Source organism: Heterodontus francisci, chromosome 23 (assembly GCF_036365525.1).
Source record: "Heterodontus francisci isolate sHetFra1 chromosome 23, sHetFra1.hap1, whole genome shotgun sequence".
Lineage (NCBI taxonomy): Eukaryota > Metazoa > Chordata > Chondrichthyes > Heterodontiformes > Heterodontidae > Heterodontus > Heterodontus francisci.
The window spans coordinates 28,631,495-29,208,210 of NC_090393.1; the positions used below are offsets into that span (position 1 = coordinate 28,631,495).

At 43.7% G+C, this 576,716-nt stretch overlaps 2 protein-coding genes across 9 annotated transcripts; both read right to left on the reverse strand.

Annotated features, from left to right (window-relative positions):
* Positions 1-76,054: 76,054 nt before the first annotated feature.
* LOC137382667 (rasGAP-activating-like protein 1) lies at positions 76,055-461,488 on the reverse strand. Of its 8 annotated transcripts, XM_068054915.1 has the most exons (25): positions 460,526-460,703; positions 386,802-386,919; positions 374,733-374,933; positions 367,425-367,481; positions 347,587-347,660; positions 344,549-344,662; positions 324,221-324,282; positions 308,150-308,279; positions 278,872-278,953; positions 257,678-257,818; positions 241,696-241,787; positions 235,769-235,886; positions 205,708-205,803; positions 187,959-188,112; positions 162,816-162,880; positions 151,097-151,209; positions 142,555-142,747; positions 139,151-139,288; positions 132,977-133,121; positions 118,569-118,741; positions 111,858-111,995; positions 99,869-100,004; positions 88,335-88,455; positions 83,673-83,752; positions 76,055-80,294 (listed from the first exon to the last, which is right to left on the reverse strand). In XM_068054915.1, exons 6-25 carry the CDS (start codon positions 344,596-344,598, stop codon positions 80,149-80,151), a joined length of 2,373 nt encoding a protein of 790 aa, XP_067911016.1. In that variant the 5' UTR covers positions 344,599-344,662; positions 347,587-347,660; positions 367,425-367,481; positions 374,733-374,933; positions 386,802-386,919; positions 460,526-460,703; the 3' UTR covers positions 76,055-80,148. The 8 variants fall into 8 exon arrangements, with proteins under 8 accessions (XP_067911016.1, XP_067911012.1, XP_067911011.1 ...); XM_068054911.1 differs by lacking the exons at positions 347,587-347,660; positions 460,526-460,703 and adding an exon at positions 461,429-461,488; XM_068054910.1 differs by lacking the exon at positions 347,587-347,660.
* A 15,275-nt stretch (positions 461,489-476,763) lies between these two features.
* LOC137382981 (leukemia inhibitory factor-like) lies at positions 476,764-481,028 on the reverse strand. The gene is made up of 3 exons (XM_068055563.1): positions 480,923-481,028; positions 480,545-480,684; positions 476,764-478,463 (listed from the first exon to the last, which is right to left on the reverse strand). Exons 1-3 carry the CDS (start codon positions 480,936-480,938, stop codon positions 477,984-477,986), a joined length of 636 nt encoding a protein of 211 aa, XP_067911664.1. The 5' UTR covers positions 480,939-481,028; the 3' UTR covers positions 476,764-477,983.
* Between the last annotated feature and the right edge of the window lie 95,688 nt (positions 481,029-576,716).

Sequence of the window (576,716 nt, forward strand, 5' to 3'; positions counted from 1 at the left end):
TACTATAGTTGATTAATTACAACCATGTACCCCTACCTAAGTGCTCATTTCATATTTTTACTGTTTAATGTAAATGAAGCAACAAAATAAAGATATGTAGTAAATGTGACAATGAAGGGGTTGGGACTGAATTTGCACTGGGTTTGCTGTGCTCTCTTTCCATGATCATTGTATTGGCTGATGATTACAACAGTACTATCACTATTCCTCTACACTTGTAAGAAAACAATCTCATTGCTCAGAAAAAGCATTAAATATTGACTAGTTGTCGAAGAATAGTAGATAGAACAACAGGAACTCCAATAGAACTCACTTGTCTATACAAAGAAACTGAAGATTTAGGTTATTGACTCAGAAGGGAAACTAAGGAAAAGAAAATACTTTCATTTCTATTGCACCTTATCGCTTTACAGTGCTTCATGTACAATGAATTACATTGATGTGCAGTAACTATTGTTATGTAGGCACTCATTTTGCACACAGCTAGATCCCACAAACATCATGAGTTAAATAGAGAGTTAATCTGTTTTTGATGATGTTAGTTTATGGAGAATGCTGTTCAGGACACCAGAAGCATATAGGATCTTTAACATCCACCTGAGCAGAGACTTAATTTAATGTCTCATCCAAAGAAATGGCACTGTAGCACTCCCTCAGGACTGCTGTGGAGTAGCAGCCTAAATGGTGTGTTCAAGTCCTGGAGAAGGATTGAATCCACAACATCTAAATGTACATCCAATAGGGGAGAAAAAGAATACAGGGGAAACATGCAAAATATTAACATTAATGAAGAACTTCCATAATGGCCTGGATTTTGTGAGTCAGTTGACCTCAAAGAAAGCTGCTCATGAAGATCTAGCCATCTCTATGGTGTGGTTTTCTCTTTTCCTGACAGAAGTTTAAATCTGGCACCAAGTCAAGAGGATCGCCAGGTGTGCAGTAGAAAGGATGTAATAAAGCAGGTTAAGCAGCCAATCACATTGAAGTATTCTCACAGAGAAAACCAAGAAGTTAAAAGCACTGAATTTGAATTTAAAGTTTCAGACCGCAAAATAAATGATTATGATTGGATTAAGATAGAAGCTAAAATAAAGATAAACAAGTTTTAAAAAATTATTTTACAGCTAGGTGGAATTTCTTTTATCATAATGGAGCAATTTGACATTCCATAAATATAAAGTTAGCTCTTCAGGGCCAGTGAGAGTGTTAGTACGCTGTTAAAAACCCAGTTACACCTCATTCAATAAGATGTAACTTTTTCAAGGGTTTTTTACAGCGAGACTAGTGGTGTTAAAGTGGAAGTTCTCATCAGTTCATAGACTTCCCATTGATTGCAGTCTGGGAGGAGTGACCTCGACTCTCCCTCTCGAGAAACATCGAAACAGCAACATCTGCATTTCCGTGTTATTCCGTGTGGACTCCCAATGTTGCTGTCAGTTTCAGTGGAGTAAGGATGGTGTCATTAATGTGTTCATAGAGCTACAAATTTTGTACAAAAATACCCATTACAAACTGAAGCGGCTACAAGGTGAACTCAAGTTAAGGAGTTAACTGCTTCATAACTGGAGTTACTAACTTATGGACTAGTCTTCCACCTGGTGCAGTGGATGATAGTTCAGTTGAAACATACAGCAAGGAAAGGAATCTATTCCCAGTTGTTACAGACAGATGGGAGGTGGTGTGGGTGACTTCCACTTTTTACCTCTCAGCTGACCGCAGATAGTGTTTTAAAAAGTGTTTTAGTCCCTGAGTGTTTTAAGGGTCAAATAAATAGACAAATGACAGGTTTTCTCATAGGCTAAAAAAGAAAGATAAATATTTATTTTACACAATAACTGAAAAATGTTTGTGACCTCACCCACTCACACATTCACACACACACACACACACACACACGCACACACACAAGAAAAGATAGAGTAGAATGGTTGCATGCAGTTAGGGTCCAATTGTGGTAAAAAAAGTTTGTTGTTTAAAGGAAACCTTTCAAAGCTTTTCGGGAGGAAATCTTTCAATGGTGCAGGCTCTGGGATACTTTACATTGGTGCTCTTGCAGATTGTCCTGATGAGTGCAAGATGAATAGCTTTGACAAAATGTTTCAATTTTCAACAATACTCAAGGTGGAACAATCTAACAGCTGCTCTGCTGGAATAGACAATCTCTGGCTGTTCTGCTGTTCTCCATCTCTCTCCCCAGAGAGATACCTTTTAAGGTAAAAACTTGTCAGGTTGGGGTGTTTGTCAGGTGACTACAGGCTTTCTCCCCTGGGGTGATTCATACAATGTTCTAGGATATGGGAACCATTGTTTCCTGATGGTGTCTGAATGTGGTTAATTCTGATAAATAGGTGTTACATCACACCTATTATTCTGGCTTTAGCTTCAGAGTCAGTCAGTCTGCAAAATTCTTTATTAGCTCCATTCCTGCAGATGTGAGTTGTTAACATGGAATGGGCTGCTTTACATTTCAATGTGTTTTCCCCAAAGCTAATTCAGATGTGGATAATGGCTTTTGTCTTCAACAGACAGATAAGTTTATTGACAGTACGTGAGGGGGGGTCACATGACCTCTACTCCATTTTGTCTGTTACACAGATGTGTCCATTATCTTGTGGTTCAGTTCAATAATTGACTTTTATTTCATAATTCCTCCAGTTCATTTCGTATTTCATTATTGTTCCCTCTGTGAGCGTGACACAGTATATTGCAGAATAGAGTGAGATAGGCTTGGTGAAAGTCAGAAAAGGATAAACAAACTGATAGCTAACATCTGAGCTACAAAGGGAAATTGAAGAACTGGGATTGTTTACTCTTAAGGACGATATAATTCAAGTTTTCGAGGTTCTGAAGGGAATAGATAAATTGGACCCTGATAATACATTCAAGATTGGTTAAAGTTCTAAAGGGGGGACATAGGCTGAATCTTAGAAGAGGGATGGAGCACAGTTTAATTTAGGTACTTTACACAGATGGTGATGAACATGTGCAATGGATTGTTCAGAGAGGCAGCTAAAATGGGAAAATTTTAAAGGGAGAATTCAATAGCAATCAGTTTGTCCATTTTAAAATGAATATAAGGAGAATAAGGAGAACCTGCTTCTGACAGAAAACCGAATATCACTCCTGTACATAATTGTAAAGAAAAAGTATATTTTGCAATATGCAGGAAATTAGGTCTCACTCAACTAAAAATAAGGGCCTTCCTGGCGATTACTTTCACGCTGTGCCGTGCAACCCTAGCACTTGATGAGTGAGGATGAGCGGGGTGATCCAAAATGGAAAATGTACCCTCTATTAACATCCCCACAAGGGGTGGAAGAGAGTTGAGGATAGGGTTTAACAATTAAAAACAAGGAAATCATCCCTGCTCCCCTGGTCAATTTTATGGCAGGGGATTTCAAAGCATCCAAGTATCTAGCCATGGAGAGGTGGGACACTTCATTAACATATTTAAATCCAGCTCCCACAGTGCAATTGGGAGACTGATTGATTTAAATTTTACTGCTGCTGGGTCAGTTTCCCAGGGATCTGGAAACCTGGGGGTGAAATAGAGATCGGAGCTGCCAGTTCTGCAAGGTAAGTGCCTTTTACAGTACTTCCTGTGGGCCAGGAGGAGTAGGAATGCTCACCTCAGCCCCTCAAAGAAGCCTTCAGCCTCCCCTCTGCTAGTTGTGCCTTCACTCTCTCCCCTACCCTCACTCTCCCCACTAAAGTGATCACCAACTTCATCCCCTCCAACCCTGATGGCTTCTCTCATCAAGACCTGATTGTGGCTGACCTTCCCACCCTCACCCCCATGTCTGAACACTAACCTTCCCCCCATCCCTCCCGGTTGCTGGGGACTTTCCCCAAAGGATCCCTGGCTGCAGCCACCTGCCACTGGTATCCCTGCCTGGCAGCTGGTTCAGGCTGTCAGTCTGTCTGGCTGCTGAGCAGGAAATAGAAAAAAAATGTTAATGAAATTCTACTGTTAAATTCGGCAGGACATCTGCGTCTCTGGCACTGCTGGGTTCTTTGGTTATTTACACCATCCCCCATATCCGCCCCACCTCCCCATAAATACCAGGGCCTTTGTTCTTCACTGGGAATACTGCTAGAGTGCACCCCTGGCGCAAGCGACCTCCTGTACCCAATACGACAGGCAGTTAACTTCCTGCCGGAGGTGCATATTGCCTGCTTTCTGCCATATTGGGGTCTTACTAGGCTGCTTAATGCCCAAATCTCTGGGCCAAGGCCTCTATAATTATGCCCATCCAAATTGAACCATCGGGCTTCAGGAACTAATAAATTGAATGCACTTCCAAACTGCCTCCTTTGACTCCTAAAGCAGAACAAGAAAATAGCTAGATAATTCCTGAAAATTAATTCCACATCAAAATGTTCAATAAAACGAAATAATGGCACATGCGGTAAAGCAAAGAAATGCGAGAAAATCCATAATTTCCTTTTGGTTGTGTACGCTCTTTGGTTTTGTGATAACCTATTTATTTCGTTTTTGTGCTGGGTGCATGTATTTGTTTTATTTATTCATTTTCAGGATGTGGGTATCGCCGGCAAGGCGGGCATTTATTGCCCTTCTCTAGGTGCCCTTGAGAAGGTGACGCTGGGCCGCCTTCTTGAACTGCTGCAGTCCATACGGTGAAGGAACTTTAATTGTGACTCTAGCTGCTTTTGAAAGTTTGGTTTTCACCCTTGCGAGATTCAGAGATCTCTATTCCCACCATTAATTCCTAACTTTTGGGTGAGCTTCATTTTCTATGCGTTCACCAGAATGATTTATTTTAGCTTCTAAATATCATTAAATTGGATCAATGTACTGTTTTGTTATGAAAGTTGTTTCTGTTCTAAACAATAAAGGGAGCAGTGGGCTCTGTGCACTGCTGGAAGTGGTTTCATTTTACTGGCGACAGATGTGTCGAGTCCTGCTAGACGCATTTTAAACATCAATAACAATAGGCTCTTTCAAATTCATTGCTCTGTTGAGGCCTTCTTAGTGTAAACTTTCCTCGTCAGCCATTGCTATTAAAAGGGCAATGTCTGCGTGAAAAAATACATTTGAGAAGTTCAAAGAAAGAAGGAACTGTGCTAAGTCCCAGTGAGGGTTATGAGGGACGCATATTGGCCAAGATACCAGGGAGGTCTCCCTTGCTTTTCATCAGATAGTGCCATGGGATCTTTTATGTCTACCTGAAAAACTTTATAACCCAAACAAGCTGTGCCGTAATTCTGTGGCAAAGTAAGTGATATAATGATTAAACACTATCATTGTGTCGTATGTTAATGAACCAATGATTAAAGTTTGCTAAATATTTTGTCAAGAGAATTATGTTGCCTTAATATTCAGTTCAACGCCTGCAGCTAACTGCCTCTTCTGACAGAAACTGTAAGGTCAGTTTTTGGATTCTGTGCTGTTTTAGCTCACCCACTGGATGCACATATAGGGAAATGCATGCTCAGAAAATCATCTTCTGTAAATCAAAAAAATTACAGTTGGAAATGTTATTGGATGAATGCTTAACAGCTTCGAATTATATCTTTCCGCTTGCTAGTTCAGTGGAGGCGGTAATCCGTTTACAGTAAACCTGGTTGTTCAAAAGCAGAGAAAGGATCGAAAAGAAAGTCTTTAATTTATGTAACCCCTTTCACGACCTCAGGATGTCCCAAAGGCTTTACTTTAGAAATGCTGTCACTGTTGTAATGCAGGAAACACAGCAGCCAATTTGCACAGAGCAAGCTCCCACAAACAGCAATGCAATGGCTAGATATTGTGACATTGATTGTGGGATAAATATTGGCAAGGACACCGGAGATAACTCCCCTGCTCTTCTTTGAAATAGTGCCATGGAATCTTGTACACTCACCTGAGAGAACACACAGCGCCTTGATTTAACATCTCATCTAAAAGACAGCACCTCTGAAAGTGCAACACTCCCTCAGTACTGCACTGAAGCCATGAAGTGATGCTTGAACTCACAAGTTTCTAACTCAAAGCCTCATTGAACCAAGCTGACACTTTGTTTCTTTTAAGCCAATGACTTGTGACAAAATTGAAAATATTTATATTTTCCTAGAAGTCTCACACAAATTGTAGGCACAATTTTGAAGGAACTCCACACCTTTGTTAGGTTTCTTTATGCTGTTCCATCAGATTAGTGGAATGCTTGATTATATGTCACTCAATAAATTACTTTACATAGTAAAGAATAATGAAGAGGACAATTCAAACAATGTCACCCTCTTCACCCTTATCCTGCTTCTTCAGCATTTCAGGTAAAAAGTACATAACTTGTTTCCACAATTATTAATATATTTGCAGAAGCACAGTTGTGCAAAAAAAACTATATTTTGCCACAAATCTCCCTTATCATTGGAGAAACACCTTGCTCGACAATAGTGGGTAGGAGAGTAAGGGGAACACAGGAGTAGGTCATTCAACCAGTCGAGCCCATTCCGCCATTCAGTTAGATCATGGCTGACCTTTAGTTTAATGCCATAACCTTTAATATCCTTGCCTAAAAAAGTCTATCAGTTTTGAAATTATCAATTGACTTGGCCTCAAAAGCTTTTTGGGCGAGAGAGTTCCAGATTTCCACTACTGTTTGAGTGGAGAAGGCCTCGGTTACACAGGTTAATGGTGGCCATGGTTTTTTGGTTCCTACAGTATTTGCAAGGTGTTATGTGTGTTTCATATTAATTTAGTTGCTGTTTGCTTCTATAAATGTCAAACCTTTATCTTTCATATATTTTCAAAATACTGAGTAACATAGGGAATGAAGATGCAGTGGGAGCAAATAAAGGGCCTCGCTAGAGTTATCTGCTACACCATTCTTTATCTAAAAAGAGATATAGACATACATTGCTTGTTATCTAAATAAAGACTATCTTACTCTATTGAATGATGTTGGGATTTGTGCTTGTTTGCTGTAAACAGAGTTGTCAGGTAGGGGTGTCGTGCGCTGCAGTTTTGTCCTATTTATACTTCAGATCTGCTTCTTGTAATGGCTCTCCTATATTGCTTGAAGCTCCAGCTACTATAAAGGCCATCCGGTTTATATTGTGAGATAGATTCCACTGCACTGGAAAAACAGAAAAACACCCACAAGCTGGTACATGCATGGTTGCTTTAAAGTCACGACTCATGATTTTGGTCACTGGATGTTCCTGATGACTGGGGTAAGGTCTGTCCAGGTCACTGAGCAAAAAAAAAATCACATCCCCACTAAACTGCACAGACTGTGGCAGCCAGAAAGAAACAGTCTTCAATCTTGTTGGAATTTGTTTGTATTGCCCCCAGGAGTTGGGGGGGGGGAGGGGGTGGTGTGGTGGGGGGGGGGGGGGGGGGTGGTTGGGGGGAGGCATTGAGGTGGGCCAACAAGGGCGTCTGAAAGTGCCAGCAGCAGTAAAATCACTTCCTTTGTCACCCTGCTACCAAACACAAAACTTCTAGCAATGACAATTAACATTTAGATTGCATTTTTGATGTGGAAAAACGTCTCAAGGTGTTTCACAGAGACAGATTCAAAACAATAGATGCTGAGGCAAAGAAAAAGATAATAATGGGGTTTGTTTTGAACCACCCCTACTGGCGGAAACCTGGGGCTGCTGTTAAAATGGACTTACTCCTTTTTTGCCCTGATTTGATACAGTCCCTCAAGATCACAGGCTCTTCTTTAAATATGCCAATGATGCTCTCAGGCTTACACAAGGAGAAATTATAAACTACATAATGAACTTATGAAACCAACCCAAAACACTTTTTCTACAAAACAAATTGGAGTCGAGAGTTCAGGTGACCTTTATCCTGTACTGCTAATACACATGGAAACTGCAAGAACCATGATCTAATCTTCATGTCTGGACATGTCTTAGTGAAGGCATTAAAATGTAAACAATCCGTCCTGTGCCAATGGTTACTTCTCTCCAATTAATTAGGTTAACAATGGCCTGGCAGACTCCAAATTCAAAATCAAGAGAAGAGGTGTGAAAAATTCCACTTTATCAAAATGGAATGAAGATGAGTGATACCCAGACCCATTGTCTAACAATGGCCTCACCATCAGACACCATTGATGAGAACAATGAGAGAGAAACTTTGGCCACATGACAGAAACCAGGTTTCTGATTAGGAGTTTTTAATAAAAGACACTCTGGGCAGACAAAGCTGGAAGAGAGACAGATCTATCTATGCCATCGCAGAGATAGGACGCTGCCTAAGAACACCACAACTTCAAGTAGGCAGAGACTGGAAGTGATCTTGAACTCCATACTCAGAAATCATACCAGGGTTTTCGCCATTGAACTGTGACTGAGAGCTAACCAAAGAAGCCTGCAACAGCGAATCTATCTTCCGAAACCTCCTAAGTCTTCCTTCAGTAAACAAGGGAAAATAATACAGGCCTGCACCATTGGAAAAGGTGATAAGAAGGGTAAGAAAGCCGATGAACTTATTCAGGAGATTATAATGCTGAATAGGTATGAGGCAGCATCGAATAATCTAGAAGGAAACCGGGTGATAAAAGAAGAGGCACCTCTGAAACCAGAAATATTAGCTGGGGCCAAAGTGTAGACTGTAAGGCACAGGAAGATTGTAAACATAGGAGAGGTTTTGCTCAGGAAAGTGTATACCATAAAAATTAATAGCGATAGTGAATTGTCTTCTAGGAGTTAGAACAACACACAACAAGGAAAGGTTAGAAAGGATACTGAAGGGGACAGGAAGAGATCCTGTGCTGGTAAACTGCATCAGGCCTCAAAATTCAAAGGCAAGGGAAGCAAAGTAATGGTTGCACAGGTTACATAGAGATTGCAGCACAGAAACAAGCAATTCAACCCAACTGATCTATGCTGGTGTTTATGCTCCAGACAAACCCTCCTCCTAACATACTTCATCTCATTCTGTCAGCATAAATTTCTATTCCATTCTTCTTAAATGTGCCTTTCTCGATGGACCTGAATTAGGCCAAATGGAAGTGGATTTTCTCTGGTATATTTTTGTTGCTTAGTAAAGAAAAGTAGTTATCCTAGAAAATTAAGGATATAAATAAGTAGTTAAAAATCTGCTGCAAAAATAAAGATGATACTTTCATAAGTAATTTGGAATTTTGGCAGGAAAACCAGGAATAGCCCAGCAAAATGGGTTGGATCTAAACAAAACAGGAACAATGACACTTGGCAAGAGTATTCAGACATTTATTAAGAATCATTTAAACTACATAGGTGGAGGGGTTGTGGGGGGCGGGAGCGGTGCGGCGAGAACACGGGGAGGAAAACACTTCTGAGAAGAGACTAATTGCGGAGTGGAAAATATTCAGCAGGTAGATATGGATAAAGAAAGCCAGAGAAATTGCATTGAAATTACAACATGGAAATAGGCCAGTCAGCCCTGCCTTGTAGTGTTTATCTTCCATTCGAGCCGAAGTCCTAATCCCATATGCCTGCCCAGTTTCCATATCCCATTATCCCTCTTTTCTTCAACCACCTATTTAATTCACTCTTAAAAGTTGGCATGGTCTCTACTTCAATCACTAACCACAGTAGTGCATTCCATGGCCTCACAACCCTCTATGTAAAATAAAGTTTCTCCTGCTCTCTATCCCGAGTCTCTTACATTTAATCTTACACAGAAACCAGATACCAGGAACAGCCAGACACTGGAGGCCAAAAAAGGAGACATATCTACAACAAAGTGTATTGAAATGAATGCTAGAAGCTTTAGGAATAAGATTCTAAAATGTTGTGGCAGTGACAGAACTGCAATATGGTAGAAGTATCTAAAACATGCCATATCCCAGAGGATGGTAATGAATACTATATGCATAACTGGGGTAATGAGTGTTTACAAAAGCCAGTACAGACAGGAGACGAACTGGTGTAGCCCCATATGTCATGGAAACCTGAGACATTAGACAAGTTAATTCCATGGAGGTAGAAAGTTATACAATGAACTTTTTAACATGAGAAGAATACAACTGCCACTAAGAGTATGCTATAGACCATCAGGATGAATTATGACATGACAAAAGGATGACATTTTGTTTTATGAAGAGAGTAGAATGTATGTGAAAACAGGAAATTTATATTAATGGGTGAATTCAATCAACCAAAAATAGTAGGGAATACCCACGTGGTTTGGAGTCTGAGGTAGTAAATATAATGCGTGACTGACTCATGACCCAGTGGGTGAGGGAAGCCTCGAGAGGCAGTGGACATTTTGACCTGGTAACAGTAAGTGACTCAGACAACCTACAAGAAATGGAATTCTTGGCACCTTCAGGCGATAGAAACCACAGAACAATCAACATGACCTGGAACTGAGAACTACCAAGAACGAGGAGCCAGTATTTGACTTTAAAGTGCTAACTTTAAAAAGAAATTGAAGGAAAAGTTTAAGTAGGGTTTTGTTATTTGAGTTATTTCAGGATGCAGGGAGAGGAAGTGCTGAGTGGAATGCCAGAGGGACATTATTGAGACCACTACCGTTACTAATTTATATAATTACTTTCGAAATTATATGCAAATTGATTAAATCTCTAGATGATACCAAATTAGAGATGGCAGTTGATTCTGAAGAGACAGCCAAGACACACACAATAAGTAAGTGGCAGATTAAATCTAATAATGGAAAGTGTAACTATATCTTAATTGGCAAAGCGGAGGGAAGAATTCACTTCATGTTGAGTTGTTAGTTAAGTTATGAACTCCAATGTTATTAAATGGGAGGAAAGATTGGCCCGGATTTTGAGGTTGCAATGGCGACAAAACTGCCACCATTACTCTGTGAAACTGACAGCAACTTCTAGCATCCACACATGTGCAGCTGAATGCAGAAATCAAGAGGTTGTTGTCAGTGGTTCTCTGCACCTCCTCAGGGTGCGCTGTTGAAGTTCTCATCAATGGAAATCAATTAGAAATCACTGATTTGATGTAAACTTCCACGTTTTAACCTGATTAGCCTCTCTGTAAAAACCCTTGAAAAAGTTATGCCTTGTTGAATGAGGCGCAACTGTGTTTTTAACGGTGTATTAAATCATAATTGCTGTTGTACAACTTGGCTGGCCCTGAAAAACTAATTTTATAGAAGTAGAATGTCAAATTTCTCCATTTCATGCTAAAAATTCCAGAGATTTGAAAATATTACTTTTTGTAAAGTTTGTTTCTGATATTTCGGCTTCTGCCTTAATCCCATGTGTATGCCCCAACCTTTATTTCACTGTCTGTAAAATTCTAAAAAATGAACAAGAAAACCTGTTTGCTAGTTCCTGGTTTGCTGCTTCAATGTGATCAGTTGCTTCGCCTGTTTGATGACATGACTGTTGCTGGACGCCAGAGATCCCTTATAACTGGCACCAGAATGAAACTAATGACAGGAATCTATGCCACAGAGATCACTAGACCTCTGAGAGCAGCTGTCCGCATGGTCACTGGTGAACACTGTCACTTCACTTTCTTCTTTGGCCCCCTTGTCTCGAAAGACAATGGGCAAGCGCCTAGAGGTGGTCAATGGTTTGTGGATCAGCGCCTGGAGTGGCTATAAAGGCCAATTCTAGAGTGACAGACTCTTCCACAGGCACTGCAGATAAAATTGGTAGTCGGGGCTATTACACAGTTGGCTCTCCCCTTGCACTTCTGTCTAATTTCCTGCCAATTGCTAAGTCTCTTCGACTCGCCAATCTTTAGCCCTGCCTTTATGGCTGTTCGCCAGTTCTGGCGATCACTGGCAACTGACTCCCACGACTTGTGGTCAATGCCACAGGGCATCATGTCGTGTTTGCAGACGTCTTTAAAGCGGAGACATGGACGGCCGGTGGGTCTGATACCAGTGGCGAGCTCACTGTACAATGTGTCCTTGGGGATCCTGCCATCTTCCATGCAGCTCACATGGCAAAGCCATCTCAAGCGCTGCTGGCTCAGTAGGGTGTATATGTTGGGGATGTTGGCCGCCTCGAGGACTTTTGCATTGGAGATACGGTCCTGCCACCTGATGCCAAGGATTCTCCGGAGGCAGCTAAGATGGAATGAGTTGAGATGTCACTCTTGGCTGACATACGTTGTCCAGGCCTCGCTGCTGTAGGGCAAGGTACTGAGGAGTCACTTCACCACTGACTGCAAAATCTGGGCCAATGTATTCATTTTAGTTATCATCAGGATAAAGATTTTTATTTTATCTTATGTCTTTTAGCGACCAGTTAAAACAATAATTTCAAGTTTTTGGTCTTTCTCAGAGCAGTTCATATAAGTTCTCTTGTCAATTGTACTGAAAAAGATCATCATAACACTAACTGCATTATTTAGAATCACAACAAAGATTTTTATTTGTTACGACAGCAAAATCCCAAAGGTTTTCCCTTTCTCTCTGAAATCTCAGTAAAAGAGCTCCAGGTAAAATAATACGCAGGAGCCTCAGTAGAAATCCTTCTAAATAAATGTAAGCAAGATTCTTGTCAGTAGTGGATGGGCAAACAACATTGCTAAGACATTTATCATTTTGTTTTATTGTATCACTGTTTTAACCCCTTTGAATTTTTCAGCTTTCTGAAAGCGAAGAGGGGGCATGTAGGTGTAGAGGTCATGGAGGGGCATTGTGATATACTTGAACAAATTAGCATTGAAAGGGAGGAAGTATTAGCGGTTCTAGCAGGCGTAAAAGTAAATAAATCCCCAGGCCCAGTTGAGATGTATCCCAGGCTGCTATCTGAGGCAAGGGAGGAGATAGCAAGGGCTCTGCCACAAATTTTCAAATCCTCTCTGGCCACAGGAGAAGTGCCAGGGGACTGGAGGACAGCGAATGTGGTACCATTATTCAAGAAGGGTAGTAGGGATAAATCAAGTAATTACAGGCCAGTGAGTCTAACATCAGTGGTAGGGAAACTATTGGAAAAAATTCTGAGGTACAGGATTAATCTCCACTTGGAGAGGCAAGGATTAATCAAGGATGGTCAGCATGGCTTTGTCAGAGAGAGATCATGTCTAACAAATTTGATTGAATTTTTCAAGGAGGTGCCAAGGTGTGTAGATGAGGGTAAAGCAGTTGATGTAGTCTACATGGACTTCAGTAAGGGTTTTGATAAGGTCCCACATGGGAGATTGGTCAAGAAGGTAAGAGCCCATGGGATCCAGGGCAATTTGGCAAATTGGATCCCAAACTTGGCTTAGAGGCAGGAGGCAGAGGGTGATGGTCGAGGGTTGTTTTTGCAAATGGAAGCTTGTGACCAGTGGTACCGCAGGGACCAGTGCTGGGACCCTTGCTGTTTGTAGTGTACATTAATGATTTAGACGTGAATATAGGAGGTATGATCAGTAAGTTCGCAGATGACATGAAAATTGGTGGTGTCGTAAATAGTGAGGAGGAAAACCTTTGATTACAGGACGATATAGATGGGCTGGTAAGATGGGCAGAGCAGTGGCAAATGGAATTTAATCCTGAGAAGTGTGAGGTGCTGCATTTTGGGAGGACTAACAAGGCAAGAGAACATACAATAATTGGTAGGACCCTAGGAAGTACAGGGGGTCAGAGGGACCTTGGTGTATTTGCCCATAGATCACTGAGGGCAGCAGCACAAGAAAATAAGGTGGTTAGGAAAGCATATGGGATACTTGCCTTTATTAGCTGAGGCATAGAATATAAGAGCAGGGAAGTTATGATGGAGCTGTATAAAGCTCTAGTTAGGCCACAGCTGGAATACCGTGTACAGTTCTGGTCGCCACACTATAGGAAGGATGTGATTGCAATGGAGAGGGTGCAGAGGAGATTCACCAGGAAGCTGCCAGGGCTGGAGCATTTCAGCTATGAAGAGAGACTGGATAGGCTAGGGTTGTTTTCCTTAGAGCGGAGAAGGCTGAGGGGGGACATGATTGAGGTATTCAAAATTATGAGGGACATAGAGAGGGTAGATAGGAAGAAACTTTTTCTCTTAGTGGAGGTGTCAATAACCAGGGGGCATAGATTAAAGGTAAGGGGCAGGAGGTTTAGAGGGGATTTGAGGAAAAACTTTTTCACTCAGAGGGTGGTTGGAATCTGGAACACACTGCCTGAAGGGATGGTGGAGGCAGGAACCCTCACAACATTTAAGAAGTATTTAGATGAGCACTTGAAATGTCATAGCATACAAGGCTACGGGCCAAGTGCTGGAAAATGGGATTAGAATAGATAGGTGCTTGATGGCCAGCACGGACATGATGGGCCGAAGGGCCTATTTCTGTGCTGTATAACTCTATGATGCTCTATGACAATTTCTCACCTTTTGTATTAAACATATGTTTCTCAAATGGCATTATTAGATGTATTCTGGTAATATTTTTAAAACGAGAACAAGCAGCGCATGTTAATAGCACAATAAACACTGTTGGCTGTATTTCGCCCCAAGAGAAACTGCCTGGACCTTTTCATTAGCTCCACCCAATTTACACCCTTAAGCCAAGCGGATCTCAAAGAAAAATCAAGCAAAATTTTATCACATCAGATCTCTGCCTCTTTACATCATACAAAATTTCCCATTTGCATGCAGCTCTGACAGTGGAAGCATTCCCTTCAAAAAGGCACAAGCTTAATAAAATTATGAATTTAGTGAGGCGGGGGCTCCCACACTTTATTTATTAACCTTCTGGTGTGCAGGACTTTGGTTCCAAAGGATGCTCACGTGAAACAGGTGATGGGCTGGGAGGTGGGAAGGCTGGTGAAATGGCACAGGATGGCGTCAGAGGATGTGCCCGATGTCTTCCCGCAGCAATGCCATTTTGGAGCAGTGGCAAAGCTGGCAGACGTGGCCGATTACGGGCCTCTTCCCACCACCAGCATCGAGTGGGGCCCGCTGCCGCGTTGGGAGACCGTCCAGTGTAACTTGGTGGCCTCCCAGAGGGCTCCCGGGGAGGGGTGGGGGGTGGGGGGGGGTCCTCCTTTTTTGGGCACCATAGCCCACAGATGGGCCCCCGATGGCAATGGCCACCCCCACTGCAACGGTGCCACCTGTCCACAGCGACCGTCCCTGATCGCCGGGGCCTGCTTGGCCTGGCCACAGCATCCACAGACTCCAATTACCACATTTCAAGGGCACAGAGCCATCGATGCATCCTCATCCTACAGGGTGCAGCCTCAGCAATGGCCATTGCTAGCGGTGGTGCTGCCGAGCCGCCTGCCCTCTGATTGGGCCAGCAGCTCTTGGGGGCGGGTCACTGTCCTTTAAAGGGATGGCAGCCACGGCGGCGGCCACTTACTTGGCCACCACTTGGAATATACCTCCCCAGGTCCTGCAGCCGGACGAAGCAGGCTAGCATCCCGCTTTCGCCCCCGACACTGGGACTTCAGCTGTCATGGGAAAATTTAGCCCGGGGTTTCCAGGACACCAGCTATAATAAGTAGCTGATTTGAATAGCTGGTGAGTGTTTAGCATGTGGAACTCTCTACCACATGGAATAGTTGAGGTGACTAGCATAGATACATGTAAGAAGGAACTGCATAAGTACATGATGGAGAAAGGAATAGAAGGATCAGCTGCTGGGGTTGGATGAAGTAAGGTAGGAGGAGGTTGGTGTGGAGCATAAAACTGGCACAAACCTGTGGGACTGGATGGTCTGCTCCAGTGTATAAATACAATGGAATTGTGTAATATTATGTAAATTGATTCTACAGTCTGAAACCTACTTTTTAAAACCATTTGTTTTTCTTTCTGTGCTGGCACATTGGCTCCCATAACACATAACAAATTATGCCAATTTTTTAATCATTTATTTTCTGCCAGACACATTGTTCCTAGTGACAATTCAAGTTCTCATTGGGAGTCTGTTAGTCTGGCATGATTGGAATAACAAGAGGATCATCTGAGAAATTCCAAACAGGCGCCCTGCTTCCAGTCACCAGAAGCTGCACACCCACATCTGCAGATGGAGATCCAAAAATAATCTTGCCGAGTTTTTTTTTTATTTCCAAAATATACTTTATTCATAAAAATCTGTAAAAATTACATTGCCAAACAGTTTCCAAACAGCACCAAAAAATACAAACATTGCAAGGGAGATCAGTTTCCTTCAATACTGTCATGAGTTTCTTCCCAACCCTTCCGTTTCACAATTGTCATGTCAATTACAGTTTTACATTTACAGCAATTGAGAATATTAACGATACAGTTCGAGGGGTTTCCCATTGATCCAGCCCCTCAGTCCAGCTTGGTGGGGGAACCTTACACTGTGGTCTTTCCCCATTGAGCCTTTGCTGCGGCTGCCCCAAGCTTTAGTGCGTCCTTCAGCACGTAGTCCTGGACCTTGGAATGTGCCAGTCTGCAACATTCGGTGGTGGACAACTCTTTGCGCTGGAAGACCAGCAGGTTTCGGGCAGACCAAAGGGCGTCTTTCACCGAATTGATAGTCCTCCAGCAGCAGTTGATGTTTGTCTCGGTGTGCGTCCCTGGGAACAGCCCGTAGAGCACAGACTCCTGTGTTACAGAGCTGCTTGGGATGAACCTTGACAAAAACCACTGCATCTCTTTCCACACCTGCTTTGCAAAGGCACATTCCAGGAGGAGGTGGGCGACCGTCTCTTCCCCACCACAGCCAACGCGGGGGCACTGTGCGGAGGGGGCGAGACTTCGGGTGTGCATGAAGGATCTGACGGGGAGGGCCCTTCTCACCACCAGCCAAGCTACGTCTTGGTGCTTGTTTGAAAGTTCTGGTGATGAGGCATTCCGCCAAAAATAATCTTGCCAAGTTGCTGCGGAGACTCCTGTTCCCAAAGGGAGCTGCAACTGTACCCTGAAAGCTACTAGGAAATGTGAATGCTTCAGTAGCATGCCCATCACAGTCATGCTTTCAATGGCACTTCGTCAAAGAAGGATTGTCAGGGTGTTCAGCAGCTAAGATATCCTGATTAGTCATGCCCGCCAATATGCTGATGGGCCATATCTGCAGGCTTGGCACACCTACCTGGCAAATAACCATGGGAAACTGTCTTCACACACTGTACCATCTGTTTCAAGGACACCTACAGCTACCCTGCAGCAAAGGACTGGCACATGCAGGCATCTTAGACCTCAGCTGCAGCCTGGAACTTGACTCCACCACCTTGCAGACCTGCTGCAATACTAATCCATGGGAGAATAAAACTTAAACACAGAGGGCTGCACTATACCAAGCCCGTGATGTCGGGCTCCGTGGTGGGAGGGGCCGGAAGATGGTTGCGGCAGAGGCCCGCCACGGAGCTCGACACCGGGAGGGCCCGGCCCGATCCTCTCAGCAGCGGCGAGGCTCCATGGTGGCTTCCCCCACCCTCCTCCGCCATTCGGCGACGGGATCTCATTTTCATTATTTAAATTAATGAGATGAATAAATTTAAATCGACTTACCATGGCGGCAGCCGGCATTCCCATGTCTTCAGTTCCCCGTCTGGGGAAAGCAGGCGTGATACTGGTGGGGAAAGGATTGGGGGGATGGGGGGGAGGTGTGGGGGAGTTAAGATTTTTACTGTGAGGTGGGGGTGGAGCGGGGTCAAATAATCATCATCAGTATAGGGGATGGTGGGAAAGGGGTGAACTTTCAACTTCGTGCAGTCTAACTGGGGGGGGGGGTGCGGTTGGTCAGAATTCAAAGGTAAGTGTTTTGTGGGGGGAAGGGCAAATACTTACTGTAATTTTTATTAGGGGTTGGAAAAGGGTGTTACAATTTTATTTTGTAAATTTTGGTGGGGGGGGGGGGTTCACTTTAAAAATTCCAATTTGCTGGCAGAGCTAGCTGCCCTTTAAAAATGGCGCCAGTGCCTGCGCACAGCCAGCTGACGTCATTGCCAGAGACAGACAACCCGCCCCCTCCACATGATTGGAGGGGGCTGGCCGACCCAGCTATTTAAATGAGCTGCCATGCGGGAGATCGCAGTGGCTCATTTTTTGAGCTCACCACCGGAAGTGACAGCAAGCTCTTAAAATCCAGCCCAGAATCTTTAACCATGGCGAACACTTTCTCTAGCTATTTACCTTCCAGTGTTCCGAACATGGTTGACAAATTGGCTAATTTCACTTCAATAAAGCAGCAGCTTCAGATATCTAATCACATGCAGATTAAGACTTGTTGGGGCTGATTTTCACTTTCGCCCTGAGCAGGTTGGGTGCCTGCTACAAGCTCCACATGATTTTCCTTCACCAGTGGCTTCAATTGAAAGGAAAGCCGGAGCGGATGTATAATGAATGGCTGGTTTTCCACCTTTGACAAAAGTGAAAGTTAACCCTGTTGTATTTCTTACTTTCTATAATAGTAAAGCTTCTGCTCAAGATCACAAGCATTCATAATATGTGCAATGCAACTTTTGCTATGTTTGCATTAAGTAACTTGCAAGCAATTTGGCTTGGTATTTGGAATCTGCTTGTTAACTTTCCTTAAAAGAAATGGAGAACAATGTAAAACGGACTGCCAATTCCCTATTGCTCATTTTGCATTATTGCCGAAGATTAATTTCACCCCCATCACATTACGCAATGTTATGCTGATACTAAAAGTGATATGAATCACTTGGCATGATTGTGTTTTTCAAATCAGAACGGACTGTTGTATTTACGATGCTTACTAAGGGTAATTGATCCATTACTGTCTTGACTGGATATATGTATATTTATGTCATTAGTATTTGTCAAACCTACGTGTGTCAGAGTTCTATTTTAGGTATTTACCTTCCAGTGTTAAGTGTAAAATCTGATCGGTGAACAAAAGAAAATCTTGCATTTATATAGCACCTTTCACCACTACAGGACATCCCAAAGCGCTTTGTAGCCAATGAAGTACTTTTGAAGTGTAGTCATTATTATAATGTAGGAAACGTGGTAGCCAATTTGTGCACAGCAAGCTGCCACAATCAGCAGTGTGATAATGACCAGATAATCCATTTTAGTGATGTTGGTTGAGGGATAAACATTGGCCAGGACACCAGGAATAACTGGCCTGCTCTTCTTCTAATAGTGCCCTGGGATCTTTTATCTCCACCCAGAGGGCAGATGGGGCCTCAGTTTAACATCTCATCTGACAGGCAGCACCCCCTCAGTACTGCACTGGAGCCTCAGCATCATTTTTTATGCTCAGGTCTATGGACCAGCTACGACTAAGATGCAGTGCTACCAACTGAGCCACAGCGAACAACACATTGTTAATTATGGAGAAAATCAGGCATTCTCCTATTCTTTAAAAAGGTGTCTCACAATTTCCACTACTAACTTCCATGGGGATCTTCTCAATTTCCCATTGTAATTTCAGTGAGAGATTGCCCCATAGAAATACTGTAATTAGCTGATCCCACCACTGTTCGGGTTTTAGTTGATCATCCATCAGCAATACAGTGGCAGTAGGAGCCTCTTAAGAATGAGATTGTCATCATTTCTCATCATCTAGGATGGACCAGTGGCAGCATCCATCACTTCCACAATTGTAGTCTGATTCTGCGCATTTTCTTTACATTTTCAGCCAACAGAGTGAGTTACCAGGCAAGTAAGTCTTGAGAGTAGCACCATTATCTGTGCCCACTCGATCCATGCTCTTGCTGCTGGGCACTGCATCACCATGGCCACTGATCAGTTTTGTGATGTTAATTGAGGGATAAATATTGGCCAGGACACGAGGGATAGGGCGGCGCAGTGGTTAGCACCGCAGCCTCACAGCTCCAGGGACCCGGGTTCGATTCCGGGTACTGCCTGTGTGGAGTTTGCAAGTTCTCCCTGTGTCTGCGTGGGTTTTCTCCGGGTGCTCCGGTTTCCTCCCACAAGCCAAAAGACTTGCAGGTTGATAGGTAAATTGGCCATTATAAATTGTCACTAGTATAGGTAGGTGGTAGGGAAATATAGGGACAGGTGGGGATGTTTGGTAGGAATATGGGATTAGTGTAGGATTAGTATAAATGGGTGGTTGATGTTCGGCACAGACTCGGTGGGCCAAAGGGCCTGTTTCAGTGCTGTATCTCTAATCTAATCTAATCAAGGATAGCTCCCCTGCTCTTCTTCATAATCGTGCCATGGGATCTTTTACATCCACCTCAGAGGGTAGACGGGGCCTTAGTTTAACGCGTCATCCAAAAGAGAGCACTCCCTCATTATTACACTGGAATCTCAGCTCTGACTTTTGTACGGAAATCTGGAGTAGGAATTGAACCCACAACTTTCCTGACTCAGAGGTGAGAATACTACCAATTGAGACATAGCTGACAAAAAGTGATATGTAGCACAAAGCTATCCATAGTCCAGTATATAAATGGCTACATATAGAGTAATCCTTAGTATTTGAGTCATGTAACTCTATGAAGGAGAAACTATTGGTGGTAATACAACTTGCAGCTCCACAAGGTCCACTTACAGAAACTGCTACAAATCTGTTAAGAGAGAAAATGGTATGTAAAACTTGCAATTGCAACAGCTTTCATGTGGTTTTCCAAAGTACATTGGTATCACAGGGTTTTTTTTTAGAGATACAGCACTGAAACAGGCCCTTCGGCCCACCGAGTCTGTGCCGACCATCGACCACCCATTTATACTAATCCTACACTAATCCCATCTTCCTACCACATCCTCACCTGTCCCTATATTTCCCTACCACCTACCTACCTATACTAGTGGCAATTTATACTGGCCAATTTACTTGGCATGTTGATGTGTAGGTAGTTGAGGAAGTATTAATCTGTCTTAGGATGTACTGCAGTCATCCAAATCCACCCTGGACAGATCACAGCATTGGCACTAAATGATGTAAAACACAGAAAAAATATTAACATACAAATCACTGACCTGAAAGGATAGTGGTTGCCAATGACTCACACACCATTCTGTTTAGTGCTCTACATCTAGATGGCAAAACGGTCCGATTGAATTTTCTATACTGCAAAAGGCACTTTCTCACCTGCATTCATGTCTAATGGTGATCACCATGATTGAATTTATATTAAATTACCAGTGTTTCTTTACTGATGTTAAGATTTAAACTGTGGCGGCAAGAAAAGATATACTCACCATTGGTCCAACACCATTCCTCATTTTGATTTTGATGATTTTGGAAGCAGCCAAGAGAAACACTGGTGCAAACGTCAACATGTGGAACCATCCTGTCTACAGCAACCACACAGTTTCTGCTCATAATGGAACAGTTACGTTGGCGGTGTCTACTTTCTGTGTGTGATTAGCACAAATTCGTATTTTCACAGTTAATTAAATAAAGGTCTAATGCGCTATCATCATGACTAAACCACTAATTAATCCAATTATTAACTAAAATAACCCAACCCATAATTCCCTGAAACTTTATTCTGTGTTAAATGTGTGCTCGATGAGTCACAAGTTTTCCATGCATGCAAATACTATGATTAATAGAACAATTGGAATCCATTGCAATTCACAAAAAAACAGTGAAAAATGTGCAGGACTTTTTTAAATGAAAAAAACAATGTTCTCCATCCTTCATTTCCATTTGCTACATTACAACAGCGACTGCGATTCAGAAGTACTTCATGGGCCGTAAAGCACTTTAGGCCATCCTGAGGTCATGAAAGGTGCTATATAAATGCATTTTTTTCTTTTTACCTAATTAATGTAAAGTTAGGTCAACCAATTTAATTAACACAGGTAACATATTAGAGTATGGAGTGGGGAGGGGGGGCGGTTTTGGAGGACAGGCACATTGTCAAGGATAGGGTTAGAAAACGGCATCAAACCCAATCCTGTACTTACCAACATTTCTGCTCTTCCAGGACAAATTGAGCTCCATTACAGTGTCCCACACCATTGGTTTGTGTAGCTCAGGACCACATGTAATGCATCTACCCATTCAGCCATGAGGAAAAGCTAATCATAGCAAATCTTAACAAATTCTATACTCCAACTTTAACCAGGAACAGGAATTGAATAGGAAGGGGGTGAGGTTAGCGTCACCCTTGTCCCCTAGCCCCCAGACTTCATCAGCATGAATTCCTGGTGATTTTAATTCCCAGGTCTCATCCGCATGTTGCTGGTCAGCTGCCCATGGGTGGATGCAGAATGCTGGCCGGTGCTGTTGGCATGGTTGATGACAACAAGATAAATTCTGGGAAGGGGCTTCCGGGAGGGTCCCAGCCCCTCCCGGTCCCACAAGGAAAGTTTAAAAAAAAAAAAATTTCAAAAACATACTGGGTGGAGCCATTTCTGGCCACAGGTCCTTTTCCTGCTCCTTTCACATGACTGGAAAGCAACAGCAGGCTCCTGACTGAGGCCATCAGTTAAATTTACAGTCAGGGTTCAATGTTATCATCGGACTCTGATCTACATATTTAATGAAGAACACTGTTGGCTTCAGATAGGCGTTCACCCCTCCAGCTCAGAGGAGCAGGTTAAAATTTCAGACAGTGCCATCTATGTGGGACGCTGGTGGGAAAGTCAGCTGGCCCAATTTAACTGCCCTTATTTAGTCACAAAATTTTGTATTTAGCCAACATTACATGGAAGATTTGTGACTAATCATTAGTCAAACAGAGTAGAAAATGTTAAACTATTAAATATGCCCTGCAGCACAAATGCTTAACCCAAATGAAAAAAATTGCAGAAATTAGTAGTTTGAATTATTTTAGTCAGGCTCTTCTCCCCTTAATCAGTAATTTAGTCATTGTGCACTTACTTATTATAACTGTTGCACTTGCTGAAGAAAATGCAGATTAGGGTTAATTACCTTAAAGAAAAAGGATCAATAACACCCAAAGGGTCATTTACATCGTCAAACACACGATAATTCCAGCCTTTGTCATTAATATGAAACACAAATTACTGCTCATGGGAAAATGCTTCTGCTAATAACAGTGGAAACCGATCTTGTGTTAATTAGACTGGTTTACAAGGAAAACTAAAGTTACATTAATAAAGTAAGTCAAGGAACTTCTTTTTAAATATGGTAACATTGCAACTACTCTTAAGGACGATTTCAGTATTTGATAAATGGAACTTGCTGTCCTTTAAAATTCCTTATCCTGGTTCAGTTGTGACAATAGGACAAAATGCCAGCCAGCTGTTGCTCAGCTCCTATAGATAGCTAATAGCATGTTGCTGACAGCTAATGCACTATAGAACCATAGAAGTTCATAGTGCAGAAAGAAGCCATTCAGCCATTCTGTGTCTCTGTCTGTTCTTAGCTAGGGCAATTCAAAGCTAATCCCACTGCCCTATGCTCTCCCCATAGTCCTGTATTTTGCACTGTTTCAAATATTTCTTCATGCTTTCTTTAGAGATGCAATGGTTTTTGTCTCAACCACTCCATCTAGCAAAGATGTCCATACTTTAACAACTCTGTACCTATTAAAATCTTACAGATTTTGAAGAAGGTCTAATGTCTCCTCTGAGCCTTCCCTACTCTAGTGGAAATAATGCCCGTGTCTAAAAACTCTCCTCCTAACTACAGCTTCCCATCCCTCGTATTATCCTGGCTCACTATTAATGTCATGTTGTTATTCTTCAGCTTTTAGACATTCAGCATCGTCAATAATACTGCATGTCGACAGCTCCCTCTACACTTAGAATCCGGAACATTTTTGAATTGCTGATTGTCATTTGTTGTGCTCAGAAGCATCACCTAACCAAATACAGTGGAGAGATGAACAATCAGACTATAACCAGTGCCAATGTTTGAAATCTGGATTTCGTTTGCAACTTTCATTATGTACAATGTTCAAGTTTTAAGTGATTTTAAAGCTGAGCATAATAAAAATCAGGAAAAATCAATTCTCAAACCAATGGGGGGTCATTTTAACTATCAGCAATGGTGTAACAGTGTTATCAGATTGGCCACTCAATGTAGACCTGCCCAATCTTCCGTCTCAAGGAAAGAGATGTACAGTGGGTGGGATATACAGTGAGCGGGGTGTATACTGAGTGTACAGTTGGTGGGGCTTATAGTTGGTGGAGTGTATAGTTGGTGGGGTGTACAGTGATTGGTGTGTGTAGTTGGTGGAGTGTATAGTTGGTGGGGTGTACAGTGGGTAGGGTGTATACTAGGTGGGGTGTACACAGGGTGGGGTGTACACTGGACAGGATATATGCTATGCAGGGTGTATACTGGGCTGTGTGTACAGTGGGCAGGTATATATTGGATGGGTGTGTCATAGAGTCATTATGTCACAGAAGGAGGCCACTTGGCCCATCGAGTTCATGCCAGCTCTCTGTTGAGCAATCCCGTCAGTCCCATTCCCCTACGCTATCCCCATAGCCCTACAAGTTTAGTTCCCTCAAGTGACTATCCAATTTCCTATTGAAATCATTAATCATCTCCAATTCCATCACCCTTGTAGGCAGCGAGTTCCAGGTCACCACCACTCACTGCACAAAAACGTTTTCCTCACATCTCCCTGTATCTCTTGACCAAAACCATAAATCTGAGTCCCGTACTCTTTGTACCATCAGCTAATGGGAACAGAATTTCTTTGTCTGCCTTATCTACACCTGTCATAATCTTGTACACTGCTGTCAAATCTCCCCTCAACCTCCTTTGCTCCAAGGAGAAAAACCCCAGCTTCTCCAATCTTGTAGCTAAAATCCCTCATCCCTGGAACCATTCTGGTAATTCTCCTCTGCACCCTCTCAAGGAGCTTCATGTTCTTCCTAAAGTGTGGTGACCAGAATTGGACACAATACTCTAGTTGTGGCCTAACCAGAGTTTTATAAAGGTTCAGCATAACTTCCCTGCTTTTGTACTCAATGCTTATATTTATGAAGCCCAAGATCCCATATGCTTTACTAACGACTCTCTCAATATGTCCTGCCACCTTCAAAGATCTATGTACATGAACCCTCACGTCCCTCTGTCCCTGCACGCACTTCAGAACCATGTCATTAAGTATATATTGCCTCTCTCTCTATCCCATCTGCAAACCTGCATCATCTCACAATTCTCTGTATTAAATTCCATCTGCAACTTGTCTGCCCATTCTGCTAGCCTATCTATGCCATGTTGCAGTTGATTGGTATCATCCTCACTGTCTGGTATTCCTTCAAGTTTGGTATCAACAACAAGTTTTGAAATGTTACTCTGTATTCCAATATCCAAGTCATAGTCATTTATGGCATAGAAGAAGGCTATTCATCCCATTGAGTCCATGCCAGCTGTCCACGGAGCTATGAAGTCAGTCACACTCCCTGGATCGATCCTCATAGCCCTGAAAGTCTATTTCTCTCAGGTAGCCATCCAACCTCCTCTTGAAGTCATTAACCGTCTCTGCTTCCACCACCCTTGTGGACACCGACTTCCAGGTCATTGCCACCTGCTGCGTAAAAAAGTGCTTCCTCATATTCCCCGTGCATCTTTTGCTCAAAACTTTCAATCTGTGTCCCCTAGATCTTGTACCACTTGTTACTAGCAACAGCTTTTCCTTGTCTAACTTATCTAATCCTGTCATAATCTTGTACACCTCTGTTAAATCTCCCCTCAATCTCCTTTGTTCTAAGGAGAACAAGTTGGGCTGAATGGCCTCCTTCTGTACTGTAACACTTTTATGATTCTGTAAAACCCAGCTTTTCCAACCTAATCTTGTAACCAAAGTCCTACATCCCTGGAACTATTCTACTAAATCTCCTCTGCACCCTCTCAAGGACCATCACATCCTTTCTGAAGTGTGGTGACCAGAACTGGATACAATACTCCAGTTGGGGCCTAACTAGAGCTTTATAAAGGTTCAGCATAACAGCCCTGCTTTTGTATTCAATGCTTATATTTATGAAGCCCAAGATCCCATATGCTTTATTAACCACTCTCTGAATATGTCCTGCCACCTTCAAAGATGTATGCACATGCACCCCCAGGTCCCCCTGTTCCCATACACACTTTAGAACTGTGCCATTAAGTATATATTGCATCTTCCTATTCCTTCTGCCAAAATGCATCACCTCACACTTGTCAGTATTAAATTTCATCTGCCACCTCTCTGCCCATTCTGCTAGTCTATTTATGCCTTGTTGCAGGCGGTTCATATCATCCTCACTGTTTGCTGTACCTCCAAGCTTGGTGTTGTCAGCAAATTTTGAGATTCTACCCTGTATTCCAAGGTCCAAGTCATTGAAATATATCAAAAAAGCAGTAGTCCCAGCAATGACCCTTGGGGGACACCACTGTCTACCATCCTCCAATCTAAAAAAAACCACCATTTACCATGACTCGCTGTTTTCTGTCTTTGGGCCAATTTTTTTAATCCAAATTGTCAAGAGGAAGAGGGCGGCTTATGTTAGGATGAGACGTGAAGGCTCAGTTAGGGCGCTTGAGAGTTACAAGCTAGCCAGGAAGGATCTAAAGGGAGGGCTAAGAAGAGCAAGGAGAGGACACGAGAAGTCATTGGCGGATAGGATCAAAGAAAACCCTAAGGCTTTCTATAGGTATATCAGGAATAAACGAATGATAAGAGTTAGAACAGGGCCAATCAAGGATAGTAGTGGGAAGTTGTGTGCGGAATCAGAGGAGATAGGGGAAGCGTTAAATGAATATTTTTCGTCAGTATTTACAGTAGAGAAAGAAAATGTTGCCGAGGAGATTACTGAGATACAGCCTACTAGGCTAGATGGGATTGAGATTCACAAGGAGGAGGTGTTAGCAATTTTGGAAAGAGTGAAAATAGATAAGTCCCCTGGGCCAGATGGGATTTATCCTAGGATTCTCTGGGAAGCCAGGGAGGAGATTGCAGAGCCGTTGTTGTTGATCTTCAAGTCGTCATTGTCGACAGGAGTAGTGCCGGAGGACTGGAGGATAGCAAATGTTGTCCCCTTGTTCAAGAAGGGGAGTAGAGACAGCCCTGGTAATTATAGACCTGTGAGCCTTACTTCGGTTGTGGGTAAAATGTTGGAAAAGGTTATAAGAGACAGGATTTATAATCATCTTGAAAAGAATAAGTTCATTTGCGATAGTCAGCACGGTTTTGTGAAAGGTAGGTCGTGCCTCACAAACCTTATTGAGTTTTTCGAGAAGGTGACCAAACAGGTGGATGAGGGTAAAGCCGTGGATGTGGTGTATATGGATTTCAGTAAGGCGTTTGATAAGGTTCCCCACGGTAGGCTATTGCAGAAAATACGCAAGTATGGGGTTGAAGGTGATTTAGAGCTTTGGATCAGAAATTGGCTAGCTGAAAGAAGACAGAGGGTGGTGGTTGATGGCAAATGTTCATCCTGGAGTTTAGTTACTAGTGGTGTACCGCAAGGTTCTGTTTTGGGGCCACTGCTGTTTGTCATTTTTATAAACGACCTGGATGAGGGTGTAGAAGGGTGGGTTAGTAAATTTGCAGATGACACGAAGGTCGGTGGAGTTGTGGATAGTGTCGAAGGGTGTTGTAGGGTACAGAGGGACATAGATAGGCTGCAGAGCTGGGCTGAGAGATGGCAAATGGAGTTTAATGCGGAGAAGTGTGAGGTGATTCACTTTGGAAGGAGTAACAGCAATGCAGAGTACTGGGCTAATGGGAAGATTCTTGGTAGTGTAGATGAGCAGAGAGATCTTGGTATCCAGGTACATAAATCCCTGAAAGTTGCTACCCAGGTTAATAGGGCTGTTAAGAAGGCATATGGTGTGTTAGCCTTTATTAGTAGGGGGATCGAGTTTCAGAGCCACGGGGTCATGATGCAGCTGTACAAAACTCTGGTGAGGCCGCACCTGGAGTATTGCGTGCAGTTCTGGTCACCGCATTATAGGAAGGATGTCGAAGCTTTGGAAAGGGTGCAGAGGAGATTTACTAGGATGTTGCCTGGTATGGAAGGAAGGTCTTACGAGGAAAGGCTGAGAGACTTGGGGTTGTTTTCGTTAGAGAGAAGGAGGAGGAGAGGTGACTTAATAGAGACATACAAGATAATCAGAGGGTTAGATAGGGTGGATAGTGAGAGTCTTTTTCCTCGGATGAGGATGGCAAACACGAGGGGACATAGCTTTAAGTTGAGGGGTGAAAGATATAGGACAGATGTCAGAGGTAGTTTCTTTACGCAGAGAGTAGTAGGGGCGTGGAACGCCCTGCCTGCAACAGTAGTAGACTCGCCAACTTTAAGGGCATTTAAGTGGTCATTGGATAGACATATGGATGTAAATGGAATAGTGTAGGTCAGATGATCGGCGCAACATCGAGGGCCGAAGGGCCTGTACTGCGCTGTAATATTCTAATTCTAATTCTAATTCAAATTGACACTGATCCTTCTATTCCATGAGCTCAATTTTGTTAACCAGCCTTTTATGTGATACTTTGTCAAACGCTTTTGTAAAATCCAAATAAACAACATCCACCACATTCTTCTCTTCAAACCTTCTCTGTTACTTCATCAAAAGATTCAATTAGATTAGTCAAGCACGATCTGCCTTTTAGAAATCTGTGCTGGCTCTCTTTAATTAACTCCAACCTCTTCAAGTGCCTGTTAATTTTTAACTAACTCCAAGTGTCAGTTAACTGACTGACAGTTAGCTGCTAAGCTTGACTCTGACTGGTCAAGGCATTGCCCTAAGGAATGAACCAATGAATGGCTGTCACTTAATTTGTTTAGCAATCAGAGTCAAGCTGTCTGGTTTAAATTTTAACAAGCTTGGCAATTGCTGGTGCATTTTCCATGGCAACACCTCTACCATTCAGAGTCCACTTGTCAACCAATTAACACCCTCTTCTCATACAATATATATTTGTTGCTTTCCCGACATTGGTATTCTAGCAAATTGTCCTGATGAGTGCAAGACAAAAAGCTTTGACAAAATGTCGCTATTTTCAGCAATACCCAAGTTCTGTACTACCAAACGTCTATTGAAATGGCTAAACTTTGAATGAACCTCAATTTAATAAAATTGTAACACTATGTGAACCATGTTGCAATCTCAGGCACTGTGCCCAAATTACTTTGCATCCATATTTTTAAACTCCAGATGACTAGTGTCACAACAGAGAGATTTTCACTAACTTTGCCCTGGAGCATCCAAACAGCCAAGTGCTTCCTTGTGAAAGAAATACTTAATGAAGAAACAAGAAAGAAATAAGAAATACCATATCCTTTTACAAACCTTGGCTATTTAACTCAGTATTAGGTGTAAACCTACTATTGTAGATACCAATAGACTTGCAAAACTATCTCTGAAGTTTCCGTTCCTGTGGTCATTTCATTAACTGTATTACATCACTTTCTCAGGCACTTCGTTATATGGCAGACATCTTATGAAAAACCATATGTCTGCACATATTTCCACTCTGACCTACATTGGCTTCCAATCTGACAAAGCCTCAATTTTAAAATTCTCATACTTATTTTCAAATCTGTCCATGGTCTCATCCCTCCCTAATGCTGTAATTTCCTCCATCACTACAAACCTTTGGGATCTTTGCACTCCTCCAATTCTGGCCTTTTGTGAATCCCCACTTTTCATCGTTCCACCTTTGGTGGCCGTGCCTTCAGCTGCCTGGGTCCTGAGCTCTGGAATTCCTTCCCTAAACATCTCCACCTCTCTATCTCTCTCTTCTCCTTAAGATGTTTCCCCACAAAGGGGTTCTTACGAATGGTGTCGGCCAACATTTATCCCTCAACCTACACCTAAAGCAGATTCTATGGTCAAATATACTATTGCTGTTTATAGGACATTGCTGTGTGCAAATTGACTGCCATGTTTCCTACATTACAACAGTGACTACACTTTAAAAGTGGTTGTAAAGCACTTTGGGATTTAAAAGTTCTTATTCTTGTGTTCAAAAACATCTGTGTCCCTTCCCCTCTCTTTGCGGTAAGCTCATGCTTCCCCTTGTGTATGTTATATAGAGCACATTTTTTAGTTTTGAAATGTAAATGCAATTATATTTGAATCATTGCAAATATTTCGTTATGCAAAAAGGTGAAAGTGCAGTTTACTGCAAGCCGATATCTCTGAGGAGGACCAACAATGTTGTACTCTCTCATGCTTGTTTGATCAGAGAAGGGAAAGTCTTGTTGAGAGGAAACAAATGACAGTTATAAAGAGTTACAAAAAGCCAGGAGCATGAAATCTCAAGTGCTTTTTAAAATAAGGCTGATGAGCAGATGGTGGCAAGATGGATTGGGAGCACAGGGTAATAGTTGAGGGTTGTTTTTGTGAGTGGAAGCCTGCGACCAGTGGTGTACCACAGGGATCAGTGCTGGGTCCTCTTTATAACTGGGTCCCTTGCTGTTTGTAGTGTACATTAATGATTTAGACGTGAATACAGGAGGTATGATCAGTAACTTCGCAGATGTGACGAAAATTGGGGGTGTCGTAAATATTGAGGAGGAAAGCCTTAGATTACAGGACGATATAGATGGGCTGGTAAGATGGGCGGAGCTGTGGCAAATTGAATTTAATCCTGAGAAGTGTGAGGTGGTGCATTTTGGGAGGACTAACAAGGCAAGAGAATATACAATGGATGGTAGGACCCTAGGAAGTACAGAGGGTCAAAGGGATCTTGGTGTACTTGTCCATAGATCGCTGAAGGCAGCAGCACAGGTAGTTAAGGTGGTTAGGAAGGCATATGGGATACTTGCCTTTATTAGCCAAAGCATAGAATATAACAGCAGGGAGGTGATGATGGAGCTGTATAAAACGCTAGTTAGGCCACAGCTGGAGTACTGTGTACAGTTCTGGACACCACATTATAGGAAGGATGTGATTGCACTGGAGAGGGTGCAGAGGAGATTCACCAGGATGTTGCTTGGGCTGGAGCATTTCAACTATGAAGCAAGATTGAAAAGGCTAGGGTTGTTTTCCTTAGAGCAGAGAAGGCTGAGGGGAGATATGATTGAGGTATACAAAATTATGAGGGGCATTGATAGGTTAGGTAGGAAGAAACCTTTTCCCTTAGTGGAGGGGTCAATAACCAGGGGGCATAGATTTAAGGTAAGGGGGAAGAGGCTTAGAGGGGATTTGAGGAAAAACATTTTCACTCAGAGGGTGGTTGGAATCTAGAACACACTGCCTGACAAGGTGGTAGAGGCAGGAACCCTCACAACATTTAAGAAGTATTTAGATGAGAACTTGAAATGCCATAGCATACAAGGCTACGGGCCAAGTGCTGGAAAATGGGATTAGAATAGTTAGGTGCTTGATGGCCGGCACAGACACGATGGGCCAAAGGGCCTGTTTCTGTGCTGTATAACTCTATGACTCTATGCTGCTTAAAACCTTTATCTTTGACCAAGCTTTAGTCAGCTGCCCTATTATTTCCTCATGTGGCTTGGTATCAGATTTTCTTGGTTAACGCTCTTGTGAAGTGCCTTGAGTTGTTTTAATATGGTAAAGGCGCTACACAAATAGAAGTTGTTGTTGTTGGTCTGCACATTTTCCCTTTCGTTAAGGTTTCGCCACAATGTGGGAGGTCCATTTTTGTATAGTGCATTAATTAGGCGGATGGTGGGGTTTGATTTCTGCCTGCCCACCAGAGTCAGAATGGTGCCAAAATCATTTTCATGGTTGGGCCTCATTTAAATGAATCCGGTGCGTGGCCAGGATGAAACATGCTCCTCGTAGGTAACTTGCCGATCTGGAGGGGCGGGGGTCATGAAATCTCGTGGGGCAGCTGACTTTGATGGGCCTCTAGTACCATCTTAAAGAGGATAGGGTAGCAATGTCAGGAATAAAAAAGTGCAGCAGGTTATAGAGGCAGGGAAAGATTTTTCATCCCTACAGCAGCAAGGAGATCAAATATTGGAAGTCTTTACCACTCAAAAGACACGGTTGGCTGCAGTAAATGAGTGATGGGCCTGCCTCCACTTTATCCCAACAGCAGTTAAAGGTGTCTTGAAACTATGCTTAAAATGGCTGCTACCATGCTTCTACTGCCCATGTTTGGTGGGTGGGAGTAGGAACTAGTGGTAACAATGTGGGCAGAAATGAAAATGCTATTCATGGTCATTAAAAGCCAGAGAACCAGCAGCGTGGTGTAAAGTTTTAAGAATTGCATTGTACTGTTCTGAACTTCAAAACAGTTCACACCCCAACTGAACTGAAAACAATATACAAACCCCAAACAACAGATCAGAACCTCCTGACCACTCATAAATCTTGACCTGTCACTTCTCTGTAAACATCTTCCCCAGGTCACCAAGGTTTCTGTTGTTAATTGAGCTTAAAGCACATAATTTCCAGCAAAGGTTGTTTTCAAACAACATCTCAGTGTCCTTTCAGTGAACTGTCAACAACAAAACAAAGTCCAGCATTTATAAAATCTTCAGCCTTCCAATGAATCCATCTCCACAATTTAAATATGAGTCCTCACAAAAACTTTAAAAATATAGAAGCACCTTCATAACAGTACATATTGTTCACTTGAGGTTACCATGCACAGGGAGCTGAAAGAGAAAGGGGAAGTAAAACAGAATAAGGAAAACTCCACTATGTTCAACAGCATGCTGCCTTTGTGTCAGTCTCTGACTCATATTTCTGACTAAATTCGGCTAAATCTTGCTCCAGACCCGAGAACATCACACATGGGTCAACGCTGCTGAAGAAATATGCATTCCACAGAACTGAGACCCCATTTGTTTATCTGGTGCATTCACTGGCACATCAACCCCACCACTGTCCGCTTCAGGTGAGAAAAACACCAGCAAAAATAAACATTGGGAGATGGTCATAGTGATGTTGAGGAGGAAACATAGGATGAGTGAGGGGTACCAACTAGAACCAACTGAAAGATTAGGAAGCAGAGTGCCTCTCCTGAGCTGAGTGGGCCCATTTTAACATGAAGATTGATACAGAGGCATCACATTACTGAGGGATCCTTTACAACCTTACGCATGACAGTGAATTGTTGTTTGGGTAACAGCGGGCCATCCAACAATCAGATAACAACTGCCATCTCCTACATGTTGTCAATAAAGCACCAGTTGTCTGCCTGTATTCTGTCACAGATTACAAGACTACACCAATATGATGCAGTCATGGCTGCTTTACTTGTTTGGAGAACGGTAACAAGCAATTGTGAGGGAGGGATTCTGAGACTTAGTAAATTCTCACTGTTCTTGTCACACAGATCAGTAGGCATTGTGAGGAGATGCTCTGAAACAGTGTCATGCGTGTTGCAACAGCTGCTTGCCACTTGTGCCTATAGCCCGTTCAGAGCCATCACATATGCTACACAAGTGACAATAGGTGACAGAAGGAGCGACATGTTACAAATGAGTCCAAGAGACACTCCGTGCAGAAGAGACTCTGATAGACACATCAGGGTAAGTTTCTGATACATATAATGGGCTTTCTGTACCTCCTGCAGTTAGCCTGATGACAATGCAGCCAACCACCCATACTACTCCCTGAACTAGAGCAGCCCTTTAGTATTAGAAACGTTTTACCACAAACCAAAGAAGTTGATGACACACAAGGAACAAGCACAAAAGCGAAACACATTGAACATGTGCACCACTTGCAATGGAAAATGTGAACACATTTACTTTTAATATATCTTCTAGCTTTACATCTTGTTGAAACGTGGGTAACCTCACAGCTGTGCTAAACATGGAGAATAGTCTACTTCTGATAATGACATCACATTTTACTCACATCTTCTCTGGCATAATTTTTTGTGTGTTCATGGGATGCGGGCAACTCTGGCAAGGCCAGTATTAATTGTTCATTCCAATTTGCCCTTGAGAAGGTGATGGTGAGCGGCCTTCTTGAAATGTTGCAGTCCTTGTGGTGTAGGGAGGAAATTCCAGGATTTTGACCCAGCGACAGTGAAGGAACAGCGATATAGTTCCAAGTCAGGATGATGTGTGACTTGATGGGCAACTTGTAGGTGGTGGTGTTCCCATGCATCTGCTGTCCTTGTTCTTCTAGGGAGTAGAGCTCCCAGGTTTGGAAGGTGCTGTTGAAGGTACCTAGACGGGTTGCTGCAGGGCATCTTGTAGCTGGAACGCTCTGCTGCCACTGTGCGTCGGTGGTGGGTGGAATGAATCTTTAAGGTGGTGGATGGGGTGCCAATTATGTGGGCTGCTTAGTCCTGGATGGTGTTGAGCTTCTTGAGTGTTACATCACACTCCTGACTTGTGCCTTGTAGATGGTGGACAGGCTTTGGGGAGTCAGGAGGTGAGTTACTCACCACAGAATTCCCGGGCTCTGACCTGCTTTTGCAGTCACAGTAATGGTATGGCTGGTCCAGTTAAGTTTCTGGTCAATGGTGACACCACCCCCCTCCCCCCAAGGATGTTGATGGTTCGGTATTCGGCGATGGTAATTCCATTGAATGTTAAGGGGTGGTGGTTAGATTCTCTCTTGTTGGAGATGGTATTTGCCTCACATTTGTGTGGTGTGAATGTTACTTGCCACTTATCAGCCCAAACCTGAATGTTGTCCAGGTCTTGCTGCATGCAGGCACAGGCTGCTTCAGTATCTGAGGAGTTGCGAATGGCGCTGAACATTGTGCAATCATCGGCGAACATCCCCACTTCTGGCCTTATGATGGAGGCAAGGTCATTGATGAAGCAGCAGTAGATGGTTGGGCCTAGGACACTGCCCTGAGGAACTCCTGTAGTGATATCCTGGAGCTGAGATTATTGACCTCCAACAACCACAATCATATTCTTTTGTGTTAGGTAAGACTCCAACCAGCGGAGAGTTTCCCCCCGATTGACTTCAATTTTACTAGGCTTCTTGATGCCTATACGGTCAAATGCTGCCTTGATGTCAAGGGCAGTCATTCTCACCTCACCTCTGGAATTCAGCTCTTTTGTCCATGTTTGGACCAAGGCTGTAATGAGGTCTGGAGCCGAGTGTGCCTGGCAGAACCCAAACTGAACATCAGTGAGCAGTTTATTGCTGAGTAAGTGCTGCTTGATAGCGTTATCAATGACACCTTCCATCACTTTGCTGATTAAGAGTAGAATGATGGTGCGGTAATTGGCTGGGTTGGGTTTGTCCTGTATTTTGTGGACAGGACATACCTGGAAAATTTTCCACTTTGTCGGGTAAATGCCCATGTTGTAGCTGTACTGGAACAGCTTGGCTAGGGTCACATGGTGAGTTCTGGAGCATAAGTCTTCAGCGCTACAGCCAGGATGTGGTCGGGACCCATAGTCTTTGAATCAGCAATCAAATTGGCTGAAGACTGGCATCTGTGATGCTGGGGACCTCAGGAGGAGGCCCAGATGGATCACCCACTCGGCACTACTGGTTGAAGATGGTTGCAAACGCTCCAATCTTGTCTTGTGCACTAATGTGCTGGGCTCTTCCATCATTCAGGAGGGGGATGTTCATGGAGTCTCCTGCTCCTCCTGTTAATTGTTTAATTATCCAACACTATTCATGACTGGATATGGCTGGAGTGCAGAGCTTTGATCTGATCCGTTAGTTGCGGGATTGCTTAGCTCTGTCTTCCGCTGTTTAGCATGCATGTAGTCCTATGTTATAGCTTCAGCAGGTTGGCACCTCATTATTTGGTATGCCTAGTGCTGCTCCTGGCATGCTCTCATTGAACCAGGGTTGGTCCCCTGGCTTGATGGTAATGGTAGAGTAAGGGATACACTGTGCCATGAGGTTACAGATCATGGTGGAGTACAAATCTGCTGCTCGTAGCTCACATGCGACTCATAGATGCGCAGTTTGTTCTGATCTACCCTGAATCTCTCCCATTTAACACAGCGGTAGTACCACACAACACGATGAAGGATGCCTGCAGTGTAAAGACAGGACTTTGTCTCCATAAGGACTTGTGCGGTGGTCGCTCCTACCAATACTGTCATGGACAGATGCACTGGTGAGAGGTAGATTGGTGAGGACGAGATCGAGTAGGTTTTTTCCCTCCTGTTGTTCCTCTCACCACCTGCTGCAGGGCCTGACTGGCAGATATGCCCTTCGGGATTCGGACAGCTCAGTCAGTAGTGGTGCTACCGAGCCACTCTTGGTGATGGACATTGAAATCCCCCACCCAGAGTACATGTGAAATCCTGTGGAAAAAAGAATGTCAGCTTCTTTGCTCTTCTAGTCTGACCGAAAGGGACTTGATGCCGCACCACAGCTGACTCCATGTCCTAGAGATTGGATCAAGTTCAAATTGGAATGCGATTCCGGTGCTGCACACACTGCCACGCCTAATGAGGTCGGTGGCACAACCATGGAAAACTGGTTATTATTACTATAGTACTGGTGAGCTACAGGCATCCTCAGGATGTTCCAAAACACTTCACATTCAATGAAGTACTTCCGAAGTGTAGTTACATAGGAAACCCAACAGCTAGTTTCTGCATAGCAAGGTCACAAAAACAATAATATGGTATATGGTTTAGACATGTGGGTTGAGGGATGATCCTAAGAGAACTCCGCTGCTTTTCTTCAAAATAGTGCTGTGGCGTCTTCTATATCTACATAAGAGGACAAACAGGGCCTCGGTTTAATGTCTCATCCAAAAGATGCCTCTGACAGTGCAGCACTCCCTTTGTACTGCATTAGAACATAGAACATAGAACACTACAGCGCAGTACAGGCCCTTCGGCCCTCGATGTTGCGCCGACCTGTGAAGCCATCTGACCTACACTATTCCATTTTCATCCATATGTCTATCCAATGACCACTTAAATGCCCTTAAAGTTGGTGAGTCCACTACTGTTGCAGGCAGGGCGTTCCACGCCCCTACTACTCTCTGAGTAAAGAAACTACCTCTAACATCTGTCCTATATCTATCACCCCTCAACTTAAAGCTATGTCCCCTCGTGTTTGCCATCACCATCCGAGGAAAAAGACTCTCACTATCCACCCTATCTAACCCTCTGATTATCTTATATGTCTCTATTAAGTCACCTCTCCTCCTCCTTCTCTCTAACGAAAACAACCTCAAGTCCCTCAGCCTTTCCTCGTAAGACCTTCCCTCCATACCAGGCAACATCCTAGTAAATCTCCTCTGCACCCTTTCCAAAGCTTCCACATCCTTCCTATAATGCGGTGACCAGAACTGCACGCAATCCTCCAGGTGCGGCCGCACCAGAGTTTTGTACAGCTGCAGCATGACCTCGTGGCTCCGAAACTCGATCCCCCTACTAATAAAAGCTAACACACCATATGCCTTCTTAACAGCCCTATTGAGCTGGGTGGCAACTTTCAGGGATTTATGTACCTGGACACCAAGATCTCTCTGCTCATCTACACTACCAAGAATCTTCCCATTAGCCCAGTACTCTGCATTCCTGTTACTCCTTCCAAAGTGAATCACCTCACACTTTTCTGCATTAAACTCCATTTGCCATCTCTCAGCCCAGCTCTGCAGCCTATCTATGTCCCTCTGTAACCTACAACATCTTTCGGCACTATCCACAACTCCACCGACCTTTGTGTCATCCGCAAATTTACTAACCCACCCTTCTACACCCTCATTCAGGTCATTTATAAAAATGACAAACAGCAGTGGCCCCAAAACAGATCCTTGCGGTACACCACTAGTAACTAAACTCCAGGATGAACATTTGCCATCAACCACCACCCTCTGTCTTCTTTCAGCTAGCCAATTTCTGATCCAAAGCTCTAAATCACCTTCAATCCCATACTTCCGTATTTTCTGCAATAGCCTACCGTGGGGCACCTTATCAAACGCCTTACTGAAATCCATATACACCACATCCACGGCTTTACCCTCATCCACCTGTTTGGTCACCTTCTTGAAAAACTCAATAAGGTTTGTGAGGCACGACCTACCCTTCACAAAACCGTGCTGACTATCGCTAATGAACTTATTTTTTTCAAGATGATTATAAATCCTATCTCTTATAACCTTGGAGTGTCATTGTGCATTATACATCCTGGCTTGAATCCACAATCTTCTGATTCACAGGCAAGGCTCACAGTAGAAATACTGAAGTAAAGGTGTTGTGTAGCTGATGATCAGGTGATTTTTAAAAATTCTTTCATGGAATGTGGCTGTCACTGGCAGGGCCAACATTTGTTGCCCATCCCTAATTGACCTTGACAACTGAGTGGCTTGCTAGGCCATTTCAGAGGGCAGTTAAGAGTCAACTACATTGCTGTGGATCTGGAGTCACATGCAGGCCAGACTCGGTAAGGACAGCAGATTTCCTTCCCTAAAGGATATTAGTGAAACAGCTGGGTTTTTACAACCATTGATGATGGTTTCATGGCACCATTACTGAAACTAGCTTTCAATTCCAGACTTTTAAAATTAATTCAATATAAATTCCACCAGCTGTCATGTGCTCCCCATATCCCCAAGGCATTAGCCTGGGTCTCTGGAATGATTAGTTCACTACACCACCGTCTCCCCTCGGACAAAGAGTAACGTGCTCTACAGTGGAAATCAAAGGAAATCAGAGAATTAATTCCAAAAGGGATTAGAATTTCTGCAATGATTCTTCTGATCTTCCACCAATGGTATGACAGTTGATCAGAGGAATAACTGTGGCATTTCTAACCCCAGTTGTCAGTGATACCACAATATTAGAAATTCTAACCCTGAGTGTTACTGGCACCACAATGTCAGGCTGGTTTATTTCGGTCCAGTCCCATCAACATGCCGGCTGACTTTGGAAGATGTAGTCAGGGAGGCAAAAGACTTGGAGAACTGTCACTGTTTGACTGTAAAATCAGGACGAACGCATTCGCCTGGAAACCCCCAGGTTGTGACTTCGGTTCCAGATTCTGTCAGCAGTGGGAAAGCTCCAAGGTAGCGTCATCACCCCGACATGGCAGGACTGCAATTTAAATTGGTGAACAGCTCATATTAATACATTAGCATTGAAGTGATAGCAATTCTGGGAGGAGGGGGGGTTTGAATTTAATCAAAGGCGTGCAAGGATCATGTGCCTTCTGATCACGGCGTTTTAAGGGTGGTGGCACTGAGGCAAGGCCTCAGTGATGCCAAGGGAAGGCAGCCATGGGTAGCAGTAGATAAAGGAAGAGGGGGGACCAGAGGCCATTGATGGCCTGCAGTGCTGGGCTCTCTGCATGGGTGGGGATAATATAGGGTGACTGAATCCAGTGGGCTATATCTCGGGTGACAGTGTCTGATAGGCATTGAAGCAGGTGCTGGGCTCTCTGCAAGGGTGGACACTGAGGGGCATTAACACATTTTACAAGGGGAGTAGCAAAGGGAAAGGTGCCAAGGCAAGTTAGTTTCTCCAAGGACAGCTATTTGGAGGGCCACTGATCAGCTGGTATGGGGTTCATACATCCCGTCTTTGTGGACGCCCGCAGCAGCAGCTCAGAGGGAGGGAGGGCCAGGATGGAGCTGTATCCAGTCGTGAAGTTCCAAGAGGAGAGCAGCAGCAAATGGCCACGCCAAGAAGAGCGTAACTGTACCAGAGAATGTACCAGGCTCACCTAAGCTACCTCCAAATGTCCAAGCGGCAGTGTCAGCAAAGACTGCAGCTCTCCAGGGAGGCCATCACCAACTCATGCACCCTGCTGCAGGATGACTTATGGGCTTCGGTGGACCCAATGCCTGTGGCCCTGCAAATCACCGTGGCACTCAACTTCTATGCATCTGGCTCTTTCCAGGGATGCGCCGGGAATGTTTGGGGTCTCCCAGGCAGCAGCCCACTGCTGCATCAAGGAGGTGACCAATGCCCTGTTCAAGAGGGCCAGCGACTATGTGCATTACCAGACCAACCACAAGAGTGAGGCAGAGAGGGCCAATTGGCTTTGGAGCCATTGCTGGATTCCCCCAGGTGCAAGGTGTTATCAATTGCATGCATGTGGCTGTTGTGATATCACTTTAACAGCTTGAGTATAGTGTGAATCAACACAGGAAGTGATGTCAACCAATATGTGATAGGGATGTAATGCTGGAACTGTATAAAACACTGGTTAGGCCACAGTTGGAGTATTGCGTACAGTTCTGGTCACCACATTACAGGAAGGACATAATTGCTCTGGAGAGAGTACAGAGGAGATTTACAAGAATGTTGCCAGGGCTCGAAAGTTGCAGCTATGAGGAAAGATTGGATAGGCTCGGGTTGTTTTTCTTAGAACAGAGGAGGCTGAGGGGTGACTTAATTGAGGTGTACAAAATTATGAGGGGCTTAGATAGAGTAGACAGGAAGGACCTGTTTCCCCTAGTGGAGAGGTCAATTCCCAGGGAGCACAGATTTAAGGTGATTGGTAGAAGGACTAGAGGGGACATGAGGAAAAACTTTTTCACCTGGAGGGTGGTGAGTGTCTAGAATTCACTGCCAGGAATGGTGGTGGAGGCAGAAACCCTCAATTCTTTGAAAAAGTACCTGGACATGCACCTGAAGTGCTGTAACCTGCAAGGCTGTGGACCAGGTTCTGGAAGGTGGGATTAGATTGGGCAGCTAGTTTTTTGGTTGGCACAGACATGATGGGCTGAATGGCCTCCTTCTGTGCCATAATTTTTCTATGGTTCTATAGAAGTTGGAGTAGTGTTACCCTACAGTCAGCACGTTTATTACAGAGTTCTCTTGTAAATCTGTTACTTTGCAATAAAGAACCTCTCATTCAACTTATTATTCAGTCTAAGGTTGTTTGGTACCTTATTGCTGAGAAAGCAATAACACAATATCGTGGCAGTGGAACGCATTGGAGTAGCAAGAATGCAGAGAGGCTCAGCGCGCCAGTAAGGGTGTTCACGTGGGACAGCGATCTTGAGCAGGACATCGGGAGCAGCGATTACTCCCATGCTAATGCGTTAAGGTTCAGATACCACTCCAAAACATTGGAGGAAGCGGCAATGGCACTGCAGTGCCAGATTCAATGACCATCCGTGGAAACCGGTGTTCAGGGAGAGTATGAGTACAGGAAGGGGGTTGTTTGTTTGGACGGTGACTGGCAGAAAAGGCAGTAATCAGGCTCGTGAAAAACGACAGTGTCAGTTCAAGTTGGGGCTGTGGTACGGCACAACCATTATACGTTGAGGTTTTCCTGCCTGAAGTGTTTCGCGGACAGAGTCTCCACGATCACAGGCTGAAAGCCCACGCTGCAGGCACTGCAATATTTTTTTTGGTCAGGAAGAGTTTTAAAAATAAAAGGAAGCCATTAAAGGGGAAAGCTCCTGCAAAGATTTCTTGCAGACAAGAAATGTGGCACCATGACCAACAAATACCCATTGATGAACTGGAAAGTTCAAGATCGCCTCCACGAGTTCCAACTCTTCAAGCAGCACATGAAGTTGTGCATTTTGGATCTTGCTGTCACAGAACTTGACAGGCAAGTGATCAAGATAAAAATCATGATTGGTAATGAAGGACTCCATTACATCAACACTTCTGGGCTGTCTGAAGCAGAACAGAAGGACCCAGCAAAACTTTGGACTACATTAGAAGACCAGCTGAAGGTCAAGGTTAATTTGAGGATCCATCGTCTGGAACTGATGGCATGCAGACAGCAGTCCAAAGAGACCATTTATTAGCAGATGCTGTGGGAAAGGAAAAATCTGTGATTTTTGGGGTGCAGAATTATCTGAAAGGATAATGGAGTTATTAATTGTGTCTACCCCAATAGAAGCAATTCAAAAAGACCTGCTGGACAAAGAAAAAGGATACCACACCGAAAGTCTCCTGAGGGAAGGCAGGAAGTACGAAGCCACAGCTGCAAGCAGGCAGTGCATACGAGCACTTGGAGCAACAACAATAGGCGAAGTAACCAAGAGACCTCAACAGGGCAAGGTGTGTGGCAACTGTGGTCTGATGCACCAGCCAAGAAATTGCCATGCTTACAGGGATACCTGCAAGGCCGTGTGGTAAAAAGGGGCTGGGCAAGACTGTGCAGAAGGTCTGGCAATGGAGAAGTAGCCAGAAGCCACCGCTCAAGAAGAAATAGACATTGCCTAGTGGGAAAAACAGGAATGAATTCACCAAATGCCAGTTCAAATGCAAGCATGTCCATGAGATAGATAAGGGCCCTTATGACAAAGAAGGCACTGAAGGTGAACAAACCTTCCAACATGGTAACAGCTGCACACCAGATGGATACAGTTACACGCAGGAAGCATTCACTACAATTGCTATCATATGTCCAGAAAAGAGTGACAAGCACAAGCTGCGATTAAAGGTCGATACAAGGGCAAGTGCAAACATCCTGCCACTGAGAACACTAAAGAATATGTTCCTGGCAAGGTGAGAAGCCATGATACAACATACAAGCAGCAGACTCACTGCATACAATGGTTCACCATTCGACTGCATGGGAGCACTAACGTTGGACTGCAGTTATGGAAATTTTGCGTGGTCACCACAAGGCTTCTACATTGTTGACACTAATGGTCCAGTGGTAGCAGGACTACCAGCATGTAGTGAACTCCGGATTGTGACAATCCACGAGCTCAGCAGCATGCCAAGGATGCACAATCAAGATAGATGTGACCCCTTTGAGTCCATTCAGGATTTGTAATAAAGGTACCCAGACAGATTTGATACCATGGACAGTTTCAAAGGTGATGCTGTCCTTCATTTGAGAAACTACACAGTTCCTTCCATAGATCCACCAAGGAAATGCAGTTTCCACATCGTGGACAAGCTGAAAGCTAAGCTGGATCCTCTGGAACGGCAAGGAATTATTCGGCATGTTCAGTAACACACAGATTGGTGCAGCTGTATAACAGTTGTGATCAAAAAGGATGGCTCAGTCAGAGCATGTCTAGACCCTAGAAGGTTAAGCTGAGCATTGTCCTCCAAAAATCCTTACTTTGGAAGAGTTAAATTCAAGGTTTGCGAGAGCCAAATTTTTCTCAACGCTGGATGCCAAACATGGATACTGGTTGGTCCATCTTTGTGAATGTTCACAAGAGCTAACAACTTTCAGAACCCCATTTGGAAGATATTGTTTTTTGTGCTTACAGTTTGGTTTGTCAGTAAGCCAAGATCTATTTCAACAGCACATGGATTGTATCACTGAAAATGTTCCTGGGTGTGTCTGAATTGCAGATGATATAGCAGGCATGGGCAGCACTAAAGAGGAGCATGACAGGAATCTTCATATCTTAATGGAAACAGCCAGAAAAAAAGGCTTGTATTCAACAGCAAGAAATATGCCATTAACGTGAGTAAATCAACTTGTTTGGCTTAATCTACTCTGATCCCAGTAAGACAGAGGATATTCAGTCCATGCCTAATCCACAAGACAAGGAAGATTTACAGAGATGTCGAGGTTTATTCAACTTTTTAGCTCCATACATCTCAAATTTTTCCAAGAAAGCATCATCTCTCCATGAACTAACATACGAACATATGAATTAGGAGCAGGAGTAGGCCACTTGGCCCCTCGAGCCTGCTCTGCCAATCAACAAGATCATGGCTGATCTGATTGTAACCTCAACTCCACATTCCCGTCTTCCCCCAACAATCTTTCGCCCCCTTGCTTATCAAGAATCTATCTACCTTTGCCTTAAAAATAGTCAAAGACCCTGCTTCCACCATTTTTGAGGAAGAGAGTTCCGAAGACTCAACCCTCTGAGAGAAAAACATTTTCCTCATCTCTGTCTTAAGTGGGCGACCCCTTATTTTTAAACAGTGACCCCTAGTTCTAGATTCTCCCACAAGAGGAAACGTCCTTTCCACATCCACCCTGTCAAGACCCCTTGGAATCTTCTGTTTCAGTCAAGTCGCCTCTTACTCTTCTGAACTCCAGCGGATGCGAGCCTAGCCTGTCCAACCTTTCCTCATAAGACAACCCACCCATTCCATTCTCAAGAAGGATACGCCATTCCTGTGGCACAAGGATCATCAGCATGCTGAAGCATGTTTGCATGTTACGATACGAAGCATGTTATGATATGAAGAAAGAGACCACATTTGAGGTAGATGCTTCGCAAAAATGTCTTGGTATATGTCTATTACAAGATGGTAAAGCAACTGCTTTTGGCTCCAAGAGTTTGTCGCCCACACAGGCCAACTATTTGAACATAGACAGGAAACACTAGCACTAATTCTGGTATTGCAAGGTTTCACACATAGCTTTTTGGCAAATGTTTTCTAGTCGAGAAAGATCACAAATCATTGGCAATGATTTGGCAAAAAACACTCACCAGCGCGTCACCTCAACTACAAAGGCTATTAATCAACGTGCAAGGTATGACTGCAAGGTTAGATATAAGCCTGGAAACTAATGGTTACATCTGACACACTAAGCACACCAACACTCAATCCCAGGAAACGAGAAAACATACCACCAGATGTCCAAGTAAACAAAATCGACATAGAGCTAGAAGATATATACCAGATAGACTTGATTGGCTTTGGGTAGAGGAAATGTGAAGAGCTGCAGGAAGAGACTTCCAATGATCTTGTTCTAAAGGCATTATGGCAGCTTATTATCAAGCGATGGCCTGACACAATACAATCCCACAAACCTCAGAGCCTTTTGGCCATATCGAGACAAGTTGGGACTATCCACTGGCGTTATTTTTAAAGGAAAACAAGTGTTAATTCCACAAACGCTTCATCTCGACATTCTTTCACAGTTGCATCAAGGTCCCATGGGTGTTGAGAAGTCCAGAAGACTTGCATGTGAGATAGTCTATTGGCCAGGAATCAACAGTGACATCGAGGATGAGGATGTATGATGCAGGCCAAGAGCCTCAGCCAAGCCAACACAAAGAGGCACATCATCCTCATGATGTCTGTTCACCTCCTTGGTCAAGGATACCCACTGACCTGTTTTCTGTCAAAGGCGACAATTATCTATTAATAAACAACTACTTCTCCAAGTTCCCCATCATCTGTCGATTGAGGGTCACATCAAGCACATCAGTAGCAAATACTATGAGCGCAATCTTTAGCTTATTCAGTTCCCCAGAGGAGATAGGTCAGATTATGGCCCATAATACACCAGCAAGCCATTTCAAGACATGTGCAAAGTGGGATGTGAATCATGCAACATCATCACCGCACTACCTTAGGTCAAACGGCCTAGCAGAAAGAACGGTACGTACAGTCAAGTCTTTTATTGTGAAGTGCCGAGAAACTAACCAGGATTTCCACATGGTCATGTTGCCCTCGACACAGGATTACCATCACCTGCAGAAATCATGTCTGGAAGGCAAGTCAAGACAACTCTTCCAAGTCATCACTTAATGAAACCTTTGTCAATCCAGGGCAAACTACTAGCAAAACAAGGAAGGATGAAAGTCACACATGAAAAGCATGCGGGCGTGGAACTACCACTTTTACAGATTGGACAAAAGGTCAGGGTGATCCAACCACAAGAGAAAACAAGGTTCCCCGCAGAAGTGTCTGAAATTTGCAATGAACCAAGGTCATACAAAGTAACTACCCCAAAGCAACATTAAGAAGGAACAGATGCCAACTGAGAGAATTAGCCAACCACATGTGCCTGACAACCTGATTGCGTCAAGAACACGTTCACATTTGAGTCCTAAGAATGTAACTAAGAAAAGTGACACATACAACGCTCAAGCACAGGATGATTGTCAGCAGACAGATACAAGTCAAGAGAAAAATACTTACAATTCTTGTTGCTGACAGAGCTATACAGTTACAAGATCAGGTCAAGCTAATAGACTACCTGTATATTTCAGAGACACTTGATTAATGGACATAAGAGTCAATACGTGTGTAAATATTGTTCACAACTGTTCTGATTTATTATGTACATCATTAACAATTTGCAACATTTCGATTTAAGGAAAGGGGGATGTTGTGATATCACTAACTGCTTGAGTCTAGTATGCATCACAGAAAATGATGTCAAACAACATGTGATATAGCAGTTGGAGTAGTGTTAGTCTACAGTCAGCACATGTATTACAGATCTGTCTTGTAAATCTGTTACTTTGTAAAAAATAAACCCTTCATTCAACTTACTATTCAGTTTAAGATTATTTTGTACCTTATTGCTGAGAAAGCATGGGAGCCTTGATGTCCACTGTTGTGTTATTGCTGAGAAAGCAATAACACAACAGTGGACATCAAGGCTCCCATGGACCAGCCAGCCACCTTCATCAACGGGAAGGACTTCCATTCAATCAACATTCAACTGGTCTGCGACCACCGAAAGCGTTTCCCGCAGGTGTGTGCCCGTTTCCTGGGAAGCAGCTACGATGCCTACATGTCTCAACAGACCCAGGTGCCACAGCTTTTCAGGCCTCCCGTTTGCCTTCAGGGATGGATTCTTGGGGACAAGGGCTACCCATTGAAGACATGGCTACTGTCACCTGTGAGGAACCCTCACACAGCAGCAGAGGACAGATACAACACTTGCCACAGCTCCACACAAGCGACCATCGAGCAGGCCATTGGTCTGCTGAAGATGAGATTCTAGTGCCTGGATCGATCCGGTGGAGGGTCCCAGCAAGGGTCTCATGTATTGTGGAGGTTTGCTGTGTTCTTCACAATCTAGCACTGCAGAGGGAGAGGACATGATTGATTGCCAGTCTTCGATCGGTGAGGAGGATGTAGAGGAGGATACGGAGCAGGCACCATGGAATATTGATTTCCTTGTAGTGGAGACCAGGCATATTGAGAGTTGTGCAAGGAAGGCAAGAGACCATCTCATACATACCTGTTTCCTGCCACCATGATGGCCTTTCCAGGTGAACTCAATAAAGACTCACCTCACTGGATTCCACCTGTTGCTTCCTTTCTATCTTGATTCAGTGCCGAGTGCCCAGCTTCACCACGTGCTCTGTCATATCTGTGACGCTTTCCAAAGGCGGCCTGTGTCTATACTAGCAACCAATGAGGGAGCAAGGGTGAAGGCAGCATCTGGGCTTCTACAAGGTGTGACCCCTGAACTAGCAGCTGGGCTGGAGGCAGGTTGCTGATCAGGCTGCCCCTTGGCCTGGGATGACTTTGACGGATGTCGCTGGGTGCCTGAGGTCTGGAGGGCCCTGGCTGGCTGAGAGGGGTTGCTTCACAGGCACAGGACTCTCCTCAGTCCTCATGGCTACTGGAGCTGCAGTCAGTGACAAAGAGGCTGTGAAGCTGCTATCCACACTCAGAGTACCCTGAGGAGAGACTCCAGATGTGGAGGTCAGCCTCTCCTCCTCCCTTCCAAGGCTCACTTCAACCTCCCTGCTCACCAGAGAGGAACGAGGACCTGGAGAAGACTTCAGGTGTCTTGTCCGTCTCTCACCTTGCCACTGCTGAGTTGAGCTCCTGGCCAAGGCAATGGTGTGCAAGCCTGCGCACATCTATGAGATTTGGTTCTCCATTAGGGTCACCAACTTCTTGATGGAAGAAGCCATATGCTCACACGCCTGAGACCTGGCAGCACTCATGGCATGGATGGACTCTTCCATTGTCTGCTGATGGCCACGCATTACCTCTGGCAGCTCCGCTAGATGTTGCCTTTCTCCTCTCTGCAACTCCAGCATGCCCTGTGCTGTCAACACTAGTGGCTCATAAGCCTGGGGATCAGCATGGGCCTGGACACCCACAGTCCTCTGACTGTCAGTGGCCTCGGCTATTGCAGCCTGTCAGCTGCTTGGGCTTGTGTGTGGTTATCTCACCAGCTTGTCACCCTGACACTAATACCACTGATGTGAAAGTATCCGACTTGGTGGAAGGTGCAGGAGAATGATGTGTGGGTGCTTCCTCTGACTACTCCTCCTCCTCCTCAGTGGTCCAGTTGTCCCTCCGTAGCAGCTTCAGTGCAAGCCTCCTGCAGATGATGGCCTGCATGAGAAAACACAAATATTTGTGGATTAGGTTGTGTAAATCTCCTCATGCTGTATGTGACGTGGATCTCCAGAACACAATCCTCACTTTCTTGTGCGGATTCTCCTGTCTCCCCATCTACTATTGAATAGTTGCTCTGGACACCCCCCTAGCTCCAGTGCCTCCTTCTCAGCTGAAGACAGAGGATGAGCATCTGGGATGCCTCCACCAGTCTTCGAGGTGTCCCCTATGTTATGGGCCAGTTTGTCCTGCAAGTAGAAAGAAAGACATAATAAGACTTAGCAGGAAGAGCAAGTGGCAGCCCTTTGTCCCCTGATGGGGTTTCCTACATGGCCTCTCCCCACGTCTGCTCCCAGGGGAATCTGTGAATGAAGGTGGCTTGTTGCTGAGATACAGCCATTCATCTGCCAGTTTGTGGTGATGCCTAACCTCCTTGCCACTGCCTTTGTGGTCACTCCAGCCCCATGGCGCACTCCCTCCTATGTAACCATGTGCATACCCCAAAGGGGAGAGAGGTATGGAGCACTCACCTCGGCAGAATGAAGGAAGCCATTGACTGTCTTGTGACGTTGGACCCAGTTCTGGGGGGAATGACCCCAAGGCTGACTTCCTCTGCAATCTCCATCCAGGTTTGCTTGGTCAGGCGGGAGGACATCTTCTTGTCATTCCTTGGAAAGAGGACTTCCCGCCTTTCCCTTGCAGCTTGGAGGAGAATCTCCAGAGAGGCATCACTAAACTCTGGGGCCACCTGGTGTCTTTCCTCTGACAGGGTGTGAGGTCACTCCCGCACCGTCCCAACAGTTGTTAGCCCTTGTGCAGTGTGGGGGAGGGGGGGAATTCCAGGTGTTGCAACAGCACTTTAGTGGGGTCTAGCAGCACTGCAGTTTCACTGCTTCACTGAAAGGTAGAAATGCAGCGCTTTAAACATGGTACCAGCACCTGCATTGGAGTCACCTGATGCTGCAATCACCCCCGTCATGTAATTTGTTATGACACAACCGCTCAAGACAAAGCTCCCAATCAAATATATGATTCTGATTGCGGTGGGAGCAATGCACTGTCAATTCAGTCCCATTATTATACAAGAGACCTGATTCTTTTATTTCTTTGTAATTGGTGTTAGATTTGGATCCCAACAATCAGTTTCCAATTGATTCCAATTTAAATATGTTATCAAAGGAATCACTAATTAACATGATTCCAAATTATTAATTAATTAAAATATGATCCAATCGCGAGCGAGCCCCCAATTAATATGTTATGACACCGCCGCTCAAGACAAAGCCCCAATCAAAATATATGATTCTGATTGTGGTGGGAGCAACGCACTGACAATTCAGTCCCATCACTCCACAGATCGCTTAACATATCACTTTAAACTTTTCAAATTAAAAAAAGCCACAGCCGAATTGAACAATCTATTAAACACAAACGAGGCAAACCAAACCAAGTATCTTTAGATATCAACAAATTAACTGTTTATTAGAAAAAAAACTAAAAATCTTAAACACTACTAAGATAAAACAACATTTAAAAATAGTAATAATATCAATAACAAGTCCATTCAGATTTATGCTTTCTGACGATCAGTCCTCTGATTCAAAGTCCACTCGCAATCTTCCAGGGTCCGATGAGATAAAGAAATCCAGTCCAACATCCAATGCTTCAAACTCATCTTCCTTCCAGCGATGACCACAGCAGATCAACAACTCGCAACCACATTCAAATGAATCAATCTGGCTTAACTTGTCGAATTTTGAGGGGTAAAAAAGTAGTTTGTCTAAATTCACTTCCTTCAGTTTAAATTGACAGAGATCTCTCTTCAGTTCATGCTGACCCATCTGTGTCTCAACTGTCTGCAAAAGCCAGTTTTTCAGCTAGTTTCAAAAGTCAACCGCAACATTGTATATCCTGTTCTCAGTCTCTGAATGGCTGTATCTGGGGCAACCAAGATGCACTTTCCTTGCTAACTTCTGAGGCTGGATTGTTCTTCCTTTCTGTATGGTTGTATCCAAGGCAACCAAGAAGATGCACCTTCGGAAGCTGGCTGTCTTAAAGCAGTACTGATCCTCTGCTGTCTTAAAAACACACCGCCTATTTCCTGTAAAAAAAAACAACAGGATCATAGCAAATTGAAGGGGCTTCGCGCCTCCTTTATGTTAAGTGGCATTTCCCCCCCCCCCCCACCTCCGCAATGTGATTGTGGTTGCCCGGCTGCACACGTCACATGTGTGGACGACACCTGCTTCCGGGTCCGCCACCGGGACCCGCGATAGGGTCACAAAATTCAGCCCCAGTTGTCAGATTGTGTTTGAAACATTTGGTGCCTTTCAGCAATTATTGTCAGGTTACAATCCCAAACCCACCATCAATTAGCTTACACAGGCAGCATCAGGATCATACATTGTCCATAGGACATAAACACATTTTGTGACACCCATTGATCTCACTCTAATGTTATACAATCTCTTTGTTACCATGACTAGTAATTGGCCTTATCACATGGTGTTTCATTACACATCCAAGCATGGAATAATTGGAGAGGACAGTTTGTCCTGTAGATAACAAACACATCCAGGATAAGTGGAAGCAGATCATGTATCTATCATTCATGCTCTCCTGCAGATAACTATCGAAACTCTCAGGATCACATGAGAAAGATAACATCTTGTGGATGATGAAGGATAAGTTTAAGCATTTGAGACAGAAATATTATGCCACAATTCTAAAGAAAAAATTCAGTCTTCCACTTTTGAGAAAAATGTTAAAAATCTGGTATCTATTACAGAATTTAATTGCCATGTGCTGTGCTTAACAAACCATGGCAACTAGTATAAAGGAGCTGTCCTGTTTATAGGAAATGTGATATACTGATCTCAAAACACACTTAATGATTTTTTGTATCAATTCCTTTCTAAACATCATTCTAATATAGGTTCTGATAGCCCTGATGATTAACTTCAGGGGGTAGAAATTGCTGTAAGTGCTTTTTTATGTAGAGAGCTGTGCCCCATCACATGGCCACAAAGATGGCCCCAAATTCAACCTCATCATTAAACTAAAACAGGCGGCTGCCAGGACTATTTGCAAAGTTCATTGGCAACTCACCTAATCCGGGGCATCAGCTTTGCTCTTTGCTGACGCCATTTAAATGCAGTCTGTACCCCTTAGAGGGCAGGTGTCTGCAGGCAACTATCACTGAAGGTTTTGCACGAGGGCAAGCCCAGTGAAAGCAGTAAGCCCCCATCCCCAACCCCCAGCGATTTTTCTGACACCGCACAAGAGGATTTTGTAGAGGAGATCAATAGAGGACAGACCTCTTCTATCCAGCAGATCCACCAGGTGGCAGGAAGATACCCAGGCAAATTGCAGAGCTCCTCAGTGCCAGAAGGATTACCCTCAGGCCATGGCTGAAATGCCTAATAAATTGTAATGACCTCACCAGGATAGCTAAGGCAAGCTTCCTGTCTAATATGTTTCATCACTCTCTGATTAGTCTTGATGCCCCAGCACTCAGAACTCTTCCCTCCACTAGCACTTGCCTCCAATCAGTACAGCACAATTCATGCCACCTCATTTTGCTCCTACTGTTGCACTCTGCATCTGCGACTCTCATCAATATTACTTCCTTCACCTCCTCACACATCTGGCATTTGTCCCACACAAACAACACTATTCTACCCCCATTTGTGCATCCTCAAAACCTCTCCCTACTCTAATACTGACACACTTCCTACCTCCGCAAGCAATAACAGGGAGTAGGCAGCTCCCAGGAGGAGGACAATGATTCACCCATGTTCTGTCCCTACTTGAAGAGCGGCTAATGGACATTGCAGGCAGACATCACGTCAGGAATGTGGTGTCTAGTGAGGATGAAGAAGTCCTGCAGTGTTTTTAAACTGTCTTTCCCGCCTTCCCTTCTCACATAAATTCCATCCTTACACATGATGCATGACAAATTGCTGTTGCTTCCAGATACCAACAATCTATCGCTGCTTGCCCATGCCATTGAATAAACCCTGCTGAATTCGACACTCATGGGCCCTGGAATCATGCAAGACGAATGGGAATTTCTCCCCTGAGCTCTCTGACCGACGGTCTTCACATTGGAGGCAACAAATTCAATTTTTCTTTTTAGAAATTAGGAACTGATGAAGAAAATGTTAATCTCACTCAATGTATAAACTGAAACAGGCCACGAAAATACAACTGATAGATATACTAAATCATTTCTTTCTCACAAACTCTCCCGCTGCTGACTGAAACTGAAACATTCACTTTTAAGATGGAGGAACACCTGCAACAAATTAAATTTCAGGCCCATTACTGCTTACCCTGGCACATCAAAGGCTTTTGAGACTCCACATGGTACTTATATGAACAGTTTATTGAAAAACTCAATCTGATATGACCAGTTTTCTAAAAGGCACAGACTAAAATGTCTGTTTTTGAAATTATTTAAATGCTGTCAAAAGCTACTTCAATAATCTTTTCATCCTCTTCACTGACCTCATTAAAGTGCTTGATTGTCTTAATCATTTACTACTTGTGAAGCTCATTGCTTACAAGCCCATTGTACCCAGGATATATGACTTGTCTAGCTGTCTACACAGTGTACAGGTGAAGCATGCTTTATCAGAAATTCAATGTGTAAAATGGTGTGCTCCACCAGGATCTATGTCTAATACTACACAGTGACACCTTGCAAATGAATGAATTATCTCGAAACATCAGACAGGTGACATTTATATGATTTGCTTCAATACTATGCTGTTCTGTGCCACAGATGTCATTATCTAGTATTTTTCAAAAGTAAAAACACAGATGTTATTAAATAGGCCAGATCTTTTCTCCATAGTGTTTTCTTCATAGTGAAACCTCTGGGTATGATGGGAGCTAAACAGGATAGTGCCCTGTAAACAGACATGGGATTGTGATGAGCAATTAACCCATGGCATTGATTACAATGCAGGCAACATGCCAACTTCATGCTACCTGCTCATTTGAATGATCGCTGTGTCCAGTCAGCACTAACTGCGCTGCTGATCGGCTGGACATAGAGTCATAGAGTTATACCGCACAGAAACAGGCCCTCGGCCCATCGTGTCTGTGCCGGCCATCAGCACCTGTCTATTCTAATCCCATTTTCCAGCACTTGGCCTGTAGCCTTGTATGCTATGGCGTTTCAAGAGTCCATCTAAATACTTCTTAAATAGAAACATAGAAACATAGAAAATGGAAGCAGGAGTAGGCCATTCGGCCCTTCGTGCCTGCTCCGCCATTCATTATGATCATGGCCGATCATACAACTCAGTAGCCTGTTCCCGCTTTCACCCCATACCCTTTGATCCCTTTAGACCCAAGAGCTATATCTAACTCCTTCTTGAAAACATACAATGTTTTGGCCTGAACTGCTTTCTGTGGTAGCGAATTCCACAGGCTCACCACTGTCTGGGTGAAGAAATTTCTCCTCATCTCAGTCCTGAATGGTTTACCCCGTATCCTTAGACTATGACCCCTGGTTCTGGATTCCCCCACCATCGGGAATATCCTTCCTGAATCTACCCTGTCAAGTCCTGTTAGAATTTTATAGGTTTCTATGAGATACCCCCTCACTCCTCTGAACTCCAGCGAATATAATCCTAACCGACGCAACCTCTTCTCATACATCAGTCCCACCATCGCATGTTGTGAAGGTTCCTGCCTCTACCACCCCTTCAGGCAATGTGTTCCAGATTCCAACCACCCTCTGTGTGAATTTTTTTTCCTCAAATCCCCTCTAAACCTCCTGCTCCTACCTTAAATCCATGCTCCCTGGTTATTGACACCTCTGCTAAGAGGAAAAGGTTTCTTCCTATCTACCCTGTCTATGCCCCTCATAATTTTGTATACCTCTATCAGGTCTCCCCTCAGCCTTCTCTGCTCTAAGGGAAACAACCCTAGCCTATCCAGTCTCTCTTCATTGCTGAAATGCTCCAGCCCAGGTAACATCGTGGTGAAGCTCCTCTGCACCCTCTCCAGTGCAATCTCATCCTTCCTATAGTGTGGAACTGTACACAGTACACCAGCTGTGGCCTAACTAGCGTTTTATATAGCTCCATCATAACCTCCCTGCTCTTATATTCTATTCCTCGGCTAAAAAAGGCAAGTATCCCATATGCCTTTCTAACCACCCTTATCTACCTGTGCTGCAGCTTTCAGTGATCTATGGACAAGTACACCAAGGTCCCTCTGACCCTCTGTACTTCCTCGGGTCCTACCATCCATTTTATATTCCCTTGCCTTGTTAGTCCTCCCAAAATGCATCACCTCACACTTCTCAGGATTAAATTCCATTTGCCACTGCTCTGACATATCAGCAGAGGCCCAATACTGGGAATAGCTAGCACTACTTTAAGGTAGCCTGCACCTCTTATTGTAAACACATAGGGGTGTATTTTGACTTGTGGTCTGGAGGCAAAATGGTGCCCTGTGATTTTTTTGGCCCAGCCTCATCCACATTTGCCTGGCAAGCTGTGGACTGCTGAACTGGCATCTCGAGTATTAACTCAACAAAATTGGCAAAGGTAAGACAATCATGGAGGTCAGGGGTCCTGGGACACCTGATTATTATTTATTAATCCAGGACTGTACGTCGGGGGCCCACAAAGCTTATTTCAGTCTTACCATTGGCAGGCGCAGCACAGTGATCAATTCACACCTAAAATGGCAATAGGCTATTCACATCATAGGATTTACCTTCTCCCATATTAAAAGGTTGTTATGACCTGAATCAGGTGGATGCTTTGGGCACCTAGATGCAGACCCTTTTGAAAATGATGATGACCTCTTCACTGGTGTCCACAGGGCAGTAAGGCTACCCTTCCAATTTTGAGCTGCTACCACCATGTTTATGCCACAGAGGCACAGAGTCATAGAGTGATTACAGCACAGAAGGAGGTCATTCGGCCCATTAAGTCAATGTCAGCTCTCTGTAGAGCAATCCAATCAGTTCCATTCCCTACTTTAACTCCATGGTCCTACAAGTTTATTTCCCTCACGTGTCCATCCAATTTCCTTTTGAAATCATTCATCGTCTCTGCTTCCATCACCCTCGTAGTCAGCGAGTTCCAGGTCATTACCACTCGCTGCGTAAAAAATTTCTTCCTCACAACCCCCTGCATTTTTGCCCAAAACCTTAAATCTGTGTTCCCTAGCCCTTTTACCATCAGCTAATAGGAACAGCTTTTCTTTCTCTACCTTTGTCTACCTTATCTAAACCCGTCATATTCTATCAAATTTCCACTCAATCTCCTTTGTTCTAATAATAAGTGAAGGGAGTCATAATCAATTCCGTGCACTTTCATCAGGAACCCTGGCTGATTTCCACCCCCCACCCCCACGCCACCCCCCCTCCCCTCACTAGCTCAGGGATACTGCACTCTCTTACTCTCACCTTACATGAGACCAGCTACTTCCACACAAGCTAATGATCAAATGTGGCTCTTGTTCATCTTATTCAACACAACAATGGGCAGCTCCAGTTGCAGCTATGGATGAAACTGCAACCTGATCTGGTTTGCTCTCACCCTTCATCCTGAGGGCATATAATAGGCTGTGCTCAGTGCTTCCCCAGACAGTATTCTCACCAATAAACAGCACCAGCTTGCATTTATATGGCGCCCTTAATGTAGCAAAATAACCCATGGTAACTCACAGAAGTGTTATTGAACGAATTTGACACCAAACCATATAAGGAGATATCAGAACAGGTCACCAAAAGCCCAGTCAAAGACATAGATTTTAAGGGGTATCTTAAATGAGGAAAGAGAGGTAGAGAGGTGAAGAGATTTAGGGAGGGAATTCCAGAGGTTAGGCAGCTGAAGGCATGGCAGCCAAAAGGGGCATGATGAAAATCAGGAATGCGCAAGAGGCCAGAATTGGAGGTCCGCAGAGATCTCGCAGGGTTGTAGGGCTGCAGGAGGTTACAGAGATAGGTAGTATTGGGACCGTAGAGTGATTTGAAAATAAATCCTCACCATTAGGGAAATTGGGGGAATCAATCCAATCTTACAGCTCCATGGCACAGTGAAGTCCATGGCACCCAACAGTGCACAAGGCTGCACTATGGCTCATATCCGAAATGATAAATCTAAATTTATTAAATTATCATGAGATTTCCCATTGCAGGTGTGAAAAGTAATAAATCTTCACTATAAATGTTTTTTCTTCCCATTGACTTCAGCGAGGAAACAATTGAAGGATGTGATGAAGCCCTGCAGCATAAACAATAAAGTTTAGTTTATGCTCAAGTACTTCAAGTGGGAATGTATCTGGTAGATTTTTGGTTTGGAAGAATGTCGCTGTGTAATCTATCTGGTGTGCCATGTCTCACTTATATTGCTTTGCACTCCTTGGGCTCTTGTTTTATAATATATATATATTTTTAAAAACCCAATAATCGTTCCTTTTGATTTTTGGTTCATTTCCAAATACTGCTGAAAACTTTATTTAGAATATAATCAAGGTAGGCCATTCTCCTTTATATGAACAGCTGACTAGATACCTTAAGCTCCAATTAGATAGCTAATGGTATTGGTAATTGTGCATGTAGGTAGCCTACACATTGTTGAAATGTTTACATTCCTTAGTGCTTGCCTGGCAGACGGAGAATAATTTGAGAGCACCACAACCGAAAGGTCAAGGAGCTGTACAAAGTGTAGTAAATAAGCAGAATCAGGTGAGACCATAGACTGGATTCAGCTTCGTGACCCGACCAAAAATGGGAAGAGATAACAGCAGTGAACCAGCAAAAATCAAACAGTGTGTACCTCTACTGCCGCACTTCAATTTCTCTCCCCACCCACAGTGGGACCACTAACCCCTGCCCAGCAGAAGGAGACAAGAGGCCCATGGTAGTGGTGATAGTTGCCTCCAGGTCAGGGAATGAAGGGAGATGGCTTAACTGAGGCCCCATCTCACTCCATATAAGCTCCCAATTACTTAGTTGTGGTGACCTTGGTCTTAGTCGAGATCTACAAGGCTGCTCCTCCCTTCATATTAGAGAATCTTCTGCCTTTTTAGATGTTGAGCTGTCCTTTCAGCAGTTGCAGTGGCAGTCATAGAATCATAGAATAGTACAGCACAGTAAGAGGCTATTCAATCCATCGAGTTGGTGTTAGCTCATTCAAAGAGCAATCCAGTTAGTCCCACTGCCCCGCTCTTTCACCATAGCCCTGCAATTATTTCTTTCAATAATTAATCCAATTCCCTTTTAAAACCTATTATTGATTCTGTATTCACCACCCTATCAAGCAGAATATTTCAAATCTGAAATACTCATTGTATAACAGTGATTTTCCTCTTGTCGTCTCTGGTTGCTTTGCCAATCACCTTAAATTTGTGCTTTCTGGTTGTCGATTCTTCAACCATTGGAAACAGTTTCTCTTGATTTACTCATGCTAAACCTTTCATGATTTTGAAAACCTCTTAAATCTCCTTTTAAGGAGAGCAACCCCAGATTCTCCAGTCCAGCCACGTAACTGAAATAATCTCATCCGTGGAACCATTCTAGTACATTGGTTCTGTAAATTCACCAATGCCTTCATGTCCTTCCTAAAGTATGGCCCAGAACTGAATACAACATTCCAGCTGCAGCCAGACCATTATTTTATCATAGAATCACAGAATTGTTACAATGCAGAAGGAGGCTATTCGGCCCATTGTGTCTGCACCAACTCTCCTAATAAGCATAAAAGCAAAATACTGCGGATGCTGGAAATCTGAAACAAAAACAAGAAATGCTGGAATCACTCAGCAGGGCTGGCAGCATCTGTGGAAAGAGAAGCAGAGTTAACGTTTCGGGTCAGTGACCCTTCTTCGGAACTGACAAATATTAGAAAAGTCACAGATTATAAACAAGTGAGGTGGGGGTTGGGCAAGAGATAACAAAGGAGAAGGTGCAGATTGGACTAGGCCACATAGCTGACCAAAAGGTCACGGAGCAAAGGCAAACAATATGTTAATGGTGTGTTGAAAGACAAAGCATTAGTACAGATTAGGTGTGAATATACTGAATATTGAACAGCAGCAAGTGCAAACCTGAAGAAAAACAACCTGAAAAAAACAGTGGGTAAGCAAACTGAACAAACTAAGATGAAATGAAATAAATGCAAAAAAAGATTGTAAAAAATGGAAAAAGGAATGTAAAAAAAAAGGAAGAAAAAATAACTAAAAATGACTAAAAATGAAAGTAAAGTGGGGGGCTGTCATGCTCTGAAATTATTGAACTCAATGTTCAGTCCGGCAGGCTGTAGTGTGCCTAATCGGTAGATGAGATGCTGTTCCTCGAGCTTGCGTTGATTTTGAAAACCCAGGATCACAGGTATCTCCGAGAAATACAACGTTCCTCGGACTGCTACTCTCGCCGCATCCTGAGATCCACACTCAGTGCTATGCGCCGCCATATGCACACACTGGACCTCTCTCTCCAGCAGCACCGTCTCACCTTATCTCAAATCTGTTCTACTCCGCAGTTTCATCTCATCTTACGTCTCATCCGACGCATTAACAAAAAACTTTTTTTCTTCCTTTCAGGTGTTAAGGAACGCAAGCTCCAGCAGCTGATGGGGACTAATGCCCCTCCAGATCCTCCTTCCGCTTCACTTCCCTCTGACCCCACCCCTTCTGATCTGACCCCTTGCCGTGTATTCACTATACCCTCTGACCTCCCCCTCTCTGATGCTGAGCGTTCTGTACTCAGCAAAGGTCTCAGTTTTATCCCCTTACGCCCCCACCTCAATGAATTTCGCGCTCGGCATGACGTTGAGCTCTTCATCCGTCGCCTCCGCCTCCGGGCTCACTTCTTCGACCAGGAGTCCTCCCCCCGACCAGCAGACCCATTCACCCGCCTCCAGCATTCTCCCGCTACCTGGACCCCTCCCCCTGGCCTCTTACCCGCTCTTGATCTCTTCATTGAAAACTGTCGGCGAGACATTGGTCGTCTCAATTTCTCTGCCCCCCTCACTCACTCTAACCTGTCCCCCTCTGAACTTGAGGCACTCTGTTCTCTCAGGTCTAACCCCGACATGGTCATCAAACCTGCAGACAAGGGTGGTGCTGTTGTTGTATGGCGTACCGACCTCTACCTTGCAGAAGCTCAACGCCAACTCACAGACACCTCTTCCTACCTCCCTCTGGACCATGACCCCACCACCGAACATCAAGCCACCGTCCAAAGGACTGTCACTGACCTCATCTCCTCTGGAGATCTTCCCTCTACAGCTTCCAACCTCATAGTCCCGCAACCCCAGACAGCCCGCTTCTACCTCCTTCCCAAAATCCACAAACGGGACTGTCCCGGCAGACCCATTGTGTCAGCCTGCTCCTGCCCCACTGAACTTATTTCTTCCTATCTAGACTCTATCTTTTCTCCGCTGGTCCAGTCTCTTCCCACCTACATCCGTGACTCTTCTGACGCCCTACGTCATTTTGACAATTTCCAGTTTCCTGGTCCCAACCGCCTCCTCTTCACTATGGACGTCCAATCGCTCTACACCTCCATCCCCCACCAGGATGGTTTGAGGGCTCTCCGCTTCTTCCTGGAACAGAGGCCCAACCAGTCCCCATCCACCAACACCCTCCTCCGCCTGGCTGAACTTGTTCTCACATTGAACAACTTCTCCTTCAACTCCATGCATTTCCTTCAAGTAAAAGGTGTCGCTATGGGTACCCGCATGGGTCCTAGTTATGCCTGTCTTTTTGTGGGATATGTCGAGCATTCTTTGTTCCAGTCCTACTCAGGCCCCCTCCCCCAACTCTTTTTCCGGTACATTGATGACTGTATCGGTGCCGTTTCCTGCTCCCGCCCCGAACTAGAAAACTTTATCAACTTTGCTTCCAATTTCCACCCTTCTCTCACCTTTACATGGTCCATCTCTGACACTTCCCTTCCCTTCCTCGACTTCTCTGTCTCCATCTCTGGGGATAGGTTGTCTACCAATATCCATTATAAGCCCACTGACTCCCACAGCTACCTCGACTACACTTCTTCACACCCTACCTCCTGTAAGGACTCCATTCCATTCTCCCAGTTTCTCCGTCTCCGACGCATCTGCTCTGATGATGCTACCTTCCATGACGGTGCTTCTGATATGACCTCCTTTTTCCTCAACCGAGGATTTCCCCCCACTGTGGTTGACAGGGCCCTCAACCGTGTCCGACCCATTCCCCGCACCTCTACCCTCACCCCTTCCCCTCCCTCCCAGAACCGTGACAGGGTTCCCCTTGTCCTCACTTTTCATCCCACCAGCCTCCATATCCAAAGGATCATCCTCCGCCATTTTCGCCACCTCCAGCGTGATGCCACTACCAGTCGCATCTTCCCCTCCCTTCCCCTGTCAGCATTCCGAAGGGATCGTTCCCTCTGCGACACCCTGGTCCACTCCTCCATTACCCCCACCACCTCATCCCCGTCCCAGGGCACCTTCCCTTGCAATCACAGGAGGTGTAATACCTGCCCATTTACCTCCTCTCTCCTCACTATCCCAGGCCCCAAACACTCCTTTCAGGTGAAGCAGCGATTTACTTGTACTTCTTTCAATGTAGTATACTGTATTCGCTGCTCACAGTGTGGTCTCCTCTACATTGGGGAGACCAAGCGCAGACTGGGTGACCGCTTTGCGGAACATCTCCGCTCAGTCCGCAAGCAGGACCCTGAGCTTCCGGTTGCTTGCCATTTCAACACTCCCCCCTGCTCTCTTGCTCACATCTCTGTCCTGGGATTGCTGCAGTGTTCCAGTGAACATCAACGCAAGCTCGAGGAACAGCATCTCATCTACCGATTAGGCACACTACAGCCTGCCGGACTGAACATTGAGTTCAATAATTTCAGAGCATGACAGCCCCCCACTTTACTTTCATTTTTAGTCATTTTTAGTTATTTTTTCTTCCTTTTTTTTTACATTCCTTTTTCCATTTTTTACAATCTTTTTTTGCATTTATTTCATTTCATCTTAGTTTGTTCAGTTTGCTTACCCACTGTTTTTTTCAGGTTGTTTTTCTTCAGGTTTGCACTTGCTGCTGTTCAATATTCAGTATATTCACACCTAATCTGTACTAATGCTTTGTCTTTCAACACACCATTAACATATTGTTTGCCTTTGCTCCGTGACCTTTTGGTCAGCTATGTGGCCTAGTCCAATCTGCACCTTCTCCTTTGTTATCTCTTGCCCAACCCCCACCTCACTTGTTTATAATCTGTGACTTTTCTAATATTTGTCAGTTCCGAAGAAGGGTCACTGACCCGAAACGTTAACTCTGCTTCTCTTTCCACAGATGCTGCCAGCCCTGCTGAGTGATTCCAGCATTTCTTGTTTTTGTCTCCTAATAAGCATTTCACCTAGTGCCACTCCCCGCCTTCAGTCACATAGAAACACTGTCAGGATTTTGCAGCCAGGCAATGGAGGCCTCCCCCTTGATAATGGGAGTCCTGCTGAGGGTCCAACAAGAATATTCAATAACCCCTGACCCAGGACAATGGGTGTGAGGAGAGGTGGGTATCCTATCCTACTGCTGTTCCACCCCAAAGAAAAGAATCCAGCCTCATGACTGCATCCAGCATGCAGTGGGCAGAACAAGTATGTTATGGTTCCCTTCCTAGAGGAGTGCATGACACAACCCTCTTCACAAATGCCACAGCAAAGTTGCATTTTAATAGCATCCCTCATGAACGAAATCTCAGAATGATTTACAAGAGGGCAAAGAATACAAGAGGCATGCAGTGCTCGGGTGAGCGGGGGTGGGGGGGGGAACCAAAATCACTATAGATTCATGTCATGAAGACCCCACTTGCCAAGAATGAGACATATTAATTTTGTCATATGAACATTAATTTTAAACTAAAATAAAAACAAGAAATGCTGGAAATACTCAGCAGGTCTGGCAGCATCTGTGGAGAGAGAAGCAGAGTTAACGTTTCAGGTCAGTGACCCTTCATCACAAGTTAATTTTAAACTGTTGCTGGACTGAAGAAATGAATTGTTTAAAGAGATCAGCAGTGGCTAAAAAAATTTGCATACTAAGAGACAGTTGCCTAGACAGACAGTAGAACTGCTACCTGATCCAATTAACCCAAATGGATTTTGATCACCAGAATGTGGAACAAGCCAGCATTTCATTCCACCCCACCCCCATCCCCCAACTGCAGATGTCTACTAAGATAAAAGGAATCCACAAAAACGCAGGAGTGTTTGTTAAAAACCAACTAGTCACATGACTAACCTGCTGGCCCAGGTTTGGTTGTGAACTGCTCACAGAATGGTTTGGGTCAGACTGCAGCTGATCTTGAAGAAAGAGCCTCTCTCCTGCCTGGCTCTCTCTCTCATGAATTTCCAGATCCACTGAAGACACTTAAACCTCAAGAGAGAAGACTCCTACATCGAAACAAGTTTGAAAGCGTCCATTGGGCCCCAACAAAATGACAAGATTTAACTGCAATCAAAGACACTACATTGAACTCAAAGGACAGTAAATAAACCCAGCTATTGCTTCAAACTTTTCCCCTTTATTCTCTCTACTTTTCTGTCTCTATCTGCGTATGCGTTTATCGCATATGCACACTAGCATGGTTGTGTCGCGTATTCGTAGTCGTTAACCAAATTAGAGTTTAAGGTTAATAAACTTCCACCTTTCTTGTTTAAATCTAAGAAAACCTGTCTGGTTGATTACTTTGCCTTACAATTGGACAGCAGTGAACAAGGATTCACTGAGGGGGAGCTAAAAACAGTATTTAAAAAAATACTGTTACTGTTAAACCAGGCAAAGGCTGAGAGGGAATCCCTTTAGGTTCATAAGAGACTCAAGAACAGAAAGAGCCAAGTAGATGATCAAGGAATTTTCAGCATCCCAAAGAATAGTGACTGAAAGAATGGCAGCTGATGTTGATGTACATTATTAGATTGAGAGCAATCAAAACGAAGATCAGATTATGGCTCTCTGCCCAGGAACCACAAAGAACAGCATAACCCACCATTACCTGTAGATGAGATTACAAAAGCCCAAAACACCCCAATCCAATCACTTCTCCCAGATCCTACCACCATGTTAAACTCCAGGAATGTTGTTTATGGAAGGATAATGCTGGAGCCTATTTTTACTCAGTTTCACATTTATTGTGCTGAGTAAATGGATTACAAATATGTAGCTCCTCACTCAAACCCGCCACCAGACTCTGTAAGTGTCTGCTGATAAGTGCTCAACTAAGACCCCAATTAACAGCCTCCACTGGCATATAATCAAACAATTGATACACAATTAACAGATGAACACTCCAAACCACCTCCTCCTCCAGAGTATTGCAAGTATTAATGTATTAACATTTAATATTAACAATTAAATATTCTCAGCAATTTGGTATATAATCAATCACTCTACTAATATGTAAATTTATGCAACTTTTTAAATAAAAATATAATTGCCAGGGATAGGCCTTAGTGAACATCTTGTGTAATGCACTCATATAGATACCCCAGGTCGTAATGTTATTCATTAAATAAAGATCAGTAGTAATCATTATGTGAATTAACACTTTATAAAAATCACCAAAATAACTAGAAGAGAAAATATAGGATATTTAAGATATTTGCAGCCTTCAAGTTTCCTTTCAGTCAAGGATCAAAGCAGTCTTGGTGCTCCATACTGAGTCTAGCCCGTTTAGTTTTGTTTCCTGTACCTGAATTGCAATATTACCCAAATGGATTCTCCAGCAGATTAATTACTGAACAACTAATAATGTTAGATGCGAGATTGCCTTGTGCAAATGTTAATGAATTGAGATATTTGTTATAATATTGAAGGCAAAAATAGGCTCAAGGATAAAAGTTAAAACCCATGCATTTATGTAGCACCTATAGCATAGAAAAACATTCCAAAGGCAGCATTTTTAAAAATGGATGCTGGGCCAAAAAGGAAATGTTAGGAGGGGATGACCAAAAGCTTGGTCAAAGAGGTGGGCTTTAAGGAGGGTCTTAAAAGAGGAGTTGATGGAAGGGCTTAAGAAGGGAATTCCTGAGTGTGGGGGTCTAGGTGACTGAAGGCATGGTCATCAATGGCGGGGTGAAGGAAGTCACTGTAAATGCTGGAAACCTGAACTGAAAACAGAAAATGCTGGAAGTGAACAGCAGGACTGTTGGCATCTGGAAAGAGAAAAGACAGGTTAATGTTTCGGATGAAGACACTTAGTCAGAATTCAGACTCAGTGTTAGCGGACTCTTCGAAGAGAAAGGGATTTTACTGAATTGTCACATAATCCTAAATATTATAAAAGAAAGCTGTGAATATGATGGGAATGGTGACTATGATAAGCAATCTCTATCTTTGATGCCACTAAAATAATTTTTATTTCCACAGGTCTATTAAAAATTAAGTGCTAAACCAATTATCAATTAAACCAATAAAATAAGGTGACAAAAGGTGATTAAAGAAATTTGGAGGAAACAGAAGTTTTCCTTTATAAATCTTACATTCCGCCACTGTTCAGTTGGAGTCCATGTTGCCATGTGAGGCCAGGAGGAAAAAGAAAAAGATTAAGCTGTAAATCTGACTCCTGTCCTCTGTGAGCTGTAGATTCTGCTGGATCAGGAGATTGATGGCATTGTAAGAGAGACCAGGGGAATGAAAGAGCATTAAAGTGGTTTGTGGGGGAAAATAATTGTAGGATATGTGTCAGAAAGACGGTCTGAAGCAAACTTTGGGTATTATAACCACCTCCGGAGGAACAAGCTCTGAATTCTGGCCTTTACATTCTTGAGTAGATGCAAATCGCACCATGTCACTTAATAATGCACTCACTCACTTTCTTGTAGCTGTATCCAATGTATCAACTCATCTGATACCCACTCAGGAAAATATATTTTCGTCCAAATGTAAGTCAGTACAACTGAGATAAAAGGTAAATCTTGTCCTGAATTTAATGGTGAGAAAATGGCTGCTGGATCTCAGTTACCTCCATCAGATAATAGTAAGAAACTCTGAGAGCAAACTATTCTTTGTGCTGACATACTTTCACTGTCTGGAGTTTCACTATACCCTGGACCAACTGTTACTAGATGGATGACATGTCCATGAAATGGAGGCTCAGATTGAATTTGAGGCACTCTTGACATTGACTCAGCCTCATTGAAAACTGTGATAAAGAACTTGCCATGTTGTTTGGTTATTCAGGATTTAAGGCAGACATTAAACTATCTAATGGGTCACAAAAACGGATGAAATACCGGAAGACTGGAAGATAGCTCATGTTGTGCCTTTATTTAAGAAGGGCAGCAGGGATAAGCCAGGGAACTACAGGACGGTGAGCCTTACATCAGTGGTGGGAAAGTTATTGGAAGGGATTCTGAGAGACAGGATTTATATGCATTTGGAAAGGCACGGTCTGATTAGGGATAGTCAACATGGCTTTGTGCGTGGAAAATCATGTCTCACGAATTTGATTGAGTTTTTCGAGGAAGTGACCAAGAGGATTGACGAGGGCAGGGCAATGGACGTTGTCTACATGAACTTTAGCAAGGCCTTTGACAAGGTTCCGCATGGTAGGTTGGTCCAGAAGGTTCGAACACATGGGATCCAGGGTGAGCTAGCCAATTGGATACAAAATTGTCTTGGTGATAGGAGGCAGAGGGTGATAGTGGAGGGTTGTTTTTCAGATTGGAGGCCGGTGACCAGTGGTGTGCTGCAGGGATCGGTGCTGGGCCCTCTGTTGTTTGTCATATATATTAATGACTTGGATGTGAATGTAGGGGGCATGATTAGTAAGTTTGCAGATGACACCAAAATTGGTGGTATAGTGAACAGTGAAGAGGGTTGTCTAAGGTTACAACAGAATATAGATCAACTGGGAAAGTGGGCAAGGGATTGGCAAATGGAATTTAACGCAGAAAAGTGTGAAGTGATGCATTTTGGGAAGTTAAACCAGGGCAGGACATATACAATGAATACACTCCCCTGGGGAGTGTTGTTGAGCAGAGAGACCTTGGGGTGCAAGTACATAGTTCCCTGAAAGTGGCAACACAGGTAGACAGGGTGGTGAAGAAGGCATATGTCATGCTTGCCTTCATCGGCCGAGGCATTGAGTACAAGATTTGGGACGTCATGTTACAGTTGTACATAACGTTGGTTAGGCCGCATTTGGAATACTGTGTGTTCTTCTTCAAGTAGTGCTATAGGATATTTTATCTCCAACTGAACAAGTGAACAAAGCCTCACATTAACGGCTCATCCTAAACAGAGCACGTAATAAAAGCAAAGTATTGAAATTAGTCCTAAAAAGAAATTTGAAGTCAGCTTATAAAGGGTTAAACAGAGAAAGCAATCAGATGAGATCCTTTAAAAAGTTCCTTGCAACACTTGGAATAAAACAAACATTTTTCAAAAGAGGGAGTAGTTTGGTTCCTTCATAAAGCAACAGATCATAGCCTTTGCAGGATGTGGGTAGGTGGTTGCCAAAGGAGCTGTCTTCTATGCCCCATGGCCAGAAAGAACCATGCTGATATATGAAGTCCAGGCACTGGCAACATGTGGTGTTTGAATTGAAAATTAAATGCACAACATCTGTGTTATGGGACATTGACACAATCTGATGAGACCTGGATGAAAGCGAGTAACTTTCCTGATTAGATTAGTGATTGTTTCCAGTGATGCATTCACATTAATGACTTTGCAAGCAAAATAATTGCATATTAAGGATACTTTGTTCCCAACAGTTTCTATATACATTTTGGGTGTAATTATCTGAATTCATGATCTCAACAGGGCACTCTGCACATTGGCAGCACATGTTGGAACATTGGGCATACAATGTGCATAATTTTCCAACTATTTACATTAATGGTCAGACAGTGATGTGCTGTGTGTGTCTTAACATGCAATGTGTGCTCCCATCAGGTAAGGCTCCCTGTTGGGTGTGTGGTCGAAAATTACCCCCTAATCTCTTAAACCAGTATGTTGGCTTTTACATGGATGTGTAACTTCCATCTTGAGGATGATGTTTTTACACTAGAAAACACAAAATACAGAAAACAAGAAACCATGGATAAAATGCTGCATTTTTTTTAGCACAAGCATATTTCATTTCTTGCTATATTCTTGTTCACTGCCAGTGAGCTCCAATGTGTGTGTCTGTGTGAGATTGTAAGGAGTAAGCATTTATTTATTTTTTAAATTTTATTTAGAGATACAGCACTGAAACAGGCCCTTCAGCCCACCGAGTCTGTGCTGATCAACAACCACCCATTTATACTAATCCTACATTAATACCATATTCCCTACCATATCCCCACCATTCTTCTACCACCTACCTACACTAGGGGCAATTTACAATGGCCAACTTATCTATCAACCTGTAAGTCTTTGACTGTGGGAGGAAACTGGAGCACCTGGTGGAAACCCATGCGATCACAGGGAAAGCTTGCAAACTCTGCATAGGCAGTACCCAGAACTGAACCCGGGTCACTGGAGCTGTGAGGCTGCAGTGCTAACCACTGCACCACTGTGCCACCATTGTATACAACCCATAAAAACCTTAATGTCCCAATGCCAAAAAAATTTTGAAACACATTTAAATGTATTCTGACTAGTGGGGATCTCCTCTTAGGTACAGTGACAGGGTAATGTTCTGACTTCATTCTGTTCACGAGAAGCCTAGTCCATCAGGACCACAAATCAACAATTCAGTTGCATTCTCTGCATAATTTTGCAAATATTTAAATGAATGGTCAGAAAATTGTGCATTGTGCATGCCCAAATTCCTAATATGTGCTCCCGACAGCCTGTAGGGAGGTGGAAAACTAGCTGCTTGATTGCAGAAGAATATCTTTTCCCATTTAAAGTGCTTCTAATAGGATTGTGCTGTTGGTGTACCTGTCATAGATTCTCTTCCTGACCCACACATCCAGCCAAACTAATTAGCTCAACTCATTTCCGATATGCAACATTAAATATTTGGGCAGCAGCAAAGAATTCTTCCTGATGATATGCCATGGTTACATGAGAAGTGTAAATATATAGAAATACAAAAATAGATAAAAGTTGTGCAATTTTTCACTGTGATGACTGAGATTATTCACTAGTATATGAATAAAATCATAGAATTGTACAGCATAGAAGGAGGCTATTCAGCCCCAACAAGTTTTCACTGGCTAATTCAAAGAGCAACCCAGTTGCTCCACGATTCAGCCCCACTCATCTGCTGTTTCCCATATCTTTACTAAATGAAGGATGATACGTGAGAAAATAGTTTACTGTATAACAACATATGGGGCTGCAATTCACAAGGGCAAATAAGTGGGTTTGCTGCAGAATTTCAGTCTAGGAAGCAGCATTAAGATACCTTTAGTCCTTAGTGATGCTTTTAGTGGTGCTATTTCTGCACATCCTGTTAGTATATGTTTACGTCCAGTTTCAATTTGTTCAGTACATTCTAACTAATTAGGAGCCCTAAATATTTTGCTATGGCTCTCACTTGCTTACACACAGCATCATTGTTCAAACATTCATTTCTGTCATTAGATCCAAACTCTGTTCCCTAGCTACCAACTCCATCCCTCTCCCTGGCAATTGTCTGAGACTGAACCAGACTGTTTGCAACCTCAGTGTCATATTTGACCCTGAGATGAGCTTCTGACCTCTCCGCGATGTAACTAAGATCGCCTATTTCCACCTCCGTAACATTGTCTGACTTCACCCTTGCCTCAGCTCATCTGCTGCTGAAACCCTCATTTATGTCTTTGTTGCCTCTAGACTTGAATATTCCAATGCACTCCCCTGGCTGGCCTTTCACATTCTAACCTCCATAAACATGAGGTCATCCCGTGACCTTACTTGCACCAAGTCCCGTTCGCCTATCACCCGTGTGCTCGCTGACCTACATTGACTCCTGGTCAAGCAGTGCCTTGATTTTAAAATTCTCATCCTCCATGTCCTTGCCCCTCCCTATCTCTGTAATATCCCCCAACCCCACAACCCTCCAAGATATCTGCTGTGCTCATCTAATTCTGGCCTCATGAGGATTCCTGATTTTAACTGCTCTACTATTGCTGGCTGTGCCTTCAGCTGTCTAGGCCCTTAACTCTGGCATTCCCTCCCTAAACCTCTCCACCGCTCTACCTCACTCTCCTTCTTTAAGATGTTCCTTAAAACTTACCTCTTTGACCAAGCTTTTGGCCATCTGCCCTAATATCTGCCTATGTGGCTTGGTGTCTAATTTTGCTCTATAACACACCAGTGAAGTGCCTTGAGCCATTTTGTTATGTTAAAGGTGCTACATAAATATAAGTTGTAAATCTAGGCTCTGGCTAATCCTATGCTTTAAAATGGATGAATATTGGCTGCAGGTTCACAGACATGGGTTCCACGGAGGTGGAATTGCCTATGGGAACAAATTGGGAGGTTACAATCAAAAGTGTGCCCATTCATATATCCATTTTGTCAACATCTATTTACACCCAAATTTCCTGCCAATCTCATTAACATACCCTGGAATATAAAAATTGGTGTAAACAAGCAGAAATCAGCATAAACAATCGGGGCCTAAGGGAAGCATCAAATTTACATTTTATTTCTATTCCTGTTTAAATGTGAAAATTAAAACTTTAGATCAAGCCACTTAATTACTACTCACATACATTAGGCACAACATGATTAAGAACCTGCAATCCAGGAGGCTTTTCCATTTTTAAGATAACATACTGATGTCATAAAAATGTATTCAAAGAAAAATATGGTGCAGATTACTGGGAAGATAATTTATAACAAAAGTTGCTCAAGAAATTGCAATAAAGCTTTAACTAAATAACTTTGTCCCTGGTGTGCCCAGAATTCTGGTTTTAATTTTATACCCATTTTGAGTCAGCGGAATTGCATCAAATTTGCACGTACGGATCTTTAGCCTGAGGTGAGGGAGAGTCATTGTAATGAGCTGAGATTTGTTCGGTTGCAGAGATCGATAGAACAAGGAAATTTGGGTGCAGCCTACGTATGTGCCTAACACAATTGAGCCTGAGTTTCCTCAATCTTGTATGCCAGGTATTTACTTGCTGCCCTGATTATACGGGACTCTGGATGCAAATATATAGGAAATTCCACCTTATGTCTTCTCCTTAGTCGATGGCATCAATTTCACACTTTATTATCTCCAAACATTTGACTTTTTAAATTCACTCTCATGATATGGAAATCGCAGACAAGGTCAACATTTATTACCCTGAGGACTGAGTGGACAATTGAATGGCTTGCTTGGTACCACATTAGTGTCAGACTGGAGTCACATGTAGGGTAGACCTGGGGACGGGTCTTAATTCATCCAAAGCCCACCCACTTGCAAAGATTTCAAATCAGGCTGCTAAAGGGCATTAGTTTTCATGATAATCTGACAGCTTTAATTGATGGCATCTTTTTTTCATTCCATATTTAAAAAAAAACTGGATTCAACTTTTCAAATGGCCACTGTTAGTGGCTCTTCGTCTAGGCCTGTGGATTCCTTACGCAGTGACATAAGCACTCTGCTACCATATTGTACAGGCTCAAGTAATAAAGAACACTCCTAATAGAATGGTAGTTGCCAAAAATATTAATTCTTAAATTGGTCTAATTTACATATTCAATTTAGCCTTGTCTAAATGGGTGTGGGTGGAAATGCTTTAATATCTAGTAATGCTTCTGAATATTCTCCCAAGATGATGGTATTGCATATATTATACAAGGTGATTTACTGGAATGCTACCTCTTACCAAAATCATCTTTAACTGAAAATTAATCTCATCGTCTATATTCCAGCTCTCATTATTTATTACAGTCCCTGGCCATAAATTGCTGTGCTACTCAATAATGAAGTTTGGAACAATTTCTTTAAGCCAGATTTCTGCGTTTTAACAAGCGTTTAGTGATGGAATGATTCATTATCCCCTCTGGCAATTTGATTCTGACCAATTTTGAAAGATCAGATTGTGTGACCTTGTCTGCGTCCGTGTGAATCCATGGTGGTTTCACATTTTTCTCAGTGCTCAGCCAATTCATCATTTGTTTAAACTGCTAATCTAGATATTAAAAGTGTACGTTAGACAAGACTAGTCCCCCATGGTCTGTGTTTGGAAAGTTTAACAAACTTACTGTCAGTAGTTTCTCTGCCTCCCTAAAATATATTGTTCAAGGTTTAAATTGGTCTCCTAGAGGTGGGAGTGTGATCATTCTAAACAGGTAATTTTGCTCTGTAATAACATTTACTTTAAGTACGTCTACTCCACCCCACAAGAAAGAGGGCAATAAATGAGTTTGAATTTTGGTCAGTGCTGAATTGTACTGGCAAAGGTCTGGAACTGATTTCAGGCTACAGGAAGGTATGGAAAAGGGGAATATCTATATTAAAATTCCCTGATAGATTCCTTTTAATATTTTGTGGAGAATAGTAGTTTGTAAATATAGCAATTATATTGCTTGCATTGAGCACTGTTCATTTGCCTATTTAAAGTTAACTAACCATCAATTTGTGGCTTGAGCAATGTTGAGTGTCAGTTGTGCTCAGTTGGTAGCTCTCTCACCTCTGGGTCGCAAAGTTTATGTCCCACTCCAGGACTTGAGCACAAAAATCAAGGCAGACACTCCAGTGCAGTACTGAAGGAATGCTGCACTGTCAGAGGTGCCATCTTTTGGATGAGGCATTAAACTGAGACCCTGCCTGCCCTCTCAGGTGGACATAAAAGATCCCACGGTGCTATTTTGAAGAAGAGCAGGGGAGTTATCCCCGGTGTTCTAGCCGATATTTATCCCTCAATCAACATCACAAAAATATATTATCTAGTCAGTATCACATTGCTGTTAGTGGGAGTTTGCTGTCTGTAAATTGATTGCCGTGTTTCCTACATTACAGCAGTACTTCAAAACATTACTTCAAAAAAAAAGTACCTCATTGGCTGTAAAGTACTTTGAGACACCTGATATTTGTGAAAAGCACTATATAAAAGCAAGTTTGTTTTTTTTGACAGAATGTACGCTCTGTCTTTAAAATCAAGGTGACCATTTAACAGCAGAATAAATTCCTGTAAATTGGAGCACAGTAGCAAGCCTGAGGCTCACATTTTATCTGGATATTGGGCTGGTAAAGACACACTCAACTACATCAAGGGAATATTGAGCATTGATTATGTTTTACAGTAAGTGGTACCACTCCATAATTCAGAAAATTTAAGTGAGGCAATATATCCAGAGACTAAGGATGAAAAGGTTTCTTACCTGCTGGCATATTCAGCTGAATTACTGGTAAAGAGTCTCCAGACAAAAACACCTGTCAGTCTGACAGCATTGAATAACAGGAGTTACTGAAGAAATGAAGGCAGCACTTCTGAAACAAAGAAGCCCAACATTGTTCCTAATCAGTGTCAGATTTATCCTAGGAGGATCGAACTGCAATCAGAGTGAAAGTTGAACAATGTTACTATCCTAGTTCCATCATGTGAATGTTCTGAAAATTTCAGCAGTTACAGCCATGGATAATCATTTGGTTACAGATGGCGCTCAGTGCTGTTACCCAGTGATCATCCAGAGTTCAGCAGAAGGTTACTCATGTGAGAATGACTGGACTTCAAAATTGGCTGGAGACAAAACAGTGGTGAAACAGACATACTATTAGTACTGGTGTGTTTTTAACCTGAGTAGGGGGCACATGATTCCATAAATAATTTTGAACTTCCGTGTGCTTTAATGAAGGTTAATGTTTTGTCACAGCATAACAGCATATGCCAAATACCTTGATTTTTGTATGTGATGTATTATTTTGTCCACAAGTAGATTCATTTAAAAGAAAAGTTGACTTTTATAGAATTGATAGTGTGGTATGCATGGAGCACTACAGTTGAACAGTTAACATTATTTCATTCCAATACAAAATAGAATTCTTTGAAACAGTAACATTTTGGGATACAGTATATGAGTGATTTAAGGCATGACATGTGGTAAGTGTTACAGACAGATGGGAAATGATAAGGGTGGTCTCCCTATTTCACCTCTCAACTGACTGCAGACAGTGTTTTTGATTAGAATTGTGTGTTAACCCTTGAGTGTTTTAATGGTCAATAAACAGACAAATGACAGGTTTTCTCATAGGTTTAAAAGAAAGATAAATGTTTATTAATGCCAGAAAATCTTTCACAACCTCACCCACTCGCACACACACTCACGTGCACATGCACACTCACAAGAAAAGATAGGGATTAAAAGATAGCGTGTGTTTAGGGCTGATGGTTTTCAAAGAGTTCATTGTGAAATCTTGGCTGGAATTTTATGCCACCCCCAGGAATGGGCTGGAGCTGGGGTGAAGGGTTGGGGGTGGGGGTGTGTAAAGTTGAGTGGAAGGCGAGGCTGCCGTTCCTGTCACCTACCCACCCCACTGCCATTTTACCAGCAGTGTGGGAGGTGGCAAATGGCCCACCTGCCCCAGGCCAATTGAGGCCCTTAAGTGGCCAATTAATTGCCACTTATGGGCCTTGCTAAGGCATTTCGTCAGCTCAGGAAGCTGCCCAGGAAAAACAGGCGGCTTCTTTGCAGGCCCAGGGTGGGGTGGGTCCCTCCAGATCCGGCATGCTGTGCTCTACAGAGGGCACCCCAGCAGCACAAGTCATCCCTGCTGGATCACCTCCCCCTTGCCTCTTTATCGACCTCCTTCCCCCTTGCCAGGGCCCAGCCAGTAACCCATGGTGAACCCTGAAACCCAAATTACCTTTCTCGGGGCCAGCACCCCTCTTACTCCTCATGCTGGGTGCAGTCCTACCAGTGGTCACTACTCCCAGTGGCACTGCTGAGACTGAAGAGCTGCCAGCCTGGCAGCTCTTGGAGGTGGGGCCTCCTGCCTCAGAGGGGCAGAAGTTCTGCCCAAGGTCTTCAGTATACAGATGGGCTCCGGTATCAATTTTCATTCTGAGCTTACACATGCTACTGTTCTGCAGACGTAGAATCCTGATCATGGCGAATGCCTCAGATTGTGTAATAGCATTGACACTATGTGAAATGTTTGCTCACTGTTCATACGAGTGCATTCTTCATCTGTATCCTCCTAGCAATCTGTCTCTCTGCTGCCCTGATGTACCTACTTGGGCTTTTGTTGTGGTTTGGCATACTCTTTTTGCGTTTGCCTTCCTGTCCTGCAGACCTTCTCTCTACGTGTGATCTGCCACCATTCCTGTGTGCAGTATCAGAGCTCGGCCCTCTGCACTGCCTTGCCCAATGTCCTCGCATGCCACAAGCTTTGCACTGTTTCTGGTACACTGGACTGAGAATTGGGTGAGTCAGGCCACATTTGCCACAGGGCATAGCAGACATCTCAGTCTTAGTTACCATGCCAATTGTCGTAGCTGCCCCCAATGCTTGTAACTGATGGCACCCAACTATGATGGCTTCAAATTTCCTTCCATCATTATGGAGTGCATCATGGTGTGCCCTTTATTCTTTTCTAGCATGTCTTTTTGAAAGGCCTCTATTGAGGTAGACATGATTACTAGTTCTATAACATGTTCCGACAATTCAATAACTGCAAAGTTGCTTTCTTGAGCTTTGTCTCAACACCTTGCAACAAATTGGTCAACTGACTCATCTGCCTTTGCCAATAGGTCATATGTTCAAGCCTATGTACTAGGACATTGACATTTGCCTTGAGGTGTTCCTCCGGGAATGTCTATAACTTGCTAGGGTTCTTCTGATCCTCAGCTGACAATCCTGATGTGTTGATTCACTGCAGGCCCTCATTGCCCAGTGCCATCTTGATTTTTATAGCTTGCTTCTCTAGGTCGCTCACTTCTTGATCCAGGAAACAGTTCCATCCGCTGGTGGAACAGTTTAAATTCAGACGCTATGTCCAACGTCTTCCAATCCATAGCGATACCTGAATGCCATTTTCTTAATGATCTTTCTTTCTTTTGGGCCTCCTTATCTCGAGAGACAATGGATACGCGCCTGGAGGTGGTCAGTGGTTTGTGAAGCAGCGCCTGGAGTGGCTATAAAGGCCAATTCTGGAGTGACAGGCTCTTCCACAGGTGCTGCAGAGAAATTTGTTTGTTGGGGCTGTTGTTTTCTACAAATATAGGGCTTTTCACAGGCACAGATCTTTGACAGGTCTTTACAGATCTTCTGTTTTATAGGCACAGTTTTTTTTTCTTGTTTGGACAGATTCATTTTCTACAGGCCTGCCCCTTTAAGAGTGAGAGGTTAAATCTGCTTTTTTGTTTACACAACTCATTCATTTTTTTTAACTGTGAGACAACAGCATTCTTTGTTTACACAGGCTGATCTTTTTTTAATCTGAGAGAGCTGTTTTTTTCTCTGTAGAGAGCTGCAGTCTGCATTACTGGCAGCTGCCACAATGAGCCTTTTACTTTATGCTGGACCTCCTGTGGTGCTGTTGAGCTCTTCCCGCTCTTTTTGGCTTAGGCCTCGCCCACGATGCAAAAAGACCTGGAAAACTAATACAATAATAGCTACAGCTACTTCTTTTCTAATTTTATACGCACTGCAAGATTAGTTGAAAGCTCCAATCTCCTGGCAAATTGAAACAGAGTTTCAACTTAACTAGAACATATATATACACGAGCACATCTACACATGTCTTAGTCTGTCGAACTACACCCACAACTCTCAGGTCATGTGTGATGTGGCATCACTTCTTCCAGTGACATTTCATTTACAGCCTCTTAAAGTGCTCCCACAACAATAAGAATCAACAATTTCCTTGTTGTATCATCTCAGTACCAGGTGTTTTACCATGTTCAGTTGTGGTTCAGCTTGTAGCCCTTTCACCTTCTGACTCAGAAGGTGTGGGTTCAATTCCCACTCTAGGATTTGAGCATGAAATCAATGCTGATACTCAATTGTAGCATTAAGGAAGTGCTGCACTCTTGGAGGTGCTGTCTTTCAGATGAGACATTAAAACTGAAGCCCTGCAGGTGGATATAAAAGCTCTCATGGTGCTATTTAGAAAAGAGGAGGCTAGTTATCCCCAGTGTCATGACTGATATTTTTCCCTCAATCAACATCACAGAGAAAAACAGATTACCTGGTCATTTTCACATTGCTGTTTGTGGAGCTTGCTGTGTACAAATTGGCTGCCACATTTCCTACATTACACAAGTGACTAGACTTCAACAGTACTTCATTGACCGTAAAGTGCTTTGTTGGTTGTAAAACGGGCTACATAAATGCAAGTCTTTCTTTTTACCAGAATGCTAGAAGGCACACTAGATGGCCCTTGGTCCTTTTTCATCTAGCAATTCCTATGTTCCTAAGAAAGTGCAGACTCTGCAGTAGAGAAGCTTAGGCTGAACTTCAGTGTGTCATCCCTTCAGCTGAAGAGTGATGTGTATAATGACAACCTACCCCACATGGACTTCGGCAGTTTAAGAAGGCGGCTCACCATTACCTTCCCAAGGGCAATTAGGGATGGACAATAAATGCCGTCCTAGCCAGTGATGCCCACATCCCATGAATGAATAAAAAGAAACAAAGCAAGATTCTTGTGTGTCGAACAACATTTTTATTTTTATTACTGTTTTTTGGATACCCATGATAAAAACTATGAATAGCACATTAATGTACATATAATAATTATTAATGCTGTGCAAAATACACAAATTCCAGAACCTAATTTTTGACAGAAGTCATCAGAGTTAAAGGCAAATGCCTAGCAATCATACATTTCATTTCAAAATTCTCAGCACAAAGCACAGTTGATGCTTTTAGAAAATGCATATATAACTAAAATCTGGCAAACATCATTTGGCTGTGTATTATTCCACATGGATCACTTACTTACTGGCACTGACGAGGACTCGTGTTCAGCCACACAAGACCACTTTATAGAATAAGTTCAAATCATTATACATTCACAGGCAGCAAATATCAATGCCCAACATACAATGGACACACTTAAAAAAAACACATAAAAAGGTTGTTCGGATATGCTTATAATAGCAAATTTAAGGCAGTGCTGAATACAGGCCACTCTACCACCTCAGCATATATTCAGATAACATGTATATACATATAAACAGAATTCTCACCTACACAATCACAGTATAATTAACATACACTGTAAAATACATAGACCACAATCACTCTGCAATTAGAGAACTATACCTTAATCATCGTGCACCAACATCTGTTGCAACGCAACACTCTGCAGTACATACTGAATATAAAACTGGATACACTAACCATTGTGCGTTCTTTGCAGTTAAATCACTTCAGCTCAGCAATTGAGTGCAGCTTACAAATAGAAGCCAAAATAACATCTGCATCACAACAACAAAGGCTTTGGTGCGAAGTTAGTGTCAGTAAAATGGGAGTTTCTTCCTCTGTCACTGCATTGACAGAAGATTAAAGTCTGCATGTCATGTCAGCATTGCTACATAGTAATACGGAACAAATGCTGGTAAATTCTGGAGGATGGCTGTCAGCATTCAACCCAAAGGTTTTGCAAGTCTGAATTAAAAATAATTACTGAAGAAAGATTACATAATTCACTACACCATTTACAAGCAAGAGGTTCTTTTTTGTATCAGCTCTATGCATCCACTATCTGTAGCACAACTACTACCTTTTGTAGAAAATTAGCTACTGCATGTTTTCCTGTTTGTGGAGATAAGTAAATGGAATAATGCACACTGGCCAGTCCATGGTTTACAGTTTCCAATATTGCATTAACGAAGCATGTTGAAAAGAGAAGCCCAAAGTAAATATTTGCAGATTATGGTCGGCAAGGATCCACCAAATTTATTTTGCTGTGTATGGCCTGTTTATTTCAACGCGTGGTACCTTTAAGTGTTTTTGCACAGTCGCACAATATCTTAAAGGAGACAGCCTGTGAGTGACTTTCATGATTGCAGCATGGCCGTGCACGCACACAGCTTGGACGGGACATTGGTGGCAGTTAAGAGCTAGCTGACAAATGTTTTTGTTATGTAATGCAAATGTACATTGCATGTAAAATGGAATGGCAAGAATTGTGAGGCGACTCACTTACTGTATCGAAGAAAACTGATTTCTTTTGCACTTTCTGGAATGTCAAATTGGAACTGATTTGTAATGTATTTTTTTTAACAGATTTTTATAAATAAAGTATATTTTTGGAAAAGAAAAGCTAGTTGAAAATTAAAGATTTTCTAAGAATAGGAATGCAGGCAGTAGATTAATAAAGGAAAAGCTAAATCTCAGATATGTCCTGAAAAAGTGATGATTCTCCGCAAATTTATTTCTGATTTTGACAAAGAAAAATCATTTTCTTGGAGATTCACCCACCTTGCTCTAGGAATATATCCAAATCATAGCAAATTCATATGAATTACAGCAGTTTCCATTGCATGACATTACTCTTTTGGAGTTTTATTATGGTGGTGTTGTCATTGAATAGTGTTAGGCCCAGAATGATGTTGCTAACACTCTTTAGTTGTGTACTAAATTGGCACCTTACTTTAAACTCCCTCTTCTATTAGCAGCAGTGCTCCATTTACTGCTCTATAGAGGGTAGGACATTGAAATTTGCATTAGTGTGGTACTGCAAATGTAGTCAATTCAATTTCAAAGCAAATTAAACACCACAGGGGCATTTGAGTCCCAGTGCCAATAATGCTACATTGAGGCTCTGTGAGGTTGGTATAATGCCATCAATCTTCTTATAAATGGGCAAACAAAAACATACATACATACTGGCAGGCTTTGCAAAGGGGGGCATTCCAATGGTTCCTAGTGTCACTTTCAAACTTGAAAAGAATGTTTCTTTACCTAAGCAACTGGGGGGATATCACCGATTAAACTTCCTATGCTGTGCGAGGCATTTATCGCCTACAGTGTGATTTAACTCTGGTGGCACAAAGATACGTTGGAAATAAATGCAAAGAGCCAATCACTTAACTTGGGTGCAAACCTCCATAGCGTGATATCCAATAAAATTTCATGTTTTAACTGAAATGCTTTGCAATCATGCAAATGCTGAAGCAAGGAACATTTTTAAGCCCCTTGGCTCCAATTGTTTTTACAAAATAGTTTCTTCTGTTACTTAGCCTATTGTTAGTTATTTTAGACTATAAAAATTGCTGCATTATAATTGCACTTCATGTCTGGACAAAGTGGCCCATTCAAACATAAACAGCTGCTAAACGATCTATCCTGCGGTATCATCACCAACTATTTTTGAAAAGGGACTTTGAAGTAGTGAACATTCATGCACAAAACCATATTATTTAGGATCTTTAATAAATAATGTTTTACAAAAATTACAAATTCTAATGGCGTTTGCACTTTCATGTACAATAAATATCTTTTTCATGGTGAAATACAGATACTTCCATGGATACTCCTTCAAAAATGACATTTCTATCTTGCCAGTTGTTAGTTTATCTATGTATGGGGGTATATAACAAAATGCAGAGGGGTTTACATGCAGGCTGATCTGTAAGATGTGTTCATTTGGTGATATGCTCTCTAAAACAAATGTCAAATCACAAAATTTAAAAGCTTCCAGCACATCTCATTTGTGCAACCTTTCCTACCAGCTTGGCAGAAAGTGCAATTTCACTGAGAAGCTGCAGGAGCAATTGAGATGTGCATTAAAGGTGAAAACCTAACCTGACGCTTTGTGCTAACAACACACCTCGAGCAAAGATGAAATTGGCCAGCCTGACTTATCTGATGAAATAGTAATTACCTCCAAAAACCCTGGTCTCTGTTTTCTATGTTGTAACCAGTGTACTATTACCAGTGGGGTTTTCATCTTGAAGCAGTACAACAATTTGATTAATTCATTAACAGCCTGTCAGAAAAGTAGATATGTTGAAAGATCAATTGAAAGCATAAAAGCCCCTTAAAATACAATATTACATAATATGTTCACAATGTTTGTGACTGTCATAAGTCACTTAACTGCATTACTAAAATCCAGTCAGAAATTTTCCTGCCAAAAAAAAAGCAAAGGTTTACAGCTCAGGCTGCAACAACATAACAACTTTTGCCAGCAACAAAATAATTCTACAATTAGCTGTGATTCCACGGAAACAGTTTTGAACAGCGCAGTGATGTTTTGGCAAGCTGACATGCATGTTTGTGCAGCAGGGCCGCCATACAGACGCTTGGTTCTCAACATCTGGTTGTGATGTATAATTTCACAGACATTTATTGTTTTTGGTTTCCTGTGGTACATTTTAGAAGTTACTGGAGACAATGCATGGCACCGAAACATCTTCTCCAATGAACAGACAGGAAGGTATTCAGAATGTACCCACTGCTTCTGCATTAATAGGTGTTTGTCCTCTGCTGCCTGACATTAATAGTAGATGAAATCCCTTTGCTAATTTTAAACGGCAAAGAATCAGCAACTTTCCCCCAAAGTTGCCTCGGATAGGATGACAATCCATTTCTCTTTACTATTTTACTTGTGATAACAATGCAGCTCACAAAAGATAGTCTGACCCATCCCCCAGTTCTCAATGTCATTCATTGGCATCTGCATGTTTGTGTTTCAGTTTGCTGAGAGTTGAATTGTTTAATTCACTCTGATTAAATCCACTGTATATCTAGGCCTGTCTGTGGCACACTGCACATAACACACAAACTGTGATATTTCAGATGTCTAGCCTCAATAAATCAGTACGACTCAGGGAACGAACATCTCATTGGCCTGCTCCTCTTTCTCTCTGCGTTCGAATGCCTGATGAGCATCCTCCAGATCTTGTACAACATCCAGAAGTCGGGCAGCTGCTGACATCCTTCGATCATGAAAAGGACAACTCTTCTCATCCCCTGTTGTGTGCAATAGTTTTTGATTTGTTAGTCATGAGGTCGCTGCAATGTAATTCAACCTAATCAAACAATATTACACAGTCCCTCAATGTAACATTTTTTATGGCATTGCCAGTAATAAGTACTGCAGGTGGGGTTTTAAAGTCAGCCATTGACGAATAACTTTGAATTTTAAACCATGGAATATTTAAAGTTTGATTACTGAAGCACAAAGTTGCCTCCAGAATGAAGTTGGTCCAGATTGAGAGTGCAGTCACCATTTCTATTTGTTTGTTTGGTTTTTAAAACTGGAAACATTCACATTTGTATGTTATTGAGAATTTTTGGCATGGTAATTTTCAGGAACACTTCCTTCAGCAATGTGCTAATAGATTTTGAAACAAAAAATTGCTCTGTGTGCAGTGATTTGGTAAATGGTTCAAAAAGAAAATCTTTATGCCTTTGTTACGCATAGTGACCAGAGCAAACCTTAATTCCTCAGGCCCAGATGAGATGTATCCCAGGCTGTTATGTGAGGCAAGGGAGGAGATAGCAGGGGCTCTGACACAAATTTTCAAATCCTCTCTGGCCTCAGGAGAGGTGCCAGAGGACTGGAGGACAGCGAATGTGGTACCATTATTCAAGAAGGGTAGTAGGGATAAACCAGGTAATTACAGGTCGGTGCGTCTAACATCAGTGATAGGGAAACTATTGGAAAAAATTCTGAGGGACAGGATTAATCTCCACTTGGAGAGGCAGGGATTAATCAGGGATAGTCAGCATGGCTTTGTCGGGGGAGATCGTGTTGAACATATTTGATTGAATTTTTCGAGGCGGTGACTAGTTGTGTAGAAGAGGGTAAAGTAGTTGATGTAGTCTACATGGACTTCAGTAAGACTTTTGATAAGGTCCCACATGGGAGATTGGTCAAGAAGGTAAGAGCCCATGGGATCCAGGGCAATTTGGCAAATTGGATCCAAAATTGGCTTGGTGGCAGGAGGCAGAGGGTGATGTTCAAGGGTTGTTTTTGCGATTGGAAACCTGTGGCCAGTGGTGTACTACGGGGATCGGTGCTGGGACCCTTGCTGTTTGTAGTGTACATTAATGATTTAGACGTGAATATGGGAGGTATGATCAGTAAGTTTGCAGATGACACGGAAATCGGTGGTGTCGTAAATAGTGAGGAGGAAAGCCTTAGATTACAGGATGATATAGATGGGCTGGTAAGATAGGCAGAGCAGTGGCAAATGGAATTTAATCCTAAGAAGTGTGAGGTGATGCATTTTGGGAGGACTAACAAGGCAAGGGAATATACAATGGATGGTAGGACCCTAGGAAGTACAGAGGGTCAGAGGGACCTTGGTGTACTTGTCCACAGATCACTGAAGGCAGCAGCACAGGTAGATAAGGTGGTTAGGAAGGCATATGGGATACTTGCCTTTATTAGCTGAGGCATAGAATATAAGAGCAGGGAGGTTATGATGAAGCTGTATAAAACGCTAGTTAGGCCACAGCTGGAGTACTGTGTACAGTTCTGATCGCCATACTATAGGAAGGATGTGATTGCACTGGAGAGGGTGCAGTGGAGATTCACCAGGATGTTGCCTGGGCTGGAGCATTTCAGCTATGAAGAGAGACTGGATAGGCAATTGGTAAAGGCCTGCTACCTGACCCAAACCCGATGGGACCTGACGACATGTGTCAGGTCCATGTCGGGTCGGGCCAGTTCCCAGGTCAGGTCGGACACACACAGTAAGTATTACATTTGCTCTGCTCGGAAGTTGAGTTTAGTAAGTGTCAAAAGTTGAAAACCTGAGCTGGGAGTCCGGGACGTCAAGGAGGGAAACTTGGAGTCTGCGCAGTGAGCGAGTGAGCATCTCTATGATGTCATCGCGCTCATGCTGCAGCTTCCTGCCGATCCGGAATCGGTAGGTGGTAAAGGGAACATTCCAGCGGTCGGGACGGGCTTGGGTCGGGTCGGGGCGGGAAAAAATGGAGGGACTTGTGCCGGGTCGGGCTCGAGTCCGATGTGGTTCAGTCAGATTCGGGTCAGGTTTTTTTTTCTGACTTGAGCAGGCCTTTAGGCTAGGGTTGTTCTCCTTAGAGCAGAGAAAGCTGAGGGGAGACCTGATAGAGGTATACAAAATTAAGAGGGGCATAGATACGGTAGATAGGAAAAAACTTTTTCTGTTAGCAGAGGTGTCAATAACCAGGGGGCATAGATTTAAGGTAAGGGGCAGGTGGTTTAGAGGGGATTTGAGGAACAATCTTTTCACCCAGAGGGTGGTTGGAATCTGGAACACACTATCTGAAGAGGTGGTAGAGGCAGGAGCCCTCACAACATTTAAGAAGTATTTAGATGAGCACTTGAAACGCCATAGCATACAAGGCTAAGGGCCAAGTGTTGGAAAATGGGATTAGAATGGATAGGCTTGATGGCCGACACGGACAAAATGGGCCAAAGGGCCTGCTTCTGTGCTGTATAACTCTATGACTCTAGTTGTTTTTCATTGTTTACTTTCAAATTATTTCCCCCCAACTAACTCCCACCCCTGAGGATGGCTTGCATCCGCACCCTGATAGAATGCCTTGTGATGTAGGCCTGGTCATAGACTATCAGAAAGTGTAGTTCAAGAATGGGAAGCCAGACCTTGCTGAGCTCTTTGAATCTCTGAATAAAATGCCTCACTATTGTAAGGTGGCAGATAAAAATTGAATTAAGCCAGTGAAGAAAAGCAAAATTATGCAGGAGGCAGTTCTGGGTTCGAACCTCCTGCTATTTGGATGAAACTGAACCACCAACTTGACAGTAAACTGGATTTTCACCATCTCATAAAACCTAACAGAATCGCACATGTCAGCTAAAATATCTTTTCACACGTACTGTGTAAGTAGTCACTGGCTTTATTTATATTAATGGTGTGTCCATGCACTAATATCTAGTCAGATTGCATCACCCTTTTCATTCCATAGATTCAAAGAAGCAATAAAACTCCTTACCAGCTCTAAGGGTAAAACTTTTTTTTGCAAAAGGAAATGCTGGAGACTGATTTGAAAGCACTGTCTGATTTCAAGGTTCAGAGGACAGTTATAAACTGCTCTTTTGGTTTATGATATCACTGGAACCCTCCACAGAATTCGTTTTGAGTATAATGTAATTTTGTAGGCTATTGACAATAGATTTAGCTTTCAGTCAATAACACCTTTGAAATATTTTTAACATAATCTTTTACATCAAAAACAGTACTCAGAATGATACAACTGGTACAACATTTACTAGTTTATAGTAATAGTTAATAGTTAGTAGTAATATTTACTAATTCGAGAAAAAATATTTGCTCCTTGAATAAATAAATGCTTCCAATGTGTAAGTATTTGTTAATGTTGAGAGGCAACTACCTTCTTTAATGCCATCACTGTGCATTCTTTCTTCCTGGTCCATCTCTGTTACTGCATCTAAAGATTCAAGGTACTTCTTTCTAAAGATAGGAAACAAAAGTTATTAAAGTGTTCTAGTCTGAGCATTTTATTATGTCTGCAACTCAACACAGTACTTTTATTTTAATTTTGTTTGAAATTGTTTCCAACTGACAAGTGATATTGCTTTTACAATTCATGAATTAAGAATTGATGCTGCTCCCAGTTCAAGTATTTGTTAATACATTTTTTTTTATCCAGTTAAGAGTCAACCACATTGCTGTGGGTCTGGAGGCACATTTAGTCCAAATCGGGTAAGGACAGCAGATTTCCTTCACTAAAGGACATTAGTGAAACAGATGGTTTTTAAAATGACAATCCGGTAGCTTGATGGTCACCATTACTGATACTAGTGTTTTCTTCCTGATTGTTATTCAATTAACTGAACCTAAATTCTAGTTTATACTCATATCTCTGGATCATTAGTCCAAACCTCTGGATTATCAGTCCAGTAACATAATCACTATGCTACCATACCCTCATCATTATAAAAGAAATCAGCACTTTACAGAGGAAAAGGCCCTGACTTTAACCCATTCAAAACCCACCCATTTGCACAGAGTTAAAATTAGCCTAAAATCTCCACACTTTATCGAGGCAAAGCCATCTTTATCATTGAGGAGAGAGAAAGGGACACGGCTATTTCTAATTTTCATCATGATAATTTCATGTGCAAAGAATACGATTAACATTTCCAACACATAATTGAGTTTTTGATATCCAATGATATATTTCATATGTTAATGGAATGCAGTGTTTGCCAAACACAATAAAATTCTCCCAATTTTTATGAAGACAGTAACTTTTTAAATTTAAATGACTATCAATGAATGCTTCACATTATTTTCTAATAGATCTTCATTGCTAAGAAAACGAGACTTTACACTTTATTATTTTATTGCCAGCCATCCGTGTTTATTTACCAAAGGGATTAGAGTGAATGGGTGTTAACAAAAAGGGAGGAAGCTTCAAAATAATAAATTGAATGATCAGAGATTATTTTTTAAAACTGCTAAATAATTTAAAACTTCAAGACACTTTGAATTGTTGCTCTATATGCAATGACTGGTAACATACTGGCCTCTAGTGGTGTAATCTATTGGTTCAATTTCCTCAGGTTTTGAGATGAGTGTTTTTAGTCTTAATCTCTTGAGTAACAAGCATGATTGATCAACTGATCATGCTTTGCTAATTGCTTCCTATGTTAATTCATTCATTCAAACAATGTGACCATAGAGAGAGAAATCAACCCTGTCAATTATAACAGAAACTTTGTTTTCCCTGCAACAATAAGTAGATTGTGAAATTCTCTTTCGCCTCCTTATCTCGAGAGACAATGGGTAAGCGCCTGGAGGTGGTCAGTGGTGTGTGGAGCAGCGCCTGGAGTGGCTATAAAGGCCAATTCTAGAGTGACAGGCTCTTCCACAGGTGCTGCAGAAAAATTTGATTGTCGGGGCTGTTACACAGTTGGCTCTCCCCTTCGCTTTTGTCTTTTTTCCTGCCAACTGCTAAGTCTGTTCGACTCGCCACACTTTAGCCCCGCCTTTATGGCTGTCCGCCAGCTCTGGCGAACGCTGGCAACTGACTCCCACGACTTGTGATCAATGTCACAGGATTTCATGTCGCGTTTGCAGACGTCTTTAAAGCGGAGACATGGACGGCCGATGGGTCTGATACCAGTGGCGAGCTCGCTGTACAATGTGTCTTTGGGGATCCTGCCATCTTCCATGCGGTTCACATGGCCAAGCCATCTCAAGCGCCGCTGACTCAGTAGTGTGTATAAGCTGGGGATGTTGGCCGCCTCGAGGACTTCTGCGTTGGAGATATAGTCCTGCCACCTGATGCCAAGTATTCTCCGGAGGCAGAGAAGATGGAATGAATTGAGACGTTGCTCTTGGCTGACATACGTTGTCCAGGCCTCGCTGCCATACAGCAAGGTACTGAGGACACAGGCCTGATACACTCGGACTTTTGTGTTCCGTGTCAGTGCGCCATTTTCCCACACCCTCTTGGCCAGTCTGGACATAGCAGCGGACGCAGTTCCCATGCGCTTGTTGATTTCTGCATCTAGAGACAGGTTACTGGTGATAGTTGAGCCTAGATAGGTGAACTCTTGAACCACTTCCAGAGCGTGGTCGCCAATATTGAGGGATGGAGCATTTATGATGTCCTGCCGCAGGATGTTTGTTTTCTTGAGGCTGATGGCTAGGCCAAATTCATTGCAGGCAGCCGCAAACCTGTCGATGATACTCTGCAGACACTCTTCAGTGTGAGATGTTAAAGCAGCATCGTCAGCAAAGAGGAGTTCCCTGATGAGGACTTTCCGTACTTTGGACTTCGCTCTTAGACAGGCAAGGTTGAACAACCTGCCCCCTGATCTTGTGTGGAGGAAAATTCCTTCTTCCGAGGACTTGAACACATGTGAAAGCAGTAGGGAGAAGAAAATCCCAAAAAGTGTGGGATTATGAACACAATCTACTATAACAGTCTACTATAACAGAAAGTGTTCACAAGAATACTTCTGTATGATGTTTTGAGGAGTATTGTCCTTACTGCAAACCTGAGGGTCTATTCTCTCATTGCCACTGCTGGTGCTAGGAGAGGAGGGTTAACCCTGGGAAAGGAGACAAAGAACCCATAACACACCAGATGCACAACTGCAGGTGGGGCGTAATGTGAACAAAGCTTTGACTGAAAACAGACAAGTTTCATTACAATGGGAAAATCAATGATAATAATATGTAGATGAGCACACACAAAATCTTCCATAATATTTTTTTTTTACCAGGAATGGACTGTTGGCAGTCCACCTGACCATTAAGGGAGACTGAGTTCTGGGATTTGACACCGCAATTTGTCACACATAGGATTTCTTTTTGTGCCAGATTTTAAAAAAAAATTAAGACAAAGGTTTTAGCTGCAATTTTTATTGTTGCATTACCTATAATTTACAACATGACCATTCCAATAGGAGTCCCATAATTGTTGGTTTATTTGGAGCAAAAGGAGAGGGAAAGGAGTTGATGCCAGACGGATGACCGTACATGAGGTGGACTACCTGCACTTGTCATTAGCCGCAAACAGGGCTCGGAGGAAAACTGCCTGATTCGAGAGGCTATGACACAATTGTGCCATCTCCTAGAAGTTGTCCACTAACAAATCCCCACTACAGAAACAGGATGGTCAGTGGCTATCAAGGACTCAGCCCACAAATTTTATGCCTCAGGTTCCATAGCAGACAACAACATTAGTCAATCTACAGTGTACAGATGCATCAGCTGGTAACTGATACATTGTACTCCAAACAACTTCATCCTTGTTTCCATGCAGAATGAGAATCAGCAGGTGAGAAGGTTCACCAAAGTACTGACAACCTCATGTGGCTCTTCAGGCTTTACATACAAAGTTTTTGCTTTCATGAACTACAGTCCATAAAAGTACAGGTCATCCGTGACCATTAAAACAGACTATGCAAGTAGAAGCTCAATCCCCGGGCAGCGGTTATTTTAAGTCATTTACAGCGCAGGAGGCAATTCGGCCCATCGACTCATCACAACATTTAAGAAGTATTTAGATGAGCACTTGAAATGCCATAGCATACAAGGCTACGGGCCAAATGCTGGAAAATGGGATTAGAATAGGTAGGTGCTTGATGGCCGGCACAGACACGATGGGCCGAAGGGCCTGTTTCTGTCCTGTATGACTCTATGAGTCCATGCTGGCTCTCCACAAGATTACTCAAGCTATAAAGAAATGATTGTTTTCTGTAGACTACCATTCTGAACATCTCTGAGACTGCTGTGAACAGTATTGGAGTGCAGATACAACAAGGCCCATGCAGCCACTAAGATCATCATTAAGCAGCGCTTTAGATGTCTGCAGAGATCCGGGGGCTGGGTGAGAGGTGCTTCCTGTAAAAATCCAACTGTTTAATTAATGTCTGTCAGGGAAGGGAACTTGCCACCCATCTCTCTGCTCTGACCTATGCAAGACCACAGTCTCCGACTACGTTCTTGTAAGACGCTCAGTTGTAAGAACAAAAACGCTGATCCACCATCGTGTCAGGGTAACTAATGGGCCTTGTCAGTATTAGCCACATCCTGAGAATAATTCAAAAATAACAAACAACGGAATGGTCTCTCAGCTCCAAGAGGGCATTGACGCCACCTAGCCACTCAAAGAATGGGATTTGCTGGCTGGATGATCCAAAAAGGTGAACAAAAAATTACATATTGAAAGGGAGAAGAAAACAAATGTTTTTAGCGTTGCATGTGTCTGATCCACCTGCTTTCTGTGGCCATCTAGTGGCCATTCCCTTTGTCATCTAAAAGCAGACCTACCACTGTAAAGTAAAACTTTAGGTAGTTTTTGTACTGATCTATGTTGCATGTTCATTCTTGCAATGGGAAAATACATCATGAAAAATCAGTATGCATTTAAACACAAGGACCTGTACCATTCTGCTACTGCAATTAAAATAGAAAGTATGGCGATTCTCCACTTACCACTTTGGAGCATTAGGATGCCATTAGTATGTGACATTGCAATGGATTGGGGCAATGGCAAACATTTTGCATTACTTACTTCAGCTTTTCTCTGCCTTGTAGCAGCTGCTTGTAAACAGTCTGTGTCTCAACATCAGGGTCAAGGGGGTCACTCCAGTCACCAAGAGTTACCGCAGAATGCGTGCGGCTGCAACCCCGAACTGTTAAACAAATGGAAAATAAGCAATACAGAATGATTATCAAATATTGTAGCCTCTGTGTTTATGCTATGATGTGTTTATTGCTGTGGTGGGAAATAGGAACAGCTGTTTCGTGTTAAAAGCTGTTTAGATGTTTAATTCAGATACAAAATGTATTAGAAAGTCATCAAAGGCTATGGTAGAATTTGGAGAATGTCATAGATGTTTTAGATGAAATTAGGAAAATCCTGTCTCATTGCAGCTTCAAACAGCTCACCCCCACCTTCTCAAGGGCAATTAGGGATGGGCACAAAATGCTGGCCTGGCCAGCGACACCCACATCCCATGAATGAATAAAAAAAAAACTTGAGCAGTGTTATTGTCCCATGTCATCAATCAAGTAGCACAGGTTGGACATGTGACTAAATAGCAGAAAATTCATGTAATTGAGTAAATAAGCCTAGTGTGTTGAGCCTAGTGAAGTGAGAGAGAGAGAGAGAGTGTGTGTTACTAGAAGCTTGAGGTGCAGCTCTTATCCCTTTCAAACAGCTATTCAATTATAAAGTCACTCTGTTCTTAAAGTCAACTGATTGGAGGATATATTGAATAATGTCACATTAGCAACGTTCAAGAGCTAAATTATAATATAAGCTAAGTTCTGATGACAGGTCTTCAACCTGATATATTAACTCAGATGCTGCCTGACCTGCTGAGCATTTTCTGTTAATAAGCTCAATTATACTTTAACTTAAGGACTTTCAGTTGATCACTTGTATGTTTCTAATTAACCATACTGCCACATTCAAAAAGGTGTTGTCAAGCAATCTTGACACAAGAAGCGCTGCTCAGACACAAAAGTTGATCATTGTTGTGAGTAGTCCTTCTCAACTAAACCATGATATAATTGAGTTGAATTTGGTACATGTTTATAGTTCTACTGATTAAAATATAATCAGCTCGCCACTGAGGTGGCAATGGTAACATGAGAGTTGCTACAATAAACTAATTAAAATTTACTCAAAAAAATGAAATTATTTGAACACATTTAAATTGCAAAGCTATTTCCATTAATAACAATGTTAAATATTATGGCTGAAATCAATTCTACAAAATCTTCCACATCAAAGTATTTTGGATGATCAATTTAGTCCACAGTTGCTTTAAATCAAACACCCACTGTAGCTTATTGGAGCAAAGTTAAGGAATGGAACTTGTTGTTCGTATTCAGAGAGATGTTTAATTGGGGCATAAAGCAAATATCCAGTGTAAAAGATCAAGGAAACTCAGGAACAAAAGTGTTACACATGCAGGCCGCAATTACACCCTAGTCGGATGGGAGTCGTCCACCAACCGAAAAGTCGGTGGTGATCCCGCCTCCGCCTGGCCTGGGGATCCAGTCTGGATTTTACGGTTCCCAGGCCCTTAATTGGTCTGAGGTGGGACTTCCACCTCATTGAGGCAGGAAGTCCTGCCTAATAGAGCTGCTGGCCAATCAGCAGGCCAGTAGCTCTTAGTCCCAGCAGCACCACCAGGAGCGGTGGCCACTGCTGAGACTGCAACCCAGCTGAAGACTGAAGAGGAAGGACGGCCCCAGGAAAAGGTAAGTTTTTGGGGCCTTGCCGGAGTTGGTTGGTTGAGCACTGGCGAGGCAAGGGTGGTCAACTGGGGGGACGGAGGGCATGTTGGGTGCTAAGAGTGATTGGGGCATCGGGGTTGGCCCTCCGTTGGGCACAGGGTGTCTGAACATGAGGGCCCTCCCCAAGGCTGACGGAAAGTCGCCTACGTTTAACAGGCGGCTATTTTTGGGCCTGGGCCACCCGCTTGCCAACGGTAAAATCCCCATGGCAGAGGGCAGAGGCCCTTAAGTGGCCATTAACTGTCACCACCCCACATAAAATGGCAGCGGAGGCGGGAGCGGGTCGGGAAGGGCCCCCAAGCCACACCATTTTACGTGCCCCCCCCTGCCACTATCCAGCTCGTTTGTGTGGGGAGAAGGGGGGGGGGGGGGGGGGGAAATTCCAGCCTTTTCCATTCTTTTATGCCTGTCTATTTTTAAGTCTGAGTGGTCAGACATCCAAAATCCACTAAATTCTGGGAACTGTTTACTAGGTCAGAAAAAGAGTTATAAACAGAAAATGCTAGAAATACTCAGCAAGTCCGGCAGCATTTGTGGAGTTAACGTTTCAGGTCGATGACCTTTTGTTCTGACCTGCTGAGTATTCCCAGCATAATCTGGTTATATTTCAGATTTGCAGCATTGTTTTCATATAAAGAGAGCCTTTTTGTTCAAACTAAACAGCCTGTTTGAAAATCTCAGAGAAGGAACCAATCAATTTGAAACTACTGAAGGAGAAAACATTTTTGAATTACCAAGAAATAGTCTAGATTAATTAGGCTCCCACAGCGGCAACAAATTACAGTGAAAGAAACACTGGAAGGCAATTGCAATCAACAAAACAAAACTGACACAGGTTTTATAATGGGCAGGTGATCACTCTGCCAGGTTATCAAACGGTGACAGTGAACTATTTGTGTATTATTTAAACATTATTTGCAAGGAGTTAACTTATTTCTTAAAGCTGCGATCTTATTACTTTTGTTCACCCAAGGAGTTAGGTGGAAGAATGTCACTATATTATATGACTGTTCCGTATATGGTTGTTCATCATTTCTAAAATAAAATTACTTTTAATAATTTGAACTTACACTGGTCACTTTATTAGGTGCTTAGCCACCCAATTTGCACTTGCAAAATGAGCATTTTGCCAATGGATTTCTAGGCCATGCATGTTATTATGAAGGTGCTTCCATGACTAGTCTGCTTTTTGAGGACCTGTGTTTAAAAAATGGTGGAAATTGATTCATTTGAAAGACTGAAGAGATTCTATAGACGCTGGACTTTAAAAGAAACAAAATCACTGGAAGGACTTGGGAATTTGTTTAAAAATATTTACTGGAAGTCATATGTCGTAAGCTAAGTAAACAGCAGGAGCCTCACTGACTATGGGAGTTGTTTACAGAGAAGTGACATGTCAAGATTTATGGTGGTCAAGGGATGGTTTCATTTTTGGATATTGCTTTGGTTCAGTTGGGGTATACGCCTGCTACGAGAGAGAAGCCACCAGTTCATCCTTTTCTGCCTCTTTGAGAAACCCTGAGAATCCAGTGTGAACACTGGGCGGCACAGTGGTGCAGTGGTTAGCACTGCAGCCTCACAACTCCAGGGACCCTGGTTTGATTCTGGATACTGCTTGTGTGGAGTTTGCAAGTTCTCCCTGTGACCGCGTGGGTTTTCGCCGGGTGCTCCGGTTTCCTCCCACTGCCAAAGACTTGCAGGTGATAAGTAAATTGGCCATTGTAAATTGCCCCTAGTGTAGGTAGGTGGTAGGGAATATGGGATTACTGTAGGGTTAGTATAAATGGGTGGTTCTTGGTCAGCACAGACTCGGTGGGCTGAAGGGCCTGTTTCAGTGCTGTATCTCGAAATAAAGAAATAAACCGATGCCGCATTTCTCCTGAAAAGCCTGCCCGACTAATCCTCGACGTTGCCCGAGGAGAACTGCTCCAAAAAGATCCCAGTGACAGCTGTCTATGTGTATCTGGACGCCAGACCAAAGGACGAGCTGGGAACAATCCACATCTTATCTTTTTCCTTCAAGAATTAACAAGTATTTGGCCAAAGTTGTTTTTTTTTGTGAAGCTTATCTCTGCAGAGAAAACCTCTTTATTTCTTCCTTAATCGGTGTGTTTGTGTTGGGGTTATTTTAGAAGGGGTTATTTTTATTTATACTTTCATATTTCAAACTTACATATTTAAAGCATTGCATCTTTATTGAATAAGTCTTGTTTTGTAATAAATTAATAACTGCTGTTTATTAAAGAAAACTGATTGGTGGGTTTTATTCTGAAACTAAAATAGATAAAGTATATAATTGGCCGAATCGGTAACCGTTTAAAACATTTAAATATACGTTGTGACCTGTGGAGAAGTGGAACTAGAATAAACAGTGATCTCCTCTTGCCTCAGTCGTGGCAATGTGAAGACTGAAGTATGATCTTGTAGAGACATAGGGTAAGTCCAATAACTAGAAGGAGTTTTACCAGAAAGGAATTGCTATTCATTTCCCAGGGGCATGACTAAAATCATATTTAGATCTCAAGGAAAGAATAGACACTTTCAAAAGTATGGAGAGTTGAGATTCATCAATGAGAGTGATCTAAGAAGTGAGAACCAAAAATAATCTAGGCTAGGAAGATGAGAAAATACCACAAAATGTAATTACTCTTCATTTTCCTCCCACAGCCAAAGAATTGCAGGTTAATAGGTAAATTGGCCATTGTAAATTGCCCCTAGTATAGGTAGGTAGGTGGTAGGAGAATGGTGGGGATGTGGTAGGGAATATGGGATTAATGTAGGATTAGTATAAATGGGTGGTTGTTGGTCGGCACAGACTCGGTGGGCCGAAGGGCCTGTTTCAGTGCTGTATCTCTCTATGACTCTATGACTCTATTACTGACTAAATCACTTTAAAAGTAGATTTTTCCTCCAATAAATCTTGTCTTTAAAACTTCAATATGCTCAATCTTAGCCAGGAAAAAAGAAACACAATTACCCATGGAATAAGTGAACTCGATTTTCTGAATGGCAGCCTTTTTTAGGTACTTGAAGCGGTAATGCATCTTCATCTTACTACTTTGCAATGCTCTATAAAACATTAGGAGTAGCAGACCTGTCACTAGGGTTCAGTAGAGAGACCAGCCAGAATTTACCTGCCCACCAAGTGCGTGTTTTGGGGTGGGTGGGTTGAGGGCCTAAAATCGCAGAGGACCCTGTTTGGCCAGATGTCCGATGTCATGATGTCGCTTCTAGATTTTACCAGTGGCGGGAACCATGGACGGTGGACTTCTGACAATGAGGCAGCAGCCACCCATTGAGGTATTTAAATGGCCAATTAACTGCAATTTTACAGGACGATTTCAATTTTATCAGCAGCGCAAGGGAACCACGGGGCTTCAGAGTCCCGCCTGGTGAAACAAGTCAGTAGTGAGGCAGGGAATGGTGAGGTAGTGGGGGATAAGTGCTTGCTCTCCAGCAATGCCATCAGAGGAGCCAGCGTGCAGTGGCAGATGCACAAAGGGCAGTGCAGGCGTTGGCAGATGTGGGGGGAGGGGCGAAGGTGCCAGGAGCGGGGTGCACGTGGCCAGGGTCAAATAGGGGCAGTACCACTTGCCCCGAAGAGAGGATTCAGGGGAATATTTGGGGTGGGTGACGGGGTCAGCTTGTTGGCAGGCCTAGGATTGAAAGGGATGCCATCTGACCTGGGCCTCATTCAGCTAGGCCTCAGGGCCCCTGCTGAACATGATGGGCAGCTTATGGGGAGGCAGGTGCAGGCTCCGGTGGGGGCACATAACCAACCTCACAACCATCAAGAGGGCCAGCCTCAGGGTGGGCACAGCACAGAAGGGACATGCCAGCAGCTACCTGCACTCAGATGTCTGAGCGGTAGTGTTTCCAAAGACTGCGGCTCTCCAGGAAGGCTGTCAATGATTTTTGCACAATGCTGCAGGATGCGCTAAGACCTATGGGGATTGATGGACACCTATTGCCAGTGGCGCTGACAATCACTGTGGCTTTCAATTTCTATGCCTCCAGCTACCTCCAGGGATCCAATGGGGACATGTGTGGGATCTCCCAGTCTGCAGCCCATCAGTGCATCCAGGAGGGCTGGCGACTGTGTACAATACCGCACCGATCTGGAGAGTCAGGCAGAGAGAACCATAGGGTTCGGGTCCATAGCTGGATTCCTCCAGGTGCAAGGTGTCATCGACTGCATGCAGGTGGCCATCAAGGCTCCTCCAGACCAGTCAGCATCCTTCATCAACAGAGCGAATATCGACTCGTTCAATGTTCAACTACTCTGTGACTGCCGAAAGAGGATCCTACAGATGTGTGCAAGGTTCCTGGGAAGCAGCCACGACACTTACATACTTCACCAGTCCCAGATGCCACAGATTTTCCAGACCCCCGTGCATCTTCAAGGGTGGATTGTGGGAAGCAAGGGCTACTCACTACGGATATGGCTACCGACACCTATGAGGAACCCACACATGGATGCAGAGGAGAGGTACAACACCTGCCAAGGATCAACCCGAGTGACCATTGAGCAGGCCACTGGACTTCTGAAGATGCGATTCAGGTGCCTTGATTGATCCGATGGAGTGTTTCAGTATGCCCTAATGAGGGTCTCATGTATCATGGTGGTCTACTGTGTATTGCACAACTTGGCACTGCAGAGGGAAGGGCATTGAGGACATCGATGGTCATGATGCCTCCTTTGACAATGAGGATATGGAGGAGTCAGCTGACCAGGCGATGCAAGATGAAGAATCCCTTGGACCACAGGCAAGGGGAAATGAGATGCGCACAAGGGAGGCTCAGGATGGCCTCATAGCGTTTCCTGTGACCCGTGTCTCCTTTCAGAAAGATTCAAATAAAGCCTGATCTTGAATCAGCCCCACTGTTGCCTCCCTCATTTGGCTGTCCATCGCCCAGGTGCACATCACATAGTTGCAAGGCTGAGCAGCTTAGTCCACCACTGAGGCCCTGGTGAAGAATTCAGGTGCCTCGACCCCCTCTCACCTTGCCAGTGCTGCACGGAGCTCATGGCCAAGGCAATGGCAGGCAGATCTGCGCACATGTCTGGCATCCACGGACTGGTCGGCTGGATCTGGCTCTCCATAATGGTCGCCAATCTCTCAAAGGAGGAAGTCAAATGTGCACCCATTGAGATAGGGCAGCAGTCATGGCCTGAATGGACTTGTTCATCATCCACGCATGGGTGTGCTGAGCCTCTGGAAGCTCCACCAGATGTTCCATCACCTCTTGCTGCAGTTGCAGCAGTTGCCATGTTGTGGCCAACTCCAAAGGCATGCCATTAGCCTGAGGCTCAGCATGGGCCTGGCCTCCCCCAGTCCTCCAACTGTCAGGGGCCTCGGATATCATAGCCCCTGTCAGCTGCTCTGGTACTTCTGTGATATGCTCACCAGCTTGTGACCGTGTATCTAATCATGAAAGCATACCCACCAACATGAGGATATCTGCACCGGTGGGGGCTTTTTTTTTTATTCATTCATGATATGTGGGTGTTGCTGGCCAGGCCAGCATTTATTGCCCATCCCTAATTGCCCTTGAGAAGGTGGTGGTGAGCTGCCTTCTTGAACCGCTGCAGTCCATGTGGGGTTGGTACAGCCACAGTGCTGTTAGGAAGGGAGTTCCAGGATTTTGACCCAGCAACAGTGAAGGAACGGCGATATAGTTCCAAGTCAGGATGGTGTGTGACTTGGAGGGGAACGCAGTTGGTGGTGTTCCCATGCATTTGCTGCCCTTGTCCTTCTAGTTGGTAGAGGTCGTGGGTTTGGAAGGTGCTGTCTAAGGAGCCTTGGTGCATTGCTGCAGTGCATCTTGTAGATGGTACACACTGCTGCCACTGTGTGTCGGTGGTGGAGGGAGTGAATGTTTGTAGATGGGGTGCCAATCAAGCGGGCTGCTTTGTCCTGGATGGTGTCGAGCTTATTGAGTGTTGTTGGAGCTGCACCCATCCAGGCAAGTGGAGAGTATTCAATCACACACCTGACTTGTGCCTTGTAGATGGTGGACAGGCTTTGGGGAGTCAGGAGGTGAGTTACTCGCCACAGGAATCCCAGTCTCTGACCTGCTCTTGTAGCCACGGTATTTATATGGCTACTCCAGTTCAGTTTCTGGTGAATGGTAGCCCCTAGAATGTTGATAGTGGGGGATTCAACGATGGTAATGCCATTGAATGTCAAGGAAAGATGGTTAGATTCTCTCTTGTTGGAGATGGTCATTGCCTGGCATTTGTGTGGTGCGAATGTTACTTGCCACTTATCAGCCCAAGCCTGGATATTGTCCAAGTCTTGTTGCATTTCTCCACAGACTGCTTCAGTATCTGAGGAGTCACGAATGGTGCTGAACATTGTGCAATCATCAGCGAACATCCCCACTTTATGATTGAAGGAAGGTCATTGATGAAGCAGCTGAAGATGGTTGGGCCTAGGACACTACCCTGAGGAACTCCTGCAGTGATGTCCTGGAGCTCAGATGATTGACCTCCAACAACCACAACCATCTTTCTTTGCGCTAGGTATGACTCCAGCCAGCGGAGGGTTTTCCCTCTGATTCCCATTGACCTCAGTTTTGCTTGGGCTCCTTGATGCCATACTCGTTCAAATGCTGCCTTGATGTCAAGGGTAGTCACTCTCACCTCACCTCTTGAGTTCAGCTCTTTTGTCCATGTTTGAACCAAGGCTGTAATGAGGTCAGGAGCTGAGAGGCCCTGGCGGAACCCAAACTGAGCGTCACTGAGCAGGTTATTGCTAAGCAAGTGCTGCTTGATGGCACTGTTGATGACACCTTCCATCACTTTACTGATGATTGAGAGCAGGCTGATGGGGCGGTAATTGGCCGGGTTGGACTTGTCCTGCTTTTTGTGTACAGGACATACCTGGGCAATTTTCCACATTGCGGGGTAGATGCCAGTGTTGTAGCTGTACTGGAACAGCTTAGCTAGGGGGACAGTTCTGGAGCACAGATCTTCAGTACTATTGCCGGAATATTGTCAGGGCCCATAGCCTTTGCAGTATCCAGTGCCTTCAGTCGTTTCTGGATATCACGCGGAGTGAATCGAATTGGCTGAAGTCTGGCATCTGTGATGCTGGGGACTTCAGGAGGAGGCCGAGATGGATCATCAACTCGGCACTTCTGGCTGAAGATTGTTGCAAATGCTTCAGCCTTATCTTTCGCACTGATGTGCTGGGCTCCCCCATCATTTAGGATGGGGATATTTGTGGAGCCACCTCCTCCAGTTAGTTGTTTAATTGTCCACCACCATTCACGACTGGATGTGGCAGGACTGCAGAGCTTAGATCTGATCTGTTGGTTATGGGATCGCTTAGCTCTATCGCATGCTACTTACGCAGTTTGGCATGCAGATAGTCCTGTGTTGTAGCTTCACCAGGTTGACACCTCATTTTGAGGCTGCGGGGGAATGACGTGATGCTGCACCCTCGCAGGACCCCTGCTCCTCCTCAGAGGTGGCTGGCTTGCCTACCAGTCTCTCGCATCTTCTGGCCTTCCCTTCTCCCTAACCTCCATGAGAGAACATAAACATGCAAGGGTTAAGGCCTTCCCATTTCCTCATCCCAGCCATGCTTGCTGTGGAGCTCCATGTGTCCAGCGTTGGTCACTTGGGGACTATGCCTCCTGAGTGCCAGATGCATCCTTGTGTAGCTGCACTCATTGACTCACTCTCTTGGGTTGGCACTCCTGTCTCGCCATCAGCAATAGCATGGCCACTCTGTTTACTTGCCAACTCCAAGGCTTCCTCCTCCATGGGGGTGAGGGGGTGGAGGTATGGCGCCCCTCCACTGGTCTTTGATGTTATGTGCCCGCTTTTCCTAGAGGCAAAAAAGGAATACTGTTAATCTCCCCATGGAGACAAGCACAATGCCTATTCTGGTGGTGGCCCAATGGCTCATGATGGAGCCACACAGATTCCACCTGCATACAGTCACTCTCCAGGGACCTTGTGGATGTCACGGAACACAGGAAGGCGCATCTCACTGAAAGGCAGCCACACCTCAGACAGGATATGCTGCTGCCTGACCACCTTGCCACCAACTGGGTGGTCACTCCCTCGGCACCAAGCCAACCCTCTCGCAATACCACATGCAAGTGTCAAAGGAAAATGAAGTATGGAGTACTCACCATGACAGACCGAATTAGGTTATTGACCAGTTTCCAACACTGGATCCAGGTTCTAGGAGTGACCCGATGGCTGCTGACCTCTTCTGCAATCTCTGTCCAGGCTTGCTTGGTCAGGTGGGCAGGTCTGCTCCTCCCATCCCTTGGGAAGAGGACCTCCCGTCTTGCCCTTGCAGCCTGGAGGAGAACCTGCAGGGAGGCATCACTGAACCGTGGGGTCACCCATGGTCTTCCTTCTGCCATTGTGTACGTTGCCTCCGTGGGAGCTCCTTTGTACCTTTGACTCTTGAATGAGGGAAGCAGCAACAGCAGCAATAGCAGTAGCAGCAGGATGGTTGAAGGCAACAGCAATAGATTGTCTCCAGGCAGCTGTGGCAGGTTACACCAAGACAACCGCAGCAGCGTCTCCAGGCAGCAATGGCAGTTCAAACCATGGAAACAGGAACAGGAAGGACTGCTTTATTCATGCAGGGATGAATGCAGAGTTGGCTACTCTTTAAATATAGCACCAGCACCTCCTGTGGCATCAGCTGACACCGACCTCCCCACCTCTGTTGCCGCCTCAGGCCCTGGATTGGACGGCCCCCTGCACCTTGCGCTCATTAATGGACTGCCCCTTTAGGTGCACGCTCCTTAACTGGCTGGTCACCTAACAGGATAATGGAAACAGCACCCTCAGTAGGTGCTGCCGCTGTGACCCACGCCATTGCCGTAAAGTCCAGCCTACTATGTAATAAAATTGAAGTGCATTAGCCAATAGTGACTTAAAATGACCTTTAGAATGGAGAGGATGATTTTTGCCTGCTGAAGTTATATTTTAGGTCCATCAAGGCAAAAGATGAAAGTGTTGATAAATGGAACTTCTTCCTACACATTTTGCATCCTTTGTCAGTATCCAGCATTCCCAGGTCCGGTAGAATAAAAAGGGGTTCAATTCCAGTTCCTGCAGCAGTGTGAAATTTTCCATTTAGCACACCAGTCTTCCTGATAATTTTACATCCAATTTGGGGCAATTTTTATTCTGGCCAGTAACTGGGTTGGGAATGACCCAAGCTTTTTTCATTTATCAAAAGCCAGAAAAGAAAGGTGATGTCAACCAATAACCTTATGCTAGATTCAAACCCTGGTGTCAGATGTTAAAACATCATGTGCTCAATTGCTATTTATGATTACTACGAAATGAGTACACGTAGCACAGTTAATGGGACTTCAGTTTAAGGTCGATTTTTAACTTTAATCCAGTGGCAAAGAAGGGGAACATTATATGCATACAATATGTATTTGAACACCAGCTATTTTAATCTGATCACAGTTTTGCAAGTTATCTAGAATTTTTTTTTTTTACTGAGCTAGCTTTGTGATGAGAAAAATATAGGGGAAATGAATAGCAGTATGCTTTCTGCTTGACTGTTCTGACTGGGAGAATTCAATATCCATGAACATTCTCGTCACAAAGTCATTCAATTTTGAAAAAAACATTTAAAAGAAAGAATTGATTTCATTCGAATTTTCTCAAGCGTGCATCACAGTTTCACTCAGGTAATGATGTGAACAAAAAAAAAAACTTTTCAGCTGTAAATGTTATCTCTCTTGACTGAAATTGGCTTTTAATGTCGAAGTTCGGTATTAATGGGGAGATTTTTGGAGACGTACCAGTTCTATCAGTATGCAGGCAACAGGTCCAGCGGTTGCTCCTGTAAGATCCTGGATGAAAGGAAGGAAGCATGCGTTCGTTGTAGATACTGGCTTTCCTGATAGCCGACAGCCACTGATTCAGTTCATTCACATTCTAAAAGAGATAAAACTGTGCGTCAGCATTGATTGTTAAAACCCTTCAATCACCAGGTTGCCATTTTATGTGTGACAGATCAATATGAAAGCAATGGAGATATAGTTGCTAAATACCAAGTCTGATTTTAATGGGACTTTTTAAAAACTTTCACATTTGTGATAAAGCATAATTTACTAAATTTTATGGGCTTGGCAGAATTGTGTAGCTTTTCACAGAATGCACAGCAGTCGCTGGTCCAGTAATCCAAAGGCCCAGGCTAATGCCCTGGGGACACAGGTTCAAATCCCATCACCGCAGCTGGTGGAATTTAAATTCAATTAATTAATTAATTCAATTAATTAGCACAAATATGGAGTTGAAAGTTAGTCTCAGTAATGGTGCCACGAAACTACCATTGATTGTCATTAAAAACAAAATGCACCTGGTTCACTAATGTCCTTTAGGGAAGGAAATCTGCTGTCCTCACCTGGTCTGGCCTACGTGCAACTCCAGACCCACAGCAATGTGGTTGACTCTTAACTGCCCTCTGAAATAGCCTAGCAAGCCACTCATTTGTCAAGGGCAATTAGGGATGGGCGACATTAGGGATGGATGCCAGTGACACCCACAGCCAATGAAAGAATAAAAAATGTTCCAAGCCTTGGGATTTTTACTTCATCATATTTTAAATTTTTTCCCGAATCATGAGGAGCACAGTTAAAGAAAGACTTACATTTATGAAGTGCCTTTCGTGACATCTCAAAATATATTTTCCAGCCTATGAAGTACTTTTGAAGTATAGTCACTATCATAATGTAGGAATCGTGGCAGCTAAGTTTGTACAAAGCAAGGCCCCACAAACAGCAATGAGATAGTGACCAGATAAACTGTCTTTCGGTGTAGGCTGAAGGATATGTCTTGGGCAGGTCACCAGAGAAAACTCCCTTCCTCTTTGAAACAGTGCCACGGAAGTTTTTACATCCATCAGAGAAGACAGACAAGGCCTTTGGTTTAATTTCTTATCCAAAAGTGGATCACCACTGGAGCACCAGTCTAGATTTTACACTCAGGTCCCTGGTGTGGGGCTTGAACCCATAACCTTCTACCTCAGAAGTGAGTGCACTATCAACTGAGCCACAGCTGACATCTAGTATAAGCTCACCAGAAAGGAGCCTCACTCAAAGGGATCATCATCTTGCATCACAGTGTTGTAGCCTTAGCTCTGATCCTCAGTCCATTTGAGTACAGCTTCCCACTGGGAGAATAGATCAGTGTGTTTTCTGCCACTGTGTCGAATGCCATTAAAGGATTGCATTATAATATGAGAGTACAGATGCCAACATTATAGCTGTGTACTTTCCAATTCAATATAATATGAAACCAAACAAAGGTATTTAATATCCAATTATCGGGACTAGGGGTGGGATTTTGCCTCTGGGGTTGGGAACCCGACGTTGGAACCATTTCCTGGTCCCAATCCCGCTACGGGGGTGCGAAGTGGTCACAGCCCATCATTTTGCTCAATTTCTGCTGCTAATTGGCTGGAGAGCAGTTTTGGCAGCCAATTAGCAGTAGTGGGTGCGGGATGCAGGCCAACTTTTAAAGCGCACGCCTGATTTAAAAGCATGATGGCAGCCATTACTGCAAACTATGCAAGCTCCAGTGCACCGGGAGGAGAGGTAGAGGCCTGGCACCTGGGGCAGGGCTGCTCTGTGCTTCACAGATGCAGCCCTTAAAGTACTGCTGGAGGCTGTTGGAGAGAGGAGGGAGGATCTGGTTTCAGAGGGCGGCAGAAGGTCACCCAACCAGACAAAGCAGGCCTGACTAGAGGTGGCCTCACCCTCTTCAAGGTCCATGCCTCTCTGGGGGGCCATGTTATGGAGAGCTCAGCAGACCACCACAGTGCGCGAGACCCTTGCAGGAGTGTACTGCAGGACATGACCCGTGCTAGTGAGTATAGAAATAGGAAAATACACCAGATGACTGCGTGGCTGGAGAGATGGTGCAGGAGGGAGGGCTTCAGATTTCTGGGGCATTGGGACTGGTTCTGGGAAAGGTGGGACCGGTACAAGCCGGATGGTCTGCACCTGAACAGGACAGGGACAAATATCCTTGCTGTTGGGGATAGTTTAAACTAGTTTGGCAGGGTTATGGGAACCTGAGCACAGTTTCAGATAGGACAAATTCAGGGCAGGGAACAGGAGGCAGAAAATTAGTGAGCGACTCTGAAAGACAGAAAAAGCAAAGGTTAAAAAGTGTGCAGCACAGGAATTTGGCAGTGTTAAAGGGTATTTATTTAAATGCAAGGAGTATAGTAAATAAAGCCGATGAGCTGAGGGCACAGATAGACACATGGCAGCATGATTTCATTGCTGTAACAAAAACTTGGCTTAAAGAGGGGCAAGTATGGCAGCTCAACATCACTGGATATAAAGTTTTGAGGTGGGATAGAGAGGGAGATGAAAAAGGAGGAGTGTAGCATTATTAGTTAAGGAATCAATAACAGCTTTGAGGAGGGATGTTATGCTAAATGAATCATCAAATGAGGCCATATGGGTGGAGCTCAGAAATAAAAAAGGGGCAGCCACACTACTAGGAGTGTACTATAGACCCCCAAATAGTGAGAGGGAGGTAGAAGAACAAATATGTAGGAAAATTTCTGAGTGCAAAAACTATCGGGCAATAATAGTTGGGGATTTCAACTACCCTAATATCAACTGGCATACAAACTGTGTTCAAGAGAACTTTTTCAGCCAGCACATAACAAGCCCAATGAGAGGGCGGCACAGTGGTGCAGTGGTTAGCACCGCAGCCTCACAGCTCCCAGGGACCTGGGTTCGATTCCGGGTACTGCCTGTGTGGAGTTTGCAAGTTCTCCCTGTGTCTGCGTGGGTTTTCTCCGGGTGCTCCGGTTTCCTCCCACAAGCCAAAAGACTTGCAGGTTGATAGGTAAATTGGCCATTATAAATTGTCACTAGTATAGGTAGGTGGTAGGGAAATATAGGGACAGGTGGGGATGTTTGGTAGGAATATGGGATTAGTGTAGGATTAGTATAAATGGGTGGTTGATGTTCGGCACAGACTCGAAGGGCCTGTTTCAGTGCTGTATCTCTAATCTAATCTAAATTCTAGATTTTAGTCTTCGGTAATGAAGCTGGGCAAGTGGAGGAAGTAAAAGTACAAAGCTAAAACAGGAGTAAAAGTTCTAAATGGGGGGAAGGCAAATTTTAAGAAACTGAGAGGTGACCTGACAAAAGTGGACTGGATACAGCTACTTGAAGGAAAATCAGTGGCAAATCAATGGGAGGCATTCAAAAGCGAGATAGTACAGGCACAGTGTAGACATGTCCCCACAAAGATAAAGGGTGGTCCTGCCAAATCTAGAGCCCCCGATTATCTAGAAGCTTACAGGGTAAGTTAAAGCAGAAAAAGAAAGCTATGCCGATCACAAAAATCTTAATACTTTAGAAAACCTAGAGGAATATAGAAACTGCAGGGGTGAAGTAAAAAAGGAAATTAGAAAAGCAAAGAGAGGACATGAAAAATTATTGGCAGGTAAAATCAAGGAAAACCCGAAGATGTTTGATCAGTACATTAAGAGCAAGAGGATAACTAAGGAAAGGGTAGGGCCTATCAGAGATCTGCAAGGGAACTTATGCATGGATGCAGAAGATGTGGGCAGGGTTCTTAATGAGTTTTTTTGTCTGTTTCTTCACAAAGGAGAGGGTTGATGTAGACATTGTAGTTAAGGAGGAGGAGTGTGAAATATTAGATATGATAAGCATAATGAGAGAGGAAGTACTAGAGGGTCTGACATCCTTGAAAGTGGATAAACCACTAGGACCAGATGGATTGCATCCCAGGTTGTTAAAGGAAGCCAGGGAGGAAATAGCAGAAGTGCTGAGGATCATCTTCAAATCCTCACTAGAGACAGGAGAGGTACCAGACAATTGGAGGTCGGCGAACGTTGTACCATTGTTTAAAAATGGTGCGAGGAATAGGCTAAATAATTATAGACCAGTCAGTCTGACCTCAGTGGTGGGTAAATTGTTAGAATCTATTCTGAGGGACAGGATAAACTGCCACTTTAGAAAGGCACAGATTAATCAGGGATAGTCAGCATGGATTTGTTAAGGGAAGGTCATGTCTTACTAGCTTAATTGAGTTTTTTGAGGAAGTAACACGAAGAATTGATGAGGGTAGTGCAGTGGATGTGGTCTACATGGATTTTAGTAAGACATTTGACAAGGTCCCACATGGCAGACTGGTCAGTAAAATGAAAGCCCTGGGATAAAGTGGAATGTGGCAGGTTGGATCAAGAATTGCCTCAGGGACAGGAAAGAAAGAGTAGTAGTCGACGGATGTTTTTGTGAATGGAAAGCTGTTTCCAGTGGCGTTCCACAGGGTTGGGTCCCTTGCTGTTTGTGGTGTACATTAATGATTTGGACTTAAATGTGGGAGGCATGATTGGGAAATTTGCTGATGACACAAAAATTGGCTGTGTAGTTGTTAGTGAAGAGGATAGCCGTAGACTCCAGAATGATAGCAATGGTTTGGTTGAGTGGGTGAAAAAGTGGCAAATGGAATTCAATCCTGAGAAGTGTGAGGTAATGCATTTGGGGAGGGCAAATAAAGTGAGGGAATACACAATAAACAGGAGGATATTGAGAGGGGTAAAGGAAGTGAAAGACCTTGGAGTGCATGTCCACAGATTCCTGAAGGTGGCAGGACAGGTAGATAGAGTGGTGAAGAAGGCATATGGAATGCTTTTCTTTATTGACCGAGGTATAGAATACAAAAGCAGGGATGTAATGCTGGAACTGTATAAAACGTTGGTAAGGCCACAGTTGGAGTGTTGCATACAGTTCTGGTCGTCCCATTACAGGAAGGACATAATTGCTCTGGAGAGAGTACAGAGGAGATTTACAAGAATGTTGCCAGGGCTCAAAAGTTGCAGCTATGATGAAAAATTGGATAGGCTAGGGTTGTTTTCCTAAGAACAGAGGAGGCTGAGGGGTGACTTAATTGAGGTGTACAAAATTATGAGGGGTCTAGATAGAGTAGACAGGAAGGACCTGTTTCCCCTAGCGGAGAGGTCAATTACCAGGGGGCACAGATTTAAGGTGATTGGTAGAAGGATTAGAGGGGGCATGAGGAAAAACTTTTTCACCCAGAGGGTGCTGAGTGTTTGAAATTCACTGCCAGGAATGGTGGTGGAGACAGAAACCCTCAATTCTTTTAAAAGGTACCTGGACCTGCACCTGAAGTGCTGTAACCGGCAAGGCTATGGACCAGGTTCTGGAAGGTGGGATTAGATTGGGCATCCAGTTTTGTCGGCTGGCATGGACACGATGGGCTGAATGGCCTCCTTCTGTGCCATAATTTTTCTATGGTTCTATGGACCCAATCAGTTCAGGAACCAGATCTTCAGAAGACCGATGGCCTGCTCGATGGTGGGCCTTGTGAGCAGATTTTTGGCTGTAGCACCTCTGTGGCTCTGTCTCGGGGCCACGTAAAGGGGTGAGCAGCCATTCAAGGGATATCCCTTGTCCCCTGGAATCCATCCAAGAGGTTTGGGGGGTGAAAGGTAGAGCTGCAGTACCCTGGACTGTCAGAGAATGATGGCAGCATGGCAGCTGCCAGGGTAGCAAGTGCACACATGCAGGAATCTCTCGTTGTGGTGGCAGATCAGCTGAACATTGGGGGAGTAGAAGCCCTTCCTGTTGATGAATCTCACTGGCTGCTCACGCAATGCCTTGATGGCCACATGGGTGCAGTCGATGATACCCTGCACCTGCAGGATGCCCCTTGTGCCCAGCTCTTGAAAATAGGGCATCAGTGACCTGCGAGATGCAATGGTGTGCTGCTGCTTGAGTGACACTACCAAGGTTCAAGGCCACTGTGACTCTGATGGCTACTGGCAGGAGATGGCGAGCAGCACTGCAAGCTGTGAGGTCTTCCACAATGAGGGCACAAATCTCAGTGATCATCTGCTTAGATAGGTGCAGTATCCTGCAGCAAAGGTACTCTGACAAGTCCAGGTAGCTTCTTCTTCAGCAGTATACTCGATGTTGAGGATATGGCCTCCGTTGCCTACCTGCCTCTCATTCCCGTCTTCTGCTCTCTTTATGCCCAGGGCTCTGCATCTGCTGCTGAGGATGTTGCTTCTCATGGTCACTGGATCCAATATCTGAGAACCATAATCCCATGTCCAGCTTTTGCCTTACTTGCAATCAGCTTCACTCACAATCATTACTGGATGCCCCCCTCCTCACCCCCCCCAATACTTATGGCCACATGATCCCTGGAGGGTCATGACCCCCTCCATTGCCCGAGCGCGCACAGACCACTCGCTCTGCTGACTCTGCTCACCTGATAGCACCTGTGAGCCAATGGCTGAGTGCCCGTCTCAGTGTGCTGCCTTTAACGGGCTAATTGAATGGCACAGCCATGACTGTTCTGTTGTGTTGCCGCCTCCCTGCACCTGGACTATCCTTGATTCTTCGTGTGACCCATGCTCCCCAACCAAAATTCCAAACTGGCCTTTGACCAGATGACAACAAGCTTGTTAACAAGATCAATTGGCCACTTATCCGAATCAGGTGGGTTGCCAGGTCCCACCTTCCCCTCTCCTGAGCAAAATCACCGGCGGCTAGAACGGCGATGTCAAACTGGCACGCCATCCAGTGGCATTCGTTTTCATGCCCGCCCACCTCCACATTCACCCCCATCGGGGACTAAAAGTCCTGCCCCAGATTTCCAATTCCCTACCAAAGTTGAATTTTACTCCTAAGTGTTGTCAGTGGACTTGAATCACCTACACAAAGAGCTCGGAGCCTGAATCTGGTCATTCATTTTACCGAATAAGCAGTACTTCAGCACTCTTTACTTAGAATCATACAATCATACAGCACAGAAGGAAACCAATTGGCTCGTCGTTCCCACGCCAGCTCTATGAAAGGTCACTGCTTCCCTAACATTAGCGAAGACAGAAATTTCCGTCACTAGGAAGGAGAAAGAGGTTGTGGTTTGGGTCTTTAAAATACTGTAAGGAGTGGAATAAGAGGACGTGAGCAGGTTCTTGGATTGCGAATGAAAAACTAGGAAACACAGGTTAAAAAAAGATGAACAAATGTAATCGATTAGGATTACAGATTGGAAGAAATGACATTCCCCTGAGGAGTGATAGATGAAGCAACTTCCCCATCCCCCAAAATAGGTAGGCCAGGCTGTTTTAATTATGTCTTTAAAAATAAACTGCTGAATAAATACCCAACATTCCTCCGTCAAGACAATTATTTTACTAGCCCACCCACACATTGACAAAAGTTGATTATTAAATTTCTAATGAAACACACATTTATTTCCAGAGTCTTCAGAAGAAAAAGAACCTGCCATCACAGAAGCTAACAACACAGAAGGAGGCCATTTGGCCCATTGTGTTTGGGCCAGCTCTGGGGTACAGCACTCCAAAACTAATGCCACTGTTTGCACTCTCCCCATGGACCTGTATCTTCTTCTACTTCAAATGCCTCAACTACTCCCTGTGGCAATGACTGCCAATCTTCAACGATTCTCTACATTTGGTCATTCCATCGGACATCTCCCCTCATTCTCTTCCCAACAATTTTAAATCGATAGCCCCCTTGTGACTGACTCCCCAGCTTTTCCCTATTCACCCTATTAAAGCCCTTCATAATTTAATAAATCTCCCTTCAGCTCCCTCTACTCTAGTGGAAGTCGTCTTTGCTGATAATTGTACTTAGTACATTTAATCTACTCAAGACAAAACTCAACCTTGTCAACCTGAATATAGACCTGTGAATATCTTAGAATAAATATCAACAGAACTAAATCCTTATAATTGCCCAAAATTGTTAAAACTGCACCATGGGCTTAGTTATAGTACAATGCAGGTACTTCCTATTACTTTGATAAAGAGAGAGATTAGGAATATTAACTTTGAATCAGAACACAAAGCATTTGAAATTAAGGATCAAGTATCTATAATACTTTTTGATTAATCAGCCTTGACACACTGTTGTCAATTAACTTTTTAAAAACTTACTTTTAAAGACCCTGCCCAGAGCTTTTCTGTCATTTCCAATTGTGCGATTATAGAGCACAATATTATAAGTAAAATACATAGAACTATTATTTTTCAAAAGCTGCCTTGCAATTCAAAATAATATTTCCCCATGCTTTCTCTAACTGACCACTTACGGATCATGAATTCTGAGCATTTAACAGGGGTTATGCAATTAATTGCAAGATGAATAAACCTTCACTGCTTAATGTTGACCGGTTTTTTATAGCTCTGTTGATTACTGCTAATTAGCCATCAGGAGCTTACCCAGGTCGCTTACCGCACCCCCTTACCCCACCCCTACCCCCTTCCCCCACCATCCCCCCTATGGTTCTGTGGATAAGCATACTGTGTGATGTGGTATTTGGCTATATGGATTAGTTTGAATCCCCTGTTGTACTGAGTAACTGGCTGAAGCTGGGGCAGCAATGGGAGAGCTACCATTGGCTTCAATATCCCTGGGCCACGATAGGGGGGAAAGAAAATTAGCCATATTTCCCAAGCCTGATAATAACCCAAATCCCACCACTGAAAAGGGTGCATATTGAGAGCATGACTGAGGACAAGATCAGGCTTGGGTGGTCATTCTTCTCAAACCTTCAAGTAGTGTGTGACACTCACTACATGCATGTGTGAGTTAGCCTTCGCGAGGAAAAAAAATGTAGGGAACAGCAAGGTGCTAGAAGCTTACTCAGCTAATTCACCGAACAACATTTTTAAATCTCAATTCTTGGATGGGAAGATCAATGAAATGGAGGTTCTTCAAGGCCACTCAGTTCTGTAGCCAAGTACTGATTCCTCTTGTGCATCCGTTTCCCCTTCATTTCACCATTGACAACCTTCAACAAACTAGTTGCTACTCTCTGGAATTCCCTCCCTAAACCTCTCCAACTCTTCACTTCAAGGTCCTCCTCAAAACCCACTTTTTTGGTCAAGCTTTCACTTGATGTCTCCTTCTTTGTTGCAATGTTTGTTTCCCTCACACTTCTGTGAGGCACCCTGGGACATTTTTCTATGTTATGAGTATTATATAAATACAAGTTGTTGTTGAAACTCAGTGGACCGGACTGCCACATTGCCAGCTCCTACCGGGACTAGATAGTGTACTTTCAGTAAAATGAACCCAACTTCTTAACCGCTTAGCTACAAAGGTCTCTAAATTGTACTGGGGCCTGCATCTGTTCTAGTTAATGCATTTTTACATCACATCATTAGTTTCAAAAAGCAGCATCATGCCATACTCTACCACAACAGACTCTTAATGCCAGTCTCTTCCATTTACATTGTCACTTGGCATTCTCAATCAGATACTGAGCATAAGCAAAGCCAGTGAAGCTGGCAGTAACTTGTAACACCCATGAAAAATGGAGTCTCTGTTATGATCAGAATACAATAAACCAGGCAGTTTACGGTTGGAATTACAGCCGATGGGAAGAAAACTCTACGTCTGCTGCATTCTTTAAACGTAGAACAGATTTTACATTGCTCCATAAGCCAGTCAGATGATAAGCTGCCTGTAAACATTCCAGTCCACAGCAGGGTGGATCAGAATTACTTGGCTGGTATCAGTTTGTCAGATCACTCACTCATGGTTCCCGATGGCCAAATCTACAAGTAAGAACAATGCCAAACTTGACTGTTTCCCACAGAGCCATTCCCGGTAGGCTTCAGTCACTTTTACAAGCTGTCAGTCTATGACAGCTGGAGGCAGCTGCTCAGCACTGGACTGCTGTTCACAGCCAGGAATTTGGAAGCAAATCAGAGGCTGTGGGAGAAATAAGGGAGGAAAAACCTTGAAGATACCCATTACTCTCCCCCCCACAACCACCCCCTCCCCCCCAAATAACAATGACTTCACATAATCATTAATGGAAATAGAGACAGGAAAAAAAATCAGCCAGACATGCATTGAAAACACATGCATCAGGTTTAGCGTCAATGGGTGAAATGATGTCTTTTGTGCCCTAGTCAATATTCAAATTGCATCCTGTGTGACTGTGGCCATTGATCACCATCCCTCCATATTCTTCTCATTCTCAAGCTTGAGGTCAACATCCGCACGTACCTCTCTGTCTGCCCAACTGATTCCAAGGCTGCTGCTGTACTCTATGAATTTCTGTCTGACATAATTTTACAGACCCTCCCCAATGCTGGAGGTTGTGGCTGGGTGGGGAGGGGGAGGTGATGGAAAATGCCTCCAGGAGAGTGCTGCCACGCACCCTGACGTGTGAGGACCCGGCCCGATATTGCCGGCGGCGAGGCCTCGTGGTGGCCCCCACGCCGCTCAGTGACGGGACCACCATTAACATATGTAAATAAATTTAAATCACTGAATTAATTACATTTACGCTCCCTTCATCGTCCTGGTGCGATTTTCCTGCCGCTGGCCGGCACTCCCGCGCCTTCGGATCCCCGTCCGGGGAGCCGAGGCGGAACACTGGTGGGGAGGGGGGAGCAGGTAAGTTTCTCAGTGCGGGGTGGGGGGTGAGCGGGGTCAAAGTAATACCATTGGTATGGGGATGGTGGGAAGGGTTATAGTTTAAAGTTTATGTACTTTGGGGGCGAAGAAGGCCAGGTGGGCAAGGGAAGTGTTTTGGGGAGGGAGAGGGCAAGTAATTAATTTTATGGTTGTTGAGGGGGAGTGGGAGAGGGGCAATTTAAATGGATTAAATTTTTTTATTACCTGTTCCTTTAAATATTGAAATTGTTTGGTAGGGCTCAAAGCCCTTTAAAAATGGCGTCAGTGCCTGTGCCAGGAGAGGAAAGCCCACCTCCTCCACATGATGGTGGGGGGGGGGGGGGGGGAAAGGGGGGATCTACGCCCTGGCTATTTAAATGAACCGCCACGCATAATATCGCAGTGGCTTTGTGACTTGTGGCCCACACGGGCGGGCTGCCATTGTTTACATCCGTTGGGTGGCGGGAGCATAAATTTCAGCCCAAAATGTTGAATAACTCCAAATCTCCCGGCAACTGGGTCCTAAATCCTATGGAAGGCCCACCATTGTCCAGTAAAGTGCCTGATTGGCACTAAATTCAACAGGCTCCACTGGCTCTCTCTGACCCAGCGCATCGACTTCACATTCCTCCACAGCATTGCTGCACCCTTCTCTAGCCATGCAACCATAACCATACCCACCACTACTCTGAGCTCCAGGTTACTGCTTGTTCCTCTCTCCTACTGTTCAACACTTGGAGGCTGAACATTCTAACACTAGGCCTTGGTAGGCATTCAGTTGCTGTGATTGCTTTCTGGGATTGTCTCCCAAAATCTCTCCGCCTAGCTACTTCTCTCTTTCTTTCTCTAAGACTCAACACCCACACCTTCAAGCCTTCCATTTATCTATCCTCTAATTCTTTCTTCTTCTGCTCGGTATGCAAATCTTTGGATTTGGAAGCCCCATGACTTTCTTTTATGTGAAGAGCACAGTGTAAATGCAAAATGTTGTTATGGGTGAGTAATCTGGGGAGTATTCATATATCATATGACAACAGATATTAGCCAGAAAAGTGGAACTGCATCATCCTAGAAACTGATTCAGCAAAAGGAACACAAACTCAATAAAAGATAGAGAAAGTGGGTTCATAATTCTCTTCTATTTAGGACAGGTTAACAACATATACAATTATTAGCACTGTATTGAATGTAAACTAAAGACAACATTGAAAATTGTGAAAATTGTATTTCAGATTTCCAGCATCTGCAGTATTTTGCTTTTATTGAAAATTGTGAATTTCTTTAGCAAATGCAAGGAATTATAAAATAAGCACTACTTATATTTTACCTTACACTGGATGTACATAATGTGCAGCTGAGCCTCGTTGTCATGTGTGATGATTTGCATCATATGGAGCTGCTGGAAGGCATTTTCATCCACTCGCTCAACTGCACGTATACGCTGGACTGGAATAGATGACCGTACCTGACACATGTTACACAGTACAAAAATATAAGTGGATGCTTGAGTGAATTCAAAGATTCTGATTCATCAGCTCGCAGCTCCTACTTCAGGTTGGAGACTGACATATTCTAAGAATAGTTTCAAATTTCAGCTAGGAAATGGTAAAAAAAAATTGAATCCAGCAAAAAACTGCTAAAGGTAAAGAGAAAAACAGAACATTTTTTTTTACCTAAATTTGAAAAACCTGGATTGGAAAAAAATCACTCCATATACTATAATAACTGAGATTAAAAATAAATGGAATAAACAGGAGATTTTAAATTATAATGTGTCCTTGTTTTTTATCACCACTATTCAAACACTGAATCCACAGAAACCAACACATGTATAATCACTCACAATAATAGATTACTGATTAACAAGGCAGATAGTGAATTAATAAATTAAGCAACTCTATTCACCAGCAAATTAATAAATGAATGGAGCAGTAGGCATTAGTGAATTAATGGAAAAGGACTGATTTTATTGAAGCAAACTATAATTTTGGCATGTGCCAGACCAAGGCCTGGAACAACCCTTGGGGTCTACTTATCCCACCAGTGTTTTGCTAGCATCCAGATATCTCAGGGTAAAGGAGGCTGGAGTAGTAGGAAATCTGGTGGCTGGTTCTATCGTAGTGGCCCTGTCCTCTTATTTAAGTTAGACCAGCTTGTTTCCAGCTGGATCTACTTGTGAATCATCTTCAGGAAAGAGACTCGGGGCTGGAATTTTACCCACCCACCCCAACACCACAGGAGCGGGGTGGAGGTATGATGGGGGAGGGGGGTGGCGTTGTAAAATTGAGTGGGAGGTGGGGGGTGCCATTCACGTCACCTTCCTGCCTCCGCTTCAATTTTACAAATGGTGGCGGCACTGACAAACCGCCCGCCCGCACTAGGCCAATCAAGGCCCTTAAGTGGCCAATTAACTGCTACTTAAGGGACTCCTCCCAGCGCTGCAGGTATATTACCAGAGGTGGACATGTGGCTCAGTACCTCAAGGAGGCCCAGTAAAACTTAGCAGCCTTCTTGCGGGCTGGGGTGGACCCTCCTGATCAGGAACCCTATGCCCCAAGGGGAGGGCCCCCCCACCATGGCACAAGCCACCACATTGCAGAACATTCCATACCCCCACCCCTCAACTTAACCCCCCCCGCCTCCCCTGGCTTTGCCGGGGCCCTGCTGATTGTCCCCAGCAAGGCTCCACCCACTATACCAGGGCCTCCTCCATTGCTGCACCTCAAGCTGGGTGCAGTCCCAGCAGTGGCCACTGCTCCTGGTGGCACTGCTGGGACAGAGAGCAACCAGCCTGCTGATTGGCCGACAGCTCTTGGAGGCAGGACTTCCTGCCTCAGAAGAGCAGACGTCCTGCCCAAGGCTAATTAAGGGCCTGGGCCATGTAAAATCACTGCGTGGCTTCCAGGCCCAGCAGAGGCGGGCTTGCCCCCGACTTTTTGGACGGTGGGCAGGGCCTCCGCCACCATGTAAAATTCTGGCCTCAGTGTTTATGAAATCCATCTCATCTCAATGCACCCTCCCCACCTGCCTCTCTCACACCTTTTTTGCTCACATTCTGCCTAAGGCCCAAAGGAAGTCGTGGGCTAAAAGACATGTTGTCATAGTGCTTTGCCATTATAAAATATTAATTTTAAAATGTGACAAGGCAGTACTCCTATATAATTGAGCATTTATAAAATGTTTAATATATTACTTGTCAACCTCTTGCAGCATTGTACTTGCAAGTCAAGACCAAGTTTGGTCTTGTGGTGAAATGAGATAAAAAGGCTGGATTAATTGGACCAGTGCAGGCAGTCAGAATTCAGATCTCACTTTATACATTCTGTCTAATCCTTCAAGTTAGAACCGGTGCTCATTGCTGAATGTCCACTGCTATAACTAGATCACTAATTATTGTCCAGTGTCTGATAATCCTGCTGACAACATGTCAAAAGATCCAGGCCCAGATGGTGGCATGTCATTCTTTGGAGAAAGTCAAGGAACTTATTAATTTTGTAGCTGAACACTCTACACTTTAAACAGTCAATCTGACTGATATCAAGCAACCAAGCTACACAGAGGGATCTTACACAAATCAATAGCACAAGTTGAAAGTAGACAACTGGTAGCTATGGCTAGCTCACTATGAGCTATCAGTCACTGACCTTTCATCATTGACCTGAAACATTAACTCTATTTATCTCTCCACAGATGCTGTCTGACCTGATGAGCATTTCCAGAATTTTCTGTTTTGTTTCTGATTTCCAGCATCTGCAGTATTCTGCTTTTGTTACAATGTTAATTTAAGTGGATCTGAACTAAATGATAGAACCTTCAATGTCCAGGATCCAGCACCACCAAATCATGATCTCCTTTTCGGCAACAAATACCTCACCACCTTTTGTTTTGGGACAGGATGTATTTGGATCTTCCCTTCAGAAGTACACACACATTGGCCTTCTTCAGGGTCATTGCAGTGAATTTTAGTCCCTCCCCCTCCCAACCCCCACAGAAATATATGGGTTGTGGTCAGGTCAGATTTTGGAAGCAAATTTAGTCATTTATTCTACGTAATGGCCCCAAATTCTTTTGAGAATTTTGAAAGACTCTATAATATAATTGCAGAGGGAGTCTGCTTGGACTTACTGGATTTGGCAGGGACCCACTTCCTTCAGCTCCCTTCCAAATCCAGGAGTTCTTGGTCTGTCTTGTAATGGACAAACTCTCCCCCCATCTTTCAGAAGATGAATGGCCAGGGGCAAGGATTTCCTCCACCTAGGGTTCCCCCTTCCCTGGTTCAGGAAAGTACGTCAAGAGAGATTATACATACTGCTCTCCAGACAGGTTCAAGTGAGCCTCAGTGAAGGGAGGCAGGTAAGGGATGTAGCCTGGATCCATTTAGAGGAGGTATTGTTTTTTAACATAAATTGTATTGGGTGTCTTATATAGGGATCTGGAAGGGTATTGGGGGTCTAGGCAATCCCTCCCCTCCATACTGATCAGGATTTTCCCACCTTTAAGGGATAGGCACTGGAGAAGCACCAGTGCATGCACCCTGGTTCAATGTGGTTCCCTCCTCCTGACCCAACAAACACCAGCAGGGTCAGCGTTAGCAGGCACCGGTGAGCAGAATCCTTGCGTAACAGTTGGGAATGCAGTGCATGGATTTGTGAGCCCAATATACATGACAAATTTGATCTTTCCCCTTTTTAATAAATTGCCCTTAAGATCCTTCAAAGAGGGAAGTGGACCTCAGGCAGTGAAATGTTAACTGTCATCTACTTCATATTTCCTTCAATAAATATTAATTTATTATTCATATATATGGTGCTGTCTCTATATTTAAAAAAACATTGTATGTATAAACTCAGCACATTTTGTTCAATGTTAATATCTTAGAAATTACTGTTAAATGCTTCAAATACTCAAATGACATTCTTCTGTGGTATTTTAATGGAGGTACTAACCCATTTATTTTAAATGGATTAATGCCACAGTTAGATCAGTGAAAGAGGATACAAAACAAAAATAATCCAAACAAGCCTATAATCACACTCAACAGTCACTTTGCTCAATTGTTTCATATCCCTGTAGGCACTTAGATTTCACATAACATGTAACTTCCTGACTCATGTTTGAACCATTGGAAAAACTGAACAATTCATTGAAATGCAAATCTCTTTTTAATGTAAAGAAAAACCTGGGCAGACAGCTAACAAATACATTATTGCAAGGCTGCTATTACTGCATTGTTATAGATATTAGAAGCACTGCACTTCAGGTGAAACCCATCTCATTTCTTAATATCTATAAAGATTGAAGCATTATGTTATTGTCATGAATGCAAAATGTACTTGGGAAGAATTCAGTCTCACTGCCATTATGACTGAGGCTAAATGCCCTGCTATAAAACCAGCTTAAATTATTAACTGTTATAATTGCTTTTACTCCACATTGGCAATAAAATCTATTTTATTTTTTGTTTCTTCCTTTTGTTATCAGTGCTTCCTTTTTTTTAAATTTTTTTTGAGGACTTGGGTTTTAAAATAGAACAGGATTCCATAGATGCTGGAATATTGTGTTTTTTCCAAAACTGAGCTTGTAAACAGCAGTTACTGGAAGAATCAAGGAGGGCTAAAAACAAGCCCTTACTGGAATTCACCTGTCTTCAGATAATTACTCAGCATGGGTTTTTTGACTTGGAGAAAGATGTTTACAAAGAAGTGACGGGTCAAGATTTATATGGATCCTGAGATGTTTTTGGTTTCGCTTTGGACAGTGAGTTGATGATATGAACAGTGTTAAAAGACAGTTGGAGAAAACTCGCCAAGGGAGCAAACCACACATCAGCTTGTTCCAGCTCTTTGACAAGCCTGCCAGTTTTCCATCTCTTTGAGAAGCTCTGAGAGGCAAGTGAAAGAAACAGACTGAAACTGTTGCTGCATTTTTCGTGGAAAGCCTGACCAAAAGGGCGGCACAGTGGCGCAGTGGTTAGCACCGCAGCCTCACAGCTCCAGTGACCCGGGTTCAATTCTGGGTACTGCCTGTGTGGAGTTTGCAAGTTCTCCCTGTGTCTGCGTGGGTTTCCTCCGGGTGCTCCGGTTTCCTCCCACATGCCAAAGACTTGCAGGTTGATAGGTAAATTGGCCATTATAAATTGCCCCTAGTATAGGTAGGTGGTAGGGAAATATAGGGACAGGTGGGGATGTGTTAGGAATATGGAATTAGTGTAGGATTAGTATAAATGGGTGGTTGATGGTCGGCACAGACTCGGTGGGCCAAAGGGCCTGTTTCAGTGCTGTATCTCTAAACTAAACTAAACTCTAAACAAACTGATCTTCAACGTCACCAGACAAGAACTGTTCTAGGAAGATTCCAGTGACAGCCGTCTACGTGTACTTAGGACCCCAAACCAAAAAGAGAACATCTGACGTCTTTCCATATCTTCTCTTTTTTCTTTAAGAATTAGCAAGTATCTGGCCAAAGTGTTCTTTTTGTCTGTTTTTTTTTGTAATAGCACTCTAAAGAGTAAACCTATTTATTTTTCCAGTTAGCTGGTGTACGTGTGTGTGTGTGTGTGTGTGTGTATATGAGGGACTAAGGTAAAAGAGGAACTTTTATATTTCAATCTGTGTGTCAATGATTTGCTTGTTACTGGTTAGGACTTGTTTTATAATAAACTGATAATTTAGTAGTTTATTACAGAAACCTGGTTGGTGTATTTTATTCTGGGATAAAAATAGTTTCTATGACTGACCGTATCAGTAACTGGTAAAAAAATTTTAATATATGTTGTGACCTGTGGAGAAGTGGAACTAGAAAAACAGCGCACTCCTCCTGTCTCGGTCGTAACACTTTCACTGTTTCATATTGAAGTGGGGCTATAAAACTGAGTGTGTTCTCTTTCACTGCAGTCTTTTCTGTATATTATTCGGGGCGGCACAGTGGCGCAGTGGTTAGCACCGCAACCTCACAGCTCCAGCGACTCGGGTTCAATTCTTGGTACTGCCTGTGTGGAGTTTGCAAGTTCTCCCTGTGTCTGCGTGGGTTTCCTCCGGGTGCTCCGGTCTTCCTCCCACATGCCAAAGACTTGCAGGTTGATAGGTAAATTGGCCATTATAAATTGCCCCTAGTATAGGTAGGTGGTAGGGAGATATAGGGATAGGTGGGGATGTGGGAGGAATATGGAATTAGTGTAGGATTAGTATTAATGGGTGGTTGATGGTCGGCACAGACTCGGTGGGCCGAAGGGCCTGTTTCAGTGCTGTATCTCTAAATAAATAAATAGATAAAAATAAAATAAATTAAACAGCAATAAACTATGGTGCATTAACTAAGTTTGAACTGCAGTGTTCAGCTTGGTAACTCACTGCATATGAGAACTATTGACTAAGCATTACGTGGGGCCCCACATCAGTGCTCCAATGCTGCCCCCTTTGTGCCAGAAATCAGATATGGCCTGTCAAATTTATGAAGGCATGAATAGTTTAGCTCTGCATGGGAAAATGATTACTCTTTCAATTGTTTCTGGCATTCTTCATGAAAATGTTATTTTGAATCATTCGTTCATAGTTGAAAGTGACTTTAAACCAGCCCCCAGGAAAAGTTTTCTTTTAAATGACTGTAGCAATTCTAAACATAAAGACATGAATTACCACATCAATAATAAAGGTGACTGGTGTGTAATATTCTGAGATTTAGGATTAACAAAAATGGTGTTGATAAATACCAGAACAAGAGGATGTTCAGACTGCAATTAGGCTAAGATCAGAGTGTGAGTACAGAAGCTGCACTGCTAATTTGAGCAGATTCAATCTGGAAAATATAGGAATTTGGCCCGATTTAAACCAGTTAAGATTGATATAACCCAGTCTGTTTCAAAATCAAAAAAAGCAGCCATGAATCAAAAGCCCAAAAGAAACCTTGCTTACATGAACGTGTAGACCTGGATACCACCCCTTTCCTTTCAAGGTATATTTTTAAGACAGCTTGCAAGCAGATGAAGCTCCAAAGCTATGAATCAGATATCCATATTATTATCACAACTAATCTCTCCTACCTGCCAATCCGGAGTCTTGGCATATGACAGGGTTTCACTGCTAAGCCAGAAATAGCGTTTTTTGAAGGTGAAACGAGTGACAAGATTGACACCCTCTGCTTTCCGTTTGTGCAAATAACCCTCTTTAATCGTCACTGAAGGGTGGAACACTACTCGTTGCTGAAGTTCAGTAACTAGAAAAAGAAAAGTTACACAACATAATCTGTGGTGTCTTTTATGCGCTTTCAATTCTCCAGAGACGGTAAAGAATTCTTAATGTAAAAACAAGAGGTAATAACTCCAATGTGCTACTCGTTGGCATTCTGGGAACACCTTGCAACATTGCACATTCCCAAACAGTGATTTTCCATCCATTGTGGATATTTCCAGAAAGTGCCAAAGACTAAAGAACTGGAATTGTTATTCCAAGAATGGTTGTTCCCATAACATGGAAATATAGAAATCTGTGAACTGGTTCAAGGCTCAATCAGGATTTCTAAACTAATTTAGATTTAGGAATCCTTTGAACACTATTAATGGGATTATGTAAGGTATATAAGCACTGGGATTCAGATTTATTCAAGTGACTGCATTGTTCTCACTTGAATCTCTTTTAATTTCCCCCATTTTTTAGAGGATCACCTGATGGACATTTGCAGATTCCCTTCACACTGCACATAAAGGCTCTTTCTGCAAGTAATATTCTCAGGTTTTTGCGGTGCTGCTCTTCAGAATTTGAAATTATGTCAAAGGAACAAGAAAGCAGCATCGACCTATTGTAGGTCATTTTAAGGATGCTTAAATTCCTCGTTTGTAAGGTGAAGCTTGGTGATTTAATTGCTGATGCATTGAGCAAAAAGCAAAATAGCTGCTGATGCTGGAAATACGTACATACGAACATACGAATTAGGAGCAGGAGTAGGCCACTCGGCCCTTCGAGCCTGCTCCACCATTCAATAAGATTATGGCTGATCTGGTTGTAACCTCAACACTACATTCCCGCCTACCCCCGATAACCTTTTAGCCCCTTGCTTATCAAGAATCTATCTACCTCTGCCTTAACAATATTTGAAGACTCTGCTTCCACTGCCTTTTGAGGAAGAGAATTCCAAAGACTCTCAACCCTCTGGGAGAAAGAAATTCTCCTCATCTCTGTCTTAAATGGGCGACTGCTTATTTTTAAATAGTGACCCCTAGTTCTAGATTCTCCCACAAGAGGAAACATCCTTTTCATATCTACCTTGTCAAGATCCCTCAAAATTTTATATGTTTCAATCAAGTCGCCTCTTACTCTTCTAAACTCCAGTGGATACAAGCCTAGCCTGTCCAACCTTTCCTCATAAGACAACCCCCCAATTCCAGGTATTAGTCTAGTAAACCTTCTCTGAACTGTTCCCAATGCATTTACATCCTTTCTGAAGTAAGGAGATCAATACTCTACATAGTACTCCAGATGTGGTCTCACCCTGTATAGCTAGAGCATAACCTCCCTACTTTTGTATTCAATTACCCTCACAATAAACAATAACATTCTATTAGCTTTCCTAATTATTTGCTGTACCTGCATACTAACCTTTTGCAATTTATGCACTAGGACACCCAGATCACCTATACCATGAGCTTTTATTTTCTGCAATAACCTTTGATGTGTTACCTTATCAAATGCCTTCTACAAATCTAAGTACAGTACATCCACTGGTTCCCCTTCCACAGCACATTACTTCTTCAAAGACCTCCAATAAATTGGTTAAACATGATTTCCCTTTGACAAATCCATGTTGACTCTGCCTGATTACCTTGAATTTTTCGAAGTGCCCTGTTATAACATCTTTAATAATAGCTTCTAACATTTTCCCTAAAACAGATGTTAAGCTAACAGGCCTGTAGTTTCCTGCTTTCTGACTCCTTTTTGAATAAAGGAGTTACATTCGCTATATTCCAATCTAATGAAACCTTCCCCAAATCTAGGGAATTCTGGAAAATTTAAACCAACACATCAACTATCTCACTAGCCACTTCTTTTAGGATCCTAGAATGAAGTCCATCAGGATTCGGGGACTTGTCAGCCCGCAGCTCAATTTGCTCAGTACCACTTCCCCAGTGATTGTAATTGTCTTGAGTTCCTCCCTCCCTTCCAGTTCCTGATTTACAGCTATTTCTGGGATGTAACTTGTATCCGCTATAGTGAAGACTGATGCAAAATATCTGTTCAATTCATCTGCCATCTCCTTATTTTCCATTATTAATTCCCCAGACTCCTTTTCTATGGGACCAATGCTTTTCTTTTTAAAATATCTATAGAAACTCATACTATCTGTTTTATATTTCTAGCTAGCTTTCTCCCATACTCTAATTTTTCCTTCCTTATCACTCTTTTAGCCATTCTTTGTTGTTTTTTATATTCTGTCCAATCTTCTGAACTGCCTCCCATCTTTGCACAATTATATGCTTTTTCTTTAAGTTTGATACTATCTTTAACTTTTTTAGTTAACCACGGATGGTGGGTCCTCCCCTTGGAATTTTCTTTCTCGTTGGAATGTATCTATTCTGTGTATTCTGAAATACACCCTTAAATGTCTGCCACTGTATCTCTATTGACCTATCCCTTAACCAAATTTGCCAGTTCACTTTAGCTAGCTCCAATTTCGTGCTGTGATAATCACCCTTGCTAAGGTTTAAAATACTAGTCTTGGACGCATTCTTCTCTCCCTCAAACTGAATGTAAAATTCAGTCATATTGTGATCGCTGCTACCTAGCTTCACTATGAGGTCATCAATTAATCTTATCTCGTTGCACATTACCAGGTCTAGTATACCCTGCTCTCTGATTAGCTCCAAAATGTGCTGTTCTAAGAAACTATTCCAAAAACATTATATAAATTCCTCATCTAGGCTACCTTTGAAACAAAAATAGAAAATTCTGGAAACACTCAGCAGGTCAGGCAGCATCTGTGGAGAAAACAAACAAGTTAAGGTTTTCGATGTAGCCCCTTCATTAAAACTGGAGGATAAGAAAGATGAACAGTATTTTATAAAGGATCAGAACCAAGGGAAGAGACAGGGAAAAAAACTAACAGGGAAAAAAAACAGAATGACATGTAAAGTACTCAAGTGGAAGACAGGAGATGGTTAAATTACAGGAGTAATATCAGCACGAGACAATGGGAGGCTTATTGAGAGAAATCAAAGAAGCTAAAGACATTTAATGAGACATAAATAGCCGCAGAGGTGGGGGAATTAGGTGGATGGAAAAAAAAGTGGGAAAAATGGCCAAAATAGCTCAGGAGCCCTGGAAACACTAATGCCGAAACAAAAACAAAATACAGTGCATGCTGGAAATCTGAATAAAACTAGAAAATGAGGGAAAACACACAGCGGGTTAGACAGCACCTGTGGAGAGAGAAACAGAGTTAATGTTTCAGGCTGATGACCTTTTATCAGAACTGGGATATATGAAGAATTAATAGTTTTTGAGCAAGTAAAATTCATACTTTCCAAGTCGTATACATCTAGAGTCAAAGTCACTCATTTAGGTTCAAAAATGTAAACTGTTATAATGTATTTCATTCCTAAAGTAAGCACAGCTCCATTTGTTTAAATAAAGTTTGCTCTTTGATTCCAAGTCTCACTACTAATATTTCCTAGATGTTTACAGTTCTGATGAAAATGTAAAAAAAAAATCAAAGTGCAATAAAGTAAAACTAGCAAGTTTTCACCTGTTAATTTTTAAAAGTGGGCGGCAAATTAATTTGAAATCTTCTATACCTGAACTATACGCCATTATCATATTATATGGATAGTCTGAGATGCCCTAAGATTGTAAAAGGAGCTATATAAATGCAATTTCTTTCTTTACTACATAGCACACCTAGAGTAACATTTAGGGCTGAATTTTATAGGGGCCTCAACGTCGGGATTCATGGTGGGGAGCACATGAAGATTGCTCCGGATGAGGCCTGCCACTGATCTTGACACCGGCAGGGCCCATTCCGATCTTGATGGCGGTGGCGAGGCCACGTGGCGGCCCCCCACCCCCACCACCGCTCGGCGACGGGCCCCCTCATTTAAATATTCAAATTAATTTACATACCTTAATTAATGAAGTTTCCGTCACCTCCTGAAGTGTCACCGCGATCTTCATCCCGGCGGCCGGCACCGTCATGCCTTCAAATCCCCATCTGGGGAAACGAGGCAAGACTCCTGTGCGGAGGGGGGAGGAGGTAAGTTTATCAGTGCGGTGGGTGGGGGGGGGGGGGGTGAGCGGTGTCAAACTTAGTTGATTGGTCTAGGGCATGATGGGAAAGGGTAAAGGTAAAAGGTTCTGAACTTTGCGGAGGTGGAGGGGGGGGGAAGATCATATATTCAAGGTAAGTATTTCGGGGGAGTGGGGGGAGGGCAGGAACGACATGTAATGCTTGTTGGTGGGGTGGGAGAGGGGCTGGAAAGATTTTAAAAATAATTTTGATTAACTTTAAACTCACTGTCTCTCAGAATTTCAATTGCCATTTCGGCATCTAAGCCCTTTAAAAATGGCACCAATGGCTGTGCATCATCGCGGGGGGGCGGTCTGCCCTGGGCATGTTAATGAGCCGCCGCGTTTAAGATCGCGGCGGCCCTGCAGAGTGAAAGCCGCGGGTGCGGGCCGCCATCTTTTACAGCCGCCACCGCACTCAGCAGCGGCCACGTAAAATCCAGCCCTCAGTGTTTGAAATATATCTCGAGTATAAATCCATGGATAAACTCCCCAAAAGTGCACCTGTGCGCATGCGCACACACACACACACACACACACACACACAGAGTTTTCACACTCATTAACTTCTAGAACCATCCGGACAGATCAGCTACTACTCGCTCAAGTTACCAATTAGCTTCTTAACATGCATGTTTGTTATGAGCAGTCATGCTGACTGGATGTGGAAACCTTTTACCATTTACCAGCAGAGGGAGCAAGTGCAAAGTGCAAATGTGCACACAAGTGCAAAATTCCACATTCACTTCAGATGAAAGAAATGTTAATGTTTCATGCAGCATGTCGGGTTGACGGCCACTTTACCAACAAAGCAAATTGCTTGTACAGTCATACAGAAAGATAAGGAATGCGCTGCCACAAAGGAAAATAAATAAATATTGCAGGAACACAGATGTGTTTAGTATCAGGCTCCTCAATTATTTACTCAGCATTACCCGCCCAAAGATAAACCAGTATGAGAGGATAGTATCATCGAGACCCTGACTGCAGCATGTGTAAATGACATATAAAAATGATGCTCTATTGTTTAATCAACTCCCCAAACACAAATGAAGCTTACATAACAAAACCAAATGTCAACATCGAATGTACGGAGAGCATAGAAACATGAAACCAAAATTAAAAGATATTCTATTCTGAATAATTGTTCAAATGCCAGTCAGTGGAAATGAGATAACACATAATGGCGGCGATTTTTAAGTCACACCCAAACACAGGCGCAAAGTCGGCGGAGCAAGTGCTGTGCCTCTCCGATGATGCCAGTGTGAGGACTGTACTTCTCTGGGGCCTTGGTCTCAATAACACGTCGCTGGCGAGCCGCAGGCACCAAGCTGCAGCTCACCAGTTCTGGGATGTCAGGAAATCAGCTGGCTCCCATATTGGGGTAGAACGGGCTGGCAGCAGGCCGGAGATTTTTTATTAAGGGCCCAGGAGAACCACTCTTGAGGCCCACTAATTGAAAAAAAATTATGCTTCCTGAGCCGTTTTTGAGCAATCTCCAGTGGTCACTTTAAGAACTGCTAGTTAAGCCATTCAATGTCTGATACAACTCAGGGGCGCATGCACAGCCCAGACTCCACCAATCTATATCTGAAAATTGCAATTGGGGTCCTGCAATCAGTGTAGGACACTGATTTGCATATTCAAGCAGGCTCCTGCCTGTGTCAGATGGATAAGCTGCTCACTCATTTACTTGAAAATTGCATCAGACTGGCTTTAGATGTTAATGGAGCTGCCAAGGTACCCCTCCCTGATTTTCAATTGTTGGCCGCCCAGTTTTCAGATGAGAAACAATGACCAGTAGCTGAAAATTTTCCCCACTATCTTACCACTGTGTGCCTTTGAAGGACATCTCCTCTCTCTACTGGCTATAAAGGTCCTATGAGAAATTAGGCCAGTACTCAATGTTTCTAGAGAACACTGTTGTTGATGCAGAAATAATAAGCACTCATAATCACATTTCAGTTAATCTATCTAGAGAGTTTAGTATTCTGCCACCTATTTGGAGGCTGTTTGTTGGTCAGTATTCCAAATCATTCCAAGTTGGAGATAGGATTATGGTTTGAGGGTCTGATGCTTCATTATCAATGGTTAAGTTAATTGAAAGTCTTTAAAGGATTCACACCATGAGACGTAGAAATAAGTAGAGCAAATATCCATAGACTTCCCTCAAAAATCAGACTGGCTGGTCCAAAGCGTGTTGGAATGACTCCTGGTCTGCCTGTACCTAAAGTCAGGGAGAAACTTGTTCCATTGTAGATTTTACTTTAGTGCTATGTTTATGTTGCCGGCTTCCAACTCATTGGAAGCCAGCAGCTAGTGATGTCATTGGTTTTTACTCAGTCTTCCCAATGCATTGAAACTCTGGTGGGGTCACATTACGTTAGATTCACTCCACTCAAACCCTGAGGTCATGACATGATGAAGCATATGCCATCAGCACACGAACGCATCACTGCAACATGCCAGAGAGATGACAACAAGCCACCCACATTTCAAGCATCCACAATTGTCTCAGTGTCACAGCTTGTCCTGAACATGCAGATTATTAAGGTAGCAACTGGGAACTGGTCTAAATGGAAACCAGCTCCACGTGATATGTGTAAACCCAGGTAAGTGGTGCACTTAAATCATTCTCCTGTAACCCAGACTACAAAGACAACAGCTCAAATGTTGGATAGTGGTGGAACAACATTAACACTGGCTCTGGAGAAACAATCCAAGCCATTTTTCCCTTTTCACTCTCCCTCCAAATATACTAAAAGGAGCTGAAGGCACAACAGCAATTATAGTGAAACACCTGGAAATCAAGCCTTAATGTTTGTAATATCAAATCTCCCTGGCAACCTGTTGTCCAGCAATGAGTTGTTTTTCAGCAGATATCATCAGACATTACCAAAGCTAAAGAAAAGAATTCATAAATTCAATAAATTCATGAATTTTCTCAAAATGCATGTATCAATATCAGGAAAACAGCAATAATCCCTAGTATTCTTGGATTTGCTGCTCAATCCACTGTGCATATACTGAACAGTTAAAATTTAGAAAGCCAAGAAATTGAATTGAGAACAGAAAATACACTACAGGTCAGCCAGCATTTGAAAAAGAGTTTAACATTTCAGGTGGGATCGTGCTCCAGGACTGATGTTTAGCCTCATCCAACGTGTTAACAAATTCTTTCTCTTTCTGATGTTATCCGGCCAGGTGTATTCTTATTAAAGTAGTTTTGTAACCATGTCAGATTTCCAGCATTCGTAGTTTTTGTTTCGACATTGAGAGGCTCAATTATTCTGCTACCTGCACAGAATTAGTTGACGTGGAACTGTACGCTGTCCATGAACAGGATCCATGTTTAAATTCAGGGGGGTTGTCTGGGATGTTATGTTATAAGTCACTCATATTGAAATGTGATCTGTTCCTTCCATGAAAGCTACCACGGTTCCCTGAACATTCATCATAAACATTATTCCATTTTAAAGGTTAGAGTTTTCCTGAAAAGCTGAGTGAGCATACAATCAAGCAAGAGGGATTATCTTAAATCAATTCAAACACACAGGGTAGGTTATCTCCATCAGTGCCAGAGTGTAACAGCTTGACTGGGCAAAAAATTCTATCATGAAATTTGGCTCAAGCTGCTTATGATTTTTTTTGTCCAATAAAATGAATGGATGAGAAATTGTGAGCAGCTTACACCCAATTTTGGGATAAGAATTTGCATAGCACCAAGCTCTTATGCGCTGGCACTGAAGAGAAATTATATCCCATAGTATGGGGATAATATTGCAGCAAAATATATAGTAGCCTCTGATGGTTTATTATTGAAAACATATAAAGGTATGGGATGAAAAAAGGCCACTTGGTCCATCAAAGCTCTCTACTATCCCAACTCTCCCACCAAAAGATGTGTAGATCAATTTCTAGTTACAGCGGTCACAAAACTGAAACTAAATATTAGTAGTTAAGACTATGAAATCCACCTTGAGCTGCAGCTGTGAATTTGAATCAAATCTGAATTTGAATACTGTGTTTGTAAGGTAGCCACTGAGAATAAACTCAGCAGTGTGCATCTCATTTTATTCAAATAAAATTTCAATGTTAAAAGCTTCCTGGCACAAGATTAATTGTTCACTTTTTAAAAAAGGAATCGGGAACTGTTTTGAAGTGTTTAGCGTGCTACGGAGCGTTTTATTGGAAACGTAATTTAATCATTAAACATTTTACAAACCATGAGTATCAGAGATTCATGTAATTTTCAGTGGGAATTTTCAAAGCCAGTTTGAGGAAGATGACAAAATCTTAAAAACCTTTTGAAAAGAACAAGCTTACAATCGCTTTATATGTCACAGACAGATGAAATCTCCTTCCTGAATGGAAAAGACTTTGCTACTTGCACACCACACAGAGGAAGTTTCTTCCTTCAAATAGGCAAATGTTCTTATTTATGCAATTCTTAATATATTTTCAAATTACACATAAATCTATTAACTCAAACAATATCAGCCATTGAAACCATTCAAAATCTGGTAGATACTCATTACAGCTGTCACAGTAAAAAAGAAGTGAAAGTGTGGTTCATGATAAATTATTTACCACAAAGCCAATAGATTTCCTCATAAGCAAATCATTGTAATGATTGCATATTGATGAAAAACATTAGCTCAGTAATTGACTCTCTGTTGCTATTATTAATTCTGGCACGTAGTTTTACATTTTACTTACCAATGTAATAAGATGTTTTGTACATGATGATTATTAATATTTAATACCCTGTTATTGTTATGGGCAGCAAACATACACTGGCTCAGAATTTCCTGGAAAGATTTGATATCATCGACTGTCCCTCGATTCGAGGACGACATCTACTCAGGGTCGCGTGTTTCTACCACAGGTCTTCATGTGACTGAACAAGCCAATTTTCAACCCACAGATCTTTGAGCACATGGGGCAGGATGTCCGACAAGGTCAGGGGATCCAGAGTGCAGGATTTGCTTCCTTTTCTTTCCTTCTCTGCTCTCGCTCTGCCTCATCATTAAGGCGTTGGCTCTCGAAGCGTGACGCAGTTTGGCGGCAAGTCCCCATTCTGAGCAATTGGGAGCATGCTCCTCCCAGTAGTTAAGGTCAATGCAGCTGTGCTTCAAGGGGAGCTTCAGAGTGTCTTTGAAGCATTTTCTTTGGCCTCCCCTAGAACATTGGCCATCTGAGATTTGTGAGAACAGGTCCCGGTGGGGGAGACGGTTTTCAGCCATGTGGACACAATGGTGAATCCATCAGAGATGATTTTGAAGAAGTTTTGCCTGAATGCCTGTGGAGCTGGCTTCAAAAAGGACACTAGCTCGACAGTCCTCCCACTGAATCTAGAGGATGCCACGGAGGCATCGCTGATGCAATTTCTCTAGCGCTCTTATGTGTCACTGATACACGGTCCAGATCTCATTGCAGTACAGGAATGTGGTGACAACAACTGCTCTGTACATTAAGACTTCTGTTGATTTGCGGAGGTCTTTGTTGTCAAACACTCACTGCCACAACTTGTAGAAGGCTGAACTGGTACGGCTGATCTCCTCGCCAATGGTGGCCTTTGGAGAGAGGTGGCTGCCAAGAAGTGCTCAACATATTCCAGAGTCTCTCCTTCAACATATATGGGAAATGGAATATTTGGCTGACCAGGTGTGGATTGATATACGAGTTTTGTTTTGGCAACATTCAAAGACAGGCTGAGTTTCTTGTATGTGGAATTGAAGAGAATGAGAGTGACTAGCAAATATGGAGCAAAGTGGGCAATGACACTGCAGTCACCTGCAAACTGTAGCTCATGTATATCTATGGTGATCAGTTTAGCTTTGGTTAAAGAGCTTTCCATCTAGACAGTATTTAATACTGACACCAGGGGGGCAGTTGAACTTTGATGAGGTGAATAGTATGGGGTTATCACACAGCCTTGCTTGACCCCAGTCCAGATTTAGAAGGTGTCTGTTTCACATCTGCCATTCAAGACAGTTGCAGTCATATCATCATGAACCAGCTTTAGGATTTCACAATCCTGAAATTCTTTTCACATAAATACAGTGTAAGAAGCGAGCTGCACCATTTTTTACTGTGGAAATTCATATGCAGCTGCTTTATGCTAATTTTATGCCTAAATATAGCTATACGCAAATTTCCTCAGCATCTACTTGTTTCTTAAGTGAGTCCAGATTTCCCTGGCAACCATTCCAACTGCAAATCACCTCATGTAAAATAAACTTCCTTGCAGCTGTCTAAAACTTATTCTTGATAACTCTGTACCCTCATATTGTGCTGCTTTAACACATCTTAAAGTGTTGCTTTGGATTGACTTTCTTTATTCCATTAAGTATCCAATATGCTTCTCGAAGATTCCCCCTGTTCCCAAGAAATGTTCTTTCTTGAAACTCAAGAGCCATAGCTTATCAAATTGTTCCTCGTAGGTCATCACCTAACTCAAGGAGATCAACTTAGTTCTTTTCCCTTGTGTTATCTCTTGGGCCTGTTTTGCAGTGACTGGAATTGTATAAACTTAACTCTCATTCACCTGGTGAGGGAACAGAAGCAAAGTATAGTGTAGAAGGGTGAGACTTAGAATGAGATTGACAACACCGAGCAGTGAGACGAGTCCCAGAAAGTGCAGGGTGACTAGATGTTGTGGTTTAGGAACATAGGTCTTAGGAGTAGGAGTAGGCCATTCGGCCCTTTGAGCCTGCCCCACCATTCAATAAAATCATGGCTGATTTGGTTGTGGCCTCAACTCCACTTTCCTGTCTGCCCACCATAACCTTTGACTCAATTGTCTATCAAAATTCTATCTAACTCAGCCTTGAATAAATTCAATGACCCAGCCTCCACTGCTTTCTGGGGAATAGAATTCCACAGACAAACCACACTTTGAGAAGAAAGATTTCTCCTCATCTTCGTCTTAAAAGGGAGACCTCTGATTCTTAAACTATGTCCCCTAGTTCTAGTCTCCCCCACAAGATGAAACATCTTCCCAGAATCCACTCTATCAATTCCCCTCAGGATCTTATATGTTCGAGAAGATCACCTCTAATTCTTCTAAACTCCAACGGGTATAGGCCCAACCTGTTCAACCTTCATCCCTGGAATGAGTCGAGTGAACCTTCTCTGAATTGCTTCTAATGCAATTATATCCTTTTCAAATGAGACCAAAACTGTACACAGTAATCCAGATGTGGTTTCACCAAGGTCCTGTACAGCTGCAGTAAATCTTTCCCACTTTTATACTCGATTCTCCTTGCAATAAATGCCAATTGGCACTATCCAATTTTAACTCACTTGTCCTAATGTTTCAACAACTATTTCAAGGCTGCTGGAACAATTAACCAATTTAAATGTAAAAAAAAAATGGTGTTTAACTGATCATTATGAAAACACTACAAAAGGAAAAGAGCAAGTTGTATGTCTTATAGCAAATAAGGCTTTGATATCATGATGCCGCATTTTATCATTTCCTTCAACTTCATCTGCGTTACATTTGGAAGTAAAAGCATCCGCACTATTTTTACGGATCAGGCCGAAGCCTCAAGTTGTCATTCAAACTAGTGAATGAGCAAATGTTACCGGAGCTAAAATTGCTCCATTGCTATTCGAAAAATGTTTGTGTGTGCATATGAACAAGAAAGTGAGTGTGTCTGTGTCCAAATGTGTGTGAGAAAGTAAAGACGTGCGTGTGGGTGGCTGGGATTTTGTTGAGCTCCCAATGTTGGGCTCCATGGTGGGGGAGGCCGGAGGTTCGCAGCGGCAGTGTCCCGCTACAGAGCTCGACGTCTGCTGGGCCCGATCTTCCCGGCAGTGGCGAGGCTCCGTGGCTGCCACCCCTGTCGCTTGGTGACGAGACCCAACTTTAAAGATTTAAATAAAGGAAATGAATGCATTTGAATACCACTCACCGCGATCCTACCAGCTGTCCAGGATCTTCCGTACGAAGGGCGGCACTCACGCGCCTTCACTTTCCCGTCCAGGGAAAGCTGGCACCGCCGAGATTGACGCCATTCACGGCGTTGCTGAGGCAGCCCCTGCCACGTGATTGAAGGAGTAAGTGGCTCGCCCTGTGCATTTAAATGAGCCACTGCACACTAGATCACGGCAGCGTGTCCCGAGCGCGTGCCACCATTTTGTCACCCACTGCTGCTCCCGACGGCAGGAGAATAAAATTCAGCCCTGTGTGTGCGCACATGCATTGAGAGAACATGCGCATTCACTTTCTATGCTCATATTTCCTGGCAATTTATTACAGAAGTATTTCTGACTGTATAATATGGAGGTGACTGCAGGGAGGGAGATTTAGGAACAGGAGAAGACCATTTGGCTCAAGCAATGCAAACAATTCTTCTTGATTGATTTCAATCTGACCTGCCTGACTTTTCATTATGTCCATCTATCACTATTTTCTTCAGAAGTATGTCTCCTGAATCTATTATACTGTCTGTTTCAATTACCCTTCTGAAATACCTAATATTCTGTTTTAGAAACTGCCCCGATTTCCTATTAACTTCTAATTTCCACATTTTTAAATGAAAGGCTCCATTTTTGAAAATGCCAGCCAGTGTAAGCAATTTAAATCAATGAATTTTATCAACCCCTTTTAAAATTGAACATTTCTATTATATTACTCCAAAGACTCCTAGGATAAGACCAGCTCCCTCAATCTTTCCTCATAGTTTCAGTATCCGCTATTCTTGGGGGAAGGGGTTAATTTATTGATTGCACCAAGGCAGTTTGAAACCAACGCTGGTGCCAGAGAGATGGAATGTATCTTACCAATTCCATATAGCAATTCCATCTGCATTCAATCCCTCTTGTTGTGAAGAATATGTGGCCTATTCCCAAAGATGGGTTCATTATTGGTGCAATTCCAGACTTATAGTGGCTGATTCTACGAGGATGTGGCTTCCCCACACCCAAATTTGTAAGCTCTGAAGAAGCTGATATGTAAAATTGCAACCCTCTACTTCCATCCACTATAACCAGCTATAGTGGCAGACAGAGGAATGTCATAACAACATACCCAGCATCCGTCTGCTAACAGTACTCTCCAGTCTTCATAGCAACATGAGGAGGCCATTAAGCCCCTCGAGCCTGTTCCACCATTCAATAAAATCAGAGCTAATCTGTGACCTAACTCCAGATACCCAGCTTTACCCCATATCCCACCAGGCTTCACTCACTCTCTCCCTTCATCTTTTCTGATTCAGCCACCAGGATTATGCCTTGAGACTCACTTTGAGTTGCCATGACCCCCACTCAGAAAAGCTACACTTTGCATCTTGTTTTGACGATTACAGAGGGGGAAAATAGATGTGAATTGAATTAAATTAGCTATCACGAAGGAATTCTCAGTTACACTGACTCCTCCTGATTAGGGTTAAGGGGACATTCTTCTACTTTATCTCTCAAAGTTTACCCATTTAGTCGAAAAATGAATAAAAGTCTATTTGAATTAACATTGCCAGTTGAACTGTCTCATGCCCTGAGGAATCTCATTGTGCATGGCCAGAAGGTCCGTATTTCCTACTGGCACTGACTCCAGAAAACAGGTCTCGTGCATTGCTGGCCAAGTAATGTTAAAAAAAAGTAATCAATACACAATCACATAAAGTTAGATATGGCTCTTGGGTCTAAAGGGATCAAAGGGTATGGGGTGAAAGTGAGAACAGGTTACTGAGTTGGATAATCAATCATTATCATAATGAATGGCGGAGCAGGCTCGAAGGGCCGAATGGCCTACTCCTGCTCCTATTTTCTATGTTTCTATGTAAAACAGACACTAATCATATACAAAAATGGCAAAACAAAAAGGATTTGTTCACCTAACTTCACTATAGTTCACCTTGTGTTTCCGCACTTGGGAAGGGGAGATTTTCTTGGCATGGTATTTTGGAAATCAGAAATCCATTGATAAAGAAGGTGTTTATGATTTTTTCTGCACTGATCACACAAAAGGAAATTTCCCCCAGTAAACACACGCCTGTCTGAATTAGCATCACAGTTGTTTGAAGGCTTTCATCTAGCAACAAACCTATTCTATACAAGAACAAATCTATAGTAGATACCTGTCTTCTAAGACTAGGCATATTTCAACAGCATTTAATTGAATTTTGGGTACACAAATTATTACCTTCAGTTAAGTGAATAAAAGCCTCACCATTTTCACTATCGATGTCTATTAGCTTATCAAGGAAATCCTTCACACAGCTTACACTCTGTAAAATGAATGGATGAAGGGGTGTCATCCACTGTTCTTTCCCATGTCCCAACTGAAGGCCCAGGTTACCAATACTCTGAACTGCCTGAAAGGGAAAACACAAGTCAGCCCATTATTACAGCATTACCATTTGCCTTTTCATATGTCTGACTGACATGATCCGAATGCGTATGCCTTTATAGACCATGTCCAATGACTGTGGGGTCTAGATCGAGAGGACGTAGATATAGGATTAAACGTAAGAAATTCAAGACAGAGAGTAGGGGAAACTTTTATTTTTACACAGTACATTGTGAGGCTGTGGAATGCACCACCAGAGTCAGTGATTGAGATCATGCAGACATTTCAGAATAGATTAGATAGGTAGTTGAAGAGAAAGGCAAATAACAGAAATACAGGAACTGAGTGGGCACATGTGATTAGGACAACTACTTGTGTGGAGGATAAACACCAATGTGGACTGGTTGGGCTGAACAGACTGTGTTCCATAACTTCTTTTCTGCATGTTAATATCAACCTACTAGCTATTTTGCCTATAGCCTGCCTCTTTTGTTGTGGTTATGGTCATAGGCCAGCAATACAGAGGACATGCGTTCAACACCAACACCCACCCCTCCCACCCCGCAGCATATGAAGCTGAATACAATAAATGTGTTAATTTGTGACTGGCACCAGAAAATGAACAAGAAGGTTACCAGATTTTTGTAAAAACTCAGCTGGTTCACTAATATCCTTTAGGAAGGGAACCCAACGTCGTTAATGATTCATGGATATTTACATGATTCCAATCCCACACAATGGCTAGAGTTTTACACCCACCCCCAGGAGTGGACAGGAAGTGAACATAAAGTTGAGTGGGAGGTAGGGGTGCTGTTCCTGTCGCCTAACCGCCCCTGCTGCCATTTTACCAGCAGCACGGGAGGTTGAAAATGGTCGGGCACTTTGCCGCCTGGGGAGGCGGCCTGATAAAACAGAAACCCTGTGCTCCAAGGATGCCCACACCACCACCACCCCCACCGCAGCACAAGCCGCCCCTGCTGAAGCACCTCCCCCCACCCTCCTAATCAATCCCAACCCCCTTGGCGCGGCCCAACCGATTTTTCCCGGCGAGGCCCCAAACTCCACCCATCTTTCATTGCCAGCATCCATGGTCATCTTCTGGCTGGGTGCAGTCCCAACAGTAGCTACCGTTCCCAGTGGCACTGCAAGGACTGAGGAGCTGCCAGCCCTCTGATTGGCTGGCAGCTCCTGAAGGCAGAACTTATGCCTCAGGGGGGCGGAAACCTCACCTGGGGCCAATTAAGGGCCTGAGCCACACAAAATCGCTGCATGGCTTCCAGGCCCAGTGGAGGCGGGCTCACCCCCAACTTTTCAGCCAATGGGCAGGGCTTCTGTCACCATGTAAAATTTTGGCCAATGTGTTTCACTCTTAATGCCCTGTGACATGCCCTAGCAAGCTACTTAGTTGTAACACAACTGCTTCAAGAAAACACTTCTCTGGGCTACTAGGAATGGACCAAATATGTTACTTTGTCACCATTGCTACTCCATCTCTTCTCTGTCAAGAATGAAAGAAAAGCATTGTGGAGTGCTGACTTGGGAAGCATTAGAGTGCTAAAGTGGGAGTTTTGTGACTGAGGGAGTTCGGTGAGGAGAAAGCGAGGAGCTCCTTTCATTTCCTAACTGTCTGCAAAGAGCATGAGGGGAGTCGGGAGTTTCCAAAGAGCACAGCCGACTGGTGAGTAAGTCCTGGTGGGTATTTTTCAAGCTGGATTGAATTGTAAGTCATTGTTTCAGCAAGACTTAGTTGATTTATTTTTTACTATAATAGTCTTCTAAAGTTTTAAATTTAAAGGGTTTAGTCATGGCAGGAGAGCTTAAAGCCATGGTTTGCTCTTCTTGCTGCATGTGGGAATCCGGGAACATTTCCAGTCCCCGGGACCAGCATGTGTGCAGGAAGTGTGTCCAGCTGCAGCTCCTGGAAGCTCGGGTTTCAGAGCTGGAACGGCGGCTGGAAACACTGTGGAGCATCCGCAAGTCTGAGAGCATTGTGGATAGCACGTAGAGAGAGGTGGTCACACCGCAGCTGAAGGGACTTGAGGAAGGAAGGGAATTGGTGACCACCAGGCAGTCCAGGAGAATCAGGCAGGTAGTTCAGGAGTCCCCTGGGGTTCCGCTTGCAAATCGGTATTCCATTTTGGAGGCTGATGAGGCCGGTTCCTCCAGGGAGTGCGGACAGAGCCAAGCTTCTGGCACCACAAGCAGCCTGCCTGCACAGGAAGGGGGAAAGAGAAGAAGAGCAATAGTAATAGGGGATTCTATAGTCAGGGGAACAGATAGGCGCTACTGTGGCCGTCAACATGACTCCAGGATGGTGTGTTGCCTCCCTGATGCCAGGGTCCGGGATGTCACTGAACGGCTGCAGGGCATCCTGAAGGTGGGAGGGTGATAAGGCAGAGGTCATGGTACATGTTGGTACCAATGACATAGGTAGAAAGAGGGATGAGGTCTTGCATCAAGAATTCAGGGAGTTAGGCAGCAGACTAAAAAGCAAGAGCTCTTGGGTTGTAATCTCTGGATGACTCCCAGTGCCAAGTGCTAGCGAGTATAAAAATAGGAGAATAGCACAGATGAATTCGTGGCTTAAGAGTTGGAGCAGGAGGGAGGGTTTTAGATTCCTGGACCACTGGGACCGTTTCTGGGGAAGGTGGGACCTGTACAAGAGGGACAGTCTACATCTGAACCAGAGGGGGACTAACATCCTTGCTGGTGGGTTTGCTAGTGCTGTTGGGAGGAGTTTAAACTAATTTGGCAGGGGGAGGGGATGCAGACTCCTAGCAGAATAGGGACACAGCTAAACACAGGAAAGCAAACAAGTCAGAGGGAATACAGCAGAAGTAAGTTTCAAGGGAGTAAGTCCAGGATGGATGGTCTCTACTTTAATGCCAGGAGTATTACAGGTAAAACGGATGAGTTAAGGGCAAGGATTGACACGTGGAATTGTGATATAGTAGCCATCACAGAGACATGGTTGAGCGAGGGACAGGATTGGCAGCTCAATATCTCGGGATATAGAATCTTCAGGCGAGACAGAGGAGGGGGTAAAAGAGGAGGGAGCATTGCAATATTAGTTAAGGAGTCAGTTACTGCAGTAAGGAGAGATGATATCTTGGAGGGGGCATCAAATGAAGCTTTATGGGTAGAGTTTAGGAATAAAAGAGCGACAGCCACATTGCTAGGTGTTTATTATAGACCCCCAGATAGTCAGCGGGAAATTGAGGAGCAAATATGTGCACAATTCGCAGAGGTGTGTAAAAATAATAATAGGGTAATTATATTAGGTGATTTCAACTTTCCCAACATTAATTGGGATAGTCATCATGTTAAGGGCTTAGATGGAGTGGAGTTCTTAAAATGTATACAGGAGAACTTTTTAGCTCAATATGTAGAGGATCCAACTAGGGAGGGTGCAGTGCTGGACCTAATTCTGGGAAATGAAGCCGGACAGGTGGTTGATGTGTTGGTGGGGGATCATTTTGGTGATAGTGACCACAACATGGTACAATTTAAGCTTGTTATGGAGAAAGAAATAGACAAGTTGTAAAAAAAGGTTTTGGATTGGGGGAGAGCGAATTTTAGTAAAATAAGGCAGGATCTGGCCAAGGTAGACTGGAAAGAGTTACTTGTCGGGAAATCTACAGAAGAGCAGTGGGGGGCATTCAAAAAAGAAATGGGGAGGGTACAGGCCCAACATGTTCCCTCTAGGGTAACAGGTAGGAGCAACAAGCCCAGAGAACCATGGATGACCGGAAACATTCAGGGTACGATGAGAAGGAAAAGAGAGGCTTTTAGCAAATACAAGGAGAGCAAATCAACGGAAGCATTAGTGGAGTACAGAAAGTGTAGGATGGAGTTTCAGAAAGCAATTAGGAGAGCAAAGAGGGGAGATGAGAAAGCTCTGTTTGGTAAAAGTAGAGAAAATCCCAAGATATTCTATAAGTATATAAATGGGAAGAGGATAACCAGGGAAAGAGTAGGACCCATTAGGGACCAAGGGGGAAATCTGTGGGTGGAGCCAGAGGACATTGGTAGGGTGTTGAATGAATACTTCACATCTGTCTTCACCCAAGAGAATGAGGATGTAGATAAGGAACTCAGAGAGAGAGACTGTGAGGTTCTTGAGCAAATTGTCATAGGGAGTGACAAAGTATTGGAGGTTTTGGCAGTCGACAGATCTCCAGGTCCAGACGATTTGTGTCCCAGGATGCTGTGGGAGGCGAGTGTGGAGATTGCAGGGGCTCTGACCCTAATTTTTAATTCCTCTCTGGCCACGGGGGAGGTGCCAGAGGACTGGAGAACAGCTAATGTGGTCCCACGATTTAAGAAAGGTTGTAGAGATAAGTAGGGAACTATAGACCAGTGAGTCTCACGTCAGTGGTAGGGAAACTATTGGAGAAAATTCTGAAGGAGAGAATCTATCTCCACTTGGAGAGGCAAAATTTGATTAGAAATAGTCAGCATGGCTTTGTCAGAGGGAGGTCATGCCTAACAAATTTAATTTAATTTTTTGAGCATGTGACCAGGTGTGTAGATGAGGGTAGTACAGTTGATGTAGTTTACATGGATTTCAGCAAAGCCTTTGACATGGTCCCACATGGGAGACTTATCAAGAAAGCAAATGCACATGGGATACAGGGTAACTTGATAAGGTGGATTCAAAATTGGCTTAGCTGTAGGAGACAGAGAGTGATGACAGACGGCTGTTTTAGTGACTGGAAGCCAGTGTCCAGTGGCGTACCACAGGGATCTGTGCTGGGTCCCCTATTGTTTGTCATTTATATAAACGACATAGATGACTATGTGGGAGGTAGGATCAGTAAGTTCGCGGATGACACAAAGATTGGCCGAGTGGTTAACAGTGAGATTGAGTGTCTTGGGTTACAGGAAGATATAGACGGGATGGTCAAATGGGCAGAAAAGTGGCAGATGGAATTTAACCCTGAAAAGTGTGAGGTGATACACTTTGGAAGGAGTAATGTGACACGGAAGTATTCAATGAATGACCTGACACTGGGAAGTTCCGAGGAACAAATGGGCCTTGGCGTGTTTGTCCATAGATCTCTGAAGGCAGAAGAGCAGGTTAATAGAGTGGTGAAAAAGGAATATGGGACACTTGCCTTTATCAATCGAAGCATAGATTACAAAAGCAGTGAGGTCATGTTGGAGTTGTACAGAACTTTGGTGAGGCCACAGCTGGAGTACTGTGTGCAATTCTGGTCGCCACATTATGGGAAGGATATGATTGCACTGGAGGGGATGCAGAGGCGATTCACCAGGTTGTTGCCTGGAATGGAACATTTTAGCTATGAAGAGAGGTTGGATAGGCTTGGGTTGTTTTCACTGGAGCAGAGAAGACTGAGGGGTGACCTGATCGAGGTGTACAAGATTATGAGGGGCATGGACAGGGTGGATAGGGAGCAGCTGTTCCCCTTAGTTGAAGGGTCAGTTACGAGGGGACACAAGTTTAAGGTGAGGGGCAGGAGGTTTAAGGGGGATTTGAGGAAGAACATTTTTACCCAGAGGGTGGTGACGGTCTGGAATGCACTGACTGGGAGGGTGGTAGAGGGGGGTACCTGAATGAGCACTTGGCACGTCATAACATTCAAGGCTATGGGCCAAGTGCTGGCAAATGGGATTAGGTAGACAGGTCAGGTGTCTTTAATGCATCGGTGCAGACTCGATGGGCCGAAGGGCCTCTTCTGCACTGTATTATTCTGTGATTCTGAATCAAACACAGATCAGATGGCCATTTCTGCTGCATATTCCCTCTTTTCTGAACCCACATTTCCTGTTCTTATTTCTATTGGATTGGATTGTCCTGTTGTACGTGTTAAATCTCATGCATGCTGGATGCAGAAAAGAATCCCAATACATGCTATCATCACTCAATCCTCGGCTTCCTCACGTTTCACTGAGAACCCTGAGCAGAATGGTTTACAATGCGGAGTACTGGAACACTCAATCGCTGTTCTTTCACCATGGGCAATCATTCCCAGTCAGGCTGTGCATTTGCATTTATCTACTGCTCCACACTGAATAGTATGCAAACATCACCTTTGCCAAAAGCAGCAGCGTCCTTCCAGTTCTCGTATCGGCATGATGATCTCGTAGGCTGAAGAGTTTGGGCGTTAAAATAGCTGGGGCAAAAAACCTCAGAAAAAGGAAACCGCTAATAGCCAAGTACTTGACATCCTAAAAACAAAATGAACACAAAACCAATGACTACCATAAGCACAGACTATAGTTCGTGAAATTACTGAACATGTAAGCCTACCCCCGCCTATAAGCACCAACTAACCCTAGACTTGGTTACCCTCTGATCCCACACAGATTACACCTATCAGATTTTCAGTATTTAGTGCCCATTGTTAATGCACTTGGTCAGGAGAATTTTGAGTTTTGATCCTTCAACCAACAAGTTACAACTACAATCCCATTAAAGCACTAGTATATTTACATAATAGCACCTGGCATTTTCCATCTTTTTAGACAAAACAGACATAGAAGTGTTGAGATATATATATATATCATAGAATCGATGAGCACAGAATGAGACCATTTGGCCAATTGTACCTGTGCTAGCTCTTTGAAAGAGCTATCCTATCCAATCAATCTCACGCCCACCCCCCCCCCCCCACCCCCGCCCTTTCCCCATAGTCCTGCAATATTTTCCATTTCAAGTATATATCTAATTATATATCACCACAAATTAAAGAAATGTGAAGACAAACCTGGGGCATTCTGTCACTACTCACATTGTATGTTTGTGCTGAGTCATTAATGGGCAGTGGCAGTAATTCAGTATTACAATAGGAATGCAAAAAGATTATAGTTTCTTCGCTATTGAACTATACTGTCCATTTCCAAAAGTCCTATTATTCAACATCAGAAACACAATGTTTCTAAAATCATTTTCACCAATGGTTTATGACAGTGAAAGTGGTTCCGTTACTCGTTTTGTTATCTGAACACTCTCTCAGCAGTGTTTATCCAGTGACTGCAGAAAATGCTGTACCGATGAGTCATTGAAAAGTGTCAAAACCCAAAATAATTATTTTAATTTAATGGTGCAAGAACTTTTTTCTAAACATGCACATTTCCAAAAGACAACTTTTTTTTTTACATTATTCAATCTATGCTTGCTTCCACTTTCCTTTCAGTTACTCTCCCCATTCCTGGCTGCTCAATCAGAATGAAATCAGTGGCGTGTAATCTCAGGGTTTAACATGACTCTGACCTGAGCTTTAGACTCCATATCCTATCCACCGGACTCACCTACTTCCACCTCTGCTACATTGCCTGTCTCTGCCTTCATCACCACCACCTCCACCGCCACTGAAACCTTTAATCACACTTTCAGTCATCTGCTACATCCTCTTCACCAGCCTCACAAACTCCATGTGACAAAAGCACCAACTTGTCCAAAACTGTGCTAGACACATCTTATCCTAAGTCACACTCCCCTATCCTCAATAGCCTCCTCTATGAAGTTCATTTGGACATTTGCCACAATAAAGGCACTATATAAATTGAAGTTGTTGTTGTTGTTTAGACCGGTAGATGACTCCAATCTTTATCAGGCAGTGAATTAAAATCTAAGCTCTCTGAGCAGCAAGTGAGCTTTTGCTCCACTGGTGCTGGTAGTTGCATTTGTCAGCAGCCATAGATTCATAAAGTTAAACTACCCTGTGGGTGGAATTTAATCCAGCTAACAGAAGCAGTGGGGGTGGCTGTGGAATCGGGAGGGAAGTTGGGTGGGCGGGGGCGTGGGGCTGCCGTGGAGTGCCTGTCGCCTTCTCGACTCCATCCAATTTAATCAGGAGCAGGGAGGGTCAATGATGGCCTTCCCACTGACAGCCCAATTGAGACCCTTAAGTGGCCATGCAAAAACTGGCAGTCTCCCTGTGGGTTTGGTGGGGGAGGCCCTCCTAATCAGGCACCCTGTAACCCACAGAGGGCTCCCCTAGCAGCAAGGGCCATCCCGGCTGAACCCCCACCTCCTCCCCCCCAATCAGGGCTTGTCTGACTGGCCCCAGTGAGTCTGATCCCACTTACCTGGTTTGCCCAGTCTCCTCTATCTGGCTGGTCCTGGCCGGGTGCAGTCTCAGCAGTGGCCACCAGTGGGTGCTGTTGAGACCAAAGAGCTGCTGGCCCTCTGATTTGCCAGCAGCTCTTGGAGGCGGGATCTCCAACTTTAAAGAGATCAGAGCCCAGACGGCAGGCAGTTAATTGCGTGATGGGCATAGAATTGTGTCGGGGCTCCCGGAAACTGCCGCACAGGGGCTGCCCCTGGCTTTCCGGCCCACCGTCAGGGCTTCCGCTGCCGGCATTAAATTCAGCTCTGTGTGTGCAAGCTGCATCCAGTGAAATGTATTTGCAATTATTTGTTGCAGTGTGATGAATGGAAAGGTACATAGGACTGCCCAGGACACAGAAAAGACTATCAGAGCACCTGGTTCTTATACACATCACTATATCTATATATCTGAAAACAATATATTGAAACATATAAAACTTTGTGGAATATTGTGGGAGGTTCAGCAGTACCATTGAAGATGAAACCATTCATAAACACAAAAAAGTTCCCAGTTGAAGGCTCTCCTGCAGTAAGTCAAGCAAAAACCTGTACCCTGGAAGTCACTGGGGTTTTGTCTTACGGGGGGATTTGAACAGAATAATAACTTTTGATCAGCTCATCTTGCTGCAAAGGTTCTATTATTTTCTACTGACTGCTGTGGCTGAACTATCTTGAGATACAAATGCAGACTACTGAAAAACACTATGGGTAATTTTCAACTTATCACTGGACCGTAAAATTGGTATCGCAGGATAGGTTTTGTAGTTTGTTTCTCAGTTCTATGTGATAGGATGATGCAGTACTCTAACCCTCCACTAACATGTGTCACTGGGCTTGCAGCTTTGATTCTTCAAACCCAAGCTGCTTCTCTCATATGTGAGAATGAGGGTTGGGGATAATAAGCAGAGGGTGGCAGCCCCAGTGTGGGGGGTTAGGAAAATGGGGAGAGGAGCCATGGGGCGGGGGAACAAGCACTTGAACAATGGGTTGTAGCCCTGATTGGGGAAGTTAAGAAAATGCCTAACCAACTTACTCCTCTTCTACACTTTCTGGTCCTTGACTTGGGTTAATAATGGATATTAGGTGAGACCATGGGATCAATTTACCTTAACGCCTTCTCATTGGAGAATGGTGTTTGGCACAGGCGGATCAAAAAGATGGGTGGAATTTGTTCAAGAAGTCAGCTCAAGTTGATAAGGAGGTTTCTGTTAGCTGTACAAGAATTGCCTACCAATCAGTGGTTGTGTGCTTTTGATTCAGCCAAATATTTCTGAGCTTAGTGCAATTTTAATTTCATTTTAATTTTCTAATGTTATAAAATCACCACGTGATGGCACTCGGCATGAAATTCCCTCCGAATTACACACTCACTGGCACTTACCTCATTGTCTGCTTCTAGAAATTGCTCCTCCACTCGCTTATGTAACTGTTTGAAAGCCACTCTCATTACGGAAGGGCACTGTTCAACTGAACCCACAATGGCATCCATCACATCGGTCAGGTAAGATTTTAAAAGCTCCTGGCTGCATTCTCGTACACTGGCTTCCGAAAGACTCCCTTTGAAAGATATCCTCCTTTTGGATCAACAAAAGAAATATTAGTCAGTATCAGTATCTTCCTTTTATCTTCTCCTTCTCACACTGTTAATTCATTTAATTGGAAGATTGTGCTCTACAAGTTTGATTCAAGGACATTTGCTCAACAACTTTTTTTATATTTAAGTAATACAATCAAAGTAGAAAAACAAATTGTTTACTTTAAGAAAAAATGAATAGCCTTCATTTTTTACAGCTTTGGTATGTGAGCAAATTAATATAGTGAATTGGGGTCCCAGTTCACTGTTATGTGAAGTTCTAGGACACAGGGCTGTGGGTTCCCATAGAAACATGCAGAGCATGGGACCGGAGTATATGAAAGATCAAATACTCAGGTCCTGAGCTCAGGCTGGTTTCTTTGGGAACACAACCAAGGAAAGCACCACAGGGAAGAGGGAAAGCTGTGGGGAGAGTCCGGTCAGGCCACTCTATCAGCATCCAATCTCATAAAGGTAGGACCTAAACACAGGTTATCCACCCATAAACTCTTCGATGGAGATGGCACGTTGCATGGTAAGTCCACGACATAGGAAAAGAGAAATTGTCCCATAAAACAGAGTTTACATTTAATCAAAATGCAAAAGAAATAACAATATAGTCGTTTGGTAGTATAGAAGTTCAGTATTGCTGAATAAAAGAGACATGCTGTTGAAGCTTTTCGTCTTACACTCATCAGGACAGAGGCAAGAATGCCAAATTCAAAAGGGAGCAACAATTTAGATAGCATGAGAAAAGGATGCTGATTGGTTGGCAAGTCAACTCTGATTGGTTGGGGCAGTTACCATGGGGAATGCACCAGGGAACTATAGTCCCCTACGCTTTTGTTAATTCAAAAAAGGCACAATATCAGGACAAATAACAATATTTTGATAATTCATTACTCAACCATATGTTTTCAAGTGAAGATACCAAAATAAACAGCCGTCTATGTTTACAGATGATACCAAGTTGTATGGAAAAGCATTGACATTCAGAATCTGGGCAAGAAGGAATTACAAGTGCTTTTTAATACTGAGAAATGTTAAGTAATGATAGATCAGCTATAAAATAGAAAATATGATTTTGTACACCATTAAATGAAGATGAGCAAAGAAAATGATGGAGATGTAATAATTAGCTAAACATTGAAAATATTGACAGTGTATGGCAATAATTTAAAAGCAAAGAGAATGTTACAATATAGAAATATATCCAAGGAATGCAAGGAAGGTTACGGTTTTTAATATAATAAAGTGAATCAATAAAATACATGCGGAGGGATAAATTGGTTGAAGAACCAGAGAGATTAATTAAATGAAGAAGAGCCACATTTTAAACTTAGCTTAAGGAATAGCTCCTTCACATTGATGTAATTTTTATACTGCACCAGAGAGATGAAATTGGTTCAGTTTTAATATATGCAGACAGACATGTCCAGCAGTGTGAAACTGGGGAAGCAAGCCAGAGTTCTAAGTATACATATTTAAAGGGTGGGGGTATGGTAATGTAATGGTTATGTTACTGGGCTAGTAATCCAGAGGCCTGAATTATTATTATTAATAATAATAATAATAATAATACAGAGAAAGTGAGTTTAAATCCCACAATGGCAGTTAAGAATTTGAAAATAAAAGTAACTACAAAACTGGTGGATTGTTGTAAGAACCCAGTCTGGCCTCTAAGTGAGTCAAGTTCCACAAAGACATGGTTGACTCTTAGCTGCCCTCTGAAGTAGCCCAGTAAGCCACTCACTTGTATCAAACTGCTTGCAGTGGTTGAAGAAGGCTGCGGCCACCACCACTCTCTTAGGGCAAGTAGGGATCACTAACAAATGGCAGCCTTACCAGCAATGCCCATAGCCCGACTAATTCTATATTCACAGAAGGGAGCAAAGCGATGGAGACAAGTGTGAATAAATAAAAATGATCATTGTAGGTGGTGAAATAGAGAATCTGGATGATGTTGGGAGGGTGCGTGGCCTTTCCTGGGTCTCAGTGACAGCCGGTTAACTTAATGTACTTCATAAATTCTTTACCATTTCACAATATACCAAACTTTCAGAGCATGTAGTGCATAAATTGACAATTATCATCCTTAATTATCGGTTTGTTTATCAAGGCTAAGCACCCTTTTATTGTCTAGTGTAAAGCATGCTGTTGTGTCCTCTTGTTCTCTGTTTTTAGGCCTTTTGAAAAATTCTTATTTGTAGTCTGTCAGACCATTTGCAGGATACTTTAATGTAGAGTTCCCTAGGTGCCAGCAGTCTCCTGCTACCTTACTCCTCTAGCCATTCTTCATGTGTGAGCCTTGATGGTGAGTGCCAGTGGCCACTCAGCAGTGGTTCATTAGCAACTCATTCGCCATAAAGCACTGTGGGACATCCTGAGGACAAGAAAGGCAGTGTATAAATGGAAGGGATTGATACCACAATGAGCGTGACCCTGCCCTGGATATTCTCACAGGCAGCAACAAATAATGAGATGTAAGAACTCCTGATCTTACCCCTCTCCTAACTCGGAACACTGCTCCAAGTTTAATTTCTATAACAACTTGCATTTACATAGCACCTTTAGGGCGGCGCAGTGGTTAGCACCGCAGCCTCACAGCTCCAAGGACCTGGGTTCAATTCTGGGTACTGCCTGTGCGGAGTTTGCAAGTTCTCCCTGTGACCGTGTGGGTTTTCGCCGGGTGCTCCGGTTTCCTCCCACCGCCAAAAACTTGCAGGTGATAGGTAAATTGGCCATTGTAAATTGCCCCTAGTGTAGGTAGGTGGTAGGAAATATGGGATTACTGTAGGGTTAGTATAAATGGGTGGGTGTTGGTCGGCACAGACTCGGTGGGCCGAAGGGCCTGTTTCAGTGCTGTATCTCTAAATATAAAATAAAAAAATATATAAATATTAATGTATTAAAATGTCCTAAGCCACTTCACAGGAGCATTATCAGACAAAATTTGATACTGAGCTACGTAAGGAGATATTAAGACAGGTGACCAAAAACTTAGTCAAACAGATGGGTTTTAAGAAGCATTTTAAATAAGGAGCGAGAGGTGGTGAGGTTTATAAGAGAGAATCCAAGTGCTTGGGGCCTAGACAGCTGAACGCATGGCCACCAATGGTGGGGCAAAGAAACCTGAGAACTCACAAATAGGTCAGAATTGGAGGAACATAGGATTCTCATAGGACTGGAGGAGGTTACACAGATAGGGAGGGGTGAAGCCAAGGAAGGATTTTAACACAAGCATGAGAATTTTAAAATTGAGGCATTGCTGGACCAGTAGCCAATGTAGAGTAGTGAACACAGGTGTGATGGCGAACAAGACGGTGCATGTTAGGATGGGGGGAGCAGAGATTTGGATGAGCTGATGTTTATAGAGGGTGAAAGATGGGAGGCCGGCCAGGGGTGCACTGAAATCGTTCGTCTGGAGCTTACCAGGACATGGATAAGAGTCTCAGCAGCAGATGAGCTGAGGCAGGGACAGAGGTGGGCAATGTTACAGAGGTGGAAGTAGATGGTCTTGGTGATGGAGAGGATATGGGTCGGAAGTTCAGCTCAGGGTCAAATAGGGCACCGATTGTGAGCAAATATAAACAGTAAGTGCCGGAAATACACCGCAGGTCTGGCAGCATCTGTGGAGAGTGAAACAGAGTTAATGTTTCAGGTCAGTTCTGATCAAAGGTCACAGACCTGAAACATTAACTCTGTTTCTCTTACCACAGATGCTGAGGAACCTGCTATGTATTTCCAGCACTTACTATTTTTACTTCAGATATCTGCAATATTTTGTTTTTATTTTGCTGATTCTAAGCAGTCTAGTTCAATATCAGACAATGGCAATGGGACAGCAATGGAATGGTGGCTAGGGAACAAAGTTTGAATGGGGGCCAAAGCCAATGGCTTTGGTCTTCCCGATACTTAATTGGAGATAATTTCTCATCCAATACTGAATGTCAGATAAACAGCATGACAAATCTTAGGAGGGGCCGAGAATATAGTGGTGTGGTGGAGCTGGGTGTCATCAGTGTTCATGTGGAACCTTTTTTATTTTCGGATAATGTTGCCAAATGACAGCTTGTGGATGAGAAATAGGAGGGGATCATGGATGTTTCCTTTCCCTACCAGCTTTTAGTTTATATCAGCTAACCCAGCACAAATCAGGAATCGAGCATGGTCCTGTCTGGTCACTATTCACACATTCTTGGTGTCCTTTATATTTTTAATTTCTTATTGTTATACTTCTTATTGTCTCATGTGTTCTGATGAAATCTTGGAGAAGATTTTTACTGACTTCACTGGGTGGAAATGGGGTGGCAATGCCCTAAAAGTAACAGGGAAAACCTACCACTCCTAATCCGGCTGAGCCAAGCCATTCTGAAAGAGGCCAACCATGGGGTGACCAGAGTGCCCACTTGTTTAAGGAGGTAGGCCCTTTTAATATATAAGTTGGTGTCCTATGACGTACATTGGATCCTGATTGCCACTATTGAGGCAACTAGGTGCAGCGGGCAGCGTACATGTTCTGCCCGGTTTTACTTGGTGTTGCAGCCAAAGATGACCAAAAATGCACATTTAAAATTACTTTGGTGGGGCCCGAAGGTGCACGAATGCTCCTCCGGGATCCACAAGAATGAAGTGGGTTGCTGTCACACTGGGCTTCCACCACCCCCACCCCCCACACCTGCCCGCATCGATCTTGGTGCTGGCCAGGTTGGCCTTCAATATTACGTAGGCCCGGAGACAGTAAACCTCAGCAGGGGAGCCTGTTCGACAGCATGGTAACACGACTCTGGCCCTCCCACCTGCACTATCAGGTGGCCAGACGACACAATCCGCCAGTCAGGTACCCAATAGTTAAAATCAAACCCCTTAACTTGTCTGTTTCCTTCATGCTGCTGATTGGCCTGCTGAATGTTTCAAGCATTTTTTTTTTGCTTTCTTCTGTTTCAGATTTTGAGCATTGGCAGTTATTTGCTTTTTAAAAAAATTTGTATAAATTTAATGAATTTGCTGCTTTCTGAATTTTACATGATGATGTTTTTTCCAGATATACCATGTGCACGGACGGGTGAAGTCTAGGTATAGCAAGCTCCTTAGGAAGTAAGGGAACCCAACTAGGTCATTTGAACATAAAGTATTAAACAAAAATTCAGCATTCAAACATATACTTCAAATTCACAGAGTCAGATTAGTATGTTGCATGCCGTGTAATGTGCATCACAGTGGAGAAGAGAAACTAGGACTTACTGCAACATCAATATCAGAATGTAACTTAGCAACTGCAAAGAGTCAGTTGCACATGGTTAAATGGCTGACTATTAAGCAGTTTTATTAGCTGCACCAAAAATATTCTGTTCTTAGAGTAATTAATCCCTTGACATTTTTGTCTTTTAAGGAAGACCTTCATTTTGGATCAAGCCCATTAAACACATTTTCATTTGTTATGTATTCTTAAGTCAGCCACGGAGACCTGTGTAATTTGTAACTCGACAAAACATTCGGAAAAAATGTGCGTCATGAGTTATTTGTGCTGATTATTAAGTTCATGTGGAAGTAATAGGCTTAACTACAGGATATTTGTGAAGCAGCACAGTTAAATGTCAATTACCCAGTCTCATAAGACAAACACGTTTTTGTAACAGTGAAAGCTCACCAAGATTTCCATCGCTACATTACAGTGCTAACCTTTTAACCATGGTAGCCTAGAAACTACTGTTTTCGATCTTAGTGTGCGAATGTTTTGTGCATTTATACAACACTTGTTTGCCCACTATTTTAACATGAGTTAATGGAGTAGAAATTGTTATGCATTGCGCCCATTTTTCTGGGCGCAAAGCGTGCGCAATGATAAATTTAGTACAAGGACGACCCAAGCCCAATTTGCATGTGTGTTGAGGCATTGCTAAATTTGTCATGCCCATTTTTCACAACAGGCTTTAGACCGCTTCCATATGTAAATGAGGGGTCCAAGGCCTGTTTAGATCTACTTACCAGAATTGCTTGGTGATGAACAGAGCAGGAGCCAAGCCTGCTAACTGGCAAGGGTGGACTGGGTATCGGGAATTTACATATAAATATTGAATGACTAACAGCCAACCCAATCCCCATTGGATGCAATAACCAATATCTTCAAGAGAATTTGGAAAAGGAGAAAATTGATTAAAGAAAATGGTAAGAAAATAAGGCTCACTGTGACCTCACTATTAGAAATGAAAATCGGGAGAGTTGTATAATGGGCAAGCAATTCGATTTAGGCCGTTTTACACTATCGTACAAAGTCAAAATTACCCCAACATGTTTTGTGATAAATGATAGTGTAAGGGTTAAATATAGTTGGCATTGAATGATCTGCACAGGATATAAGGATCTGTTGTATCTTGCCAACATTACCTACCTGCTTTTGCTTGATTTCACCCTGCATTTTTAGACAAAGGCCATTCCTGTCTGTGTAAATAGGCGAGATATTCCAAACTGGAAATTTTTCACAAACATGCTCATTGTGCAGGTTCATATATAGTTAAATCTTACCACAAGATGGTTACTGCTGCAGCCAAAGTGCAAACTGCTATTCTTTGGGAATTTTTCTGGCTCTGGCACTCACACAGGCTCCAGCGCAGCCCAACTCAGTAACGGAAACCCACCTCATCCCACTCACCTTCATGTCCGCCTGTCAAAGCTCCACCTTCTTTCATTGGTTCACGGCAGCTGCCCATCAACTCTATTTGCCTACTTTCTCCTGGGTTGATCGCAGCAGTGTCTTGGAGATTAATGTTTCATTGTTAGAAAATCCAGGACAATCCAGTAGAACTGGCAACCTGTACCTCACATATGTCTTCGATTTCTTTGATTTCTATGATTATACTTCCCATTATCTCATACTGATATCCTTCTCTATTTTGCACAAGCGCTTTTCTATTTCTCTTCTCATGTGTGATTTTTGTTATCCAAACGCATTAAGGGATATGGGACAAAGGTGGGTATATGGAGTTAAGTCACAGATTAATCATGATCTCATTGAATGATTGAACAGACTGAAGGGGCTAAACTCCTCTTCCTATGCTTCTATGTGTGCATGTGCATGTTTGTGCGCATGCTGCCTTGGCCTTAACCTCTGGAATTCCCTTCCTAAACCTCTCTGCCTCTCTATCTCTCTCCTCTTTTTAAGATAGCCCTAAAAACCTACCTCTTTGATCAAGCTTGATGTCATCTTTCCTGATCTCTCCTTCTAGAGTTCGGTGTGAAAAAATGTCAAAAATGTTTTTTTATATCGCTCTTGTTAAGTACCTTGGGATGTTTTTCCACATTAAATACGTTATATAAATAAATATATATATATTTATTTAAACCACTGCAGAAAAAAAACCCTTAGCAAATGTAATCACCTCTAAGTCTGCCAAATGATGCTTCACCTCCCGAAGGACGTGGTTGAGCTTTCCGGACGTCGATGGTGGGCACTGAGGAAATGGCTTATTACCTGCACCAGATTCCACCCCCCCCTCCCCCCCCTTTACCCCCCTTCCACCCCCCCCACCCCCGTCCCCTTCCCTGCTCCACCCTCTCAGCTCACCCCCTCACAACCCCGTCCCAGCCCGCCCCCCCCTCGCACCATCTTCACCCCGCACCCCCTTCCCCTGCACCCCCCCCTCCTCCCTCTACCCCTCCCCCTTGCATCCCCTCCTCCCACCGGCACCATCCTACACCTGTGTAGGGGCCCCAACAACCCCACTGCCTTGTGGGCGTCTCGGGAGAGACCAAGGCTAAGGGAGTAAACCCTAACAGAAAATCCGGAGCGGAACCTCGTAGGCGGTCATGTGTCACCTTTGGCATGTTTCCGGCAGTTCCTGCAGCCATACTGGTGCCAAACGTCGTGTCCTGCACTCCTTTGGACCCCACCAGAAAGGCCGAGAGGGGGGTTTTGACGACTGGGCAACTCTCAACCTCCATAAATTTGCCCAGGCATGCGCCGGCGCGTATCCATTGTCTCTCGAGATAAGGAGGCCCAAAGAAGAAGAAGAAGACGTTATATAAAAGGTAAGTTGTAGTGTCGTTGTGTTTGTGTGCATGTGTGTGTCACCCTTAACTTTGGTCCATTCCTTATTAAATGCTGTTCCTCTTCCAAGTTTGACAAAAATGTTTGCGTCCAAAACAATGTTGCCTGACCTGCTGAGTGTTACCAGTGCTTCTGCTTGACTCCCAGCATCTGTAGTTTTTAAAAAATACTTGTATTTTTTTTTGGCAAACCAGGCTTCTTCAAACTCTTTAAAAAGCTGATGATTGAAGAAATCAAAGAAAGAAAACAGGAAAAAGATGAGCAGGTGAGTCACCTAAGAACACAGATGTAACTGAGTCATACCTCATTTTGTTAAGGTCGATTTTACAAGGATCCAGTTCAATGTATTTCTTTTCATCAAAAATGCGGTTAATGACTTGCCTCAGGACCTCATGTAAATATGGCATTCCAACCAGCTGCAAGAAATGAGAACCATCATCCAAATCAGTGTACAGCGCAACAATTTTGTAACATATAGGCAATTTACTTGAGAGGAAGAGAAATCTGGGGAAGGACTTCTCTCTAGGACAGAAGGAATGAATACACCATGGGCTGGATTTTGTATTCCCGCTGCCGGGAGCAGCACTGGGCGGGGAACACGGCGGCCATCCCCCACAGAACCCACGATGCAGCCATTTTATATATTCATGGCGGAAGGCCCCCCAACCCCCCAATCACGTGGCGGGGGTGGCCTCAGTGTCACCTGTTGAAGGAGCAGGTGCTGGCGCCATTTTTAAAAGGCTGCCAGCCCTGCAAACAGTACACCATAACGCAGAGATCACCCCTTCCCCCATCTATCCAGCAGAGTGCAGAGGTCATCCCTTCCCTACCTTGGTGGCGCCAGCTTTCCCTGGACGGGAAGTGAAGGCCCGTGAGTGCTGCTTGTCGTGCTGAGGATCGGGAACTGAAGGCAAGATTTCTGCAATTTATATTTTAATTCATGCAAATGCGTTATTTAAATATGCTAGCTTGGGTCCCGTCACAGAGCGGCGGAGGGCCTGCCCCGGAGCATCCCCGCCAGCAGGACGATCGGGCCTGACAATCCCAGCATTGGGTTCGGTGGCGGCTGCTGCCACTCCGACTTTCCAGTGCCCCCCACCACGGAACCTGACATCATAGTGGGAACAAAATACAGCCCCACAATTCTCTCTCTATTTGTATTTTAAAAATTATGTCATTGCATAACAGTTTTCTTTCTCAACAGCCAGTTTGCCTTGTCTCCGACAAAACAGAAGCTACACTTTTTGTCGTGAGCTTCCCTTGCAGAAATCGATGACCCAAAAAATTATCAATAATCTTTACTATTTAGAGGATTAAGTACAATTCCCTGATGTTCTATCATACTCGTTTCATATTGACAGCTGTGTATCTCAGACTACAATGACCAACATACTTAATTACAATTATGAAAGTGGTATGAAGCACAAAACATTTAGCCTTATACTAACAGAAAAGTATAAACACATGGAATGAGAAATAGTGGGCTAATTCTTAAGAAATGTCTTAAATGCGTAAACAGAAACTTTCTGAGTCCAAATTTCATTTTCTGGTACCAGTTTCAGTATTAGTGACTCTTATCATGTCTTCATTCGCACATTAGGGATCCCTTGTAAGTTTTCTGACAGAATCAATGGCCAGAACTTTGATGACACTTTACACTGTTCTATTTTTAACCTAACAGGTTTCGAACCAACCATTCTAGAAATCCTCATTACTGCCTTTCCAGTTAAAAATCAAGAAATGACTTATGCTTTAATCAAGATATGCAGTGGCTTCAAATGCGTCTGCTAAATCAATGACCTATTGGCCTGCTAAAATTAATTTGAACACACTATCCAACAACAACTTTTAAATATATATATTTATTTATGTTTATCTAATGCAAGCTGTTATTATTATATAGGGCCTTTCATATGGAAAGACATCCCAAAGGGCTTCACAGAGGCATAAGTAAAAACATAAGTGGACTCTAAGCTAGAAGTGAAGATATATTTTTGTGTATATAGTTCCACTCCATCTAAATGTTACCAGACAAAATACTGGATGCACCATTAGCTTGTTCCAGACAAAGCAAATTCTGTTATCTATACTGTTGAATATACGATAGTAATAAATGTCATGCATTCTTTATATTGTCTGATGTAACATAAATGAGATGCATGGAGTCCAGTTATGCTGAAGATCTCAAACAGGTTTATTGCAGCTAAACTATTATATACAGTACAGAGCAAACTATTTACAGAACCTTACACTGGGTGTTCCAGTTGCAGAGTGACTCAGGCTTGTAGTCACATGACTCATAGCTCTTTAGCATACTAAGATCTGAAAGGAACATCACTCTTAAAGGCGATCATACAACATCCCCTTTCTTTCTAAAGATAAGTCTCGTATGCTAAAAGTAAAAACACATAAAATTAGCTATCAAAATTAGTTATATGGAATACAGATTATAAAATTTACAAGTATAGAAGCTTAAGATTTGGTTATGGTATAACCTTCTGGGGATATGAATTTCACCCTTGGCTGTTGTGGGTTTGCAGGCATGTTGTCGATATGTTGGTTGTTGTCCTCTCGTTCTGTCACACCCTCATGATTGGATTGTGTTCTTTTGAGTCCGCTGTGTGCAATTGGAGTATTGCACACTTCTCTTAGTTGGCTTCAGTTCCTCTCAACACCGCTCCGCTAGATGTTGTAATCTTGTAGGATGTAGGCTCACTACATGCTTTGGATACCTCTGCAGGTAACCATGTTCTCATTGTGGGGTGAATAACCCTGACCTTTTGTCCCATGTGTAGCTGAGGCAGTTCCACCCCTGAATGTCGGTCATGCACTATCTTCATTCTCCCTTGTTTTTCGAGCAGTGTCTCCTGCACCTCAGAGAATTTGGGCAGATGATGGCTTGGCAGAGACATCTGGACTTGTCTGCCAAACATGATATCTACTGGTGACGGTAAGCCCATATCCATAGGTATAACTCTGAGGTGGAGCATGGCAACACAAAAATCTTGTTTTGTTGTCCTAAACTTCAGAATAAGTGACTTGGCTGTGTGAACCATTTGCTCAGCAAGACCATTAGATCTAGGGCAATGTGGTGAGGACATCACATGGTTTATGCCCTATTTGCCGCACATATCCCTGAAAGGTTTGCCCGTATATTGTGGCCCATTGTCAGAAATGATTTCTTCAGGTGCACTGAATAGACTGAATATGGCACTAATGTGTCTGCAACAACTACGCTTGAAGTCTCTTTTACCTGTCTGACAATTGGAAATTTGGAGAAATTATCAGTCACTAAGATAAAAATCTTCTCCATTAATGGAAAATAGATCAGTGGCGATTTTGGACCAAGGGACTGACAGAATCTTGTGAGGGTGTAAAGGTTCTTTGCATTGTTGTGGCTGGTGGCTCTGGCATGCCACGCATATCCTCACTAACCTTTCGATGTCAGTGTCGATCCCTGGCCAATAAACAGTGACTCGTGCCAGTCATCTTGTTTGCTCTATATCCATATGGCCTTGGCGGAGTTGTGACAAGATGTCCTGTTGGAGAGCTTTGGGCACAATTGCTTGTTTTCCCTTGAAGGTGAAACTTCTCGAGATACTGAGTTCATCTCTGTAAGACCAAAAGCACCTGAGGGTTTCTGGCACCTCTTTCATCATGTCAGGTCAACGTTCTATGATGACTCTCCACAGTGCCTTCAGTTGTGGGTCATTGGCTGTTTCTGATTGTAATTGGTCACATATGTGCTGACCAAAATGCAATAAATTGATTTTGAGCACATCTTCCACCTCGATGTACATGTTGTCTACTTGTAGATCCAGTGGGACTTCTTCATTCTCGCTCAGGTTTGGCAATCTGCTCAGCGTATCTGAGGTGACCATTTTGGCACCTGGTTTGTAGCAGACATCGAAGTCGTACCCCTGTACTTTGACTAAGAGCCGCTGTAGTCAAGGTGGTGCACTTGTTAATGGGTTGTGCCAGATCATCTCCATTGGTTTGTGGTCCGTTTCCACAGTGAACTGCTTACCAACCAGGTAGGTGTGGAACATTGTGATCCCAAACACCAGAGCAAGTGTTTCACGCTCTATGTTTGAGTAATTGGATTGTGCTGGGGATAAACATTTGGACCCGAATGCAATTAGTTTGCCATCCTGTAGGATGCACGCTCCTAGCCCTTTCTGTGAGGCGTCGACTTCCAGGATTGTCTTCTTCCTTGGGTCTTAATACTGCAGAGTACAGGTTTCTGCTGACATTGCTTGTTTGAGAAACTCAAACATATGCTGATAGTCCTCCTGCCATAAAAATGGTACGTCTTTCTTTAAGAGCTCTGTCAGCGATGATGCTTTGTCAGAAAAATTTGGAATGTATGATGCCAAGATGTTGAAAACTCCAAGACATCTCTGGAGATCTTCCTTGTCTTGTGGGGTAGGCATATGCATTGCATCTTCGACTTTGCCTGGGTCAGGACAGATTCCACGACCGGAGCAGATGGAGCCAAAGTAATCGATCTGGCACTTACTTCACCTGGCACTTCTTGCTGTTAAAAACACGCCCTTCACAACGAGCTACTGCCATCAGTGAATGAAGATTTCGATCATGTTCTTCTTTGGCTTTGCCCATTACTGCAATGTCATCGGCAATGCATATACATCCAGGCACATTTTCTATAATTCTGTCCATATGCTGCTGAAACAAATCTTGACTGACAGATAAGCCGAAGGGTAATCTCTGGAAGCAGTATCTTCCAAATGTCTTGAAGGTGGTGACTTCTTGAGATTCCTTAGCTAGGTGTACTGACCAATATCCATATTCAGCAATCAACTTGGAAAAAGAATTTAGCTCCTGTGAATTTGGGATTCAATTTCTCTAGTGTTGGAATCTTGTGGGGGCATCTCGTTAGGGAGAGGTTTAGACACCTCGGATCTAGACATACCCTGATTGCTCAATCCTTCTTCAGTATGCACATAATTGAGCTGCACCAGTCTGTGTGATGATGCACATGACGGATCATCCCATAGCGGTTCATGTCATCTAACTCACGCTTAGGTTTTTTTTGTATGTGCACGCTGCACTTTCTGGGAGGGCCGATTGACGGAATTGCATCCTCTCTGAGGTGCAGTACAGCATCGCCTTTGAAATCTCCTATGGCGTAAACCTGTCTGGGTACATTTGTTGGAGGTCGTGGACTGGCTCAGTGTGGGTACCCTTGGTCTCTTCTGCTGTAATGGGTACCCTGGTGACCACGTGGATGGTTGAGGTCCTTGCATGCTGGTAGTCCTGCCACTGCTGGTCTGCTCGTGTCTACCAGGTAAAATATTTGTGGTTTCCATGACAACTTACCATAGCTGCATTGCATTGTTAGTGTGCCACTGTCCAGGATGGGTGACCCATTGTATGCAGATAACTTTGCAGTGTCAGTTGTATCATTGATTTCCAACAACCCCAGTACATATCCTTCAGGATTCAGACTGGTAGGATATTTGCACTAGCTCCAGTGTCAATCTTAACCCTTGTTTGCCAATTTTCTTTCGGCGCATGATGTTAATAGTAGCAAAAGCTTCTAGTAGCTTGACTTCATCAACATGATGTGTCAGGTTCATAATGTGGACAGCCTATTCATCTTCTGGCTGAGAATCACTCCTCTCTGAGTCTTGTCTCAGGTTTGTTTCGCTGTGGTCTTCATGTATTAGCTTGTGCTTATGCAGGTCTCTGGAGCTCTCCTTCCTGCTGTTGCCTTATTGCTGCGCCTGTATTCTGTTTGCTTGTGCCCTACTGTGACTTTTGGCTGCATCTTTGGAGCCAGAGTTCTTGCACAGGCAGGCACAGTGTCCTTTTGCACCGCAGGCCTTGCACAGGTCTTGAAATGCAGGACAACTTCGTGGTGAGTGGGAGCAACCATACTTACCACACAGCTTGCTTGCTTTTTTTGACCTGGTTATCTTGCCAATACTGTTGGCTGCACCTAGTGCTTGCAGATGCTGTTGTCCAGCTGCAATGGCTTCATATTTCCTGACATCTTTCAGCAGCGCATCAATGCTGTGACCTTTCTTTTTCCCTAAGAAGTCTTTTTGAAACACTTCAGTGGGTGTTGAGATGATCACCAGCTCCATTATTCGGTCTGACAGCTCAGTTTCTGAAAAATCACATTTGTTGCCCTTACTATGGCACCTACTGATGAACTGGTCTATTTATTCCTGGGGCTGTTGCCTGTAGGACATCAATTCCAGGTGAATTCTAAAATTCACTCTTAATCTGAGCTGATCTTCTAGCACTTTCCATATCTTTGCAGAATCTTTATGTTCCTCTTCAGATAAGCCAGAGGTGTTGATTCAGTGTAATCCCACATTTTCAACTGCCCATCAGTATTTTTACAGCTTGTTTTTTTGGTTCTAAAATTATTTGGTCTGTGAAGCATAATTGAATTCTTTGTTTGTAAAGTTGGAACTCGGATAGGATATCCATGGCCTTCCAATCATGCTGGGAAATTTGGTATCCATCTTCCTGCTGTTCCTTTGCTTTAAACTTGCTTTAAAACTTGTTCATTGACCCTGCACTGTTTCCCCTTTAAGAAACTCTCTGTTATTTAGACTAGCTGCTTGGATTGAGCGGAGCAGGTGTTTGACAGTGCTCTGTGTTTATCTTCCTTGCAGTACTTAAGCTTGTCTGTTGACACAGCTGTTCAATAGGCAGTTCAATTGTTTTTTTTTGCTAGGGTTTTTTATGTTATTCATGCTTGAGTGGTTTAATGAATTCCTTTTAAAAATTTGGCTGCTTGAAGGGAGATTCTACAGTGATCAGGAATTGCCCACGCATTTTGCAATCATATGCCTATTGTAATGGCGCCAACCCCGATCAGCCTGGGAAAAGAGTCAGGACTTCCCTTTTTTTATGGAGTCTTTAGAAAAAAACAAAGTTGGAAGCACTTCAAAGCTTGTTTTATTTTAAACAGTATCCCTCAACCATCGCACAATGACTCACCCGATTTACTTGCAGCCTGTCATTCTGAGCTTGGTCTTCTATAGCTGGAGGTGAGTTATTGTGTCTATCCACTGTTTGGGCCAGTATTTCTCTTGAACTTTCTCTCTAGTGGCTGTAGGAATGGTCGTTATCAGAGCTGTTTTACCTATGGTCTTCAATTTAGATTTTGTCTTCTCGCCACAGCTGCCACCATGTTCTTTATGTTGTCTGATACAACATAAATGAGATGCGTGGAGTCCAGTTATGCTGAAGATCTTAAACAGGTTTATTACAGCTAAACTATTATATATGGTACAGAATAAAATATTAACATTATATTAATATAATGCTGGGTTGCAGTTGCAGAGTGTCTCTGGCTTGTAGTCACATGACTTCATCCTGGTACTTAGCTTATTAGCATACTAAGATCTTAAAGGGACATCACTCTTAAAGGCAATCATACAACAATAATAATATAATAATTGACAATATAATGAAGCCATTAGTAATGTAAATCAATGACCCCAAAGTAGCTTGAGATGAAAATTACATAAAAGATAAATATCAAAGATTGTTTTACACCAAGTCAGGAGACACAATATTACTAAGAGTCTTTCTTTGCCACACAATCATCCCTAAGAACAAGAATTAGAGCACTATATACTGTTTGCTATCAGTATGTTATGACCATGGGCTGATCGAAGGACATGGTAGGGGAAATTTCTGATTTGCTCAGAGTAATAAGATCACTGAAAACTCGAGAGTATTTCCTTTTTAACCACACAGGGGACTATTATGGCCTGACGATATTAGATATCTGTGAAGTCTCATTCTTCATTTACACTTCTGAAAAGTTTACAGCATTAAACAAAGCATGGAACATATTCTGTACCACCTCTGTGACTTGTGAGAAACATTCACAAATATCATGGTGGGGATGGAGATAGGACATAAATGAAGTCACTATAAAATAAAATCAGACAGGTGTAAAAGGGGCTGCCAGTGGCTATCATCAGTTTTGCACGGCTCCCCCAAGATTAATTTCACCCTCATTAAACCCAAATCAAGCTGGTACATTTAAATTTTTAAAGAAGTAACTCCCCCAAAATTAAATAAATTAATTTGTAACGCCCCTTTCCCACTCCCCCAATAACAATTACAGTAACTACTTGCCCTTTCCCCCCACCAAAACACTTAACTTTTACATCTGACCTTCCCCCCTCAAATTGCACAAAGTTTAAAGGTCAACCCTTCCCATCATCCCCTACACCCATTACATTTATTTGATCCTGTCCCCCCTCTCCTGCACGGAAAATCTTACCTCCTCCCCCCTCCCCACCAGTGTGGCACCGCGTTTCCCCGGACAGGGATTTGAAGGTGCGGGAATGCCAGCTACCGTGCTGTAGATCACAGTGGGCCCGCAAGATCGCAGGTAAGTCTCCTTAAATGTATTCATTTTATCGATTTGAATATTTTAATTGATGTCCCGTTGACAGCAGCGGGGGTGGGGGGGCCACCTTGCAGCCTCGCCGTTGCCGGGAGGAATGGGCCAGGCCCTCAAGATGTCAAGATCCGTGGTGGGCCCCATCTGGAGCCATTCTCAGGCCACGCCCCCCACGCCCCCCCCCCCCCCCCACAGAACCCAATGCCTCAGGGAGAACAAAATCCAGCCCTTAGACCCGTCATTAAAATGACTGCAACAGTGTAAACTTGAGTATTTGTCCAATTGTTCTGCGATAAATTTGGCTGAAAAACTTAAGGCTGGTGCATGCAGAAGGAAGTGAGTTTTAACAACGTGATAAGTGATATTGACAGCTGAACAAGCTCTCTTGCCCTGAAAAATTAATTATAAAATGTGGCGTCCCATTCCCTCTGAAGATTAGTGTTAGGGATTTAAATTTTTTTTTAACTTTTCCTGTCTGTCTTTTATCTCTCTCTTAACCCAACTGTATTTCCCAATTTTTATTTACTTTCTGCGCATCATTTATATATAATTGATATTTCCTGCTTTGAACTTCCTAGTTTGGACTTTGCATGCCTCAATGAGGATTCCCCCAGCCTCACTGTTGCTTGTGATGAGAAAAGAAAGTGCCAGAAATACTCAGCAGGTCTAGCAGCATCTGTGTAGAGAGAAACAGAGTTAACGTTTCAGGTCTGTGACCCTTCATCAGACCTGCTGAGTATTTCCGACACTTTCTGTTCTCATTTCAGAGTTCCAGCATGCGCAATATTTTGCTTCTTGTTTCACTATTGCTTGTCCTGTTCACAGACACCACAGATCCCCTGTAGAGGGCGCTGCACTAGAGCAGCCGCTAAAATAGAGGAAATCTCCGCCGAAAAGTCTGTGGGCAATTGTCGTTAAGGTGAATGACGAGTGCCTTTCCTTCACCACTGAGAACAAAATCCAGGCCAATGTGTTGAACAGATTTTTGCATGAGAGTCAAAAATGTCATATTAAATACGAGTGCTATAAATAAAAAAGCATTATCTCCAACTTGAATCAAGACTGTTCTATTGGATGACTGCATGTCACCTCTTAGTGTGATCTACGTTTGCTGTCAGATTATTCTTTAACCAGGAGCTTGAATATCCACACTCTAGCCAAGTCTCTCTTTTTAAATAGAAGCATAGAACCATGGAAGTTATAGCAAAGAAGGTGGCCTGGCTAGAGCAGAATCAAAACTAATCCCATTACCCTCCATTCTCCCCATAGCCTTATATCATCTTCTATTGACAAATATTTATCCACTTTTCCTTTAAAAGGTGCAACGTCTCTGCTCAACCACTCTCCGTGACAATATTTTCAATGGTCCAACAACGATGAGTAAAGAAAATTTTCCTAACCTCATTCCCTTCGAAGCAATTTTAAAATGTATGAACCCATGTTATTGACTCAGCAACCTGAGGAAAGGAACTTTCTCTATTCACCCAATTATAACTACTCATAATTTTAGAAAGCTCCATTAAATCTCCTTTTAGCCTTCTCTGCTGCAGTGGAGATAATCCTGGCATCTCAAGTCTCTCTTCATAGCTGTAGTTTCCATCCCTGGCAAATTCACTCAGGCACCCAAAACTACACACACTTCTGTAATTGTGGCCTAACTATTGCCTTATGACAAATTTATCATTACTTGTATTCAATACTCCTATTGATAAAACACTATTGGCCTTTTTTATTCCTTTATCTAACAGGATTCTCATTTTCAGGGAATAATCTATTTGAACCCCTAGGTGTCCATTCAGCCACATCCTTCTGCATCTTTCCGTTGACGATCCGTAATTTTACAAAAAAATTGCATTAGCTCATAATTATTGATGTTAAATTTCATAAGCTACCAATCTTCTCTTTCTGTTAACCTGTTTCTTCCTGATGTGAATTTGCAGTCCTTCACTATTTGTTTAGTTTATGTTTAGAGATACAGCACTGAAACAGGCCCTTCGGCCCACCGAGTCTGTGCCGACCATCAACCACCCATTTATACTAATCCTACACTAATGCCATATTCCTACCACATCCCCACCTGTCCCTATTGTTCCTACCACCTACCTATACTAGTGGCAATTTATAATGGCCAATTTACCTACCAACCTGCAAGTCTTTTGGCTTGTGGAAGGAAACCGGAGCACCCGGAGGAAACCCACGCAGACACAGGGAGAACTTGCAAACTCCACACAGGCAGTACCCAGAATTGAACCCGGGTCGCTGGAGCTGTGAGGCTGCAGTGCTAACCACTGCGCCACTGTGCCGCCCGCTGTGCCAAAACCCCCTACTTTTGTGCTGTCCAAATTTTGAGATTGTACCCAAATCCACATCATCTATATGTACAAAAACAGGACACAGATTTAAGATTATTGACAAAATAATCAGAGGGGAGATGAGGAGAATTTTTTTTTTGCAGTGATTTGTTCTAATATAGAATACATTGCTTGAAAGAGTGGTGGAAGCAGATTTAATAGTAACTTTCAAAAGGGAATTGTATATATACCTGAGGAGGAAAATTTTGCAGAACAATGGGGAAAGAGCAGGAGAGTGGGACTTATGGATAACTCTTTCAAAGAGCTGGCATAGGTACAAAGGGCCTTTTTCTGTGCTCTCAGATTCTATGATACTGCATTCCCAATTAGTCACCACTTTAAAAATAAATGCATTAAATTTGTCCATCACAAACTGCTTTTAACAAATCCATACTGATGGTCCTCAATTGACCCATGCATTTCTATGTGATCACTAATTTGATGTCAAATTATGAGTTGCCTACAGCTTAAGATTAACTATAGACCTATTAGTGTCTCAGTTTGTCCTCCCTTTTTAAGCTACACTGGCTACCCTCCAATTCCCTTACAGCATTTGTAGTATTTAAGGAGGATTGAAAAGTTGGAGCCGGAGCCTCTGCTGTCTCTTCTCTGTCCCCCTTCAACAGCTCTCTGGCGCATGGCATCAGGGCATAGTGGCTTATCCACCTTGAGTTCTGCTATTTTTTACAGTACGCCTACATTCTGAAGCCTGCAGAGAAATGAACACTGTTGTGCTATATATTGCATGGTCCTCCAAGTCACTGGTGAACCTTCCTGAGTAATGTTTGGATGACCTCTCTGTAAGCGAAGGGTTTGATTCCACTTAAGCAAGGAATCAGGGAACATATCATTCTCTTTAGACATTGCATTCCAGAAAACTAGTGACATTTGTTCTACTATTTTTCCTGACTATTGGCAATCTAATACTGAGGGGAAATTAATTCTCTCCCATGTTAGATTAGCCAGTAATTCAATCTCCCAATAAGAAAAGAAGGAACATATTATTCGTTCCAGCTGAGAGGGATTGGGATTGAACTGGAGATGAGAAGTTAACCTCCAAGATCCCTAATGATTTGCTGATTTTCTTTTTAAAACTAGCAGCTTTCAGACAATAGCAATATAAAAAAGTAAATGAAAAAGACAATTTCATCAATGTCTAGGGCCCAATAATTGTTTCAGTCATTATAGCAGTGCAAAATGGACTCAAGTTTGCAGGGGTCAACATGAAAACATTAAAAAGAGAAGTATTTGGGAAAGTGAAGCCACTTACCTTCATAAACTGTTCCATAGCCTTTGAAGCCAAGGAATTGGATCTGAAAAGTGTGTTTGGATCAGCTGTATAAAACAGAAAACATTATTATTGAATAATGCTTAATAAAACTAAATACTGAACTTTGCACATGCACAGTAAGCTGCATGTTTATTATTTCTGAAAAGAAATGAATATTTATAATTTTTGGTCTGTTGACCACATTGGATGGGAATAGATCTATTTTTTGAGCAGTACAAATCAATTCATCAAATCCCAAATGACTGATTTAGAAATAAAAAACATCTCAGCATTTTATCACCTTTGTATCCTTTCAAGCGCGTGTAATTAATAATTAACTATGAATTATGCCAAACACCTCCGCAATCACAAATTCATGAACTTCTGAGTCAAACATGTTGTTAGCACTGCCAGTTTGATTAAACTCTTCTCTCCGTTGCAGAAAAAGAAAGTTAAGATGACATTTAGGTCCACGGATAAGGAGAGATTTAAATCTGTATGACTACAGCTTTGGATAATCCAGACAAGAGACATTCTAACTGCTTCAGACTAGTTTTGAGTGATTATGAACCCTCGCAAACCCACTCTTCATTCAGTGCACATCAGCCTGGGACCCCTTGGGATGAGCATGTGATGAATTAATTTAGCAATCCAACATCTAAAATGGGCCATCCAGAGCACCAGAAGGAGAGTGTTTTTTGCGAGGGTCGTAGGGAGAGCAGGGGTATGAGCAACCTTGTGCAGCAGAGGCCCAGATTTCCCTTGTCAGGCCTGAAAGGAGTGCCCTTGCTCCTCAGGGCCTCAACTAGGAAAATTCTTTTGCATTACATTTGGTGGCCTTGCTGGTTTCCTGACAGCTTTAACTAACGTGACAGTCACAGTAGGCAGGCTGCTCAAGAGCAGGTTAAAATTCCATTAGGGTGCCATGTACGACATTAGCATTTATTAATGCCATCACCAAAAACTAACAGTGTTAAAATCACAGATTGGCAGGAAATGGAAGCGCTCCATTTTAACTACACCCCCGCTGATCAAGGAGTTTAGATTGTCCCATAAATTCCTACTCTACCACAAGAGCCAATGGCTGGCTGTATCCTCTTTACCATTTTAACAATATAACATTTTCTGGGAGGGCAAAGTTAAAAAGAAGCCAACCAGAATATTCTGCTTTAGCTGTGAGAGAGCTCTACATGCAATACCTCTGTTCTATTATAAATGTACACTGAGACAGCAATCGATAAAATGCATGGCTGTCATAGTTTACTATAATTAATTTGGTTTGAGCACATTAGTACGGGGTTGGAAGGGGATGAAATCACCCACCAATGGGAAAATCTGAGCCTTTCTATAATGCTCAGCATTAAGTCTCCATGGTGCTATAATATTTCAACATTTATCCCTCAATCAACATCACGAAAACAGATCATCTGGTCATTATCACATTGCTGTTTGTGGGAGCTTGCTGTGTGCAAATTAGCTGCTGCGTTTTCTACATTACAACAGTGACTATGCTTCAAAGAAGTCGTAAATTGGCTGTAAAGCACTTTGGGATGTCCTGAGGTTGTGGAAAGCAATATATAAATGCAAATCTTTCTTTTTATAAGAGGATTATAGATACTTTTATAGATATTTTTCTTCCTGCTTTTTAATGCAGTTTTTGAAGGAAATCTAGTATCACCAGTGAACTTTGTCCCACACTTTACCTAGTGCAGGATAGTCATCTTGTGTCATCTTACATAACTGGAAAATGGATAGTTTTCAGTGAGCACTCACCCATTGATCAGCAAGTTCACAAAGGTGCATCAACATTAAGTTTCCATGGTGCTTAAATTAGTTTTGAATTTTGTCCAATGCTAATGTGCATCAATTTTTGTTTAACAAGGCTGCTCAAATTATCTTAAATAGTGAAGCAAAACATGGCAATATTGACTTTACGATACATGGGCCTAGACATTGGAACACACCTGAATCCGGGAGCTGCCGACAGCAGGACCACAGTAAATTGGTCCATCTGCCTCATTTAGGACAGTACCAACAATATGTCGGCACCAGCCACAGCAACTGGGGCAGCTTTTCAGTCACAGGGATGGCACTATCATCCAGCTAAGGCCTTCAAGAGAATCCCTGGGAAGAGAGGCCATCAGGAAGCTGATGAGTGATGGCAGGCACCAACCCACAATTTTAACGTGGAGCCAGGAGGTGGACTCTGATGCTCAATAAGACAAGTAAAAAACATTAATCTTGCTTGTTGGATAGCAACCTCAAGTGGTCCCTTTAAGGAACTCTGGTTTGGCTGCTGAGCCCCTGGAGAAACTGACTCCAGCATCCATCTGGTACAGTCCAACCAGACATTAGGCCCATTTCAGACACAAACAGGGGGCCTAACAGCTGATTCAGGAACAGCCCTGGACGCCTACAGAGTAGCCTTAACCAATATGGCATGTGGTGCACTTCCAGCGTGGAATGAGTGGGCTGGATTTTGTAGTCCTGCCACCGGGAGCGGCGGTGGGTGCGGAAAATGGCAGCTATCCCCCATGGGACCTGCACCGCCGCGATTCTGAGGCGGGCAGCCACTTTACATATTCATGGCGGCTGCCCTCTCCTCCCAATTATGTGGCAGGGGCGGCATTGCCAACACCATTCACCGATGCAGAAGCAGGTGCTGCCGCCATTTTTAAAAGGCTGCCAGTACTGCAGACAGTTCAACAAAGTGCAGAGGTCAGCCCTTTCCTACCTCGGTGGCGCCAGCTTTCCCCGGACAGGAAAGTGAAGGAGCGTGAGTGCCGCCCGTCATGCTGAAGACTGGGAACTGAAGGTAAGGTGGTTTAGATTTTAATTAATGCAAACATGTAAATTAAATATTAAAAGCAGGGTCCCACTGCAGAGCGGCGGAGGGGCCGCCATGGAGCATCCCCGGAAGATCGGGCCCAGCAACCCCGGCGTCGGGTTCCGTAGTGGCTGCTGCCGCTCCGATTCCCCACCGGGAAAATCCAGCCCAGTGTGTGCATGCCACCCGCCACATTGGACCCTTAGACACCCATATTACATCTGTAAAACAGGCACAACACATTCAAATTTCTAGGCCATTGATTCTGTATTTGCATAAATGCCATAAATGACTAAGTTGCGGTACTTGTGCTTATCATTAATGTATTTAATAGAGTATAACTATGAAGCAAGCACTGGAGGGTGAAGAGGTGTTGAGGTTAATGCAGTACAAACACTTGTTATTTTATAATGTAGACCTTTTGTAATGTAAATTATTTCATTCCATTATCATTTTTGCCATGGTTTGACAGACTGCAAAGATTGATGATAAATGATGCTCAGACGGGATCTACTCTATCATGAACAATGCTACTTTGGCTAAATTTACAAATGATGGAAACATAGGCAGGGATTTTACGTTGGGCGGACGGGAGCTGGCCACCGACATTTCAGTTGGTGGTGAACCCGCTTCCGCCTCGCCTAGGGGTCAGCTCCATATTTTACGGTCCCCAGGCTTTAATTGTTCCGAGGTGGGACTTCCACCTGCTTGAGGGAGGAATTCCCGCCTCATTGAGCTGCCGGCCAATCAGCGAGCCAGCAGCTCTTAGTCCCAGCAGCGCCACTAGGAGCGGTGGCTACTGCTGGGACTGCAGCCCAGCCAACCGCAGAGGAAGACATGGTGCCAGGAGTTAAGGTAAGTTTTGGTTGCCTCAGCGGGGGTAATCGGTCGGGCCCCAGCGAGGCAAGTGTGGTCAGTTGGGGGGAAGGGGGGGGGCATGACGAGTGCTGGGGATGCTTGGGGTAGTGGGGGCGGCCCTCCATCGGGCATCCTGTGCCCGTTGAGCAGGCAACCCCCAACCTCCGAGACAATCAGCAGCCACCTGGTTTTCCCAGGCGGCTTTTCCTGGCTCCAGGACGCCCGCTTGCCACACATAAAATCCGCGTGGGGGCGGGCGATCCGCGTGCGGGTGGGCGAAGGCCCTTACGTGGTTGTTAAGTGGCCACTTAAGGGCCTTGTTTGGCCTGGGGTGGGCAGGCCATTCCCCCCCCCCCCCCCCACCGCCCTACGTAAAGGGCAGCGGAAGCAGGAGCAGGTCGGGAAAGCCTCCCGGAGCCTCCCGCTCCATTTTACGCCCCCACGCCCCCCCCTTCACCACCATCCTGCTCGTTGGGGTGGCGTAAAATTCCGGCCATAGGTTAGCAAGAGAAAAATCAGAAGCTTGGGTCAACATTTTATTATGTAGTTTACAGCAGATTTAAACCTATGTTTAGAACATTTGGGTCAAAAAAATCAAAACTAAGCCGCAGTCACAAAACACTTCATAATCAATGAATTACTCTAAATATGCAGTATATGTTGTGCAGGCAAATGTGGCAGAAAAGTCGCTTATAGCAAAGTCCCATGTACTGAAAAGAGATGAATGAGCAATTAACTTGTGGAATGGCCTTGTGAGAAAGGACCCTCCACCCATCGATAAAAGAGGCAGGGGGGGGGGGGGGACAGAAAAGAGACTGAACATTTGAGATCCAATGCCCCAGGTCTTTTTTGAGACCCAATGTATGGTCCTGCCAGTTGCTGGCACATCAATGGTCACTCGCACAGGTTTGAATGGATAGATTAGACTGATATCATCTTGAGAGACAGCAGTAATATCCCTGCATACAATGCCCCTATGCTGCTGACATGCTTCAGAATGCCTATTGACCTAAGGGCAGCAATGTGGCCCCTGCCTCAAAACTATCTTAATCTAGTTCCACAGCATGTTAAAGTTGGACAGGAGCGGCCCAAGATCTTTATAACAACAGCCTCACCATTCACAAGAGATACCCTGACTAGGCTTAGAACCTATGATGTAGGCAACTTTGCTATCCGGTGGGATAGTTTGCTATGTTGAAGGGACTATATAAGTAAATGTTGTGATTGTGTTCCAATCTTCAATTTTTTAAAGTGCTCTAAAAATTGAAATGGAACAAATAGTTGTTCTCAATATGTTACACACATTTTAGAGGACAGATTCATTTTGGGAAAAAAATAAATTGTGTTCCTTTTGAAATATGAATGACTCTAATTGGAATACCAATTCATCAGTTGCCGATGTGTGTGATCAGAATTAACTAATGCTGTTCGTCAACCTTGAACTCAGGAGCATCATAAGTTGACCACTGCATGTAGTTTCCATCAGCTGGGGATGGGGTTCATTCAATACCAGTCAGTTACATTTTCCCTTATTAACACCAGGGAAAACCCTTTCACTTCTCTGGCAAGCTCTGAAGTGCAACTGCTTGGACTGTTTCCATAGTAATGGAAACATAATCACTGCTAATTAATGAAATGCTCAATTAGTCGCAGCGGCTTTGTCTGTTTTAATGTTTTGTTTTCTGAAACAAAGTGCAGCATATTACGTCTCAGCTTGTCACTTGACGTTATCCGCCACTGTGTACATGGCGGCAATATACAATAATATTTAGAAAGATGTTTGTTTCTCAGCAGATAGCAATTCAATCTCTCAACCAACACACTACTTACAATTCTAAACAAATTCCCACTGAGACTCACTAATGTATCTAATGACAAGCAAGGGCAGCTCTGTCAAATAAAGTCAGAAGGACTAAGCTTGAAAACATCAGGAAGAGTGGTGGAAATAACAGTTAATATTTTCCCCTCTAATTTAAAGTATAAAAATTTCAGTACAGGTCAGCCATGCTTTCTGATATAGCCTATATGAGGAGGATTTTCCCCTTCTTAGTGCCATTAATGCCAGACAGTACTTTTAAACTTGTTTTAAAACATTTAAAAGACGGTTGCTCTAGTTAACTGTAGCTAACTTCCATGAGGCAGGTATAAACTGTGTTTCTTCATTTTATTAATGAATGCTTCCTCTGTGTGGCATGATAAGATGGACTGTCAGTTTGCTCTGTGTGTAAGTGAATTTCCATTACAAAAGATAGGAGGAAAATACCTCTTTATTAATGATAGAGCCCAAAATACCTCCTTGCTGATTCACAGCTGTTGTACAAGGATGAAAATGTAGCCCATTCTTTATGGCTCCCTCATTAAGAAGGTACAATTAATTCAAATTAAATGACTGCCTCATAATTGGTTTTGGATTTTCAATATTTATTCATTTACATGCAAAACACATTGTGTTGATTCCTACTAACTAAATATTCTATCCCTTTTATGTAATACAGAAAATGTATTAATTTTCCACTGTGCTGAACCTGCCTCATTTATACCCTCAGCAAATTTGGCAATGGCATGGAACTGAGCATGTGCAAGATTTGCATGGAAATTACGACACGGAAAGAGGCCACTCAGCCCATCTAGTCCATGCAATGTTTATTCTCCACATGAGTAGTAGGCTAATTTCATGTGCTTGCCCTGCTCTTGTATCCATTCTCTTTCTTTCAACCAACTAGCTAACCTATTTCTAAAACTAACCTGGTCTCTGCTTCAATCACTAGCTTCAGTTGTGCATTGCAGAGTCTCTTAACCCTCTGTGTAAAAGGCCTCTCCTCCTCTCTATTCTAAATCACTTGCATTTAATCCTCTATCTATGTCCCCATGTTCTAGATGCTTCAATCACTGGAAACAGTCTCTTTCTAAATACCTTGTTCCATTATATACAATTTCTCCAAACTTGTGATTATAGCTTGCACACATGCCATAAACTGTGGTCTTGACTTTCTTGCTCTGGCCACAGAAATTCTTTGATACTGAAGGAAGTTGCCTAAGCTAGCAACGTTGAAAGTGTGTTGTATTCTGTTAACAGTAGGCTGACAATGGCTTACTAATGGCCAGACCACGAATTGACAAACTGTGGCCAAATACCACAGAGGTAAACTGTTCATTTCTGCTATCCACTGGCCTTCCAAGAAGGTTTTACCTGCTCAAGCACAAATGCCAGATCATTTAATGGAGCATTATATTTACAGGCTGCAAGACCACCTACTACATAGGCAAATATTCACCGACCATGGTTTGCAATGGTGCACTTGCTAGCCTGCGATTTTCTCCCTGCTCATTTTAACAACTAGGAGAATTGCAAGCTGGCAACCACACTAGCAGAAGTCCCGGGAATTATTGTTACCAGCACCCAAACCACAGCAAAAAAATATAGGAATAAACAGTCTACAATCCTGGAGCTCTAAAAAAAAAATTGGTAAAAGTGTCCAATTGAAACTTCTTACATGTAGCTGTGTATTCCAAATAAGTGACTAACATATTAAAATAAATAGATCATCTACTTAACATGAACTGGCTTAATGTGGCAATGCTATTACCACTGTGACATTGGTGGAAGGCACATTTGTAAACAGAATTACTGCACAACTTGCAGTAGTAGAATGGGTGAAGCTCTGAGAAAATTCACCCCTGCACCCCAGTATCTTAGGCTACCTCACTGACTTAACACACACATTAAATCTTTATTGCTGACAATGTTGTGGCAGCAGATTGTCTAAATGTGTTCAAGAAGTAATTAGATGTGTTTCGGCAGCAAGAGGAGATTCAGGGAGACGTGAGGAGGAGATTAGGTACGTCTGGTCTGGGGATGGACTTTCTAGGCTACACGGCCTTTTCTCTTTTCTAAGAGTTCTTGGCACTCGCCGCAGACCTCAAAGAAAGCTGCCCACAAAGATCTAACAATCTCTGTGGCTGGGATTTTCTCTTTCCTGATGGCAGTTTAAATCTGGCACCAAATCAAGGGGATCTCCAGGCATGCAGCAGCAGTGATGTCAGCAGGTAGGCAGCTAATCACATTCAAATATTGTTACACAGCAAACCAGGATATTAAAAGCACTTGAAATCCTTCACTTTTAATTTAAATTTTCAGAAATATGTATTACGATAGAACCTAAAATAAAGATAAAGAGACTTTTAAAAAAAGAAAAAAAAAAGGTTTTAAAAAATGTGGAATTTTTAATCATTGTGGAGAAATTTGACATTCCACAAATGTAAAATTACCTTTTCAGGACTAGTGAGCGAGTTTAGCAGTAATTATGAAGTTAGTACGCCATTAAAAATTCAGTTACACCTCATTCAACAAGATGTAATTTTTTTCCAGGATTTTCACAGTGAGACTATCAGTGTTAGGGTGGAAGTTCTTGCCAATCCATGATTGCACAGAAGATTGCAATCTGTGGGAACCTCTACAGCACACACTATGGAGGAGCACTATACAGCACTCACTGACAGCAACTTCTAAATTTCTGCCTTATCCTGCTCATGTCTGAACTCCTGAAATTGCAGTCAGTTTCAGTGAAGTAATAACGGTAAATGGTGACATTTTCACTGTCATTGCCACAGCAGTCCTGGCCTTTATATTGTTTTAAGTGCATTTATCTTGTGCTAAAGCCTGTTCTGGTGTAGCTGAATCCTGATGCCCGGGTCTCATACAGCCGGCTGCAAGTAAATGTGCTGAGATTTGCTAAGGTTGCTTGCCATGAAGATCCAATCCAGCTTAACAGATCTGGGCAGGTTTACTTACAAACTGCAGTCTGCTGTATAAGACCTACAAGCTAACACCACCAGCACAGATCTTAGTGCAATCTTAGAGCAACTTTACTCACACCACTGTTCAATTGCTTTACCCAGATAATAGCTCCCGCTCCTATGATACCACTGGCATGTAATCTCTGCAAAGCCAAACATTCGCTGCTGGACTTCCTTCTGTAATGTATCTAAGTTTGCTGATGATACAAAGGTAGGTGGAAAGGTAAGCTGTGGAAGGACACAGAGAGGCTGCAAAGAGATATAGACAGGTTAAGTGAGTGGGCAACAAGATAACAGATGGAGTATAATGTCGGGAAGTGTGAAGTTATTCACTTTGGTCATAAGTATAGAAAAGCAGAATTTTTTTTAAACTTGTATGAAACTTGTAAGTGTTGAAGTTCAAAGAGACTTGGATGTGCTTGTACAAGGAACGCAGAAAAGTTAGCATGCAGGTACAGTAAGCAATTAGGAAGCCAAATGGCATGTTGGCCTTTATTGCAAGGAGATTGGAGTACAGGAATAAAGAAGTCTTGCTACAATTGTACAGGGTTTTGGTGAGACCACATCTGGAGTATTGTGCAGTTTTGGTCTCCACATTTAAGAAAGGATATACTTGCATTGGTGTGAGTACAGCGAAAGTTCACTAAATGAGTCCCTGGGATGAGGGGGTTGTTCTATAATAAGAGGCTGAGTAAATTGGGCCTACATTCTCTAGAGTTTAGAAGAATGAGAGGTGATCTCATTGAAAGATACAAGATTCTGAAGGGGCCGAATAGAGTATACACTGAGAGATTGTTCCACTGGTCGAGGAATCTAAAACATGGGGGCACAGTCTCAGGATAAAGACACAGTCATTTAGGACTGAGATGAGGAGAAATTACTTCATTCGAAGGGTTGTGAATCTTTGGAATTCTCTACCCCAGAGGGTTGTGGATGCTCCATCGTTGAATACATTTAAGACTGGGATAGACAGATTTTTGGTCTCTCAGGGAATCAAGGGATATATATGCTGAACAGGCGGGAAAGTGGAATTGAAGCCTAAGATCAGTCATGATCGTATTGAATGGTGGAGCAAGCTCATTGGGCCATATAGTCTACTTCTGCTCCTATTTCTTGTGTTCTTGTATTTCGAATAAGCAAAATTCAAAAATAAAAGAATGGGGAGGCCCTACAATAAGAATTTCTGATGCAAATAGTGACAACATATATTTGCGGTGTTAAGGATCTCTTGGCTATGGTTACATTTTGTAACAGGCAATATATCTGTCATGTGTAGCATGACCTTGCCTTATGTCTGACTGTCAAAGCTGCCACCATTGGCATACAAATTAAAGGAGAGCTTCCCCTGCCATAGGGTATGTCTCATGCTTTTATGTTACTGCAGTGCCTTCAACCAGGAGGCTATTTTGACAATGTTTTCCCAGAACCCATTTGGCACCAAGCTGTAACCTAAAACAGCCTTTAGTGACAGCTTTTCTTTCATCAGCCTCAGACAGTCCTAATTCTTCTACGAGGGTGGGCACATCTAATTCTATTGCAGCATAATCCTGAAGAAGTTAACTGATTTTATTTTCATAATTTTTTTTAAGCACAGCCCCCCTGGGCAGCTCCACTCACACAATTTCATCCAAGATCATAAATAACCAAAGCCAGTCTCTGATCTTGCTTGTGCCTCTGGTTCTCTTATCTTACTGTCTGCCTGTGTGTGCTTGTGGTTCTCTTCTCTCTAATCCTCTATGTGCTTTTTATCCTCTCTCCATCCCTTGTGTATCTGCTTTTCCTCTCTCTACTTCTGTGCTGAAAGTCTCTCCATCTTTCTTTGCCACTTTCTCTCCCTCTCTGTGTGTCCGACTTTGATTCTATGGCCGGAATTTTACCTAAGGTGAACGGGAGCCGGCCACTGACTGAAAAGTAGATAGCGAACCTGCATCTGCCTTGCCTGGGGATCCGACCCGTATTTTGCAGGTCCCCGGGCTTCAATTGGTGTGAGAAGGGACTTCCACCCGCTTGAAGTAGGAAGTCCCGCCTAATAAAGCTGCCGGCCAATCAGCGGGCAGGCAGCTCAGTCCCAGCAGCGCCACCTTAAGCGGTGGCCACTGCTGGGACTGCAGCCCAGCATGGTTAAGGTGCCTGGGAGCGGGAAGGATGATAAGTTTTGGTTGCCCGGCCAGGGGTAATCAGTCGGGCCCTGGCGAGGCAAGGGTGCTCGACTTGGGGGGATGGGGAACGTGTTGGGTCTTGGCGGTAGTTGAGGTAGCGGGGGCGGCCCTCCATCAGGCACAGGGTGCCCGACCATGAGGGCCACCCTGGGATGCTCAGAAGCCACCTGCTTTCATTAGGCGGCTTCTCCCAGCTCCAGGATGCCCACTTGCCATGCATAAAATCTGCATGGAGGTGGGCGAAGTCCCTTAAGTGGCCGTTAAGTGGCCACTTAAGGGCCTTGATTGGCCTAGGGCAGGCACACCATTTTTCGGCCCTGCATAAAGGCATAAAGTGGCAGCGGAGGTGGAAGTGGGTTGGGAAGGCCTCCCGATGCCTCCTGCTCCATTTTACGCCACCCCTCCGCCACCATCCCGCTCGTTGGGGTGGGGTAAAATTCCGGCTTATATCCCTCGCTCCTTGAGTCTGAATGTTTGTATTGCCATTTATCTGAACACGTCTCGCTCCCTCAGTATTTCATGCTCATGAGAAGAGCAGCATTGAAAATACAATACCAAACTGAAGAGTTAAAATATTAGAACAATTTTAAAAGACTTGTACATTTGCTTTTAACAGGATGGAGGACACAGTCACGTGACAAATACCACCTCCTGCACTACAATACACATCCATGTCTACCAGAACTAAAACCAATTAACCCCATCTACATGGAAATGAGACAGCTTATCACACATGGATGTGAGCTATACACAAAACGTGCTAAAACAAAGACACTACCAGATTCTACATCTCCAACTATCCTTCACTACAATAGGGTGTGAACAGCCCTCATATTATCAAAATGGGCCATCAAAATCCATTCGACCAGCCCATCGAGAACTGAGATTGAAAGTTACATGTGCGAAACTAATATGCAATGAGTTTACATTTAAAGGTAATAAAAACAGAAAATGCTGGAAATACTCAGCAGGTCTGGCAGCATCTGTGGAGACAGAAGCAAAGTCAACATATCAGGTCTGTGACCTTTCATCAGAACTGGCAAAGGTTAGAAACGTAATAGGTTTTAAGCAAGTGAAGCGGGGTTAGGGGGCTGGGGAAGAGAACAAAAGGGAAGGTGTGTGTTAGGGCAGAGGGCAGGAGAGATTAAATGACAAAGATGTCATGGGACAACGGCAAAGGAAGTGCTAATGGTGTGGTGAAAGACAAAGCATTAGTCCAGAGAGAGTGTTAAACACAGAATAATAGACAGCTCTGTCCCAAAAGCACAAACATGAAAAAACAAGTTTAAGGCAGGCAAATGGTTAAAAAATAAAACAAAATAAAATAATAATAAAAAAGGCCAATCATGCTCTGAAATTATTGAACTCAATGTTGAGTCTGGAAGGCTGTAGAGTGCCTAATCAGAAAATGAGGTGCTGTTCCTCAAGCTTGCATTGAGGTTCACTAGAACACAGCAGCAGGCCAAGGATAGAAATGTAGGTGTGACAGCAGGGCAAGTAACTGGAAGCTCGGGGTCATGCTTGCAGACTGAGTGGAGGTGTTCCACAAAGCGGTCACCCAGTCTGCATTTGGTCTCCCCAATGTAGAGGAGACCGTATTGTGAGCAGCGAATACAGTATACTACATTGAAAGAAGTACAAGTAAATCGCTGCTTCACCTGGAAGGAGTGTTTGGGGCCTTGGATGATGAGGAGAGAGGAGGTGAAAGAGCAGGTATTACACCTCCTGCAATTGCATTGGAAGGTGCCGCGGGAAGGGGATGAAGTGTCGGGGGAAATAGAGGAGTGGATCAGGGTGTCGTGGAGGGAACTATCCCTTTGGAATGCTGACGGGGAGGGGAGGGGAAGATGCTTTTGGTGGTGGCATCACGCTGGAGGTGACGGAACTGGCGGAGGATGATCCTTTGGATGTGCAGGCTGGTGGGGTGGAAAGTGAGGTCAAGCGGAACCCTGTCACAGTTCTGGTAGGCAGGGGAAGGGGTGAGGGCAGAAGTGTGGGAAATGGGTTGGACACGGTCGAGGGCCCTGTCAACCACAGTTGGGGGGATTCTTCAGTTGAGGAAAAAGGAAGACATATCAGAAGCGCTGTTATGGAAGGTTGCATCATCAGAACAGATGCGCGGAGATGAAGAAACTGGAAGAATGGAATGGAATCCTTACAGGAGGCAGAGTGTGAGGAAATGTAGTCAAGTGTACATTTAAAAGTAATCATTTTGAAGAACAAAGGAGTCTTTCCAGTTCAGCCATCAAGTCATCAACATCAGTCTGGACTCTCACCAACCACACAGTCAACTTCGAAAGCTATCTTAAATTCCAGCACAAGGCTGAGACAGAGAGAGAGAGAGAGACCAGTTTCAGCTAACATTTGAACCCTGCTGAGACAAGTTGAAAGCCAACTGCTGCAGCGAAATAGAGTGTGCCTTTGAAACAACTCCTCCACCTGTGAAAACTAAGCCAAGAATATCTGCACCATCTCCAAATTGAAGTGAACCTCCAGAAGTCTTCAGCAAATACAAGGCAACCAACAAACAGACCTGCAACTTTAAAACTCACCTTCCGAGAGGATCCCACAGGTTTTCCTGAAACAACAGACTTTTACACCTTGAACTTTTAACACGTCTTACCCTTTACCTTCTATCTATCTCTTCTTGAGTGTGCTTGTGAGAATGAATGCATGCGTGGGTGGTGTTGCGATCATTTCGGGTGATGAATATTGTTCGATAAATATTTAATCTTCTGTTTCAAACCTAAGAGAAAACATGTCATTGTCTGTTTATTTGGCAAACAAAACACAGGGGCTGAAATGCTAATTTAAATAAAAACACTATCTGTGGTCAGTTTGGAGGTGAACAGTGGAAACCAGCCATGCCATCACCCACCTGGTCAAAGCAGTATCTAAACATTCTTTTTCCTTGTGAGTCCGAACACTTACTCACGAGTTCTCTCCAGGTGCCTGAATTTCTCTATCATTATCTGTTTTTAGTGCTGTTGGTTGTGGGTTCCATGTTGGCTAAGACACGGGGAGATCTGCCCTTCTCTTCTTTAAATAGTGCCATAGGCTATTTTACATCCATCCGAGAGGGTAGATGAGGCCTCAGTTTACTTTCAGTACTACACCCAAGTGACAGCCTAGATCTCGAGCACAAATCCTGGAGTATAATTTGAAGCTATGACCTTCCAACTCAGAGGTCAGAGTGCTACCACTGAGCCACCTAAAAAAAAAAGCCTGGAAATTGTTGAGAGCATGGAGGAGATGGAAAAGAGGCCAAAGTTAAGATGTAAAAAAGTACACTGGAAAATGTGAAAAATAAACAGTTCAACCAAACTACTCACCTGTTACAGTTGAAAACAAACATAATGGAGAATTGGAGCTATATATGTTTACAATAGCACCCAGTGGCCAGTATGTGGAACTGTAGGCAGGGCCACACCAAGCTTTTTAATCGGGACTTGAGTTTTGGTGACTGAAAATGTGACAAAAGGCTAAATGCTCAAAAAGAGTCATTGAGAATTACAAAGGATGTGGATAAAATCAACATTAAAAATTGTATATGATAGATGACAATGCATATCAATTTTAATTCGTAGATTAAGCAAGTAGCTTCACCTCGTAAATTAAGAGGCATTAATAATTAAATATTAATTAATTAATTAAGCTTCCTCTTTCTTTAGCTAACTTGGTTGTGTACCTTTCCTGGTGATGGGGGCAAGCAGGTGACTTGTTGCAAAGCTATGCTACATCTCAACCTCAAATACGTGAAAGAATCCTTGGGCATGATTCATCCTCTGACTTTTTATCCTTTTCCATTGTGTGAAGACGCAGTTGGACTTCATGCAGTGCTGCACCTTGACAGCACCACTGAGATTGGTAATAACACCAATTACAGCATGGTCCAGCTCACTGGATCACCAGTATGTTGTGGTCATTGTGCCAAACCTCCCCAACACACTATCCATTTGGAATATAAACCTGCCAGTGAATGACAATACCTTTAACCACTTCTTTTTTCAATGAAACAAATCACATGGAAGTGAAACAGTACCCAACAAAAGTTAAGATTGCTCCTTCCTCATTTCTTACTGTGGTCAAAGATCTGTGGGGAGAGCAGGGCTGGGAAAGAGGGGTTTGTGGTTGTAAGGGAGAGAAAAGCATATTGAGAGAAGAATTGCGTAATAATATTCACCAAATATTGGTATGTGTTGAGGCAGTAGTAACCTTTTTATTTAATATGGAATGCAACCTAAACCCACAAAGTATACTGTGTACAATAAACTTAAATGTCAGTACATGTTGTTCATGGAGATACTTAAAGTGTGGCTGATTATGTGACTCCTCTGGGATGCACATCCCACACACCCTTGTGCGCAAAGCCTCAGAATGAAAGGCAAAGACCTGATGCTCTGTAGGTGTTTAACAAGCAATCTGTGCCTTCTCCTCTCTGTGCTCAGAATGCTTGAGAATTGATTGAAACAATTTCAGCTAATGTTCAGGCTCCAGAGATGCCTCTGGTCTTTAGCATGGGTAGTTTCCAAGGCAACAAGCTCAACCTGTTAGGTTTGATGGCATTTCATCAAAAATGGAAGCTTGGTGTTGAATTTCCAGTGATATTGTCTTCATTTTTTGGGATGACCAAGCCTCTGAATGTGATATTCAGCTCAGACTCTCTCACTTTGTGCAAATTAACAAACACATTTGACTCCCACTGGAATGGAACTGTCACACCTGACTCAGGGCATGCACAGTTGTATTTTGTTTTCTAATGAACAAACTCAGAACTTACAGGCATCGACAAGATCAAAATTAGCACCAAATAGTCTCCATTATTTACCTCTGTATACACTTGGGAGTACCCAAACATTGACTCTTACCAATCTGCAACTGAGCTCTCTGGTAGCTCTCTATTGGGACAGCATGTGAGCTCTCCACCTTCAGTAAATGCAAACTCTCCTTTTGTGAATTTCTACATAAGCTGCTTGGTAGACTTGGTGATTTGTTTCCATGTAGGTCAGACACCCGGCTGACAAAAACACAGAACTGTGAGGTGGATTTCAGACCACTAACAGCAGCACAAAGACTATTCCAGATGTGAAAAACTTTGCACATGCAATTTTTTAAAAGTCACATTCACAACTTTTCTTTTGTACAGCTCAGCAATGGAAACTCAACCAACCTCCTGCTATCAATGGAAATATGTGATAGACAGAGACTGTCCACAATAAACTGGGCAGATCTGTCAATGGGTAAAAAGACAAAAGATCAGTGGGAGATGTTCAAACCATAACAATGTACAGAATGTACATATAACAGAACCTGTTAATACCCCTCACATGCAAAAGCTCTACTTGCCAAAAAAGCCATGAATGACAATGTAAAAGGCAACAAAAAATTAAAAAATAAAGCACACAAAAATGCAAAATGTAACACAGATCCTGGCGAATGGGAGAGATACAAATGTCACGCTCTCGCAAGGAGAAATTATGAACAATAATGAACTGATGAATTGAACTCAAAATGGACACCTTTTGTTGCAAAACTAGATGGAATGAGAGGTCAGATGACCTCACCTGTACTGCGTATATACATGGTAACTGCTGGAAACCTGTCTGGTTAAGTGTTGAAGAAAGTATTAGAAATGTAAATGGCCCATTCAATGTTAATGGTTACCCTTCTTCAACAAGTTGAACTAACAATGACTTGGCAGAGATGGAGACTCCAGACTCAAACTCAGGATAAAGGGTGTGAAAAACACCACTTTATCAAGATGGCACAGAGATGAGCAATACCCAAACCCATTGTCTAACAATGGCCACACTATCAAACGCCATTTATGAAAACACACTGGGAGAGAAACTTCAGTCACCTGACAGAAACCAAGGCCAAAATTTTACAGCCCTCCCCCTGCAAAAGAATGGGCTGGTGGCCGGGGGGGTGTAAAATGGAGTGGAAGGCTGGGGGTGGGGGGGGAACCCTTTCCAACCCGTTCCCACCTCCACTGCCAATCTGGGGAGTGGCAACAAGAAAGGTCCCACCTGTCCCAGGCCAACCAAGGCCTTTAAGTGGCCAATTAACTGTCACTTAAGGGCCTCCATCTGCAGTCACGGGGATTTTACGTTTCACTGGCGGGCAGCTGAGCTCTCAGAAAACCCGCCTGATAAAACTAGGCAGCCTGCTGGCAGTCTGTGGGGGCTGTTCTGATCGGGCATTCTGTGCCCCATGGAGAGCTGCCCCCGAAACTCCAAGCGCCCCAAATGCACACAAGCACCCCACCCCCCTAACCGACTCCCTCTTGCCTTGCCGGGCCTGACCGATTGCCCCCGGCAAAGCCCCAAAAACCTACTTCTCCTTCTTCATCCTGCAGCTGAGTGTGGTCCCAGCAACGGCCACCACTCCCAGAGGCACTGCTGGGGTTAAGAGCTGCCGACCCACTGATTGGCCAGCAGTTCCATTAGGTGGGAATTCCTGCCAATGAGGTGAAAGTCCTACCCAAGACCAATTAAGGGCCTGGGGACTGTAAAATTCAGTCTGGATCTCCAGGCCCGGCGGAGGACGGGTCCACCCCACCCATCATAAAATTCAGCCCCAAGTCTCTGATAAGGAGTTTTAATAAGAGACATTTTCTCTGCAGAAAACCAGAAAGCCAGAAGCCAGAAGCAAGAGAGACCCTCCCAGCAAGAAGAAGGACCCTGCCAGAATACCATCTTTAAACTACCGAGAGGCAGAGATGAAAGGTGGCCTTTGAAACTCCCTACCTGAGAAATTTTAACAGGACTTTTGCCATTGAACTGTGACCGAGATTTAACCAAAGAAGTCTGCAGCAAAACATCCATCCACCTGAAACTTTCCAATGTTTGACGTCAGTGAACCAGGAAAAACAGACCTGCACCATGTTTAAATGTTCCTCCTGGGAACTCTTCATTAACACCAGCAGACCTAAGTGCATGCTATCTTTTAATCTCATCTTTTCTTGTGTGTCTTCATGTGTGGGTGTGTGTGTTAGTGGGTGAAGTTGCAAATAATTTCAGGTATTGTTTAATAAACATTTATCTTTCTTTATACCTATGGGAAAACCTGTCATTTGTCCGTTTATAGACCATTAAAATGCTCAAGGGTTAAAACACAATTCTAATAAAAACACAATGAATTCAGTCAGTTGAAAGGTGAAAAGTAGAAATCATCCCCATCATTTTCCACCTGTCCGTAACACAAGGAACAGTAAAGGTTGACAAAACAGATACTAATAGCTATAAAAGGAGAATATGAAGAAACTGGCAAGGGATATCAGAATCAACAGAAAACTTTTACATTGTATTAGAAAAAAAAGGGTGGTCAGGAGCAATGAGGGCCCATTGAAAACTGGTAATGGTGATGATGTCAATAAAAATAAAGGAAGTAGCACACATGCTGAATAATTACTTTGCATCAGTGTTTAGAGTAGAGGAAGAGGTTAGCATGCCAGACATTCCAGGGAAACTAATATTGAATAAAGGGTAGGGGCTCACCAAATTAACATAAGCATAAGTCTGTATTCATTGGAGTTTAGAAGGATGAGAGGTGATCTTACTGAAACATATAAGATCCTGAGAGGACTCGACAGGGTGGATGTTGAAAGGATGTTTCCCCTTTGGGAGAGACTAAAACTAGGGGGCACAGTTTAAATATAAGGGGTCTCCCATTTAAGACAGAGATGAGGATAATTTTTTTCTCTCAAAGGGGTTGAGTCTGTAGAACTCTCTTCCCCAGAGAACAGTGGAGACAGGGTCATTGAATGTTTTCAAGGCAGAAGTAGACAGATTCTTGACAAACAAGGGAGTCAAAGGGGGTAGGCAGGAAAGTGGAGTTGAGTCCACAAACAGATCAGCCATGATCTTATAGAATGGCGGAGCAAGCTCGAGGGGCCGAATGGCCTCCTCCTGCTCCTAGTTTGTATGTTTGTATGTTAATAACAATAATGAAGAAAATAATGGCAATAAAGAGTGACAACAGCGCAGGACCAGATGGTTTACATCCCAGTGTTTTAAAGGAAACAGGTGAGAACACTGCAGAAGCCCTAACTATAATCTTCCAAATTTCTCTCAATTCGGGAACCATTCCTTTAGATTGGAAAACTGTGCATGTCACTGTGCTATTTGAGAAAGTTGAGAGCGGAAACCAGGGAATTATAGATGAGTTAGCCTAACATCTGTTGTTGAGAAATTACTAGAGTCTATAATTAAGGAGAGGATGGCTTCAAAATTTTCAGCTGATCAGAGAGAGCCAGCATGGATTTGTAAAGGGTAGGTCATGCCTGGCGAACCTGATTGAACTTTTTGAAGATGTGACTAAAGTAGTGGACAGGCAAATGTCTCAATGTTATTTATATGGACTTCCAAGAGGCATTTGATAAAATTCCTCATAAGAGACTGTCAGCTGAGGTTGAACCTCATGGAATTGAAGGCAAATTGTTCACCTGGTTAGGAAATTGGCTGAGCGAAAGCAGACAGAGAGTAGGGATATTGGGCAGGTACTCTAGTGGTAGTGGTATCCCACAAGGATCTGTGTTGGAGCCTCAACTATTCATTGTATTTATTAATGACTTAGATGATGGGATAGAAAACCACATATCCAAGTTTACCAATGACATAAAGGTAGGTGGCATTGTAAGCAGTGCAAATGAAGCATAAAATTATAAAGAGATATTGATAGATTAAGTGACTGGGCAAAATTTTGGCAAGTGCATTTTAATGTAGGTAAACTGAATGTTGGGAACTGAAAAGGATAGAACAAAGTAATTTCCAAATGGTGAAAAAGCTAGAAAAAGTGGAAGTCCAAAGAGACTTGGGGGCCCAGGTACATAAATGATTAAAATGTCATGAACAGGTACAGAAAATAATCAAGAAGGCTAATTGAATGCTGGCCTTTATATCTAGAGCATGAAAATTCAAAGGGGTAGAAGTCATACTTCAGCTTTACAAAGCCTGTTTAGGCCACACCTGGAGTACTGTGAGCAGTTCTGGCTACCACATCTTAGGAAGGATATATTGGCCTTGAAGAAAATGCAGTGTAGATTTTCCAGAATAATACCTAGAATCCAAGGGTTAAAATATGGGGAGAGATTACACAAACTAGGGTTGTATTCCCTGGAATTTAGAAGGTTAAGGGGTGATTTGATTGAAGTTTTCAAGTTATTTAGGGAAACAGATAAGGTCGACAGAGAGAAACTCCTTCTGTTACTTGGGGAATGTAGGACCAGGAGGAAAAATTCAGCAGGAATGAAATTAGGAATCACCTCTTCATGCAAAGGGTGGTGGAAGTTTGGAACTCTCCTCCACAAATGGCAATTGATGCTAGATCAATTGTTAATTTTAACTCTGAGATTGCTAGATTTTTGTTACCCAGAAGTATTAAGAGATATGGGGCAAAAAGGTGGGTACATGGAGTTGGGTCATAAAACAGCCATGATCACATTGAATGGTGGAACAGGCTTGAGGGGTTAAATGGTCTACTCTGATTCCTATGTTCTTATGCAACTACGCCTTTTTGCTGCTGGGTGCCTTTGTGTCCTTGGCACTGTGGAGGAAAAACACCCCTCATAGTGGTAAATGTGCGGCTCAAGGCATAGCACCATTTCATTTCTCTCACAGCACAGCCACCTTTCAAAACTCCAGAAATCATCAGCACATATGCAGAAGGAAACACATGAGCCAAATGTGAACTGAACCAAGTCCATAATTCAAGTTTTACTGCCTCTAGGATTGATGTTCTATACATTGATTAAAAGCAATAAAACAGCATTCCAGAACTCAGTTAAAAACACAGATAACAAGTACCAGCCCAGAAAATATACTTTTAATAGAATGGCCCCAAGTTTCCTTGACACATGAGCAATGTGAGGGGAAAGCTGGTAAAAAGAGGACTGAATAACTGAGCAGGATCCATAAGCACTAACTTTTCACACAGCATTGCAGCTGAGCCAGTTTCTGCAGGCATCAGGGCCTGAGGTGGATAGAGGTCACATCAACCGTCCAAAAGGCCAATGACATCGTGACAAGGTATGGCTTCAAGAATTCCCCTGGCTCCTGCCTCCTTTGCACATAGATATCCGTATGTTGGAAAGAAACCAGCATTCTGGTCCAGGGAGGACAGTCAAGGACTGTATCATGGAAAATAAGTTCTTTTATAAAGGGGGTCGATTGCCAACATGCTAAGGTTCTTGGAAGCTGCCCTTGTGCAGCTTGCCTGCGCTGCTGCTTCTTCTCCCCTGCACCCTTCCCCCTCCCCCTACAAAGTGAGCATGCAAACCTCACCCATACTGGTGCAGACACCCGCCAGCAAAATTCCAACAAGTTGACCCTGCCCTATCCTTTACATTGTTGATGCATTACATGATATTAGAATATATAATGGCAAACTTTCATCAGATTTTGTTAGAGTCAGTGATGTGGTGATATAATTATCAAAACACATTTAGTGTATCCCTAAAATGTCCTCATTTACAAATAACATCTTTGTGCCAATGTTGTGGTTTTTTCTCTGGGCTTCCTTCACAACACTAGTTGAGCGTGTACTTTGCTGCTGTGAACAGCCGACACAAATAACTCCCACAGAAACTACAGCTAAGAATCCCATTAGGGATTAATGGTAACAAATCATCAGGGATTTTGATCATGTCACTGGAATCAATCAGAATAGGTCCACGGCAACTGGAGGGTGGCATGCAGCTGTAACGACATTAAGATTAAAACAAAAACTTTTCTTGAATGAGGTAGTTCTTTATAAGACCATGGCACACAAAAAATTAAGCAAAGTAAATGGTGCCAAAACCCAACCTGCACTGGTTGATGATTAATGCTTTTCATGCTCTTCAAAACTTATCCAATAATTCCATATAAAACGAATTATGTGCCAAGAATCTAATAGGAGATGCAGAAGGCATAACACTCGATAATATATTACTAGAAAAATGCAAACAACAAGACAAGCAGAGAACATAAAAAGATAAGAAATAGGAGCAATAGGTCATAAGGTCTCTCAATAAATTCATGGCTGATCCTTGACCTCAACTCACTTTCCTGCCTGATCCCCATCACCTTTGATTCCCTTAGGGTTCAAAAATCTATTGATCTTAGCCTTGAATATACTCAATGTCTGAGCATCCACAATCTCCCGGAGTTGAGAATGTCAAAGATTCACAACCCTCTGAGTGAAGGAATTTCTCCTCATCTCAGTGTTAAATGGCCAACCCCTTAGAAAAGACACCAAACTCATACCTTCTTTGGATTCCATTGGGATCCTTTTAAACTTCTGTTGGCTTTACATGATTTGAAGTGTTGATTTAGCTTACAAGCACCATGATATTCAGCTCTGCACTGAAATAACTTTTAATAACTGTAATTGGAATTGATGATCCAGACCATCAATTCACTTCCTTTGGCATCGACCAATGATACAAAGAGCTTTGCAAACATGATTCTGATAGACTGAACAACAAAACCTGCAATGCACTTCAAACCCTGTCATGATGAACTGACCTTTATATCAGACAGTTATTCTGCACAGATTATTATGTCACTGCACACACCCATTACAAGTTCAACATTGGTGTGAAGCAGCTTTTGGTTTCCACCATTGCTAAATATGTGAGTGTAAATTAGGCCTCGAGGCCAAAACTGACTCCAAAGTAAAGTACAGTTAAATAGCTCATGGGAGTCTCACTCCTCTTTGATCTGGTAGGACATTGGGCCCTGATTCTGGATTCACACTGTATTTACGCTACATAGCGGGTATGAAGCAAAATCTGCAAAGGTACAACCATTGTTACCAAAATTATCCAATATTAAATGTCAAAGTTTGGTGTTGGCATGATGTGCAGAATTGTCTTGTTGTTTACAACAATGTTTTTAATGAAGACATGAAGCACAGATTTGATGTTTGGAAGGAATGGTACTGTCTCACCGTTGCCCAGGCCTGGCCTTCTGTTACGTAAATTAAGTCTTACCTGCATTTACCATTTGCGTCCAGCCAAACCTGCATCTTTGAAAAATGTTTTCTCATCATTTTGCTTTTCGCAGCATATGGCCCCCTAAATAGCTCAGGCCATGCCATTACCTTGGCTTTGTTGGAGTAAAAAGGTAGTGGGTTTGAAGGTCCACTTCAGAACTTAAGTGCACAATGTAGGCTGTCACTACAGGATTTACTGCACTGACAATGGTGCTATGCTGTGAATGAGTCCTTAAACTAAGTCCTGTTCCAATAGATGTTAAAAATCCCTAATCAAAGAAAATTATTGAATTCTCCCAGTGGCCTGATCAACATTCATCAACCAACAACACTTGAAAACAGATGAACTTGTTATCAATCTTATTGTCTGTGGTACGTTTCTGGTACAGAATGTCACATTTACTCACTTAAGAGTTACTGCACTCACAATTCACCTTGTGAGTGCATTGAAATGTCTTGATAACATAAAGGTGCAATACAGGTAGAAATCTTGCTTTTTTCTTTTATAGGTTTTGCCTCAATATGCAACAGCTATGGGGCATTTGTAGGGGGCATGCACACTTATTTTCAAAGCACAAGGCAGATTGTAGTGTGGTCTGATGTGAAGGCGTATAACTTGTTACTTGTGATCCTTGCCTCTACTAACATACTGACTCCACTTTTAATGATTCCTTCAGAATTCAGAACTTTTACAGTGAAGCAAAGTAGAACGGAAAGTTAGAGACCCAAGTCAGCAAATGAAGAGAAACACAGTGAGCAATGTATAACAATAAACAGACTGAATAAACATATATGGTCCAAAGTTTCTGTGATGTGTGAATGATGCATGCTGCTATTAATGTGCAAATCAGTTAGCAATTTGTGGCAAGGAAGATACCCCATGAATTGTGAATCGGCACAAATTACTCGATGACTTGTGCCACCCCACCATTAGCAATAATTGCATCTCACATTTAACCTCCCTGTGAGTTTCATGCATTTGTACATTAAACATGTCACAAAATGTTAAGAGTAGTAAGTAATAGCCTAAGTACCCTTTTAACAACAAGATCATTGTTAATGACTGCCAATCAACATCTCTGGCCCAGAAATTGAACAACTAAAAGTGTGGAGTTCAATTTCTTCAGGTAGTGTTAGAGACATTAAAAATGTCAGACTTTAAATTAGTTTTATCTTTTCCTATCTGTCTTTTTTTTTCTCTCTCTCTTAATCCAATCTTTATTTCCCTTTCTTTATTTCTCATGCTGTACCCAATTTGACATTGAACTTACTTACTCCAATTCACTCTCCTTCTCAATCCTCCCTGTTTACTTCTCAATCCATAAAGCTGATTGGTTAAGGACATGCACTGTTCACCTTGGTCCCACATACCCTGTTGCTCCCGCCATGCCGTAATCAGCTCCCACTTCCAACAACTTACAAGGCAAAACATTTTTGAGCTCAAGGGTGCAAGAAAAGCTCTAACTAACCAAGCAAACAGAGTTATCCTGCCTCAGCAAATTCTGGGCCATAGAAAAATAGAATATAAAGGAAGAAAATTCTGTGGGGAATAAAGTTATCAAAGCTTTCCACATCTGCTCATTATTACAAACACTGAACAATAAGTTTCCATTGACCCATTAATATCTTATTAGAATCTTGTTGGAGGAGCTCAAACCAGAATCCCTGATTACAAAAATTACTAGGTTTTCTTTGTAATATAAAGGTGTTGGTATTTTAGTGTACACTGCATTGGAGTAGAGTTGAACCTTTACTAAGAGACTGTGTAAGGAGGAGGAGATGTGGGAATTCCACGGGTTGAATTTGCACTCTGCAATATTTGTAACGAGCACATTAACACTTTGGTATGAAATTCCTTGTTTATTGTTTCAATGGAACATTAAAACGGCAGACAAAAGAATTTCATCGGAACATAGGCCAGGAGCACATATTGGGAGTTCAGACATATGCCCTCATGGTTTTCCTTTCTTTCTGGTGTGCCCAAATTCCCATTATGTGCACCCAGTATGCCAAGTACTGTGCTGAGAGGACTGGAAGTGACAATTTTCCTCTTCTTTGATGACTCATGTCCAATCAAAATCTGGAAAAATAAATTAATTGTTGAACAGGTCAGGGAAAGAAGAATTTGAATTAATTAATTTATTCATTCTGCTGCTGAGGGGGGCGGGGGGTGAACCGAACCATCTTGTGGTGTCATTGAGTTATATTGATATTAAGTAAACACTTGCTTTTGATTCCAAAATGGTAGATTGGGGGATTTTCCAGTCAGTTTTTCATTTATCCCCAAAAATGATGTGTGAGGAAGAGTGAAGTTTTGCACAGCAATGCATTCTATGTTAGTTCTAATTATCCTTTCAAATGATTAAATCACTTTAAAATACTCACCCAGTGCTGTTTCTTTTGTACCTAATAAGGCAATATCTATTCTTACAGACTGTGCAGCTAAATAAAGAGTGGATCCTTCTGCTCATTCACAGACTGCCAGAAAAATTCACCTCCAAGTCTTTTGCTGAATTCAGTACTTACTTGTTTTGTTCACTTCTCTCATATTGAGGTAGTCGAGAAATGGCACCACCAGGCCCTGACCCAGGAAGATCTTCACCAGTGTTACAGCCACATCCTGCCTGCTCTCCACTGTGGTAACTTCTTCCAGCATGGTGAGAGGGGTCATATCCTCAACCTGTTAAAAGTCAGAAAGAGTTCCCTGTTAACTACAAGCTCCTGCTAAATAGGTCATGTCCCAGTGAATATTCTGTAACCACCAGCTCACTACCACCTTTCAAGGGCAACAAGGGATGGGCAATAAATGCTAGCCTAACCAGCGACATCCGCATCCCACGAATGAATGGAAGAAAGAATCTCAGAATATAGTTTTCTGTGTGTATAGCTAAAAAAAAGAATTAGTGCCATAAAGCAACAGTTTCGTAAAATCTTAATTCTTTAACTTTACACATAGAGGAAAATTAAGCCATAATTCTAAGTGTCTAACATGCTTTTTTTTCCTCCTTAACAATATATAATGGAATTTGTCCCCCACCACCAATGAGCACCCCTCCCCCCCACCACACCATTCCACCACCCCCCCACCACCCCCCCCCCCCCCACCTCTTTGAAATCTGGTTTTGATTCACCAGTATGTTTATCAGTATTCATCTTTCACCTGGAAATCAAAGAGGTGAAACTGAGGAGCCAGTAAAGATATGGAGAAAACTGTCTCCAAGGGATAATCTGAAAGTGTGTTATTGTGAACAGTAAATTATGCAGAAGGTATTTTCTATAAATAAAATAGCCAGGAACATTGCATTTTTAGATTAGCTGTGTGATATATCAGAGGGAGTATTACAGTGAGAAGTTACTGCACTGATAATGAAAGCATCAGCTTTTATGACATCTGGTTCTGTTATCTACTATCTGAAGAGCTACCGCATGATATAAATTGGATTTACAGTAACATTTTAAACCATTGAAATCTTCAGCTATTGATATATACAGTTTGATATATTTCATAGAGATAATTAATAAACCTGTCATTTATGGCAACAATCAAAATTAATGGTGCAAAACCATTAGCATTATGAGTTTATTTCTATGACTAATAAGCAGTCAAACACAGTGTGGTTGGCTTTCCCTGGGGGCATTCAGTCACTTAGATCCTACTCCCTTCCTAAACCCCTCCACCTCCCTCTTTCCCTTTCAGACCCTCCTTAAAACCCATCTCTTTCACCAATCTTTTGGTAATGCTTCCTAATCCTTTCTTCTTCAGCCAAGCGTGTGTAGTTTCCACCCCACAACCCCTCCAACCCCCTTGTGGAGCCCCTTGAAATATCTGACAATGTTAAAGCCGATGTATTGATGCAAATTGCTGTTGTTTTTGTCACTGACAGGACCTTCTCCTGTGATATTAATGCAGAGCATCAATGTCATCAAATCAGATACTGGCCAAACATGCACACTCCCCTGTAACTCTGCAGCCTGGAATATCTTACACCCTGGCTGCAGTGTTTCTCTACAACAGTAACAACACTTCCAAAAGTAATTCATTGTCTGTGAAGTGTGTTGAAATATTTTCAGGCTATCAAATGTGCTCCATGAATGCCCGTCTTTCTCTTATAATTCGAAAAACAGCATCAAATCTACTTCCAATGCAACTTTCATTAGTTCTATACACAAAGGCAACTATTCTCCCCTCAAACTTGTTGAAGGGCCTGTTTCTGTGTTGTATAACTCTATGACTCTATGACTCTAATTTCTTTTCTCTTCATATTTTTATTCTCAAATTGAGCAATCCTTTGTGCAAAGTATAAATTTCCAGTCCCTTTCATTTCTGGCACAATAAATGCACTCTACAGAAAACAAAGTTCCCATAAATTGGAAGTATATCTGTCAAATCCACAATCAATGGGTCTTTGTTTCATAGAGGTATTCTGCCCTCCAATTTATGCTCTGCTTTGTATGGTGTCAGACACGGCACACCACAGTCTGCCTTATCTTTTCCTCATATCAGACATATAAATAACACAGGATATAATTTACAAGCAGCTATGGGTTCTTTTACAGCCTATTGTACATTATCATATTCATGAAGGCATAAATATCTTGTGAGCCCCTGTACACAAGTAAGCTTATCCACTGAAACATGTTCCATAAACTACAATATCCTGGAATCAAAAATTACAACAGTCTGTTTCATCACTTACAAGGGCACAAAAGATATTAAGTTAAAGGCAATATAAATCCAAAACCACTGACTGGCAGTACTCTTTGAATACTACCTTGCAATTTCAAATATACACCCATCCTTTTTATCTGGCTTAAGATTTATAGTGTCACAGAGTTTTAACCACAACACAAAGTACTGCCAGTAAGACCTTTGTATTAACTCAGTTCAATTTTATTTCCACTGTCCATAAAACGTTCTAAAGACAGGGTGAAAGAAGAGGTCTGTGATTTCTATCTGCTGTCTTACAGCCTTCATGAAACAACCGTCCCGGAGAGAGATAATGGGACCAGTGGGTATTGTGACATTGAAAGGCACCACAAGTAACAAAGTCTTATTTATAAAATCCTATACCATGGTATCTAGCTTCACAATAACAATTCAAAAATATCAAAATACAAGGTGACTTTTATTAATTTGAGGCTCTCCCCATTTCCTGCTTCAAAGTCAATATGAAAGCTTTGGAAAATTGTCAACATAATCAGTCCTCATTGTGAAATAGTGTATTAACAATATTCTTCAAAGGCTGCTCTAATTGTTAGGTATCATTAATTCAATAAATCACAGACTGTTTGGACTGCAGCAATCTTTTGGGGAGTAAGCTTCTATTATTGTTTTGGGTGTTGAAAACTATTGAGATATAATGGCTAATTCGGCAAGAAAGTGATCGTTCAAAATAATGGCCTGACATAAGTAACCTATTCACACTACTGTACAGATATACTCTTAGATATACGTTAATAGTGAACTGTAGCCTGATAGCACACAATACTGAATGATGATTATAAGGAGCTTGTACTGGACTGGGATCAGTCTGTTCTTTTATGTAATAACTGGAGGGAGTTTTGACTTATGTCAGACAGGCAGATGAAGAATGTTGCTTGAAACTTGGAAAATGGATGGTGGAGTCAGTGAGGTATAGGTAAATGTAGGTATCATATATTTATAGAATGTTAAGGTGGTACACGATATATACTAGGTTAATGGTAGCATCAGAGTGAGGTCAAGTGGCCAGTGTTTACTGTTTGCTGGAGTAGACATGTTGACTGACACAGTAGTTAATTTAATCTAAAGCAAAGGCAAAATACTGCAGATGCTGGAAATCTAAAATACAAACAGGAAATGCTGAAAATACTCAGCGGGTCTGGCAGCATCAGTGAAGAGAGAAACAAAATTTAATCCAGTTTGATACAGTGCAGAAACTATACTGATGTATCAGGTAGTTAGATTTTCACAGGATAAATTAAGATGAGCTTTTGACTTTATTCAAATGAGCAACCAGAAAGTACAGAGGCCTGGAAAATCAGAACATTGGCTCTGACGGAAACTGAACACGGACTGACAACTTTGTGAACCTGAAGCCACAGCAAAGTTCATGCCGATATCACACAAAACTCCCAGAATAATTATCATTAGCCTCATACTTGGAGCTCAGTTTGAAATATAAGAATAAGCCATAGTTCCAAAATCTCCCAAAATATGCACATATTAAGTGAGGATCACTTGCAAAAACTTTCTACTTGAAGGTTTTCACAAAAGGCTAAAATAAGTTGAGACTGTACAAACCAAACCAGTAATACGAAAAACATGATATATCAATAAATTTAAATTCAATTAATTCATAAATCTGGAATAAAATGCTAATCTCATTCATAATGATCATGATTGTTGTAAAAACCCATCTGGTTCACTAATGCTCCTTAGGGAAGGAAATCTTCGATCTTTACCTGGTCTGGCCAACATGTGACTCCAGACCCACAGCAATGAGCTTGACTCTGGAATTGACTAGTAAGCCACTCAATTGTATCAAACTGCTACAGTAAAGCTGAAGAAGAATAAAACTGGGCGGACCACCTGGCATTGACCTAAGCACCAGAAACAACAATGGCACACCCTACACAGTCAACCCTGTAAAGTTCTCCTCACTAGCATCTGGGAACTTGTGCCAAAATTGGGAGAGCTGTCCCACTGACTAGTCTAAACGTGACATAGTCATACTCACCAAATCATACCTTACATCGAATGTCCCAGACTCCTCCATCACCATCCCTGGGTGGGTCCTGTCCCACCAGCAGGACAGACCCTTCAGAGGTGGCGGCACAGTGGTATACAGGAGTTGCCCTGGGAGTTCTCAACATTGACTCCGGACCCCATGAAGTCTCATGGACGTGCGGGAGCGAACTTGCAGCTGGGAGGTCAATTTCAGTGCAAGTTAAAAGTTAATTCCCTTTTGTTTTCGGAGGACCAGGGGACTGCTGGGTAAGTAAAAACTATATATGTGGGTGGTTTAAAATCACTTTCTTTTAGTTTTGGTGGCAGCAGCTTTGACAGTAGCGGAGGTGCGGGAGCGAACTTGCAGCTGGGAGGTCAATTTCAGTGTAAGTTAAAAGTTAATTCTCTTTTGTTTTCAGAGGACCAGGGGACTGCTGGGTAAGTAAAAACTATATATTTGGGTGGTGGCTGTACCTGAGACACTACATGTGTAGTGTCTCCCACCCACCCTCCTCCTCTAACCAAAAAAAAGGACTCTGGTGTGTTGATAAGGTAAGCTTTTTATTTAAAAAGTTCTGTCCGTTGGATTGCTAACCTAACAAGTTTTGACTGTTTTTTTTGGTTTTTCAGTAGATTTGTTGGGAATTTAGAATAGTGGGAATGGAAGTTAAGGCAGTTGTATGTTCCTCCTGCAGAATGTGGGAGGTAAGGGTCGCCAAGAGTGTCCCTGCTGACTGCATCTGTGGGAAGTGCACCCAACTCCAGCTCCTCGAGAACTGCGTTAGGGAACTGGAGCTGGAGCTGGATGAACCTCGGATCATTCGGGAGGCGGAGGGGGTTATTGAGAGGAGTTATGGGGAGGTAGTCACACCTCAGGTAAAAGAAGTAGGTCGATGGGTTACCGTCAGGGGAAGGAGAGGGAACCAGCAGGCAGTGCAGGGATCCCCTGTGGCCGTTTCCCTCAACAACAGGTATACCGTTTTGGATACTGTTGCGGGGGACGACTTACCAGGGGTAAGCAATGGGGTACAGGTATCTGGCACAGAGTCTGTACCTGTTGCTCAGAAGGGAAGGGGGAAGAGGAGCAGAGCATTAGTCTTTGGGGACTCCATAGTTAGGGGAACAGATAGGAGGTTCTGTGGGAACAAGAGAGACTCACGGTTGGTGTGTTGCCTCCCAGGTGCCAGGGTTCGTGATGTCTCGGATCGTGTTTTTGGGATCCCTAAGGGGGAGGGGGAGCACCCCCAAGTCATGATCCACATAGGCACCAACGACATAGGTAGGAAGAGAGATGGGGATTTAAGACAGAAATTCAGGGAGCTAGGGTGGAAGCTTAGAGTGAGAACAAACAGAGTTGTTATCTCTGGGTTGTTGCCCGTGCCACGTGATAGCGAAGCGAGGAATAGGGAGTGAGAGGAGTTGAACACGTGGCTGCAGGGATGGTGCAGGAGGGAGGGTTTTGGTTTCCTGGATAATTGGGGCTCTTTCTGGGGGAGGTGGGACCTCTACAAACAGGATGGTCTTCGCCTGAACCAGAGGGGTACCAATATCCTGGGGGGGAGATTTGCTAGTGCTCTTCGGGGGGGGTTTAAACTAATTCAGCAGGGGAATGGGAACCTAAATTGTAGTTCCAGTGTACAGGATGTTGAGAGTAGTGAGGTCAGGGATAAGGTTACAAGGACGCAAGAGGGCACTGGCAAGCAAGAACTTGGTTTAAAGTGTGTCTACTTCAACGCCAGGAGCATCCGGAATAAGGTGGGTGAGCTTGCAGCATGGGTTGGTACCTGGGATCTCGATGTAGTGGTCATTTCGGAGACATGGGTAGAGCAGGGGCAGGAATGGATGTTGCAGGTTCCGGGATTTAGATGTTTCAGTAAGAACAGAGAAGATGGTAAAAGAGGGGGGGATGTGGCATTGTTAATCAAGGAGAGTATTACAGCGACAGAAAGGACGTTTGAGGACTCGTCTACTGAGGTAGTATGGGCCGCGGTTAGAAACAGGAGAGGAGAGGTCACCCTGTTGGGAGTCTTCTATAGACCTCCGAATAGTTCCAGAGATGTAGAGGAAAGGATAGCGAAGATGATTCTCGACAGGGGCGAGAGAAACCGGGTAGTTGTTATGGGGGACTTTAACTTTCCAAATATTGACTGGAAATACTATAGTTCGAGTACTTTAGATGGCTCAGTTTTTGTCCAGTGTGTGCAGGAGGGTTTTCTGACACAGTATGTAGACAGGCCAACCAGGGGCGATGCCACATTGGATTTGGTACTGGGTAATGAACCCGGCCAGGTGTTAGATTTAGATGTAGGTGAGCACTTTGGTGATAGTGATCACAATTCGGTTAGGTTTACCTTAGCGATGGGCAGGGACAGGTATATACCGCAGGGCAAGAATTATAGCTGGGGGAAAGGAAATTATGATGCGATTAGGCAAGATTTAGGATGGGGAAGGAAACTGCAGGGGATGGGAACAATCGAAATGTGGAGCTTATTCAAGGAGCAGCTACTGCGTGTCCTTGATAAGTATGTACCTGTCAGGCAGGGAGGAAGTTGTCGAGCGAGGGAGCCGTGGTTTACTAAAGAAGTTGAAGCGCTTGTCAAGAGGAAGAAGAAGGCTTATGTTAGGATGAGACGTGAAGGCTCAGTTAGGGCGCTTGAGAGTTACAAGCTAGCCAGGAAGGATCTAAAGGGAGAGCTAAGAAGAGCAAGGAGAGGACACGAGAAGTCATTGGCGGATAGGATCAGGGAAAACCCTAAGGCTTTCTATAGGTATATCAGGAATAAAAGAATGACTAGAGTTAGATTAGGGCCAATCAAGGATAGTAGTGGGAAGTTGTGTGTGGAATCAGAGGAGATAGGGGAAGCGTTAAATGAATATTTTTCGTCAGTATTTACAGTAGAGAAAGAAAATGTTGTCGAGGAGAATACTGAGATTCAGACTACTAGGCTAGATGGGATTGAGGTTCACAAGGAGGAGGTGTTAGCAATTTTGGAAAGTGTGAAAATAGATAAGTCCCCTGGGCCAGATGGGATTTATCCTAGGATTCTCTGGGAAGCTAGGGAGGAGATTGCAGAGCCTTTGTCCTTGATCTTTATGTCGTCATTGTCGACAGGAATAGTGCCGGAAGACTGGAGGATAGCAAATTTAGTTTAGTTTAGAGATACAGCACTGAAACAGGCCCTTCAGCCCACCAAATGTTGTCCCCTTGTTCAAGAAGGGGAGTAGAGACAGCCCTGGTAATTATAGACCTGTGAGCCTTACTTCGGTTGTGGGTAAAATGTTGGAAAAGGTTATAAGAGACAGGATTTATAATCATCTTGAAAAGAATAAGTTCATTAGCGATAGTCAGCACGGTTTTGTGAAGGGTAGGTCGTGCCTCACAAACCTTATTGAGTTTTTCGAGAAGGTGACCAAACAGGTGGATGAGGGTAAAGCAGTGGATGTGGTGTATATGGATTTCAGTAAGGCGTTTGATAAGGTTCCCCACGGTAGTCTATTGCAGAAAATACGGAAGTATGGGGTTGAAGGTGATTTAGAGCTTTGGATCAGAAATTGGCTAGCTGAAAGAAGACAGAGGGTGGTAGTTGATGGCAAATGTTCATCCTGGAGTTTAGTTACTAGTGGTGTACCGCAAGGATCTGTTTTGGGGCCACTGCTGTTTGTCATTTTTATAAATGACCTGGAAGAGGGTGTAGAAGGGTGGGTTAGTAAATTTGCGGATGACACTAAGGTCGGTGGAGTTGTGGATAGTGCCGAAGGATGTTGTAGGGTACAGAGGGACATAGATAGGCTGCAGAGCTGGGCTGAGAGATGGCAAATGGAGTTTAATGCGGAAAAGTGTGAGGTGATTCACTTTGGAAGGAGTAACAGGAATGCAGAGTACTGGGCTAATGGGAAGATTCTTGGTCGTGTAGATGAACAGAGAGATCTTGGTGTCCAGGTACATAAATCCCTGAAAGTTGCTACCCAGGTTAATAGCGCTGTTAAGAAGGCATATGGCGTGTTAGCTTTTATTAGTAGGGGGATCGAGTTTCGGAGCCACGAGGTCATGCTGCAGCAGTACAAAACTCTGGTGAGACCGCACCTGGAGTATTGCGTGCAGTTCTGGTCACCGCATTATAGGAAGGATGTGGAAGCTTTGGAAAGGGTGCAGAGGAGATTTACTAGGATGTTGCCTGGTATGGAGGGAAGGTCTTGCGAGGAAAGGCTGAGGGACTTGAGGTTGTTTTCGTTGGAGAGAAGGAGGAGGAGAGGTGACTTAATAGAGACATATAAGATAATCAGAGGGTTAGATAGGGTGGATAGTGAGAGTCTTTTTCCTCGGATGGTGATGGCAAACAGGAGGGGACATAGCTTTAAGTTGAGGGGTGATAGATATAGGACAGATGTTAGAGGTAGTTTCTTTACTCAGAGAGTAGTAGGGGCGTGGAACGCCCTGCCTGCAACAGTAGTAGACTCGCCAACTTTAAGGGCATTTAAGTGGTCATTGGATAGACATATGGATGAAAATGGAATAGTGTAGGTCAGATGGTTTCACAGATCGGCGCAACATCGAGGGCCGAAGGGCCTGTACTGCGCTGTAATGTTCTAATTCTAATTCTAATTAGGTCAAACATTGGCAAGGAAACCTCCTGCTGATTACCACCTATCACTCTCCCTCAGCTGATGAAGCAAAGCTCCTCAATCTTGAACACCACTTGGAAGAAGCACTGAGGGGAATAAAGGCACAGAATGTATTCTGGGTAGGGGACTTCAATGCCCATCACCAAGAGTGGCACAGTGGCCAAGTCCTGAAGGTCATGTGTACCAGACCATACGAACATATGAACATACGTGCGAACATACAAATTAGGATCTGAAGTATGCCATTTGGCCCCTCGAGCCTGCTCTGCCATTCAATAAGATCATGGCTGATCAGCTTGTGTTTTGAATTCCACACTCACATCTACTCCCGATACCCCTTGATTCCCTTGCTTAACAAGAATCTACCGACCTCTGCTTAAAAATATTCAATGTCCCTGCCTCCACCACCTTCTGGAGCAGAGAGTTCCAAAGTCGCACAAACGTCAGAGAAAAAAATTCTCCTCATCTCTTTCCTAAAAGGGCGTTCCCTAATTTTAAAACAGTGTCCCCTAGTTCTGGACTCACCCACAAGAGGAAACATCCTCTTCACATTCACCTTGTCAAGACCGTTCAAGAACTTATAAACTTCAATCAAGTCTTCCCTCACTCTTCTAAACTTCAGTGAAAACAAGCCCAGTCTTTCCAACCTTTCCTCATAAGACAACGTGCTCATTCCAGGTATCAATCTAGTAAACCTTCTTTCAACTGCCTCCAACACATTTACATCCTTCCTTAAATAAGGAGACCAAAACTGCACACAGTATTTGAGATGTGGTCTCACCAATGCCCTGTATAACTGAAGCATAACATCCTTACTTTGATTTTCAATTCCTCTCGTAATAAAGGATAGCATTCCATTAGCCTTCTTTATTACCTACTGTACCTGCATACTAACTTTTTGTAACTCCTGCAGTAGAATGCCTATATCCCTATGCACCTCGGAATTCTGCTGTCGTTCTCCGTTGAAGTAATACTCTGCTTTTTTATTCTTCCTGCCAAAGTGAACAATTTCACATTTTCCCACATTATACTCCATCTGCCAGATTTTTGCCCACTCACTCAATCTATCTGTATCGGTCTGCAACCTGACACCATGAGCTCCTATGTTGCGCAATAACCTTTTATGTGGCACCTTGTCAAATGCCTTCTGGAAATCCAAGTACAGTACAGTCCAAGTACAGTACGTCAACAGGCTCCCCTTTATCCACAGCACGTCACTCCTTCAAAGAACTCCAATAAATTAGTTAAACATGATTTCCCTTTCATAAAACCATGCTGACCATTCCCGATTACCTTGAGTTTTTCTAAGTTCCCAGCTACAATCTCCTTAATGATTGATTCTAACAACTTCCCCGCGACAGATGTCCCTCTTCTTGAATAGAGGGGTTATATTTTCTACTTTCCAGTCTGATGGAATCTTTCCAGAATCTAGCGAATTTAAAAAAATTAACACCAACGCATCTACTACCTCATTAACCACCTCTTTTAAGACCCTAGGACGAAGTCCATCAGGACCCAGGGACTTGTCAGCCTGCAGCTCCATCAGTTTGGTCAGTACCACTTCCCTGGTGATTGTAATTTTACCAAGTTCCTCTCTTCCTTCCACCACCTGATTTACAGCTATTGCCGGAATGTTTTTTGTATCCTCTACAGTGAAGACAGAAGCAAAATATTTGTTCATTGCATCCGCCATTTCCTTATTATCTACTATTAACTCCCCATTCTCACTCTCTCGAGGACCAACACTCACTTTACTTACTCTTAGGGCTGCGGCAGGTGGTGAAAGAACTAGCACATGGTCAGCAATCTACTGTCACAGATGCATCGGTCCATGACAGTATTGGTAGGAGTGATCACCACAACAGTCCTTGTGGAGATGAAGTCCTGCCTTCACACTGAGGGCACCCTCCATTGTGTTGTGTGGCACTATCACCATGCCAAATAGGACTCAGAACTGATCTAACAGCTCAAAACTGGGCATCCATGAGGCACTGTAGGCCATCAGCAGCAGCAGAATTGTATTCAAACACAATATGATGCCTTATGGCCTGGCATATCCCTCACTCTACCATTACCGTCAAGCCAGGTGACCAACCCTGGTTCAAAAAGGAGCATACCAGAAGCAGTGCCACACATACCTAAAAATGAGTTGCCAACCTGGTGAAGCTACTACATAGGACCACATGCATTCTAAAAGAGGGAAGCAGCATTCGATAGACAGAGATAAGCGATTCCACAACCAACTAATCAGATCAAAGCTCTGCAGTCCAGCTACATTCAGTTGTGAATGGTGGTAGACAATTAATTAATTGAAGGAAGAGGCTCCACACATCCTCATCCTCAATGATGTGGGAGCCCCACATGTCAGTGCAAAAGACAAGGCTGAAGCATTTGCAGCCAGCTTCAGCCAGAAATGCCAAGTGGATGATCCGTCTCGGCCTCCTCCTGAGGTCCTCACTGTCAGAGATGCTAGACTTCAGGCAATCCAATTCACTCCAAGTGATATCAAGAAATGACTGAAGGCACTGGATACAGCACATGCTATGGGCCACAACATCATCCTGGCTGTAGTAGTGAAAAGTTGTGCTCCAGAACTAGCCATGCCCTTAGCCAAGCTGTTCCAGTACAGCTACAACACAGGCATCTACCCAACAATGTGGAAAATTGCCCAGGTATGCCCTGTCCACAAAAAACAGGACAAATCCAATCCAGCCAATTACAGCCCCATCAGCCTACTCTCAATCATCAGCAAAGTGATGGAAAGTTGACTACTGTCAAGCAGCACTTACTCAGCAATAACCTGCTCACTGATGCTCAGTTTGGATTCCACCAGGGCCACACAGCTCCAGTCCTCATTACAGCCTTGGTGCAAACATGGTCAAAAGAGCTGAATTCAAGAGGTAAAGTGAGAGGGATCACCTTGACATCAAGGCAGCATTTGACCGAGTGTGGCATCAAGGAGGGCAGCCATTCCTGCCGGGGTTGGGGGAGCCTCCGGGGGCTCTCGATTGCCCCCAATGAGGGACCACCCGTCCAGCCCAACTAGGAGGCATCCAAGCTTTATCTGGCACCATCTCCATGCGACCTTGCCGCCTTCAACAAACTTAGCCTTTAATTGCATATTTAAGGGCCTCAATTGGCCTAGGGCGGGAAAGCCAACGCTGGCCTTCCCCGCCCCAGACAAAATGGCTGGGGGCCGAGAGAATGTCAGGAATGGTGCCCCCCCGCCATTTCATTTGCCCCCCACACCTCCGTGCCTACCTCCAAGGGCAGAACAAAATCCTGCCCCAGAGGAGGCAGTGGTGTAGTGGTAATGACACTGGATTAGTAACCCAGAGACCCAGGCTATTGCGCTGGGGACATGTGTTCAAATCCCATCAAAGCAGATGGTGAAATTTGAATTCAATTAATCTGGGAATTAAAAAGCTAGTCTAATGGTGACCTGAAACCATTGTTGATTGTTGTAAAAACCCATCTGGTTCACTAATGTCCTTCAGGGAAGTAAATGTGCTGCCCTTACCTGGTCTGGCCTACATGGGACTCCAGACCGGCAGCAATGTGGTTGACTCTTAAAATGCTCTCTGAAATGGCCTAGCAAGCCACTTAGTTCAAGTGCAATTAGGGATGGGCAACAAATGCTGGCTTAGCCAGCGATGCCCACATCCCACAAAAAAAAACAAATAAAAAAAAGGGTGTGGGGATTTTGGAAGTAAAGAAACCAGAGAATAAAGAAGAACTTAGATTCATAGGGATTGTTGAGTATTATTCTAAGTTCATCCCCAACTTAGCTAACACATTCGCCCCACTGTATAAACTGCTCAGAAACTGAATCACTTTGGAGTGGTCTGTTGAGTGCCAGAAAGCTCTTGAAGTGAAGAAAGTACGGACTAGTTATGCTGTTTTGGCCCACTTTGATTTCAAGAAACAATTGGTTCTCGCCTGTGCTACCTCACCAAAAGGGTCAGGTGTAGTATTATCTCACATAATGGAATATGGTGTGGAGAGACCTGCAGCATATGCTCCGTGTACGTTAACAAAGTCAGAGCAGAGTTCCTTACAAGTTGCGAAAGAAGCATTAGCCATCATATGTGGTGTAACAAAGTACCATAAATACCTGAATGATAGGAAATTCACTTTGTTAACTGACCACCAAGCCCTCAAGATAATTTTCGGTTCAAAGAAGGGGGTACCATCCCTAGCGGCAGCATGGCTTCAGAGGCGGGCGTCGACTTTGATGGCCCATTAGTGCAATATTAAATATCGTAAGTCAGCAGATCATGCTAATGAGGACATTCTTTCATGATTTCCTGTGAAGACTGATTCGTTCTTAGCCGCTGAGTTACTTGTGAATTACTTTACATACAGAAATGACGGGCCAGTGTCTGCCAGAGACATTAGTGAAGAAACACGCAGGGATGTGGTGCTCAATAAAGTGCTAAATTATGTCATGAATGGCTGGATTAAACAGTATGATGATGAGAAACCACAGGAGAAATGAACGTAGAAATGAACTGAGCGTAAATCAAGGCTGTCTTCTTTGGGGTATAAGAGTCATTATCCCACCAAGATTTAGAGAGAGATTGTTCGAGGAACTACATCAAGAGCACAGAAGGATAGTCCGTATGAAAGCAGTAGCAAGAAGCTATTTTTGGTATCCTAAGGTAGACAGAGATATTGAAAAAATGGTGAAAAGATGTGAGTTGTGACTCTGAATGAGAAATGATCGAAACAAGGTTCCTTTCATTCCATGGTCAAACACAAGGAAACTATGGGAATGAGTTCATGTCAATTTCTTTGAAATGGAAGGTAAAGAGTATTTTGTTTTAGTTGATAGCTATAGCAAGTGGATAAATATTGAGTTTATGCTCAATACCACAATTGCCAAAACTGTTGCGGTTTTGAGAAGTTGGGTTGCAATTTATGGCTTGTCAGAGGTGTTGGTGTCAGACAATGGCCCACAATTTACATCAGAAGAGTTCAGAATATTTCTGAGTAAGAATGGAGTCAAACACACTCTCGTACCACCATATCACCCAGCATCGATGGTGCTGCAGAAAGTAGTGTGCAGATTGTGAAGAGGTCTTTGCAAAACTATTTGCATGGTGCCAAGTTAGGTAGTGATTCCCATGTTTCCTTTCAACACAGGCTAGACAATTTTCTGTTCTTTTCCAGAATAGCCCCACAGTCTACAACAGGTTGCTCACCTTCTGAGTTAGTGCTTAAACATGCTCCTAGGACAAGGTTGAGTTTGCTTCAGCCTGACATCAATCGCAAAGTAAGAGAAAAGCAAGAAAAAGTGAAGATGAGTCATGATATACCAGGCATGAAACTTAAGAGAGTTCAGGGCTGATCAAAAGGTGGTAAGGAGAATTATGTGTTTGGAGTTTCCGAGACTAGTGCATTCACGTATCTATTGAAGATTGGAGAGAGACTCTGTCAGTGTCATGTAGATCATTTGCTTGAATGAGGGAATCCAATGAAAAGACAGCATGATAACCCTCCTATAGTCCAAATTCCTCCTACAGTTTCAAATGGAAGTCAGGAAGAAAAGGGAAGACACAAAGGATCTTAAAGTCAGAATTCACTGTTAGGGCAAAGTGAGCCAGGGGTTTTGATTAAAACTAGTCAGTCAATGTCACAGTCCCAACCATTAAGTGGAGGTGGTAGTCAAAGTCGAAGTTCAGGTTTGACACAGTCAAAGATGTTGAGAGAGCAGAGTCAAGCTCTTGGAAATAGAAATGAAAGAAAATTGCCAAACAGAAAGAGAAAGAAGCTAGATAGGTTAATTGAAAGTATGTAGGAAGGAAGAAGCAAGAAGTTAAAGAGAAATTGGGAAATTGGAGGTATAAGCCTACTTCCCATTCCAAGAGAGGTTAAGTATTGTTATTTTTGATTTTGTTTTGTCAAATAAAAGGCCATTTGACTAAATGGTATGTTGATGTACTTGAAGTAGTGCAGTTTGATACTGTGAATATGCAAATAGTACACAAAACATAGATGAGATAAGATGATGCAGTGTTATTTCAGGAAATAAGTTGTTTTTTTCATTATTTCTTGTCAAATGATGATTTTTGTTGGACACATTCTGGTGCTGAGGCAAAAGAATCTTTTTTTACATATAATTAACTTGAGTTGTACCAGTATTCATGATTACAGGAAAAACAAAAATGCAACCCAACCTGTTAAATTGCAGGTATTGTTGAGATCAGTTGAGTCACATTGTATTGTTTTTTAAGTGGGAAGGGAGTGTAATATATGGAAAGAGCTGATCATTTTGTAATACTGCCCTCTCTGTTGGAAGGTTATAACAATAAAGGAGGGAGACAACATGAAAGTTTTAAGTAGAGTCTCCTTGTGAGTTATTTCCAGTCCAAAGATGACAGGGATGTTCGCTGATGATTGCAATATGTTCAATACCATTCGCAAATCCTCACATACTGAAGCAGTCCCCACCCGCATGCAGCAAGACCTAGATAACATTGATGCTTGGGTTAATATGTGGCAAGTAACATTCACACCACACAAGTGCCAGGCAATGGCCACCTCCAACAAGAAAGAATCTAACCATTTCTTCCTGACATTCAATGGCATTGCCTGGTGGTTACCATTGACTAGAAACTTAACTGGACGAGCCAGATAAATACTGTGGCTACAAGAACTGGTCAGAGGCTGGGAATTCTACAACAGGTAACTCACCTCCTGATTCACCTAAGCTTGTCCACCATCTACAAGGCACAAGTCAGGAGTGTGATGGAATACTCTCCACAAGCTTGGATGAGTACAGCTCCAACAACACTCAAGAAACTCGACATCATTCAAGACAAAGCAGCCCGCTTGATCAGCACCCCATCCACCATCTTAAATATTCATTCCCTCCAACACAGGCACACAGTGGCAGCAGTGTGTACCATCTACAAGATGTTCTGCAGCAACCTACCAAGGCTCCTTCAACAGCATCTTCCAAACACGTGTCCTCTACCACCTAGAAGGACACTGGCAGCAGAGACATGGGAACACCATCACTTGTAAGTTCCCCTCCAAGTCACACACTATCCTGACTTGAAAATACAGTTCCTTCACTGTCGCTGGATCAAAATCCTGGAATTCCCTCCCTAACAGCACTGTGGGTTTACCTACACCACATGGATTGCAGCAAGTCAAGAAGGCAGCTCATCACCATCTTCTCAAGGGCACTTAGGGATGGGCAATAAATGCTGGCCTTGCCAGCGACACTGACATCCCATGAATAAATAATAAAAAAAGATTCTCAGATCTACCTGTACTAAGAACACATAGAGAAAGGGGGTGTCCAGGTTATCTGGCTGCTCTTGGAATGGGAACTCAAGATCTATTTCAGTCCAGAACCCAACCAGTGAAGCATGAATAATCAGGACAGGTTTTATTCCAAATCCTGAAGCAGATATTTAGACTACAGTTTCCAGGGTCCATTGACAACAAGACCTACGGTCTTTACTCTCCACCACTCCATGTCCCATATACCCCAACCAATACATAGTCATTAAAATGTACTATGGTGAAGGTGATCTGCACAAGGGTAGGTCCTCTGCTCATTTCTCCACGCCTCATGGTCCTGCGCTTTCCCCTTCAACTGCTTGTAAGAGCTTCCCATTTTTTAACTTCCATTAGAAATGACCAATATGACTAGAGAAAAAAGTACACGAGGTGCTTTCCCATTGCCCTCCTCATGTGTGCTTTAAAGGAAACGCAAGTCCTCTTCCCGAAGGATCCTCCGCCTGTAAGCAGCTCTTGTCCCTTGAGGTTCTAACTCTTCCGCCATCACCACCAAAAATTCACTGGTTCCGCCATTGGCTGTGGCTCGTAACCCTGAGCCTGGGACCCTTACCTGGGCCTGAGGCAACTCGCGAAAAGGGAGGGACAACCATCCTCTGAGGTCTCAAATCATCCTGCTACTAAATTGTCCAATCTAAGAAAAAGAGACTAAGCTTGTTTAAAATGGAGGACTAGAGAGTTCACTTTAACTCCAGATTATAGATATAGTGCTTCTCTCATTCATTCTCTCGCCTGTCAGGACTGTGAATCTGCTGACTAGAATTACATAGACACGAGAAGCCCTCTCAGGGTTGTGCTTTGTCGCAGCCGTCTCATGTGGCAAGGTATCTTGGAGAATAATCCTTGCCATGTAATTTGAACATTAATATATAGGATTGGTGCTCAGTATTTAATGCCTAGAAAGCAGAATAGTTTACTTCATAGCAGAAATAGTTTACCTCATGGAGATAGAAATCTGTCAAATGGCTTTGTACAGAGGAAACTGAAAGCAATAAGCTTTCAAAATTCAGAACCAACCTGGATTTTATGCAATTATCTGGCCAAAGTGAAGACATTAACATAGCGGGGTTCACAGATTCACTGGTGGTGTGACTGTCCATTGATTTTGATGGATGGAAAGTATGCGTTGAGTATCCAGCCAAATATGCTCTCCATCACCTAGACTGCTTATTCCACTTCCATAGCGTCACCCGTTTCTGCCCCTGCCTCAGCTCACATGCCACTGCTACCTCATACATAAACAAGTCACCTCCAGATTTAATGGGGTAAAAATTCAACTGGGTCCATATTTGGGCCTTTCCTAGTCTAGGGGTGCTGCAATCAACTGTATTATCCCATCCTCTCCCAAGTGAAATCAAGCTAACTCAATACAGACCAAAGATCAAACCTGGGACCTTCTTATTCTGCATGATCCAATAACAAACTATGAAGTGCATTTAAGCACCAAGCCTTTGCAGCAGCACAATGTTGTTTTAAAAAAAACCATATTCTATAAATCTGGAGTTATAGCAAGAACAGCAGTATACTCCAAAAAGGAAGGAAGTGACAGTCTTGGATCAGTGTTATTTTTAAACCATTCCCAAGTCATTTCTAAACATTGTACATCTGATGATACATAACTTCAACACTCACCCAGTTTAGACAGTCTGTGGATGAATGTTCTATGTCATAAGCCTGTGAAGCTTCGGGCAGGGTGGTTCTTATAGTGGGTCCAGCAGCAGCAACACCCTAAAAGAGAAGAGAATGTCAAAGTTACACATCATAATACTTACATAAATCAAGTTGCTGTCATTTTAGCAGTTGCTTTCAAATTTAAACTAACATCAATGATACTAAATCAGAAAGCTGTGTGTTTAGTTTCTGTTACTCTGCACACAACAGCACTTGGTTTTGAACTTATATTTGATCTAATATGGAACATGGAAATGATTAATATTTACTTGCTGATAACATTGACAATGTAGATTAGTTGATCACACTCCACTCCCCTAGAAGGTGTCAACTGTGGCTCAGTTGGGAGTACTTGTACCTCTAAGTCCAAGGTTTGTGAGTTTATGACTCCCTCCAGAGACTTGAGCACAAAATCTAGGGCTGACAGCTTAGTTCCAGTGCAGAGGGAGTTCTGCACTGTCAGAGGTGCCATCTTTTGGAATAAACATGAAACTGTGGGCCCTTCTGCCCTCTCAGACAGCATAAACGTTCCTATTGCACTATTTCGAAGAGCAGGGCAATTCTCCCGGGAGTCATGGCCAATACTTATATCTTGACCAACATCACCAAAACAAATTATTTGGCCATTATCACATTGCCGTTTGTGGGATCTTGCTTTGCACAAATTGGCTGCTGTGTTTCCTACATTACAACAGTGACCACACTTCAAAAGTACTTCATTGACATGGGAAGTATTTTGAGGTGTGCTGAGGAACTTTTTAAATGTAATATCTTTATTTGAGTTGAATCTGTTTGTGAATGAACTCTAGCAAAGCCGATACTTAGAGGTGTGTTGCAGGACGAGACCATTAATGTGATTCACATAATGTAAGTTGCTTGAGCTTTTTACTCCTGGTTCACAATCATTGCCTGAAGTGTGTTAAAGTTTTGAAACATATTGTTAAGTAGTTTTTGATTCTACATAATATATAAACAGGGTAAAACAATATCTGGCAGTGCCATTCGACCAATGCTACATTCTAAATCCCAGAGTCATTAACATACAGGCAGGTGTCTGTGCCTGTGGGATTGATCACCATTTGATTATCTCACTGTAGGGCCCACAAGTGGCCAGGTACAATGTCCACATCTGCTTTCTGCAGATTTAGGTACAGTTAGGCCTCTTGCAATAGTATTTGGTGGGACACCCGGCATAGCTCAGGAGCATCCCCTCTGACACCCCCTCCAAACTGCTATCAGGATATGAGGGTACAGGCAGAAGCAGCACCTGTCCACTCAGTCAGATTTTGCCACGACTGTCCCGAAAAGATGGAAACCAAGTGGATCTGCACTCAATGCCCCAATTTCTAGAGTTTCCAATTCAACTACACCAGAATTACCCCTAAGAAGGACAAATATACCTTCATGTATAAACTTAGACAGCATGCGCTCCAAGATTATTTTCCTACCTGCAGCATCACAGCCATACCCAATCCTGACCTCTCATGGTATTTGCTCATTTTCAGTAATGCAAAGTAGGTGTGCTGGCAGGTTTCTCCCCTCCCTACCCTGTAGTATAGAAACCAATTCAATGCCACTCTGATGAGATCATCCAACTCAGCACAGAACAAGGATTGAACCTACATGGTTCTGCTCCACATTGTGGAATGTTTCCTACATTACAACAGTGACTATACTTCAAAAGTACTTCATTGGCTATGAAGCACTTTTGAACACCTTGATGTGGTACAAGGCACTACACAAATGCAAGTCTTTTCTATTTCACAGCACAAGAAATAAACTAATTGAGCCACCAGTAGGGGCTTGGGAGTACTTTTTATGAATGAAAGATTTGTTGGAACCCATGGGAGTGAAGGGGAAATGGGTGGTCGAGATGGGGAGCTAAAGTAGGAAGTGTCTGCCTGATAATGATAATGTCAGCAGTTTGGCCATTTTCTGGCATAATAACAGAAGAGAACATACCATCTAACTCATAATAAGGTTTTAAATAGAGAATCAGAAAAGGCTGAGAGTGTGCTAAGAGACAAACAGATTTGAAGGGTTTGGGTGGTATTTTAAACTAAGGCAGCAAAAGAATTGAAACGATCACGTTAAATAAACATGGGCACTACAATTCTGCAACTCACTTCAGTTTGCAATTTTCTGCTCCCAGTTTCAGTTTTACTATTAGAGTTCGAACCTTGGTTCTATCTCTTCAGGTGTTGTTCCTTTCTCCTTTGAATCTGCCAGCAACACCCCTCTCCTCAAAAAAGCAACCCTTAACTCCAATGTCCTTGCAAACTACTGTACCGTAACCTCCCTTTCCTCTCCAAAGTCCTTGAACGTGTTGTCACCTCCTAGATATGTTCCCAACTTTCCCGCAACTCCATCCTTGAATCCCTCCAATCAGGTTTCTGCCCCTGCCACAGCACAGAAACAGCTCTTATCCAAGTCACAAATAACATCCTATCTGACTGCGACAAAGGAAAACTTTACCTCCTCCTCCATCTCAATGTCTGCAGCCTTTAGCACAGTTGACCACACCATCCGCCTCCAACACCTCTCCATTGCCATTCAGCTGGGTGGGACTGCTCTCAACGAGTTCCATTCTTATCCATCTAATCATAACCAGAGAATCACTTGTAATAGCTTCTCTTCCTGTTCCCACACTGTTACCTCCCTCTGGTGTCCCCCAAGGATCTATCCTTGGCCCTCTCATTTTTCTCATCCACATGCTGCCCCTTGATGACATCATCCAAAAGCACAGTGTTAGTTTTCACATGTACGCTGATGACACCCAGCTCTACCTCACCACCACCTCTCATGACTCCTTCACTGTTGCTAAATTATCAGACTGCTTATCTGACATCAAGTACTGGATTAAATATTGGGAAAACTGAAGACATTGTTTTCAGTCCCCATTACAAATTCCATTCACTAGCTACTGACTCCATTCTTCTCCCTGGCAAGTATCTGAGATTTTAAAAACTCTGTTCGCAATCTTGGTGTCACATTTGACCCCAAGATGAGCTTCTGACCTCATATTCATGACATCATTATGACTGCCTATTTCCACCTCCATAACATCACCCGACTTTGCCCGTCTCAGCTCATGTACTGCTGAAACCTTCTTTCATGCCTTCATTATCTCTAGACTTGACTATTCCAATGCACTCTTAGCTGGTCTCTTACATAAACCTGAGGTCATCCAAAACTCTGCTGCCCATGTCTTAAGTCACATCAAGTCCTGTTCCCCTATCACCCCTGTGCTTGCTGACCTACCTTGGCTCCCGGTCAAGCAACGCTTTGATATTAAATTCTCATCCTAGTTTTCAAATTCCTCCATGGCCTCGCCCCTGCTTATCTCTGTAATCTCTTCCAACCCCACAACCCTCCAAGATATCAGTGCTCCTTTAATTCTTGCCTCTTGTGCATCCCAAATTTTAACCTTTGTTAGCCACACCTTCAGTTGCCCAGGACCCAAGCTCTGGAATACCTTCCCTACACTTCTCTGCCTCTCTACCTCACTTTCCTCCTTTAAGACACTCCTCAAAACCTACCTCTTTGACCAAGTTTTTGGTCATCTGACCTAATATCTACTTCTGTGGCTCGGTGTCACATTTTGCTTTATAATGCTCCTGTGAAGTGCCTTGGGGTATTTTATTATGTTAAAGGCGCTATAGAAATAATGTTGTTGTTGTCACCAACAACTGTTCTGCTCCCAACCAGACACTCCAATTTTTGTTATGAGGTTTTGCTATATAGCTCCACATCATGGCACAGGAAAGGAGGTTATGAATTTATAATACCAGACTAGGGTCAGGTTGCCATTTATGTTCCCCGCCCCCCTCCCACCCCATTACCTTTGTTCTGTTTCTTGTTAAATGCTGTTCATTTGTAACATTTCCCAGCTCTGAGGAATTGTCCCTAATCCCCAAATTATTGTCTGCTCGCTCCATTAATGCTGCCTAACCTGTTGTTTCTGCTGTTTTCGATTTTTGTTTCAGGATAGGACTTCACTGAGGCTTAAAACTGAGACTGTTATACAGAAGAGTCCAGTAGAGTATCTTATGTCCCCTCCCCATCTCTGTAACCTCCTCCAGACCTATAACCCTCCAAGAACTCTGCGTGCCTCCATCTCTGGCCACTTAAGCATCCCACTCCCAAGCATTCACTCCCTCCACCACCGACGCACAGTGGCAGCAGTGTGTACCATCTACAAATTGGACTGCAGCAACGCACCAGGCTCCTTAGATAACACCTTCCAAACCCACAACCTCTACCACGTAGAAGGACAAGGGCAGCCGATGCACGGAAGCACCACCACCTGCAAGTTCCCGTCCAAGCCACACACCATCCTGACTTGGAACTATATCGCCGTTCCTTCACTGTTGCTGGGTCAAAATCCTGGAACTCCCTTCCTAAAAGCACAGTTGGTGTACCTGCCCCACATGGACAGCAGCGGTTCAAGGTGGCAGTTCACCACCATGTTCTCAAGAGCAGTTAGGGATGGGCAATAAATGCTGACCTAGCCAGCGACGCCCGCATTCATGATCGAATAAAAAAAACTCCCTTTGTCTCAACATTGACAGCCATACTTTCAGCTATCTGTGCTCTAAATTCTTGAATTCCCTCCTAGAACCTCTCTGCCTCTTTCTCACCTCTTTTAAAATCCTCCTTAAAACCTACTTCCTTGACCAAGCTTTTGGACACCCCCACTTTATAACACCTTCCTTGGCTTGGTGCAATTTTTTGTCTGATTAGACTCCTGTGAAGTACGTTTTCATACATTAAAGGTATTATGTAAATGCAAGTTGTTGTTGTCCATATAATGTACACTAGTTACTTCTGTTATTTGCCCTGATTCCTGAAAAGTAGCAAATTTATGTATTTCACAATGAATGTCTGCCACTGAAAAATAACAACATACAAAGGGCATCAAGGATGTCAAAATATTAAAGGATTGCAAAATGGCAATAAATACATGGCAACATTTCAATCGACAGCCCTGATGATGTAAATTGCATAGTTTGTCAGTTTATGCTGCCATCCGCAGGCCTTTGTTTCTTGTTTGTAATTATCTTGCTGTTGCACAATAGCTGTCAGGAGCAGAGATCAGGCAACCTTCACAGTGTAATAAATATGGTAACTTCTCCAGTGTCACAGACCTTCAGGTACAGAAATGTAATCATTTATCAGTTATATTCTGTTCCATTGTATCTCATAATGTTCAACAAGCATATGCTGCTTTTCACCAACCTGTAATTTCTGAAATCAGAATATAAAACAAATGCTGCCTTGATGTCAAGTGCAGTCACATTCACATCACCTCTGGGGTTCAGCTCTTATGTCCAGACAAAAGCTGTAATGAGGTTAGGAGCCGAGTGGTCCTGGTGGAACCCAAACTGAGCGACAGGTTATTGCAGTAACCTAGATTAAGCAAGCAATAATGCAAGGCTGGATTGCATTTATTTTAACGCAAGGTGTCTTACAAGTAAGGCAGATGAATTGAGGACGTTGATTAACACATGGGAATATCATATTATTGCTATCACAGAGACATGGTTGAGGGAAGGGCAGGACTGGCAGCTCAGTATTCCAGGGCATAGAATCTTCAGGCGTGATGGGGTGGGGTGGAGGGTGGGGGGGTTGGGTGCGGGAAAGAGGAGGTGGAATTGCACTGTTGATCAAGGAGTCAATTATTGCAGTAAGGAGGGATGATATCTTAGAAGGTACCTCAAATGAGGCCATATGGGTAGAACTAAAAACAAAAAGGGGGCAATCACTTGGCTGGGAGTGTACTACAGGCCTTCAAACAATCAGGGAGATATAGAGAAGCAAATATGTAGGCAAATCTCAGATAGGTGTAAAAATAATAGGGTAATAATAGTAGGAGATTTCAACTTCCCCAATATCAACTGGGATAGTCAGTGCAAAAGGCTTACAGGGGGCAGAATTCTGAAAGTGCATACAGGAGAGCTTTTTGAGCCAGTAGGTAGAAAGTCCGACAAGAGAAAGAGCGGTACTGGACGGGGCGGCACAGTGGCGCAGTGGTTAGCACCGCAGCCTCACAGCTCCAGGGACCCGGGTTCGATTCCGGGTACTGCCTGTGTGGAGTTTGCAAGTTCTCCCTGTGTCTGCGTGGGTTTTCTCCGGGTGCTCCGGTTTCCTCCCACAAGCCAAAAGACTTGCAGGTTGATAGGTAAATTGGCCATTATAAATTGTCACTAGTATAGGTAGGTGGTAGGGAAATATAGGGACAGGTGGGGATGTTTGGTAGGAATATGGGATTAGTGTAGGATTAGTATAAATGGGTGGTTGATGTTCGGCACAGACTCGGTGGGCCGAAGGGCCTGTTTCAGTGCTGTATCTCTAATCTAATCTAATCTGGACCGAATCCTAGGGATTGAAGCCGGACAAGTGGTAGAAGGGTCAGTATGGGAGCATTTCCATAGTAACCATAACTCTGTAAGATTTAAGGTAGTTATGGAAAAGGACAAAGATGGACCGGAATTAAGGTACAGAATTGGGGGAAGGCCGATTTCAATATGATAAAACAGGATTTGGCCAAAGTGGACTGGGAGCAGCTACTTGTAGGAAAGTCTACATCAGTCCAGTGGGAGTCATTCAAAAAGGAAATAGTGAGAGTTCAGGGCCAACATGTTCCCATAAAGCTGAAGGATAGGACCAATAAGTCCAAGGAGCCCTGGATGTCAAGGGATATAGAGGATTGGATAAGGAAAGAAAAGGAGGCTTATGGCAGATTCAAAGTGCTGAAAACAGCGGAAGCCCTAGAGGAGTATTGAATGTGTAGGGGAGTACTTAAAAAAGTAATTAGGAGAGCAATGAAGGGACATGAAAAAACACTGGCGGGCAAGATAAAGGAAAATCTCAAGGCGCTTTATAAGTATATTAAGGGCAAGAGGATAACCAGGGAAAGAGAAGGGCCCATTAGGGACCAAAGTGACAATCCATGTATGGAGACGGAGGACATAGGTGAGGTTTTAAATGAATACTTTTTATCTGTGTTCACGATGGAGAAGGACGATGTAGGTGTAGCGACCAGGGAGGGGGATTGTGATATATTTGAACAAATTAGCATTGAAAGGGAGGAAGTATTAGCTGTTTTAGCGGTCTTAAAAGTGGATAAATCCCCAGGCCCAGATGAGATGTATCCCAGCTGTTATATGAGGCAGAGGCTCTGACACAAATTTTCAAATCCTCTCTGGCCACAGGAGAGTTACCAAAGGACTGGAGGACAGCAAATGTGTTACCATTATTCAAGAAGGGTAGCAGGGATAAACAAGGTAAATACAGGCTGGTGAGTCTAACATCAGTGGTAGGGAAACTATTGGAAAAAATTCTGAGGGACAGGATTAATCTCCACTTGGAGAGGCAGGGATTCGTCAGGGATATTCAGCATGGCTTTGTCAGGGGAGATCGTGTCTAACAAACTTGATTGAATTTTTCAAGGAGGTGACTAGGTGTGTCGATGAGGGTAAAACCGTTGATGTAGTCTACATGGACTTCAGTAACGCTTTTGATAAGATCCCGCTTGGGAGATTGGATAAGAAGGTAAAAGCCCATGGGATCCAGGGCAATTTGGCAAATTGGATCCAAAATTGGCTTAGTGGCAGGAGGCAGAGAGTGATGGCCGAGGGTTGTCCTTGTGAGTGGAGGTCTGTGACCAGTGGTGTACCGCAGGGATCGGTGCTGGGACCCTGGTTGTTTGCAGTGTACATTAATGATTTAGATGTGAATATAGGAGGTGTGATCAGTAAGTTCACACGAAAATTGGTGTTGTCCTAAATAGTGAGGAGGAAAGCCTTAGATTATAGGACAATATAGATGGACTGGTAAGATGGGCAGAGCAGTGGAAAATGGAATTTAATCCTGCGAAATGTGAGGTGATGCATTTTGGGAGGACTAACAAGGCAAAGGAATATACAATGGATGGTAAGACCCTAGGAAGTACAGAGGGTCAGAGGGACCTTGGCGTACTTGTCCATAGATCACTGAAGGCAGCAGCACAGGTAGATAAGGTGGTTAGGAAAGCATATGGGATACTTGCCTTTTTCAGCCGAGACATAGAATTTAAGAGCAGGGAGGTTATGATGGAGCTGTATAAAACGCTAGTCAGGCCACAGCTGGAGTACTGTGTACATTTCTGGGCACCACACTATAGGAAGGATGTGATTGTTCTGCAGAGGGTGTAGAGGAGATTCACCAGGACGTTGTCTGGGCTGGAGCATTTCAGTTACGAAGAGAGACTGGATAGGCTAGCATTGCTTTCCTTACAGCAGAAAAGTCTGAGGTGGGACCTGATTGAGGTATACAAAATTATGAGGGGCATTGATAGGATAGATAGGAAGAAACTTTTTCCCTTAGCAGAGGGGTCAATAACCAGGGGGAATAGATTCAAGGTAAGGGGCAGGAGGTTTAGAGGGGATTTGAGGAAAATAAAATTCACCCAGAGGGCGGTTGGAATCTGGAACACACGGCCTGAAGAGGTGGTAGAGGCAGCAACCCTCACAACATTTAAGAAGTATTTAGATAAGCACATGAAATGCCATAGCATACAAGGCTACGGGCCAAGTGCTGGAAAATGGGATTAGAATAGTTAGGTGCTTGATGGCTGGCACAGACACAATGGGCTGAAGGGCCTGTTTCTGTGCTGTATAACTCTATAGTCCTATGACTCTATAAAAGTGAGATATTGCCATTTTAAACAGCAATCCTTTGATATGCCTTACGGTTCAATTTTGACCTAAATGTGAAAAGTATACTGACGTAAAAGTAAACTACACTGTCGCCACAAAGCAGTGGCAGGTAAGCAAGCTGAATAAAATAACGTGCTTAGGAAATAATCTTCCCACAACACTTAATATTTACATTCCAATATCATAATTGCTTTTACGTGTATTGCTGCTGGAAACTAAGAACTTTTGAACAATTGCCGCCAGACGGGATTTAACTTCCAACCCAGAGCCTTGTGACTGAACAGAGGCCAACCCTGGTTGATATTCAACAGAGGCATGTTTCACTGTTTCTTTATTGGGACATCAATCTCTGTGCCAGGAGGCTTGTAAGGGCGGAATATTGGAAAAGTCATTATCTGTGTAATCTGCTTATCACAGATGTCAAGTAAAGGCAAGAAAACTACAAGCAATACAGCAAGTACCTGCAGTTGCAGTCAAATGATTCTGATGGCACTATCAATTGTAAAGCCTCAGAGTATACTGTGGAAATGTTGCCTTGTAATCATTGCAACATAAACTGAATTTCGGTCATGCGACAAAATATGTAAAATCTATAAATTATACGAAAGGCATTTCCAGTGGGACATGCTGCTCACAGAGAGCAAATCACAGATAGTTACAGCTGCATATCCCGATAATTTTTCTTGATTAATTCTCCATCATGGGCAGCATGTCCACAATTTCCTGAGATTCACTCTCTACTATCACTACTGTCTACTGAATTGTCTGAAGTCGATCAGTCCTGACTGAACCCAGACTGAGTATCAGTGAGCAGGTTGTTGCTGAATGAGTGCTGCTTGATAGCACTGTCACCTTTCATCACTTTGCTGAAGATTGAGAGTTGACTGATGCAGTGGTAATTGGCCAGATTGGATGTGTTCTGTTTTTTGTGGACTGGACACACTCGGGCAATTTTCCACCTTGTCAGGTCGATGCCAGTGTTGCAGCAGTACTGGAACAGCTTGGCCAGGAGCATGGCTCGTTCTGGAGTACAAGATTTCAGTACTACAGCTGGGATATTGTCGGAGCTCATAGCTTTTGCTAAATCCAGCGCCTTCAGCCATTTCATGATATCACATGGAGTGAATCAATTTGCAGAAGACTGGCTTCTGTGGTGGTAGGCACCTCAGGAAGAGGCCAAGATGGATCATCCATTTGGCTCTTCTGGCTGAAGATGGTTGCAAATGCTTCAGCCTTGTCTTTTGGCGTGCGAGGCTCCAACATCATTGAGGATGGGTTTGTTCATGGAGCCTCCTCCTCCCATTAGTTGCTTAATTGTCCACCACCATTCACGACTGGATGTGGCAGAACGCAGAGCTTTTATCTGATTCATTGGTTGTGGGATCGCTTAGCTCTGTCCATAGCTTGTTGCTTCTGTGGTTCAGCATGCATGGTAGTCTAGTGCTGCAGCTTCACCAGGTTGGTACCTTATTTTTTTAGATATGCCTGGTGGTGCTCCTGGAATGCTCCTCTACACTCCTCCTTAAACCAGGGTTAGTCCTGTGACTTGATGGTACTGGTAGAGTGAGGGATATGCCAGGTCAAAAGGTTACAGATTGGCCCTCATGTTGTTTCTCTCACCACCTGCTGCAGGCCAAATCTGGCAGCTATGTCCTTGAGAACTTGGCTAGCTTGGGTGACGGTGGGGCTACCGAGCCATTCCTAGTGAAGGGCATTGAAATCCCCCACCCAGAGTACATTCTGTACTCTTGCTACCCTCAGTGCTTCTTTCAAGTGATGTTCAATATAGAGCAGTACTGATTCATCAGGTGGGGGAGAAGTAGATGGTAATCAGTAGGCGGTTCCCTTGCCCGTGTTTGACCTGATACTATGAGACTTACATGGGGTCTGGAATCAATGTTGAGAACTCCCAGGGCCACTTCCACCCAACTGTATAGCATTGTATACCTCTGGTGGATCTGTCCTGCCGGTGGGACAGAACACACCCAGGGATGGTGATGGAAGAGTCTGGGACATTGGCTGTAAGGTATGATTCGGTGAGTATGACTATGTCAGGCTGATGCTTGACTAGTCTGTGGGAAAGCGCTCCTAATTTTAGCACAAGATCCCAGATATTGATGACAGGACTTTTCAGAGTTAACTGGGCAGAGGTGCCTTTGTTGTGTCCAATGCCTAGGCTGATGCTAGGTGTTCCGTCCAGTTTTATTGACATTATAATTTTGCGTAGGGATTTGATACAAGTTAGCAGCTTGTATTTCAAAGAGCAGTTAACATTGCTGTGGGTCTGGAGTCACATATATGCCAGACCCAGTAAGGATGGTAGATTTCCTTGCTGAAAGACATTATGAACCATTTGTGAAGCAGCGTGAATTCAAAATTGACATCAGGTGTCGTGCCAGATGTGACAAGCTATGTAGAATACATCTGTCCATATTCAAATGGATGTATTGCAATGCTATGAGCTGCTATGATAGTGCAAGTGAGGGTGAAAAGACTGGGCATAGGGCACATGGATACCAGTGCATTGCACCATGAATAAGATATAATTGCTGGACCCCTGGAGGACTTAGCTTCGGTGCATAAAAGGCTCATTCTGCTTGTGGAAACTGCCTTTTTTGCAAATGGAAGTTAAACATGTACGGTAAACAGCGCACTTTAGAAAGGATGTCAGGATTTTAGATGGGATTCAGAGGATATTAACTAGAATGGCACCAGGAATGAAGGGTTTCAGTTATCTGGAGAGACTATAGAAGCTTAGATTATTCTCCTTAGCGCAGGGAAGGTTGGGGAGATTTAATAGTGATGTTCAGATTATGCAGAATTTTTAGAGTGCATAAGGACAAACTGTTTCAACTGACGGTGGGAGGGGGGTGGGGGTGGGCGGGTGAGCGGGTGGCGCCAGCAACCAGAGCACATTATATTTAAAATAATTGGCAAAAAAGCTAGGAAGAAAATGAGGAGAATTTTTTTACTCTGAATTGCCTGAAAGCATGGTTGAAGCAGATTCAATAGTAACTTTCAAAAGAGAATTGGAGAAAAAGGGAAAACTTGTAGGGCTATAGGGAAGGAGCAGGGCAGAGGGACGAACTGGTAGTTCTTTCAGCGAGTCAGCAGAGGCATGAGGGGCCGAATGGCCTCCTTCTGTGCTCGATGATTCTATGTTGGGAGGTCTCCCTCCTCCTGACAGACTGCTGCCATCGGCGAATGATTGCTGAGAAGCTTCCAGCCCAGACTGGGCTGCCCCCTTAGCTGAAGGAGGAAATGCAGAAGCTGCCAGAGGGCAGAAAACACATTGTTAAAAGTTACTGGAGACACATTCACTGCTTAAATTACAGTAACACATTTGTTATTAAAAAAAAGGCCTTAAATCAATGGAAAACCCATTCAGAAATGTACATTGTAGATTCTTATTCTGTTTCCCACTTAAACTAAAATTCATTTGTGGGCCACTTGGATAACCCAAAATAAGTTAATATTTTAAAATATTAAACTTATTTGAATTTGCACACTTTATGTGCGAGGTTCCAACTGATGAAATTAACTTGATTTGTGTTCCCAACAAGGGTCAATTATATAAAAGCAAAATACTGCAAATGCTGGAAATCTGAAATAAAAACAAGAAATGCTGGAAATACTCAGCTGGTCTGGCAGCATCTGCGGAAAGAGAAGCAGAGTTACCGTTTCAGGTCAGTGACCCTTCTTCAGAACTTAGGGTCAATTATAATCTGCTGTATGCGGGCAGGGCCATAAGTTAATACACCGCCAATGGCAGTGTGATTTTTACTCTTACCACTACTGTTCTGAAATAACAAATACTCATAGCAATGGATGGATCTAATCTTTTGGCAAAGATATTGGACTGGAAATACTGTGGGGATTTTCCTCATCTCCAAGGTTAACTTTGACAGAAGATCTGTGGAACCCTTGGAGGAACAGCCACTTACCCATTGCTTTGGGGTAGCCAGTAGTAACCCTATAGGATTTCCCAGACATTAACATAATAGGGAACATTTTCCCGAGCCTTCGCCCAGATGTACTTGATTGCCTGGATGCAGTGAAGATCAGTTCACAGGATGCCCAGTGCACCCAAGTACACCTCCAGGAAAACCTCTCCAAAGACTACTGTGATGTCAGTTCCACAAATATTTTCTAGCTTTCTACATTTGAGAACTATGGTTCGTTTCGTGTTTTGACCCTCATTTCATTTGATCTTTCACTAACTTCTGCCGAGATTCTATCTTAAAAAAAGCAATCCGCCTGTTTACTCAAAAGCAGACACCAACAGCCAAGGCAGACTCTACTTAACAGTCACCTCCTTTGTTATCTCTTGCCCCACCCCCACCTCACTTGCTTATAACCTGTGACTTTTCTAATATTTGTCAGTTCCGAAGAAGGGTCACTGACCCGAAACGTTAACTCTGCTTCTCTTTTCACAGATGCTGCCAGACCTGCTGAGTGGTTCCAGCATTTCTTGTTTTTATTTCAGATTTCCAGCATCCGCAGTATTTTGCTTTTATCTACTTAACAGTCAGTCATTTAATGAGTCATTAAACTCTTTGGCTAACATTCATTTAATAAGTAAGAAACAATGCTAATTTATTGCTTCCCTGCCAACAAGATAGTGGGAATGCAAAGAAGACAATTACCCATTAAATGTCCGTACAATTTATAGCTTTGTAAAGTTAATTTTCATTAGCCCTCAAGTAGTATGAATTCCAAATGCCAAGACTGCTGTTGGAAATCTATTTTAAACCACCAGCAGTTCTGGATGGCCTGTTCACGGAAATAACACTGCACTGTGTCATTGCGCAGGCTTCTCCTGTAAACCTCTCCCACACGAGGCTGGATTTTTACTCGGAGGCAGGGAGGGAGTAGTGCTGGATTAAGGTTGGGAAACCTGGAGGAATGGCTTTCCCTCAGGTCCTGTTGAATTTAATGGCAGGACCTGATTGACGTGTTTATTTCTCCATTTCCCACCCGCAGTCAGCTAGACTGAGAGGCTGGTTGGCTGTTAGATGTGGAGGCCTTTGGCATCAGGTCATAACCAGGGAGCAGAGAGGAGAGGGGGAGGGAGAGAATCAGAGATTGCAGGGGGTGGTGGGGAGGGGCAGAGACAGGATGGCTGAGGGATCGGAGGCAGGGCGTGGCGGGAGGAGTGGGAAATCGTAGGCAGGTGGGAGAGGGGGGTGGGCGGCATGAGGGGGGTGGTAGGACATCAGAGGCAGGGGGGGGCTCAGAGGCCTCGTGGGGGAGATTGGGTGGAGATTGGAAGCTGTCCAATCGCGAGGGTTGGTGAGGCAGGTACACTTGATCCATCAGATAAATGGAAAGGCACCTGGCTCCTGGATCCAGCAGTCCTCATCTTCCTTTAGCTGCCGGGTTTCCTGAAACCTGGGAAACATGGTTAAAAGATGGAAACAGAGTGACATTTGAAAGTGTGGATCAATGCAAGGTTACCAGTTTCATTATAATATTTAAACTGCCAACCCCCCTCCTGCTAGTAGATTGGTTGCTTGCCCCTCCTTTCCAGATTTTTAACTCTTTAAACACCCATCTGACACAAACCTGCCAGTTTTTTGGGGATTAAAATTCCCCCCAGGGAGTTCAAGAATGAAGACCATTTTGATCTTCCACCAGGAGGAAGAGACTGAAACTCGCTGGGGTAGTCTCCAGAGGATGACATCACATACCTCCAAGCATGCAGCATTGGCTTAGTGCTGTGAGTGACCAAGGCACAGTGTGCAACATGCGGAGGCTCTCCCTGATATCTTTCCTCCCCGTTACTGCCAGATTTATTCCAGGTGATAACAGTTCTAGTGCTGACCAAAATTTTCAAGAAATTCACTCTACGAATCACAGCAATACTAAAGTGATCTTTCCTTTGGATGCCCCTGGGTATCTGACCAGTTACTTGCTACACCATTGGTCATTTCGCATTAAACTTCGCTTTAAACTGGCAAGCAAGGTAATTCTGACCTTTAAAAAAAAACTGTATCTCTTGTTCATTTGTGCATGTTTTGTCTGCATCGTTTGTAACTTCAGATAACTTCGATATCGCCTGCTCCTCTAACTATTGCAGCAACTAGGACCACCAACTTAGGCCATTGGTGCCCTTCCTAAGGTCGCAGGTCATTCTCTTTCAGTGTTGCCATTATGATTCTAATGCAGCCACAGCTTGCTTCTTCAGTGTCATCATTTCACTTCTTAAAGTTACAGTTCCAAACCACTCTCCCTCCATACAAGTTTTATTGATATGAAAATTCCAAAGAAAAATTCACTACTTGGGAGATGCATCATACCCAACGATGAGAATATATGGCATTTTTGAGTCTCAGCCAAATATTAACCAGAACATTTACCCCCACTGATTTCCCGATTTCCCCACTTGCAGTTCTGAAAACTGGTGAGAGTGATGGTTCCTCTGAGCAGTGCAGGCAGAACAAAGCCCGCGGCACCAAGGGTGGCTCAGCTACACAGGGCTAGGCGGATGAGGAAGGGAAGAGCAATAGTGGGAGGGTATTCGAGAGTGAGGGGAGCAAACAAGCGCTTCTATGGCCGCAGATCTGATTCTAGGATGGTATGTTGCCTCCCTGGTGCCAGGGTCCAGGACGTCACTGAATGGCTACAGGACATTCTGAGGAGGGAGGCTGAACAACCAGAGACCGAGATCCATATTAGCACCACTGACGCAGGCAGGAAGAGGAATGATGTCCTGAAGCCAGAGTTTAGGGAGCTAAGAGAGAGATTGAAATGCAGGACCTCAAAGGTAGAAATCTCTGCATTACTCCCACTGCCATGTGCTGGAGAGTACAGAAATAGGTAGACAGAGCTGATGACTATGTAGCTGGTGCAAGAGGGAGGGCTTTAGATTCCTGAGGCATTAGGACCACTTCTACGGGAGATGGGATCAGTACAAGCCGGACAGGTTGCACCTCAACAGGGCCTGGACCAATATCCTTGTAGGGGTTTTGCTATTGCTGTTGGGAAGAGTTTAAACTAGCTAGGCTGGGGATGGGATCCTGAGAGTGGGTTCAGAAGGGCAAGAAGAAAAGTTGGAAATGGTGGGCACAAAATTACTAAGTGTGTCTGGAACGCACAAGGAGCAAAGGCTAGAAAATAGACAATAAGGGGGTTTGGCAGTGCTAAATGGTATATACTTCAATGCAAGAAGTCTAGGGAATAAGGCAGATGAGCTGAGAGCACAGATTGACATGTGGAAGTATGATATTATAGTTATTACTGAGATTTGGCTGAATGAATTGCAGGAATGGCAGCTCAACATTGCTGGCAACAGGGTTTTTGGATGAGATAGAGAGTAGGTTGCAATATTTAGAAGGATAGGGATAGCAATATTGATTAAATAAACAATTATAAATGTGAGGAGGGATGATATGGTAGAAGGATCATCAAATTAGGCCATATGGGTTGAACTAAAGAACGAAAAAGGGGCAATCATACTACTGGGTCTGTACTATAGACCCTCAAATAGCCGGACGGAGATAGAAGAGAAAATATGTAGGCAAATCTCTGAGAAGTGCAAAAACAATAAGGTTGTAATAGTGGGGGGATTTCAGCTACCTAGTATTAACTGGGATAGAATTATTGTGAAAGGCACAGAGGCAGCAGAACTCTTAAAATGCATTCAAGAGAACTTTTTTAGCCAGTGCATGGCGAACCCAACAAGAGAGGGTGCAGTTCTGGTCTTAGTTTTAGGGAATGAAGCTGGGCAAGTGGAAGGGGTATCAGTTGGGAAGCACTTTGGTGGAAGTGATCAAAATTCAGATCGATTGAGGGCAGTTATGGAAAGGGACAACGATAGACTAGAAATAAAAGTCTCGATTGGGGGAAAGCTAATTTTACTAAGCTGAGATGTAATTTAGCTAAAATGGACTGGAAACAGTAACTTAAAGGTAAATCAGTGCCAGATGAGTGGGAGGCATTCAAGGAAGAGATAGCTACAGCAAGTCTGTTCCCTTAAGGAAAAAGGGACGGTCTAACAAATTCAGAGCCTCCTGAATGTCAAGGGGCTTAAAGGAGATGATAAAGAACAAAAAGGAAGTTTATGACAGATACTGAGGGCTCAATACCTCAGAAAAGCTAGAGGAGTATAAAAAGTGTAGGAGTGAAATGAAAAAGGAAATTAGGAAAGCAAAGAGAGGAAAAACATTGTCAAGTAAAAAGAAGGAAAACCCAAAGATTTTTTGTAAAAACATAAAGAGCAAGAGGATAACTAAAGAAAGAGTAAGGCCTATTCAGGACCATAAGGGTAACGTGTGTTGGGAGGCCAAGGACGTTGGTATGGTTCTTAATGAATACTTTGCGTCTGTTTTCATAAAAGGGATGATACAGACATTGCAATCAAGGAGGAGGAGTGTGAAATATTACATGAAATTAAAATTGTAAAAGTGGAAGTATTAAGGGGTTTCACATCTTTGAAAGTGGATAAATGCCCAGGCCCAGACAATTTTAAAAAAAAGTTGTTTCATGGGTTGTGGGCATTGCTGGCAAGGCCAGCATTTATTGCCTATCCCTAATTGCCCTTGAGAAGGTGGTGGTGAGCTGTCTTCTTGAACCACTGCTGACCATTTGTTTCAGGTACACCCACAGCGCTGTTAGGGAGGGAGTTCCAGGATTCTGATCCAGCGCAAGTGAAGGAACAGCGATATATTTCTAAGTCAGAATGGTGTGTGGCTTTGAGGCAACTTACAAATCGTGGTGTTCCCACGCGTCTGCTGCCCTTGTCCTTCTAGGTGGAAGAGGTCAAGGGTTCGGAAGGTGTTGGCAAAGGAGGCGTGGTGAGTTGCTGCAGTACATCTTGTACATTGTACACACTGCTGCCACTGTGTATCGGTGGTGGAGGGAGTGAATGTTGAAGTTAGTGGATGGGGTGCCGATATCAATGTAGTGGACGGAACAGTGGCAAATGGAGTTCAATCAGGAGAAGTGTGAGGTAATGCATTTGGGGAGGGCTAATACGAAAAGGGAATTCACAATAAATGGTAGGATACTTACAAGTGTAGAGGAACAGAGGGATCTTGGAGTGCATATCCACAGATCCCTGAAGGTGGCTGGACAGGTAGATAAGGTGAAGAAGGCATACAAGATGCTTGCCTTTATTTATTGAGGCATAGCATATAAGAGATGGGGAGATATACTGGAACTGTATAAAACTAGTTAGGCCACAGCTGGAGTACTGCATGCAGTTCTGTTCACTACACTGTAGGAAAGATATGATTGCACTAGAGAGGGCACAGAGGAGATTTCACAGAATCACAGAATTATTACAGCACAGAAGGAGGTCATTTAGCCCATTGTGTCCACACTGGCTCTCTGAAAGAGTAATTCTCTCAGTCCCATTCCCCTGCCTTCTCCCCATAACCCTGCACATTCTTCCTTTTCATATAACTGTCTAATTCCCTTATGAATGCTTCAGTTGAACCTGCATTTATAATGATGTTGCCTGGACTGGAGAATTTTAGTTATGAGGAAAGATTGGATAAGCTAGGGGTGTTTTCTTTGGAACAGAGAAGGCTGAGGGAAGACCTAATTAAAGCATATACAATTCTGCAAGGTCTAGATGGAGTGGATAGGAAGGCCCTATTCCCTTTGGTTGATGGGGCCTTAAACAGGGAACATAGATTTAGGGTAAGAGGTGGGAGGTTTAGAGTGGATTTGAGGGGAACCTTTTTCACCGAGAAAATGGTGGAGATCTGGAACTCACTGCCTGAAAGGATGGTGGAGGCAGAAACCCTCATCACATTTAAAGAGTATTTGAATATGCATCTGAAGTGCCGTAACCTACAAGGCTACAGACCAAGAGGTGAAAAGAGGGCTGATAGCCAAATGGACTCCTTCCATGCTGTAAATTTCTATGATTTGATAAGCGTCAATGCTGTGGTGCTGTTTAGACTATTTCAAAGTTCAATGATGTAAATATATTGAAATTCTGTATTTGAACTACATTTAATCTTTAAAAAAACCCTTAGAAATGCCACAAAAGTCAAATAGGCTGAACCTCCTCTTAATACGACAGAACTCTTGACAGAGCCATTCTGTCATGATTGATTTATGGATTTAATTATGGAAGGTTTTCACATATTACTGCTTCTATTTAGATTATTCAGTACCTTTTTGTTTAAAAGAACATCTGATATACTAACAATCATTCATCATGTTCATTTCTCCCAGGTGATTAACTTGTAGAGGCTCAGAGGAAATGGCAACACGCAAATTTGCGAAAAGACTTTTCAAAGTGGACAACCAGCCCAGTTAAACAGGCCTGTACCATAGAAATAAATGAGAATTAATACATCATGTTGGTGAAAAACCTAACAGCGTCAATGATTGGCAGAAATATTTCTGTAAAATGCAGCAGTCAGTTTTACCACAGCGTATTCTTAACAATGCAAAATATGATGGAAACTATTTCAAAGCCAAGAAACATTTGCTTCCTATATTAGTGACTTTGGACTTTAAATTATGTTGTGCAATTATCAGCATACAGGATTGTACAGAATTCCTTGGAATTGAATGGAACGAAAATCAGATTAGATTAGATTAGAGATACAGCACTGAAACAGGCCCTTCGGCCCACCGAGTCTGTGCCGAACATCAACCACCCATTTATACTAATCCTACACTAATCCCATATTCCTACCAAACATCCCCACCTGTCCCTACATTCCCTACCACCTACCTATACTAGTGACAATTTATAATGGCCAATTTACCTATCAACCTGCAAGTCTTTTGGCTTGTGGGAGGAAACCGGAGCACCCGGAGAAAACCCACGCAGACACAGGGAGAACTTGCAAACTCCACACAGGCAGTACCCGGAATCGAACCCGGGTCCCTGGAGCTGTGAGGCTGCGGTGCTAACCACTGCGCCACTGTGCCGCCCTATGGGTTCTATAAGGGGTGATCAATCCCTTCCACCAGGTTAACCATGCAAGCATTGGAATTGGAAGCCCATTGCAACCTGACAAATTGCATCTGGACATACAAAAGCAAATGGCTTGATCTTATGACAATTCAGGTTGAAAGTCAAGCGTTCGACCACTTCTGGCACCAGGCTGTCTGCACTTCCCTTCTTTCTACTTTATATTCTTTCTTTTGGGCCTCCTTATCTCGAGAGACAATGGATACGTGCCTGGAGGTGGTCAGTGGTTTGTGAAGCAGCGCCTGGAGTGGCTATAAAGGCCAATTCTGGAGTGACAGGCTCTTCCACAGGTGCTGCAGAGAAATTTGTTTGTTGGGGCTGTTGCACAGTTGGCTCTCCCCTTGCGCCTCTGTCTTTTTTCCTGCCAACTACTAAGTCTCTTCGACTCGCCACAATTTAGCCCTGTCTTTATGGCTGCCCGCCAGCTCTGGCGAATGCTGGCAACTGACTCCCACGACTTGTGATCAATGTCACACGATTTCATGTCGCGTTTGCAGACGTCTTTATAACGGAGACATGGACGGCCGGTGGGTCTGATACCAGTGGCGAGCTCGCTGTACAATGTGTCTTTGGGGATCCTGCCATCTTCCATGCGGCTCACATGGCCAAGCCATCTCAAGCGCCGCTGACTCAGTAGTGTGTATAAGCTGGGGGTGTTGGCCGCTTCAAGGACTTCTGTGTTGGAGATATAGTCCTGCCACCTGATGCCAAGTATTCTCCGAAGGCAGCGAAGATGGAATGAATTGAGACGTCGCTCTTGGCTGGCATACGTTGTCCAGGCCTCGCTGCCGTAGAGCAAGGTACTGAGGACACAGGCCTGATACACTCGGACTTTTGTGTTCCGTGTCAGTGCGCCATTTTCCCACACTCTCTTGGCCAGTCTGGACATAGCAGTGGAAGCCTTACCCATGCGCTTGTTGATTTCTGCATCTAGAGACAGGTTACTGGTGATAGTTGAGCCTAGGTAGGTGAACTCTTGAACCACTTCCAGAGCGTGGTCGCCAATATTGATGGATGGAGCATTTCTGACATCCTGCCCCATGATGTTCGTTTTCTTGAGGCTGATGGTTCGGCCAAATTCATTGCAGGCAGACGCAAACCTGTCGATGAGACTCTGCAGGCATTCTTCAGTGTGAGATGTTAAAGCAGCATCGTCAGCAAAGAGGAGTTCTCTGATGAGGACTTTCCGTACTTTGGACTTCGCTCTTAGACGGGCAAGGTTGAACAACCTGCCCCCTGATCTTGTGTGGAGGAAAATTCCTTCTTCAGAGGATTTGAACGCATGTGAAAGCAGCAGGGAGAAGAAAATCCCAAAAAGTGTGGGTGCGAGAACACAGCCCTGTTTCACACCACTCAGGATAGGAAAGGGCTCTGATGAGGAGCCACCATGTTGAATTGTGCCTTTCATATTGTCATGGAATGAGGTGATGATACTTAGTAGCTTTGGTGGACATCCGATCTTTTCTAGTAGTCTGAAGAGACCACGTCTGCTGACGAGGTCAAAGGCTTTGGTGAGATCAATGAAAGCAATGTAGAGGGGCATCTGTTGTTCACGGCATTTCTCCTGTATCTGACGAAGGGAGAACAGCATGTCAATAGTCGATCTCTCTGCACGAAAGCCACACTGTGCCTCAGGGTAGACGCGCTCGGCCAGCTTCTGGAGCCTGTTCAGAGCGACTCGAGCAAAGACTTTCCCCACTATGCTGAGCAGGGAGATTCCACGGTAGTTGTTGCAGTCACCGCGGTCACCTTTGTTTTTATAGAGGGTGATGATGTTGGCATCGCGCATGTCCTGGGGTACTGCTCCCTCGTCCCAGCACAGGCATAGCAGTTCATGTAGTGCTGAGAGTATAGCAGGCTTGGCACTCTTGATTATTTCAGGGGTAATGCTGTCCTTCCCAGGGGCTTTTCCGCTGGCTAGGGAATCAATGGCATCACTGAGTTCCGATTTGGTTGGCTGTATGTCCAGCTCATCCATGACTGGTAGAGGCTGGGCTGCATTGAGGGCAGTCTCAGTGACAGCATTCTCCCTGGAGTACAGTTCTAGGTAGTGCTCAACCCAGCGGTCCATCTGTTTGCGTTGGTCAGTGATTATGTCCCCCGATTTAGATTTGAGGGGGGTGATCTTCTTGATGGTTGGCCCAAGAGCTCTCTTCATGCCATCAAACATTCCTCTGATGTTTCCGGTGTCTGAGGCCAGCTGAATATGGCTGCATAGGTGTTGCCAGTAGTCGTTTGCGCAACGCCTAGCTGTTCTTTGTGCAGTACTTCTGGCTGCTTTAAGTGCTGCGGATGTTAAATCGCTGGGGGCTTTCTTGTAGTTCAAAAGTGCAATGCGCTTAGCGGCTATGACAGGTTCCAGCTCTTCATTATGAGATTGAAACCAGTCTGCATTTCTCTTCGCACTTTTGCCGTAGGTGGTCAAAGCTGACTCATAGATGGCGTCTCTGATGTGGGCCCACTTGGTCTCAGCATCCCCTGTGGGAGTGTTTTGAAGGGCTATTACAAGTGAATTTAGAAATTTTTGTAACAGCTGTGGGTGAGAAATTCTGCTCGTGTTGATGCGCGGGTGGCCCTTCTGCTTGGAATGATGCAACTTCTTTGGTCTGAGTCTAACCTTGCTGCACACCAGGGAGTAGTCGGTGTCGCAGTCCGCACTGTGGAAGCTGCGTGTGATTTGAACACTGTTTAAGGCGGCTCGCCTTGTGACAATGAGGTCTAGCTGGTGCCAACGACGTGATCTTGGGTGCCTCCATGAAACCTGGTGACAGGGTTTAGTGTGAAAGAACGAGTTGGTGATGCAGAGGTTATGATAGGTACACAACTCAAGCAGTCTCTGCCCGTTCTCATTCATCCTTCCAACGCCATAGCGCCCAAGGCAGGAGGGCCATGAGTCATGGTCGGCCCCAACCCTGGCATTAAAGTCCCCCAGCAGGAATAGGTGTTCGGTGTTGGGGATGCTGCTAATGATGTTATGGAGTTGTTCATAGAACTGGTCTTTAGCTTCAGGTGCGGAGCAGAGTGTTGGAGCATAGATGCTGAGTAGGTGTACTGGACCAGAGGTGGTGAGCAGTCGGATGGACAGTATGCGTTCCGAGCCATTTGAGGGAGGCTCTATCATGCTGAGCAAGGAGTTTCTGATGGCGAAGCCCACTCCATGCTGTCTTGGTTCTTCAGGATCCCTGCCCTGCCAGAAGAAGGTGTAGTCTTGCTCTGCTAGAGAGCCACTCGCGGGGAGGCGAGTCTCCTGAAGTGCTGCAATGTCCACATTGAATCTACTGAGCTCGTTGTTAATGATGGCGGTCTTCCGAGAATCGTTGATTTGTGTAAGGTCTTCCGACAGGCCAGGACACATAGTTCTGACGTTCCAGCTTGCAAAGCGAAGGGCTGGTACCTTCTTTCCTTTTTTCATGTTGTTTGGTGCGGTGTATCAGTCCACCTTTCGGGCAATGACCCTGAGCTCCAAGCACCCATTGAAGCAGGCAGACTGTGGCGGGATAGAACCTTATTGACCGGGGGCTGCCCGGTTTGAGGCGGGCGGTAGCTGTCCAGTGAGGTGCAATGACCTCTCCCACCGACAAAGGCAACCCGTGGCGCCCAGTTTCTACGCCAATTTATCTGGACTTATAACCCGTAACTGCTGCCTTCCGTGTTGTTTCAGTCGCTGTGAGGCAACTATGGAGTGACCTCTCCATGGCGCATGCCTGGGCAAATTTATGGAGGTTGAGAGTTGCCCAGTCGTCAAAACCCCCCTCTCGGCCTTTCTGGTGGGGTCCAAAGGAGTGCAGGACATGACGTTTGGCACCAGTATGGCTGCAGGAACTGCCGGAAACATGCCAAAGGTGACACATGACCGCCTACGGGGTTCCGCTCCGGATTTTCTGTTAGGGTTTACTCCCTTAGCCTTGGTCTCTCCCGAGAAGCCCACAAGGCAGTGGGGTTGTTGGGGCCCCTACTCAGGTGTAGGATGGTGCCGGTGGGAGGAGGGGATGCAAGGGGGAGGGGTAGAGGGTACTTTATATGTAGGATGGGGAAATCCTTAATATTTTACCAACCAAAATAACCTGTGAGGAACATCAGTTTGGGGAATATTTATTTTACATGCTACGTCTAGCAAATTTGTAAATGCATTTTTTATAAATGAGTTCACAATTTCCACCTATTTTGTACACAATGGAATATGTCCCCAATATTGAAATTGTGGGCATCAAAACTTTTAAAGCTCCTTATGTATACACAAACACATTTTATTTTATTTAGTCACGCACATACATATAGTTGATCTCCAATGGCATTGCTTACGGGGGATATACTCATTTATAAGGAGTGATAATGGTTAGAGCATAGAAACAATGTGGCTTGTTGAAGCAAGTTATTTGGTTTATAAGAAATTGGGGCAGGCGTGGCTATAATTATGTGGGTGGGAAGAGATGAATTGGACAAGTGGTGATTACCAGGATGGAAAATATTTAGAATTTGTGCGGGCTATGATTAAAGGAAGAACTTACATTTATATAGAGTTTTACCACATTCTCAGAACATCCTGTAGCACTATACAGCCAATGGATTATTTTTAAAGTGGTCACTCGTTATGTAAGCAAATGCAGCAAAGGCCTCACAAAATAGCAAAGCAATGAATGGGAGATAATCTGTTTTTGGAGGTGGTGATTGAGAAATGTGGGCCAGGATACTAAGGAAACTCCCTGCTCCCTTTCAGTAGCTTCATGGGATGTTAGTTGATTGCCTCAGTAGGAACACAGGCATGGGACTGGCCATTTAGCTTCTCAAGCCTAGTGAGACTGAGGGTGAAGTTTTACCACCCCACCCCCACCCCCCTCCCCCAGGGTTGTCAGCTAGGAGACGGGGAGGGAGAGGCAAAATGCTGGGGAGACATGTTGGGATGGCTCCCTGACACAGTCCCGCCACTGGGGACGTTTCCCAGCAACAGGAACGGCAAAGGCCTGCCAGCTAGAGGTGGGTGGCCAAATTAGACAATTAAAGGTCCAATTATGGGCCATTTTCCTGGATCGCCAGCTTGACCCCTACCAGGTGGGGTCCCACTTCTGGGAAGATCCCGACCAGAGTCTCAGTGTAATAACTCATCCTAGGGGCAGCACCTCTGGCACACCAGCATCCCTCAGTACTGCAGCACAGTGTCAGCCTAGATTACACGCTCACATCCATAATGGGGCCCAAGCCTCCAATCTTCTGATTCAGTGACAGTGCTACTAACTGTAATGTTGGGGTATTAGTATTAATGTGGAGGAGGGTAGTAAGAATTTGAGGTGGAGAAGAAGTAATGGGGCAGCAAGTATTTGGGGAAGTTGTAGTAGTGATGAGTGGGTGAACAGGGAAGGTTATTAATAATCTGGGCTGGTGACTAGAGAAAAAGACAGTGGCGAGCAGGAAGGGAAAAGGGGAGAAAAGAAGTAGAGTAAAATAGTTGATAAGAATGAAAAAAGAAAGCAAAAGGAACTAAATACAGCGAAAAAAAGCCAGCATGTCACAGGGCTTGAAACAACAGAAATGACAAAAAATAGCACACAATGGTACATGAAACAGGGTAAGTTGAAAAAATAATCAGCACGCAACAGGGCTGGGAAAAACAAGGAACAAAAGAAATCAAGCAGGAAAGGTGTGAGACTGGGACAATTTATCTGGCGATAGCTTCTACTGGAGTTAGGCCTTCTGATTTATGATAGAGCTGAGAGTTATAGCTGGGGGAATAATGTCCTAGTTGACCATATAGTCCACTTATCCAATCAGGAGTAAGTATCCGGGACGATCAAACCTGCAATGACCAAAACTGGGCAAGTCATATGATAGGAATCAGCTAATAAGAGATTGCTCGAGGAAGTAGCATTCAAAATTTTTTTACATGGTTGCCATATATGTGATAGAAATAGCACGACAGAAATATTGAACCAAAAGTGTTGCACAAAGTTTTACAGTTACAGGCAAATCTCCCATGGCATTGCTCACAGTCAGAGTTCTGACAAAAGTTCATTGATTTGAAACATTTGTTGGAATTTTACCAGCCCCTTGGGGATAGGCCGGGAGGTGGAAAGGCTGGCAAAATGGCACGGGATGGCATCAGGGGGATGTACCAGATGTCTTTCTGCCACTATGCCATTTTGCCAGCGGTGCGAAAGCTGGCGGACATGCTGCTGCCAGGAGCCCAACTGAGCCACTTGGGTGGCCAGTTAAGGGCCACTTCCCACCTCCGCAGGCATTTTGCCAGCAGTGGAGAGCCAGCCGCTGCTTGGGGTGACCGTCCAGTGAAATCTGGTGGCCTCCTGGTGGGGCTCTCCTTTTTGGGCACTCCATGGCCCACGGAGGGGAACCCAGCAGCAAGATCGCCCCCTATGCAACTGTACCACCTGCCCTCAGTGACCCCCTGCCCCCAATCGCCAGGGCCTGCCTGCCTGGCCCTGATGTCCCAGAGCCTATTTACCTTTCTTCGAGACCCAATGGCCATCAATACCTCATCCCGCAGGTACAATCCCAGCAATGGCTACCGCTAGCTTTGGTGCTGCTGAGCTGCTGGCCCTATGATTGGACTAGCAGCTCTTCAGGGTTGGGCTGCCACTGCCAAGAGATACCTCTCTGGGTCCCACTGCTAGCCTAAGCGCAGTCACCTCCCATTTGCAGCCCCAGCAGCAGGCCTCAGCTGTACAGGTAAAATTCAGCCTATTAACTCTGTCTCTCTCTCTGCAGATGCTGCCTGACCTGCTGAGAATTTCCAGCATTTTCTGTTTTTCTTATTCATGAGATAAATGGCCTTTTTGGTGGTGCTGGTTGAGTGAAGATTGTTTGCCAAGACCTCAGAAGAACTACCTATTCTTCTGTGAATAATGCCATGGGATCTTTTACATCCACCTAAATAAACAAGGCCAAGGACAGTCCGCCAGCAATGCAGCATGCCTGCAGTACTACAAGTCTCCGCCTAGGTAATGTGCTTACCTAGAGTATTAGGAGGCTGAAAAGTCCAACACAAATGAAAAGTAAGATAATGGAGAAAGAGGAAAAGAAAAGCTGCCAGTGCAGATCCTCAGAGTTATCAGTTTGCAGAATTCAAGTGATAAGCAAACCATTGAACTTTCATTCTCCCAGTTTAGTAAGTAACATGAATCCTTTGACTGGATTGTTGTCTCAATTTGTTTCCGAGCTCCTTGTGTCCTCTACTTCACAAACAGAAGAATAATATTGCAATAAAATAAGGGAACTGTTGGTTCAATAAAAGACTTATCAGTTGAAACTATTTCACCTTTGGTCTGGTGCCATAAACTTGTAAAGCTCTTTATCAAGTGAGCTGTTGCTAACTTTAATTGTACTGCCAATATACTCAACATCAAAAAGCACTCTCCTCATAGGATATCTGATTGCTAGAGAACATTTCAGTAAAAATTCACAAAAGAAACATTAAGTTCTAAAGCCATCCATCACTTATGTATATTAGAAATCATAAAAAGAAAAGTTTGGCCATGTGCCCAAGGCTACAACACACGCTTAGGATTCTGTCACATACACTGTCATCCAAACCCTGTGAGTATTCCTCTTACCATCTGTTACATTCTACAGAATATTCTAAAATAGAAATATTTGTGAATTTTTTTGGCAGAAAGGTACAAAGAAGAACAAGTAAAACAGAAGGAAATATAATTATTTATGTGTACTTTCCCTAATCTCGTCTACCATATTCACAGCTCAGGATGTGCTCTACACTACACTGGGGAGCCGTAACTAAATACAGACTAAAGGCTTAAATTTTACTCACCTGACCAGGTGTTGACTGAGGGTGGGAGCGGAGGGGTCTGAAAGGTGCAGGAAACTCCACAAAGTGTGCATGGCGTCACTGCTCAGTTCCCCGCCTGGAAGGTGCAGGCAGGGAGCCGGTTGATGAAGACCGCATGACTGGCTAAGTCCACGCTGGAGGTAGGAAGGAGGCGGAGGGGAAAGGTTTGTCCGGGTGGGGTGGGGGGTGATCAGGTGAGCTGCCAATCCCTCAGAAGGGGGGAAATCGGAAGCTTCCTGGTGAGGGGGAATTGGAAGCCTGTTGGTATTGGTAGTGTGGAGCAATCAGGGGCCTGGTGGTGAGAGGGGATCAGGGGCCTGGTAGTGAGAATAGATCAGGGGCTTGGTAGTGAGCGGTAATCAGGGGCCTGGTGGTGAGCGGGAATCGGGGGCCTGGTGGTGAGGGGGGAATAGGGGCCTGGTGGTGAGGGGGGAACGGGGGCCTGATGGTGAGGGGGGAAGGGGTCCTGGTGGTGAGCGGGAATCGGGGGCCTGGTGGTGAGAGGGAATCGGGGGCCTGGTGGTGAGAGGGGAAGACGGTCTTGTGGTGAGGGGGGAACGGGGGTCTGGTGGTGAGGGGGAACGGGGGCCTGGTGGTGAGCGGGAATCGGGGGCCTGGTGGTGAGAGGGAATCGGGGGCCTGGTGGTGAGAGGGGAAGGGGGTCTGGTGGTGAGGGGGGAAGGGGGCCTGGTGGTGAGGGGGGAGCAGGAACCTGGTGGTGAGGGGGGAACGGGGGCCTAGTGGTGAGAGGGGACCTGGGGGCCTGGTGGTGAGGGGGAATGGGGGCCTGGTGGTGAGGAGGATTGTAGGCCTGGTGATGGTGGTGAAGGGGGAGCAGGGGCTTAGTGGTTGTGAGAGGGGAATCAGGGGCCTGGTGATGAGGGGAGATTGGGGGTCTCGAGGTGGGATCGGAGGCAAACGGGAGGAACGTTGTGGGGGGGTGCCAGATCACGGAGGGTCCTCAGGCAGGCACCTGGTCCCAGGAGGTAGGTGTAAAGGCACTCACATCCTGAATCTGGCAAGTCCTTGCCTCAATGCAGCTACCAGCTTTCCCAGAAAACCCAGCTGACCAGAGTTAAAGTTGAAAAACTGAATGACAATGACTCTCTCAGCCTGATTAACATATTTAAAGTTTCAACCTGCCTCCTTGAAACAGGTTGGTCGCCCCTCTATCTTCTGGCCTCAATTAAAGCTGGAAGTCAATGAGTCGGAGGTAGGTTTGAGGCGGGAAACAGATTTTTCAGACTTTAGCCCCCCCACCCAACCCAAACCCATCCATTTATTTAGGTTAAGATTCAGCCCCAGGTGCCCACTCTGTCAAACTCCACTCTGAACTGTTTCTGGCCTCTTACACTGTTCCAAACGGGATCAATACAAGAATCAGGAACAGTACTGCATCACCTTTGGGCACTCTCTGGACATTTGGTCCAAATCACAATCTTAGTAACTCCAGACCTTGGGTACATCATCCATTTTCTTGACATGTGCAGTGCGTTTTCAGTATCTGGGAAGTGAGACAGGTTGAGGGAGATGGTGCTGACAGGGGTTCTGAGTCATGATGGTGAACTGCTTATTCTCTTCTTTGAACTGGTGAATCTGCTGGAGTCAAAATCCCGTGCAGTGTCTCCCAATCTCCTGGTTACGCCCACAGAAATTTAACTCAATTTGTTTTGCCAGTTCTTTCTCTTTTAGTTTTAGCCTGCTGATTGGCAGCATTTTTACTCTTTCTATAGATTACTTTGCACTTCCCCACATTGAACTCTACCTGCCATTGTTTTGCCCACTCACTTAAACTCAAAGTCATTACGACATAGAAGGAAGCAATTTGGCCCATCAGGTTCATGCTGGACTGCCTATTTCCCTTTACAACTTCCTGATGCCATTTGCACTACTCACTAATTTAATATCGTCTGAAAACTTGGAGATGCAATTCTCTATTCCTTCATCTAAGTTATTCGTTAATACAGTGAAATGTTGAGACCCTAGAACAGATACCTGGAGAAAACCACTTGTCACATCCTGCTAACCTGAGTCAATATTCTTCATCTCCACTTTCTACCTCCTATCTCCCAACCAATTACAAGCCGAAGTCGATTGGTTACCTCCATTTTTGTGCACTCTTATTTTTGCTCATAATGTTTTGTGTGGAACCTTCTCAAATGCCTTCTGGAAGTTCATTAAAGACAACATCCATAGACACTCCCTTGACATCCTCAAAAAATTCAACTAGATTAGTCAGAAGTGATATAGCGTTAACAAAGTCACGCTGGCACTCTCTGTTCAGCTCATATTTGTTCATGTTGTATATGATACAATATAAATTCCACACAACTAATGCAGAAAGATGTGTTACTTGTCACCAGCATTTTGAACCTGTCAATGGAGATGTAAGAACTGATTTCCAAGGACCTTAACCCAACAGAGTCATTGTTAAACAAGCCTTCAAGCACCAATCAGCTTGTTTAACTGAGTTCAGGTGAACCACTTGAACTAAAACTTGAAGTCTGGCACACAAGCATTGGTCAGGAATCACTTCTTTTCACATCAATTCAAATGTGTTTGCAGATGCACAGGGCTCCAGATACTCACTTTGGCTGGAGAGATCACAGGTTCTACCAAGAGGTCGATCAGTGGCTGATAATACATTGATGGCAATATCCGATCCTCTGCCAACCTGACTTTTAATCGTAACGCTCCTAATTTACCTCTGTGAAAATATAGATAACATCATAATGATATTAAAAAAACATTGGCACTGTGCATCTGATATTGGCAAAAAGATATCACTGCCTGTAGCAGGTCTTTCTCATGTAATTATTGTACGGAGTACTTCTGAATGTTTTATTCACTCAGGATTTATTCATAACTCCTCAACATTATTTTTTTAAGTATTGATGTTAGGCAACATGGTTCTGCAGCTGCTTTTGTTAAATTGGTTAATTAATCTGTACAGCATTCTTCCCCTCCTGGTCACCATGTTAGACAATATTGTTAGCGGTTCTGTCTCTTCAGGTCCTTCTCTCCTTTTAAATCTACCGGTATCACCCCTCTCCTCAAAAAAAACAACCCTTGACCCCAATGTCTTTATAAACTATCATCCCATCTCCCTCCTCCCTTTCCTCTCCAACGTCCTTGAACGTGTTGTCACCTCCCAAATCCGTTCCCATCTTTCCTGGAATTCCATGTTTGAATGCCTCCAATCAGGTTTCTGCCCCTGCCGCAGTACCAAAACAGCTCTTGTCAAGGTCACTAATGACATCCTATGTGACTGTGACTAAGGTAAACCATAGTTCTCAACCTGTCTGCAACTTTTGATGTGGTTGACCATACTATCCTCCTCCAACACCTCTCCACTGTCGTCCAGCTGGGTGGGAATGCTCTCACCTGGTTCCATCCTTAGCCATCTAATCATACCCAGAGTCACTTGCAATGGCTTCTCTTCCTGCTTCTGCACCATTACCTCTGGTGTTCCCCAAGAATCTAGCCTCGCCCCCTACCTATTTCTCATCTACATGCTGTCTCTCAACAATATCATTCGAAAGCACTGCGTTAGTTTTCACATGTACACTGACGACCCCCACCTCTGCCTCACCACCACCTCTCATGACTCCTCCACAGCTGCTAAATTATTAGACTGCTTATCCAACACCCAGTAGTGGACAAGCAGAAATTTCCTCCAACTAAATATTGGAAAGACTGCAGACACTGTTTTCGGTCCCCACTCCAAACTACTTTCCCTAGCTGCTAACTCCATGCCTCCCCCTGGCAAAAGTCTGAGATTAAACCAGTCTGTTCCCAACCTTGGTCTCACATTTGACCCCGAGATGAGCTTTCAACCTTATTCATTATCACTAAGACCACCTAGTTTCATCTCAATAACATTGTCTGACTTCGTCCCTGCCTCAGCTCATTTGCTGCTGAAATCTTTTCTCCTCAGACAGTTGTATAAACCTATGGAGACATTTTATTGATGGAGCAATATCAGAGCCAATTGTTATGACCAAGGTGGGAGAAATGTACTGTTAATTCAGTCCCACTTTTCCACGGGTCATGGCATATCAATATATTTTTCCCACCTACCAAAAACCAGCCAATTACATGCTCTGTTTGTCCCCCAGAATAAAGCACACCAACCAGGTTTCTTTCTACAACAACAACATTAACTATTTATTGATAAACTAAGTCTTAAACAATAATGAGATCAATCTATATACGAAAAGATTTTTAAAAACTCCTTATTCTTTCTAACCCTCAAGCCTATACACATACATTCAAAAACCCATTAAATGGGGTGAAAAGATTTTCTGGTTTACAGCTGTTTTTTAGGAATAAAAAGTAAAAAATAAAATAATTGAGTTTGTCACATTCTGGTAGGATGTTTTCAAGTCGGGGAGGTGCCCCAGAGTCAAACAGTCAGATGCCACTCGAAGTCTCTCCAGGCAAGGTTGGTGAACAGTCTGTGATGGGTAGGCATTCAAGACAATTCGTCATCACATAGATCTTTCAGCAGGGGTGTAGCAACAGGTCTGCTTAGGACTCACAGCAGCAGTAAAGCAGTAGAAGTTTTCTTCAGTTTCCAGGCTTTCCCAAAACACAGGAGGCAACGGGAACCACACTGGATTAAGGAATTCTTCAGAGACAGGAGGCAATAGGAATCTGTCACCTTTCAAATACAGGATTTATTTGCAAGAGATGCAGGTTTCCTTTACAGAGAGAGGTCTTTTTCTCCAGTCTCCAGGCAGGTCAGGTCTAAGTTCCAAATGTCTGCTCTTTGTCCAACACATTAGTTTTTGAAAGTCCAAAGCGAAAACAAAAGCTTTGCTGAGCTGATCACATGGCCAGACAGGGTGTCTCCTCTGTCATTCAAATGTGTTTGTTAAGGAGGTGAAAACCCCCTGCTGTTTCCTTGAAATTGCCTGCTTGCCAGTTCTTTTGTACAGAGTCAACATCCACAAATTTCAGCTATTTACAGGTCAATGTCTACTGAGCAAAAATCCTTTCCTCAGTTCTTTAAAACACACAGAATTCTAAGATTTTAGTACAAAAATAAAACCTCTTGTAACACAATTCAAAGAAAAACATCTGAAAGTCTTGTTTCCAGTGAGACAGAATTCTAGTCATTTGTTTGTTCTACAATTAGACATTAGAATTATTTGTTAAATACAGCTAGATTTCTGTGATGACCGCATTGGTAAATGCAGCCATACAGATCAGGAAGATAAAAAAGCTAATTCCCACCATGTGTTGTGTAACAGATCTCAGGCAAAGAGTTGCAGAGGTGCAAGAGCTGGTCTAAGTGCACCCGGCTAGGGAAAGGTGCAGGGGAAAATGTAGCATGGATTTTCTTTCTGATCCAGTGGCCCCTGCTGCTAATGCATGTATGTGTAAGTCCTGTGGTAACAGGATTTAGTTTCACTGCATTATTTTTCAATGAAGGAACCATACCCTAACATTATTATGTTAACCATTTTCGGCGGTGGGGGTGGGGGAATATAACCCAAATTTAATGTTCTGGGCGAGATGCACATGTTCATCTTCACCACCAGTTGGAACCATGATTTCACACAAAGTACTTTATTCTCACCAGCAGTAAATTCAAACCCATATCAGAATGCACAGATTTGCCAAATCTTATAAAATTGGAAAACATTCTGGTTTAAAAGTAATCAAGAAGTCTAATGGAATGTTGGCTTTTATCTCAAGGGGGCTGGAAAGCAAAGGGGAAGAAGTTATGCTTCAGTTGTACAGAGTCTTGGTCAGACCCCATCTGGAGTACTACGTTCAGTTTTGGGTACCTCTTCTTCTTCTTTATAGGCAGTCTCGCAGGAACGAGGATGATTTTCTTCCACTCCAGGGTTGTGGGTCCTTAGGTGACTGAATAGTCCAACTCTGGATCCACACACTCTGCCACAGGTGGGGCAGGTGGTGTTTGGTGAGGCAAGTGAATGGGATGCTCGAAATTCCGAACACTCCTTCCGTTGTTTGCACTTAGTCGCTGCCTGGGCATGTCGACATTGTTCAAACTGGATTGCACCTTTCCGGATTATTTTTCTCCATTTGGGCGGTCTCAGGCAAGAGATTTCCACAAATCAATGGAGATGTCACATTTTTCCAGGGAGGCTTTAAGCACATCCTTGTAGCGTTTCCATTGCCCTCCTGGTAGCCTCTTGACGTGACAGAGCTCGGAGTAGAAAACTTGTTCTGGGAGTCTTGTGTCAGGCATGCGGACGATGTGACCCACCCAACATAGCTGACTAGCAATGATCAGTGTCTCAATACTGGGGATGTTGGCCTGAGAGAGGACACTGATATTGGAGCGCCTGTCCTGCCACTGAATTTGCAGGATCATATGGAGGCACCGCTGGTGATATCTCTCCAGGACTTTGAGAAGTCTGCTCTATAGTGTCCATGTTTCCGCCCTTAAAGGAGGGCTTGTGCTAGATCTGAGGTCTTTGTCGTCAAACACTCTTTTTCTCAGATGACAGTTTTGAGTCAGTTTTGGGTACCAAACCTCAGGAAAGTCATATTGGCCTTGAAAAGGGTACAGAGTGAATTCACTAGAATGATACCAGGGCTGAAGGGGTTTGTATTCCCTTGAATTTAGAACATTGTTCGGTAATGTAACCAAGGTATTTAAAATGATTAAAAGATATCTCCGATGGGGGACTCCAGAACAAGAGGGCATAATCGTTAGGCCTTCAAGAGTTAGGCCACTTAGAAATGAAATCGGGAAGTATTTTTTCACACAAAGAGCGGTGGGAATCTGGAACTCGCTTCCATAAAGTTGTGAATTCCAGGTCAATTTAAATTTTGAAGACTGAGATTATTAGGTCAGATCATCAAGGGATATGAAACAAAGGCAGGTGAATGGAGTTGACATGCAGATCATCCATAATCTAATTGAGTGGCAGAACAGGCTTGAGGGACTGAATGGCCTCCTCGTCCTATATTTCTATTAAAATGTCACCTCTTTTCATGCATCTCACTCCTGAAAATAAACCTGGTTACATGAAGTTAATTTTTGGATTTTACAGACAGCCTCACCCAATGGCTTGAAATATCAGAAATTTGGGTCACAGGTGATTTTCCAACCATTTAAATTAATGATTGGAATATCATGCTTTGCATGCACCTATATTTCCAATGTGCCTTTCTCTTAGGTAGCACATCCCATTAGCAAGGCAAGGCCAAAAAAAATCACCTTTCATACTTAAATGATTTGGAATTGGTCTCTCTTTGGGATCATAAATCTCACTCATGGTATTTCCCTGATGATGACAGCTTTACATGTTAACGTTAGGTTAATTATGTTGTTAAAGATATACAGGTGAAGGGCATTATTTAATTCAGGACTTAAAGGGTATATAAAGAGAGCCTGCTGGGATATTTGGAGGACACAGACTGCATTCTTCACTATTTGGCTTGGATCCAATTAACACTACATACTATTCTAATGGAAAATTATCCTGGCAGGGACCCAAAATTATTTATCCAGACAATAAAACCTTGCACCTGCCAGAAGGAAGAAAGGGCTTAAAATCCTTGGTTAATTGGTCCAAGGATTTATAAACTGACATTGTTGGCATTTGGGCAGGTAAAAAGGGAGTGTGTCCTATTTGCAGAATTATCCTGTGGCATTGTTAGAAGAAAAGGAGATAATTATGAAAAACCTGCTGAAAACAGTCTAGCCTGATGAAAGGCAGACACACAATTGGGTTGACTTTGCAGAAAGACAGAATTTAAATCAAAAAAAGGTGATGATATTGAGCTGATGTATTTATTGTATGTGACACTGATTAAACCCCTTCTGGAGTGCTGAGTACAACAGGCAAAGTGAAAGATGGTAGTAGGGGGATGATCTTACGAGCATATGTTACCAACAGAAAGCCTTGCCCATGGGCCACACCTGGTGGGAATGGGGATATACTGACCACATTTTTCTGCCCTATTAAATACCAGTCCAAATTGTTCAGTGAGAAGGATTCAAAAACTAGGAGGAATCATTTAGGATTAAGATTAAATAGAGTATCATTTCAAATAAGGTATTCAGGCAGAATGATTTCATACCCAAAGTAATAGGCATGTGGAAGAAGGTATTGGAAATCAACAGTATAAATCAACAGTATAAATGAGTTCAAGAAATGTGGTATCCTACTAATTAAGATAGAAGCAAATGCATTTGGTGCAAGGCACAAAATTGGAGGTTGAGATTAACCAAGAAAAAAGGTGGAATTGTTGGATCAAATAGCCTTCTCCTATTCCTAAAATAAAGTTCATTCCTAGAAACAGTAGAAGTCCACTTGATCCAACATGGATCAGGTACGTTTAGAAAAAAATCCAGATCTGTTCACACAATGAAGATATTGCCCATTGTATTTTGAAATTCATCTGTTGCCAACTAGGTACAGGTTGTTCCTGTTCACATTATGACTAAGTTATAATGTACATGTTTTATGACTAAGATGTAATGATCTACATGTGACAGTAGAAATCCAGAACCATGAAACAACATTTACCCTGCATCGTCTTCATTTTTTTCAAAAGGCAACAACCTAAACCAGCCCTTGGCCATTTGAGTCTTCTGAAGGGCACCCAGATTGAAGTCGACCTGTTTGGTAAAGAAACAGACATATTCCTTTGTAATTGTACAAGCAAAGACAAGCAGTGATAAAATAGGTACAAATGCAAATGCATGCTGGTCTAGTATTTCTACTTGTATCTGCAACAACACTCTAAAATCTCAATAGCATCCAAGATAGAGCAGCCTGCTTGATCAGCACCCTCACCACTGGCCTCAATATCCACCCCTACACCTGTACGCACAGTGTATACTATCTAGAGGATGTACTGCACCAACACATCAAATTTAGTTCAATAGCACCTCCCAAATCCATCACCTGTATAACAAAAAAGAACAGCAGCAAAACCATCACCTCCAAGATCGCTCCAAGTCATGCACCATCCTAATTTGAACATTTATCACCATTCTTCATTGTTACTGGGTCCAGATCCTGGAATTTCCCACATAAAAACACCACCCTCGCAGGACGGCAACAGTTTAAGGCAACTGGGGAAAGGCAGTAAATACAGCCTTGCTGACAACAACCAGGCCCTGAGAATAATTTAAAAAAACATAAATTCCAGTGCCAGACAATCACTATCCAAGAGAAAAGTGGAAATTCAGTTTATAAAAATAATTCATCTAGTACTGCACAGTAGAATATTTGCAGAAAGTTACTTCCGCATTGCATACTGAATAATTCCCAGGGAGTTTTTTTCATTCGTTCATGGGATATGGGCGACGCTGGCCAGGCCAGCATTTATTGCCCATCCCTAATTGCCCTCGAGAAGGTGGTGGTGAGCTGCCTTCTTGGACCGCTGCAGTCCATTTGGGGTAGGTACACCCATAGTGCTGTTAGGAAGGGAGTTCCAGGATTTTGACCCAGCGACAGTGAAGGAACCAGTGCCTAGGTTGATGTCGGGTGGTCCGTCCGGTTTCATTCCTTTTTATTAACTGTGTAGCGGTTAGATACAACTGAGTGGCTTGCTAGGCCATTTCAGAGGGCATGTAAGAGTTAACCACATTGCTGTGGGTCTGGAGTCACATGTAGGCCAGACTAGGTAAGGACAGCAGATTTCCTTCCCTAAAGGACATTAGTGAACCAGATGGGTTTTTACAACAATCGACAATGGTTTCATGGCCCATCATTAGACTAGCTTTTAATTCCAGATTTATTAATTAAATTCAAATTCTACCTTCTGCTGTGGTGGGATTCGAACCCATGTCCCCAGAGAATACTCTGGGTTACTAGTCCAGTGATATTACCACTACGCCACCGCCTACCCCCAAACTGGAATACTGCAAGTAACAGAATCATATCTGCAATTTGCCCTATAAAATGTGTCAAACTGTCTGGATAATTCTGTGAGGTTTCATCCATATTTTCTACACAGCAAAGTATCAAAGGTTTGTACATCTTCCACACTGAAATGGTCCATGTGCACTCAGATATGCAAGATTTGTAAACTGCATCTGAACTCCTGACAATTAGACAATGAAGCAGTCCATGCTTGCATGCAGCAAGACCTGGAGAACATTCAGGCTTGGGTTGATAAATAACAAGTAACATTCACGCCACACAAGTGCCAGGCAATGACAATCTAACCATCTCCCCTTGACATTACCGCATTAATAGCTTTACCATCCTGGAATCACCATTGACCAGAAACATAACTGGACAAGTTACATAAATGTTGTGGTGACAACAGTAGGCCAGAGGCTGGGAATTCTTTTTTTAAATTGGTTTTGTGGGATGTGGGCATCACTGGCTCGGCTAGCATTTATTGCCCATCCCTAATTGCCCTTGAAATGAGTGGCTTGCTAGGCCATTTTAGAGGGCATTTTTTTTTAAGAGTCAACCACATTGCAGCAATGTGTGGGTCTGGAGTCACATGTAGGCCAGACCAGATAAGGACAGCAGATTTCTTTCCATAAAGGGCATTCATGAACCAGATGGGTTTTTACAACAATTGACAATGGTTTCATGGTCACTGTTAGACTAGCTTCAAATTCAAGATTTTTTTTATTGATTGAATTCAAATTTCACCATTTGCCATGGTGGGATTTGAACCCATACTGCCAGAGCATTAGCCTGGGCTCTGGATTACAAGTCTAGTGACATTACCACTGCGCCATTGCCTCCCCTGTAGCAAGTATCTCACTTCCTTGCTCCCCAAAGCTTGTACACCATCTACAAGGTACAAGAAAGGAGTGCGATGGAATACTCTCCACTTGCCTGGATGACTGCAACTCTGACAACACTCTACCCCATCAAGGGGAAAGCAGCCTGCTTGATTGGCACCTCATCCACCATGTTAAACATTCACTCCCTCCACCACACAGTACATCTACAAGAACATGTACATGTACTGAAGCAACTTGTCAAGGGTCCTTTGGCAGCACCTTCTAAACCTACGACCTCTGCCAAATAGAGGAACAAATGCAACAGGCACATAGGAACACCACCATCTGCAAGTTTTCCTCCAAGTCACACACCATCCTGACTTGGAACTATATCACTGGTCCTTTACTGTCAATGAGTCAAAATCCTGGAACTCTATCCCTAACAGCACTGTGGGTGTACCTACACCACATGGACTGCAGTGGTTCAAGAAGGAGGCTCACCACCACCTTCTCAAGGGCAATTAGGAATGGATAATAAATGCTGGCCTTGCCAGCGATGCTCACATCCCATGAATGAATTTTTTAAAAATGGGAAACGGGATTAATATCGTCTCTATCTGGGGCTTTAACTAAGAATGGGTACTGTATTCGAACCCTTAGGTTTAGTTAGGGTGGCGCAGTGGTTAGCACTGCAACCTTACAGCTCCACTGACCTGGCTTCAATTCTGGGTACTGCCTGTGGCCATGTGGGTTTTCGCTGGGTGCTCTGGTTTCCTCCCACAGCCAAAGCCTTGCAGGTTGATAAGTAAATTGGCCATTATAAATTGCCCCTAGTATAGGTAGGTGGTAGGGGAAGGTGGGGATGTGGTAGGAATATGGGATTAGTATAAATGGGTGGTTGATGGTCAGCGCAGACTTGGTGGGCCGAAGGGCCTGTTTCAGTGTTGTATCTCTAAATAAATAAATAAATTAGAGACTGCTTTGAATGTGTGCTTTCTGTTGAATTTTTAGAATATTGTGCAGACTGGCCTCAGCCTTTCAAATGACCATCTGTGGTTAGGCACACGATATAAGAACATTCTGGTTGGTCTCATTTCTGCAGGAATGCCAAATCTTACTGACATATTACTAGAACTAACAACAGAAGCCATTCAGCCCCCATTGAGACAGCAGAAGGCTTTAATATCCTTGAGATAATGTGACCAATCAGTGACAATGAACTATCCATCATCCCAATTCAACCAACTGTAGCCACACTGAGGAAGAGCATATGGACCTCATGGAATACAAGAATAGCTGACTGTGAATGTGATTATGTTTTCTGCATTTGACAAAATGAATACCAACTATACAAAAACAGTACTTATTTACTGCACATACAGCTTCAGTGGTTTGTACAAAACAACTTGCACTTACTTGGTGCCTTAAACATTAAAATGTCCTCTATCAAAAGAATAAAAAGTATATCAAGCCTTTTTGTAACAGTCAGAAGAGTTGAGCAAATCTTTTTCAAAGATACAGGTTTACAGAAGATTTTTGGAGGTGGCTGAAGGTCCGTCATCTTTGGCGGACATGAGGTGGGGGGCATCGAAAGATGCACAGAAGGCCAAAGTAAAAGGGTCAGCGGGCATGGGATGTAAGGCTGGAAGAGATTTATGAGGCTTTGGAGGGATTTGCATATGATGATGAGGACTTTAAGTTAGATATTTTAGCATAGAGGGAACCAGTATAGATCAGCAAGGATGGGGTGATGGGCAAGCAGGACTTAGTGCAGGAGAGGATTCACGTAGTGGACCTCTGTACAAGTCGGATGGCTAGAATGGCATTGGTGAAATCGTCTAGAATTGACAGTGGGATGGATAAAGGTTTTTCTGGAGGGTGAAGTAGGGGTGGAGACTGGTTATGCTGTGAATCTTAATGATATGTGTTTGGAAGCTCAGCTCTGAGTCACACAGGATGACAAGACTGTACACAGCCTGGTTTAGGTCAAGCATCTAGTCAGGGAGGGAGATAAGTCAGTGCCAAGGGATCAAAATTCCTAATTGGGCTAAAACTGATCTTCATGATGTTCAATTGAAGGAAGTTTCGGCTCATCCATGACTAATATCAGAAAGGCAGAGATGGTAGTGGGATAAAGGGAAGTGGTGGAAAATAAGAGCTAGATAGCATCGGCAAACTTAAGGAAAATGATCCCATAACTGTAGGGTGACTGATTCAACACCATATTAAATGCAGTTTTGAATTGCCTTTCTGTACCAGTTTTAATATGGAAATCCACAGCACGGTGTAAAGCTGCAAATTCTCAGCATCAGTTACATCAGTTACACCAATTAAACCATTAAGAGGATTCACATTGAAATCCAAATTGCAACCCCATTAATTGGCCTGGTTGCACTTTTTAAAAACTGCTCCCACTTCCAGGTTAAGTGCATCTTAAAATAGAAAATATGGGAAGCCCAGTTTATTCCTGTGAGAATCACTATGAAATAATTGGCTTTGTACTTTTAACCATCCCAAGAAAAACTATTCCAATTGGGTATATTTCAGTTTTGAAAATGAAGACTGGCAGTCTTTGTACTGAAAGTAGCAGAACTGCTGATAATACAATGTAGCTACTGATAGACAAGGGTGGTAACACCACAACACACAGGCTGCTTCACCCACATTCTACATTGTTGTACCGAAAAACTTTTATATACAAATAAACTGCAGCAGTAGTGGTTTTGAAATGTTATGACGATGAAGGAAATGTGTGCAGTTGATGCAATCACCACTATCTGTGCATGACAGCAATTGTAATACCTTATAGGATCAACAAGCCTGCTATGCGCTTCTCTACATGAGAGATGGTGCAGTGCAATTCAAGATTAAAAAACTGTTCCTTTTCATTGTAGAAATGGTACGAGACTAATCAACGTAAATGCTAAGAAAAATAATCAGTACTCCAGAAGCAAATAATGAAAACAATTTCCAAGGCATTTCATTGCCTTTAATTACTTAAGGAAAAAAATTCTAAACACTTGGATAAAAAATGAGCCAGAAATTTCCTTGGCCACCACAACTTCAACAGAAACCCCATTTACATGTGCAAACATTGCTTCCACCAAAGTTACCATAGCGGAGCAGCAGAAACCACAACAAATTTAGAATATTGCTATTGATCCGGAAATAGAGTCCTCAATGTTTGTGGCATTGCTGCACCATCTCACAGCAATGTGCATCATAATGCGCCTCAGAAGCACTAATAGCACTGAGAGCCTACGTATCTTTTATCGGAACATGGAACCAGGAGTAGGCCATTCAGCCCCTCAAACATGCTCTGCCATTCAATGAGATCATGGCTCATCTGTATTATAACTCTATCCACCTGCCGTGGCTCCATATCCATTTATACCATTTCTCTCAAAAATCTATTGATCTCAGATTTAATACGATTAATTGTGCTAGTAATTATTGCATTTTGTGGGAGAGAGCTCCACACATCTATCACCGTTTGTGTGAAGAAGTGTTTCTGAACTTCTCTTGTGAATGGCCTGACTCTGATTTTAATGTTATGTCCCTTTGACCTGGATTTTCCACCAGCAGAAACCATTTCTCTCTATCCACCCTATCAATTCCTTTCAAAATCCTAAAATATCAATCAAATCACTCCTTAACCTTCTATATTCCAAGGAATACAAGTCCAGTTCATGTAGTCTCTCCTCATAATTTAACCCTTGGAGACCTGGTAACATTCCGGTGAATCTGCACAGCACTCCTTTCAAGGTCAATTTCTACAATGCGGTGCCCAGAACTGTGCTCCAAATGTGGTCTAACCAGGGCTTTATGTAGCTGTAGCAAAAATTCCTCTCCATTCTAGTTATAAAAGCTAAGATTCCATTAGCCTTTTTGATTATTTTTTGTACATAACCACTACATTTTTGTCCCTATTACACGTGTGCTAGATTTATAAAGTCTCTAATAGTATATAATTAGGGCTAGGTGCCATACTGTGGCCTGAAAAGTGCCTTCCATTTAAATAAGTATTTCCTTCCCAGCACCTTCCGGGAAAATGAAGAGTTTGGCATGCATTGTGCACAGACACAAATGTGGGCTGCTGGAGAATGAATTATTCTAACAATACCCTGTGGATCCAGACACAAATGTGGTGAGGTATGAAAATCAACAAGGCAAACTTACGTTCATAAGACTAATTTTATTCTGGCATTATTTATAGGCTGTTGTGATGTCGATGAACCAAATGTTGAAATTACTTCTGGAAGAGCTATCCAGCATGAGAAAATATGCAGTGCAAAAATCTTCCAAAAATAAAATTTTAACTCTTGATGTGTTTGGCAGGTGCATGTCTGCAGCAGGACATGGCTTTGTAACAGCTTCATTTACATTTTAAGAACAGGCACTACACCTCCTTAAAAGACCCTTGCACTGAGTGATCTACTGAAGGTTATTGCGTGGGAGTTGCAAAGGCTGGTTTCTTGAATAGGTCACCTTGGACTAATTAAAATGCATTGCTTTTGTCTCAGGCTTTGATTAGTTTCATGCTCCCTATTCCAGTACAGACATTTAATAATCTATGGCATAGAAAAGAGAGGATCAATATGACTTACAAGATTGAGGCACATTTCGCAACATCATAAAACATGTCATGCTGTTCGAGATGAAACCCTGTCTTATTTTGGATAATTGCTGTCATCCAGTATTCTATCATTCATTATAGCTGCACATTTTTGAATTTATGCTTGTTCCTCCTCTGCCAATATCTCCTGTTCTAGTTCGTATCTTATACTCCAGCTATATCTTGATAGAGAAACCCAAGGTTCAGTTTAAGACTAGAGTTGCTTTACAATGCCAGGAGATCGGAAACCGGATACAAAGGAGCAGGAGCAAATCAAACACAGGAAAAATCCAAAAAGTGGCACCAGAGTGACATCACAATCAGCACAGAAGGTGGAGCAGCAGAACCCGAGGCTTTTACATCAAGTATATAGATTAAGTATCTTTGGACCACTTTTTGTGGGTTTTGTATTTTTAGCATGTGATCGAAGTTAAAGGAGTACAAACATCAGGAAGAAAGGTAAAACATCTAAAGTGATTTTAGCACTATGGAAGGAGCTGATTAGTGAGTAGCTGGGAAGTGTTTTTCTTTAGTCTTAAATTTATTTTTGTTAATTTAGTTAACAGTCTAATAAATAGAGAGATGGCAGGGCACCTCAGTCCCATGGAATGCACATCCTTTGTCATGTGGGAACTCAGTACACTTTCCATGTCCTGGATAACCACATGTGCAGGTAGTATCGCCAGCTGGTGAAGTCTGAGCTCCAGATTTCGGAGTTTGACAGCAGCTGACATCACTGCGGTGCACTGGCGAGGCTGAAAATTTCATGCCTAGCACATTTTGAGAGGTGGTCACCTCACAGCTTAAGAATGAGCAGGCAGAGAGGGGATGGGTGACTGCCAGACAATCAAGGAGGACCAGGCAGGTAGTGCAGAAGCTCCCTGAGTGCAACTCATTCTCCAACCTGTATTCAGTTCTGAATATTGATGAGAAGGTGGTTCCTCTGGGGAATGCAGCCACAGCCAAGTTCATGACACCAGGGGTGGCTCAGCTGCATAGGAGGACAGGAGGAAGATTGGCAAAGCAATAGTGATAGGGGATTCTATAATTAGGGGAATAGTTATAGTTCTGCAGCCACAGACATGATTCCAAGATGGCATGTTGCCTTCCTGGTTTCAGGGTCAAGGATGTCACTAAGCGACAGTACCAGAACCGGATGGGATGCATCCAAGGATGCTGAGGGAAGCAAGGATGGAAATTGCGGAGCTACTGACCATTATCTTCCAATTCTCCTTAGATACACGGGTGGAGAATTGCAAATGTTACATGCCAGTTCAAAAAGGGTGTGAGGGTAAATCCAGCAACTACAGGCCAGCCTGTTTAACCTTGGTGTTGGGAAAGCATTTAGAAGCAATAATCTGGAACAAAATTAACAGCCACTTGGACAAGTGTGGATTAATTAAGGAAAGCCAGCACAGATTTGTTAAAGATAAATTGGGTTTAACTAACTTGATTGAGTTATTTTATAAGGTAACAGAAAGGGTTGATGAGGGTAATGCAGTTGTTGTAGTTGATATGACATTGACTTCCAAAAGGTGTTTGTTAAAGTGCCAAATATAGACTTGCCAGCAAATTTGAAACCCATGGAATAAGAGGGACACTGGCAGCATGGATGCAAAGTTGGCTGAGTGACAAGAAACAAAGAGTATTGGTAAACTGTTGTTTTTTGGACTGGAAAAAAGTGTACAGTGGGGTTCCCCAGGTGTCCGTTGCTTTTCTTGATATATATTAATGACTTAAACTTGGGTGTACATGGCACAATTTCAAAATTTGCAGATGACTTGCAAGTGTAGTGAACTGTGTGGAGGATTGTGATAGACTTCAAGAATGGGCAGACACAAAGCAGATGAAATTGAATGCAGCGAAATATAAAGTGATACATTTTGGTAGGAAGAACAAGCAGGGGCAATATAAACTAATGGGTACAATTCTAAAGGAAGTGCAGGAACAGAGAGACCTGGGGGGCGGGGGTATATATGTGTGCACAAGTCATTGAAAGTGGCAGGGCAGGTTGAGAAAGTTGTTAAAAAGGCATATGGAATCTTGGGCTTTATAAATAGAGGCATAGAGTACAAAAGCAAGAAGTTATGATGAACCTTTATAAAACACTGGTTCAACCGGGGCACTACACTTTCGGAAGGATGTGAAGGCTTTAGAGAGGCTGCAGAAAATAATTTGTGAATGGTTCCAGAGATGAGGGACTTTCGTTACATGGATAGATTGGTGAAGCTGGGATTGTTCTCCTCAGAAAAGAGATGGTTGAGAGGAGATTTGATAGAGGTGTTGAAAATCATATGAGGGTCTGGACAGAGTAGATAGGGAGAAACTATTCCCATTGGCAGAAGGGTCGAGAACCATAGGACACCAATTTAAGGTGATTGGCAAAAGAAGCATTGTAGACAGAAGGGAAAACTTTTTTATGCAGTGAGTGGTTAGGATCTGAAATGCACTTCCTGAGAGTGTGGTGGAGGCCTATTCAATTGTGCCATTCAAGAGGGAATTAGATAAGTGTGTGAAGAGAAAAAATTTGCAAGACTACAGGGAAAGGGCAGGCATGAGGGACGAGCTGGGTTGCTCCTGCAGAGAACCGGCATGGGTATAATGGGCCGAATGGCATCTTTTTGTGCTGTAACCATTCTACGATTCTATGATTACTATATAATATACAATTACACTGAGCTGATGCAGTTGTTATTGAAGACAAGTGTGGGAAACACTCTTGAGGTGGATTTGGCAACAGCTACAAGTTGCTGTCGTTGCCAGCACTATTTTTTTCTGGTTGTAGCCAGGCTGGGCACCTGCACAGGTCAGCAATGTACCAAATCAGGACTGAGGGAACTGTTCAAATGGGAACTTGTAAGTGCCTCAGTAGTATATCCGTTTCCCTCAGTGGTTCTGTAATCAAAAGTAGTTGGATTCCACAACGCTGGGAACCTAGGCTATTACAGAACTGCTCCGTCTTCAATTTTCAATGTAAAGGGGGCATTATACTGTCTGCATACTTGTGATCTTAAGACAAAACTCGTGGCTGAATGAGAATAATTATTTTAGGTGCATCTTATGGCTTAGGAATGTTACGTATTGATATTGTGTTGACCCCAAAGCTCAAAAAGCCCTGGAATAGCAGGTGCAGGATTGATGTTGTTCAGGCAGGCTCTACCACAGAAGTGCACAGTGTCTAATAGTGTACTCGGGTTTACTGAAAGCAATTCTCTGTCTGTTGCAGGAACAAATTATAATAGAAGAGAATGCAAGTGATCTGCGTTATGAAACATATTTTCAGCAGGCAAATTATAAATTTGCTTTTCCTGTAATTCATAAAATTTTGACCACTTGCGTATCTTCATATTTTCAATTCAACAGAGAAACCTCCAATTTGGAAGCACTTTATGAAAATGGCATCTACCTATACTGTGAAAGTAGACTGCTGACACAGGGATGGATGAAAATACTAAGCTCTGAGCTCCAGCAGAGACAGAGATGATTAGCTTTACAGGATGCGGGCATATGTGGGCGTACAGACTGTTCTCCTGTGAAGCTTTTGTGGAACTGTAATTTTAAATAATGGTCTGCTGCATCTGGAGTATGCTTTAATCTATTCTTTGCTTCATGAGACACTGCTAGAGAGCAGTGACGCAGGACAAAAGGGTTCCTTGTCAAGCAATATTACAGAGAATACCTATGTGTGGAGATTAGGAACTGAACACTTCTGGCTGAACAACATTGTGATTTCAAGAGTCTGAAATTTGTAATACTTGTTGGGATACTGATTTTTAAGCAATGTGACCCAGTTATCAAAACTACTTAATTTATAAGATCTTACATCACATTGATCTTTCACAATCACAGAACAACTGCTGCAAGTAACCTTTCTCCTTTGTTGATAATATAACAAGTAGCTAATCTTTTCAGCTAAAGGCTAAGAGGGTTACTCTGATAGTTCAGGGCTTTATCTTTCCTGTTTATTATTCTTATTTCTGCATAACCTGATCATTTAAATAAAATGCCTCTTAATGATCATCAAAATATGTATTTCTTATGTTGCAGCTGTTTCAATAACTCCTCCAGACTGAACAGCTCCAGGTTCACAGTCTGTATTGGACTTTGCACAAGTGGACCAGCACACTTCCCCGAGTAAATATAGTTTTCAATCAGTGCAATTTTCTTAGGCCTTGCACAGATCCCTTAGGAAGAAGACAGCCTGGGAAAATCATACCTACCCAATTGCTGAAATGAAGGATTCTCCCTATTTACTATCACCGAGGGATATCCTCCCCGCAGATAGAGATTCCTCCCCTCCAGGCCACTTGTTGGTATCTTCGGTCATTCCCCAAGTGCTTTTTGTCAAATTACCTCTCATTGGAACCCTCAGATATGATTCACTATTACACATAGGGAATATAAGAATAGTACTGTTCAGAAGTAGAGTTATGCTCTTTCAGCTCTGCTCCAACAATGGGCTAGATTTCCTCTGTGAAATCATAAAGCATTTACAATTTATTTACACCTGCAGCAGAATATCCCCCACTGCAAACTGGTCTTCATGACCAAATGCATAGACAGTGCCTCCTAATGCAGTGAAGTGAATTAGACCATTTCCCACACTGGTCTCTCAAAGTGAGGCTACAACTTGTGACACATTTTTGACAGTTTAGTACTGTTGATTCACAACACTAGGAATAAAATTGAGACTGACCACACTTATTTCACATTGGCAGAGATTTACATAGAAACATAGAAAGATTTAAGGCACAGAACGAGGCCATTCAGCCCATCATGTCTGAAGGGGTTAGTAGAAACAAGTTGAGTTTCAGAAAAGCATCTCAGCAGAATTTAACAGTCAGGGTAAAGGACAAGATTAGGGTAGAAAGGTTGGAGCCGGGGCCTCGAGGCCACTGTTTCTGTGGAAGGTTGGTATAATGGGAAACAAAGAGATAATAAGCTCAGATAGGAGCCATCTGGTATGTGTATTGACAAGGCTGAGGATGTGTGTTCATTGGAATGTGTAATCAATCACCATTGTTTTATGATCAATCATATCAATCATCCGTTGTTTGAACACATTGTATGATAAGAACGGTATATAAGTTTGTGCTCCTGAATGTAAAGTTAGAGTCTTACCTCGGAATACCCGAGGTGGTGTCTCTCCCTGCGTACGCTTGAATAAATTGATTGAACCTGTACCTGAGTCTCCTTGTGTGGTGATTGAGTTGTCCCACAACATGCCGGCTAAAAAAGAGTTATCCAGTCTAATCCCACCTTCCAACACTTAGTCCGTAACTCGATAGGTTGCAGCACCTCAAGTGCATATGCAATTTTTTTTTAATGCAATGAGGGTTTCTGCCTCTCTCACCCTTTCAGGCAGTCAGTTCCAGACCCCCATCACCCTCTGGGTAAAAAATATTACTCCTCAACTCCCCTTAATCCTTCTACCAATTACTTTAAATCTAAGTCCCCTGGTTATTGACTTCTCTGCTAATGAAATATGTCCTCCTTATTCACCCTACCAAGACCCCTCATAATTTTATACACCACAATTACATCTCCCCTCAGCCTCCTCTGTTCCAAAGAAAACACCCCCAGCCTATCCAATCTTTCTTCATAGCTAAAATTCTCCATTCCTGGCACATTCTCATAAACCTCCTCTGTACCTTCTCTAGTGTGATCACATCCTTCCTGTAAAGCAGTCATCAGAATTGTACACAGTACTTTCGCTGTATTCTAACTAGTGTTTTGTACAGTTCTAGCTTAACCTCTCTACTCTGATACTCCAGGCCTCGGCAAATAAAGGAAAGTGTCCCGTATGCCTTCTTAACCACCTTATCAACCTGTCCTGCTACTTTCAGGGATCTGTGGACATATACTCCAAGGTCCCTCTGTTCCTCTGCACCTCTCAGAATCCTATTATTTATTGTATATTTCCTTGCCTTGTTTGTCCTCCCAAAATGCATTACTTCACAGTTCTCCAGATTGCCACTTTTGTGCCCACCTGATTAATCCATTGATATCTTTTTGCAGTCCATAGCTTTCTTTCTCATTATCAACCACATGGCCAATTTTCATATCATCTGCAAACTTCTTAATCATGCCCCATTAAGTGTAACTCATTGCTATACACCACAAAAAGCAAGGGACCCAAGGACTGAGCCCTGTGGAACCCTACTGGAAACAGCCTTCCAGTCACAAAAAATTTTTTGCCAAAACCCCTTTGCTTCTTGCCACTGAGCCAATTTTGAATCTAACTTGCCACTTTCCCTTGCATCCCATGAGCTTTTAATTTTCTGACCAGTATGCCATGTGGGACCTTGTCAAAAGCCTTGCTAAAATCTGCATCAAATATTCTACAATCATCAACCTTCCTTGTTACCTCCTCAAACAATTCAATCAAGTTAGTCAGACATGACTTTCCCTTAACAAATCAATGCTGAATGTCCTTGATTGATCTGTGCCTTTTTAAATGATGATTTATACTGTCTCTCAGAATTTTTTCCGATAATTTGCCGATCACCGAGGTTAGGCTGATTGGCCTCTAATTACTCAGGCTATCCCTTCCTCCTTTTTTAAACAATGGTACAATGTTAGCAATTCTCCAGTCCTCCAGCAATACGTCTGTTGCCAAAGAGGATTGGAAAAGTATGGTCAGAGCTTCCACTATTTCTTTCCTTGCTTCCCTTAGCAGCCTGGGATACATTTCATCCGGACCTGGTAATTTATCCACATAAGGATGCTAAACACCTTAATATTTCCTCCCTCACTACATTAATTTCATCTAATATTTCACATTCTTCCTCCTTAACTACAATGTCTACCTCATCCCTCACTTTTGTGAAAACAGACACTATGTATTCATTAAGAACCATGCCCACAGCTTCTGCCTCCACACACAAGTTACCTTTTTGGTCCCTAATTGGCCCTACTCTTTCCTTTGTTATCCTCTTGCACTTTATGTATTTATAAAACATCTTTGGATTTTCCTTGATTTTACTTGCCAATATTTTTTCATGCCATCTCTTTGCTTTCCTAATTTCCTTTTTAATTGCACCCCTGCACTTTCTAGGCTTTCTGCAGTATTGAGCTTTTGGAAGCTAACATAGGCGTTCTTTTTTTGCCTTATCCTGCTCTGCATGCTGTTTGACATCCAGGGGGTCTAGATTTGTGAGTCCCACCCTTTTCTTTTGAGGGAACATATTTGTTCTGAACACTCTCTATCTCCTCCATGAATACCTCCCACTGCTCTGACACTGATTTACCTTCCAGTAGCAGTTTCCAGCCCACTTTTGCCAAATCTCAACTCAGTTTAGTAAAATTGGCCTTTCTCCAATTTAAAACTTTTAATTTCAGTCTAACTTTGTCCTTTTCCATAACTACTCTAAATCTAACTGAATTATGATCACTACCACTAACGTGCTCGCCCGCAGATGCCCCTTCCATCTGCCCAGATTCATTCCCTAAAACTAAGTCCAGAACTGCCCCTTCTCTTGTTGGGCTTGCTACATACTGGCTAAAAAAGTTCTCCTGAATGCATTTTAAGAATTCTGTGCTCTCTATACCTTTTACACCGAATTTATTCCAGTTAATGTTAGAGTAGTTGAAATTGCCTACTATTACTGTCACTTTGCTTCTGCACTTCTCAGCAATTTCCCTCACTATCTCAACTGAAAATGCTGTAACCAGGAATGTTGAGCTGTCATTCCTGCCTTTCTTTCAGCCACATTTTAGTAATAATTATGACATCATATTTCCAAGTAAATATCTGTTCCTTCAGCTCATTTTCCTTATTCACTAGACTCCTTGCATTGAAGTATATACCACTAATCATTGAACAACTTCTTTGTTGCCTATTTTCTAGCCTTTGTTTGCTCGACCTTCCACACTCGCTTACTAATTTATCCCGTTGATATAGGCTGGAATCAAATTCCATTACCAGAGGTGAAGGAATAGTTTGCTAACCACTGCTCCACCCAATCCCTGCTGAAATATTTATCTAATCTAAAAAGGTGATGGTGGGTCATCTTCTTAAACATGATAAAACTGAGTGGCTTGCTAGGCCAATTAAGAGTCAAGTAATATAACCATTACACTACCATCTGTTTTGACTGTACCGATTTCTAAAGCTTGCTCTCTTTACACAAAGAAACAATCAACCAAATTTAATTCAAATATTTGGTTTATCACTGAAATTCCATTCCACTTGTTTCAGCTATACAATTGGAGCTGGTATAGAACCCAATCTACACCATGTCACTAAATGAAACTGGCCATTTATCTACTTGGTGATACCATTCTGAACTTCCAGCTCAATAAATACATACCAATAACTAGATATAGGCTTTATCTAGAGATTGAGAGACTGAGTAAGATGGGCCTTTCTCTCTGGAGTTTAGAAGAATGAGGGGTGATCTCATTGAAAAGTATAAAAATCTTATTGGGCTTGACAGGATAGATGCTTGAGAGACTGTTTCCCCTGACTGGAGAGTCTAGAGCTAGGGCTCATAGTCTCAGGATGAGATGTCAGCCATTTAGGGTGAAGCTGAGGAGAAATTTCAGGGGTTGTGAATCTTTGGAATTCTTTACACCAAAGGTTGTGGTTGCTCAGTATATTCAAGACTGAGATCAATAGATTTTGGCCTCATAGGATATGCGGATAAGGCTGGAAAGTGAAATTTACGTAGAAGTTCATCCATAATCTTATTGAATGGCAGAGCAGGCCTGGTGGCCATAGGGCCTATTTCTGCTCCTGTTTCTTATATTCTATAGTATAGAGACAAAAACATACTGTATACAAGAATACCGTTGATATTTCACAATACTTACACTGTGTGAAAGCATCCTGTAGTGACTGATGTGATGGACTATTTATAAAAGATTCTTGATAAGCAAGGGGGTGGAAGGTTATCGGGGGTAGGTGGAAATGTGGAGTAATCATTTCAACCATGAACTTACTCAATAGCGGAGCAGTTTCGAGGGGTCGAGTGGCCTACTCCTGCTCCTAATTCGTATAAAACTTGTGGGCCCAGCTAAATTCAACATACTGGTGGCCTTGCCACTCATCTATTATGCAGCCAGGCTGTTTGTTTTATAATTACAAGAATACAAGGATGGCCACTACTCATTCCTCATTAAGTATTTTGCTGATGCAATATGCAAACATTTGTAAACAGTATGCCTGTAACTCCGAGGTCAAACAACGGCAACTCACCTTTCCCAGAAAATCATTCTTTCCCACCATATCCCAGTCCCAGACTTGCACAGTCAATGACATTCCTTCTGTTGACAAGCCATCCTCCAATTCAAACTCAAACACTTCATTCCAGTGAGGAAACCGAGTCTTCTTTATAGTCTAGAATTTGGAAAGAGTTATCAAACTTTAACAAATAAATCAGAAATTAATTCAAAATGTCATTTTCTGGAATAAATTTAATAACCATACATTTACGATTAATTTAACAACAAACGTTTATGCTGAAGTTAAATCATCTTAATTTTGCGCAGCAGCATGCAGTTTAAAATAAAATATAGAAAGCGGAAACTAAAAGAACAAAGATACCTTCTCACTAACCGATAAACCAACTCATCCCTGAACCTCCCAAATGAACAGTTCTTTAATGTAAGAATGCTCTTTGTTGTAGACCCAGTAAAAACACGTATAGTAAAAACACATAAGGACTTAATTAAAACAAAGGGGCACCGCACATAGATAGCCGAGTAATTGTAGATATGATTATAGAAAAGGTATTGAGGCGGATACCAGAAACTGTCCTTGGACTTAGCAGATATAGGGAGTCGTCATGGACACCAGATATGATTACACTCATAATAGACAATGGGAAACTGTCAAGTTTTGAACAGGTTCTCACTGAGCCAAATAAGGAATTACCATTATGTCATTATACCAGACCCCTATGAGTAAGTAAGAGGGGCGGGTCTTGGAAACAAGATTTAACCCCTGACTGAAACTGAGGAAGGTCCGAGAACCCCGGGGAAGAACACTCGAGAAGATACCGTGAGCCAGGGGCTCAGAGAACAGAAGAGCAGCCACAAGTCCGAGACTGATCACCTCGTGTCGTGACGGGTAGTATACTGTGCAAGTAGTGAGAGCTTGTACTTTGATGAGTTTTGATAATGTACAAGTAGTGAGAGCTTGTACTTGATGATTTAGTGTGTGAATAAAATATTGATATACCTTTCACCAATTGGATTCCGTGGATTCTTTAAGAGTAGAGTGTGTGTTACGCACAACATAACTGGCGCCCGAACAGGGACTCGGTTGTAGTGCTATTTTAAGTTATTTTGAATAGCCTCACTGAGTTTGAACTAAATTATCAACAAAGTTACGAGTCTGACTGATCAGATTGGTGAACTTTTGAGTAATTGTGGCCCTGGCCAGGCCAGAGTGGGAGTTGGAACTCCAGAAATATTTGAAGGGCAAGTGGCCCTCGTGGATAGAGTTTGTAGTTAAACAGTACATGGGCCAGGGGGCCGTTGGGGTACAACAATGGGAGGATGCGCATACCCACCAAGCTGAATGAGCGCCTAAGTTAGTGAAAGCCACTGCTGAGTGGCATGATAGGGCCCTGAAGACAGAGTCAGTTAGCTCAGCTCAGGTAGAGCATTTAATCCAATTCCAGTCTCAGGCCGAAAAGGCTGAATACAGTCGCAGTAAGGCTGAGAGGGAAGTGGACAAGGCGAAGGAACAGCTCACAGGAGCGGAACAGAAATACTCTGACTTACAGACCGCAATGACGGTTCTGCACCGCTTACCGAAGGAGTGGGTGTACCAGTCAGCGGATCATACCAAATATCAGGAGGAGACAAGTAAACTACAGTCTCAACTCTCAGCACAGAGGGGCATAATATGCACTTTTGTGCATAGGGAGGATGATGACAATGATGACTTTAATCGGGCCGACTTGGCAGATAAGGCCAGTAAGTACCATGGGATGACCACCCCCCCGAACCCCCAATCGAGCCTTCAGCCCAACTCTGGCCTTACCTATGGCCCATTAATAACTGGGGGGGGGGGGGGCCAGAGGGCTCCATGACTAAGTTAATGGCAGAGTGACATAAAAAGATTATGTTTTAGTGAAATTTCAAGTGAGTAAGACCAAATTACTGTGTCTTTTGATTCGAATGTGTGAATGTTGGAAGCTCCCATGAATGTGGGATGTGCAACTTGTGTTCTGTAGAACCGACAGTCGTTAACTCTTTGTTGTCTGGCCTTGATGTTGAAAGAATGAGTCTGTTACTTTTTCTATTTTTACACGTGTATATTTTGTGGGAATCTTGAGTCATATTTTGGTTGTGAACTAGTTGAACCTGTGTGTTCCTTGGCATCGGGACAGGGGATTTGACAGAGATTTTGGTAGTTTGAATTCATAACCCATTACAGGAATCAATTTTCTAAGTGTTTGGAATTGAATAAGTGTGAAACATGATTGTTGAGTGTATTCATTTCAATTTAAGATTGTGCACCCAGTAATGGGATATAAAATTGAATTATATTTAAGTTGAAGTTTTATTTTTATTTTCAATGTTGGTTTTGCAACTGTGAAAAGGCAATGAACAATTTTGTAAGAGATAAGCTTCAGCCTTGAAGGTCTGAAGATACAATTTGAAGTTTAAAACGCTACTTTAATTGGAGTTCCAGTTTAAAATCTGTTCTAGTTTTTTTTGGAGTTTAAAGACATGTTTTACTGACTGTTTTAAGTAGCAAATGACAGTAATTGGATATTGGTTTAAGGGAAAGAAGGATAAACAAAGGAGATATAGGAAAGATTCTGTCTATTTAAAGTTTGTTTAAGAAGCTGCTGTTAAATCTTTTGTTTTAAGAATGTTAAATAACTTTTTCTTTAGTTTTTGGTTTTATTACAGTCATTTGAAAAGGCGCCTGAAGAAAGAACAAAAAAAATGACGTAATTTACCCATCTTTAAAAAAAAAAGCACGTGCTGTTCTGTGTGTAGTTAATAAGTATTATAAGTTAATAAGTCTGAGTTAAGTTTATACTATTAAGGTTAACTGACCTGTTAAGTTGAAAAACTGGAAATTTCATTTGTGGTGACAATGAACTTTCAAGTTTATTATGTCAAGTTTTGGGGGAGTCTTTAATTCCGGACATAAGACTCGTTCATATAACATTGGCAGTTTTGATTTTTAAATATTTATTGCTGTGAATTGGAATTTAGAATCATCTTTGTTATAAAAAAATCCTGGGATTAGAAACCTTTTACAAAAGATGCTAAAAGTTTGGAAACAATTGGAGTTTAATCTAAAATGCTGTCTTTCCTGATGGAGATGCTTTCCTTTGAAGCTGATAATGTTACTAATTATTTTGTTGTTTTCAAACCCTAAGGATACCAAAAGGATTGAAGAAAAAGTTTAAAATGGAGCGTAGCTCTTTTCGATCAGAAAAAAAAGGCTACGTAAAGTGACGCAGCTGTGAATGTTTTGCTCTGCCCCCTTGGAGACAAACAAAGAAATTAACCCCGCTGCAGCTATTGTTTTTCCATTTAATCCACCACACAATTTTTGCATTGCTGAGAATAACATTTATATATTTTGGACATTATTAATTCTTAAATTTCTAAATTGACAGCTATAATTGGACAAATTAACCCATTGGGCTTAGGGGCAGAGCCACAATGGATTCTTTCTGTTTTTTTTAAGCAGGTGACGGTAGGTTCCAAGGCCACATGAGAACTGATGTCACAGCAAGAGATCTGGCAGCTTTAAGAATTCAAGAACTTAATTGCAGACATCAAATGTCACAGCATCTTTTTCAATGAGACAAAGTGCTTGAGAAGGAGAGATAGTTGCAAGCACTTCTGTCTTTAATGTAAAAAAAAATGCAATACCACCAAGTCTGGGCATAAGAAATTGGAATCGATAAACAACATTTAATTGATGAGTGGTTATTTAAAGCACTCAAAGGGAAATTTATCTGACATTTAAGAGGACAATCAAAGTTTTAAAAAAAAAACAGTCTAAGTGGTTTGCTGTGTTGGATATTAGCAATAGGTTCTGGTCCATACCACTGGCACAAGAGTGTCAATATAAACTTGCGTTTATGCTCCAGGGAATACAGTACACCTGGACGTGTCTCCCCCAGCGATTTCATAATAGTCCGTCAATATTCCACCAGTAGTTGGCACAGGGGTTAAGCCCTTTCTCCCAATCAGAATGTTTGATCCAATAAGTGGATGGCCTATTACTCCAAACGGAGAGTAAGGAAGAGCATTTAGAGCTACTGAAGGAACTCCTTCAACTCCTCTGGAAGGTCGGAGTGAAAGTTAACCCGAAAAAGGCACAGATATTGAAAGAAAAGGTTTCTTATTTGGGAATAGTGATAATACAGGGAAAGCATGAGATAGAGCAAAAATGAGTACAAACAATCCTTGAACTCCCCTTCCCGCAAGATATTAAAGCTCTAAGATCATTTATGGGCCTTATTGGGTATTTAAGGAACCATATTGATGGATTTGCCTTAAAGGCAGCCCCTTTATATGATCTCCTGAAAAAGAACTCCAAGTGGGTTGGACACCAGAGTGTACGTCAGCAGTTGCAGATTTAAAACAGGCACTAGTCACAGCCCCAGCGCTACAGGTGCCAGACCCATCCCTACCCTTTGCCCTCGAGGTTGCTACCACAGATACTACCTTATCAGCGGTATTGCTTCAGGAAAAACATGGTTGATTTTGTCCCGTGGCGTACGCATCTCGCTTGTTAACATCAGTAGAACAAGCTTTTACAGTGTGTGAAAAGCATTTGCTGGCCGTCTTTAGTTTAGGGATACAGCACTGAAACAGGCCCTTCGGCCCACCGAGTCTGTGCCGACCATCAACCACCCATTTATACTAATCCTACATTCCTACCACATCCCCACCTGTCCCTATATTTCCCTACCACCTACCTATACTAGGGGCAATTTACAATGGCCAATTTACCTACCAACCTGCAAGTCTTTTGGCTTGTGGGAGGAAACCGGAGCACCCGGAGAAAACCCACGCAGACACAGGGAGAACTTGCAAACTCCACACAGGCAGTACCCGGAATCGAACCCGGGTCCCTGGAGCTGTGAGGCTGCGGTGCTAACCACTGCGCCACTGTGCCGTCTTCTGGGCAGTTCAACATTTTACTTATATTGTCGGCCTCAGCCCCGTAACTATTCTAACTGAACACACGCCTATCCAGTTGTCTGGATGGACGGCTGAAGGACGGTAATGTTAGTCAGAATCGTATTGCTCAGTGCACCTTACTCTTGCAAGGCAGAGACATTTCAGTAAAAAAGGCAAGAACTACTACATGCCTGGCAGACAATTTAATCTACCAGGGCGAACCCCATGAGTGTCAGGTTTTGACAGCAAAGGCCCTCCAGGGACCTTTTGTGTCAAAACCATTGGGGGGTGTACAAGGGAAGGAACCAGCAATCAAAATTTTTGTTGACAGTTCCTCTACAGTGGAGGATGGGATTAGGCAGACAGGGTGTGGATTACATGTACAGGAGGATGGAAGTCCCAGACTCGAACGAATTGTGGTGGGTCTTTCTTGTAAATGTTACTATTGGACAGTGGGTATGTGTTGAATGCCCAAAAGGGACCCACCAAGGGCCCCCCCCCCCCAGTTCCCTGTATGGCAGTGCGATGATAAAGACTGTAAAAACCGATCAATATGTGTGAAACCACAAAACGATAGGGGCTACTGGCTCTATTGTGTTGGGGAAAATAAAAAAGGACAGTTCCTATTCCAGGTTGTGAGATTAACCGGACAAGAAGCACCAACCCTCACGGTTACCCCCACATCCGAATTACCGACGAGTAAGTTTACGACCCAGCAGCCACAAGTGACTGATCTCCCTTGCCCTGCCTTAACCGCAGGACCAGAAAATAGACTTGTGATAATAAAAACTAATAAAATTGTATATAATATACAGCTTGAGTTGGTACCGGTAATATTGAATATCTCAGATATCCAGCTACCTGACTGGTGCCCTGAGAAGACCGGAGAGTTGTACAAGGTACTACTGCAACAATTGCTGAGACAAGAATTTGGTGATGAGGGAATAATAAATGGAAAGAGACGTAAACGTGGTTTAGTGAATGATGCAGCCACAGTCTTTAATACAGGAACATCAATTGTCAAGAATATAGATTTGGAAAGCGTGTACCAGAAGGTTAGAACTCTCAGCCAGCTAGTAAAGGATATTTTGAAAGAGGAGCAAAAGGCACAGAGTGGTGTAGCTAAAGTAGGACAGGATTTGCCCAAAACAGTGACAGGACTGGTGAGAGTACAGGAAGGTCATGCTCATACTATTAATGATATAATAGAAAAGGTAAAGGAGGTCCATGACATTTCAAATAATGAAAGCGTTTGTAGTACATATGGGTCGTGGATGTTAGAACAAACACGAGAAAATCTGAGGTAAATTGATGCTGGACAGGTACCAATTTGGATAAATGACACCCAGTTGGAGGACTTAGCTAGTCACACAAATGATAAAATTATCAGGTGCCAACTCAGAAAACTTGTTAAGGTATGGAAAGGTCAGGAGTGTGTAAATACAAGATCTATCAGTATTGGAGTAGTGTTGGGAATACCTGTAATTCTGAGATATAAGTTAGGGATGCAATTGTACGAAGTAGAAAATATAGGGGTGATAAAGGGAAAAGATTACATAAAACACTATGATATATTACCCTGTGTTGTGGAAATTGGAAAAGAGTTAGTTGGAGCAACATTGTCTGAGTGTAGTCTGGAAGACCAGGTGGTCATATGTCCTCATCCTATATATAAAACAGCAGAATCAAAATGTGGATTTAATGCCACTGTAAATTGCACCATGGAGATTAAGAAAGCATTGTCAGGGTTAACCCATGTGGCCTATATGGGAAAGGGGAGATATTGTTTAACCACTACGGTGGAGGAGTACCAGTAGGGACATAACCAGACTTATCCGGTGAGCAACAGTACGTTTTGTTTCAACCCACAAATACCAACCTGAGTAGGGAAGATGGAGTTGGTAAACATACACAAACGAAAGACAGAAACGATAACTGTGACAGAAAGTATTAAGGAGGATTTGACAAATTACCTCCGGGAATTTGAATATACTATTCAGCCATTGCCCACACACTTAGGTAAAGAGAGACAGCAGCTAGAAGCCATTGCTGTAGTGTACTACAATCTGGAACAACAGTCAAAGAAGCTACAAGATGAGACTGACGAGATAAACGATTCTACCTGGTGGGAGGACTTATGGAACTGGGCGTCAAACGTGCAGATGCACCCCTGGTGTAGAATTATCTCCCATGTCCTGATAGTGGTTTTGGGTATCATGGTGTTATATGTGACATACTTAATTTGGCAACTTAAGAAATTAATTAGGCGATGTGAGAGGATGTATGAACACATGTTGGACAGCTACCCGAAAGGCAATCAGTACTCGAACTTGCTCTATAAAAGGATAGACAATTAGTGATGCCACACAAGGGTGAATGTATAACCTATTCATATATACTTAAAATGAGTTAATGAATGATCAGGATACTCTAAGAATGAAATTGCGACTGTATTATGTTAGCACAATTGATTATGTAATAGTGATGTTTAAATTGTGCTTTCTTTAACATTACACTGCTTATGCTTTTGCTTTGAAAATTAAATTGTAATTGCACAAGTGTAGTACCTAATAGACATGAGAGTGTGATCCCGTGGGCATGGCCCTGCAGGATCAAAGGGGGGACTGTAGACCCAGTAAAAACACATATAGCAAAAACACTTTAGAACTTAATTAAAACAAAGGGGCACAGCACACAGATAACCGAGGTATTGTAGATATGATTATAAAAAAGGTATTGAGGAGGATACCAGAAACCAGGAGTTGTCATGGACACCAGATATGATTAAAGAAAAGGTATTGAGGAAGATCCCAGAAACTGTCCTTGGACTTGGCAGATATAGGGAGTCGTCATGGACACCAGATATGATTACACTCATAATAGACAATGGTAAACTGTTAAGTTTTGAACAGGTTCTCACTGAGCCAAATAAGGAATTATCATTATGTCATTATACCAGACCTCTATGTGTAAGGAAGAGGGGCGGGTCTTAGAAACAAGATTTAACCCCTGACTGAAACTGAGGAAGGTACAAGAACCCTGGGGAAGAACACTCGAGAAGACACCCTGGGCCAGGGGTTCAGAGAACAGAAGAGCAGCCGCAAGTCCGAGACTGATCACCTCGTGTCGTGACGGGTAGTATACTGTACAAGTAGTGAGAGCTTGTACTTGATGATTTAGTGTGTGAATAAAATATTGATATACCTTTCACCAATCGGATTCCATGGATTCTTTAAGAGTAGAGTGCATGTTACGCACAACATTTTCTCTTTCTTAATCTTTCTTTCAAGCTCACTTACTCTAATTTACTCTCACCATATCCTGTATTTTACTTTATCATACTTTCTTTCTGTCCTGTACTATCTATTTCTTGCGCGCGTTAGACCACATTCTGCTCATTTTTATCCACCAAAGTTGTTTCTAACTTCAGTGGCCTCTTTTTCTCTTTCGTTACTCTTTGGCTTGATCCAGCCCTATGCCCATTAAACCTAGTGCTGCTCCCGTTATTTCCCACCCCTGTCCCCAGGAGGGCAGCTCACCTGTCATCCTTTATTCCTCTCTTAGCCTCCATTCCCATTTTATTTGTACCCTTTTCCATTCATTCAAAGTATTTTTAAGCCTATTTTAAAGGTTTAAAATGTTTAACTTTTTTAATGCATTTATGGGATGTGGGCATCACTGGCTATGTTAGCATTTATTGTCCATCCCTAATTGACCTTGAGAAGGTGGTGGTGAGCTGCCGTCTTGAACCACTGCAGTCCTTGGGGTGTAGGTGCACCCACAGTGCTGTTAGGAAGGGAGTACCAGGATTTTGACCCAGCAACAGAGAAGGAACGGCGATACAGTTCCAAGTCAGGATGGTGTGTGACTTGGAGGGGAACCTCCAGGTGGTGATGTTCCCATGCATTTGCTGCCCTTGTCCTTTTAGTTGGTAGAGGTCGCGGGTTTGCAAGGTGCTGTCTAAGGAGCCTTGGTGCGTTGCTGCAGTGCATCTTGTAGATGGTACACACTGCTGCCACTGTGTGTCTGTGGTGGAGGGAATGAATGTTTGTAGATGGGGTTCCAATCAAGCGGGCTGCTTTGTCCTGAATGGTGTCAGCTTCTTGAGTGTTGTTGGAGCTGCTCCCATCCAGGCAAGTGGAGAGTATTCCATCACACTCCTGACATGTGCCATGTAGATGGTGGACAGGCTTTGGGGAGTCAGGAGGTGAATTACTTGCTGTAGGATTCCTAGCCTCTGACCTGCTCCTATAGCCACGGTATTTATATGGCTACTCCAGTTCAGTTTATGGTCAATGGTAGCCCCTAGGATGTTGATAGTGGGGGATTCAGTGATGGTAATGCCATTGAATGTCAAGGGGAGATGGTTAGATTCTCTCTTGTTGGAGATGATCATTGCCTGGCACTTGTGTGGCTCGAATGTTACTTGCCACTTATCAGCCCAAGCCTGGATATTGTCCAGATCTTGCTGCATTTCTACACAGACTGCTTCAGTATCTGAGGAGTCGCGAATGGTGCTGAACATTGTGCAATCATCAGCGAACATCCCCACGTCTGACCTCACGATTGAGGGAAGGTCATTGATGAAGCAGCTGAAAATGGTTGTGCCTAGGACACTACCCTGAGGAATTCCTGCAGTGATGTCCTGGAGCTGAGATTATTGATCTCCAACAACCAGAACAATCTTCCTTTGTACTAGGTATTTGAACCCATGTCCCCAAGGCATTGGTCTGGGCCTCTGGATTACTTGTTCAATGACATTACCACTACACCACGGTCTACCCGCTGCCCTTGTCCTTCTAGGTGATACAGGTCGTGGGTTTTGAAGGTACTGTTGAAGGAACTTGGTAAGTTGCTGCAGTGTATCTTGTAGAGGGTACACACTGCTGCCATTGTGTGTCAGTAGTGAAGGAAGTGAATGTTGAAGGTGGTGGATGGTGTGCCAATCAAGTAGGCTGTTTTGTCCTGGATGGTGTCAAGCTTCTTGAGTGTTGTTGGAGCTGCACCCATCCAGGCAAATGAAGAGTATGCCATCACACTCCTGACTTGTGCTCTGATGGACAGGCACTGGAGAGACAAGAGGTGAGTTTCTCCCCACAGAATTCCTAGCCTCTGATGTGCTCTTGTAGCCACAGTACTTATGTGGATGGTCCAGTTCAGTTTCTGGTCAATGGTAAGCCCCAGGATGTTGATAGTGGGGGAATTAAGCGATGGTAATGCAGTTGAACATCAAAGGGTGATAGTTAGAGTCTCTCTTGTTTGAGATGGTCATTGCCTGGCACTTGTGTGGCATAAATGTTACTTGCCATTTATCAGCCGAAGCCTGAATGTTGTCCAGGTCTTGCTGCACCTGGACACGGACTGCTTCAGTGTCTGAGGAGTCACGAATGGTACTAAACATTGTGCAATTATCAGCGAACATCCCCACTTTTGACCTTGTGATGGAGGGAAGGTCATTGATGAAGTAGCTGAAGATGGTTGGGCCTAGGACACTAACCTGAGGAACTCCTGCAGCCATGTCCAGGACAATTAAGAGCTAGTATCAGTAATAGTGACCATGAAACTACTAGATTGTTGTACAGATCTATCTGGTTCACAAATGTCCTTTAGGGAAGGAAATCTGCCATCCTTACTCCATGTACCCTATCCGTGACTCAAGATCCACAGCAATGTGGTTGACTCTTAACTGCCTCTGAAATAGCCTAGCAAGCCAGTGAGTTGTGTCAAAACTGTTACGAAAGCTATAATTAGAATACAGCAGGATGGATCACCTGGCATCAACCTAGGCACTGGCTTCAAAAATGACTAAGGCACACCCTGCCCAGTCAAATCTGCAAAGTCCTCTCCCTACCATCTGAGAACTTGTGCTAAAATTGGAAGAGCTGTCCCACAGACTAATCAATCAACATCTTGACATAGTCATACTTTCAGAATCATACCTTACAGTCAATGTCCCAGACTCCGCTATTGCCAGCCCTCTGTATGATATGTCTCACGCCAGCACAGACCCACCTGAGGTGGTGGCACAGTAGTATACAGTTGGGAGGGAATCCTCAGAATTGACTCCAGATTGCATGAAGTCTCATGTCATCAAGTCAAACATGAGCAAGGAAAGCTCCTGCTGATTACCACCTATCGCACCCACCACCCCCCCCCCACCCCCCTCAGCTGATGAATCAACACTCCTCCATGTTGAACATGACTCGGAAGAAATTCTTTATGTACCCTGGGTGGGGGTCTTCAATGTCCATCACCAAGAGTGGCTCGGTAGCACCATTACTGACCAAGCTGACCCAGTCCTGAAAGACATATCTGCCAAAATAAGCCTGCGGCAGGTGTTGAGAAAACCAACAAGAGGGAAAAACCTACTTCACCTTGTCCTCATCAATCTACCTGTTGCAGATGCATCTGTCCATGACAGTATTGATAGGAGTGACCACCACACAGTTCTTGTGGAGACAAAGTCCCGTCTTCACACTGATGACATGCTCCATCGTGTTGTGTGGTATTACCACCATGCCAAATAGATTCAAAACAGATCTAGCAGCTCAAAACTGTACATCCATGAGGCATTGTGGCACAGCAGCAGCAGAATTACATTCAACCACACTCTGTAACCTCATGGTCTAGCAAATTCCTCATTCTACCATTATCATGAAGCCAGGGGGTTAACCCTGATTCAATTAGGAATGTAAGAGAGCATACCAGGAGCAGCACCGGGTATACCTAAAAAAAATTAGGTACCAACCTAGTGAATCTACAACACAGTATGCTAAACAGGGGAAGCAGCATGCTTTGGGCAAAGCTAAGTGATCTCAGAATCAACAGACCAAATCAAAGCTCTGCAGTCCTGCCACATCCAGTTGTGAATGGTGGTGGACAATTAAACAACTAATGGGAGAAGGAAGCTCCATGAACATCCCCATCCTCAATGATGGGGGAGCCTAGCATGTCAGTGTTTGCAACCACCTTGAGCTAGAAGTGCCCAGTGGGTGATCCATCTTGGCCTCCTTCTGAGGTCCCCATCATCACAGAAGTCACTCTTCAAATAATTCAATTCACTCCACGCGATATCAGAACAAGCTGAGCACACCTGATACCACAAAGACTATGGACCCCGACAACGTCCCAACTGTAGTGCTGAAAACATGTGCACCAGATCTAGCTGTGCCCCTAGCCAAGCCATTCCAGCACAACTACAACACTGGCATCTACCTGTGGAAAATTGCCCAGGTATGCCCTGGCTGTAAATAGCAGGACAAATCTGATCCAGACAATTACCACCCCATCAGCCTGCTCTCAATCATCAGCAAACTGATGGAAGATGTTGTTGACAGTGCTATCAAGCTGCACTTACTCACCAATAACCTGCTAGCCGATGACCAGTTTGGGTTCTCCCAGGGCCACTCAGCTCCTGACCTCATTACAGCCTTGGTGCGAACATGGACAAAAGAGTTGAATTCCAGAGGTGAGGTGAGAGTAATTGCCCTTGACACTGAGGCAGCATTTGTCTGAGTGCAGAGTCAAGGAGCCTGAGCAAAAGTTAAGTCAATGGCAATCAGGTGGGAAACTTTCCACTGGCTGGAGTTATACCTAGTACAAAGGAAGATGGTTGTGGTCGATGTAGGCTAATTATCTCAGCCCTAGGACATTGCTGCAGGAGTTCCTCAGGGTAGTGTCCTAGGCCCAACAACCTTCAGCTTCTTCATCATTTACCTTCCCTCCATCATAAGGTCAGAAGTGGGGATTTTCATTGATGAGTGTGCAGTGTACAGCTCCATTCACAAACCTTCAGGTAACGAAGCAGCCTATGCTTGCATGTAGAAAGACCTGGACAACATCCAGGCTTGGGCTGATATGTGGCAAATAACATTCATGCCACATGATTGCCAGGCAATGATCATCTCCAGCAAGAGAGAATCTAATCATCTCCCCTTGATATTCAATGGCATTATCATCATTGAATCCCCCACCATCAATATCCTGGGGGTCATCATTGATCATAAACTTAACTGAACCAGCGACATAAATACTGTGCTTACAAGATTACAGCATGGATTTGTAAAAAGCACATCATGCTTGATTAATCTAATTGAATTTTTTGATGAAGTAACAGGGAAGGTTGATGAAGGGAATGCGGTGGATGTTGTTTATTTGGATTTTAAGAAAGCATTTGATAAGGTACCACATAAAAGGATGGTTAAAAAAATTGAGGCTCCTAGAATAGAAGAGTCAGTGTCCAATTGGATATAAAAATTGGCTTAAGGACAGAAAACAGTGAGTTGCTTTTCAGACTGGAGGATGATAGACAGTGGTGTTGCCCAAGGGTCAGTGCTACGACCACTGCTTTTTTGATATATATAAATGACTTGGAACTTGGACTATAGAGAAGAATCTCAAGATTTGCTGATGACACCAAACTTGGAGGTGCAGCAAACAATGAAGATGATATGAACCGCCTGCAACAGGACATGGAGAAGCTAGCAGAACGGGCAAAGAGGTAGCAGATGGAATTTAATACTGGCAAGTGTTGATGCATTTTGGCAGAAGGAATAGAGAGAGGCAATATATACTTGATGGCACATTTCTAAAGAGTGTGCAGGAACAGAGGGTCCTGGGGATGCATGTGCACAGATCTTTGAATGTGGCAGGACATGTTCAGAGAGTGGGTAGTAAAGCATATGGGATCTTGGGCTTCATAGAGACATGGGCTGAATTTTATGAGCCCTGCAGCATCAAGGGTTGTGGCGGGGGTGGGGGGGGCCGGAAAATTCTTCCAGGAGAGGCCCGCCATGACCTCCGATGCCGAGAAGGCCCCACCGTATTTTGCCGGTGGCGGCAAGGCCTTGGTGCAAATATGCAAATTAGATTAAAATGAAAGCATAATTACCGAGCTGTACCAACGGCCGTCCCACGCAGATATTCTGGCCGCCAGCCGGAACTCCCATGCCTTTGGAACGCTATTGTTCCAAGGCGTGACACTGGTGGGGAGGCGGGCGGAGTGAAACTATCAGTGCAGGAGGTGGGGGAGAGGGGAGAACTATTGTAATTGGTTGTGGGGATGATGGGAAGGGGTTGAAGGGCAAAGATAACGAGGTTCGGAGGGGAAAGTTCGAGTTGGAAATTCACTTTATTTTGGATGAGATAAGCCCAAAAAACAAACATTTTGGAGGGGTGGGAGACGGGATTCCAGCTTTTATTTAGTTTTTCACACAAATTTACAATTAATATTCCTTTAAAATTTCAATTGTTACTGCAGGGTTGGAAGCCCTTTGAAAATGGCGCTGGCACCTGCTCGGTGGCGTTGGAAATCATTGCCCGGGACAGAGTGGCCGCCCCTCTACATCATCAGGGGCAGCTGTTCCGCCCCTCCATTTAAATTAGTTCTCGTGAAAAATAGCACAGGGGCTCAACGACAGCACATCCGCGCTTGAAGACCGCCATCAGCAGAGTGCACCGCCACAGTTTGCAGCACGCTCATAAATTTCAGTCCATTGAATACAAAAGCAGAGAAGTTATGTTGAACCTTTATTAAGCTCTGGTTAAGCCCCAACTGGAGTATTGTGTCCAGTTCTGGTCACCACACTTCAGGAAGGATGTGAGGGTCCTTGGGAGGGTGCAGAGGAGATTTACTAGAATGATTCCAGGGATTGAGGATTTCAGTTACAAGGTTAGGTTGGAAGAGATGGGTTTGATCTCCTTAGAACAAAGGAGACTGATTGTAGATTTAATAGAAGTGTACAAAATTATGACAGGCTTAGATAAGTTAGACAAGGAAAAACTGTTCCCATTAACAAGTTGTACAAGGACTAGGGGCCACAGATTGAAAGTTTTGGACAAAAGTTGCAAGGGGGAATATGAAGAAGCACTTTTTTAGGCAGCGGGTAGCAATGACCTGGAATTCGCTGCCCATAAGGGTGGTGGAAGTGGAGATGACAATGACTTCAAGAGGCGGTTGGATGGCCACCTGAGAGAAATAGACTTGTAGGGCTATGGGGATCGAGCCAATGAGTGGGACTGACTGCATAGCTCCAGAAAGAGCTGGCATGGACTTGATGGGCCGAATGACCTCCTTCTGTGTTGTAAATAACTCTATGACTCTAAGAGCAAAGGTTGGGTATTCTGGAGCAAGTGACTCACCTCCTGTTGTTATGAGGTATGTGGATTCCAGTTCCTTAAAGGTCTCTAAAAGGTTTAGTAACAGCTAAACTAGCATATACTATATACAGAACCTTTGTCTAGGGAGTTACAGTTACAGATTGACTATGGCTTCTAGTCACATGACTACTTCCTGGTGCTTAGCTCATTAGCATACTGAGTTCTTAAAGGGACATCACATGTGAAGCGATCATGCAACACCTGACTCCCCAAAGCCTTTCCACCACCTACGAGGCACAAGTCAGGAGTGTGATGGAATACTCTCCACTTGCCTGGATGAGTGCAGCTCCAACAATATTTAACAAGCTCAACATCATCGAGGACAAAGCAGCCCGCTTGATCAGCATCCCATCCACCATCCTAAAGTTTCACTCCCTCCTCCACCAGCGCAACATGACTGCAATGCTTACCACCTATAAAATGTATTGCAGCAACTCGTCAAGGCTTCTTCAACAGCACTTCACCAAACCGGCGACCTCTACCACTTAGAAGAACAAGGGCAGCAGGCGGATGGATACACCACCACCTGCAAATTCCCCTCCAATTCACACAGCATCCTAACTTGGAACTATATCAGATTTCTTTATCGTCACTGGGTCAAAATCCTGAAACTCCCTCTTTAACAGCACTGTGGGAATACCTTCACCACATGGACTGCAGTAGTTCAATAAGGTGGCTCACCACCACTCAATGGCAATTAGGGATAGGCAATAAATGTCGGCCTTGCCAGTGATACCCAGAACCCATAAATGAATAAGTAAAAAATATATTATTTTATGTTTAATTAGGAAACAGTAACAATGAATTTTTCAAAGTTTGGCCATAAAATAAACAGGTTAAAACCTTCACTAAAATCGAGAAATTACAGACAAATGTATATTTATACACATCATCCAACAGTGTAATTTCAAAGCCAAAAATTTTAAAGAGTACACTCTTCAATAATTTGGAATTAAACAGCTGATAAAAGTAATATTTAATCATTTCTAAACTCCAATGTATTGTTTGATCATGCTATAACTGTTACCAAATACAGGTCTTCAAAGCAGATCACACAATCCTGATGAGGTTAAGTTTGTGCTTTGATTTCGATGGAAAGCAGAGAGAAGGAATTTGTGGAATCAAATAATTTTCAGTAAATACAGGTCATGTCAAATAAGAAAAGTCAAATTATGTTGTGGTACTAAAATGTGGTAAGTCAAAGCAGCTTTTGTGTGCAAGTCAAACACAACCAGATTGCTGATCCCATAACAAACTCAAAATGCAAGAAGTAGGTACGCTTGTGAAGCAGTGCATTTCAGGACTAAATTATTACTATAAGGGACACGTCTGAGTTATGAACATTAAATTCTCAAAGTGTCTCATTTCTTGCACTTCCATTTAGTAATTAAATCTTTTCTCTCTGACAGAATATTCCTTCTTTATGTGTACAAGCAGGGAATATTATTCTAACACCAAACATCTTGGCGGAAGTTATTACAGAAGTTAAATTAAAAAGTGATTTGAATCAACTGGTGTCGACAAACTGAACAACATGTTTGCAATGCAAGACTTTCATGGAAAATAAAGGGACACTGAGGAAGTAGCTGACTCAGAAATGAGTTGCTGAACAACTATTATGTTAAGTAGTTGATGAATCCATGCTGAAATCAGTGTTCTCACTGATTGATCATCATTACACTTTAAAATATGTTGTAACCTTGAGATATTTCAGCTGCTCACAGAATTGCAGGTTTTTAGTAATTTGATAACAAATATTTTTACCAGTTTTCCCCAACAATGATCACTGATTAGTTAGTATCTGAGTAAGCAGTTTAAAGATTGGTGATGTTTGTTGGCAAAAGCAGGATCAGGTTTTGTGAAATGACTAAAATAATGTTTGGCTTCGCCAAATAAGAAAGAAAAGAAACAAGCTATTCTATGTGGCTTTCATCAAACATGGGGTGTCAAATTTCACATAACTCTGCAAAATATTTATTATATCTAGTGAGAGCTAGCTGTCACAATTGACAATTGATGGAAAGGAAAAGTAAGAAAGAAATGTAATACTTCTAAATTTGACATTTTTAACATCTCTAAGTATAATTTACCACCTGAAGAAATGAGACTCCAGAGCTTAAATTGTTCAATTTCTGAGCCAGAGAGGTCGATTGGCATTGCATTAACAATTATTACATGGTTGAAAAGGTACTTACACAGTTAATTACCAGACTTAACTTGCTGTGGAAAGTTAAATGGGGAATTAATGTGCAAAACCGGCAAGTTCTTAAAAATTATGGGGAGACTAAGGATGTCCAAAGCAAATGGTGGAGCGATGTAAATTGACCAGCAAGTTCTGGAGATTCACAACACTCAGTGAATCATATAATCCCCTGGATTTGCTGGTTGTTTTCCACATTAATACTGGCGTGCGCCATTACTTTTCTGGCAAGATCTGCCCCATTACATTTTGTCAGGCTACTCCAGTATAATGGCACGACAGCAAAATGCCCAATAACATCTCGAGCTTATTTCATTTTGCATATTAGTCAGCAATTTATAATGAATTTAAAAGTGAAGTATAATGTAAAATGAAGCCAGATAAACTAAACTCATTGGTAAATTTACTCTTCAATCACTTGTGAGATGTAAATCTCTACATATATCTAACATTCTAAATGCAAGGATAGTTCTTTTTAAGTGAATTCATCCAGAGGAATATCCTGAAACAAATGTCCATAAATGGATTAGATATATTGGTTTATACCACAAATGCAGGCATTCGAAGTGCGGATTGCCTTATTGTTAATCCACATACCATTATTTGCATAATTTATTTTGTTACAGGGACATTAACTAATTTTCTACTGTGTCTCACTCCCACAGCGACTGATCAGACAACTCCCAGAACATGAAGCATTAATAATTTGCTACAGAATTAGCTTAAATTCTCACTTCATGACTCATTTAAGATGTCTAAAAATATACATTTTAGCATCATAGGCTCAACACTACTAGGGAATGATCCCTAGTTTAGAGTTTAGCTATTTGGCAACTTGGGTAAAATTCAAATGAGAAGTGAAGCCTCCTTTTATTTTTAGGACAATATTTTCCTGTAATATTTTTCTTCAGATTCTATTGAGAGAATTTTAGCAGTCACAATAACTCCAATGGAAAGGAATGGAAGGCACCTCCTATAAAGTCAGAAGGAGAATTGAATGACATACTCTGCTCAGAATATCCACCGGTAAATGTAAAGTAGTAACATATAAAGTATATTTATTTTATATTTTTTCCTCACCAGTTCTTATCCCTAAAATCATTGACTATTTGTTGGGATGTAGGGCAGAATTTTTGGGCCCCACCAAGTTCAGGAACGGAGGCCCCTTCAGGGCGGACAGCCAATTAGGCTCATTAAAAGTCTTGTGAAGGACTGTTAAAGGAGGCCAAATGGAATTTTCCATTCGGCCTCCAGTTTCCCAACATGACGGGAGCGGTTTGATTGCCTGGAGGTGTGCACCCAGCAGCAGGCCTTGGGCTATCATTCCAGGCAGGCATACAGGCCCTCCCTGCCTGCCTGGGTGCGGATGTAGCCAAAGCCCACCCTGTGGAGGGATTCCTCCCCCCCACCCCACCCCGTTGACCCCCACCCACAGTGGTGGCCTGGCAGCTTTTCCTATTTTTTATTTGAATTTTTAAAACATTTGATGAGAGAGCACCTTCATGTTGAAGCACCCTCTCAGTTACTCATCCTTTACTGCAACCTGCTGCTCCTCTCAAGCTGGAAGGCCCCTGATTGGCCCTTCAGCTTTGAGAGCTTGCTTGCTGTCCATAATTGGACAGAGAACCTGCCTCCATGCCATCAAGGGTCAAAATCCCAAACTGTAATTGTATCCCCCCCGGAGTAGGTTCAGGACCAGGAAACTATGCAGACTCCTGTTTCCTAACCCTTAAGGAAAAATTCAGCCTGCAGCTTTGCAGGCACTGGTCATCTTGCTGGACCTCAAATAGCAGATGACATACCAAATGCAGCCAAGCTATCATGAGGGCCAACACAGTCAAGCTCCAACCTGTTCCTAAGTGATGACTACAAACACAAACATACACATGCACACAAACACACACACGCTCATACACTTGTAGTAGAGGTCACTGAATAACAGTAAGGCGCAAGAATCCTCATTGACATTGCCCTCCCTAACCCAGGACACAGAGGCCAATTGGCCAATTGCAGCATTTCAGATGCTAATTTAGCACCTACAAGCAAAACTGGGACTTTTATGGTTTGAGTGACTTAGCCACTCACAGGCTAAACCCACTGAGCCGTAAAGAGAGCCCACACTCTTCTTTTCAAAATACTTGGTAGCATTCTTGTGGCATCAACACCGCTATTCAAGAAAGGAAGGAGAGAGAAAAAGGGAACTGCAGACATTTAATCGAGAAAATGCTGGAATGTATTAGAAAGGCGTTAACAAGGCACTTAGAAAATCATAATATGATTAGGCAGAGTCAACATGATTTTATGAAAAGGAAATTATGTCTAACAAATTTATTAATTTTTTGAGGGTGCAACTCACAGGGTAGCTAAAGGAGAACCAGTGGATGTAGTATATATGGATTTCCAAAAGTCATTCAACAAGGTTATTACTCAAGATAAGGACTCATGGGGTTGGGGTAATATAATGTCATGGTTAGAGGATAGGTTAAGGGAGAGAAAGCAGAGTAGGGATAAACAGGGCATTTTCAAGTTGGCAGGCTGTAACTAGTGGAATGCTGCAAGGATCAGTGCTGGGATCTCAGCTATTTACAATCTACATTTATGACTAGGATAAAGGTACCAATAGTAATGTATCCAAGATTGCTGATGATCCAAAGCAAGGTGGAACAATAAGTTGTGAGGAGGACAAAGAGGCTGAAAAGGAATATGGACAGGTTAAGTCAGTGGGCAATAAGATGGTAGATGGAGTATAATGTGGGTTAATCTGAGGTTATTCACTTTGGTGGGAAGAATAGAAAAGCAGAATATTTTTAAATGGTGAAAAACTTTTAATTGTTGCCGTTCAGTGAGATTTGAGTGTCCTCGTACAAGAAACACAGAAATTTAACATGCAGGTACTGTAGTATAAGGACGTGCAAGGGTTAATAAAAGCAAAATACTGCGGATGCTGGAAATCTGAAACAAAAACAAGAAATGCTGGAATCACTCAGCAGGTCTGGCAGCATCTGTGGTAAGAGAAGCAGAGTTAACGTTTCGGGTCAGTGACCCTTCAACAGGTACAGCAAGCAATAAGGAAAGCAAATGGCTTGTTGACCTTTATTGCAAGAGGATTGGAGTACAAGAGTAAGGAAGTCTTGCTACAGTTGTACTTACCTTTGGTGAGAACACACCTGGAGTACTGTGTACAATTTTACCTTTATCTAATGAAGGATTTACTAGCCTTGGAGTCGGTACAGCAAAGGCTCACTAGATTGATTCATGGGATGAGAGGGTGAGTAGATTGGGCCTGTACTCTCTGGAGTTTAGAAGAATGAGAGGTGATCTCATCAAAACATACAAGATTCTGAGGGGGCTTGACAGGGTAGACAATGAGAGGTTGTTTCCCCTGTCTGGAGAATCTAGAACACGGGGGCATAGTCTCAGGATAAGGGACCGAACATTTAAAACTGAGATGAGAAGTAATTTCTTCACTCAGAGGATTGTAAATCTTTGGAATCTCTGTTCCAGAGGGCTGTAGATGCTCAGTCATTGAGCATATTCAAGGCTGAGATTGATAGATATTTTGGACTCCTGGAGAAATCAAGCGATATGGCAAGCAGGCGGGAAAGTGGAATTGAGGTGAAAGATCAGCCATGATCTTATTAAATGGTGGAGCAGACTCAGGGGGTTATATAGCCTACTCCCTGCTCCTATTTCTAATCTTCTTTTGTTCTTATTAATGCACTGCTCAAAATTCAAGTGTTGAACATGGTATTCTTCTTACACACTCATTTTTGTTCATCAGTTTCCCAGATAGATGTGATAAATTCTATATTTAACTCTTAAATGTCAAGTGCCTTCTATGTAAATGTAAACACAGCTTATTCAGCATTAGCCACATCTCCAGGAATAAACAGGACAGAAAAATACAAGGATGAGAGACTTACGGCTGTTTCTGTAGTTTTGTTGTTAAATACCACTCTTGCAAATGGATCTGATGTGCCAGAAATGTCTCTTGGTGCGAGGTCTCTAAGGAGACAAGAACAAAAAGTCCATGATATTTCCTTATATCACAGCTGAGTGTAAAGTTATTAATTTACTGTCTAAACACAGGGCTCCCACACAGCGAATTAGAGGTGATAAGCTGATAAGAGTAAATCGATCAAGAAAATCTGAGCAACAAGATAGCACATAATAGAGCCACACTCACCTCCTCTAATTTTAGTCAAAAGTAAATTGAATTTCACTGTGATTTGTACCAGGCCGTATTGGTAAGATGGGCACTCCTTTTGGAATTCCTCCTGCCTTGTGGGAGTTGGAAGACATGGAGGATTGGCAGCCTCTTCAACAGGGAGAGGTGTCTCTGTACCTGAGGTGGGTGGCATGGACTTCCTATTACCCAGGTTGGCTGGGTCCGCTTATAGCTCTTTGGCATGTTAGAGGAGATTTCATGAAACGGTCTTTCTTTTGATTGGGCTGGCACCATCTTGTAATACCAACAGAAAAGTAGTCAAGAGGCTGGACGGTAAAGGAACACATGCACAGTGAAAGGCATGTGCTCAACCTGTGTGTCATCCTGGTGGTCAGTAAGTCACTGTGAAAGAGCCTAGCTGCAGAGTGTGCAATAAAGTAAGGTGCTATGACCTTGGTAGATATGAGTGTGGCAAGGTTTTCAATTGTACATTGCATCTTGAAGCTGTACCTACCTGAGATATGGGCATGAATAAGTTGCAGAGAAGCAGTTGCAAGGTTGTGTGGGGAATTGCTATGGCTGAGGAGCACATGTGGAAAAGGCAACACTTTGCAATCTTTGGGCCCTCATGAGATACCTGTACCTTTCAGTACTATTCCCTTGCCATCTTATTTTTAAGTATGTTGTCTTCTACAATTGTTCACAGCTCCTCCAGGTAATGTATGAAGTCTGTTTACTACCAGTTGTCATGAATGATGGCCTGAAGTTCCAAACATCAGGCAAGTGCTGGGCAGAGAAATCACAACCACTGCCTGGCATGGCCAGCGAGAGGCCCGAACCACCTTGATGGCAGTCCTCATTTGCATTCAACTGGGGAGCAACCAGCACATTCTGATTGGCCGCTCCTCATCTTGAGGACCACCCACAGAGCACAGGCCTACATCAAAGGATTAAAAAGACTGGCCAATTGGAGGAGTGGGTGCTACATTATTTAAGGGCAGGAGGATTAGCAGTGAGGTATAGTGAGAGCAATTATACCAAAAAGTGCCAAATAAATTATCCTTTATTATTTGCTTCCAGCGATCCCTTTCAGTGATGCTGGTTGTGGCTACTTCTCACTCTGTGTAGTGAAGGGGTCCAACATTCAGCATGTGCCACACTTCACTGCATCAAAGTGGCATTAAGACTCCCACCTATTTCTAGCTGGAGCAATGGCTAGCTAAGTTGAGGCTTACTGAACACTTCAGAAATATTTAATTGGCTGTAAAGCGCTTTGAGACATCCTGAAGTCATGAAAGGCGCTATATAAATGCAAGTGTTTTTTTTAACCCGAAGGTGGCAGTGAACTGGACTCAGGTAGGAAGTCAGCTGTAAGCTTATCTTTGACCCCCTGCCTTGCTACTGCCTCGTTCCTACTGAAAACCAAAGCGGTAGGCAGACCAAAATCAGGGCCTATATGCCTCAGATACGGTTGTGTGGCACACATTACATTCAATACCAATGCAATGCCAATGTTGCAAGAAGGGCTATGAAGATTTCTCCCTCCATCCAAATAAATATCAACAGCCACAAATTAATTGAAAATAAGCTGCCGTAGTGTTTGAGCTGGCACAGCTGGAACATGAATCTATAATGTTTGCTCCTCTTTGCTGCTGCATTCTCTAACCCAGTCACACTGCTATGAGCAGCCAGTCCTGGACCACTATTGGGTGTCTCTTCTGGGCTTTCTGGGTATCAGAAATGTTAGTTCTGAGGAAGGCTGAAGTTTTCAAGGTTATGGAAGGAACTGATAAAGCGACCCATGCTAATTGCTTTCAAAGGCAAAGGGTTCCAATACTAGCTAGTCAAGTTGAAAACAAGAATATTGGGAGTAAAAGAGGTAGCCAACATTTTTCTTCATTCAAGAAGGCGTTAGAATTCTGGGTTTTAAAATGAATGCCATTCTGAGCAGGTAATTTAAATGGGATTAAGAGACAATTGAATATATTTCCAGAGATAGAAGGATTGAGGGATATAATGAGAAGGTGAGTAGGTGTTGTTTGATAAAGAGGCAGACTTCCTGGGGCCAATGGCATTTTTAGTCCTTGAAAATTCCTAAATTGGCTTTGTTTGCAAGGTCTGTTGTGTGGAACAGGAGTCCCATGGAGAAAAGAAATGGATTCATAACTTAAAAGAAGAAGTTTTTTTGCAGAATAACTGCACGCTTTAGTTTCTTGAGAATTCATGTTATACCGTGTTACTGTGATAGCTGCTGATAGATCTCAAAGTTTCAATAGTTATGGTTAGAAAATGTAAAATCATAGAATCTTACAGCACAGAAGGAGGCCTTTCAGCCTGTCCTCCCTGTGCCAGCACTTTGAAAGAGCTATCCAGTTTAGTCCCACACCACAGCATTTTCTCCATGACTAATAAAGTACTTCTTATGATACAGATTCAAAGACAGATAAATGTCAAATTGTGATGTGGCAGAAAAGCATCACTTGACTTTCAGTAGCTATCAGAGGGCAGAGATCCCGCCGACACTGTCACGGGATGCTGTGCCTGGCATTTAAACTCCTGTCAAGTATGTGACCTTTTCACTGTTGAGTGTGAGCATTTATAACCACAACTAAACAGGTTCCAATTGTAAACAAAACAGGCAAACACATAACCCCTAGGCTGCCAGCAGGTTCAGGGAAATTCCAGTCTTCCTACGCTGATTGATTCTGTTTGTTTTAGCCCATAAACTGTGGGACTAATGAACTCTACTAGGTTAGCCAAATGTCAGAAGTAGTTTTGTTATGGCCATCATTCCAGTTTTCTGGTCTTTCTAATGTCCAGATTCTGAAATAAGGCACACAGCCGATTCTAAGTAAATATCACTGCAGCAGTGAAAGCACTCAATGCTGCCTTACCTAGCAGATATTAAAGAGGCGCTGTTTGGATTCGGGGAAAAATTAGGCAGAAACCTTTCGATAAACGATGGTCACCCCTCTGGAATCTCCTAATTGTCTGTTGATTTTCCATCAATGCAATGGCAACGGATTGAAACAACACCCAAATCGATGGAATCGCCATGGTAATCCTACCCCAAAGCTTTCTTACAAGTTCAAAAAGGTTAGCAAATCTTTCCCTTTACTTTTCTCTCTTCACAGTTCTTTGGCCCCAAATGTCCTATGGTCAGAGAGCATGGAGAACCCAATTTTTAAAAATTCATTCCTGGGATGTGGGCATCACTGGCAAGGCCAGCATTTATTTCACATCCCTAATTGCCTTTCAGAAGGTGGCGGTGAACAGCCTTCTTGAACTGCTACATGTGGTGTAGGTACACCCACAGTGCTGTTAGGGAGGGATTTCTAGGACTTTGACTCAGCGACAGTGAAGGAACAGTGATATAGTTTCACGTCAGGATCATGCATGACTTGGAGGGGAACTTGCAGGTGATGGTGTTCCCATGCATCTGCTGCTTTTGTTTTTCTAGGTGGCAAAGGATGTGGGTTTGGAAGATGCCATTGAAGGAGACTTGGTGAATTGCTGCAGTGCATCTTGTAGATGGTACACACAGCAGCCACTGTTTGCCAGTTGTGGAGGGAGTGGATGCTTAAGGTGGTGCCCATCAAGCAGGCTGTTTTGTCTGGATGATTTCAAGCTTCTTGAGTGTTGTTGGGGCTGCACTCATCCAGGCAAGTGGTGTATTCCATCACATCCTCACTTGTGCCTTGTAGATGGTGGACAGGCATTAGGGAGTCAGGAGGTGAGAAACTGGCTGCAGAATTCCCAGCCTCTGACCTGCTCTTGTTGCCACAGTATTTAAATGGCTGGTCCAGTTAAATTTCTGGTCAATAGTAAGCCCCAGGTTGATGATAGTGGAGGATTCAGCGATGGTAATGCAGTTGAAAGTCAAGAGGAAATGGTTAGATTCTCTCTTCTTGGAGATGGTCATTGCCTAGTACTTGTGTGCTGCGAATGTTACTTGCCACTCATCAGCCCAGGCCTGAATATTGTCCAGGCCTAGCTGCATGCGAGCATGGACTACTTCAGAACCTGAGGTGTTGTGAATGGTACTGAAATTTGTGCAATTTTCAGCCAGCGTCTCCACTTCTGACCTTATATTGGAGAGAAAGTCATTGATGAAGCAGCTGAAGACGGTTGGGCCTAGGACACTACCCTGTGGAAAACCTGCAGTGCTATCCTTGGGCTAAGATGATTGACCTCCAACAACCACAACCCATCTTCCTTTGTGCTTGGTATGACTCCAACCAATGAAGAGATGTCCCCCTGATTCCTTTTGACTCCAGTTTTGCTAGGGCTCCTTGATGCCATACTCAGTCAAATGCTGCCTTGATGTCAAGGGCAGTCACTCTCACCTCACCTCTGGAATTTAGCTCTTTTGTCCATGCTTGGATCAAGGCTGTAATGAGGTCAGGAGCTGAGTGGCCCTGGGAGAACCCAAACTGGTCATCAGCTAGCAGATTATTGGTGAGTATATGCAGCTTGATAGCACTGTCGACAACATCTTCCATCAGTTTGAACATAGAACATAGAACATAGAACATACAGCACAGAACAGGCCCTTCGGCCCACAATGTTGTGCCGATCCTTTGTCCTCTGTCAAGGACAATTTAATCTATACCCCATCATTCTCCTTTATCCATATACCTATCCAAAAGCCTTTTGAAAGTCCCTAAAGTTTCTGACTCAACAACTTCCCCGGGCAAGGCATTCCATGCCTCGACCACTCTCTGGGTAAAGAACCTTCCCCTGACATCCCCCTTATATCTCCCACCCTTCACCTTAAATTTATGACCCCTTGTAACGCTTTGCTCCACCCGGGGAAAAAGTTTCTGACTGTCTACCCTATCTATTCCCCTGATCATCTTATAAACCTCTATCATGTCACCCCTCATCCTTCTCCTTTCTAATGAGAAGAGGCCTAGAATGTTCAGCCTTTCCTCGTAAGACTTATTCTCCATTCCAGGCAACATCCTGGTAAATCTCCTCTGCACCCTCTCCAAGGCTTCCACATCCTTCCTAAAATGAGGCGACCAGAACTGCACACAGTACTCCAAATGAGGCCTTACCAAGGTCCTGTACAGCTGCATCATCACCTCACGGCTCTTAAATTCAATCCCTCTGCTAATGAACGCTAACACCCCATATGCCTTCTTCACAGCCCTATCCACTTGAGTTGCAACTTTCAATGATCTATGCACATAGACCCCAAGGTCTCTCTGCTCCTCCACATGCCCAAGAACCCTACCGTTAACCCAGTATTTTGCATTCATGTTTGTCCTTCCAAAATGGACGACCTCACACTTTTCAGGGTTAAACTCCATCTGCCACTTTTCAGCCCAGCACTGCAACCTATCCAAGTCCCTTTGCAGACGACAATAGCCCTCCTCGGTATCCACAACTCCACCAACCTTTGTATCATCTGCAAATTTACTGACCCACCCTTCGACTTCCTCATCCAAGTCGTTAATAAAAATCACAAACAGGAGAGGACCCAGAACTGATCCCTGCGGCACGCCACTGGTAACTGGGCTCCAGGCTGAGTATTTACCATCTAAGACCACTCTCTGCCTTCTATCAGTTAGCCAATTCTTAATCCAACTGGCCACATTCCCCACTATCCCATGCCTCCTGACTTTCTCCATAAGTCTACCATGGGGGACCTTATCAAATGCCTTACTAAAATCCATGTACACCACATCCACTGGTTTACCCTCATCCACTTGCTTGGTCACCTGCTCAAAGAATTCAATCAGGCTTGTGAGGCAAGACCTACCCCTCACAAAACCGTGCTGACTGTCCCGAATCAAGCAGTGTCTTTCCAGATGCTCAGAAATCCTATCCCTCAGCACCTTTTCCATCAACTTGCCTACCACCGAAGTAAGACTAACTGGCCTGTAATTCCCAGGGTTGTTCCTATTCCCTTTCTTGAACAGGGGCACAACATTTGCCACCCTCCAATCACCTGGTACCACCCCCGTCAGCAGAGAAGATGAAAAGATCATTGCCAGCGGCTCTGCAATTTCATCCCTTGCTTCCCATAACATCCTTGGATATACCCCGTCAGGCCCGGGAGACTTGTCTATCTTCAAGTTATTCAAAAGCCCCAACACATCTTCCCTCCTAACGAGCACTTCCTCGAGCTTACCAGTCTGCTTCCCACCGTCCTCTTCAGTAATACACCCCTTCTCATTCGTAAATACCGAAGAGAAGTACTCATTCAAAACCTCACTTATCTCTTCCGGCTCAACACACAGTCTCCCGCTATTGTCCTTGACCGGACCTATGGTCCCCCTAGTCATCCTCATATTTCTGACATACGCGTAAAAGGCCTTGGGGTTTTCTTTTATCCTACCCGCCAAGCATTTTTCATGTTTGCTGATGATTGAGAGCAGGCTGACAGTGTGGTAATTACCCGGATCAGATTTGTCCTGCTTTTTGCGGCCAGGGCATACCTGGGCAATTTTCCACATTGCTGGGTAGATACCAGTGTTGTAGATGTGCTGGAACAGTTTGACTAGGGGTGTGGCTAGGTCTGGAGCACTAGTTTCAGCACTACAGTTAGGATGTTGTCGGGGTCCATAGTCGTTGTGGTATCAGGTGTGCTCAGCTTTTTCTGACATCACGTGGAGTGAATTGAATTATTTGAAGAATGGGTTCTGTGATGGTGGGGACCTCGGAAGGAGGCCAAGATGGATCACCCACTGGGCACTTCTAGCTCATGATGGTTGCAAACACTTCAGCCTTGTCATTTGCACTGGCATGATGGACTCCCCCATCATTGAGGATGGGGATGTTTGTGGGGCTTCATTCTCCCATTAGTTGTTTAATTGTCCACCACCATTCACAACTGGATGTGGCAGGACTGCAGAGCTTTGATCTGATCCGTTGATTGTGGGATCACTTAGCTCTGTCTATAACAAGCTGCTTCCCCTGTTTACCATGCATGCAATCCTGTGTTGTAGCTTCAACAGTTTAGCATCTCATTTTTAGGTAAGGTTGGTGCTGCTCCTGGCATGCTCCCCTACGCTCCTCATTGAACCAGGGTTGATCCCCTGGCTTTATGCTAATGGTAAAGTGAGGGATATGCCAGGCCATGAGGTTGCAGAATATGGTTGAATACAACTCTACTGTTGCTAATGGCCCACATTGCCTCATGGATGCCCAGTTTTGAGCTGCTAGATCTGTTTTGAATTTATACCATTTAGCACAGTGGTAGTGCCACACGATGGAGTATGTCCTCATTGTGAAGTCAGGACTTTGTCTCCACAAGGACTGTGCGGTGATCACTCCTATCAATACTGTCATGGACAAATGCATCTGCAATAGGAGGATTGGTGAGGATGAGGTCAAGTAGGTTTTTCCCTCTTGTTGGTTCTCTCACCACCTGCCACAGACCCAGTGTTGCAGATATGTCCTTCAGCTCTCAGCCCTCTCGGTCAATAGTGGTGCTACTGAGTCACTCTTGGTGATGGACAATGAAGTCGCCCATCCAGAGTACATCCTGTGTCCTTGGTACATTCAGTTCTTCTTCCAAATTGTATTCAACATGGAGGAGCACCAATTGATCAGCTGAGGGTAGTATAGGACATATCAGGGATGGTAATGGAGGAGTCTGGGACATTGGCTGTAAGGCATGATTTGGAGAGTATGACTATGTCAAGCTGTTGCATGATGAGTTTGTGGGACAGCTCTCCCAATTTTGGCACCTCCTCAGATGTTAGTAAGGAGGACTTTACAGGGTCAACTGGGCATGGTGTGCCTTTGTCGTTTCCTAGGTCAATGCCGGGTGATTTGTCGAGTTTTATTCTTCGACTTTTCTGTAGCTGTTTGATAGAACTGAGTGGCTTACTAGGCCCTTTCAGATGGCAGTTAAGCGTCAACCACATTGCTGTGAGTCTGGAATCAAATATAGGTAAGGCAGGCAGATTTCCTTCCCTGCAGGACATTAGTGAATCAGGGGTAGCCAGGAACCTGGTTCCACTGTGATTCTGCCTTACTTAGACACAACAGGCACCAGGGGTAGGGTGGGAGGAGGGAGGGGGCAGGAATGCCGTGGCCTGTGGTATAGCTATGGCATTCTGTCAAACTGAAATTCAGATGTTGCAATAATGGCAGGTGAAATTGATAGTTCCTTTAACCAGTTCTCTAATATTTTAATCTTTCTTTGGTTGATCCTGTGTGTGTGCTTCCTTGTTGACTTCTGGCTTTTTTTTGCCTACCATAGAATCATAGAATGGTTATCGAACAGAAGGAGGCCATTCAGCCCATTGTGACTGCTCGCTGCTCACTCCCCACCTCGCTGCGTCCTGTCCTCACCGTGCGAACCCTGCCCGCTCCTCCCCCCACCTGCCGCTTTTGCAAGTGGCGAGGGGCAGAAGTGGCGAGGCCGGGTGTGAACAGCGAGCAGGCAGGAGTGGTGGGAGGGAACAGGAAGCATATGGGCATGGGAGTAAACAGTGGGATGGAGCGGTGAGCAGACAGGTGCAGGAGGGAGCGGCAGACTGAATGCGGCGATCGCGGGAGGGAGTGGGGAGGAGAAGCAGCAATTGAAGCGGCAATCGTGGGAGGGAGCGGGGTACTGTTGGGGGAGGATGGAGACAGCGATCACGACCATTCAGGGTGAGGCAACACTCAGACATCATTACATCTGACATCATTATGTGTTGATGTTGTGTGTGCATGAGCGGATTCATACTGGCAAGCCGACAAATGTTCGGATGTACTGATGACGTTGGCGATCGCTCTACGCATGCTCTGCATTGTCAGGAGGCACTTTGTTTACTATTCATATGCTTATAGAAGACTTCTGGATTCTCTCTTTATGTTAGCTGCCAATCACTTCTCATACTGTCTCTTTAGAGTCACAGAGTCATAGAGTCGTACAGCATAGAACAGGCCCTTCGGCCCACCGCATCCATGCTGACCATAATGCCTATCTATACTAATCCCACCTGCCTGCATTGATTCCATATCCCTCTATGCCTTGCTCATTCAAGTACCTGTTCAGGTGCCTCTTAAATGTTGCTATTGTTCCTGCCTCCACCACCGCCTCTGGCAGCTCATTCCAGATACCCCGTATTCTTTGTGTGAAAAATTTACCCCTTTGATCCCCTTTAAACCTCCTTCCTCTCACTTTAAATCTATGCCCTCTAGTTTTAGTCACCCCTACCATGGGAAACAGACACTGGCTATCTACCCAATCTATGCCTCTCATAATTTCATATACCTCTATCATGTCCCCTCTCAGCCTCCTTCGCTCCAGGGAAAACAGACCCAGCCTATCCAATCTCTCTTTATAACTCAAGCCCTCCAAACCAGGCAACATCCTTGTGAATCTTTTCTGCACCCTCGCTAGCTTAATCACATATTTCCTGTAGTGCAGCAACCAGAACTGCACACAGTACTCCAAATGTGGCCTAACCAAAGTTACGTACAACTGTAACATGACGTCCCAACTCTTGTACTCAATGCCTCGACCGATGAAGGCATGCATGCCATATGGCTTCTTCAGCACCCTGTCTACCACTGTTGCCACTTTCAGGGAACTATGTACTTGCACCTTAAGGTCTCTCTGCTCAACAATACTCCCCAGGGCCTTGCCATTCACTGTATAACTGGTTTAACTTACCAAAATGCATCACTTCACACTTGTCTGTGTGAAATTCCATTTGCCACTCCCTTGCCCACTTTCCCAGTTGATCTATATCCTGTTGTAACCTTAAACAACCTTCTTCACTGTCCGCTATGCCACCAATTTTGGTGTCATCTGCAAACTTACTAATCATGCTTCTTACATTCACATCCAAGTCATTAAAGCAGGAAGTCCCCCTTCCAAGAGCTGCCAGCCAATCGGCAGTCTTCAGTCCCAGCAGTGCCACTGGGAGCGGTAGCCACGGCTGGGACCGAACACAGCCAGAAGAGGACTATGGATGTTGGGCGCAATAAAGGTCAGTGAGGTTTTGGGCCTCACCAGGAACAATCGGCTGGACCCCGGTGAGGGTAATGGACCTTGTTCAGGTGGGCTGGGGGAGGTGCTCCATTGGAGGTGGCTTGTGCTGTGGGGGTGGGTGGGGGTCCTATGTGAGGGTAGGGTGCCTTATCAGGAGGGTCCCCCACCGGCCCGCAACGAGGCCACCTGATATTACCAGGCGGCCTCCTCAGATGCTAAAGTTCCCAGCCACCACTGGTAAAATACCAGTGGGGGTGGAAGGAGGCCCTTAAGTGGCAAGTAATTGGCCACTTAAGGGCCTCAATTGGCCTGGGGTAGGTGGGCCGTTTTCAACCTCCCCCCCTGTTGGTAAAATGGCAACAAGCCAGGTGGGAATGCCACCCCCCGCTACCCCCCACCCCACCCAACCCACCTCCCACTGGATTTTACACAGCCTGCCTCCAGGCTGCTCCCGGGGAAGCGGACATAAAATTCTGGCCAATGAGTTACTGTGGGTACATGTAAATGGTTGTCTGTTTCAGTTATCCCCAATCACGCTTCTGTGTAAAACAAAACAATCAGAATGCTGGATTTTCAATGCTGATTGATTGAATACAGATCAAGATGATTCATTCAGTATTGAAAATCCAGCATTCTGATTGTTCACTTTATAACAAAGCTTGATTAAGGATAATTTAAACATTCTTGCGAACACCCTTGATTACACAATGGACTATCAATAGCAACAAGAAGTTTCCCACTGCTGCATGAGTTTAAGCAGTGATTAATAAAAACTGCAAAGATCAGAAGAATAAGGAAGAACTTCAAACATTAGCAGAAACTATGATCAGATAATCTTTTGTGAAAACTTGGTTTGGTGGAGTACAGGTAACATTAGTGGATTGTTTCAAACACCTGATTATATGCTACCAATACAGCCATTACTATTGGAACAATTAAACATAGGACAACATGGTATTTTCACAGGGCTTTTCGTTACTGGCCCAGCACGTCTCTGCAGAGTAAAACATCAGTCTTCACAGGACCTCCCAATTTGCTCAGTACCATTGCGCCATAATCCAACTGTAACATGTTCCTTCATTGTTCTTTAAGTGCTATGACTGAATTAATGCACGGACCTGTGGGGTGCATACACAGGGATTCCAGCCAATATGGCTAGGGTTAAACTCAACATAACACAGAAAAACTGCATTAAATCACTGGATCAGTTTCATTTAAGCATAGTATATTGTGATGTGATTTGTTTCATTATTACCGTAGTGTGTAAACATTCTATGGTCCTTCATCTTCATGTGTTTGATGGAAGGGGAAGGGTGTTTGTGTGAGGAAGGGATAGCGGGATGCCGAGGGCCCCCAAATGTACTTGGAGTCCAGGCTCTCAAGTATTCTGAAATAAAAAATGAATATGCTGGAAATGCTCAGCAGGTCAGGCAGCATATGTGGAGACAGAAAAAAGTTTGTTTCAGGCCGATGACCTTTCAACAGAACTCAAGATGTCAATGTTGTTATTTTGACAAGAACTCTCATTAAAATTTCTGATGTAAAGTCACTGACTTGAAACATTAATATTTCCTTCTCTGCTGATGCTGCCTCACATGCTGAGTCTTTCTACCGTTTTCCAGTTTTATTTCATTAAAAGCCTATTTCAGCTGAAATTGCACAAAAAGGTTGAATTATTTGAACTCTAACTATAAGTTAAGGTCTTGTGGATTTCTAAGGATTTTCCTTAGCAATCTTTTTAATTAGAAGAAGATTAACAATTACACCCATCTAGAAAATTGAATTAGCACTGTTATCTTCTGAGCTCCTCGCTTTGTGCTCTTCAGCACATTCTGTTTATTAGAGTTATACAAGATGGAATTGGGAACAGTTTATATAATTGCTTTCTTGAAAGAAACAGCCAAATTGTGTGCAATTCAAAAAAAAACATTTGCATGATATATTCATTAAAGAACTGTCCTCTCAGATAGTGAAAGTCTTTTTCCTCGGATGAGGATGGCAAACACGAGGGGACATAGCTTTAAGTTGAGGGGTGAAAGATATAGGACAGATGTCAGAGGTAGTTTCTTTACGCAGAGAGTAGTAGGGGCGTGGAACGCCCTGCCTGCAACAGTAGTAGACTCGCCAACTTTAAGGGCATTTAAGTGGTCATTGGATAGACATATGGATGTAAATGGAATAGTGTAGGTCAGATGATCGGCGCAACATCGAGGGCCGAAGGGCCTGTACTGCGCTGTAATATTCTAATTCTAAAAATTCTAATTCTAATTCAGTGCTGTTAACCATGTGACATTTGGTTAGAAATCAAAAATCAAGTGCTAAAAAGTGTACTGCACAATATTAGTAATATACGAGTGAAATTCCTTTTTCTGCTACTTAGAAGAGGTGTTAAGCCTTTGTTAATGTATTTGTTAAAAATAGCAGAGGAAGATATTTCACACAAGAATTTTACTGAGTTTGCCTCTAATATTGCACAGCATTTCTGATTACAGAGTTTATATATACTGTCATGCTGGGCCCCCACCTTAATATGCCAAGAATGAGGCATATTAATTTTGTCATATCAACATTAAATTTCAAATTGTTGCTGGGAAGAAGAGAAGGCCTGTTACAAGGGCTGCCAGACTTGGATGGAAAATATTTGCATACTAACAGACAGTGCTTCTGTAGGCAAAGGACCATTCCCTGACACATTCAACCCACAATGGATGTTGATCACCGGACAGTGAGGGGGTGGGGAAGTGCATTCCAGGGCCTGCTGGGGTGATGCAATCCACAAGGGCCAGGACTGGTTGGACCAGCTGATCACATGACTAACTGGCTGTTCCAGGATCTTTTGAACTAGCCACAGAGAGTTTGAACTGGGAAAGACTGTGTGTTCCTGGACTGAGAAGATCTCTCCTGTCTGCTCCCATTTCTTTCTCACAAGCCTCTGAATCCACTGAAGACACATGAAATCCAAGAGGGAAAAGTCTCCTACAGCGAACAAGATTTAAGAAGAATACCGGGCCCCAACGAAAAGCAAGATCTACCTACAATCAAGGACTCTACAGTGAGCTTGAAGAACCATAACAAAATCTCTTCAGATAGTGCCTCAACCTTTTTCACTTTATTTTCCTTCTGCTCTTTTCTGTCTCTACTTGCATGTGTGTACCACGTATGCATGTTAGCGTAGGCGCGTCGTGTATCCGTAGGCGTCAACCGAATTAGAGTTTAAGTTTAATAAATTTCAACTTTTCTGCTTTAAACCTAAGAAAACCTGTTTGTGCTGGTTACTTTGCCTTATAATTGGAAAGCAGTGAACAAGGATTCACCATGGGGGAGCTAAAAACATAGTGTGTTTAAAAATAAAACCCTGTTACGGTAAGACCAGATGAAGGCTGAGAGGGACCCCTAGACACCTTTCTTACCTGGCCATAACTATACACACACATATATATATATATACATATATATATCATTCCAACATGATATTTGTTGTATAGGAGAACAATGGAATGAAGAGAACCAGAACTGACCACTGCAGACCAGGGTTTTTAAGTTAATCAAGACAACTTCTCCCTCCCCACAAACCTAAATCTATATTTACACTTTGTGTAGCCCACACTTACAAGGGGCTATTGAATAGAGCATGGGGAGAATAGCTCTCATCCTGTACAGTGGTCAATGTCAAGATATTTAGCCTTTGTACAGAGTAATAGAACTCAATATGCAATGTGTGACTCAGAGAAGAAAGAAATTATATTTGGAGCTGAAATGTCCTTTGAGAATTAGAAATTCAATTTTTACAGAGTACTTCAATAAAGGAAGCTAGTCACGTCCACGGCAAAGTGAGCAGAGCCTCAGATCATGCAATAATGAAAACCTCAGCATCTTCCATCCCACAATACCCTCCATTAACATTCAATAAATAACATTTCAATTGCATGTACTTAAAACTAAACTAACTCTGAATCTGTTATATAGTTTTAAAATTGGAGGACTGCTCTTTATAGACACTCTCAATGTTCATCTAGAATCTACAAAGGGAAGACAGCATGGTTTTTGAGTAGGTTACTGTTGCAAATCTTCTGTAATTCATTCAGGAAGTTACTCGTTTAGTGGATTAAGACTGACTAACTAGTGGATGTAAAAATAAACTTGATTCTCAAAAGATCTTTCACAAGGTTCCACACACAGAACTTAAAGAGAGATGAAATTGGTTTTCTAATACAAAAGAGGAAGTCAAAGAATCATACAGCAAAGAAGGAGGCCATTCAGCCCATTGTGCCTCTGCTTGCTCTTTGAACGAGCTATGCAATTAGTCCCATTCCCCCTGCTCTTTCTGTATAGTCCTGCAAACTATGTCTTGATATTGTCAAGGACACCGTAGGGAAGACTGATAGTGGTCAAATGATATTCGAACAAAATAAGAACCAGTGGGAGTGTGTATTGGAAATTTGGGTGTACATTATGCATAATTTTCTGGCCAGTTGAAGGATGATTGGAAAATCATACACCTGAAATTCCGATGTACACAGTCACTAGGTAAAGATTACCAGGGACACAAAGTCAGAAATTACTCCTAAAATGCCGGAGATGAAAAATGATATCATATTATTTTGTTGTCTTCAGTTGTTTGTTCAAGTGGTCAGACAGAAATTTCAAACATTTTCTTTTTGGATACTTTACCTGTGGTCATCCATTTCTCTCATGAGACTAAACTCATGACGATGAAAAGTTTGTTGAATGGAATAGAATTGATTGGTCAATTGGAGTTTTCTTATGAACAGTGATATATATACCACCACAGTTTTGCTCATTTATTATTCAGGAATTGTCACTTGTTGTGTGAAAGTGGCAGTTGGATCCAGTGGTAGCAGTCTTGCCTCTAATTACAAAGGTCACAGGTCAAGCCCCACTCCAGGGACATGCAATTCACAGAGGGAGTGCTGCATGATTGGAAATGCTTCCTTTTGGATGAGATGTTAACCCAAGCTTTCACAGGGGAAAGCTCCCAGTGTCCTGGTCAACACTAAACCTTCGATTAACGCCTCCAAGAAAAGAATAACTGATCATTTATCTTATTGCTGTTTGTGGGGCCTTGCTGTGCACACATTCACTGCTGCAAAAGCAGTGACTATACTTCAAAAGTAATTACTTGCTTGTGAAGCATCTTAAGATGTCCTGAGGATAAGAAAGCAATACAGAAATGCAATTTCTTTCTTTCTTCCCCCATGGAGTAAACTGCACACTTCACTACTTCCCATTAAGTTATCTTTTTCCTTCAGTTTAAACCCCCAGCCACCAGCCATGCCTGTGCTTTGTGATTTCTGGATCTCTTCTCAAATTTGGTTTCCAAATTCCTGGACTTCTCCAGAGATCATGATTATGCTTCTGCATTAGACTACACATGACTATACCGCAAAACTCAGCTGTTGTTTCTGTTGCTTATATTTTGAAGTAACTTTGATCAGCTTACTGCCCTTCCCCCGTTGGCCATGTTCCCAGCTCAGCCTGTGACTGGAACTGGTTCTACTAGTTTATCAACTTCATCCACAGTCTGTGCCTGGTCAGAGGTTCACTCTCCTGGGCCAAAGTAAAAATCGCCATCATCTTTCTGACCCACAGCCAATTCTGCACCCCTTCTGGATCTTCACTCACATGAAAATACCTCCATCTGTGCATCTTCCAATGCTGTACTGTTCAAATAGCTTCTAGACTTCACCCGCCTACCACATCTGTCCCTGAACTTGGTCAACAGTTCATCAATGCTTCATGCCAATGCCCCTCTACCTACATCAACTTTATCCCACTTTAACTCTGCACTTTCTCCTATTGTCTCCTATCTCTTCCCCATTTACTACCAGGGTATATTTATCCTAATAATTCCTACATAACTATGCCTATGTAACGAGTTGTCCCTGTGTCCATTCGAGTGCACATTTTGACATCTGCTCCAGACCCGAGCCCATCACTTCTTTTTCCACTTTTTTCTTCCCCTTTTTTACTTCTTTTCTCTTCACCCCTCCTAGAGCCCTCCCTCTTGTCATCATGTCTTCTTTCATTTCTCCACTCTGAGGTACGCTCTCCTGAGTCCCTACCCCAAACCTTCAGTACTCCTCGACCTACTCTCTGCCACCATCTCTTTTAGATAAGCCTATAGCTTTCCTCTGTGCTTCTCTGGGCATCCTCTGAAGGACCCATCAAGATACTCAGCTCAGCCTCCTTAGGAGCAGCAACCCCTACTGCCTCACCTTACTCTCCTGTTAACCTTCCCCACCCAACACGCTGGCTGGGGGCTAAATCTTGCCATATCCTCCCCATCCAACTCACCCCTCCCAGTGCTGACCCTGTGGACTCTGTCAGTGAATCAGCTCTCACCACCCCTCTCTGCATCTCCCTCCAGAATGTCCGTTCACTTGTAAACAAGGCCCTTGCCAGCCATAAACTTATTGTGGATGATTACATCAACTTCATGGCCTTGACAGAAACCTGGTTGAGGGTTGATGACACCTTCCCCCTAAATGAAGCCGCCTGCATGGCTATACCTTCCACCATTTGCCCTCCCAGGCAGTGTGGCTGTCATCACCAAATCTCACCTTGGTCTGTCCCATTACTCCTCCAACCCTTTCTCTTGAGCATCACACCTTGTTCTACTCCTATCACCTTGTTTCACTCCTCTCACCTCTCATTTAAAATCCTCATTATCTACTGCCATCCAAGTATGATAAAAATTTTCTCTCCATGGTATCTTCACTGCTTTCCTCCCTCAGCCTCTGCACTGCTCTTCTCATCCTCAGTGATTTCAACCTCCATCTCAACTCGTCATGCTCTCTCTCCTCTGAGTTCACTTCCCTTTTCTCCCTTAATCTCAACCACCACGTAAATTTCCCAACTCATATTGACGGCCGCCCCCTTGACCTTGCCATTTCACATGACCTTTCTACTCACATTGTATCAATCACAGATAAGGCCATCTCTGATCTCTTCCTTGTATCGCTCTCAACCCACATCTCCCATTCCCATATTTCCTTCTGTGACCACCACTGAAAAACTCTCTCCCAGTTCACTTATAACTGTTCTTTCAAGATCCCAACTATTTAGCCTTTGACCCTCCATTCACCATGATATTTCTGTAGCTGCTGATCTGCTCAACCACACCCTCTCTTCACCGTAGTCCCCATTAAAACTATTACATTTTCTCCCATGACCATTCACCAGGTACATCCCTCATCTCCACTCTCAAGTCCAAGCGATGTAGACTTGAAGGGATATGGGGAACAACTGGTTTAGCCATTCACTGCCAGATTTGGCAGGACCACAAAAAAGCATTATAGGGTACTGCTCTTGTCTGCCAAAACTGCTTGTTATTCCAGAATCATCCTGATAACCCCCGGGTTATTTTCTCTACTGCAAATCGTCTTTATAAGCCTCTTTCCCCTGTCCTCTCCACCCTTACCTCTACAAGTGCAAGGAGCTCATTGACCTCTTGGTCACTAAGATTGAGACCATACATCAGCTGCCTTTGCCACTACGCTCTCTTCTCCCAAGCCACCAGGCCAAACATCCCCTAAAGTTCCCCTTACTCTAGCCCTGAACTCGCATCATTCTCTATCTCCCTTCATGCTCTCTGAGCTCATCTTGTCCATGAGACTCTCTTCCTGCTCCATAGACCCTATTCCCACAGAGCTGCTGATCATCCCACTTCCCTTCCTGGCTCCATGTTCACTGATATTGTTAATGGTTCTCCCTCTTCAGGTGCTGTCCCCATCTCCTTCAAATCTGCTGTCATCACCCCTCTCCTCAAAAACCAACCCTTGACTCCTCTATCTTTGCAAACCACCACCCCATCTCCAACATCCATTTCCTCTCCAAAGCCTTTGAACGTGTTGTTATCTCTGAAATCCATGCCCATATTTCACGGAACTCCATGTTTGAATTCCTCCAATCAGGCTTGAGCCCTGAAACGGTTCTTATCAAAGTCACAAATGACATCTTACATGACTGTGACAAAGGCAAACCATCTCTCCTCATCCTCCTCGACCTGTCTGCAGCCTTTGATGCAGTTGATCGCACCATCGTCCTCCAACTCCTCTCCACTGTCGACCGTTTGGTTGGGACTGCACTTGCCTAGTTCCATTCTAGCTATTGAATCATTGCCAGAGAATGAATGGCTTCTCTTCCCCCAAGGGTCTATCCTTGGCCCCATCCTATTTTCAGCTACATGCTGCCCCTCATCAACATCATCTGTAAACACAGCATCAGTTTCCACATGTCTGCTGACAACACCCAGCTGTACCTCACCATCACCTCACCCCACCCTTCCACTTTCTCTAAATTGTCAGATTGCTTGTCTGACATCCAGCACTGGATGAGCAGAAATTTCCTCTAATTAAGTAGTGGGCAGACTGAACCCCAATCTTAATTGCTTCACCATTGGTGGCTGTGCCTTCAGTCGTTTGAGCCCCAAGCTCTGGAATACCCTCCCTACCCTCTCTGCCTCTCTTTCCTTCTCTAAGGTGCTCCTTCAAACCCACCTCTTGGACTAAGCTTTTGAGCATCTGCCCTAATATTTCCTTATGTGGCTCAGCATCAAATTTTGCTTTACAACACTCCTGTGAAATGCCTTGGGGCATTTTATTACATTAAAGATGCTACATAAAAACAAGTTGTTATTGTTGTTGTTGTTGTTAAACTGAATATAGGGTGGGGTTGCTGAATAGAATAAATAGGAAGTAGTTGCTTTGCAGTCTATTCCAAGTTCAGTTCACTAAACAAACCAACCTTCTAAATCTATAATAAGCTGCCTTATTTCTCACTTAGGACAGTGCAGTTCTAGGTTTTGCGAAGATACTTACCTCTTAATCCACAAAGCTACACCTGCACAGCTTTTTGAGCTGTCATGACTAATTCATTCTCTAAGCTCACTCTCTTGACTGAAGGTCATGAGAGCAGCCGAGGCAAAGAATAGAACATCAATTCCCATATAAAGAAATCCTTTATTACATTGTGGTATTCATTCATGGTAGGCATGTCTTTTTTTCCCACTTTTATTCATGGTGTCCTTAATTTAGACTGATGGCTTGAGTGTCTGTTTGTGTCTGTGATCATGCTACCAGTTTTATTTCTAATGTTAAATGTTTAATATCAATGGCCAAATGGGGAGACTCCTGTATTTGATGTTGTTTAGTTTTAGATAAGAAGTATTATTTCACTTTAAAATAGGCTTTAGCCAGCTGCATCTCCATGGGAATCTCATCGTTGCTGTGGCCATGTTGACTAATGCATGTAACAGCCAGAACTATCAACATAGTCATAAAAGGTAATGGTCCTGAAAGGTTCTCCTTTTGTGTTTTTATCTGTGTTCAGAATTATAAGTTTGTTTAGTAGCTCGAGGATTTTAAGTGGGCTATTTAAATATGCATATTGGCAAATGAACAAATGGACAAATTCAGGTTCTCTGATTGAACAACTATTAAAGCGAAGTGGTTTGCAATTGATGCCTACATCCCATGAATGAATAAAAGCAAATTGTTAAAAAATGATTTGGCGGTTCATCCATCCCCCTTCTCCAAAACCTTTTTCTTTTGGTTACTGACATCATTGCAAGAGAGAATTCTTTCTCTGCCATAGTTCCCAGAATGCATTTATATTTCTTGCTAAATTTATTGTTGATGTAATGCTGCACTAGAGCGGCGGGGTTCCTGCTGTTGACGATCTTTCTCATCTTCTGCCATGTTCTGCGGTTGACTGACAAACTACAACCATGATATCTGTTCTCTGCCACAAAGCTTCTCAAATATCCAGTTCCAGCTGTGGTGCAAATGGTAATCAAGATACCCAGGTTAATACTCTGGGGACATGGGTTCAAATCCCACCATGGCGGCTTGTGGAATTTAAATTCAATTCATTAACGAAAATCTGAAATAAGCTAGTCAGCAATGGTGACCATGAAACTACCATCAACTGTCGTAAAAACCCATCTGGTTCGCTAATGTCCTTTAGGGAAGGAAAACTGCTGTCCTTACCTGGTCTGGCCTACATGTGACTCCAGACCCACAACAATGTGGTTGACTTTTAAACGCCCTTTGAAATGGCCTAGCAAGCCATTCAGTTGCACCAAACCGCTACACAAAAGTTGTAAAGGAATAAAACAAGTGCCAGGCAACGATGATCTCCAATAAGGGAGAATCTAACCATCTCCCCTTGACAATGGCATTACCATCACTAAATCACCCACTATCAACATCCTGGGAGTTACCATCGACCAGATACTGAACTGGAGCAGACACATAAATGCTGTGACTACAAGAGCAGGTCAGAGCCTGGGAATTCACCTCCTGATTCCCTAAAGCCTGTCCACCATCTACAAGGCACAAATCAAGAGTGTGATGGAATACTCTCCACTTGCCTGGATGAGTGTATCTCCAACAGCACTCAGGAAGCTCAACACCATCCTGGACATAGCTTGATCGACACCCCATCCACCTCCTTCAACATTCACTCCCTGCACCACCGCGCACAGTGTGTACCAACTACAAGATGCACTGTAGCAATGCACTAAGCTTCCTTCGACAGCTCCTTCCAAACCCACAACCCCTACCACCTGGAAAAACAAGGGTAGCAGATGCATGGGAACACTACCACCTGCCACACACCATGCTGACTTGGCACTACATCGCCGTTCCTGGGACAAAATCCTGGAACTCCCTTTTTAACAGCACTGTTGGTGTACCTACCCCACATGGACTGCAGCGGTTCAAGAAGGCAGCTCACCACCACCTTATCAAGGGCAATTAGGGATGGGCTACAAATGCTGGCCTTGCCAGTGACGCCCACATCCCATGAAAGAATTTTTAAAAATCAGGCCGTCAGCTACAAAAAAGCCTCAACCCGGACATTGGGGGTAATTTTGACTTTAAATGACAGTATTATTCAGGCAATAGCAAATCAATAGCCATTTTACATTATTGCCCAAGTCAAAACTAACCCCAACTTCTTTAGCTCACAGTGTTTATTTAACAGCTGAAACTGTATAAAATGTTGATTTTTGTTAATGCTAGTTCAGTGTGAGCTTTGTCTCAGTGGTTACACCCATAATCTCTCTTCAGAAGGTCATGGATGGATGTTAAACCAAGGCCCTGTCTGCATGTAATAGATCTCATGGCACAATTCAAAGAAAGACAGGGGAGTTATCCCAGTATTCTTGCCAATATATATCCCTCAATCAACACCACTAAAAACAGATTAACTGATCATTTATCTCATTCCTGTTTGCGGGACATTGCTGGAGCAAATTGGTTGCTGCATTTCCCTACACTTCTAAAGTACTTCCATCAGCTATGAACCACTTTGGGATATCTAGAAATGGATAATTAGGTGAATAGGATTGTGGATAGGACTGCAATTTATGAAAGCAAAAGCAAAATACTGTAGATGCTGGAAATCTGAAATAAAAACAGAATGTTCTGGAAATACTCAGCAGGTCTGGCAGCAGCTGTGGAGAGAGAAAAACAGAATAAATGTTTCGGGTCTGTGACCTTTCATCAGAACTGGCAAAGGTTAGAAATGTAATAGGCTTTGAGCAAGTGAAAAGAGGGAAGGGGGAAGAAGAACAAAAGGGAAGGTGTGTGATAAGGCAGAGGGCAGCAGAGATTAAATGACAGAGATGTCACGGCAAAGGCAAAGAGAGTGCTAATAGTTGTGTTAGAAAACAAAGCATTAGTCCAGAGAGAGTGTTAATGACAGAATAATGAACAGCTCTGTCCAAAAGCAAAAACATGAAAAACAAGTAGACAGGCACATGGTTAAAAAAAATTTTTTTAAAAGGCAGTCAGTCTCTGAAATTGTTGAGTTCAATGTTGAGTCCAGAAGGTTGTAGTGCCTATTCAGAAGGAGGTGTTGTTCCTTGAGCATTCTTGTTAGTTTTACTAGTGATGAACACCACACAAATAACCTAAGTTTGTGTGTATATATATATATATATATATATAGTTTTGAACATGAGACATTTAAATGAACAATTGACCTTTATGTAATCTAATCTCAAATGAAATATGAGTAGAGCCTTTCATATGAAAGTAATTTCTTAGGAACACTTATATAACTGACAGGTTATTGTGAACTGTCAACAGAGGCTAAAGAGAAACCATTAAATCTACTCAATCCATCAGCATGGAGAGGAAACTAATGCACACGACCATATAAGTGCAGCTTTGTGTATATAAGCTTCTAGTTTAGTATAAAATCAGACATACCCACAGTACAAACACACATAGAATGGAGATTGCTTTCTACTTTGCCATCATTAAAAGCCTATCTCACCAGTTTTTATATATCCCGTATCAAGTCCATAGTACTTCATTTATATGGCTTGCTGCTATTCTCCAATCATCTGACTGCTTTGTAAAGGGCAAATTCAAAAACAGCATCAGTCATCTACAACTAGAATTTCCACTTGTTGCCAAGATACCTGATACTGCGAACTGATTCTGCTCATTATCTGAATTACAAATCTTAATATTCAATGGAAGAAGAATGCTCTACATGAATTATCTGAGGATTTTTGACAGACCTGCTCAGTTCACTTGCTTTAGAATCAGAAAGTCCAGAAAAGCCTTACTGCTTAATGATAATGCATCAACCATTAATTGATTCATGAATAATCAATTCAGATCAACAATTTACACAAATACACAGACATTTTTCAGACAGTCCCACAGAATCAGGTCTTTACCTCGATTGGATTAGACTGTACCATTACCCCTGAACACTGTATCTCAAATTATAATCTGTTCATTTTACTATTGTGATATTGTATATACAATTTTGACACTTGTAGCATGCGACATTGAAAACTATTATATTACAACTGCACTGGCAATTTTTAGCATTTGTACTGGGCATTATAAATATAATGTAACATTATCTATAATTTTTGATGATCTCAGATCCTCTTCCGAAGTGTGTCATGTGATGAGTACACCCACATAGTCAATATTGGTTATAAACCTTCGTACAAATATATATAATCCTCAATAGTCCTTCAGCTCAACTAACAAAATTAGTGTTGAAGAGTGTTTTATACCCTTCATGTGACCTTTCATCCACTGAAATGAAAATGATCAATTTTGGATTGTTTATTTACAAGTGGATCTCATTTTAGTCTCCCAGGATATATTTGAATTAAATTCAGTTCTATATTTTGCCATGAAATACACATGATGTGCTGATACTTAAAGCAATACCAATTTCAGGAGTTTCAGAGCTGCTCAAATCCCAGAAGTGCTGAACAACGATAACTGGTATTTATATTGTGGGAGAAATTCCTCTCACGCCCAGCCGATCTGCACCTGAGATAAGGGTGACCATGAATTGAAATTGTGGGGGGGAGCTGTGGGGTGGGAGTGCGTGGAGAAAGGGCACGTTGCCATTCAGGAGGACTGTAAATGGGCAAGCAGCCAACCCAGCTGAGACAGCATAAAGCTGCTTTACTAAGAAAATCAGGTTCTCACTCCAGTTGTAGACAAAGATGCATAATTCAGTTTCAAATGGGTAGAGTTGCACCAGGTCTTGAGTGGCCTAAACAACAGTCCTTTAATTAGAGGTATTGAAGGATTAGGAACCAATATAGGTCAGCAACAACATGGGTGATGGGTGAGTGAGACTTGGCACAGGATAGGATACGAACAACAGAGGTATGGATGAGCTGAAATTTATGAAGGCTGTAAGATGCGAGGTCAGCCAAAAGAGCACTGGGATAGTTGAGTTTTCTAGTGACAAGGGAGACAGAATAGGCGATGAGGGTACAGGATTTATGGCGGGGATGATAGACAATGGCTTTGGTCTTCCTAATGCCTAATTGGAGGAAATTGCAGCTCATCCAGGACTGGATGTCCGACAAGCTTCCTGACAACCCAGAAGTAGTGGAGGGGTTAAGACAGATGGTGGTGAAGTTACTTAAAAAGCCGTCCAAAAATAAGATGTTGAGATATTACTAAGTCAGACTCATAACGAGAAATTACAACTTGTTGTTTGAATTGTGAAGAGGATCTTTTAATTGAGGCCATGGAGGAATGGTTGAGCTAAAGCTTGTTTTCACTTATTTCTGTAGCGCAGATAATTTTGGTCAGTAAATGCGCTCTCCATCAATATAATAGTAGGCACCAAAAAAATTCTGAATAAATTCGTATAGTCTCACATAAGAATATTATTTAATATTTAAGCACCTATGCTGTGAAGTAAACTTGACTTTATCGACGGCGGACGAAAATAATGGTGCTCCACCCGCGTGGGCCGCACATCACAGAGCCGCTGCTTTATTAAGCACGGCAGCTCATTTAAATAGTCGTGGCAGACCATCCCCCCAATGACGTGGTTGAAAATTGATTTTAAAAAATGAAATAAATGAATGCTGCCCCTCTCCCACCCTCCCAATAACCATAGAATTAATTACTTGCCTCTCCCTCCCCAGAACACGTACCTTGTCCACCTGACCTTTGCCCCCTCCAAAGTGCATAAACTATACACTCTAACCCTTCCCACAATCCCCTAAACCAATGAGGAGACTCTGACGCCGCTCCCCCCACCCTCTCTCCCGCACAAAGAAACTTACCTGCTCACCGCCATCCCCGCAGCCACCCCCCCGACCACTGTTCCTCCTCGGTTCCCTGGACCGGGATTCGAAGGCACGGGAATGCCAGCCACTGGCATGAAGATTGCACCAGGACAGACGGTGGAAGTGTGAAGGTAATTAATTTGTTTATTTAAATATGTAAATTGGGCACCCATCGCTGAGCGGTTGGGGGGGTGGGGGTGGCCACCATGAGGCCTTGCCGCCAGCAATATTGGGCTGGGCGTCCCCAGCATTGAGGCCCAGGGCAGGCCTCTCCTGGAGGCATTTTCCGTTCCCCCTCCCCCTTGCCACGACCCGCGACATCGGTGGGTCTGTAAAATTCAGCACATTGCCTTTGCATTGGTATAGTATTATAACAATGCTAACTGACTACACAATCCTTTGTATGCCTGGGTCAGAAAATCACTAAAATGGACAGTAGGAAAATAATAGACTTGTTAATGAATACTTTGTATCCCTTTTCACAACAAAGGAAGAAGTCAAAGTGGCAACGGTAAAAGGGAACCTTAAAATAAGTCAAGTGGAGGAATTTATTGGAGTAATACCAGAAAAAAAGGTAATGGAGAAAATAACAGGACTGAAGATACAGAAATCTCCCATTGCTGATTATTTCCACCCCAGGGAATTTTTAAAAAGTGAGGAAATTGCATATGCATTAGTCAATTTTTACAAAGCTCTCTAGATTCAAGAATTGTGTCTTTGGATTGGAAAATTGTAAATGTTTACTCCATTATTCAAGAAGGGCGAGATAGAGAAACCGTGTAACTACAGACCCGACATGTCAACATCAATTGTTGAGAAGCTACTGAAATCTATCATCAGTCATAGAATGACTGAGCATTTGGACAATTGTGACATGAACTATTAAATGGTTGGGAAGTAGGAGACAAAGAGATGGTGATAAACGGTTTGTTCTCTGATTAACGGAATGTGACAAGTGGTATTCTTCAGGGATCTGTACTAGTGGCTGGAATATTATGCACACCCACGGGAGTGGACTGGAGGCAGGGTGGGGGGCTGTAAAATCGAGTGGGAGGCAGGATGGTGCTGTTCCTGTCGCCTACCCGCCCCCTCTGTCATTTTACTAGCTGCGGGGGAGGTTGCAAACGGCCTGCCCCAGGCCAATTGAGGCCCTTAAGTGGCCAATTAATTGGCTGACTGCAGTCCCAGCAGTGGCCACCGCTCTCGGTGGTGCTGCTGGGACTGAGGAGCTGCCGCCCTCTGATTCACCGGCAGCTCCTGGAGGCGGGACTTCCTGCCTCAGAGGGACAGATGCCCCATCCATGGCCAATTAAGGACCAGAGCCATGCAAAATCGCTGCGTGGTTTCCAGGCCCGGCGGAGGCAGACTCACCCCCAACTTTTCAGCCCATGTGCAGGGCCTCCACCGCAATGTAAATTTCCCACCAGTGTTTCAGTTTTAATCACTTAAATGAAGGAATAGCGAGTTCTATATGCAAGTTTGCAGATGATACTAAACTGGGAGGCACAGTAAGTTGTGTAGGTGGGAGCAGGAAGTTACAAAGTGATATGGACAGATTAAATTAGTGGGCAAAATTGTGACAAATGGAGTTCAAAGTGGGGAAATGTAAGCTCATCTTCTTCAGGTCTGAGAATGATAAATTTGAATATTTTCAGACAGAAGCTGTGGAGGTGCAAAGGGATTTAGATTTCCATGTACACTAATCACTAAAAGTGAGTGTACAGGTACAAAGAGCATTCAGAAAGACTAATGGAATGTTGACCTTTATTTCAAGGGGGTTCGAATCAAAAGTGAGGAGATTATGCTTCAGTTGTACAGAATCTTAGTCAGACTCTATCTGGAATACTGCGTTCAGTGTTGGACATCACACCTCAGGAAAGATATATTGGCCTTGGAGGAGATGCAACGCAGATCCACCAGAACGATATCAGAACTTAAAGGGTTAAATTAAGTGGATAAGTTGCATAAAAGTTCCCTTGAGTTTCGAAAGCTGAGGAGTGAGCTAATTGAGATATTTAAAATAATTTAGGGATTTCATAGTGTAGATACAGAGAAATGATTTTCTCTGTTGGGGGAATCCAGAACAAGCAGGCAGCCGGACTATATGTAACACAGTCAGGCTGCACTGCATTCTTCCATAAAGCAGGTCACAGGCACACTGTTTACCAGGGTTAACGATTTCATCACGTTCCCCATGGACCCCAAAAGCCAGCAGGAATGGTCTGTGAGGTTTGCAGCTATTGCAGGATTTCCACCAGTGCATGGGGGCAATCAGCAGTACATAATTTTTCACATAGCAACTTGTGCCTTTAGCTCACCAATTTTTATTCAGAATATAATTTGTGCATTTACATGCATACACGTCAAAGTGCCTTTGTTTGCCTTCCTTTACTTAATGAACTGGAAGCAAAAAACTGCAGATATGAAAATCTGAAACAAGACTGCAATAATAAGAAAACACAATTCCTGGCTTATGCCATCAATGATTTAGCAGCTGATCTGAAAACACTGCTGTTCCCTCAGAGCATTAATTCATTTGGACTCATATATTCTGTAGTGTTCAACTTCACTTTCTTCCTCTGCGGCTATACATTGGTACACTGAAAGTACATGACTATAATCTGACCACAGGAGATCCTGATGACAGAAATGCTATAGATCACTAGTATTGTTTAGAACAGCTGTACAATGGTCAGTATGCCATCATAAATCAACTGGTTAAGAGAGAGACTTTCAGCCCCGCTTCATTAAGCATTGAAGTGGTGCTAAATTGATGAGTGAATGGATACAATTCAGGTCATTAACACCAAGAGAAAATGCAAGCCTCTGATGAAACTGTTGTCAGCAGAGAAGTCTTCTATTTTCACATGCAGAATCGAAGAGGTCACTGGAGCCTATAAGTATTCAGAATGTAAACTGACCTCCTAATTCACAAATTCAACAAAGTTACATGTGAATTGTGAAGACCAACTTACATGATTAATATTTATGATATTCAGTGAGTCTCAGCCAGATAAACCTTATGATGAAAATTTCAGAATTCATAAGCTGCAATAAAAAAGAATCACAATTTTATGGCACCTGTAATGGAGATTTACTAATGCAGAGTGCAGATGACTTCCCATTTATCTAGAGCTGCTTTTATATTGTGTCAGAATGATGTTATTGTCACTGATTTGCAATGCACTGGTCTTATACAGCCAACTACAACCTAAAAGTAATCTCACTAAAAAGCCAGCAGGGGAAGGAAGTGACTCTTCCTGGTTATTGGCCTTAATGAATCCTGGAGTTACATTTGGGTTGCTTCCAGCTGTACCAGATCTTCACATGTCTACCACGGCCACTAACATGGGTCTCAGTACTCAAAACAATCAGTTGAGGGTGTGGGATGAGGGTATCATGGGTGAATTAGTCCAAGCATATCTTGCTGTAAATCTCATTCATTATTCAATTCATTATGACAGATTTTGTATCTCAAAATGTTTCCCTCATTCAAAGGTTTTTATATTTTAAATGTTTTTGATTTCACTTTGGCTTCATACTCATATCCATAATATGAGTAGGTCAATAAGTGGCAAGGATGATTGGAAAAACTGATAAAAATTGGGAATCCTCAAAAAAAGGTTTGTTGGCACCCTTGCCCGATCTCTCCAAATCTTCCTGTGCTTCCTATGGTCAAACTTGTGAAACCCTTGTCCTACCTGTCTTAATAACAGTTGCCTGCAGTGCATTCTGTTATATGGAACCTACGACTATACAGTTCAATCAATCCCCCGTAATAAAAAAATGAAAACTTAAAAAAAATATTCCTGGCTACCATTTATATGTGTTGCAGTTCACATTAAATATAGCGCTGTGTAAACTATGTTCCAGTACACTCAAGGCTTGAAACCTTATATCAATAGCAACAACTTGCATTTAGATGGTGCCTTTAAGATAGAAAAATGATCTTGGACAACAAGCTAAAGAAGGAGATATTAAGGGAGTAACTAACAGTCTGATCACGAGGTAAGTTTTAAAGGAGGGTCTTAAAGGAGGAGAGGGAGGTGGAAAGGCAGAGATGTTTAGCGAGGAAATTCCGGAATATGGACTCTACACGGCTGAAGGGACAGCCCACCATTAGAGGGGAGAAGGGAAGGGGAAGGTCACATAAAGACATATTACAGTACAGTGCAACAGCAACTCTAAATCCACCTTTAAATAATGAACAAAAATATATTTTCCACGACATAAAATCATTATCTCTTTGAGTTAGCATTTTAAACTAGAAAATAAAGTATGAACGAAATGTGTTGTGCAAAGAATATTTCATTTAAGGGCATTCTTTCAAAATACTGAAACTGCAGTGGTTAAATTGTTGAGTGGCACAACAATAATAGAGCACAGTCTTATGTGCAACAGAAATATTTGGGTGGGCGTTCTCTTCATTAACATTAAATGCAAATTTACTTTTGCAGATGCTCTTCCTTTTACAGATCAATTTCCTCTCACCTGGCTTCAATAAGCTGGCATCTAAGCGCCTTTGTGTGCTGGTCTTGGAGTATCTCTAAGCCCAGGTGTATCTCTCCTTGAATCTCTTCATCTGGGTTAATCCGAGTCAGATTTATCCAGTTGTCAATACCTAGAAAAGTATTAGCTCCTATTACAACACTTTTATTTAGAATTTAAAATCAAGCTGGACAACAGCCAAAGTGCAAAACTTTGGAATTCTACCAAGTGTTATGTAAAAGAACAACTCTCTTCCATTCTATTTTTTTTCATGATGTGGATATCTTTTCTCTGATCCTTTTAACTGTGCTCATTATGTCTTATCAGAATTTTGGTTCAGGGGATGAAACAAAGCTCACAATAGGTAAATTGTACATGGTATACAGAGGAGCTTTCCTGTACCCAAAGTGATTCTGGCTCCTACTTGGCTCGTCTAAATGTGCCCTCCTGCTGAAGCCACAAACTCTAGCAAGGTCAGTGCTGGACAGCACAGATAGGCAAAAAGCATGCTGGGGTCTTAGCATTTCAATTATATACACATTATTGTCAGGTTGAAAGTTGTGCACATGGAAGCTGTACGGAAAGATTTTTTTTTCAATTCTGTCAAGAATTCACACCTCGGGCTGGATTTAATGCACCTGCCGCCAGGAGTGGCCGTGGGCGAAAAATATGGCGGCCCGCATATACGGGCCGTGCGCTGCCATGCCGCTGCGGTTTTCCTTGCAGTGGCCCACGATAATGTGCCAGTCGGGCCGCTCCCCTCCCAATCACGTGGAAGGGCGGTGGGCTCTCCGATGCAAGGAATGGCATCAGCTCCTGTGCTCAGACACTGGCGCCATTTTTAAAGAACAGTCAGCCCTGCCAGCTAATTTACATTTTTAAAGTTATACACTACCCCCCCAACTTTACCAATCAAAAATCTGTCGCCCCCTTTCCCACCCCCTGATAATAATTAAATTCAATATTTGCCCTATTACCAACTCCCCAAACATTTACCTTCAACACTTGACCTTCCTTCCCCAAACTGAACAACGTGCAGAGGTCATCCCTTCCCACCATCCCCTGCACTAGTACTGTAAATCTGACCCTGGTGCTCCCCCCACCCCACCCCCACTGCACTAAAAGTCAAAAGCTCCCCCCTTCCCCACCATTTTGGCGCCTGCCTGAAGGCGCGTAAGTGCCCAGCCGCCACTGAGAAGATCACGAAAGTAAGATCAAAGTGAATTTTATTTAAATCTATTCATGTGTTTAATTTAAATATTCAAAGCCGGGTCCCATCGCCCAGCCACAAGGGGTTGCCATGGAGCCTTACCGCCACCGGATAGATCAGGCCTTGCACTCCCGACTTCAGGCTCTGAGATGGGCAGCTGCCGGAACAATCTTACGGCACCGCCCACCACGGAGCCCGACATCGGGAGCTCAGTAAAATGCCAGCCATCAAATGTTCTTTTATTATATTAAAAATCTTGGAAGAATTCCCCCGCCACCCACCCCCTCCCCACCCCCAGCATGCTACCATCCCCAGTCAGAGCACCTCCTCCATTCACAGTTTGACAACCCGCCTCCCACCATTCATAGTCAGGATCCTCCCCCATTCAGAGGCAGAATCTCTCCATTCACAGTCAGAACCCTTCCTTTTACAGCTAGACCCCTCTTCAATTCACAGCTCAATGAGCAAATATTTCACCAGTTATCAAAACAGAAAATGCAGGAAATACTCAGAAAATCAGGCAGCATCTGTGGACAGAGAAAGAGTTAATGTTTCAGGTCAATGACCTTTCATCAGAACTGGAAAATATTAGAGATCTAACAGGTTTTAAGCAAGTACAGAGGCAGGGAAAGGCAGGAATGGGGAAAGCATAAAAGGGAAGGTGTATGATAGGGTAGAAGGCAGGAGAGGTTAAATGACAAAAGGGATGATGGTGCAGGGCAAAAGGAGATGGTAATGGACAAGTAAAGAAACAAAAGATGTCTTTAGAAGTGTGTAAATGGGAGCTAGCAGAATCACCAACAGCTGCAGTCTGAAAAAATGGAGGAAGATGCTATGATCTGAAATTGTTGAACTCAATGTTGAGTCTGGAAGGCTGTAAAGTGCCTAATTGAAAGATGAGGTGCTGTGCCTTGAGCTTACATTGAACTTCACTGGAACACTGCAGTAGGCCAAGGACAGAGAAATCAGAGTGGGAGCAGGGTGGAGAATTAAAATGACAGGTGACTGGAAGCTCGGGTTCACATTTGTGGATTGAACGGAGGTGTTTTGATTTGATTTGATTAGAGATACAGCACTGAAACAGGCCCTTCGGCCCACCGAGTCTGTGCCGAACATCAACCACCCATTTTATACTAATCCTACACTAATCCCATATTCCTACCAAACATCCCCACCTGTCCCTATATTTCCCTACCACCTACCTATACTAGTGACAATTTATAATGGCCAATTTACCTATCAACCTGCAAGTCTTTTGGCTTGTGGGAGGAAACCGGAGCACCCGGAGAAAACCCACGCAGACACAGGGAGAACTTGCAAACTCCATACAGGCAGTACCCGGAATTGAACCCGGGTCACTGGAGCTGTGAGGCTGCGGTGCTAACCACTGCACCACTGTGCCGCCCTTCTGCAAAGCGGTCACCCAATTTGCATTTAGTCTCCCCATTATAGAGGAGATCACATCGTGAACGGCGAATGTAGTATACTAAATTGAAATAAGTACAACTAAATCGCTGTTTCAATGGGAAGAAGGGTTTGGGGTCCTGGACAGTGGGAAGGGAGGAGGTAAAAGGGTGATCATTGCATCTCCTGCGCTTGCACGGAAAGGTGCCGTGGGAGGGGAGGGGCTGTTGGGAGTGATTGAGCTGTAGACCAGATTGTGGAGGCCTCACTTTATCAGTATCAAGTTGACTAAATAAGCCTCTCAGACATTAATCCATAATTCCAGATACGCAAAGGCATCACCAATACAGGCAAAATTGAATCTGATATATACTGACAATATAGTCCCTTAGGAGAAATTCTCTCTTCAGGCTGTTACTTTATAAGGAGTCTGATTAATAACAAACACAACAGAAGATTAAACACTAACGATCTCTTTTTATATAATTCATCTGCACTATAACACAGAGGTAAAACCTTCCTTGTGATTTTTCTGTTTTGAAACCTCAGAACAAAATATTCTGGTTCATTGAAATGACCTGTTGGAACCTAGAGGATTCTTTTAGTGTTGTGAAGCCCAAACTATGAATAAAGGGCTGCCAGCTGAAGAAAAAAGAGGCCACTGGATTTCAGAGATATCCCCCTCAGTGATGGCCTCGGAGCCACCATTTCAAGCTCATAGCTGGAACTTCTGATGAGCTACAGCTTCTACAGCTACGCCATTGTAAAATAAAATGTATGTTTCTCTGACATCAATTTATCAAAATGCAGCCCCTAAAATTATGTGCTATAATACTAATATACAGACGATTGACATATTTGTCTGAAATTCCTCTGCTAATTTAGTGGTGCTATCCCAGAATCACAGAATCGTTACAGTGCAGAAGGAGGCCATTCGGCCCATCATGTCCGCACTAGCTCTCTGAAAGAGCAACTCCCTCAGTTCCATTCCCCTGACTTCTCCCCGTAACCCTGCACATTCTTCCTTTTCACATAACTGTCTAATGCCCTTTTGAATGCTTCAATTGAACCTGCCTCCACCACGTTCTCAGGCAGCGCATTCCAGACCTTAACCACTCGCTGCGCATGAAAAAGTTTTTCCTCATGTCACTTTTGCTTCCCTTACCAAATATTTTAAATCTGTGCCCTTTCGTTCTCTATCCTTTCATGAGTGGGAACTGTTTCTCTCTATCTACTCTGTCCAAACCCCTCATGATTTTGAATACCTCTATCAAATCACCTCTCAGCCTTCTCTTCTCCAAGGAAAACAGTCCTAACTTCTCCAATCTATCTTCATAACTGGAGTTCCTCATCCCTGGAACCATTCTCGTGAATCTTTCCTGCACTCTCTCCAATGTCCTCACATCCTTCCTAAATTATGGCGCCCAGGATTGGACACAATACTTCAGCTGAGGCCGAACTAGTGTCTTATAGAAGTTCGACATAGCTTCCTTGCTCTTGTACTCTATGCCCTTATTAATAAAGCCCAGGATACTGTAGGCTTTATTAGCGACTCTCTCAACCTGTCCTGCCACCTTCAATAACTTATGCACATATACACCTAGGTCCCTCTGCTCCTGCACCCCCTTTAGAATTGTACCCTTTATTTTATATTGTCTCTCCATTTTCTTCCTACCAAAATGAATCACTTCCCATTTCTCTGCATTGAACTTCATCTGCCACCTGTCTGCCCATTCCACCAACTTGTCTATGTCCTTTTGAAGTTCTACACTATCCTCCTCATAGTTCACAATGCTTCCAAGTTTTGTATCATCTGCAAACTTTGCAATTGTGCCCTGTACACCAAGGTCTAGGTCATTAATATATATCAGGAAGAGCAAATGTCCCAACAGTGATCCCTGAGGAACTCCACTACAAACCATCCTCCAGTGCGAAAAACATCTATTAACCACTACTAATTCAAATTCCCCCAGTTGCCATGGTGTGGTATGAACCTATGCTCCCAGAATGTCAGTGACATTACCACTGTGCCACCACCTCTTCATTTGAAATAAATGGGGTAAAGCCTCTGATAATAGTTGAAAGAGAATTTCAGATGAATACATTAAGTATTTGCCTATTAAGAGATAATAACAGGGCATAACTATTATTGGTACTTTTACTATAAATGTAGGATATCACTTGTGCTGCAATTCAGCTCATCAAGCTCAAATTCAGCACCACGATTACTGTAAATGTGCAAACCTGTACACTAATCCTATTACAATATACCTTTGCCAGTAACAATTATCGATTGAGCCCATTCACACTTCAGTATTGGTCTGAACAGTACTGTACTCCAGCAGAGGTGGAATAGGTAACCAATTGCAAAAATCATAACAAGACCACCACTTATGCCATGAAAAGTAAATCCTTATTAAAAATTTAAAATGAGTCTGAGAGCGCATAAACACAGCAACAAATTTGTCCGAGCCATGTATTATGCAGTGTGACCTCCCTTGGAGGCATTGTTTTCATCTAACATTGTATGTTGCTTCACTTGTCAACTGCTATAGCAATGCCAACACTGCCACTTGGTACCAGCTAGTAATCTCAAGAACTTATCTGTAATTAATTCTGACTGCACTCAGGCATTAATCTCTGACTACAGTCATTTCCCTGGTAAAATAAAACAAAAGTTAGAAAAATAAGCAGTGGCTCTGTGAATGATGCTGACAGAGGAAGCTATGGCCATTTTTTGAAAAGGAGCCAAAACATGATGAGAAAGAAGTGTCTAGTCTTGCAGATTGTTCTGTAAAAAGCATTTCATCCAGAAACATCAGAGGCAGTTAGAGAGCTAAAGTAGCTGCACTCGTACATAGTAGGCAACGAAGAAAGAGTGTGGAGCTGGGCTGATAGCATTGGATTATGGAGGGGTGTGAATCAATGCCTGTGGATTTGGCCGAATGATACTTGGCTTTTTGGTCAATCTGACAACAATGAACTTTGCCTTTAATTAGTCCTGTCCATGTCCTTTAAGTATCACTTAATGAAACTACCTTAAAATAGCAAAATCTTTTCTGATCTTGTTCATCTTTGAATTTATAGAAAAAAAAGGTGCATTTCTAGAGCATCTACCAGGGCCTCCCGCCCGCCTCAGACCAATCAAGGCTCTTAAGTGGCCAGATCACAGCTGTTTAAGTGCCTTTGCCCACCACTACAGGGATTTTACCCTTGACTGGCAGGCAGCCCAGGCCCGAGAAAAGCTGCCTGTTTAAAGCAGGCGGCTTTCTGACGGCTTGGAGGGGGCCCTCCTGATCAGGCACCCTGTGCCCGATGGAGGGCTGCCCCCAATGCCCCAACCACCCCCCAACACGCAACACGCCCCCCCACTTCCCCAAACAAACACCCTTGCATTGCCGCGGCCAGACCGATTGCCTCTGGTGAGGCCACAAAAACTTACCCGTTCTCCGGGGCTCCCTGACATCTTCCGTCTTCAGCTGGGTTGCAGTCCCAGCAGTGGCCACCGCTCCCAGTGGTGCTGCTGAGACAGAGAGCTGCCAGCCCGCTGATGGGTCAGCAGCTCCATTAGGCGGGACTTCCTGCCTCAATGTGGTGGAAGTCCCGTTCAGACCAATTAAGAGCCTGGGAACCGCAAAATGCGATCTGGAACCCCAGGCCAGGCGGAGGCAGTTGGTGAATGGCTCCCGTCCGCCAAGGGTAACATTACGGTCATAGTTACTATTATAATGTGGGGGAATCATGGCATCTAATTTGCATGCAGCTTGGTCCCACAAACAGCAATGTGATTATGAGCAGATAATCTGTTTCAGTTATGTTGATTGCAAGGTAAGTATTGTGTTACAACCAGATGAAGAAGGGGTCTAGGGCTCCCCTCTCAGCCTTTTCCTGGTTTGGCCGTACAGGGTTTAACTTTTTAAAACAGTGTTTTTAGCTTCCCCTCAGCTAGTCCTTGCTCACTACTCTCTAATTGTTAATGCAAATAAATCAACCAGACAGATTTAAACAAGAAAGGTATAAGTTTATGAACCTTAAAATTCAGTTAAAACTACTAAAAATATGTGACGCGACCACGCTAACATGCATATCTGATAAACACACATACAAATGGAGACAGAGGAGGAGGAAGATTAAAGGGGAAAGGTTTGAAGCAATAGATGGAGTTCAATTACTGGTTTTGGGTTGGATGGAAAGTCTTTGATTGAAATTAAGTCTTACAGTTCTCATTGGGGCTCTGTGCACACTTTCAAACTTGTTTCACTGGTCTTCTGTCTTGAGGCTTAAATTACTTCCGTGGGTCCCTGGAACTTTGCGTGAGAGAGAGACACAGAGCGAGGGAGTGCTCTCTTCTGGAAGTTCAATTGCAGTCTCTTCCAAAAACTGTTCTGTGCATAATTCAATTAACTCCAGGTTGGCCAGCAGGTTCATCATGTGACTAGCTTTTTTTCTTGAGTCAGCCTCGCCTGCAAGGCTTATGGATTCCTCACAGCTTACCAGACACTCTCAGTGGGGTGGGGTGGGGGTGTTGGCGGGTGGAATGCTGGCTCTTACACATTCAATGGCTCTCAATGTCTCTTGATCATCACTATTGACAAAACCCATCTGGACAATTGAATCCAGGGGTACTGCCATTGTCTCTCCATGCCACTGTCCTTTAGAATGCAAATGTGCAGCCATGTTTTCAACCACTGTTCTATGGTCTTTTTAAACAAGTTTGTTCAATGTCCAGTAACTGTTCAAAAATAATGTTCCATATGACAAAATTAATGTTTCATTTTGGCAGGTGTGGGTTCCGTCACAATTGGCTAGGGGATCTCTCCAGCTCTTATTCGAATAGTGTCATGGGATCTTTTATATCTACCTGATGTGTTTGAGATAGCAAATGTCATCCTTTCAGGTGGTGCGTAATGAACTCACACGCAACTGATAGACCTGCTGCTGAACCTCTGGGGCCTGCCTGATTTTAAAGTCTCTGTGCTTGTTTGTGGGAAATCTTGTGCTGCCATCGGCTGTATAAATCAGCAGTAGTTTGATGGGGTAAGTTATATTTTGTTGGTATTGTGGATGTAAGGGGTTGGAGGAACCCGTTATAAATGGAGCTGGCCTCAGGGCACTGTATTTCTAATGGGGAAACTGAAATGTTATTGGATCAAATGTGCCAGAGGAGGGTGGAGGATCTTTGAGATTAACTGCTTAGTGTTTAGATAAGCAGCTCGAGGTGAATGAGTCATCAATGTAATTGCAATTTGCTCCACCAGAAATCCAGCCTGCATTGCCACAAATAATAATGCACCTGGCTAAGCAGAGAAGGAAAGTCCACCAACTGATATTAATGCAATATATGCAGCAGAATATGCCTCGCAACAGTAAACTCCTGCACACAAGTGTTCTTCACTCACATCCTCCAATGCTTTTCCCATGAATAATTCCTTCCATGATGCGCCTAGGTTGCACAGTGACACAGGGGCATCACTGTATGTCCTCAATACAATTTGATTTTGTCACCTCCTACTCTGCTTACTGCAGAAGGTGCATACCAAAAGGAAAGGAGGAGGGATCGCAAAACTACTGCATATGAGGAGGCAGCCCTGGAGTTTCTGGACTGAGCAGCAGGGGATGGGAAAGTAGGAAGCATCTTCACAGCTTATGGTTTGTAATAGTCTTTTCCTGGTGTTTCTTCTAATCATATTCACCCATTCACTTCCTGAAACCAAAGCATATATTGAAGTGCAATACCATTCCACTCGTTCTGCTGAGAGTTATGCCTGAGGGGTTCTCAGGAGGACAAGACTGTAACATGCATTGCTCTTCTCTTTCTCTAGGTGTACCTGAAGCAAAATCAGTAACACTGAACAAATCGGCATCTGCAGTATCGCTAACTCTAACCCTCCAAAGTGCCAGCTCGGCTCCCTCCACCCTTGAGAACTTCATTACTGAGAAACAGAAGGGCACACTGGATGATGCACAGAGTATTAGTGGGTGACAGCAGCTGGTGCTGGCAGAAGAGGAGCAGGTTTCTGCTGTCCAGAGGGCCCAGAGGGCCAGATCACAGTCATCGTCAGCAGAGGATACCAAGGGTCTGGACCTCAGCTGATGTTTTCTCAGCATCAACCGTTGCTGCAGTTTTTGCAGACTGTGCCAAGCACCCTTCAATATACAACAACAATTGTGGAAATCCAATACTTGCAACTGTGCTTTGTTGTTAGATATAAGCACAACACTGCAGTCCACGATGGAGTTTGTGACAAATCCAGTGACATCTGAGGTGCAGGATCTCAGCCCTAAGGACCGTTGCAGCATCTCTCATGAGTGGTCAGGTGGCTGCCTCAGAGTCCTTGGGTTCCAATAGGTTCTCTCCTCTACCTTGGACAGATTTGGCATTTACATGGAGAGAGCTGTTGATTAGGGCCTCAATAATCTTATCACTGCCATTAAGTCTGCTGTCACACAGGTTTGTTGGGCATGATGAGACAGTGCCCAATAGCAGGCATGGGTGGAATGTGCACTAATGATGGTGCTGTCTCTCAGATTGACAACATCTCTGGCAGTTCCCACTACCCCACTCCACTAAATATACATATGCCTGAAAGTGGACTGGGCCAGGACACCTGTGCAGCTGCAGGAGTGGCAAAGCCAGCAGCTGGGCCATTTCAGAACCCAATACAAATAATCCTGTGTTACAAAGCTTTGTTTTGTATTAAAAACTTAGAATTCTGTGTGTTTTTAAAAACTGAAAAAGGATTTTTCAGTGGACATTGAGACATCTGCAAAAAGCTGACTTTGTAAACAAGGACAGGAAAGTCTGTCATTTCAAGGAAACCAGCAAAGGGTTTGACCTCCAGAGAGCTACTCTTTGAATGAGAAGCGAGGTTCTGGGTCTGGACATATGACCTGTTTAGGGAGGTTTTGGTTTCACTTTGGACCTTTTAAAAAAAACAGTGAGTTGGACAAAGAGCAGGCATTTGAAACTTGGTTTTGACCTGCCTGGAGATCAGAGAAGATGACCCAGAAAAAGTGTTACTTCTCTCTATAAAAGAAACCTGCAACTCTTGAGAAGAAACCTCGTATTTCAAATATGGCGGATTCCTCTTGCCTCCTATCTCTGAAGAATCTCTGCATCAAGTGTGGTTCCTGTTGCCTCCTGTGTTTTAAGAAATCCTGAAATCTGAAGAAATCTTCTACTGCTATCCTGCTGCTGTCAGACTTAAGCAGACCTGTTGCTACACCCCTGATGGAAGACCTTATGTGAAGCCTGCTGCAGTTGAATTGCCATGAGCACCTACCCATCACAGACTGTTCATCAACCTCGCCTGGAAAGACTTCGAGTGGCATCCAACTATTCGACTGTGGGACACCTCACCACACTGAAGAACTCCCTACCAGAACATGACAAACTAAATTATTTTATTATTCTATTTATTCCTATGAAACAGCTGTAAACCAAAATCTTTTTTTCCCTGTTAACCCGTTTTTGGATATATGTGTGTGTGTGTGTGTGCGTGCATGAGCACTTGGGAGAATAAGTGGTTTTTAAATCTTTTCATATATAGATTTATTTAATTATTGGTTAAGACTTAGTATTATAATAAAGTTAATTTTGTTGTTTAAAGAAATATGGTTGGTGTGCTTTATTCTGGGGACAAATAGAGTATGTAATTGGCTGTTCTTCGGTAAGTAGGAAAATTTATTGATATGCTATGATCTTTGGAGAAGTGGCTTCGAATTAACAGTGCACTCCTCCTGCCTCGGTCATACCATCTGTGCTGATTATCACAGGCATGTTGTATATTGGTTATTCACAAAGCAATCATGTATTGTGCTACAACTGCAGTGGGAGCAATGCACTGTCAATTCAGTCCCGTCACTCCACAGGTCATAGCATATTAATAAGCTTTCACACCACATGGTCCTCTCCTGGTACCATCTCACCTGCCTGGCACCCACCTGTTACTCCTTGTCGTGCTAGGCTCCCACCTGCCACAAATGAGGCACATTAATTTTGCCACAAGCATTGATTTTAACTGTTGCTGGAGCAAGGAAATGACTTGTTAAACAGACCAGCCATGGCTGGAAAAGTCATTTGCATATTTTCAGATAGTAATTGGAAGGACAAAGGACCATTCCCTGACACATTCAACCCAGAATGGATGTTGATCATCGGACAGTGAGGGGGTGGGGATGTGCATTCTAGGGCCTGCTGGGGTGGTGCAATCCACAGGGGCCAGGACTGGTTAGACCAGCTAGTCACATGACGAACTGGCTGTTCCAGGGCTTTCTTTTGAACTGGCCACAGAGAGTTTGAACTCAGAAAGACTGTTTGGTCCTGGGCTGAGAAGATCTCTCCTGTCTGCTTGCATTTCTTTCTCACAAGCCTCTGAATCCACTGAAGATACATGAACCCCAAGAGAGAAAAGTCTCCTACAGCGAACAAAGTTTAAGAAGAATACTGGGCCCCAATGAAAAGCAAGATCTACCTACAATCAAGGACTCTACAGTGAGCTCGAAGAATCGTAACAAAAGCTCTTCAGATATTTCCTCAAACTTTTCCACTTTATTTTTCTTCTGCTCTTTTTTTTCTCTATTTGCATGTGTGCATTGCGTATGTATGCTAGCGTGGGTGCGTCATGTATCTGTAAGCGTCAACCGAATTAGAGGTTAAGTTTAATAAATTTCAACTTTTCTTCCTTAAACCTAAGAAAAGCTGTTTGTGCTGGTTTCTTTGCCTTATAATTGGAAAGCGGTGAACAAGGATTCACCAAGGGGGAGCTAAAAACACGGTGTGTTTAAAATTCAACCTCGTTACAGTAAGACCAGGTGAAGGCGGAGAGGGACCCCTAGACAACTTTCTCACCTGGTCGCAACACTCCTCCTCCTCCGCTTCCACCAAATAACACATAGCAAGGGAAACCCATTGTCTCAAAAAGGACTGTGCCAAAACCAGCAGCAAAAAACCTTTTCTACCACTGAGTTGGTTAAAATAAAATGCAGCAAAAATAACCAGTAGAGAAAGGCTGGAATTGAATAACACAAAAGCACTGACGTAATCTGCTATCTACTTTCTATTCAAAGGGATGGTAGAGGCAGGAACCCTCACAACATTTAAGAAGTATTTAGATGAGCACTTGAAACGACGTAGCATACAAGGCTACGGGCTAAGTGCTAGAAAATGGGATTAGAACAGATAGGTGATGGCCGGCACAGACACCATGGGCCGAAGAACCTGTTTCTGTGCTGTATAACTCTATGACTCTATGACAAAGGCACAACCTTGCCACTCCGTGTGTCCAAGTTGTAAGGCCAAAGTTATGAAGTGTATGTCTGATATTTTAAAACAAAATAGCCACTTTGCAACAGGCGCTTCCTGTGCCCATCAATCCCTGACTGTAAAAGTACTTTGTACACATTACAGCCAGCCATCCAGCATTACAATTCTTCATCCATATTTCTGATTAGTCAAGAGTTGATTATGCATGTCTATGGGAAGCTAATGCAGCAAACTCTACACTAATAACTAGCAACAAATCACATCATTTCTTCAATAATTCAACTTCTTCCTGCTGCCAAGAAGAATTTTGGTTCCAATTTTCTTCAAATTTCTTTAATAGATTATAAAGTCAAACCAAATATAAAATATTAAACTCATTGATTTCCCATGACGTTGCACAAGAAAACAACATCAGGTTTATATCACTCTTGAAGCACCTAGAACCTCAACACTTAGCCACAAGGTGTTAGCTCTGACAGGTTCTGATGAAAGGTCATTGACCTGAAATATTAATGCTGTTTTTCTCTCCGCAGATTCTGCCTGACCTGCTGAGAATTTCCAGCATTTTCTGTTTTTATTTCACATTTCCAGCATCCACAGTATTTTACTCTTGTAAGATCTTAGCTCTTCCTTGTTGCCACTGTACCATTGAGGTTGCCATTATTTACCACATTGTTCTCCTATGGTACCATTCTGGGGGCAGAAAAATTGCATTACTTTCACACAATTTCAATATATCTCAATGTCTTTCTGTAATTTCCCCTCTTCCCACAAGTATTTCCTTCTCCCTGGCTCCTCTCACTTTTCCACATCTCCCACTATGCTTTCCTTACACAGCTTCCCTCTCTTTTCTGTACATCTCTCATTCTGTATGACTCCCAACCAGCTTCTCATTATCTGTCACTGTCACATAGCAAATATGAAAAATAAATCGTTATCATTCAGATTCTCTCAAAACTGAGGATTTTTACTTTTTTGTGCAAAATTCCTGTACTCAGGCAGTAAATCCCGTTCCAAACGTTGAGTAGAGAAATTCATGGTATTGATTACAACATGGCAAACCAATTCCCCTAATAATGAAATATTCCATCTTGGTAGCTCATGACAGTTAGAAAATGAATAGTCTGCTCACAGACAATATATTATTTCTGATGAAACGTTAACTCTGTTTCTCTCTCCACAGGTGCTGTCAGACCTGCTGAGTATTTCCAGCACTTTCTGTTTTTATTGCAGATTTCTAGCATCCGCAGTATTTTGCTTTTATATTATTCCATATTAGTTTCATCTTCTTTCAACATTAATGTTTTAGTAGGAACTTATAAAGTGGGATGACTTCATTGTTTGTCGAACTCCTTTTTTCTGCTTCCATCTCTCGTTTTATCTATTTTGTAGACTACACAGTGAAGTTTTCCTTGATTGAGTAACCATGAAATCTAGAAATCACATTTATCTCAATTTCTTTTTTTCCAAAGTTATGCATTGCCTCTGTTTGATTCCATCCCGTCTATCTCTGCCTCTCTCAAATAAATCTTCAGTCTTAGCCCAGGAGGGAAAGTAACAAACTCTCAGATGCAGAAGTAAGCCACCTTTAAAATGAACAAAGAAAAGAACAAAGAAAATTACAGCACAGGAACAGGCCCTTTGGCCCTCCAAGCCTGCGCCGATCCAGATCCTCTATCTAAACATGTCGCCTATTTTCCAAGGGTCTGTATCTCTTTGCTTCCTGCCCATTCATGTATCTGTCTAGATACATCTTAAAAGACGCTATCGTGCCCGCGTCTACCACCTCCGCTGGCAACGCGTTCCAGGCACCCACCACCCTCTGCGTAAAGAACTTTCCACGCATATCCCCCCTAAACTTTTCCCCTCTCACTTTGAACTCGTGACCCCTAGTAATTGAATCCCCCACTCTGGGAAAAAGCTCCTTGCTATCCACCCTGTCTATACCTCTCATGATTTTGTACACCTCAATCAGGTCCCCCCTCAACCTCCGTCTTTCTAATGAAAATAATCCTAATCTACTCAACCTCTCTTCATAGCTAGCGCCCTCCATACCAGGCAACATCCTGGTGAACCTCCTCTGCACCCTCTCCAAAGCATCTACATCCTTTTGGTAATGTGGCGACCAGAACTGCACGCAGTATTCCAAATGTGGCCAAACCAAAGTCTTATACAACTGTAACATGACCTGCCAACCCTTGTACTCAATACCCCGTCCGATGAAGGAAAGCATGCCGTATGCCTTCTTGACCACTCTATTGACCTGCGTTGCCACCTTCAGGGAACAATGGACCTGAACACCCAAATCTCTCTGTACATCAATTTTCCCCAGGACTTTTCCATTTACTGTATAGTTCACTCTTGAATTGGATCTTCCAAAATGCATCACCTCACATTTGCCCTGATTGAACTCCATCTGCCATTTCTCTGCCCAACTCTCCAATCTATCTATATTCTGCTGTATTCTCTGACAGTCCCCTTCACTATCTGCTACTCCACCAATCTTAGTGTCGTCTGCAAACTTGCTAATTAGACCACCTATACTTTCCTCCCTTAATCACCTGCAATACCTTTATAGGAAAAGTAACAATTAACAGGAACAATAAAAATCAAAAGAAATGATGTACAAGCAGCCAATTCTCTCCTGTGTTGATTGTTAGTTTTTAGCTGTTAAATTAATTGCCAGAAGTGCTAGATCAGGCTTGTCACACATTCAGCTTGCACTGCTGGAGTGATAATCTTATTGTAATTAAGGTTTAAAAAACATTTCCCCCCATTTGCTAATGAGAATTGGCAATATAATCAAGGACAAACAACAAAATTAAAACAGGGGAAAAGAAAAGTGTGATCTATAGGCTTTAGTTAGGGCTGAATTAAAAATATATATTATTTGCCTTTGTTGCTTTTCAAAAATAAGTCCAAAGGAATATAATTTTAATTGCATTATTTCAGATATGGTAAACATCTTGTACTGTTTTTACTTTTCCCTCTTGGATTCTTAATCTAAGGGTTTATGGAAATTCTGAACACATTTTCCTACAAGACGATTCATTTTGTTTTGGTCCTCCACCATTTCCGCCACCTCCAGCATGATGCCACGACCAAATGCATCTTCCCCTCTCCTCCTCTCCCGTCAGCATTCCAAAGGGATCGTTCCCTCCGCGACACCCTGGTCCACACCTCCACTACCCAAGACATCTTGTCCCCTTCCCACGGCACCTTCCCCTGCAATCGCAGGAGGTGTAATACCTGCACTTTTACCTCCTCTCTCCTCACTATCCAAGGCCCCAAACTCTCCTTTCAGGTGAAGCAGCGATTTACTTGTACTTCTTTCAATTTAGTATACTGTATTCGCTGCTCACAATGCAGTCTCCTCTACATTGGGGAGACCAAACGTAGATTGGGTGACCACTTTGCGGAATACCTTCGTTCAGTCTGAAAACATGACCCCAAACTTCTTGTCGCTTGTCATTTCAACACACCCCACTGCTCTCATGCCAACATCTCTGTCCCGGGCTTGCTGCAGTGTTCCAGTGAACATCAACGGAAGCTCAAGGAACGGTACCTCATTTACCGATTAGGCACGCTACAGCCTACCGGACTGAACATTGAGTTCACTCATTTCAGAGCATGATGGGCCCCCACCCACCCCGCCCCACTTTTTTATTTTTAGTTTCACTTTTTATTTTTTATTTATTTTTGTTTGTTTCATCATTCATTTTTTTTTATCATGTGCCTGCCCACTTTTCTTTCATGTTTGTGCTTTTGGCTAGGGCTTTCATTATTCTGTCATTTAATACCCTCTCTGCACTAATGCTTTGTCTTTCACCACACTATTAACACACTCTTTGCCTTTGTCAGCTATTCTCTGTGGCCCTATGTCCCATCAACACCTTCCCTTTTCTTCTCTTTTTCCCCACCCCCACTTTATTTGCTTAAAACCTATTACATTTCTAACCTATGCCAGTTCTGATGCAAGGCCACTGACTTGAAACGTTAATTTTGCTTCTCTCTCCACAGAAGCTGCGGGATCTGCCGAGTATTATGTTTTTATTTCAGATTTCCAGCATCTGCAGTATTTTGCTTTTAATTTAATTAATTTTGTTGATTACCACTTCTTCTCAACAGCATCAAGAAAGAAACATCCGCTTTACAACTCGATTGCGCTAACTCAAACTCTCCAAAGGTTTCTTACCTTGTAAATGAGCTGCAATGTATTCCTTGTTAAGAGAGATCTTCCCAATGACATCATCATACCTGAAAAATTTAAACGGAAAAACATTTCAGTAGAAATTGGTGTTTATAAGCATGTGTCCCATTTCCGTTCATGAGCTCCAGGCAGCCTAGCCTCCACACCAGAAGAATGAAGTGAGAAAATGTTTCCATTTCTGAAAAGAAATTCTATTACATTTTAGCTATGCATAGGTGTGACTCTCTGTGCCATGATGACCTCAGTTATCTCAGAACAATGAACTGGTCAGGGTTGGAATTAGAATTAGTGCAGTGTTTCAGTTGGTAAATTTGATTCCAATAAGTAGTTATTTTTATTTTACATCAATCTAATACCCTGTTTACATTTTCTGCATGGAGAATTATTCAGTTCGGCAAAGGATTTCCCAAACTGAATGTGACCTCTTCCAAAACATTTACTAAGGGGTCTGCAAGTCAGTTCATTCATTGTGAGGTATTAAATGGCAGTTCTGATGGAAGGTCACAGACCTGAACCTGCTTCTCTGTCCACAGATGCTGCCTGACCTGTTGAGTATTTCCAGCATTTGCCGTTTTTATCTTATATTAAATGACTTTCCCTCTGCGGCCGGGAGCTTGACTAAGCTCCCGACGTGTGACACCGTAGCCGGGGGTGGGGGGCGGAAAATTGTGCTGGCAGCGGCCCGCCATTGAATCCGACGCGGAGAGTGCCGGGCCTGATCTTCCTGGCGTTGGCAAGGCCCAATGCAGCCCCCTGCACCCCCCCCCCCCCCCGTCACTGGGCAACAGGACATGGATTACCATATTTCAATTAATAAAATGAATGAGTTTAAATCTAATGCACCGCGATACCACCTTCGGGCCGCGATCTTCTGAGTGGCAGCCAGCACTCACATGCCTTCACTTTGCCGTCCAGGGAAGGCAGGCGCCACCGCGGTGGGAAAGGGGGCAATTTATGATTTTTAGTGCAGTGAGGGGGATGTCAAATTTACATCACTAGTGTAGGGGATGGTGGGAAGGGGTGACCTCTGCACATTTTTCAGTTTGGTGGGGGAGAAGGTCAAGTGTTGAAGGTAATTGTTTTTTTTGGGTGGGGGGAGAGGGCAGAGATTGAATTTAATCATTATTGGGGGGTGGGAAAGGGGTGATAAATTTCTCATCGGTACATGTGGGGGGGGGGCGGGTATTACTTTAAAAATGTAAATGAGCCAGCAGGGCTGACTGCCCTTTAAAAATGGCGCCAGCATCTGCGCACAGGCAGCTGATGCCATTGTCGGCATCGGAGAGCCCGCCTCCTCCATCTGATTGGGAGGAGGGCGGCCCGACCGGGTCATTATCATGGGCCAGTGTGAGGACGATCGTGGCAGCATGGCGGCGCGCAGACCGCATGTGCGGGCTGCCATTTTTTTATCCCGCCGCCAATCCCGGCCTGCGTGTGGCATGGATGAATTGTCATTCAAAATCGATCAGAAATTTGTATCAAATATTCAGAGTGATCTGATGTAACTCTGCGAAATACTTACTCCAAAATTTGACTGATTTATCATCTTTTACACAGGATATGCAAGAAACAAAGCAAGACCATATTCCCAAAACCTGAATAAAAATCTGAATGAAGGTGTGACTAATGTGATGGATTGCTTAGTAACTCCAGTCATGATTTTAACTGGGATCAATTTTCAGTGGGTAAGTTTTGGTGTCAGTTCACTGTAGAAAAAAAGACGCTGGAGGTATATTAACTACCAGGCCTTATGTGAATGCCATCAGCTGACTTCCCACCCATTCCGAACTGGAAATCGGTGGAACAGGCGCAAATTTGCATGGCCAAGATGTTATCTGTCATACGTGGAACGGTCTGCTTGGTCATCCGATGAGAAAATCATGATCGGGTGGTGAGGGGGGCAAGATTTCTGCAGGAGAGGTCTAAAATTTCCATGTAAGGTCCGGAGGAGCTCCTCTTCGCCACCCAAAGCAATAACAACAAATTTTCAAATTACCTTTCGAGCCCTCTTTTTGCCCCACTTCATTTTAACACTGGGTTGACCTAGTGGGAAAAACACTGTCATTTCCCAATTCCTACTAATGAGCTAGCCAGAAACCTCCATATAATGGATCCTTAACATTCAGAAGGGATCGTCTGACAGAAACTACAACTAGTCTGCTCAGGATATCTTCAGACAGTCTGTTAAGGATATTTTCAGACAAGGTACAGGAGGTCAGTTTGGTGAAATTACTCAATTTCTATGGTGCTTACATGCAAATCTTCGAAGATGGCAGGAAAAGTTAACAAAGCACTTAATAAAGCAAATGGGATCCTAGACTTTACAAATCAAGGCGCAGAGTCCAATAGCCAGGAAGTTATGCAAAACACTAGTCCAACCCTAGCTGGAGTATTGTGTCCAATTCTGGGAATTACACTTTAGGAAGAATATGAAGCCTTTGAAGAAGATGCCGAGGAACGTTATAAGAATGGTTCCAGAGATGAGGTTTTATAGTTACATGGAAAGATGGGAGAAGCTGCGGTTGTTCTCCTTAGAGGCCAAGAAGCGATTTGATATAGCTGTTTAAAATCATGAACGGTTTTGATAGAGTAAATGAAGGAAATTGTTTCCAATAGCTTAAGTGTCGATAACTAGAAGGCACAGATTTATGGTGATTGTCAAAAGAGCCACAGGCAATATGAGAAAAATCTTCTTTATTCAATTAGCAGTTAGGATTTGGAATGCACTGCCTGATAAGGGGGCAAAAACAGATTCAATAGTAGCCTTCAAAAGAAAATTAGATAAATACTTCAAGGATAAAAAATTGCAGGGGTATGGAGAAAGAGCGAGGAAGTGCAACGAACTGCATTGATCTTCAAAAGAGCTGGCACAGGCACACAGCTCCTTCTGTGCTGTACTATTCTATGATTCTATTCAGCCTACTGTGTCCCTTTTGAGGCAACACAGTACTTTAGGCCTTAATCTGCAAACTCATGTAAGCCATTATTGTACTATTTTCAAGGCACAGTCCACAAGTCTGCATTCACAGGCAAAAATCAGGCCCCCTCCCTCAGCATTACTCCTACTCAAGTCCTGCTACTACTGGAAGTTATAGTGATCATGCATACCATGAGTGGGAATCCCTTTCTCACAAGAACAGGAATTCCGACAAAATATGCAGTAGCCAGAATCACTTCTGGTAAAAGTTAGGCTTGGGTAAGAGAAGCGTAGTGGGGAAAGTGAATGTGAGAAAGGAAAGGGGAAGGGAAGAGGGTAGAATGGTGCTTTAGGAGAGCAGGATGACAGGGAAGAAGGCAGGAGCATTGTTTGAGCATGAGGGAGACAGGAGGGAACCAGCATCAACTGGTAGAGGAAGAAAAAGAGTGCTAGCTTGAACAGGGTGGGAGGGGAGTTGAAGAAGAGTACCTACTTAAACTGGTCGGAAGAGAAGAAGTGTGCCAAGTTGAATCAAGTGGGAGGAGATGGAGGAGAGTTGCTTTCAAGATTTTGAAGGAAAAAGAGTGCTAGCTTGAACTGAGGAGAAAAGAGTGCTATTGTGAACTGACAATGTTGGAAAGAAAGAATAAAAATAATTTGCACTTATATAGCATCTTTCACAACCTCAGGACATTCCAAAACATGTTTCAGCCAATGAGATATTTTTGAAGTGTAGTCACTGCTGAAATGTGGAAACACATCAGCCAATTTGCCTTTGCAGCTATAGTTCTACTTAGTTCAAGATTAGAACTAGTGAGGAGTAGGTCAAGGGTTTAGCAGAACTTATCAGGCCAGGTGGCATCATTTGGCTAAGAAAAAGGAAGTTTTTTTCCTACACCAAAGCAAACTCAATGGTAGAAAATACAGTGCAGGTTGTACTGGTGTTAATTGCACTTGAATATTATACTGAAGTGAAAGCTCCAGTTATTATTTTAAACTCTAAATCCAATGCTGCTTCTGCTCCTTTTTATTAGGATGGGATATACTATAATTCTTTTATTACTCCATGCTCACACTACTTTCTACATTTACCTAGCTAAAGTGGTGGAGCCAATACATATCACATACTTGAATTTGTCTCCTTTGAGACTCTCACACACTGTGCCTGTTACCATCGATAAGTTACTATTTAGTATTATCACTAGACATATGTTGCAGGCACTATATGCAGTTAGTGACTGTTTGGTACAACCACTATTAAAAATGAAAATGGTCACCAAAGAGATCAGATTGTAAAGAACAGCAGCCAGGAAGAGCTGATTGTTCAATTTCTAATAATGAAAAACAAGTCAGCTCTGAAGTTTTACCATCTTTATAGGCAATAGATCATCACTTGAAAGTTGGTGCTAGGACAGGCCTTATGTTTATTGTACTTAGAACTAAATGTTTTAACTACATACTAATACATCGCTCAAACGATTGAAAACTATGCAATTGGTTTATAAATAATTAACATGTAAAGATAGCTTGCTGCATCAGTTGCATGTAAACAATACTTTGGGTCTATGGAGACAATTAACAAACTCAATTTTAATTATTGAATTCATCTATCATGATCCATGCATAATTTTCAACAGAAATGCAATCTGCTTTCCCAATAGTCCTTTTGCAATCCCACAAACTGCACATAGCATACATCGTAGGACAGAGGATGCAATTGGATTTCAGTGAGCTCAAGGTGATGAAACAAGTAGACATTACAATGCACACTGGATATAGAAAAAGAATCAACTCAGCTCTGGTATGTCACGGCTAATTTTTAGTTCAGTGGTTAACTCCTGCATACGAATGCTATAAATTGTGTCAATGGTAAATCTACCACAACAAAAGAGTTGAGGGCCAGGAGATAAGCTGCATTAGTGACAGACGAACATTTTACAACAGCAACAAGAACGTATATTTATATATATCTCTCGTGTAATAAAATGTCCCAAGGTGCTTCACAGCAGCGTTATAAAACAAAAAATAACACAGAGCCACATAAGGAGATATTAGGTCAGATGACGAAAAGCTTGGTCAAAGAGGTAGGTTTTAAGAAGTTTCTTAAAGGAGGAAAGCAAGGAAGTGAGGGGGATAAGTATAGGGAGGGAATTCCAGAGCTTGGGGCCTAGGCAATTGAAGGTACAGCCACCAGTCACGGAGCAATTAAAATCAGGATGCTCAAGAGCCAGAATTGAGGAGTGCAGATATCTCAGAGGGTAGTAGGGCTGCAGGAAATTACAGAAATAGGGAGGGGTGAGGCCATGGAGGGATTTGAAAACAAGGATTAGAGGTTTTAAATCAAAATGTTGCTTAACCAGGAGCCAATGTAGGTCAGCGAACACAGGGGTGATAGGTGAACGGGACTTGGAGCAAGTAAGGACAAGGGCAACAGAAGTTTGGATGACCTCAAGTTTACAGAAGGTAGAATGTGGGAGACCAGCCAGGAGTGCCTTGGAATAGTCAAGTCTAGAGGTAATGAAGGTATAAATGAGGATTTCAGAAGCAGATGAGCTGAGACAGGTCGAAGTCAAGCGATGATACAGAGGTTGAAATAGGCAGTCTTAGTGATGGTGCGAATATGTGGTCGGAAGTGACACCAAGATTGCGAACAGATTGGTTTAATTTCAGACTGTTGCCAGGGAGAGGGATGGAGTCAGTAGCTAGGGAACAGAGTTTGGAGCAGGGACCGAAAACAATGGCTTCAGTCGTCCTAATATTTAATTGGAGGAAATTTCTGCTCATCCAGTATTGCATTTTGATATAAAAGCAAAATACTGCGGATGCTGGAAATCTGAAATAAAAACAAGAAATGCTGGAACCACTCAGCAGGTCTGGCAGCATCTGTGGAAAGAGAAGCAGAGTTAACGTTTCGGGTCAGTGACCCTTCTTCGGAACTGTCTTCAGTCACTGACCTGAAACGTTAACTCTGCTTCTCTTTCCACAGATGCTGCCAGACCTGCTGAGTATTTCCAGCATTTCTTGTTTTTATTTGCATTTTGATAAGCAGTCTGATAATTTAGCAACAGTGGAGGAGTCAAGAGAGGTGGTGGTGAGGTGGAGCTGAGTGTCATCAGCATACATGGGAAAACTAACAACGTGCTTTTGGATGATGTCATCAAGGAGCAGCATATAGATGAGAAATAGGATGGGGCCATGGGGGACACCAGAGGTAACGGAGTGGGAGCAGGAAGAGAAGCCATTGCAAGTTTCAGGACAAAGCAACTCTCTTGATCGGCACCCCATCCGCCACCTTAAACATTCACTCCCTCCTCCACCAGCATACAGTGGTAGCAGTGTGTACCATAACTAAGATGCACTGCAGCAATACACCCAAGGATCCTTCAACAGCACCTTCCAAACCCCGTGACCTCTACTACCTAGAAGGACAAGGGCAGCAAACGCATGGGAACACCACCATCTACAACTTCCCCACCAAGCCACATACCATTCGGACTTGGAACTATATCACCGTTCCTTCACTGTCAATGGGTCAAAAATCTGGAACTCCCTCCCTAACAGCACTGTGGGTGTACCTACACCAGATGGACTGCAGCAGTTGAAGAAGGGCAACTAGGGATGAGCAACAAATGCTGGCCTTGCCAGCAATGCCCACATCCTATGAAAGAATTTTAAAAAGTGATACTCTGTCTTCGATTAGATATATAAGAATGGAACCAGGAGAGAGCAGTTACCCCCCAGCTGGACAACAGTGGAGAGTCACTGGAAGAGGATGGTGTGGTCAACCATGTCAAAGACTGCAGACAGGTCAATAAGGACAAAAAAGGATAGTTTAACTTTGGCACAGTCACATAGAATGTCATTTATGAATTTGAAAAGAGCAGTTTTGGTCTTTGGTGGAGGTGGCAATTTGATTGGAGGAATTCAAACATGGAGTTCCTTAAAGATGGGCACAGATTTGGGAGGCAACAACAAGTATGAGGACATTGGAGAGGAAAGGGAGGTTGGAGATGAGGGTGCAAAGATGGTGGAGTCAAGGGTTGGTATTTTGAGAAGAGTGATTACGGCAGATGTAAAGGAGAGAGGGACAACAGCTGAAGAGAGAGAACCATTAACAATATCAGCTAACATGGAGAACAAGGGGGAAGTGAAAGTAGGAATGTCACAGACAGGCACAATTTCAAAATGTGCAGATGACACAAAACTTGGAAGTATTGTGAACTGTGAGGAGGATAGTGACAAACATCAAGACAAAATAGACAGGTTTGTAGAATGGGCGGACAAGTAGCAGATGAAATTTAATGCAGAAAGGTGTGAAGAGATTCATTTTGGTAGGAAGAATGAGGAGCGGCAATATAAATTAAAGGGTACAATTCTAAATTGGGTGCAGGAGCAGAGGGACCTGGGGGTATATGTGCACAAATCATTGAAGGTTACAGGGCAGATCGAGAAAGTGGTTAATAAAGCATACGGGATCCTAGGCTTTATAAATTGGGGCATAGAGTACAAAAGCAAGGAAGTTATGATAAACCTGTATAAAACTCTGATTCAGCCTCAACTGGAGTATTGTGTCCAGTTCTGGGCACCACAATTTCACAAGGATGTGAAGGCAATAGAGAGAGTGCAGAAAAGATTCACGAGAATCGTTCCAAGGATGAGAAACTTCAGTTATGTGGATAGGTTGGAGAAGCTGGGGCTGTACGCCTTGGAGAAAAGATTAAGAGGAGATTTGATAGAGGTGTTCAAAATCATGAGGGGTCTGGCCAGAGTAGAAAGGGAGAAACTGTTTCCACTGGCAGAAAGATCCGGAGCCAGTGGACACCGATTTAAGGTGATTGGCAAAAGAAGCAATGGCGACATAAGGAAAAACTTTTTACACAGCGAATGGTTGGGATCCCGAATGTCCTGTCTGAGAGTGTGGTGGAGGCAGATTCAATCGAGGCATTCAAAAGAAACTTGACAATTAACGAAGAGAAAAAATTTGCAACGCCATGGGTAAAAGGCTGGGGACTGGGGCTAAGTGAGTTGCTCTTGCAGAGAGTCGACACAGACACAACAGAACAAATGGCCTCCTTCTGTACTGTAACCATTCAATGATTTAATGGTTCTAAGTTGTAAACTTGTATAGCAGGCATACAAGTAGTCTGTCTTTCACAAAAGGTGCAAAGCACCTATATATGAGCCATTTTTTAATTGTTCATAGGATGTGGGCATCGCTGTCCAGGCCAGTATTTATTACCCATCCCTAATTGCCCTTGAGAAGGTGGTGGTGAGCTGCCTTCTTGAACCACTACAGTTCGTGTGGTGTAGGTACACCAGGGAATTTTGACCCAGGGACAGTGAAGGAACGGTAATATAGTTCCAAGTCAGGATGATATGTGACTTGGAGGGGATCTTGCAAGGTGATGCTATTCCCATACGTCTTTTTGTCCTTCTAGGTGGTAGAGGTTGTGGGTTTCAAAAGTGCTGTCAAAGGAGGCTTGAAGAGTAGCTGCGGTGCATCGTGTAGATGGTACACACTGCTGCCACTGTACGCTGCTGGTGGAGGGAGTGATTGTTTAATTAAGTGGATGAGGTGCCAATCATGAGGGCTGTTTTGTCCTGGATGGTGTCAAGTTTCTTGAGTGCTGTTGGAGCTGCATTCATCCAGGCGGAGAACATTCCTTCACACTCCTGACTTGTGCCTTGTAGATGGTGTACAGGCTTTGGGGAGTCAGGAGGTGAGTTACTTGCCACAGTATTCCCAGTCTCTGACTTGTATTTATATGCCAGATCTATTCAAATAATAAAATAAATTCTATTTATATATACAAAATTTCACACTGGAGAAAAGCATTCAGATCCATATATAAACATGATGCATTCATCATCATTGATTTTGATCTTTCTGAAACTGTGTCTGAGTAAGAATAATGCAGTCACGTTGCACTTCAGGCTGACTTTCATGCTGTTTGTGTGACAACAGAAATTGTAATGTACATTAATCTCCAGATCTATTCTACTTCCTCCACCTATTTGCCACAATTAAGCATACTTCTATTACAGTATGATTACATGAAGAATGCAGAGACAAATGAGCCATGCATCCATAAAAAGGACTTATCTTAAAGAATTTGAAATCTAGTGCAGAACATGCACTATACGGGGCCGTGACATATAGAGTCATAGAGTTATACAGCACAGAAGCAGGCCCTTTGGCCCATCGTGTCCATGCCAACCATCAAGCACCTATCTATTCTAATCCCATTTTCCAGCACTTGGCTCATAGCCTTGTATGCTATGGCGTTTCAGGTGCTCATCTAAATATTTCTTAAATGTTGTGAGGGTTCCTGCTTCTACCGCTCCTTCAGGCAGTGCGTTCCAGATTCCAACCACCCTTTGGGTGAAAATTTTTTTCCTCAAATCCCTTCTAAACCTCCTGCCCCTTACCTTAAATCTATGCCCATTGGTTATTGACAACTCCGCTAAGGAAAAAGTTTCATCCTGTCTACCCTATCTATACCCCTCATAATTTTGTATACCTCTATCGGGTCCCCCCTCAGCCTTCTCTGCTCTAAGGAAACCAACCCTAACCTATCCAGTCTCTCTTCATAGCTGAAATGCTCCAGCCGAGGCAACATCCTGGTGAATCTCCTCTGCACCCTCTCCAGTGCAATCACATCCTTTCGATAGTGTGGTGACCAGAACTGTACACAGTACTCCAGCTGTGGCCTATCTAACCTTTAATACAGCTCCATCATAACCTCCCTGCTCTTATATTCTATGCCTCGGCTGATAAAGATAAGTATCCCATATGCCTTCCGAACCACCTATCTACCTGTGCTGCTGCCTTCAGTGATCTATGGACAAGTACACCAAGGTCCCTCTGACCCTCTGTACTTCCTAGGGTCCTACCACCCATTGTATATTCCCTTGCCTTGTTAGTCCTCCCAAAATGCATCACCTCACACTTCTCAGGATTAAATTCCATTTGCCACTGCTCTGCCCATCTTACCAGCCCATCTATATCATCCTGTAATCTCAGGCTTTCCTCCTCACTATGTACGACACCACCAATTTTCATGTCATCTGTGACCTTACCGATCATACTTCCTTAAGTCACGTCTAAATCATTAATGTACACTACAAACAGCAAGGGTCCCAGCATCGATCCCTGCAGTATACCACTGATCACAGGCTTCCAAACGCAAAAACAATCCTCGACCATCACCCTCTGCCTCCTGCCACTAAGCCTATTTTGGAAACAATTTGCCAAATTGCCATGGATCCCATGGGCTCTTACCTTCTTAAACAATCTCCCATGCGGGACCTTATCAAAAGCCTTACTGAAGTCCATGTAGACTACATCAACTGCTTTACCCTCATCTACACATCTAGTTACCTCCTCAAAAAATTCAATCAAGTTTGTTAGACATGATCTCCCCCTAACAAAGCCATGTTGACTATTCTTGATTAATCCCTGCCTCTCCAAGTGGAGATTAATCCTGTCCCTCAGAATTTTTTCCAATAGTTTCCCTACCACTGATGTTAGACGCACCGACCTGTAATTATCTGGTTTATCCCTACTACCCTTCTTGCATAATGGTACCACGTTCGCTGTCCTCCAGTCCTCTGGCACCTCTCCTGTGGCCAGAGAGGATTTGAAAATTTGTGTCAGAGCTCCTGCTATCTCCTCCCTTGCCTCACATAACAGCCTAGGATATATCTCATCTGGGCCTGGGGATTTATCCACTTTTAAACCTGCTGAAACCACTAAAACCTCCTCCCTTTCGAAGCTAATTTGTTCGAGTATATCACAATCCCCCTTCCTGATCTCTACACCTACATCATCTTTCTCCATAGTGAACACAGATGAACAGTAATCATTTAAAACCTCACCTATGTCCTCCGGATCCACACACAGATTGCCACGTTTGTCTCTAATGGGCCTTACTCTTTCGTTAGTTATCCTGTTGCCCTTAATATACTTTTAAAACGCCTTGTGATTTTCCTTTATCTTGCCTGCCAGTGTTTTTTCATGCCCCCTCATTGCGCTCCTAATTACTTTTTTAAGTACCCCCCTACACTTTTTATACTCCTCTAGGGCCTCCGCTGTTTTTGCTCTGGGGTGGGCAGTTTTTCAGACAGCCACATACACAATCTAAAATTTGTTTCACTCCCAATACGTATTATCATAGCTGGTCATATTAGACAATAGTCCTTTCCAATGCAATTTTTATCATCAAGTTAATGGTCTCTAGGGAATGTATGCTGCACTACGTGAGGCTATTTTGTTGTTACAGCTTTGTGAATTTCAGCATGCTCATACGAAATGTACAGATAAAAGCTCTACAAGGTTTGATTTGTCAGTGTTGCATGTTGCTTCATAGCACTGTCTTTGAAGTACAGCATGTCAACATTAAGCCTGTAATGAGTTTCAGCCTTTGGAGCTGATGAGTCATATTATATATGTGATGGAATCAGAGTGCATTATGTCAGTGCTACTGAAGGCAGGAGATCTGAACTACAAGTAGCCCAATATCAGAGCCACTAGGGATACTTGATCAAGGGAATAGAGAATGAGATGTCAGCTACAGAAAGCACAATAATAATTTGAAGTCACAAAATGTGTAGTGTCCAAATCAGGATTCCATCATACAATTGGGTCATTTTGATTTTGTGCGATTGTGTACAACAGTTGACAACGAATCGAAAGCCTAACTTACATCTCTCCTGATTTTTATATCCATTGACTTCAAGGTTTTATATAAATTTAACATTTCCTCCCCGATGTATTCTATTCCTCTAGAAATAAACATCAATACTTTGCCCTTTCTAGTGGCTTTTCAGCTCATGTTGCAACTCTTACTGATTCCTTTGCTCCTCCACCCCATTTAAATTCTTACCTTCCAAGGAAAAGTGTTTGCTTTATTCCTCCTACCAAAATAAAATAAACCACTTTTCACACTTCATTATCTTGAACTGCATTTGCTGCTTTCCTGCCCACTCTTCAAGCTTGTTTATACCTTCGTGTATTTTAGTGCAGTCCTCCACATTATTAGCTATACCGCACAATTTGTTATCATCTTCAAATTTTGACACCATACCCCCATTTTCTGAGTCCAAATTATTTTAATATTTATGGTGAACAACAGTGGTTCCCAACATAAATCCCCATGGGACAACACTTCCTAGCTCTATAGCTTTTGGGTCTAAAGGGATCAAAGGGTATGGGGCGAAAGCAGGAACAGGTTACTGAGTTGGATGATCAGCCATGATCACAATGAATGGCGGAGCAGGCTCGAAGCTATGTTTCTATGTTTCCGCCCATCTGAGAAACTGCCTTTAACTCCTACCCTCTGTTTGTAATTTTGCAGCTATTTTTATATGCAAATTGCTTTTAGAGCAATATTAAATATCTGGACTACATTTGGCATCCGACTGCTTTAAAACCAGTTTCAGTACTGTTCATTTCAAATTAGAATATTGTATCTGTCCATTTGGACCAAATGCTCAATGTTGTCCATTGTAGTGCTTCCAAATTGTCCACCGCCAACCCCCCCCCCCACCCCAGCCCCACCAATGTTCCAACTGTTTAAATTTCAAATAGGTACTTCTCCAGCTACTGTGATACAGATTGAACCATCTTCTAATTCAAAACATTTTTTCCAGACTACGAATGCTACTGGAATGCATGCATAATAATAAAAATTCTAATTTGGCATTCTGATACACATTTATTTACCTAGTCTGCTCAATACTGTGTATTTCCCTCATCCACTGTATCTACATCCATCGATCTCTTCTATTATAAGTCATGTCTGGCCATCCAGAAACACGCAATAAAACATTGTTCCCAGTTGACTCAGAAGAGCATTTGGGTGCTTGCTTCTTCTATCCAGGAAGTAATGACAATAGGATAACTATTCTATCAACACCCATAAACATCAAGCACTGCCAAGGCCTGAAGGCCTTTCTGTCATCCAAGGCATACAATCACTGCCAAGCTCTGAAATTATTCCTGCCATCCTGGATCTACAATTACCACAGATCCCTCTATCAAAGGCACATGATTACATGCCAACTGGCAGCACAGTGGTCACCAGGTATATGAAGCTGAACAACATACCAACACCTCTATCACTGCATATCTTCTTTTGTCCGTGCTCTGCCTATTCACTCTGTCTGTTCTGCAATACAATGTACATGCAAGTCACACTGACCATTGAGAAATAGTCTTGCTTTCTGACATCTTCTAAAACGTATTGATCAGCCCAGTACTGTATCACACTTCTGACACAGAATTAATATTCCTGGCAAAACCTACTGCAAAATTTCTCAATAGCGGCTAGTGCAACGGAAAGCTCCCAATTCTCCTAGTGTCCTAGTTAATATTTATCCCTTAATCAACAACATTAAAAATAGAAGCAAAATACGGCAGATGCTGGAAATCTGAAACAAAAAGTGCTGGAAATACTCAGCAGGTCTGGCAGCATCTGTGGAGAGAGAAGCAAAGTTAACGTTTCAGGTCTGTGACCTTTCATCAGATAGATTATAATGTGGAGAAGTGTGAAGTTATCCAGTTTGGAAGGAAAAATAGAAAAGCAGAATTTTTTCAATGGTGAGAGAATGGGAAATGGTGGTACTCAGAGGGACCTGGATTTCCTTATTCATTAATCACAGAAAGTTAACATGCAAGTACAGCAAGCAATTAGGAAAGCAAATGGTACGTTATCTTTTATTGCAAAGGGATTAGCATATAAGAGCAAAGAAGTCTTAACTACAAGTGTCTAGGGCCTTGGAGAGACCACACATGGAGTACTGTGTACAGTTTTGGTTTCCTTACCTAAGGAAGGATAGACTTGCCTTGGAGGGAGTGCAACAAAGATTCAGTAGACTGATTCAGGGGATGAGGGATGTCCTCTGAGAAGACATTGAGTAGACTGGGACTATATTCCCTGGAATTTAGAAGAATGAAAAGTGATCGAATTGAAACATCTAAAATTCTTACAGGGCTTGATACGGTAGATGCTGGAAGGATGTTCCCCCCTTGCTGGGGAGTCTAGAACTAGGGATCACTGTCCCAGAATAAAGGTTTGGCCATTTAAGACTGAGGTGAGTAGAAATTTCTTCACTCAGACTTCTGGATCTTTGGAACTCTCTAACTCAGAAGGTTGTGGGTTCTCCATAACTGAACATATTCAAGTCAGAGATCGATAGATAGAGAGATATGGATACTAAGGGAAATCAGGTATATGGGGATAGCATGGGAAGGTGGAATTGAGGTAGAAGATTATCCACGATGGTACTGAATGGCAGAGCAGGCTTGAAGGGCTGACTAGCCTACTCCTGCTCCTATTTCTTATCTTCCTATGTTCTTAATCACATTGCTGTTTGTGGGATTTACTGTGCACAGATTGGTTGCCATACAGCAGCCTGAAATCCTACACTTGCTGCATTCTCCAGCGACCTGCTTGGGGGTGCCCAGAATGTGTCTGCGGTTCGCCAGTCTCTTTAAATGAGCCCCAGGGCCCAACATCAAATGCGCCTCTAACCTACTGATTCTGCAGCAGGGAGTATTTGCACCAACAGGTTCATGAGTCTACTTCATTGGAGCAAAAAAAACCTGCAAGTTAGTGCTCATTTATTTCTTCCAGACTGTGTTGTTTCAAACTGTTTAGAATAGGTATATTGACGAGGATAGGTTTACCCAACTTAACCAGGGATGATGTAGCTGTTTCAATTTTACTATGATGGAATATTGTAATTGCAGTCTCACTTCATGTCCATGCTGTTTCCTAGTTGTCTAAGTGCACTAAGTGAAGTAGAACCAAGCTATGTACAGGGTTAGTTGGTAGCACTCTTGCCTCAGAGTCAGAAGGCTGTGGGTTCGACTCCAGGACTTAAGCACAAAAGATGAGGCTGCTACTCCAGTACTAGGACCACTGCTTTTTTGATATGCATAAATGACTTGGGATATTAGAATACAGAATAAAATTTCAAAATTTGCCAATAATACCAAACTTGGAGGTATGGCAAACAGTGAGGATGATACCAATCAACTGCAACAGGACTAGATAGGCTAGCAGAATGGTCAGAAAAGTGGCAGATAGAATTTAATACAGAGAAGTACGACAGAGGTGATGCATTTTGGCAGAAGGGATAGGGAGAGGCAATGCATACTTAATGGCACAGTTCTAAAGGGTGTGCAAGGACAGAGGGACATGGGGGTTCATGTGCATAGATCTTTGAAGGTGGCAGAAGAGAGTTGTTAGCAAAACATATGGGATCTTGGGCTTCATAAATAGAGGCATAGAGTACCAAAGCAGGGAAGTTATGCTGAACCTTTGTAAAGCTCTGGTTAGGCCACAACTAGAGTATTGTATCCAGTTCTAGACACTACACTTTAGGAAGAATATGAAGGTCCTTAAGAGGGTGCAGAGAAGATTTACCAGAATGGTTCCAGGGATGAGGGATTTTAGCTACAAGGTTAGGTTGGAGAAGCTGGGGTTGTTCTCCTTGGAGCAAAGAAGGAGAAGGGGAGATTTGATAGAGGTGTGCAAAAAGTTGCCACTGGGTCAGGGGGCACTCCAAGAGTTGTGGATTGCCTCTAAAGGAGGGAATTCCCCTCCCCCCACCCACTGGCACCCTAGGACCTGGCTGCATTTTCTTGCGGCAGCGGACTCCTCCGCCTTCAATTAAATTGATTTGTCACTTAGGATCTCAATTGGTCTGGGGCAGAAGGCCGACTCGGCCGAAATTGAAAGGCACTGGGAAGGCAACAGGTACTCCACCCTGCCTTCTGACGCAATTTTATGCCCCTCCCCCAACTTCCTTTCCCCTCTCTATGGGGCCTATAAAATTCATCCTTATGACTCTGTGACATGATGAAAGTGCAAGTTGTTTATCCAATGCATACAATTAGATTGGCTTAGCAACTGATACTACATCATAGATATTTACAGCACACAAATTTCTATTATGATGGTAACAAACATAAAATGAAGATTATGAGCCCCAACCTTGGCCCAGGCTGTAAATGAGGCATTGCTAGTATGGTAACACCATTCTGGGCTTTGTAAGTAAGTTTTAGCAACAGGTTTCCTATCGTTCCCTTTTCAGCAACATGGGAAGGAACTACTGGCAAAAATTCAAAACGGTAGTGTTGGGGCAGTGTCTGCAAAACACCCACCCCTGTCTAGTTTCTCAATTCTGTTTGCACATGTAAGATGATAATAGCAAGTTCAACTGAAATCAGCGCTTATCTCCTTATTCAACAGATCAAATTTCCTGGCAGAACAAGTTAATAGTAGGGTTCCAGCCAAAGATAGCAATTCCAAAAACTGGTTACATATGTGCAGAATCAACACAACTGAATAAGCACAGCTTAAGATACACATTTAACAAAGGAGGTGGCTGACATCGGTGTCAATATTTGGAATTAGCACTTATTAGAACAAATTAACTACACTCTTTACTGATTTACACTGGATTTTAATGCATACCCTTTGGATAGTCACCGTTTAATCTATCTGCCTGAAACAATTTGCCTGAAACAAACCACGATACCTAAGAATGAGTAAATGGCTGATACTGTTCCTCTGGATACCAGTATGTGCTTTGTTTCTACTAATTGCGGGCAAATTTACACATATATAAGTACTTACTTTATTCAAACATCCATGAAATAAATTTTATTCTGCAGGTACCAGGGGCTTATAGAAATTACTTTAATTTTAAAAGTCCCTTTCATCATCAAATGAATTCCAAAACCAGCCAGCCAGGCAGGCAGGCAGACACAAGCATGCACACATGCACTCACAATTCTCCAAATGCACCTTTCAAAATTCTATTTCAGGCACAGTTGTTCCTAGATACATTACACAAGCACATACTAATGCCATTATGCACACGTACACTGAGGCATTTTCATCATGGTCTTTCTGAATCTAGGAATTTCTCATCATGATCCACTTCATGCAGAGCCGCAGCGTGGAAATGCTAAACTTTATGCCAGTGGTCAGCAATTCCAAGAGTGTGGAATAGCACTCATTTGCCACCCATACCTGACATTCACAAAATTGCTGAAAGGAGACATCAAATAAAAGGGGAAAGAGATTATGAATGCAAGCTAGCAAGAAACATATAGGCGGGCTGTAAAAGCTTCTTCAGGTATGTGAAAAGGAAAAGATTAGCAAGGACAAAATGTGGGTTCATTATAGGCAGAGACAGGAGAATTTATAATGGAGAACAGGGAAATGGCAGAGAAACTAAACAATTACTTTGTGTCTGTCTTCACAGAGGAAGATACAGAAAATCTCCCAGAAATACTAGAGAACCAAGGGTCTTGTGAAAATGAGGAACTGAAAGAAATTAGTATCAATAAAGAGGTAGTACTCAAAAAATTAAACTACATTGAAAGTTGATAAATCCTCTGGACCAGATGAGCTACATCCCAGAGTGTTGAAGAAGGTGGCTATAGAGATAGTGGATGCATTGGTGGTTATCTTTCAAAATTCTATAGATTCTGGAAAAGTTCCTACAGACTATAAAATAGCAAATGTAACCTCACTATTTAAGAAAGGAGGGAGAGAGAAAACGGGGAACTAAAGACCTGTTAGTTTATCAGTAGGGAAAATGTTAGAATCTATTATAAAGGATGTGATAACTGGACACTTAGAAAATAATATGACTGGGCAGAGTCAACATGGATTTATGAAAAGGAAAGCATGTTTGACAAACCTGTTGGAGTTTTTTGAGGATGTTACTTGTAGCATTGATAGAAAAGAACCAGTAGATGTGGTGTATTTGGATTTTCAGAAGGCTTTTGATAAGGTCCCACACAGGTTAGTAAACAAAATTAGAGCACATGGGTTTGGGGGTGATATACTGGTATGGATTGAGAATTGGTTAACAGACAGAAAACAGAGAGTAGGAATAAATAGGTCATTCTCAGGATGGCAGGCTGCTACTAGTGGGATACAGCAAGGATCAAGGCTGGGGCCACAGCTGTTCCAAATTATTTATATAGATTGTGATGTGGGGACCAAATGTAATATTTCCAAATTTGCTGATGACACAAAACTAGGTGGGAATGTAAGTTGTGAGGAGGATGCAAGGAGGATTCAAGGGACCTGGACAGGCTATGTGATGGGCAAGAACATGGCAGACGGAATAAAATGTAAATAGATGTGAAGTTATCCACTTTGGTAGAAAAAACAAAAAGACAGAGTATTTCTTAAACGGTGAGAGGTTGGGAAGTGTTGTTGTCCAAAGGGACCTGGGTGTCCTTGTTCATGAAAGCTAGCATGCAGATGCAGCAAGCAATTAGGAAGGCAAATGGTATGTTGGCCTTCATTGCAAGCGGTTTTGAGTACAGGAGTAAAGAAGTCTTGCTGCAATTGTATCAGAGCCTTGGTGAGACTGTACCTGGAATATTGTGTACAGTTTTGGTCTCCTCATCTAAGGAAGGATATACTTACCATAGAGGGAATGCAACAGAGGTTCACCAGACTAACCCCTGGGATGGTGGGAATGTCTTATGAGGAGAGATTGAGGAAACTGGGCCTGTATTCTCTAGAGTTTCAAAGAATGAGAGGTGATCTCATTGAAACTTACAAAATTCTCAGAGGGCGTAACAGGATGAATGTAGGTAGGATGTTTCTCCTGGCTGGTGAGGCTAGAACCAAGGGACATAGTCTCAGAATAAGGGGTAGGCCATTTAAGACTGAGATAAGGAGGAATTTCTTCATTCAGAAGGTGATGAATCTTTGGAATTCTCTACCCCAGAGGGCTCTAGAAGTTCAATCATTGAGCATGTTCAAGACAGAAATCGATAGATATCTAGATGCTAATGACATCAAGGGATAAGGAGACAATGCAGGAAAGTGGTGTTGAGGTAGATGATCAGCCATGATCTAATTGAATGGTGGAGCAGCCTTGACTGGCTGAATGGCCTACTCCTGCTTCTACGCTCCTATCTTCCTAAAATATGAACAGTACCTCATTCAACTTATGCATTAGGTCAATTCGGTGATGGACTGGGCACTTCAGATGGTCGTGTCCCGTACTGCAGCAGTAACAGACCATTGGTGCAATACCAATTGGTGCAATCTTATGTACATTGAGTAACTACTACTGAAGGGACTAAAGTGAGAAAGCAGGAGCCTTCATTTAACGGTGAGTTGCTTTTCCCACTTTCCAGTTCTTTTCACACAATGTGGATTGTATTCAGTTTCCCACCACTGGACTCAACACTTCCTTTCATGCCAAGTGCACAGTTGCTTCTTAAACAACCACAAATAGCCAAAAAATTGTGCGTCTCTTCTCCCTCACTCCTTGCAATGGCTTTTGTAACACCTGAGACTGAATTTTCCAGGTTGGGTCATGATCCCGATATCATCCTCAGTTCTGGATCAGGAACCTGGAAGTGGCCGTGGCTGGATGTCGGTCGCAATCTTCCAAGACAGCAAATTAAGAAGGGGTCTCCAGGAGCCCTATCCAAATAAGGATGGCAGGTTGGCCGGGGTAGCAGGAGGCCTAATAGGTGGATTGCAGCTATTTCTGACAGCCCTACCAGGGGAGGTGTGCTTAAGTGACAAGAGACCGCGAGAGCACTGTAAAATGGAGGCACTCTCAGCACCATCTGGATGAATTAAAAATCCTGAATGGCCATAGGTGTCAGGCCATCAGTGTGCAGGGGGAAACCCCTCCAAAGAATGCTGGCAGCAGTGGCTGTGGTCATCACATCCCAGCAAGTCTATGCTGGGGTAATCGACTGCAGGTGTCGATAGCCCCCACAGCCTGTCGCCTGCAGGCCACCTGCAAGCTGCTGCCAGGTTTCCAACTCAGCGGGGAGAGAACTGCTCTGATGCTGGGAAGATCCTGGCCTCCAAGTGGGCCCTGAATTGGGCTAATTCGCTACCCATCACTGCCGGGTGGGTAGCTGGTGCCACGGTGACCCCGCCTCTGGCAAAAGCACTCGGAGGCAGGAACGCACGGGTCAAAATTTGCTCCTGGCCCCACCTCCAGACCGGTCTCAGCGAGGCCAGGAAAATTCAGTCTTTGATCCCTGAAGCCAGTTCCATCCCACTCCATAACGCCCAATCCTACTGTAATTCTGCGGAGTGAGAATTTGCCTTTTGTTTCCCAGTGCCCTTTCAGGAGATATTGCCCACATTTTAGCCACATACTGAGAACAGCAAATCTGTGAGTAAACACGCAGGAGTATATTCTCCCTAAAACTTTTATTAACCTTGAGTTCAACCCCAAATAACATATCAGAAGCAATTTATAGGCTGATGCTAGAAATTCAGAAAAAGTTGTAACTTTTGTTGTAACCTCTTAAAAACATTTTTTAATAAATGGTTTCTCAAATAGTCTAAATACCAACATTTATAAAACTTTAACTCACTTACCCAATGGTGTCTTCATCTATAACATAAAATGACAGATTGTGGAAGCCCATGGGTAAATGGAGAGTATATTCTTCACCCCAGAATGGATTTAGGTTCCTCCATACTGTAGCAGTTCTAAATATTAAAAGAACAATCATTAAAGCATTGTAAATAATGGATTACAATCTAAATCAATTCATCCTAGCCTTTTGTATCAGCTTGATTCAATAGGTAGGACTCTCTTCTTTGAGTCAGAAAATTGTGGGCTTAATTCCAGATCCAGGATAACCTAGGTGGGCACTTCAGGGAGCGCTACACATTGGCACTACCTGAAAGTAAACAGGAAATCCTTCTGGGTTTCTTGCCAACATTCCTCCTTCAATCAATACCAAAAATAGTTTATCTAGATCTTTACTTCATTGCTTTTTGTAGAATTATTATGTGTACAAAATGGTTATTGCTTCAGCCTTCCTAATCAGTCACTATACTTCATCCTATTTGAAAGCTTTTTTTTTTAGACATTTTGCAGAAAGCGGGTAAGACGTTGGGCCAAATTTTGCTGTAGCATCTGCCGTGAATTAGAATTGCCCTTGACCTTTTAGGATTTTTACATTTCTGTGTGGTAAGTTGTGAGCTGATAATGGCGCAGCGAGGGAAACCAGGCATCTGGGACCTGAGTGAACATGGCAAGGAGCTGTGAATCTCCTTAACCAGTTAGTTTGAAGGATTGGTAAATAAACAGTGCAAGGATTGAGAAGAAAGTGCAAATCAGAGTGGGTGAATTCAATGTCAAATCAAGAACAGAGAGAAAAATAAAGAGAGGGAGATAAAGATTGAAGGCAGATCAAAATAGGCAAGGCAAAAGTAAAAAATAAATTTAGATTTAAAATCTTACATTTATGTAACTCTGAAACAATAATTAAAATCAGAAGTAATGAGACTTCACATTTGTAATAGAAAATTTCCAGTGCCAGAGAGATTCATTGGCAGTAATTCACACATAACACATTGCTGAAAATAGAGATATGTTGTCGAAGCTTTTCGTCTTGCACTCATCAGGACAATCCACAAGAATACCAATGTAAGGGAAAACAAAAACTTTATACTGTCTGAGAAGAGAGTGCTGATTGGTTGGCAAGTGAACTCTGATTGGTAGAGGCGTTGCCATAGAGAATGCACCAGTTTATGGTGACTGACAGTTAACTGCCAAGCTTTGTTTGAAATTTAAGCTAAGCAGCTTGAGACTGATTGGTCAAGGCATTGCCCTGAGGAATGAACCAGTGAATGGCTGTCACTTATTTTGTTTATCTGAAACAGGCGCAATGTGTGTACATGTTCTTTCTGTCTGCAAAAAACAGGGTCCTGTGTATTAATATATGTAGCTTCTAGTACGCACAAATGCGCCATACTGACAATCTTAAATTGGCTGTCAGCGTAATTCTTAACACACTGAGGATTAATTAGCAAATGTTGTCCAATCGTGGAATCATATCTAATGTGCGGACATTGTGTTTTGAGTTTTGCAAGCACAGGTTTGGTACGACCTTATCTTGCCCATTGTGAACAGTGGAAGGGACATGTTGTTTGATACAATCACCAGTCTTTGAGACGTATGGCCTATATACCTAGCATCACACTGGCATTGAAATTCATATATCACATTACTCATTTGTGTGATAGGCAGGACATCTTTTTGGCTTGACAGCAGCATCCTGTTAATGGCGAACACCACACGTGTTGCTACTGCATCGTTGCAGCGTGAAACAGCCAGCTTTACCTGTTGCTCAAATTTCTAGGATATATTACCCTTCCAGGATAATCTGAGGTAGACTGGACACTTTTCAGGGTCGAAAATGAAGGCCTTAGGCCCGTTCATACATTTGCGCAATATACAGCGAGAAATGATCTGATCAGGGTAGCCATTGTCATACAGGATGTCTTTGATTCGCCCTATTTCAGCATCAAGCTTGCATGGTGAGCAAATGGCTCGGACCCTATTAACTGAGAACAATCTGCAAAATCTCACCATTGACATAGTAGTCATAAAGGACCATGGACCTGAAAAGTTAACTCTGTTTCTTTCTCCACATATGCTGAGTATTTCCTGCATTTTCTGTTAATTTAGTAGTGTTATTTTATGAAAGTAATTGTGACCAATTAAAGAATAAGTGAGAGCTAGCCATAGATCTGCTACAGAAGCTATCACACTGGGACCATGGGTGAATCCAATAAACTAGTCAGTCCCGGTATTTCTAAATAGTAATAATATTTAAGCTACTAAATTATTTAACAGAACAGCAACACAGAGCAAAAAAGCAGTGAGAGTGTTCTTAGCATAGCTGTCTAAATTGAAACCAGCTAACAACAACAAAAAGGCACTTAAAACTGTTATTGAAAGTTCCCATCCTTTCATTTATGCACATTTTCCAATTGAATGTTCAGAAATTTCTGTAATATCAACTATACTCATTTATCACAAAATCAGGCTTTTTTAGGGCGGCACAGTGGCGCAGTGGTTAGCACCGCAGCCTCACAGCTCCAGAGACCCGGGTTCGATTCCGGGTACTGCCTGTGTGGAGTTTGCAAGTTCTCCCTGTGTCTGCGTGGGTTTTCTCCGGGTGCTCCGGTTTCCTCCCACAAGCCAAAAGACTTGCAGGTTGATAGGTAAATTGGCCATTATAAATTGTCACTAGTATAGGTAGGTGGTAGGGAAATATAAGGACAGGTGGGGATGATTGTTGGGAATATGGGATTAGTGTAGGATTAGTATAAAATGGGTGGTTGATGTTCGGCACAGACTCGGTGGGCCGAAGGGCCTGTTTCAGTGCTGTATCTCTAATCTAATCTAATCATCTTCATAATGTGAGATCATAAAATACACAGCTTATAATAGAAATGTAATCAGTTACAAATAAATCTCCATAGAAAACTAATAGTATGAATTGGTGCAAAGCGTTAACACACTCTAAATTCATGTAATACGATGTAAAACAGGGAATTCAGTAAAAGTTCGAAAGGATGAACGTGACGGCACAGACACAACGGGCTGAATGGCCTACCTTCTGTGCCGTAATTTTTCTGTAGTTCTATGGAAGATGCACGTGTCTTTGAACAAGCAAGTTACAGATGAGCACTTTGAAGGAGAGAAATTACATTATTTCAGACATTCATTGATTAGAGTAGAGACATCAAATTCCTGGAGTAAAGATAGTCTGTAGATGGGGTACCATAATGTCACAAAGTTAAGTATGAACAAGGAAGGCCTTCTATTCTAACCCCCATCACAACACTGATTTTAAATGATTCAGAGATTTTGCTCCACTATGCTACCCAGAAAACCATTCCACATATTAATTATGGGCTAGATTTTGTTCTCCCCTAGGCTTTGGGTTCTGTGGCAGGGGAAGGCCTGAAGATGGCCCTGGATGAGGCCCACCATGGACCTCAATGGCCGGTGGGCCCAGCCCCGATCCTCCCGGCTGTAGCGAGGTTCCGTGGTGGTAAACCCCCCCACCCACCCACCCACCCTTGCTGGGCAACGGGACCACAATTTAAATATGCAAATGAATACAATTAACTTAGACACGAGTGATTTTCTGGGCCCGCCACGATCTTGGGTGCAGCGGCAGGCAGTACTTTGATTAATAAAAGCTCTGAAAACATCAGTCAGTGAGACACAAGAGTTAAATGTAGGAAGAAAACCTCACTGACTCAAATAAACTACTAAAATGTAGATGCACAATTATAGGAAAGTATAAGGAATGACAAATCTGAATGACGAATGCAATTGAATTAATAGCCTCAACAGTAAATGAACGATATCAACAGAGAGGACACCAAGCCCATTTTTAGTGAAGATAAAATAAACCATAATATCAGTGAAAATGTTTGGGCAGACAGAATATTTTAAAGAATTTCAAATACAGAACCAAACAGAACACGAAAGTGAACAAGACATGCCAAAATCTATCTAAAGAAGAAACTAAAAAGTGGGAAAGACACAGGCAGTGTCACCATGGAGATGGTGAAATCAAGCAACACTCAAGCAGGGTAATTTCACGGGATTTGTAAGACTATCTGGAAAAATGTATTAGCAGCACAATGGACAGAGGGAATAACTGTGACACTGAAGGATGATGGCAAACGAACAGGAACAGTCAAATCAGATGGGTAATATAATCAGGGATTCAGTCTGAAATGGACAGTAAATTGAGAGAATTGGATGAAATTTGCACATGGAGGATCATGCACAGAGCAGATAATACTGTACCAATCCAATAACTGAGAAGTGCTTAGAATGCCAATTACTGGCTTCACTGAGTTAAAGATATTATTTAAAAAATGGTGCATGATCAAGATTATGGAAGGTATTATAGAACATATAGTTAACTATCCTATTCACATCAAAATCGCTCCTGTACTGACCCCAAGCTGTGGATGAGTTCGACTTTTTTCCTATTGAACAGTAGGAAAACAGAAGCCATCACACTCAGTTCCCAGCAAAACTCTTTGTTTGCCCTGACTCTATCCCTCTCCTTGGCTCCCATCAGTTGATTTACAACCTTGGTGCCCTATTTGACTCTAAATTGAATTTAAAACCCCACATCCAATTCCTCACTAAGACCAGTTACTTCCACCTCCGCAACAGTATTTGGTTTTGACCACTGCTGAAATCCGAATACACATTTTCCTTATCTGGACAAGCAAATTCTCCAATGCGCTCCTTGCAAGCCACCCCACCTCCATCCTACACAACTTCCAACTTATCCAAAACTTCTCTTGCATTCTGTCCTGCACGAAATTCCATCGCACTCTTGTCCCAGCTAATCTCCGCTGGTTCCCTGTCACCAATGTACTGAATTCAAAATCATTGTCTTTCTTTAATAAATCCATCCATGTCTGCCTACATCTGCAACTTCTTCCAGCCCTGGATCTCAGCTCATGCCATCAGATCCTGCTTTATTCTGACCTCCTGTGCCTTCTCCTTCTGCCTTCAGTGGAAAAGACATCCACCATTTCAGTGCCACTCTTTTCACCTTGCTACTTTTCTCTAATTTCCTCAAACCTATTTTCTCAACCACGCATTCGGTCAACTCTCCTAAATCTTCTATTTCTGCACTCTTCAATGAGAAGCATTATTTTGTTATATTAAATATCTATATAAATGCAAACATCTTCAGGTGCTTCACCAAGAACCTTTCCTGCAACTTAAGGTCAGGAGTGGGCTGCTCATTAATGGATCTACAATTCATAACTCCAGTCACAAATCCTCCAAGCCATCCTACAGCAGGATTTGGACAACATTCAGGCTTTTGGTGATAAGCAGCAGCTAACATTCATGCCACTTAAGTGACAGGCAATTACCATCTCCAACAAGAAAAGGCAAAATTACCTTCTCCTAATCTTCAACAGCATCACTATTGCTAAAGCCCATTCCCCCCACACCATGGGGGTCACCATTGACTAGAAGCTTAACTGGATCAGCCATATATACACAATAGCTACAATGCCTCACTGCCATACACAAGGTTCAAGTCAGGAGCATAAAATTTCCAGCATTTGACTTTTTTTCTTTAAGTCAGAGGCATAATAGAATATTCACCTGGAAGGGTGCAGCCATAATAATACTCAAGAAGTTCAACATCATCCAGGACAAAGCAGTCCAGTTGATGGGCTCCCCTGTCACTGAACTGCATCACCAGCATGTGGTGGCTGCAATGTGTCCTCTGCATTGTAACAACTTGCCAAGCTTACTTCGACAGCACCTCCCAAACCTGCCGCCTCTACCACCAAGAAGGACAAGAGCAGCCAAGATCCCCTCTGAAGTCACACACCATCACGACTTGGTCATATATCGCTGTTTCTTCATAGTCAAATCCTGAAATACCTAACATCATTGTTGGAGCACCACCAGCATGGGGACTGCAACAGTTCAAGAAGCAGGCCCACCAGCACCTGCTACGGGCAAATAGGACGTTCATTACATGCAGGTTGAACGGCATCTCCCACTTCCCAAGAACAAATAAAAAAATCTAAATGCAAGTTGTTTTATTATTTGTATTTTCTGTTACACAATGAGATGGGAACATATTGCAACTTATAAGACCTAACAAGTACGACTAAAAGACAACCATACCAGCCAATTGGTACCTAAGACAGACTTTCCAGCTCTGTATTTAAGTTGCACAGCATAATATAACACAACATAGGCTACAAATGTTCGTTAAGCTACTTCAACATAACTGTCATTCCATTGCATTTAGAATGAAAATTGAAAGCAAATATAGAGAGTGGTCCATAACCCAGCTCAAAATCAGAGACTTCCATACTATTTTTCCCTCTCTCATTCTCTTGTCTCTCCCCATGTTTCAAATGCAACCTACACTGATAAGATGAAAAACTCCTCTGTTTACTGATTATATAGGTCCTTCTTGAAATAAGCACAGCAATTCTTTTTGAGAAGAAGGCAATACTGCCCCTACTTTGTCACTAATAGTCAGCAAATTGAAAATCTTTCTCAGAGGTTATAATGATAGCTGTTGTGGGAAATGGAAAAATTCACACTGGTCCATCAGGAGGTACTTTTCTGAAGTTTGAGCAGAGGGTAGAGGCGTTTGGGGTGGTCAGACGAAGTTTACTTGACATTGCTCCCATCTCATAATTGACCTTACAGTGTTTGATGTTGGCAGTAGATGTAAAAAGGAGGAAAAGTATTCCATACCCACCACCTGCACCTTTCACATTGAGGAGCACAAACTTTCATCAAAAGGGCAATATGAGTTGAAAACATTTACACAGAAGCATTAGAAGAAACAAACGTATAACTCTTGCGTACTATAAAGAAAAACTGGCCCCAAGATAGGCTGCGGAGGGAGGAAAGCAGCAACCACACTGAATAGCAGAATCCCCCAAAAGACTACCATCATAACAACCTCTGCCCATGCTCAGTATCGCGCAGTAGAAAAATGTGTAATGTTGTACAATTGGATCATAATTCAGCTCAGTGCATGCCCTTGTAAACTGGCATGTGAAAATGTAATGCGTTGAAAAGTTGAAAGTTGAAAAATGTTAACTTTTTTTCAAAAATGCACCATCAATAGGAAGACTAATACAAAAGATTAACACAGAAAATAACTGGGTACAACTGACCATTCCACAAGCTTAGATCAACTGTAATGACATCCAGTCTCTGAAGAAATCACCATATATTATAATTAGCAAGGCAAATGCTGTATTTAATCAATTAAATTTTGAAACATCAGTCATGTATCAATCGTCATAAAAAAGTAGTTCTATAATTCTTGCATGTTCTTTTCTTCCATAATATGTAGATAAAAGATCTGATACACAACTAAGAAAGAAGTAAAAGAGGACTGATTTATTTATCCACATTTTTTTTGAAAATTCTTAAAGATTCACAAAATGTAAAAGAAAGTTGGTTGAGACAGTACATGCAGAGTACTTTTGTACATACATAATAGGAAAGATATTATTAGGACGCAAATGCCTTCTCTGTATTCCCCCATAAGTGAATTTCAAACCTTTATTTATTTAGCAAATGCAAATTCCTGGAGCCAAGCGATAGCCTCCTCATTTGTTGAATTTAAGGTGAGTAGTTCACCACTTGGTCTGTAGAGGGGACTCTCCTTGAGAATGTGCAGCATTGTTTTTGTCTCTCCACAAATGCATAAGGGGTTTGGCGGGTAAAATGGAATGGAAGGGTTGTGAGGCAACTCATTCCTGTATTGAAGAAAACCGATTTCCTTTACACTTTTTGGAATGTCAACTTGGTGCTGTTTTGAACTCTTTTGTAATGTTTTTTTTTTTTACAGATTTCTATGAATAAAGTATATTTTGGAGAAAGAAAAAGCATAAGGGGTTTGTACTGAGGCCCCAGCGGTGGAGGTTTGCTGTGCAGGGGCCCTGGCTTGTCCTGAACCTGGTTAGCAAGGACCACTCTCGCCGTGGTATTTCAAAGTTTGCCATTCGACAGATGAAGTTTCTCACAAGGAACTTGTTAGTGACTTCCCGTGTTTCCAATTCCTTGATCCAAACGTTGTCTGCTGGTCGATTCTGCTCAGGAAGGTTGTGCCATATGGGGTGTCGAGATGGAAGGCAGGCAGTAGGTGGATTGAACATGTCATTATAGAGTGGTACGTGAGGTGCAGCACGGATGCTTTCAACCAGCTTGTGGGTTTTCGTCAGTCGGCAGATGGATGGGGGAGTGATGTTTGCGAGGACAGGAAGCCAGGGGAGATGTATTGAGCAGAGAGTTCCAGTTATAATGCGCATTGTTGCATTCAGTTGAGTATCAACAGGATGTGTGTGTGATGTGTGACCTATGCCAGACAGGTGCACAGTACTCTGCTGCTGAGTATGATAGGGCAAGTGCTGAAGTCCACAGTGTTGTGGAAGCAGCGCCCCATGTAAATCCAACAAGTTCAGTTAATAAATTGCTTCTGGTTTTGACATTTGCTGCTGTTTTCTTCAGATGCTCCCGGAAGGACAAAGTCCTATCCAGATTCACTCCCAAGTATGTTGGGTTGGGATCATGCTTTAGTGTCTGACCATCCATGTAGATATGTAATTCTTCTTTGACACTGACATTGTGGAGGTGGAATACACTGGATATGGTTTGAGAGGGATTCACTGTGAAAGTCCGTCAACTTTGTAACGTCTTCATTAAGGATCATTAAGGTCCAGGGTGCAGAAGGATGGAGCTTGGGTGGCACAACAGATGTCACCAGCATAGATAAACTTGCGAGACAATTCCCAACCTTAAACTAGATCATTGGGCATACTTGAGTTTCAGGTGTACCAACAGGTAAGTTGATCTGCAGCATTCTTCAGTGTTTTTAGCAGCCATTTCAAAAAGGCCATTGATTTTTCTAGAGTGTTAAATCTTAAACATTTAATTTGATATCTATGCCCTGTATTTTAAACCCCTCCATTGATCTATTTCTATCTATTCTGTCCCATCCCTTTACAAATTTAAACATTTCTATTAAATCAGCCCGTAATCTCCTGTTCTAATGAAAATAGCCCCATCAACCAGTTTGGAAATAAACAAATTTATAACACATTTAAACAAAAAGAAAGCCCAGAGTTCATCTCTAAGCCAATTCCGATGTTTATGCATCCATTAAGAAAATGAAAACTATAATCCAATTCAATTGTGTTTTAGTTTCAAATTGCTAAAAGACCTAAAGACAACATCAGTAGGATTTCCACACTTGCACTAATTGCTGGAGGAGTTTTACTGCCAGAAGCAGTCACATCATCGTTGTTGCATTAGCTAGAAATGTGAAATACTGCCAGCTTTCTGATTTAACACCAGCAGAAAGAAGTCAGCCTACCAATCAAAGTGCTGGATTAGCAGTCATAGCAACCCCCACTCAGTTTTCCTGCAACACTGATGATGCTACCATACCAACTGGCCTTATCCCTATCACAGCAGCTTTACAAGATATTCTCCAAGCCTCTTGAATCTGCTGGGAGGGGAAAATTACATTGGAGAGATTTTCTGATAGATATCAGATTTTTTAAAAAGACCTTACTAGGCTCTTGCTACTTTATAATCTCAGTGTCCTTAGAATTACGCCAATAAGATAAATAGATATATATTGAAAGTTTCTTGATAATCTGATTTCATCATTTAATAATTGAGAGATGGGTGCACACTGTTCCATTCAGTGGTGTTAATTCAAATGACCTAAAAAATCAATCTCAAATTATCAGTTTGTAAAATACATCTGATATAACTGGGATCCTGCCATCTTTCACTTTTGTTTCACTTGTTATGCGAGGATTGGAAGTCTTGGAAATACTAAATATATTGGGCCAGATTTTGCCGAAAAAATAATTGCAACTGAATGACGCTCACCATTTTAAATCAAAATTTAACCAAATCAATCAACAACTTGGTACGAGGAAGAACTACCAATGAATTGCGAATCTCCAGAAGATGCTGGCCGATTTGTGTAGCTCCACTGCTATCTTTGTAAAAGTGCCACCTCCTGTTTAACCCCCCCCCTGTGAATTTCATGAAATTTTGGCACTTGCCCATGGAACTCACGCCAGAAAGTTAATTCTTGTAATTAATAGTGTAAGTACCCTTTTAACAATGCGGTAATTGTTAATGACTGACAATCAACCCCTCTTGCCTAGAATGTGAATAATTGCAAATGTGGAGTCTTCCCTCAGGTTGTGAATTGTTTTTGGAGATTGTAAAAATGTCAAATTTTAACTTCAATGATTTCTTACTTTTTTCTTTGTCTCTTTTTTTCTCTGTCCCTTAATCCAATTATTCTTTCCCTCTCTTTATTTCTTTTCCTATACCTGATTTGACATTGAATTCACCCACTCCAAAACACCTTCCTTCTCAGTCCTTCCTCCATTTACTTCTCAATCTTTACATCTCTTTGGATAAGGAGAGATACACAGTTTGTCCTGTTGTTCACCAAAGTCCTACATGCTCGATGCCCTCACGCACTATCAGCTCACACTTCCAGCAACTGTGAGAGAGCAAAAAATTCAAAACTTAAAGGTGCAAGAACAACTCGAAGGGGGAAGCTTTGAGATTCCCCGCTTCAGAAAAATCTGGCCCATTAAATTTTTTCTATCATTTCCTTTCATTAACAGTAAACATTGATGAACCTTAGAGGTAGCATTCCTTAATATTTTTATTTAGAGATACAGCACTAAAACAGGCCCTTCGGCCCACCGCGTCTGTGCCGACCACAAACCACCCATTTATTCTAACCCTGCAGTAATCCCATATTTCCTACCACCGACCTACACTAGGGGCAATTTACAATGGCCAATTTACCTATCAATCTGCAAGTCTTTGGCTGTGGGAGGAAACCGGAGCACCCGGCAAAAATCCACACACTCACAGGGAGAACTTACAAACTCTGCACAGGCAGTACCCAGAATCGAACCCGGGTCCCTGGAGCTGTGAGGCTGCAGTGCTAACCACTGTGCCACCCTAATAGGCAGCATGCATCTCGTAGACAGCAATTCTTAATGGATAGCATTCCCGACGTTATTCCACACTCAGATAATAAGCAATGAGAAACAAATAGGTGCATTGCCATAGCAGAAAGCCATAAAATACAGAGAAACAGAAAACAAAAAGAAACTTCGAAGCTTGGTAAGTGAAAAGGCATTTTCTTGGAATTCCTGCAAAGTAGAGAGGCTTGGGACAGAAGCATGAGGATTAATGAGTAAAATAGACCAGAGCAACTGAAAAAAACATCTGAAGGAGAGGTGAATTAAAAGTAAAGAATACAAGTTGCCAGCACCTGAAAAGAGAACTTAAATTTAAAATTAAGACCAAAATGAAATGTAACAATTCTCTTAGAAGGAGAAATCGAGGGTCTGATAGGGATAAAGAAGTCTTGCACTGTACACGATGAGGAAAGTATCAGCAAATCTTTAGAGGGCAAGAAATGGTTTCTTCCATTCTGTACAAAGTCCTTGAGGATTAATTAGCACAGTGATAGGTAGTCAGACTGCTTCGCTTTTACTTATATTAATGATAGCTGCTCAGTCATAAAGTGCACGCACAATTCAGGAAAAAATCTGGTAGTAACAATGGGTTTGATTTCCTCTGGGTTGACAATTAAAAGATTCATTGGCAATATTAAGTCTGAACTCTTGTCATAAGGGATAGTGCCATGTATTCTTTTTTTTTCTTTTGGGCCTCCTTATCTCGAGAGACAATGGATACGCGCCTGGAGGTGGTCAGTGGTTTGTGAAGCAGCGCCTGGAGTGGCTATAAAGGCCAATTCTGGAGTGACAGGCTCTTCCACAGGTGCTGCAGAGAAATTTGTTTGTTGGGGCTGTTGCACAGTTGGCTCTCCCCTTGCGCCTCTGTCTTTTTTCCTGCCAACTACTAAGTCTCTTCGACTCGCCACAATTTAGCCCATGTACTTAGTGCCATGTATTAGAGTATTTAAATCCCCACTATTATTTTCCCCAAAACACAAATACGACCAGCAGAAAGGGCAGGGTGGAAAATCCAACCCAAAAGTTAAGTCAGACCAGTTGGAAAAAGTCTCCATTCCCCACCCCGCAACTGTTGTTTAAACATACAACTGGATTCCTCATTCACTCAGTTTAAAATTGCAGCCTTGCCTGAGTGAGAAAGGACCTTTTAGGAAAACAGGCTCATGCATGGACAATCACTGCTCTCTTGCAGCAAAAAAGAGCATTCAAAAAGCAGGTGGCAATTCTATCAAGTTATCCCCTTATTTTTCCCACACCAGCAGTGTGCTCATTGCCACTAACATAGCATGCTGGAAAATCCAATGCCAAGAGGTAAAGCAAAACCACAAGGTGAAGAGTACAAAGAACAAAGAAAAGGAAGGAAGTAAATGTGTTGGAAGCAATTCAGAGACGGTTTACTAGATTAATACCTGGAATGGGCAGGTTGTCTTATGAGGAAAGGTTGGACAGGCTAGGCTTGTTTTCACTGGAGTTTAGAAGAGTAAGAGGCAACTTGATTGAAACATATGAGATCCTGAGGGGCCTCGACAGGGTGGATGTGGAAAGGATCTTCCCCTTGTGGGAGAATCTAGAACTAGGGGTCACTGGGTCGCCCATTTAAGACAGAGATGAGGAGAAATGTTTTTTTTCTCAGAGGGTTGTGAATCTTTGGAGCTCTTCCTCAAAAGGTGGTTGGAGCAGAGTCTTTGAATATTTTTAAGGCAGAGGTAGATAGATTCTTGATAAGCAAGGGGGTGAAAGATTATTGGGGGTAGGTGGGAATGTGGAGTTGAGATTACAATCAGATCAGCCATGATCTTATTGAATGGCGGAGCAAGCCCGAGGGGCCGAGGAGCCTTCTCTTGCTCTTAATTCATATGTTCGCATGTATGTAGAAGCTAAGAAATTACTGCTTTAGTTACTGGCATTAACAGACCCTGTATTTTGTTACATCTCTATTATAAATAGCCATGCTTGAAGGCTCTACTGTCAGTCACTGCCAGCCGTAATCACAGGGCTTCAACTACACTGTTTTTCACCTGTCCAATTAGGTGAGTAACTTTGCAATATATGTTGGTGTTATGTGTCTATCAACATCAACACCAGGGTATATTAGTGCTACCTGGGGATTGGCATACAACATTTAAACACATTGTATTAAAAACTACAATTAAAAACAATGTTACTACAGTATCAAAACTCAGAGCACATTGCCTACCAATTTTACCAACAGTACTTAAAACCTAAGAAAGGCAAATCGTGCCTAGAGAAACACTTTTCAAAGTCAGGCTCATCTGATGCCACATTAAGCTTAGGTGGAAATAACCTCAGTGCCTGTCTTAATAATGTAATGGAGCAGCTAGAAAGACTGTTTCAGGGCCCTTTGGCTTCTTCCTTTTAAATTCCCATTCTGGCATGAAGCCTGGTATTATGCATCCTACTGCTGTTGATGAGGTGCAAGTTGTGAAGGTGAAGCAAAGCGCTTTCAACTTCGCGAGATATTGTGCAACATATTTATCTCTGCTCATGAATGAAGCATTTAGCTTTTTAACAAATGCTATATTGCTAGATCTTCAAAACTATTCAGAAATAACTATTAGTTGCTAATGAAGCTTTAAAGGCTTTTTAGTTTCTGGTGAAGGACCTACAACCAAAATATTATCCTGTGTTTTCTCTTTACAGATACTGATGGATCTGTTGTGTATTTCCAGCATTTTTGTTTTTATCTGATCACTTTTGCTTTGTTTGCCAAACACACAAGGATGTGAATCATATTACAAAAGGTGTTCCCGCTGAACAGCTAACTTACCTCGCTAAGGAATCGAGCCATGGGATAATTAATTGCTGATTTGTCAATTGAAGTTCTTCTCATTGCCACTCCATTTCCTGACATTCACCTTGCTGCTGCTCCATTTCCCAATGTTCTTCTCATCGCTGCTATTGTTTGGATCCAGATTTGACCTCTTTGTGACTGCGAATTTCTGATCTGACGGTGTTTGGTAAATCAGAAATTCATAAGAAAAGAAGAACAACAGCAGCAGTAGACCCATATGGCTCCTCAAGCCTGCTCCAATCATGGCTGATCTTCTGCTTCAACACCACTTTCCCGCCCTCTCCCCATATCCCTTGTTTCCCTGAGAGGCCAAAAATCAGTCTATCTCACGATGGGCTGAAGGGCCTGTTTCTGTGCTGTATGACTCTATGACTCAGCCTTAAATATACTCACCAATCCTCCGGGATAGAGAATTCAAAAGATTCACAACCCTTTGAGTGAAGAAGTTTCTCCTCATCTCAGTCCTAAATGATCGACCCCTTATTCTGAGACAGTGCCCCCGTGTTCTAGATTCCCCAGCCAGGGGAAACAATCTCTCAGACCCCTTCAGAATATTGTATGTTTCAATGAGATCACTTCTCATTCTTCTAAACTCCTGACAGTGTAGTCCCAAATTACTCAGCCTTTCATCATTGGACAACCTCAGGAATCAATCCAGTGAACCTTTGCTGTACCGCTTCCAATACAACTATAGTCTTTCTTAAATACAGAGACCAAAACTGCGCACAGTACTCCAGATGTGATCTCATCGAAGCCCTATACAATTGTAGTAAAGCTTTCTTATTCTTGTACTCCAATCCGCTTGAAATAAAGGCCAACATGCCACTTGCAGGCACAGGATGGCCCAGATGTACTACTATTAACTAAGCTTTACACAAATCTAATTACAACTCAAGTTAAGAACTTGAATTGAGACAATTACTCACTCTAAAACAAAAACTGAAAACCTGGAAACCTATAGCAGATAAAGGCCTGCTATCCGACACAAACCCAACAGGACCAGACGACATGTGTCGGGTTTGGATTGCACTTCCGGGTCCGGCATTCGGGCTCGGGTCGGGTCGGGTCGGGTCGGGTCGGACACGCTCCATCACAAGTAAGTGGATCCGTTGTTAATGTAATTTTTTGACCAGAAAGGTGTTTTTTTTTAACAGTTTAACGGGTCGGGTGTGGGGAAAAAAGGGAAGGACTCAGGCCAGGTCGGGTTTTTTTTTTGCAGACCTGAGCAGGCCTTTAATAGCAGGTCAATCAGCACTTGCGGAGAGAACAGATAGTCTACATTTGGGTCTGTACCTATCTACAGAGCTGAAAAATAATAAACAGTGGAAAATAAGGGTGCAGAAGTGATTTATTTATTCATGTATACACAAACATGACGCAAAAGCATCAGACAAATATTCAGCTTCATTTTGCAGTGTCCTCACCCTCCTTCAGGTACCAAATTGTTTTATAATTGTGGAGAGAGAAGAGTTAACGTTTCAGGTCCATGACCCTTCATCAGAACCTGAGGGTCATGGACCTGAAACGTTAACTCTGTTTCTCGCTCCACAGATGCTGCCAGACCTGCTGTGTATTTCCAGCACTTTCTGTTTTTATTTCAGAATTCCAACATCCACAGTATTTTGCTTTTGCCTTATAATTATACCTTCTTTAACTCTAGTATGGATTATCAGTTTGGCCCACTTTACTGTGGGCTGCATTTTATGCAACCAGCAAGGGTTCCAATACCGGGACAGAAAAGGCCAGGGGGACCCCACCTCGGCCCTTTGGGGGATTCCCAGCTGCAATTAATGGTGCTCAGGCTCAGGCTCAACTGCCTGGTGCCGAGGTCCCGTTCCGTTAAGGACGGGGATCCTGCCTCCGAGCTGCCGGCCAATCAGAGTGCCGGCAGCTCAGCAGTCCCAGCAGTGCTACTGGGAGTGGTGGCCGCTGTTGATACTGCAGTTGTCCCAAGACCAGGAGCTGCACTGGACCCTCGGACTGCAGGTACGTGGTGGGGGGGGGGGGGGGGGGGAGGGGTCTCCTGGGCCAGTCAGGTAGACCTCAGCATGGGGTTGGGTGAGTGTGCATTATTGAGGATGGGGAGGGGTTGGTATTGGTGCAGGGGTGGCCTTCACTGCCAGGAGCCCTCTGTGGGCCATAAGTTGCCCAAGCAGGAGTGCCCCCCCCCCCCACCTGTCTTCCAGCCCATTCCCAAGTGGCAAGTTAAATTCAGCCCTATATCTGCAGTTTTCCCACTGGTTTCTGCAGGATTTTTGTTAGGTCTCTTCTAGTTCATGAATATAGTATTCAATTCTTGTTAAATATACGGAGTCATAGCTGAAACCTTGTTCTAAAGCTACAGACTCCAGTCGAATTAAGATCAGAAGGTCTTCTGCTCTCATGATGTCTTTCTCAGCTTGTTTAATGGCTTTGATCTCTGAACTGGGAGTGAAGAATGCCTCTGTTTATGGATGGGCAGTGGGGAGATTGAGAGTGGGGTTAGGCCAAAGGCAGTGTCTCTGTCAGAGGAGTGCCTATAAGTTACGATAGAGTAACTGATCAAGCGCTTTTGGGAAGAATTAGGATCTCGTTGGTCGGTTGAACACTGAATACTAATAAACTCAAACATCACTTATTATTCCTATCTTTAGATTAAAATCTAAAAGTTGTGAAGTAAAAAAGTTTAAAATTAACCCGAATGCACAATTTTTAAAGTTAAACTTCAAAAATGCACAAGCCACTGGGTGCAATCTGGGTCGGGGCAATACTCTGAAGGAGTATTCCCAAAATTCCCAAATGTACACCCTGAGTTCCAACATTAAATCAGTTGTGAGAGGTGTTTCGCAATCTGTTTAGTGTAAGCAGGATAGCATAAATGTTACTTCTGAACATCTGAACTTTAGGTGACCTGAAGTTGAGCAAGTATTATAAATGGAGTAAAAGCAAAATACTGCGGATGCTGGAAATCTGAAACAAAAACAAGAAATGCTGGATTCACTCAGCAGGTCTGGCAGCATCTGTGGAAAGAGAAGCAGAGTTAACGTTTCGGGTCAGTGACCCTTCTTCACTGACCCGAAACGTTAACTCTGCTTCTGTTTTGTTATTATAAATGGAGCTTTGGTCCATGTTCAGACATTGAAGTTTAATTGAGTAAATTATAATCACAAATTAAACTCATCATATTTAACAAAAACCCTTTATATGGTAAACATGAACAACTATTAATAATTCACCCAGGTGACCTTGTATCAGAGTAGTTCAGAGAATTGTTCCATTGCATTATTATCTCAGGTTTGAGTCCAACGGCCACTTATCTCTCAAAGCCAGCATGAGTTCATCATGGATTTGTTTAGTTATCAGCTGAACATCTCAGTCCTAATAGGACTGTAAGCTTTTCCTATTGCAATTGTTCCCAGTTACAATGCATTATCAGGATCATACATCACTACTCAGCACATGTAGCCAATATACATGAAGAGGTGCTAGGCATGGGGGCAAACATAGAGAAATATGGACAGCCCAAAGGCTGCTTTCGATCAAGGGTGTTTCTTCTCACTGCTGTAGCTGTCAGTTGCAGCAGTGTTGATGTCTGTTGGATTTTACTGCCTGATGTACTATAGGTTTGAGGCTGTGAGAGTTATATTGACCAAAGGCTGAAAATGGGTGCAACACGAATAAGATTAGTCTGTTTGAAAGCCTGGATTTAGCACACAATTTTGGTCATAAATGCTGATTATCATAATTTGAACTTGCCCAGAGGTGCTAAACACAGGTTTAGCACTCAAATGTTAATTAGATGGAATTTTTGTGGAGCAGTATAATAGGACTCCTCGTGCCCACTTCCACTGAAGGTGTACAGGCACACGGCAGCACGGTTCAGCATCAGGGAGCGAGGGAGAGAGCACACAGGTTCTCGGCATCAGCACTGGAGGTCCTAGTAGAGGAGGTCCAGAGGAGGAGGGAAAGGGAGAAGGATGCTACTTTGCCCTCCTGCCCCTCTCTCCAGCAACAATTGGGGCTACTCTGCCTGGCCTCATGCCTTCCTCCCATTCCTCATCCAGACCAAGAGGACCCCCAGCAAGATGCCCATGACCAAGCACTCCCTTTCTCCTGGTGATTCTTATAAGGTGAACAACATGGTGGAGTAGCACAGCACTTACAATTTTTAGCTGAAGTCTTCAGAGAATTTCTGGAATAAATGTTGTTCAATTGTTGGTGATGTCTTGACGAAGTGTCCTAGAAAGTCTCCTGGTGTGTTTCAGAAGTCTCCTTCACACCTCCAGCATCAACAGACATGAAATGGTGAATATCCCTTTAAGTATCACTTAAAATCGACATCAGTGCAGTGTTTACTCCCAAACAGCTGGTCACTGTTAGGAGGGGGCGTTAGTTGAAGCCGTGGCCACCAAAATGCTGTATAGCCTCTTTAATGAGCATTAGCAACCATTTTAAGCATCAGTCATATTTAGCATTGGCTTCAACTTCTTTAACAAGATAGCGTCTTGCACTAAACGTGGGCTAAACCAGCATTTCAGCTTAAGATCCCATCTTTGTCACCTCTTTACCTCTTTAGCGCCTCAAGTATTCGCAAAAATTCACCCTCGTCTCTCTCATGCCCCCTGGGTTATGTGGGAGGAACAGCAGATGTGCTGTTCAGCCATTGATACTAGGTTCAAAATGGGAAACAGACATAGAATGAATTTCTGATGAAAGGTCACAAACCTGAAACAATGGGCTGAACTTTATCAGCCCTCAATGGATGGGCAAGGAGGCGGGGGGGGGGGGGGGCAAAATATTGTGAGGGAAGGTGGGGGTTGGAGTGTCTGTTGCCTTCCTGATGCCATTCAATTTAGTTGGGGGGGAGGGGAAGATTGAAGAAGTTTTCCCGCCCAGAGGCCAATTAATGTCCACTGACATTTTACCAGCGGCAGGGAGGCACTCAGCAACGTGCGGAAGCCACCCATTAACACCAGGCTGCCTCCATGTGAGCTGGTGGCGGGGGTGGGGGGGTGCCCTCCTGCTTGGGCAATCTGTGGCCTGCCTAACTGGCCCCAACAAGCCTGCCCCCCACTTACCTCTTCTCCCGGGATCTAGTGCTGCTCCTGATCCTGGGACTCCTGCAGTCCCAGCAGTGGCCACCGTTCCCAAAGGCGCTGCTGGACTCCTGAGCTGCCAGCCCTTTGATTGGCCAGCAGCTCTTGGACACGGGATCCCAACCCCCAAGCCAGGCAGTTAATAACCTGTGTGCTGTAAAGTGCAGCCAGGGGTCCCCCAAATGGCTGAGGCGGGGTTCCCCTCGCCTTTCTGGCCTGGCGTCGGGACCCCTGACAGCTGCATAAAATTCAGCCCATTAGCTTTGTTTCTCTCGCCACAGATCCTGAGTATTTCCAGCATTTTCTGTTTTTGTCTCAGATTTCCAGCATCCACAATATTTTGCTTCTGCATAGGAGAATTTCTCCTGGTTCAGTCTTAGTGACAAAAGTGAGCCAAGATTCAGGTTGATTGGGTGGGGAATCCATCTCCTGCCAGCTTAAGTCATGTTTAGGGGTACAGCCATGCCTAGGACCAGAGGAACCATTACAGGAGGCCCAGAAAGAAATGCACCATGTTGTTTCCTTAATGATCATTTGGATTCCATATAGCATTTCTTGACTGTATCTTTGAGCATGACGAGTAAACTGTCTTCCTCACATAGCTTTGCTGTAATTTTATGGTTTTATTTTTGCAGGTGAAGCTGTGAGATGTCCAATGGTTGATTTTAATTTACCTTTTTAATTTATTACAGTACGTACTGCCTCATACATGGACTCTCACTAATTATCAGCTAGGGAGAGCTTTATGTTTCATTTGCTCAATGGTGACTATTGGCCCAAATTTGCTCGGGTTGCCTCCAGTGCTGATCCCTCTGGGGTTTGCTGGGTCTATGGGAGGGCATGTCCCTTGTATGGGACAAGTTGATGCAAGCGCCACTTTGGGCGCATCTATGACACTCACCTGTCCCATGTCCCACTCACCTGCTGCTAAAAACCCTGGCACCATCCTACCCACCCCTGCCCCCCCCACCCACCCACCAGCCCGGGCAGCAGTCCGAAAAGCTTCCCAAGCAAGGATTTTTTTTGCAGGTACCATTCCTCCTTCCAACAATAGGGCCAAATGTATCCTTGCAATGGTCAGTAACTCACTTGCCGTGGTAGTTTCTTCAAGCCAGTGTTATGTGGGGTCCCTTCTGAACAGCAGGAGCGAGGGACCCACCAATAATAATCTTCCACAGGTGCGCTTGGCTCCAATTATTCAAACTTTACAAAAGACAGTTCTTTAGAATGTTCCTATGTGACTGTGACAAAGGTAAACTATTCCTCCTTATCCTTCTCGACCTGTCTGCAGCCTTTGATATGGTTGACCACACCATCCTCCTCCAACACCTCCCCACTGTTATCCAGTTGGGTGGGACTGCTCTTTCCTGGTTCTTGTCTATCTAATCGTAGCCAGAGTATCATCTACGATGGCTTCTCTTCACACTCCTGCACAGTTACCTCTGGTGTCCCCAAAGGATCTATCATTAGCCCCCACCACCACCTCTCTCAACTTCTGTAGCTAAATTATCAGACTGCTAATACGACTTCCAAGTACTGGATGAGCAGTAATTTCCTCCAATTAATATTGCGAAGACTGAAGTCATTGTTTTCGGTCCCCACTCCAAAGTTCGGCTGCTAGCTACCGACCCCATCTCTCTCCCTGGCAACATTCTGAGACAAAACCAGTCTGTTCACAACCTTGGTGTCACATTTGACCCCGAGATGAGTTACTGACTACATATTTGTGCCATCACTAAGACCGCCTATTTCCACCTCCGTAACCTCACCCAACTTCACCCCTGTCTCAGTTCATCTGCTACTGAAACCTTCATTCATGCCTTTGTTACCTCTAGACTTGACTATTCCAACACACTCCGGGCTTGCTTCCCACATTCTACCCTTTGTAAACTTGAGGTCATCTAAAACTCGGCTGCACATGTCTTAACTCGCACCACCGCTATCACCTCTGTCCTCGCTGACCTACATTGGCTCCTGGTCAAGCAACATCTTGATTATAAAATTCTCATCTTTGTTTTCAAATCCCTCCATGGTCTCACCCCTCCCTATCTCTCTAATCTCCCCCAGCCCCACATCCCTCCAAGATTACTGCGCTCATCTAATTCTGGCCTCTTGAGCATCCTCGATTTTAATTTCTCCAGCATTGATGGCCATGCCTTCAGTTACCTAGGCCCCGGCCTCTGGAATTCCCTCCCTACACCACTCTGCCTCTCCGCCTCTCTTTCCTCCTTTAAGCCACTCCTTAAAACCTGTCTCTTTGACCAAGCTTCAGGTCATCTGACCTAATATCTTCTTATGTGGCTCAGTGTCGTATTTTGTTTTATAATGCCCCTATGAAGTAAAGTGCAGCTACCCGACCCGAACCTGACCAGACCCGATGACAAGCATTCGGGCTCGGGTCGGGTTGGGCTGGATGTGGAAAGTGCTGCCTCACTCCAGGAAGTAATCTTCAAATGAACATTCAGGACATCAAGGTGGGAAACGTGCAGTCCAGACTCCGCACTCTGCACTCTCTACATGTGTCAGATTCGGGTCGGGTCGGGCATTTAAAAAAAAAATCAAAGGACTCAGGCCTGGGTTGGCTATTGTCGTGTTGAGCCCGCGTCGGGTTTTAATTTTCTACATGAGCCAGGCTTTACAATGAAGCACCTTGGGATGTTTTATTATGTTAAAGGCACTATACAAATATAAGTAGTTGTTGTTTTTGTTGTTGTCCCTTCCCTCAAGCTATACAGAACCTTGCAAATTGCAGAGTCTGTGGCACCTGAGTGAGAACATTTAGGCTCAAATCAGACATTTGGACTATAAAATAGTGGTTAAATTGAAACTTGAGACTCGATTGAGCCATTTGCCACTCTTTGTGCCAACACATTCAAAACAAAACAGTTGAGACATTTTCCCATGAGAATGCAAAATTTCATAGACAAAACATACACACCATTATTTATAAATATAAAAATAGTTTTTATCATGAATGTGCGTTAATGCCTGTTATCGTTAGCAGTTCATTCTAGGTATCACAAGACCTCATTATTATGCTGCCACCCATGCCAACTCCTACCACTGTCTGCCCACTGTCACCCTTCCATTCAGCACCTTCAAACCTCAGTCCCCTGCCCATTGCTTCACCTTCCAATGGTACTGATCTTTCACCATACAGCATAAGTGCTCTGCTTCTCATCAAAATATGCCCCATTAAAGGACACAGCCAGCTCTTTTTCACGACTCATTGTTGGTCACTTGGTCCTCATGTAGTTAAGGCACAGGAAGTGTACATACAGAATTTCTATTTAAGTTAATTACAAATATTTTCAACCAAAAAACATGGTTCGACTCCAGTATCCTTCATCACAGATTTGGACTGAACAATGAAGTGTTGGTCTGACATGCGGTTTTGGTCACTCATTGGTTATCCACTTGTCTTCATCCCATAACCAATTATGGGATGTACTGTTACCATTCACACAGCAGGTTTCCCTGTCGCTGTATGTGGATTCGTGCAGATGAAACAACACAACGGCTGGGTCACAGGCACTGGGGAAGCGGAAACCGCGGCTTCTCCAAGCTACAGCCCAACCCAAAGCACCTGTACGCTGTACCGCTGCTGCAGCTCATATCTAAAGGGGAAATCAACAGAGAAACCAGATCTCTGCAAAGATAATGTGGATAACATTTGTCACAGAATGCAAATAAGAACCTGGCACATATTTCCAGCTTTCTCGTGAAGTCTCTTGATGCAACAAGTCAGTTAGATTGCCAAACTTCCAGTGATCTGCCATTTAAACATTAAATGCACGCTTTGGGAGACAAACTACTGACTAATGTCATCAAATTATGAATACTTGTCAGTTAATTACCGCAAATACCGGAAACCCCCGTACTCCAGCAGATTAATGGTTGATCAGCAAATATTTTCCGGGAAATCTTTGCAAATAGACACATGCCCGCCTGGACGGTCAAGCACAGCCGATGTAATAAGGAGATAGAGAGGGTCACTCACCTGGCCACTATCTCATTGTCCACTTTGACGATACAGTAAGGATCACTGGTGCCAGACCTGGAAAAAAGGCATTGGTATTAAAACGGACGGCAAACCAACTCGTTTCTAAGTTGTTCCCAGTGTAATGCAGGAAGGTATATTAAACAGGAAACTTACACGTCCTTGGCGGGCAAATTTCTTCCTTCGATGATACGAAAATACAAGGATGTGTTTTTTGCCATCTCGGTTCCCAACAACTAAAACTTTCTTGTATTTCCGTGGCGATATTACATCAGGTGAGTGAAAGGGTTGCACTCGTTTTCATTCTCAATTCCAGCTGCAATGTTGTTTGGCAGTGAGCAGGCCGGTGTTTCTCCTTTTCACTCAGTTCTGGGGGAAATACTGGAATCTCTTCGCTTACTGTGTGAATGTTCAAAGTCCAGCCTTTTAGAATGGGCAATGAGCAACAGCTCCTGTCGAGCCCAGGCTGAACACCACGGGAGGTTTACTCTCCCTCTTCAATAAGTAGCTCTGTCCGTTCCTACCGTACCCAGTAGTTAGTGTTTGTGAAAACAGTGGCAAAGTACGTGTGCTGGATGTTGGATTTGACAAGGTATGAATGATAACAGCCACAGACAAGATTTAATGGGCTGACAGATAATGAAACAAGTCCTCCTCATTAGAATGTGCTGTTTATTTAGAGAACATATCTGCCCACTATTGGCGGCATCCTAGAACTGCGGCGTCAAGGTACGTACTGCGCACAATCCCATTAAAACGTTGTTAATTATTCTTACAGTTAACAGGGTGACGGGCAAGATTAAATAGAGGATTTCCGTGACAGTGTTTAATGATGGAAATTAGTATTTCTCCATCATCGGGACTAAGATCAATTAGTGGGAACACCCAACATTGTTCCCAATAAAGAAACACCCTTAACTTCGCAAAGAATTCCTGCAGACCGGATCACCACCTTTCAAGTGTAAAGGGCGTAGGACTGGGGTGGGACCTTGACTTTCTTCCCAATGTTGACTTTGTGGCTGATAGCAATTCATGAAAAGCACAAGCAGCAGAGCCAGTAGGGGCAAGGGCTGAGGAGTTTACACCCCTTCTCACCAGCATTACCCCCGCCCCACTTCCCAATCCTGAAACTAATTCTCTTGTCCCCTGGGCACTTCCTATATTCTTGTACTTCTGACTGAAAGTCTTAGCATTAATGGTGAATGCCTCCACATTATAAGATGCAAAAATAACTAGAAAGAATAAACAATGACTGTGAGATCTGCTTGGCCTCTAGAAATTCACGGGCCAGCCCAGTTTAAACGGTCCCAACACAACAGGACAGACCTCTCAGTTCATTTCTTTTTTTTTTATTCATTCACGGGATCTGGGCATTGGCAGCAAGGCCCACATTGAGAAAGTGACGGCAAGCTGCCCTTTTTGAACCATTGCGGTGAAGGTGCTCCCACAGTGCAGTTAAGGGAGGGAGTTCCAGGATTTTGACCCACCGATGATGAAGGAACAGCAATATATTTCCAAGTCAGGATGGTGTGTGACTTGGACTGGAACTTTTGGGTGGTGGTGTTCCCATATGCCTACTTCTTCTATCCTTCTAAATAGCGGAGGTGGTGGGCTTGGGAGATGTGTTGAAGAAGCAATGGTGAGTTGGTGCAATGCATCTTGTAGATGATACACTCTGCAGGCATGGCGCCCCAGTTTATTTATTTAGAGATACAGCACTGAAACAGGCCCTTCAGCCCACTGAGTCTATGCCAATCATCAACATTAATCCCATATTCCTACCACAACCCCCCTACCACCTACCTATACTAGGGGCAATTTACCTACAAACCTGCAAGTCTTTGGCTGTGGGAGGAAACCGGAAGACCCAGCGAAAACCCACGCGGTCACAGGGAGAACTTGCGAACTCCATACAGGCAGTACCCAGAATCAAACGCAGGTCGCTTGAGCTATGAGGCTGCAGTGCTAACCACTGCACCACTGTGCCGTCCACTGTGGAGGGAGTGAATATTTAAGGGTTGCCAATCCACCACCTTAAAGGGGCCTCCTCCTGAGGTCCACACCATCACAGAAGCCAGTCTTCAGCCAAATTGATTTACTGCATGTGATATCAAGGGCCCTGACAACATCGCAGCTGTAGTGCTGAAGACATGTACTTCAGAATGTATGTCTAGCCAAGCTGCTCCGGTACAGCAACAAGTCGGGAATCTACTCGGCAAAGTGGAAAATTGCCCAGGTATGTCCTCTGCTCAAAAAGCAGAGCAAATCCAATCCAGTCAATCAGTCTACTCTCAGTCATCAGCAAAGTGATGGAAGGTGCTTTGACACTTACTCATCAATAACCTGCTCACTGATGCTCAGTTTAGGTTCCACCAGGACTACTCAGCTCTAGACTTCATTACAGCTTTGATCCAAACATGCACAAAAGAGCTGGATGCCAGAGGTAAGGTGAGAGTGATTGCCCTTCATATCAAGGCAGCATTTGACTGAATGTGGCATCAAGGAGCCTGAGTAAAATTAAAGTCAATGGGAACACCACTGACTGGAGTCACACCTAGCACGAAGGAAAGTGGATGTGGTTGTTGGAGGCCAATTTTTATTTTTTTTTAGAGATACAGCACTGAAACAGGCCCTTCGGCCCACCGAGTCTGTGCCGACCATCAACCACCCACTTATACTAATCCTATATTCCTACCACATCCCCACCTGTCCCTATATTTCCCTACCACCTACCTATACTAGGGGCAATTTATAATGGCCAATTTACCTATCAACCTGCAAGTATTTGGCATGTGGGAGGAAACCCACGCAGACACAGGGAGAACTTGCAGACTCCACACAGGCAGTACCCAGAATTGAACCCGGGTCGCTGGAGCTGTGAGGCTGTGGTGCTAACCACTGCGCCACTGTGCCGCCCTATTATCGCAGCCCCAGGACATCACAGCAGGAGTTCCTCAGGATACTGTCCTAGACCCAACTATCTTCAACTGCTTCATCAATGACCTTCCCTCCATAAGGTCAGAACTGGGGATGTTCGCTGATGATTCCACAACAATCAGTACCATTCGTGACTCCTCAGATACTTAAGCAGTCCATGCCTGAATGGAGTAAGACATGGATAACATTTAGGCTTGGACTGATAAGTGGCAAGTAATGTTTCTGCCACACAAGTGCCAGGCAATGACCATCTCCAACAAGAGAGAATCAGTTCAACAGCATTACATTGCTGAATTCCCCCATCATCAACATCCTGGGAGTTACCATTGACAAAAAACTAACTGGACCAGCCATATAAATACTGTGGCTGCAAGAGCAGGTCAGAGGCTGGGAATTCTGCGATGAGCAACTCACCTCCTGTCTCTCCAAAGCCTATCCACACCTACAAGGCAGAAGTCAGGAGTGTGATGGAATACGCTCCACTTGCCTGGATGAGTGCTGCTCTAACAACACTCAAGAAGTTCAACACCATCCAGGACAAAGCAGCCCGCTTGATATGCACTCCCTCCACCACCAGCGCACAGTGGCAGCAGTGTGTACCATCTACAAGATGCACTGCAGCAACTTGCCAAGGCTCCTTCAACAGCACCTACCAACCCTGCGATGTACCACATAGAAGGACAAGGGCAGCACACTCACAGGAACACTGAAAATTCCCCTCCAAGCCACACACCATCCTGACTTGGAACTATATCACCGTACCTTCACTGTCGTTTGGTCAAAAACCTGGAACTTCCTTCCTAACAGCACTGTGGTTGTACTTATACCAGATGGACTGCAGCGGTTCAAGAAGGCGGCTCACCACCACTTTCTGAAGGGCATTCAGGTTGGGCAATAAATACTGGCCTTGCCAGCGATGCTCACATCCTATGAACAAGTAATAAAAAAATCTCCAAGAGAGAATCTAACCATCTCCCGTGGACATTCAATGGCATTATCATCGCTGAATCCCCCACCAGCTACATAAATACTGTGCCTGCAAGAGTAGGTCAGAGGCTGGGAATTCTGTGGTAAGTAACTCACCTCCTGACTCCCCAAAGCCTGTCCACCAACTACAAGGCACAAGTCGGGAATGTGATGGAATACTCTCCACTTGCCTGGATGGGTGCAGCTCCAACAACACTCAAGAAACTCAACAGCATCCAGGACAAAGCAGCCTGCTTGATCGGCATCCCATCCACCACCTGAAATATTTACTCATCTGTAGGACAGTACCTCCAATAAAGCAGCATGTTCATCTTTCACCAGCGGTGAGCTAAGCCATAAATTGGAATGTTAAAATCATGCAATTTAAACACTTTAATAAGCATAAAAACCACTGGACCTTCATTAGCTTTGGCTTAATTTATGCAGGATGCAGAATGACGAAACAAATCTCACTAGATTTCAGGGAGCTCACACTCTGTGTTTCAATGAAAGAATCTTATAAGGGAAGAGGAGTTTATTGTGGATTTAAAATACATTTACCTACAACTGGGAGTAAAGTGCCTGGACTAAAATTATTTTAGAATTAAAAAAAAGAAAATAATAGACATGGAAGATTGCAAAAAAACAGGAAAATGTTTGTTAAAAGCCGTGAAGGGTAAAGGTAGACTATTAAAAGAATCTCTGCTAGGTGAAACTTTGTCACCAAAGCAGAACCTTATTTTTCTACCTCATATAAGAGATGAGCACAGATTCCTTGGATGCTGGTAAGTTCTGTTTACACAATGTACAATACAGTGTGCTATTCAGTGAATACAAATAGCAGCCATGCTTTATTTAGGTTAATATGACACAGATGCCAATAGTACAAAACATAGTTCTTGATATATATCGGGCTAAAAATTTGTTCACATCCATTTTCGGAGTGTGGGGGGTGCGGGGGGTCAGGGTTCACGATCTGCCTGCACCTGTTCTGGTTGAGGCAGGCACCACACAAACTTTATGCTGCCTCTTCATTTGAATGATTTCAGCTTGCAGGCAAGTGCGATCCACACTGCTGGCTGGCTGCACGTCCAACAGGCGCCTAACAGCGTGCAAAGCTAGCATGACGCACAGCTAGTCGGGTGAGCTTTGTTTCTCCTTTTCACTCAGTTCTCAGGGAAATACTGGAATCTCTTTGTTTACTGTGTTAAACTTTCTGTCAGTCTGACCCTTTTAAGATAAGTACCACTGAAAGGAGGCTGCTGCTGACTATGCTGCAATTGGAGAGAAAATAAATGGAGCACCAGGGGAGGAAGAGGATTCTGCGGTTCAGAGATGGCACTGGGAGGGCTCAGTCATGGAGGTGGACAGGATGGGAAAAGCCAGGTTTCCGCAGAGGGCCACGAGGCCCTCAAGGACCACCCTTCGAAGGTAATGGGGGTATGTGGCCAGGAGGTCAACTCCCAGATTCTGTCCCCGAAGACCTGGTAGCAGTGCTAGAAGAATTGCAAATGACATCATGCAGGTAGTCAAAATCAGTGAATGCATCTTCACATGACAACTCATGCCCACTGCACCACCAACCTCTCACACTGCTCAATGCACCACACCCCATCACTCCACCCATCAGCGCTCCCTGGCACTTGAGATTCATGCCTAACATTCAGATACTCTACCTCCCCCTCACAAACCTTCCAATGATGCCAGCCTCACACCCACCTCTCACTGTCTCCAAATATCTCCAGCTATTCAGCTACTGCAGGCACATCAACCAAACAGAGTACAATACAATCACTGACATTCTGCCCTTTCTCTTGCAGGACAAGGTTGTCCACAATAGAAGGGAACAAAGCTGGACCAGTGGGAGTCAGGCCTTCATCTCACGACTGATGGAGGTGATGGTGCTCTGCATTATGGGGCTGGCCGCGACAGAGCTCGTAGCATTCAGCGTCACCGATAGCATTCAGGATGACAGTATGTTACTGCCTTATGCCCCATCTCAACACCCACATCATCGTCATCCTGCTGTCTGACATGATGTGCAAGCTGCAGATGGTGTGACCATAGATCTCTTGCTTGGCTGGCTGTTCTTATATATGCTAAGATGCAGGAACAGCAGACTGCCTCAGAATGAAGGCACTGTTGTTGCTGCCAGGATAGTGGGCATGATGTACTGTGCATGGTCACACACCAACTATACATTCGTGGACCCTTACGCTTTCTGTAGCTCTCCCTGTTTACATGGGGGGCAAGCAGCACCACGTGCATACAGTCAATGGCTCTCTGCACCATCGGGAATCCTACTATCCTTGCAAATCCACATACGCACTCATCCTGCTTCTCCCTGCTTTGAGACAGCACAATGTAATCGTGTCCTGGCATAGATAACCTCTCACCTCCTGGATGATTGCTGGGTGCTGTATTGGGATATATTGAAAATGTCACCCACTCCCGCTTGGAAAGATCCAGTCGTATAGAAGTTTAATGCTACTGTGATCTTTGTGGCCACTGTCAACACTATCTGTGCCCCTGTGTGAGACACCAGGTCATATTGAGGGAGGTGGCAGTGCTCATGGAAAACTTATGGCTAGTAGGGCTTCTGTGGAGAGTCCTCCTCCTCCTCCCACTTTGCGGAACTTCCCCTCTCTGCCGCCTCTGCTGCATTTGTTGGTCATGCCGCAGACCCAGAGGAACTGCATCAATAATCCCCATTCCTCTTGAAGATCACAGGTGACAAAATCCTCTCCTTGAATGGATGCACAGGCTCACCAACAGACCTCCAGAACAATCCTTGCTACTTCCTCAAACTTCTCCACAGTAAATGCAAGTCAAAAGCAAGTCGGATACCTGTCTCTTCAAATAACGTTAGTTGGCGAAGTCAGAAATTCTTCTGACCGCATGTTCAGCTGACAGTGATTAGCACAGGTATTCCAGTAGACCTGCGCTGACCAGGTTTGTGAAACATATATCAAATCAGTCGAAATGGCTGATGGATGTCACAGCCCGACCTCTCCTCATGCTACCAGCGCATGCATGGCATGCCTGCGCTTATGCCCTGTCCAGCCTAGGGCATTGCATGGTACACATTGGAAGTGACCAGCAGCGCAGCACATGCCATTTTATGCCGTCGGGAATTTGGTAGCACCAGCAGCAGTGGTGCTTCTGAGCCCAATTTCAAGGTCATCATATCCATTGCCCATTTACAGCTGAATACCACAGCGTTCTGTAAGGCAGTGGGTCTCAAACATTTTTGGTTGAAGGACTCCTTTTCAAATGGATTAGTAATCACAGAATCACCCCCCCCCCCCCATCTAAATTATAATACCACATAATACTCATAATACAAAAGTCTTGCATATAAAGACTGTTTTAATAATGCTTTTACAGAAACAGTTATTTACTTACAGATATCAGTGAGATGGGTGTGCCTGCTTCTCACTGCAGGGTCTGTATATCCTCGTGCGCTCCCTTTCTATGGGAGATAGCCAGTCCACTCTGTGCTGCACATGTGGCTGCTGCACTCTGGTCCCACCTCCCGGTTTGAATGTCACACTATTTCACGAACCCTCTGGAAAGTCTCTACAGACCCCGGTTTCAGAACCACTGCTGTAAGGAAAAATAGCATTAGGCATCAGTCACTACAGACCCTCCTCAAATTCAAGCCTTCCTCTGTGTTACGGTTTGAGCTACACTTGCGTCAGTATATTATTATTTATCTCTCTTGGCTATTACTTGGACTAGAGAGAAGGAGAAGGACGTGGCAATGATGGAGGGCTTTATTTAGGGTGAGACCAGAAGCCCATATTACATATTCAGCTGGCATTGATCGAGGCTCAATCAAGCTGTGGGGCAGCTGCTAATTATACACTTTGGCAGTAGCCCTATTAGTTCAAGAGAAGTGTTGCAGTGGCCTGGTTATGTTGATGATACCAAGCTGGGCATTTGAGAAGCAGGAAGCTTTTTTAGCCAATGAACAACCACTTGTCAAAAAGTACTTGCTCCCCTCCCACCTCCAAAATTGTTAATAGGAGCAGGGTGTTTAAAGGATATAGGCAAGTGAAAGCAAATTAACTTCAAAAATTGAGGGAGGAAATAGAATACAGCAATATTAGCGAAAAGCGGAATATTCATTAAAAAATTTAAATAAAGAGGGAATAGGAGTGGCAAAGAGGACAATGGGACAAATGCAGATAAAGTGATGATCTTTTTCATTTGCTTATAAAGTTGTTTGATTTCAGTAGTTCGGGGTTTATTTTAAAGGAGTAAATTTTTTCCCGATGCACAAATAGATTTTTAGAGCTAATTTGTAAGTGAGCTAAAAACAGTCAAAACCATCAGTACTGTTTTTGGATGTCAATAATAATGAAAGAAAGACTTGCATTTATATAGCCCCTTCATGACCTCAGGATGTCCCAAAGTGCTTTACAGCCAATGAATACTTTTGAAATGTAGTCATTGCTGTAATGAAGGAAACGTGGCAATCAATTTGCGCACAGCCAGCTCCCACAAATAACAATGTGAAAAGGACCATATGATCTGTTTTAGGTGATGTTTGTTGAGACATAAATATTTCCAAGACACAGGGGAGAACTGTCCAACTCTTCTTAATAACATCAGTAAGAAAACCAACTTGAAATGGATGCAGTAACTGTATCAACTAAGTGAGCCATTAAAACCAAGATTAACTGAGATTAACATTTTTAATCACAAGATTAATCGCCAATAAGTTTTTTCAATCCTTTGACAGTCCTAATTATAAGGTATGTTAAGTAAACTCTTATCTCCTTGGTTAATCTTCAGCCACAGTTGAATATTCAAATCCTGCTTCCCTTCCATCACTTCAATTCAGTTCCAAAACAGCAGCTTACTGGATTGGTTTCCTTCCAAGAATGATACTGCCCTTTGTCGTTAACTCGTTAAAAAGATTCTGGTATACATTACTCTATGTGTCCTTGCCTTTAGAGTAACTTATAATGAGTTGATCACCTCATAGCAGGTCTGAGAATTTCCCAGTTGATTATTCTATTTATGATTTAGTACCTGCGGCCACAGTTCGAGGCGGGCTAACATTGTAACCTTTAAACAGACTGCTGACATTTTAATAAGGATGGTGCATTGCTCCCCCATGGAGCCGAGGTCAAGGAGTTAACTTGTCTGCCTTTTGAGTGAAGAATATTGACAGGTGTTGGGAGAAAAAAATCTCACAGTGCAATAGTGTGGAGTTCCACAGCCTGAGTACTGACATTAATATTGTCTGCCTGGTGGCTACAAGTGAACTAGCAGCATTGTTATGAAGTGTTTAGAACTGCGCTGAATTCCGTAGGACGGAATCATAAAGTTAGTGGCTTCCAATTTCAAGTAAAATTAAACAGTAATAGTCCCAATTAGAAAAGGATGCTTCTTTTTTAAGATGTGACTCCTTTTCTGAGTAAAAGGGACTAATTTTACATCCCATCATAGCAGCCTACACCATTTGCACTGGTATCCTTAGAGCACAGTACTCATATGATCAGTTGGTGGAATGGAAAGTGACATCTTAGAATTTCCATCTTAGCTAAGTGCTGTAAACACAAGGAGTCAACTCGGAAAACAAAGTTTGCTGCGGTTAGCTTTGGTACCAATGCTGGTTGAGAAGTATGCCATGGTGTTCCCAATGGCTCAATTGACGAAGGCAATGAGAAACTGAACCATATAGACCTGGAGAATTCCATCTTCTGTACTCGACTGCTGATTTCAGAGGGGGTGGTGATAGCCATAATGACCTTGGATTAGGAAGAGTAACAAAAAAGGCTAGAGTGTCCCCTTCTGGTTGCTATTCAGTGACTTCTGGTGGAGTTGTGTGTAGGGATAATAAGTGAGGACAGGATTGAGATCAGCTGCCCCTCTGCAATCAAATATCCTGTCAACGTCAGTGTCTTGGCAGTGTGATTGATGCTCACAAAATGTTACCTCAGCTAGTAGGAAATACTTCGGGGTGAACAGGAAAGACCAACTGGTAGGAAAAAAGATAATAGAAAAATCATTGAATTGAGGTAAATGCTTTATCTTTTGAAATTCAATGCTTTGATTATTATTTATTGAAAGTGTATATATAATACATTATTTACACACATACATACAAAAATTTGGATCTTCTCATTTGTATCAGCTATACAACATTTAAATAGAAACTTTAATTAGTGCTGTGAATTAAACAGAAGAATAAGTCGCATCCTACTGAGACCACCAGTACCTTCACCAAATCGGGGTAAGAGAGAAAAGGTGATAAAGATACTATAGCCATTTCTGTTGTTCAATTAAAATCCTGATTGGACTTTTAAACTCACACTCTGACACCATACAATACATAGAGATGAAACCCTCCCCCACGCATTTGAGTTATATGTATATATTTATATATTTGGGCAGCACAGTGGCACGGTGGTTAGCACCGCAGTCTCACAGCTCCAGTGACCCGGGTTGGATTCTGGGTACTGCCTGTGCGGAGTTTGCAAGTTCTCCCTGTGACCGCGTGGATTTCCGCCGGGTGCTCCAGTTTCCTCCCACAGCCAAAGACTTGCAGGTTGATAGGTAAATTGGCCATTATAAATTGCCCCTAGTATAGGTAGGTGGTAGGAGAATAGTGGGGATGTGGTAGGGAATATGGGATTAACGTAGGATTAGTATAAAATGGGTGGTTGATGGTCAGCACAGACTCGATGGGCCGAAGGGCCTATTTCAGTGCTGTATCTCTAAATCAATAAATAAATAAATAAATAATAACAGGCTCCTAGCAGCATTGTGAGGATCCATTTAACGTCTGATCCTCTCTTCATTATCTAACACCAGTTAGAAGGCTTTTAGTAAGTGGCTCCAGAGAATCTTTTTGGCCCTGACAGGTATAAAAAGTCTATAACTTCTGAAATTAAACAGCTCTGATGAAGAGTACCCATAACCTGTATTTTTTTGGTTCTTATTCTATGATTTTTGATTTTGAGTATTGCTTGAATGCTGATGTATACTGGACCAGCACTGAATTTTAAGCATCCTTAATGATCGAGATTAGCATTCAGAACTAAGGCGGATGCAGCCGACTGCTGACTAATAGATGCTCATTGACAGACCAGCCTAGAGCTGAACAGGTGTTTGATAAATCAGCCCCAAAATGTCCAGTCCTCATGAAGCCGAAAGAAGCAATTCATAATCAGGCTTCAACAGAAAGAAATCTGAAGTGACTTAAAAATTTTAATGTAACAGAGAGCATTGTACACTGACAATACTGCACTTTGCATTAATGTACCCATTTAATCTGCTGGCAGACACATAGGAAAATGATGGATTTTTCCTTTAGGAAGTTGCCTGGCATCCATACCAACTAGAAAGCTGCATTTAACAGAACAGAAAAGCAACACTCACATTTATAAAAGCAACTTATCACAATATGTCTCAAAGCACTTTGCATGCAATGAATCAATTAGAAGTACAGTGAATGTTAATTTTGTACACACCAAGGGCGCACAAACAGCAATGAGGTCAATAGCCTGTTAAGAAAACAGTTGAAACCAGGTATCTCTCAAAAATGGCATCCTGAGCAGTCTGAAGAATCCTGATGCCACTTCATCACCTTGGTACTCTGTGAATCCAGTTGAGAGGATGCTAATTACAGTTTTGTTGAAAAGAAGTTTCAAGTACTTGTCTTCCTGCCCTTCCAGGAGTTGCTTGTTCTGGTCTCTGAGCAAAGCTATTTCTTGTTAGGTTCCACAAATTTTTTTTTCCATCTGCCTCCAATGCTAATAATATACCTGTGGCACTCATAAAGAAAAAACTTATCTTTCTAACTGACTTTTCCCTCAAGATCTTGATTTTCTTGGCAAAGAGCCTCTCTTCATTGTTTCATTCTGCCCGACCATTAAGATCAAAGTCATATTTATCCCAATCAGTGTTATCCATCATCTGGACTCTAGCAAGACCCAGTACCTTACTGACTTAGCCCTTGGAGGTAGCTGATTCAAGTCTGGTACACTCTCTGGCACAGGTGGGCCCTTCTTCACATGAGCACCTGCTGCTGCTCTCGTTGTGGAGCTTCAGGAGCAGGTGCAGCTGCCTCTCGGCCCTCCCTCCGTCAGAAGTACCGCATCACACCACGGGGGTCCAAAGAAACAGGGTGTATGAGACCCATACCATGTGACCAGTGAGCATACAGGGCCAACCCTCTCATCCAATAATATGGGCGACCAACCATCTCACCCAAAAGTGTGTTCACCCAATACAGCCACCCAAACCCCAGCCCCCACCTTGCAGAGCCCGAAGCCCCGACTCCCTTGCAGAGTCCCCAAGACCTCACCCCTTCCTGCAGGGCCCCTGAGATCTTGACCCCACCTTGCAGAGTGCACAGCACTGCAGTCTGACGAAAATGGTCTCTGCATTCCCCTCTTGCCCTATGTAGTGCTGTTCATAGTTGCCTACCCATCGAGGCACTGAAGCCTCGCCTTGGTGCTGCCAGCTTTTAGCAGTCATGAACCAGAAGATACAAGTGTCGTCCGCCATCCACTTAATCACAAGCCCCCCATTGAATGCAATGAATTAGATGCAAACACATTGAAATTAACTGCTCAGCAATTTAAAATACATTCCCGTCATGTCAGGGCCGTGATTCGTCTTGGTGCTTTCCCGCCGCTGACTAAATTCGGAACCGACGTCACAGTGCCGGATTTCCAGTCGGACTCTTCCGATGCGATCATCAGTCCCCCCACGCCAACAATCCTGCTTCAAACAAATGCACAAAATTCTGTCCGAAGGGTGCTATATAAATACATTGTTGTTGTTATATGCTTGCCATTAGCCTTTGTTCTTAATTATACAGCAAGATGCCGAGACATGAGTCTTTGCATATATTCCTGCACCTCAGGAAGCACCAGCCATGATAGAGACCACAGAGGAGGTCATACATGCGTTCTTATTTGTACTTCACTGCACTTTTGAGACATACAGGGCTGAATTTTACTGGCCCCTCGACACTGCAGGTTGCACGCGGGGGCCGGTAAAATTCTGCAGAGAGAGGCCCGCCTTTACCCGCAACGTCGAGAAGGGCCTGCTGCAAATTACCAGTGGTGCGGGGACCTCAGTGCGGCCCCCCCCCACCGCATGGCGGCGGCACCACAATTAGCATATGGTAAACGGTACTTCCCTTTGCTGATTATGCTGCCCGCCACCTCTCCATTGACACTTCCTGATTTTTCGCTGAACGGGCGGCCGTCACGTGCCGTCCCGTTCACGATTGGAAAAGCCGGCGGGTCCACAGAGGCAGAAGGTTTCGCAGCAGAAGGGTAAGTTTCTTTTCAGGGGTCTCACACTGCATTCTTAAAGGTACGGGGTCTGGGATTACTGGAGGGAAAGCTCTGCTGGCATGAAGGGAGGTACTGTGTACCCTCCCTCCGTTAACAGTGTACACTCTGTGTTTGTTCATGTTTGTGAGGGAGCAATGGCACTCTAGACACCCTGTGTTTGGGGAGGGTGCCAGAAAGGGCAGGAGCATTAAGGTTTTATGGATGGTAGAGGCAATCGATTCAGCTGTTAGGATCTTGATGTGGTCATGCTGTGCCACTCTGAGTGTTGGCCAAGGTGGGCAATGCTATGGCACTCCACATAGTTGATCCAGGAAAGCAGCTGATGTACCTGTCAACACTAATCCATACCCTGTTAGGAACCTTCGAATACATGAAGGGTTCAACTTTATATATCACATGGAAATAGGTATGGCTGATCCTACATTGTGTGATCCTCTGCTCCTGAGGATCCGTATGTGCCAGAGGCAAAATCAACAGGCAGGTGCAGTCCACATAGAGGTCCCCGGTCGTGAGCAGCAGCCCCCAAGGAGAGCTGGCCATTACGATTGCCGTGCATCTACAGGCCCCACATGACATACCATTGGATATCAGAGCACCAGTGTCTGATGCGATTGCGCATGTCGAGAGGGTGGTGACACGTCTCTGTGCTCTGCTCAAGGATGACCTGCAGCCCATGGGCTCTGGTGGGCATCCCATGTCTTCGTTCCTCATCGTGGCAGCGGTTCTCAAGTCTGACGCCTCTGCAGCTTTTTAGGGGCCCACCAGAGACCTTTGTGGGGTCACACAGTCAGCAGTGCACCGCTGAATCAGGGAGGTCACCGATGCCCTGCACTGGAGTGCCAGTGAGAATGGCTGCTTCAGGACGGACTCTCACAGCCAGGCCCAGAGGGCCATTGGTTCTGGCACCATTGCCGGAGAACCATAGGTTGTAATGTTCATAGACTGCAATCATGTGGCCATCAGGCCTCCTGCTAGGCTACCACCTGCAGATGTCACCATTAAAGGAGCCCTCTTAATCCAGGTGAAGCTGGTATGTGATCACCGCAGATGCTTGCAGAGAATGTGTGACCGCTTCTCAGGCAGCTACCATGACACCTGTGTCTTGCGCCAGTCCTGGCTGCCACTGCTGTTCACTGAACTGGCTCAGATAGAGGGGTGGCTTCTTGGAGATAAGGACTATCCTTTGCAGACATGGCTCCCGACACCAGTGGGAGACCCCACCACTGCTGCAGAGGGGAGATACAATGCCAGCCACTGAGCTACATGAGCCACCATTGGGCAGGAGATCAGCATGCTGAAAGAGTGCCTCCAATGCCTGGATGGATAGGGTGATGCCCTGTACTACAGGCTGAAAACGCCAGCTCCTTTCTTTGCTGTTCTGCACAACTATGCACCCAGGCCTGGCATGATAAGGAGAGACTCAACAGGATTCCCCCTCGGACTATAAGGACGCTGAGGACCTGCAACATGAAAGATGCATGGGAGGGCAGATGGTACCCAGGCTCTGCACGCAGGGCTAGCAGTGAGCTAGGGATGTACGGCAGTGGCTTATTAGATAAAGGCTCTCTGCTCCACAGGAACAGACATGAGCTCTGCAAGCCACACATCACCCTCGCTCACCTGCTATGCACCAGCCCACATCTGCAGCATCCCTGTGTAAACCATTAGAGGCAATGAGCCAATGTCCATATCACTGCATCCGTGGAGATGCTCATGAGTAATGGTGGCATGGTAATTATGTTATTGCATAAGTTGGCTCTCCTGAAGGGCCAACAGTGCAAAGGGATGTGACATTGACACTACATGCTGGCACACATCATTCACACAGAGAGAAGGACACACATGTTGGTGAGGAATATTTAGTGAAAGACGTATTTACACCCGTAGAGTTATAGAGTTATACAGTGCAGAAACAGGCCCTTAGGCCATCGTGTCGGGCCGGCCATCAAGCACCTAACTATTCGAATGCCATTTTCCAGCACTTGGCTCATAGCCTTGTATGCTATGGCATTTCGAGTGCTCATCTAAATACTTCTTAAATGTCGTGAGGGTTCTTGCCTCTATCACCTCTTCAGGCAGTGCGTTCTAGATTCCAAACACCCTCTGGGTGAAAAATCTTTTCCTCAAATGTCCTCTAAACCTCCTGCCCCCTGGTTATTGACCCCTCTGCTAAGGGGAAAAGTTTCTTCCTATCTAACCTATCAATGCCCCTCATAATTTTGTATACCTCAATCATGTCCCCCCTCAGCCTTCTCTGTTCTAAGGAAAACAACCCGAGCCTTTTCAGTCTCTCTTCATAGCTGAAATGCTCCATCCCAGGCAACATCCTGGTGAATCGCCTCTGCACCCTCTCCAGTGCAATCACATCCTTCCTATAGTGTGCTGCCCAGAACTGTACACAGTACTCCAGCTGTGGCCTAACTAGCGTTTTATACAGCTCCATCATAACCTCCCTGCTCTTATATTCGATGCCTCGGCTGATAAAGGCAAGTATCCCATATGCCTTCCGAACCACCTATCTACTTGTGCTGCTACTTTCAGTGATCTATGGACAAGTACATCAAGGTCCCTCTGAGCCTCTGTCCTTCCTAGGGTCCTACCATCCATTGTATATTCCCTTGCCTTGTTAGTCCTTCCAAAATGCTTCACCTCACACTTCTCAGGATTAAATTCCATTTGCCACTGCTCTGCCCATCTTACCAGCCCATCTATATCATCCTGTGATCTAAGGCTTTCCTCCTCACTATTTATACCACCAATTTTCATGTCATCTGTGAACTTACTTTTCATACCTCCTATATTCATGTCTAAATCATTAATGTACACTACAAACAGCAAGGGCCCCAGCACCGATCCCTGCGGTACACCACTGGTCACAGGCTTCCACTCGCAAAAACAACTCTCGACCATCACCCTCTGCCTCCTGTCACTAAGCCAATTCCCATTTGTGTCAGTATGTTCTCTGTAAACCTCTGTAATACCTTATATGGTCTATTTAAGTCTCACGTCCTGGAATATGCAAATTTAAGATTATTCACCCAGGTGCAGCACGCCTTCAAAAAGGAATGTTACACTTGAGTGGAAGAAGAGGATCGCAACTTCACAGGACACTGGGACACAGCAGGATAAGTATGTGGCAGCAAAGCAGAAAGTGCTGGGGTAACTCAGCAGGTCAGGTAGCATCTGTGGAGAGAGAAGCAGAGTTAACTTTCAGATCTGTGAACTTGGACAGGTTAACTCTGCTTCTCTCGCCACCTGCTGGATTTCTGCAGCACTTTCTGCTTTGCTGCCAGATTAACAGCAGCCCCACTCTTCAGCAGTCAGGTAAATATTCTTTGACAGCTGTCAGGAAGTAGGTGCTGGGGCGCTTTAACTAGGGCCCCAGAACCTGCTGCACGGCTGTCAAAAGGTTCCTCACTGCGCCGAATGTCCCACCTCTCCCCACGTAATATGGGGAGGACGGCTCGGTGCAGTGATTCTAATCAGCCCTTGTATGTAATATCACGGGGACATTGCTGCGGCTGCTAAATGCGGGCACCCCGCTGAGTTTAAAGGGCACGGCGCCTGAATAAAATTCAGCCCACACAGTGGAGGATATACTGCTTACTGACTGTTACTAACTATAGCCTTACCACGAGCCTTTAGAATCAGAGGTCACTTTTCTACCAACCTCAGCTGCTACACCATACTGAGTTAAATTGTGTGCACTTTTCTGGGCAGCATGTTATCAAATAATGCACTAATGAACAATGAAGTGCTGTCTTGTATCAGAAACATGGAAAACCAAGAAAGTGTGTCTGGATCAAATTGAAATTATACAGGGCTGTTATCATTACCATCATCCTCTATGTATCCTCCATGTGTCACCGCTGTCACACTCAACAGCCCTGTGAGTAAGGCCACTGAAATTGTGGCCATGCTAATAAGCTGCTCTTGTCAGGACACAATTAGCTGGATTATCTGCAGGAGCAGAAGTGTGAATGGGCGAGACTTTGCCCACCTGAATGCTCTAGTAATAACCCCACTGTAGCTTAATCTGAATATTGTGGGTGAGCTGCAGGCATTGTAAATGCCTCTGATTGGGAGCCCACCCAATGGGGGCCCTGCCAGAGAACCTAATGTAAAGAAGCTCTAGGTAGATTCAAACACAGGCTGTGGCCTAGAAGTTCAAGCCGCCTAAAAATGGACGCATGGTAAATGCAGGAAAACAATCCCTGCTCATGAGTGGACAGACCTGAAACCCAGGTAATATTGGGCCTCAGGCCTCATCATCACTGAGCCAGCAAGCTGCCAACATCTAAAGGCCATCCACAGGTAGCTCATCAGAGAAGAAGATTCAAAAGATCTGGCTGATGGAACTCCGGCTACGGCCCTCAGATAGGTCCTTACTCTCCCTGTTACTCTTTATTTGTGGAAATTCCAATGCATTTCTAACTCCTTCATACAGATCATATGTAATGTCTTTGTATGGGGCGATTCTATCCCTTTAAAATCAGATGGGAGACTTTCTTTGTGGAGCCAAGAGGAGTACGAGCGCTGCTCCAAACTGCACAAGCAAGGTTTAGTCCTCCCCTGGCTGGAGCTCTCCCACTTCCCAAGGCCCTCCAAAAACCCTTTCCTCAGGACTTTTGCCTACCAGTTAGCCGCCAACTCCCAATGGTTTCAACGGGCAACTGACCCATGAATCATGCCAATGAGGCATAGGCATCAAAATCTCCCGGGCCGCATGCTGCCAAGCTCAAGGGGGTTTGGTGCTTGGCTCAGCACCTGGACACCCGATTCCAGCCCCAACAACCAGACAGAATGGTTCTTTGATCCTGTACTGAAGAAGATGTCTCAGAGTGTGCAGTGACTGCACAACACATCCAGGATCTACTCATTTTAAATTGAAGAGTGCCTATATGGACGATAATAATAATTAATATTAGAAGGATATTGAGGGCTGAAGACAGGTTGCAATACAGCTTTACTAGGATGCTGCCTGGTAAAAGGAAAGATAAATACAAAGAAACACATGAGAAATTGGGTCTTTATCATTAGAATAAAGCAGATTATGAGGCAATATAATAGAATATAGGAACATAGGAGCAGGAGTAGGCCATTCAGCCCATCGAGCCTGCCCCGCCATTCAATATGATCAAGGCCGATCTTCCACATCAATGCCTTTTTCCCACACTATCCCCATATCCCCTTGGTCATTGGTATTTCGAAATCTGTCAAATTGTTAAAATTATGAAAGGAGGGGACAGTTAATTGTTGGGAATTCTAGAATGATTAAATGTAAGATATTCAGAATAGAGCACGAGAAATCTCTTTATACCAAGAGTTGCAAGGCTATGGAATTCACTTCCAGGGTTAGTGGTTGAGGCAGAAACTCAGAAACTATGGGTGGAATCTTATTAGTCATGCAGAGGCGGCTTTGGAGGGGAAGGGCGGGGAATTTCAGAAAGTTGCGAGTTGTGTCGTCTACCTGACGCATTGGATGGGGCTCCCAGAGGCGGCCTGTTAATTGGACGCATGTAATGCAGGCAGGACTCGGACACCATCGGGGTTGGAACCCGGGAATGGTCCTGACACTGAGAATCTTCTAAGTTGAGAAGAGACTGCCCTATGTCAGAATTCCAGATGGTGGATGAAGGGATATGGGAAAAGGGCAGCTAAACGAGATTACCCCTATTTGTTCAGGTAGATTGTAAATGCCAGCACGGACTAGTTGGGCCAAGTAGCCTGTGTCAACATTGTAACTTCTATGGATTTCTATGCACTTCAGATACATCCTTCAGATTTTTCTCTGTGATTGCTTCTTGCAGTCTCACAAGATAAGCAACCCCACAAGTCAGCGCATTACAATATATTTCTTATATTCCAGTAACATTTAGCATGTTTATGACCTGTATTTACCAACCAGTGCTCCTCTATTTTATCTGATTTTGATAACGGCCTTTAAATTCAGTGGTTGAACTGATTTCACCATGGTACTCTGGGTGTCTTTGTCGGTTGTCATGAAAACATCATACCAAAAAGGTCTAGGTGCAAGCTTCTGCAAGTGCAAATGCTAGGTTCAACTCTGTATAAATTTTCAGACATAGACTTGGGGAAGAGGGGTCAGTACTGTCGAACTGATAACCCTGAAACAGGACTTACTAACCTGAGGCCTTTGCTTACATCTGCTTTCCACACCAAGAAGGCCTCATGGTGGCCAACTCAGGAATGTATTCTTGTAAATACAGTCCGTTTGTCCATTTGCATGACAGCTTCGAAAGAGGCTGCAAGAAAATAAGGGAACAAGAAATTTGTAACGAGAGCTGAAACCAACTTAAGCTGTGAGCAAGAGCAACTATCCACTCAGCAATATCCACAATAAAAATAGACCGCTGCAAACTTTTAATGATTATGCCAGACTCACAATCATAGTCACTCAGACACAGCTCAGCAGACATCTGATTAGTCACAGGAAGTTCCAACTTGCAAGTCAGAAATTTCTAATGATGACACAGTCCCTCTAGCTGGGTGTCTGAGCATCTTGCCCAGAAAGGACTGTCTAGTCCTAACCCATGGCATGGCCACAGTGAGTCAACAGTAGACTGGGCTGCCATGGCTCACCAAATTGTCAGAATTAGCCACTTGACTGACCACTCTGAAGGTTATTGCATATCCGACTGATTACATTTTGTGCGATTTACCCCTTTTCCTAAGTCAGTGGTACAAGTACACCTTTCAACTCTCAGTAATAATAACAAACAGAACTGAGTGAAAACCATCGCAAAATCTGTACTTGCAATTTTTTTAATTGCTATTTTAATAAATGTTTTAACTGCAATATTTAAGAGCAGCTCCAGTTGGCAAAACTTGGAACTTTTTGTACTGTATGAAGTTAGCTCCGTTAAAGTTTTAAGCATGATTCTCCGTAAATTCAGTGGAATTGCAGAAAATAATAGTTTAACCAGAGATAGGTCTCTGTGAAGTTCAAGCTGATAAACGTTTAGTGAGAGCGGAGAAAGCGAGCCTGAAGGCAAACAGTGTGAGGAGACCACAGATAAAGCAGCAGAACCAGCAGCAGAGAGTCAGTGAGAGCAGAAAAATGAACCTGAGGGATAACAGTGTGAGAGCACAACAGATAAAAGTGGGAGAAGCAATGGCAGAGAGTTAGTAAGAGTTGAGAGTGAGGGGAAACAGTGCGAGAGTCAGAGAGAGCGGAAAGAGAGAATCTGAGGGGAAACAGTGTAAGAGGATAAAGTCAAAGTGCGAGCTGAACGTGGATATCCCAGAAAGAAATTCAAAAGTGACCATCATTGCTGCAGAACTAGTGGATTGGTGGGTAACAGGTAAGTGCTAGTTCGTTAGTTTGTTTTATTGAATTGTTTTTCACCATTGAAATTCAGTTGATGGTAGTTTCCTCAGTGTTTTAGATTGATTGATATAATTTCCAGTGTCTTTAGCTAACTTTTTACTATTTTAGTATCTCAGTCTTTCAATTTCTTAGAAGTTTATAGGTCAGTATCTCAGTGTCTTAGACCTCGATTTTTTTTTAGATATTTGGAGGTCAGCTTTAAGAGTTTTTGTGGTTAGGGTCTCGGTGTTTTAAGGTCAGTGGATTGACGACCATGACAGGCCAGCTGGAACCCGTTGCATGTAATTCCTGTTCTATGTGGGAACGCCAGGACACTTCATGCGTCCTGGATAACCACATGTGCAGGAAGTGCTGGCAGTTACTTGAACTCAAACTCCTAAGGTATTTCACAAGGTGCAGGAGGTGAGGGAATGACTGGCCACCAGACAGGGTAGGAGGAAGACAGAGGTAGTGTAAGAATCCCCCCTAGCCAGTGGCACTCGCTAACCGGTTTTCAGTCTTGAATATCAGTGTGGGTGGCTACCCCCGGAGGAATGTAGTTAGGTTCAAACCCCCAGCCCCATGGGAGACTTGACTGCATGCAGGGGAAAAAAGAGTAGAAATGCGGTCAAAGAGGATTCAATAGTTAGGGGCATAGACATGCGTATCTGTAACCACAAACGTGATTCCCGAATGGTATGTTGTTTCACTGTTGCTATGGTAAAGGATATCACTGAACAGGTGCAGCATATTCTTCCAGGAGAAGGGGAACAGGTGTTGTAGTACATATTGGAACCAATGATATAAGTTGAAAATGTGTTGAGGTCCTTCAGGCAGACCTGACAGAGCCAGGAAAAAGATTAAGAAACAGGACCTCAAAGGCGATAATCTCAGAATTATTCCTAGTTCCACATACTCATGAGTGTAGAAACAGGAGGTGTGAATTCCATCTCTGTAGCTAGTGCCATTTTGCTGAGGTGCACTGCGCTGCCAGCTGCTTCTACCATGATCCACCCATGTGCCCAGTTGAGAAGGGCGTGCACCGGAAGCCCATGATGGAGCTCTATCCTGACGTCGCACAGCCCAACCAGCTGAGGCAATGCCAGATACCAAATTTGAGCCACGCAATGAATTTGCAAATAACAAGTGCTGAGCTGCAAGAGGAGCCCAGCAGTAGGATTATTCGAAGAACTAGGGACCCAAATTGCAGGTAAAGTCATTTAAGAATTTTTAAGAACTCCTGCAACTGAAAAATGTCTGGAGGTACTGAGGAGTGTTTTTGGAGGTGTTCTGGTGAGTTCCTGGATTCCACAGGGAGTGTTGCTGCATCCTCTGAGGTAGAGCAAAGGATTGGGTGACCTGTCCACACAAAAGCTGCAACAGGTTTGGGGGCAGCAATGGCTGTGCTTCTGGGTCTTCAGAACAACAGGGAGATGGAGCAGGGGCTGTGGAGCAAGCTCTGTGTGATACCCTCTGTCAACTTGGAGATGGCCTACTCTTTGACAGTGACAGGAAGCTGTCTGGCAGACCAGCCAATGTACCCAGCATCTCGGTGTGCATGCCCATCAGTGCTCTCCTGTATTCCGCCTCGTCGAAGTCCTCATCTGTGTCCTCTACAGTAGAACTCATTGCGATCTCCCCATCTGGTGAGCTGGCAAACAAACGATCCTTACCCCCGCGCCTGGCTGCTGCCCACTCATGCCAGGCACACTCACTACTTTCTGATCCCAACTCTATACTTGCCTCCAAAGTCTGTGCAGTGCCAGTATCTGAGCTGGTGGCTGTGAGTGTGAACTCAAGTGATGAAACCTCTTCATCAGTGCTGATCTGTTGCTCCCTCTCTTCCTCTTTGGGCAGCTGTGTTTGGGAAGGTGGCAGTTCTTGGGTGTCTGAGAGCAGGAACTCAGAAGGGGCATAAGGCAGGAACATACCATCATCCTCAATGTTCTCAGCAAAGCTGAATGTTACAGGCTCTGTCACAGCCATCCCCATGATCCTTCATAGGATTCAGGAGATGCAGGTGTCCTTGTCCCCCACTGATTCTGCTCTGCTCCATTCTATTGTGTGCCACCCTGGTTCTGCAAGGGAGAGGGCAGAACATCAGTGGTTGAGTAGCACTGTGTTTAGATGATGTGCCTGCCATAGCACAATAGATGGAGGAATGTGAAGGCAGTGAGAGATGGCTGTGAGGCTGGCAGCATTGGTAGGTGTGTGAGGGTGAGGTGAACTATCTAGATGTTAAGCCTGAGTCCAGAGTGCGAGGGAGCACTGCTGGGTGAGTGATGGAGGTATGGTGAATTGAGCAGCGTGAGAGTTTGGTGGTGTGGTGGGTAGGCGATGTTATATGAAGACACCTGGAGTTGACCTCCATGGCCACCTGCTCCCATGCCCTTCCTGGCCCCATGGAACCATGGTGTCTCTCCTCCTGCCCACTCGCACCACTAATGCTCCAGCACCATATCTGTCACTCTGAAACCCTCTCTCTGCCCTAATGTTCCATTTTCCATGTTTTAAATTTGAGCAATGTTATTCAGTGCAGCTTCTCTTTAACAGGGACAGACTGTCTTTAGGAAGAGCAGGCTGGCTGCACTACATGCCATCAGCACAATGCTGATCGGCGCCCGCTGAGTACACAGGCAGCCAGCCCATCCTACAATCAGGGTAATGAGGTGGGAGCACCAAGATAGGGTGCTACCCACCTCCCATGGAACCAGCATGGGCAGGTCATGAATCGTGATCCCTGCTCCCAAAAAATGGGTTAGACAGGTTAACACAGGATGATATCACAGGGAAATACATGGGTGGAGAATTGGTGCAGGAGGGAGGGTTTCAGATTCTTGGGACATTGGGACCAATTCTGGGGAAAGGGGCACCTGTAGAAGATGGGCAGGTTGTACCTGAACAAAGCAGGGGCCAATGTTTTCACTGAGAGCTTAACTAGTTCTGTTGGGCAGGGTTTAAATTCATTTGGCAGGGAGAGAGGAACCAGAAAGGAGCAGAAATTAGATCAGAGGACAGGGAGATATAGGCAGCAATAAAAGTAGAAATATCCCAAAAAATTGCAGGGGTTTGAGGAAAATAGTAAAAGTGATGAAGCAGGCATTAAATTGTAGGTACATCAATGTCCACAGTGTAACTATTAAGGTTGGTGAGCTGCAGACATAAATTGCTATATGGGATTATGACATGGTTGCATTAGCAGACACATAGCTCAAACAAGGCCAGGAACGGGTTTTAATATTCCTAGGTACCAAGTATTCAGGAATGATAGAGGAGAGAAAGAATGTGGGATGGCACTACTGATTAAGGATAATGTTACAGTTCTGAATAGGAAGGATTTACTAGATAGTTCAGGGCTGAATCTATTAAGCTTGAGTTGAGGTACAGAGGGGGAGCTATTACATTATTGGGAGTTTTATTTTTAATCAAGGTCCAAACATTGAGAAGGAGATAGATGAGCAAATTTCAAAGGAATGCAATAAAAACTCAGTAGTGATATTAGGACACTAACATAGACTGGAAAAAAACATTATACTAAGGATAGGGAAGAAGTTGTTTTGATACATGCAGATGAGAAATTTCTTGATCAATATGTCTCCAGTCCAACAAGGAAGGAAACGGTGTTGAATCTGGTTCTGGAAAATGAAGTGGGGCAAGTGGAATGTGTTACTGTAGGAGATCATGGCCCAGATTTTGCGGTCAGCTGCGGAGGGCCAGTGCTCGCCACTGACCTCGAAGAAAGCTGCCCACAAAGATCTAGCAATCTCTGTCATGTGTATTTCAGCTTTTTCAATGTTAATTTGAACCTGTCACCAAGTCAAAGGGATTGCCAGGTGTCCAATAACAGTGATATCATCAAGCAGGGTGCACAGCCAATCACATTGAAGAATTCTCATAGACAGCAAATCAGGATTTCAAATGCAGTGATCATCCTACACTTTTTATAACATTTACAGAGAGCAAAACAAAGATTGGGGCATACACATTAAAATCCAAAATATCAAACAAACTTTTTATAAAATAATAATTTTTATTAGATTGAAAAACTATTGTTACAGCGACATGGTGAGGGATTTGCATAGTTCCCACTGTTCAAAATTCACCTGACCACAACAAGTGTTTTTCTGTTATTAGGGATTAACCCCTTTATGTTTTATTTGTTAAGTAAACAGACAGTGACAGGTTTTCTTGTCGGTTTAAAACAGAAGATTAATTATTTATTGAGCAATATGCTTTAACCCGAAATTGTCGCAACTGCACCCACTCATGGATTCACTTGCACACACTCACACAAGGGATATATAAAGAGGAAAAGGGATAAGGTGTTTTAAATGAGTAGGGATTCAGGGTTCATGATAAACCTGTTGAATTCTCTCAGTGGTCTAGTTCTCTTTGGTTGCAGGCCTGAGGTATTTGTAGAATTCTCTGTTGGTTGAAAGTTCAGTTTGATGACAGAGAATCACTTCCAATTCACTGCTGCACAAGTTGAAAATGTAGAATTAACAGCAAGGCGCCTTCCTTTTTGGTTTGTTGGATTTTTTTCCCAGCTCTTAGCTGGACAAGCCTTTGGTGATGTTTCCTCCTGGGTTCCCTCTCTCTTTCTTCATGGAGCTACCTTTAAGCCTAAAAGTTTCTCACATCTCGTCTCTGCTGGGAGACAAGGATTTTCCACCCTGTGGTGACCGACAATGGCCCAGGATGTGGCCATTTCACACCTTCTTTGTTTCAGAAGTACTCATTCAATTCAAAAATGTCTCTTGATGGGTTCAGGATGGGTGTAATTGACACCTCTTCATTTTGAATACATTCCTTTGTGTTTGGCTGACAGTTTTAATATACAAAGCCAGGTCTTTTAACCTTCGGTGACCATGTTTTAGCACATTGTCCATTTTTTAAAAGAAAAGTCCATTTTTATAACTCTTCAGAGTAAGTTCTATATTTTCAATTGCTGCACTTTGCATGAGCATAACATTATGGAATTATCATTACGGAAAAAATTGATATTACACAATATAAAACAAATTTTCCAGGATCAAAGAGGTTCTTCAGCAGTAGTTTAGTTTAGAGATACTGCACTGAAACAGGCCCTTCGGCCCACCGAGTCTGTGCCGACCATCAACCACCCATTTATACTAATCCTATACTCATCCCATATTCCTACCACATCCCCACCTGTCCCTATATTTCCCTACCACCTACCTATACTAGTGGCAATTTATAATGGCCAATTTACCTACCAACCTGCAAGTCTTTTGGCTTGTGGGAGGAAACCGGAGCACCCGGAGAAAACCCACGCAGACACAGGGAGAACTTGCAAACTCCACACAGGCAGTACCCAGAATTGAACCCGGGTCGCTGGAGCTATGAGGCTGCGGTGCTAACCACTGCGCCACTGTCCCACCCTTAATTAGTTATGACCAAGTATGCTGTAAAATCCCAGTTACATCACATTAACTAGGCATAATATTTTCAGGGATTTTGACAGCAATACTACGGCATAACAGGGAAAACTCTCATCAGTTCAGTGATTTCTAGAAGTTTGCCATCTGTGGGGACTTCAACAGTGCATCCTGTGGAGGAGCAAGGAATCACTGACAGCAATTCTAGAATTCCATGTTTACTGTATATGATGTTGCTGTCAATTTCACAATTGTAATGATGGTGAACGCCAACAGTTTTGCTGTCATTACAACTGCAACATCTGGGCCCATCTGGCTAATAGTAACCACAGCATAATTTAGTTTAAAATAGTTATGGAAAGAGACCAGAAAATATCTAAGGTGAACATGCTCAACTGGGGAAGAGCTAAACAGTGATTTAAGAAGGGACCTATCACAGGTAGATTGTAAATGGCAATTGCAGGGTAAAGCAATAACAAATCAATGGAGGGCACTCAAGGAAGAGGTATTTCAGGTTCAAACTAAACATATTTCTCTGAAGGGAAAGGTAGCATCCAAAGTTAAACAAAGGAAATTAAAGTGAAAATAAACCAGAAAAAGGAGGCTTATGATAAATGTCAGGAGCAAGATTGAGTTATTAACCACAAACCAATATGGGAAGTACAGGAGGGAATTGTAAAAGTTAATACAGGAGGAAAAGACAAGTTACAAGAAAGGATCAGCAGACAGTATTAAATTGAACTCTAAAACTTTTTATAATTTATAAAGTGTCAGTGGCTTGCTAAGGAAAAAAGTTGGGCCTATTAAAGGACCCCAAGGGAAATCTTCAGAGGCAGAGGGCATGAAAAAAGTAATAAAGGAATACTTTGCATCTGTCTTCACAAAGAAAACGGATGATGCAAAGGTTACACTAAAACAGAAGAGGGAAGTTGTGGACAGGATAATAACGGAGAAGACATATTAAAAAGGTAGAAATAGCAGAGACATTGGTCACAATCTTTCAATCCTCATTGGATACAGGAATATGCAGGAAGATGGGAGAATTGATAATGTTGTACCCTTATTCAAGAAACAGGAAAGGAATAAACCAGGAAATTACAGGCCAGTCAACCTAACATTGGTGCTAGGAAGGTTATTGGAAACCATTATCAGGGACAAAATAAACTTTCATTTGCAAAGGCATGGATTTGCTAAATGTAAATCGCATCTGACTAATTTGATTGAATTTTTTGATGTGGTAACAGAGAAGGTTGATCAGGGTAGTGTAGAAGATGTTATATATACGCACCTTTGGAAGGCATTCGACAAAGTGCAATACAGGAGGCTTATTAAGATGGAAACCCTAAGAATTAAGGGGAGAGTGGCAGTATTGGTACAAAATTGGCTCAGTGGCAGGAAGCAAAGGATGGTGGTGGATGGATGTTTTTCAGACCAGGAGGTATTTGCAGTGGTATTCCCCAATGGTCAGTTCTAGGTTCATTAATCTTGGCAATTTTTATAAACTGTCTGGACACGGGTGTCGAGAGCATCATTATAAAGTTTACAGATGATACAAAACTTTGTGAAGTGGTGGATCACGATGAGGATAGTTATAAGCTTCAGAATGACATAGAGAGGATGGTAAAATGGACTGAAACATGGCAAATGGAGTTCAATGCATAGAAATGTGATGCACTTTGGGAGGAATAAAATGGAAAGACAGTATACTGTAAATAGCATGATTTTGAAAAGTGTAGATAATCAGTGAGTCCTTGGTGTCCATATACACAAATCCTTAAAGGTGGCAGTGCAAGTTGATAAGGTGGTTTAAAAAAAACAGATGGGTTAGCTGGGTTTGTAAATAGAGGCATAGAGTCTGTAAGCAAAGTAAGCATGCTGGAACTTCATAAATCATTGGTTAGGTCTCAGTTGGAGTATTGTGGACAAATCTGGGCACCACCCTGTAGGAAAGGTGTAAAGCCCTTAGAAAGTGCAGAGAGGATGTTTACCAGGATATTACCAGAGATGAGGAACTTCAGTTATGAGAGGTTGAAAAATTTAGGCTTGCCCTCCTTGGAACAGAGATAACAGAATAAATATTTTCAAGATGATGAGAAGGTTTGATAGAGTAAATAGGGGAAATATATTCCCTCTGGCAAGTAGATCAGTAACTAGAGGTCATGGATCCAAAATCATTGAAAAAAGATCAAGAGGGGAGATAAGGAGAAATATTTTCTCTCAGAGAGTTGTCAGGATCTGGAATGCTGATCCTGAAAAGGTGGTGGAAGCTGATTCCATAACTACTTATATTTATACAGGTACTTGAGGATAAGGAACTCACAGGGTTAGGGAGAAAAAGCGGGGATGTGGGACTAAGCATGACTGCTCTTTCACAGGCACGATGGGCAGAATGACCTCCTTTTGTACTGTAACCATTCTGTGATTCTGTTCTAAGTGTAAATCCTCCTATAGGAGTTTGTCTCCTACTCTAATAGATCTCCAGCCCGGTGTGAAACGGTATTTTTAAAGTGTCCAGGTCATTTGGACTTTGTAATTGTAAGCCAGCGTATTACTTTACCTTTAAATGTACAATCACTTTTTAACCATGTAACTGTTGTTTTATTTCTTTTGTATTAATGAATGTAGACTGGTTGTGGTGGAGTCCTGAGTGTGTGGAGTCCGTCTCATGGTGGCAACACATGGAGCATCAAAGTACCCAGACCAAAGACATCTAATGAACTGCATTGTGGGCTTGAAAACGCAAGGCAAGCTGGTCAATTCTGATCATGACTGTGCCTTGTCAGAATGAGCAGGGTCTACAAAACTAATTAAACTGAAAAAGTGCTGGCAACCGGGAGGAGATCCAGGCCTTGCTCGTTAAGAGCTTAAAAAAGCATGTGTCTGTATCAGTCTGAAGATTGATAACAGTGCTAGAGATAAAGAAGCAGGGAAACTGTCTTTGTTATCTGAAGCACTGGGCCTGGAAACTCCTACATGAGGCCCAAGTCTGTAGCCATAGACCTTGTTTTTCCAAAAGGACAATGGGGTAATTGCAGAGCAATTGAAGGTGTTAAAAGCAGGTTTTACGTTATATGGAACAGGACCATAGCGAAAAAAGGTGAAAAGAGCCCACAGGAACATCTTTGCTGCAGTGGTTAGGGTGGTGTAGTTGGCCATCCGGAAGTCGTGAATGGAAGATTCTTCGGTGGATTGACCACCGAGATGGACTGCGGCTCGCAGGGCTGTTAAGCAACCGGTATTATCATGAGTATGTGCTATTGCTTAGTGGTTTAATAAAGGTGTACCACATCTAGTGGAACAGTATCCAAGTTGTTGTGTGCCATTGATATCCAGAGTAAAAGCTCGAACCAATTAGACCAGGTAGAGGGTCTTACATAATCTTACTTCTCAATATACTTAATGTTCGAAGCAAGAGGAAACTCTCAACTACTCCATTAAAGATTAGCAGATGAGCATGGAAGTTTTACGCATGTGTCCAGGCGCACACACAAGATCTCCTTGATCACAGTCATCAGTGCAACCTGGATTTGTGCAGCAAGCTCTTAGCCCTGTAGTAACAGAGTTCATCTCAGTCAGTCACTGCTGCTTAAAATTCAGTGCAAATTTACAGGCTCAAAAATGAACTTTCAGCACAAACACAAAGAAAACTTCTGCTGTTAATCTTTGTTATATCGAAACAGAGAGTAAATACTCTCAGACACTTTGGAATCTTATTCGTGCAGTAACAGGCTACATAGATTAAATGACTGAACATAATAATTCATGGCCTATAGAATGGTTTGCTCCCACAAATAAGACAGTGTGCAGATGGATACCAAACATTTCCTTTCTATTTACACTGAAAATATTTTTCAGTCTGCAGTCCTGCACTGAAATGTAATCACTAGTGACTCGCTGAGATTAGTGAACGGAAACAAACTCTGATCAGTATTTGACAGGTACAAAGTCTGCCCATCCATTTTGTTCTGCACCGGGGCAGGTACAAACTCAGGATATGCATGTGATTCTTGAGCTACTTTATAGGGAAGTGCAGCTGAGATGGATTCCCAATGCTGTCCTCACAGTTTTCATCTGCTGAATACCTCCTCTAGGAGGGGCTGTAACCCAGCCTAAAGAGCCGCACCTACACTTTGCAATATGGGGGCTATCCACACCCATTGTCAAAGTGGTATTCAGAGCTGCTACTGGACCGAGCGGGAGTGGGTCCCAAACCCAACACATCAGGCTCAAAGACTGGAATACAGCTACTCCATCCAGAAGACAGGACCCCACTAGATGTCAGCCCAATATTTATAGATCATGTTCTAGTCTCCACTCAACAGGACAGGTAGAAATTATCATCTGTATACCAGTCCCGCTTTAGTCCTGCTGGAAATTTATTTACTGTCAGCGGAATAGGCTGGAATAACCCTGAGTACTCCAAGTCTCTCCCACTCTGAGTGTGTCCCACACTCCGAGTACTCCAGGCCTGTCCCACACTCCGAGTACTCTGGGTCTCTCCCACAGTCCAGTACTCCGGGTCTGAGCTACACCAAGTACTCCGGGTCTCTCTCAAATTCCAAGCACTCTGGGTCTTTCCCACACTCCAAACATTCCTGGTCTCTCCCACAATCTGAGTACTCTGGGTCTCTCCCACATCGAGTACTCTGGGTCTCTCCCACTCCGAGTACTCTGGGTCTCTCCCACATTCCGAGTACTCCAGGTCTCTCCATCTTCAAGTACTCCGGGTCTCTCCCACACTCTGAACACTGGGTCTCTCCCACACAGAGTACTCCGGGTCTCTCCCAGTCCAAGTACTCCGTTCTCTCCCACTCCGAGTACTCCGGGTGTCTCCCACAAACCAAGCACTCCGGGTCTCTCCCACATTCTGAGTACTCCAGGTCTCTCCATCTTCAAGTACTCTGGTTCTCTCCTACACCCCAAGTACTCTGGGCCTCCCACACTGAGTACTCCGGGTTTCTCCAGCTCCCAGTACTCCGGGTCTCTCCCACAAATTGGGTGGGATTTTATGGGCCCCTGAATTGGGTTCGGAGGGGGCAGAGCCCATAGAATTGTGTCGGGAGGCCTTTGTCACACAGGGAGATTGCCCAGTAAAATGAGGCACCCTCCCTGTGGGCTTGTGGGGGGTGCCCTCCTCTGCTGGCAATCTGTGGCCCACAGAGGGCACCTGCTGGGAAAACCGACACCTCCCTGAACCAGCTCCCCCTTGCACTTAACGCCCACCCTCCCACCCATCTCGTCAGGGCCTTCCGGACTGGGCCCTGCAACTATGCCTCACTTACCTTTGGTCCCAGCTCCACCGCTGGGACTGGGTCCAAGGCCTCTTGCAGTACCGGCAGTGGCCATTCTCCCAGTGGCGTTGCCAATACTGTTGAGCTGCCAGCCCTCTGAATGGCCAGCAGCTCTTGGAGGCAGGATCCCTGTTTTTAAACGGATGGGGCTCCCGGCACCGGGCTGTTACTTGGCCCAGTGCCACAGAATCACTCCGGCTGGGGGTTTGGGTGGGTGGTGGGTGGTGGTTGGGGGGGCCCAGCTGGCCAAGTTGGGACTCCCCCTCCATTTTGGCCCAGCGCCGAGAGCCTAGCCATGGGCACATAATTCAGCCCTTTGAGTACTCCGGGTCTCCCCCACAGCGAGTACTCCGGGTCTTTCCCACAACGAGTACTCTGGGTCTCCTCCACAGCTCGTACTCCGGGTCTCTCCCACAGCAAGTAGTCCCTGTCTCTCCCACAGCAAGTACTCCGGATCTTTCCCACAGCGAATACTCCGGGTCTCCCCCACAGCGAGAACTCTGGATCTCCCCCACAGCAAGTACTCCGGATCTTTCCCACAGCGAATACTCCGGGTCTCCCCCACAGCGAGTACTCTGGATCTCCCCCACAGCAAGTACTCCGGGTCTTTCCCACAGCGAATACTCCGGGTCTCCCCCACAGCGAGAACTCTGGATCTCCCCCACAGCAAGTACTCCGGGTCTTTCCCACAGCGAATACTCCGGGTCTCCCCCACAGCGAGAACTCTGGATCTCCCCCACAGCAAGTACTCCGGATCTTTCCCACAGCGAATACTCCGGGTCTCCCCCACAGCGAGTACTCTGGATCTCCCCCACAGCAAGTACTCCGGGTCTTTCCCACAGCGAATACTCCGGGTCTCCCCCACAGCAAGTACTCTAGATCTCTCCCACAGCAAGTACTCCAGGTCTTTCCCACGAGTACTCTGGATGTGGGTGTTGCTGAAAGGACCCATCCCCAATTGCCCTTCTTGAGCTGCTGAAGTCCATGTGATGTAGGTATACCCACAGTGCTGTAAGGGAGGGAGTTCCAGGATTTGGATCCAATGACAATGAAAGAACGGCAATATATCTCCAAGTTAGGATGGTGTGTGACGTGGACGTGAACTTGCAGGTGTTGGTGTTCCAATGCACCTGTGTCCCTCGCCCTTCTACGTGTCACAGAGCATTTTACAGCATAATAGGAGGTCATTCGGCCCACTGAGTTCATGCCAGCTCTCTTTGGAGCTATGCAGCCAGTCCCACCCCCCGGCACGATCCCCGTAGCCCTCCAAGTTAATCAAGGTGGTAGAGGTTGCAGGTTTGGAAAGTGCTGTCGAAGGATTCTTGGTGAGGTGCTACAGTACATCTTGTAGATGGTACACGCTGTTGCCACTGTGCGCTGGTGGTGGAGAGAGTGAATGTTTAAGGTGGTGGATGGGTTGCCAATCAAGCAGGAGGGTTTGTCATTTTGAGCTTCTTGAGTGTTGTTGGAGCTGCACCCTCCAGACAAGTGGAATTGTATTCCATCACACTCCTGACTTGTGCCTTGTAGATGGTGGACAGACACTGGAGAGTCAGGAGGTGAGTTACTCGCCACAGAATTCCCAGCCTCTGACAAGCTCCTGTAGTCACAGTATTTATATGGCTACTCCAGTTAAGTTTCTGGTCACTGGTAAGACCCAGGATGTTGATGGTGGGGGATTCAGTTATTGTAATGGCGTTGAATATCAAGGGGAGATGGTTAGATTCTCTGTTGTCTGAGATGGTCATTGCCTGGCAATCATGTGGCGCGAATGTTACTTGCCATTTATCAGCCCTACCTGGATGTTGTCCAGGTTTTACTGCATGCGGGCATGGACAGCTTCAGTATCGGAGGAGTTGCAAATGGTACTGAACACTGTGAGAGCACATCAGCGAACATCCCCACTTCTGACCTTATGATGGAGGGAAGGTCATTGATGAAGCAACTGAAGTTAGTTGGGCCTAGGACACTACCCTGAGGAACTCCTACAGCGCTGTCCTAGGGCTGAGATGATTGACCTCCAACAACCACAACCATCTTCCTCTGTGCTAGGTATGACTCCAACCAATGAAGAGATTTCCCCATGATTCCCATTGGCTTTAGTTTTGCTTGGGTTCCTTGAACATCAAGGGGAAATGGTTAGATTCTCTCTTGTTGGAGATAGTCATTGTCTGGCAATCATGTGGCACGAATGTAACTTGCCACTTATCAGCCCAAGCCTGGATGTTGTCCAGGTCTTTCTGCACATGGGTGCAGACTGCTTTAGTATCTGAGGAGTCTTAATGGTATTGGACACTGTGCAATCATCAGTGAACATCCCCACTTCTGACCTTATGTTAAAGCCACACTCAGTCAAATGCTGCATAGTGTCAAGGCCAATCACTCTCACCTCACCTCTGGAATTCAGCTCTTTTTCCACATTTGGACCAAGGGTGTAATGAGGTCTGAGTGGCCCTGGCAGAACCCAAACTGAGCATCAGTGAGCAGGTTGTTGCTTACTGATTTTGATAGCACTGTCGATGATTGGGGTGGTAATTGGCCAGATTGGATTTGTCCTGCCTTTTGTAGACAGGACATCCCTGGACAATTTTCCATGTTATCAGGTAGATGCCAGTGTTGTAGCTGTACTGGAACAGCTTGGCTAAGGGCGTGGCTAGTTCTGGAGCAAGTCTTCAGTACTACAGACAGGATATTGTCAGGGCCCAAAGCCTTTGCTGTATCCAGTGCCTTCAGCCATTTCTTGATATCATGTGGAGTGAATCAAATTGGCTGAAGACTGTCATCTGTGATGCTTGGGACCTCAGGAGGAAGCCAAGATGAATCATTCACTAGGCATTTCTGGCTGAAGGTGGTTGCAAATGCTTCAGTCTTGTCTTTACCACTCATGTGCTGGGCTCCCTCATTATTGAAGATGGGGATATTTGTGGAGCCTCCTCCTCCTCCTGTTAGTTGTTTAAATGTCCACCACCATTCACGACTAGATTGCAGAGTTTTGTTCTGATCCATTGGTTGTGGGATCACTTAGCTCTGTTTATCGCATGCTGTTTAGCATGCATATAGTCCTGTGTTGCAGCTTCACTAGGTTGACACCTCATTTTTAAATATGCCTGGTGGTGCTCCTGGCATACTCCCCTACACTCCTCACTGAACTAGGGTTGGTCCCCAGGCTTGATGGTAATGGATAAGCTGGGCCAAGAGGTTACAGATTGTGGTTAAATACAGTTCTGCTGCTGCTGCTGATGGCCCACAGCGCCTCATGGATACCCAGTTTTGAGCTGTTAGATCTGTTCTGAGTCTATCCCATTTAGCACTGTGGTAGTGCCACACAACACGATGGAGGGACTGTGCAGTGGTCACTCTACCAATACTGCCATGGACAGATGCATCTGCGATAGGTAGATTGGTGAAGACGAGGTTAAGTCGGTGTTTCCTTCTTGTTGGTTCTCTCACCACCTGCCGCAGACCCAGTCTAGCAGCTATGTCCTTTAGGACTAGGCTAGTAGTGGTACTACTGAGCCACTCTTGGTGATGGACATTGAAGTCCCCAACTCTTGCTACCCTCAGTGCTTCTTCCAAGTGATTTTCAACATGGAAGAGCTTTGATTCATCAGCTCAGGGAGGGCGGTAGGTAGTAATCAGCAGGAGATTTCCTTGCCCATGTTTGACCTGATGCCATGAGTCTCTCAGGGCCACTCCTTCCTGACTGTGTACTACTGTGCCACCATCTCTGGTGGGTCTGTACTGACAGTGGGACAGGACATTCCCAGGGATGGTGATGGAGGAGTCTAGGACATTGGCTGTAGGGTATGATTTGGTGAGTATGACAGCATCTGGTGCTGCTTGACTAGTCTGTAGAACAGCTGTCCCAATTCTGGCACAAGCCCCCAGATGTTGGTGAGGAGAACTTTGCAGGGTTGACTGGGCAAGGCATGCCTTTGTTGTTTCTGGTGACTAGGTTGATGTCATTTGACTTTTCTGTAGCCATTTGATACAAATGAATGACTTGCTAGGCCATTTCAGAGGGCAGTTAAGAGTCAACCATATTGCTGTGCGTCTAGAGTCACATGTAGGCCAGACCAGGGAAGGATGGCAGATTTCCTCCCCTGAAGGGCATTAGTGAACCAGATGGGGTTTTTTTGACAATCTGCTAGTTTGATGATCATTATTACTGAGAGCAGCATTTTATTCCAGATTTATTAATTAATTTAAATGCTCCAGCTGCCATGGTGGGATTTGAACTCATGCCTCCAGTTCATTAGTCCAGGCCTCTGGATTACTAATCCAGTAACATTACCACAATGCTCTCACCCCCACCGCACCCCCCCCCCCCCCCAACACCATCCCCGCCCCCCCCCACTGTCTAAACTGTCCCTCCTACACCAAGTACTCTGAGCCTCTCCCAAACTGTGTACTCTGGGTCTCTCCCACTCCGAATACTCCGGTTCTCTCCCGTACGCCCGAATACTGAATCCTTTCTATACACCCAACCACACAATGTGTCTCTTTAATATACACAATACACAGGAAAGGGAATTCTCATCCCTACTCTTGCTTGAAGCCTTCAAGTGTTTGTGAATAACCTTGAGAGAATGGACCATGTTGGTCCCAACAACTTGTCACTCATTGTTCCCATTTGATTGAATGATCCCGTAGTCCAAATGAGGAGCCACACTCCACAGGAATGTCGGTTGGGGAACCTGGAGTACCCACGTTGGGGACCTCCCTCCCTTCAAGTCCTTTGATTCCTTGGCTTAGTTGGTAGCACTCTTGCTTATAAGCCAGATGGCAGTGGGTTCAAGTCTCATTACAGCTTATAACTGAGGTCAACACTCTAGCAGAATGCATACCCGTAACATCATAACCCATCTCCTTTCAGGATTCAGTTATTAGAGGGGGGTGAAGTGAAGGGCTACATGGTTCTCTCAGAACTTAAAGAAACAATGTCTGAAGAAAGATCAACTACCCTGAGCAATTTCTCCCATGAAGAGAAGACTGAGAGGGTGTAGGGGTAGAAGTGTTTAAAATTATGAAACAATTTGATAAATTGGATCCTAGTAAGCTTTTCTGCCATGTATGAAATTTAAGCACAAGGCGTTCATACTTACAAATTAAAGGTAAAGAAAAAAAGGAATGGAAGGAGGAAATTTTACGAAAAGGGTATGTGGAACAGAGTACCAGCACGAAAGATAGAACAGGAACATTACTGGGTTTCAAGAAGGACCAGGATAGATCATCAACAACTACCAGTTGGACCGTGCCGTACCACCTATCCTTCGTGGAGCAGTTTCTGCGGGAAAACACCTTTGACCACCGATCCATCAGGCAGTGGTCTGCACGGAATGTCCTCAAGGCCCTACGGGAAAAGGAGATGGTGGATCCTGTCGGATGGTTCCCCGGACAGACCACCAAGATCATTTGGCGGAATGCCTCATCACCAGAACTTTCAAACAAGCACCAAGATGTAGCTTGGGCTGGTGGTGAGAAGGGCCCTCCCCGTCAGATCCTTCCTGCACGCCCGAAGTCTCGCCCCCTCCGCGCAATGCCCATGCAGTGGCTGTGGTGGGGAAGAGACAGTTGCCCACCTCCTTCTGGAATGTGTCTTTGCGGAGCAGGTGTGGAAAGAGATGCAGTGGTTTTTGTCAAGGTTCATCCCAAGCAGCTCTGTAACACAGGAGTCTGTGCTCTACGGGCTGTTCCCAGGGACGCACACCGAGACAAACATCAACTGCTGCTGGAGGACTATCAATTCGGTGAAAGACGCCCTTTGATCTGCCCGAAACTTGCTGGTCTTCCAGCGCAAAGAGTTGTTCACGACCGAATGTTGCAGACTGGCACATTCCAAGGTCCAGGACTACGTGCTGAGGGACGCACTAAAGCTTGGGGCAGCCGCAGCAAAGGCTCAATGGGGAAAGACCACAGTGTAAGGTCCCCCCATCAAACTGAACTGAGGGGCTGGATCCATGGGAAACCCCTCGAACTGTATCGGGAAAATTTTCGTTTGCTGTAAAATGCAAAAATGCATCTGGCATGACAAATGAAATGGAAGGGTTATGAGGCAACTCATGATTGTATTGAAGGAAACTGATCTCCCTTGCAATGTTTGTATTTTTTGGTGCTGTTTGAAACTGTTTGGTAATGTATTTTTTACAGATTTCTATGAATAAAGTATATTTTGGAAATTAAAAAAAACAACTAGGATTGAGGATTATTAGAAGTCCACCATGGAAATACTGTGGACAGATGGGCGAGATGATTAAAGATTTTTGCTGCCTGAAACTGTTGCTATGTTACCATCTCGGAGTAGAAAGTGATGACTTTACGGCTTCATCTTAACTGTGTCTATTTAAATAACAATACACTCTAACACGGGGAAACACCACCATCTAGTGGATGGATGGGAAATACCCAGTGATTGTTTTTTTTTGCTCTGCGCTTCTCAATTAAGATTGCAGAAACTGACGTCCTGCTCCCAAATCCAACCATTCTGAGCTATGGTCACCATACAGGCAATGACCTGCACCAAGATCCCCTCCGACTCTCTCTGCTTCCTGCTTCGCCTATCCCCAAGAGAGTTTGAGAACAGTATGTGATGCGTCAACTAGCACAGCACTCTGCTAACAGCAAAGTGATGCATCACTCTGCTACAGCAAAGTCCTCGCCCTATTCATCAAAAACATGGTCAAGTACATGCCATATACATCAGTTCAGATCTGTGATTTATTGCCTCTTTCCAGAACTGGAAGGGTACCTGGCAGTCTAGACTTCCCTTCCTGGCAACCCATGCAAGAATACGCCCTCACCACACTTCTACAGATAAACAGACAAATGCATACATGAGGCAAGATGGGAGCACACTACCATCTGCTCCAGGCACCACAAGAATTACAGTGGAACAGAATGGCACCCCTAGCAAAGGTAAAACAACCCCTGTGCACCTTTGCCTCTCCCCAAAACCACTCTAATTCCGAAGCACATAAAGCCATTACATCGATATGCACAATTACACCAAACAGATTCCTTGTTCCTGTAAATGCCATGTTAAAAAGTATAACTGTTACAATACATAAAGCAATGTTGGATTTATTTTATTTAAAGTTCAGTATTCTTATGAATTTATCTAGTCAGAATTATTTTTAATATAGCTAAAACCAAACCATGTCCATCTTTCTGTTCTAAAAATTTTCAGACATTAATAATATTTGTATTTTTAGGGGAAAGTAAGAACACTGATATCGACTAAAACGATTTACAGAGTTCATTCGGATAGTTATTCTTTGCAATAAAAATCGCTGAACTGCATTGTGCTAGTTGTTTTTAAGGCTTTCTTCACTCACTCCACACAAAACACAGGCTGACTTTTACTTCTTTAATTCCCCCACATTGCTGTATCCATCAAATAGACTCTCAAAGGAACATCACTTCTGCTTTTAAAGCAAGACAGGAGGCTGAATGCTCAACAGCAGCTGAGTGCTCCATCTTGTGGCAGTGCTGGTGAACATCATCCTTTGAATTAAACCCAGCAGATTTGGACGGTGGGCAGAGGTAGAAACTCAACGCCACAAATGAGGCCAGGGGTATTTTAACTCCTAGGCCTCACTCAAATCCCACCACCCATCTTACTACCTGTTATGAGTGAGAAGTCAGTGGGAAGTGGTTGAAAACCACGTGGCCTGGAGGTTGCCCATCAACACCAGGTAGAATCAGCTGCCACAGCCATCCCAAAATGGTCTTGCAGTCGATAAAGGAGAAATGTCGGTGGGAGTGGAGGCCTAAGCTCCCCTTATGGGACCTGGAGGAGCATTCCTACTCCTTCACACCCCACAAGAAAAGTAATTTTAAAAATTAAAAGCTTACCTTTTGGGGCCTCTTCTGGCACCAGGTTGGGCAGGCAAGAAACTCACAGTGGCTGACTGCTCAGGCCGCTGAGTTAAAATTGGAGACAGGTCACAGTGACATCATCCATATTTGACAGGGCATATGTAATTAAAGAAGCCCGCCAGCTTTCAGCGGGTGTCCTTGCCTGCTCCGGGAAGGTTAAAGTTCCAACCTGGGCAGGTAACTGACCTGGGTGATTTTAACTGCACATCCTTTCGATCTCTGCCAGGTGTCGTCGGGTTAAAATTGACACAAATTGGGATTGACCTACCCAGAATTGTATTCTCATTTTGGTATATTGTTAAGGGAAAAAGGTTGAAGTCAGACTGCTGACTGGCTGGATACAGAGAGTGATCTGGATTAGTTTATGTACATGGATCAATAGTTAATGTTCTTGGATGTGCCAGCTTTTATTGCGCACGAGCATACTTAAAGCTAATTTATCACCATTTCTTCCCCGGTGTATCGTTTCTGTTATGTCAGAACCAAAGAAGGAAGATCAAAGTTTAGACAAAAGAAAAGTGACATTTTCATGGCAAAGTTTTAATGAAACATATTGCATAGCTCATTAGTCTGTGTATATGTTTTAAACACCCCATTAGAGCTTACGACCAATTTTGAAGTATTTTGAAATATTTGTTATATTTGCAAATCCCTTTTAACCTCGAGAGCAAGATGTACGATGGAGCAGTGGCAGTTTTGTTTCTCTACTCATTTCCACCTCTTCTATCACAACTTCCAAGTGGGTATGAGCTTTGATAGAGTGTTGGCCTGTTGCTCAGCTGCAGGAAGAAGTCCAGCTGAGGCCCATTGCGGGTAATGTTCAATATCACCACCTAAACAGGAATTTGGCGGAGCAGATCGCCCAACCATTGTCGAACCCATCCGATTTTTTTGCACAAGATCAGCAGATGGTCCTATGACTACAAGTGCCATGGGCATTGACGTTTGTATGCTATCATCAGCAGTAATTTGAGTTGATCACCGGGTGTTACGAATGTAGCAATGCTCTCAGACATTTCCATCGGTCGCACCAGCTCCTCCCAATCTCTTGACGCTAGGCACTCTTTCAACATGTCCAGGGATCTGTGGGGAGCAGGTCATTGGACAGCAACGATATTTGCCTCAATCTGATACCCCGGCAAACAAGATAGGCTGCTGTAGATTGGAGCACATTTCCAGAGCCCATGACGGAAGCTGCACCTGACCATGGAACTTTGGCCAAAGGGGCTCTGCAGCAGAAGGCCCTGGGATGGTCAATCTCTTCTTGGGAGGTGCACAGCTCTGTCTGGCAATCAAACAACACTACACAGATGTGGATGGTGAACTCTTCCTTAGACACTTCAACCCTCCCACCCCACACCCAAACAGGCTGCCTGGAACACTCTCAAATGACTGCATGAACTACTAACCAATTACCACATTACTAATCTGCATTTATGGACAAGATCTGGAATCAGCAGCTGAAGACTAGTGCTGGCTCTCCAACTTTCTGTTTCTGTCTCCTCCAATCCCACCTGTACTTACTCCTCCTCACCCCTGCTCTGTGCTTCACCTAATTCTCACTCCTGCAACTCATTAACTGCCTCCCTTCCTTGGTGTGGATGTATCTGAGCTGGAGCTCATCACTATACAAGTGGGTGACACCAAGTGCTGCAAGATGGTCAGACACTGGATTCTTCCATGCCTTCCTTTTGGGCACCTACCTAGAAGGAAAAGAAATTCTAAAATACTGTCAGTAGGACACCCCTATCCAGGTTAATCTGTAGTGCAGCCCTCGGCTCTGAAAGCGATCATGAGCTCCTGCAGCAGCATGTCCAAAACTGTTTCATTGAATGGAGCATTTCTCACCTGTGTCCTCACTCCACCCATTTCTCCAGCTCTTCAGGAGCAGGACAGCTTTAAGAGCTGCTGGGGGCACAGAACCCACCCTTTGACTGGGGTGGGTCAAGGCTTCAAATGCTCCACCATTGGTGGCCATGCCTTCAGATGCATGGGCCGTAGGCTCTGAAATTCCTCCATAAACATCGCCCCCTCTCTATCTGTCTCCTCCTTTAAGACATTCTTATCTCTTTGACCAAGCTTTTTCTCACCTGTCCCATTATCTCCTTATGTGGCTCGGTGTCAAATTTTGTTTGATAATGCATCTGTAAAGCACCTTGGGATGGTTTACTGTGTTGAAGTCACTTTATAAATACAAGTTGTTACTGTTAATGTGCTGGCAGCTGCCATGCACTGTCTGCCCAACAACACCATGATGACATATTAATAAGCTGACTTTGCATTATATCACGCGGTCAGCTTTGTCTGGCACAGACACTTGCAAACTGAAGAAGCAGTAGCCCTTGTTTTTCTGTGCTTTGACCATTATTGTCAGCCTTGACAGTCTGCATCTGTGAATATGCAAGGCAGAACCAGCCAATGATGCTGCATGGGACATACTCCACATTTCAACATTTGGGCTAAAACAAACAAGCCATTGAGACAAAAAAAAAATGCTGGAAATACACAAGAGGCCAGTTAGTACCTGACAAGAAAAGACGGGTTCATGATTTAGGTGTAGGCGTTTCATCGGATGATGAGGTCTACATCCGATGGCTTCACCATCTACTGTATATTTCCAGCATTTTCAATTTTTATCATAAATAGAATGTGCATCTGCTGCAGTGGATGTAGCGGCTCTCTGTTTTGCCGATTCTGTAATAAATTGGGCGAGTACATCTAGCAATTTGATAATATATACTAGCAGCTCTCCTGTGGCGTCACTCATGTTTTATAACAAGAGGTGGTCTCAGGAAAGGATTACAGTGAAAGTGTTACAGGAAGTAAAGGTTACATGCAAGATTTTAATAAACTAAAGGTAGATTGATACAGTTGCTTTCCAATGAGTGAACAAGAGAAGCTGACGAATGAAATCCAGGAATTATACTGGAGAAAAATTCCACGTGTGTTGAGGTTTGATCAAAATCCATTCAAACATGAAAGTCCGTGATGAATCTTGAATGAGGATTGAAAATTTTTAGTTATTTTTAAGAAATGAAATCTTTTTTTATGAGGGAGTCAAACATTTTTATGAACTCCATTACAGTGCTGTTTTCAAGAGATTATTCTAATGTTGGGTTGATGAACGATCCTGGGAAGAGATGGGTTTTGAGAAGTTAAAAGCATATTGGACAACCCGGCTATCGGTAACCCCGGTCTGTGGGTTTTGTGGCAACATTTTTAGTTGCTTAGTCTTTCCGTTTTAACTATTCCGTTCCCTCTTCAAATTCACATGTATTACTTCTGCATGAAACATGTTGGGAAAGACAACCCCAGTAAAAACACTGGGCCGGATTTTGTTCCCAACATCAGGTTTTGTGGCGGGACGGGGCCGACACGGAACTCGACACCGGGATTGCCGGGCCAGATCTTCCTGGTGGCGGGGAAGCTCCGTGGCAGCCCCTCCGCCGCTCAGCGACGGGACCCTGATTTAAATATTTAAAATACCTCCCTGCATACATTATCATGTCATTTGCTGTGATCTTCCCATCTGTTCCTGATCTTCAGCGCGACGTGCGGCACTCACGCGCCTTCGCTTTTGTGTCCAGTAAAATCTGGCGCCACTGATGAGGGGAAGGTGTCACCACTGCGTTCTGAGTATAGAATGGGGGGAAGGGGGTCAACTCTGCGTTATTTTGAACTGTTTGCTGGGCTGGCAGCCTTTTAAAAATGGCACCAGCACCTTCTCCGGCATCAGGTGACGCTGTGAATGGCGTCACCAATGTCGCCCCCGCCACGTGATTGGCTGGGCAGCCGCCATTTTCTGCACCCACCGTCACTCCCAATGGCAGGCCAACAAAATCCAGCCGACTCAGTGCACTAGCAGACTAGCAACTGAATATAGCTGTAGAAGTTACCTATTGGTCCGCGGAACTCTACTTATTGGTCCGTGCAGCACTCGTTTCTCGGGCACTTCTTGGTCTACTAAGACCCCAATATGACTGGCAGGAAGAGTTTGCACAATTGCGGCCAGAAATACACCACCCGCCATATTGGTAAAGAACAAACAAGAGGCACCATTTACCCACATCTGAAGCAGACGTCAGACCCTTAGCTTATATTAAATAAGATGGTTAGCACCTGTTTGAGGCCCCTTTCTGTAGATTGTTTTGCCCTAAGGCAGCCTTTGTAACTGTGGGCTGCACTGAGGGAAACCAGCCCGAAGGAGAGCCTGCAATAAAGAAGGTAAGAAACTTACCTGAATGTGGAGCCAAGGGGAGCAGGAATGGCCACTCCTGCCCCCACTTTCATACACCCATCCCCCACCATTTGTGGCCTGATCCTCCAATCCCTGGCCCTGACTTTGCCGCTGCACCTGACCTGATCCCAACTGCTGATCCCAACTCTTGATCTCCCGTCTGGTCCAAACACGACCCTTGAGATTTCCCAGACCCAAACCCCAACACAAGCCCCAATCCTCAACAACACCAACCAGAGGGCCACAGCAACACTAGCAGAGACCCAAAGTCGCCGTCCTCTTCACTGGCATCCCCACCACTGGGAACTTGAAACAAAACCCAATGTTCAATATATCTGGAGCACCTCAGTCCTTATCACTGAGGAACAGTGGGAGGGTAGGAGATGGTGCGTACCACTGCCCCCACCATGTGCTCCAACAAGCCAATTTCCAGGTCATGCAGTCCAGATCATGATCATTTTTACTTCTTGCTCTAGTTACATAGCCACCTTTTATAGTATGACAAATTAATTTAGCAATGGAAGCATGAGGTAGGGATGATGTTCAGGTTCATGTGTATGAGAATGATAATGCTTTACTAGCTAGACAGCAAACATAAAACATTTATAGAGTGAATGAAAAGACTGGAGTAAGTGGTGACTTCCATTTCACTGTTCCCCAAATCGGTAATGGATTGAATTGTTTTTCATTGTTATAGTTCAAAACAGCAAACTCTCTTTGATGTCACCACAAATGCTCTTTAGCGTTACTGGTAGAACTTGTTGAGTAATAAGATTGCAAGATTAATTATTATGAAAGAGTTTTATTGTAAATCATGCCATGTGACTGGAAACAAACATTTACTGGAAAATATATGATCGGGTAACCATGAAAGAGGACTGGGTGGTATAGGAAACTGGTACATTGTGCTTTCAGTGCTGGGGCCCCCAGTCTACCTTTGCAGAAGGAGTCTGTCCTTTCATTCAGCTGTAAAAGGTCCTAAGTGAAATAGGTTTGAGTAACTTCACCCCAGTACCTGGAGATTCAAACTCCATCCGCATCAAATTGGTCATAAATTGGCAATCTGATGCAAATAATTGGAAAAATTCATGCTGATGTAGTCAGGATCTCTCAGGTGGTCAAGTTTAAACCACGATATGGTGCAGATCTGATTAGCTTAAACCTGTTATCATTGATCTGCAAGTAATTGAAGTTGATTCTAGAGGGTGCATTCCCTAATCCTGACTGAAAATGCATCCAGGATTGCTGAGTTCCTGTTATCTATCATATAATTAGAAAGGAGAGCTGGTCTTGTCAGATTCAGTGAAGTCAGCTCATCATAATAATTTCTACGTGTCCTCTGCATGTTTTCAACAGCCAATGGGAATGAGGGAATGGAAGGGGCGGAGAATCCGGAGAGCAGCAGCTCTTAAAGGGCTGCTGCGCCATTGGAACATAACTAGTTGCTTTGGAAGATCCGCGAGGAAACATCATGACATTGTGGATGTTCTGCTGAAAGACAAGTAACAGAGGAAGGTACTTGTATTTGGGGCTGAAGAGAACCTTCCTGTGTGCCCCAATGTGTGCAGCAAACATGGCAGGGCTTGGCTGATAGGGTGACTGTCCATAGCTGCATTGGAGATGAGGAAGAAATTTCAAGTGAGAAGAGTTCCATGGTGAGGCTTCCCAGTTTCTCACTGCAGATCAAGTCTATACCCACAGTACGCCTGCCAGAACGCTGTGCTCCTGAACTAGCAATGGAGTATGGGAAGCACTGACACAGTCACTCACACATCACATCTGTATTTCCAATTTAAAATCTTCTAATGCCTCTCATAACTGTTAGATGTTGCAACAGTAAGTCGACTGCTTACATTTGTAGGCTGTGGTCCCACTCTATATTCTTTCAACTGTTTAAAGTGAATGTTTTGTCTATTTTCTAAAAGGAAGGCTGCACACAACTACAGAGACAAAATGGACAGGTAAGTCTGGCAACTTCTAATTCTTAGTCAGCTAGGGGAGGTAGCCCTTCAAATCCGGGGAGTGGAGGCAATTGACAGTTTGGGCCTGGGACAGCTTGGCATCTTAGTGAGAGACCAACAAAACAAGTGCCTTTTTTTTTTCTATACCTCTATTTGCTTCCCGTTCAAAGTCACTCACTCACCACACAGGCACATCTGCCTAACAGCGGGAGGTTGGCACTCAGTGTATTCGAATTGGAAGCAATTGCTCAGGCAACCAGTATGAAAACATAACTTCCTTTCCTCTTCCAAGATGATAAGGGACCCGAAATCAACATCGTTGCTCCCGTTTTAATGGGTGTGAAATCTAACGTTGCTGGAATTTTGCTTTTTGTGGAATGCAAAGGAGTCAGGGTGTTCCGTATAGCTCCACAAAATTGCACTTGGCTGCCATCTCATCTCCTACAGATTGCAATCCGTGCCCTCCCGGATTTACCTGTAGGCTTTGGTGTTTGCTAAAATTGGTTAGATCCAGATAGGTAAGCTACTCATCTGAATTATGATGATAGGTCCCCCGGGGAAACATTTAGTTTGGTCCATGGGTCTATCCACTTTGGTGTCTTTGATCACTGCAATCACGCCTGGTTTGGACCAGTTAGAAATTTATCCTTATGCTTTTTGTAGAAAGAAAGCTTTGTCAACTTTTTCACCCACTTTTAAAGGTCTGCGTATTTGAAACTCCCTCTGATTTTATTCACCAGTCTCCCTCTCTCATACCCAAACATTACCCATTTCTAATTTGTTTTGAAGAATCTTTTAAATCTTGCATTTACATTTTGAAAAAGCGGCACATATTATAGGAGAAGCTAAAATGCTCTCCCTTGAACATGGGAATCAAGCGAAGGTGCCGAGTAAAAGTTAAACAGAAGCGGTATATTCCTTTCAGTGGTGTTTACAGATGTGGATGCACTCGATGCACCGGCTGATACCATCTCTAAATAAATCTGCGTGAGAATCAGTATAACTTGTGAGCAATCAACCCAAATTGTCAAATTACAGGACCCTGCCTCTTTCCAGAGCTACAGCCTCCACGGTGCCCATTGAGGCACACCAATAGGAGATGTTCATCGCTTTGGGACCGCAAAATCTGGGCCATTATTTGATTATTTTACATTGGTGGGTACAGCACAGAAAGAGAAAATGTGTACTGTTTTAAAACATGCTAGAGAGTATTTTCAGCATCATTGCAAACTGAAATACATTTATAAATATATATATATATGTAGGTGTACTTGTCCATAGATCACTGAAGGCAGCAGCACAGGTAGATAAGGTGATTAAGAAGGCATATGGGATACTTGCCCTTATTAGCCCAGGCATAGAATATAAGAGCAGGGAGGTTATGATGGAGCTGAATAAAACGCTACTGCTGGTGTACGGTGTACAGTTCTGGTCACTGCACTATGGGAAGGATGTGATTGCACTGGAGAGGGTGCAGAGGAGATTCACCAGGATGTTGTCTGGGCTGGAGCATTTCAACTATGAAGAGACACCGAAAAGGCTAGGGTTGTTTTCCTTAGAGCAGAGAAGGCTGAGGGGGGACATGATTGAGGTATACAAAATTATGAGGGGCATAGATTTAAGGTAAGGGGCAGGAGGTTTAGAGAGGATTTGAGGAAAAGATTTTCACCCAGAGGGTGAATCTGGAACGCACTGCCTGAAGAGATGGTAGAGGCAGGAACCCTCACAACATTTAAGAAGCGTTTAGATGAGCACTTGAAAAGACATTGCATACAAGATTACGGGCCAAGTGCTGGAAAATGGGATTAGAATAGTTAGGTGCTTGATAGCCGGCACAGACATGATGGGCCAAAGGGCCTGTTTCTGTGCTGTATAACTCTATGAACAGAACCTTATCTGAGATGTCTTTAGCCGTTTGAGTAAAAGCAAATCAAGTTTGCATGTTTCAGCAGAATATTAATGTCCTTTCATCACTTTTGCCTGCACATTTTCAGTTACAGTACATTCAACAAATTGATAGCAACCTAAAGATAATTAGAGCTAACTCATGATCTGATCACATAGCTTATATCTGATAGGAGGAGTCCTTTATAAGATAGGGTGAGCATCTATAACTTTATATGAAAATGAAGTGTGATCAAGATCCTCAGCTCAACCAGACATTCAGCTTATTTAGTGCCTATGACATTAAGTATTGAACACCCACAAATTAATCTTGCAATCTGAATATCCTATGGAAATGAGTTATCCTGCAAAAGGACCATTGTTAAATGCATCATTACAAAATTAGTTTTTACATTAGCTCATATTTATTTCTTAACTCATTCATTATTTTAAATATCGTTCTTGTGAGAATCCCTGCGAATGGAACTTGCTGGATGGCATCATTGTTGTGCTGTGTAAGACCCCCTCTATGGTCTAAAGGTTCTTGTCTTTACTCTTGATATCAGTGGCACACCACAACTTGCATACTGTTTCACTGAATGTGATACACCTTTATTAAAACTCTAAGCAATAGTCCATACTCACAATGACACTGGTTGCTCAGGGAATCCCGCGAGCCAGGGTTTGTCTTAGGTGGTCAGTCCTTGGACAGATCTCCAAGGTGGACTTTGGAATGTCTGATCAGGCCACTTTACTGACTGCAATAACAATGTTCTGGAGGGCTGTGGCTTTATACACCTTCCTGACCCTGGCCCTTGGTACATAAGGCAATACCTTAAATCAGATCGTCCAATTGGGTTATTAATTCTACCCTGGCCAGCCAGAACCACCCCCACGTGGTCATATCCTGCCCTCAGCAGGGGGCTGTCTCATGCCAATAATGGGTGTGATTACTGTATCTTGGGGCAGGAAGAAAGTCATTCACACATTCCCAAGTGGCTATTGTCCAGTTCAGTTTCTGTAGACGGAGTGTTGGTGGCAATCCACTACCTCAGAGACAATGCCTGACATATATGTGTGTGTGAGTGTGTGTGTCTGTGTGTGTCTGTCTGTTTTAGTTAAAACTATCCCAGCAATAATGTCTTCGGTCAGAATTCTCCCTTTGTAGCTCCATCTTCTTACCACCATGAGACAACCTCTGCCCACAGGACTCCACCACACCCAGCTTACATTCATTAATATGAAAGAAATAAAAGCAGGATTTACATGATTAAGAGTGATTAACACAATTAAGGTCAATAATGCTTTGGCTTACAGCTGTGTAGGATGGATGTCAAATATAGTGAGAGTTATCACAATGGTAATGTGCAGTGGGCTTGTTTGTGCTCCTCGCACTGAAACAGTTGAGGGGCAAGACTAGGAACAAGTCGACAGATTCCTCCCCTCCTCTCTCTCCTCGCCACTCCCCCACTCCTCCAAAAAAAAGGACTGGTAAACAAAATCTTGTATTTGTGATGAGACTAATTTAGGGCTTCAGGTCTCATCAAAGCAGCTGAAGTTTTTAAATTTGCAAGGGCACCTGAGCCCATGGCAAAACAGGGGGATTTCTTTATTTCATCTCATACAATTCTGACATAGTTAGAATTAAAACAGAAGCTGGTCTGCCTCATCGAAAATACAAAAGGAAGATCAGAGACAAATTGTCTATGGGAGTGGACCAAGATATTGAACTGGAAATTAGGCAGGAGATGCAAGCTTTGTTCTAGTTACGAATTAAATTGTCCACAGTCAAGCCATTAACAGATCAGATAACTTAGGTGCCCCTGCTCATCAGTATTCCATGCAATATTGTATCTTTAATCATGGATGATTGACAGCTCTGATTTCAGAGGTGTTTTAACTGCTCAAATGCTGAAAGAAAATCTCCCGTAGGCATTCATTCTGGATAGAGATCTAAACTCCATGAACAATCTGAGATTTGCATCACCTATATGTAACATTGCCAAACTCTGTAAAAGCCTGTTTCATCCAAATGTTCTGTCACTTATTAAGTAGGTAAGAAATATATTATACAGGGGGAATTTAATCCCTTGAGGACAGATTCTATATTTTGATTCATACCTTGCTGTATCTTACTTGTTCCACATATTATTTAATCTGCAAATAAATATGAACAGGTAGTTTGTAGGTACATTGATCGGATGACATGGTATTTTCCACCTTTCAAGAGAGCAGGAAAATATGGTAAGCAACCCACATGATTGCGAGTGTACTATATACCCCAATTAGAGGAGCGTTGTTAATTCTAAGCTGTGATCTCATACACATGGAGAAGTGTGCAGGGTTCCCAATGACAGGAAACTCAGTCTGCTTATTGGCACCAGCATTTTGCTGTCAACATGAGACCAGAGTATAGGGAAAAGTCTGAATTACCAGCCAAACAGTGTAGTACTGAACCTCAGCTGTCATGTTCCGTAATGTATTCTTAATCAGATCTGATACAAACTAATTTGCCAAAAAAATCAACATTATGATCATTGTTTGATTATATTGATCTAAATTATTGTCATGCAGACCCCCCACCTTCCAAGAATGAGGCATATTAATTTTGTCATATGAACATTGATTTTAAACTGTTGCTGGAGTGAATAAAGAACTTGTTAATAAAATCACCAGACACTTGGCTGGAAGGATATTTGCATACTAACTGACAGTGCTTGTGGAGACAAAAGGTTATTTCCTGGTCCACTTAACTCACAATGGATTTTGATCACCAGACATTGAAAGTGTAAGGAACAGCATTCCAGAGATTGCTAAAGTGATACAATCCACAAAAGCCAAGACTGGTTAAACCAGCTGGTCACATGACTAGCTGGCTGGTCCAGGGTTTTTTGAACCAGCTACAGAGAGAGTTTGAACTCAGAAAGATTGTTCGCTCCTGGACGGAGAAGACCTCTCCTATCTGCTCCTATCTCTTTCTCACAGAACTCCAAATCCACTGAAGACATGAACCTCAAGAGAGAAAGGTCTCCTACATCAAACAAGGTTTAAGAAGAATACCGGGCCCCAACGAAAGGCAAGACCTACCTACAATCAAGGACTCTACAGCGAGCTCTAAGAAAAGTAACCAAAACCATCTTCAGATATTGCCTCAAACCTTTCCACTTTATTTATTCTGCTCTTTTCTGTCTCTATCTGCATGCGTGCATCATGTATGCATGCTAGCGTCGCGTATCTGTAGGCGTTAAACAAATTAGAGTTTAAGTTTAATAAAATTCAACCTTTTTTCTTAAGAAAACCTGTTTGGCTGGTTTCTTTGCTTTACAATTGGAAAACAGTGAACAAGGATTCACTAAGGGGAAGCTAAAAAAATGGTGTGTTAAAAATAAAATCCTGTTACGGTAAGATCAGGTAAAGGCTGAGAGAGAACCTTAGACCCCTTTCTCACCGGGTCATAACATTATTTTTGGATTGTCCTCAAGAACGTTGAGCATTATTTCAACATGTACAACATTCTGGGAAAATGGCACTCTTACTTTGCTGTTAAACACTTTGTTCAGTAAGTTAAAAAAAACAAATGAGCTGTTAGGATGTCTGCATACAGTTTAAAATACTGTATCATGATACTAAATCTTCAATTTTAGTTACTAACATACCAACGGTGAATGATTGAAACTGAAGAAACTTGGTAATGAACTCAAATCACAGTCATTTTGAGTCTAGTCAGGAATAAGGGGCAGGGGGGTGCTCAATGTGCATAACAAGTAAGAACAAAAATACAGTGTTTTTGTTTTAAAAAATGAAACAGTGACACTTGAGATAAACTACACATTGTGCTTAATCTAATGGATGAGCCAAAAGCACCCTAATTGAGCATGTGCTACTGCAAATTAAAAGTATTTCCAAATGCTAAATTATTTTATCTATTAATCAGTTCATCAATTGATAGGCTTTGTTCTTGTCCAAACGTTATCTTTTTGTGCTTATTTTTTGAAGTTTAATCACGTATATATTTGGATCACTAGATTTTGCTCTGGTTTACCTTCTGTTCATTATCTGTTGCTAATGTGTTAATTTGCTCCTTACATTTTAATTAAAGAGCAGACAGTGATTTTTTGATCCAAGAATTGGATTAACCTATAGGCTATTGCTTTACAGAGTGTGAATCCTGTCTTGCATGACCTATTTATATATTTAATTATACAGTTGAATGTAATATTGTACGTTTATCTTAACATCTCTACTTCAAAAGAGTCAAAAGTTAAAGCCGAAAGTTTCAAACAGTTGCAGCTAATTTTGATCAACAAAGGGTTCCGTTTCCTGCTTTACTTGAGATGTTACAATAAGATAGAATATGATACTGAAAGTTGTACGAGAAGACAAAATCATAGAATTCCCCTTATGATTAACCAGAACTTTGGTGTGTTATTGCAAACTGTTATACTTCTTCATAAATAGTTCTCACATAGGGTAATTACAGACTATCAGCACCTTTAGGGGAATGGTAGCCTAGTGGTAATGTTACTGGATGCAATCCAGATACCTAAACTACTGCTCGGAGATGTGAATTCAACTCCCACCACAGCTACTAGGGGAATTTAAATTCAATTAATTAATAAAATCTGGAATAAAAGCCAGTCTCAGTAATGGTGACTATGAAACTACCGGATTGTCATAAAAACCCATCTGGTTCACTGATGTCCTTTGGAACAGGAAATCTGCCGTCCTTACCTGCTCTGGCCTACATGTGATTCCAGATCCACAGCAATGTGGTTTACTCTTAACTGCCCTCTGAAATGACCCAACAAGCCACTCAGTATCAAACTGCTACAGAAAAGTTCAAGAAGAATAAAACCTTCCATCCGGCATCGACCTAGGCTCGGAAAACAACAAAGACACTCTCTGCCCAGTTGACCCTGCAAAATTCCTCCTCGCTAACATCTGGGAACTTGTGTCAAAAATTGGGAGCTGTCCCATAGACAAGTCAGGCATAATCATACTCACCAAATTATACCTTACAGCCAATATCCCACCGGCAGGAGCGACCCATCAGAGGTGGCAGCACAGTGGTATATAGTTGGGAGGGAGTTGCCCTGGAAGTCCTCATCATCGAGTCTGGACCCCATGAAGTCTCATTCCATCACGTCAAGCATAGGCAAGGAAACCTCCTGCTGATTAAAACCTATGCTCACCTTCAGCTGATGAATCAGTACTCCTCCATGTTGAACACCACTTGGAAGAAGCACTGAGGGTAGCAAGAGCACAGAATGTACTCTGGATGGGGTATTTCACTATCCATCATGAAGAGCGTCTTGGCAGCACCACTACTGACCGAACTGGCTGTGTCCTGAAGGACATATCTACCAGATTGGGCCTGTGACAGGCAGTGAGAGAACTAACAAGAGGGTAAAACCTGCTTGACCACACCCTACCAATCTACCTGTTGCAGATGCATCTGTCCATGACACTAGTGGTAGGAATGACCACTGCACAGTCTTTGTGGAGATGAAGTCCTGTCTTCACACTGAGGATAACCTCCATCATGTTGTGTGGCACTAGCACCATGCTAAATGGGGTAGATTCAGAACAGATCTAGTAACTCAAATTTGGGCATCCATGAGGTACTGTGGGCCATCAGCAGCAGCAGTAGAATTGCATTCAACCACAATCTGTAACCTCATGGCCCGGCATATCTCCCACTCTACCACTACCATAAAGCCAGGGGATCAGCCCTGGTTCAATGAGGAGTGTAGGACAGCATACCAGAGCAGCACCAGGAATACTAAGAATGAGGTGCCAACCTAGTGAAGCTACAACACAGGACTATATGTATGCTAAACAGCATAAGCAGCATTCGATAGACAGAGATAAGCAATCCCACAACCAACAGATCAGATCAAAGCTCTGCAATCCTGCCACATCCTGTTGTAAATTATGGTGGAGAATTAAACAACTAACCAGGAGAGGAGGCCCCAAAAACATCCCGATCCTCAAATGAGGAGGGAGCCCAGCACATCAGTGCAAAATACAAGTTAAAAGTATTTGCAACCATCTTCAGCCAGTTGTGGCAAATGGATGATCCATCTCAGCCTCTTCCTGAGGTCCCCAGCATCATAGATGCCAGTCTTCAGCCAATTCTATTCACTCCACATGATATCAAGAAATGGCTGAAGACCACTACAGCTATGGGCTCTGACAGCATCCCGGCTATAGTACCGAAAATTTGTGCTCCAGAACTAACCGCACCCCGAGCCAAGCTGTTCCAGTACAGCTACAACACAGGCATCTACCCGACAATGTGAAAAATTTGCCCAGGTATGTCCTATCCACAAAAAGCAGGACAAATCCAATCTAGCCAATTACCACTCCATCAGTCCACTCTCAATCATCAGCAAAGTGATGGTAAGTGTCATCAACAGTACTATCAAGTGGCACTTATTCAGCAACAACCCTGCTCACCGATGCTCAGTTTTGATTCTGCCAGTGCCACTTGTCTCCAGGCCTCATTACAACCTTGGTCAACATGTGGAAAAAGAGCTGAATTCCAGAGGTGAGATGAGAGTGACTGCCCTTGACATTATGCAGCATTCAACCAAGTGAGGCATCAAGGAGCCCTAGCAAAAGTGAAGTCAATAAAAATCAGGAGGAAACTCTTTGCTGGTTGGAATCATACGTAGCACAGAGGAAGGTGGTTGTGGTTGCTGGAGGAGAATCATCTCAGCCCCAGGACATCACTGCAGGAGTTCCTCAGGGTAGTGTCCTAGGCCCAACCATCTTCAGCTGCTTCATCAATGAGCTTCCCTTAATCATAAGGTCAGAAGTGGGGATGTTTGCATAGTGTTCAGTACCATTTGCAACTCCTCAGATACTGACGCAGTCTGTGCCCACATGCAACAAGACCTGGACAACATTTGCAACCACCAACCGGCTTGGGCTGATAAGTAGCAAGTAACATTAATGCCATGCAAGTGCCAGGCAATAACCATCTCCAACAAAACAGAATCTAACCATCTCCTTTTGACATTCAACATCATTACCATCGTTGAATCCCTCACTGTCAACATCCTTTACTGGATCAGCCATATAAATACTGTGTCTGTAAGAATAAGTCAGAAGCTAGGAATTCTGTGGTGAGTAACTCACCGCCTGATTCCCCAAGGCCTATTCACCATCTACAAGGCACAAGTTAGGAGTGTGATGGAATGTTCTCCACTTGCCTGGATGAGTGTAGCTCCAGAACACTTGAGAAGCTCGACACCATCCAGGACAAAGCAGCCCACTTGATCTACCGCGCAACCCCCGCCCCCACCCCGACCATCCACCACCTTAAACATTCACTCCCTCCACCACCGGCAGATTATGACAGCAGTGTGTACCTCTACAAGATGCACCAAGCCTCCTTCGACAGCACCTTCCAAACCGGCGACCTCTACCACCCAGAAGGACACGGGCAGCAGATGCATGGGAACACCACCACTTGCAAGTTCCCCTCCAAGCAACACAACATCCTGACTTGGATCTATATTGCTGTTCCTTCACTGTTGCTGGGTCAAAAATGTACAACTCCCTCCTTATCAACATTGTGGTGTACCTACACCAGATGGACTGCAGTGGTTCAAGAAGGTGGTTCACCATCACCACCTTCTCAATTAGGGAGGGGCAACGAATCCTAGCCTTGCCAGCGACACTCACATCTCATGAACAAATAAAAATAAAATCAGCATCATTTATATTACACAGTCACCCATCAGTATCACAAGATAGTTCCTGCTAGTGTATAATGGTAAACCAACTTCTCTATTAATATTAATTTGATGCAACTGTTAAAACCCAGCAATGTAACTGATCTCCAGTGGTTCTCAATTTTCCCTCCTTGAACAAGAAACACTGCTTAATCCATCACTGAATCCCAGAATTCTCAAACTGCATTGCTATTCAACATAAAACAACCCTCTTATACCAGGAATTTTATTCACGTGATACAAAAATGGACTGAAGTGAGACTGTACCAGGGAGATACAAAATTCACTCAGAAAGCAAAGATTGCGTGGCTACAAAGATATAACCTTAAATTCTTCCCAAAAATGTGAGGTAATCCAACATTCCATTTCCTGCAAGAAACAAAAAAACCTGATTCACCCTTTCTAAAAATTTCAGAATTCAGCAGAGGTGAGGGAGGAGGAAAGGGAATGGATTTTCTGATAAGGGATTGATATTGTTATGTAGAAACCTCTGGGAATCTTGGCTCGAGATTTCTCCTGCCCCATTAAGAAATGAGCCGTTGAGATATAGGTAATAGGTTATGTAGGAAAGGCTGTGGAGAGTCTTCCATAGAGTTCCTTTTATTCCTGATGTGCCCATAGGCCCAACTATCCAATCCTGTGATACTGAGAGAAGTGGAGTACATCCATAGATAACATTTGGTCCATGTGATCTCCTGGACTGGTCTGATTGCCTGAGGGGGTCGAACATGAATTTTCCAGAGTATTCTTTTTCTATTATTGGCTCTGGATTTTTTTCCCTTTTTTGCTTCTCCCTGGAGATTACGTGGCTGTGGGAGTAGGAAGAAGAGTTTAGTCAAGATGATCGAAGTATCATGGTGTGAGGAAAGCTTTATAGACCAGTTGGTCTTTTCCTGCCCATCAATTTTATATGCTCATACAGCTAGACTATTGAGTGACCGAAGTATTGAAAGTAACTCACTTCTGCTTTTTAGGGGGAATCTGGACAGTATTTCATTTGCATCCTCACACGGTCTTGACTAATTCATGTCAAGCTCTGAATACAATTTCCCTTCCTATGGTAGAGAGAAATAAATGGATGGGGAAACCTGCCACAGCAATTTTTTTATTCGTTCAGGGGATGTGGGCATTGCTGGCCAGGCCAGCATTTATTGCCCATCCCTAACTGCCCTTGAGAAGGTGGTGGTGAGCTGCCTTCTTGAACCGCTGCAGTCCTTGGGGTGTAGTGAGGTACCTTCCACAAAGAACTAATGACAAGAGTCGTCATTAAAGATCATTGAATTTCAGGAAACTTATTTTTCCCTCTCTTTTGTGCTCTTCCTTCACTGTATGGGGAATGGTTCTCCAGATCGTCTCCAGATCGTCACCCAGCCTCATCTACTCATTTGTTTATTTTCCTGCTTGCTTGTTACTTCACTTGTTCCTTTGTCACCCTTGTAAAATCAGAGGACGATCACAGAACAGTGAGATATCAGCTTCTCTGAAATGGCGCATTTACCTGAACAATCTGTACCATTAGCGTGGAGCTTAATTCTAGATGAGCCAGGTCATTCTGAGCATATAAAAAGTACACAGTGTACAGTACTTCAGCCATAAGTATTGCACTCCTATGATGTCTGTATGCTGTGACCAAAAATAATTATCAAAAACTGAAGGCAAAGAGAAATGGTTATTTAAAAATTTGAACAATTCTCTTTATAAAATCTCTTTGGGACCGTATATTTAGAAAGACAGAAGTCTTCATGAGAACATTGAAATTTTTGCCCTAGTGAAAGAAGCAGAGTCCTTTGACAACACTGCAGCGGTAACCTCCATCAACAATATTAGTCAAGTCTTGAGAACCATTAGTCGGAAAATGCTGCAGCGAAACAGTGGACAATCCCAGATGCTCAAATACACAGCCAGTTTTAATTTAGATCTTTTTTTCTTTAAAAAGATTGGTATTTTCACACCAAAAAGGAAACATCTCGAAAACAAGCTGCTCCTAATAGGTGATGTCATTCTTCATAATGAGAAATGTTGATAAATATAGAATTTCAACAAAAAAACATCATGGAGCATGAAATGAATAATAACTTACTATGGTATCCATTTCACTGTTTACTTTTGTAGAGTGCAAGAGAGTTCCTAAGCACAATATGTGAAATTTATGAAACTGAGAGGTGTGAATGAGTCCCATTGCGCAATCTATAAGGGTCATGATACAAATACATAATAAGCTTAAAATGGTATCTTTTCCTTTAGGGAGGTTAGAAAAATACAGATAGTGCCAGCTCTTGCAGTCCCATTACACACAAGTAATATTACTCTGATAATTTTGTGTTCACACTCTCTCCTTCTTCCCCCTCCCCAACTTAACTCTGTCATTGCATAACACCTCATTTCTTGTATGTGGTCTGACTGTGTGCTCAAAAACAAAGGGGAATTTCCATGTAGGTAACAGAAAGGGCATCCCACAACAGGTATTTGAGTCTCAGCAGTAACAAACTACCTTAACATTTGAAACTTTTACTGACAATACAATTAATACTTTCTAGTGCTCCTCACATACAGAAACTGAACATTTTACAAAGCAGAGGATAAAATTGGACCCTGAGAAGGAAGAATAAAATAGAAAAGCTGGAGAGGTAGTTGGAAGCACAGTCAACCAGAAGAGTCTTCAGGAGGCTTTTAAAAGCAAACATCTGTTGACGAGCTGATAAAAATAACGGAATGAATAACAAGCGATAGCACAAACTCTGCTTAATGATGACAATCTGACAAGGGCCCCACTGTACTGTAAAAAGTATTTATATTATTGTTACTGTACATGTTACTGTGCTCCTATTTATAACACTTAAGATCACACCTGCTATTTTCACAGCTTTAGCAATATTTTCTACCACTGTTAAAGGTTTACATATGTGAAGCACAAAATTTCTGCTCCTTTACATGTTTAAAATGTTACCATATTTTTTTTTATTCATTCATGGGATGTGGGCGACACTGGCCAGGCCAGGATTTATTGCCCATCCCTAATTGCCCTTGAGAAGGTGGTGGTGAGCTGCCTTCTTGAACCGCTGCAGTCCATTTAGGGTAGGTATACCCACAGTGCTGTTAGGAAGGAAGTTCCAGGATTTTGACCCAGCAACAGTGAAGGAATGGCAGGATGGTGTGTGACTTGGAGGGGAACTTGCAGGTGGTGGTGTTCCCATGTATTTGCTGCCCTTGTCCTTCTAGTTGGTAGACGTCGCAGGTTTGGAAGGTGCTGTCTAAGGAGTCTTGGTGCATTGCTGCAGTGCATCTTGTAGATGGTACACACTGCTGCCACTGTGCGTCGGTGGTGGAGGGAGTGAATGTTTGTAGATGGGGTGCCAATCAAGCGGACTGCTTTGTCCTGGATGGTGTCGAGCTTCTTGAGTGTTGTTGGAGCTGCACCCATCCAGGCAAGTGGAGAGTATTCCATCACACTCCTGACTTGTGCCTTGTAGATGGTGGACAGGCTTTGGGGAGTCAGGAGGTGAGTAACTCGCCTGAGGATTCCTAGCCTCTGACCTGCTCTTGTAGCCACGGTATTTATATGGCTACTCCAGTTCAGTTTGGTCAATGGTAGCCCCTAGGATGTTGATAGTGGGGGATTCAGTGATGGTAATGCCGTTGAATGTCAAGGGGAGATGGTTAGATTCTCTCTTGTTGGAGATGGTCATTGCCTGGCACTTGTGTGGCATGAATGTAACTTGCCACTTATCAGCCCAAGCCTGGATATTGTCCAGGTCTTGCTGCATTTCTACACGGACTGCTTCAGTATCTGAGGAGTCACGAATGGTGCTGAACATTGTGCAATCATCCGCAAACATCCCCACTTCTGACCTTATGATTGAAGGAAGTTCATTGATGAAGCAGCTGAAGATGGTTGGGCCTAGGACACCATATACCAATAGTATATACTGCCTCTCCTTACTCTTCCTCCATTGTCAGAAATATTAACAATCATCTTTATGGGCAAGACAAATGGCAATAATATAGCTTGGGTCCTTTGGGGAAAGAGAGATAGGGGTCATAGTATAAGCTGTAAGAACATGCATAAAAACATAAGAAACAGGAGCAGGAATAAACCATTTGGCCCCTCAAGCCTGATCCGCCATTCAAAAAGTTCATGGTTGATGTGACTGTGGATTAACTCCAGTTTCTTGCCTGGCCCCGATAACCCCGGACAGTCAAAAATCAGTGTAACTCAACCATGAATATATTCAATGACCCGGCCGCCACTGCTGTCTGAGGAAGAGAATTCCACAGATTAACGACCCTCTGAGGGAAGAAATTCTTCCTCACTCTGTCTCAAATGGGAGACCCCTTATTTTGAAATGTGCTTTCTAGTTCTAGATTTCCCTACGAGGTGAAACATCCTCTCAGCATCAGCCCTGTCAAACCCCCTCATAATCCTATATATTTCATATAAATCCATATGTTTTATATGGAACTGTTAGAGCTGGTGGACGTGGAGGGTCCACAATGGGCCAGTAGGCGGGGAGCGTCCACAACAAGCCGGTGGATGGGGTCCGTACACAATGGGCCGGTGGATGGGGTCTGTACACAATGGGCCGGAGGATGGGGTCTGTACACAATGGGCCGGAGGATGGGGTCTGTACACAATGGGCCGGTGGATGGCGTCTGTACACAATGGGCCGGAGGATGGGGTCTGTACACAATGGGCCGGTGGATGGGGTCTGTACACAATGGGCCGGTGGATGGGGTCCGTACACAATGGGCCGGTGGATGGGGTCCGTACACAATGGGCCGGTGGATGGGGTCTGTACACAATGGGCCGGAGGATGGGGTCTGTACACAATGGGCCGGAGGATGGGGTCTGTACACAATGGGCCGGAGGATGGGGTCCGTACACAATGGGCCGGTGGATGGGGTCCGTACACAATGGGCCGGAGGATGGGGTCCGTACACAATGGACAGGTGGATGGGGTCCGTACACAATGGGCTGGTGGATGGGGTCCGTACACAATGGGCCGGAGGATGGGGTCTGTACACAATGGGCCGGAGGATGGGGTCTGTACACAATGGACAGGTGGATGGGGTCCGTACACAATGGGCCGGAGGATGGGGTCCGTACACAATGGGCTGGTGGATGGGGTCCGTACACAATGGGCCGGAGGATGGGGTCTGTACACAATGGGCCGGAGGATGGGGTCCGTACACAATGGGCCGGAGGATGGGGTCTGTACACAATGGGCCGGAGGATGGGGTCTGTACACAATGGACAGGTGGATGGGGTCCGTACACAATGGGCCAGTGAATGGGATCCGTACACAATGGGCCGGTGAATTGAGTCTCTACACAATGGGCTGGTGGATGGGGTCTGTATACAATGGGCTGGTGGATGGGGTCTGTATACAATGGGATGGTGGATGGGGTCTGTATACAATGGGCTGGTGGATGGGGTCTGTATACAATCGGCCGGTGGATGGGGTCTGTACACAATGGGCCAGTGAACGGGGTCTATACACAATGGGCTGGTGGATGGGGTCTGTATACAATCGGCCGGTGGATGGGGTCTGTACACAATGGGCCAGTGAACGGGGTCTATACACAATGGGCCGGTGGATGGGGTCCGTACACAATGGGCTGGTGGATGGGGTCTGTATACAATGGGCTGGTGGATGGGGTCCGTACACAATGGGCTGGTGGATGGGGTCTGTATACAATGGGCTGGTGGATGGGGTCTGTACACAATGGGCTGGTGGATGGGGTCTGTATACAATGGGCTGGTGGATGGGGTCTGTATACAATGGGCTGGTGGATGGGGTCTGTATACAATGGGCTGGTGGATGGGGTCTGTATACAATGGGCTGGTGGATGGGGTCCGTACACAATGGGCTGGTGGATGGGGTCCGTATACAATGGGCTGGTGGATGGGGTCTGTACACAATGGGCTGGTGGATGGGGTCTGTATACAATGGGCTTGTGGATGGGGTCCGTACACAATGGGCTGGTGGATGGGGTCTGTACACAATGGGCTGGTGGATGGGGTCTGTATACAATGGGCTTGTGGATGGGGTCCATACACAATGGGCTGGTGGATGGGGTCTGTATACAATGGGCTTGTGGATGGGCTCTGTATACAATGGGCTGGTGGATGGGGTCCGTACACAATGGGCTGGTGGATGGGGTCTGTATACAATGGGCTTGTGGATGGGCTCCGTATACAATGGGCTGGTGGATGGGGTCCGTACACAATGGGCTGGTGGATGGGGTCCGTACACAATGGGCTGGTGGGCGGGCAGCGTCTACAATGGGCTGCCTATAATAATGAGGACTAGTCTGTTACCCCTCAGAAGCCAGCATTTCCATGGTGTTTGGGGACTTACACATGAAACAGTAAAACATGTGGCTCTAAATGTAGGAAGTCGCCAAATTTGCCTCAGGTTTTGCTGGTTATAAATAGGAGCAAAAAATTTGCAGGGCCTGGTGAGCTCCGAAATCAAAGTCATGGATAATCATGGCCATTTTTTTTATTATGGAATCCACACAAAATTGTATCTCCTGACAAAAAGTATTCCACTCCAGTCCCTGACTCACCTCTCGCCACTGCTGGCAGCTCTGCAACGACACCATGCTGTTCCTGCTCTGGGTCATTAACAACACAATATTCCTGCTGGCAGTGGGCAGGAATTCCTGCTCTTGTGTATCAGGAATGCCCAGCCACAGCAGCACCATAAGCATTTGATTCTCCAAAAGCAGGAGCAAAAGTAAGGAGTCAATTGGGAAAGCCCAACTGCATGCACTGGAACTGAAGGGAGTGGCAAGAATGTCAATGGTCTAATTTCACCAGCGTGACCATAGACATGTACATAACCTGGAAACCCTACAGCGGACCATCGGACATTCGCAGTGTCTAACTAACATCATATCCCGTAGCACCTCTCACCCGCCCCATATGTTTTCCCAATTACTATCCAACTTTGCTGATACCTACTGCCTGCCTTGTCAGTCTATTCCAAACATTCACAGCCCTCTGCACAAAGTATAAACTATCTTTTCCCCCTCTTCTAAATTGAAAGGCTGTGTCCCTTTTTTGTAAAATACGTGGCTATGTTAAACATGTCAATGCTTATTTTCTTTGCCCCTTTTAGGATCTACAATACCTCTAGAAAATTACCCCTCTTCTCAGCTTCTATAGCCTCTCATTACTCAGTTGCCTAATCCCAGCTATCAAGACAGTTGCCATCCACTGCACCCTCTCCAATACCCAGATGTCTTTTTTTTTTAATTCATTCTCCAGACGTGAACATCGCTGGCATTTATTGCATATCCCTTGTTGCCCTTGAGAAGCTTGTGGTGAGCTGCCACCTTCAATTACTGCAGTCAGTGTGGTTAAGGTGCTCCCAAGGTGCTATTCGGTACGGAGTTCCCGGATTTTGACCCAGCGACAATGAAGACATGCTAAAAGTCAGGTGAAACAAATGTGAAGGAGCAGGTACTGTATTGAGTTCTTTATGTTGTCTGATGCAACATAAATGAGATGTGTGGAGTCCAGTTACGCTGACAATCTCTAATAGGTTTATTAACAGCTAAACAAGTAAATACAGTGCAGAGCAAACTATTGACCGAACCTTCCTCTGGGCGTTACAGTTGCAGAGTGACTCTGGCTTGTAACCACATGACTACATCCTGGTACTTAGCTCATTAGCATACTGATCTCTTTAAGGGACATTACTCTTAAAGCGATCACACAACAGGTATAGTGACAGAAGCAGCTCAGGAGATGACTCGGTGGAGGGTGATGTCCTCCTCCAGCTCTACTGAGCTGGACAGAGATGCAGAGCTCTGGAGCTGAGTCATGCAGAGAAAAGTGTGTTAGACACACCAGTGATTACATGTTGCAATGGAAGGCGCAAAGACTTTGAGCACCATGACAGAATGTGTAGAGGAATCCATTTCCAACATGTCTGGAGTTTTGGCATTTCCACTCTACAATCTACCTTGGTGTGGGCACCTCCAGTGGCACTGCAGCCAGGCCCTCACAGCAGGGGTGTATGTCACCATCCTTTGAAACTTTAGTGGAAACTCAGATGACTGCCATCTAGACTAGGCTCCAACATCTACTCCATCTTGGACAGACTGGTGCACTAGATGGATAGGCTGGTGGACCACATGGACAGGGGCTTTCAAGCTGTCACTCATGCCCTGCAGTCAGCTTTCCCTCAGATCAGTAAGAGTGATGAGCTGCAGCCCCGTAACAGTGTCAGTGATGCAACTGAACAGCTGGCAGCACATCTGATCCCTCACCACCCCCATAGCCAATACCTGCCATAGTGCCAGAATATTAAACGAGACCAGACTGCCCCGTTAACAGCTGAGGAGCTACAGTCTGTAGCCATGTCCTCACAGACTCAAACTCCTCGAGGACACAGGTATCTCAAGGGTCCCAAAATGATCTACTGCAGCCTGCAACCTGCTGAAACCAGTGGGAGCACCTTGTAGACATGATGCAATGAGGAAATCTATTTATAAAAAATGTCCCTATTGGTTGATAATTGGAATGATTAATTATCTGGAGCAACTGATTGTGCTTGGATGCACATTCAACTCTTCACTAATTTTGGCACATTGGTCTACAGTATGTTTGTAGAGCAACTTATAAATCTGCCTGGCCAGAAAGTCATGGATGTGAAAATTGGAGGAATGATTTCAATGTTAGGGAATGCAGCATTAAAGGTGTGGTGACTGAGGTTTCCAGGAATGTTAGTGCAGGGGGGACTTGGCTTTAGTGTTCAGGGCAGCGGACTGAGCAAATCAGCAATTGTTGTGCAATTAAATTGTCCCTTGAATCTCTCACAGCAAGACCTGGTGCTGCCTCCCCTCCCTATTTCAGCCTCGCCCTCAGCCAGCTGTTCCTCATCAGTTGAGGATTCATCCTTTTCATCTGTCCAGCTGCAATCCTCTCCGGACATCCATATTGTGGGACGCAGCAGCCACAATTAAATAGAACTCTCTCTCCTGTGCATATTGTAGGGAACCCCCAGATCTATCAAGGCACCTAAACCTTTGCTTTTGGAGCCCTGTAGTGAGCTCAATGTTGTTTCTCATGGTGGCATGTCCCTGGTTATATCCAAGCTGCCCCAGCACCATGAGGCTTTGAAGGTGTATAATCAGCAAAGTCAGCAGGGGAGTAGCCTTTATTCCCAAGCAGCCATCTTTTGACATTTTGACAAAGGTTCTCTTTTTTTATTTCTTCGTTCACGGGATGTGGGCATCGCTGGCTAGGACAGCATTTGTAGCCCATCCCTTATTGCTCCTGGTGGTGATGAGCTGCCTTCCTGAACTGCTGCAGACCTTGGGATGTAGGTACACCCACAGTGCTGTTAGGAAGGGAGTTCCAGGATTTTGACCCAGCGACAGTGAAGGAACGGCAGCATAGTTCCAAGTCAGGATGTTGTGTGGCTTGGAGGGGAACTTGCAGGTGGTAGTGTTCCCATGCATCTGCTGCCCTTGTCCTTCTAGGTGGTAGAGGTCGCAGGTTTGGAAGGTGCTGTCAAAGGAGCCTTGGTGAGTTACTGCAGTGCATCTTGTAGTGGTGAAGGGAGTGAGTGTTAAAGGTGGTGGACGAGGTGCCAATCAAGCGGGTTGCTTTGTCCTGAATGGTATCGAACTTCTTGAGTGTTGTTGGAGCTGCACCCATCCAGGCAAGTGGAGTGTATTCCATCACACTCCTGACTTGTGCCTTGTAGATGGTGGATAAGCATTGGGAGACAGGAGGCGAGTTACTCACCACAGAATTCCCAGCCTTTGACCTTTGGAATCCTCTGCTTTAGCTGTTGTTGCTGCAGCTTCTCCTCTTCCTCCAGTACACTCGTTATACACCCTCTTCAGGGTCAGGAAACCAACGAGACTATCAGAAATAAGCAATATTGCAACTTTTAATTCACACAGAGTGTAATACCCACACCAGCACACTGATGCCAATGCCTCCTTAAATCCTACAGACTGATGAATTTGCTTCCATTTTGTTCTAGATATTGCCCAACAAGCTTGATGATGAAACTGGAAACAGAAAGTGCTGGAAATACTCAGTTGGTTTGGCAGCATCCGTGGAGAGAGAAACAAAGTTAACATTTCAGGTCTGTGACCTTTCATCAGAACTGGCAAAGTTTAGAAATGTTAGGGAACAAGTGCCTTTGAACAAGTAAAAGGGGGGTTGGGGGGGAGAAGAACAAAAGGGAAGGTGTGTGATAGGGCGGAGGGCAGCAGAGATTAAATGACAGAGATATCACGGAAGAAAGGCAAAGGGAGTGTTAATAGTTGTAGTAAAAGACAAAGCATTAGTCCAGAGACACTGTTAATGGCAGAATAATGAACAGCTCTGTCCAAAAGCAAAAGCATGAAAAATAAGTTTAGGACAAGCACATGGTTAAAAAAATAAAATTAAAAACGCGGTCATGAAATTGTTGAACTCAATGTTGAGTCTAGAAGGCTGTAGAGTGTCTAATTAGAAAATGAGGTGCTGTTCCTCGAGCTTTCAGTGAGATTCACTAGAACACTGCAGCAGGCCAAGGACAGAAATGTAGGCATGAGAGCAGGGTGGTGAATTTAAATGGCAAGCAACCGAAAGCTCGGAGTCATGCTTGTGGATTGAACGGAGGTGTTCCACAAAGCTGTCACCCAATCTGCGCTTGGTCTCCCCGATGTAGAGGCAACTGCATTGTGAGTAGCAAATATAGCAGACTAAATTGAAAGTAATACAAATAAATCACTGCTTCACCTGGAAAGAGTGTCGGGGGCCTTGGATGGTGGGGGGTGGGGGGGAGAGGAGGTAAAAGGGCAGGTATTGCACCTCCTGCGATTGTATGGGACGGTGCTGTGGAAGGGATGAGGAGTCGGGGGTGATGGAGGAGTGGACCAGGGTGTCGCGGAGGGAATGATCCCTTTGGAATGCAGACAGGGGAGGGGCGGGAATGATGCATTTGGTGATAGAATCATGCTGGAGGTGCTGGAAATAGTGGAGGATGATTCTTTGGATGTGGGAAAGAAGGAACAGGACGTAAAGTTTGTTCTCCTGATTATTATTGCTCTTGCGTCCCTTTCCTGCCCAGCAGTGAGGAGGTTAAAACCTGTAGTCAGACCTGCAACCCATTTCAATCAAATAACCTGAGCAGTTTAATTCATTAGAATTATTGAGAAGATTCCACTGACAGCCGTAGCCAAAATAATAAAAGGTAAGGACTATTACATTTAAAAAGTGAAGCTCAAAGATGTGTGATTCACAAGCATCACACTCCATATCCTAAAGCTTTCCTGGCTGCCAAAGGTCATGGGGTAAAAATGCAACTGGGAGACCCGATTTTGGCCCGAACTTGGATGGCTCTGCTTTGCGGTTTTGTCAGGTAGCCAGAGCCCATGCTCACTGGTGCCTAACTGTTTACTAAATCTTCATACTGGCACAGAGCTGACAAGATAGTTGGCTCTTTGCTCACACCAAAATAGTTATAAGTGATGTATGAAAAGTTAAACAGTGGTTGATGTGAAGTGGAGCTAGTCTACCTCTTTGAAATGCTTTCAATATGCTGTCACTTCAGTGGCTTTGACTCACCAGTAATCTGCTCCTGTTTGTAACTATGTATATTGATATTTATGGAAGTAGCTGAACACTGGTCATATATAGTGACCGATAAGAGTTGTGTTGCAACAAAACCACAATGATTGCTTATCATTCTGACATCAAAAATATACTTCTTCCTATTTCAAGAAAGGAAATGTCAATGCTATGCATTGGCCTTAAAGCTTTAGGAATGCATTTAGTTTAACTCTTTATTACCACATAGGAGTTTGAGTAAAGTAATAGCCTAAGGAGTGTTTTGATGTTCCTCACAAGGCCTCTTGGAGCCTACCAATTAAATAATTTAATGCCTCTATTGTTGAATTGTTCACACATAGCAGCCATTAGAACACGTGGAAAACCAACCCAATGTAAGTAGAGTAAAGCGCTAAGGCACTTTCAGTGAACTCCTGTTTTGAATTAATGCAAACAGACTGCTTCAAGGTGGATCAAGTTGTTCTTTCCTAGTTACATTAAATATCTACCTGAGGTAATGCAGTGCTGCAAATCATTTTTGCATGGAAATGTTCCTCTGGCACAAGTCTGCTTTCACTACAAAAACTGTTCATGGAGGGTGTGACTAGTTATTAGTGGCTACGTAATAACCAACGTGAACACTAGAATAAGCCACTTTAATTGCACCATTTCCAGTATTTACACAAACAGTTATTAGTGTAAAGAGTGCTAACTTGCAGAATGCAAAACACCATCACTAACAGCTAAATACCATAATGTCCATTATTGACCCAACTATCAAATGGATAGCTTAACAACAACAACTTAAAATTTAAATAACGCCTTTAACAAACTAAAATGTCCCCAGGCTCTTCACAGGAGCGTTATCAAACAAAGTTTGTCACCGAGCCACATAAGAATATATTAGAGCAGATGACCAAAAGCTTTATTATAGAGATAGGTTTTAAGTAGCACCTTATAAGGAAGAGAGATGAAGTGAGGCACAAAGGCTTTGGGAGGGAATTCCAGAGTTTTAGGGCCTTGGTAGCTGAAGGCATGATCACCAGTGGTGGAGTGATTAAAATTGGGAATGCGCAAGAGGCCAGAACTGAAGGAGCGCAGATATCACAAAGGCTTGTAGGGCTTGAGGAGGTTACAGAGATAGGAGGGGCAAGGCCATGGAGGAGATATTGAATCCAGCAAAGCTAGGGAGATAAATAAACACATTGGGCTGGATTTTAAGAGTGGCCCGCATATACCGAAGAGCCTCCACGATCTCCCGCGCAGCGGCTCATTTAAATAGCTGCGGCAGCCTGCTCCCTCAATCACGTGGACAGGCGCTGGAGCCATTTTTAAAAGGCAGCCAGCCCTGCCTGGATATTTAAATTTTAAAAGAGATATTCCCCCCCCCCAACATTTAACAAATAAAATTGTAACACCCCTTTTCATCCCCCAATAAAAATTACAGTAAGTATTTGCCCTCTCCTCCCACTAAAACACTTACCTCCGCCCCTCCAGACTGTACAAAGTTGAAAGTTCACTCCTTCCCACCATCTCCTACACTGATGATGCTTATTTGATCCCACTCTTGCCCCCCCCCCACCCACCAATGTCACGCCTGCTTTCCCCAGACAGGGAATTAAAAGTGCGGGAGTGTCATCCGCCACTTTGAAGATCACAGTGGGCCCGGAAGATTGCTGGTAAGTCTATTTAAATTTATTCATCTCCTTGATTTAAATATTTAGATTCAGTTCCCATCACCCAGTGGCAGGGGGGCGTCACAGAGCCTCGCCACCGCCTGGAGGATCAGGCGCACCTGCATGGTGGGCCTCTGTCAGAGCGATCTTTTGAACCCCCCACCCCCACCCCTCACCACCACAGAGCCCAATGTCGGGGGCTCGGTAAAATCCAGCCTGTTGAGTTGAAGCATTCCAAGTTAGATTAATTTGTACTGATGTAAATTCAGTTCTTTCAGTATCTCAGTAATCCTTTGCAATAAATTATGTCCGTAGTCACTATGTAAAGAATATGGAAAATTAAAAAAAAAATACTAAAGTTAATGATAGCTCTTCATAATTTAATCGGGGTTCCGAAGATAAGAGGAAAGGTTAATAGTTTTCACAAATCACAAATTGAATCTGCAAAACACAATTAAAAATTCCAGAATGCTATACAATAAAAAAGGAATTTGACTTATTCTGTCACTGTAAGTCAGTGGTTGGTAGAAATTTTTAGCTGGCGCTTGCCAAGTTTAGCAGCTTAATGAGAATTAAACACCAGACTACTGCTATGGGGCAAAGACACAAATACAGTTTAACGTCAAAATCCAGACCCTCCTCCCCCAGAGCTTTTTCCAGGTCCCCCCAAAAATATGTAATTTATTCAAATCTGATAAAGATCCATAGAAACCTTCCATCAGTTAGATTCAATTGCACATTTCATACCCCAAAGCAATCGAAATGTCACAGCTTCCTTGTAATGAGCAGTTGTATTACAGCTACCTGCTTGGTATAAGCGGTCACAGGTTGTGATGCATAATAGCATTACCTTGCTATTGTGCATTCTGGACAGAATCTGACTGAAACCCAGTATAGTCACGAGACTTCTGGATATATCTGTTCTTTCACGTGCACACGGCAATATGGGTACAAAACAAGGCTCACGAAGATCATTTGTAATGGTAGAAGAGCATGGATGGAAAACATTGATTCAAAGTTTTAAATGCAACCTTGCACTGGGTTCAGTTTTTACAACAGCTACTGCAAACCTACACCAGTGGAAGGCTCCTTCTTTCGTAAAAATTGAGAATTTTTGTCTGTAATTAGTTGTTCCATTTTGATGTTTTTATTACTATGACTAAAAGGCATGAGGGTTACTGAGAAAAGCACTCAAGATTTTCAGCATTTCCAATGTAAAATCCTAGCACTCACCCTCCCCCACCTTAAACTTCCTCCCTAAACCTCTCCAGCTGTCTACTTCTACGGCCTCCTTTTTAAAAAACCTTCTTAAAGCCCATTGTCTCTGCTTTTGTAAAAGGGGGTGGGAACTTGGAAACACAAGCCCCAAAGTGGGCAGCACACTGGTGACTTGGAGACCCTGCCAATCTTAGCAGCAGGATCTCATTTCAATAAAAATCACCACAATCCCACAAGACACCTGGCCAGATGCACTACCTGAAGGGTGGGCAGGAGGGAGAATTTGGCAGCAGGAGGCAGTGGGTTGAGGGGTTTGAAGGTGATCACGGAAGGGTGGGCAGGAGGGAGAATTTGGCAGCAGGAGGCAGTGGGTTGAGGGGTTTGAAGGTGATCACGGAAGGGTGGGCAGGAGGGAGAATTTGGCAGCAGGAGGCAGTGGGTTGAGGGGTTTGAAGGTGATCATGGAAAGGGAGACCAGGGCTAGAGAGGCCTAAGGAATCTTTCTGAGGTCTGAGTGAAAGCATTCTTGCTCCTCCTGGCCCACAAGGATTTCGAAAAGAAGCGCATTTAAAAAAAAATACCTTGGTGTCTTCAGGTCAGTCGAGTTATCTGGCGCAGACCAAAGGACCAGGTCATTCTCATGTGATAGTTTTGATTGAGTGATCTATCAGAGCTCTGCAACAAGGGACAAGTTCAATCTTGTTGGCTGTAGTCCTTTGTAGCTGGACATATCAGGGGTTGTGGGTGCCCAGGTCATCCATCAGTCTAAGATCAGAGACACTGCGCTCAGTGACTCCATGATAGCATTTTATAATGTAATAAGACAATATTTGTTTAAGGTTCAATGGATAGAAAGATAACTCAAAGAGAAATGTCCTTATTGCTTTTAATCTATGTATAGTAAAGTTCGTAATAATTTTGCACTGAACACTGCTCATTCCAATAAATGATCTGTTGGCTTAATGCCTGATCCTCATTCTGATATATTAAATCCACCTCGGAAAGACCAAACTTGCATTTATATACCATTCACAACCTCAGGATATCCCACAGTATCTTACTGCCAATTATGTACTTTTTTGAAGTGTAGTCTCTGTTGTAATGTAGAAATAATGTGTTACATCCCAGTAAGTGAAAGTATAACAGTAAGGGGATCTTTGTTCAATTCCTGAGTTTCAATATCATATATATTGGGCAGGTAAAATACCCGCCAAGTTTGTGGAGAAAGTGGGTTCTACTTCGAGGAGTGGTCACTGATGCTGAACTCAAGTGACATATCTGGTATAAAAACCAAAAACAGAACTGCTCCATATCACTTTACAGTGCTTGGGATCAGTGGAACCAGACCCACATGGTATACTGTTACTTTTCACATCAATACATATACAGAATTGCTTCACATCGAAGCTCAAATGGTGAATATTCTTCCATCGTTGGATTAAACATTGTATACATTAGTAACTCATTAATACTGACCAGTTTAGAAGGAGCCGACACCTCCACAGATGATAATCATTGAGAGGCAGAAGACAGAGTTGGGATTAAGATAATCTCAGATTGGCAGCATGTGACAAGTGGTGTTCCTCAGGGATCTTTGCTGGGGCCTCAGCTTTTCACCAGAAAAAATTGATCACTTGGAAGAAGGAATAGAGAGTTGTATATCCAAGTTTGCAGATGACACTAAGTTAGGAGACACCATAAGTTGTGTAGATGGTATTGGCAAGTTATATATGGATGTAGACAAACTAACTGAGTGAGCAAAAATATGGCAAATGGAATTCAACATGGGGAAGTGTGTGGTCACCCATTTTGGATCCAAGAAAGACAATGGTAAGGGACTAGGCGCTGTGGAGGAGTAAATGGATTTAGGTGTCCCTGTACAGAAATCCCTGAAAGAGATAAAAAAAAGTAAAAAAGAATTTTGGCCTTTATCTCAAGAGGGTTGGAATGCAGAAGTGCGGAAGTTATGCTTCAGTTGTACAGAGCCTTGGATGGATTTCATCTGGAGTACTGCGTTCAGTTTTAGGCACTACACCTCAGAAAGTATATATAAGCCTTGGAGTGAGTACAACAAAGATTTATCAGAATACTACCAGGGCTAAAAGGGTTACATTGAGGATTATGTTGCAATAACTTGGTTTGCATTCCCTTGAGTTGAAGTTGACGAGTGAGCTAATTGAGGCATTTGAAATGATTAAGTGGTTTGATAGTTGCATACAAAGAAACTACTTACTCTGCTAAGGGAAACCTAAACAAGAGCGCATGATCTTAAAATTAGGGCTAGTCCTTTTAGAAGTGAAATCACATGCACGACAGAGGAAATCAGCAGCTCTCTCCCCAAAAGGCTTTGGATGCTGTGTCAATTGAAACTTCCAAGACTGGGATCAATAGATTTTTGTTAGGTAAGAGTATTGGGGATGTGGAGCAATGGTAGGTAAATGGAGTCGAGGTACAGAGCAGCCATAATGTAATAGAGTAATGGAACAGACTCAAGGGACTGAATGGCCTACTTCTATTTCTATGCTGCCGTGATGTTAAATAGTTTGTGATTAAATTTTGCCAACAATTCATTGTACTGGGTAGACTAATTTAAGTAGTGAAATAACTTCTTTGTAATTTGAAGCCTCTGGTTACAATCTGATTGTATAAATCTGGTATATTTTACAATTAATTCAACTACCCCATTGATCTTTTACTTCAGTCAACCTATGGCTACCAGTTGCCTTTAAAAAAAAACTCAATAAAGGAATTATTCACAACTTTTAGTGTAATTATCATTTGTGACTCTGCCACCCACAGATCTTTCAATATTGTTGATGATTTCCAAGTTTTCTTTTTTAAACGTAATGATATGCTAAAAAGAAAATTGGTAAGTAGGCAGTAGGCAGCCTGAGCAGCTGATTTTTTTCTTTCTCTCAAAAACACTCAAAGTAGCTAAGACTGTGGAATTTTAACTTCTCTTTCCATATAAGTGTTGGAATACATTTATTTCTTTATGTGATCCATGGGTAAGTGTTTCACTCAGACCCTTTTAAGCTGTATTTATTTGAGCATTAAAATTGCAAGACTATGCTCGAGTATGTAGTCGACCTCGAAAGGGTATTGGGTGTGGAGGTCAGTACATCAGATTGGTAGTGCCCTTGATTTTCAAGTCAGTGATTTCAAAGGCCACAAGAAATCAGGAACATTGCAAATTCAGGCACAATTTTCCAATCAGCACTGCAGTTGAGCAAGACTGAAAACTGGGAGCTGATCCAGACAATTCTGGTGACTCAGTGTGATTTAGAACAAAATAGTTAGCACATTTAAACTAAAATGACTATAGTAGTACAGAGAGAAATACAGGGCAAAATACTAAACCTGGAGCCCCAGCTTAAAGATTTTCCTCAGCACTATAGCAGGACAACTGATCATAAAAATAATCTGATCTATTAAAAATAATGTAGCTTAAGTAAATTAGAAAGCCTCAGCTTTTACTGAAATAAAAACCAAGCAAAATAAAATTGGCAATTATTAATGTCAGGTAATAACCAATTAGTGCAGAACTCAAAAACAGTTGTTGTTCATTATTGACCAGCCATTTTGTACCAACTACGTTGCTTGCAACTCTCAATCACATGTACAAAGGGACCTTGACAACGGATTCAAAGTTACGACAATATTGATACATCCACCTCCACAAAAAAATAAACTTTGAAATAAGAACATTTCAACAAACTATAAAATCCAGTTTCAATAGTTTGAACCAAATCTATGTTGAGCATCAGCAATTAAATGTTAGAATGAACTGAAGTTTTGGCATCCTGAAGTTTTGCTATTTTCGCTCAGTCTTGGATCAAACGTTGACAGCAGCTCCACAGTCTGACTAAAATCTGATTTGCTTGTTGTTTGAACATGTTGGCATGTGTAATTTCTTAGCATTTTTTTAAAAAACAGATCAAACAACATCAAGCAAGAGAATGTGAGTCACTAAAAGCTTCAACTACAGAATGCAACTCCTGAGTCACAGCGAGCTGCTGTTTGTGTCTGTCTGATTTCTGGGTATTGGACACTCAGCTGAGAAATGGTCCATTTCTCCAAATGTATTACCATTCTGACCCCAAGCAGGGCAGGGTTTTTTTTTGACATGACTTTCCCCACCTCCAACAGTCAATCTCAGGAGCTTTCTACAAATGCCTGGGCCTCACATAGGATTGATTTTCTTCTTTTTCCATGTTAAGTACTGCACTTCTCCCAAGTATTTTGTTTTTCAGTTGCATTCCTGCCATTTCACTATCTTTACATATGTTGATGCAAGCTTTCAACGTGTTTGGTTTTACAGAAGTCTCTTGCTGGTACTGTTGTTCTAGATCATAATAAGTATTCTGTTTCTGCTTAGACTTTCTTCCCAAGTTACATGTTCTGCCTAAAGCACAGAGTTTTGCTACATCCAAGTCAGTTGTTAAGCATATGGTGTGCATAGGTTTCATTCTTTTTTCTTTCAAACACATAATTGTGTTATCTTACTCAGAACAACTTCTGATCAGTTTCTAACTGAAGTCCAGCAAATATTTTCAGTGGCAATCAGTGTAGCAGTTCTGGCATCTTTTAGTTTCTAATAAGACATAATGCATTTCATAGTTGTTGCAGATTCCCGTAAAGCTTTTCCAGTTGCTTCCTTGATTACCTGACATCTCTAGTTTTGTTGGGAATGGTAATTTGAGAATGGTTCTATAAATCCATTCAGTGGCTTCATGCCAGGTGCTTATCATTTTAAATGACTTCTCAAAGAGCAGAATATCATTTAAAAGAGCACAAAATCTGTACTTAATCTGTTTAGAGTACTTTATTGAAAATCACATGGAACTGTAGGAAGTTGCCTTTTCAAGATTCAAATATTGGTTCCCCTTCCCTTCTCTTTAAAACACTCTGGTGGAATCAAATTGAGTTGCTTCAATTCTGACACCATACAGCACTTGTCAAGGTCTGGAACAAACTAGAAAAGATTTTGGAGCTTACAAAAATTCCATCCTTATTGATCAGTCATTTTCAATTGGCTAGATGCAACTACAAACACTTCCAGGTCAGAAGAGAGAGTCAAAGAAACATGTCAGAGAATGTCCTGTATTTGATTATTGATGCAAAGTCATAACAAAATCAATACAATAAGCTACTTATTAAAAAAAAATGTCAAAAGTTAAATTCACTTGCAGTGGAAGTTAATTCTGCTGAATTACTTCATCATTCCAATTGCAAGAATGAGAGATACCTGGACACTTTTTTAGCATTTTTCATTCGCTTGTTCCATTATGACAACTGCTTAGAAGCAACCTTACAGCACGCACTTTATATAGAAGTCCTCCTGGTATTGTCTTCCTTTTCTTGATTAATCTGCCTATTATCCACACTGTCTCTGGGAACTTAGTTACTTTTCACTTGCTCCAGAATCCTCACACGGACTAAAGCTATTAAAATTAACAAAAGATAAGGGGAAATTCTAAAGTTTAAATGTAGATAGGTGATTGCTATCAGGAAGTGAGACCTGTTTTCTGCCATTGTTTAACAACCAGGTAAGTTGTTAAAAACTGATTTTTTTTTGCTAGCTTTCTGAACTGTTTATCTGTTTGCATCTCCCCTTTAAATGACAGGTGAAATTGGTAATTTTCTTTGGAGAAGTCCATTCCTTGTTAAGGCCAGGTTAGTTAGCTTTCAGGAAAAGAAGCTTGGCACCATCAAGACAAAGCAACCCGCTTTATTGGCACTCCATCCACCACTGATGCACAGTGGCAGCAGTGAGTACCATCTACAAGATGCACTGCAGCATCTAGCCCAGGCTTCTTCAACAGCACCTTCCAAACCCATGATCTCTACCACCTAGAAGAACAAGGGTAGCAGATAAATGGAAACACCACCACCTGCAAGTTCCCCTCCAAGTCTCATTGCCATCCTCATTTTGAACTATATTGCTGTTACTTCACTGTTGCTGGGTTAAAATTCTGGACTTCCTTCCCTAACAGCATTGTGAGTCTATCTACACCACATGGACTGCAGTGGTTCAAGGCGGCGGCTCACCACCACCTTCTCATAGAGTCAGAGTCATTAGGGCACAGAGGAGGCCATTCGGTCCATCAAATCCACGTCAGCTCTCTATACCGCAATCCAATCAGTCACATTTCCTTTTTCTATCCCCGTAGCCCCTGCAAGTTTATGTCCCTCAAGTGCCCATCCAATTTCCTTTAGAAATCATTCATCATCCCAGCTTCCACCACACTCCTAGGCAGCGAGGCCCAGGTCATTACTATTCGTTGCTAAAAAAGTTCTGCCTCACAACCCCCCTGCATCTCTTGCCCAAAACCTTAAACAAAGTGACTCCTGACAACACAGTAGCCCACTGACGTCTTCAGAGTGTTCCAAGCTGTGCACATGTGCAGCCTACATCTTGCCAGAATTTAATATTTGTAGATGGTGAAAATAGATAGCAATGGTTTTATTTTGTCACTGTAAGTAGCATTACATTTTTAGTATTATGCCATTGTATTGTACAAGTCGCAAGCGCAGGATAATGTCATCGTGTAACGCCAACATCATCACGTATCCGCGCCTGGTCAGTCTCCGCGTATGCGCCTGGTCTTTGCGCATGCACAATAAAGCATTGTCAGGTATCCAGCCCCTTTGAGGCTGGTGCTCGATCCCCGCTACTCGCTCGACACTTTCTCCGCCTCCCCTCACCCCCTCCCCCCGCCAGCCGCTCGCTCCAGACCTTGCTGCTCCCCAAACCCCGCCCCTTCCACCACTCCCCTGGCCAATTGTTCCCCACTCCTCGCTTCACGCCACCTCGCTCTCCGCTTCCCCTCTAGGCTGTGCCACTTCCCTCCTCTCTGCCACTCACTCCTATGTCGCCCCGTCATCCCTCACGGCCCGCCTTGCTTCTTCAGGTGGCACGCAGAGAACGATCAAACATGGAAGCGAGTGGCTGAGAGGAGGGAAGTGGCATGGCCTAGAGCTGTGGGGGGAGGGGGGTTGTGCGGGGGAAGCGTGCAGCGAGCGGCCAGAGAGCAGGGTGGCACGAAGCAAGGAGTGGGGAACAATCGGCCAGGGGAGTGGGGGGGAGCAGCGAGGTCAGGAGCAAGCGATTGAGTTGGGGTGAAATCAGTCCTGGTCAGTCATATAAAATTGGATAATGAATTAGCAGCACATTTTATACTCTGCCCAATTTTCTTCTCCCTCAATCAGGATGCCAATTCACTATCTCCCAAAAGTATCAGAACATGGAAATTCAATCATAAAATTCTTTTTGTATTTAATAGGATTATTGGAATATTAAATAGATTTGAGGATTACTGTTAGTATCCTATAGTCCATACTAGTATATTACCGTGCTTCCATCCAACTTAATATAAGGTTAGTTTGCTAGAACTAACTAGCCATAAGCATTTCCTGTGATCAATTGAGCAGCGCCATCTTTAATCTTGGCAGCTGCCTGAATGTCATAGACAGTGACGTTTCAGTGGAAGAGGCTGCATTTACGCATGTGCTAGTACTGCGCCACCTAGTGCTTGTGTTGTCAGCAAACGCAGCCAACCTTAAATCTGTGTCCTCTAGTCCTTGTACCATCAGCTAATACAAAGAACAAAGAACAAAGATAATTACAGCACAGGAACAGGCCCTTCGGCCCTCCAAGCCTGCGCCGATCCAGAGCCTCTCTCTAAACATGTCGCCTATTTTCTAAGCTTCTGTATCTCTTTTCTTCCTGCCCATTCATGTATCTGTCTAGATACATCTTAAAAGACTCCATCGTACCCGCATTTACCACCTCCGCTGGCAATGCGTTCCAGGTGTCCACCACCCTCTGCGTAAAGAACTTTCCACGCATATCCCCCCTAAACTTTTCCCCTTTCACTTTGAACTCGTGTCCTCTAGTAATTGAAACCCCCACTCTGGGAAAAAGCTTCTTGCTATCCACCCTGTCTATACCTCTCATGATTTTGTACACCTCAATCAGGTCCCCCCTCAACCTCCGTCTTTCTAATGAAAATAATCCTAATCTACTCAACCTCTCTTCATAGCTAGCGCCCTCCATACCAGGCAACATCCTGGTGAACCTCCTCTGCACCCTCTCCAAAGCATCCACATCCTTTTGATAATGTGGCGACCAGAACTGTACGCAGTATTCCAAATGTGGCCGAACCAAAGTCCTATACAACTGTAACATGACCTGCCAACTCTCAATAGGAGCAGGTTTTCTTTGTCTACCTTATCTAAACCTGTCATAATCTTGTACACCTCTATCAAATCTCCCCTCAATCTCCTTTGCTCCAAGGAGAACAAACGCAGCTTCACCAACCTAACCTTGTAGCTAAAATTTCTCATCTCTGGAACCATACTGGTAAATCTCTCTGCATCCTCTCAAGGACCCTCACATTCTTTCTAATGTGTGGTGACCAGAACTGCAGAACTGGATGCAATACTTTAGTTGTGGTCTAACTAGAGCTTTATAAATGTTCAGCTTAACTTCCATGCTTTTATACTCATTACCTCTATTTATGAAGCACAAGATCCCATATGCTTTGCTAAGTACACTCTCAATATGTCCTGTCACCTTCAAAGATCTATGCACATGAATCATCGGATCCCTCTGTCCCTGCGTAGTCTGTAGGAATGTGCCATTTAGTCCATATTGCCTCTCCCTATCCCTTCTGCCAAAATGCATCACCTCACACTTACCAGTATTAAATTCCATCTGCCACTTGTCTGCCCATTCTGCTAGCCTATCTCTGTCCTGTTGCAGTCGATTGGTATCATCCTTAATATCTGCCACACCTCCAAGTTTGGTAACATCAAATTTTGAAATTTTCCTCTGTATTCCAAAAGCCACATCATTTATATATCAAAAAGGCAGTGGTCCTAGCACTGAACATAGGAACATAGGAGCAGGAGTAGGCCATTCAGCCTGCCCTGCCATTCAATATGATCACGGCTGATCATCCACTTCAATGCCTTTTTCCCCACACTATCCTCATATCCCCTTCTGTCATTTGTATTTAGAAATCTGTCAATCTCTGCTTTAAACATACTCAATGACTGAGTTGCCACAGCCCTCTGGGATAGGGAATTCCAAAGATTCGCAACCTTCTGAGTAAAGAAGTTTCTCCTCATCTGTCCTAAGTGGCTCCCCCGTTATTTTGAAATTGTCTCTCCTGGTTCTAGACTCCCCAACCAGGGGTAACATCTTACCTGCATCTACCCTGTCTATCCCTTTAATTATTTTATAGGTTTCAATGAGATCACCTCTCATTCTTCAAAACTCTGGAGAATACAGGCCCAGTTTCCCCAATCTCTCTTCATAGGACAGTCCCGCCATCCCAGGAACAAGTCTGGTGAACCTTTGTTGCACTCCATCTATGACAATAATATCCTTCCTAAGGTAAGGGGACCAAAACTGCACACAATTCTCCAAGTGCAGTCTAACCAAGATTGTATACAATTGAAGAAAGACATCATTACTCCTGTACTCAAATCCTCGTGCGATAAAGGCTAACATACAATCAGCCTTCCTAATTGCTTGCTACACCTGCATGTTAGCTTTCAGTGACTTATTGACAAGGACACCCAGATCCCTTTGTACATCTACACTTTCTAATCTCTAATCATTTAAGAAATACTCTGCACATCTATTCCTCCTACCAAAGTGGATAACGTCACGTTTCCACATTATATTCCATCTGCCACGTTCTTGCCCATTCAATAAGTCTGTCCAAATCCCCTTGAAGCCACTTTGCCTCCTTCCTCATAACACACATTGTCACCTAGTTTTATGTCATCTGCGAACTTGGAAATATTACATTTGGTCCCCACATCCAAATCACTGATATATATTGTGAACAGCTGGGGCCCCAAGCATGGATCCCTGTGGTACCCCACTAGTCACAGCCTGCCAATGTGAGAATGACCCATTTATTCCTACTCTCTGCTTTCTGCCTGTTAACCAATCCTTAATCATGCCAGTATATTACCTCCTATCCCATGTGCTAACCATTTTCAATTGTATAGAATTTTGCTAACCAACCTCCTATGGGGTCTTTATCAAAAGCCTTCTGTGGCGCAGTGGTTAGCACCGCAGCCTCACAGCTCCAGCGACCCGGGTTCGATTCTGGGTACTGCCTGTGCGGAGTTTGCAAGTTCTCCCTGTGTTTGCGTGGGTTTTCTCCGGGTGCTCCGGTTTCCGCCCACATGCCAAAGATTTGCAGGTTAATAGGTAAATTGGCCATTATAAATTGCCCCTAATATAGGTAGGTGGTAGGGAAATATAGGGACAGGTGGGGATGTGGTAGGAATATGGAATTAGTGTAGGATTAGTATAAATGGGTGGTTGATGGTCGGCACAGACTCGGTGGGCCGAAGGGCCTGTTTCTGTGCTGTATCTCTAAATAAAAAATAAAAAAATCCAAGTATACCACACCAACTCCCCTTTATCAATTCTGTTAGTAATATCCTCAAAAAATTCCAACAGATTTGTCAAACATGATTTCCCATTCATAAATCTATGTTGACTATGCCCAATCAGATCATTATTATGCAAGTGTCCATTTATCACATCCTTTAGAATAGATTCTAGCATTTTCCCAATGACTGATGTAAGGCTAACAGGTCTGTAATTCCATTAAGGTTTTCTCTGTCCCTCCCTTCTTAAATAGTGGGGTGACATTTGTGACCTTTCAATCTGCAGGAACTGCTCCAGAATCTATAGAATTTTGTAAGATGATCACCAAGTGCTGGCAAATGGGATTAGATAGACAGGTCAGGTGTCTTTAATGCATCGGTGCAGACTCGATGGGCCGAAGGGCCTCTTCTGCACTGTATTATTCTGTGATTCTGCATCCACTATCTCCATAGCTACCTCTTTCAACACTGGGATACAGAAAATTCAGGTCCTGGGGACTTATCAACCTTCAGTCCCATTAATTTCTCCAATACAACCTTCTTACTAATAATAATTTCCTTCAATTCCTCATTCCCCCTAATCCCTTGGATCTCTAATTCTGGGAGATTTCTTGTATCTTTCTCAGTGAAGACAGAGAAGTAATCATTTAGCTTCTCTGCCATTTCTCTATTCCCCATTATAAATTCTCCTGACACTGCCAGTAGTGGACCCATATTTGTCTTAGCCAAACATTTCCTTTTTACATACCTGTAGAAGCTTTTACAGTCCATTTTTATATTTTTTGCTAGCTTACATTCATATTCCATTCTCCCTTTCTTTATCAGTTTCTTCATCCTCCTTTGCTGTATTCTAAAATCCTCCCAATCCTCAGGTTTACTACTATTTCTGGCAACTTTATAGGCCTTTTCTTTTAATCTTATACAATCCTTAACTTCCTTTGTTATCCACAGTTGACTGCCTTTATTTTTGGAGTTTTTGTGCCTTGAAGGAATGTTTAGTTGCTGTAAACTGTAATATTTCTTTAAAGACTATCCATTGCCTATGTACTGTCATACTTTTTAATGTATTTTCCCAATCCACCTCAGCCCTCATACCTTCATAATTTCCTTTGTTCAAATTTAATACCCTGGCTTCAGATTGAACTACCTCACTTTCAAACATAATGTAAAATTTTATTGTATTATGGTCATTCATCCCTAAAGTTTCTTTTACAACAAGATTATTTATTAGCCCTTTCTCAGTACATAAAACTAGATCTAAAATAGCCTGTTCTCTAGTTGGTTCCTCAACATACTGCTCTAGAAAACCATCCCTAACACACTCCAGAAACTCATCCTCCACAGCATTAGTACTCATTAGGTTTACCCAGTCTATATGCAGATTTTATTCACCAATGATTACTGTATTACCCATGCCACATGCTTCTCTAATCTCCTGATTAATACCAAACCCCACACTACCACTACTGTTTGGTGGCCTATAAACAACTCCTACCAATGTTTGCTACCCGTTGTTGTTTCGATATGTGCAGAGACTGACAAGAATGACGAACTACTAATGCATGAGAATAGTTGTGTGCATAGTGGGTAACTCGGGCAACTCAGTGTAAATGATAATGAATGCAAATTTTTTGGTTTTTTTGTATGAAATGGGGGGTATTTGGGATAGAAATGCAATTCTGTACCGTTGTGCCTCCTGGCTTGCTGTAGTCATGTGACCTCTACTTTGAGGGACTATGACTGGGGGCTGCCATTACAGGCAGTTTCATGAAAGACATAGTACACGCCAGCCTGGTGTCCTGTGAGCTCATAACAGAGACCACACCTACAGTACTGCTTACAGTTTTGGTCACGTAATTTGATATACTTGCATTGGAGGCAGTTCCGCGAAGGTTCACTAAATTGATTCCTGGGATGAAGAGGTTTGTCTTATGAGGAAAGGTTGAGCCTATACTCATTGGAGTTTAGAAGAATGAGAGCTGATCTTATTGAAACATATCAGATTCTGAGGGGGTTTGACAGGGTAGATGCTGAGAGAATGTTTCTCCTTATGGGGAATCTAGAACTGGGGGCACAGTTTCAGATTAAGGGGTCTCTCATTTAAGACACAGATGAAGAAAAATTTCTTCTCTCAGCAGGTCATTAATCTTTGGAATTCTCTACCTCAGCGGAAGCTGGGTCATTGAATATATATTCAAGGCTGACTTAGATGGACTTTTGATCTACAAGTTGTTGGATTAGATGTTTCTGTAGCGTGTTGGGACATTGTAGAGAAAGTCGTAGACTCTGGTAATGATTACCTAACAACTCTATATTATTTACAGTAACTCTATACACACTCCTCAAGCTATCCTGCCAGCATCCTTCGTGCTGCTATACCACCTTCTTCAGCCTATCTCGTGACCATTACACCATTGCTCGTATAGTGGGAGGGTCTCTCTTACTGTCTTTGGCATTAACCCTTTACATCCTTATACTACACAAGTGATCAAGGATTATGGGGAAGAGGCGGGAAAGTGGAGTTGAGGCCACAATCAGATCAGCCATGATCTTATTGAATGGCAGAGCAGGCTCAAGGGGCCGAATGGCCTACTGCTGTTCCTATTTCTTTTGTTCTTAGCTCCACCCAGATTCCACATTTTGTTCTTCCCATCTGAGATCCTCCCTTACTAATGTACTGATCCCATCCCTTATTATCAGTGTAACACCCCCTCCTTTTCCTTTTTGCCTGTCCTTCCTAAATGTCAAATATCCTTGAATATTCAGTTCCCAGTCTTGTTATCCCTGTAGCCTCGTTTCCATTATGGCAATTAGATCACACACATTTACCTCTATTTCGGCCTTTAAATCATCTATTTTGTTGCCACTGCTGTGTGCATTCAGGTAGAGTGCCCTTAACCTTGTCTTCTTGACATTCTGCATTCTAAGCCTGGTTGATGCTCGCCTTTGTTTCGCCTGCCTTCTAATGTCACTTGCTACTTTTCTACCTCCTGTTACCAGCTTTACTTCCTTCCAGTTTGAGCTATGCCTCAGGTTCCCATCCACCGGACAAGCTAGTTTAAACCCTCCCCAATAGCACAAGCAAATCTCCCTGCGAGGATATTAGTTCCGGTCCTGTTAAGGTGTAGCCCGTCCATCTTGTACAGGTCCCACCAGCCCCAGAACTGGTCCCAATGTCTGAGAAATCTGATGCCCTCCCTCCTACACCAATTCTCCAGCCACGTGTTCAATCGATCAATCCTCCTATTCCCATGCTCACTAGCGTGTAGCACTGGGAGTAATCCTGAGATTACTACTTTGGAGGTCCTGCTTTTTAATTTCCTTCCTAACTCCCTAAAATGTGCTTTCAGGACCTCATCCCTCTTCCTACATATGGCATTGGTACAAATGTGGACCACGACCTTTGGTTGTTCACCCTCTCCCAGAAGGATGTCCTGCAACTGCTCCTTGACATCCTTGACCCTGGCACCAGGGAGACAACACACCAGCCTGGAGTCACGTTTACTACCGCAGAAACGCCCGTCTGATCCCTTGACTATCGAATCCCCTATCACTATTGCTCTTCCACTCTTCTTCCTCCCTGTGCAGCTGAGCCACCCATGGTACCACAGACTTTGCTCTGGCTGCACTCCCCCGAGGAACCATCGCTCTCACCAGTATTCGAAATGGAAAACCGATTAGCAAGCAAGATAGACTCAGGGGACTCCCGCACTGCCTGCCTGGTTCTCTTAAGGAGCCCCTCCCTCATGCACCAAACTCCCACTTTACACTCTGTGCACTCAAATTTATTTCCTTCTTAAATTTATAGTTCCCCTCCTTACCGAACTCCCTAAATTACCAAACTCCCTTCTTAACATTCTGTGCCCTCCAGCAGCACCTTGGGGAATTATGGATGGGCCATAATTGCTGGCCTTGCCAGTGACGCTCATATCCCAAGAAAGAATTTTTAAAAAAATTCATCCAGAAAAATAAAAAGAACTAGATAGGAACTATCTTCCCCACTCAGCTGGAGTTAATTCAACAACAGTACAACTGCTACTATTTTGCAGAATATCTGTTCAATGTGGATTTACTGTGATTATTATGTTAATTGGTTCGGTGATGGTGTCGGTGAGGAACTGCGCAGGGCTCCACCAAAGACTAACCACATAGCCCTCAAGCTAATATCAGGGATTTAAACAGTATATTGAGCTGCAGTAAAGGGAAATTTAATCAGATAAGCAACGCTTTCTTAATAGGCACTTTAAATAGATGATCTGTAAGCATATTAAGGTTGCAATTAGATCTGCAGCCTTCAGGCAACATAGTTTTGCTTCACAAAGATGCTAAATCCAGATTATTTTGCTTTTTATCTCAGTGCTGCTTGCAGGACCTTGCTGTGCACAAATTGGCTGCTGCATTTCCCTACATTACAACAGTGACTTCATTGGCTTCAAATCACTTTGGGACATCTAGAGAGCATGAAAGGTGCTATATAAATGTAGGTTCTTCCTTTTATATTACATAAAATATGATTGTGAACTTCAGAAGTTGATTTATACATTTATGAGCAATTACTTTGTTCTGAGGTTTTCATATCTATAAATCAATCTTTCAAAGCCTGAAAACAGCTGTATCAGTGAACTGAGCTGTACCAATTCACTACTGTGCTTAATTTCCCGCAGCTCTGTTCTCCAAAGCTTGATTAATACCCATGGCTATTACTTCACTAGTTCTTTGACCATTTAGCCGATACAGAGGAACAAAATGAACATTATTGCAAAGAAAGGAAGACTTGCATTTATAGTTATATAGCACTATTTCTAAGAAAAGCAGGGGAGTTATCCTGGTGTCCTGGTCAATATTTATCCCTCAATGAACATCCCAAAAATCAATTATCTGATCATTATCACATTACTGTTTGTGGGAGTTTGCTGTCTGCATACTGGCTGCCTTCATTACAACAGTGACTACACTTCAAAAAGTATGTCATGAGCTGTAAAGCGCTTTGAGAGGTCCAGTGGTTGTGAAAGGTGCGATATAAATGCAAGTTTTTTTTTTAGGGACAGTGGTGAAGGGTCCATGTCTGAGGGCGTAACCCTCTCCAAGCTGTGCTCAGCTGGACACAGGTGCTGTACCGTGGGGTAGAGGCCTGCTACTCGACCCAAACCCGATGGGACCCGATGACATGTGTTGGGTTCGGGTCGGGTCAGGACCATCTTCCGGGGCCGGCTTTCGGGCTCGGGTCGGGTCAGGTCGGGCCGGACACACATGGTAAGTGCTCTGTTGATAAGTATTAAAAATAAAAATAAAAACTTACCTGAGCTGGGAGTCCGGGACGAAACTGAGTCTGCGCAGTGAGCGAGTGACGTCGCTATGATGTCATCACGCATGCGCTGCAGCTTCTCGCAGGTTCGATGTCAGGAAGATAAGTAAAGGGATGGTCGGGTCGAGTCGTGGCAGTTTTGGGTCGGGTCGCACTTGGTGCAAAATCGGAGGGACACAGGCCGGGTCGGGCTCGGGTCCGCTGTGGTTTGGTAGGGTTCGGGTCGGGTTCTTTTTCCCGACCTAAAGCAGGCCTCTACCATGGGGTGGGATGGGGGTGAGGGTGAGCTGTCTATGGAGAGCAGAATGACTGAGCAGCAGCAGCAGACAATGTGAGATGCACTGACTTGCCTTCGAAGTAGAATCAGCATGATTGCAGATAGATTGATGGGTCCATCTCAAGCACAAAATCGGAGGGTGGGGGGAGGAGCGATGTCACAGGCCACTGAGATGCTGTGTTCTTATAATGATAGAGTGGTCAGTTCCATGGACCATCCTAACTAACTAAGTCCATGCACTCCTTCATTGTGCAAACTCTGGGTGCCAACATTCTACCACCTTTAAATAGGTTGGCAGATACCTTGGCTTTACAGGGCCGCACTGATCTGCATCAAAGTGTTCTCCAGCATAACAGTAGCAGTGAAGTATGCTGGACCCTGAGAGGGATGATGGACAATGGAAGTGGGGACTCCACTCAAAGCATTTCAACTTCTCACCCGCAGCCACCTCTTCATCTGGAGCCCACCGTCTGCCTCGACTCCCGATGGTCAAGTCTGCCTCTTCATAGGTGCAGGTGGAGGAGTCTTTGGTGGGTTCCGTATGGTCTCCAAAGCCCAGAGGATGTCGTCCAAGAGAAACTCAGCAGACAGAGCAGGGATCTGAGCAGCCTGCCTCTACCTCTACAAAAGCCACACAGGTTGCATCACGTACATGTAGCAGAAAAAGGAAGAGTGAGACTTTATATTTGCACAAGAGTATGCACATAGGTGTCTGAGAAATTCACAGAATCACAGAATAATACAGTGCAGAAGAGGCCCTTCGGCCCATCGAGTCTGCACCGATACATTAAAACACCTGACCTGTCTACCTAATCCCATTTGCCAGCACTTGGCCCATAGCCTTGAATGTTATGACGTGCCAAGTGCTCATCCAGGTACTTTTTAAAGGATGTGAGGCAACCTGCATCTACCATCCTCCCAGGCAGGGCATTCCAGACCGTCACCACCCTCTGGGTAAAAAAGTTCTTCCTCAAATCCCCCTTAAACCTCCCGCCCCTCACCTTAAACTTGTGACCCCTCGTAACTGACCCTTCAACTAAGGGGAACAGCTGCTCCCTATCCACCCTGTCCATGCCCCTCATAACCTTGTACACCTCGATCGGGTCACCCCTTAGTCTTCTCTGCTCCAGTGAAAACAACCCAAGCCGATCCAACTTCTCTTCATAGCTTAAATGTTCCATCCCAGGCAACATCCTGGTGAATCGCCCCTGCACCCCCTCCAATGCAATCACATCCTTCCTATAATGTGGCGACCAGAATTGCACACAGTACTCCAGCTGTGGCCTTATCAAAGTTCTGTACAACTCCAACATTACCTCCCTGCTTTTGTAATCTATGGCTCGATTGAGAAAGGCAAGTGTCCCATATGCCTTTTTCACCACCCTATTAACCTGCCCTTCTGCTTTCAGAGATCTATGGACAAACACGCCAAGGTCCCTTTGTTCCTCAGAACTTCCCAGTGTCAGGCCATTCATTGAATACTTCCGTGTCACATTACTCCTTCCAAAGTGTATCACCTCACACTTTTCAGTGTTAAATTCCATCTGCCACTTTTCTGCCCATTTGACCATCCCATCTATATCTTCCTGTAACCTAAGACACTCCATCTCACTGTTAACCACTCGGCCAATTTTTGTGTCATCCGCGAATTTACTGATCCTACCCCCCACATAGTCATCTACGTCGTTTATATAAATGACAAACAATAGGGGACCCAGCACAGATCCCTGTGGTACGCCACTAGACACTGGCTTCCAGTCACTAAAACAGCCGTCTGTCATCACGCTCTGTCTCCTACAGCTAAGCCAATTTTGAATCCACCTTATCAAGTTACCTTGTATCCCATGTGCATTTGCTTTCTTGATAAGTCTCCCATGTGGGACCATGTCAAAGGCTTTGCTGAAATCCATATAAACTACATCAACTGCACTACCCTCATCTACACACCTGGTCACATGCTCAAAAAATTCAATCAAATTTGTTAGGCATGACCTCCCTCTGACAAAGCCATGCTGACTATTTCTAATCAAATTTTGCCTCTCCAAGTGGTGATAGATTCTCTCCTTCAGAATTTTCTCCAATAGCTTCCCTACCACTGACGTGAGACTCACTGGTCTGTAGTTCCCTGGCTTATCTCTACAACCTTTCTTAAATAGTGGGACCACATTAGCTGTTCTCCAGTCCTCTGGCACCTCCCCCGTGGCCAGAGAGGAATTAAAAATTAGGGTCAGAGCTCCTGCAATCTCCACCCTCGTCTCCCACAGCATCCTGGGACACAAATCGTCTGGACCTGGAGATTTGTCCACTTTTAAGCCTTCCAAAACCTCCAATACCTTGTCACTCCCTATGACAATTTGCTCAAGAACCTCACAGTCTCTCTCTCTAAGTTCCATATCTACATCCTCTTTCTCGTGGGTGAAGACTGATGTGAAGTATTCGTTCAATGCCCTACCAATGTCCTCTGGCTCCACCCACAAATTTCCCCCTTAGTCCCTAATGTGTCCTACTCTTTCCCTGGTTATCCTCTTCCCATTGATATACTTATAGAATATCTTGGGATTTTCCCTATTTTTACCAGCCAGAGCTTTCTCATATCCCCTCTTTGCTCTCCTAATTGCTTTCTTAAGCTCCATCCTACTTTCTGTGCTCCACTAATGCTTCCATTGATTTGCTCTCCTTGTATTTGCTAAAAGCCTCTCTTTTCCTTCTCATCGTACCCTGAATGTTTCCGGTCATCCATGGTTCTCTGGGCTTGTTGCTCCTACCTATTACCCTAGAGGGAACATGTTGGGCCTGTACCCTCCCCATTTCCTTTTGAATGCCCCCCACTGCTCTTCTGTAGATTTCCCGACAAGTAACTCTTTCCAGTCTACCTTGGCCAGATCCTGCCTTATTTTACTAAAATTCGCTCTCCACCAATCCAAAACCTTTTTTTGCAACTTGTCTATTTCTTTCTCCATAACAAGCTTAAATTGTACCATGTTGTGGTCGCTATCACCAAAATGCTCCCCTACCAACACATCAACCACCTGTCCGGCTTCATTTCCCAGAATTAGGTCCAGCACTGCACCCTCCCTTGTTGGATTCTCTACATATTGAGCTAAAAAGTTCTTCTGTATACATTTTAAGAACTCCACTCCATCTAAGCCCTTAACATGATGACTATCCCAATTAATGTTGGGAAAGTTGAAATCACCTAATATAATTACCCTATTATTTTTACACACCTCTGTAAATTGCGCACATATTTGCTCCTCAATTTCCCGCTGACTATCTGGGGGTCTATAATAAACACCTAGCAATGTGGCTGTCCCTTTTTTATTCCTAAACTCTACCCATAAAGCTTCATTTGATGCCCTCTCCAAGAAATCATCTCTCCTTACTGCAGTAACTGACTCCTTAACTAATATTGCAATGCCCCCTCCTCTTTTACCCCCTCCTCTGTCTCCCCTGAAGATTCTATATCCCAGGATATTGAGCTGCCAATACTGCCCCTCCCTCAACCATGTCTCCGTGATGGCTACTATATTACAATTCCACGTGTCAATCATTGCCCTTAACTCATCCGTTTTACCTGCAATACTCCTGACATTAAAGTAGAGGCCTTCCATCCTGGTCTTAGTCCCTTGAAACTTACTTCCGCTGTATTCTCTCTGACTTGTTCGCTTTCCTGTGTTTAGCTGTGTCCCTATTCTGCTAGGAGTCTGCATCCCCTCCCCCTGCCAAATTAGTTTAAACTCCTCCCAACAGCACTAGCAAACCCACCAGGAAGGATGTTAGTCCCCCTCTGGTTCAGATGTAGACTGTCCCGCTTGTACTGGTCCCATCTTCCCCAGAAACGGTCCCAGTGGTCCAGGAATCTAAAACCCTCCCTCCTGCACCAACTCTTAAACCACGCATTCATCTGTGCTATTCTCCTATTTCTATACTCGCTAGCATGTGGCACTGGGAGTAATCCAGAGATTACAACCCGAGAGATCTTGCTTTTTAGTCTACTGCCTAACTCCCTGAATTCTTGATGCAAGACCTCATCCCTCTTTCTACCTATGTCATTGGTACCAACATGTACCATGACCTCTGCCTTATCACCCTCCCCCTTCAGGATGCCCTGCAGCCGTTCAGTGACATCCCGGACCCTGGCACCAGGGAGGAAACACACCATCCTGGAGTCACGTTGACGGCCACAGTAGCGCCTATCTGTTCCCCTGACTATAGAATCCCCTGTTACTATTGATCTTTTGTTGTTGTTGATCACATTTTGTTCTTTATTTAGCTCACATGAACATTATTCTTGTACACCACTTTCCAGTCTTATTCATTCTTGGGTGCTTGTTGATGATGACTGTGCAGACATGCATTGATGGGGACCAATGGGGAGCTGTTGAAAGGGTGGTTGGTTGGTTGAAGGACTGCTTTTTGTCAGTGGCATTTGGTGGGGGGAGGGGAAGAGTTGCCATTGCATTTTCTGGAGACATAGGTGCTCCAGTGTAACTGAAGTGAATCTTGCATTAATAAGGGCATCCCTGGCATTCCGGGCAGCAATGTGAGCAGCTAGGGATGCATTGCCCTCATCACCCTCATCCTCAACTTCCTCCTCCCCTTCAGAATTGTCCAAGGAGGAGCTAAACTCTTCGCCTTGTACCTCCCACAGCTCCAAAACTCACTGTTGCACACAATGTTTTGCAGAGCACAGCAAACCACGGCCATTCTGGAGATCCTATCTTTGGGTACTAAAGGATGTGTCCAGATCTGTCCAGGCACCTGAAGTGCATCTTCAGCGTACCACTGGTCTGTTCAATCGCACATCTCGTGGTGATATGGCACTCATTGCAGCGCTGTTGGACTTCACTGCTGGGGTTTCCAGAGGGTGTCATGAGCCAAGTTTGCAGCATGTATCCCTTGTTGCCTAGCAGCCTCCCAATAAGTCTGCTTCCAGGTCTGATGACATCAGGAAGCTTGGACTGCTGCAGGACAAAAGCATCATGTCAGCTTTGCTGGTTCCCCCTCTGCTGCTCCATCCTCTCTGCTGCTCTCCAACTCTGCTGCGCAGCTATAGGTCTGTGAGCATCAGGATGCTGTGAGTGCTGTTGTCCGCACCATTACAGGTTATCTTGATCCCCATCTGAGGTCCAATCTAAAATATCATAAGCAGTTCCTGTCCTGGTGTGATAGACCAAACCTCCGAAGTGTAGAAAATAACTTCTAAATTGTATAAAGTAGCCTTTCAGCAAAACTACTGTGAACAAACCCTCACTGTCCAGCAGGTAAGAAAGCAGCTGTGTGTACAGAGCATTTATTGGCATCTGATTTGCTTCATGCCCCTTAATTGCCGTTCTGTGTGTACCTTTGTTTCATCGACAATTTTGAGGAAGCTTGGGAAACCTGTGGACCTAATGTTACACTGCTTTCTGTTTATCAATATAGATCTAATTGAGTGAATAACATGTGGAAACTGACAACCTGCCTCTCCCAAAGGGTTTGTACACTTGCAGCCTAACGCACTATAGTGAAATGTGAAAGTTGGTGGGTTGGAGCCAGCTTCCCAAAATGCTGTCAATTTCAATTGGTTTTAGCGCCCCCCCCCCACCCCCCCCACACACACACCCAAGCCCACATACTCTTCCACATTAACATTCTGCCCTTTGATTTTGCAGCTGTAAATTTAAATATCTGTTCAGTGTATTACACACAATAAAACCATTTTTTCAAATACATATTTGGAATTGTTTAAAGTTCTACTGCATTTTAATATACATATGGATCTGTATACACTTCATTTTGCATATATGTCATTTAATACTAGCAGATCCCCTGTGGCATTGCTCACTGTACATCAGAGGATACAGAATCATGAAATGGTTACAGCACAGAAGGAGGCCATTCAGCTGGTCAAACTCGTGCTGGCTCTCTGCAAGAGCAATTTAGCTAGTCCCACTCCTCTGCCCTTTCCCCGTAGCCCTTTAAACTTTTTCACTTCAGGCACTTATCCAACTCCCTTTTAAAAGTCATGATTGAATCAGCCTCCACCACACTCTCAGGCAGTGCATTCCAGATCTGAACCACTCGCTGCATAAAAAAGTTTTTCGTCAGGTTGCCTTTGATTCTTTTGCAAATCACTTTAACTCTCTGCACTCTGGTTCTCAACCCTTCCGCCAATGGGAACAGTTTCTCTTTATCTACTCTGTCTAGTTTCCTTATGATTTTGAAGACTTCTATCAAATCTCCTCTCAACCTTCTCTTCTCTAAAGAGAACAACCCCAGCTTTTCCATTCAATCCATGTAACTGAAGTCCCTGATCCTTTTTCTGCACCATCTCAAAAGCCTTCACATCCTTCCTAAAGTGCAGTGCTGCAAATTGGACACAGTACTCCAGTTGAGGCTAAACCAGTGTTTTAAAAAGGTTCATCATAACTCCCTTGCTTTTGTACATTATACATCACTTTATAAAGCCCAGGATCCCATATGCCTTTTTAACCACTTTCTCAACCTGCCCTGCCACTTTCAACAATTTGTGCACATATGCACCCCCGCCCCCCCACCCCGCACAAGGTGTCTCTGTTCCTGCAGCCCCTTTAGAATTATACCTTTAATTTATATTGCCTTTCCTCGGTCTTCCCACCAAAATGTATCACAATGTAATTCTCTGAGTTAAATTTCATTTGTCACGGGTCTGCCCATTCCACCACCTTGACTATGTCCTTTTGAAGTCTATCACTATCCTTCTCACTGTTCACAATACTTCCCAAGTTTTGTGTAATCCGCAAATTTTGAAATTGTGCCCTGTACCCCCAAGCCTAAGAAAGACAGCGGTCCTAGTACTGACCCCTGAGGAAGCCCACTGTATACCTTCCTCCAGTCCAGAAAACAACTGTTCACCTCTCTCTGCTGTTTTATGAGGACAGAGGAATTGTACCATGTAATGCACAATATATTATTCTGTTGTGTGTGACCTAACCTGCTCCTTCAAATCCATACTGTCTAATTGTTGTAACTATGTTAATTAGGAGCCCATTACCTGTAGGTGTGACCTGAAGTGAATAAAATAAGTTATTTCTCCTGGACTGGCAGCTGGAGGAAATGATTAACATTTTTAAAGTACTATCTGAAGCACAGTGGGTACAAAACCTTGATCTATATATATTTCAAGGAGTCACTTTTATGTTTTTAGAAGTAACTTGTATATTCCATTTATATCCTTTCATATGTGTATGGCACGAACAAAAACTCCAAGTATGTTTCTCAAATTCAGAAACTGGTGCACAAACTCTCAAGCTCTCATATCTTGTGTTATATCTCTGAACTTTTTTTATCCCAAAACATGGAAAATGTTTTAGGGGTGACACAGTGGTGCAGTGGTTAGCACCGCAGCCTCACAGCTCCAGGGACCTGGGTTTGATTCTGGGTACTGCCTGTGCGGAGTGTGCAAGTTCTCCCTGTGATCGCATGGGTTTTTGCCGGGTGCTCCAGTTTCCTCCCACAGCCAAAGACTTGCAGGTTGATAGGTAAATTGGCCATTATAAAAATGCCCCTAGAATAGGTAGGTGTTAGGGAATATGGGATTGCTGTAGGGTTAATATAAATGGGTGGTTGTTGGTCAGCACAGACTCGGTGGGCCGAAGGGCCTGTTTCAGTGCTGTATCTCTAAATAAATAAATAATACATTTAACAAACAAAAATTGTAAATCATCTTACTTTCCTCAATTTCCTGGCAACATCTCCATAACTTTTTCCAGTTTTGTTTATCAAAAGACTTATACTTCCATAATGCTGATCGAAAGCAGGCATCACTGATCTCTTTTTAATCTTCAATTTTTGTTTTGCTCCTGAAATATTTTCATTGTTTCAGGATCTGTTTGGAGAGGATTGCTTCTCTCACTGTCACTTTTGCTTACTTGCAGTCACTTATATTTATGTCACAAGAACTCTGAGCATGTTCAATCTGTAGCTACATTGAGAAGCAAAGAAAATTGTGACAACAAGCAGTTTAGCAATAGTATGACGTTGTGCTGACCAACAGCAGCAATACATTGAGAATGTAACTATAGAAACTTGTGATATTTGTAGTAAAGTGATGACACTGGCATTTCTCAACAATGTGAAAGCTTGCCCAGATATTTTCTATCCATAAAAACCTATATAAATCTAACGTAGCTAATTACTGCACCATCTGCTTCCACACAATCATCAGTAAAGCAAAGTGCCATCAAGCAACTACTCATTAATAACGGCAACAAAGAGAATAATTAGAGTGAAAACTCTCCTGTGACTCAAATTATGTCTGGCACAAAGGTCATATAGTCAGAAGTGGGTCAAGTTTGCCAATGATTTCAGTATGTTCCGCATCATTCACAACTTATCTGATCATAGAGCAGTCCATGCAAGTGTTGCTTCAAGCAGCTGAAGAGTGGGCTGGTATACAGGGTAAGCATAAATATCAAGTATGTTACCTTGACTGCCTTGCTGAGGATATGATAGTCTTTGTAACATTGGTCTGCTGTCCTGAAGATGAAGGAATTGGCACAGTCTATAATGAAAATATTGCTAAGACATGCAGTGAAGTTGTTTGTGTGTAAAATCATAGAAATAGAAACTTACAGCACAAAATGAGGCCATCCAGCCTATTGTGTCCAATTGTGAAATGTAGGAGCCAAGCACTGATCCTCTTATCTGTTCATCTCCCTGCCTGCTGCTGAACAGTACATGCTAAATGTCTTTTTTTAAAGGCTGCGCAGAGGTTTCCAGGCAGTTCAGCTGCTTACACTGGTTTTGCACCAATGGGAATGTGAAAGAGAAGACCCAGGAAACCTGTATGGAGTTCCCTCTGCAGCTATCAGCAAGTGCAATTTTTTTTTTTAAACAGGCATCATGATGTGCTTCATTTTGGGGAAATTACAACCCAGATTATCAACACGACTGGTACATCTTGCCTACAATCTTGCTGTGTATTTTCAGCTTTAAAACAGGTAATGGCCACTCAATCACGTTATGACAGAAAAATACCGATTTGTAGAATTCAATCCACAAAGTATCAGGAAAAATAACAGAATATAGTGGAATTGTAATAATGAAAAGAAAATTTGACCTATTCAGTCAGTTAAATGAAAGTGGAATTTGACAGATTCAGCCACAGTAAATCATTGACCCTGATGTTACGCCTCGCACAGCATTAACACCACTATTATTCTTTAATAGCATGTCTTTCAATTAATCATCGGCAACTCCATGGAAGGTATGAACTGAAGCCTAATCTAGGTTCATGGCTGACAGGCACATCACTGTATTGTCCTCAGTTTCAGTGAGTTTATAAGCTAGAAAAATACTTCAAATGAAACCATATTAGACCTGAATTTTGCTTCTCAGGAAGTACTTGTACTTGTTCCTGATTTAATCATTTCTAGCTGATATGCCAACTTGGTCCCCATGTTAAAGATTGTAATGATAGCTGCTTAATAATTCTGGCTTTATAAAATGATGTACTTGCATGCTTTAATTTCACATTGGATTCCCACATTGAATTTATTTACATTGACAGTGTTACTTGTGTCCATCCTCTCCTTCCTTCCATATCCCTCAAACTTCCGATACATTTAGTAGAAAGTTCAATGATTTACTATGATTAAAAAACCAAGAAAATTCTGGAAATACACATCAACTCTGTCAGCAGCTGAAAAGATGATAGGTTTTTGGTGCTGAACTTTCAATGGAATAGTGACCAATTTTGAAAAATCCCTATCTTTTACTCAGGTTGAGGTAAGATCATTTTACTTTGCATCTGCTGTATTTATGTAATTCAGGAATTACATAAATTTACATATTGCAATTTTCAGAATATGGAGCTATTTACCTTCCAAAGAATATTGATAATTCAGAAAGTACAGCAGTGGTGACTTTCATGCTCCAGACTTGTAGAACTGAAATTGTTTTCATTGATTGTACATATGCCAATATCAAACACTAGCAAGAGCTGCTCAACAACTTCCAAGAAAGTTGTGCGTCACCACTAAAAAATGCTGAAACATGTCATAGCCATGAATGAAGGCCTATGATGTGGGAAAAGCAGCAATTACACTGACAGTAGAACGGAATATAAATTTTATCGTAACAAGCTGCTGGCACAGCCAAAATCTCAAGACTCAAATTAATTCAAAGAATTAGAAAATCACAGAAATCTACAGCACAGAAGGAGGCCATTCGGCCCATCGTGTCCGCACCAGCTGACAAGTAGCCATTCAGCCTAATCCCATTTTCCAGCTCTTGATCCGTAGCTTTGTAGGTTACAGCATTTCAAGTGCGCATTCATGCACGTTTTAAATGTTATGAGGGTTTCTGCCTCTACCACCCATTCAGGCAGTGAGTTCCAGATCCCCACCACCCTCTGGATGAAAAGCTTTCCCCTCGAATCTCCTGTAAACCTCCTACCTCTTACCTTAAATCTTTGCGCCCTGTTTATGGACCCCTCAACCAAGGGGAGTAGGGCTTTCCTATCCACTCTATCTAGCCCCTTCAGAATTTTATACACTTCAATTAAGTCTCCCTCAGTCTGCTCTGTTCCAAAAAAAAACAACCCTAGCCTACCCAATCTTTCCTGATAACTACAATCCTCCAGTCCAGGCAACATCCTTGTAAATCTCCTCTGTATCCTCTCTAGAGCAATCACATCTTTCCTATAGTGCAGTGTCCAGAACTGCACACAGTACACAAGCTGTGGCCGAACTAGGGCTGAATATTACAAAGCCAACAACGTCGGGCTCCGTGGTGGCGGGGGGGTGGGGTGGGGGAGGGCCGGAGGATTGTTCCGGCAGAAGCCTGCCTCAGAGGCTGATGCCAGGAGGCCTGGCCTGATCCTCCCAGTGGCGGTGAGGCTCCGTGACGGTCTCCCTGCCTCTGAGCGACAGGACCTCAATTTCCATATTTAAATCATTAAAATTAATTCATTTCAATATACATACCAGCAATCGTCCAGTCCTGCCACAATCTTCAGCATGGCGGCTGGCACTCCTGCGCCTTCAATTCCCCATCTGGGGAAAGCAGGCGTGACACTGGTGGGGGCGGTGGGGGAATGGCGGGGGGAGTTAAGATTTTCAGTGCAGTGGGGGAAAATGGGGTCAAATAAATGTAATGGGTGCAGGGAATGGTGGGAAGGGGTGAACTTTCAACTTTGTGCAGTCTGGTGAGGGGAAGGTCAGATTTAAAAGTTAAGTGTTTTGGGGGGAAAGGGCAAATACTGTAATTTTTACTGGGGGGTTGGAAAGTGGGGGGGTTACAATATTATTTTCTAAATTTTGGGGGCTTTCTCTTTAAAAAAGCAAACTTGTCGGCAGGGCTGACTACCCTTTAGAAATGGCGCCAGCACCTGCACACAGGCAGCTGATGCCATTGCTGGGGTCAGACAGCCCACCCCACCACCTGATTGGGGGGGCAGGCCACCCCAACTACTTAAATGAGCCGCTGTGCAGGAGATCACAGCAGCTCATCGGCATGCAATTTTTGAGCTTGCCGCTGGGAGCGACAGCGGGCTGTTAAAATCCAGCCCCTAGTGTTTTATACAGTTCCAGCAAAACCTCCCAGGTCTTATATTCTATGCCTCAGCTAATCGAGGCAAATAATCCATATGACTTCTTGACCACCTTATCTACCTGTCCTGCTGCCTTTAGGGATCTGCAGACATGCACTCCAAGATCCCTCTGTTCCTCTACACTTCTCAGTATCCTACCATTTATTGTGTATTCCCTTGCCTTGTTAGCCTTCCTCAAATGTATTACCTCACACTTCTCAGGATTGGACTCCATTTGCCACTGATCCATCCACCTGACTAGTTCACTGATAAATTCCTGCAATCTATAGCTTTTTTCTTCATTAACAACCACAAGGCCAATTTTTGAATCGTCTGCAAACTTCTTAATTATACCCCCTACATTCAAGTTCAAATCATTGATATATACCTCAAAAAGCAAGTGCGGGGAGCCTCGTTTGAAGGCACTAAGTGCCTGAACGAGGGACCCAGCATCAGGAAGAGTCGGGGCCTGCTGAGAGTCACCCCCAGCCCTTGCTACTGACCTCCCTCCCCCGTTCCCAGTGACCCCGCCCCATGAGACTCCTCTTGCCCTAACGTACCTGAGGCCTAGTTCTAGCAATGCTCCTCGGCCTCCAGTAGGTGCTCCTTCAGCACCAGCCACCGCCTCCATAGTGGTGCTGCAACTGCCGGTCTCTGATTGGCCAGCAGCTCTCCAAGGGCAGGACTTCCAGCGACAGGGTCCTTGATCCTGTGGAAGGCCCACCGCTGTCCACTTAAGTGCCTGATTAGCACTAGATTCGGCAGGCCTCCCAGAGAATAGTGACGCGGAGTCTTGGCGTTGCTTTTTCCAGACGTCGAGACCCCTGCTGCCAGGATGAAAATCCCTACAAAGTATTCATGATGAACCATACCAATGTTTTTTCATGCCCTCTCTTTGCTTTCCTAATTTCCTTTTTAATTTCACCCCTACAATTTTTATATTCTTCTAGGTGTTCTGAGGTATTGAGCCCTCAGTATCTGCCATAAGCTTCCTTTTTTTCTTTGTCTTTTCTTTTAAGCCCCTTGATATCCAGGAGGCCCTGGATGCAGGTAAAAGAAAGAAAGAGAAAAAGATGATTTCACGGTCCTTTCATGTTTCCAGTGCAGCCTAAGCTAATGAAGTACTTTTGAAATATTGGAAGATTTTCACCTTCTTGCCTGAAAAACAGGTAAGTCATTAGTGGAAATTGGAGGAGGCACCCCGCTGCACCACTAATATCCAGGGCCCACCTGGTACAAATTTCAGACATGCCTGTAAATGGGTAAGCAGCCCACTCTCTTAAAGGTTGCTTAAATGTGGAAATCAGAGTCCTACGCCTGTGGTGTTGTTGTATTTAGTAGCATTGCTGGGGCATTCTGAAGAAAGTCTCAGACTCAAGATAAGGTCAGCAAAGAACTCTATTATTTACATCATACTCTCGCATTAAGCCTCCTAAGCTACTATCCTTCGTGCTGCTCTCCTCTTCTCCCAAGCCTAATTTCATGTGACTGTTACATCACCACTCTTACAGTGGAAGGGGTTTCTCTCACTGTCTTCACCATTAACCCTTTACATCCACGGCTGGAGTACTGTCTGCAATTCTGGTCGCCACATTATAGGAAGGGTGTGATTGCACTGGAGGGGGTGCAGAGGCGATTCACCAGGATGTTGCCTGGGATGGAACATTTAAGCTATGAAGAGAGGTTGGATAGGCTTGGGTCGTTTTCGCTGGAGCAGAGAAAACTGAGGGGTGACCTGATCGAGGTGTACAAGATTATGAGGGACATGGACAGGGTGGATAGGGAGCAGCTGTTCCCCTTAGTTGAAGGGTCAGTTAAGAGGAGTCACAAGTTTAAGGTGAGGGGCAGGAGGTTTAAGGGGGATTTGAGGAAGAACTTTTTTACCCAGAGGGTGGTGACAGTCTGGAATGCACTGCCTGAGAGGGTGGTAGAGGCGGGTTGCCTCACATCCTTTAAAAAGTACCTGGATGAGCACTTGGCATGTCATAACGTTCAAGGCTATGGGCCAAGTGCTGGCAAATGGGATTAGATAGACAGGTCAGGTGTCTTTAATGCATCGGTGCAGATTCGATGGGCCGAAGGGCCTCTTCTGCACTGTATTATTCTGTGATTCTGTGATCCTTATACTACAGCCAATTATAGAAGATCGATTGCAATTTCCAGGTACAAATGGATGAAATGTACACGGTACATGCTCCGCCTCTTTGTACCAGGTGTTGAGCAGCTTATTCTTAAAGGGACAGCGGGAGGCTGTTCAGAAAATTGAGGAGGAATTTTTTTTTGTCAGACCAGTAGAAGCATGTGTGCTCTTCCTGGGCCTATAAAATCTCCAGTATACTTCTGACCTGAGTAAAGTGCGCCCCACCCCCAGATTTTGTTACTCACCGCAGCAACCCCACCTCCAGATCTGACAGGCTGGCTGTCACAGCTCCCTCCCACAACCAGTCATGCAGTGGCCATCCATTTTGCACCGGCAGCACTTAAACAAGGCCTGAAGCTGACAGCTTCAGGTGGGAAGCATGACCACTCCACTGTACTTTGGACCTATTTTGAGTGGAAGCCGCATTCCCCCCGCTTCAGTTGTAGTCAGCCAATGTGCGCACAGCACGATCCCACTTGTGCACAGCAAGGTCTCACAAATGGCAAGGAGCTAAAAGACCAAATAATCTGTTTTTAGTATACAGCGGGGAGAAATCCCCTGCTCTACTTCAAATAGTTCCATGGGATCTTTTACGTCCACCTGAGAGGGCAGACGGGGCCTTGGGTTAATGCCTCACCTGAAAGATGGCACCTCCAACTGTGCAGCACTCCCTTAGTACTGTACTGAAGTGTCAGCCTAGATTATGTGCTTAATTCTCTAGAGTGGAGCTTGACCACAACCATTTCTGACTCAGAGGCAAGAATAGCACCAAAAACCAAACTAACTCTTCAGGAGAAGGGATCAGAAATAACCTCACAATGCTTTACCTTCTTGAGTTTTGCCTGTACTTGATCAGCTATGTCAGGAGATTCACTGGATTGGCTGGAATCATGATAAAGAAGACTGCTTAAAGTTTTCAAAAGGAATAGACTTGATCAATCAAATGGACTTCTCTTGTTCCATTCATTACTATGTTCTTATGACTGATATGGGAGTACCAAAAGTGAAGAAGCATTCTATTCTCCAATACTGATGTCTTCACATTGATCAATATATAGAATGCAGTTGCATTGTAACATCAATGTAAACTTTCAGGATTAGGCATATGTTGTTAAAGCAAAATCAGGGGATGATGCACAAAGCAGAGGCCAGTTATAACGATCCACATTTCACCTCTCTCATGTGCACTATTTATCTGACACCATCATGCATTTCTTTTTAATTTTTTTCACACAATCAAAAAGTACATAGAATAACAGGACCCATTTCAAGATATTCACATTCCTGAAATATTGCAACGTACTGTACTCGCACCTCTTTATCAGTTCCACCATTTGGAGTGACAGGCAAAACTGTGATATCTTGTTGAGTTCCTGGGTTGTTACAAGTCTGTATTCTAGGAACAACCAACAGACCATAAAACACTTTTACTTTGCACTGAGCCAGACAGCCATTCAGATTATTTAAACTACTGATACAAAGGAATCTTGCCATCACAAATGAAATGTGATTCGAAATATGTTTTGCTGTATGTAAACCCATCCCTGCCCTTATAGTAAGCATGATATTGGTTTATACATGAAACACAGACAATGCTCATTCAGCAGTGTAAAACTGTAGGCGCTGCTGACAGGAAAAAAATCCCAGTAGTGGAACATTCAGCAAACATGCATCAGTCACTGAACAAAGTGTTTTGAAAGCATTGCAAACAAGGAAGAGTCTTCATAAAAGCAAAATACTGCGGATGCTGGAAATCTGAAATAAAAACAAGAAATGCTGGAACCACTCAGCAGGTCTGGCTGCATCTGTGGAAAGAGAAGCAGAGTTAATGTTTCGGGTCAGTGACCCTTCATCGGAACTGACAAATATTAGAAAAGTCACAGGTTATAAGCAAGTGAGGTGGGGGTGGGGCAAGAGGTAACAAAGGAGGTCTAGATTGGTTCAGGCCGCATAGCTGACCAAAAGGTCACGGAGCAAAGGCAAACAATATGTTAATGGTGTGTTGAAAGACAAAGCATTAGTACAGATTAGGTGTATATACACTGAATATTGAACAGCAGCAAGTGAAAACCTGAAAAAAACAGTGAGTAAGCAAACTGAACAAACTAAGATGAAATGAAATAAATGCAAAAAAAAAGATTGTAAAAAATGTAAAAAAAAGAATGTATGAAGAAAGAAAAAAAAAATCACTAAAAATGAAAGTAAAATGGGGGGCTGTCATGCTCTGAAATTATTGAACTCAATGTTCAGTCCGGCAGGCTGTAGTGTGCCTAATCGGTAGATGAGATGCTGTTCCTCGAGCTTGCGTTGATGTTCACTGGAACACTGCAGCAATCCCAGGACAGAGATGTGAGCATGAGAGCAGGGGGGAGTGTTGAAATGGCAATCAACCGGAAGCTCAGGGTCCTGCTTGCGAACTGAGCGGAGATGTTCCGCAAAGCGGTCACCCAGTCTGCGCTTGGTCTCCCCAATGTAGAGGAGACCACACTGTGGGCAGCGAATACAGTATGCTACATTGAAAGAAGTACAAGTAAATCGCTGCTTCACCTGAAAGGAGTGTTTGGGGCCTGGGATAGTGAGGAGAGAGGAGGTAAATGGGCAGGTATTACACCTCCTGCGATTGCAGGGGAAGGTGCCATGGGAAGGGGACGAGGTGGTGGGGGTAATGGAGGAGTGGACCAGGGTGTCGCGGAGGGAACGATCCCTTCGGAATGCTGACGGGGAAGGGAGGGGAAGATGCGACTGGTAGTGGCATCACGCTGGAGGTGGTGGAAATGGCGGAGGATGATCCTTTGGATATGGAGGCTGGTGGGGTGAAAAGTGAGGACAAGGGGAACCCTGTCACGGTTCTGGGAGGGAGGGGAAGGGGTGAGGGTAGAGGTGCGGGGAATGGGTCGGACACAGTTGAGGGCCCTGTCAACCACAGTGGGGGGAAATCCTCGGTTGAGGAAAAAGGTCATATCAGAAGCATCGTCATGGAAGGTAGCATCATCAGAGCAGATGCGTCGGAGACGGAGAAACTGGGAGAATGGAATGGAGTCCCTACAGGAGGTAGGGTGTGAAGAAGTGTAGTCGAGGTAGCTGTGGGAGTCGGTGGGCTTATAATGGATATTAGTAGACAACCTATCCCCAGAGATGGAGACAGAGAAGTCGAGGAAGGGAAGGGAAGTGTCAGAGATAGACCATGTAAAGGTGAGAGAAGGGTGGAAATTGGAAGCAAAGTTGATAAAGTTTTCCAGTTCGGGGCGGGAGCAGGAAACGACACCGATACCGTCATCAATGTACCGGAAAAAGAGTTGGGGGAGGGGGCCTGAGTAGGACTGGAACAAAGAATGCTCGACATATCCCACAAAAAGACAGGCATAACTAGGACCCATGCGGGTACCCATAGCAACACCTTTTACTTGAAGGAAGTGCGTGGAGTTGAAGGAGAAGTTGTTCAATGTGAGAACAAGTTCAGCCAGGCGGAGGAGGGTGGTGGTGGATGGGGACTGGTTGGGCCTCTGTTCCAGGAAGAAGCGGAGAGCCCTCAAACCATCCTGGTGGGGGATGGAGGTGCAGAGCAATTAGACGTCCATCGTGAAGAGGAGGCGGTTGGGACCAGGAAACTGGAAATTGTCAAAATGACGTCGAGCGTCAGAAGAATCACGGATGTAGGTGGGAAGAGACTGGACCAGCGGAGAAAAGATAGAGTCAAGATAGGAAGAAATAAGTTCAGTGGGGCAGGAGCAGGCTAACACAATGGGTCTGCCGGGACAGTCCCGTTTGTGGATTTTGGGAAGGAGGTAGAAGCGGGCTGTCCGGGGTTGTGGGACTATGAGGTTGGAAGCTGTAGAGGGAAGATCTCCAGAGGAGATGAGGTCATCGTCCTTTGGACGATGGCTTGATATTCGGTGGTGGGGTCATGGTCCAGAGGGAGGTAGGAAGAAGTGTCCGTGAGTTGGCGTTGAGCTTCTGCAAGGTAGAGGTCGGTACGCCATACGACAACAGCACCACCCTTGTCTGCAGGTTTGATGACCATGTCGGAGTTAGACCTGAGAGAACGGAGTGCCTCAAGTTCAGAGGGGGACAGGTTAGAGTGAGTGAGGGGGGCAGAGAAACTGAGACGACCAATGTCTCGCCGACAGTTTTCAATGAAGAGATCAAGAGCAGGTAAGAGGCCAGGGGGAGGGGTCCAGGTAGAGGGAGAATGCTGGAGGCGGGTGAATGGGTCTGCTGGTCGTGGGGAGGATTCCTGGTCAAAGAAGTGAGCCCGGAGGCAGAGGCGACGGAAGAAGAGCTCAACGTCATGCCGAGCACGAAATTCATTGAGGTGGGGGCGTAAGGGGATAAAACTGAGACCTTTGCTGAGTACAGAACGCTCAGCATCAGAGAGGGGGAGGTCAGAGGGTATGGTGAATACACGGCAAGGGGTCAGATCAGAAGGGGTGGGGTCAGAGGGAAGTGAAGCGGAGGGAGGATCTGGAGGGGCATTAGTCCCCATCAGCTGCTGGAGCTTGCGTTCCTTAACACCTGAAAGGAAGAAAAAAAGTTTTTTGTTAATGCGTCGGATGAGACGAAAGATGAAATGAAACTGCGGAGTAGAACAGCTTTGAGATAAGGTGAGGCGGTGCCGCTGGAGAGAGAGGTCCAGTGTGTACGTGTGGCGGTGCATAGCACTGAGTGTGGATCTCAGGATGCGGCGAGAGTAGCAGTCCGAGGAACGTTGTATTTCTCATAGTTTGAGTAACAGAATCTACAGTCAGAATGTTACAATTGTATTTACATGAGCTCACAAACAATAAAAACAAACCTGGTTTATTTTCTGAGCCTGTAGAAAAGACAGGATTGTAGACTTTTCCAACAGTAATGTGCCAACCCGAATTATAGCCGTGCATGAATCACACCCACATGTCCCATAGCTTCCAACCACATATGATTTTTGGGGTTCAACCTAATCTTAGTATTGCGGGCAAGTTCTAGGTATGAAAAAAACCTGTGATTAGAGCTAACATAATGCGAAATAGGAAATCATGGGCTGCTACTGGGATTTAATGTTCAGTAGCAGCTTAAAAGAGACAGACCATTTTCTCTGATGGAGCCATAGCAATTCTCCTGTAGGAAGTAGGAAAGGAGAAAGGGTGACCCTCTTTGGCAATGCACATCAAAGAAAACTAAAAGGAGATGGTCACCAATATAAATGCAACCCCTCACCACAATGCATACCTGGAAGCCATACACAGAAAAGACCAATGACCTTACCAGGTCAACTAAGGTAGGAGAACCCATCAATGACCTTCCATGTGTTAAGCACGTATGGCATTTAAAATTGCCTTCCTTTCACACAGCCATAAAGTACTTTCAGCTTTTGCCATGAATGACCATGATCCGTTACATCACCAGCCTTCACAAGGACATATTCCTTCACCCATGTTCTTATATGTATTTAGCCCAAAAGAATCCTCTATCTAATATAGCTGAGAGTTACATGTTGGCACACTGACTGTAGGCTGCACACTGACACTTTTGTTGCTACATGTTATCTTAACAACTGGAACTTCTCATTTTCACTCTGCTTGATGGAGAGACAGCACATAACTTAGATCATTTAAAGGGGGAGGGCCCCGAAACTTTAGACTGCTAACTGTGTATGAGGAAGAGGTCCTTGAAATCCTGGAAGAGGAGGCCATAGAGAGGGGGAGTTAGGAAGTTTGCTGGCAGCTCAGGAATAAAAACAAATTCTGTTTTTTTCTCTCTCATCCTATTTTCTAATTCACTAAATATCAATAAAACATTTGCTTAAATCCTTTAGCATTTCACTCCTTGCACTCAAAGCTATATAGGAAGACCAGTCTAAAGACATCATTGTAATCGGCCTTCCTCTTCCCTTTCTTTAGATGTGCCACAGGAAGATGGACCAACTCCGCTGCATCCGGTCATGTAACCACTGCACCACAGACACTGCTCTTCGCTCCTTTCCAAACACAAGCTCAGATACATACGCCACAGGGATTTAGATAAAAAGGAACCCCATAGTTGGCAAGATATGGAACTAAAAATTAACAACTCTTTCAATAAGCATGATTTACAACTTCTGGCACTGTTTATATATGCAAAATATTGTCATTGCAAAAGAGGCAAGTGGAGAGGGCATCAGTAAAATAGGTCAAGTATTTGTTGCATGCCATGGAAATACCCGGCCATCACCAGTGGTACACAGTGGTGCTGGGAAGAATTCATGAATACAGAATTTTTCATTACAGAACTTTATCTTTGCCTGATGATATAATCTTCTGCCAGGGAGGATATTTTCTTGTAATCATTTTCAAGTTCACTGCCAGTGGCTCACAAAGTGGCATGAGCCTTTGTTATTTCTAGTCTTCACTATTCCAACCTACTCCTGACTGGTCTCCCACATTCTACCCTGCTTAAACCTGAGATCACCCAAAGCTCCACTGCCTGTGTCCTAATTCCAGCCAAGTCTCATTCGCCCAACACCCCTGTGCCCACTGATCTAAACTGGCTCCTGGTTAAGCAACACCTCGATTTTAAAATTCTCATCCTTGTTTTCAAATCCCTCCATGGCCTTGTCCTTCCCTATCTCAGTAATCTCCTCCAGCCCCACAACCCTCCGCGATAGCTGCACTATTCCGGTTCTGGCCTCTTGAGCATCCTCGATTTTTAATCGCTCCACCTTCAAAAGAGAACTGGATAAATATCTGAAGAGAAAGAATTTGCAAGGCTATGGGGAAGAGTCAAGGGAGTGGGACTAGGTGAGTTGCTCTTGCAGAGAGCCAGCACAGATACGATGGGCCAAATGGCCACCTTCGGTACTGTAACTATTCTAAGATTCTATATGGCTTAGTGTCAAATTTTATGATGCTTCTGTGAAGCTCTTTGGGATGTTAGAGGCGGTGCAAAAATACAAGCTTTTGTAGGTGACTGGCATCACTCCAGGTTTGAGTGAGCTCATAAGCATACTATAGGAAGTAATCCATACATACTGCATCATGGCAATGCATTTAAATTCTTAAACCTGTTGAACCATCAGATGACCCTACAAAATTGTAGTTTTAACATCAGGATGCATATACATTAGGGAGCTTCTTATCAAAGTTAACCTTAATCTTTCAAAAGTATTCATAATGGTGAGTGGATATTTTGTTGGTCGAGCCAAATCAAAGCTTAAGCCCAGAATTTCAATTGCCAGCTCATGCAGGAAATAATCTGATTATTCGTCAAATTTAACCAGTATTTGATCTTTAAATCACCCATGGGTCTAACCTTTTTATTGTGGTCTTACCTCAAGTTTTTAAATGCCCAACAGATTCTATCAGATTAGGGTAGTGTTGCATGAAGATCCACAAGCATTTTCCATACTGGCTGTGAATATTTATTTCTGGAACTTTGAATCCATGATGGTGTTATAGAAGTCTTTGTAAAATGACACTTTTTTTGACAGAGGTCGCTTTCACAGATTCAACAACAACCCAAAGCACATTCAATCAAGCTATTCACATCTCCTCATCCAATTCTCAAATAAGTTATACAACACTTCCATTGGAACTCTGCAAGCATTCCATCCAAGTTTAATACTGGCTGTCATTTATACTCAATCTGAGAGCCAAATTATTATCAAAATGTCTTAAAGGGTTATTTATAATGTAGTTTTCCTAAAAGCCATTTACAGGATCTTTACATCAATTCTAAAACTAAAGTAAGCCATCTCTTACTTCTTTACTTCAGTCCAGTATGGAAAAAACATCTGGACACAACACTTAGCCTTCCAGCAACATAGAATCAAAAACAGTCAGCTTCCCATCTCTTCAGACATTTCCAAAATATTCCAAAACACATAGTGCTGGTGCCGCCTGCAATCCAGACAATGGTTAAACTTAATGAACCCAGAAAGAATCTCCACACTGTAACAGCCCAAATTCTAATTAGGATTTGCTTCAGGTGTGGTTTTCTGGCAACCCAAACCAGAGAGAAAATAACTTCCTTCAATTAATCCAAAGCAGAATCCATCTTTAACCCCTAACCTACCAAAACTTTACAGAACATTCTACTGAACTGAAAAACTTTTCCTGGTCTATCAGCATATACGAGGAATAGGAAAGTAATGCCCACAATAAAGGGATCAACCCATACAGGGATTTTGTGTAAGCTCTATTAAAAGCTATGTCTTATGTCCCAAATATATTTTATATTTGTTGATACAGGGCATTGTAGAAACTAAAATAAAATATTGGCTAGAGGAGAATTCAACTGAACTTTTTTTAGAGGGAGTTATTGAACATTCTGGCCCACTAATTACAACTGAGGCAATAATTGATTCCACCAATTCTGCAAATGCATCTAAGAATTTTGATGGTATCACAGAAACAGGAATAGGAGTAGGCCATTCAACCCCTCAAGCTTATTCTGCCATCTGTATCTTAACTCCATCCACCTGCCATGGCTCCATATCCATTCATACCCTTTCTAGCAAAAATGTATTGTTCACAGATTCAAAATTATTAATTGATCTAGCATCTACTGCTTTTTGTGGGAGAGAGTTCCAAACTTCTACTTTGCGTGAAGATGTGTTTCCAAACATCTCTTCTGATTGGACTGGCTCTAATTTTAAGGTTTTTTCCCCTTGACCTAGACTCCCCAACCAGCAGAAAAAGTTTCTCTCCATCCACCCTATCATCCTTTCAATTAATCACCCCTTAACCTTCTATATTGCAGGGAATACAAGCCTAGTTGTATAATCTCTCTTCATAACCTAATCCTTAGTGCCCTGGTAACATTCTGGTGAATCTAAATTGCACTTCTTCCAAGGGAAATATATCCTTTCTAAGGCGTCCATGTGTTACATATCAGAATAATGTGAACACTTGTGGATTATGGACACTCATTAATTATGCCATATATCACCATGAAGCCCAGTAAAGTATGCTATAAGAAAAGGCCATTCCAACTAACAGCCATTTCTTCCACAACAAACCATGTACAATCTATTCTATCATGATAGACACTAATTATAGCAGCAAGAAATTCATCTCTGTTGTAGTGTAGTGGTCATGGAACACGACTAAAAACCCACAGAGTGTGAGTTCATATCCCGTCATGACAAATTATGAAGTAGAGTTCAATAAATCTGGTAAATTGTGGGCTAGCTCCAGGGAAAAATGACTGTGAAAACTTCTATAGTGTTTTAAAAACCCAACAGGTTGACTAAGGGAACCTGCCACCCCTACCCAGTCTGGTACACATATGACTCCAGTCCCACATGATGTGGTTGACTCTTATATTGTCAGGGCAACTAGGGACAGGCAATAAATACTGCCTTGCCAGTGTGCCCACATCCCCACAACAAATTAAAAAAATACTAGGAAAGAATTTTTTTTAAATTATCCTCTGCCTTCAATCTCCCGTAAAGGAAGAAATGAAATAACATTTTTAGATAGCGCCTTTCACGGTCTCAGCTTGTCCCAGAGCAGTTCACCACCAATTAAGAATTTTTTTTAAGTGTAGTTGCTGTTGGAATGTAATGTAACGTTGTAATGTAACGCAGCAGCTAATTCGCACACAGCAAGCCCCCACAAACAGCAAAGTGATGATAACCAGTTAAATTGTTTTACTGATGTTGGTTGAGGGATAAATATTGGCCTGGGGACACCGGGAGAACTCTTACGCTCTTCTTCAAAATACCGCCATGGGATCTTTTCCATTCCACCTTAGAGGACAGACAAGGTGTCGGTTTAATGTTTCATCTGAAAGACAACATCTCCCTCAGTACAACATTGGATTATCAGCCTAAATTTTTTTGTTCAAGTCTCTGAAGCGGGGCATAAACCCAAAAGATCTTCTGACTCAGAGGTGAGAGGGCCACCCACTGAGCCACAACTGAAACCACGTCCAACAGTATCTGAAAGGCTAATTTTAAACATGGAAATCAAAGACTAGATTTTAGCTGGAATGACGCAGAGGCCAAAGCAAGTGGCGTGGCAGGTTCCTGAAGGATGGAAGAGAAGCAATTGGGTTTTTACAATTAAAGATGCTTCTCCAAAAAATGTTTCACTGTAATTCTGTGTGTTTTAAAGAGAAATATCAAGGAAAAGATTGTGAATTCTGCACGTTCTAAAATAAATGTGTTTGTTACGAGAAGACAGTTCACTCAGTACTGGAATTTCTCTGCACTGGTTAGCCAAATGTATAGGTATCAGAAATCATTCAGTTAACAAAAATAACATGGAAGCAATAGCAGAATGAATTCAGTTCAGTTCTTTATTTAAGAAATTCACCATATAAATAAATACAAAAAATACATATTAAATAAGCCTTTGTGTATAAAATTCTAATATATTCAATACCATAAAGATTTAATAATTAAATAAATAACGGTAACAAAACAGTATCCAGGTTGTTGACCTATGGCTGTGCTTCACAATAGTCTGCTTTTGAAATGATAGTTAAGTTCTGATAAAGGGCATTAACCTGAAACGCTAACACTGTTTCTCTCGCCACAAATGTTGCCTGACCTGTTGAGTATTTTCAGCATTTGCTACTCTTATTACTTAACTTAAGCACCCTGTCTTCTCCCAAGTTTTTTAATGAAAATTGCAGCAAAATTCTTTATTGCAATCAGTTATATCATTAAAGGATAGTCTGGCATGGTAAATAAATAAATACCATTACTGGACAGTCAGGCTGTATCTGGTGAACAAAAAAACAAGGGTTCTTTGGGTGACACTCGAGGAAGTACGTCTCCTGAACAAAATGATCAAATACAGGTGGAAGTAGAGGAGAGTTTGGATACAGCTGCTAATAGTCTGATGCTGCTGGAAAGAGGTAGAATTACCTGTATTTATAAGCCAGTAATGGTGGGAAACGTACTTTCGAATTGGTCCCCAAAAAAATTACATGTGAAAGCGGCTTAAGTCTCATGAAAAATAATAATTAATAGATTCAATATCAATGCATAAAATATTCTATTTATACTAATTTGGAGTTCTGTTTGTTAGCCATTATAGCAAAATACATCAACTCCAAAATGAAAGAAACATTCTCCTGTATAGACAGACATTGTGCTATAGAGACCACCTAAAATAATCACTATTAGGTTCAGATCTGTACCATAAATAGATAATCTTTTTAAGTACATTAATCAACTCGCAGAAATTGGCAGCTCCATTTAGGTCACCTTTTTACTTAATTCTAACCTTTCTAAATGTAAGGTTGGTTGAATGTTTTGATTTTTTTCCCCCCGAAACTACAACTTGGAGTGTCTGAAATAGCTTCTTACTCAGCACAATTGTGAGGCAGAACTCTTTCCAGTTAAAATCAGATTTAAGTCACAGCAGTGCATTAAATATACTCAAGAACTGCAGCAAAGATGTTGGCCCAGGTACGTATATTGCTGCACTTGCATATTGTATCTGAACAGCCCAAATGTTACATTTCCACGATTTCTTTTCATCCGAGTCCCCTTAAATGTCTGCAGTGGAAATTGTAGAAAGTGCTTTGCCAGGAACATTCCGCAATAAATGATGAAAACTCTTTAACACTTGCTTGATATACCGTTTAAACTCTCGCAGTATTGCACATCCTTGTTGTTTTTGTAGAAATGGACTATCTGGGATACCATTGCGTTCTGGTGAACACTCTAATTCTTTGGGAACATGATAACCTCTGATGTGTAGAATGAACTGGAGATTTGACTGCAGTGATATTAGCTGAGTCTGAGTATTTACAAGTTCATTGTGCAATTTTTTCTTTTGAGAGTTCGTCTCCCTCTGCTGAACCACAATGTTTTTCAAGTGCAAGTCAAACTGTTTCACACCAATATATATTTTCTTAAGCATTTCATTTTCCTGGATATTCTGCAGATGTCCTTTGGGAAGACACTTCACCCCAATTCTGCATAGAGGATCATTAGCATTAACGAAAGGAAATCCTTGAGCAGAGAGCTGAAAGTAAAGGCTAATATTAGCAATGGGAATATATAACAGTAGCTTGCATTTATATAGCACCTTTAGCATCACTGAACATCCTAAGGCACTTCACAGAGGCATAATTAGAAAAAATAGATTCCAAGTCAAAGAAGGAGCTACTAGAAGGAGTGACCAAAATAATTGTCAGAGGTGATTTTCATAAAGGATATCAAAGTGGGAAAGCATGGGGCTTAGGGATGCAATTCCAGAGTGCAGTAGGGTCTAGATGCTGAAAGCTACAACACAATCATTGCCATGGTTAAACAATAAATTCTGTTTTACTCACCACAACACAAAGGAACATGTTAAGAAGTAATTTTAATAGTTGTCTTGCTAAGTAAACAGGAAATGTATTTTTAGCAAAACAACTGTTACTAGCTAACTGGAAATTTAATGTCTTTCTATATTATTTTTACCTCTATATGACAATGCATTTTCACTTCATACTCATTTTATAACTTGCATTGCTTCCTGTTTTTCTTTCATCTTCACCACCTTCTTCTAGTCCCCACATAACTCCGTTTAGCATGATTGCAGTGAAGCCAGTGAAGTCATCAATAACTGACTCCAGGTGGGGTGAGATAAGTGAACACACCACTGACAGCATTCTGCCTAGAGAAGTAGCATATCTCAGCCAGTCTAAATTCAATGGATTAAATGGAAGGCAGCCCTGACCTTGAGCTCCTAATATAGCGACTTGAATTATTGAAGTAGAGATGCCATGGCATACCAGATGAACTAATCGTTCTTTAAAAAAAGATTTTGCACCCAGCTAACAATATTAAGAGAAGCAACAATTAAGAGGTCAATTGCATCATGCTGTGCTTTAATCATTCATGAAAAGTGCAACACGCATTGGGTGTCCTTTTTCTCCCCTTCAGGTTGTCCCTAATGCCACATGTAAATCCTTGGCTACAGGAATAGACACGGAAGCTGCACCATAGGCTGTTGAATGGTGTGGATGGGGTGGGGGGGGGGGGGCAGTGGTGACTCACCCTATAATTATCCCTCTCTCCCTGTGTCCATCATGTCCTTGGTAGCATGTCCAAGAACAGGAAATTATACTTAAGGAAATATAGATGTAAGCTGTACCTTTCTGACCCATGGCACATCTCATTGATACAGCAGTGTGCTGCAGCATTGCCACCAATACAAGTTGCTACACTGTTTAAAACTAAATGTATCTATTTTTGGGTGAGCTCGCACTTAACAGTCTGGGAGATGTCATTCTCAATTTTGCAGACATTCTTAGCACAAAGTGCTCTCAGGTACGTTACAGCCCCAGCTCGTTACATGGAAAAGCTTCATCTACTCTGGCCCTATAATTTGCCTTAAGTCAGAACATCATCCCTACTGAGGAAGACTGTCAGTTTATAGTGAGGAATTATGTGAAGATTTGAGGCATGGCGGTGCATCAACAGGACTGGTTGCACCTCCTCAGTTTCAACATACTTGTGCTTTAATGGAGTGCCATTAACAGCAAAGACATGGCACCCTGTCATCAATGCCATTCCTTAACGTATTGAATTCAACAACAATGGAGACACATGGAATGGGAGACTCAGATTATCATTGATTTCACAAGCTGCCATCAGGTCGCCACATAACAAAGACCCAGAACCAGATTCTCTCCCTTCTGACTATGGGAATCACCAATATCCAGCCATCACCAGGCCCTGATGAGAGCAGCAGCAGGAAGTAGAATAAGTGACAGCAGTGCATAAAGGTCACAGGTCTTACCTGAGCACTGCTCCCCCGAACCACTTATAATGATGGCATTTGGCATTGAACTACTATAACTGACAGTGGCAGAAGATTTTCATCCAATCAGTCTGGGACAGATTCACTCCCAGCTCTCAGGGGTAGAAGGACAGTTTTCTAATCCACTGCACCATCACATCCCTATGCTTGCAATAAAATTGAAGGCTATAGAGTCTGCAGGAAAACATTGACATGAAATTCAATAAATTACACACTAGTAGTTTAACTTAAAAATTCACAATTTCAAATAAAACATTCAAAATTCAAAATTATATCAAGAAGGTAAAGATTCTTACATAGGTCTGTAGAAGAGCAGAAGCAGAGCGGTTTAGTTCAGCTGCCAGTTGATAGCTCATAGTCATTGTTTTATTTAACACTGGAGCTGCACTGGTGTTGAAACAAGATAAGGACAGCAGCAGAAGTACGTGTAGGATCCCTGAAACAAACAAGCCAACAGGTTAAAAACAATCCTGACCTCTTCTTACAAATGACATCCTTAAAGTGGCATCTTGTGCACTTGTTTTCTGAAGTGCACAAAATATTTTTTCAATTATCTTAAACGCACATGTAAAACAAATGATCATTTCTAAAAGTTTATGTGCTAAATGCCACATAAAATGTAACCATTCAAAACTGCTGGAGACCAAAATAAGAGCTGTGCAAGTGGGAGTTACCTGTTCCAAGTTCCATTCTATTACAATTCAGACATATGACTGCAGAAAACTCGTGGCAGACCTCTTTAAGAAAGTACAAAGGAGGACTGATTTGTATTCTGCTCAATTATTGGACAACTCTTCCAGATATAGACTTGCATCAGCTTATGTAGCTTACGGAAGTGCTCCAACCACTAAAACGTCATCAACAGGAACTACATATTTGTTAAAAGTGGTATTTTTTTGCAGATCATTGATGAAATTGCTGTCTCATAGCTATGACACGTATGGGCTAGCTACTACTTTTGGTGTTGATGCATTATAGACTAGTAGCATTATCTCGGCAGTCAGATTGGTGCAGTAAAGAGTTTCGTTTAGTTATACAGCACTGAAACAGGCCCTTCGGCCCACCGAGTCTGTGCCGACCATCAACCACCCATTTATACTAATTCCACATTCCTACCACATCCCCACCTGTCCCTATATTTCCCTACCACCTACCTAAACTAGGGGCAATTTATAATGGCCAATTAACCTATCAACCTGCAAGTCTTTGGCATGTGGGAGGAAACCGGAGCACCCGGAGGAAACCCACGCAGACACAGGGAGAACTTGCAAACTCCACACAGGCAGTACCCAGAATTGAACCCGGGTCGCTGGAGCTGTGAGACTGCGGTGCTAACCACTGCGCCACTGTGCCACCCTGTGAGTAGTTGAACTGTGAGACCACCTCATGGAGATTGTGCCAGACTGCTTCTCCAGCACAAAGAACTCTATTTACTTGCAGCATTATCATCTCTTTTAGAAACATCTCAAAGCACTTCAAATACATCAAAACCACTTTGAAGTAGAGTGACTGACATTAGTTAAGAATATCCAGGAGCAATTCAGCACACAACAAGATCCCACGAACACCAGTAATATGAATGACTAGTTAGGTGTTTAATTTTCTAGTTATTGGTTGAGGGAGCATTATCGGTAAGGTTACCAGGAGAACTCCCTCCTGTTCTTTGGAGACCCCAATATCCTGTGGAAGTTTTCATGGTCACTGATTGTAACCTCAGCAGGAGATTTGGGAGAACCCCAGCAGAGGAGGCAATTTTAACCTCACCAGTCTGTCGGAAAACTGGCAAGATCAGGTGCAAGACAGGTTTTACACCCTGCCCAATTTTACTCGCCATTGAACTCAAGTCTTTGATGTTGCGAAGATCAGATGAAGGAATTGATTGTTTGTCAGCACTGCTCTGTACCATTAAGAATCACCACCTGTGATTTTACTCTCAATTCATTGGCTTTTAGCTAAATTTATTTTACAATTCCCAATTAAATATGATGGAGGCTTTACATGTTACGTGATATGCTCAGTCTTCCTCAACATACCCTCCACATGCCTTATTATTATCTTGGTCTCTGCCTTGCTTAGTGGTAACACTCTCATCACTGAGTCAGAAACTTGTGGGTTTAAGTCCCACGCCAGGACTTGAGCCAACAATCTAGGCTGACACTTTAGGATAGTACTGAGGGAGTGCTGTATTGTCAAAAGGGCTCTCTCTTTTTACATAGAATATACAGCCCAGAAGCAGGCCATTCGGCCCAATGAGTCTATGCTGGCACTAAAGCCTCAAGCCTCCACCGATCCTTCCTCGTCAACTCTATCAACATATCCCTCTATTCCCTTCTCCCCCATGTGCTTACTAGCTTCCCCTTAAATGCAGCTATACTGTTCGTCTCAACCACTGTCTGGGTAAAGAAGTTTCTTCTGAATTCTCAATTTGATTTCTTGGCAAATATCTTATATTGATGGCTTCGAATTTTGCTCTTCTCACAAGTGGCAACACTTGCTCCCTGTCTATTCTAACAAAACCTTTCATAATTTTAAAGCCCTCTATTAGATCAACCCTCAGCCTCTTTCAAGAGAAAAGAGATTAGCCAGTTCATCCTTAGGTATAAACATACATTTCTATTATCATCGTTGGAAATCTTTTTTGCACCCTCTCCTGCACCCATTTTATAATCTGGTCACCAGAACGGTACACAGTACTCCAAGTGTGGTCTAACCAGTGTTCAATACAAGTTTAGGATAGCTTCTTTAGTCTTCAAATCTATCCCTATACACCCTAGTGCTTGGTTTGCATCACTTCTTTTAGTTACTTGTGTCCTGTACCCCATTTGGTTTCTCATTTTCCAAGTAATATGTGACTTCCTTATTTTTCTTACCAAAATGTCATAGCTCGCAATTGATTTATAAACCACCATCCTGTCTGCCCTCTCAATTGGATGTAAAAGATCCCATGGCACTATTCAAAGAGAAGGTGAGTTCTCCTGGTGCCCTGACCAATATTTATCCCTCAAACAACATAACGAGTAAAAAGAAAAATCTGGTCATTGCTATTTATGGGACCTTGCTGCGTGTTTATTAGCTGCTGCATTACCCTTACATTACAACAGTGGCAATACTTCAAAAGTACTTCATTGGCTGGGAAGGGCTTTGGGATGTTCTAAGGTTATAAAAGGCACCATATAAATTCAAATCCTTCCTTTCAAATAAAGCCCTTGCTTTTCACAGTGAGTTATCGTATCATAATCATGAGCTTCAACGTCAGCACATTACCTGAACAGTCCCTATATCAAATATTCCAGTGAATATTAGATATTTACAAAGTTATTGCTTGTTTTTTCACCATGTACAACCCTTATGATCACACAAGCTTTTGTCTGGCCTATTCGAACACTTTTTCTGCATGCCACTTGAGGGCATGGAATCTAAGATCTAGGCAGCTTCTGTAAAATATTATTCGTCTCTTGGAATGGAGATGGCCCTTCTTCTCAGGGACCCCAAGTCCTGGAATGGATGCAGGACAGAAGGGTTCCTTTCTTCCCTGATCTTGCAATTTGAATTGTTCCTCAGAGAGCAGATTGGCACACATCAACTATTCCTTCAGTATTGGGACAGGAATCTGGTTACCATCTGTCAGTGGAAGAATGGCCCTCAGAAAACACATAGCTTGTTAAATCCCTCAGAATGAATCAACCAAATATCCTCTAGTCCCTCTGTGGTTGCCTGTAGACTTGGCAATTGGGTTCATATCAACCTGACTGCCAAGAACCCCCAGACCTGCAATACCTCATTCAATGCTTCACATTGAGTTGAGTGAGTTGCCTAAATCTCTCAAAGTGGGCGAAGGTTTGCAGATATTCTTGCAGCTGCCTTCCAGTGAGATGGAATCCTCTCCAATGTTGGCACACACCAAGCAGTGAACTCGACTGCTATCTCTTCACACCTTGCGATGGACAGACAGCAACTCCACATGTGCCTGAAGCTCCATTAACATTTTTTTCATGCAAGAACTGGTGAGATCATCATTCACATGCTCTGCAGCCTGGGTTTGGCATTTTGTAAGCCTCCATTCATCTACATCAGGCTCCACTTGTACATTTACATACTCTGGCTTCCTTGTGCTCTTGAGCCTCACCATGTATCAGTTCCTCATTTGATCTATTGGATCTCCCTTAAGTAAGTGTCTTTGACCTACAGAGTGCTAAGAAGAAGATGAGTAACAAGATAGGTGATTTTGGCACCAGTGTGATCAGATGTACAGGACACTGCAATCTCTTGGTCATTATCATGCATTGCATCTGTTTCTAGCAGCTACTGGAGGCAAAACACTTACTTTTCATGAGTAGCATGCTATTTTAAACAACTGCTTTGTGGTTCTCATGTGAGGAAACTAGTAGATTGAAGAGATTGAAAAGTGCATAGAGACATTGGCTTCATGTGGATGGGTTTTGGAACTTATGTCCATGTCCTGCCAAAATTATGGAACTTAGATGAGTATTCTAGGCCAAACAATCTTCAGCTGCTTCATCCATGATCTACCTCCATCATAAGATCAGAAGTGGGGCTGTTCATTGAATGTTGCACAGTGTTCAGTTTCATTCACAATTATTCAGGTAATAAAGCATCCATGTTCAGGTCTTGCTGCATGCAAACAACATTAAGCTAATAAGAGGTAAGTAGCATTCGCATTACAGAAGTGGCAGGTGTCTCTACAAGAGAGAATGAGCCTAACCACCTCCCCTTGCTATTCAATGGCTTCATTCACCACTCCAGAGACTTGAGTACAAAAATCTAGACTAACACTCCAGTGCATTATTGACAGAATGCTGCACTGTCAGAGGTGCCCTCTTTCTGATGACACATTGAACAGAGGCCCTGTCTATTCTCTCAGGTGGACATAAAAATCCCATGGAACTATTTCAAAGAAGAGCACGGGAGTTATCCCTGGTGTCCTGGCCAATATTTATCCCTCAATCAACATCACAAAAAATAGATTATCTGGTCATTATAATATTGCTGTTTGTAGGAGATTGTTGTATGCAAATTGACTGCCATGTTTCCTACATTACGACAGTGACTTCAAAAGTACTTCATTGCATGCAAAGCACTTTGGGACATCCTGAGGTCTTGAAAGGTGCTATATAAATGCAAATCTTTCAAGTCTTTCTTTTACCATCACCAAACTCCCCAGCAGCTATAATGAGAAGCTTTTTATGTTGTCTGATGCAACATAAATGAGGTGCGTGGAGTTCAGTTGATTGAAGATGTCAAACAGGTGTATTTACAGCTAACAACTATATACAGTACAGAGCTAACTATTTACAGGACTTGCCTCCAGGTGTTCCAGTTACAGAGTGAGACGGGCATGTAGTCGCATGACTGCATCCTGGCACTTGGCTCATTAGCATACTAAGATCTTAAAGGGACATCACTCTTAAAGGCAATCACACAACATCCCCCTTCTTTCCAAAGATAAGTCTCGTATGCAAAAAGTAAGAAACATATAAAATTAGATAACATCAAAATTATTTACACATGGATAGAGATTGTGAAGTTTGCAGATATAGAGACTCAAAAGTCCATAAATCATCTCAGTGGTTTGACAACTGTTGCTCGGGAATTTGCATCTCATCTGTTGCTCCACCTTCAGCCTGCTAACCTACTCTGTTGCTTTTCTCAAGATGACCACCTTTGGGGCCTTGTCATTCTTGGAAAGTTCCAGCACCTCATCTCGAAGAGCCAACAAACAATGCTTCAACTCATTTCTCCTCTGCCTCTTCAGGACATTGCGTGTCTTTCGTCTCTCCTCATCCTGCGTGTCTGAAGGCTTGGTGTTCAAGATTGAGGAATTATTGGGGGAAGAGTATTTGGTCTCATGAAGATACCTGTACCAACAACATCATGGCTGGTGCTCAAGGCATGGAATTAGGTAATGAATTAAAGAACATGTCAAGGAGCAACTTCCTGACAGAGAAATAAAATATTGGTGGGGCAGTTCCATCCATTCAGGTCTCTTATCCAAATCAATCTTTAAAACATTTAACACATCAAAATTAGAAATACAATAAACTATTTTGGATATTTCACATAATTTTTTATGATCACAATCATACATGTGCTTCAGAATTCTTCATTATTTAATTGTTCTAAGAAAAACAATGACATTAGCACTTTAATGAACTTCCTGTGGCCACTGCAATTTCTTAGAAAGCTTTGCCAGCAGTGGGAAACTCCCTCAGCTGCAGGGCAGACTAATGTTTTCAAGGCCATGTGGCTGGTGGTTTCTAACTGAACGGTAATCAAGAATAAGGAAAATAAGTACAATGATTTTATAAGATTCTTGATGGTGGGCTGACCCCACGCCTTTGGTCCTCTGATAATGCTTTACTCCTTTGATTGTCATGAGTGGACAGATTTCAGTCAATTGAAAAGCCATTGAGTGCAGAGGAAGTTCTGACTCCATGTTCAACAGGTCTGAACCAGTTTGAATCCATTGAAACCAAATAGCCAGAGTGAGGTCGGTTTCCTCATCTCAGAACTGCTACTTACGTGATACTGTGCAGACAACTGGTATTGTATCACACGGGTGGAGTACTAAATGCGTAGCAGCTGTGTGACTATTATGGGATGGTCTGGGATGGAATTGTCTGTAGGTTTTAAAACTGTATTTACAGTACACCAGATCTAAAGGGAGGGCAAATATTCATTTTTAATAATTTGTGAATGAACTAAAGCAATATTTGTAAACATAAACATATTTTCATAGACTATAACATTGTGTGGGATCAGGCACGAATGTAGCATAGCTTAACCTGTTCAGGAAACAAGCTTTTACACTTATATTCCAGAGGAGTCAGTAGTCAGTGGTAAATACATCCTCCTCATCTTCATCTGTCCCTCAGACATGACATGGCCCTACCACTTGAGGAGGATTGTTTATAATGAATGCATCATAAGTCATCAAATTTATAAACCATGTAGAATGCAAAATAAAAATGGAATGAGCATTCCATGGTTTATATGACAAATGTATTTTTGCATTCATATCATCTCCATATTTTAACCATGCTGCTGGGTAACACTCATTGCAGTCTCTGGTTAGATTAGTGTCCTCCACAATGCAGAGCCCACTACAAATGCAGAGACATATAACCATGTGCCGTGCAGTGTCTATTTGCCTACACCTGCACAATGATGCTCTGGGTGTTGGAGGAAATTAGAGCGCCCAGTGTATGAGGTAAATATAACCTTACCATTGAAACTGACAGTATTATTTAATGAACTATCTTCATACTGGCCAGGAAGGCACCTCAATGTACCCCCATTCCTCAAGTCTGCCAACCCTCGGGTTCTATTTATGATATTATCAATCTGTGCTAAATTGAGAACATCTTTGTACAGTGGTAGGGGCCTTTACCCACTCAGAGCTGGGTTAAAACTGTTCGGATTTAATTTATGTAGCAGTATTAGAGTGACAGAGGGAGAAGTCTTTCTTCCCGTCATTCTGCATTCAGGGTGAAAGGTCAGCATAATAACCACACACAATTCTCCTTGGCCTTTGCTTTCACAAAAATAGAATGTTTATCGCTCAACAGGTAACTGTCTAATTCATGGTTTACATCTTACTTGAGTTTGGAATTCACTCTCTTCTGCCATCAGCTGAAAATAACATCTGACCTATATGTTCCCGAATGGCAAAACACAATGCCGGTCATGAACTAAAATGCTACAAAATGACCCGTCACACGTCTTGGGCTGTTCATGTGTGTGATTACGCATTGTTATCCTGCACTGTCCTTCCACGTAGCTGTGACAATTCCAACCCCAGAATTGCAAACAGAATTAAGTTGAGAAAAGACAGTCTAAAATAAATGCAATTAAGTAAAGTCTTGAAAATTATATTACATCTTTTAACAAAAGTTTCAGAGGAAATGAGAAGAAATCAATAATAGCAAGAAACATCTTATTTTGATTACCCATCAATGTACAACCCCCTCCCCTCCCTCCCCTCCCACCCCCATGTATAATCTTACTGTAATTATCCCCTTATGTGATATTTCACCTAATCGCCTTTCTTCATACTTACTACCAATGAAAGCCACATTCTTTATTCCAACACCAACTTGCATTTATACAGCACCTTTAATGTAGTAAAAAGGCCCAAGGTGCTTCACAGAGTGATTATCAAACAAAATTTGACTCCGATCCACTTTAGGAGACATTAAGACAAAGAACCAAAAGATTGTTCAAAGAGGTAGGTTTTAAGAAACATCTTAAAGGAAGAGTGGGCGGTAGAGAGGCAGAGAGGTTTAGAGAGGAAATTCCAGAGCTTAGGGCCTAGGCAGACAAAGGCACAGCACCAGTGGTGAAGCAATGAAATCGGGGATGAGCAAGCTGTCAGAATTTTTTTTATTTTTTTTATTCATTCATGAGATGTGGGCGTCGCTGGCCAGGCCAGCATTTATTGCCCATCCCTAATTGCCCTTGAGAAGATGGTGGTGAACTGCCTTCTTGAACCGCTGCAATCCATGTGGGGTAGGTACCCCCACAGTGCTGTTAGGAAGGGAGTTCCAGGATTTTGACCCAGCGACAGTGAAGGAACGGCGATATAGTTCCAAGTCAGGATGGTGTGTGACTTGGAGGGGAACTTGCAGGTGGTGGTGTTCCCATGTATGTGCTGCCCTTGTCCTTCTAGTTGGTAGAGGTCGCGGGTTTGGAAGGTGCTGTCTAAGGAGCCTTGGTGCATTGCTGCAGTGCATCTTGTAGATGGTACACACTACTGCCACTGTGCGTCGGTGGTGGAGGGAGTGAATGTTTGTAGATGGGGTGCCAATCAAGCGGGCTGCTTTGTCCTGGATGGTGTCGAGCTTCTTGAGTGTTGTTGGAGCTGCACCCATCCAGGCAAGTGGAGAGTATTCCATCACACTCCTGCCTTGTGCCTTGTAGATGGTGGACAGGCTTTGGGGAGTCAGGAGGTGAGTTACTCGCCTCAGGAATCCTAGTCTCTGACCTGCTCTTGTAACCACGGTATTTATATGTCTACTCCAGTTCAGTTTCTGGTCAATGGTAGCCCCTAGGATGTTGATAGTGGGGGATTCAGTGATGGTAATGCCATTGAATGTCAAGGGGAGATGGTTAGATTCTCTCTTGTTGGAGATGGTCATTGCCTGGCACTTGTGTGGTGCGAATGTTACTTGCCACTTATCAGCCCAAGCCTGGATATTGTCCAGGTCTTGCTGAATTTCTACACGGACTGCCTCAGTATCTGAGGAGTCACGAATGGTGCTGAACATTGTTCAATCATCAGCGAACATCCCCACTTCTGACTTTATGATTGAAGGAAGTTCATTGATGAAGCAGCTGAAGATGGTTGGGCCTAGGACACTACCCTGAGGAACTCCTGCAGTGATGTCCTGGAGCTCAGATGATTGACCTCCAACAACTACAACCATCTTCCTTTGTGCTAGGTATGACTGCAGCCAGCGGAGGGTTTTCCCCCTGATTCCCATTGACCTCAGTTTTGCTAGGGCTCCTTGATGCCATACTCGGTCAAATGCTGACTTGATGTCAAGGGCAGTCACTCTCACCTCACCTCTTGAGTTCAGCTCAATTGGAGGAGCGCAGAGATCTTGGATTAGAAACATAGGAACATAGGTGCAGGAATACGTCATTCACCCCATTGAGCCTACTCCGCCATTCAATACAATCACGGATAATCATCCACTTCAATGTCTTTATCCCACACTGATCCCCATATCCCTTTATGTCACTGGTATTTAAAAATCTGTCAATCTCTGCTTTAAACATACTCAATGACTGAGCTTCCACAGCCCTCTGGGGTAAAGAACTCCAAAGATTCACAACCCTGAGTAAAGAAATTTCCCCTCATCTCAGTCCTAAGTGGCTTCCCCTTTATATTGAAATTGCATCCCCTGGTTCTGGACTCCCCAACCTGGGGAAACATCTTACCTGCATCTACCCTGTCTGTCCCTTTAAGTATTTTGTAGGTTTCAATGAGATCACCTCTCATTCTCCGAAACTCCAGAGAATACAGGCCCAGTTTCTCCAATCTCTTTTCATAGACATAGCCACCCTGAGAACAAGATTCCATGCATATAACTAACACCATCTCCGGTCACACCTGAATACAGTTCAAATGACAACAGGAATTGCAAGCAACACAAATTTGGTAATATCAGATTCAGTATTCAATATAACACGTTCAGAATATCAATCATTTACAACTTATCAATTGCTGTCAGAGTTTAAAAAAAAGAGTGTGCTGCTACCCAGGAAATCCAGGCTCTCAATTTTTAACGCATGTTGTATGCACAGAGATTGGGATGAAAGGATCACCCTGGGATCATGCACTGAGAATGGACAGTGTCAGTCTCACTGCCCTGAAGTTTTTTTTTAAATTCATACATGGGATGTGGGCATTGCTGGCCAGTCCAGCATTTATTGCCCATCCCTAATTGCCCTTGAGAAGGTTGTGGTGAGCTGCCTTCTTGAACTGCTGCAGTCCAGTTAGGGCCTACATGAGCTTCCCACTCATGTTTAATACACACGCCTGAACTCATAAATTGATTTTGCTTTAAAACTACTTGAGTACAGAGATCAACTGCTATGGCAAGGGGATGGTGTTCAAAATGAAACGCAAGGGCATTGTTTATCATCTTGTCACTATGACATTTTGATCTCCTAATATACAGGAATTATTTGCACTAAATTGTCAAAGTTTGAAACTTTTTCTTCAACACCCTCAAATTAATATGGGGGCTAAATTGGGCTCAGTACTACCCCTCTGTGAAGTGCCTTGGAATATTTTCAATGTAAAAATTATGTATTAGAGCATAGTGTGGTTGTTTATTTTTAGGAATGACATGCAACAAAATAGCTTGCAATTATTTCACTGGTGTCAACAGTCCTTTGGTACCTCAACGAACCATTCATATGTGAGCCTGGATAGCAGGTGTTGTGATGATATTCAGCTATGATAGGCATCACACCCCTCAGTGTGCCCTCTCAAACAGGTTAGAAATCAGGAACAGAAACCCTAGAATGAATGCCACTCTTAATGACTGAGGCTGGACAAGCCTGCTGAAAACATGTAGCAAATCCATACATTACTTCCAGTTACACACCTCCAAACCTGTGCTTTCACAGCACTGAATTACTGGCAGAATGAGTAAGCAGGCCTTCCTGTTTATGCTTAATGTTGTTTCCAGAAGACCTGACCACCAGGACTGTGAGTTACCATCTAAACCAAATTCCTGCTCAAAGGCTCATGCACGTTGTTGGTACCAGATCATCTAACTTGTATCATTTCCTCCAATGCCAATGGTAAAGTTACCTTAAAACATAGTATTCCAAATAGCAAAAGCATATAATGTTGAGATGGGTGCCGACCTATCTACAAACAAAGGAGCAAGCTGGTACATATTTAACACTGAAGGAGTAAAAACATCAATTAAACCAGCTGCTGGGAAGGGGATGACACAGAACCAATTCACTTCAGCTATGTTGTAAATAGTTCTGTAATATATTAAACCAGCGATGCCAATTAAACTTAGACGAGGTCTTATTCTTCACAGAGAAAAGGATAAAATGTATTTTTTTCTTTTAAATCATGCAAAGAACCTCAGTTAATGAGTATGTATGTAATTCTGACATGAATTGACCTCACCGTGGTGGGCATGTTGTACTCTGTGCATCACTTGGGGTTGGATTTTGCAATTAGGGACGAATAAGCAGTACCAGCCATTCATTACACTTGCATTTACCCATAGACACATTCTATGTGCATTTGCATGGCAAGCTCCTGTCAGAAAATTATTGAAACCACACACTGGCCTCCACAGAAGATCTGGGACCAGTGTAAACAGGCCATGCAATTGTGTAGCTCCATAACCAATCATGTTGAAGAATTGTTAATGAAGTGCGCAGAGTCTGAACCAGGAAACATCAGTTAGAAATAAAAACAAAATATGCTGGAAATACTCAGCAGGTCTGGGAGCATCTGTGGAGAGAGAAGCAGAGTTAACGTTTCAGGTCAGTGACCTTTCATCAGGTCACTGACCTGAAACATTAACTCTGCTTCTCTCTCCACAGATACTGCCAGACCTGCTGAGTATTTCCAGCATATTTTGTTTTTATTTCAGATTTCCAGCATCTGCAGTAGTTTGCTTTTAATATCAGTTAGAATATTTCATTCAATGTCAAATCAGGTACTGAAAGGGAAATAAAAGGGAGAGAAATAAAGATAGGATTAATAGAAAGAAATAAAAGTGACAGAAGGAAAATGTTAGAAAGAAAATGTAAAAAAAAAATTAGTTATTTTCTCTTCTTTAAATCTCTAACATTAATTAAAATTTGAAGGAATAAGACTGCACACTTGTAAAAGTAAATTTTCAGCACCAGAGTGGTTGTTGGCGGTAATTAAGACTTACCACACCACATTTGGAGCGGCACAGTGGCGCAGTGGTTAGCACCGCAGCCTCACAGCTCCAGCGACCCGGGTTCAATTCTGGGTACTGCCTGTGTGGAGTTTGCAAGTTCTCCCTGTGTCTGCGTGGGTTTTCTCCGGGTGCTCCGGTTTCCTCCCACAGCCAAAAGACTTGCAGGTTGGTAGGTAAATTGGCCATTATAAATTGTCACTAGTATAGGTAGGTGGTAGGGAAATATATAGGGACAGGTGGGGATGTGGTAGGAATATGGGATTAGTGTAGGATTAGTATAAATGGGTGGTTGATGGTCAGCATAGACTCGGTGGGCCGAAGGGCCTGTTTCAGTGCTGCATCTCTAAACTAAACTAAACATTTACTTACACTGGAATAGACAAGGTTTAACTTTTTTGTGTGTGCTTGGTGCATATATATCAGGTAGATACAACAACTTCACACACTTCCATGTATTTCAATAGTGAATCTCTCAGCGAGATACCATTCTCATGCAGCTTTTGGAGGTGCCGGGCATCTCAGACATCATCATCCTGATTTATGCATTTAACTGCGCATGTGTGTTTCTTGGAAGTTGATGTTTGCTTTGCAGTTTAATAACAGTGAGTGCTGCTAATCTCATCGTTACTTCTACCGCAAAATCCAGCCCATTATGTCAGTGCTGTTTTCAGTACTTCCACAGTACACATAAGTGCAAGTACAACAAACATTTGGAGGGTAAAAGTATTTAACTTGAACCAGTACAGCTCAGATACCTTGAACATGAATGTATTAATATCTGCAGGACCCATGTGATATAAATGCATATGACTGAGCCTTCCAGAAACTGTCATTGGCATTGGGGTGTCAACCTAGATTGTGTGCTTAACTATCTGAGGCTTGAACACATGACCTCTGACTCAGAAGAAACACCATTGCCACTGAGCCAAGGCTGATGCATAAGATCATATCACATGGCTACATATCATGGCCAGTAATTTCTGCAAGGGTTGTCCCAATGTCCAGCTGTCAGACAGCTGTACTTCCCCTTATTTTACAGACACAATATCATTTTCTACTAATGGTGTGATCTGGGAAAACAAAGTTATTGCCAAAATTAGAAACACTGATGTTCCCTACATGCTAGACATTAGCATTCCACACAGACTGACAGTGTTTCTAGCATTGCAGGCAAGTGGCAGTGTTAGATGCCAAAAGGTAACGTGGGCAATGCTGCTAGAACCTTATCTATGCTTGTGCTGAACTTGATAGCACGCGCTGTAGTGTAATTAGCGGCCTTCTATAGAATCCTAGAGCATGGAAGGAGGCCATTCAGCCCATCATGCCTGTGCCAGTTCTTTGAAAGAGCTGTCCATTTAGTTCCACTCCCCCTGCTCTCTCCCTGTAGTCCTGTCATTTAATACTTTTCAAGTAAATATCCAATACCCTTTTGAAAGGCCTGTTGTGGCATTTGGATACATATTGGTACTCTATATTGCTCAATCTAATTTAAAATTATTCATATGATTGCCACAGTTGAAAACACTCTTGTCTCCATCCCCCCACTGTCCTCCCAATTCACGTTGACATTCTTCTTTCCTGGCCACCACCGGACACTGGTGCCTCCCTCTCCACCAATTCACACTGGCTCTCTTTGTCCTCAATTCACCCCTCACTCCTGGAGCTGCTTTCCCAGGGAGCAAAATTTTGCTCCATGCTGTGGGTAGGAATTCCTGCTCACACAAAGCTCCCTTTCCTGATGCCCAATCATGGCTATACAAAAGCAAAATACTGCAGATGCTGGAAATTTGAAATAAAAACATGACAATGCTGGGAATATTCAGCAGGTCAGGCAGTGTCTGTGGAGGCTGTACATCTGCTGAAACTAATTTTCACTGGCACAGTTAAAGTATTCAAGTATAATTAAACAAGCCAAAAGGAGCGTACATTACCTCAGCTCTCTATTGCTTCCAAGGCCCTGGCTCCATTGTTACCAATTAAAAAGAAGATGGGTGTTTCTACTACTGGGGGCTTCCACGTGTTTTGGGTCAGTGGGTCTCATTGAGCCTGTCTTCTGTTGCAAAGAGAACAATATTTGTAAAAGGGCAGTTGTAATTTAGTGGTCAATTCACATTGCAGGTAATGTGTAGTCTTATGTCTAGTTTCATCCAATTTGAAGTACTTCAGTGGCTGATTTTGTAATAGGTGACCTAGTGCATTGGCACACACGTGTGCAACAATGGGCCATTTTCTACCTTTCTCATCCATATCTCTCTATGTTTTTTGTAGCAGCACATCTCTGACCAGTCCAATACTAGAGCAGCTAACTTTACATTTTTAACCTTTCATTCGGTTTCTCCTTGCCCTATTTGAACTTGTACCCAGTCTTTCTGCTTTACTTGCTGTCACGCCTAGCCATCTTGCCACTGCACCATCCCACTCTGTTGCCACTCTAACCAATCTTGTTGCTGGAACGTCTTCCCAGGTTAGTTTGGGAAAGCCTAGTATTAAATTGATCGTGGAGCTTTCATTTGAGCTGAGGGTTATGTTACAGCCACATGCTGTGAAATGGGTGGTGCCACTGTTCAACTCCCCAGCTGATGGCAGCAAGTGTATTTGTATTAGAATTTAGGCCCTTGGTGTTTTATTTTTCAAATAAACAGACAGTGACAGGTTATCTGGTAGGTTTTAAATAACAGAAAGTCAAATGTTTATTGGTCAATATGCCTTATCCCAAAATTGTTGCAACCGCATCCACTCACACAAAGAAACAGATAGAAAGGGGAAGAAGGAAGGTGGTTTTTAGTGGGGGGGATGGTTACGATAAACCTGTTGAATTCTCTTGAGAATCAGTTTCTACATGGATGTAGGCCTGAGATGATTGTAGATTTCTCTCCTGATTGAAGGTTCTGTTGAAGATGTTGGGTTACATTTAGCTCTCACTGCCGTATACTATCGATGTCGTATTTTTTCAGCAGGGCACTGTGCTTCCCAGATTGGCTGGAACTCAAGCTGTTACAAGTAGCTTCACCTTCTGGGTCAGTCTCTCTCTCTGGCTATCTTTTTTAAAGTAAAACAATGTCACCTCGCACCTCCTGGTAGGAGACATTCTCCTGTCTCCCCATGGTGATCGCACAATGGCCCAGGATATAGCTCCTTTGTTTCAGAAGAAGACATTTAATTTTGGAATGATTGTAGGATAGGTATAAGATAGGTTTCATTAACACTTTTTGGCTTTGAAGATTAGTCCTTTGCCTTTGTCAGACTGCTTGAATACACAAAAGGCCTTTCTGGTCCATTGTTCACTTTTTAAATGAAAGGTTTATTTTTTTAAAGACAGCGTCCATTTTTCATAACTCTTCAGAGTTAGTCCATGACTGTCGTATCATTGCACTTCCAGTGTGCTTGACAGTTAAGATAAGGATTAATTCAGAGTTAGGATTAGGGTTTGTCTTATGATTAAGATGAATTTATTTTGAAGAAGATGAGTGTTTAATTCAACATGTCCACTGAATAGATTTACTGGAGCAAGCAGGGGAAAATATATTTTGATATATTTCATTGAAATACTACTGACCACACCATTACTGCCGCCTGAAGTCAAAGGTTGCTGGGATAAGAGTCGAAATCACCATCGCAGAGGGAGTCAAAGGCATACAAGGACCAGCAGGGTGTGAATGCCCTTTGTAACAAAATAATAAGCCTCATTGAGTGGAGTACCTGAGTACATACCATCACAAAGACAGCTCTCAGTTTCCAAGAATGTTCATTACATAATGTGGGACCATTTATAGAAAGTTTCTAACAGTGTTTGGACTAAGCACTTCCATATTCAGAGTACTTTTTCCTGATGCTGAACAATCCCAACACTACAGTTCCAGCATGTGAAGGCACAGCCAGCACAGAGCTAATACTTCCACACGGATCATAAAAAGATTAACTAAGTAATGTAGCTAGGGCAGTGCACTCCAGAATTTACAAAGTGCTAACTTAAATGAAGAACAAGTCTTGAGCCGAAAGTGCAGCTAAATTGAAAAGTAAATCAACTAATGAGATTATTGTGAAGAATAAGAATCAGAATATGAAATCCGGAAAACATAAGACCAATAAACAAAACAACATTGATAGACCATGCAAAGACCTTCAAAGAGTTTGTTTTGAGTATTTCTGGAAATTACAGGAACAGAATCACAGAGTAAGGTAACTTTAGGTCAGTACATGGACAGGAATTGAGTGGTGAAAAAATATGGAAAATATGTCATAGCCAGCAGCAGTTTGAGGCCATTATGCATGATACAAACCAACAGACTGTAATCTAGTGTATAATCTGTGGGATGCCAGTTCATTCATGTCTATAATTCTTAAACAGATTATAAACTCCCACTCAGTATGATGTAGAGTGATATCATCCCATTCACATCAAATGAAGATAAAAAGGATGGTTCTCCTTTGCTTTGTGCGCAGGGAAAACTTCCCATGCAAAGCAAAGGAAAAGTGTGTCAGGTCTGTGCTCCCTTTATGTTACCCAGGAAAGTTCTGGGGATCTCTGGCAGGGGAATAATACCACCACGAGAAAATAAGGTGAGAGGTGGTCTAACCAGCCCCCCACCTCAGTTTACATCTCCAACATCATTTATGGACACCCATTTAGAGATGAACATTGGATCCTGTGCCAGTCTTGGGAACCAAAAGAACGAGCTAGGAAAAAGCTTTTCTTTACAGATCTTGGGCACCATCTTTGAGACTTAGGCCCTGTTGGCTGGTGTTTTTGGACAACAACCAGAAGATTACAAAGCCAGTGACTATTGCTGCTGCTCCAGGCCTTCATCTGCTGCTGAAGCATGGATGTTTAGCCCCATTTCCAGGGGCAATACCCTATTGCGTAACTAGGCCAAGGCCGGGGTGTGGGGAGGTGGGCTGGGGGGGAGGCGCATCTGACCTAAGCTAAAGCCCTCAACATAATAAACAGGTGGGTTCAAGTTATGTCTGACAAAGCATCCAAGAAAAGGATGAGCAGTTGAAAATTCGCCTCATTGACTCCCACGTTCTTCCGTTCTACTTGTGGGAGCAACTACAAGTAGAAAGCACTTTTTCCTTTGTATGATGCACAAGAGGAGAGAATAAGGAAGGAAATTACACCACATATAGTGCTTTGGACTGGGGAGTACCAATTGCGTCCAAAGATTTTGTGTTTGGTAATGAAGTGTAAACTTTTCCAGTTTCAATGATCACACACTGCAGACTGATTTCACACAGCATTGCAACACAAACTCCTATCTTTATTTACAAGGGAAACTAATGGTTTCAAAAGACCAGTAAAAATAATGCAGCACAGAGGCATACATTCATGTAGATAAATCTACTGCAGAAAGTATAGTATCACTTCCTAGATTGATATCTAAGCCTGGCATAGTCTTATGTAAAGAAATTATATCCCTAGAATATCAATCTTGTAAAGATGACCTCAGTTTTCAGCAGATGACCCTACAAATTTCTTAACAAAGTTGTTTGATTTGACTGGAATTCTGTAGCTATCTGCGTTAAGTCTTTGACTGTATCATAGGCCTAACAGCTACCAATTTCATTTCTTTTTATTCTTTCATGGGATGTGGGCTTTGCTGGCAAGGCCAGCATTTTTCTGCCCATCCCTAATTGCCCTTGACAACTGACTGGCTTGCTAGGCCATTTCAGAGGGCACTTAAGAGTCAACCACGTTGCTGTGAATCTGGAGTCACATGTAGGCCAGACCAGGTAAGGACAGCAGATTTCCTTCCCTAAAGGACATTCATGAACCAGATGGGTTGTTCCAACCATCAATGACAGTTTCATGTCACCATTACAGAGACCAGCTTTCAATTCCAAATTTGTATTAATTAATTGAATTTAAATTCCACCAGCTGCCATGGGATTTGAACCCATGTGCCCAGGGTATTAGTCTGGATTATTAATTCAGTGACATTACCACTACGCCACCATTTCCCTCTATAATTATTGGCCAGGACACAAGGGAAAACTCCCTTGCTCTTCTTTGAAAAAGTGCCAAGGGATCATGGGGCCTCAGTTTAATATCTCATCTAGGTTGGCCTTGTACAGGCTGAGGAGATGCCAGAACAGAATTTCAATGTACTGTACTTCATAAAAATACATTGAACTTACAGCACAGAAACAGGCCAATCAGCGACCTGACTTAATCTCACCCTATGAGCTTAACTTTCTATTCCTTTCTCCTTCATGTACTTATCTACCTTCCTTTTAAATGCATCTATGCTATTCACCTCAACTACTCCTTGTGGTGACAAAAGTTCCACATTCTAAGCACTCTCTCGTCAAAGAGTATAAATTAAGATGATGAGTAAGGTTGAGAATTAAGAGGCAATAGACAATGAACGTCAGGTTATGGCCAACCAGTCAGAAGCCCCTTGCCTACCAGATGGCAGTTCCTCAAGGTGTGTCCTTGTCTAAATTGTTGACCTCAATCCAGATCAAGGCTTTAATATAGAGCTAAAGATTTTCTCATTTTTTTCTCGAAAAATCCCTTTATTACAGTATGTTACATAGTGTTTACAGCTCTGAAATACACCATTCAGTCCAACAGGTCCATGCCAGTGCTTATGCTCCACATAAGCCTCCACCCACCTTTCTTCATCTAACCCCATCAACACATCCTTCTATTGCTTTCTCCTTCCTGTGTTTATCCAGCTTCCCCTTAAATGTATCTATGCTAGTCGCCTCAAATACTCCATGTGTTAGCGAGTTCCACATTCTAGCCACTCTCTAGATGAAGAAGTTTTTCCTGAATTCCCTATTGGAGTTATTAGCGGCTATCTTATATTTATGGCCCCAGTTCTGTTCTTCCCCACAAATGGAAACATCTTCTCTATGTCTACCCTATCAAACCGTTTCATAATCTTAAAGATGTTTGTCAGGTCATCCCTCAGTCCTCTCTTTTCTAGAAGCCTGTTCAATATTTACTAAGAGGTATAAATTCTCAGTTCTGGTACCATTCTAGTAAATCCTTTTATCACCTTATCCAATGGTACACAGGACTCCAAGTATGGTTCTATACAAGTTTAACATAACTTCATTGCTTTTCAATTCTACCCCTCTCGAAATGAACCCCAGTGCTTTGTTTGTTTTTTTAATGTGTTATTAACCTACATTGCTACTTTTAGTGATTTGCGCATTTTACCCCCAGATTCCTCTGCTCCGCTATTCCATTTAGATACTTAGGGGGGAAAATTGGATTCGGCCCAATATCAGGCAATATGCAATAACCCCACACCTATTCCCGTTGAGGCAGACAGCACACAAACTTCCTGCTCCCTCTTCATCTAAATGCTTTCAGCATGCAGTTCAGTGTGGAACATGCTGCTGACTGGCTATACACTCAGCAGAGGGCCCAGGTGTGGGTCTAGCATGACACTCAGCTAGCCTGGACCTCTTAAATGCACCCTGTTCCTCTTAAAGTGGAGCTGCACATTCAACAGGAGCTATAGCAACTGTCTCAAGGAGGTTTGGCTTGAAGAAAAGCACAGCTAATGGAGTGACAGGCCAGAGAGAGAGTTCCCAGGTTTTTTGATGTGGCACTGGAGGCATTAGTAATGGAGGTCGAAAGGAGGAGAGACGCCACATTCCTGAAGGGGGTCAGGAGAAGGCACGCCCTGAGAACGCAATGGAAGCAGGTGGGTGGGGAGGTCAATTCCCAGACCCTGGCCCTGAGAACCCGGCTGCAGTGCTGGAAAAAATTCAGTGACCTCACACACATGGTCAAGGTCAGTGAATGCCTCTTCAAATGACTTTCCTACCCACCACAGCATCAACCTCTCACACTGCTCAATGCACCACACCCCCATGACTCATTCATCAGCAATCAGGACTCAAGTCTAACATTCAGATACTCCACCTCACCCTCAGACATGTACCAATACTACTCACCTTTCACTGTTTCCACATATTTCCAGCAATTCAGCTATGGTAGCCACATCACCCAGACACATTGTAACACATTCACTGACATCCTTAACTCCCTCTTGCAGGACTAGGTGGCCCATAACCGCAGGCAGCAGCAGAGAACTGGTGGGAGACAGGCGCGCTTGCATCAACTGAGCCCTCTGGAGGAGAAATGCTTCAAATCATGGGACCGGCTGTGACTGAAACCGTTGCATCCGCCAATCACTGAGATCATTCAAGATAACTATGTTCCTGCCTTATGCCCCTTCTCAAATCCCACCTCACCCTCATCTGGCTATCTGGCATGAAGTGCAAGCTGAAGATAGTGTGATCATGGACTTCTTGCTTTCCACCCAACAACCACTACCACCCCTTCCCCCTACCATACCCCCTCCACTTCACCCCAGCCTCCCCTTCTGTATTTCTGCTTTCAGATACCCAAGCCCTACCACCTGGCCAGCCACTGCAGCCTCAAGAGGAAGGACGAGAGCTACACCAGACCTCTGATGAAGAAGCACCATCACTCAATCTGATCAGTTCAGATATTGGCACAGTGAGAACCTTAGAGGATAGTATAAAGTTGGGATCTAAATGTGGTGAGTCACCAGGCATGATGGGCTGCAGCCAGGTCTGGAGAAAAGATAGAGCCTGTGCCAGCTCCCCGGAAAGCGAGGTCACAAATGAGTTCTGCCGCAGAAGACTCAAATAAGGACTTTGATGGGAAGGTGTACAGGAGATGCTGATGGCCATGCGCACGGGAAAGCTTAGTGCATTGACAGGACCGTCACAGAGCATTTTGTCACTGTCAAGGAACATTGAAAAGTCCGGCTCCAACTTGGCACAGGGTTTCACACAGTACTTGAAGCCCACCCTTTCCAGTGTGCAAGTGGTGGCCAACTCCATGACAGCCCTTGCAGACCCACCTGTGATGCAGTGTCTAATGGCCAAATTCTCAGCTTCTATTGCAGTATTGGCAGAAACCACCAACATCTGAGTGCTGCAGTGTGTGTTCCTCCCTGTGTTCCACCCAAGCTTAAAGACAAAAAATCTACCCCCTAAAAGCTTTTTTAAAATTGGCTGCAGTATTGCCAATTGAAATTCTGCTGGAGATCTGCAGAAGGATTTATTTTCTGGCGTTTGCTAACATGGAGTCTTTTGACAAAGGTTTCTGTCTCCAACCTTCTGAATTTAATGTGATTATATGTATTTCCATCAGTGTCTCAGGAATACTGTTAGCTTAAAAATGGCAAACTTCTATATTTAGTTCCCAGGATTTTAACCTCTGTGGTTACCATCACAACAAAGGGTTGTTAGTCCTGCGACAATAATTCTGTCATGATTCCAGGCTCGAGTGGTTTTATAATAAGCTTTAATACATTGACTGATAATGATCAGCCATATTACATTAAATAACTTGCAAATAATACAAGCTGGTTGCCAGGCTCCAACTATCTCAGGAACGCTTCGACCTCCAAGAGAGCAACATAGCCTGGTTTCCAGGCCTGGAGTGACCAGACTGTCAGTGCTCCCAACCACCTTGAGAACACTCTGCCTCATATTTACACACACATTTATATTATAGTCTCTTTGCTATAACAGTTGAGCAGAGCGGAGCAGCAGGAGAAGGTAGCGACTCTTCGGTGGGTGAGTGAAGGCATCAGGAGCTGTGTTTTAAAAGTAAGTACTTACTGTTTTACTTACTGTTTTCCTTGTCTTTGAGTTTCTTTTGGCACCGGAGGAACCGGAAGCTGGTCGGCAGCGAGGACTCCTGGGTAGGTATTTTCCTTAAAGGTGCGGAGCTGAGTAAACCCGAGCCAGTACACATGTAGTGTCTCCCACCCATCCTCCTCCTCTAACCTAATAATAAGACCCTTTTTACCCTCCTCCTCTAACCAAAAAGGACTGAGCAGGTAAGCTATTTACTGTTTTTGTTAATATCTATAGTTGTACTTAACTAAGGGGTAATTGAATAAAAGAAATGGCAGCCAGTGTAGTGTATTGCTCCTCCTGCAGAATGTTCGAGGTGAGGGGAACCTCCGGTGGCCCTGCCGACTTCACCTGCTGGAAGTGCATCCGTCTCCAGCTCCTATCAGACCGTGTTAGGGAATTGGAGCTGGAGCTGGATGAACTGAGGATCATTCGGGAAGCTGAGGGGTTGATAGATAGAAGCTACACGGAGGTCGTTACTCCACAAATCAAAGGCAGCTGGGTAACAGTTAGAGGTGGGAAGAGGTCAGTGCAGGGATCTCCTGTGGTCGTTCCCCTCAACAACAAGTATACAGTTTTAGATACTGTTGGGGGGGACGGCCTATCGGGGGCAGGCTGCAGTGACCGGGCCTCTGGCACGGGGTCCTGCACTGTGGCTCAGAAGGGAAGGAGGGAGAATGGGAGAGCACTAGTCATCGGGGACTCGATGGTGAGGAGTACGGACAGGCGGTTCTGTGGGCGCAGGCGAGACGCACGGATGGTTTGTTGCCTCCCTGGTGCCAGGGTCCGTGATGTTTGTGATCGCGTCTTCAGGATCCTTAAAGGGGAGGGGGAGCAGCCAGAGGTCGTGGTGCACATTGGCACCAACGACGTAGGAAGGAAGGGTGGCACAGATGTTAGAAGTGAGTTTAGGGAGTTAGGCTGGAAGCTGAAAGCTCGGACGGACAGAGTTGTTATCTCTGGTTTGTTGCCGGCGCCACGTGATAGTGAGGCTAGGAATAGGGAGAGAGCACAGCTGAACACGTGGCTGCAGGAATGGTGTAGGAGGGAGGGCTTCCAGTTCTTGGATAATTGGACTGCATTCTGGGGAAGATGGGACCTGTTCAAACAGGACGGGCTGCATCTGAACCAGAGGGGCACCAATATCCTGGGAGGGAGGTTTGCTAGTACTGTTCGGGAGGGTTTAAACTAGTTTGGGAGGGGGATGGGAACCGGACTTGTAATCCAGGGACCAGTGGGTCCACTCAGAAAGACAAAGAGTGTAGTGAGGTATTGGGGAAGGTAGCACTGTCACAGAGGACAGATGGGCACGGAGAAGGGTTAAAGTGCGTATACTTCAACGCAAGAAGCATCAGGAATAAGGTGAGTGAATTGAAGGCGTGGATGGGCACTTGGGACTACGATGTTGTGGCCATCACTGAAACGTGGATAGGTGAGGGGGAGGAATGGTTTTTGGAGGTACCTGGTTATAGATGTTTTCATAAGATTAGGAATGGTGGTAAAAGAGGTGGGGGGGTGGCATTGTTAGTTAGAAATAGTGTAACAACTGCTGAAAGAATTTTCGAGGAGGATCTGCCGACTGAGGCACTGTGGGTTGAGGTCAGGAACAGGAAAGGAGCAGTCACCTTGATGGGAGTTTTCTATAGGCCCCCCAATAGCAGCAGGGAGGTGGAAGAGCAGATTGGGAAACAGATTTTGGAAAGGAGCAGAAGTCACAGGGTAGTAATTATGGGGGATTTCAACTTCCCAAATATTGATTGGCAACTCTTTAGATCGAATAGTTTGGATGGGGTAGTGTTTGTGCAGTATGTCCAGGAAGCTTTTCTGACTCAGTATGTAGACTGCCCGACCAGAGGGGAGGCAATATTGGATTTGGTACTAGGTAATGAACCAGGGCAAGTGATAGAGCTGTTGGTGGGCGAGCACTTTGGAGATAGTGATCACAATTCTGTAGCATTCACTGTGGTAATGGAGAGGGATAGGTATGTGCAACAGGGCAAGGTTTACAATTGGGGGAAGGGTAGATATGATGCTGTCAGGCAGGAACTGAGGAGCATAAGTTGGGAGCATATGCTGGCAGGGAAGGGCACGGTCGAAATGTGGAACTTTTTCAAGGAGCAGATAGTAGGGGCCATTGATAAGCATGTCCCTGTCAGACAGGGAAGGGATGGTCATGTGAGGGAACCGTGGTTGACAAGAGAGGTTGAGAGTCTTGTTAGGAAGAAGAAGGATGCGTATATAAAGTTGAGGAAAAAGGGCACAGGCATAGCTCTGGAGGGATACAAGATGGCCAGGAAGGATCTGAAGAAAGGGATTAGGAGAGCTAAGAGAGGGCATGAAAAATGCTTGGCGGGTAGGATAAAAGAAAACCCCAAGGCCTTTTACGCGTATGTCAGAAATATGAGGATGACTAGGGGGACCATAGGTCCGGTCAAGGACAATAGCGGGAGACTGTGTGTTGAGCCGGAAGAGATAAGTGAGGTTTTGAATGAGTACTTCTCTTCGGTATTTACGAATGAGAAGGGGTGTATTACTGAAGAGGACGGTGGGAAGCAGACTGGTAAGCTCGAGGAAGTGCTCGTTAGGAGGGAAGATGTGTTGGGGTTTTTGAATAACTTGAAGATAGACAAGTCTCCCGGGCCTGACGGGGTATATCCAAGGATGTTATGGGAAGCAAGGGATGAAATTGCAGAGCCGCTGGCAATGATCTTTTCATCTTCTCTGCTGACGGGGGTGGTACCAGGTGATTGGAGGGTGGCAAATGTTGTGCCCCTGTTCAAGAAAGGGAATAGGAACAACCCTGGGAATTACAGGCCAGTTAGTCTTACTTCGGTGGTAGGCAAGTTGATGGAAAAGGTGCTGAGGGATAGGATTTCTGAGCATCTGGAAAGACACTGCTTGATTCGGGACAGTCAGCACGGTTTTGTGAGGGGTAGGTCTTGCCTCACAAGCCTGATTGAATTCTTTGAGCAGGTGACCAAGCAAGTGGATGAGGGTAAACCAGTGGATGTGGTGTACATGGATTTTAGTAAGGCATTTGATAAGGTCCCCCATGGTAGACTTATGGAGAAAGTCAGGAGGCATGGGATAGTGGGGAATGTGGCCAGTTGGATTAAGAATTGGCTAACTGATAGAAGGCAGAGAGTGGTCTTAGATGGTAAATACTCAGCCTGGAGCCCAGTTACCAGTGGCGTGCCGCAGGGATCAGTTCTGGGTCCTCTCCTGTTTGTGATTTTTATTAACGACTTGGATGAGGAAGTCGAAGGGTGGGTCAGTAAATTTGCAGATGATACAAAGGTTGGTGGAGTTGTGGATACCGAGGAGGGCTATTGTCGTCTGCAAAGGGACTTGGATAGGTTGCAGTGTTGGGCTGAAAAGTGGCAGATGGAGTTTAACCCTGAAAAGTGTGAGGTCGTCCATTTTGGAAGGACAAACATGAATGCAAAATACTGGGTTAACGGTAGGGTTCTTGGGCATGTGGAGGAGCAGAGAGACCTTGGGGTCTATGTGCATAGATCATTGAAAGTTGCAACTCAAGTGGATAGGGCTGTGAAGAAGGCATATGGGGTGTTAGCGTTCATTAGCAGAGGGATTGAATTTAAGAGCCGTGAGGTGATGATGCAGCTGTACAGGACCTTGGTAAGGCCTCATTTGGAGTACTGTGTGCAGTTCTGGTCGCCTCATTTTAGGAAGGATGTGGAAGCCTTGGAGAGGGTGCAGAGGAGATTTACCAGGATGTTGCCTGGAATGGAGAATAAGTCTTACGAGGAAAGGCTGAACATTCTAGGCCTCTTCTCATTAGAAAGGAGAAGGATGAGGGGTGACATGATAGAGGTTTATAAGATGATCAGGGGAATAGATAGGGTAGACAGTCAGAAACTTTTTCCCCGGGTGGAGCAAAGCGTTACAAGGGGTCATAAATTTAAGGTGAAGGGTGGGAGATATAAGGGGGATGTCAGGGGAAGGTTCTTTACCCAGAGAGTGGTCGAGGCATGGAATGCCTTGCCCGGGGAAGTTGTTGAGTCAGAAACTTTAGGGACTTTCAAAAGGCTTTTGGATAGGTATATGGATAAAGGAGAATGATGGGGTATAGATTAAATTGTCCTTGACAGAGGACAAAGGATCGGCACAACATTGTGGGCCGAAGGGCCTGTTCTGTGCTGTATGTTCTATGTTCTATGTTCTATGTTCTATTTGACTTGCAGCCAGAAATCATGAGTTCAGCATCATTGATTTAACCAACATTACAATCTGGGTTTTTCCAGAAGGTGAGTATCCCTCGTCTCAGCTATACTTTGCTGGCCACACTCTCCGTCCTGGTGTCCTGGCTGAGGAGTGATGCTGATGTGGTTCACCATGAAGTCTATGGGTTGGACTGTCCTATATCCTGGTTAAGCAGGTTTGCAGTGCAATGGGAGAAAATAGGCCAAATGTTTAACATCCCATCACTGTATTTAGATTGTTAAACTAAACAGAGCTTTGATCTGTGTGCACAGATGAAAACATTTCTGTTTTGGAATATCACATGATCAGTGCTTTGTGCTAATGTTGTATGTTTGCAACCCAATGACAAACACTACATACTTTACATGTGGTTAGTATTTAGACTTGCATCTTTTCTGATTAATACATTCCTCACAAAGAGGCTTTAGTCTGTCTACCCGCAATCAAACTTTATACCCAGCTTGGAATTTCCCATTACTCACAAGGACAGAGGATAAATTTGATCCTAGATTTGATCTTGACAGCTCAGCCTAGTTGTTTTGTTTGTATTCACAAAGTCAATGGTCCCAAGTAGGCGGGGTGGGTTTGCTGGAAAGGTGCCTGTGAGCCCAGTCGCAGGGAGTGCACCTGGAGCATTTGGGAATACAGAGGCCCAGCCATTATGTTAGGTTGAACCTATAACAGGAAATCACAATGGGCTCAATATAAACCGCCTCTCTCCTCCAGAATACTTCATGGCTCCCACAAAGGGACACAGAGCTAAAACATCTGACTATTTTTTTATTTCATTGAACTTCCCATAATATTGTGATTGGTAATCACAATGGGGATTGGGGCACAGAGATAATGGAGGAGCCACCATACATCCAGTCTTTGTAACGAGCTCTCCCAACATCAATAACTTCTTACCACAAACACAAGATTTTAATCATGGTGTCCCAATGACTGCAAGCCCCATTTGATCACTGGCAAATAAATGCCATTCTTTTCCTGTATTTCTGAAGTACGTTAAAGATATTACCACTTTCTCTCATGCCCAAAACAATGGGGTGGGGGAGGGTGGGGTAGCTTCTCTGCCATTGCCTGGTGAATGTAGCGACCTGGCAAATGAAGAGCTCTTTCATTGCCCCGTGACTGCCTAGGGCTGAGTTAACTGTTTGCTGAGACAGTCACACATTTGGCATAGGAAGAATATAGCAAATTAAATCCAGTCACACCCCAACAGTAATTTTATACATCTGCAACTATTTAAGTCAAATTAATACTACTGAGCCTGCTGAGTAGTGAGCAGTAATTATGCACCCATGAAGATAATTTGAATGAATGCTTTTTAGAATGGAGTTATCAACAGATCCCAGAAGATTTTTTATCCCCAGTAATTTTATGGTACGTAAGAACTGCAAGACATGGGGGAAAGGGCCGGACTGGAAGGCTGGCAAATGGCAGGGGAAGGCATCGGGGGGGAGGGGGGTGGGAGGGGGGGTGCCCGCATCTTCCAGCGGCGGGAAATCTGGCAAATCGATTACTTGATGGGAGGCCAATTGAGCAATTGAGCCACTTAAGTAACCAATTAAGGGCCAGCTCCCACCTCCACGCGCATTTTACCCAGCAGCCTCCCAGTGGACTCTGGGGGTGTAGGGGGCTCTCTTTTAAGTGCACTCCATGGCCCACAGAGGGCTCCACACTAGCTGCAATGTCCACCCATGCAGAATGGCGCCACCTGGCCCCAGCGATTCCTACCCCCACCCTGCCACAAACGCTATGGCCTGCCTGCCAGGCCCCAGCTACCCGACTTATGCCTATTCGAGGACACCTGGCCATTGAGGTGCCCTCATCTTGCAGCTGCAGCCTGACCAATGGCTACTGCCAGCGGTGGTGCTGCTGAGGCTGCCGCACTACCGTCCCTCTGATTGCGGCAGCAGCTCTTGAAGGGCACACCACCATCTTTACTAGGATGGCAGCCCCTGTGGCAGCCAGTTAAATGGCTGCCACCGGCAAAATGCAACCCCGGCTACCACTGCCCGCCAAAGTGGGGTCGCATCCCGCTTTCAGCCCCAGCAGTGAGACTTCTGCACCATGGCCTTTCACCGTCACAAACTACTTGTCATGTATGAAGTTGGCGTGTGAGTAGTTGAAGAAATGATATTGTACATCAAGGAAAATATTCCATTGATCAAACTATTTCTATGAAAGAAGCACATTAAAATGCATGACTCGCTCCAATTTTGTCGGTATGCATGTAATATAATTCTACAGATTAATAGCTGTAACCTATCTCCAACAACCAGTTGGATTTATGTAATATCTGTCCTACTGCCCTCCTTAAGGCTGCATCTATTTCCAGCAGGGGGATGTTATGCAAAGTGTATATCCCGTTATGCTTGTTATATGCTCATAAAATCATAGAACAGCATTGAGAGAGGCCATTTGGCCCCTTGTGTCTGCACCAGCTCTCTGCAAGAGCAACTCGCCTAGTCCCACTCCCCCACCTTTTCCCCATAGCCCTGCAAACTTGTTCTCTTCAGATAACTATCCAATTCTCTTTTGAAGCCTCCAAGGAATCTGCCTCCATCACACTGTCAGGCAGTGCATTCCAGATCCTAACCACTCACTGTGAAAAACATTTTTCTCAAGTCGCCATTGCTTCTTTTGCCAATCGCCTTAAATCGGTGTCCCCTGGTTCTCGACCGTTCTGGCAACCGGAACAGTTGCTCTTTATCTTCTCTGTCCAGACCCCTCATGATTTTTCTTTTCTGCACCCTCTCTAAACGCCTGCACATCCTTCCTAAAGTGTGGTGCCCAGAACAATGCTCCAGCTAAGGCTGAACCAAGGACAAGTTTTCCAGACTGACCAGTATATGTACTATTACTTTAGTTATATCTCACAAACCACTGCAACCTGATATTCTTCTTATAATGCACACCAGGAAATGTGAAAGAACAGCCCAAAAATCACATGGTTAGGGGAAGAAGAATTCTCCAAGGCTGAGATCTGAGCATACAGATACCAAAGCTAAATCCCACCAATTCACAGTGCTGAGTATTTACCTTGAGGGTTTAATTTTAAACACACTGTGTTTTTAGCTCCCCCTTGGTGAATCCTTGTTCACTGCTTTCCAATTATAAGGCAAAGAAACCAGCACAAACAGACTTTCTTAGGTTTAAAGAAGAAAAGTTGAAATTTATTAAACTTAATCTCAAACTCTAATTCAGTTAACGACTATGATACACAACGCATTCACGTTAGCATGCATACGTGATACATACATGTAAATAGAGACAGAAGAGAGCAGAAGAAAAGTGAAATGGAAAGGTTTAAGGCAATATCTGAAGAGTTGTTGTTACGGTTCTTCAAGCTCACTGCAGAGTCCATGATTGTAGATAGATCTTGCTTTTCATTAGGGCGCAGTATTCTTCTTAAACCTTGTTCGCTGTAGGAGACTTTTCTCTCTTGGAGTTCATGTGTCTTCAATGGATTCAGAGGCTTGTGAGAAAGAGATGGGAGCAGACAGGAGAGATCTTCTCAGTCCAGGAGCAACGACACTCTCCGTTCAAACTGTTTATACAATTCAGAAAAAAACAGGTTTCCAAGCAGGTCATGTAACTAACTGATCTGACCACGTCTTGGATTACAGGTCCCACCTTCGCCAGAAACAGACCCAGTGATCCAGAAAGCTAAAGCCCTCCCTCCTGCACCATCTCTTCAGCCACGCTTTCATCTGCTCTATCCTCCTGTTCCTATACTCACTAGCACATGACACTGGGAGTAATCCAGAGATTACAAACTTTGAGGTCCTGCTTTTTAATCTGCTACCTACCTCCCTAAATTCTTGTTGCAGGACCTCATCCCTCTTTCTACCTATGTTGTTGGTACCAATGTGAACCATGACCTCTGACTGTTCACCCTTCCTCTTCAGAATGTCCTGCAGCCACTCCGTGACTTCCTTGACCCTAGCACCAGGAGGCAACATACCATCCTGGAGTCACATTTGCGGCCACAGAAACACCTATCTGTACCCCTATCATTATAGAACATAGAACATACAGCACAGAACAGGCCCTTCGGCCCACAATGTTGTGCCGATCCTTTGTCCTCTGTCAAGGACAATTTAATCTATACCCCATCATTCTCCTTTATCCATATACCTATCCAAAAGCCTTTTGAAAGTCCCTATAGAACATAGAACATATAGCTCTCCCATTCTGCATCATTTTTGAATTGGACAATTTGCTGCATGCTTAACAACTTTTAGAGAAAAGTTTTCTTTCATTAGATCTAGTTCTGACAACAAATTCAGGTCAAAAGTTTATCAAGCTTGATCTCAGAAACTTTTGTACAGATTAAAGTCATCAAACCTACGTCATGTGAAACTCCATTGAAGCGGAGTGATTTCCCATTTGGTATTGTGTTATTTGTCCCTTTTTTAAAAAAATATTTATTGCATAATGTTGAGTAAAGTGTTCAATGCTGATCTTTTTTTGAACCAGTCATTTCTATTGAGATGATTTCCATTTTGAAGAAATGAAAGTGGATGAAAGGCTACCATTCAGTCATTGTGAGAACTTAACCAATCAACACAGCGGAACATCATTATATTACCACGCTGTTAAAATGTGAGGATCTCAGAACTTGATTGCTGGCACTGGCTGACAAACACAGTTCATCTTGAACCCATCTGTGCAATACTTATTGGAGAACAACAACAAACATCTCAAGGCACGTCACACACAATTAGTTGGAAGTGTAGTGATTGTTTCCATGCGAGGAGAAGCAATAGCCATTTCGCCCACAGCAAGCAATTCTGTCCAAGATGCTTTTAAGACTGAATGATTACTTACCTGGCAGGGACGAGACCATGATCAGTGGTCTTTGAACTGCAGGTGGTGTTTTTTCAGGGGTTTTTGGGGGAGGGGGGGGGTTCAGCACTGTTTTTACAGCATTTTGCCCTTTGGGATTGGAGATCTAATGTGGTTGTTGTTTTCCTGTTGGTTGGGGTTTTAGTGCCTGTCCCAGAAAAGCATCAAGAAAAAAATGGCTGCAACCAACACCAGGGCTCCAGGCCATGGGGTGCATAACACCGTCAGGGTGGTGGTGAAAGATAGCAAAGGAGGTGCACCCATTGACCGCACCTTCTTCATTAAGGAAATCCTGATTGAATGCTGTGGATTCCTAGCTGTGGACATCTTCTGCCTGCAAGACTTCCCCAGCAGTGGATATGTCAATGTGACATTCAAGAATGTGGCGGGATACATCAAGTTCCTTAAGTGTTCAAGGAGAGGAGAAACCAGGCACCGCTGTCGATCCTCACGGCGAAGCCAATCTTCATGCTGCCTTTGCAACAGAACTGGGTGGTGACAATCCATCTCTACAACCCCCATGTTCCTGTCCTGGATGTGCTCACTTTCCTCACCAGGTATGTCAAGGTGGCTGGCAGCAGCACTGAGGTCAAGGACCCCTTTGGGATTTGGACCAGCAAGCGGCAAGTCAAGGTCACCTTGAAGGTCGACGCCAATGGAACCATCATCCATCCTCCCTCCAGCTTCGTCATCGGGGGAAGTCGAGGCTTCTTCATCTACGCGGGGCAGTCCAGAGTTTGTCATACCTGTGGCAAATCTAGTCATAAGGCGGCCAACCGCAGCACAGTCGTCTGCAAGAACTGCAAACAGGAAGGCCATCAGACCAAGGACTGTAAGCAGAGTAAGTGCAGAAACATGTGTGGTCTACAAGACCTGCCCCAAACGCTGCCTCAGTTACGCACAAGCGGCAAGATCCAAGAAAAGGCTGGAGGAAGGAACAGCAAACGCGCCTGATGCTGCAAAAGAGAACAGCAACCTCCCCATCCCCCCAGCAAGGAAAATCTGAGAAGGAGAAGAAAGGGGAGGCAGCTGCAACAAGCGACCCAACACCTACCCCATGCCCGGAAACTCCTCCTCAACAGACAGAATCCATGGAGGACGGGGCAGCAGTGGGGCAACTGGATGAGTGACAAGTGGTCAAAAGGAAAACCACAACGAAGAAGCCCCAAAAAAGGAACAGGTCACCACCCAAAACCAGTGGCAAGAGGAGGCTACCGTCTGAGATGGACCATGACATCTGCTCCTCATCGGATGAGGAAGGGTTGGAAAGATGGCACCTACAAAAGAAGCAGCAGAACGCAAAGGAGCTGGAAGAGAAAGCCCCCCAGCTCCATGGCACTGGCAGCAGTGATGGGCCTAGCGCGCCCCAACCCCAAAGCCCTGAACCCAGCGACATACCCAGTGCACCCCAGCTCCGGGACACCGAGAGCAGCGAAGCGTCCAGCGCACTCCAACTCCGGGAAGCCGGGAGCAGAAAAGTCCTCGAGGAGGAACAGAGGGGAAAGACACCACCAGCAGAGGACAGTCCAAACCTTGCTGCCTGCAAGACCCCCCTGATGTCACCCCAGTGGAACAAATCCCCATGAGTGACCAGAAGGGTTTTCTGAGCCCAACGCATGTGCAACAGCTTGTGCACACTATGGGTATGCAGGGAAATACCCAAGGACTGGGACCAGAAGGACACCAGGTGGGGTAAGCAACATCCAGCTTTAAATGGGTATAAAGATTGCTTCCATTAATGTGCATAGCATTAAATCCACTACGCAATACGTTTCGACCTTGGGTTACCTTGCCAAGATCAAAGCCGACTTACTGTTTCTGCAGGAGTGTGGGATACTGCACCTCAGCACCTACAGGCAATGGTCGCGATGGTGGTCCATTCCTCTGGCCTGGGTATTCTGCTGTGGGGAGGCAACGTCACCACCGCTGAAGTTAAGGAGTTGGTGGGCGGTTGCCTTCTTGTAGCAGATGTAATGTATAACAATGCTCCACTCCGGTTGATCAACGTGTACGCCCCAGTCCAATATAGTGAGCGGCTGACCGTCCTCCAGCAGCTCCCGCTGCTGCTGGCGACATCCAGGTCGGTCATTCTAGGCGGTGACTTCAACTGCATCATTGAGACAGCTGGACGATCTGGCAGTGACGACAGCAAAATGGACACCATGTTCAGATTCCGAATGGAAACAGTAAAAGATGCCAAGCTGCACGACATCTTCAGCAAACCTGCGGACGGAGCGCAGAGAAGATACAGCTGGTCAAGACTGGACGGGTCTGCCCATTCCAGGATTGACTTCCTGTTTGTGTCCCGTGCTTTCACAGTCAGATCCACTAAAGGGGCAGTGCAGTAGTTAGCACCACAGCCTTACAGCTCTAGCGACCTGGGTTCGGTTCTGGGTACTGCCTATGTGGAGTTTGCAAGTTATCCCTGTGACCGCGTGGGTTTCTGCCGGGTGCTCCAGTTTCCTCCCACAGCCAAAGACTTGCAGGTTGATAGGTAAATTGGCCATTATAAATTGCTCCTAGTATAGGTGGGGGACGGTAGGGATGCGGTAGGGGACATGCGATTAATGTAGGATTAGTATAAATGGGTGGTTGATGGTCGGCAAAGACTCAATGGGCTGAAGGGCCTGTTTCAGTGCTGTATCACTCTATGACATCAAGCCAGTGTTCTTCTCTAACTGCTGCCTCCTACTGGCTGACTGTTACTTACAGGACAACCAGTGGGTTGGCAGGGGGACATGAAAGCTGAATATAACACTACTGACCCCAGAGAACATTGAGGGATTACAAAGGTCGGAGAACCGTGAAATCTCTCTTTGAATCTCTGGTGCACTGCTGGGAAATGATCAAAGCGAACCTTAAGAGGTCCTTTACGCTCAAAGGTGTTCAGAAGGTGAGAGAGAGACTGTGGGAAATGTCCCAACTCCAGAAAAGAATGCAGAATCTGGCCCATACACCACTCCTGCGCCATGGCAGTTACCCAAGGCACTTTCCACTTTATCTAGAGATTCAAAATGGACCATGTCCGGAGGGACACGATGTTCAAACCTCTAGATAAAGGGGGAAAAAATGTACCCAACATCGCCCTCATCCTGATAGGCACCTTTGTGTGCGGTTGCATCAAGCTGTGCATAGAATCCAGTACGCAAACACCAAGTGTCACTACGTGCTGAGGTTCTATCTGTCCCCCGTGTTGCGAAGGATGGGTCTGGCCACATTGCCGCGGAACGCTCCATCCAGTTGGACTGTGCCGTACCACCTATCCTTCATGGAGAAGTTTGTACAGAAAAATACCTTTGACCACCAATCCATCAGGCAGTGGTCTGCACGGAATGTCCTCAAGGCCCTATGGGAAAAGGAGATTGTGCATCCGGTCGGATGGTTCCCCGAGCAGACCGCCAAAGTCATTTGGCAGAATGCCTCATCACCAGAACTTTCAAACAAGCACCAAGATGTAGCTTGGCTGGTGGTGAGAAGGACCCTCCCCGTCAGATCCTTCCTGCACACTCGGAGTCTCGCCCCCTCCGCACGCTGCCCTCGAGGTCGCTGTGGTGGGGAAGAGACGGTTGCCCACCTCCTCCTGGAATGTGTCTTTGCAAAGCAGGTGTGGAAAGAGATGCAGTGGTTTTTGTCGAGGTTCATCCTGAGCAGCTCTGTAACACAGGAGTCTGTGCTCTACGGCCTGTTCCCAGGGATGTACAGCAAGATAAACATCAACTGCTGCTGGAGGACCATCAACTCAGTGAAAGACACTCTTTGGTCTGCCTGAAACTGGCTGGTCTTCCAGTGCTAAGAGTTGTCCATGACCGAGTGTTGCAGCCTGGCACTTTCCAAGGTCCAGAACGATGTGCTGTTGGATGCACTAAAGCTTGGGGCAGCCACCACAAAGGCTCAACAGGGAAAGGCCACTGTTAAGGTCCTCTCGCCATAGTGAACTGGGGAGCTTGAACCTGTATAAAACCCCTCGGGCTGTACGCACCAAAGTGTTTTTTACTATGTAATGCCAAAGTACATTGTATTTAAAATGGAATGGCAAGAATTGTGAGACACTTCATGTTTTTCTGTATCAAAGAAATCTGATCTCTATTGTACTTTCCGAAATGTGAAATTTGAATTATTTTGTAATGTATTTTTGCAAATTTTTATGAATAAAGTATATTTTTGGGAAAAAAAGTGCTGAAGCACTGAAGCTTGGGGCAGCCGCCACAAAGGCTCAATGGGAAAAGGTTAATGTGTAAGGTCCTCCCACCAAAGTATATCGAGGGGCTGGAACCTGTGTAAAACCCCTCAGGCAGTATGCACAAAATATGTTTTTGCTGTGTAATGCAAATGTACATTGCATTCAAAATGGAATAGAAAGAGTTGTGAGGCAACTCATGTTCTGTATCTAAGGAATCTGATCACTATTGTACTTTCCAAAATGTCAAATTTGAACTATTTTGTAATGTTTTTTTAAAAAATTATTAATAAAGTATATTTTTGGGAAAAAAACTGAATGATTAAGGGGAAATGTGGTGCCCAAATCAAATCACAACCTGTAATGTTTCCTACATCAAGTCCCCACAGATTTGCAATCTGGTGATGTTGTGATCAACTACATTTACCAAGGCAACCCGATGGGACCCAATTTCCCAATCGTTCATGAAGCGTCTGAATTTGTCACTCATGAACTGAGGGCTATTGTCGCTCATTACAATGTCGGGAATGCCATGACAACTGTAATATGCTTTGAAGCCCATGATGGCAGTGGGGGGGGGGGTGGGTGGTGGTGGCGGGGTTTATGCATACCATGGGCTGTGTTAGAAAGCAGGCCCTACTTTCATGTATGAAGATCATCTCAGTGGTGATGTAACCGTATTTTCCATTTCCTTGGTAAGCAATTTAGCTACCCTGCCAGTGGGACATCACCCATATGTCACGCAAGGGTGATTCATTGACAAACATATACCCGCATTGTTCCATATGGTGTATATAATGGCTACTGTCAAAAGCCTTTATTTGCATATCATGACATCAGAGGTCACATGTGTACAGTGAGCCAAAGTGTACAAAAGCATTGATCAAAACACCCACTTTTCATTCTAAAAAGTCTCTTTCTTGTTGTTTCACATTAGTCGGTTTTATCAAAGTGACATTTGACTTTCTGTCATTTTACCATGATCTTGTCCCTTATACCTGCCACCACTTCTGGCTTCAGTAGTTTCTTGGCTGCTGGAAGGGTCATCTGGGTGACATTAGTTACTGGACCGGATTACCTCCCGTGCCTTGTACACATCTGTGCCAAATCTAGTAGATTTCTTTATTATCCTTTTGGCAATTTTCATTGCTGCCTCAGCCTTTCCATTTAACTGGGGATAGTGTGGAGATGATGTGTAGTTCATGAATCGTTCATGTGGTGTCTGAATTCTGCACTCATAAACTGAGGGTCATTGGCGCTCATTACAATGTCGGGAATGCCATGACAACTGTAGTGTGCTTTCAGGCGTTCTACAATCTCTCTGGTAGTTGTTGACGTCAGCTGGTTTAACTCCCAGTAGGCCAAATAGTAGTTTACTGTGACAAGATAATCAGTTCCAATGAGAGTGAAGAGGTCTACTCCAAGCTTAATCCATGGTCTGTCTGGGATATTATGAGTCATGAGGGGCTCTTTACCTTGCTCAATGATGGTCATTGCAAGCACTGCACTGGTTGATGTGATCCTTAACCTCATTGCTCATTGTTTGATCCCATCAGTTACAAAGAGAGACGAAGTCCGAGGGTAACTTATAGAAACTTTATTGCAGTATATGGTTGTTACATTGCAAGGATACAAAAGGAAAGCAAAAGAACAAAATAAAAGAATAAAACAAAAGAACATGTGCTCACTACAGCAAGCCTTTCTTATAGTTATTGAAGCAAAACTAGTAACGCCCACCCACCCCCCCCTTGTTTCTGAGTGGTTTGCAGACTTCTATTATCAGTGCATGATTGGTTCATTCGTCCCAGCATTTTATTCTTACATCTTATTTCAGTCGTTTCACATCCTCCCTCCTTGAACTGTTAGGCTGATTATTAAGCAATAGGCTACCATTAAGCGATCTGCAACTGTCCTGTTAGCTTCTGCTTGTTATTTTTTATAAATTGGCTCCACAACTCCACAGTTAGTTTGTTAGCTGATTAGCTTACTTTTGATCTGTCTCCACAGTCCCCCCCTTTGATTCTTCAAACTTCTTTAAGAATCATTCCATCAATCCCACCTCGGTGCCTTTAATGGTCTCTACTTGTCTAGAAACAGCCTTCAACACCCGGAGGGGTTGCGCTTAATACCTTGCCCACTTGTTCCACAAGAGGGGACGGTGGGAGCTCTGTAAGGGCATAAGCTTGACAGGGGCTTCAGTTACTTGTTTACAACAACACTTAATAAGCAAAAACGTAAAATGCAAAATTATGATTATAACAAAAAAGATTAAATCCTGTACCATTGAGGTCCCGATTGAGCCCAACCACCCGGTCGCCCAACCCCTTAAGGTGGGAGTTGGGGGTTGTTTGAGTTTCTCTATCAACGTGCATTTCCCTGGACACTCGATTAGTTCTCCAAAGTGGAAAGGTTTGGTTAGCCAAAAGTAAGCAGATACTTAAAATGCATGCAAAGAGGATAATAAAAATTCTGAACATATTGGCAAATGGTAATTGTCCTGATAACAGGTCGGTGTTTAGTCACTGGTCGCTTGCTTGATGTGAGAGGCGTGTATCCAGGCTTTCTTCCCTTCCACCTTAACTGCTGCCTGGGTGGTCAGTGGCACCTGGAAAGGTCCCTCCCACTTGGCGCCCAATGGTTCTTTATGTATTTTCTTCACGTAGACCCAGACTCCCGGGATGATGTCGTGCCCTCCTTCTGGTGGGTCACCGCAAGCTGCCGATACCTGTGAGGAAGCAGAACTGATAGCATTTGTTAGGTTCTGACAATATTCTAGTAGAGCATCACTCATCAGGTGACAATCAGCTTTTCGCAAATCAATTGTTCCCGGCAGAAACATGGGTCTCCCTGTTATTATTTCAAATGGACTCAGGCCCATAATTCTGTTCGGAGTCGCCCTAATACTGCACAGAACTATCGGCAGCGCCTGGGGCCATGGTATTCTTAGATAGTCATTGTTTTAGGGTCTGGTTCATTCGCTCCACTTGGCCCAAGGACTGTGGGTGGGGAGGACAGTGTAAATCGCACATAATGTTCAGTAGCTGACAGACTTCCTGACAGACTGTGCCTGTAAAATGAGTCCCTTGGTCAGAATCAATGCTGACTGGTACTCCCCATCTGGGATGTAGTCTTTACACAAGACCTTAGCGGTGTGATTGGCCGTGGCTCTTCTGGCTGGGACGGTCTCTACCCATCTGGAAAATCTGTCGACAATGACAAGAATGCGGTGTATCCCTGGCAAGGTGGGAGAGTGATCTAGTCGACTTGCAAGCACTGGAATGGGCCGGCTGGAGCAGGAGCTCCTAGTTGAGGCATTATCGTGGTGGGTCCTGGATTGTTTATCTGACAGACCACACAGCGGTCAGCCACCAGCTGGGTGTGTTTTTTGAACCCCCGACCCCACCAGCTTTTCTGGAACCGAGCCGTCATCTGTTGCGGGGCGAGGTGCCCCCAGGAGTGAATCTGTTGGGCTAAAATGGGCATCAATGCCTGTGGCGCGACTGGCCTTTCGGTGTTCCTTTGCCTCCAGATGCCGTCTGCACATAGCTTGATCCCTGCTTCTATCCAGGTCCATTTTTCATCTTTGGGGCACTCACTCTACATCACTTGTAGGTCTTGTGCCAAACTGGGTACATTCAGTTTACATATTTGCATCCGTGCGTCCGGGGAGTCACCCTGCAAGGCAGCTCCCTTGGCTGCCTGGTCGGCTAGGGCATTCCCCTGCGCCTCTCTGGTATTATCCTTCGTATGGGCTTTACATTTCAGAATGGACACCTCTTGTGGTAATTGCATGGCCTCTAGCCAGTCTCAGACCTCTATCCCGTTTTGGATAGGTGTACCAGCGGTGGTGAGAAATCCTCTTTTGCGCCACAGCTGACGAAAGTCATGAGCAACTCCAAAAGCGTATCGTGAGTCCGTATAAATATTAGCCGTCTTTCCCTCTGCTATCCGACATGCCTCCGAGAGGGCCTGTAATTCGGCCTGTTGGGCTGACGTCCCCGAGAGCAGATATCCTGTCGCCAGAACTTCGTGTAGGGTTGTCACCGCCCATCCTGCTATCCGGGTACCGTTGTCAAAAAGGAGGATCCGTCTGTAAAATGGATTAAATCTGGATTGTGCAATGCCTCCTCCGCCGCGAAGGTTACTTCCTCTGTCTCTCTCATAGCTTCCACGCAGTCATGCTCTTCCCCCTCTTGCTCCCCAGGCAACGGGAGCATAGTTGCTGGGTTTACCGGGCTGGCCCGGACTATATGGAGGTTGGGGGCCTCTAGGACCGTTGTCCATCGAGCCCATCTGGCTGCTGTCACTTGGGATACTCTATTCATGGACAGCAATTTGTGGACAGTGTGCGGACACTTGACTGTTAGCTTTTGATCCAATACCAGACCTGCAGTATCCATCACAGCTTGGCATGTGGCTTCCATGGCGCTTAGGCAACTGCCCCATCCTAGGGCCACGGTGTCCAGTTTTCTCAAATAGGGTCGGTGGTGGCGTCGTAGTATTGTCACTGGACTAGTAACCCAGAGATCCAGGGTAATTCTTAGGGGACATGGGTTCGAATCCCACCACAGCAGAAGGTGGAATTTGAATTTAATTAAGAAATCTGGAATTAAAAGCTAGTCTAATGATGGCCATGAAACCATTGTCGATTGTTGTAAAAACCCATCTGGTTCACTAATGTCCTTTAGGGAAGGAAATCTGCTGTCCTTACCTGGTCTGGCCGACATGTGACTCCAGACCCACAGCAATGTGGTTAACTCTTACATGCCCTCTGAAATGGCCTAGCAAGCCACTCAGTTGTACCTAACCGCTATGAAGTCAATAAAAAGGAATGAAACTGGACGGACCAGCCGGCATCGACCTAGGCACTGGAAACGACAACGGCAAACCCAGCCCTGTCAACCCTACAAAGCCCTCCTTATTAACATCTGGGGGCTTGTGCCAAAGTTGGGAGAGCTGTCCCACAGACTAGTTAAGCAACAGCCTGACATAGTCATACTCACGGCATCATACCTTACAGACAATGTCCCAGACACTGCCATCACCATCCCTGGGTATGTCCTGTCCCACCGGTAGGACAGACCCACCAGAGGCGGTGGCACAGTGGTATACAGTAGGAAGGGAGTTGCTCTGGAGTCAACATCGACTCCGGACCCCATGAAGACTCATGGCATCAGGTCAAACATGGGCTAGGTAACCTCCTACTGATTACCACGTGCCGCCCTCCCTCAGCTGATGACTCAGTACTCCTCCATGTTGAACACCACTTGGAGGAAGCACTGAGGGTGGCAAGGGCACAAAATGTACTTTGGGTGAAAAACTTCAATGTCCATCACCAAGAGTGGCTCGGTAGCACCACTACTGACCGAGCTGGCCAAGTCCTAAAGGATGTAGCTGCTAGATTGGGTCTGCGGCAGGTGGTGGGGGAACCAACATGAGGGAAAAACATATTTGACCTCGTCCTCACCAATCTGCCTGCCGCAGATGCTTCTGTCTATGACAGTATTGGTAGGAGTGACCACCGCACAGTCCTTGTGGAGACAAAATCCCGCCTTCACATTGAGGATACCGTCCATTGTGTTGTGTGGCACTATCACCGTGCTAAATGGGATAGATTTCGAACAGATCTAGCAATGCAAAACTGGGCATCCATGAGGCGCTGTGGGCCATCAGCAGCAGCAGAATTGTACTCAACCACAATCTGTAACCTCATGGCTCGGCATATCCCCCACTCTACCATTACCATCAAGCCAGGAGACCAACCCTGGTTCAATGAAGAGTGCAGGAGGGCATGCCAGGAGCAGCATCAGGCATACCTCAAAATGAGGTGTCAACCTGGTGAAGCTACAACACAGGACTACTTGCATGCCAAACTGTGTAATCAGCATGCGATAGACAGAGCGAAGGGATCCCATAACCGACGGATCAGATCTAAGCTCTGCAGTCCTGCCACATCCAGCCGTGAATGGTGGTGGACAATTAAACAACTAACTGGAGGAGGTGGCTCCACAAATATCCCCATCCTCAATGATGGGGGAGCCCAGCACATCAGTGCGAAAGATTAGGCTGAAGCATTTGCAACAATCTTCAGCCAGAAGTGCCGAGTTGATGATCCATCTCGGCCTCCTCCTGAAGTCCCCAGCATCACAGATGCCAGACTTCAGCCAATTCGATTCACTCTGCATGACATCAAGAAACGACTGAAGGTACTGGATACTGCAAAAGCTATGGGCCCTGACAATATTCCGGCAATAGTACTGAAGACCTGTGCTCCAGAACTTGCCGCGCCCCTCGCCAAGCTGTTCCAGTACAGCTACAATACTGGCATCTACCCTGCAATGTGGAAAATTGCCCAGGTATGTCCTGTACACAAAAAGCAGGACAAGTCCAACCCGGCCAATTACCGCCCATCAGTCTACTCTCAATCATCAGTAAAATGATGGAAGGTGTCATCAACAGTGCCATCAAGCAGCACTTGCTGAGCAATAACCTGCTTAGTGACACTCAGTTTGAGTTCCGCCAGGGCCACTCAGCTCCTGACCTCATTACAGTCTTGATTCAAACATGGACAAAAGAGCTGAACTCGAGAGGTGAGGTAAGAGTGACTGCCCTTGACATCAAGGCAGCATTTGACCGAGTATGGCATCAAGGAGCCCTAGCAAAACTGAGGTCAATGGGAATCAGGGGGAAAACACTCCGCTGGCTGGAATCATATCTAGCTCAAAGGAAGATGGTTGTGGTTGTTGGAGGTCAATCATTGAACTCCAGGACATCACTGCAGGAGTTCCTTAGGGTAGTGCCCTAGGCCCAACCTTCTTCAACTGCTTCATCAATGACTTCCTTCAATCATAAGGTCAGAAGTGGGGATGTTGGCTGATGATTGCACAATGTTCAGCACCATTCGTGACTCCTCAGATACTGAAGCAGTCCGTGTAGAAATGCAGCAAGACCTGGACAATATCCAGGCTTGGGCTGATAAGTGGCAAGTTACATTTGCACCACACAAGTGCCAGGCAATGACCATCTCCAACAAGAGAGAATCTAACCATCTCCCCTTGACATTCAATGGCATTACCATCACTGAATCCCCCACTATCAACATCCTAGGGGCTACCATTGACCAGAAACTGAACTGGAGTAGCCATATAAATACCGTGGTTACAAGAGCAGGTCAGAGACTAGGATTCCTGAGGCGAGTAACTCACCTCCTGACTCCCCAAAGCCTGTCCACCATCTACAAGGCACAAGTCAGGAATGTGATGGAATACACTCCACTTGCCTGGATGGGTGCAGCTCCAACAACACTCAAGAAGCTCGACACCATCCAGGACAAAGCAGCCCGCTTGATTGGAACCCCATCTACAAACATTCACTCCCTCCAACACCAACGCACAGTGGCAGCAGTGTGTACCATCTACAAGATGCACTGCAGCAATGCACCAAGGCTCCTTAGACAGCACCTTCCAAACCCGCGACCTCTACCAACTAGAAAGGACAAGGGCAGAAAATGCATGGGAACATCACCACCTGCAAGTTCCCCTCCAAGTCACACACCATCCTGACTCTTAACTATATCGCCGTTCCTTCACTGTCGCTGGGTCAAAATCCTGGAACTCCCTTCCTAACAGCACTGTGGGTGTACCTACCCCAAATGGACTGCAGCGGTTCAAGAAGGCAACTCACCACCACCTTCTCAAGGGCAATTAGGGATGGGCAATAAATGCTGGCCTGGCCACTGACGCTCACAACCCATGAATGAATTTAAAAAAAAGTATCCAATAGGTCTCTGTTGGTCCCCATGCTCCTGTGTCCATATGGCGGTCATGTATCCCTCTTTTTCATGTACAAACAGGCTAAACGGTTTCCCGTTGTCGGGGATTCCCAGGGGTGGCGCCGAACACAAGGCCTTCTTTAAATTCTCGAAGGCCTCTTGCGGGTCTTTCGTGAGGGTGACTGCCTCCTTCAAGGCCCACTTCCCTTTCAAGAGATCATTTAACGGTTGAGCCAGTTGTGTGTAGGAGTCGATCCAATTTCTGTTGAAGTTACACAAACCCAAAAAGGACCTAATCTTCTGGATAGTGGTGGGCTGTGTGGCAGCCCGGATGGCTGAGGTCCTGTCCTGGGTAAGTTCCCTCTTTCCTTTTGAAATCTTTTGTCCCAGGTACACGACCTCTTCTTGGGCTATTTGCGCTTTATCAACACTGGCCTTGTGTCCTCTCCGTTGAAGGTGGTCCAGCAGGGTACGCAGATCTTGTTCATGTTGTTCTTCCGTTTCAGAGGCTAACAGGATGTCATCCACGTACTGGATGACCGTGGAGTGCATGGGAGGTAACTCCCTCAAATGGTTTTGTCGGGCCATATGAAATACCGTAGGGCTGTTGTGGAAACCCTGTGGCAGCCGAGTCCAGGTGTACTGTTGTTGTTGAACGGTAAAGGCGACCACGGTTGGACCTCGGGTGCCAGTGGCACCGACCAAAATCCATTGGCCATGCCGATAACAGAGAACAATTCATGTTCCGGCCTCAGGGCATTGAATACCGTAGAGGGGTCAGCTACCAGAGGAGCCTTTTGATCAATACACTGGTTAGCCTTTCTACAGTCAACAGTAAGCCGCCAGGTCCCGTTTGGTTTCCGTACTGACCACACAGGGCTGTTGGAGGTACTGTGTGTTTTAACCAGCATGCCTCGCTCCTCTAGTTGTCTAATTACGGGTAAGATTCCTGCAATAGATGTTGGACTAATGGGGTATTGTTTAGTACAGGGCGGAGCGGATCCTGTAAACGTTCCATTTGAAGTAGCTCACAATCGTTCTTATCCCGAGCCCATATTGGGTGCTCCCTCAGCTCCTCCTTCTTCAGACTTCTGCTGGACCATGTTACCTGGCCGCCTTCAAAATGCAATGAGGAGTTCAGCTGGGTAAGAACGTCCATATCCAGAAGGGCCTGGTCCACCGGACCTATCCAAAGTGGTGTTATCAATTCGTGTGGACCAAGACCAATGTGTATGGGCTGAGTTTTCCTGATCACCAACCCATTGCCCCCAGCCCCATGGGCGATTTTAACTTTACCATCCATCGGTATAGAGTTCCCGTATCATTGAGGTAGACACATTAATTCGGCCCCGGTATTGAATCGGCAGTCTGTATCTTGATCGCCCACCCTCGCGGTTATATACAATCCATCTCTTCGTTGTTCTATTAGTGCCAGGAAGGGCACCGAAAGGGCGAGGGAGGGCTCCGCTAGTTTTTTGCCACACCAAGTAACGCCAGTATCTCCTTCCGTTGCTGGGGTGACAACTGTTTGAATTTTTCTAGGTCATCGTCCTCAGGGGAGGGACCTGGTCTTGGTGCCAGATTGTATCCTTGCTGTCCTCTTCCCCGTCCCTTCGCTCTACACATCTTAGCCCAATGGCCTTCCTTCCCGCAGTAGTGGCATGCCCCGGGTCACCAATCTTGCGCCCTATAAGGGCCTTTGGGCGTCCAACCCGCCTTAAGAGCTCGGAGCTTTGCTCCCATGTCCCTGTCCAGCTGACTGCATCAATCAATCAACTGCGCGTAGGTTACTCCTGTGCCTTCCCACTCTGGTAAGGTTGCCTTCAGCATCTTGGATAATTCTGGTTTTAGCCCCGCAATAAAGGCAGACTTCAAGGTCACAAAACGGGTATCGTCCAGATCCTCTGGGGCAACGTCCGTTATCCCCGAGTGTTCCAGCCAAGCAGATCTAAACCTCTCTTCATACTCCCGCACCTCTTCGGTACCTTTTTGCTGACAGGCTGTAATTTTATTCCAATCCGTCTTTGCGGGACAGACCGCTCGCAGCCACTGACTAATCGCAGCCCATCCGGCATCTAGTTGTTGCTTGTCCTCGCCCAAAGCAGCTTGGACCTCTCTGTTCAGCCTTCGCCCCGCTCACCCGGGCACCATCACAGTCAAAATCTGTACCCTGTCCCATGGATGGAGGTGGTAAATTCCCTTCAGATGTTCCAACTGTTCCCACGTCTTCTGACCCCCTTTTTAGGGTCAGGCAATTCTTTGGACCATTTATCAATTTTCTCAGGATCCGTCGGGACATGCATCCAATAAGTGTTGTGCTCAGATGTGATCGCCTCGTTACCGTCTGTAGTCGTCTTTTCCTGCTTGATCTTACCGTGTTTCTGTTTAATGGGGGTGAGCTGGGCAAAAGGAAACTCATCATCAGTATCACTTTCTTCGCTGGAGAACTCAGCTTCCTCTATACCGGCTTCACGCCGTTGTGTTTTTCGTAGTTCTTTTAGTAACGACTCCAGATTCGGGTACAGGCGAGACGGTTGTGGTCGTCGGGGTCCGCAGGGCGGTCCCGGTCCCTTCGGTTGGGTCGCCTGTCCGTCTTGTAATTGTTTTTTAAGTTCTTTAATTTCAGTCTCCAGCCTTTCCTTTTCAGATTGTTTTTCAATGTCTAATTTTTCTAATTTAAGCTTTTCCTTTCTTAATTGTTCGCAGACCGCCTTCAATTGGTTCTTCGCATTAGTCAGGTCACGGTCGCGTTGAGCTTGTTGGATAATTTCATTACGCTGTCGGATCTGGCCCATTACGGCTAAGGACCATTGGGTCCGTTCTTTATCCTTTAAACGGGTCGTTTTTCCCCAAACTCTCTTTATATCTTCCAGGGACCACTGTCCCTTGGAGGCACCGTATTTCTGTTCAATTTCAGTACAGGTTTTAGCCAAATTAAACTGTTGCTCTACATATCCTTTTAACTGCTGTAGAATTACATCTTCGGAAATGTCTGGCGGGGCCTGCCCGCCTTTTACGTTGATTGGCAACTGTCAGTTTCCTTCGTCAGTCATTGTACCAATTTTGTGTGGGGGAGGGGGGTCTCGAGCCGTGGGGCTTCTTATACAGGTGCCGTGGAGCTTTTCAGCCGGGCTGGTGTATTACCATCGAACACCGCCGATTTAGACGTCTAGAAATGGGGTCTCGAGCCTCAGAAGAGTTCGGGATCGTGTGGTGGAGTACCAAAACTAGACAATGGCCGAGGACTTTTTAAAGTAAAGAGGAGTCTTTACCTCCGGGGGCCGATATATGTCCGATGTCCAGGGCTTCGGTCTTTATCCTCCAGTGATCCTGCCGACTATGCCAAGTTGTTGGATCCCATCAGTTACAGAGAGACGAAATCCAACCATAACTTTTAGAAACTTAATTGCAGTATATGGTTGTTACATTGCAAAGATATAAAAGGAAAACAAAAGAACATGCAAAAGAACAAAACAAAAGAACGTGCTCACTACAGCAAGCCTTTCTTATAGTTATTCAAACAAAACTAGTAACACCATCCCCCCCAGCCCCTTTGTTTCTGAGTGGTTTGCAGACTTCTATTATCAGTGCATGATTGGTTCATTTGTCCCAGCATTTTATTCTTGCATCTTATTTCAGTAGTTTCACATTCCCCCCTCCTTGAACTGTTAGGCTGATTATTAAACAATAGGCTACTATTAAGCTATCTGCAGCTGTCCTGTTAGCTTCTGCTTGTTATTTTTTATAAATTGGCTCCACAACTCCACAGTTAGTTTGTTAGCTGATTAGCTTACTTTTGATTTGTCCCCACACTCATCTTTGGCCAGTACAGCACTTTGCTGGCCTTCCTCAGAATAGACTCGATTCCTTGATGGTTTGCGTGAACACACTTCAGCATCTTTTTTTTCATCATCTTTAGGGATAATGACCCTAGTTCCTTTGTATAAGATACCATCTTGGTCGGTCACTTCGTCTCTGTATGTCCTTGATAGTTTCAGGCCATCCTTTCTTTACGACTTCCTGAACACTTGAAGAGTTGCATCTCGTACTGTAGTTTGCTTAATCTAAGCAAGACAATTGTCTGTCAGATTCAATGTCTCTGCTGGGTTGATGACTTCCAGAGCATGTTGTTCTGTTGCTTCTTGTTGAATCTGGAAGATTTCACACTCTGTACTAGCATCAACAACTTCATTCAAAGAGAGCGCAGCTCCCAACAGCATATCAGTGATGTACGTCTGCTTCCCTTACTTGTACTTCACTTCCAAGTGATATCTCTGCAAACTAAGTAACATCCTTTGCAAACACTTTGGAGCAGATAGAAGTGGTTTGAGAAAGATGCTTTGAAGTTGGCTTGTGGTCAGACTCTACCATCACTTTCTCTTTCCCAAACAGGTATTGCTTGAAATGCTCACAAGCAAAGACAATAGCCAGACACTCTTTCTCAATCTGTGCATAGCAGCATTCAGTTTGTGTTAATGCTCAGGATGTTGTCCTTGCTGCATGAGGGTGACTGTTTCACTGGCATCATACTGCGGGGTGACTTCCTCGTTGACATCATAGTACGTCAGCGTTGGCTTTGTCGTCACTAATTGTTTGATGTGAGTGAAAGTTGCTTCTTGTTCTGTGCTGCAATACCACTGAACATTCTTTGCAGTGGGTTTGCATAGAGGTTCACACTCTATGACAGATTGGGCGAGAACTTGGCTAGGTAGCTCACAAATGCAAAAAATTGTTGAACTGCCTTCATATTTGTTGGTTGCTGCATCTCTGCTACAGCTTGCACCTTATCAGGATCAGGGTGACGTCCTTTAGCTGTCAGTACATGCCCTATGTACCTGACTTCAGTCATTTTCAGCTGCAACTTTCAGCTTCAGTTTCCCTTGGCGAGCTCTCTCTAGCAGTCTCACGAGATTCTGATCATGGTCTGTGATGACATCTTTCATTGTATCTCCACATCTGTAGACTAGAAGATCATCCATGATTGCTTCCACTCCTGGTAGACCATTGACCATCTCATGCTGTCTGCAGTGGTACTCTTCTGGAGCAGTAGAAATGCCAAATGGCATGCGCCACCATCTATACCTCCCAAATGGTGTCCAGAAAGTAGATAGCTGCTACTTTCATCCACCTTCACTTGCCAGCAACCATCCTTGGCATCTAGGGTGGTAAATAAAGGTCTTTGCCTTGGCAAGTTGAGGCAGAACCTCTTCAATGGTTCGTATAGGGTAGTGAGATCTCTTCCCAGCTTTACTGAAGTCCTTTGGATCTAAACACATTCTCAACTTTCCAGGTTTTTTTCACTGCTACCATGTACTAATCCAGTCTGTAGGAGTTGTCACTTTCTTGAATACTCCTATTTTTTCAAGCTTCTCTATCTTGTCTTTGAGGCTGGACTTGAGAGCAGTTGGAACTCTCCTCAGAAGATGTTGAGTTGCCCTCACAGTTTCATCTACTTCAAGATGATATTCACCAGGAAGGCATCTAAGACATATGAAAACATCTTTGTAATCTGTCAGGATCTGTTCAACAGTCAATGACTTGGTGTCATGTGAAACACTGCAAATCTGTTCCAGTATTTGGAGGGTTATCAATCCATGCTTTTGACTTGTTTCAGCAGAGTGAGGGGAATTTGCTTAGCGCCCAGTATCTGGAACTGAATTTCTACTTTCTTCCTGTTGCATTGGACTCTTAACTTGGTTTGTCCTCTTGGATGAGAATTGTTCCATCACAGACCCTCAGCTTTACCATCGACGGCTCCATATTTGGGTCACCGTCTTGTGCAATTTCATATAAGTCTGCGAAGTTCATGATGTTACATGTAGAACCAGTGTCTATCTGACACCTCACATCAGATTGATGCTCTCCTTCTGCAGACATCATTCCAATAGTCACAAGTCACTTTCTACCTCAAGACTTGATGACACCAACATGTTCTAGAGTGTAGAGTGATTCACCAGTATCATCATCCAACATCTCTCTATCAATCATCTTTATAGGCTTGCTTTTCTTCTTTCTAGCAAACCATTTGCGTGCAAAGTGGTTCAGCTTCTTGCAGTTAGAGCACTGCTTTCCCCATGTTGGACATGCTTCCTTTTCCTTCTTGTGGTGTTCCCCACAGTATTTACATCCAGTACTCTGGCCTTGATTTTTCTGCTGACCCTTCTGAAAGTTGTTTTCTTGTTCATCATTGACTTGTTGCTTGGAAGACTTGGATTTCCTCTCAGCATAGTGGTTCTCCCATCAATACTCTTCAACTGTTGATTAGCAACCTCAGAGCTTCTGCACAGGACAATAGATTTCTTGAGCGTAAGCTTCTCTTCTCTCAGGGGACGTGCTCTCACAGCCAGATCTCTTGTTCTGAAGACAATCCTATTTCTGATGAGATCATCCTTCAGTTGTCCAAGCTCACAAGACTCAGCAAGATGTCTCAGTGCAGTCACATACTGATCAATATTCCCCCTCTGTTCCAGAGCTCTTCCTAGCGTTCTTAAATGACATTAGTAGATAGTTCAAAATGGGTCTTCAAGGTCTCCAAAATCTCACAAGTCTTGCTTAACTTGGGCGGCACAGTGGTGCAGTGGTTAGCACCACAGCCTCACAGCTCCAGTAACCCAGGTTCAATTCTGGGTACTGCCTGTGTGGAGTTTGCAAGTTCTCCCTGTGTCTGCGTGGGTTTCCTCCGGGTGCTCCGGTTTCCTCCCACATGCCAAAGACTTGCAGGTTGATAGGTAAATTGGCCATTATAAATTTCCCCTAGTATAGGTAAGTGGTAGGAAAATATAGGGACAGGTGGGGATGTGGTAGGAATATGGAATTAGTGTAGGATTAGTATAAATTGGTGGTTGATGGTCGGCACAGACTCGGTGGGCCGAAGGGCCTGTTTCAGTGCTGTATCTCTAAACTAAGCTAAACTAAACTCTAAACTTCTCCTCAGTGAGATCTAGGGCGGAATACAACTTGTAAAAACCCTTCCCCATCAATGATAACAGAGTTGCTATTCTTATCTGTTCAGGTTTCTTGTTCAACTCTGTGGAAATCTCATAATTCTGCCATTGAGACTGGAAGAATTGGCAATTTCCTCTCAAGTTTCCCTTCATGTCAATAGGAGAAGGCACTGGAAAATTTGAAGCTGTAATGGCTTACCCAGCAGTCGATGTCCTGTGTAACATTTAAGACAAGAGTTGTTTTGCACATCTTCTGTCTATCTTACAGCTATCAAAATCCTTTCAAATCCCGGCTACTCACTTCTGACACTATGTTCCATGTGGTGTACAAAATGTACAGAAGTATTTATCCAAGCACACAGGACTGCTGGTCCTGCATGTAATGAGTTTCACAAGCCCAAGCATCACCTCAGTGAACACAAAGTTGAAGGTTCACTGCTCCCCACTGCTCACCCAATACCAAATAATGTGGGGGTTGATAGAATTCAGTCAAAACAGTTCCTTCTAACCATCCCACTGATTGGATTATAGGAGTAGGACAGATTGGTTGCCCAGTCTCAGGAGCTTAAATCAATAGCCCAAAAATTTAATGGACCTTACTCTGACTAAACGGTACCTCAACAGCATGTACCTTCACAGAGCATCTTAGCAAGCAAAGGTTAGTTTCCCCAGGTAATCACTTAGTCAACAGTCCATCCATTATCCAGCTGAACAGTTTTCCCTCAACGATGTCTCTCACCCCTTCCACTACTCTTTCATGCTAATAGTTCAGATACATACTGCATACCACCACTTTAGAGGCCTGATACACAATAATCCCTTGATAAACCTTGTCCAGACTTACATGGACTCCCTGGACTATTTCATTGAAAGACAAGAGACCCTCAGGCCTCCTCAATCAGGTCCATGTTACCCTCATCTATTTTGGTTAGTAACTTCTTCAGTTCTCCCAACAGTCTTTCCTGATGATGATACTGATTTTCTATATCCAAGCTGTCAAATGTCGTCCCTTCCGCAGCTCCCCTCGCCACCCAATCATTGATAGATCTGGATCATTAGTTGTGTGCAATTGGGCCCCCATTCCATTCTTCCTTCCATTGTCTCCCTGCAGACTGGCTGTGGAACCCATCTAATATCTGGGGCAATGCAGCTGGTACCCTGTTAACATAATGCATATCACAAAAGCCTTGCAGAAGGCTACACTGTTCAAATTAACAATAACCAGGACAGTCTCATGTGCATGACTTGATGAGTAGCTTGAACCACCAGTCCATTGTGCAATCCATTTGAAAACACAGCCCTGTTGCAATTGGATTCAACTGTGTGATAGTTTTGTTGTGCTTGAACCTTTATAAAATTTTTCTTAACATATGACAGATCTTCTATGTCTTGTGCTCCAGTGCAACTATATAGTGTCTCATGCTGTACATGAACATTGGAAAAATAGAGCTGCCACACTCACACAGCCACCCCTTTGGTTTAGGGTGAATGATTTATGACACATCGTAAGAGGACACATTCATTGCCTCTCCACCCACTCGGGGTATGCCTCGCTGATTAAATGGCCAGGTTATTAGGAGAAATCACACCAACTACTGTTGAGCTGGGATAACACAGTCCTTGGTGTCGTTCTATTTTCATCCCGGTCCACACAGTCCTTTTTTTCACGATGGAATAGTGGCAATACATATGCAGGGTTCAGAATGGCTCAGCATTCCAAAACCAATGGAGTGCCTGTACCTCAGGCAGAGATGTTGTATTCGGCCAACATGGGTGAATCTGGCTCAATAATGGTTGGCAGAAGGTGACCCCAAGCTGCACTGATAATCCATTCAGTAATTACCCTACATCAGCCTCATCATGACCACAATGGTAGTTTGGACCTCTCTTTGTAATGGTTCTTGTTCCTCTGATGGTGACTGTGGTGTGCCCACTTGGTTGGTTACTCTCATGGATCTAGACAAGACACAAGCATGGTGATTGGATTACTTAACAATTTAATTTCTGGCTTAGTTTATTGCTGCCAGGAGGGTAACCACTGACACTGCCTGGTTGGTCTGGTCAGCTGTTGGGTTGTCAGGAAGGTATCTGATTTCTGCTCGACCCCTTCCAGTTCTTGGAGAATCTTGGTCTGATTTCCCTCATTGTTTCGGGCTGGGATGGGGCAGGAGTGTCATTACATTATTCTGGCAGTCTGTAGCATAATGGCACACTTTCTGACGTTGGAACACTTGTCATTGTGCCTATCGTTGACCACATTCCTCCCCCTATCTCCCCAATCTAGCATCCCTTCCAAAGCCAATACTTTTTGTTTTGTGAAACCTTGCAGATATGGTCTCTTAGGAGTCCCCAGGCCTGGAATGCAGCCTCCAACATAATAAAACAATCCCCTGGATTAATAAAGACTTGTGCTAAAGCCGGTCTTTACTTGTGCATATAATTGAGTCAGAGCACAAGAACACAAGAAATAGGAGTAGGAGTAGACCATATGGCCCATCAAGCCTGCTCCACCATTCAAAACAATCATGACTGAACTTTGGATTCAACTCCACTTTCCCGCTGGCTCGCCATACCCTTGATTCCCTGAGAGACCATAAATCTGTCTATCCCAGCCTTAAATGTATTCATCAATGGAACATCCGCAACCCTCTGGCGTACAGCATTCCAAAGACTCACAGCCCTTTGAGTGAAGTAATTTCTGCTCATCACAGTCCTAAATGATCGGCCCCTTATCCTGAGACTGTACCCCCATGTTTTAGATTCCCCGACCAGCGGAAATAATCTCTCAGTGTCAACCCTATCAGCCCCTTTAGAATCTTATATGTTTCAATGAGATCACCTCTCATTCTTCTAAACTCCAGAGAATATAGGCCCAATTTACTTAGTTTCTCATCATAGGACAACCCCCTCATCCCAGGGACCAATCTAGTGAACCCTCGCTGCACTATCTCCAATGCAAGTATATCCTTTCTCAAATATAGAGACCAAAACGGCATACAGTACTCCAGATGTGGGCTCACCAAAACCCACTACAACTGTAGCAATACTTCCTTATTCCTGTACTCCAATCCCCTTGCAATAAAGGCCAACATGCCTTTTGCCTTCCTAATTGCTTGGTGTACTTGCGTGTTAACTTTCTGCGTTCCCTGTACAAGCACACCCTTTGAACATCGACAATTACAAAGTTTCACACCTTTTAAAAAATATTCTGCTTTTCTATTTTTACAACCAAAGTGCATAACTTCACACTTCCCTACATTATACTCCATCTGCCATCTTGTTAACCACTCACTTAACCTGTTTATATCTCTTTGCAGCCTCTCTGTGTCCTCTCCACAGCTTACCTTAACACCTATCTTTGTATCATCAGCAAACTTTGATACATTACTCGCTGTCTCTTCATCTAAGTCATTAATATGGATTGTAAATAGCTGAGGCCCCAGAACTGTTCCTTGTGGCACTCCACTATTTACTGCCTGCCAAATTGAAAATGCCCTGTTTATGCCCACTCATTGCTTTCTGTCTGTTAACCAAACATCTATCCATGGTAATATATTACTCCAAATCCATGAGCCCTTATTTTGCCAATTAACCTTTTGTATGGCACTTTAGCGAACGCCTTTTGGAAATCCGGGTATTCTATAACTACTGGCTCCCCTTTAGCTACCCTACTAGTTACATCTACAAAAAAAACCATGACTTATTCTAATCATACTGTGTTTTTCTAAGTGCATTGTTAAGACTTCTGTTAGGAAAATCCTATATGCCAAATGAGACATATTCATTTCATCGGTTGGAAACTTACATTAGATTTTTAATGGAAAAATCCTACAAGTTACTTTTTTTAAAAACTAGCGGCCAATATGGCCACTGCAATTTATATTTGAAATAGCAGGAGACTGGACTGGAGACAAAAAGTCTAACAGAAGCTTAGCCTGGACAATGATTTGCTCTAAGTGATTGAATTACCCAGAATGGCTTTATTAGCACAGCCATCAAGGCCATTCCCACCCATTGACTTTGAAAGAGCCAACCCCCTCCAAGTGTGGATGGACACTCTGGGGCATGTAGCACCTTGAAGTTCATTCGAAGATTCCAGAAAAAAAACTCATTAAAAACAAAGCAGATTGATAGAAGCATGTGACTGCCGGTTCATCTCTGAAAAAACTAAAGTTCTGTGACACAGACAGCAGACAGGCAGTAACTGAGGGTATGGCAGTGAAGACAGCAACTGCTCCCCCTGTGTCTCTCGTTCTCTCTCTCCTTTTTGCTCTCTCCCCAGAAAATATTAAGAGAAGAACCAGCTGTGACTGGGGGACCCTCTCCAATCTATAGACCATGACAGCCACCAACCAGAGAAAGAGAATCAACAACCAATTCTGCCTTCAGGAGCCCTGAGGAAAGCAAGCCAACCACAGTGTACTTGGACCAGCGAAGACTTCAGGACTACAGCTTCGGCCAAGGACTACTGGAATTATGGTCTCTATTTAGGTTCCATTTATTCTGGACTTCTATCCAACAACCAAATCTGTTTCCCGCTGTAATGTATTTGTGTGTATGTGACTCTCGTGTGAATGTCTGTGTGAATGTGTAGTGTATTCTTAGTATTTTAAATCAGGTTAGAGTGTTAAGTATAATAAACTTACCTCTTTCTTGTTTAAACTCAAGAAAACCTGTCCAATTGGATCTTTGCAATCACATTAGAGGAGTGAGGTAAAACACTCACTCAGGTGGTAAGCATAACCGGTGTTTTTTTTAAAAAAAGGAATAAATTCTGTTGTGGTCAAACAAGAGAGGGGGCAAGAGGGGAGCCTAAGACTCCCCTCCTCACCTGGCTGAAACAGAAATTTGGGAGCTCCCATCTGGGATTGTAACCCAAAGGCAAACGAGAAATTGGAAGTGGGAAACCAAAATGATCCCTATCAAAAAAATGTTAAGCTTTCAATATAGGGTTTCTTATGGTTTTCTTCCTGCTAGAATACTAACATGTAAGCATCTGAAGCCAGTACCTTCCCAAGCCAGGGTGAAGTAACTTAGGATAAGTTAAAGGCCCTAGCTGGGCAGTTTCACATTACTTTCCATACAAAAGTTAAGAAATCTGAAATCCTAAGACTTGTGGCCAACTATTTTTCACTTGAACCTGAAGATTCAGAAACAGGGTTGGAGTCAGACACAGACGGGGTAACGTTAGCTAAAATGCAATCAGAACAGAGGAAATTCAAATTGGACGAGAGGGTAAAAGAGAGAATGTTCCAGAAGGAGGAGGAGGAAAGAGAGCTAAGGCGGCTTGAATTAGCTAGGAGGCGACACCGTAACCCCAGTGAAAGCAAGGCCAGCGAGGAAGCTACCCCTAGCTCTGGGCCATGTGCTGAGCTCTTAAGGTTCTTCCAGTTGATTCCAAAGTTCAATGAGGGGGATGTGGAAGCATTTTTCATCACTTTTAAAAAGCTTGCAAGACAGTTGAAATGGCCGGCCGAGAGCTGGACCCTGTTGTTACAAAGCAAGCAAACAGGAAAAGCCCATGAGGTTTATTCCCTGTTACCAAATGAAAGTTCATGAGATTATGAATTGACTAAAAATGCTATCCTCAGGGCATATGAGCTAGTACTGGAAACGTACCGCTAGAAATTCCGAACCCTCCGGAAGGAGCCTGAACAAACTTACTTTGAGTTTGAAAGAGTTAAACAGTTTGCTTTTGACCAGTGGATACGGGCCCTTAAGGTACAGCCCACATATGAGAACCTCAGAGAGGTGATTCTTCTCAAGGAATTTAAAAACTCGCTTCCCCTTTCTATTAAAATTCATGTACAGGAACAAAAGGTTCAAAGAGCCAGGCAGGCCACTGTTCTGGTTGATGAATTTACTCTCATACATAAGTCCGTACCCCAAGGGAACCCCTTCACTAGTCACCCCCACCAACCCCCGACAAAGATAAAAGGTGGGAGGGTGTTAGGAGCCCGAACAACCCTGGGCGAGAAAGGAAAGCTGGACACATAGGGGGCCCTCCTCAAGCCAAAAAAGATGGTGCTGAGATGAGGAGTTTTTCCACTGTAATAAGGCAGGTCACTGCCGAGCTGACTGCTGGCAATTACAGGGAAAACCTGCAGGATTAATCAGGGCACACCTGATTAAGGGCAGGAGATGGCGCCCTGATGGAAAACACAGCAGAGCAGGCTGCAGCATTAACTGCAGCAGTAAGGCCCAGTAAACCTACTGCTGTGTGTGTGAGAAAATGTACCAAAATCCCTGAAGGTTATCAGGGATTTGTATCCCAAGGGAGTGTAACCCCATACCCCTCAAGTGGGGCAAGCAAACCCATAGTCATACTCAGGGATACAGGGGCCACCCAATCCCTTCTGCTGGGTAAAGGCATGACCTTTCCCCCAGAGAGTGCAGTGTATGCTCGGATGTTAGTGAATGGTATCAGAGGGCAGTGTTTGCCCATACCTTTATATCGGGTGCCCCTGAAGTGTGACCTAGTTTCAGGACCAGTAACAGTGGGGATTGTCCCTAGTTTACCTCTGGACATGGTCGACCTGCTCCTGGGTAATGATCTGGCAAGCGCGAAGGTGGTAGCTTCCCCAGTAGTCAAGGGTGAGACTACTGTCAGATTTCTTTTCCTTCCCCCATTTCTGTACCTTCCAGCGAAGGTTTTTGTCTTAGTAGAGGTCAGGGAGACAGAACAGCTGCAGGAGAAGGCCCCTGGCATTTTCACTGACTGTGTGGTAACTCGGTCCATGGCCAAACAAGAGGAGACTGAACTGGCACTGCAGACAAATGGCCCTACTGTCTGGTTGTCTGAAACCTTCCTTGGGAACTTAGAGGACCCAAAGGATGGGTTAGATAGGTCTTCCCTAGTTGAGGCTCAACAAGTCAACCCAATATTAGTAGGCAGCACAGACTGCCCAAACTGAAATTGAAGCAGAGGAAGTCCCTGAGTGCTACTATTTAAAGAATGGGGTTCTGATGAGGAAGTGGAGACCTCCTCACAGACCTGCAGACAAAGAGTGGGCAGTGGTTCATCAGGTAGTGGTGCCCCCGAGGTCCCTAAAGAAATATTAAGAATGGCTCACGTGCTTCCCATGGCTGGACATGTCGGGGTATGAAAGACCCAAGCCCGCGTAAGACAGCATTTTGACTGGCCAAAACTTCACAACAATATGGTGGAGTTCTGTAAAACTTGCCACACGTGCCAGGATGTGGGAAGTCCCAACCTGCAATAAAACCTGCACCCCTAATTCCCATAACAGCTTTAGGGGAACCCTTCAGCAGAGTGCTGGTGGATTGTGTGGGACCCCTGCAAAAAACAAAAGGGGACTACCTGTATCTTCTCACTAGTATGGCTATAGCTACCCAATTCCCAAAGGCCATTCGCCCAAGAACTATCTCTGCAAAGATAGTTGTGGAGGGGCTAATCCAATTCTTTACCCAATATGGGCTGCGTGCCATGATCCAGACAGATCAGGGCACTAATTTCATGTCTGGGATCTTTCAAAAAGTCATGGGCAATCTGGATATAACCTCAGCCTACCACCCACAGTCCCAAGGGGCTTTAGAAAAGTACCACCAGACCCTAAAGACAATGATCAGGGCATGCTGCTATGAGTATCCCCATGACTGGGACAAAGGGCTGGGATTCCTTCTGTTTGCCAGCAGGGACTCACCCAATGTGTCCACCGGCTTTAATCGCTTTGAATTAGTTTATGGGCACAAGGTGAGAGGTCCTCTTACACTAATTAAGAAGAAGGTTTCGGGGCACAGGGATGAGCCTTCCATGTGTTATGACCGAGGCGGGAGCAATGCACTGTCAATTCAGTCCCATTACTCCACAGGTCATAGCATATTATTACCAGAAACTAGCCAAATTAAACACTTTATTAACCTCCCAGAATAAAATACAAACTAAACCAGGCATCTTTAAACAACAACAAATTAACTATTTACGAATAAACTAAATCTTAAACAATATTGAGATAAACCTATGCCTAAAGACCTTATAACTTCTTATTCCTCCTAACCTACATGCACATACACATATATTTAAAAAACAATGGTTAACCAGTTTTAAAAATTATGTTTTAAATTACAGCTGTTTCTTAGGAATAATAAAAATAACTGGATTGTAAGTCTTTGTAGGTTACATTCCCAGTTCAGTGAGGTGTCCCAGAGCCAAATATTCAGATGTCACTCTACGTCTCCAGGCGAATTTGACAAACAGTCGATAATGGATAGGCGTTCAAAGCACTTTGGCTATAGCAGGCATCACACAGTTCTTTCAAGAAGCAGTATAGCAACAGGTCTATTTGGATTTTAAAATTGGTAGTCTTTCAGTAGAGACTTCACTGAGAATTCCAGAACTATCATAAACACAAAAAGACAACAGAAAGTCAAGACTGAGGCAAAGACTTCTTAGAGTTTGGAAGTAAAAAGGAATTTGCTATCTCCAACAATACAAAGATTTCCTTTCTGGGGTTTTGTTCCCTCTCCAGGTGAAACACAGCCTGTAGACCAATGTAGATTTTCTGCTGAGAGACAAAATTCTTCCTTCAGTGGAGCACACTTCGCTGGTCTCCAGATCAAACTGGTTCTAGCCAGTTTTTTTACACACAGACAACTGATACAATACAACATATGACCTCATCTCACTTGCTGTTGCCTAGGAAACAGGCTTGCTGCTGGCACACTGTGCCCAGAGAATCTAAAAGCTTCTCTCTACCTCAAAGGTACACAGACCCTCTTAGAGACAAAAAAGTCCCATGACATGTATTAGACTATATCTCCACATTCCGGGAGTGGCTCACGAGAGCCTGCGCAATGGCTCAGTAGCACCCAAAGGCCTCCCAGGCAGCTGCGAAAAGGCAAGCAGACAAACATGCCAAAGTCAGAACATTTCACCTGGAGACCATGTATTACTCCCAATTCAGGGTGAACCCCGAAAGCCCATCTCAGCAGCCCATACCAGGTGGCAAAAAAGGATTAACCAGGTAAATTATTTGATTGACACCCCAGACCGAAGGAAAAAACAAAGGTTTTGCCACATGAACATGTTAAAACAAGATCACAGCCGGGAAGGGGACAAACAAGCACAGGTCTGTCAGACAGTCAGGAAGGAAAGGGATGAACAAGAAATGAGGCCGAGCTACAGGAAGGCCTGGGGGATTCCCAAATTGCAAATTGAACCCTGTCCTACCCAGTTAGCCAACAATGAAGTGTTGAATAACCTAGACACCATGCTCTCCTATTTAAAGGCGGGACAAAGAGAAGCCCGTGCAAGGCTGCTCACCACCTGTAAAGAAGTCTTCAAGGCCACACCACGGTGCACAACCTTAACCCTACATGATGTGGAGATAGGAGAGACCTCTCCCATTAAACAGAACTCCTAACGCATGCGTCCCCAGAAACCGACCCAGGTTCAGGAAAAAATACAGTACCTGCTAGAAAACAACCTGATTGAGCCCAGTCAGAGCAGTTGTAGTTCCCCAGTTGTGCTAGTGCCCAAGCCCGATGGCTCTACCTGGCTCTGCATTGAATACAGGAAGGTTAATGCAGTGACCAGAGCTGATTCTTATCCCATTCCCCACCTGGAAGACTGTATTGATAGGGTAGGGAATGCCACCTACATAACAAAAATAGACTTGGTAAAATGATGTTGGCAGGTTCCCTTAACACCCCGAGCCAAGGAGATATCAGCTTTTGTCACCCCAGATGGTCTATTCCAGTGCTGAGTGATGCCCTTTGATTTAAGGAATGCCATAACCACATGGACTAGGTAGTGGCTGGCCTACCCAACTGTGTAGTATTTCTAGAATGATTTGCTGGTATACAGTGAGATCTGGGAGGCCACTTAGCCCAATTAGATGCCCTTTTCCAAGAGTTACAGTCAGCTAACCTAGTAATAAATCTCGCAAAAAGCGAGTTTGCTAAAGCTCAAGTGACCTACCTCGGGAATGTTGTTGGTCAGGGGCGAGTACTGCCCAGGGCAGCAAAAGTACAAGCACTGGTTGATTTTCCCGTCCCCACGACAAAAAGGGAAATCATGTGTTTTCTGGGGATGTGCGGGTTTTACTGCACATTTGTTCCAAATTTCAGCACTACAGCTGCCCCACTTCCTGCAGAAAAGGGTCAAGGTAGTGTGGTCAGAGAAATACCAAACCAGCAAATCATCTAGAAATACTACACAGTTGGGTAGGCCAGCCACTACCTAGTTCATGTGGTTATGGCATTCCTTAAATCATACTTGGTAGTCTTTTTTTTGCAACATTGTAAGCCTTTTCTTTTAATCTATTATTTTCCTTAACTTTCTGAGTGATCCATGGATGGGTCTTTCTGGCTGAGTTTTTATTTTTCAAAGGAATGTATTTTTGTTGAACATTTTGAATTATTTATTTGAAGGTTTCCCACTGTTCACTTACTGCCATACCTATTAGTCTATTTACCCAATTTACCTTAGCCGGTTCTCCCCTCATACCTACGTAATTGGCTTTGTTTAAAAATTTAAGATTCTTGTTTGTGATTGGAGCATGTCACTTTCAAACTTAACATGGAATCCAATGGTATTATGATCACTGTTTCCTAGTGGGTCTTTTACTATGACATTGTTAATTAACCCTGCTTCATTACACAAGTAGACCTATTTGAAGACTTCAGAGTCTATTGTCAGGGCTCCTTGTCCTCGGCCACAAAAGCTGAAAATGCTGGAAATACTCAGCAGGAAAGGTAGCATACTGCCCGGCCTGCTGAGTATTTCCATCACTTTCTGTTTTCGTTTCAGATTTCCAGCATCCACAGTATTTTTCTTTTGTTTCCTTGTCCTCAATTCAAACAAATCATACAGTCTACTTGCAAATGCGTGTGGCCGTCCTTGCTGTCCTTGTCTGATTTGTTCACATTGACAGATGTCATTAATTTGGTCCATACCCAAGACATGCATGATATCAAGTTTCTTCTTCTTCTTTGGCCTCCTTGTCTCGAGAGACAATGGGTAAGCACCTGGAGGTGGTCAGTGGTTTGTGGAACGGCGCCTGGAGTGGCTATAAACGCCAATACTAGAGTGACAGACTCTTCCACAGGTGCTGCAGATAACGTTGGTTGTCAGGGCTGTTACACAGTTGGCTCTCCCCTTGCGCTTCTGTCTTTTTTCCTGCCAACTGCTAAGTCTCTTCGACTCGCCACACTTTAGCCCCGCCTTTATGGCTGCCCGCCAGCTCTGGCGATCGCTAGCAACTGACTCCCACGACTTGTGATCAATGTCACAGGACTTCATGTCACGTTTGCAGATGTCTTGTGACCATAATTCCATACGTTTTAAGGTACTTGTGGATAAGGATAAGAGTAGTCCTCGGGTGAAGGTGCTAAATTGGGGGAAGGCTAATTATAACAATATTAGGCAGGAACTGAAGAATTTAGATTGGGGGCGGCTGTTTGAGGGTAAATCAACATCTGACATGTGGGAGTCTTTCAAACGTCAGTTGATTAGAATCCAGGACCAGCATGTTCCTGTGAGGAAGAAGGATAAGTTTGGCAAGTTTCGGGAACCTTGGATAACACGGGATATTGTGAGCCTCGTCAAAAATAAAAAGGAAGCATTCGTAAGGGTTGGAAGGCTGGGAACAGACGAATCCCTTGAGGAATATAAAGACAGTAGGAAGGAACTTAAGCAAGGAGTCAGGAGGGCTAAAAGGGGTTATGAGAAGTCATTGGCAAACAGGATTAAGGAAAATCCCAAGGCTTTTTATACGTATATAAAGAGCAAGAGGGTAACCAGGGAAAGGGTTGGCCCACTCAAGGACAGAGAAGGGAATCTATGTGTGGAGCCAGAGGAAATGGGCGAGGTACTAAATGAGTACTTTGCATCAGTATTCACCAAGGAGAAGGACTTGGTGGATGATGAGCCGAAGGAAGGGAGTGTAGATAGTCTCAGTTATCTCATTATCAAAAAGGAGGAGGTGTTGGGTGTCTTGCAAAGCATTAAGGTAGATAAGTCCCCAGGGCCTGATGGGATCTACCCCAGAATACTGAGGGAGGCAAGGGAAGAAATTGCTGGGGCCTTGACAGAAATCTTTGCATCCTCATTGGCGACAGGTGATGTCCCAGAGGACTGGAGAATAGCCAATGTTGTTCCTTTGTTTAAGAAGGGTAGCAAGGATAATCCAGGAAATTATAGGCCGGTGAGCCTTACGTCAGTGGTAGGGAAATTATTAGAGAGGATTCTTCGGGACAGGATTTACTCCCATTTGGAAACAAATGGACTTATTAGCGAGAGGCAGCATGGTTTTGTGAAGGGGAGGTCGTGTCTCACTAATTTGATTGAGCTTTTTGAGGAAGTGACGAAGATGATTGATGAAGGAAGGGCAGTGGATGTTGTCTATATGGACTTCAGTAAAGCCTTTGACAAGGTCCCTCATGGCAGACTGATACAAAAGGTGAAGTCACATGGGATCAGAGGGGAGCTGGCAAGATGGATACAGAACTGGCTCGGTCATAGAAGACAGAGGGTAGCAGTGGAAGGGTGCTTTTCTGAATGGAGGGATGTGACTAGTGGTGTTCTGCAGGGATCAGTGCTGGGACCTTTGCTGTTTGTAGTATATATAAATGATTTGGAGGAAAATGTAGCTGGTCTGATTAGTAAGTTTGTGGACGACACAAAGGTTGGTGGAGTTGCAGACAGTGATGAGGATTGTCAGAGGATACAGCAGGATATAGATCGGTTGGAGACTTGGGCGGAGAAATGGCAGATGGAGTTTAATCCGGACAAATGTGAGGTAATGCATTTTGGAAGGTCTAATGCAGGTGTGAAGTATACAGTAAATGGCAGAACCCTTAGGAGTATTGACAGGCAGAGAGATCTGGACGTACAGGTCCACAGGTCACTGAAAGTGGCAACGCAGGTGGATAAGGTAGTCAAGAAGGTATACGGCATGCTTGCCTTCATCGGTCGGGGCATAGAGTATAAAAATTGACAAGTCATGCTGCAGCTGTGCAGAACTTTAGTTAGGCCACACTTAGAATATTGCGTGCAATTCTGGTCGCCACACTACCAGAAGGATGTGGAGGCTTTGGAGAGGGTACAGAAGAGGTTTACCAGGATGCTGCCTGGTCTGGAGGGCATTAGCTATGAGGAGAGGTTGAATAAACTTGGATTGTTTTCACTGGAACGACGGAGGTGGAGGGGCGACATGATAGAGGTTTACAAAGTTATAAGCGGCATGGACAGAGTGGATAGTCAGAAGCTTTTTCCCAGGGTGGAAGCGTCAGTTACTAGGGGACATATGCTTAAGGTGAGAGGGGCAAAGTTTAGAGGGGATGTGGTAGGCAAGTTCTTTACACAGAGGGTGGTGAATGCCTGGAACTTGTTGCCGGGGAGGTGGTGGAAGCAGGTACCATAGAGACGTTTCAGAGGCGTCTTGACAAATACATGAATAGGATGGGAATAGAGGGATATGGAACCCGGAAGTGCAGAAGGTTTTAGTTTAGGCAGGCATCAAAATCGGCGCAGGCTTGGAGGGCCGAGTAGCCTGTTCCTGTTCTGTACTGTTCTTTGTTCTTTGTCTTTAAAGCGGAGACATGGACGGCCGGTGGGTCTGATACCAGTGGCGAGCTCACTGTACAATGCGTCCTTGGGGATCCTGCCATCTTCCATGCAGCTCAATGGCCAAGCCATCTCAAGCGCCGCTGACTCAGTAGGGTGTACAAGCTGGAGATGTTGGCCGCCTCGAGGACTTTTGTGTTGGAGATGCGGTCCTGCCACCTGATGCCAAGGATTCTCCGGAGGCAGCGAAGATGGAATGAATTGAGACGTCGGTCTTAGCTGACATACATTATCCAGGCCTCGCTGCCATAGAGCAAGGTACTGAGGACACAGGCTTGACACACTCGGACTTTGTGTTCCGTGTCAGTGCGCTATTTTTCCACACTCTCTATGCTGAATTGTGCCTTTCATATTGACATGGAATGAGGTGATGATACTTAGTAGCTTTGGTGGACATCCGATTGTTCCTAGTAGTCTGAAGAGACCACGTCTGCTGACGAGGTCAAAGGCTTTGGTGAGATCAATGAAAGCAACGTAGAGGGGCATCTGTTGTTCGCGGCATTTTTCCTGTAGCTGACGAAGGGAGAACAGCATGTCAATGGTCGATCTTTCTGCTCGAAAGCCACACCGTGCCTCAGGGTAGACACGCTCGGCCAGCTTCTGGAGCCTGTTTAAAGTGACTCGAGCGAAGACTTTCCCCACTATGCTGAGCAGGGAGATTCCACGGTAATTGTTGCAGTCACCGCGGTCACCCTTGTTTTTATAGCTCCTCTCCTCTCTGTGGCTGCTGTGAAGTTAGGCTGTTACAAGATGGGATGGGAGAGGAGACACATATATCCATCTGGGCTTCTGATTCACTGACACACCATCACCAGGGATTGTGGACTGATAGAGGGAACAGACACTAAAAGAGAGAGCAAAAAAGATCGGAAGGGGAAAAGAAATAACAGCAGTTAACACCGGAGAGGACACAACAGGATATGGGGATCACTGACAGGACCAGCATTTGTTGCCCATTTCTGATTGCTCTTGACAACTGAGTGGCTTGCTAGGTCATTCCAGAGGGCAGTTAAGAGTCAACCTCATTACTGTGGGTCTGGAGTGACACGTAGGCCGGATCAGATTTCTGACATCTGCAATATTTTGCTTTTATTATATAAATATTAGTTCTCTTCATTTGAACCTTGAACATGGGATGATTTGCTAGTGCTATTGAGGAGGAGTTAAACCACGGTTGTCCATCCTTTTCGCCTGGGGGCCGCATTACACTTTTTATCTTACATAGTAAGCAGGCAGCTCATAGCACATCTGCAGCGCAGTGTCGGCGAATTCCTGCTGGTACTGGCGCCCAAGGCTGTCGCCCACCTCCCGGAGGACGGGGATGAGCTTTCCCAGCGTCGATGGTGGGAACTGATGAAATGTTTTATTACTTGCACCCGCTTCCCCTTCCCAGCAACCCCCTCCCAGCTCACCCCCCCGCACCCCCTTCCCCCACCCCTCCCCCCTCTCCCCCTCGCACCCCCTTCCCAGCTCCCCCCTCGCACCATCTTCCCCTCGCACCCATTTCCCCTGCACCCCCTCCCCTACCCCCTCTGCAGCCCCCTTCTCAGCTCCCCCTCGCACCCCCTTCCCTTCACTCCTCCCCCTCGCACACCCTCCTCCCACCGGCATCCACCTATCCCTGAGCAGGGGCCCTAACAACCCCACTGCCTTGTGGGCGTCTCGGAAGAGTCCAAGGCTAAGGGAGTAAACCGTAACAGAAAATCCGGAGCGGAACCCCGTAGGCGGTCATGTGTCACCTTTGGCATGTTTCCGGCAGTTCCTGCAGCCATAACGGTGCCAAACATCGTGCTCTGCACTCCTTTGGACCCCACCAGAAAGGCCGAGAGGGGGGTTTTGACGCTTGGGCAACTCACAACCTCCATACATTTGCCCAGGCATGCGCCATGGAGAAGTCACTCCATAGTTGCCTCACAGCGACCGAAACAACATGGAAGGCAGCAGTTACGGGTTATAAGTCCAGCTCAATTGACGTAGAGATTGGGCACCACGGGTTGCCTTTGGCGGTGGGAGAGGTCATCGTGTCTCATTGGACAGCTACCGCCCGCCTCGAACCGGGCAGCCCCCGGTCAGTAAGGTTCTGTCCCGCCACAGTCCACCTGCTTCAATGGGTGCTTGGAGCTCAGGGTCATTGCCCGAAAAGCGGACTGCAACACCGCACCAAACAGCACGACAAAAAAAGGATATCAAGTTTAATGTCCAGTAAATGGGTGCCAGAGGCATGAATACTTGGGTCTGGGAGATATTAATCATATGTCAGCATGCTGTCCATAACTACCCTTTTCTGATCTACCTTGTTTAATTCCTGGTGAGCTGCAACAGAACCACTAAGCCAATTGGATACTTCGATGACGTCATCACCTCCTCTCTCAATTCCCAAGCTAAAATTTCTGTTTCAGAAGAAGTTGATAGCCTCTCCTCCTGAGAAATACTAATCACACGACGGGCCTCAGTAATTCTTGCTTATTGCAAACTCCGTAATCTCTAAAATGACAATCATTTTCATTTTTCCTGTTTTCCTCCAGAGTATCCCATGGTGGTTCATGAATCGCACTGTTTGATTCCAGATCTATTTCTTGTCTATCTTCCATTGCTCCTCATGTGGCCACAGCCACCGACACTCCTTACCATCCACATTTGCCCCACAACTCATAAATCTTAAGGTTACCCTGTGTGTGATAAATCAAATTTACAGGCCTCCCACAAAACTGCTCTACAGTCACTGAGTTATGACTTCAGTTTCGCATTAATGAAAGGTCACACAGACCTGAAACGTTGCCCTCTTCACAGATGCTGCCAGACCTGTTGAGTGTTTCCAGCGTTTCCTGTTTTTGTCCCATTTTACTCCATATGTCTATCTCTCTTGTAATATTTTCTGACTCTGTAGTCCCTGTGTAGCAGGTTTTGCCGCCAATTGCAAACTCTCCAAAGTCAGAACGACATCAGCCAGACGTTCTCTCAATCTGTCCTCTTCATCTGATTTCTGTTTTCCTCATTTAATTACTGAATACCTTCATCAATTTTAAATGCACACAAGTTAGCTGCCCACATAAATGTCCTTTTGCCAACATGTGCCCTCAACTTATTTCATACTTGATCTTCGACCTATTCGAGGGCTGTTTTATAATCCTCATCATTCTCTGAGAGGCCAATTCTGATGGTTCCTCACATCCTTTTACAATCTTTTCAGTCTCTTTTCCAATACTAGAGAGATGATTTCTACTTTGAATTGAAAGTGGATGAAGGGCTACCTGTCTGTAATCAACCAATAAACACAGCAGGAAATAATATAAGAAATCGGAGCAGGAGTAGACCATTCATCCCTCAAGCCTGCTTCAACATTCAACAAGATCATGGTTGATTTTCTATCTCAATTTCACTTTCATGCCGCTTCCCACTTCCCTTGATTCCCTGAGAGGTCAAAAATCTATCTACCTCAGTCTTGAGTATATTCAACGCTGGAGCGTCCACAACCTTCTGGGACAGACAATTCCAAAGATTCACTACCCTCATCTCAGTCTTAAATGATCGCCTCCCCCTTTATCCTGAGACTGTGCCCCCGTGTTCTAAATTCCCCAGCCAGGGTAAAACAACGTCTCAGTGCCCCTTCAGAATCTTGTATGTTTCAATGAGATCACCTGTCATACTGCTAAAGTCCAGAGAGTATAGACCCAATTTACTCAGCCTCTCATCATAGGATAACTCTCTCATTCCAGGAACCAATTTAGTGAGCCACTGCTGTTAATATGCTAGAATCTTGGAACTTGAGTGCTGGCATTGGGTAACAAACACAGCTCACCTGAAGCCAAGGACTGAATTTTTGTGAGCCCGCCGTAAGTCCCAGTGGCGGAGCTGGAAGTGGATGCTGTTGCCGCATGTCACATGTGCAGTCAATCGACTGCGATCAAACGTTGGCCATCCAATTAACATAACCGAGGTGTGGAGCCCGTCCAATTGCATGACGGGGGTGGGCATCGAGGTTCCGATTGCCGCATCAGATGATTGCAGCGCAGATGCTGGAGCCATATTTAAAACACTACCAGCCCTGCTTGTATTGCTGACTTTCTATGAGGCAGTGAACCTGGAGTGCTGCTGGATGGTATTTACAACTCCTGGATACACCCCCCCCCCCCCCCCCCCCCCACCCAAATCACTGTTGTAGCTGCTTGCTGGGACTGCAACTCCTGGACCCCCCTGCATTGGGACTGCCTACCTTTGGGAAGGAGCAGAAGCAAACTGGGACCCTGTCTGAGGCAAGACACTGAGTAGCCCCATGGTTTAGCAATGCCTCCTTGGAGATTCTCCTCCAGGCTACAAGGGAAAGGTGGAAGGTCCTCTTTCCAAGGGATGGCAAGAGGAGATCTGCCCACCTGACCAAGAAAACCTGGATGGAGATCACAGAGGAGGTCAGCAGCCGTGGGGTAACCCCCTCCGGACCTGGACCCAGTGTCGCGAGAGGGTCAATGACCTCCTTTGCTCTCCAAGGTGAGTCCTCTATACCAAGTCCTCTTTGGCACTTGCGTGTGGCGATGCGGGAGGGACGCTACATGGGGAGGGATTCACCACAAAGGCGGTGACAAGGGGTTAGGCAACACCACATTCTGCCCATTTAAATGAGCCCCTGCACTGAATATCACGGCGACTTCATGACGTGCAGTCCGCGTGGGCAGACCGCCATTGTTTTCATCCGCCGCTAATTACAGCGGCAGAAATATAAATTCCAGCTCAACGTGGGGCCTATACGACACTGGGCAAATTGCAATGTCGGTGGAAGATTGCAGTTAATCGCCTAATTGTCCACCTCAGTCGGCTTCCCACTGCTGCCGGGCAGGTTGCCAACATCTAGCCCCTGGCTAGAGACCCCAGCCCAAATCCCAGGACCATCAATGCCTGCGAGGATACACCAGATGCCCAGTCCCATTCAACCTCATTCGGGAAACAGCCTACATCTACTTCAATTGAGGTCCCCTAAGAACCATCAGGGCGAAAGAAAAATGTATCTTTTTGGAGTTGATTGCTCCGAAAGGAGCCATTCTGCCTCCAGACAAGGTAATTGGCCCTGCCAGGATCGATTATCTTAGACCAAGCAAGGCATGGGGTCTTTCAACAGACCTTAAATGGACTTATGCTCATGAGTCCTCGGTTGAGGTCTTTTAAGGGTGTCAAGGTCAGAATTCCCAGGGTAACCTGGGAACTGTGCAAACGTAAGTTGTTGCCATGGAATGGGAGTGGGAGAGATGTAGGTGAGTGGATGGTCTGCCCACAGCTCTGTCGACTGGACAAGGCAAAATCCTAGCGGGATTGGGTCCGCACCAAATTCTGGTCACAGGCAGCTCCCTCTTTGCCCTTAATCTAGGCCAGAATTTTGGGGCCATTGGATGGTTCTCTACAATAAACTAATCAATCGTAAACATTAGTAATCTGAATGAATGGCAACATTCAAATGATAAGCAAATGACAAATATATATATTTAAGTTGCTACTTTGTAGTTTTGAGTAGTGGAAACATGCCTAGAATCTGTACCTCTCCCTGCCATCACTGAAACCCTGTTCCAATTCTGATACATTCTTTGTTCTTAAAATAAATTGTGTAAGAAATAGGAGTAGGCCATTTGGCTCATCGAATCTGCTCCACCATTTAATAAGATCATGGCGGAACCTTGTCTTCAACTCCATTTTCCTGCCCAATCCCCCATATCCCTTGATTCTCTTAAAATCCAAAAATCTATCGATCGTAGCCTTGAATATACTCAATGACTGAGCATCCACAGCCCCCTGGGGTAGAGAATTTCAAAAATCACAACCCTCTGAGTAAAAAAACTTCTCAACTCCATCTGAAATGACCATCACCACAACATGTGACTATGAACCCTCGTTCTAGACTCTCCAGCCAGGGGCAATAACCACTCAGCATTTTCCTGAACCAAGAAAGCATTAACAGACTGCCTGTAAAAAATCACAAACAGTCCTGGCCTGAAAATCCACTCAAAGTCTACCCTGTTTAATCTGTAACACAAGCATTTGCACTGTATTTTAATACCAAGTTCACTTTTAAGGTAACAGCAGATTGTTGATGCCATATGATGTCATTATAGTTGGGCACTTCTAACCCTACCTTGCAAAACTCTTCGCTTAGTGACAATGGATATTTATGCTATCTTAGAAGCTGTATTTTCAATCGTAATAATTATACTTAGCAGAGATAACTGCAGTATCATTATCATTACTTAAAAACAGATCACACTTTCAGTCACAGTGTAAGAGTAAACCACACACAGTTTGGTCATTCCTATTGCTGATTTACTGTTAGGTCTGCTTAAACTTCTAAATGTTGATGGGGTAAAGGATGGATTTGCTTCATTGATGAATAAATAAATAAGCATGTGTCAAATATGGCAAAATATCAATTTACATAACAAGCAAAGCCAGAGAAATATTTGTTTCATTGGTTTTCTGGCTTATCTCGTACAGAGGGAGTCCTTGAACATCAAACATGGTGGTTTGCTTCACAGTGGCAATATTCATTCACCTTCCTAGTCTGATACTAGTTTTGAATCTTCTCCCGATTCCAATTGTCTGAAAGTAATATCAAGTGATTGCACACTTCTCCAGGGTCAAGAGTGCAGTATGTTCTGTTGACCAAAAGGCAGAAAGAACTGGAAGATAGAACCTCTCTGATCCAAATTAGTACTAACTGTGTTCAGACTAAAGGGGAAATTGAACAATATTTAATTATTTGTAAACCAATAGAAAAGACAGTATGATGGGCACGACATTTTAAAGAATATTTTACGAACATATGAATTAGGAGCAGGAGGAGGCCACTCGACCCCTCCAACCTGCTCCGTCATTCAATAAGTTCATGGCTGAACTGATTACTCCACATTTCCACCTACCTCCGATAACCTTCCACCCCCTTGCTTATCAAGAATCTATCTACCCCTGACTTAAAAATATTCAAAGACTCTGCTTCCACTGCCTTTTCAGGAAGAGAATTCCAAAGACTCTCGACCCTCTGAGAGAAAAGCTTTCTCCTCATGTCTTAAATGGGTGACCCCTTATTTTTAAACAGTGACCCCTTGTTCGAGATTCTCCTACAAGGGAAAACATCCTTTCCACATCCACCCTGTCAAGACCCCTCAGGATGTTGTATGTTTCAATCAAGTCACCTCTTATTCTTCTAAATTCCAGCGGATACAAGCCTAGCCTGTCCAATCTTTCCTCTTAAGACAGCCCATCCATTCCAGGTATTAGTCTAGTAAACTTTCTCTGTACTGCCTCCAACGTATTTACATCCTTCCTTAAATAAGGAGCCCAGTACTGTACATAGTACTCCATATGTGGTCTCATCAATGCCCTGTACAGCTGAAGCATAACCTCCCTACTTTTGTATTCAATTCCCCTCGTGATAAACAATAACATTCTATTAGCTTTCCTAATTAGGTTCTGTACCTGCATACTAACCTTTTGCAATTCATGCACTAGGACACCCAAATGCCTCTACATCTCAGAGCTCTGCAATCTCTCACCATTTAGATAATCAGCTTCTTTTTTATTCTTCCTGCCAAAGTGGACAATTTCACATTTTCCTACATTATACTCCATTTGCCAGGTCTTTGCCCACTCACTTAACCTATCTATATCCCTTTGTAGCTTCCTTATGTCCTCTTCACAAGTTACTTTCCTACTTATCTTTGTGTCATCAGCAAATTTAGCAACCATACCTTCCATCCCTTCATCTAAGTCATTTATATAAATTGTAAAAAGTTGAGCCGCAGCACAGATCCCTGCAGCACACCACTCGTTACATCTTTCCAACCAGAAATGACCCATTTCTGGAACTCTCTGTTTCCTGTTAGCTAATCAATCTTCTATCCATGCCAATATGTTTCTCCCTACACCATGAGCTTTTATTTTCTGCAATAACCTTTGATGTGGCACCTTATCAAATGTCTTCTGGAAATCTAAGTACAATACATCCACCGGTTCCCCTTTATCCATAGCAAATGTAACACCTTCAAAGAACTCCAATAAATTGGTTAAACATGATTTCCCTTTCACAAAACCATGTTGACTCTGCCTGTTACCTTGAATTTTTCTAAATGCCCTGTTTTAACATATTAAATTATAGCTTCTAACATTTTCCCTAAGACAGATGTTAAGCTAACTGGCCTGCTTTGTGTCTCTCTCTCCCTTTTTGAATAAAGGAGCTACATTTTAAAGAGCTTGAGAAGAACACTCCCTGAATAAAAGTAAGAATGCTTGAAATGGCCATGAGTCCCTAATTATGAAGACAAACATGATATTACTCGATACAACTTTAAAAGATTTTGCATTATTGAAACTTACATCGAGAAAAAAATGATTCATTTATGGCCGTTTAAATTTATATATAACTAATAAGTCATCAAACTGCCCTTTAAACTGTGGAAACTGGATTTAAATCCAACCCAAATTAATGGGCTGAAAGCTTCCTCTCTCTGTTGAATGTAGAATCTCACCAAAGAGGCTGGGATAGTCTCAACTTGGATTCTAGTGGATACAGAGCTGCAGCAGAACCTCTCACAACTCTATACAAATTAGGAGTCTCAGAGTTCATAGTAGTAGCGGATGTGGGAAAAGAAAATGCACATAATGGTGTAACAGTTATGTGTTTTTGAGCTGAAATTAACATCATATTCTTAGTGAACTGAAACACAAAGGGTCATTCCTGAAGAAGTCAAAACCTTCAAGAGGACAGACAATTAGCAAGTAAGAAACTTACGTCTTTTTTTTAAAACAGAATACTGGTGTACGAATTAAGGATCCCGTTCAGCCCATAACGCTCTTGCCACCTCAGACCTGCAGCCTAACTTGGCTCACTTCATGTCAAATTGGCATCGTGGGAAGCACCCTCCCTTCTGAATTAGGAGTTCAAAAGCCCCACCTCAGGACTTGAGTGCATAATCAGAACTGACACTGCTGTGGATGAGACATTAAAGTGAGGCTTCACCCAGATTTTCCACACTTTCAAAACGATGCAAAATAGCCCAAGACACAATTTGAAGAGTAATGAATTTTCCTGGTTTTTCGCTAAACTCGCCAATACTAACATTAAAGAGAAAGATAAACTTGTTATTCATCTTAGTGCTGTTTGTGGGATCTTGTGCTCCATAAAAAGGTTGCTGCTTCATTTGTCTGACATTGCGAGATAAGGTACTCCATTACGGCAAGTTTCTTTCCTTTTTTGAGATTTTGTTATTAAAAACTAGAGTGTTAAATATTTATTTGTGTATGCTTGTCACAGGAAACTTCACTCACAGCCAAATTCTGTAGCTGAATTTTCTGAGACTTTATTATTTTCACATTTGTGAGTTTACTTTGCAAATCATGAAAGTTAAACACAGAAGAAGGTCACCTTGGCTTTCCATGCATGTAGTGCCATTCACCCTACACCTGATCTATTTAGTCTAATTACATTTTACTCATCTTTTCCCATTCCATTTAAGATTTTTCTTCTTTATGTGACTTCAACTGCCAATTGTGGAAATGCATCAAGATTCTAATATCCTCCTCATGAAAAATTTCTTCTAAACATTTTCTTTATACACCTGGCATTAATTCTGAATTTATGTCATCTTGGTACCACTGATCAGTAAAAAAATCTTTCTTTTTTTTTAAACCCCTCTCAGACCATTTAATAGTTTTATACAGTTCTTTCAGATTCCCCTGAATTTTCACTTCTCCAGTAAAAACAGCCCCAACTTTCTTAAGTCTCTCATCATAACTGTATTGTCTTCTCACTGGTATCACCCTGGTGAGTCCATGTTGCTCCAAGTTGGTTGTCATCTGTCCATCTATGAAAGATGATGGACACACAGCATATAATCCACTTAGGTGGGGTGTCTTCTCTTGATGTACCTTTGCTGATTGCTGTGAAGGCCAATCCTTGAGAGGCAGGTTCTGCCACAAGTGCTGCATGTGAAGCTGCCAAGTGACACTGTGAGTTGTTGTTTTCGGCGTTGGGGCCTGTTGCCAAGCTGCTGTAGCAACTGGTCATCGTGGTAGTGTACACTAGTCCACAGGATGTGTCGCCATTTCATTCTTTTGGCAGCTAGTGACTCCCAGGTGCAATAGTTGACATTTAGGGCCTTTATGTCACGCTTGCAAGCATCCTTGAAGCGGAGCTTTGGGCACCCCACTGGTCATCTGACCCCGGCTACCTCACCATACAGAAGATCCTTGGGTATGTGACCGTCTTCTATCCTGCGGACGTGTCCGATCCACCAAAGCCGCCTCTGTTTGATTAGCGCCAACACACTTGGGAGCTCTGCCTTTGAGACCACTGCACATTTGTGATTTTGTCCTGCCAGGATATACCCATAATGCGCCGCAGACAGCGAAGATGGAAATTATTGAGCTTCTTTTCCTGGTAACTGTAGTCGCCCATATTTCACAGCAATACAACAAGGTACTGAGAAGACAGGCCTTATAAACAATCAGCTTGGTCCTAAGAGTCAGCTTGGTGTTAACCCATGCGAGTTTCACGAGTCAGCCAAAGGCGGTACCTACTTTCCCTATAGGTGCATCAAGCTCTGTATCAAGGGACAGATTGTTTGTCACTGTGGACCCAAAGTAGCAGAATTTGCTAACCACTTCCAGTGGGGTGCTATTCAGTATAATCAGAGCGGAGATGCAACACCTTGTCCCATGACCGTGGTTTTCTTGACGCTTATACTCAAGGAGAACAAATTATAGGCATGGGAGAGACAGTCCATGAGTCTTTGTTGCTGGATTTCCATGCAGCATCATCAGCATGGGTAAGGCTTCCACTGCTATGTCCAGACTGGCCAAGAGAGTGTGGGAAAATGGTGCACTGACACGGAACACAAAAGTCCGAGTGTATCAGGCCTGTGTCCTCAGTATAATAAAAGCAAAATACTGCGGATGCTGGAAATCTGAAACAAAAACAAGAAATGCTGGATTCACTCAGCAGGTCTGGCAGCATCTGTGGAAAGAGAAGCAGAGTTAACGTTTCGGGTCAGTGACCCTTCTTCGGTTCCGAAGAAGGGTCACTAACCCGAAACGTTAACTCTGCTTCTCTTTCCACAGATGCTGCCAGACCTGCTGAGTGAATCCAGCATTTCTTGTTTCTGTGTCCTCAGTACCTTGCTCTATGGCAGCGAGGCCTGGACAACGTATGCCAGCCAAGAGCGACGTCTCAATTCATTCCATCTTCGCTGCCTTCGGAGAATACTTGGCATCAGGTGGCAGGACTATATCTCCAACACAGAAGTCCTTGAAGCGGCCAACACCCCCAGCTTATACACACTACTGAGTCAGCGGCGCTTGAGATGGCTTGGCCATGTGAGCCGCATGGAAGATGGCAGGATCCCCAAAGACACATTGTACAGCGAGCTCGCCACTGGTATCAGACCCACCGGCCGTCCATGTCTCCGCTATAAAGACGTCTGCAAACGCGACATGAAATCGTGTGACATTGATCACAAGTCATGGGAGTCAGTTGCCAGCATTCGCCAGAGCTGGCGGGCATCCATAAAGACAGGGCTAAATTGTGGCAAGTCGAAGAGACTTAGTAGTTGGCAGGAAAAAAGACAGGCGCAAGGGGAGAGCCAACTGTGCAACAGCCCCGACAAACAAATTTCTCTGCAGCACCTGTGGAAGAGCCTGTCACTCCAGAATTGGCCTTTATAGCCACTCCAGGCGCTGCTTCACAAACCACTGACCACCTCCAGGCGCGTATCCATTGTCTCTCGAGATAAGGAGGCCCAAAAGAAAGAAAGAAGAAAGATCATCAGCATAGATGAGTTCTCTGATCAGAACGTGAGCTCTACGATCTATCAAGGCTGAAAGCTAAGAAAAAAACACATGGTGTCCTGATGTTGCTCCAATATCATTCTATAATGGGATGCCCAAAATTAAACACAGTACTAAAGCTGTGACCTAAGCAATGTTGTGCATGTATTCATCATCATCTTCTTGCTTTTCTATTCAGTGCCTCATGCTTAAAACCCAGAATCCCATTTGCTTCTTTTACAGCTTTATCCATCTATAATCCTGTTTACAAAAATCTATCGGGCCAATTTTAACTTGAGACAGGAATTTGGAGGTGCTGGATCGAAGCTGGCAATGAACCATCCAGCACCCCGGAGTGTCGAGGCTGGGGAGATTTTAAACTACCGGGCATCATTTGCAAGCTCCAACTCAGACTCTCGCCCACAACCAGTATGAATTGTATCACCACTGGCAGGTGCGAGTCAAAATTGGCAGGGAAAGCCACGCCACCACTGGGGACTGACGGAAACAGTCTCCAGCAACACAAGTACCGACTGGGGGGGTTGTGGGGGGCGAGGATCAGCAAGACCATGATTGGAGTAGCAAGAGAGAAAGCCTGAGGCATGGGAGGCATAAGGTGTCCTTGTAGGACCAGCTTTCCTGCCCCTTCTGGCCCATTTAAATCAATCCAACTCCTCTGGGGGAGGCAGCCTTTCTCTTTCCAGTGCGACCTGGTGCTAACCATCCTCCACCCCGTTGTCAGACACCAATTCCATTCCGCTACCCTCACTGTTTCTAACGGACGCTGCCAGATGTGGAGGGGGGTTAAAATTGGCCTTCAGTATCTCTTCTTTCAAGGTCTTTAAGTAGATTATCCACCTTCCCTTTTACTTTCATCAGCTCCAGATTTATCTGTTATTTTTTCCATTATCAGTCTCTGGGTATGTCTGTCAATACCATTTTGATTTTGTACATTGGCCACATCATAACACCAGATCCTATAGCGCCGTCAGTGCTTGTCAAAAATTAAAGGACATTTTAAGGGCTTTTTTAGACCCCTTTATGTATATAAGCCCAAATATGTGTGTTGTATTGAAATACAATTATTGTAATTATGCAAAACCAATAAATTATGAAATACATTAAAAGTAATCACCTTCAGTTTGTGAAATCCATAAAATTCACCATTGTAATTTTCCACTGTGCGTTCTATACTACAGTCTATATCACAAACTGGTGGTGGTTTAGTGGTATTGTCACTGGACTAGTAACCGAGAGACCTAGGGTATTGCTCTGGGGACATGGGTTCAAATCCCACCACAACAGAAGATGGAATTTGAATTCAATTAATAAAACTGGAATTAAAAAGCTAGTCTAATGATGGCTATGAAAACATTATTGATTGTTGTAAAAACCCATCTGGTTCACTAATGTCCTTTAGGGAAGGAAATCTGCTGTCCTTACCTGGTCTGGCCTATATGGGACTCCGGACCCACAGCAATGTGGCTGACTCTTACAGGCCCTCTGAAATGGCCTAGCAAGCTGCTCAGTTGTATCTAACTGCTACAAAGTCATTAAAAAGGAATAAAACTGGACGGATCACTCGGCATCGACCTAGGCACTGGAAACAACAACGGCAAACCCAGCCCAGTCGACCTTGCACAGTCCTCCTTTCTAACATCTGGGGGCTTGTGCCAAAGTTGGGAGAGCTGTCCCACAGACTAGTCGAGCAATAACCTGACATAGTCATACTCGTGGAATCATACCCTCCAGACACTGCCATCACCATCCCTGGGTATGTGCTGTCCCACCAGCAAGACAGTCCCAGCACAGTGGTATACAGTAGGGAGGGAGTTGCCTTGGCAGTCCTCAACATCGACTCTGGACCCCATGAAGTCTCATGGCATCAGGTCAAACATGGGCAAAGAAAACCTGCTGATTACCACCTACTGCCCTCCCTCAGCTGATGAGTCAGTACTCATCACTGAGGATGACAAGGCTGCAGAATGTACTCTGGGTGGGGGACTTCAATGTCCAGCACCAAGAGTGGCTCGGAAGCACCACTACTGATGGAGCTGGCCGAGTCCTAAAGGACATTGCTGCTAGACTGGGTACGAGGTAGGTGGTGACGGAACCAACAAGAGGCAACAATATATTTGACCTCGTCCTCACCAATCTGCCTGCAGCAGATGCATCTATCCATGACAGTATTGGTAGGAGTGACCACCACACAGTCCTTGTGGAGATGAAGTCCCGCCTTCACATTGAGGATACCGTCCATCGTGTTGTGTGGCACTATCACCGTGCGAAATGGGATAGATTTCGAATAGATCTAGCAATGCAAAACTGGGCATCCATGAGACACTGTGGGCCATCAACAGCAGCAGAGGGTACTCAACCACAATCTGTAACCTCATGTCCGGGCATATCCCCCATTCTACCATTACCATGCGTAGCCTGGAGTAGCCATATAAATACCGCGGCTACAAGAGGTCAGAGGTTAGGAATCCTGCAGCGTGTTACTCACCTCCTGACTCCCCAAAGCCTTCCCACCATCTTTTTTTTTAGAGATACAGCACTGAAACAGGCCCTTTGGCCCACCGAGTCTGTGCCGACCATCAACCACCCATATATACTAATCCTACATTAATCCCATATTCCTACCACATCCCCACCTGTCCCTATATTTCCCTACCACCTACCTATAATAGGGGCAATTTATAATGGCCAATTTACCTACCAACCTGCAAGTCTTTTGGCTTGTGGGAGGAAACCGGAGCACCCAGAGAAAACCCACGCAGACACAGGGAGAACTTGCAAACTCCACACAGGCAGTACCCAGAATTGAACCCGGGTCGCTGGAGCTGTGAGGCTGCAGTGCTAACCACTGCGCTACTGTGCCGCCCTACAAGGCACAAGTCAGGAGTGTGATGGAATACTCTCCACTTGCCTGGATGGGTGCAGCTCCAACAACACTCAAGAAGCTCGACACCATCCAGGACAAAGCAGCCCGCTTGATTGGCACCCCATCTACAAACATTCACTCCCTCCACCACCGACGCACAGTGGCAGCAGTGTGTACCATCTACAAGATGCACTGCAGCAACGCACCAATTCTCCTTAGACAGCACCTTCCAAACCCATGACCTCTACCACCTAGAAGGACAAAGGCAGCAAATGCATGGGAACACCACCACCTGCAAGTTCCCCTCCAGGTCACAGACCATTCTGACTTGGAACTATATCGCCGTTCCTTCACTGTCGCTGGGTCAAAATCCTGGAACTCCCTTCCTAACAGCACAGTGGTTGTACCTACCACATATGGACTGCAGTGGTTCAAGAAGGCAGCACACCACCACCTTCTCAAGGGCAATTAGGGATGGGCAATAAATGCTGGCCTGGCCAGCGATGCCCACATCCCATGAAAGAATATAAAAAAATTAAATAAATTACAATTTTCCTCAGCAACTCTTGCTGGGCACTAGACATGCACAGTGCAGCCAAATTTCCTGGTCTGGACCTGAGAGGAGAACTTTGCTCCTGGCCATCGGCTTTGTAATCTTCTAGCTCAGAGATTGGTAACCTTAATAACAAGACAAGCCATTTTTAAAATTTAGTCAAAAACACAATATCTTAAGAGCCAGAATGCTGTTACTCAAATCCCAATCATATGAGAAACAAGATATGGACACATTTCAACAATATTTAAAAGTGTTTTACCAAAGAAATTGTACAATGTTAATAAAAGTTTTTAAAATAACAAGCCATTTAATTACCATTGAAATGGGTTCGATTGATCAAGGTCAAGAGCTGCACAATTCCTGAATGAGCCTATGTTCTAGCTGAAGTTGATGAGCAGCAGCCAAAAGGCTTTAAGGCATGAAGATCAGACATGGAGGAAGGGAAATGATTCACTTGCTCGAACCTTCTGTCTTGCTGGTGTATCTGGAACCCTCTTGTCTGTGGAAGATCCCAAGGCAAGCTCCACCAACAGCTTTTTAAGACATTTGGGCATCAAGACATCTGGGTAGACATACAGGAAAGTGAGGCAGGAGTCCTAGCAAAACTGAAGTCAATGGGAATCGGGGGAAAACTCTCTGCTGGTTGGAGTCATACCTAACGCAAAGGAAGACGGTTGTGGTTGTTACAGAGTTACAGTTACAGTTACAGAGATACATCACTGAAACAGGCCCTTCAGCCCACCGAGTCTGTGCCGACCATCAACCACCCATTTATACTAATCCTACACTAATTCCATATTCCTATCACATCCCCACCTGTCCCTATATTTCCCCTACCACTTACCTATACTAGGGGCAATTTATAATGGCCAATTAACCGATCAACCAGCAAGTCTTTGGCTTGTGGGAGGAAACCGGTGCACCCGGAGGAAACCCACGCAGACACAGGGAGAACTTGCAAACTCCACACAGGCAGTACCCAGAATTGAACCCGGGTCGCTGGAGCTGTGAGGCTGCGGTGCTAACCACTGCGCCACTGTGCCGCCCGTTGGAGGTCAATCATCTGAGCTCCAGGACATCACTGCAGGGGTTCCTCAGGGTAGTGTCCTAGGCTCAACCATCTTCAGCTGCTTCATCATAAGGTCAGAAGTGGGGATGTTTGCTGATGATTGCACAATGTTCAGCACCATTCGCAACTCCTCAGATACTGAAGCAGCCCGTGTAGAAATGCAGCAAGACCCGGACAATATCCAGGCTTGGGCTGATAAGTGGCAAGTAACATTCGCGACACACAAGTGCCAGGCAATGACCATCTCCAACAAGAGAGAATGTAACCATCTCCCCTTGACATTCAATGGCATTACCATTGCTGAATCCCCCACTATCATAGAAACATAGAAAATAGGAGCAAGAATAGGCCATTCGGCCCTTCGAGCCTGCTCCACCATTCATTATGATCATGGCTGATCATCCAACTCAGTAACCTCAACATCCTAGGGGCTACCAATAACCAGAAACTGAACTGGAGTAGCCATATAACTACCATGGCTACAAGAGCTGGTCAGAGGCTAGGAATCCTGTGGCGAGTAACTCATCTCCTGACTCCCCAAAGCCTGTCCACCATCTACAAGGCACAAGTCAGGAATGTGATAGAATACTCTCCAACTGCCTGGATGGGTGCAGCTCCAACAACACTCAAGAAGCTCGAAACCATCCAGGACAAAGCAGCCTGCTTGATTGGCACCCCATCAACAAACATTCACTCCCTCCACCACCGACGCACAGTGGCAGCAGTGTGTACCATCTACAAGATGCACTGCAGCAATGCACCAAGGCTCCTTAGACAGCACCTTCCAAACCCACAACCTCTACCAACTAGAAGGACAAAGGCAGCAAATGCATGGGAACACCACCACCTGCAAGTTCCCCTCCAAGTCACACACCATCCTGACTTGGAACTATATCGCCGTTCCTCCACTGTCGCTGGGTCAAAATCTTAGAACTCCCTTCCTAACAGCACTGTGGGTGTACCTACCTCACATGGACTGCAGCGGTTCAAGAAGGCAGCTCACCACCACCTTCTCAAGGGCAATTAGGGAAGGGCAATAAATGGCCAGCGATGCCCACATCCCATGAATGAATAAAAAAAAAGAAAACTCCTTCTCCCACCTCACTTAAATACCGACACAGGGTGTATGCCAACTTCAGATTCAGGCACAAGCCCAGTAATGGCTCTTTTGGAAAACCTCTAGAAACCTTAAGACTGCATAGTATGGATGGAGAACTGGAATAAACAGATATCCACCTCCTCTTACTCTTTGCTGCACTTAAGAACCGAGCGTTTCCCAGGTACAGCAAGGAGGCAAATCTACCCTATGATCTTAAAGTAAAATTAACATGCAGAGATCAGCAAAGAGTTATCAGTGGTTCAAAGATGCTCTGTTGTTCGCTAAAATTGGATTCTACAATAAACCAAGATTACTCATTTGGAAACTGTGTTGATAAGCTAGTACAAGCTTGTATTATCTTGTGCTATCAGTTTCCAATGTAAACTGCAATGTATGGTTAAGAATTGTACAACCCTAATGGTATCACCCACCAGATTAGTTAAATTTTAATTATCGTGTGTGAAGATGCAGGTGGAATCATCAGACATGGTACAACACAATACCATTATGATATACAAGAATCATGAGACCCCGTTAAGCTACTGGTAAATTGATGCCTGGTTCTAATTTGTACTCTTTTGATACTGCACTGTGCGTGAAAACTGGATCGAATCTTCACTGCAGCAACCAGTTAACAAAATCTCCAGGTGTCTGATGTAAATTTGAGCGGAGGAGGAAAGAGTGTTCAGGCACATTTGATGATTCAGCTGATACATCGTTAGTCATGCTGTGACCTGAGACACTGTAACCCTATTGTTAAAATTGCGTTCATAGCAATTGGGCAGGAACTCAAACCTACAGCAGTCCACTATGTGAGGATTATGACTGTCATGTCACACCATGCCACAAAGGTTCCAATTTCAAGCATTGAGACAAAAAAGGACATGTAGTCTGACTGAGGCTGATGAGTTTCACCACCCACGCCTTTTAACTTTTATTGCACCTGTATCTTAGCAGCATGATCTACATTAGGCTAGAAAAACAGTGAAGCTGACTTAGGTACGATGGTAATATTGTTCCAGATTGTGTTGTATTACACGTAGTGATAACACTCACACCTCTGAGTCACAATATTGTGGATGCAACAAGCCCCATGAACATTTTAAGCTTTAGTTGGTATTTTAGTGCAGTATTGAGGGAGTGTTGTATTGTCAGAGGTGCCATCCTTCCAATTCAACAATGCCTGCACTTCAAAATGTAAGCCACTGCATTCTGAGGCAGTGAAAGGTGCTGTACGAATGCAAATTCTTTCTTGTGCCGCCACTTTACATTGAATTCAATAACTGCATAGCTTCCACAGTGCGGACTGCGACACCGACCACTCCCTGGTGTGCAGCAAGGTTAGACTCAGACCAAAGAAGTTGCATTATTCCAAGCAGAAGGGCCACCCGCACATCAACACGAGCAGAATTTCTCATCCACAGCTGTTACAAAAATTTCTAAATTCACTTGTAACAGCCCTTCAAAACACTCCCACAGGGGATGCTGAGACCAAGTGGGCCCACCTCAGAGACGCCATCTATGAGTCAGCTTTGACCACCTACGGCAAACATGCAAAGAGGAATGCAGACTGGTTTCAATCTCAAAATGAAGAGCTGGAACCTGTCATAACCGCTAAGCGCATTGCACTGTTGAACTACAAGAAAGCCCCCAGCGAGTTAACATCCGTAGCACTTAAAGCAGCCAGATGCACTGTACAAAGAACAGCCAAGCGCTGCGCAAATGACTACTGGCAACACCTATGCAGTCATATTCAGCTGGCCTCAGACATCAGAAACATCAGAGGAATGTATGATGGCATTAAGAGAGCTTTTGGGCCAACCATCAAGAAGATCGCCCTGCTCAAATCTAAATCAGGGGACATAATCACTGACCAACGCAAACAAATGGACCGCTGGGTTGAGCACTACCTAGAACTGTACTCCAGGGAGAATGTTGTCACTGAGACTGCCCTCAATGCAGCCCAGCCTCTACCAGTCATGGATGAGCTGGACATACAGCCAACAAAATTGGAACTCAGTGATGCCATTGATTCTCTAGCCAGCGGAAAAGCCCCTGGGAAGGACAGCATTACCCCTGAAATAATCAAGAGTGCCAAGCCTGCTATACTCTCAGCACTACATGACCTGCTTTGCCTGTGCTGGGACGAGGGAGCAGTACCTCAGGACAAGCGTGATGCCAATATCATCACCCTCTATAAAAACAAAGGTGACCGCAGTGACTGCAACAACTACCGTGGAATCTCCCTGCTCAGCATAGTGGGGAAAGTCTTTGCTCGAGTCGCTCTAAACAGGCTCCAGAAGATGGCCGAGTGTGTCTACCCTGAGACACAGTGTGGCTTTCGTGCAGGGAGATTGACCGTTGACATGCTGTTCTCCCTTCGTCAGATACAGGAGAAATGCCGTGAACAACAGATGCCCCTCTACGTTGCTTTCACTGACCTCACCAAAGCCTTTGACCTCGTCATCAGACGTGGTCTCTTCAGACTACTAGAAAAGATTGGATGTCCACCAAAGCTACTAAGTATCATCACCTCATTCCATGACAATATGAAAGGCACAATTCAACATGGCGGCACCTCATCAGACCCCTTTCCTATCCTGAGTGGCGAGAAACAGGGCTGTGTTCTCGCACCCACACTTTCTGGGATTTTCTTCTCCCTGCTGCTTTCACATGCGTTCAAGTCCTCTGAAGAAAGAATTTTCCTCCACGCAAGATCAGGGGGCAGGTTGTTCAACCTTGCCCGTCTAAGAGCGAAGTCCAAAGTACGGAAAGTCCTCATCAGGGAACTCCTCTTTGCTGACGATGCTGCTTTAACATCTCACACTGAAGAGTGCCTGCAGAGTCTCATCGACAGGTTTGCGGCTGCCTGCAATGAATTTGGCCTCACCATCAGCCTCAAGAAAACAAACATCATGGTGCAGGACGTCAGAAATGTTCCATCCATCAATATTGGCAACCACGCTCTGGAAGTGGTTCAAGAGTTCACCTATCTAGGCTCAACTATCACCAGTAACCTGTCTCTGGATGCAGAAATCAACAAGCGCATGGGAAAGGCTTCCACTGCTATGTCCAGACTGGCCATGAGAGTGTGGGAAAATGGCACACTGACACGGAACACAAAAGTCCGAGTGTATCAAGCCTGTGTCCTCAGTACCTTGCTCTATGGCAGCGAGGCTTGGACAACGTATGTCAGCCAAGAGCGATGTCTCAATTCATTCCATCTTCGCTACCTCCGGAGAATATTTGGCATCAGGTGGCAGGACCGTATCTCCAATACAGAAGTCCTTGAGGCAGCCAACATCCCCAGCTTATACACACTACTGAGTCAGCGGCGCTTGAGATGGCTTGGCCATGTGAGCCGCATGGAAGATGGCAGGATCCCCAAAGACACATTGTACAGCGAGCTCGCCACTGGTATCAGACCCACCGGCCGTCCATGTCTCCACTTTAAAGACGTCTGCAAACGCGACATGAAGTCCTGTGACATTGATCACAAGTCGTGGGAGTCAGTCGCCAGCGATCGCCAGAGCTGGCGGGCAGCCATAAAGGCGGGGCTAAAGTGTGGCGAGTCGAAGAGACTTAGCAGTTGGCAGGAAAAAAGACAAAAGCGAAGGGGAGAGCCAACTGTGTAACAGCCCCGACAAACACATTTTTCTGCAGCACCTGTGGAAGAGCCTGTCACTCTAGAATTGGCCTTCATAGCCACTCCAGGCGCTGCTCCACAAACCACTGACCACCTCCAGGCACTTACCCATTGTCTCTCGAGATAAGGAGGCCAAAGAGAGGAGATTGCCCCCCCCCCCACAACAGCCTCAATTCATGCCAATAGGGACCTGACTTATTCAGAAATGATTGAGATTGAAAATTTCAAAGAGGTACCTCAAAAATTATGTTATATTTTATAATTCACATCCGTGCAAAATTTATCACAATCAAATACACATCATTGTAGATTAGGTCCTGACTGCTCTCAATTATTGTTAAGCTTATGAATTGTTTTAAGAAAATGGTATAGTTAATTAAATCTTTGAACATACCGAGTAGAAATTCATCTTGGGTGAAAGCGCAAAATGGGCAGCATCGTGTTGGTCGCCTGTTACATGCCTCACCCGATATCCAGTTCTATTGACGTCAATGAAATTGAGTATTAGGCCGGGTACATAACATGCGGTCAATGTGATCCTGCCTGTTTTGTGCTACAGTCGATAGAAATCAATCACCCCACTAATCCCAATTTGCAACTTTAGCAAAATTTGGGCTGCACCCACCAAATCTCACGAGCTTCGCCCCCTCATCCAAATTTTAATAAGCTCCCTTTGCATGTAAAACAGTCACAGGACAAGGGAAGGAGCCAGGAAATCCTGCAAGGCAGTATCTCTAAAAGGTCTTGACTTCAAAGCATGTTTCCTTTTAAACTACCCAAGAATAGCTTTTCTGGTATGGATAATGTAGGTATGGAACAAGATGGGAAGAATGCCCTGCTTTAAGCAGGATGCCTTGGATGCAGGAGGATCAACAAAGGATGTGGACCGAGTTTGGAGGGGATGGCCATGCAATCTCTCGGTAAAGGTTAAATCTATTTAGATAGAGGTTGTGGAGAGAGTGAATAAAATGTCCCAGCTGGTTAGGACCAAAGAAAGAGATTTTGTGGTTTTGAGAGATGTGGCAAAGTAAATGTACCCACCTGTGTGCACATTATTACGCTATTGAGGCATAAACTGCAGGTGCTTTTCTCCCTTTCCAAAGATTCTACTGCAGAAAATTTAAAGGGTACACTTTTTGTGGGATGTTAAGTAGCTTGCATTGTGAAGTATAACCATGGAAAGATGTGCTCTGAAGCAGCACTGCTAAAAGTAACTGGAGGAAATTTCTACTAGCCACGGGGGTCCCAGTCTACAGCTGTAAACAATTTCTGGACAGGCTTTTGAAGTTGGGAAGTCCCCATCAGTGCTATTAGGTCTCCTGTGTACTTCCAAGACAAAGCTGCTCACCATCAATGGGAGCATATGTCAACAACCTGTTCCCGTTTCAGATGATGGTCCTAAGCATTTCAGCCTGGAGTCTATTGAAGGAGTTTGGGAGCAACAGTTTAGAGTCTTGCTACCACTGACATGGAATTTCCAGGTCATTGTGTCTAAGTACTCCTCCCACTGACTGAGCATTTAGCTTTAGTAGTGAGAGAAGCACACCTTACCAAGTCACCAAAGGGAAGCACGGTGTGAGTGGCATCTCATTATCCAAATATCACCAAATAAATTTTGAGCATTTCTCCTTAGTGTCAACAGCTTAACATAAGCCTTCCTAACAAAATCTAACTGATGGTAGGATAAGTTCCAGTTAATAGAAATAACAATAAAGTACCATATTAGGGACTTGTTAACAAAATTAAAGTCCATAGGATTAAAGGGACAGTGGCAATGTGGTATAACATTGGCTAAGGGACATAAAGCAGAAAGCTGCCATCCTGCGTAAAATTGCAGTGGGGGCGGCTGCTTTTCAGAATGGAGGAAAGTATATAGTAGTATTCCCCAGCGGTTGGTGCTATGACCACTGCTCTTTCTGATATATATTAATGACTTGAACTTGTGTATGCAAGGTATAATTTCAAAGTTTAGCAGGAAGCAGATTCAGTAACAACTTCCAAAAGGGAATTGGATAAATACTTGAAGCATGAACTAATGGGCATGATTAAGAAGTTTGTAGATGATACAAAAATTGGCTGTATGGTTGAAAGCGAGGAAGAAAGCTGTAGACTGCAGGAAGATATCAATGGTGGGCAGAAAAATAGAAAATGGAATTCAATCTGGAGAAGTGTGAGGTAATGCATTTAGGGAGGCCAAACAAGGCAAGGGAACACAGAATAAATGGTAGGATTCAGAGAATGTTAGAGGAAAAGAGGGACCAAAGACTGTATGTCTCGAGATCCCTGAAGGTAGCAGGACAGGTAGATAAGGTGGTCAAGAAGGCATATGGGATACTTTACTTTATGGGCTGAGGTCTAGAGTATAAGAGCAAGGAGGTCATACCATCTTTGCATAAAACACAAGTTAGACCACAGCTAGAGTACTGTGTACAGTTCTGGTCAGCGCATTACAGGAAGAATGTGATCACACTAGAGAAGCTACAGAAGAGATTTACAAGGATGTTACCAAGTATGGACAATTTTGGCTATAAGGAAAGATTGGATAGGCTGGGGTTGTTTTATTTGGAACAGAGAATGCTGAGGGGAGGATCTAATTGAGGTATATAAAATTATGAGGGCCATAGCTAGAGTGGGTAGGAAGGACACAAGAACACAAGAAATAGGAACATAAGTAAACCATATGGCATATCAAACCTGCTCCGCCATTCAATGTGATCATGGCTGATCTTGGGCTTCAATTCCACTTTCCTGCCCGCTGCCCATATCCCTTGATTCCCCGCAAGACCAAAATCTATCTATCCCAGCCTTAAATGTATTTAATGATGGAGCATCCACAACCCTCTGGGGTAGAGAATTCCAAAGATTCACAACCCTTTCAGTGAAGTAATTTCTCCTCATCTCAGTCCTGAATGATTGACCCCTTATCCTGAGACTGTGTCCCCGTCTTCTAGATTCCCTGTTCTGTGGAAACTATCTCTCAGCTTCTACCCTATCAAGCCCTTTCAGAATCTTGTATGTCTCAATTAGATCGCCTCTCATTCTTCTAAACGCCAGAGAATATCGGCCCAATTTACTCAGCCTCTCATAATAGGACAATCCCCTCATCCCAGGGATCACTTTAGTAAATTTTCGCTGTCTCCAGGGCAAGTATATCCTTTCTTAAATGTGAAGACCAAAACTACACACAGTATTCCAGGTCTCACCAAAGCCCTGTACAATTTTAGTAAGACTTCCTTATTCCTGTACTCCAATCCCCTTGCAATAAAGGCCAACATGCCACTTGCCTTCCTAATAGCCTGCTGCACCTGCATGTTAACTTTGTACGTTCCTTGTACGAGTACCCCCAAGTCTCTCTGAACATCAACACTTGCCAGTTTCACACCTTTTAAAAAATATTCTGCTTTTCTATTTTTACGGCCAAAGTGAACAACTTCACACTTCCCTACATTATACTCCATTTGCCATCTTGTTGCCCACTCACTTAACCTGTCTATATCTCTTTGCAGCCTCTCTATATCCTCCCTGCATTTTACCTGTCCATCGAGGTTTGATCCATGTCTGTTAGCAGAGAGGTCAATAACTGGGGGAATAGATTTAAAGTAATTTTTGGAAGGATTAGAGGGGAGTTGAGGAGAATTCTTTTCACCCAGACGTTGGTGGGGTTCTGAAAGGGTGGTGGAGGCAGAAACCGTCATCGCATTTAAAAAAGCACGCAGATATGCAACCTACAGGGCCACGGATCAAGAGGTGGAAGGTGGGATTAGACTCGATAACACTTTTTCAGCTGGCATAGATATGATGGGCTGAATGGTCTCTTTCTGTGCTATAGATCTTTCTATGTTGAAGGGAAAATAATTATCAGACTTTGGGGAAAGAGTAGGGGAGTGGAACTAATTCGATAGTTCTACCAAAGAGCCAGCACAGGCACAATGGGCCAAATGGCCACCTTCTGTGCTGTATTATACCATGAAAAGTACAGCATTATTACCAGTACATTGCTTCTGGGAATACTGTGTGGTGTTTCTTTAGTCTGCAATTTTTTTGTAGGGCCAGTTCTGGGAATTTCTGGCAGCAGTTATCAATGAGTCCCTGCCACACCAATCTTCATTGCTGCAGCCCTGTTTCCTCCGTCTGCTCCTCCTCCAATACAACTGCACCAGGGCCTTTTTTATTGTGCCGCATGCTTACTCCTCCTTGTATTGCCATATCTGCAAAGGATAGCCTTGGACTTCCATCCATTCATTCTACATTACCCTTCAGGTACATAATAGTCTTTCGTTGCACTATGGTGTTTCTGTGTCCATCAGCTCACAGATGAAGTGGATGAAACCCTGTCTGCTTACATAGGCTTTGAAGTTGTTGTGTAGACTTAATGCCCCATTCAGGTGCCATCTACTAAGCCCTGCGCTTTTGGCAATACTGTCTACCAATGAAAGTTCTGTGCCCTGTCCAGATGATGTCTTCGTTCCACAGGGAAAGTAATGAAGGTGTTACTATCAACTCTTCCAATAGAAACCTAACTTTAAGAATCCAACATTAGCAGGCAAGACCAGTAGATTAGCTATGCCCCCATTTTCAATGGGAGAGACAAGTTCTAGAGGAAGAGGTTACCGAAATAACATAAAATTTAGCATGGTATTTGATTACCGTAATTTGCAGCTTGCAATGGCATCCCTTTGTCTTACATTTTTAAATGCCGCAAAATGCAATGCATGGTGAATCAGACTCATACACCTGCATGTCACATGTACTCCCAGCTGTCAGTGCTGTTCACAAAGTTGTAGTTGCAGAGCTCACATGCCTGTGTTTAGAAGCACACTGATATACATAAGCATAGCTCCCATCCAGCAATGGAATAATGTCTGACTAAAACTAAGTAATATGGACACTCCTCACTCTGAAAGTCACACTGCCTTCCCCAATCCCCCACCACACGATGCAGAATGTATATGCCCACTAGGTGGATTCGGAGAGTCCTTGCTTTCTATGCTGTAAATATCACTGGCATACAATTACTCAAAAAACTAGGGCAAAATTTGAATAACAAATATGTGAAAAAAAAATAGGTTACAGTCATTCTGAAATTGTCAGAACACAGAATAAAATTTCATCCTTTTATCGTATTAGTGACAAGGGAAAATCCAGGAACTAGCGTTCAGACAGAGTTGGGGCTTTTGAGGGTGTGGGGGGGGGGGGGGGGGGAGCGGGGAGGGGGGGGGAATAACTAAAATGCAATATCAGAATTTTTAGGTGAAAATGTTGAAAACCAACATCAGATATAAGTCATGTAACCATAGCCCTGATTATAAAGAGAACAGCACTCGGTAGAAGAATTAAATTTGAGAGAAAACGCACACTTCTTTGTCTCATTCACTCACCCTTTGTTTTTTTGGCCCATGTGTCTTTTACTCCTTACTCTTTCTATCCATTCCTTTCCATGCTCTCTTCTCCTTCACTCACTCTATCCTGGGGTTTTCACATTCAAGGATTTCCATCAAGTTCGATCTCTTAAAACACCCAAATAAGTGGGCATTTGATCAATCTGACAAAATCATTGGAACATTTGAATATTTAGCTTTGTCCTAACAAAGATTATTTTGAATACAAGCAAATTACATTTCTGAGTTGAAGTTTATTGTTTTCAACCATAATGGATTTCTCCTACATGTGCAACCACTCGGGAAGAAAGAAAGGTTGTAGACCCCTCAATAAAAAGGATGGAGATTGGCTTGGGCTACAATGCAGTGTGCACTACTCCCAGTAGATATTAACATTTTAGCTGTGATAAACAGAAAACAACTAGGAATGCCAGAAAACCGAAATAAGAAGAAAAAACAAAAAACGCTGGAAATGCTCAGCAAGTTGCTCAACCACTGAAAAGAAAGATAGGTTATCATTTTGGGTGGGACATTTCATCTGAATTCAAGAGATATTCAATCTCTGCCAGCCAAGCATTTGAACTTTTTGGAAGATCTAACTGTCTTTAAAATATTGATACATGGAATTAAGAAATGCCTGGTAGAAAAGGACAAATTCTGGAGGTACACTCTGAACATTTCCACCCTTTTTCAAAATATTCTAGTGCAGATTCTAAGATGAAACCTTCCCCAAAAATATATATAAAAACAAAATTCCACACCTGTTACTCTACCTTATAAAGGAATGGAAAGATTCTGTAAGGAGATGTGGATGAGTAGATTATCAGTGGGAAGCTAGAATTTTCCATTTTTCAGGAGGTTGAGGCACAGTTATTTTAGATTGTTTTCCTGTGCTTTTCCAGATTCCTGAGATCTTGACCAATGCCAGACTAATGGGAAACGTGGAAGAATGGACTATATTGCTAATATGGTATGCATCCCCTCTCCATGGGAAGGTGTTTTACCTTTGCTCTCTATTTCCTCCTGAGGCCAATGATATACTCAGCCCGTGAGGTATCAAAAGCAGCACTTACCATATTTTAATTAACTATTTATGAGGCTTGCTGTGGCACTCAAACAGGAACCCAGAACCAGCAGCGGAATGCAGTGTCAAATGAGTATTGTCAATGGCAGGGAAAGGATGCACCCCGTATAACATGTATGTATGTTTATAAAAAGTGGACATAATCAATTTGAAAATGGCTTCTAAACGCTACATTGCAAACTGAAAATGATTGCTTGGAAATGGGCCCTAAAAAGCTTAGATGAAGATATTTTTGAAAGAGGAAAGGATACTTTAAATGTTATTTCTGTGTAACAACATCCAGACAGGTACGCTGTCTGCAACTGTTGTGTTAATATTAGTCAAGGTGGATGTTCCAGTGTTCCAGGGAAGGGAATAAAAATTGAGGCCCCTCAATAGAAAACACAAGGGCAGATGGTGACAAAGATGCCAATAGTATTTCTTTTTTAATTAAAAATTATCGCCTGGAAAAAAGCTTTCTAAAAATTTTATATCAGCGGCTGGGCCCTTTAAATATACTTTCACGTCTCACTTACAGTCCAACAACACAAAACTCATTTTTTATGGGCCTGATTTGTGCCCCCGCACTAATGAGGCAGTAATACGGGAAAGTGGGCAACAGGGCACCACCACATCATTACTGCCTGTATTAAATATGGTCTCCCCACCCCCACAAACCCTCTTTATAGGGCAGGCACTTCTAGTGAGAAACATGTCCAAGAATCTTGTGGATGTAAGCCTTGGGGCCTCGATCCCTGTTCTCAACCTCATAACTCAGATGGTATTAAGAGGAACTCAAGAGCTAACAGAGAAGCCAGAAGAATCAATAAACCCGGCGATACAGTTTGCGTGCAATATAAATCGCTAACTGTTATGTCTGAGTATTTTATCTATAAATCAATCTAGGACAGTAGCTTAGCTTGTGTGACCACCTGTCGGCTGGAGATGGAGTGGGCATTCTGTACATTGCAGTGAATTGCTTACTATCAGTGAGGCAGAGAGTAAAGGACAAAGGTTGCAATCAGTCTCAGATAAACATCCCGAATATAGGCCATAGATGCAAATTCATTTTCTCTGTTCTATGAATTATAAATAAGTGACTCATCCTGTTCTTGACCTTTCAAGAAAAACGGCTGATAATAATGACACTCCTGCACCTTCCACCAGCGCAGAGACAATCACCTCAGTGGGAATCTGTTTGACTTTGGAGTCTGGGTCAGAAGCTGGTGAGAGCACCACGCACACCACCAAGCAGCTGGCTGACGCTGAGGCAGCCAAGGCCCCTGACAGTCGGAGGACTGCAGTGGCCAGGCCCATGCTGAGCCCCAGGCTGAGGATGAACCTCTGGTTTCGACAGCACACGGCATGCTGGAGTTGCAGGGAGAGTTAAAGCAATATCTGGCAGAGATGCCACAGGCCATGCGCAGCCTTTAGTGGATGATGGGGGGGGTCCATTCAAGCCATGACAGCTGCCATGTCCCAGGCATATGACCACATGGCTTCCTCCATGGAGAGGATGGTGACCCTCATGGAGAGCCTCAGGAGCCATGTCTGCAAGGGGTAGTCCTCGTCCCCAAGAAGCCACCCCTGGATCTGAGCCGGTGCAGTGAAGAGCATTGGCACCTGGGACTGGTGCAGGATGAATGAGCCATGGCAGCTGCCCGGAAAGCGGGCACATACTTGCATGAAGCGTTTCCTGTGGTCACATACTAGCTGCATGTTGAGTGAGTAGAAGCCTTTTCTATTCAGGTATGCAGCTGGTTGTCTGACCGGAGCCTTGATGGCCACATTTGTGCAGTCGATGGCCCCTTGCACCTGTGGGAATCCCGCAATGGCCCCAATCCGATGGCCCTTTGGTGCTGACTCTCAGGGTCCATCCCGAAATGAACATAGTCAACAGCCCTCCTGTATAAAGCATCGGTGACCTCCCTGATAGCGCAGTGTACTGCTGACTGTGAAATCCCAGTCAGATCGCCAGTGGGTCCCTGGAATGATGCGGAGACATAGAAGTTAAGATCTGCGGTCGCTTTGAGGGCCACAGTCATAGAGTGTTCAGCAAACCCCATCGGCTGCAGGTCATCATTCAGCAGTGCACAGAGATGTGTCACCGCCTCTCTGGACATCCGCAGTCACCTCTGACACTGGCGCTCCGACATCTGCAGGTATGTCATGCAGGGCCTGTAGACCTGTTATAAAAACAAGAAATGCTGGAAATACTCAGCAGGTCTGGCAGCATCTGTGGAGAGAGAAGGAGAGTTAACCTTTCAGGTCAGTGACCCTTCATCAGAACTGACAAATATTAGAAATGTAAAAGATTTTAAGCAAGTAAAGCAGGGGGTGGGGGGCGGGGGGGGGGGGGGCAAGAGATAACAAAAGAGGTGTTGATAGGACAAGGTCACAGAGAATAACTGACAAGAAGGTCTTGGAACAAAGACAAACGGTATGTTAATGGTGTGCTGAAAGACAAAGCGTTAGTGCAGAGAGGGTGTGAATAGACTTTAAAGCACAAAGCACTCCAAGCACAAACATTTAAAAAAAATTTTAAAACAGAAACTGTGGGTAGGCACAGTAGAAACAAACTAACCAAACCAAAAAAAACTAAAATAAAATAACCAAATAAAAAAGAAAAAAGAAAAAATAACTAAACATAAAAAGGGGAGCCCATCATGCTCTGAAATTATTGAACTCCATGTTCAGTCCAGCTGGCTGTAGCATGCCTAATCGGTAAATGAGATGCTGTTCCTCGAGCTTGCGTTGATGTTCACTGGAACACTGCAGCAATCCCAGGACAGAGATGTGAGCATGAGAGCAGGGGGGAGTGTTGAAATGGCCAGCAACCAGAAGCTCGGGGTCATGCTTATGGACCGAGTGGAGGTGTTCTGCAAAGCGATCACCCAGTCTGCGCTTGGTCTCCCCAATGTAGAGGAGACCACATTGTGAGCAGCGAATACAGTACACTACATTGAAAGAAGTACAAGTAAATCGCTGCTTCACCTGTAGACCTGTTGTCTTCTCAGGCCTCAAATGCGCCTTGTTGGCTGCTGCTGCTCACATCTGGGAGCTTCCACATGGGCTGCGCCTGCCTCTTGGTTCCACCTCTGGCAGATATGGCTTCTCACGGCACTTGGATCAAGAAAGAGAGGGTGGACCAGTCCCATCTGTATGCTGCAGGTGAAGTAGGTCAATGGCACCTATCAGGGCAGAAAGTGATGTGAACTGGTGCGTCAGCTGCGTTCCGGCATCACCTATGCGATATGGCATGACATTGGCCATCTTAGCTGTGAATAAGAGCGGGGCAGCATGAGCACGGTCATATTATTGACCTTGCCTGGATGGGACCACCCGCAACATGACCTTAAACCTGATACCATTTGTGGCCCCCACCCCGCATAAAGGAGTCATGGAGTGCCATTGTTGCCCCCCCTTCCCCCAAACATCATCGGCCGAATGTAGAGTCAGCCATCTCCCCCCCACTCCCCCAAACTTTAACGGGTGCAGAGTGGCCCCCTTTATGGAAGAAGGGCATGGGGTTTCTCCCTTCATGAATGCAGAGTTCAGACCCCTTTCATTGCAGACACATACCCACCTTCACAGGCTCCGAGGACTGACGCCTCAGTGCCACTGGCTTTTGTTGGATGTGAAATTGCAGGCATGTGAGTACCACACATCCAGATGAAGATGGTGACCTGCTGGCTAAATCACAGCAGCATGCATATTAATGCATGTTAAGCAGCAATTTAAATATTCAAATCTGGGTCCTGTCGCCGAGCAGCGGGGGTGTCGTCACAGAGCCTCACCACCACCAGGAGGATCAGGCCAGGTCCTCCTGGCATCGAGGTCCATGGAGGGTCTCTTCCGGAACCATCTTCAGGCCCCACCCTAGGATCACGACATTGAGGCCTTCTTAAAATCCAGCCCTAGGTGTGGTCTCAACAATGCAATGTACAGTTGTAGCAAGACTTCCCCACTCCCTACTTTTATATTCCATCCCACCCCCACCCCCCCACCACTCAACAACGGAAGCCAAACTTACATATGTAAAATAATTTAAATAAACAAATAAACTACCTACCCACTGCCACTGTCCGTTCCGAAGTGATATTGGTGCCGGTGACCGGCACTCCTGCGACTTCGGATCCCCATCCATAAAACTGGTAGGGAGGGGGAAGCAGGTATGTTTTTCAGTGCGGTGGGGTGGGGAGGGGGGAGCGGCGTCAGAGTCATTTCATTGGTATAGGGGAAGGGGTAAAGGTTAAAGTTTATGAACATTGTGGGGGGGAAGGTCACGCACACAAGGCAAGTATTTTGGGGGGGAGGAATTAAATCGATGGTTGTTGGGGAGAGTGGGAGAGGGGCAAGATCAATTAAATTAATTTTTTAAAATCCATTCTCCTTTAAATATTTAAATGTAACAATAGGGCTCGAAGCCTTTTAAAAATGGTGTCAGTGCCTGCACAAGAGCAGCTGATGCCATTGCCAGGGAGGGACCACCCCACCCCCCACCCCCCACCCCCACCCCCCCGCCACATCCTCGAGAGGGGCGGTCCGCCCCCGCCATTTAAATGAGCTGCTGTGTTTAATATCGCAGCGGCTCTGCACGTGCGGTCCATACGGGCAAACAACCATTGTTTACGTCCGCTGCTAAATGTAAAATGCAGCCCATAGATTGCAAATAGTTGAGGCTCCAGCACTGATCCCTGTGGCACACCACTAGTTATAGTTTGCCAACCTGAAAATTACCCATTTATCCCGACTCTCCGTTTCCCATTAGTTAGACAATTCTCGATCAATGCTAATATATTAGGAGCAGGAGTAGGCCATTCTTCCCTTTGAGCTCCGAACACCATGAACTCTTATCTTGTGTAGTAACCTTTGATGTGGCACCTTAGCAAATGGCTTTTGGGAATATCCCCTTGACATTCAATTCCATTACCATTGCTGAATCCCCCACTATCAACATCCTAGGGGCGACCAATGACCAGAAACTGAACTGGAGCAGCCATATTAATACCGTGGCTACAAGAGCAGGTCAGAGGCTGGGAATCCTGTGGCAAGTAACTCACCTCCTGACTCCCCAAAGCCTGTCCACCATCTACAAGGCACAAGTCAAGAGTGTGATAGAATACTCTCCACTTGCCTGGATGGGTGCAGCTCCAACAACACTCAAGAAGCTCAACACTATCCAGGACAAAGCAGCCCGCTTGATTGGCACCCCATCCACAAACATTCACTCCCTCCGCCATCAACGCACAGTGGTAGCAGTGTGCACCATCTACAAGATGCACTGCAGCAACACACCAAGGCTCCTTAGACAGCACCTTCCAAACCCAC

What these genes read in the sequence shown, in the direction of transcription:
- LOC137382667 (XM_068054909.1), bottom strand. Translation starts at nt 367,645, where the DNA reads ATGGCAAAAAACACATCCTTGTATTTTCGTATCATCGAAGGAAGAAAT. An exon ending in CTATGGAACAGTTTATGAAG is followed by an intron (nt 151,210 to 162,815) that starts GTAAGTGGCTTC and finishes CATTTCTTGCAG; the next exon opens with CTGGTTGGAATGCCATATTT. An exon ending in TTATGTACATCCAGTGTAAG is followed by an intron (nt 100,005 to 111,857) that starts GTAAAATATAAG and finishes TATCTCTTTTAG; the next exon opens with AATGTGAATGAACTGAATCA.
- LOC137382981 (XM_068055563.1), bottom strand. An exon ending in CTGCTCTTCTACAGACCTAT is followed by an intron (nt 478,464 to 480,544) that starts GTAAGAATCTTT and finishes CTTTACTTTCAG; the next exon opens with CTCTCTGCTCAAGGATTTCC.